Source organism: Tubulanus polymorphus, chromosome 7, assembly GCF_964204645.1.
Source record: "Tubulanus polymorphus chromosome 7, tnTubPoly1.2, whole genome shotgun sequence".
NCBI classification, from domain to species: domain Eukaryota; kingdom Metazoa; phylum Nemertea; class Palaeonemertea; order Tubulaniformes; family Tubulanidae; genus Tubulanus; species Tubulanus polymorphus.
The window spans coordinates 18910156-19403942 of NC_134031.1; the positions used below are offsets into that span (position 1 = coordinate 18910156).

At 38.7% G+C, this 493787-nt stretch overlaps 35 protein-coding genes, 2 non-coding genes and 2 pseudogenes across 64 annotated transcripts; 23 read left to right on the forward strand and 16 right to left on the reverse strand.

The window, feature by feature from the left end:
• The first annotated feature begins 14366 nt into the window (after positions 1 to 14366).
• On the forward strand, positions 14367 to 14457 carry Trnay-gua (transfer RNA tyrosine (anticodon GUA)). The gene is given in 2 exon segments: positions 14367 to 14403; positions 14422 to 14457. It is a non-coding gene; the product is annotated as a tRNA-Tyr (tRNA).
• Positions 14458 to 23375: 8918 nt separating this feature from the next.
• On the forward strand, positions 23376 to 23465 carry Trnay-gua (transfer RNA tyrosine (anticodon GUA)). Its single transcript is given in 2 exon segments — positions 23376 to 23412; positions 23430 to 23465. It is a non-coding gene; the product is annotated as a tRNA-Tyr (tRNA).
• Positions 23466 to 46832: 23367 nt separating this feature from the next.
• On the forward strand, positions 46833 to 78397 carry LOC141908395 (tRNA-dihydrouridine(16/17) synthase [NAD(P)(+)]-like). Of its 2 annotated transcripts, none has more exons than XM_074798436.1 (15): positions 46833 to 46953; positions 51179 to 51423; positions 68059 to 68167; positions 68690 to 68853; positions 71459 to 71541; positions 74126 to 74229; positions 74573 to 74717; positions 74812 to 75000; positions 75341 to 75512; positions 75777 to 75894; positions 76284 to 76428; positions 76785 to 76929; positions 77401 to 77547; positions 77970 to 78087; positions 78218 to 78397. In XM_074798436.1, exons 2-15 carry the CDS (start codon positions 51199 to 51201, stop codon positions 78325 to 78327), a joined length of 1974 nt encoding a protein of 657 aa, XP_074654537.1. In that variant the 5' UTR covers positions 46833 to 46953; positions 51179 to 51198; the 3' UTR covers positions 78328 to 78397. The 2 variants fall into 2 exon arrangements, with proteins under 2 accessions (XP_074654537.1, XP_074654535.1); XM_074798434.1 differs by having other exon boundaries at positions 76284 to 76420; positions 76777 to 76929.
• Positions 78398 to 79294: 897 nt separating this feature from the next.
• LOC141908799 (glycine N-methyltransferase-like) lies at positions 79295 to 80966 on the forward strand. Its single transcript, XM_074799009.1, has 5 exons — positions 79295 to 79509; positions 79598 to 79725; positions 79804 to 80075; positions 80383 to 80522; positions 80603 to 80966. The coding sequence occupies exons 1-5, from the start codon at positions 79346 to 79348 to the stop codon at positions 80781 to 80783; spliced, it is 885 nt and encodes a 294-aa protein (XP_074655110.1). The 5' UTR covers positions 79295 to 79345; the 3' UTR covers positions 80784 to 80966.
• A 756-nt stretch (positions 80967 to 81722) lies between these two features.
• On the forward strand, positions 81723 to 83058 carry LOC141909253 (sulfotransferase 1C2-like). Its single transcript, XM_074799645.1, has 3 exons — positions 81723 to 81903; positions 82149 to 82442; positions 82517 to 83058. Exons 1-3 carry the CDS (start codon positions 81723 to 81725, stop codon positions 82936 to 82938), a joined length of 897 nt encoding a protein of 298 aa, XP_074655746.1. The 3' UTR covers positions 82939 to 83058.
• Positions 83059 to 84133: 1075 nt separating this feature from the next.
• Positions 84134 to 85557, forward strand: LOC141909254 (sulfotransferase 1C2A pseudogene; annotated as a pseudogene).
• A 666-nt stretch (positions 85558 to 86223) lies between these two features.
• LOC141909255 (sulfotransferase 1C2A pseudogene) lies at positions 86224 to 87399 on the forward strand (annotated as a pseudogene).
• Positions 87400 to 88225: 826 nt separating this feature from the next.
• Positions 88226 to 90360, forward strand: LOC141908828 (sulfotransferase 1C4-like). 3 transcript variants are annotated; one of them, XM_074799047.1, is made up of 4 exons: positions 88226 to 88256; positions 88482 to 88687; positions 89062 to 89358; positions 89445 to 90360. In XM_074799047.1, exons 2-4 carry the CDS (start codon positions 88498 to 88500, stop codon positions 89864 to 89866), a joined length of 909 nt encoding a protein of 302 aa, XP_074655148.1. In that variant the 5' UTR covers positions 88226 to 88256; positions 88482 to 88497; the 3' UTR covers positions 89867 to 90360. The 3 variants fall into 3 exon arrangements, with proteins under 3 accessions (XP_074655148.1, XP_074655147.1, XP_074655149.1); XM_074799046.1 differs by lacking the exon at positions 88226 to 88256 and having other exon boundaries at positions 88431 to 88687; XM_074799048.1 differs by lacking the exon at positions 88226 to 88256 and having other exon boundaries at positions 88431 to 88687; positions 89185 to 89358.
• Positions 90361 to 92645: 2285 nt separating this feature from the next.
• On the reverse strand, positions 92646 to 106874 carry LOC141909351 (delta-1-pyrroline-5-carboxylate dehydrogenase, mitochondrial-like). Of its 4 annotated transcripts, XM_074799772.1 has the most exons (16): positions 106732 to 106874; positions 106245 to 106414; positions 106055 to 106123; positions 105266 to 105417; positions 105130 to 105190; positions 103632 to 103806; positions 97234 to 97373; positions 96557 to 96637; positions 96328 to 96474; positions 95824 to 96011; positions 95613 to 95686; positions 95172 to 95413; positions 94510 to 94662; positions 94154 to 94275; positions 93953 to 94071; positions 92646 to 93826 (listed from the first exon to the last, which is right to left on the reverse strand). In XM_074799772.1, exons 2-16 carry the CDS (start codon positions 106398 to 106400, stop codon positions 93711 to 93713), a joined length of 1995 nt encoding a protein of 664 aa, XP_074655873.1. In that variant the 5' UTR covers positions 106401 to 106414; positions 106732 to 106874; the 3' UTR covers positions 92646 to 93710. The 4 variants fall into 4 exon arrangements, with proteins under 4 accessions (XP_074655873.1, XP_074655877.1, XP_074655874.1 ...); XM_074799776.1 differs by lacking the exons at positions 103632 to 103806; positions 105130 to 105190; positions 105266 to 105417; ... (1 more) ...; positions 106245 to 106414; positions 106732 to 106874 and adding exons at positions 97485 to 97532; positions 98111 to 98318; positions 99166 to 99304 and having other exon boundaries at positions 96328 to 96462; positions 97234 to 97389; XM_074799773.1 differs by lacking the exons at positions 103632 to 103806; positions 105130 to 105190; positions 105266 to 105417; ... (1 more) ...; positions 106245 to 106414; positions 106732 to 106874 and adding exons at positions 97485 to 97532; positions 98111 to 98318; positions 99166 to 99304 and having other exon boundaries at positions 97234 to 97389.
• A 679-nt stretch (positions 106875 to 107553) lies between these two features.
• LOC141908359 (uncharacterized) lies at positions 107554 to 120239 on the reverse strand. Its single transcript, XM_074798382.1, has 28 exons — positions 120140 to 120239; positions 119283 to 119756; positions 118840 to 118907; positions 118292 to 118474; positions 117820 to 118012; positions 117502 to 117583; positions 117151 to 117258; positions 116572 to 116653; positions 116305 to 116469; positions 115835 to 115899; positions 115574 to 115656; positions 115308 to 115411; positions 114785 to 114882; positions 114572 to 114666; positions 113754 to 113881; positions 113272 to 113379; positions 112843 to 112966; positions 112339 to 112508; positions 111846 to 112047; positions 111377 to 111441; positions 111190 to 111295; positions 110631 to 110806; positions 109017 to 110121; positions 108754 to 108891; positions 108257 to 108423; positions 108116 to 108180; positions 107979 to 108040; positions 107554 to 107841 (listed from the first exon to the last, which is right to left on the reverse strand). The coding sequence occupies exons 2-28, from the start codon at positions 119737 to 119739 to the stop codon at positions 107642 to 107644; spliced, it is 4599 nt and encodes a 1532-aa protein (XP_074654483.1). The 5' UTR covers positions 119740 to 119756; positions 120140 to 120239; the 3' UTR covers positions 107554 to 107641.
• Positions 120240 to 120333: 94 nt separating this feature from the next.
• On the forward strand, positions 120334 to 134837 carry LOC141909337 (vesicle-associated membrane protein 3-like). 3 transcript variants are annotated; one of them, XM_074799752.1, is made up of 8 exons: positions 120347 to 120451; positions 121068 to 121112; positions 122743 to 122754; positions 123596 to 123662; positions 123985 to 124063; positions 125469 to 125548; positions 133696 to 133747; positions 134727 to 134837. In XM_074799752.1, coding segments are annotated over exons 1-8 (372 nt in total). In that variant the 5' UTR covers positions 120347 to 120449; the 3' UTR covers positions 134762 to 134837. The 3 variants fall into 3 exon arrangements, with proteins under 3 accessions (XP_074655855.1, XP_074655853.1, XP_074655854.1); XM_074799753.1 differs by lacking the exon at positions 122743 to 122754 and having other exon boundaries at positions 134727 to 134835; XM_074799754.1 differs by lacking the exons at positions 121068 to 121112; positions 122743 to 122754 and having other exon boundaries at positions 120334 to 120451; positions 134727 to 134822.
• Positions 134838 to 139912: 5075 nt separating this feature from the next.
• LOC141908843 (NFX1-type zinc finger-containing protein 1-like) lies at positions 139913 to 148319 on the forward strand. 2 transcript variants are annotated; one of them, XM_074799068.1, is made up of 9 exons: positions 140105 to 140112; positions 140235 to 140301; positions 140528 to 140635; positions 140719 to 140761; positions 140940 to 141033; positions 141414 to 141509; positions 141592 to 147029; positions 147256 to 147348; positions 147554 to 148319. In XM_074799068.1, exons 2-9 carry the CDS (start codon positions 140299 to 140301, stop codon positions 147643 to 147645), a joined length of 5967 nt encoding a protein of 1988 aa, XP_074655169.1. In that variant the 5' UTR covers positions 140105 to 140112; positions 140235 to 140298; the 3' UTR covers positions 147646 to 148319. The 2 variants fall into 2 exon arrangements, with proteins under 2 accessions (XP_074655168.1, XP_074655169.1); XM_074799067.1 differs by having other exon boundaries at positions 139913 to 140301.
• Positions 148320 to 149419: 1100 nt separating this feature from the next.
• On the reverse strand, positions 149420 to 151653 carry LOC141908722 (beta-1,3-galactosyltransferase 6-like). The gene is made up of 2 exons (XM_074798883.1): positions 151558 to 151653; positions 149420 to 151310 (listed from the first exon to the last, which is right to left on the reverse strand). The coding sequence occupies exon 2, from the start codon at positions 151272 to 151274 to the stop codon at positions 150204 to 150206; it is 1071 nt and encodes a 356-aa protein (XP_074654984.1). The 5' UTR covers positions 151275 to 151310; positions 151558 to 151653; the 3' UTR covers positions 149420 to 150203.
• Positions 151654 to 151762: 109 nt separating this feature from the next.
• Positions 151763 to 155258, forward strand: LOC141908179 (ubiquitin-conjugating enzyme E2 J2-like). The gene is made up of 8 exons (XM_074798073.1): positions 151763 to 151869; positions 152140 to 152261; positions 152387 to 152427; positions 152717 to 152819; positions 153159 to 153249; positions 153364 to 153411; positions 153579 to 153659; positions 153752 to 155258. Exons 2-8 carry the CDS (start codon positions 152140 to 152142, stop codon positions 153977 to 153979), a joined length of 714 nt encoding a protein of 237 aa, XP_074654174.1. The 5' UTR covers positions 151763 to 151869; the 3' UTR covers positions 153980 to 155258.
• A 664-nt stretch (positions 155259 to 155922) lies between these two features.
• LOC141907994 (phospholipid scramblase 1-like) lies at positions 155923 to 162946 on the reverse strand. Of its 4 annotated transcripts, none has more exons than XM_074797749.1 (10): positions 162823 to 162946; positions 160318 to 160373; positions 160049 to 160171; positions 159572 to 159649; positions 159408 to 159484; positions 158630 to 158760; positions 158425 to 158545; positions 158138 to 158243; positions 157881 to 157939; positions 155923 to 157386 (listed from the first exon to the last, which is right to left on the reverse strand). In XM_074797749.1, exons 2-10 carry the CDS (start codon positions 160334 to 160336, stop codon positions 157351 to 157353), a joined length of 750 nt encoding a protein of 249 aa, XP_074653850.1. In that variant the 5' UTR covers positions 160337 to 160373; positions 162823 to 162946; the 3' UTR covers positions 155923 to 157350. The 4 variants fall into 4 exon arrangements, with proteins under 4 accessions (XP_074653850.1, XP_074653851.1, XP_074653853.1 ...); XM_074797750.1 differs by having other exon boundaries at positions 162848 to 162925; XM_074797752.1 differs by lacking the exon at positions 162823 to 162946 and adding an exon at positions 160626 to 160644.
• Positions 162947 to 163465: 519 nt separating this feature from the next.
• On the reverse strand, positions 163466 to 166018 carry LOC141907992 (uncharacterized). The gene is made up of 5 exons (XM_074797747.1): positions 165910 to 166018; positions 165547 to 165781; positions 164714 to 165316; positions 164338 to 164481; positions 163466 to 164037 (listed from the first exon to the last, which is right to left on the reverse strand). The coding sequence occupies exons 2-5, from the start codon at positions 165775 to 165777 to the stop codon at positions 163861 to 163863; spliced, it is 1155 nt and encodes a 384-aa protein (XP_074653848.1). The 5' UTR covers positions 165778 to 165781; positions 165910 to 166018; the 3' UTR covers positions 163466 to 163860.
• A 436-nt stretch (positions 166019 to 166454) lies between these two features.
• LOC141907993 (succinate dehydrogenase [ubiquinone] iron-sulfur subunit, mitochondrial-like) lies at positions 166455 to 170290 on the forward strand. Its single transcript, XM_074797748.1, has 8 exons — positions 166455 to 166567; positions 167000 to 167068; positions 167206 to 167264; positions 167576 to 167719; positions 168040 to 168118; positions 168464 to 168696; positions 169120 to 169234; positions 169355 to 170290. The coding sequence occupies exons 1-8, from the start codon at positions 166502 to 166504 to the stop codon at positions 169415 to 169417; spliced, it is 828 nt and encodes a 275-aa protein (XP_074653849.1). The 5' UTR covers positions 166455 to 166501; the 3' UTR covers positions 169418 to 170290.
• A 286-nt stretch (positions 170291 to 170576) lies between these two features.
• On the forward strand, positions 170577 to 184118 carry LOC141907989 (polyamine-transporting ATPase 13A3-like). 2 transcript variants are annotated; one of them, XM_074797741.1, is made up of 29 exons: positions 170577 to 170706; positions 171718 to 171806; positions 172140 to 172307; positions 172657 to 172715; positions 172812 to 172887; positions 173305 to 173394; positions 174194 to 174273; positions 174374 to 174521; positions 175027 to 175161; positions 175635 to 175836; positions 176264 to 176419; positions 176539 to 176696; positions 176779 to 176967; positions 177055 to 177116; positions 177237 to 177381; positions 178026 to 178139; positions 178381 to 178497; positions 178857 to 179010; positions 179096 to 179216; positions 179594 to 179909; positions 180069 to 180179; positions 180575 to 180807; positions 181041 to 181137; positions 181343 to 181415; positions 181499 to 181649; positions 181987 to 182135; positions 182227 to 182315; positions 182640 to 182729; positions 183006 to 184118. In XM_074797741.1, exons 1-29 carry the CDS (start codon positions 170691 to 170693, stop codon positions 183210 to 183212), a joined length of 3795 nt encoding a protein of 1264 aa, XP_074653842.1. In that variant the 5' UTR covers positions 170577 to 170690; the 3' UTR covers positions 183213 to 184118. The 2 variants fall into 2 exon arrangements, with proteins under 2 accessions (XP_074653842.1, XP_074653844.1); XM_074797743.1 differs by lacking the exon at positions 173305 to 173394 and having other exon boundaries at positions 183006 to 184116.
• A 7-nt stretch (positions 184119 to 184125) lies between these two features.
• LOC141907991 (28S rRNA (cytosine-C(5))-methyltransferase-like) lies at positions 184126 to 188038 on the reverse strand. The gene is made up of 8 exons (XM_074797746.1): positions 187922 to 188038; positions 187082 to 187273; positions 186376 to 186484; positions 186162 to 186288; positions 185684 to 185825; positions 185341 to 185456; positions 185078 to 185256; positions 184126 to 184745 (listed from the first exon to the last, which is right to left on the reverse strand). The coding sequence occupies exons 1-8, from the start codon at positions 188012 to 188014 to the stop codon at positions 184126 to 184128; spliced, it is 1578 nt and encodes a 525-aa protein (XP_074653847.1). The 5' UTR covers positions 188015 to 188038.
• A 93-nt stretch (positions 188039 to 188131) lies between these two features.
• On the forward strand, positions 188132 to 196956 carry LOC141907990 (tyrosine-protein phosphatase non-receptor type 11-like). 2 transcript variants are annotated; one of them, XM_074797744.1, is made up of 14 exons: positions 188132 to 188286; positions 189286 to 189411; positions 189911 to 190117; positions 191305 to 191464; positions 191929 to 192168; positions 192803 to 192896; positions 192989 to 193068; positions 193361 to 193504; positions 193795 to 193938; positions 194019 to 194167; positions 194444 to 194511; positions 194752 to 194903; positions 195307 to 195422; positions 195942 to 196956. In XM_074797744.1, the coding sequence occupies exons 1-14, from the start codon at positions 188183 to 188185 to the stop codon at positions 195949 to 195951; spliced, it is 1794 nt and encodes a 597-aa protein (XP_074653845.1). In that variant the 5' UTR covers positions 188132 to 188182; the 3' UTR covers positions 195952 to 196956. The 2 variants fall into 2 exon arrangements, with proteins under 2 accessions (XP_074653845.1, XP_074653846.1); XM_074797745.1 differs by having other exon boundaries at positions 194022 to 194167.
• Positions 196957 to 197829: 873 nt separating this feature from the next.
• On the reverse strand, positions 197830 to 201142 carry LOC141908709 (uncharacterized). The gene is made up of 5 exons (XM_074798860.1): positions 201130 to 201142; positions 200051 to 201041; positions 199511 to 199571; positions 199336 to 199432; positions 197830 to 198902 (listed from the first exon to the last, which is right to left on the reverse strand). Exons 2-5 carry the CDS (start codon positions 201026 to 201028, stop codon positions 198794 to 198796), a joined length of 1245 nt encoding a protein of 414 aa, XP_074654961.1. The 5' UTR covers positions 201029 to 201041; positions 201130 to 201142; the 3' UTR covers positions 197830 to 198793.
• Positions 201143 to 217262: 16120 nt separating this feature from the next.
• On the forward strand, positions 217263 to 238482 carry LOC141908003 (calmodulin-binding transcription activator 2-like). The gene is made up of 20 exons (XM_074797765.1): positions 217263 to 217356; positions 219402 to 219605; positions 220155 to 220226; positions 220805 to 220943; positions 221529 to 221587; positions 221903 to 222095; positions 222245 to 222483; positions 222902 to 223459; positions 223898 to 224024; positions 224113 to 224247; positions 224326 to 224411; positions 224864 to 225136; positions 225548 to 226196; positions 226489 to 226816; positions 228071 to 228246; positions 228331 to 228479; positions 228893 to 229092; positions 229393 to 229473; positions 229678 to 229728; positions 232036 to 238482. Exons 2-20 carry the CDS (start codon positions 219486 to 219488, stop codon positions 232259 to 232261), a joined length of 3861 nt encoding a protein of 1286 aa, XP_074653866.1. The 5' UTR covers positions 217263 to 217356; positions 219402 to 219485; the 3' UTR covers positions 232262 to 238482.
• A 382-nt stretch (positions 238483 to 238864) lies between these two features.
• Positions 238865 to 298789, reverse strand: LOC141908801 (uncharacterized). The gene is made up of 13 exons (XM_074799010.1): positions 298685 to 298789; positions 297199 to 297349; positions 260950 to 261100; positions 259854 to 260060; positions 255503 to 255692; positions 254068 to 254876; positions 244692 to 244920; positions 244476 to 244594; positions 243829 to 244029; positions 243084 to 243424; positions 242499 to 242639; positions 241826 to 242036; positions 238865 to 241407 (listed from the first exon to the last, which is right to left on the reverse strand). The coding sequence occupies exons 2-13, from the start codon at positions 297340 to 297342 to the stop codon at positions 240950 to 240952; spliced, it is 3201 nt and encodes a 1066-aa protein (XP_074655111.1). The 5' UTR covers positions 297343 to 297349; positions 298685 to 298789; the 3' UTR covers positions 238865 to 240949.
• Positions 298790 to 299082: 293 nt separating this feature from the next.
• On the forward strand, positions 299083 to 303871 carry LOC141908648 (uncharacterized). Its single transcript, XM_074798768.1, has 11 exons — positions 299083 to 299184; positions 299691 to 299863; positions 300254 to 300421; positions 300799 to 300948; positions 301036 to 301107; positions 301259 to 301527; positions 301673 to 301780; positions 302195 to 302483; positions 302562 to 302638; positions 302747 to 302878; positions 303328 to 303871. Exons 2-11 carry the CDS (start codon positions 299707 to 299709, stop codon positions 303769 to 303771), a joined length of 1866 nt encoding a protein of 621 aa, XP_074654869.1. The 5' UTR covers positions 299083 to 299184; positions 299691 to 299706; the 3' UTR covers positions 303772 to 303871.
• A 167-nt stretch (positions 303872 to 304038) lies between these two features.
• Positions 304039 to 316328, reverse strand: LOC141908790 (high affinity copper uptake protein 1-like). 4 transcript variants are annotated; one of them, XM_074799000.1, is made up of 6 exons: positions 316161 to 316328; positions 311060 to 311193; positions 310088 to 310154; positions 309697 to 309886; positions 307445 to 307477; positions 304039 to 305812 (listed from the first exon to the last, which is right to left on the reverse strand). In XM_074799000.1, exons 1-6 carry the CDS (start codon positions 316165 to 316167, stop codon positions 305611 to 305613), a joined length of 633 nt encoding a protein of 210 aa, XP_074655101.1. In that variant the 5' UTR covers positions 316168 to 316328; the 3' UTR covers positions 304039 to 305610. The 4 variants fall into 4 exon arrangements, with proteins under 4 accessions (XP_074655101.1, XP_074655100.1, XP_074655099.1 ...); XM_074798999.1 differs by lacking the exon at positions 307445 to 307477 and adding an exon at positions 308158 to 308190; XM_074798998.1 differs by lacking the exon at positions 307445 to 307477 and adding an exon at positions 309170 to 309238.
• A 6179-nt stretch (positions 316329 to 322507) lies between these two features.
• LOC141908300 (argininosuccinate synthase-like) lies at positions 322508 to 326807 on the forward strand. Its single transcript, XM_074798287.1, has 12 exons — positions 322508 to 322650; positions 322968 to 323036; positions 323103 to 323227; positions 323348 to 323614; positions 323980 to 324101; positions 324222 to 324306; positions 325320 to 325384; positions 325655 to 325728; positions 325887 to 325944; positions 326136 to 326292; positions 326442 to 326507; positions 326610 to 326807. Exons 1-12 carry the CDS (start codon positions 322546 to 322548, stop codon positions 326662 to 326664), a joined length of 1248 nt encoding a protein of 415 aa, XP_074654388.1. The 5' UTR covers positions 322508 to 322545; the 3' UTR covers positions 326665 to 326807.
• Positions 326808 to 327722: 915 nt separating this feature from the next.
• Positions 327723 to 329801, reverse strand: LOC141909024 (uncharacterized). The gene is made up of 3 exons (XM_074799352.1): positions 329575 to 329801; positions 328630 to 328778; positions 327723 to 328213 (listed from the first exon to the last, which is right to left on the reverse strand). Exons 1-3 carry the CDS (start codon positions 329710 to 329712, stop codon positions 328123 to 328125), a joined length of 378 nt encoding a protein of 125 aa, XP_074655453.1. The 5' UTR covers positions 329713 to 329801; the 3' UTR covers positions 327723 to 328122.
• Positions 329802 to 333955: 4154 nt separating this feature from the next.
• Positions 333956 to 344180, reverse strand: LOC141908764 (uncharacterized). Of its 4 annotated transcripts, none has more exons than XM_074798953.1 (18): positions 344160 to 344180; positions 343021 to 343099; positions 341431 to 341579; positions 341104 to 341234; positions 340889 to 341021; positions 340706 to 340774; positions 340340 to 340455; positions 340144 to 340228; positions 339775 to 339942; positions 338485 to 338571; positions 338166 to 338266; positions 337002 to 337112; positions 336329 to 336389; positions 336143 to 336250; positions 335875 to 335939; positions 335518 to 335589; positions 334789 to 334958; positions 333956 to 334489 (listed from the first exon to the last, which is right to left on the reverse strand). In XM_074798953.1, the coding sequence occupies exons 1-18, from the start codon at positions 344166 to 344168 to the stop codon at positions 334296 to 334298; spliced, it is 1908 nt and encodes a 635-aa protein (XP_074655054.1). In that variant the 5' UTR covers positions 344169 to 344180; the 3' UTR covers positions 333956 to 334295. The 4 variants fall into 4 exon arrangements, with proteins under 4 accessions (XP_074655054.1, XP_074655057.1, XP_074655055.1 ...); XM_074798956.1 differs by lacking the exon at positions 344160 to 344180 and adding an exon at positions 344053 to 344072; XM_074798954.1 differs by lacking the exon at positions 344160 to 344180 and adding an exon at positions 343662 to 343801.
• A 9046-nt stretch (positions 344181 to 353226) lies between these two features.
• LOC141909019 (uncharacterized) lies at positions 353227 to 364411 on the reverse strand. 2 transcript variants are annotated; one of them, XR_012619662.1, is made up of 3 exons: positions 364233 to 364411; positions 357308 to 357468; positions 353227 to 355730 (listed from the first exon to the last, which is right to left on the reverse strand). XR_012619662.1 is itself a non-coding variant. In XM_074799346.1 (3 exons), the coding sequence occupies exons 2-3, from the start codon at positions 357459 to 357461 to the stop codon at positions 354943 to 354945; spliced, it is 471 nt and encodes a 156-aa protein (XP_074655447.1). In that variant the 5' UTR covers positions 357462 to 357468; positions 364233 to 364411; the 3' UTR covers positions 353227 to 354942. The 2 variants fall into 2 exon arrangements, 1 of the variants encoding a protein (XP_074655447.1); XM_074799346.1 differs by having other exon boundaries at positions 353227 to 355259.
• A 6128-nt stretch (positions 364412 to 370539) lies between these two features.
• Positions 370540 to 379450, reverse strand: LOC141908755 (protein zer-1 homolog). The gene is given in 17 exon segments (XM_074798937.1): positions 370540 to 372045; positions 372615 to 372712; positions 373206 to 373394; positions 373649 to 373716; positions 373808 to 373855; positions 373938 to 374008; positions 374099 to 374189; positions 374519 to 374695; positions 375304 to 375357; positions 375448 to 375502; positions 375727 to 375786; positions 375882 to 375940; positions 376723 to 376866; positions 377265 to 377382; positions 377752 to 378267; positions 378269 to 378773; positions 379292 to 379450. Coding segments are annotated over 16 exon segments (2409 nt in total). The 5' UTR covers positions 378751 to 378773; positions 379292 to 379450; the 3' UTR covers positions 370540 to 371866.
• Positions 379451 to 384286: 4836 nt separating this feature from the next.
• LOC141908796 (UDP-glucuronosyltransferase 2A1-like) lies at positions 384287 to 387070 on the forward strand. Its single transcript, XM_074799004.1, has one exon. The coding sequence runs from the start codon at positions 384297 to 384299 to the stop codon at positions 385638 to 385640; it is 1344 nt and encodes a 447-aa protein (XP_074655105.1). The 5' UTR covers positions 384287 to 384296; the 3' UTR covers positions 385641 to 387070.
• Positions 387071 to 387904: 834 nt separating this feature from the next.
• LOC141909006 (receptor-transporting protein 3-like) lies at positions 387905 to 395423 on the forward strand. Its single transcript, XM_074799327.1, has 4 exons — positions 387905 to 388217; positions 391087 to 391231; positions 392637 to 392807; positions 393468 to 395423. Exons 1-4 carry the CDS (start codon positions 387949 to 387951, stop codon positions 393684 to 393686), a joined length of 804 nt encoding a protein of 267 aa, XP_074655428.1. The 5' UTR covers positions 387905 to 387948; the 3' UTR covers positions 393687 to 395423.
• Positions 395424 to 397061: 1638 nt separating this feature from the next.
• On the reverse strand, positions 397062 to 400551 carry LOC141908389 (COP9 signalosome complex subunit 7b-like). 4 transcript variants are annotated; one of them, XM_074798426.1, is made up of 8 exons: positions 400083 to 400254; positions 399590 to 399843; positions 399024 to 399112; positions 398881 to 398940; positions 398405 to 398547; positions 398019 to 398124; positions 397801 to 397922; positions 397062 to 397591 (listed from the first exon to the last, which is right to left on the reverse strand). In XM_074798426.1, the coding sequence occupies exons 1-8, from the start codon at positions 400088 to 400090 to the stop codon at positions 397561 to 397563; spliced, it is 813 nt and encodes a 270-aa protein (XP_074654527.1). In that variant the 5' UTR covers positions 400091 to 400254; the 3' UTR covers positions 397062 to 397560. The 4 variants fall into 4 exon arrangements, with proteins under 4 accessions (XP_074654527.1, XP_074654528.1, XP_074654529.1 ...); XM_074798427.1 differs by having other exon boundaries at positions 400002 to 400254; XM_074798428.1 differs by lacking the exon at positions 400083 to 400254 and adding an exon at positions 400482 to 400551 and having other exon boundaries at positions 397063 to 397591.
• Positions 400552 to 408150: 7599 nt separating this feature from the next.
• Positions 408151 to 409307, forward strand: LOC141909256 (centromere protein S-like). Its single transcript, XM_074799646.1, has 4 exons — positions 408151 to 408186; positions 408287 to 408450; positions 409064 to 409130; positions 409218 to 409307. The coding sequence occupies exons 1-4, from the start codon at positions 408151 to 408153 to the stop codon at positions 409305 to 409307; spliced, it is 357 nt and encodes a 118-aa protein (XP_074655747.1).
• On the forward strand, positions 408317 to 412826 carry LOC141908309 (peroxisome biogenesis factor 10-like). Of its 2 annotated transcripts, none has more exons than XM_074798299.1 (7): positions 408317 to 408450; positions 410253 to 410381; positions 410659 to 410816; positions 411256 to 411501; positions 411723 to 411886; positions 412178 to 412325; positions 412637 to 412826. In XM_074798299.1, the coding sequence occupies exons 2-7, from the start codon at positions 410276 to 410278 to the stop codon at positions 412709 to 412711; spliced, it is 897 nt and encodes a 298-aa protein (XP_074654400.1). In that variant the 5' UTR covers positions 408317 to 408450; positions 410253 to 410275; the 3' UTR covers positions 412712 to 412826. The 2 variants fall into 2 exon arrangements, with proteins under 2 accessions (XP_074654400.1, XP_074654401.1); XM_074798300.1 differs by lacking the exon at positions 408317 to 408450 and adding an exon at positions 409770 to 409891.
• A 37-nt stretch (positions 412827 to 412863) lies between these two features.
• LOC141908317 (ATP-dependent DNA helicase DDX31-like) lies at positions 412864 to 419781 on the reverse strand. Its single transcript, XM_074798317.1, has 16 exons — positions 419569 to 419781; positions 418945 to 419222; positions 418281 to 418359; positions 418086 to 418200; positions 417180 to 417289; positions 417055 to 417096; positions 416910 to 416974; positions 416485 to 416604; positions 415705 to 416038; positions 415088 to 415276; positions 414593 to 414652; positions 414263 to 414453; positions 413967 to 414024; positions 413777 to 413879; positions 413352 to 413523; positions 412864 to 412990 (listed from the first exon to the last, which is right to left on the reverse strand). Exons 1-16 carry the CDS (start codon positions 419683 to 419685, stop codon positions 412864 to 412866), a joined length of 2160 nt encoding a protein of 719 aa, XP_074654418.1. The 5' UTR covers positions 419686 to 419781.
• Positions 419782 to 445740: 25959 nt separating this feature from the next.
• Positions 445741 to 472085, forward strand: LOC141908230 (ophiophagus venom factor-like). Of its 3 annotated transcripts, XM_074798164.1 has the most exons (38): positions 445741 to 445856; positions 446484 to 446781; positions 453795 to 453967; positions 456891 to 457091; positions 457177 to 457247; positions 457507 to 457644; positions 457740 to 457779; positions 457899 to 457983; positions 458066 to 458165; positions 458461 to 458688; positions 458753 to 459130; positions 459210 to 459413; positions 459631 to 459780; positions 459969 to 460043; positions 460212 to 460416; positions 460810 to 460998; positions 461695 to 461784; positions 463410 to 463581; positions 463965 to 464193; positions 464505 to 464714; positions 465067 to 465220; positions 465625 to 465729; positions 465850 to 466038; positions 466293 to 466525; positions 466678 to 466752; positions 466855 to 467023; positions 467399 to 467622; positions 467908 to 468072; positions 468168 to 468349; positions 468432 to 468581; positions 468655 to 468742; positions 468858 to 468935; positions 469089 to 469197; positions 469520 to 469609; positions 469903 to 469998; positions 470078 to 470161; positions 470456 to 470606; positions 470702 to 472085. In XM_074798164.1, exons 2-38 carry the CDS (start codon positions 446684 to 446686, stop codon positions 470838 to 470840), a joined length of 5517 nt encoding a protein of 1838 aa, XP_074654265.1. In that variant the 5' UTR covers positions 445741 to 445856; positions 446484 to 446683; the 3' UTR covers positions 470841 to 472085. The 3 variants fall into 3 exon arrangements, with proteins under 3 accessions (XP_074654265.1, XP_074654266.1, XP_074654267.1); XM_074798165.1 differs by lacking the exons at positions 445741 to 445856; positions 461695 to 461784 and having other exon boundaries at positions 446368 to 446781; XM_074798166.1 differs by lacking the exons at positions 445741 to 445856; positions 461695 to 461784 and having other exon boundaries at positions 446368 to 446781; positions 463449 to 463581.
• A 531-nt stretch (positions 472086 to 472616) lies between these two features.
• On the forward strand, positions 472617 to 481757 carry LOC141907975 (aromatic-L-amino-acid decarboxylase-like). The gene is made up of 13 exons (XM_074797715.1): positions 472617 to 472741; positions 474794 to 474888; positions 476969 to 477198; positions 477805 to 477918; positions 478402 to 478650; positions 478821 to 478964; positions 479234 to 479300; positions 479382 to 479476; positions 479561 to 479628; positions 479822 to 479912; positions 480022 to 480120; positions 480212 to 480313; positions 480696 to 481757. The coding sequence occupies exons 2-13, from the start codon at positions 474879 to 474881 to the stop codon at positions 480936 to 480938; spliced, it is 1512 nt and encodes a 503-aa protein (XP_074653816.1). The 5' UTR covers positions 472617 to 472741; positions 474794 to 474878; the 3' UTR covers positions 480939 to 481757.
• Positions 481758 to 482228: 471 nt separating this feature from the next.
• LOC141908690 (V-type proton ATPase subunit G 1-like) lies at positions 482229 to 483590 on the reverse strand. The gene is made up of 3 exons (XM_074798831.1): positions 483509 to 483590; positions 483166 to 483266; positions 482229 to 482858 (listed from the first exon to the last, which is right to left on the reverse strand). Exons 1-3 carry the CDS (start codon positions 483588 to 483590, stop codon positions 482691 to 482693), a joined length of 351 nt encoding a protein of 116 aa, XP_074654932.1. The 3' UTR covers positions 482229 to 482690.
• Between the last annotated feature and the right edge of the window lie 10197 nt (positions 483591 to 493787).

Consider the following 493787-nt stretch of genomic DNA (forward strand, 5'->3'; position numbering starts at 1 on the left):
ACATCAGTACTGATTCCAGATCGTCGGCAAGTGATGTCTCAGAAGACACTACAGATTTTAACGAAGGACTACTTGGTCCTAACGATAACCCCGGGGCGCCGAGTATTCCAGCAGCCTGCAGCCTAGAGGGAGACGCCCGGGGCTGGATGCTAATTGAAACATTGCCAACGGAAACGGAATCGTGCTAGAAGTAGCCGTTAATAGAGTGAAAAATGTACGGAATGATGGCGTTAAAAATTACAAGTGGATTTACTACAGATCTTATAGATTAGCAGTTCAGTCAGTAGCAGTGCTGTCAGTCACGACCGGGTGTCAATCAGAAACATTCTATTTCGAATCTGTCTGATGATTTTCCCATAGTTTTCACCGTAAGACATTAGCCCAAAAAGTCAGATGGATAAAAGCAACCTTCGGAACTTGTCGAAATGTTGTTTGACTGAGAAAGTTGACCTTGAACTTAGTTTCAGTTGCGGTCATTGGACCCAGTACCACAGTTATTGGTTCGATTGACTTAGGTGTCAACTTAAATCAATTTTCAACGACCGCACTACCATCAGGATAAAAACAGATCAACCTCAAATTTCCACAACGAAGACTTCATATCTCACCAATCGACGATTTCGATATATCGCACGCGACCCATAAAATCTACACAGCAAAGAAGGACTGAAAGAGTATGAACTGCGCGCGATACGAAGAAATGAGGCATATTAATTGATCTGGTGCAGGAGTCAATTTTCTGCGCAGTCATTGAAGAGAAACCTATGAAAGTCGAGTGAACGCAATCGCCACGAAAACTGATTAATTATTATCCGTAAAAACACAAAAGGAGGCCGTAGAAATAGAGAGAAATAAATCAGTACCAGCGACAGTTGGGCTCGAGCTGGTTCTATATATTGGTCGAGTTCGTGTTGGTTCGTTAGAAATTTCTGATCACATCAAAATCTAATCATTTTATGAGTCATGTTATAATAGTGATTGTGTGAGTGGCATTTTTGTTCCTTTCTGTTTTATTAACAGAAATCTGACAACTGCCCCGAACAGCTACCCCCCCCCCCTCCCACCTGGTGTGTCACGATTCTGAGACATCGAATACAGGAATTCTAAAATGAACCTCTCGCTGCTTTTGTCATTGGCAATGTCCATTTTAACGGCTACAGTTTCAGATCTGATTCAGCATTGAGGGTATGAGATGGCCGTCTTCGGGTATTTAACCGGTTTTGAACTTTGAAACAGTACATCAGTTTTATATCAGCTAGCTGGAGGGCGTTGGTTTCCATAGACAACAAGTGACTGTTTGATAAAAATGTAGTAAAAATCCACACAATAATGAAAAAAAGTGAGAATTTGACGTTTCGTCCGAATTCTATTGACCACTTTTCAAAAAATGAATTATTGTGCAGTTATGTTATTCTGTATACCTCGAGGGTGTCAATCGAGGGGTATGCTTATGAGCGGCGTCTGGCAATTCGATGCGAAATACGTCATCGTTTTCTGCGCATAACCGTTAGATTTTGGTACTAATTACCAAAATCTACCGCGTACCATTTCTTTATCTAGTAATGGCATTAATCTGGATGGCTTTTTTATGTTTCTAAAATGCGTGCGAGCCTGGACTTGCATTGATGACTTCATCGCTATTAATTCGGGTTCAAAGGTCCGGAATGGAACAAATTGGTCAAGACCCACGCGAGGTCCGCAGCTGCATTCTAAATACACGATAAACAATTAGCGATGTGGCTGAGATCTCGGACTGATGGACTGATGCGCGGTGGCTTTCTCTGACACCGTCTTGACCAACAACAATGACGAAATTGATTAAACGTCTTAAATCAATACCCGGCTGTCAACATCAAACTAACCATCACGTGATTGGCGTTTAAGTCTACTCGACCGGAATGAATTCTATATTTCCGTTGGTGTTTTTTTCTGCGTGATTTGACGCCGCCGATTGTCATGATGACGTGCACCAGTCAGGTAGAGATTGAGAGAGTGGAATAGAAAAGAGGGAAACCGGGAGGGGGCAGGGAAGGAATGGGAAAGGAAAAAAGGCAGCTGTGTAATAGAAAAACTGACTGAGGGAGAGAGGAAGAACAGACGAAGATGGCAGACAGGTATAGAAGAGGAGTGATGTAGGGTAAGAGGTAGATAGCGAGTGGGTGAGCTTGCAAAATGGTGGCATGGGGAGAGTTAGTGAGATAAGGGGGGCGGTGAAATAGGAATAGGGAGAGGGAGAGCAGGGAGAGAGCGCAGATATAGTGGGCAGACATAGGGAGGGAGGGCAGGGCCTGGGAGAGAGGAAAGCGAAAGAGGGCATGCACAGGGGAGATGGCAGGGCCTGGGAGAGGGCAGTCCCTGGGAGAGAAAGGGCAGTAACAGGGGAAAAGGTGATAGGGCAGTGCCAGGGCGAGAGGGTGGTAGGGCAGTGCCAGGGAAAGAGGGTGATAGGGCAGTGCCAGGGCGAGAGGGTGGTAGGGCAGTGCCAGGGAAAGAGGGTGATAGGGCAGTGCCAGGGCGAGAGGGTGGTAGGGCAGTGTCAGGGAAAGAGGGTGATAGGGCAGTGCCAGGGCGAGATGTTGCTGCAAAGTGCTGTAAAGAGAAGCGTGAGTCACACGCGCTGATGATAATGAAGATTTGGACGGATCAGTGAACAGACGTCTAACCGACGGTCTCCGTTATTCCGCGGCCAAATCAAAACGGAAACGACTCGATGACGTTTACAACAAGGTATATTACGATTCCTTTGTTTGCGCGCCGATCTCTCGCTCCTATCATCGCCGCGCGTACGGATACAATTAGCGAGAGGTTACGCGACGTAGGAAAATTACATCCCGGATTTAATCCGATTGAAATAAACCCAGGTAACAAAAATACGTTACACTAAACCGAAACGATTTGTAAAACGACAAGATGAACACACAGGACACGGTTTAAATCTTTCGAGCGTAAAAAGAGTTACTCAGTTTTGTGTCTAGTCCGACAGTTTTGGAACCGGTTCCACAAGTCTGTATCCAGTTCCATGAGTATGGACTCTGTTCCACAAATCTGGACCCAGTTTCACAGTTTGATATTCAGTTCTACATCCAGGTCCTGAACTGCGGAATAGGGTCCTGAACTGTGGAACAGGGTCCTCAACTGTGGAAGAGGTCCTGGGCTAGAATGATTTAAATAATGCGGTTGCGAAAGACAAACTGTTCGGGCGACGTGAATCGAAAGCGTCATCGATTGATAAAGAGCTTTTTAAAGGGAAGATCGTTCGCGGTGAAACGTGTGCTCGCATTTTATACAGAGTTATAGAAAAACGAGAAAACTTCGGTTCACATCACGCGACGAGGCGACAAGGAAGTACACATTCTAAACGCGATACGGGTTCTTTTTATCTTGACACCGGCGACGTATTGGCGTCGAGTGAGTCAGCAAGAATCCTTCTCTCTCTATCCTCCCTCCATCTCTCTATCTCCAAGGTGCTGAATTATTACATAGAATACGCATCGCGAATCATCAACCGTAAAAGAGACGCCCGCGGTCATTTTCGGTAAAGACAACACGCGCGTATATACCTGAGCGCGCGATCGCTCGTCCCCTGTGGGGTTTGAGGAGAGACGGAGATGCACATTTTGTATCTATTATTAATAGATAATAATGAAACTGACTCAGTGTGTTAGCGATGTGAGTGGTTCGTACTGTGAGGGAATGTGTTTCACATAACTATATTGTCGCTTGTGGAAATTGACAGTATATGAAATTGCGAGATTGTCAATAATTCGACTGTTATGCAATGAGTTGATTGACTCGACTGTGAGTGACTGTGTGGTCGGCGACGAGCCGCGTGATACGTTCACCAAGTAAATTATCTATCTCTTGTAAAACGGATGAGCAGGTGTCAGATTGATGACGTAAAATGATCGAAAAGTAAAACGATGGATACGAAAGATAATCACGCAAATAATCGTTTATCTATCCGAGTTTTTCCACGACATTAACGCGCGGAGTACCGCAAGGCTACATACTAACCCCCGCTGAGATATCACAGTTTTGTTCGACAGGGCACAGGCTCAGATTCTGGAACTGACAAACCCGGCCTAGGCTTCAGTGGGTTTGATTTGACCCCGAATGCAGTTGTTTAATTTCACCCTGAACCAAGTTCCACAGTTGTGTAGTTTTAATTTGAAAACAGTTCCGCAGCTCTGTGGGTTTAGTATATATGACTCGTTAGTTTGTAATGGCTCTTTGCTGTTACAGATGAACTGGAGAATGTTACAACGGACAATGTTGTTGTCATCCTCCTCAAAGACCGCGCAATACGAGCGTCTTCTTTCAGTGCAAGCAAAACCAATCAAACTTTCTAACCAGATTAATACAATCCACACAACATCTCCTCGAGATTCGATTCGGCACGCGAAAACTTTCTGTAATTATCTATTACCGAAAAACAAAAGAACTCATCATCAGAGACAGAGAGAGGCGAGGGAATGATCGCGCTCTGATGGCACTCGCGTCAGGTAAGTCCATCCGATTATAAAGAAGGACTGTATTATTAATACCGCGGATCAGGCGGCGGCGACTGATAAAGAACAGCGCGAAACGCGATCATCAGAACGCGAACAAACGCTTTTATGAATCACACACACACACCGTTAATAATAAAATCACTGCAGTCACCGTAGAAAAGCCGGCTCTAATAAAGCCTGAGTTATATCTCTTAATTTTTAATGAAAATCGAGCCTGTTCTCGAGGGACGAGAGAGGGCGACAGAGGTCTCCGGTCACGCGGCGAGCGGACTATAGATGAAAGTACGTGGAGAAATTGAATTCCTGATGAAGAATGTCAGCAGCATGGACGAGGGAGAGAGGGGCGAGAGGGGGGAAAAGGGAGACGCAAACGGAAAGAAAGGTTGGTAGAGGGAGAGAGGAAGGAAAATAGAGATGGAGAGGTGAAAAAGGGAGGTGGAAAGGGGAGGGAGACTGGGTCAGGAGAGAGCATCAGGGGTGAGAAAGAGGAGTCAGGGAAAGGGTGCGAGAAGGGAGGGAGAGAATAATTAGTGAGAGGAGGAGTGAGCGAAGAGAGAAGAAGTTGGATGGAAGGAAGGAGAGAGAAGCCTAGAAGAAGGTAAGTGAGAGAAAGGGTGGGTGAAGCGAGGGTCGGGAGATGGGAGTTGGATGGAGGGAAAGTAGAGAGTGATGGAGAAAGAGTGAGGTAAGAGAAAGGAGAGAGAGACTTGAAAGAAGAGACGCAGATACTTCGACATTAAGACGAAACAAGAGAAATAAATCTGAACCGATGATGACAGCAACATTATTAATGTAAAACCTTTCGTGATCAAATGTTTCATCATTAATAGAATTCACGGCGGGTCCCGCGAGGAGGAGTGCTGTTTTATCAATCATAAAGCCATATAGAATTCGTTTTCATCGGACCCGACTCCGTCGCGTAATCGTGCGAAACACTGTTATATCTTCTTTGAAACGTTACCGTCGAATCAAAGCCTTCGACACACGAGGAAACAAATCGATAACGGTCCATTTCAAGGATAAATTAACTCGAACAGTTCTAGCGAAGATGCCCAGATGAAGATCACGTCTATTGGCCAAAAATGGTCCAACGCCGCAAAAAAACATAGTTTCTCACCCCTCTAACCCTGCTGTCACGTGACCGTATTGCACCGGAAGTCAGCCCGCAACACCGCACTACACAACGACACTTCTTCATAAATCCGAATCAATTCAGTCGATTTATTGACGATGAAATTCTCTGCGCGTCGAGAAAACATAAATAAAAACCTGAGACGAAAAACACTTTGTGTCGGCGATTTGTTCGTCACAGCCGTCGGCCGCTACAGCGTGGTATATGAGTTATACCGGGCTGTATTTCACGGTGATACAGGACGGTGATGATTTGCATACAGCCTCCACCACCATCACTAGCGACCACAAGTCGAGGCGATAATGAAGTGTTATTTTCACGGTAACGAAGATAAATGCGATCGAACATTGTCTCTACCTCAACTCATTACATCATAAACAACACCGACGCATTATTCTTACCGACAGTTTTATGATCGCGACTTTCTGACCTGACACTCGTGTAATAGTTTTACATTATACGGTGACGGATTTCCGTATATACACCCACGGGTTACATCAGCACCAGGGACACCCTCTTTCTCAACTCAGTGTTATACTGATGTTCTTGACCCAGTTCCACAGTTCTTGGCCCAGCTTGACTGCAGTTCCTGACCCAGTTACACAATACTTGGCCCGGTTCTACAATTTTCGACACAGTTCCACAGCAGTTTGGACCCGGTTTGACTGCAGTTCTGGACCAAGTTCCACATTTCTGGACCCATTCTACAGATCTGCACCAAGTTCACCAGGATTGGTAGATTTGTTTATCTTTAGTAGCTGAACTTCAGCGTCAAACCATTACAGATAACTATGAAACTGATCTGGTTTGATTCTGGCACAAAATACAATAGAAATTCCACAATTTATACAGTAGTTTATTTACTGATGAGTTTCGAGATACTAAACCGAATCCTGATACCGAGCGAATCCATTTCCAGTCAAAGAAGGTAGATATATTATGCGCCCGTGGTATAAATCAATATTCTAGACCCCACAAGGTTCAGCCCAATCAACAATCTTTCTGCTGTGATTTAGTTCAATTTTTTTTCCTCTGAATGAATACGAATGAATTTGACAGCGCTGTTGAACTGTGGTTCAATTATTACTAATCTGAACCTGTCGCTGCGTCAGATGAACAATATGAATTATGAAGTAAATACGACTATTTCACAACCCGCATGGGATCCCGCGGTCATTCGCGTCAATTTTCGATCATAATATTGGACTTTCCAATGCGCATTCGTCTGTAGACCTCATACCGTCGTGACGTGGTACCACTCGGTTTGGTCGATGACACATTCGAATCCGGCCCATGCATCGTACTGAAATTGCCATAGACATTCATGGAGTCAAATTCTGAAATGGGCTAAGACCGTGGCCTTAGAATCTGCACTCTAATCGTCGCATTTGTCCGAGGGTTAAAGTAAACAGCCCCAGGTGTTTGGGCAGATCTTCTCTCGACTTGAAGAGTGATGATTTTATATCTTGATAAATTTCTCTATGATTACTCATAATTTGATCACACATGATATAACACCTCTCAATCCTCACTCTCTATCGGCAGCCGCGTCGCCTTATGACTCAAAACTAGAGAAAAAAAGTGTCGCAAAGTCCTGCTACAAATCGTATTGTTTGATGTGAGATCCCTGGTCGCCTGTAACTCATCACCGCTTCACATCGAACAAGAACTTTCTCATCATAACTAGTTTTATTTCGTGTCTTACACGTGATTCGACGACAAAACTAGAAACTACGACTGGAAACTTGTCTTTATTTTCTTCAAACGTGCGTTAATTAGACAGTAGTTCTACGAACTGGGAATTGAACGCTGATATCTCATATGAGTGGTACTGGCAAAATACCCGACCGGTCCACACGACGGGTATAGAAACAGCTCGACTGTGTGACGTCATCGAGGTAACGAAACGCTATTTCTCTTGATATCGAAAAGTTGAAAAATGTTTAACCCTTATACATCTATACGCCGATTCCCGGTCGTGTAGGCCAATTCTGATTACCGTAGGGGCCGCCACAAAAGAAGAGTGACGTGACAAACATTTTATGATATTTCGTTCCAACCTCGAGTCTTATGATCCTGTTAGACAAAAGCCTCTGCGTATCAACCCGGACTAGTCGGGTATTTATACATCGGTGAACAGGGCTTTAAAAACGCGCGCACCGCAAAACAAGCCCGTATTTTCATTAAAGCAAAACGATTTTCTCAAGGATTAAGACGATCTTAGCGCGACATTGTGAGAAACTCTTTTTTACGATCCGGAGTAGTTTCTCTTTGTTATCGCGACGATAAAACAACGAACGGCGCGACAACAAATTCAAACTGTCCAGATGGAAGAGTAATCCTGTGAATATTGACGAGTGAGTTTATGGGTTCGAGTTGTCAGTGTTTCGGTCGTGTTTACATGTGCTACAATCATTTGCTTTACGGCAGTTTCGCATAAAAGAAAGCAGCGATAAAAACTGATGATCAGCAGGCGACTTCAACCAGAACTCGAGACGCTGTTGTTAAATGGATCGGTTTTTATCGGGTCAGCGGCACCAACTACGGAAATAGGTTCTTAAACATGATTTATCTGGATTGAGTTCCGCGTAGTTTTTGACCTCAAGGAACTCGAGCCTGATTTATGAGGGCCCTGGTGCTGCATCAACTAACCCCGCTAGATGGCGTTCGTAGCGATACGACAACGCGGTCAAAATCGACTTCATTTTCATTTTCTAGATTTTCAGCCAGCCATTATCAGAAATCTAGGAATCAGAAGATAGATCATCGCCGTTTTAAACTCAAGACCCTCTCTTTCCCCCTTAAATTCAAGTACCAACTCTCACCCCTGCAAAAATCAAGAACCTTCCCTCACCCCTGTTAAGTCTAGAAACTCTCCTCACTCTATGTACATTCTTGTAATAAAGACCAAGTACAGAGCCATATACAGTAACTATATAGATGAAAATGTATTGTCCTGCAAATCAATTAAGTAAATGGTCCATTAGATAAAGTAGTCCATTATGTTCATGTTACTCTGACTCGCATCATAAACTACCATCGTCAGTAAAAACAGTAGACTTTAACTCTTCATCGTGACCTTCACTTACAGTCTTATTAATGATACCAGGGATGCAGGGGTAATCTTAGACTGGGATATTGGAATGTCGAGCTCTAGAACTATGGAACGAACATTTTGGGACTGATTGTCCAGTCCACGAGACCCGTTCCAGGGCGCTCAGTTAAATTTGGATTTACGTCATCTAAAATTTGATCGGTTTGAGAAATTCGGATGTTCTAATATCATATTTCCATGTAGAGCGGATTCCAAGTATATTTTTGAGTGCCGCTGCAGCCATGATCCCGAGTATACCTGAGTCTCGCTACAGCCTCTAGATCCCGAGTTAACGACAGATGTCGATTTGCTCGTAAACCTGACTGCTGTATGTGCAATCGAGAGAAGACAATAGAGTGATGAGTGATTTATGGAATTTATACCGGGCACAGTTTGGATGTTATATAATTCAGATCGGATCAGTTCAGTGTAGTGTGAGTAATTGATAGTAAGGTTCCGATCAGTGAACGGGTTTTATCGGTATTTATGCCGTGTCTGACTCTAACTCGCTGTGGAATGTGTGTCGCCGGCCGTAAATCGAATTATTACTTCTATCATCGACGTGAACGTCTCGGAACCTCGGGCAATGCTGCATAACACGTGACATCCTTTTCTAGTTAGAAATCATAGAAATCATGGGGAAAATTTACAACAATAAATGAGCTACATCTTGGTTTGTAGGGGTAGTGTACAATTCTAGCGCCTGGAAAACTTTAATTTTGGATGGAGAACCCTCGGATCAGGCTATAGTTTCAGGGTAAACCGAGAATAAGTTGTTTTTGAGCATCTTCGGTTCAATTAGAACTTAATTGGAAGATTTTGATAAAGTTTAAGATTTCTCGTCAAGTCATCGAAGGTGATCCCAACATTTAGTGAAAAGTCTTAAATTAACAAATCCACTACGTCGTCCCATCCTGTTTTGTGGAAGATTTCGGTGCATTCATTGTGTGGAAAAAACACGAACACCGAACTAACAGAATAATTTTTCAACGAAAGGAAATTTCGTAAGTTTCTTCTTAAAATACAACATCGTTTTGACACGTTCCTTCAATGCAAGCTATGAAACTGGCCCTTAAATTAGGCCATTGAAAGTGACGTCATATCGAAATCGCAGACGATATACCGCCGTGAACGGTCGATCAGACAAATTTAGAAAAATCTAATTCGAATCGTTCGACTACAAAAGAATTAAAATCCGATTTACTCGAAATCGTCTTTTACTAAACGATATAAAATCGCGCGCACACAGTTCGTCGCGACATCATTGTCTCTTACGGTTCACGGTAAATTACATCAAATACCGCGTCCCTTAAATACCAGAGTCGAAATTGAAAGTCAATAACGTCTTTAATATCGCCACGAAATCCAATAGAATGAAATTATGAATCGCGCGCGCATCGAGATGCCTAAAAATTCGCCAGCGGGTATCCGTAGTAAAATCACTGCAAGCTGTGCCGTGCACTGAGACCAAGAGTAGACAGAACCAGTTACATAATGTATAGAGAGAGAGAGAGGAGAGAGAGAGAGAGAGAGAGAGAGAGAGAGAGAGAGAGAGAGAGAGAGAGAGAGAGAGAGAGAGAGAGAGAGAGAGAGAGAGAGACCACCCCTCGGGACACGAATGACAATAATGTCGGATTATATTGATGTTGAAGACATCGCACAGTTAGCTGTAGGACCGCTCGCTCTCTCTCCCTCTTTCTCTAAGTCTGTAGCTGACATCTTAATATTGTCCGCCTTATACTCACTACCTGAATGAATAAAGGCGCACGATGCATTCCTGGCGAGTAGCAACCAGTGAATTAATTAGAAATAGTAAATATCTGACTCACTGACTCTCACTAACCCGTACCCTAGCGCAGGGTGACCAGACAATTTTTGTCTGGAAATTGTCTTCGATTTCTATTTTTGTGGAAATGAACAATGCCGTAAATCGTTCTATTCGACTTACCTACACTGGCTAGTAGGCTGAAATCTTTAGGTTCCAATATCTGTAAGTATGAAAATGAAATTTCTGTAAGTTATTGACTTAAACAGTATGCATATGATAATATCAATAAGTTTCCGCGGCAGCTTTCCAGCCTTACATAAACAGAATTTGTGATTGACCGTCAACACTATTCCCATCTTTCAACTGATGCGCAATTTGTGGAACCAAACAAAATGAGGTTGCCATCTACCGGGAAGCTGGAGAACTGAGATGAGATGTCAGAGATGCGGGGATGATTCCGCTGTATTCAGATAGATGGTGATCGCAGCACATTCATCGCAAATACAGGTCATCGTATCAACAGAAACGATACTAGTGTTCAACTTTACAATCTCGATGGATGACACGCTTCCTGAATTCACCAGGTATCTGAATCCATAAAACTATAAACTCCATACGTTCATTCAGTCTTTCTTTTCACTTAATATTTGGATCCAGTTTCAGAGTTAAGGTTTAAGTCCAAAAGTGATCTTAAATCATGAGACTCAATAATTTGATAGGCAATAGAGACTCGTCTTATAATTAAAGAATTGCTACCGAACCAAAATTACCTTAGACCGATCTTAGGTTATAAGGTTCTTTCTAGAACCAAGAAGCGGTTTGAAAGGGTAGCCCAACTAAGCTTTGGTCAAGTATCCTTATGTTTACGTCTAATTAGACCAATCTAAAGTATACGAAGTGCTTCGAACCAATCGTGCGTTATATTACAAATATCAGAATCATTACAAGACACGCATTCGTCAGATATAAGCCTCTCTTCAGTGTGTACTACGTGTATCTCTTCATTTCAAGTAGCATTTTCTCTTTTGTCATTTATGTCTTTCTAGCATTTTTTCGGTATTATTGCCATCTCGCGTGGTATTTCGATTTGGTAAATAACAATCCAATAAAATCGTCTGCGAACTATCTAAACCGCTCTTTCTTTCTCTCTCTTTCTCTCTCTCTTCTCTATCCCCTCTCTCCCTTCCGACTTCATCTTTCATATCGAATACAGACATACAGTCTCTTAGTGACGTCACTGATAGTCGGAAACATATTGGAAAAGTCATATAGCGCCGTATTAGTTCTATATGAGATATTGGCAGAATCCTGATTGATTGAGCTCACAGATATAGTGCTCAACCATACGATATACTAAAAAGAAAGGTTTACTACACCGAATCCTCTCGCCATTTTCTGGTTTAGCCTCTCGTTATATCAACACACAAAAGTACAATCCTCCTCGACTTCCAAAGCAAGTCCAGTTTATCCAAGCAACGGCTAGAAGATATTTGTTAAATCGGGACTCTCGAAGTCGTGGTATGGAATTATGGCTCAAAGGCAAACATATTCTGAATCAATAGTATACAAATTGTGAACTGCCTTGCTATCAGAGTCAGAGTTTTTATCTTCTCTCGCTAGCGAAATTGAGCAATAGCGACTGTGGGTTGAATGGAATGAGAGTTGAATTGATATTTTCCCGATCGTGTTGGTTGCTTATGGCCATGCCGTTTCTCACACGCGGCTACATTACAATCTCCGACAAAACGAGAACAGAAAATATATTTTCCGATCATCATCGGGCAGCGCGTAATGAAAGAAAAATAACCGCCGCAGGCTAGCTACAGGTAGATAACTCATACTTCCATCATAGAAAACCATAAAAAAAATGACGGCGGCGATGAGAACGCGTGGTGAAAGAGCTTTACACGATTCGATTGTTCCTCGAATGCCATTAGATCTATAAGCCGACTAGAGGCGACATTCATTAGAATTAGCGCTCAGAACTCTGCTGAAAGAAACCAACTGACTGTTTGTCATTACGGGTAGATTTTACGGCGGGGAATTTCACCGCGATTTTCATTTGAAGTGTGGCGGCGGCGACGAGGTGCAGTTCTCTGTGAAAGCGCCTTACTGGTAACGACATGTATCTCGCTGTCGTTTGGCTGAAGATGTAACGTGTCACTGGAGGTAATTCCAATCCGTAAAACGAAACCGAACTAATTTCAATGTATCCTGCTGTGACGTAGTCTTTTTTATTTATCGCATGAAAGTAATAATTATTTCGTGAAGAGGATATTCCCCAGGGTCCACACAGTTGCGCAGTCAACACACAAGTACAAAGTCTTTTGGTTTCAACTCGGATATAGACACAAGAATGGCTTAGACCTAACTAACTGACACCTGTTGTTCGACTTATTTTACATCTATTATTTTTCCTGCGAGGGATATTCTAATCAATAATAAAAGTTGCCTGAGGACAGTCGAAAACAGAGAGGAGGACAGTGTCAGGGCATGCTGTATTTAACCACTGGCCAAATGGACTAGTTCTGGTCTACTGGCTAGCACGCTTGCTGTCCCGGGTCCGATCCCCGGCGAGTGCGTGTTATTTCACTGAAACTTCTCCTAGTCGTTACATCAAGATTTTGTGGATCCAATGCATACCGAATACTGAATAACAAAACAGTTATTTTCATCGTAGCTCCAAGGAAACAACGCGTTCAAACTAGCGCAAGAATGATAATTAACTGACGTTTATCGCCGACAGGCTTCAGTGTTATCAGAGAACAAAATAACCGCCATTTTCTGATGATGTTTAATAGTTTTTGACAAGTCGGATGTCGCCGAGCGGCTCCTTTCATCCGCTTCGACGACGAGGCGGACACGGACTAGGATAACACTAAACGACGGTGTTTAATTAGTTGAGACGGAATGGGACGCGGGTAACATGAAATAACCGCCACCAACTGATGCTGCCTATAAAGAGGTGATATCCATTATTTTTGGTAGACGAAATTTCATCATAAGAGCCTTTCTGGTTTACATATGCTGGAGACTATGAAACTACTTAGCGATAGGCTTGACCATGTCGAGTTCTTGCGAGCATAAGCTGCAGATTGACTTCGGACAGGTTGTGGACGGCTTGCTCTGATCGATAGGATGAACACACGTATATAGCCCCTCCCCTCGTAATGTTCGGTATTGACGCTGAGAATTATGAAAAAGTCGCGGAATCGATGAGTTTGTAATTTGAAACGCGTTCAGAAGCAACTATACGAGTCGGTGATGGTGCAGATCAATTGAATTACTGATGTTTGTCTTTACCGTACGCAGAGAGAGTTCTCTGCTATATAATCAATCCATATCAGATCTATTACTAAAACGACTGAACGATCATCAGTAGCGCACTGAGTTCTGTGCGAGACATAGCAATAATCTCGAAAAATGAAATTCGTTTTTTGCGGTCTATAAACTGAGACCTGGTATCCCTCACGGTGACTATATGTATACGGTCTCTCTATACCGGTGCACTTTTTGAAGGATCTAAGACATCCACGACTTTTGGCCGTTTTACAACCAGGATCCAGTTCCACAGTTCTGAGTTAAATTTCACTCTTGAGTTAAAACATTGAAATGAACTGATTTTAACTCAGAGTTAACTCTAACTCACAACTGTGGAACCGGCCCCTGATGACCGATGGTTACGGAGCGCCACGGTGAGAGGGAAGGGGAACAGGAACCCGTGAAGGGAGCTTTCATGTAAATATGTATTTTAATGTTTGCATTAACGTGTGTTTTGTTCAAGCTGCGCACACGGCTGTTGCCAGACCATATCAATCGAATGGTCATTTTAAATTCCAACCCAATGATTGTTGCCATGTGCCCTCGATAGCTCAGTTGGTAGAGCGGAGGACTGTAGAGTCGTGACAGAATTGATATCCTTAGGTCGCTGGTTCAAATCCGGCTCGAGGGAGAATTTTCTTGATTTTTTTTTTCACACGCTTTGCATATTTTCTTTTCTAAATATCACCACAAGGAAATTGAGATAGCGTAAAACTATTTCTGCACCGAAGTCACGTCCGTGTAACTGGAACCAGGGGATAGGAATTTACCTCGGGGACTTAATTTATGTTCGGTATAAGGACGGTGAATACAGCAACGTGATCTCAGAGCACTGAATCATCACTGATAAATTTTTATTAACCGATGCAGCGCGCGCGGCATCGCATAAAAAATTGGCGACCAAATTGACGAGGTGCATCATAGGCGACGTTAATACAAGTAAATGCAAAATCAACAAGGCATCAATTTCTCAGCAGCTACAGCAACAGAGTCTGTCATCATCGTCGTCATGTGTGTAGAACTTGTTGCGCATGTTGTGTAATGAATTCAATCTGCCACAGACGGCATTTAACGGAACTCGATAAAGCCGGGTAATGCATGAATTAATGAACAAGTCAACCCGTTCTATAACGTAAACACAATAGCGGCACGAACGCTAATTCGATGAGTAAGTTAATTATTTTTTTATCATCTCGCCGTACATAGTACCGTGTGCCGTCGTGTGCGGCTAGGGAAGCCCGTCGCACCCGGTCCGCGTGACTTCAAAAAGGAAGACATAGGCCGGCGACACGAAGACGATTCGATGATATTGACAGAAATGAAGATTCAATAGATTCACAACCGAGGATGGTCTCTAGACAGTGTGTTTTAATTTAAACTTAGAATCTATTCTCCGCGTCCTTAACTTAGAATCTATTCTCCGCGTTCAAGAGTGTGGCTATTCTATTAAAACCCGTTTATAGTCTCCACTGCTTAATATTAAAATATTTTATTTAACTTCATTTTCTAAAATGTATATGATAAATTGTAATATTTAGTGGAAATAAATAAACATATATTTAAAATTCATTTGGCTACAAAATGCTCATTAACCAAATTCTTACGGGTGAAGTTTTAGTGTATTCTCCTCATCCTGACTGATCACTGAAGTAGTAAAAACTCGTTACTAAAAATACCTTAAACACTCGACGACAGCTTAAAACATATCCACAACGAATATTACATTATTACTTATTGACGTGTTGCATAAATCGACAGAACGACAGGAAGATGAAATCTGCCTTCTTGCGTTACGATCATATCATGTCGACCGTACATCAAAGGAATACTTCAAAAGGCTTACGCGTAATCCTTCCACGGTCGTCCATTAGAAAATCTCTACCGCCGCTACACAAGACTGCACGACTCCATCCGTTCTGTCCGCCTTACCATCCAACGGTCAGGACAGCCTAGTTTCATTGTTGATTCTGACCCAATGATCACTCGATCTTTGTCTATTGGATGTGCCCCTGACAAACCCATACCGCACCTGTCTGGAAAGAATCAGGGTCAAATTCTAACGGAACCTGGTCCAGCTTTAGATGGCCTTTCTGTTAATATCTCTATAATCAATTCGAAGCGTTACCAGTGGTGGAGATCATAGGCAGATTCTGTTGTTGAGATGGTTACAGTAAAAAACCAAGTCACCTTATATGGAAAAGGAGGTATAAATTCCTGCGAGAGAGGAATTTTAGCTTTAGTCGTAACCCGAATGACCTTGACCTTTCTATTACTTCCGGTTTGGTCGGCGGCGGTATTCGGTGTTATTTTTTGTTCGTTGGTGCGGGCGATCATTTTGACGTTTAGTTTTAGCATCGCCGCAGTGAGGGAGGCAATGAAAGAGAGTGAGGGGAGAGCCAGAGAGCCGGAGAATGACGGAGACCACCACCGAGGCACTAATCAAATAGTGACCGACTTGATCGAATAAACTGAGAGAAAAGATGCCGCTGAAACGACGAGCAGTCGAATATCGCGATAAGACGTTATGCGTTTATTAATGATGATATCTGATGTAACGACAGCAGGATAGGAATCAGTAAAAGCTGATAGATTATGCCATTCAATGTTCGAATAATCGCGTATCGTAAATCGGTAATTTGCGTTTCGTACACTTTAACTGAATCGGAAATTGTTTTCTTTCGATTTCGTCAACGACGTGACAATGATTTTAATACAAAACTCTAACAGATGAATAATTACACTCTATGATTAATTGATCCTGGATGAGAGTGACGAGATGTCAGAATCCGAGGAATCGCAACGTTATACACCTTAAATCTACTGTATCCTTCAACAACACAATTCATTATCCATCGCATCTCGTGAATTACGAATTATTCTATCATTAGATATTTCATTCGGGCGCGTGGAGCCCATTCAATTGTCTACAGCCGTATTTGGCTGATCATAATGATATCCGGCTTCTATTCGTAAAACTATAACGTTTTTAGGCCTACATTTTTGTAACACTTTATATGGAAAATAACTGTCTATTTATCGACATCTCGTTCAATGTTGTTCATTCATTTCCCCATATACTTACAAATGTACATGTATATTGTACACATATGATAATTGAAAAGAAATCGAAGACAGCTTAGATTTTGAGTAAAGAATTTCCTAATGAACACCAGTAAGCAAAAAATTGAAGAATCACTACATGACAAGGATTTAGGATAGTCCAGTTGGAGCTTAGAGAAATAAACCTCAATTCTACAATATTTGACTCAGATGTATATGACTGGTCGACTTGCGGTGTTAGCTATCAAAAATGAAATTTATCATTCAAAATGATAGCCCTGTATAAATGGCCGTCGCTCGAGAAGAAGGAGACATGCCAACTCGAGTTAAATAACTCATCATCGTAACCTCTTAGTTGTGCGCTGTACGAGTCTATATGCGCGCTCAGCTACTCGACAACCACTAAATACATAAATGAATTCAATGCACAACTTGTCACAATTTACTTGTGAGACGAAGAAACGAAATTCAATTTATTGCCGTCTTTCACCACAAGAGATGCTAATAGCTGACGTATACGAGACCTGACAATATTACGACTACGCACTCCGAGATGGCTGTTCATATAGCAACATATACAGACACTCAACAAGTTGTTTTTATATTTTGAGAAGGTCTCGTGTTAAATTAACGGGACGGTGATAGGACCTGGTTAACCGACAATGTCAGAATAAAATGCTTAGAGATCTTACACAAAATGACGTCATAATCTGTTCGTCAACATACCTGCCATACAATATAGACACTCAGGGGATTTACAAACTTTTTGGTGTAAAATATGTTTAATTTCGATAATTTCGATTTAAGAATACTCTTCTGGTGGATTCTTTTCTTCCCTCTCGCTTTTGAGGAATAGCATAACCTATAAATCAGAAGAGAGTATGAAATCTGAGATTGATATGAACTGGAATACGTGCAATCGAAACCTGCCTTCATTCTAGATTGGAATTAGGCTTCCCAAATTTGGTTCGTCGATGAACTATGGCATCTCCACCTCTTTTAGGACTGATAGTAAGATCACTTAAAGCGTTCCTAGTTCTCATAGGTCAACACGAGATTCATGTTGCACTTCACCAATCAGAGCATCTTTTAGATTACACATGGCCACTTGTTCTAACTTACAGACCGTAACAAATATTCTGATTAAGTCAATCTATACAATGTATGTATAAGTATTAGATTCCGATGTTGAGTTCAGTGGCTGTAAAGGTAAAAAGTTCAACGAAAACTACGAGAAGAGGAGCTCAGCCCTGTCCGCACATTGCATTTAGAAGGCATAAAGAAACTGAATATTCTCCCGGGTATTAATAAGTAACCGGCTGTGAGTAACTCATAGAATTCTATACCGAGTCCTGATCTCAGCTACAGGTCATCAGCGAGTCGACTGTCAGTGGTACTCCGCGCCAGTTTCTATACGCATTCCGAAATCACTTCTGGCGTCGGAAATACAAGGATCGCGCAACGTCTGAAATCGGAGTTTCGAATCAATCCACAAATCGTGGCCGACATCTTGACACCTCCGCCCTTCTTCGTTTCTCTTCACCCGACCACCATCTTCGAGCGATTGACCTCGGGCCCGACACAACTCCTGGATACGACAATCTATACATCCATCACTTTATACAGTCACAAAATATGAAATCCCACACTAAGAGATAAAAAGTGAGTCCGAAATGTTTCCTTGACCTATAGTATAGCTTATTTCAAGTTTCGACTTTATTGTAATAGTCCATTTAAGGAATACTCAACCCCACACAGCTCCTGATCTTACCAGTATCAGTCGCTGTCACTAATAAAGATGCTCGTCCCGTCCCAAATCAAATCAACACAAGTTGCATCTGCGTAAAACATTGAGTAAATTCGAATGTATATTTTTCGGATATGCATTTACAAGTGAATCGATGAGTTTAGAAACCGTTGTTCGTTTGGATGATTTCATCTTCCTCTCTTTTTTCGAATGACGGGAATTTCGACATCAAAGGCGACATTTTTATAATACAGAATCTTTTCATACTTCATAATTGAATTGCTGTGTATCATTGAATCATTGCGGGTAGACTTTTTCATGCCTGATCTTTCTCTTTGATCAACGACGACGACGACGATATTAAGAATATGTTGTTACATTCATTGCCTTCAGGCATTTTGATTCAGATTTGAAAATTTTTGAAAATGTTCAATTTCATACACTGCAGATTGTGAAAGTTCATGGAATCGAATCAAATTCAACTGCGACTGTGGGAACTGAATCCAGTTAAACCAACAAAATAGTGGAACTGGGTCCAGAATGAAATTAAACCCACACAACTGTGAAACTGGGTCCAGAGTTGAATTGAATCCACACAACTGTGAAACTGGGTCCAGAGTCAAATCAAACCCACACAACACTGTTGAACTGGATTTGGAGTCAAAATTTAACCCACACAACTATGGAACTGGGTCCAGAGTCAAATTAAATCCACACAACACTGTTGAACTAGGTTTGGAGTCAAAATGTAACCCACACAACCGTGGAAGTGGATCCTGAGTCAAATTAAACTCTCAGATGTAGAACTGTGAATCGAGAAAAGCACCAGGAAACGAGGTTTGCTTGTTGCATGTCAGTTGACTATTATCTCTTAACGATATTTTCAGCTGCCTTTTACGAAGACTCGCTGCTAATGGCCTCCATTTCCCGCATCCTTTGATGGTTTCTAGTCAACCTGTGTTTATTGCCCAAGTTGTAATGAATTGCGGTTGAAAGGTAAAACAGACGCTGAAAGTTTTTCCTCTTGATCTCGCTGTTGCGTGTATATGCCGGTTACCACTAATCAGCGGAAGGACGACGTGTGTTTTTAGATGAAGATCGGGCAATATTCGATGCGCCTGCGCAGACGAAGAGCTATACTTCCGGTTTGAGACAGTAAAAATGTGATGATACCGGCAGTGTTCAGATATTACTCATTGGGCGACTAAGGGGGTCATCTTTTATAGCTCAGATATTGGGGACTTGACGGTCATCTCTTAGCGCTCAGATTTTTGAAGGACTGCGGACTATAAGAGCTCAGATTTTGGGGCGACTGGGGATCATCTCAGAGCTCAGATTTAGGGCGACTGATGCAGTATGGTAGCGGTCAGACAGGTCATCTATTTAGACCTCAGCTTCTCGATATTACAACCAGTGCCGCAATCAATTCATCAGTCGTTTGGCGCACGTTCTAACCATCGGTAACCGAGTCGCTGAGCCAGAAACCAATCAATTCCGAGCAAATCTATATATCTCCGGGGATTAACGCAACTCGTGTTTTGCAATTCGACGCACGGGAAATATCTAATATACCTGTTGCTACGGCTTTACTTTATAATCACACACGCTATTGCGTAAAAATCGGCCGTACACAGAATATCCATGCATGCATAATATCTGCCAATGATAAATTCTTCTCCAGTGCGCGCAGTAAATGCGCCTTCCCGGACTTCTCGGTGTCTCTCTTTGTCGCGGTAACGGCTCGGAGAAAAACTCCATTACTCCAATCCGCTTTTTATTCAATTCCCAATGGTTTCTCTTTTTATGTGCTTTTTCCTAGCTGGTTTCCACCCTGTTTTAAGCGAACTAGGTTTCGGGCCACAAAACTCCCTAAAATCAAATGAGATTCTTACCTCTGTTACTGTTTAGTGTTGAATGCTTTTTACCTCGCGATATTCAAGTCTGAAATGAGAGAAAATTTGAAGAAAATTTTGAAAATTTGAAAATTGAGGCGACCGTTTCTCACGATAAACCTGTGGGGTCAGTCATGGCTTGGGGCCAGTCTAATATCAAGTTTTATAACCGATCTAACAACTTAAGACTATGCTTAGCAAGTTGGGGGTTGAGTGATAAATATTCAGTTAAAAAGGCAGGTAGAAAGATAGATTAATTTCACTGCAAATACACTCGCGGTTTCATAGAGGATTACAGGATTCACAAAAAAGCAATAAGTAAGATCGACGGGAGCGCCTCCTGGTGACGCTGAATAGTGCAACTGTATCCGGTGAACAGGAAACCGGATGGTTTGAGTAAACCATATTCGCTAACGAACCTATTGGAAACGTAATTACGCGTAAGAATGAATTTCAATTAGACATTTTAAGGAAATCTTCACAAACGTCATCAACGCCGCGATTCATTCATTCATTCATTCATTCGTTCATCGGAGTACGCCGCCGAGTCGCTGCGCCTTTAGGAGGCTTCCTTCCCGCGGATCATCTCCGGCGTGGAGAAGCCAAACAAACCTGCTTCCTGGCGATACCTTAAACAGCCCGACTAAACCGTAAACGCATTAAGGGCTATAGAGAACACTGGAGCACTGCGAAAAAAATATGCACAATTTCTGTTTTTCGAAACAGTTGCCATGGAAACAAACGAGAGGTAAAAGTGGAGCCACGGCTGATACTGTGTACTCACTCTCATACACATAAACGGGTTTAAAGCAACAAGTTCATCACATATCACTATTGGCAACCTCTCTTCCTCTTCCTTATAGAGATGATGCTCGTGTATCTTGACGCCTACAGGTATAGCCTCGGCAGCAGCCGCGCTTGTAGTACATGGATGTGACGTTATGTACTAGAAATTACCTTTATTCACTCGACTTGAATGTTGAACCGTGAGCCTGAACTGCGAATAAATAAATAGCTTTAAGAATTAATTTCTTTATACATATCAGTCGCAAGAGCCGCACTTTAGATATATAGCTGAGGATCAAGTTGAAATAAACAAACTTTTAACTCAAGACCGGACAACCTGTGGGACCGGGACGAGTGTTCTGTAGATCTGATACCATGAGACCAGTTGAATAACATGGATGAAATCTCCCGTGGATGTTAAATTAGGTTCGTCGAGAGAGCGTCCGAAAATAACCACCAACATAATGCAATACAAAGATAATCATTAATCACATCCACCATGTTTTCCACGGCCAAAAACATTGTATACAGAAAATGCTGCGTCGTTCTAACTTTTCTTTATCGGATTTATACACTGTACATATACGGGTTACAAACTATCATGGCGAAGATTGTACGGTGTAACCCGTTAATGGCACCGACACTGGTGACTGTCATCTAACCCTAACCTAACCCCTAATTTCCGATATTTGCTATAGCGCAGTAACATGTGACTGCGGGGTACGAGTTGAATTCGTGTCTGTATAAAGTGGAATAATGCACAGAAATCTCATTACGGGTGCTTTTATTTGTCAATTACTGCCTAGAATCAATAAGGCCGCTATACAGACAGGCTGACTCTCAGATTGCTCCTATGTATGGCTACTAAAATTGTTTGTCATCTAACACTCTTGTTGCCTCGGTCGAAACTTAGATATCAGATCAGTCTATTTTGTTTCTTCAGCCAAACAATCCAGCATACTAGCAGACTGCGCAACTGGGATGGGTCAGAAAATCATGGCTTAATTTTAGACCATCTTATAAAGCCATTCTTACAACTTAGGCCAGTCTTGAGATTTAAGACTATTTTCGAACTTACGCACTTTCTCTAAGAACCGGCCTCTAGGACCTTAATTCAAAGATGCTATTATTCGTGAGAACTAGAAGGTCTGAGGAGACTTCTCTTAAATCTAAGCCTTATCTGTGCCCCTTGAGTTTTTTTTGTGGTCACAAACTTCGTTTGCCGCAACGTGACCCGTGTCATTAAGCGGTCGAACTATATAGAAACCTAAGCACACTGCGAATTGTACAACGGCTCTCGATGTCAGTTACAGCAGCAAAAAACCGCAACATTACAGAGACTGGCATGAGCGCATCCCCTACGGATGAGAGATTATCAAATTATACCGATTGGTCTCACAACAACTGCGGCCGCCGCAGCAACAAGCATCGATGATGCGCCTCATCGCAATGGCTGATGTTCTGGACGGGAGATTAAGCGGTTTCATTGCTCGGATACAATGGCTTCAAGATGGGCAACAAATCAACAGATTTACAGTCGCCAAACGGACCGTGAGACACGTGACTGTGGAACACAAATAACGAGTGGCGAATGAGACACAACAAGTGACGCAGACGAAGCCCCAATTCGATGTGCGCCATCAACCAAAACTCCAAATACTGTTTAAAACCCCCCGATTTAACGTCTGATTTACGGTGATTCTTTATGGCCCGATTTTTAATTGAACGTAACTCATTTATCACCACGAGTTAAGCACGATCTATTACATATTTGTTTTCATACATCATAGGAGCCCGAACAGAGCCATAAAGGTTGTATATCTGAAGGTTGTTAACCCATGAAACGCTCTACATGGTCTATTATTACATGCTGAATTTAGTAAAGACGAATGAGAAACTGTTAGCTCGATCTCTTTACCACAGTTAGCACTGGAGGCACGGAGTTTTTATGTTCTACATGTGTGTTTAATGTTTGTTTTTGTGCAAGCTGTGCACAGGATTGCTGTCATCGGACCATATCAACCCAATGGTCATTATCAATGCAAACCTACGAAATGTTATGTACCCTCGATAGCTCAGTTGGTAGAGCGGAGGACTGTAGAATTGTGACAAGTAGACATCCTTAGGTCGCTGGTTCAAATCCGGCTCGAGGGAAATTTTTTGAATTTTTGTAGCTTTTTTAAATTCTTCAGTTTTTCTTTAAGACAGATTATAAACTGTAGTACATGTATAAAGAATCACCTATTAGATTCACTGCACAGCCACATGATTACTTTGTCAAAATGAAGTATGCGTGATGGATCAATGAAAAGTGTGTTGAAGGGACTGACATTCATTTCATGTGGTCTCAATGGCTCAGTTGTAGCGCGAATTTCACACAGTTTTCACGAAAGAAAATCTCTCGAGGATTTTGACACGTTTATTCCTTCAAGGATCCTCTGAATCGATGAAGTAAGACATTGGTTAGTGATAAGGAGGTCGCCTATGACGCAGTAATTGAGAGAATGAGAAGATTATCATCAACACGCTTTCTACATCAGCTGCGCGGGCTTTGAATATAAACAAAATAATGCGGCAGCAATTAAGCAAATCCATAAACTAGATGATATCTGCAAATGTAAATATTGCGAGGTTTAATGAATTGTTACGAGTCTCCGAGGAACCACATTAAACACACACCAAAACAATATCAACTGAAATTGAATTATTTCAAGGAGATATAATGGTTATATCAGTTCCTGATACCACAGAGAGGAGTACAGGGTATATGTTATATAGATTAAATTCAATAAATTTCAAAAACATGTTAGAATTAATGTTAATTAGAATTTATCGCCTTGAATATGAGCAGTAGAAAAAAGATCGTTATTATACACGACGTAGCATTTGACCAGATTCGGAGAGAAACAGTTCAGAATATTGCCAACCGTCGTAGTAGTTGGTACCCGATCATTTTGTCAGAGACATTCCAAATAAAGACTTAGACTTATCAAAGTGAATTGGAAATACAAATTGGGAATAAGAAATAAAGATGACTTCAGCAATGTGACGACTGATCCCATGACGACTTAGCGAGTCTGACTGTAACACTAGCATAAGCCTTATGCATTGCCAATCTAGCTAATAAAGACTTAGGCTTGTCTTATGACTTCAGCCAATTCTTTAAGGCGAGTCTGGATTTCGTTTATATCCTTTTTAAAATAAAATAACATTAAGAAGAATGATATTAATGCGACCTCAGCAGTTTCAGTATAGGATTATACGGAGGACGCGCAGGGAGGAAGGTATCAGAGAAGTTCCCGGAATATCTTCATTGAAATGTGCGGTTTACTGCCAGGGATAGTACAGACGGACGACAGGGATGATGACTAAATCTTGTTGAAGGTTTTTCGGTTCAGTTCGTCGCTGTCGTGTTGACTCAAAGAACGTCTTTGTGTCAACAAGTTGTTTGAAATGCTTTTAGCGAGATGGCTACAATGCTTTAAAAACCGCGCGTAATGGACGTTTCGAGACAACGCATGAACTTTTCGTTAAAGACAGAGTTTTTCCTGACGTTCCCAAAACGAATCGCTGAAAGCTAGAAACTTTACGACTAAGCTATTTCTGGTTTTCTGCGCTTCCAAAAATACATCCTTTCTCGAAAGGGATTCGAAGTTGGTGGCGAGACCATCCACGCGGTAATCTGGTGTTGTTCTCCTATCGACGTCAATCGAATCCCTGATCTATCAACGGCAATGGTCGGAAATATTAGATCACACGACCTTGAGATAATCATCCAACATTCTCCTCAACCGAAACATGATCATTTCATTCCATACAACCGATGAAATTTGACCTGTTGGAAAACATTTAATCAGAAATAAAACATTACAACTGTCAACACAATTTCAGATATAAATATTTGTCTAAATCGAAGCCGCAGCCGCGGGATGACTCAAAATATCCTGAACAAAAATCAATTCTTTACGTCACATCTTCACATGAAATTCTAGCAGAAAGGATTTAGTGTACGGTCACGTGGGCTATTTGTGGAACCCCTCCCCTTACAGCTGTGGAGAGAAAGCAGCGAGTAGAATAGTCACATAGGTTCTCGGCGGACCCTCTACCCTCACAGCTGTGGGCGGAGAACAACGAGTAGAACAGTCACAATAGATACTTTGTACTAAACCGCCTCCCATCACAGCTGTGTTGGAAGTGACTGGATAGAACGGCCACAAGATGTTCATGGTGAACCTCATCACAGTTGTGGTGGAAGTGACTGGATAGAATGGTCACAAGATGTTCTTGGTGAACCTCATCCCAGCTGTAGCAGGAACAGAGACATTGGTTCTGCAAGTTCCACTAAAGTTGTAGCAGATAAAGCGTGATTATAGAAACGGTTCTTGGAGAAACAAAAAACCAACCGGTGGAAGATGAGTAGTGGGAAGTGAAACGTCAGATATTATCATTGAAACCGGAAACTGAAACGACGACTACGATAACTAGTAAAATGTAGCTGCGAGCATTTCCATTAATAGCGAGATGTTTAATTTATGAGAGAGATGTCTCCTCTCATACAACTCGTCAACATTGATTTATCGGCTACTTCGGTTTAGAAAGTAAATTAAATTGATTCACATTCAATTTCGCCGGTTCTCGTCGTGTATTTATAAAGCTGCACGCGAGCGAGGAGGGACGAGAGGAGTATCGCTGCGGCAGGCGATGTTTACCGCCAATAATTAACTAATTGCTGCTGAATTTACTTTGGAGAAATATAACACGTGATAATAGGAGAATCGACGCGCTGATGCTTTCCTCTGATATATCAAACAGACAAATCTGAACTGGAAACTGAACGGCAATGACACGAATGGGGCCCATACAGGTTAGCGCCAACTTTAAAAAATGTCCGTGAATCATTTGACTCATTTGGTTGCATTTTGTATTTCGTATTCGCTAGGTGAACTATCAAACTGCGTGAAAACTATATTGGGCAAACATAGACTTTGCCAAAGCTTTCGATGCAATGTATGAGGAGGGTTGTAAAAAAAGCTTCTAAATCATAGAAAGTAATTGAACTTATACGTTATGTGTACCGAAACGTAAAATCTTGAGTTTGCATAACGAAAATATTTCTGTTCTTTTTTTTCTTGTAAAAAGGGGTTAAAGAAGGTGAAAACTAGTTTGCAATTCGAAAACTTGTCCTTATCCGATCATTATTAAGTTTATACAATGTCATACGGCAGTTCATTCGGAAAAGGTCAGCTTAAACATTGAAGGGTCACTTGTACAAGGCGCACACGACCCCCTGGATGCGCTTCTGATTGGTACGATCGATGAACACGGCGTTGGTGTTTGCGCTATTTACTGATTCGATGCGCATCGCGTTGCGAGTTGTCGTGATGTACGCTTCGGTTTATAGTAAATGGCGGGGATTAGACCCGTCAAATTAAAGCGTAATAAATCGCAGATTTATGCGGCTAGCTCGACGAGAGATATTCGGACCCTAATTCCATCGAAACGAACGAGAAGAACGACTACACGAATGCCGTGTATTACTGAATGAATCCGGGAGGCGAAAAAAAATATGATCAAACATGACAAGCGGCCGGAGATTGAGTCGCGCCGTTCCTACTAGTAATAGGTGTCAATGCGCGGATCGGGTTATATTAACTAGTCTGGGAACTGTGAGATAAGCGTCTATCAGACATTCATCTCGTGGTAAATACGGCAATTTTTCACAATTAAAATTTTCCGCTCCATCGCCCCCGCATCGCACCCCGGTATAAGTCTCAAAACTCTCTCTGTGTTAAATGAGGCTGACGCTGATTCTATGTTGCGCTCATACCACCGATACATTATAAGGGTTTATTACAAATTGAAGAGACGGCAAATTGATTCTGATTGTGCCATTAAAACTGCATAAAACCAGCAGTGATTTGTAGATAGTATTAGCGAGTTGCACGAAGAGACATGGTGTTGAGAGATAGAGACAGCCAATAGATACTTTAACAGAAAATCTTACACCAGAAAATTAAGCTGAAATGGCTGAGGCTAATCTGCGGATTTGGATCCGCCTTACACGAAACGCCAGTCGACTCGCATCTCCAAGTTCGATTTAGAACGTACCAATACTCACAAATTATGTATATTAATTTTCTAACCCTAGAGAGCTACATTAGATGAAATAGAATAATGAAATGGAGCGATGCCGCATGATGCAGAGTTATACAGCCAACCGCGAGAGCAAACATATTAATACTAGATCAATCATAATATCATAACAAACTTGGGAAATCTGTTGCTTCCGTTTTCGTCGATAAACAACTAATTCCCAGATGTGTCGTATGTAAACTGATCGCTGTCACATATTACATTATACACAACTCATACGCAATACACTAGAGATACTCACACAATCGTCCTCTTTTTTATACTATACCTCTCCTCTTTACTACTCATTTCCTCCTTTCTATTCTTCCCTCACTTCTCTCCTACCTCCCTCACGTTCTCGGTCATCTCCTCTCACCTTGTCCCTCCCCACTCGCTTGTTCCGATCCTCCCTCGCTATCTTCTCACTTCGCGCTTCCTTGCACATTTCCTACCCCAATATCTTTGATCCTCTCACCTTCCTCGCTCTGTCGTTCCATTCCCCTCACACTCTCTTGGTCCTCTCTCGTCCCTTCACCCCCTCACGTCTGTTGATCAGTACCCATGAGAATCGTTCGAATCTAATGAAACAAAAGGGTTACAGTTACAGGATAGAAACTGGCAAATTCCAGACTCAGATTTCGCGCTGACAGTGAATGAAATCCTCTGAATGGAAATTGTTTTTAAAGGTTTTGTTTTCTTTCTCGTATGGTTTCGAGTTTGTTTGTCTGCGGCGGCGGCGGCAGAATCCAATCGATCACGATCTTTCATAAAACTCAATCTCTCACAAACGACGATCCACAGTTAAATTGCCACCGGTTTTTGATGGATGGGATCGAGGGGGTTTATTTGGATGACATATTTTCCATTTCTCCCTCGCCGCCGCAACCGCGCAGCCGAAACACCACAACCGCAGCCACGCTAACATCAACAAGAGAACCAGCAGAGTCGCGCGAGAGGCAAGGTCTCTCCTCGTCTGCACCAGTAGCGTTTCAATCAACTTGTTTAATCAGCTGATTTGAAAAGCGACGATGATTTTCGTTCCGTCGATTTTAACCACGCACCGCGAGCTTTTCTATTTAATAGTTGTCGATAGCGGCGATTGAGACGCAGATTCTACTGTAATCAGCGCGTCCAAGTCCTGGAAGTGGGTCACGCAAGACTCGTTCCTAAATCATCCGTGGTAACATAATACTTGGTGAGAAAATGTGAACTTTGGAAATTTTTGATGTAAAATGTTTGCTCCATGAAAGAAAGTGTTATTCACAAAATGCAATGCTATTCTATTTGATATTTGTCAGTTGGGTAGAAATATGAAAACGGGCTTCTACTAAATCCAGCGTTTAAACTCTGTGTACCTAATTTTTACCCTTAAACCTGTTGCACAAAACGGTTTAGCGACTACAAAAATTGACAATTATGTTAAAAACGAGTTTGAATAGAAATATCTTCACATATTTTCCTGCTTCGGTGATATGGATCTTGCTAGGAAAAAAAAATCTGACTGTTTTTGCTCGCTGAAAAAAACGTCAGGATGTTCTATTCGAAATTTAATGCAATTTTGTAAAGCTTCCATCATCGATCTCGGAACGGAGTCGAAAAATTCCATTTCGATAAATCAAACGACGGCCGCGATTTCGGTTTAAAACCTGAACAATTCACACGAGATCAAGATAGAAATTGCCGCGTTCTTTATACACGACCCCGGGGAGTCGGCGTCGCATTAAGACGCCCAGATTGGATAAAACCTTTACGTAACCGGTTGGATTTTGTGCAAATTCCTCGGAGGAAATCTAAACCACGGCGTCGCGTCGTCAAAATGTCTCTTAGTCATCAGCTCTCAGTAGGAGCGGGGTTGGATGGTGTCGGGGATGCCAGGTTGAAGTGTTGTTACTGTAACGGTTAATGGCCAGACGACTCTGCGTGAGAGAGGGAGAGAGAGAGGGGGGTCGCTGCCTCGAGTGGCTGATGGGGGGGGGGGGTGTTCAACATCACAGATCGCGTCTGTAGGGCGGGTGGGGGTAATTAACTTCGATCGCGTCGACCGTGAAGTGACGTTGTCGAGGACCTAACCGCACCCTTGCAAATTTGGTCGGCCGTTTGTAAAAATTGAACAGAAAAAGCACACCAGTAACACCATCTCAAGCAGCACCAGCAGCACCGCCACCACCACCATCAGCAAAATAGCCAGCAGCAGCCGCAGCACCAGTACCAACACCTGCACCACCCTGTAGCAGCACCAGTACCAGAACCAGCAGCACCGCCACCACCACCATCAGCAAAATAGCCAGCAGCAGCAGCAGCAGCAGCAGCAGCAGCAGCAGCAGCAGCAGCAGCAGCAGCAGCAGCAGCAGCAGCAGCAGCAGCAGCAGCAGCAGCAGCAGCAGCAGCAGCAGCAGCAGCAGCAGCAGCACCAGTACCAACACCTGCACCACCTTGCAGCAGCGCCGCCAGGAGCAGCACCATCACCAGCACCAGCACCAGCACCATCACCAGCACCACCAGCAGCACAAGGGCCGCAGTAAATGCAATAAATGGAAATTTGCTGTTCACTTTGAACTCTCTTGTTGAGTTGATAGCAAGAATTGATACTACTAAAAGCAACTGTAGCGAGATCTGTACTCCGAATAATCGTAACTAAAAAACATATCATGTATTTTTTTATATCAAGGCATTTCGCGTTTCGGTATAAAATTAAATAAACTGAAACGATCCGTCGGCGAGTTTTTACACGGTCGTTTCGTCGAGCGCGGAAATTGATTAAACATTTAGCGTTTAGTCGAAACAGATGAACTGCTACAGTCGACCGATGATCGATTTCACTGAGCGAGTTCAGTTCTGTCCTCGTCGACGATATTTTACCTCGCAAAAATCGGCCCATTATTGATGTTAAATACCGCGCGCCCTCTCTCCCTCTCCCTCTCCCCTCCCCTCAGCGCAGCCTGCTATTTAAAGCTCAATTCATCCGTTTACCGTTTGCCCAACGATTTTCTTTTGCCGTCGACGTCGCCGCTTTTGACTGCCTTACACAAACAAGACAGACAGTCGGTTAAATCTCCCGTGCGAATTTCATCAACGTTTACAAACCCGAAATGCATCCCGCAACCGGTTCCCTTACTGCAGTTACCATGGCGACAAGGGTATGTTTCTATTTACTCATCACAGGACCGCCACAAGTCGTCGAAATAATTCAATAATGAACTAATTTCCCTTCAAATTTCATTTTTCCATTGCCTAAAAGGGGAACTGAACGTCACGGCAATAGTTCCTCGGGGGTCAGTTGCAAAGTGATGGTTTAGATCTAGTTTTAACTAATCTATCAATTAAGACCAGTCTTAAGATCTTTAAGATTTTGGACATCAGTCGCGACTTTAATTCATCCACATGTCGTATACGCATTCGAGTCGTTATAACGCCTCGTGTCCCGAGGCGATCAGGAAAAATAACCTTTATGTCGACTGGGCGCGCCGTGTAAGAGCACTTTCGATGTTAGCTTACAAGCGCGGTATGTTCACTTCCTCGTCACAAGCTTTTATAAACCCGATAAACCTGCTAGTATAGCGACATCCAAACGTCCGTCGGGCGTCAGTGTCGGGTGTTACAGCCGCCGCCGCCGACGCGGTGATGGTGGTGGGAACGGTAAGAGTGCTCCGTGAGCGGCATACCCCGCCGCATCAACGAATCAGCCAGTAAAACTACATCATCGATGCAAAAAAAACCAATTAGAGGAAATGGCGAAAAATGCCGCCGGGTTTCGACGAAGAAAGAACGACGAACACTCGCAATGACAAGACGGGAGAACTTCAACGCCGCATTTAATCCGAACACATCGAGTTTTTCTGGATCAACTGGTTAAAAACACGAAGAATCTTCGAGAGCCGGTTCTGATGCGCACGCGCCGCGGGCTAATGGCAACTGTATGATAGATGCGGTCCGGTTGTCTTGGCGATACAAGTTACAGTCTTATCGCTGCATCCGCGTGTTTTTATGTCGTGCAAATTGATGCTGAATATAAAAGCACAGGCAACCATCGATGCAACGCATTATCTCGTTCCTTTATCGGTTATTGACCAAAGTGTCGATACGAATCATATTTCAAAGGATGGTCGTAAAAATGTGCGATCACTTTAACAAGAAACGTAAGGCCTCGAGACGCGGACAAGTATAAAAATTGAGAAACCTAAAATTGCGAATGCTTCCCTCTTGCCTTTGCTGTAAACCGAAATTAGAAGGTTTTAGGTTTTATAAATGAGGCGCTTTTTGTAGATCAGTTTTAGTCTCTACGTACATACTCTCAGTTCGATAAATTGATTTGATTTGATTTTGTGACCCTTAGAAACCCGCCACGCCTGCTGGGAATGACACAGGGGCAGTCGTTGGAGTAATCAATGATTACACCAAGGGCAGTCTTATCTGGAGAAAGTTGCGCATCGAACATGTCGATCTCCCCTGGAAAGGCGCTCTATACAAAGAAACCCATATCGCCATTAAGTATCTTTTGACAGTTTTTTATAGCAGTCACCTGGGGCAAGTTCGCCGTTACTGACGCTAGCGAGGAGGACAACATGTAATCGCGCGTAAAGGGTTAAATGTTAATGTGGCGATGACACTTGAAGTCTCCGGATTCGCTAACGTCATTTCCTGCACGAAGCCGTCAGGATTCGATAAACTAGGCCCCAAGTTATTGGTCATTATGCCTGGAATTTTATTGCCTTAATCACCGCCGGGGAAAAAGCGGGCACTTTCAGGACACCAGTTGCTGAATAATTCACGATTTTTATTACTGTTAATGAACTATCGAGGAATCGTCTGCCAAGAGAGACACAGGGAGAGAGAGAGAGAGAAAGCGCGAACGATCACCCGAGTGTCGTCTGCAATAGAAACGATTCGTTTCTAATGACATTTCCATAAACAGTGAACCTGATGCATCAACCGTTTAGACAAGACTCGATTTATTTCCTCAATTTAAAGTAAGTTCCACGTGTGAAGTTTAAGATTTATGAAATTTCGAATATGACGTGTATGTTCGGGTCGATCGTCAAATACTTGAGACACAACATCACCTGACTTCCTTGCGATTGACAGCGCAAGACCGGGCAATTTGCATCCTCCCCCGGCAGGGATTCGAACCTGATGGCATCGTTAGACTCGGCCAGCGGCGAGTCTCGATGATTGCTCGAGTCTGGGGATTCCTGGTGAGCCTCCTAGAATGCACTGCTACTAAGGAGGCAGGACCAGTGTGATGGCGACGACTTAGGTCCAAAGGTGGTCTCAAATCCAAGCTGTGGCATCAATAAACATTTTGTTTTGTAGAACTTTTTGCCGTATTCGGGCTGAAATTGATTTATAATCCTCGGTGGCTGGTTGTCGAAGGGCAGCTTATCGCTGTCACGATCACTATAACCGTTCACTGACTCAGACTCCACAAGAGCAACAGTAAAAACAACTGTAAGAACCTCTCTCCCGCTACAACCGTTTCCTCTTATGCAAATCTTACGCGGATTTCTGACATCACAGGCACAGAAATCCATACTACAACAAGTGCCGATATCAAAGCATTTCAATTAATGGCTTCAGTTCGAAAAATCGCCCTGAGTCATTCATATTCTTGGCGAGTGTCACAAAGAAGTCGGCATTTTTTTCAAACTATCGCTTATTTACTTCAAACTTCATTTGTGAATCATAAGTAATTCACACTTTTCAATTGACTTAATTTCAACTAAAAGTGAAGAGCGCAGCGCGCAGGGGAAGTGAATCCGTAATTCGAAACCGGGACGACGGCGAGTGATATATGCGACTATATCGAAGCTGTTTCAGTCGCGATACAGAACCCGAAGCAAAGCAATAAATCCATGATTGAAAAAGCGAACGTCGACGGTCGATTCTGTGTGGGAATGGGAGATGTTGTGTTTTGTGTCGATGATAGGAAACTGAGAACGAATTACGGCGGCTATGTTTCCCGAATACAAATGGTTTTGCCGATATTATATAAAGACCTCTGGTAGCAAACAGGCAGGCTGCAGGCTGCAGGCGCGTACGGAGACGGGTAAGATCTATACCTCACTACATTCTATTAAACGATCGTCAAAGGAGAACTCATATATTGCTCAGAACGGCAACCAATGTTTCCAATTTCCATATTTCTAATACATTTTGCATTTTGAGTAAGAAGTTTTACCGTATCGATGTTGAAGCAGTGTTCCGTTCGCATTTTATTTCAATTGCGATGGTCAGTATTTGGACTGGGTGTGAATATTGTTTCAGTTTTTTTAGATTGAACGGTAAAAATCCGGTAAACGGAGAGGGAGAGGGAGAGGGAGAGGGAGAGGGAGAGGGAGAGGGAGAGGGAGAGGGAGAGGGAGAGGGAGAGGGAGAGGGAGAGGGAGAGGGAGAGGGAGAGGGAGAGGGAGAGGGAGAGGGAGAGGGAGAGGGAGAGGGAGAGGGAGAGGGAGAGGGAGAGGGAGAGGGAGAGGGAGAGGGAGAGGGAGAGGGAGAGGGAGAGGGAGAGGGAGAATGAGAGGGAGAGGTAGAGGGAGAGGGAGAGGGAGAGGGAGAGGGAGAGGGAGAGGGAGAGGGAGAGGGAGAGGGAGAGGGAGAGGGAGAGGGAGAGGGAGAATGAGAGGGAGAGGTAGAGGGAGAGGGAGAGGGAGAGGGAGAGGGAGAGGGAGAGGGAGAGGGAGAGGGAGAGGGAGAGGGAGAATGAGAGGGAGAGGTAGAGGGAGAGGGAGAGGGAGAGGGAGAGGGAGAGGGAGAGGGAGAGGGAGAGGGAGAGGGAGAGGGAGAGGGAGAGGGAGAGGGAGAGGGAGAGGGAGAGGGAGAGGGAGAGGGAGAGGGAGAGGGAGAGGGAGAGGGAGAGGGAGAGGGAGAGGGAGAGGGAGAGGGAGAATGAGAGGGAGAGGTAGAGGGAGAGGGAGAGGGAGAGGGAGAGGGAGAGGGAGAGGGAGAGGGAGAGGGAGAGGGAGAGGGAGAGGGAGAGGGAGAGGGAGAGGGAGAGGGAGAGGGAGAGGGAGAGGGAGAATGAGAGGGAGAGGGAGAGGGAGAGGGAGGTCTATTTTGAATTTACATTTATAGTGGGTTTTATTTTAATTTTTCATAAAATGTCTATCAACGGGCTACAAAGTTGCGGAATTGAGTGTATGTAATGAAACCGGCTCCGAGCTGTTTGTAGATTTATTAGATACCCTAACGATGTAGTACAATACATCGCAGTTTGTGGGAGTTTGTTTGTAAAGCTGCCGGCTATTTATGCGTCGTAAATATCGACAAAATATTTTTTCATTTAAATTCAAAAGAGAGACTTTCCCCCGAAACTCGATCAATTAAATTCATACCGAGTAAAGGCTCGTCAATATTTACCGAGTTCGATTTTCGAATCGTTGTTGTTTGCGAAATGTTGAAAATATGGTAAACAGCCCTCGGGGAGGTTGATTATTCCTTTCCTGTGTCGTATCGAATTATATACGATTTCCCAGAAATGTGAGTTTAATCGCGCTATTCTTAGCTATATTTAGACTAAATATTTCAGCTGAAAAATATAACTATATCCATAAATGGATTTAGTCCATAGTTCTACAACTCCGTTACATGTCCAAACACTGCATAGCTACAAGACCCGACACCCGTCTGATCCCTCGACACACCTCGACTGCCAGCTGCCAGACCCGTTCAAACCTACGACGACCAGTCCTAACCCTCGACTGCCACCTACAGCCACGAGACTAAACCGACGGTGACCAGTCGAAACCTGCGACTGCCCGCTTTACCACTGAAACCAGTCCAAACCTTCGACTAGGAAGGCTCCCAAAACTCCCACCCTTAATACTTTGACAGCCATTACGAGACGGTGGTCAATAATTACATAAATGTTCATCAACTTCCAAATCGTGCTGACTCATCACCGATGAGATGTCGTCAGGTAGTTAGAGCGCTAAGTAGCGGTGGGATTCCTCAGGATTCCGTCGACCGCTTAATCCTTCCTTCCTTCCTTCCTGTTAAACCCCTAGTCATCGCCTGTCAACACGCTGCAGATCACTGTGAAATTTCACGAACAGTTGTTCAGATACATTGCAATAAGATTGGCTCAGGTGCCGCGCTCTCGATCCCAGCGACAGTTGGACAGACCCACAACCGGTAGGATCGGGCACATCGTAGACGTAACTGTCAAATCGGGCTAAGGTGTTTCAGGTGCTGTTCAAGGGAGATAATCAGACCAAATGATTCATAAACCGCAGATTCAGGGGAACCAGACCTACAGAACTCAATTCAGAACCGATCGACTGTCAAATCAGATCCAGGCGCCACACATGGCATTATCTCTAACCCTTAAAATGCGCTTCTATCAAAAAGTCGTCCGCTTTATATTCATCGAAACAACGACATCGTTGAATTCATTAGCGTCGGCACATTTTTCATACGATAATAAGAAGAGACACACTGACAGGTAAATAGTGATTTATGAGTGCGCGATACAGAAACAGATTGTGGAGACTGTGCGGACTGTATAGCCTATAAACCTAGGTGTGCAGGGTTATGGTTGTTTGTACCTGCGCACGCCGCTACCGCTGCTGCTGCGAATGACGAAAATCAATCTACGAAACGCTTAGCGGATTAAAAATGAACCGTCGATCCATCTCGCAGTAACAGACGAGACACGAGAAATGGCGCCCTGCTCTCTCTGGATAATATCAGAAAATAATGAGAATTTATGAGCGCAATAGCTATAAAATGAATATGGCTGGCGACCACAGGTACAATGTCTGAAATTGAAGATAAGTTATCATTGTCACTGACACCTCATCTTAGTTACTTCGATAAGAACAACCTTCTCACTCTCATTTTCTATGGCGTTAATAGGTACAACCTTCTTACCCGTGACTTAAAAAAGGACGACCTTCTCATTCTCAATGACCTCAACTTACCAGCAACGTTACTTATGACAACCTTTTCACTTCAAAAGCTTTCGATTTAGTCATAATTCTACGGCTCTCTCATATCAAAACTAATTTACCTCGATAAAAGAGGGCGCAACAGTTGAAATAACAGAACTAAAAACTCGCATGTAATAAAATCCAAGCAGCCTCGCTTTGATCTCATTGATAACGGGTTGTGATTTATATTCGTCATTTCCGGTAATATCGAATCGAGTCGAACGCATTTGTGCGATCATAAAAATGTTTGAAAATCTATACAAAACAGCGCGATTCCGGCATCGGTGCAGCGCAATGCGGTACCGTGACCGACCAACCGCGACTAAATTATCGAAAATGTAATTAAACTCCACGAAACATTGACGTCAATTGCGACTAGTTCTTCCACAGGTATGTCTGTCTAACTTGTCTATAGACAACGTAGACGTAGATATAGAGTTTATGAAATTAATGGGAACCTCACCGCTAGCTAACGCACCAGATGGCGTGACGAGCGCCTAGTCTAACGTTGTCAAAATTATATTCATTTTCAATCAACTTTGAACTAGATTTTCAGACTACCGAATACATATATAGTCACATGACCCATCGAATATACTTCCAATTCATTTTCGTACTCAGTTTTTCTTGAAGAGTTTTCTATGCAAGTGAAGAAAAGTTCATTCGAATTTAACTGAAGTGTTGTAGGAATCGAACGCGTGAGAGACCGAATACGAAATCCAACACACAACTGCACACTCGCCTGCAGAAATATCATGACAAAAAAATAACAAGAAATTAGAAAAAAGCAATCGACTCACCTTCATTAATAAGACAAATAAATCCTTTATGCGTGTAAATCTCACTGACAAACTCGCTTCATTCGGTTATTGAATCTGAAAAATAGATATTTGGTCGTGAACATATCGAACCAAAAACCGATCGCAATTACGAGGATAACGTTTTTCAACAATTCTTTACCTCAACGGAATTCAATGCACGGTTAGACCGTTAATTCTTTGAATATTGATATAAACATGCACAAACACCGCGTAGCATAGAATCTATTAATGTACGTAGATTATGAATGGAAATCCCAGTTATTCGTGAATTCACCAAAACACACGATGCAACAACGTTAGACAACTTCTTTCTTCATCTAATTCCGTATGCGATGAAATGTATTTTGAAACTCGCAACGTTTTTTCTCGTGACAGTCATAAATTTGAACCCGTTTAGAATCCGAGAGGAGCTATAGGTGGAATAATAGCCCCTGATCTCTCCGCGTAGAGAAACAGTGTCAAGAAACTGTTGCAGCGAACAGCAGTATCGGTATAGCGGTAGATGCCACAGTCAACAACCGAACGAGAGATTGTCATCAGCAACAACTGATGCTGGATACACAGCGTAGCATCACCAACCGTTGGAGACAGCTTGCTGCTATAGCGCTAAGGGATCAATGGAGCCTGAGTTTTAACCCGTTATCAGCTACTATCGTTGTAGAGATGAAGCAGAACTGGACCCGTTTCCACAGTTCTCGGTAAGGTTAGACTCGATTAAGCTATAATTAGTTCACTTCCAACGTTTTCACTTGATGGTCGATGTAAAGTGGAAAGGAGGAAGACTCAGTTAGACCCTAGAGTCGAAATGAGTTCATTTACATGTGTCAAAAAAGAAATCTTAACCAAGACGTTGGGAACCGGGTCGTGGGTATCAAAACTTTCAAAACTCATAGTTATTGAAATATCGTATTCTGGAGCACCTAAGGTGCGCTCAAATATAGGTCACGTAACACAAACAATCGAATATAAGAATAGGTATCAATTTGACGCGGGTTACACTAAACATTTGGAAAACTTAGAATAATTTTCGAAAATCTTTGTAAATTTGCATCCGATGAACCTGAAACATTATCAGTTGCCTAGCTAACGTAAAACCTGCGAGAAATTCTGAGATATCGATCACCGATACAGTTATCAATACACACGTGATTATTGATTTATTTAAGTTATCGATCGATTAATTCAACGTGCGAACGTGTACAGCGAGTATAGTCTTAACAATTAATCGATATTGTTAATTCTCGATTCGAATCGATATTTTGCTGTAGTCAATGAAGATTTTACTCGTCGTCGAATATCAAACGTGTAGAATCGAAACTTCTATCGGTGAAACTCTGTCGTCTGCTACTGGTGCAAGAATCATCTGTGTCTGTTACCAATTTATATCTGAATATTCAATATTCTAACGACGAACCTGGAACATGTATATGTATGAACACGTAATAGTGCAACATTCCTCTCTTCATAATATCGCAAATCTTATACGATATTTCTAAACCCTCATTTAAACTGTTTGTGAGAATGTGGGCCCTGTCTGTCCCTCAATACGAGCAACGAATACAAAATTGAAAACGTATTTGAAAGCGGCATTTCTCTCTTCAGAATTTCCTGAATTTTTCAGTGTTCTTAAGTTTTGACCGAACAAAAATAACAGGTATTTAACGAAAGGTTTTTCTGTACACCTTTGGCACCAATTCTCTCCTTGGAAATTTTCCACAATATCCAACTTTCAAAGATCAGTGGTTACCAGATTTTTAGTTGCCCGTTGTAGAGCTACCAGTAGAAATTAAAAAATCTAAAATGGTTTTGTTTTTCTTTGCCAATTTCCTTTTTTGCATTTTAGGCTCCACTTTTAACTTAGGAAACACCAGAAAATTGCAAAAAAAAACAAAGCTTCACTTGTCGCAAAGTTTTTTTCTTCATAGGGACCGATTCGCCTAAGGGTCTACAACCGATCATCCCCTCTCGCCACGAATAGATTCAGCCGCACGGCCAAATGCGTCGTTGAAATTCACGGTAAACATTTTATCGGTTGCACTTTTGACTATCGGAGTTTGCGTGAATGTTTGTATGCGACTACACAGTTATGAGTAAACATATAATAGCAAACTTGCGGCTCACAACTGACGAGTCAATAATTGGCCATCATTTCAGCGAACGGAGACAAGTACCAGTTGAATAGTTGAACACATTAACTACAAGTGAGTAAATACTAATATGGTAAAGTCTTCAGTCGACGGGAAGTGACCACAGCGACAAGAGATGACTCATAGATACACACTATTACTGTACAGAGACACAGAGAGAGAGAGAGACAGGGGGTGAGGGGATGAAGAGATGACCGATTACTGAAATCAATGACGAGGAAATATCAACAGTATACGCGAGTTACGACAAGTACTCATCGGAATTCGCGGTCACGTTCATTCATTCACACGTTCATCGTTCTCGCAGGAATTCAACTGCGGTTTTACGCTCAGTGGTCAGTGAAACTTACGACGTAGTATTCGGAATTTGAACAGGCATTTATTGCTAATTAACTAATGCATAATTTTTACACCCGGTCCTAGTATTCTTCGAATTGGGCTGCCATTGTAATTTAGTGACTGTTTTACGCAGAGTTGTCAGTAAAGTTCAAGTCTTTGCTTTCGGAATCAAAACTGGCGGCAAGTCAGCAAAATTCAAAGTTTAGCAGCCAGTCCTAGTATCTTTCGGATATGTGGCTATCGTTGTATTGATTTCACTTTTTATACCCATGGTGGGGGACCATCGTTCTTTGGAATTTCTGGAACTGACATTGGCAAATATTCATATTCTTAGGGTCCTGGAGTTCTAACGCCAGCGATCGAATCTATGAGGAATTCGTATATTCAGATATTCGGTTGTAATTATTATTAAAATGACATGTTACATCGATTATATTTGCCTGATAGGCCTGTTGACGCTGTAAGTGCTGCTAATCATCATTTCGTCAATATTAGTAGTATATGCGGTATGTATGTATTCAGCCGGTATCGTCTGAACGGAAGGAGTCAGTACATCATTATGGTACATCACGACTCATGAACCATCAACTCGTAACGTCGTGTATAAAATACTGAGAAAATTGAAGTCAAAGATTATAATTTGAATTCACTATGATATCAAAATTGTATGTCGAAATAAATGCGATATCGTACGAAACTAAAACACTAATAGTAAAATCTCACAATAAATGAAGTAATGTCTAAAAAGCTATCAAAAAAATAGAAATATTTCGAGTTATTACGTACATACTATACACCAGCCTTCTTCATTCTGAAGAAATGACACTAAAATACGTCTTTTGATGAAGATAGTTTTGCGAATCAAAGTTTCGATCCATCGAAACAAAGCGAAAGGAATTCAAAATCGTGGGCGGATGAATAATCAGGTGGCAATTAAAAAGCGTCAATTACTTTTTCGTTTGAAAACCGAGGTCTCGATGAAGAAGGCGAGGTGAATGTTTATGCGGATATTGACTCGAATCTCTACGGTACATGTTCCGTCGGTCTTCTTTACCCGGTATTTACGATAAGAACATCGTTACATTTTCCCCCGGGGATTATTGAAAAAAAAATTCCCGCTATAATCGACCACCGAAATGGATGGAACGCTGCCGCCGGTTTGAGAAGGGAAGAACAGATGGGTTTATGCTATAACTGAGACCGAGGTCTCCGCGATAAAATACGTACTGCATGATTTCACGCGATTAAGAGCATCGCGATCTGATTGAAACTTCAAAGTGCGGCACGATTCATCCATCTGGAATAAAATGCTGCATTTCGCTTGTTCGATAAGGCGCGACGCACTAAGGCGATAAACGCCACCTAGCGAGCAGTTAATAAACTAGCACAGCTGACAGTCGTCGAGAAAGAGGTGACATACCGAGTTTATAGTTGACCACAAATTTGCAACGGTAGCTCTTTACTGCAAAAGGGATGTTCCAAAAATACTTTGCGCAGCGGAAAATGCGTACGCAAAATGTGCGGCCGCCTTTATTTAAACCTTGCGCAAACCAGAAAACATTTTCCAACCGTTCTAACCGCTGGACCACGGAACGCTGTTTTAAGGTTTGTCCGGTCAGCTGTGGTCTGATGGGAAAAGACCGAATCATTACTTACAAGAGTTACTAATCCATTGCCACGAATTTTCAACGGCGATCTTTCTCACCAAATTTTTCCCCGCCTCATTGATCGGAAATAGGATTCTGCGCATTTCGTGGGTGTGGGACTCGTAATATACGACGAGGAAATTCATCAGAATTCGTCTATCCATTCATCACTGATTCGGGCTAAATTCTACAACCATTTTAGATTAAAGAATCTAATTTGAATGGATCCCCTCAACGCAGTAGGGAGGGCTCAACGCGAGAAACGAGGTGCACCTGAGACGTTTTTAATATAGTATTAAAACAGCGGCGAATGAGCCGCTAGTTACAGAGTTACGACGGCGGCGCGCGCGACGCAATTTCCTTCCAATCGTTTGAAGTTACTAATGAAAACACGATATTCTGCGGCAGGCGACGACGGGAACCGTGTCGTAAAAACATTCAACACCTAAAAACAGCTGGAAGGAGTTTACGGCTGATACACACACACCGCAGATAGAATCATAATAATGACACTTGTTGCGCGTGAATATTAAAGATGAACGGAATGTAATTCTCATGATTCTAAACGGCGGATTTTTATGATTATTTTACAAAAACGGGTTTTTCTTCGCCACCTGCACGCCGATCGTGTGGAAAACGGTTGTAAACTTACAATTATGTTATTTATTTTATTTTATTTTCCATACCGCGCTACATTACGCTTCAGGGCGGTTTATATAGCGAATCTGATAAAATAACTGACATTATCTCAGATCAGAAATGTTTATTGTTGGTTTGTGAACAAGAATGTTTCGAATGCCAATAGTTTTGCAATAAACTATAGCGTTGATAGGTGACACATTGCTTAGTTTAACATGATTAAAGAGTCAAGAACTTATATCACATCATGTTACAAAATTGAATGGATAATTTAGAAAAATATCAGAAGAATCACCCATGAAAAAGATAGTGTTTTGATAGTTACAGTATCATTGCAGTTCCTAATTAGAGTAGGGGACAAACTGCAAAAATAAAACATCGTTTACCGAATTCTTCATCACACCAGTCGCGCGCCGTTCATCTTCTCTTAATGGCGGCGCCGATTCATTGTCGAAAAAATCTCTTCGTTTTCTTCGTCGGGAGAAAATTGAAATTAAGTTTGAAAGATCGTTAATTTCCACGGTGAGAAACACTCAGTGATGCACGATGGTATAGGATTCAATATAGATGGCGACCGGACTGAGTTGGTTGAATTGTACACTGCACCGATGATTCTTCTGAAGTCACAGAAAACTACGACAGAAAATAGAATATTGACAAAATTGTTTTTGGTTGTGCGACAGAAATGATACATGCACATAGGTCGAAATATCGCAATGCACCAAGACGGCAGGACACGTTCTCAATTTCTCCGACATACTATAAGCTATAAGAAATATAAATCAACGCAATACATTCTGTATTTTTCTGCGAGGAAATATCTCACATCAAAATATAAAGGTCTCCAGCACATCTTCGTAGCTTCCTCGAAATACCGCATCCATATCGGCGATTTGGGATTTTAGCGGTTTAGAGAGAGTGGCACTATTTCAGGGGATAACTCAGACTAGTTCCGAGGTTCCAAGAATATACGGATGTTACGTTCTCGGAAATTACAAACCTGGGCCCGGTTTCATAGACTGATTATCATAGTTTATCCCTAGGGGTAAATCCTCAATCTGGGTGACAAGCACCATAATAACAATGAGAAACCATGGTTATAACTGACAAATTTCTAAATATTCCCAGGTATTACTTTTCTTCCACATGAAACCCAGCCCTGGCGTTTATGTGGAGATGGTTTATCGGGGGCTGGCAGTAAATCGAGAACTGGTCCGGGTTTGACGCGCACAGCTATCTCGCCTAACGCGTGAGAACGAACAGTATTACAGAATCCCTGTTTATCTATTCATAAAAATCTCCGTGTGAAAATCCGCCGACGGGAAGAAAATCGTCTTTTCTATTTATTTAAACCGAATGAAAAGCGGTTTGAAAATGTGCTGATTATTGACTGTAATCCAAACCGTGATAGAAATTCGACGATAACACCATCGCGCGGTTAGAAACAAGGCGAGAGGATTTCAGAACTAGATATTCGGATCTCGAAAAGAAAACGGATTTTCTAATCGTGTCTTCGACATCGGATCTTCGAACGCGATGTTCGACAGTTATTTGTGACGAATAATTTGACACGAGTAGGTCTCACTTATCACAAACCGAGCACCGTCTCCGCGATCTGGTCCATTCTGTCGCCTTTATCTAAAGAAACTCTTCCATCTAAAATCATTAAATATGTATTTGTTATCGTGGAAGCTCTTGTCGCGCTAAGCTACAGGTTGTTTCGGAGTGATAATTTGAGCTGACTAAGGCCTAGATTCGGATTTCAAATCGTTGCAAATTTTTAAGGGGTAGCTCGGAAACTTAAGTTCTACAACTTTGAGTTTAGTGTAAGGTTCTGGCACAGCTGATGTTGGGCTAATTTTTTGAACCAATGATGGCTGAGCTACTGATGAGTTTTAGCCTACAATCAGTTCAATGGCCGCAAACATCATCTCAATATTAGCACAATGTCAATCCTCACTTGCTATAACCTGATAACTTCTAGTAAAATCCGAGTGAAATTTGTGAAAATCTTTCATTTCGTTCATTGGTCTGAATTGTAAACTACCTAAAAATACTTATACTAATACTAATACTAATACTTTCCGAGTCTGAAACCAAATTGCACCAGATCAGACTAGATTTTGATTCTTGAAAAATCTGTGCGGAGAAGAAAATCCCGCACTATAAAGCCCGTAATCATCAAAAATAAAGTCCGAGATGTTTCCTTACACGTATAGTTTATCAACGTTTCGAATATATCCTAATATCGTCTTCTTCGAGAGCTCGAAGAAATATTTCGAGTTTGAATATTGATTTTTTTGTGTGGGATTTTCTTTTATCATCAACACAACACGTTGTGCCGAGAGTTCATCATGTGCTCAGATATTTTCTGTCATTTCGCTGAAATACTCATCCCGCAACTGTAATGATCTAAAGCTTCAATCTGAATTTAAAGACTAACCATAAATTAACCGCCAGTTTTAATGCGACACGTTCTTAATGTTTTCGCAGTATTTATTTTCTCGATAATTCCTAAGTTAATATTTGAACTTTACGAACATCAGCTAAAGCGTTGAAACTGTCCAAATGAGAGCCCATCAAGGATTTAAAATCGATGGCTGCGAGTTAAGAGAGTATCGAATTGCGTGAACCGGCGTAAAGAAAAAGCAATCATCGCGCGCGCGAAAACATCCGTTTTAAATCCTTGTTCAAGGTCGTGTCAGTTGTAGTTAAATGGCGAAAAGGATTAAGGCATTGCAGAGACCGGATTTTCAGCTTACCCCATCAATCGATGAAAGGCCGGTATTGCAGTACAGGGGTAGTTTCAGTATGTGAGAAATGTGAAGTAGTTATATCGGCAAAAATAGACACTAAATGCTTTTTACGGTGCGCGCTGCACCCGACGTTTTTCCGTTTAGAAATAATGTTAAGGAGATGAATATTTAGCATATTTCTGAACGAGTATCCGATAAAACGGTACCCACATCACCATCAGTAACATACGTCAGGTGGACTCTGCGAGCCTTTTCCAGAAAAGACCCTTCCACAGTATAGTTGTATGGGTGTCATGTGTGGACAGGACCCAGTTCTATAGTTGTGCGCCGGGACTATAATTTGACTCCGAATCCAGTTCCACAGCTGTTGTTGTGTGGGTTTCATTATTTTGACCGGTCCCAGTTCCACAGTTGTTGTGCGGGTGAATTTGACTGGTCCCAGTTCTACAGTTGTTGTGTGGATGTTATTTGATTATGAATAGGCATTGAATTTGACTGAACACAACCGCAAAGCAAAGTGCTGGATTAAATAAAATTCTATTTGAATGCCATGCATCGTGATTTGGCATCTCAAAGCTTTCTTTATATCTAATTATGATATTGAAAAGATCAGAAGGAAGATTCGTTAGTTTTACCTGACAATCAAACCCTTTCTCGGCACAAAAAAAAGAACAGATCAGTAAAGGTGATTTCAAAATCGTGTCCAACGACGCGACGACAAAAAACATTTCATCAGATTGGACACAAGTGTCCATCGTAATAGATTGCCTGGATAAAGGGCTTATACAGCGGACGACAGCGTCGAAATTAACAGCACCGACCGTCATCATCACCGCTGCCTTCAGAGCCGTGGATGGCAACGCCTCACCTGGGAGTGGAGTGTGAACACGGATGAAGTGTTCCACATACAAATTCACAGGAAATGAGACAAGACTTCATGTGTGACATTTTATATGGAATGCCGCGAGAAACAGGATGAGAATAGAATACATCTTACATGTACAGGCCTATTACCAATCCCCACAGCGAAAGTTGAAAGAAATATCGTGAAGATTCAAGTGAATCCGACACAGACGTTTTCAAATGTTTTTTTAACATAATATCACAATATGATAGACGCAATTTCATCTTGGTATTTTTTGTGAGTTGTGCGTTACGTATTTGCAGCCTGACAAACCCTTTGAAAATAGCTCTACAATATGACTTTTTGAAGACTAGGATTCACATAGATCACTGCAGCTTACACACTATCGATTTGAAAGGGTTAACGATTTTTTGTCGATGGACACAAAAGTAGCACTCGAGTGAATGCGGTTCTGGTATTCAGGTAACGCCGATAGACAATAAGATCAGCTAGTCGCGCAGCCGTAATTACGAACGACGTCAGCCAACAGGATTCCTTTATTTTTCAGCTGGGAAATAGAGCATGTGACAGCAACAGATAATTGCCAGCGGCTGAAAGGAGGTTGTGTGCATCGTGTGGCTTCGTGGCTGCAGCTGAACTATACAACGAAAACATGCGAGAAATGCGTAAAAAGAGCTGATGTGTGCTGTCTGTCACGTGATACATCACTGGACTCCTGCTGTTATAATGAGTCTGAAGAAATAGTCGTAGACCCTTTTGCTAGTGGCATCGTTACAAGATCTCCGCCAATAGATCAGAGACAGGTCCCTGAATGGCATTATAGTTTCCTCTGACCTACGAGCAATTTGCTCGTAGCTCTGACCATACCCCGGCACAGTGAATGACGAGGCCCACTATGAACATTTGGCCCATAGAACAAAACGATATAATATGTGCATTACATGTATTTCTAGCCGCACGACAATGATTTAGTTTGGTACAAATCAGCCACCAGATTATTTAGCTATAAATAATAATAGTCGAAAAATTGCTCTATCAGAGTTTAAAATCAATGAGATAAAAAATGTTTTGCCAGATTCTTGCCGTTCTTTTATCACCACCCCGCTTCTTTATGTTTGGACGCATCGGACGCTGATTCATATTTGGCGCCGTGGCGCTAGCGTACTGGTACTCGAGGTGTCTGGCCGGAATTTTATTCGTGGGGAAATCCTTGTGTTCTGGCTGAGCTTTATTCGCGCGGACGCTCGAACGCAACCAGGAAGTAAAGTGCGCCGAAATCCGGCCTTTGGACACATGGATTGATTTACTATAAACAAAACATTCATTCGATTTTTGGACAGTAGCTGCTGGCTGAATCATCCTTTGAATAACAGGTAGGCAGAGTAAAAGATTATATCTACAGATTCCAAGCTCTCTTTTTTAGATCAGTATCGTTCACAATCGTAGCGTGCTCGTTATTTTTGGAGTTTCGTCGTATATACATTGACAAAATGACATGACAGTTCAGCCGGTTCAGCCTTCTTCATAGTTCTGTCGTAGTTAGTATTTGGCGGTTGCCTTTCGTTGCTCTATATGTTGATGGGTGGTTTCCCAATATGTGTGAAACTCTTCTGTCTACACCACACACAGAAGAGGCCTACTTACAAACTTCACAAAGTTTTATAGTGTCATTTCTGGTCTGGTCAGAATAGAGAGGCCTAGGGCCTACTTAATGAGTCAAAATTCAAATTGATATTCACGGCTTTCACTATTTAATTCAAAATAATTGTATATATGTTGTTCAGTTGAATTTGTGCTCAATCTCAGTGAGAACTTCTTTTTTATGTATATAGGACCAGGGATACTGGATGATCTAAGCTACAGTTCACCCCCAAACTTATGATACGAGCCCCTGTGAGCCCTACACAGCACTCTTCTCTTCTCGAGATTGAGGGCCCTGTAGGTAGCAAGGCAAGATATCCCTCTTCCTTAAAGAGAGTGCTGATCATCATCAATGTATGACTGATATTGAAATTTCTAACAGTGAGAGAGACACAACAAGAACTAAGATGCCATCTTTCTTTTTCTGCTGTAAAGTTGACTCATTCTCACTGCAGTAGCACGGTCTCTGCTCACAGTTACAACGACTGTGTCACTCTACACTAGTGTCACTGTAGATAATCGAATGAGTCCCACAATTTGAATTACATATGATATAATGTATTAAAACGAACCACAACGTTTCGGCTGTTTACTAACAGCCATCATCAGGTGCATCCATTCCACCTATAAAGGTAAAATTTTCAAATCTAAATTCGTCATTTAGATAAGTCATCAACATGATTTTGCGATGAGTTTTTGATAAGACTCACAGCTGAAAAGCTGTTAATGTAAATAATGAGTTTCCCCTTTTCAGGACGAACTCTCTACTGAGAGTATGCTAATTCTAAAGCGGCTTTGTTTTGTTCCTGGAGAAATTATTATCTGGGCTCACTGTCAGCTTATATATGTGGAGCAATAAATATTTAAATTTAATTCTTATTTTGTTGAAATTATCATCAGGCCTACGCAGTTAACGAGGTTCCTCTGATCAAACTGGCCCGTCGGAATGTGACCCACAGTTGTTTAACTATTGTTACGACCTGTATAGAGCAAAGATTTTTTATCCGTGGCTTTACATTAATCCGTAACTCATCCGGATTGCGAGTGTTTGTTAATGTCACTTCGGGGTCACAACTCGAGGAAAAAACGGATAATTGAAATGCGGATGTTTTAGGATAATAATACACCGTGCTTTTGTCTAATGCTGTCATTAAGACGGAAGTCATGTAGTCTTATACTGACTGCTCGACTCAAGAGTCGTTATTAGTCATCGTCGATGCATCAGGACTGACAGAACTCGCGTTCAGTTTCTTTAACTGATTAGATCAAAGCGAAAATGGTACAAATTGCATTCATTCCATCACATTCGGTCATTTCTACTGTTAGAATGATTAACAATGATAATGATAATGTTTATTTTTATATAGCGTCATTGTCTTTACAGATTCTAATGCTTTACATAAAACAGAATAAGCGATAAGATTACAATAGTATGAAACAATACACGTTATACATTTATACACAATACACATTTCAATTATAAGTTTCATTTTAAAAAGTGAGTTTTTAGCTTCTTCTTTCAAACTGATCCAGGGACTGGCTATTTCTCAAATAAATTTTCGCAATGAATATCATGATAATTGATTGTGAACTAATCTTGAAGCATAGATTCTACTTTCATTAACTTTTAGAATATCGGGATTTTCATTGTAGAATTAAAATACCACGATTCTAAATTTGCTTCAGTCTACAGTTAGAACATTTATTTCTAATGGTAAATCATCTAAGATTTTTCTTATGGAGCTGCCAAGTAACTTATCTGCTAGATAAGACTTTTTTGGCTATATCGGGTAACTTATGTCTAAGAAAACTGAACATTTTCCATAGAAATGAATATTTATTGAAAGGTTTCTAATGCCGTGAGAAAATCAGTTTTGAGAAACGATAGTTTGATAACTGTAAAGAGTTGTCTCATCGTGGCCTATCCCTGGCAGGCAAATTCCTCAATGATGTAACCGAAGTTTATTTGTGAACCACACATCTCGGTCCTGCGGTCAAACTGATTGTTTTTATCCCTAAAGAAGTTTATTAAACATCGACTGGCAATAAATCGATTGTTCTATTGTCGTCAAAGTCAACATTCGATGACATTTATATTTACTGAATAAATCACTGCTGTGTCAATGCTGTGAAGAATATCTCTGACCTGACTACTGCTGCCAGTTTGTCTTGATGAGACTTGTTTCTACCGTTTTTCGAGAGCTCAACTGTTCCTATCCGCTGAAAATCGAAACTATTTCAAGTTCATTTTCAATTACACCACTATTTTTGATGTAAAATTACTCTCATTTTTGGTGAAAGCTACTACAATCAAAGATGTCAGGTACCAGGTATCAGTCTTATATCAGAAAATCAGAAAATGTCTTGAAAGTGAAGTGATCTTGACTAGGAGTGCATGATCCAGCTTTTTAGAAATAGGATGCTATCCTTACAAGAAACAATTTTGCTTCAGCCACCATGTTGTCGATGGAAAATATATTAATTTTGACACCGGAATCAAATTTAACCTAGATCTATAGAACGTAAGGAGGTTCAGATCCTAATCAGGTATGACTAAGAGCATGCGGCTTCAGAAGTCAATCTTACCCCAGAGCGTTAGAGATGAGGAGCCGTTGACAAAGGACAATTTCATGCTTCGTTTAACTTATAACGTATTAAAGTTTAAAAGCTTTTAAAAAACTTTTACACACGCGCGCGTACATTTAAAATTGGATAAAACACCACTAGGCACGACAGGTGTTTGACAAGGTTACTCATCAGCGCTCTAGAGAATACTGAAATATTGTTAACACTGACAACTATGTAGGCCTATATTAAAACCCTTATCCTTTGCCAGGAAGTGTCTGCCTCCTTTTGATAACTATTAACAGTATGATGAAATGGATGTTTTTCCAATGTGGCGTTATTCTTGTAAACGCTATTTTCCCGACCGATAACTCGTTCTGATTGGTTGCTAATGTCGCACATGCTCGCGAAAAATTATCAAATAGAAAAAGAAATCATGATTTGAACCCACAATCAATGACTGTTTGATAGTGCAGCGTTCTACCACCACTAGAACATCTGGTTATAGCTACTGGAGGAACTCATCAGTTTTATCATCGTTTTAGAGTTTTATCTACCTTTATTTGACCCTCAACCTCAAATTTATAGAACGGCACAAGCAAAGAATGAAACTGTCACCAGTCGGGTGGTTGACACCTATGTCACATCTAAACACGTAACAGCAGCCAGCAGCTGTACCACCAGCAGCAGCAGCACCAGTTCCAGCACCAGCAGCAGCAGCAGTATACTGAACGCACTCCTCACTGGTGTAAATTAAATTTCGTTCGTGTCGACGTTTGATTATACGCCGTCTTCGAGAAATGAAAATTATCGTTATTATTTTTCGCGTCTGAAAGATGTAAAACATCTCGCGACGTGTAAGTGGCCAATTTGTTTGAATTCTGCATCTCGCGACGCTATTCGTAACTGACGCCCGCCGACGAGGAAGATGAGGAGGATTGATCTCGGTTTCTCCGTGACTTGTCATCGTTTTAAAGACGAATTTCAACGTTTCTTTTTTTTCTGCGACGAAACGGCTTCGAATCGTAGAACAATGCCAATTTTTTTGCGATCAATTTTCTTCGCGATGTAATTTGGAAACTTTTTTACAAAGTTCTATCGCGAGGGTAATAAGACAACTAGTTCGTCTGATTTCTGGGTGATGATAGTTTTTGAATTATTCATCTGACACCATTTCAAGACAGCATTATTTTCATGTATCCTCAGCACACTGATGGTGAATACGGTAATCTGTCTGATTTCTGGCTGGTATAATTTTCTCATAATTTTCGGGATGAAGTTTTTCTCCATTTTCTTGCTTGAGGTCGATAGAGAAACTTCGGAAATCAAGCTAACAAAGACTTTCCCGAACTTTTTTTAGACGATAATAACTTTCTTCTCAATTTCTTGTAGGGCTTGAACGCTATTTGACGATGTCTTCTGCCTACGATTTCTGGGAGAATGTTTTGAAATCGCCGAAGTTGATCGTAGCCCCTATGGTTGATATGAGCGAGCTGTCGTTCCGTAGTCTATGCCGACGTTACGACGCTCACCTGTGTTTTAGTCCTATGATACACGCCGCGCGATACCTTCGAGATTTCACTTACAGGCAACAAATATTCAGCACTTGCCCGGAGGATAGACCTTTGATAATTCAGGTGAGTAACATGGCCGCCTCCTTAATCACCCTATGATATCATCAAATTGCCTACTAGATGTTCCATCTATAAACGCTTCCGGAATAAATGTTTCCCCTCATAATTCCCCCTATGACATCATCAAATTTGATCTATATAGATCAGATCACTATTAGGTTATTTTTTTATCTCATAGGTAAAAAGTAGTTATGTTTTAGACGGGAGATGAGCTTTCGTTTTTTGAGAATATGGTTAAAGACCGTAGATTTGTTATTGTTTTCCGTAAGGAAGACCTTCCATGTATAGTCTAAAGATAGAAAACGTAATTCGTCTTTGAAATCTTTGACGAAGTCTTACAAATTGTTTCTTTAAGATATCTGTGACGATGGATAGATTTTCGCGCTAAACAAATATCCGAGACATTTCTCGAACAAAGGAAACAAAATTCATTTCAACGAATGAAAGAAAACAAGGCGAGGCGTAAATCGATTGTAACCGACGACGACGACGCTAGTGACTAACGGTCGTTATTGTTGCACCGGTCGCCGTGGTGTAATTAATGGAACATGGTTTGACGATCAGACGATAGTAATTTGCCCCGGGTCTTTTACACGTGACATGTTTTTAATCTCACTGGCGTGAGTACCAGTACTACGGACTGAGTACCAGTACTACAGACTTGAGTACTAGTACTATAGAGTAACAGTACTAAGGAGTACCAGTACTACGGAGTACTAGTACTACAGAGTACCAATACTATAGAGTACCAGTTCTACAGAGTACCGCTACTTCGGAGAACCAGTTCTACGGCTTATTGCGTGATTATATTTGAAATACCTGAGAAATCGTAATTAATCCAATCTTTTGAGATTCATTGATAATTATTGATTGTTGGAAAAAACTGTGTCTGAAACTATGAAAAACCAATGGAATTTTTTTCTTTTGATTTTAGTCGCTGCATTGAAAAAAATAATGAATCTATGCTTTTGAATCCTTTTCCTCGTTAAGTAGCTATGGAATTTTGGAAATTTGGCTCTGATGAAGGTATGAGAAATCAAATACCGCAAACAGCATGAATTCTGCGCTGTCTGGTAAAATCTAAAAACTGCATTCCCAAACCCAGTCACTTGTTCAGATGAGAAAATGTGAAATTTTGCATCCGCTAAAAATATCATTCATCAAACACCGGCTTGCAGGGATTGAGGAGAATTTGCTATTGTTTTCGGAGATTTTATCGTGATTGGTTTGTTATTATAAAGTCTTAGATCCCGAAGCTGAGCGACAATAGAAGGTTTAGTCACTGGTCACGTTCACCCCATCTCTCATGTTTTCTCCTATTTTAATAGCGTTCGGTAAACGTCGCTGCTTTCTTGGCTTTTTGTGTCCGAACGTTGATGGGTCTTTCTTTCAAAAGATTGAAAATCCAGTGCAGTATCCTTGATAAACAAACGCCTCTGAATTCTTGATCGTTCAAAAATTTTTGAACAAGATTTTGAATCATTATTGTATGTAAATACAGCTGGTAGTGCGATGGTCTACTCAACGCTTTTTCCAATCTACGCAATGACAGATCATAGGCCTACAACAACTGAGACTGAGAGAGAGGGAAAAAACTGCTGAGTCACGCGAACAATAGATCAAAAATGTGTCGACAACGTTCGTTCACCATCGCATCGCGCTCACTAAATGATTGGATGGACAAACGTGTGGAGACCGGAATAAAAACAACAAAAACATGACAACAGACGTGATACAACCGCGTAGAGTAGAGTCATACATCCACTACTCGATTCATCATAACTAACATTAGAACAAATCAAGCCTCGTAACTCGGTGAAATCCTTACTCCGTTTTGTATTCATGAATTCCGTCGTTAGTAGGTGTGGTGGGTTTGTGAGTGTTAGACGAAAGTGAGCGTAATCTATCAATTGAAGATGATGAAGAGTGAAAATTCTCGTATTTAAGATGGAAAAGAATTAGGAAAAAGAGAAAAAGGAAAAAGAATGTATTTCATAGGTAGAGCTTGTTTCTGAATGTCAAACTTGATAATGGTTTCAAATCTTTGTTCACCTGAAGTTATGACATATCCTGAAGTGACTTGGAGAGTTTGGGTATAAAAATGTCCTGTCACTCACCATCATTGGATATATGGATATATTATGCTAGATAGCTTATCATATTTCCCTTAGAAACCTGCGCTGAATTAGTTACTGCACTGAACTATAGTGTTGGATGAATTTCTTCATGTTTTCAAGGTTTGATATCGTAACAGCTTGTGACTAGCAGTACGAATACTCGGTCGTCTTTTGAACGAGTGACTGGATCCAAACTCGAATCCATCATAGTTTATCACTATAATCATATCATTTCAGCCATTATTAGCTACAGTTCAAGTCAATCATAGGTTATTGATACATCTCTCGGGGATTACACTGAATTTCTTTCGTTTTCCCTTGCACCGACGTGTCACCGGAGTATCAGAGAGTATCGCAGAGTATCACACGGAGTATCGCGCTATCTCGCTTAAATACTCCGTAATCAATCACATACCCTCAATGAGACCAGCTCTGATCGAGTTAGCATCAACACGACTGGAAGTGAAAGGGAGAGGAAGAGAGGGGATAGAATTCAGGCTTTCAGACATCTCCGGTGAGTCTTACTATCCCGAGGAGAGGGCGAGAGTCTTTGAACTCTTAACGCTTAACTCACTATCCCAGGGCCACACTCCGCAATCAAAACTAAGCTCATAAATCATTTCGGCTTTTTAAGTTTTATGCTCAGTTTTATGCTCATTTCAGCCTTAAATCGTTTCTGTTAAACTGAGTTCTCGGAGATCGATAAAGTTGCTTATTTTCGCGCGGAAATTTTTAATTTCGAACGCATCGTCTCTGACAACAGGAACGGGTGCAACCTCATTCGCCGAATATCTGATATATCACCACACGAGATGATCGCGGTCGGTCGGTCGGTCGGTCGTGTCTTAATTAAAACTGTCAACCGCAAAACAATACGTCGAAAAATATGAAGTCAATCGGGTATGAAATGAACTGTAGTTTGTCTTCACGCGGGGCGGAAATAGTCGAACAAAACAGCGAGTAGTTCGCGTACGGTATCGGCGGCCGAGTAATCTCAGGTGAATTCCGAGCTTACCTCTCCGCGCAGCTGCCCGATTTAAATAACTCCAAATGAGATTTATGAGCATGAACTGAATTTATCGTTGTCAAGCATACCGCGGCGGCGAGCTCGCGTAGTTACTGAAATGTAACTAACACGGCCGGCGATGTCTCTTCGCTCATCGGCGCCTGCAGTCGGATCGTTGTGAATCGAAGATTGCGAATCCGCTGATAAATTGAATGAAGTTTACGCTATTTCAAATCTCACGGTTCCGACAGTCTCGCGTATAACTGAATTCTGAGGCGGCTTTTTAGAAGTATTTTTGCTTATCCCAGTTGGGCTTTAGCGGTTTAAGAAATATAGAATCGAATTCAACCTTAAACTTTAGATATTCGAGACCCAGATCCACAATTCTCATTTAAGATTCGACTCAAGAGTTAACTCATCGAAAATAAACTAATTTCAAGGCAACTGGATCCTGAGTTCAGAGTTAACTCTTACTCACAACGGCGGAACCCGATCCTGAGATCAGTGTTAACTCAAACTCACAGCTGTGGAACTGGGCCCGTGTTGATGAACGGTATGAAATACGTTCAGATATTCACTGCCTTTTTATTCGTGAACACAACTTTTGGGTAGGCCTATAGCATCGGCCTTGAACCTTGCCTAACTGTGAGTTGAACCCTGTGTGCTGCTGACCCCTCTATTCACAATAGAAAGTGAATCAGAAAACTACCGCCACAGTGATAATGTAGTCATCATTGGGTATTTTGTAGTCATCACGGGGTATTTTGTAGTCATGTTGTTTCTGTCTTGTCATTATGAGGGTTTAATCAGCCATGAACCGCAGTCTCATCTAAACAATAGTTATAGATCGTCTTGTAGAACTGGCTAAACTGGTTCAGTTAATGACCACATTAGCTGCAACTTAACTATCTGCATTCAGTTTCAAGGTTGCGAATGTTTCTCCATGAAATACGAAGTAACTTTTTAAAGGCTTCCTGTTAGTAAAACCTGACCTCAGATCGTTGCAACATCGGGTGGGACTGATCAGGAGTATGATACCTTGTAATAAAATAGAATGCGCAGATTCAGAATTCAGAATACCTTGGAAGATGAACCTAGGACAGTGGCGGGTTAATAATGGAATCTATTGTTAAAAACAAAAGCTATTGTGGGCTAAACTTGATCTTCATCAATGTCAATTCATTTCCGACTTCCACCCAAGAATTTAGCCTTTACCCAAGAATTACGGAACTGAGTCCCGGCAAATTAGGATAACTGCTGTATGCCTTAACCCTTTCCTCTGCTACACCTTTCACCGCAGACTCTGCTTGATTCATTTGTCAATATAATGATAAATGTAGTTGATGGATGTGAATTCGACTTTGTTCAGTCATAGAGAAGAAAAGCTCTCTCCTCCCTCTCTCCCTCCCTCTCCCTCTCTCTCTCTCTTATTCCAGGTTAATACAAATTGTCAAAAGGCATAAATCCGGTGATGATGGATAACGTTTTAAAACTTCAATAAATACGTGGATCTTTAACCGCAACCGACCGCCGTATCTGCGCGATCCATCGCACGGGTTTAAACCTTCCTGATAGGTCGCATTGTTTCGGACGGTCGTATTTTATATCCTCGGGCGTCTTCTCGCGCCGCGCGTCTTGACATCTTATTCCGCGGTCGACGTCGCAAGTCATGCTCGCCGTGACTCAAAGACCTGTCGACGGTAAAGCGTCGTAAAGCTCCGGTTCGCGATCCTTCACCTCGCCTTATCGATAAGCATCGATAATATTCTCATTTTCGCTGAAATCGTCTCGAACTTTCTTTTGTTCGTGAAATGATGATCGGCTCGTCGTGATCTCTTCTGAGATCGCGTCCTCGGATTGTTGAAGAATTTTATGAATAATTTGTCTCAAATTTTGTTTCTCAAGTTTCTTATCTCAAATGAACTCAGTAAGCTCTTTTAGTTTTACAATGATTCAACTCCCTGATTAGAATAGGGGGCGGTATTGCCATTCAGAACACACTATCTCAAAAGTTGCTGAAAGTGTGGACATATAAACCAGAATACACGTCCATGGTTTAAGTGTAACTTATCCACATGTTACCAAAACTTAAACTTTCACCATCTCTACAGCAGCTTCTGTAGCCCGATATTGCTGTTGAGATGTATAATAAACTGGTATTCCTTTCAGGACCAATATTTAACCATTGGATGAATTCCATGATGCAGTTTTTATTGTCAATATGTTAGTTATCCACTAGTTAACTTTGACTCGAATCAACTTTAGAGCAACTACAGAAGCCCGATATTGATATTGAGATGTATGGAAGCCCGATATTGATATTGAGATATATGGAAGCCCGATATTGATATTGAGATATATGGGAGCCCGATATTGATTTTTAAATGTATGGAAGCCCAATATTGATATTGAGATATATGGAAGCCCGATTGTGATATACGGAAGTGATGATATGTTATTTAAGTCGAGTATAATTGTGACAGTTCTCGCCTCCTCGGTTCATTGATTATTGCTCATCCGAGCCTCACTAGAACAACGTGCGAATTACTCAAACACATCGTTTGTGTGTTGTATGAACCGACTGACATTTTATGCCGCCCCTGATACACTATATCCCCGGGGGTAGCCCCTTATTGGAATAATTTATCGGTTGTGTCTCGGTCGGTACACGGAGACCGTTGTGCGTTGTAGTATGTAGTGGTTATTTTCCTATTGCCCTACATCGATGTTAGTAGCAATTACACAGAACTTAGTCATCTCTCTCTCTCTCTCTCTCTCTCTCTCTCTCTCTCTCTCTCTCTCTCTCTCTCTCTCTCTCTCTCTCTCTCTCTCTCTCCTCTCTCTCTCCCTTTCTCTCTCTCTCTCTCTCCCTCTCTCTCCCTCTCTCCTCTCTCCTCTCTCCTCTCTCCTCTCTCCTCTCTCCTCTCTCCTCTCTCCTCTCTCCTCTCTCTCTGTCTATTACATCATCACCTGCATCCTCTGTGTATCAATGATAAAACCACAACATTTCATCACAAAAATCGCTTCTTTGCGCTTTACACACTAGTAGTTTCAATGTCATGTTTTAGACGTTTCAGGTCTCATATTGTAAAATTTATAATAGTTTATGCTCAGAATAAAAGCATTTTCGTAACCATTTCAGTCTATTTTCAGTCTGCATAAAAAGACAAGTGATTGAACATAACGTTTGTGTCAGTGAAAATCAATGTTTATCCCTGTAACAATAATGGGAAAGTGAACAATTTCTCTCATACATTACGTTCCCCTGATGTTGAATACCGTCCATGTCTAAAAAGGGGAAGCAAGTTCCACATTTCACCAGTTCGACTGCGACGAGTTATAATGAGTTCATTCGCGATGTAACTGGTTAACGAAGTTTGGCTCGATTAAAAACTGATTGTTTGAATCAGCGGCGGAGTTGTGTTTTGATGCAGAGGCGGGGTTGTGTTTTGATGTATAACTGCGCCACGAATTAAAAAACAATTAAATCGTGATCACGATTCGATAAGTGAGAATGGAGCGTGAGCGCGAGAGATACTAGCGTTAATTACTCGTGACAAAACAAAAGAAAAGGCGTTTATTTCTGCAGTGGTCGTCGAGTCGATTCTCTCCTGTAATTGTCTTAGTAAGACGTCAACTTTCACTCGCGAGAGATCATCCATTATATTTTACCTGTCAACGTCTCGCACGCGCTCGTGTATATTCAAGATGGCCGGGACGTTCACGCCGACCGGCCGGTATTGTTCCGGGGGATTATTTCCTAATTCGTCATTGTCACGTCGCGCGAGCGCTCATTTGAAATTCTAAATCGGTTTCGGTTTCGATTATGGCGTCTCGTGGTTATAATTGAGATCGCTATCGTCGCGGTGATAAATTTTTGCGTCGCGATGACATCTCATTGTACGGTCATTAGTGGACGGCGCAATAAGTCATTATGTTCAATAATTAATGGTGGTTTGCGACGATGGCCTTTTTGACCGCGTTATTATAGTCGCACGTGCGCTCGGCTCTCCTCATCTCCACATTTGACAATTGCTCATTATCGATTTTTAAGTCAAAAGATCGTCTATTTTTCTGCTCTCAGTCATCGCAGAGAGAGGTGAACGTGACCTCTCAGCGAGGTGTAGGAGACCTCCCTGGTCGTACACGCAGAATGATGACGATTGGATGGTATCATAACATCAAATGATCACTGCGCTTATTTATTTTCGACTATGATCAAAACTATTTCGCAATCAGCAGTTTTTAAGATGCTTTTTGAGATATTTTTGTCTTCGTATGAATTTGGAAAAAAATCTCAAATTCATTTCAACTTTCATCAACTATTCCGTAGGAAAATTCGCCTCAACAGCAACAAATTAAAATCAAACCACTACATTCCCATTGATATTAACAAAGTTTTGTACTCACTCATTCTAAGAGGCCCGGGGCTGCGGTTGCTCAAAAGTTGATTAAAGTTAAACAGTCGATAGTTGACATGGTGACGATTAAAAGTACATTGTTACTGTGGTATTTATCCGCCAGTTATCTTAACAAACTATTGACCAACTGCAGCCTTAGACTGTGCGTTTAACACATTACTTGGCAAACTTTTTTGAAGAGATTTAGGTGTAATAGTTTTAGTCGACCAACTGGTCGAATTCTTCCGCATTATTCATGGTATGCATTCGGTGAACAACCTCTTGCATTGTTTCACTTACAGTTGATGACGTTAATATTCTACTTGAGCGCTTTTACCACCGTCGGACTTCAGACCTCAACAACAATCATCGCATTGTTTCACTGCATCGCGATTTGACTCATCTCGATAAATAATTGTATCATTCCACCCTCAACAGCAGCAGCAGCAGCAGCAGCAGCAGCGGCTCAATGCACGTCTCAACGGTAAACTACCTGCTGGCGTTTTAGAGAAACACATTGTCTTTTCATGGAGAAAACGAGAGACAAATTGTCAGCACGAATGGGATAAAATCTGCTGAGTCACTCACTCACTCGCAGTTCGCAACTTCTATTGCATTTCTGTGATGGAATAAAACGCTTTATTGTTATTATCTCCGAATGTCTGCACCTGACACCGGAATCTTATCGTCGTCAGTTTTATTTCACTCTCGAGTCCCCCGTATAAATTTCAAGCTCAAATTTCTGCAGTTGTGGCTTAGCACTAGATCGAGTTTCCACTGAGGTTACGTGTTTAATTTCACCCCTGAAAACCAGTTCCACAGACTCTGAACCCAGTTCCACAGTTGTGTGGGTTTGATTTGATTCTGGACCCAGTTCCACAGTTGTGTGGGGTTGATTTGATTCTGGACCCAGTTCCAGAGTTGTGTGAGTTTGATTTGATTCTGGACCCAGTTCGACAGTTGTGTGGGTTTGATTTGATTCTGGACCCAGTTCCAAAGTTGTGTGGGTTTGATTTGATTCTGGACCCAGTTCCACTGTTATGTGGGTTTGATTTGATTCTGGACCCAGTTCCAGAGTTGTGTGGGTTTGATTTGATTCTGGACCCAGTTCGACAGTTGTGTGGGTTTGATTTGATTCTGGACCCAGTTCCACAGTTGTGTGGGGTTGATTTGATTCTGGACCCAGTTCCAGAGTTGTGTGGGTTTGATTTGATTCTGGACCCAGTTCGACAGTTGTGTGGGTTTGATTTGATTCTGGACCCAGTTCCACAGTTGTGTGGGGTTGATTTGATTCTGGACCCAGTTCCAAAGTTGTGTGGGTTTGATTTGATTCTGGACCCAGTTCCACAGTTGTGTGAGTTTAATTTGATTCTGGACCCAGTTCCACGGTTGTGTGGGTTTGATTTGACTTAAGATCCATAAGTTCCACAGTTGTGCGGGTGTGATTTAACTCTAGTTATGTTCAGAAATACTTTTTGGAACCATCCTAATACAATTCAGAGGGAGGAAAACCTATCAATAATTGAGGAAAGCAATGTTGATGTGCTAAAGTTGTTTGAGGTGAAAAGCAGAAATTGGCAAATAACTTTGAAATTTTCATCTGAAGTAACTGTAATTAGATATTTCTTATCTATGATCGGTCATGTGAAACCATAGCAACAGCGAGTGACATTGAAAGAGCCCATTTAATTACCTGTTATAGAATTCTCTTTCAACTCGGATGGAAATTGAAAGTTAATAAAATTGCGCAGTGCCTGCCAGCAGCGAACGACAGATCCACAGGTACCGAACAACGTCTTACAAAATCACCGGTATTAGTCATCATCGTTTAAACAACATTTAAACATTTTCCTCAGAAGTATTTCATGTATTCTGAGGTCGATGCTAGAATTCGTCGATGAAATTGATTAGACTTTAGTCTAGCTCGCGCGGTAGGTTTCACCCAGTCCTGAGAAAGGCCGGTTCGCGGAGCTCCGTATACTGCCTATACTAAAGAGCTCGCGTGGCGTTAGCAATATACCACTGACACTAAGGTTCTCAGTGAAACGGTAGGACAGCTTCGAAGAACGCTTGTTAGCAAAAAAGGTATAAACCCAACGCTGGTCTCGTTGAGCGGTATTATTTTATCCAAAATTCACAATTGTAAATGCAATATTGATGATGTAGTGCACATCGACTCACACAGAACCCTTTAAATAACTCGTAATTGGTATCTATGTATATAAACATTTTTTGTAACGGTTTTAACGGCATCAAGAAAATAGATACCAGTTCATACAGAATGTCTGTCTTTCAGTTACATCCTGGGAGCATAGAGATTTGCCCAACTTGGTCCATTAGGACCGGACAGCTGTGAGTGGAATTTCACTCATAAGTGGAAGATTAGTTAATTCTAAACTGCGAGATGTCCTTCATATCATTTGATATTGCATTGATCATTTTGCATCCACTGCGTTTAACCATGCAATAATTTCACTTCATTACCATTAGAGCAGATACAGCAGAATATAGATCACTTGCTCTCTCTCCCTGCCTCTCATCCTACATCTCTCCTTGCCTCCCTCTTCCTACTTCGCTCTCTCTGCCTACCACTCTCTCCTACCTACCTCTCTCTCCCTGCCTCTCTCTCCCTGCCTCTCTCCTCCCTACCTCTCTCTCCCTACCTCTCTCTCCCTACCTCTCCCTGCCTCTTTCTCCCTACCTCTCATCACACACTGCAGTCTCCAATCCCTCACAAACTGATCATTAATCATGAAAACAATGCCTCACAATCGTGAACAACAAATGTTTTGTGTTCACACGACAGACTCCTGTTTTAGTATTGTGTAACGATGGTTGTATGAATCATGTTGTTAGCGATAACGCCAGACAACCGGTAAATCCATTAATTAAAACTCTGTTTTAATCACTTATTGACGATGATGAATTTTCTCTGCTTATTGTCAGGATTTTTACAGGATTTATACCTCGATGATTGTTCAAGGGGTTCCACTATCGTTAGTTAGTCCGCTCTCTACCTGCAACACACCGATTTAAAACCGACTTTTCATTGAGCTGAACGCTTGGTCCATTCTTCAAATTGGAACAGGATAAATATAGAACAACGTAGTGTGAAGGCAGCTTATGACGTAACCGTATCGACAGTTTCATACTCGGTGAATGTTTGTCTCCTAGAGTTAAAACATCGGACATGAACCAACTTCAACTTTACAGTGAAACATTACTTACAACATTGGAACTGAGTTATGTATTTCCAAAAGCTTGAAAATGTTCGTTTTAGTTATCGATACAAAATAAAATGTAGTTTTTTACGAATTTTTTGTCCCAATTAAAAAAAAAATTCCACCTCTGGAGTTTTACCAAAGTAGCCCTCAGCACTGCTCTACTAACCTCCTAGCCTTCCCAAACTTACCACCATAACCGTAGGTCACCACACTGAGACTTGAACCTGGGTCCTTCACGCTGAAAGCCAATGCGCTAACCACTAGGCTACAGAGCTGTGGTGATTACTTGGGTTTGATAGTTTGTCTGGTCAGTGTTGTGACCACTCAGCTCTACCGTGGTCAGGCAGCTATGGTGTCGTCAGTCAGGTTTAGGTGATTGTCATATACTTTTTTCACTAACAAAACCTAATCATTCTCTGATTACAACAGATTCTTGATCGACCACAAACTAAGGCCGTAATTAATTTTTAAGAGAACAGACTCTCTAGTGTGTTTCATCAGAAATGAAATTATTTCACTGTATAAATCTCTTACTTTTTAATGTCATTCGACTAAAAACGTGTAAACCATTGATGAAACGCCATTTCCATGTTGACAATAGATAATCCCAAAGTAAATATACCGGTAATGAGAAAGATGTCTAATAAAACGTGAAAGATGAAGTCCGAAAAGTTTTCTTAAAGCTTACAATTTATTGATTGGACGTTTCGACTATAACCTAATAGTCATCTTCAGGAATACTAAATTATTAGCTTTAAGGAAACTTTTCTGACTTCATCTTTCTTGTTTTATTAGTGCGTGGTTGTAAAAATGTTTGAAATTTAAATCCTACCTCGTATCAATAGTCGAAGCGATTAAAGTCCATGTTTTTAAAAGATATTTCTGTTAAAGCGAAGTCGCGTTCGTCGTAATATCCGTGAAAGAACTACGTGTAGTGCCTCGTAAAAACGACATCAGCGTTGTCGAGGGCGACAGTAACGGCGGTGGCGGCAGACGACGACGACGAGGCTGGTATCGACGTGTGAGTGAATCATCGTCAGTCCGTGTCGTCGCAGTCCTCGTTCCGTCCGTCTGTCGGTCGGCTGTACACAGCGATGATGTGCGTGTGTGTTGCGCGTAATAGAATTTGTCATGGAGCTCGTGACGGTTAAAAAACGTGAAACTCTGCGCGTGATTAGCGGACAATGGAAACGCGATGGAGCGTGTAGGGTTGAGTTAATCATAGCGTCTTTGACCGGCTGTAATTCGATGCTGTCAAGTGGTCCCGGCTGTATTAGATTCCCGTAGACCCACCGCGGCAGCCACGCGTCATAATTTTATGAAATTCCTTCTCAGAGGAGATGAATTCCTTCACGGGATAACCACGCGCGTAGTGAAGAAAGGTCATTTGATTTACACAGATTCCTTACAGAGATCTTACTCATAGGAAAACGATCTTTTCTAACTCCTACATCCAGGCATTAAAAAACAAAATGGTCGCTTTTTCAACTGCAGATATTAAGGGTTTACTGTCTAGAAGGCCGATATCATTGAGAGAAACCCATTGAGAGAAAAGTTAGATATCGGCATCTGGTCTCATCGGCGCTAGTGGTTAGAGCGCCGTGCTAACACCAGTTTTTGATTCCCAATTTCTTAAGAATTTCTCTCACTTTCATCGTATACCTGGATAATACCTGGATATGACAGGGGGTGGGTATATAAGGGTCGTGGAAGTAGACCGTGTTTTCAACATCCCTGAAAATACTGAAAATACCCCATCGATTTCTACACTGTACATTACCCCTAGATTGTATCGTTTCTTATCATCTCAGTTTTTACTGTATTTCACATATATTCAGTCTGATTCAGTTTTTTTTTTATAACACCCTCAACCAGCGCCACGTAGGGCATTATAAGCTGGTTCGATGTTTCTTTTTCCTAATGGGGAGAGACTAGAGAAGAACCTTCGACCAAGAAACTCTGTCGCCACCAGGGTTTGAACCCATAAACCCTGGATTGACGAGACCAGTGACTGGCGGCTTAACCCACTCGGCCACTGCGTCAGTCTGATTCAGTGCGATGAAGTGTTTGTGGTGAAGAGCTGTGGCAATTTTTTACAAGTTGTGTTCACTATTACTTCTATTTATCACTCAATGAATCTTATCTTCATTGAGATAATTATAAAAAATGTGCAAAACTGTCGAAAAACTGTACATCAATATTTACTTAGAGCATCATTAACCCTGAGTCAGTGTTTCAGTCAATATCCAGTGCCAGACCAGCTTAGAGTCGGTACGCGCTTATATTGCTGGAGGAAGAATCTTCAGGTTCTACTTGATGCCATCGGTCTCGAAACCTTTTTTCGGCAACAATGTTACCAGAAGATAAAGGACAAAAAGTGAAATAAAAACGAAAAGCCTATTTGAATGAATTAGCCTGAGAAGGACAAGAGCATTGAGTAGAGGAGGAATTATTTGAAGATATACCAATTACCAATTATTTTTAGTACATATTGATAATTATTTTTCGTACCAATCATTTAAAGAAAAATAATATTATTATATGATAGGTTAAATTTCTACAGCTAAAATCGATGTTATATCATAACTTCACTAATTGAATCCAATTACAATTTACACATGATAAAAAAGCATAGCAATTTTCAAATTACAATAAAACATATACTTATATATAAACGATATCTTCTGAAACGGTAAATTTTAAGTCAGTTAGATTAAAAACATTGTTTTTTTCATGTTTATTTACTGTCTGTATGTTTTACATTCTTGTTTCACTCGCGAGAAACAGTTCGAAATTGAATATTAGTATTCATAGGTAGTTGTCACCGAGCTAAGTCACATGATTAATTTATGCCGTGTCTAATCCGTCGACGATGTCTTCGGTAATCTACGTCTGTCGACTTCTTAATACCGGGATTTCCTGACCTGTAAAAACGGCCGCTGTTTTCATTCGGTTTTTTTAGCGCTGCTGGTGAATAATATATCGAGACCGATCCACCTCTCGCTGACACGCGGTAAAATAGACCGGAAAACCGCAGTAACGCGTTCACTCCTGCAAACGATTGTTTACAAATCCACGCAGCGCATATTCTACCACATTGGATGTAGTTGTAGTTGTCATGCGTACATTGTCGGCAGTGGACATTTCTTTATGCAGAGTATGTGATTTATCATATCTGATAGATAAAGCATGTACCTTACATGCCGCAGCATGTCTCCGCCCGAGCTCATAGGTTGTAAAATTCTCCTGATGAGTTTTTATCATCGTTGACGTGACTCCGGAGTCGACTGCCACTTATGACATATGTTTTAGTCATCTTCGTCGTAAATGTCTATTTTCAGACATTTTTTGTTCACCACTCCGTGCGTCTCAGTGTGCCCCTATCAGAGTCTGTCAGTGCCGGTGTGCCCCTATCAGAGGCTGTCAGTGCCGGTGTGCCCCTATCAGAGTCTGTCAGTGCCGGTGTGCCCCTATCAGAGTCTGTCAGTTCCGGTGTGCCCCTATCAGAGGCTGTCAGTGCCGGTGTGCCCCTATCAGAGGCTGTCAGTGTTCGTGTGTCCCTATCAGAGGCTGTCAGCGCTCGTGTGCCCCTGTCAGAGGCTGTCAGTGCTCGTGTGCCCCTATCAGAGGCTGTCAGTGCCTGTCTGTCCCTTTCAGAGTCTGTCAGCGCCCATGTGCCCTATGAGAGTCCGTCAATGTCTGTGTACCCCTATCAAAGTCAGGAAGTACCTGTGTGCCCCTATTGGAGTCTGTCAGCACCCATGTGTCCCTATCAGAATCTGTCAGTGCCCGTGTGCCCCTACCACAGATGACATGCGATGTATTTGAAGAAGGCCAATCATTTTCATGTGTATAAGATGTGTGCTCAGGTGTGTTGTGAGTATTGTGACTGTCGAGCAGATTGATGTTGTATCCAGTCAGTCAGATTTTGCTGCTGCTGACTCAAGATGAATCCATTTCTTTTTCTTGTACTCCATCGCAATCCTATTTTCTCAGGCGTCGATCCATTTCCAGTTGTTGATTTCAAAGGATTGTTACAGCGTTGATGACAACTGCGCGGGTGCGACACGGGGAGTGTGCACCTATATTCCTCGTTACCCCTCGGGGCTGCAATATCATGACTCACAGCCCACTTTCTCTTACTTCTTCAACTCGCAGCTGACGATATCTTAAGATAGGAAAATGATCAAATGATTTTACGATAGCGTTTGAAAGGGTATTTTCGCAGTGAATGATTTTTTGTATCTGGCTCAGCAGCTGAAACGACAATAATTGCTAATAGTGTTTTTTTTCTGTTTACCTGGTAATGGTTCATATCGCGCTAAGACGGCAGTAACCCGCAGTGAGACCTACTTCAATAGATCACTTGTTCGTCGGGTCATGTCTTATTAACTGTTATTTAGAACTGTAAAAAGTGTGAGTTAAGATTCTCAAAATGAGCATTGAGTGAATAGGGTCGTTTGCGCAGTGATGGCCGTGATTCAAGACCAGTCTAAGAACATCTAACAACTTAAGACCACTGTTATACCTATAAGTCAATACTTAGGGATGAAAGTGGTCTTAAGACAAAGTTTGATTCACGAGTTATGATGTGTTTATTTCTGATGTGGAACTGGATCCTGAACTGTGGAACTGGGTAATGGATTGTGGAACTGGGTTATGGATTGTGGAACTGGGTTATGGATTGTGGAACTGGGTTATCGATGATAAGATAAAAACCCACTATTTACAAATTAAAAGAATTCTAAAATCGAGAATTTATTTATTGATATAAGAACACGACGTTTCGATCACACCCTAGAGATCATCGTCAGGTGTGTTATGGATTGTGGAACCGGTTTGTGGATTGTGGAACTGGGTAATGGATTGTGGAACTAGGATGTGGATTGTGGAACCAGGATGTAACACTCTGTTGTTGTTATCAGTTGTGTATAATTTGTTCCGTTCTACGATGCATTGTTTTACGATCGCTACGACGACGACGATGATTGAGTCACGTATTGTTTCGTTTGTTCGACCGCCGAGCATCGTAAGTTGTTAGCGGTGACGAGTTGAGACGCGGTTTCGTTTTCGATTGTTCGTCGTCGCCGTGGCAGCAGCGGCGGCGATGACTTGACGGAGACAAATTTGATTTAAAACGGAATGAATTTCATCGAACAATGTGTTGAGTGCTGTCACCTCTCGCAGGAATTCGCTATTGTTGAAATTTTGCGTCGGTATTTATGAGGATACCGCTGATTTGACTCACCCCCCAGTCTCTTGTACACGTCGCGTGAGTCGCGATTAATGCGTTTTGTTGAAACTAATTTGTCAAAGGAGAAAATCTCGGCGACCTGAGATTTGATACCGCGCGAGGTCTCGCCAAGTAGAATCGGCTTTTTGTTGAAAGTTGCATCCCGGATTATTTCCAACGTGTTAGAAGATTCTTAGCGAACATTTTCTATGTATACAATCAAACCTCCCTTAATGAACAACTCTCATCGATGCCTCAATAACAAATGGTCCCAAAATGTTTCTATCTAAGATACATAGATCAGTACCTCCCTTAATGAACACCTCTCTATAGTTATCATTTTGCTCGATTCCACAAGCTTTCATCACTAAACCTGGTATTTCTATGTACAATACGACTCTCCCAATGAGATTGTTAGATTTTTTTTACAAAAAAAGCTTTCAGCGATGTAATGAATCTTGTTAAATGTAGGGAATTATGAATCAAATACCGTATTAGCATCAGAATATAGAAAATTTCATTACAACAAGTTTGTTCGTTGAAATCGGGCCCAGTTTGGGGTTAGGTCTATTAAAATACGGGCTAATTAATTGTTTCAGGGTTGAATTATCTCTTGTAGCCCACTATAAAACCGCTAATGTTTTCTTTCTATCGATAGTTGTGCGCTAACGAGGCGGAGACGTTTTTAAAAGCGGCGGAACTGTTGCAGACGGATTGCGACGCCATCGACCTCAATTTAGGATGTCCACAGGCGATCGCCAAAAGAGGTACAAAACATCAGTAATATTTTGTTACTTGTTTATGTAAAGCCCACAACACACACAACGCAGATACAGGGAAACGATTGGTAGAACACTATATCCGTGTTGACGCGATGAGGAGAGAATCCCACAATGATAATAAAAAGTCCGAAAATGAAACTTCGAGATAGTAGTTTATTTCAACGTTTCGACTATATCCTAATAGTCATCTTCAGGAATAATCTATTCATCTATTCATTATTCCTGAAGATGACTATTAGGATATAGTCGAAACGTTGAAATAAACTACTATCTCGAAGTTTCATTTTCGGACTTTTTATTATCATTGTGGGATTCTCTCCTCATACAGGGAAATACAGAAACTCGCGATGAAACTCTGAAAGAGGAATAAGAAGAAAGTGTAATGGGCCACTAGAGAGTCACCAAGTATTGGGTTAGGGTTAGGGCTCCAATGGGAAATCCATAGGGTTCTAAGGGAAGGGCTTAACGTAAAAATAAGACATTTTGAATTCTATTTTTCTTATTTAGGGAATTATGGCGCGTTTTTGCAAGACGACTGGGATCGAATTACGGACATTGTGAAAACAGCGTCGGAGAATTTGAACATTCCTGTTACGTGTAAAATACGAATTCACTCCGATCTACAACGGACGATACGATACGCGCGGATGATTGAAAGCGCCGGCGCTCAGGTATAACTATCAGTCATACTCTCTGTGTTATTATTAGCGATGATTTAGAATATGAAATATGAAGTGAGAAATATCGAGGATACGCTTTTAACGATGTGGTTCAGTCAAGTTTCGAGCAATCAAACTATTGTTTACTCGTAGCCTTGCGCTCTCTCCTACCCCACTTTCTCACTCTCCCCTCTTCTTATTTGTCACTTTATGATATTATGTTGTTTCTCTTTTTCCCTCGTTTAATTTTTTTTTAAATCTTTTTTTTATTGACAATCAAGTACTTTTGAATTATTATGAATAAAATTAATTTGAATTTGTTCACTTCACTCTTCTTCCCCTCTCTGTCTCCATCTCTTTCCTCTCACCCCTCCTCTTTCCTCTCTCTCCTCTCCCTCCCTCTCTCCTTCCTCTCTCTCCTCTTTCCTCTCTCTCCTCTCCCTCCCTCTTTCCTTCCTCTCTCTCCCCTCTATCTCTCCTTTCCCTCTTTCCTCGCTCTCTCTCTTTCTCTCTCTCTCCTTCCCCTCTCTCTCTCTACCTGTCTCTAACGAATATTGCGTTTTCCGGATGGAGTTGATTTGTCTGATTGCAATCTGATTATTGCAGCCTGTTTTCCGCATGGATGGAATCGGCTGCTTTCAGATCTCAGTAGGTCTCGACAGCTATCGGAATCTAGTTAACCCGATTTCGGTGATTCACGAATCTGACGAACAACTTTACCGGGTCTAAATTTCTCCCCCGGCAGACGCAGCACTTCTCATTCTTCCATTTGGAAGAAAAAAATTTCATTTCATATCATTCCAACGTCTAATCTTTCTTTATTGTCAGTTTATTTCGAGGAACAATATTAAAACAAAGTCTATAAGTTACACGAATGAGATTCTACACATTAAAATGTAGCAAAGGAAGAGGAAAAAAGGGACCTCAAGGGATTTACGGAATTTACTTTCTCTCGTAACAGTATCTATTGATACTCGAGTCGCACCTCGTGGATCCTCACTCACCGCAGTAGCATTCTATGAATTCCTCTCTAGTAACGCGATATCGAGTGATATTTGACATTCGTTGCTTCAAACAGTTGAAAGACCGACCCGATCGTGCCACTACGGCCGTCGCTCGGGATAAAATCTCGCGCTCTCCGATACGACTGAGTCATTGTTCTCATTGGCACTGATATAAATTGATGGCCTGGCGTAGGTACGCTCGCTCACTCGCCGCAGCACCATTGTATCAATTATGGATATGCGTAAGCAGACACCGAGCATTTACGTCGATAAACGCGATTTGTTTTTCTCCCCATCGAAAACCAAAACATTGCCACACATACAACATACAATTCACAACATACAACTCACTACTTGCAATTTGCAACTTACAACATAAAATCATTTTTCACATGTTTACAGATGATATTGTCTTAATGATATATGTTTTCTGTGTCAAAGTTTTTCCTATTGCCTACTTAATGGCAGTAATATTCAATGGTTGATAATAAAAATCCCACAACAAGAATGAAGAATAAAGTCCTAAAAGCAGCTACAGTTTATTCAACATTTTGAGATCATCCTTATAGTCATTTTCAGGAATACTGAAATATTTCGGTCTTTTTTCATTCTTAGATTTTATAAATGGTACAACACGGACTCGAAGTTTTTACATCAATAGTTATGGGTTTGAAATCTGGTGGTAGCCGATCGTAACTTATATAGTTTTTTTCATTCGACATTCATCTTATTCATTCTACTCCTCCGGAAATTGAATAAAAACTCGGAGTGGAAAACGTAGATTATCCGGAGGTCTTTTTCAATAAAAATACAACAGCAGATTAGTTCTTACGGCTCTGCGTGGAAAAAATGTGGACATGCCCGCGGCAAGAGATATTTCGCAAGTAGCGGTGATAATTGTCAAGTTCTGTTGAGTGTTAACACACGGCTAAGAATCTGTAATTGTCATTTACAATGCTCTATGATTCACCACTTGACAGGGTTCTTACACCTAAGTGAAAAATGGCATGTATTGTCCGGCTTCATTAACTACAAAATGTCTTCTTCTTCTGCGATCCACCACCATGTTAATCTCGGACGCGCTTCTTTTTACGCATTGCATCGGGGACTTGTACTCCACTCGAATATCATAGAAGTGTTTTACTGCTGCTGAACTTAGGGTCCAGGGCCCAGTTCCACAGTTCTGAGTTAAGATTTGACTCCGGGTTAACTCATCAAAAATGAACTAACTTTAACTCAGGGTTAACTCTAACTCACGACTGTGGAACTGGGTCCAGTTTTGTAAATAAGTTGTGACTTATAATTGTCGATAAGATTAAAAATCCACCAGGTATATGTTTGAAAGGAATACTATTATGTTTAAAAGATTGTAAAAAACCAAACGGAAATTTAATGAATTCATTTGTCCTCTCCTGTCTATATGTATTGTAAGCAACACATTTTAGATCTTTTGATTAACTGAAATCTTAGTAGCATCAAATCAAAACTTCCAACTCAGATCTTATGAAAATTAATTCTAGCCTTTGATTTATCTATAGTGCATGTACACATCCACAGGGGTTAGCCTCTTATTTACTTATCCCTCAAAGATTTACAAAGATCCTCTCTTTCAGGTGTTGACAATTCACGGTCGAACTCGGGATCAGAAACAGCATCTCACTGGAAAGGCCGACTGGGACGTCATCAAGGCTGTGAAGTATGTATATACAAATCAACCTGAAATATGAAACAGAAACTCTTTGCTGTTTCATGACCTGCTCTGAAACATGAAACACTTTTTTTATTGTGGTGATGTCAGAGTAGTGAAGTGAAACAAGAACCTTTTGGAAGGGATTCAAATGAATAAAACTAATATTCAATTTGTCATCTAAAATACTGGATATTCCTGACAGGGTGGCCACTGACCTGGAAAACTCAGGGAATCAGAAAAACCTAGAAGAAATCAGGGAATTTGACAAAAAGATCTGGAAAAATTTGGATATGTTATTGACCACGCATCTCTTTATCAATACATCTTAAACAAAGAAATTCCTCGCGTAATTTTGTGTTATAACATGGAAAAATCAGGGAAAACTCGGGGAATTTGTAAATTGGTGCAAAGTGGCGCCACCCTGTTTTAGGATATAGCCGAAGCGTTGACTAGCTCAGGTGAACATTTCGGACTAATTGTGAGATATTATATCATCGTTACAGCACTGGTTCAGAGTGTTTCCAGTTCATGTCTCGTTGTGTGCGCGCTAACGGTTTATAGATTATCAAATTGCGTTGTTGTTGTTTTTCCGTTCGGTTAAACTCGCCAGGTCGGCGGTCACTGAAGAAAAACACCGCGCACGAATATTGCAAGTGACGTATTGTGTAATGAGGAATTCCCTCGTGAGGGAACCTTATAGGTCACTCGTACGGCAGCAATGGTGGCGGGTCTGATTTATGACTCATAGGTGTAGTACGCACAGACTATCGGTATTTCAGACGACCTGTCATCATCGCCGTGACGACGATGAGGTCGTTATTGAATCTATATCTGATTATTGCACGATTCCCTCGATTCGCGGTTGGAAATGTTTTTCAGATCGTTTTTCATTGTTCTCTAGTTAACGTATGACCTGGGGCGGGGACTCCGTTGGGATCCCGGGACGGGGGGCTTCACAGGGGGATATAACATACTACATTTCTTCTATCGAAACGAACAAATCGTTAACAGATTTTGCATTCTCTTCTTTAAACTATGAGATTTCAATTTGTGGGGATATATATTGGAACATTTCAATTTTGTGGCCATTCCTCCTGATAGTGGCATCGATCCCTCCTCTCTCCTTTTGTTCCGAAACTTCCGAAACTTCTTAAACTAGTTTTGGAGGTGTGTGATTATTCATTGAAACTTTTTTTACCCTCCTCCCTCCGTCCCGACATTTCATCAATGTCTACATCACGATAACATAGAGAGACACAGATTAGCTTCGTTCCTTTATGACTAATACTCTCTGATTGGTCGGTTGGTTGGTTGGTGATCATCATGTCTCATTCATTGTCGACAGAAAGAAGAATCGTAAATTGTTTGATTTGTGTTCGTCGAAACGCAGCATGAAAATGTTAGTCAGAAACCAATTGTAGCTTATTAAACGACCGTGTTGTTACTGTGTCTCTTTCTTCCCTTATTCGATTTCAGTTGCTGCTTTAGTTAGAGTACGAAACATTGTTTTCTTCTTTCGAAGTTAGGTTCATGTTGCGAACATCCATTACTGTAAGGTCGAAGGCCCTGAGAAACTCAACTAATCAAACTACCGTTAGTTACAGTATCACAACACATTGTCCTAAAGCGTCCGAGTCTTGGGTTCTTTGTTTACTAGTTTACTTGATTTCAGAAAAAGCATCCTGAAATCCCCTATGACATCACTGAATGGTGTTATAGAATCAAAGTGAAAAGAAAAATAGCAGCCACTTTCAGCCACACTATTCATAATGGCTTTTCAAATTAAGTTGACAACATTTGATGATATCTTTGGAAGAGATTTAAGGAGCTTCTATTTTTGATTTCAGAAAAAGCAGCCTCCTAAATTGCCTTATGACCTCACTATAAAATGATGTTATAGAATCAAAGTAAATCTCATTTAAAGAATAAAAATCTTGACTTTGTCGGCAACATTTATTGAAAAATCTTAACTAATTTTAGCCAATTAGCTTTACTAGTTGAGAGAACCACAACCGCTTGGCTTTGTTTGTTGCATTTGTGTTTTGAAAGATAGTGGAGATTTTAAGAATAATGGCCACCACTTAAACACTATTCATAATGTCGTTTCATGTTAAGTTGGCAACATTTGACGATATCTTTGTGAGATTTAAGGAGCTTCTACAACGAGCCTGCCTTGATATGATGAAAATTCTAAATCTTCCAGTATTTTTATTTGGCACCGATGCCCTTTTACCTGAGGGTGAAAGTTCAATCAATAAAGGCAGCTCTTCTCTTGTCAACCAGTTCCAATATTCTCATTCACCCATCTCTCCGCGATCTGCAGTTTCTTTTGATCTGACGGAGCCTTTATAGTTGATGAGAAATGATTCACTAACCATCAAACCGAAAGAGACGAGAGAGAGTTGTGAGTTGTGAGTGACCTGATCACTTTGTGACTATCAGGATTTCTATGAATTGCGTAATATAAACTCACGTCAACATCTTATCATTGGCTTTTGATTTTAGACGAGGAGTTGCTAAACCATTATCCAGTTACGTACTTGTCAATGTAAATGGCAAAATTATATTAAATTTCTTCTCGTATTTTCAGGCAAGCTGTCGGTATTCCTGTGATTGCGAATGGCAATATTTTAGATTTTAACGATATAGAAGATTGTTTACGGTATACGGGAGCTGATGCTGTCATGTCGGCTGGTAGGTTCTTGCTCTAAGGTTCAGTGCAGGACTTTCAGTGCATAGTTGTTTATTTCACCCTAAAACGTGAAACAGGTCGTACTCTGTAGGTTTACTGTTTCTATTAGGAATCACATGCTTTAAATGTAGTACTAAGAAGCTTCATCAGGTGAATGAGTTAAGTCGATGAAGAAACAATAGTGTTTATAGGGAGACTGTCACTGATTCGAGTACTGCCTGTTTTCACTTCCACTTTGACACCAGCTTAACAAATTTCACAGTGCCTTAGAGACCAGGAACTAACACTGTATAGGACACTAACAATGGTATTGATGATAATAGTAAAAAGTTTATTAATTTTCAGAGGCTATTCTCCACAACCCAGCTTTATTTAGTGGTAAAAACCCAAACGTCTGCGAGATGGCTGAAGAGTTTTTAAATCTGTGTTACGTCCATTCGACAGATATTGGACATGTTAGGACCCATCTGTTCTGGTTGTTTGCATACAGGTAAAAATAGCAAAAAAAGATTGTTTTTAAATAACAACATTTTTCCCGCTGAAAATACAAGAAAATTCCTCATTATCACTTGATGTTTTTTCAGTTTACCCAGTTTTCCGGATTTACAAATGCAACTGGGAATGGCGAACACGATGGATAAATTGAAGGATGTCGTTAACAAGTTAAAACAGTGTTTACTGCTAATGAAAGAGACATACTCATCTAGTGACAGTGATAGATATACCCTCGAGCCTTGGATCTGTCACTCTAGACCTCGAGTTAAGAATAAATGGTGACTATACTTTGTAGAGCAATGTCTTGAAGTTGAAGTTTATTTTCATTAGCTACAATCGAAGAACATTCATCAAAATACTTGAAACTCGGCAAATTGTTAACGTCATCTATAGTAAGATAATGATTTTTTTGGAACCAGTAACAAAGTCACGAATTATAAAGTACAAATATTGTCTCAAATCTAAAAACAGGTCTTAAGCTGTTTTATTGGCTATTAAACGAAGAAAAGCGTCTAAATCTTGAATAAGCAACTGGCCAGCAGATTGGCTTCGTGAAGTGTTATTATTGAGAAAATTAACTAATGATTTAATTGAAATTATTTTTTTTTCTATTTGTAGCGATGGAACTACAGTGAGATGTAACATTCAAGGTCGAGATGTGTCGGAAACTAAAACTGCTGTCGAACATTCAAATATCGGAGCTGATTGTGAAGAAAATGATCTGAATTTAATGCATTTATGGTCGGATTCTGACGGCGACTCAGAAGAGAGTGAAAATAATACCTTATCTGTAAGTTCAGTAATTACCTACCGATATATACCCTACTTAATTCAGTTGCGAAGAATAAGAAATTCTCTTTACGTTGGGAATAGAATGTTGACAAGGCTAGAGTTTCTAAAGCACAAAAAAGCAGAAGATTTTTATGGATTTTTTGTTCAAGATTTTCGGTTGAAAAAAGAATTCGAAGTTTTTGATAAATTCAGCAGTTCTGTCATTGAGGGTTTGACAACCTTAATTCAGTTGTGAACGAATTGAACAAACATGCATTTTCAGAAAGGGGAGAAGAAGCAATTGCGCTCGGAGCAGAAAATCGCCGGTAAGAAAATACGCAGAAAGAAACAACTGATGAACCGACGCCAGAAAATACGAGAAGAGCGTCTGCAATTACGAGGTGAAAATCATTTTCAAGAAGTGTCAGTAGTCGAGTCATTTTCGAGGAGATGATGGTAACTCAGACTTGTTCATTATTTTTGGTGTTTTCTCATCAAATAGTTTATCAATCTCGAGTCCAAATAAAATGATAACATAAAGACACTACTTTTTCACAAAAACCATTGATTTATAAGATTGTCGATGATTATATAGTAAACTGGTAAGTTAACTGATTTGTTGTTGAAGTTCAGTAATGTAAATGAAGTCCTTAGGATATTTTCTTAAATATATATAACTTTATTTGGAGGAAAATATAGAAATATAAAATTTTGCTGAGCTTTACAAATCTTAGATTTAGATATTAGACTCAATAGCTGATTATTGAAGTGTGATTTCTGGTTTGTTTAGAGGTCGGTGAAGCTGAAAGTGAACATATATCGAAATATGACAAGAGACAAATAACGAATGAACGTTTAAAAGAAGCATTGAAAACAGGATTAAGAGTTTGTATCGATCTCAGTTTAGAAGACACAATGAGCAAAAAGGTAAAGAAGCTGAAAGAATTCTTTTGTCGGTGGTTGCAATCACTGTCTCTTCTCGAATGGTCCAGGCAGCATTTTACCAATACTACTGAATGGCTTAGCATCAAAATGTGAAGTGACATCGATCGCCTTATACGGTTATCAATCTGCAATCGGCCCTCAGACAACAGACAAATTAAGCGAAATCAAATTTCTGTCGGCTTTCCGAGACCATAGTACCGTCCTTACAAAAGCTATTCGTCAAAAGCTCCCAAAGCCTCCTTGAATAATATGGGAGTAGGCAGCAGATTGATACCTGAATTAGTACCTCTGTCTAATACTGATGTAACACTAAAGATGATGGATATATTGTATTTAAGGAATGCAGTCGACTCGCTCAACAGTTGTGTAGATTGTATGGATACAATCGTCAATCAGAAAACCCACTTTCGCTTCATTTTACCGGCTTTGATAAATGTGGAATATTGTACAAAGAATGTCAGCGAAAAAATGACGGTTTCGAACAATACATCGTGAGTTTAGAAATAGATTTTTCGTTTCATGCTCTAAAATGTCAGGAATTGGTTCCACAGTTTTTACAGAGATTCGCAGTTTCTTAGGGGGGAAAATCAGGGATTTCCGTATTTATTTTTCCCTGATTGGAGAATCGGGGAATTCTGACTCGTGTCTTTGAAATCATCAGGGAAAGGTCAAAGATTTTGAATTGTTGGCCTCTTGTTGTGGTGATGAGTGGAACCTTTTGATTAGAAACAGCCCCCACTGAGGATATCAGGGAATTTTGATAAAAAATCAGGGAAGATATAAGGGAATTTGGATTTTCTGATCTGTAAGAAACCTGCAACTGAAAATGGACGGATCTTAACTCCGTAGTGTCGGGCTTAGAACTGTTGGACTGAGTGTAATGAAATGTTGTTGAATTCAGGAAAGAATTTGCCCCTGACTCCGAACTGAAATTAAAATGTTGTTTATCTTGTTTTTGTCAGGTGAATATGCACGAGGAATTGCACGGTGATATTTTCGATCCGGCGGATATCGTTTATCTTTCGCCCGATTCTGAGAATGTTTTAGAAGATCTCGATATATCGAAGGTCTATATGATTGGAGGATTGGTTGATGAGAGTGTCACGAAGGTATGAGTCTTATTTTCGAATTTATCTTAGCAGTTATATTCAATTTCAGCACACATATTTTAATTTGAAGCTCCCAAGACCCATTTTCACAGACTATGAAAGATCAAATTAGTTCATTTTCTGGCCTAATTTTCACAGGTCTTGATTGAAAACTAACTTTTGAATTGATTGAGCGAGAATTAAACAATACGTGAGCACAGTCAAGACTTAGATTTCAGACCAGTCTAAGATATCTTAGTCTATAGCCATCCTTATAACTTCAAACTAGTCTTACGATTCAAGATCATTGGACTTTACACACGACTACACAACTGGTATCTAACTTAATTTTAGTCAGATTCAACTCAGAACTGAACAGACCTGGTCACCGTTGTTTTGTACATATCCTCACATTTTCTTTTCCTTGTATTTCTTTTTTTCAGAACATAACACAAAGTCGAGCGAATTCTAGTCATATTCAAACAGCCCGGTTACCTATAGATGAATACATGGTGAAAGCTGATGTGGGAACTTACAGTCAAATTCTAGCTCCAAATCAAGGTATTGTATGCAATGTTTTATGCTCGAAACAAAGTTGAAAATATACCATTTAGAACGAAGTACTTTTATATTGCCTCATTGAATAGATATTCTTTCACCGTGTCAATTTATGCGTTTTTCACTTTTGCAGTCTTTCAAATTCTTTTGACGTACTACGCGACGCGAAGTTGGCCGAAAGCATTTCAAACCGGTATTCCAGCGAGAAAAGGTTTCATTGTCGACGAAGCCTACAAATTATGACACGATGACAATTTGTAATTATAAGGTTTAAAAAGATTGGGAGAAAATGAAATGAATAAATCGATATTTTTATGCTAATTTTATCCGTCTAATCTTCGGTTGGCTCTGTTCCAGTAATCGTTAAACTAGACGTAAAACGTTGCTGTTTTCTTTGAGGTATTTTTGTCACCCTATTATGTAAGAAACATGTTGATTGATTCATACGTGTCTAAGTCTGTTGAAATACCCGAAGCTTGCCTGGGCCCCGTGTTGCGTATCTACCCTATGATGTATTTAATCGGATTTGAAAACGACCTAGAAACAATGTATCAACACTAGATCGTAATGGAATGATATCAATTGAAGCGGGTTGAACGCGGGTAGTGCAGGAGTGAAAGAATTCGATTCAAGCCTCAAACTATGAAATCACCCCCAATTGATTGACAAGAAGCGAAGGAAGTCATGTACACGCCTTGCGCTATTTTCACAGTAATACACCCCAAGATGAGGGACACAGTGTGAGCCTAGGGCACATCATGGGCACAAGAATAGTTACAATAATAGTAAAACTAATAATAAAAGAATAAGTAAATGATAATAACAATAATAATTTTAATTTTTGATAAATCAATTTACCCGGTACTTTTCAATCTTTCAAATTCATCGCGTACACAAGCCATTTGATCGAGTCTAAAGCCGTTTATAGTCTTAGGAGAATGAGACCCCCAGACAGTATGCGAATAGATGTTAACCACTGACCAAGCCGACTGGTTAGCACGCTTGCGTTCTACGTACGAGACTCAGACATTGCGTCACGTGTCAAACACGTGAACAGTTGCAGGACTGGTTTATGGTTGACAACTTTTGAAATCCTTTAACAACCGTTGACTCGTTTCAGGCATGTCTGGATGGTTTTTTTTTAATCGTAAGTGCTTTAATAGATTCGCCTTAACAAACGCGAAGTCTTTCATTCTCAATTCGACAACGACAGTAACCGGACGCATTCCTCATAAACCCTTCCTCCTCTAGACCTCTGATCATGTCTGCCAACTCAGTACCCATGGACCAGTATGATGACGGTATTGCTGCTGAATTATACGATGCCTATGTCGGCTGCCGTCCGGACGCCTATAACCAGTGGATTTGTAAAAATCTCAAAGAACATAACTGCGAAACTGTTTTGGACGCCGCTTGCGGAACAGGGTAAGGAAAGCGTGTATCACGCGGAAAAGGATGAGACGCGAAACAAAAACACATAATTTCTTTCAATTTTCTATCCATACTCGTTTAGGATCGATTCGGTGATGTTGATTAATCAGGGTTTTCAAGTGACCAGCACCGATTACAGCGATCAAATGTTGAAATACGCGTTCAAAAGAAGATGGACGAACAGAAAAGACGAACGTTTCGAAAACTGGGGTAAGACCGTAGCGCGAGGAGTCGCATGGAGAGATTTCAACCCGGGATAACGCAACCTCGATTTCCATCTATTTCTAGTGATAGAACAGGCGAATTGGTTAACACTGGCTGACGATCTCGAGAACGCCGGAGTTGCCGCGGTTCGTACCGGGTTCGACGCCGTTATCTGTTTGGGAAATTCGTTCGCGCATTTGCCAGATACCGACGGCGATCAGCGAAGTCATAAGCGGGCGATGGCGAACCTGGCATCGATGGTCAAACCGGGTGGAATTCTGCTGATAGACCATCGAAACTACGACGGGATTCTTAAAACTGGAGTCGCTCCTCAAGGACGAACACCTCATATAAACGTATGTACAGTCAACCCTAGATATACCAACATGTATTCTAAAAACCAATCATTGGACCTGACATTTCGGATTCTCATTGATATTATATTAAGTTGGGATTGTCTATTCACCACATCCAATAGTAATCATATATACATGTACTATAGATCATATGAAGTCTTGACTGAACAGATTTTAGATATTCATCATCATTGGCTCCTTCAGTCTTTCGACCATGGATAAACAGCGCCGCAGAGAGTTCAGTTTAAATCCTAGCGTCTTAGATATTGCTGTTTGATATAAGGTAGTGTTTTTCTTTTCTATGCAGAGCCAATTCGTACGCGATATCAAGTGTTTCAATTTGTTCGTCGACGGTAAACCGGCTTCGGTGACGCTCGAGTATGTTTTCGACATGGAAAAATTACTGAAAGCGAGAAATGGATTCAGTAAAAGCGACCTCAAAAAATGGTAAATAGAATATTAAATTTTTTCTATTCACCTAGTCAGACTGTTATATATATATATATGCTAACTATCTCGTTTTTCAGCAACCCTAAATTTCGTTTGACCTACTACCCTCATGAGCGCGAGACATTCACGGCTATGTTAGAAGAAGCATTTGGACCCGACTGTAAATACGAGGTTTTCGCCGATTTTTCTAAATTAGGCGAACTGGAGTCACCCGCCTACTATCATTACCTAATTCAAAAACCTGCATTAAATCAATAGGTAAACTATAATCTATAATGATGATTTTAGTGTGTGGTAATTGAACACGTCCCACAATTCGTATTTTATATGATAGAATTTCCAACCATATTTGAATTGAATACACTCACAATCCTCTTTGCGTATTTTTGGTAATCGATGTTGTGCAGAAACTCGTTCTAAAATGTATATTTACGTTTTAAAAATTCATGATATTAAGAAATTATTATATAAACTGAATTGTAAGATTATCATTATAAATTATAATATAAACATTAATAAATGAATGATTGATTAATGTTATACACCGATCTTGTTCATTTTGTCGGACTTTTTTCGACGGTTTTAAAGGAGGACGATGGTTCAACGCGCTGCGGAGAATTCTGCCAACCAATTCATCATAGATCTGCGCATTGATCCCTCCCACACCCGACGGCTAAAAGTAGCCCAATCTGCTATAGATCACTTTCACTAACCTGGGTAATGCGAGATTTCAATACGATTCATGCACGATGAACGAAAAGATCAACAACAAACAACAACAAAATAAACGATCCCTCTACCAGCCAACCTAGTAGAATCAAGTGACAGAACATATATACTTAAGTTATCATCCAGCCTTTTACTTGGTAGCCTCACAGATACGATACGAAAAACCAGTCTTGAAAATCATACATATCAATTAAAAAGCTTGCGAACAATGAATTTTGACAAATTTATTTTGTTTTTTATCGATACGGCAACCTTTCTATCGTCTGTCAAAGTATCTCTTTGTAATTATTAAAAGAAACTCGGCCGGTGTCGAAATGTCACGACACTTCAAACTAAAAAAGTAGGTCAATAAAACTAAACCTTTGAAATATATGTTAATAGTGTCGACTATAAGAGTGATTATATCATACATTTCAAACATTTGAATATTGTATTGTTCTCCATTGGATCAGTTTTATTTGATAAACTATGTCGACTAACTGTAATACTGCAGAGCAGCACCCGACTCTGCATCAGATCCCTGGCCAATACGAGATCGTCGAACACGGATTTATCGGAGGAGCTTTATTGCCCAAAGAAATGCTTGAGAAACTTCGCAATTTCGAAGTCTTCGAAGACGATTGTTTTGTGGCCACCTATCCGAAAACTGGTGAGTTTCGAATTTAAACTGCATCAGCATTTCAACGTGAAATGGTTTACATATTTGAAATTTAACATGAAGTTTACCATATACAAGGATTTCCCATAAGAGGCAAAATCTAGTTCCCCAGTTGTGTCTTTTATCTGGATAACGACTCGGGACTTAAGTTCACTTGATTTCTAGATATCCTTATTGTTACGTGATGTATAGATAAGAATTACCGCAGCTATCTTACAAATCACGTTTCTTTACAGGGGCCAATTTGACAAAAGAAACGGTGTTTTTGATTAACCAAAACGGAAGCGATGAAGTTGCCAGACGAAAAACAATCCAAGATAGATGTCCTTTCATCGACCACAGGGGGTTTTCACTGGTCGAGAAGTTGCCTCGTCCACGAGTTTTACACAGTCATATGCCATTTGATATGTTCCTGATACAAGCAATAGAAAGGAACGCCAAAATTATCTACGTCTTGAGAAATCCTAAAGATACTTTAGTTTCGTTTTATCACTTCTACAAGTCGTGTAGTGTTTTTGGTAATTTTCCAGGTACACCCACCATGCTAATTTTATAGTTGAATCAGTCTAAACATTGCATCAACCTGAATTCTATTCATTTTCAGGTTCATGGGATGATTTCTTCCAACTTTTCTTGCATAAGAAATTGTTCTGCGGAGATTTCTACGACCACGTTTTGAGTTGGTGGAACCAGCGACATCGCGATAACATTCTATTCCTGAAATATGAAGATATGGTCACCGACCCGAAATCAAACATTCTGAAAATCTGCGCCTTCCTCGGTAAAACTCTGTCTGACGATAAAATCGATAATATCATCAAACAGACGAGTTTTGAAAGTATGAGAGACAATCCGATGACTGATTACAGCCAATTAAAAGAACAGGATAACAAAATATGTCCGTTTATGCGCAAAGGAAAAATTGGAGACTGGAAAAACTTTTTTACAGACGAGCAATGTAAAATCATTGATAAAATTCACGAGAATCGTTTGGCTGAAACTGGTCTCAGTTTTCAATTCGAATGATTTACGTAAACGCGCAAGGATGAAATTTCACAGTTTAAAACTAGAATAAAACTAGCTCGCTATGATAATTATAATGATGAGAATTCATGATTATCAACTTGTCTGAGGTAAACTGATTGATTGTCCACTAATAATGCGTAGCTGAGCTGTGAATTCAGTATTTTTCTGTGTATTCTTGAGTCCTGCTTTCTTGCTATATATAAGTTAACTAATAATTTCATTCTCTGTCGTTCCAGTGCATATCTCGATATATACTATACATAGAAGATGAATCAAATCTAAGAAAAAACATTTTATTCGCGTATTTTCAAAACTTACACTACCGGCAATAAAATTGAATATATTATGAATATCTATGAATGAATGATAAAAAATCGTATTATTTCGATTTCGTCGGACTTTTTTGACAGTTTTATTTATACGGGAATTACAGCGTTTCGTGTACAAAAAAATTCCCCGAGACAGGGAGCTCTTTTCTATTGTGTAGTTCATCCCCGATTATGTTTAAGGTCAAGGCTATCGTATTACCGCGGACGCGCACCGATGACTGAGCGGAGACTTTAAGAAAAAAAACAATTCATCAAACATAACTTTCAGTAAAATACAAGAACGAACAATGAAAGTAGGGCAGGCAACGGCGGAATAGTCATTATATGTCTGGATTTCAGTGGTCCAAGATTTTTAAAATAAATTTTGAAAACTTTTAAAATAATGTTACGTGAAATTGACTGTTGAAACTTGAATAGAACCTTCATTGCACGTATAAATACATTCGTAAACAAAGCCGGTTCCTGAAAAACAAGTTTTTAGCAATTGTATCCATAAATCATCACGGTGAATAGAATATCGGAATCCAGCAAAGATTGCGAACAACAAATTTCACCAATACCTGATTCTGTTTCTTCATCGATACGGCAACCATTCTATCGTCTGTCAAAGTATCTCTTAGTAAATGAACAGAAATAAATTCGAGAGGTCTATACGTCATATCATAGAACTAAAATCAAATCAATTGCGGAGACTAAAACGTCACTTAATACTATTAAAATTTCAATATAGCAATTATAACATGTCTGTTCATATTGTCGATGACCTACATACATAAACTTTACGAGCTAACATCATTTGATTTAACATACATTGAAATTCATATTTTTTTCTCCATTAATTCGCTTCATTTGATCGACCTGGTGCAATGTCGACTGACTGTACTTATACTGCAGATGGAAAGCAATCCTCGACTCTACATCAGATTCCTGGCCACTACGAGATCGTCGAACACGGATTTGTCGGAGGATATATAACGCCTCCGGATATTCTCGGAAAAATTCGCAATTGCGAAGTTTTCGAAGACGATTGTTTTGTGTCCAGCTATCCGAAAACTGGTGAGTTTCATATACACATTTCAGTAGTATTCTAATGTAAAAAGGCTTATTGAAAATTGAGAATGAAGAAAAAACCATAAGCAAGCATCTCTTATGAAAGGTAAAAGTTCCACACTTGTGTTTTAAACCTGGAACGTAACAATTCAGAACTACATTCGAAAGTTTACTTAATTTCTAGATATCTTAATATTACAAAGTCAAACGAAAGACTACCGTAACTAACTAGCAAATCTGGTGATGTTTCACAGGGACCACTCTCTCAAAAAAGAAACGGTGTTTTTGATTTATGAAAACGGAAATGATGAAGTTGCCAGACAAAAACCAATGCACGAAAGATGTCCCTTCATCGACACACCCGAGTGGTTTCCATTGGCCGGGAAGTTACCTAGACCACGCGTTATGAGCTGTCATATGCTGTTTGACATGTTCCCGATTCAAGCAATTGAGGGAAAGGCTAAGATCATCTACGTCATGCGAAATCCTTAAGATACTTTAGTTTCGTATTATCACTTCTACAAGTCGTGTAATACTCTTGGTAATTTTCCAGGTACCTAATACTCCCACCATGTTGATAATTGCATAGCAGAATGTGGTCTAAATGCTGTATCAAACTAACTTCCTTTTATGTTTAGGTTCATGGGATGATTTCTTCCAACTTTTCTTGCATAAGAAAATATTCCTCGGAAATTTCTACGACCACGTTTTGAGTTGGTGGAACCAGCGACATCGCGATAACATTCTATTCCTGAAATATGAAGATATGGTAACCGACCCGAAATCAAACATTCTCAAAATCTGCGCCTTCCTCGGTAAAACTCTGTCTGACGATAAAATCGATAATATCGTAAAACAGACGAGTTTTGAAATTATGAGTGACAATCCGATGACTAATTTTAGCCAATCACCGTACCAGGATAATAAAATATTCCCTTTTATTCGTAAAGGCAAAATTGGGGATTGGAAAAACTTTTTTACAGACGAGCAGTGTAAAATCATTGATATATTCATGAGGATCGTTTGGCTGGAACTGGTCTCAGTTTTCAATTCGAATAATCTACGTTAACGCACAATTGTGGAAAACACTCTTCAACATAACTAGCTCACTTATAAAAATGATTATACTTATGATTTCATTGTCTATAGCGACTGATGTATCCCATTCAATAAATCACACACAAACGAAAGATACCAAATATGATAAAACATTTATACGTGAATATTTAATGTGAATACAATTGCAGCAAAATAAAGTTATCTAATAGTAAACAAAATCCGTTTTGAAAGAATAGATACTCTTTAATAAGATCAGCCAATATCATAGCGATTTCTTATATAGAAATAAATAACTATCTAATATCGGACAAATATCTGATTATTCTATGAATTAGGAACCGGCGGAACAGTGTCGAGTTTGAGGACAAAAAATGATCAGTTGCAGTTAAATCTCATCGTAGATCAACATCTTAATCATGTTTAAGCTGAGAATGAAAAGATGATACATTCCAAATTATGAATTTCTGACGATGCTCTGTCAGTTGAAGTCACGTCCGAATAAATATCCAGCCAGGCACAGATGAATAAAACATGATGTATCTATAACATTGATGCGTGACAATTGAATTAATGGTTCATGAATTATCTGATATTGTAGAATTCATTTCAATCCCTTTTTAATGGCGAGCTTTAAATAATGCTCAATTATGCGATCGCATTAGATTTAGATTTGCAATTTTCAACCGACCTCTGATATAGTTTCAACTAATTTGTTCGCCTGAATAATATAACATCCATGCTTTGCCAGATATTTAGTTTTACATAAAATATGGTTATCGTTATTACGGCCGTATTAGGTACATATTAATTTTATTTTCTCCATTTGTTCAGCTTTTTATATGTCACCATGTCGACCAGTTGTGCTGATACTGCGGATAATAAACAGTTCTCGACTCTGTGGAAGATTCCTGGCCAATTCGAGATTGTCGAACACGGATTTATCGGAGATTGTTCTACGTCTCCAGACCATCTCAACAAAGTTCGCAATTTGGAAATTTTCCGAGATGATTGTTTTGTGGTCAGCTATCCTAGAACTGGTGAGTTTCAAATTCTTTCTTGCCATGGGAGCTGCCGTGCAGTACCTTTTGCCACCGCTAAATTAACAAATTCTGGTGATGTGTTGCAGGGACCACTTTGACACAAGAAACGGCGTTTTTGATTAATTACAACGTAAATGATGAAGTTGCCAGACAAAAACCAATTCAAGAGAGATCCCCATACATCGATACGATTAAATGTTTTCCATTAGCCGAAAAGATGCCTAGACCACGATTAATGAAAAGCCATCTGCCGTTTGACATGTTCCCGATTCAGGCAATTGAGGGAAAGGCTAAGATCATCTACGTCATGCGAAATCCTAAAGATACTTTAGTTTCGTATTATCACTTTTACAAGTCGTGTAAAAGTCTTGGTAATTTTCCAGGTACGTAGTATATACCAGCCATGTTGATAATATCATAGTTCAATTGGTCTAAACATTGTATCGACCTGAATTCTATTGATTTTCAGGTTCATGGGATGATTTCTTCCAACTTTTCTTGCATAAGAAATTGTTCTGCGGAGATTTCTACGACCACGTTTTGAGTTGGTGGAACCAGCGACATCGCGATAACATTCTATTCCTGAAATATGAAGATATTGTCACCGACCCGAAATCAAACATTCTCAAAATCTGCGCCTTCCTCGGTAAAACTCTGTCTGACGATAAAATCGATAATATCGTAAAACAGACGAGTTTTGAAATTATGAGAGACAATCCGATGACTGATTACAGCCAGTTAAAAGAACAGGATAACAAAATATGTCCGTTTATGCGCAAAGGAAAAATTGGAGACTGGAAAAACTTTTTTACAGACGAGCAATGTGAAATCATTGATAATATTCACGAGGATCGTTTGGCTGGAACTGGCCTCAGTCTACAATTCGAATAATTAACTTGAAAACGTTGGTGAAATCTTACACTCTCTCAAACACTGTTCAACACAACTAGCCCCAATAAGCTTTTATTTTCTATAGTGCGCTTCATGGGTTTCAGCACGATTTACATATCATCTCATTATATTGCACAATTGAATAAAACAAAATTTGACAAAACATTGTGGTTTTGGAGAAACAAAATTGATTTCGTGTTGACAAACATCGATCTCAAATCATTCAAGCACTCATGCTTTTATTCTGAACGAAGTCATTCATCTCGTTGAAGCTGAGATGGAAAACGACAATATGCAATAGATCGTGAATTTCTGACTTAGCTCCGTCAGTTGGAAAACAAAACCCTGGTTCAAAACAGTATGGTCTATACGCTATGTCCAGTCAGGTAAGGTCCACCGAAATAAATGATAATGTTTAATACCTACAATGTTGATGATATACAAGCATTCATTTACAACTATATTTGATTACCAAATCCATGAATCATTGGATTATCTGAACTTAGTTTCATAGGTAATGAATCGAGATATCGTACTTTCCGAACGGATTTTTCTGATTCTATTGACCCATTCAGGATTGAGTTTTATTTTACTGAAACAACTGAGTTGACGAATAGATTGTTCGATTTATAGTATATGATAAATGACATAACTCCATTCGTAGCCAATACTTTGTCTGCTCGGGATTGGTCGTCGTGTAAAGTAGCACCGATAGAACGAAAATACATTCTTAGCAGAGACCCGGATGACAGAATTACTGAAACTGCCAATACCAGGCAAACACTAACATCAGCAGCAATATAATCAATAAACCACCATACAGATAGATGGATCGGGAGCTTGGGTATTATGCCTTCAGTTCCACTGGTCAAAGATTCAACTCACTCAGCGCTTATCGTTTACAGACATACACCAGTCTATATACTCAATACTGTTTTCACAATTGAAGGTATTTGTAATTTTCTACCCCTATACGTTAGTTATGTCAGCCACTATGTATTCATCGGATTAACTATGATATTTAACTATGCATTTGTGACGTATATGCTGTTGCACTTTCGTGACCCATTATAGCATAATGAAATACGTAGCGTTAAGATATGATAACCTCGATATAAACACCGACTTTGCATGACACATTATGTTCATTTGATTTTCTCCGTTTGTTCTTCAGCTTTTTAACTGTCGCCATGTCGACTAACTGCACTGGTACTGCAGATGATGAGCAGTTCTCGACTCTGCATCAGATTCCTGACCAATTCGAGATCGTCGAACACGGATTTATCGGAGGGTATTTTACGCCTCCAGAAATTCTCGACAAAGTTCGCAATTACGAAGTCTTCGAAGACGATTGTTTTGTAGCCAGCTATCCGAAAACTGGTAAGTCTCAGAAATCCTCGCTTGTCAGGTTAGTGGTTCCAGTACGATGAGGAGAGAATCCCACAATGATAATAAAAAGTCCGAAAATGAAACTTCGAGATAGTAGTTTATTTCAACGCTTCGACTATATCCTAATAGTCATCTTCAGGAATAATGTTACCATTATTACCATTATTCCTGAAGATGACTATTAGGATATAGTCGAAACGTTGAAATAAACTACTATCTCGAAGTTTCATTTTCGGACTTTTTATTATCATTGTGGGATTCTCTCCTCATCGCGTCAACGATATTGTGTTCTACCTATCGTGATGGTTCCAGTACCTTGTCGGTCTGCTGTCGAGTGTGATGCCGTTAAGCGTGATTTTTAACAGGGACCACTTTGACACAAGAAACGGTGTACTTGATCTATCACAACGGAAATGATGAAGTTGCCAGACAAAAACCAATACACGAGAGATTTCCTTACATCGATACTAATGAACTTTTTCCATTAGCCGAAAAGATGCCTAGACCACGTTTAATGAAAAGTCATCTGCCGTTTGACATGTTCCCGATTCAGGCAATGGGAGAGAAGGCTAAGATTATCTACGTCATGCGAAATCCTAAAGATACTTTAGTTTCGTATTATCACTTTTACAAGTCGTGTAAAAGTTTTGGTAATTTTCCAGGTACGTAGTATATACCAGCCATGTTGATAAAATCATAGTTCAATTGGTCTAAACATTGTATCGACCTAAATTCTATTCATTTTCAGGTTCATGGGATGATTTCTTCCAACTTTTCTTGCATAAGAAATTGTTCTGCGGAGATTTCTACGACCACGTTTTGAGTTGGTGGAACCAGCGACATCGCGATAACATTCTATTCCTGAAATATGAAGATATGGTCACCGACCCGAAATCAAACATTCTCAAAATCTGCGCCTTCCTCGGTAAAACTCTGTCTGACGATGAAATCGATAATATCGTAAAACAGACGAGTTTTGAAATTATGAGAGACAATCCGACGACTAATTTTAGCCAAACGCATTATCAGGATAATAAAATATGTCCTTTTATTCGTAAAGGAAAAATTGGAGACTGGAAAAACTTTTTTACAGACGAGCAATGTAGAATCATTGATAAAATTCATGAGGATCGTTTGGCTGAAACTGGCCTCAGTTTTCAATTCGAATAATGCTTAAACAGTGTTTATAACATATTCACTCTATTGTAAGTCTTTTCGTTCAACGCCCGCTGTAATTGATGCGTGTTGAGATGAATAAACAGGTACATCTTTATTCGATGATTGTTTCAATGAAGAAAAAAAACCGTATTATTTGCATGCCACAGTAGAAATAGTGCGCTGCACGAAATTTTTACTTTACTTTACTTTACTTAAACTTTTATTCCAACTCAAAGCACGTACATTGAGGATAGATTATAATTCATATAACAGATAAAATTCCTTCTACAAAAATTCATGAATGGAATACACGCTCGTAGAATACATTGATATACAGATGGCGTCCGAAAAAAATCAAATTAAGAATATACCAAAAACTCTAAAGCAATGAACTTGACGAATAGATAACATTCACACGGAACGTACGTAGATTCTATTGAAGGTGGGAAAACAAGGTCGAATATAATAAATTATGTCTGCACATAGATGACACTTGTAGTCTTGATGAATATTGGGGGACCTGAAAGTGTCTAAACAAAGTCTGTACAACAGATCCATTGGGTTGAATCGTTGGATTTTCAAACTTCATTCAATTCTAACTTTCTGGTTCGGCATTATCTTATTCAGTTATATTTATATAATGCATTTTACACAATAACCATTTCACAAATCAGAGAACATTGCACTCGAATTGATTTTCACTTTGCGATGGAAAATAAATTCACCAAGTTAATATCATCTCCAATGAATGATGAATAGCTGATGCGGCCTTTAATGAGACTTTATTTAATCATACATATCTGACTGCACGGATTTCAATCACGTTGTTTTACCAAATTGTTCATTGAACTTCCCAGATATCTAAAGGTAAAGGCAGACAAAGGATCTCGTGGAATCATGAATTTTAGTCAGATGCAAATAGACCTGGTGGCAGTAACATCGCTCTGATGTCAGTAGAGAACGAGTCTGTTTCCGCAACGAATGATGACTAGCCGTGACCATAAAGACTTGATTATTATATCGCTGTGTGGATTTCAGTGACATTAAATTGTTTTACCAGCAATACGTATTTGTTGTTCACACAGCAGCATCCCTTGCAGTCACCCCGAATTTACCGGATATCTAAGGTACAAGCAGACAAAGCATCTCGTGGAATCATGAATCTTAGTCAGAAGCAAATAGCTAGACCCGGTGCCAGTTACATAGTTTTGATGTCTGTGGAGAACGAGTCTGGTATCCACCGTACTGTTTCATTGCTCATTCCCATTATCGTATTCTTGTTAGGAGCCTTCGGAAATTCAGCTACTTTCCTGATAATGTCAAGTCGTAAATTTCGCAATTTATCTTATGCTAACTATCTAATCGTTTTGTCAATCAGTGACTTTCTGGTTTGTCTCAGTTTTACACTGATGCCTGTTTTACAGTTTGCTCTCTTGCATTTGGACATCGGCCCAATATTCATGATGAATTCACTGATCGGTTGTCAAATCTACGAATTTCTGATAAATTCCATGGGCGTCAATAGTACGTGGTTATTAGTAGCGATATCTCTAGAACGTGCGGCAGTTGTGCTCTTCCCGTTCACATCTCGTTTGATTTGTACACCGAGATTCGCGCGATGCATCATTTTTATCATCTTCATCATGAATGCATTAATAGTTGGTGTTCCCTCAACAATAATCATGCGTTTCTCCGACCTGTTTTTCGGATGTTACCAGGAGTTGTTGGATCAATTCATGCTTTATTCTGTATTCATAGTCCACGGTTGTATCCTGCCTTTGACTTTGATTATCATATCAAATTCTGTTATCATAATTCAGTTATTCAGAGGTTCGAAAATAGTAGTTTCGTCCGATCAGAAATCGACAAAAGCAAAACGTACAACAATAATGCTTGTAACAGTTTCACTCGCATTTGCAGTGTTTACACTTCCAAACACTATTACTTTATTTTTACCAATCACAAGTGAAAAGAGAAATTTTCTTGTACGAATTTTCTCTCGGTTCGAACAGTGTAATTATATTGTCAACTTTTACATATATCTTTTACTGGGACGAGAAATTCGTGAATATTTCTGTGGAAAAATCTGCTGTAGAAATTCAGTCCAATAACCATTGATTTCAAGTTAGATTCGTTCATATATGATACTTCTAAAGCCAGGGTCGCCTTCTTAAAAACAAGAAGATACCTTGGACCTGTCATACACTGCCATGAGATGAAGCATGGACAGTGGAGAGTACTGTTACATTTCAATGTTCACTCCTCGAACTTCACTCCATTCTAACTAGCATATTATCTTATTTAGTTACACTTATTCACAAACTTATTTCACAAACCTGAAAAGGTTAAATTCTAAGTTTATTTAATCTCCAACGAATGATGAATAGCTGTAACTGTAAATAAGACTTAATCATACACATCTGTGTGGATATCAGCAACGCGGCCCAGGAGCGGATTTAAAACAGAGACCGGTAACCAGTCTAATTGACGAGGACAGGCAACCAGTCTAGTGGTGAGCTAAGATATACTCACATGCCACTATAGGAATTTTTCGCTGGGTAGTTAGTTTACATATTTACCGCCCATGTTTTTTCTAGGGGCAGCACTTGACGGTCAAAATCTGACACCACACTAGCGGCGCGGAATCAACCGACGAATATAGCGCAATTCTTGACATGAAACAAAATCGTCAATTTGACAGAGAATCTCTTTTTAAATAACTATCTGTAATATCAAATATAGCTGTAGGTAAAAAATCTTTAACAAGTTTTAAGAAATAGTTTATATTCCGTTTTTGGTTTTTTTATTACTAAGAATTCTTCACACAATGTTTTAACACATTTCTCACACGTGACAAAACAAACAAACAAACAAATCATAACAAAATAAAATCGGTTTTTAAGCACTTCATAGAACAAAAATACGTATCTAAAACAATGCTTTCAGTTTTGCGCGAAGGCTTAAAACTAGTCAGTAACCGGTCTGTGGTTTAGTTCACGATCGGATATTTTCAAATAAGCCCATCCGATTAAGTTTAGGTCACTAACTAGTTTAAAACATGATTTCAGAATGATTGAATGATTGTTTGAAGCTCCATTACCAAAAGAGTGTCACTTCTTTAAGTACTAACTATGAAGTCCACACGGTTATGTACTTAATACCTTCACTGAAGCATAATCAAGTCACTTGTGATATGAAATTAATACAATCAAATAATTGTTAAATGATACAAGCAGTAGACTATATGGAGGTAATATATCTGTATATTTCAATCATTATCTTAATACTTTGATTCAAGGCTACCTGAGCCAGGAAGTACATTCGAATATTTTTTGCAAGGGCAACTTTTAACTCAGGGTCCAGCTACACTCAAGGCTTGGATTTGAGACTGGTCAAAGTCCATCTCTGAGTTCTATAACTAACCAATCTCATAACTTAAGACAAAACATTTAACCACAGTCTTATGGACTAGTAGTCAAGCCCTGAGGTCAGCAGAAACCAAAATTTAATAGCGCTTAAACCGTGGATGTTAATGAGTAAATACAAGTATTCGAAATCACTCTTATTGGGGAATAACCTAGACACAGAACTTAGATCGGTGGTTTGAGAACTGTCATAGACTGATAAAATAGTAATCACAATTTCACACGTGGCAGTAAAACGTGCCGAACTTCACTGCAATTTCCTTCCCTTCACCCATAGTTACAATACTCTACAATATAATGAACTACTTGAGAATTAAGTCCGAGCTAAACGAGGTTTACTGTGGAAATGATTAAAATCACAGAAACCAGCGCGATCTCAAACACAGGTAGTATCCATTCATCTATTGTTTTCACCGAGATAAACCGACGTTTTAGTTTTTCATGTATGAATAATCGAACGAAGTGACAGGAACTTTCATTTGTTTAATCGCTTGAGGAGACGAGAAACGTAAGAGATAATGAGGTCCGCCTGCTTTATCATTCGTTCCTAAATAAACAACACAAGATAATACAAATTATTCAGTTTTGCACTGGACGCGAGGTTTATGCCGTGTCAGAGATAGCGGAAAGTAAAGATTCATGAGGGGCAGTGAGTGGGAAGGAGAGAACTGACCTGATAGTCTGGCACCACCGAATGGTTGTTGTCCGACCACCGAACCGGTCGACTGGTTGTTTATGTAGAAATTTCCGGCTGCGTTTTTCAGTTTCTCGGTCGCTTCATCGATGACTTTCCTGCAATTTTTGGAATAGAAATGTTTCATCGAGGTTTTTACAAAAAGAATCGCCGCAAAGAGACTAGAAGAAAGGAACTTACTGGTCCTTCGCGAAAATGGATCCGGTCAAAGCGAACAAGGTGGAAGTGTTGACTATTTCATACATAGACTCGAAGTCTTCGTCGGGATAAGCATAAACTGATACAACAGGGCCAAATATTTCCTGAAAAGAATCATTGAACAACATGACACAATCTTTTACTGGTTGACTAGTACAATCGAACATCGGTAATGTCGGGACAACGCTCATGTTGATGACTTTTCCAAATGATGACTTACACTTAGTAAATTGGTTGGAAATATGAATTTTTGGCTAAAAAATGCCAACGACTAAAATAATGCTATGATTTATCCTAGTTCGATTATACTCGTAATTCGAATGAAACTCGTAATTTACCTCAGTCATTATTTTATCGCGAGGATTCTTTGACAGAACTATCGTCGGTTCGACGAAATAGCCCTTACTATCGTCACACGTTCCTCCGGCGATGATCTCTAAATCACCGCTCTTATTCGCGTGCTCGATGTAACCCTTGATTCGCGCGAACGCCTTGAAAATATCAACACATTGTAATCAGACGAATGAAAATCGATAGTTTGAATTAACAACACGAGTGGCTATCATCAATGACGACCTGGTTCCACAGTTCTTGGAAAATATCATTTTAACTTTCACAGGGTGGTGCAACTTTCTGCCTATTTCCAAACTTCCAATGTGATTACACAAAATTCCCCGAGTAAATCAGAGAAATTGCTAGGTCTTTTTTCAGTGAAACACACTGTCAATAGCATTATCCAAATTCCGAGTTTCCCAGGATTTTGGCAAAATTCGTCAAATTCCCTGATTTTTCCTGGATTCTTCTGATTCCCCCAGTTTCCGAGGTCAGTGACCACCTCGATGCAAGTCAAATTTTAACTCAAAACTGAAACATACAAGTCTTGCGTCTGCGGGTTAACACATTTGAAGTAAATCAATCAATTTCAACTGCTGCATGAGTCGAACTAAACCGACAGCTGTGGAACCGAGTCGCGAATGCAGCGTAATAGAATTGTTGTTACCTTGTCGTCGATAACGGCCGATAGATACGAATCGAACTCAAGCGGCGAGCCGAGTTTCAGTTTGTTACGCGTCGCGACGAGTTTCTCTTTAATTTCGGGCCACATCGACTGCGGAACGTACAGACGCGAACACGCCGAACATTTCTGCCCGCTGAATTCGAAACTCGAACGTATCGTGCTGTTGATGACCGTCTCGATATCGGCCGATTTGTGAACGAGATGGAAATTCTTACCTCCACATTCTAGAAAAAATAAATACGCATACGATCAGGGACATTTTTTCCACTCATTGAATTCTCAATCGAGATTATTATAGAATTATTATTATCATTATTATTATTATTAATGTATTTATAGTGCCTGTATCCACAAAAAATGTGATCAAAGACACTTTTGTACCAGTTATGAAAACAGATGCGTTTTCAGAATTATGACTCTTACCGCCGAGGAGACGCGGGAATGATTTATAAATGTCAATATTTTGACCGACTTGTTTCCACAAATGACGGAATGTCCTGAAAAATAATTCGATACCGATATTTTCTCGACAACAAAACTCTCAGGAAAATTTCATCGCACATCGAATTCAGTTTAGATCTGGGGGTGAAACGCGGCGCGAGGATCCGAAGGACTAGAATACATCGATACTTACGCGACGCTTCCCGTGAAGTTAATTCCGGCCAGGTCGGGTGATTGCGTAATCGTATCACCGAACGTCGGTCCGTGCGCCGGTAAGAAATTTATAACACCAGGTGGCAGGCCAGCTTCACGGAATATCTTATACACCATATAGTTCGATAACATGGCTGTATCAGACGGTTTCCATAATACGGTATTACCCTGAAGAGAAAGAGTTATGAAAATATATTTTAGATGCTCATTACCGGAATTTGAAATGTCGTCGTTGGGCAAACTAATCCACCAGCAAATACAGTACATTTTGAAAAGCTTAAAAGCAGTTATCAGCGTAAAAGTCACTAATAGACACATGTCAAAATGGCTGCCAGTCAGCCCTCTTTGATGATTATTTTTTTGTAGAATAAACTCAGGTGCACAACTACGTTTTGCGCTCAATTTAGGAACAAAGTTTCATCAGAACAAAACCAACGACCTCGGGGGGGAATAATTATTTGAAATGCGAAATAAATGTAATTACCATGAAAGCGGGTGAAGCAGGTAAATTACCGGCGATTGCGGTGAAATTAAACGGCGTCACTGCCGCCCAAAATCCATCCATACCCCGCGTTCTCATACTGTTCGTGGTCGTTTCATCCGGAGAAATCGGAGAATACTGCAACAATTTCTGAAAATCAGCGAAGAGGAAAATAGCAACAACTTTCGATCAATTCCAGCAAAGATGAAAAAGATGAAATCTCGAATCTTACGGCTGCGTTTTCGACGTTGAATCGAAGGAAGTCGACTAATTCAGCAGCGGCGTCGATTTCAGCTTGAATTATTGTTTTACCCTGAAAACGAAAAATCCATCATAAAAACACAAACATACATGACGTCACGAGTTTCAGGGATGGATCCGGGACTACGATATGTGGGTCTTAGCAACTTTTCTACACAAATTAACTAGAAAAGGACTTTTTAAGGCTAAGAAAAAATACCATTTTAACCCTTTCAGTGCGTCTACACCGCAGTGCGGTGTATAAATCAGTGATGGATTTTGCTAGTACACCGCACTGCAGTGTATTGATGTAATTAGTAATTAATAGTTATGTCTCTTGAAAAATTGCACACTAGTCAGACATAGTGAAATATTAGTAACTAACAATACACCGCGCCGGGGGGTAGCCGCACTATAGTGGTATTCCCGTTATTCAACATACTAGGGTGGGATTTTTCAAAATTTTAAAATTATTTCTAGCACTTTAGGGTATTAATTAGTCAGCACTGAAAGGGTTAAAGAATTCTCTTCAAAACTGTTCTTTTAAAAATGTTGAGATCTTAAACAAGTCTCATTTTGAGATCTCATAAAAGACCCCCTTGGGTATAATTCCCCCCCCACCGTTTGAGGAGATATTTAAGCCCTTTTCTGCCCTGGTCGGTTAAATACCTGGCCAATCATAGTCGTAGCCAACAGTTCCGAACGATATTTCGTAGCCATCAAATCAGCGGCTTTCAGAAATATATCGGCTCGTTTCTCAATAGGCATCGCGTCCCACTGAGTACGAACATCCAGCGCCACCTGGATCGCTTTCTTTAAATGATCCTGAAATAACAAACATCATTCATAAACAGATCATCATTCTCAAAACTGTAGGTTTGAAATGAAAGTGAATCGACGATCACGGAATGAATACTCACTGGTGTAGCGTAGGAAAACTTGGCAACCTTCCATTGATGATTGAAAGGCTGAAATTGAGTAATATTTAATGGTTAAAATGAGAAAATTTGCGGACAAGAGAGATTTGTAAAACGGGCAATTCCACAGTTAACTATAAAACGAAGTGAAATCATGAACTCACAACTGGGCTCTGATAGGTAGAATATCTATAGAAGAATACCCGGTTTCATAGACCGATTATCATAGTTTATCCCTAGGGGTAAATCCTCAATCTGGGTGAGATCCACCATAGTAACAATGAGAAACTATGGTTATAACTGACGAATTTCAAAATATTCTCAGGGATTTTTTTTCTTCCACATCGATAAAAAACCCAGCCCTGGTACCTAGTAGGTACTTTTGTCTTATCTTCTAGGAAATGTTTAAAAATCCTAACTGAAACGACTGCTTATTGTCAACTCAAGTTTTTGGTTTTAATACCTCATCTTTTCCGTAACTATAGCAATTCAGACTTAACTGATTTATGTTTGTTAAACTCTCCGGACCAGGCATTAGAATGGCGACAAAATACATTTCACCAAGTCAGGCGCTCTGTATACTAACAGCTATACGTGAGTTCAAACATTCACCAGGAATTTAAACTTACTGAAACTTGATATCTGATGTCATCAGAATGTAACTCTTCGTCACCGATGACAAGCGGAACCTCGGTCGTCGTGCCTTGATATTTCTTCAACGTCTCTTCTAGTTCTACGCGTTCCTTGCTTCCCTTCTCGAAGGTCATCACCGGCAGGTTAACGGCTTTATACGACGCGAATGAAGACATCGCTCTTATCTGCCCTATTCTTGTTAATCTAATGAAAAAATTCTGAAGCTTTAGAATTCCGGGTCCCGAGATCTGGATTTATAGACGGGGTGGACCTATGAACCCCCGAGGAAAACTAATTTCTTTGGTTATATTTTCAAAAATGTGTTCCTCGGGTAACTAAGTCCCCCAGTGTATGTAAGCTATCAGAAATATGGAATAATATTTTCACATCCTGCCTGCCACCTCATTATCTTAAGATAAGCCAACTATTCTATAAAAGTAAGATTTCTGATTCTGCGTGCTTTATAGCTTGAAGCGTGTAGGTTTATCTATATCTCAATGTACCGACATTGTTTTTAAGCTCATTGATGGTTTTCGGTTTTAGATTTGGGTGAAAAGGAGTTAAAAAAACTTGCAGATTTTTTATACCCATTACGGGGTAAACCACTACATACATTGGCACTGCAAATTTAGGGTTCGTCCCGAGCTGGGTAGGGTGAAGAAGAAGCCCTACGCTAGCTGCCGGTCTATGTAGTTAGTTACCTAATCATTGGAGGTAAGCTTTTATCGTATGGCCACGGGCATACACCGAGCCCGTGCCATGGTTTGAGAAAATATGCGATCGTAATTGTAAAACTAAAAACCACAGGCACAGACAGGTTATCCGGGGCTATCATAAAAGAACTACTTAGTTAAGGGTTTTGGTCAGGGATAAGCATCTAAAGGGCCATCATCATGAAATATTATACCTCGCAGTATAAAATTAGTTTTTTGTCGCTTCCTAACTGTAAATAAAGCATATTTGAATTTCATTGATTTCTCTAAAATAAGTCGGATTATTAGATTGCCGATTGTTAATGAATTAAAGCGATGTCAATCGTTTTCAGCGTTACCTATTTAATCCTTGATTAACCAAACCACGAAGTGATTGCATTATTTATCTCTCTTAACCTGAATATCGAAGATTTATCACAATTCAACGTTTTTCAACCACGTAGACAGTTACAGAAAGTTCACTAAATGGATGAGCGGTGTCGCCACGAGACGGTCATCTTATCACTTATCGCGTTTGATACTGAATTGAAGTGGCCCCTGAAACGGTCAACTGGATCTTATCGAATTCCATATGGAAGTAAAACGTAATTCGTAATGTCGTTTCAGGGCTTCCATAGTTTACTCCAGTAACAAAATTAAAGAAAAATTTTTTTTTCAGATTATAATGAATGGTATTGGCACTAAAGAAGTTTTTGGCAGAATTTCAGAGGATCGGTCAGTGCAATGTTTCCGCTCTCTATTGACAGACCGGGCCTGTAGGCCTACTGTTTTTAAAATCGTGATCAATTTTACAATAACCTAATAAAAGTCCCGGCAGGAACTGATTACAAATTTTATTATATTTAACAAAAATGACCCAGCCGCTGCGAAGAAACAAAGTATCATTTTTGTTTAGCCTTGAACTAGGAATTATTTATGTCACCACTTCGGGGAAGCTATGCATTGAAGATATGCGTGAGAAATAAAGCTAGAGGTTTTCATCAATAAATGTTAACGTTTTTATCCTTCGATTTCAATAAATTATTCTAAAATTTAAGAAATAAACAGGCGGTGGCTAAATTAGGAGGGGACGCTGTTGGGAATCAAGTAATTTATTTTTATGGCCTCATTAAAGTTCCACGATTGTTCAGCTGGCTACTGGCGCGTGTTCAAAACGGCAGTTGAACCTTCGATAACTCCATTCAACAATAACGAGACACAATTGCGGTTTTTCAGAGTTGGTTGATATCATTCACACGCGCTATTGATCACAATTGGAAACGTCACCGGCTGACCACAGTGCGTAAGCATAGGCGAGCTCATTCACCTCCGCTCTCTCACACTGTGCAGACATGCTTCCGTGGATTCTCCTGGCGATCATGATCCTGGCGATCTTCGCTGCGCTCCTGTTCCTGCTTCCTGAGGAACGACGTCTTTATGTCTTATGTGTTACTGTTCGTCTCTGTGCTGTCCTGTACTGTTCCGTGTTAATTAATCCGTTCTATTTTTCAGGAATTAACCCGTTCTTTTTTTCAGGGCCGATTTCTCTGTCGAATTTCAACGTTTGCTGGAACAAAACTAATGTCCGAAAGCGTCAGCTCTCCTTCGCCGGTCATGTGTCGAGGATGTCAGACAAAAAGTCGGTCAGGAAATGGCTGCCCTCTACACACCCTCATACGGAACACGAAAACCAGGATGACGAGGCTTCACTCTCCCCAAGTATCAACAGAGTGTGCTGGGTGACGTCAATGACGGGCAAGTCAGTCGAATTGCACGGGTTAAAAATGGAGTGGTTAAGCTGGACTGTCTACTAGTATTCATTGATTCCTTTTCAGGGATTGCTTCGGACAAAGATTTAGTCTTGTCTTCCTTTGCGTTCTAGCATTCATTGATTCCTTTTAATATGTAATCCTACTAAAATGGACTCACTTAAATCATCCTCCATTTTTGATCAATTTTTATACCAGTGGTCTCACGATGATCCAACGAGCATAGGACAAACAATTCCCCACATAAAGAGGACAAAAGGCAGGGCCAAGAAATTTCCATGATGAGAACAAAAGATTGTCCAAGAGAACTCAATGTACGGGGTGCCTCATGTAAAACCTCGTACTAATTGTCTCACAAAGATCCAGCCAAATCACATAATCATTCGATCATTTCATAGCCCCACACAAAGTATCACTAAGGCTTGTAGTTCTATATACATTTTCATTTATTAGAACTTTTTTAAGAAAAGATATTATACATTTACAAATACATAATAGTGAGTCTCTATTTACAAACAGCATATTCTCCTTAGTGCACATAGCAATCCAGGCTTCAAGTAAAGAGGGTCTGGTTTGGTTTCCCTATACACAGCATTAGGTTGCTTTTAAAATGGCCCCCAAGGATGATGATTTATCCAGAGATAACTTCAATCGCCGCTGAATCATGAACGGACTTTCTGGTACATTTAAACTGACATCGAATAGAATATACAAGTTCTCGTTATCTTACCATAGGCGGATTAAAATTAAAACAAAACATTAATAAACTAAAACTGTTTTTTTTATACATACATGTAGGTAGATTAGAAGCAGCGAACAATTACTGCCGTACTCCAAATCTTTAAAACAAAATTATTTTCTTTATGTCCACCACAAAAGTCTGGACCTTTCAAACTTTCTCCATTTCCCTCCCACTCAAAAAAATTATCATATTTCACATCTAACACAATATTTACCCGAAGTAAGAGGGACAGATCTAGAAATATTGAAGACATTTTTACATAGGTTCAAAAGGAAAGGAAATGCTAGAAATTTGTGTAGAAGTACATCCAAAAACATACAATTTCTGGAAGGATGATTTGCTAGTTTCAATTATCTGTATCTAGACATAAAGAGCAATTGATTGGAAGGCTCGGTCCACAGAAAGCCCTATCTAGATCCACCCCTCGATGAATTATCGAAAGAAAAATCAAACATTTTTAAATGCATTGAACACATGGAATAATCAAGATCAGGTACGATATTGAGAAGCACTAAAATTTCAGAAAAAGACATATTAAATTTGACAACCTTTAAAATACAACAAACTCATATGTGCAAAATGCGATCATAATTCATATTATCAAATTGATTCAGCATCATTTTGTCGTTTTGTTTACAAAATATATGTTATATTATATGTATTATGACAAAATACCTGAATTGGAAAAAACTTTACCGCTCCAGCTTTCAGTTATTCAGAGAATGAGCCCAATTTCATAGATCACGGAAACTAAATCATATCAAATCTAGCTCTAATACAAAGAATGAACAGAATCCAATCATGTTCTTTATGATCGACTTTATCCGGTCCATCAGTGGTCTTATAACGGCCAATGACAATCATCTCATTTTCAACGTTTTCAATAAAGATACTTGCGAATTGTGGACCCCTGAAGGTATTTGATATAATGAATAATTACATTCGCCAGGCTGCGTGAATTACACAAAAACGCGTCTAACTCAACTGTATCAATTCGATTTCTTCATTAAGGTTCTTACAAGGGAGTCCAAAAATTCCCGATTACATAAGATATTCTCATTGGAGGCTGTTACTGCCTTGTGCCACTCATCCGACCAGCATGAATAAACAAGAAATCAAAAGTTAAAATTCCCCACCTTTGTGCAGACATAATTCACTGATCTATAAGAACCCTGATTAATTCAGTTGAGTGAAATGCGTTCCGTGAAACTACAGGATCAAGCGTCACCATTTCGATCCCTGCTACGTTCCTTGCTCCGATCTCGACTACGTTCCTGGCTATGTTCCTTGCTCCGATCGTGACTGCGTTCCTTGCTATGTTCCTTGCTACGTTCCTGGCTCCGTTCCCTGCGACTGCTCTTATGATGTTTATGTTTATGATGTTCTCGATGTTGTCTCTGTTTTTCTCGGTGAAGCATGTCCTCGAACGACGCGCTGCTCTTTTTATCCTCGTGTCGATAATCTCGACTGCGACCCTTCGACTCGCGATGACGATCCCGACTACTTGAACGATGATGACGACGATGATGTTTGGACGATGAATGCGTATCGCCGTGGTGACGATCACTACGGTTACGATGGTGATGTCGATCGTCGCGTGACCTCGATCGATGGCGTTCGCGACTGGAATCACGGGTTTTACGCCGATGTTCGTCTTTCTCACGACTCGAGCGATGGTGACTGTGCTGATGGGCATCTTTTGATTCTCTATCTTTTGAACCTCTGAAAATTTACAAATTCAAAAATGTAATTAGATTCTAGTTATGAATGATGTACAATATTCATCTAAGAGTAAATGATTTTTCAAACTTTCTAGGGGCCGGTTGCACAGTCGGGGCTTAGACTTAAGACCAGTCTAAGACCAACTTAGTTCTATAGCCAATCTAACAATTTAAGACCAGTCTTAAGATTTAAGACCACTTTTAGACTTAAGTCATGACTGTGCAACTGCCCCCTGGAAACATTAAAAAATCTCCATTGGAGCCTTTCATAAGGAGAAATCCTATAGCCTTGAAAGGGGTGTATGCACTTTGAGTCGCCCAACTTTTGAAATTCTAGGGAATTATTACTACTAGGGAAAATCAAGGGACAGTTAACTTTTTCCAGAGGAACTCATGTATCTTTGATAATAGGGATTTCTGGTTGAAGCAGAAACCAATTGCATCATCTATAACAAAAGTAATTCTAACTCACCGCGACTGTTGTTGTTGTTGTTGTTGTTGTTTATTCTGGTCGTGCTCCTCGAACTGATTCATTATTTCTGTTTCCGGTGCCTGATTTTCTTCCGTCTGCTCATGTTCGTCGAACTGTTCACCGCTTTCCAGCATCATCTGCTCCTGTCGCTCTCTGAGACGTTGTTCGATCTGTTTCTGAATCGGCACGGGTATCCGCGGAAACAACGTCGAATACCATTCGAGTTTGACGAGCCACTGGCGTAACATATCGCCGATCGTTAAACAGCAACCGCCGCCGGCTTTCACGTCGATCTCCTGAAATGAGCCAAGTAAAAAACGGTCGACACCGCGGTGAGATATAACTCGTAAACCAGTTAAACAGCACGACATCGCCCCCACAAGTTCCTACTCATATAATCAGACATAAACTATTGAAAATCAGGGGTCAGTTTAGCGGGGTGGGATTTAAGACCAGTTTTTACAGGGTTCACTCAATAATTCAAGGATTGTCTCCAACCCTTGACCATAAAATACTATGATTGAATTATGAGATATCCTTAGTTGGGGCCGTTTCTTATTCAGAGGTCCTTTTTGACACTTCTCACCTAAGAGAACGAAGATGGAATTATCTAAGAACCCTGTATAAATACTGGAGGTTGAACTTGCCCATCTTGGTTCTATAGTTGATCTAACGATCTAAAAACCACATTTGGATTTAATACTGAGCAACTGGGCCTCAAACAGAAGAGACCATAGAGGAGTTTCACTAGCATACTTTTCTTATATCGACAAATCTTTTCCAATGAGAATATAAATTTTTCCGGTTCTGGCACGGAAATTTCACCCACAATTGGGAAAAGAATTCTTACAGATCAAGATATAAATTACAGCAAGGAGTTTTAACCTAAAGATCTAAGGGTCTAATCTAGTGCGAGGACAGGGCTTAAGATTTCCACCTAGAGACGACGAAACAACGTTCGTTTTTCCATCGCGCACAAATCTAAATTAAAATTTGCATTTTGTTTTTAGACTTACTGCACTCCTCCAAGCAGGAACTTGTGGGGCAGAATGAATTGTAACAGTATGTGTGCTGTGAGCACGGCACGGTGAGTGTGTCTATTCTGTCAGCTAGTTTTTATTTTTTAAACAGTTGACACCTGAAAACATAAACGCACATTTTCACAACCATCTAAGATAAAGGAAATGAAATATCATCAAATCGGAATAACGAACTCTCACACGGTTGCCATCTATTTTTGATTGGCTTTTTACTGACAAAGTTGTAATTCCTTGACTGAGTAAGAATCCAATCCATTTTATGTCGAGTCAAATACATAACAGAATTTGTTTGACTACATTAAGCATGATCTCAACTAATATCCTGGTTTGTTATATATTCCCTGACTAATTTGTAAGATAAGAAAATTCCCTGATTTCTTGGTAAATGGCCACCATGTCTCAAGAAGGGGGTAAAAGGCAGCACCAAAATACAAACTTTTTTATGCAGACCTGGAATAAAATGGATTTCAGAGAAAATTCTTAAAAAAAAACTTTAAATTGTAACATTTTTGAAAATCCAAATGAAGTCGGACAACAATTATAAATGTTTGAATGTACTTATCTTTGTTTGAGACGTACCTCGGGATCATCTAAATAATATTCATACCAATCGAACAGTTCGCCAGGCGGCTGGGTGTACCTAAAACGAACCAGGAGGTGAGTTTCACTTCGCATGAAATAGATATTTCATGTAGAACGTAAAGAATTGAATTACCTGATATACATGAATCCGAGGCCGCGAATATACGGCGAATCGGAGTGATTCACTAAACCCATCACTTGTTTACGAGTCAATTTCAACGTGAATAATTTATACAGTAAACAAAACGCACTGGATACAATACCACCGGCTCCGACACCTCTCACCTGAAAACAATAACAGAAAATATCTCACAGCTTCTTGTAGCAACAGTTATGCCGCAGGGTTTTTCTTAACCCTTTCAGTGTGTCTACACTGTGTCTGCAGTGCCGTGTATTGATGCAATTCGTTTTTATCTTTATTGAAAGATTGCAGCACTTGTCAAACATAGTGAAATATCAGTAACTAACGCACTCTAGCGGTATTCCTGTTATTCAACACACTAAGGTGGAATTTTTCAAAATTTTTAAATTATTTCCCGACTATAGGGTATTAATTAGTCAGCACAGAAAGGGTTAATAGTTGTTTATTTTCACTGTGGGCTTACATGCCCATTCTGTAAATAAGTGACTCAGGAAATTCAATAGCACTGGACAGGAATAATATGTTTACTATTTATCAAGGATGAATTTGGTTTTAGTTGTGATTCTGTTGTGCAGAGAATCCCCTGAATTCCTTGAGTAAAAACCAAGGTTTGACCAAAAATTCCCAGATTGAGATATCCTCAATGGGTCAATGAAGGAGTTTCTTCTTGAAATGTTCCTTGACCTTGTGTCGCTTGGGCCCGGTGACCAGAAATTGCATTAAAAGACGACTTTTTCCCCTAATCTTAGAATTGATCGATTTCACACAATTGTCTCTTACCCCTCCACACATGCCGGTCTGACCCGCCGTTTTGCGACTGCCTTTTTCCCACGGTTCCAAATGGCCGACCTGTAGAACGGAAAAACCAGACAAATTTAATCAATCAAACTATAAGAAGTATTCTAACGACGAGTTGCAGCTAGAATATTATAATTATCTCTGCTGACTGTTATTACCTGCTGGCACGTACCTTGTTGTAGATTTCATCGATCACCTCGTGGTATGTTTTTAATTCGTACAGGTTGTTTTTGAAATACGGCGATGATTGGATGTTCGTCAGAATCATTGAATTTAGATTCATCGTTTTCTGATTACCGTGAATCGTTAACGAGTTACTCGGCGCCATATTTACTCGAATAGCTGAAAACAAAACGCGAAACCAAGCTGAAAAAAGTGTCAGGCCAGGGGGCGAGATGAGAGTGGAATTTTCACAAGCTTGACAAGGAAGGCTACAATTCGCTTCTTTAATTTTTCGTAACAAAATCCATGGATTTTAAAATATTTTCCCCCTATTTGCAGAAATGTTAAATTTGAGAATTTTGCTCATTTTCACCCGTCATGTCTAACCTGGATTGGAAGGAAGTGGTGTGATGATGGACGTAATCGGCACAGACTACACGATACATTTCCACAACGCTTTAAAATCATTGGAATAGAGTTGAAAACTGACAACTCACCTGATTCTGCTCGACTCGTTAGATACTCGGGTCACCTTTCTTTACTCTTAAACTCGGTGTTACGTCGATTAAAAAACGTTTTCCTATCGTGAATAAAGAATGCGCTACACAAACAACGCTCGATAATCGTCCCCGTCGTCAGGTGGCAGCACCGGACGGCGATAATAGTGGGTAGCTCCGAGAATATCCAAATCTGGGCATCCATACCGAATTCAAATTTACTTTATTGTTCAGTATTGTGGAATAAATACATCATCGATGGATAGACAGTTCAAGAAAGTACACAGGACAAACGAAAGACAAAAAATATTGATTTTAAACAGCAGTTTAGAAGAGATATACTGCATACTTCACCAATGCTCTCATATCAGGCAACCAAACTTCCAGAGAATTTTTGTGTTCGAGGGGCAATTTTGTGCCTGAAAACTCCTTATTGATTTTTGTAACAAGCACTTATTTCGTTGGTGGTTAATAGTGTTTTAGCGATTTGATTCAATAATTCGCTGGCACAATTTATTATGGCTAAATCAAGTTTCAGACAGTCCTAACAGTTACTTCTTCTGTTTGTCAGTCTGAATTTCAATCCATACATTGACAAATTTGGCTGGAACAAGCATTGCTATGTGAAATAGCTTGATGATTGACAAGATGCTCGGCTCAAAACCCAAGAGATTGTGGGTTCGAACTCCAGTGAACCCACATTATGTCAGGACTAGTCAGTGTTACCCGAATCCTAATAACAAAAGACATATTGAGGGTGCTGGAGTGTAAGTGGAAATGGAAATCTCATAAGCATTAAACGAAACACAAAATTCACTTCAGAATTTATGATTTAAACTTTATTATTAACAGTTTACTAAATGCTTTCGATTGCTAAGAATTTACAAGTTACACAGACACAGACAGGCGGTTAAAGATCAACTATTTCCATGAATTCGATTGACTGCTCCTCATTCTCAACCTCATCTTCAGCCTCGACTGGTTCAGTGTAACGGATCGTGGTTGAAGTTCTGCAGCGCGTGCTTCGTCTCGACGGGGGTGGAGGAACTGCACGGGATTTCCTCGGTCTCCCCCTACGAGGCTTCTTCACTCCATCAACTTCGTCGTCGACTACAGATGAAATAATAATTAAAATGTAGGGTCGTGACGTTTTTCTCCCCCCATTTACAAATTCCAAGTTAAAATATGAAATTCCGCGAGTGAATCCTGGGCAGGTCAGACCCTGTTTATCTATCATTGAAACTTACTTTTGTCACTCGGTATTGGTTTCTTCGGTTTTGGTTGCACTTTTTTCGCCCCTTTACGTTTCCTGAAAATAACAAACATCGATTGTAATTTATTTTCTACTGATTGCAATAAAAAATCGAATCACCATGTCACTCACTTGGCAGGAGGTGGCGCTGCATTCGAACTTTCTGATGTGGAGGGAACAGGTTCTTCCGGTTGGGCCTGAAAAATAACTGACTCATAAACCCCAACGACATATTTTGGTGTGTGCGCTTATAAATTTTGTCGGACAGTGTACCTCAGAAGGATGTGATGGCTGTTCCGGTAAAATAACCGTAGATAGAAATCCAGGCCAAAGAAACAGCGACAGAAATCGTTTGCGCAGCAACTGATATTCGTCCGTCTGCCGGATGAAAAACATTTGATCCCATTCTTCACGGTGCGCGAGCAGTGGATCTGGATCATCTGTGAAATATAACAGAATTTCAGATTCTGGGTGGAAAGATGCTCCTTGGCTATGATATAAAGTAGGGTGGCCGCTTCCACATTTACAAATGAACCTTCTTATGTGTTATAAACCTTCCACGTTAGGCTATATCACACAATTCCCAGAGTGAATCTGCGGCAGGTGAATAAAGAAATTAATTCGTTCTATGAATCAGGTATTGATAAAGAATGCGTGGTCAATAGCAAATCCAAATTTCCTGAGTTTTCCCACATTATTTCTTGATTTTTCTGTTCTTCGAATTTTCCAGGTCAATAACCAATAATAACCAATATCTATCTGTAACTTACCGTCATCAGTATCACTCTTATTTGACTTGGAGTCAGTTTCTGGTAACAGGGATCGGTTGCCTTCATTGATATCATTGAGAAGTGCTGCTTTAAAACAACTTCCGACAGGCGTTGTAACATTATTCAAACAGTTTCCACCTGAAATTCATCATTACAAACCCTGATCAATAATCGATATTATCTTATTTTTATTATCATCATTATTATCATCATCGTTATTATCAATATTAACTTTAAAAGATCTGGATTTTTGGGTTATTTACCCGAACTAGTTGAAGCCTGAGCATCATGTGAAGAGGTCGATGCTTGATTAGTTGAAGTGACTGCAGCCCCCACTGGATTTGATTGAGTTTTTTCTGAATTTGCTGAAGTCATTGCAGCCCCTGCTGAGTTTGCCGAAGATGTTGGAGTCCCTGCTGAATTTGCTGAAGATGCTGGAGTCCCTGCTGAATTTGCTGAAGATGCTGGAGTCCCTGCTGAATTTGCTGAAGCTATTAGAGTCCCTGCTGAGTTTGCTGAAGATGTTGGAATCCCTGCCGAATTTGCTGAAGCTGTTGCAGTCCCTGCTGAGTTTGCCAAGGACGTGGGAGTCCCTTTTGGTTTTGTTGGATTTTCTACAGCATTTGAAGTCGTTGCAGTCTCTGCTGAGTTTGCTGAAGTCGTCACAGTCCCCACTGAGTTTGCTGAAGATATTGGAGTCCCTGCTGAGTTTGCTGAATTCATTGGAGTCCCTGTTGGATTTGCTGAAGTCCCTGCTGAGTTTGTCAGAGCAGTGGCAGTTGCTGTTTTGACTTTTGAAACTTGTTTAGTTTCATTTATCAGAGACACTTCCTCAACTGGAGTAGGATTGCGCGATGCTTTGCCCGTAGCAGTCTCACTGCTATTACCAGCGGATAAACTAGAACTAGCATCGAGTTTAGTAATTCTGAGACCATTAATTTCGGACGACTGTGAAGAAGTGAACGTTTTCACTGCTGAACCGCTTACACCAGACGACCCCAACATTGACTTGATAGTCGGGTATCTGCCCTCGCTTGCTGGAGGTACAAAATGCGCTTTGAGTTTAACGTTCGGTTGCGTAATATCGATACCGACGCATTTTGACAGTTGTTTGATTAAATCCATCGACTTCGTGCCGTAGATTTTCATGCCTTTTTTCCCGTCACACGACGCTAATCGAGTGAGAATGTTGTGAAGATCAGGAATTTGAGGCAGTGATTGTAGTTCTATAGTTTGTGAATTGGTGGCGCTGATCTTCTCGCATTCGTTCTGATGGCTCATTTTCTGATTCTGGATGCGTCTTCGTTCTATCAGTTCTTTCACAGTTGGACAAACGCTTTTCTCTTTTCTCTTTTTCCGTTTCACCCTCTATAAAGAAAATTCATCCTATATTTATATATCCTATAACAACAGCAAAGTTGTCCCTACATCTTTTCAATTTCAACGCTTAAGATCCTTTTCCTTTTCGGTGAATTTTGATTCTTTTAGATTGTAATCAAATGTCAGTTTCGTCAGATCTTGCAGTTCTGGGAAGTTATGGTGATTACGGGTTTTGCAAGTTTTGGTTCTGACAAGATAACAAACTTTCTGCCAATTTACGAATCTCCTGAGTTTTCCCCAGATTGTTCATGTTATAACACTAAATTCCCTGAGTAAATCCAAGGATTTTCTTGATTTAAAATGTTAAACATTTTATTCATTCTCATGAATCATGTAAAACATGTGGTCAATAACATAAAGTATCCAAATTCCCATAGTTTTCCAGGTTTTTTTTGTAAAAGTTTGTCAAACTCTGTGAGTTTTCCGTGGTTTTTCTAGTTTTTCAGATTCCAGATCAGTGGCCACCATGTTACTGTTTTAGTTGTTTGGGTACTTACAGGTTCTGGAAGCCCCAGTCGTTTGCGAGCAGCACTCTTACAATACGCGTCGAGCATTTTGACGTCGAGTTGTAATTTACGACGCTCCAGTAATAAACATCTAAATGCGACGAGGGTCATTACGTTCGGCGGAATAGGAGGTATATCATCAGAACTATCAGCAGCATCCAGCTCGCCTTAAAATACAACATTTCATATTATTTCAATTATTACTTATCCTACTTATGCTGAAAAGAAGAAATATCATATTTTACACTTCCAGAAAGGGGTCATTCATCTTTCACGTACACATAAGGGGAGGGGGGAAGGGATCAGTGCAATTGTGTACTGTAATGCTCAATGTATACAAAAAAATGGCAGATTTTGCGTACAGAGGGGGAGGGGGGTTAAAACATTCAAATTTTATGCGTACGTAATTAATGAATGATCCCAAAGCCAGGAAATAACTTCATGTAATTCTTCAGTCAAATTGACCTGAGATCTTAGGAACTGGTTCCAGTTCGTTATCGATCTAATTTTGTAACAAAATAATATTTTCAAATTCAAATTTCTTTTTTACCCAATTCCTCTGAATCAGCATATTTCCACCAATCAATGCACAGGTCAGACGAATCTGTTAATATCGGTGGTGAATAGTCTTCCGCACATTCTTTAGTTCGCATTAACTGAAAAGAGACATTTGAATGAACTCAACAAACTGCGAAATTCAAAAAGATTGACATAACGCGTTCTTTTTCAATGAATACCTTGAACAGTATTTGACCTAACATTGGTTCGATTTCCTTTAGGTCGCTTTCACTGAGACTTTGATCTGCAAAACACAAAAATTTGAGGTCGAATGATTTCGAACATAAAACATACTTTATTGCGCCTTTATAAAAACATATCGGTATATTGTACAACAAAAAATAGAACATAAACATTATCAAATCAAGGATGAAATACAATATGTAAGATTTCAGGGTTGACCGAACAATTTGATGAGAAGAAGGAAGTAATGAGATTAAATAGGTTATTTATCTAAGGATAATAGATACAAATGTAGAAAGGATGCCCGTATTGAAACAAGCTTTAGAAGGAACTATTGCTTTTTATTTAATATTACATGAGTGTAAGATAAACTAGTGAAGATTCGAAAAGTGGGTGTTAGTCTTGGAGAACTATTTTGATGAGTGATGTTCACTCTATCCCCGCCCTGATACCGAGTGGTCTTACCGATGTATTTTCTCTTGCGGCCGCGTCGTGCAACGGCCATTATTGCCCCCAGATAACTCGCCATTGATTCGTCGATTTCGCTGTCGGTTTTGAATTTCTGATTGCTCTGCAGTTTCTGCAGGTTCGTGTAGTGATACAGCAGTTCTTGTAATTTGGGGAAATAGCTTCTACGCAAGATGCTCAACAGAAGATTCTTGTCCGCCTAAATTAATCAAATAGTATAAACATATTATCATACAAGCAAAAATAAAAAGTACCAGTTAGTTCAATTCCTGGCTATAAGGAGTTTTAAAGGAGAAAATTTCAAATTTCGAGGTAGTGTCCACATCACTTTTAATCCTAATTACTACCGGTATCCAGTTTATGAGAAATCTAGATTAAAGCATCTTACTTCAGGTACAGGGATAAGATAAAAATCCCGATTAAACTGTCATCCGAATGAGGCGGGTTTCACCCCAGTCTGAGATTGGCCTTCAGTTTCTGCAGTACTTACAATTTGAATGCTCCCGTCAACGAAGGCAGCCAGTTTCTGGCTGTCTTGTACATTCGTTTGAACTGGTCGAGTCACAAACGACAGTTTTTCTTTTCGGTTTTCGACCGCATTCATTTTTTCACTCAGATAATTCAGGATTCGTTGTTTTCTCTCCGCGCTGCTCGGTCCGTCTGGTGTCCGGCACGAAAAAAGAATGTATTGTTACCGAGCGTTCTAACAGATCCATAATTCCTGATATTCTATCCCTGACCCTTCACTAAAAATTCCCTGATTTTGCTCAGTGGGGGCTGTTTCTTATTTCCCTAACTTTTCCCTGTTCTCCAACATAAAGAATTCCATTTTTCCATCTAGGGAAAAATACATCATGAATTCCCTGATTTTCCCTGGTTTAAACTCATATTTAAGAACCCTGATAACTACGGCGTTGAGCAGATGTGGAATTCGATAAAAAGGGCAACTGTGGCGATTGAGGATATCTTGTTTTCAAATGAAATCTATTCTCACCAGCCTGCGGGGAGGAATTGGTAGATTTATTGACCAGTAATCTCTCCACGATGTTCTGCGCCACTTTCAACAACCATTCCTGCACCAAAGTTATACCATACCGGAGACTAAAAATGACGAGTGGCTGTAAAGAGAAATAACAAACAAAATATCTTCAACTTCTTTCCCTGATTCTTACAGATCAGGGAATCTTAAATCCCTCACCCTAGATCAAAAAATCCCTGATCAAATCTTGAGATATGAGGAGGGGCCATTTATTTTTAAGAGGTTCGCTGAGGTGCTCTCGTCACCAGTAAGAACATGAAACTCTATTCTCTGACTTTTCCATGATTTACAAAATGAAGAAACAGAATTCGCTGATTTTCCTCGCAGAAAAAATAATTCTGGAATTCCCTGAATTTTCTGATGTGTTAGAACGCTGTTACTTACAGGATCGGGGGGTGATTTTTTCTTAGGGACACCTGGTTTGGGGTCTCGTTCAAGCAATTTACTATGTCTCTCGATCAGCTTCTCTTTGATATACGGAATGCATTGTCCCTGAAATAGAATTCATATTCATTTAATCGCACAAAATAAGAAGCAGAGTATTACAGATGAAAATGAGAATCCAGTTTCCCAGTTCGAAGGTTGAAACAATTCAGGGGCGGATCTTCAATCAAATTTCAATTTCAAGAAGTCAATCAAATTTTCTGAGTGCCCTTTTTCACTTTGTCAACTAAAATAATTGGTGCATAATGCTTAATATTGCCTTTTGAGACATAAAAGTACCCTGTTGGGACGTGACAAGTTCTTCCAAATATTGGCCTTTGCTTCTGCAACTGATTACATTAGAAATGAACTAATCTCAACGCGCTCTAAGGGTCAAATTCAACCGAGAAATGCGACATCGGAGCCCGAGCCGTCAATTTTACCGGGTTATTTTTCAACAATTCTTTCGTTTTCGCGTCTCTTTTCTTCCACATGGTCAAAACACGGAATCGTTGCATACACTGATGGTCGGTTCTTCCAGGCATGTAGTTCGAGATAGTAGCCCAGCGACCTGAAAAAGAAAATCAGCCGGTCTTACATCGTGCTGTACCAATACAGTAGACTACGCTTGCTTCGGAACCGATTGTCTCTGGTGCATGACAAACAGTTAAGATATTCCTACGTCATGGTTCCCACAGTTATATGAATTCAAAATTCCCAAGTTTTTCCTAAGTATTTCATGGGTGATTTTTCAATTTTCCCAAATGGAAATGAACACATATTGTCATGCTACAGTCAACATTTTAACGGTGACTGGTTGATAAAGGTGATTTTCAAGGGAAATTGCTGAAGAACGTTGCCCTTGGCAAATGAAATATGTGAAATGTAATGAATTTCCCAAGTATTTCCCTGATTTGAGGAAAATTTTTCAAATTCCCAAATATTTCCAAACCGGGAATTACTATTTTAAAATTCCCAAGTTTTTCCCAATTTCTCTGTTCTGTGGCAACCATGCTACAGTTGATCTCTAGAAAGAGAGAGAGAGAGTGAGTCCAAAATGTTGTGAAAATTTTTGATCAAACAGATTGTATTTTCTAATGTTTTGAATTGGTATATAGCGGGTTTTAATTCTCTACATCCATGTGAAAGTTTTCCATTATTCCTACTCCTAATTCACGTGATCCCAACTGCGTTGATCTCTCTCACAAGAGTTCTAGCAAAATATTTCAACGAACGAAGACTAGGTGCAGTTCATACCAACCTCCGGGGAATTGAATGGCTAAACTCAGCAATTTATGGTCCTCGGCGTACGTCCAAGCATCTCTTTTAATTCCACGAATCAGAGAATTCTCATATCTATAGTAATCATCATAAAATATTTCACATTTACCAAAAATTGCAGAATCATTTCCGAGAAACAATATTCAACTTATGAAAACTTTGAGAAAACTGGTTTTCACAGTATCGTGGTTACCTTTCAGCGCACTGGATAGGACTGCGTCCTGGAATCTGACTAGAAATCAGTTTCCAATCCAAACGGTCACCGCATTTCTCGATTACTTCGCGCAGTAACTTTAAAAACAAATTAACACTGCATTATTTATTCTCTCAGAACCGCAATTGAACAGCAGACTGTGTGTCAGAAATGAGGAGATACTACTGAATGCTGCGGGGCGGTATCTGCGAGTAATAAACGTTAGACTCTAGGAAGCCAGGTCATGGTTTCGAACATTACTGTAGTGTCCTCGGGCAAGTAGGTACCTATCCCAATTGTCTCTCTCCACCCGAGAATAAGTGGATAACTGTCCTCATGGATGACTCTTGAGCGCTTAGTAGCTGCTCTGATTTTACTTCTCCCCAGGGAGAGATGATTGATACATGGTTAGCATTAGATTTGGGGGTAATAATACAGCAATTCAATGGAAAGCGTCTTTGAACATTCTATCGGTGGAAAGGGTGCTACAACTTCACTATAAACTACGAATGAAAATTGATACCTGATCTTCATGCGGAGACCACCGATTATGTTTCATTACGGGGTTTAATTTTTGCCAGCGACCACGACATTGATTCGGACTCCTGCCTTCGATGTAATACGAGACTACAACATAACAACAGATATTCAAATAACAACGGGCATTTTGTTCAAATTAAAAGAATGTCAAGCACCTTCAAAAGTATTTTCCATTTTGAAGGAGGTTTTAAGGAATCAAGGAGTCATGGGGCCACTGTCTAATAGGTGAACTTGAATCATACAACATACCTTGTCTCCAGATAACCTCACTTCCAATCGTACACATGTCAACAACTTCAGTAAGAATTTTATCTTCAGCAGCGCTCCATTCTCTTAAAAAAAAAAACAGCAAAAAAATTTAAATCAAAATATCTTGCAGCAAACCGAAGAAACATTGATGAAATGCTCTGAGCCCATGTTGTAACAAAATCTCACAATTGAATGAAAAATAAGGTTGGAAATGTTCCTTTGAGCTAGTAGTTCTTATTCAAGCAGTAATGTTTGACATACCTCACAGGAATTTCGCGTAGATTCGATTGGAACCTTTGTAAACATTGTAACGCTGTGCGGTTGGTCTGAAAGAAATGAAATCATCAGAAACTCATGAGACATTAGCCATTAGATTATGAGACAGGGCAACTGAATTGTAGACTATATATCAGGATGGCCACTTTCTGGCAATTAACAAATTCCCTAAGTTTTCCATCTTATAACATAATTTCCTGAGCAAATCCGAGGAAAATCTTGGTTGATAATGTTAAAGTTTATTCATTCTTTATGAATTTTTTCCATTTTTCCAGGTTTTCTTTGCATACGTTTGTCAAATTCCCTGATGTTTGCAGGTTTTGCAGGTAAGCAGCCAACACTGTTGGCTTATTACTCTGTAATCTAACTCACTGTCCCTCTGAACTATTGTAAATTTCATATTTTTGAATCAAATAATATATCATTGAAGACTGAAATAAATTATACAAACTAACTCCAAGTTCTGATGCAATTCGGTCCCAGCTTCGGTAATCGTATATTCTAATCAAAGATCGTAACTTTGTATCCTCTTCTCTCGTCCAGACGCCGTGGTTGATTGCCGGGTGAAGCAGATTCTTCCATGACAACTCGAGACTCACGTCACTTGTCGCCTTATCAAACTGCGACAAGAAAAAAAAAAATATCAGAAAACATCTTACGAAATCTTGCGCGTTGGAAAGCGATCCACAAAACGATATCTCAAAATGAAATGCACAACATACGTCTTGTACTGATATCTTCATCCAATCGATTTCTTTAATTTCTTCTCGTGGAAGATTCAAAATTTCTTTGCCGCTCATTTGTCTAAAACCGATCGAAAAATATCTACACAGTCAGAAACGAGTTGAATACTCTACACAAACCAGATTAACTGACTGATACAGCGGAACCTCGTTAATATGAATCTTTTAGGCAAAAGTGAAATTGTTGTATTAAACTGGTTTCGTATTTTCTGGATTGATATAAATATGTTAGCTGCAACATGCTGGAAATCATTGTAATAAACGGATTTTGTCTTTAGCAGAATCGTATTAATCAGGTTCAACTGTATCTCAACTAAACCTTCACAAAAAATTAGAGTGATTTGACATCAGAAATAGTAGTTATATCGAAAACGGACTAGGAAATATTCGCATACTGGGAGTATCTTTTAGATATTTCTTTTCAGGGTACCAGGTAGTTGAGCTCTTAATGAGTAGCCATGACAACTCTCAAATAGGAGTTGTAGCCCGGTATTTAGGCTAACTGTGGTTCAACTCGTGATACTTCAGAGCAATAAAGGAAACAGTGAATTCATTTACCGAGCGGCTGTGATTTTCGCGTTGATATCATCAATGTTTTTACTAATCATTTCTCGTTGATCCGACTTCGGTTCCGCTCGCTCCAGTTTACAGAGTTCATTCTCTAATCTGCAAAATACAAGCAGTTCTTATACATTTCAGCCATTTCAAGTGTTTTCAAAGTAAATGATAACCATTTAGAAGAGGATACATTATCAAAGATGGAAACTGTTTAATTTTATGTACTATCTAGCAATCTCAAAAAATACCTATTAGCTTTTTTAAAAATTCCTCGAAATATTCCCGGACTTTTTTAAAGAAAAGAAAATTCCCGATTTCCGATTAAGTGGCCACCCTGATTATGTTACTCACTTGTTCATTAATGGACGTAGAATTTTTTCGCGCCCCTCGCGTATTACAGCTGTGTTCAATTTCTTTTTATCAAGATTGGTCCCTGAAATACAACCGTACAAGAACATGAAACCATAACCAATTTCCGTGTTCGCTACAGGGGGCTAAGCGGGCCTGAGACCGAAGAAAATGTCGACAAAGGATTTTTCTCAAAATTTCATTTCAGTTACATAATTTATCATCAAATCTTGTAAGAATGCCTAGAAATGGCTCCAGAAGAATCTGAAATTCTTAAACCTTCCCGAATAGACTAAGTTAATATTTCATTTAAAAACTTACAGATTCTGAGTCTTGGAAGGAAAGGCTGTGGTTCGTCTCGTTGGCGCTTTGTTCGCACGTCCTCATTTTCCGGCGGGTATTGACCGCGTTTTCCTCGGATAAACGGACAATTGAAATTTCCCCATATTTTTTTCTGTCCCGTCGAACTGACTTTTGCTTCGGCCATCTTTTGAATATTCTTTTCTAGTTCTTCCTGCACGTTGACAATTGAAAAAATGTGCCAAATCATTAAAAAATTGATACTTAATGCAGCTATCAATCTGATTACACCAAAATTAAGGTTAATTTTCTTCTAGGGGGATTGAAAACCTTGCTACTTCAGCAGCCACAATGGGACACAGTTAACAATGAGCGGAACCCCTTAAAACTCCAGGATATGGTTAACACTGTACTTCACAGGATGCAGACAGCAGATTGATACCCAGTTGATCCATTCCATTTAAATAATTTCCTCGTCAATATAGATACTTACCTGTTTTTCGAGATTTTGAGAAAGCAGATTTTCGATGGATTGTAAATACTCTTCGATCACCTCCTGATACGCTCTATTTAAGGCTAAACACGTCTCAGGGTCGCAGGGTAGATCTTCACCACCTATCTCTATATCTATACCGACCATTGAATCGTCCAGCTTCGAGTCTTCTGCATAGCTTGCCTGCACAATGAGAACAATGGACTAATTGAGTCCTTTTAGAACCACAGTGCAGTTACACGAAAAAATTAAACCTTAAAAATGATTCAGATTTCATTATTGTAGATATTTAAAAGATAACGTAACAACTGTTTGTAACTGTATCAAAAATTTAAATCAAACTTTTTCATTCTGTTTAAAATTGGGACCCGGAGTGTGAGGAAGGGATTACGAGATAAGTTCTTACAGAGAAATTGAAATTCCCTAATATTTCTCTGCTCCTTGACCAAAAATTCCTCAATGGGAAATTTTTCTTACTCGTCACCTGCAGGAATAATCCCTGATTTTCTCTGTAAAAAACCTGAGGGTCTTATAAAATTTTCACTTACGCGGTCAACAGTAATAGCAGTTTGGGCTGAAGTGCTGCCATCTTCACTGAATACATCTACAAACAGAACTAAACACAGAAACAACTTTGAGTTTATAGAAATAAGAATAGAGGGCGGTTGATGGAACTGACATTGTGACAATTAAAACTGCATAGGGTAGAGTTTCCATAGTCAGATGTGGGGGAAACCCTCGGAAACATTTCATCAGTTATCGCCATAGTTTCTCATTGTTACTATGGTGGTTATCACCCAGGGGGATCTTTGATACCCAGTTTATGACCACCGCCCGGGAATTTTGATAGTTAATTTGACTTAAATCAACCACTCAGCAACCGACCACAGCAATTAATGTTTGATCTACAATTTTTCAATTAAAATCTAACCTCGGTCTTTTTCTAAATTATAATCGAAGAGAAAATATGAACGGATGATATTTTACAAACCATCTTCAGTGCAGGAGCTCGTAGCCAGCGTGACGGCACTTTTTTGAGAATACGCGTCGTCGGTTTCGCTGAAATACGATGAATCACCACGGACGAATGAAACGGTCGAAAGCGACGGTGTAGACGAGGTATCAGCGACGTGAGGTTTCCGTTCAGACGAAGAACCAGCGACGGGAGGTTTATATTCCGATGAAGCACCGGTGAGTCGCGATTGATATTCCGAAGACGCGCTGACTGATGACGATGTAGATTGACTAGCAGACGCTTGATACGATCCAGTGATCGGACATTGTTTTCTTTCCGTTTCGTCGCCTTTCAAAGCTAATTCCAGCAGAGTTATATCATCCTGCATTCGCTCCCTTTCAGTTTGCTGCGTACTCGCATCTGTACTCGCAGTTCCTTCGCAGCTGGTATCATTGTTTTCAATTTTTCGTATGGTCCATTTGCACGGATCCATTTCAAGGCTGAGGCAACCTAAAAATGAGGATAAATAATACAAAAAAAAGCTTTCATTCATTCATTCATAAACAGTAGTAGATAGTAAACTTGTAGCAGATCTATGACATGCATGGTTCGGTTGTAGTTACAGTACCTCAAGAGGCTGAAGGTTTAAACAACAATACCTAACAGTTTATGAGTTGACGAGATTATTTTTCACTCCTGGACCAAAAACGATGTCACTCAGTCCATCATCAACACAAGACAATAAATTATTTGGAGATTGGATTGAATTTGGAGTTGAATTGAAATTCGGACAGAGGGAAAGAAAATTGTTTTTCGCGGTGAAATGCAAGAAAATGGAATTTTGTTTAAGTTTCTCGCGAATGCGAATAGAGATCTAATAAACCTATAATTACCTGCACTGATATTGATAAGTGACAAGCTGCGGTAAGCCGCTAATCATCAGCGTCTTATACCAGACACTGTCACTGCCATACGTTCTATGCGCGAACCCGCGCTGATTTACATCGTCCGGTGGCGCCGCCTCGCGACATAAATTACAAACCGTCCGGTGGCGCCGCCGAGTGAGATAACCGCGAACCAACCCGGAAATCAATACATCGGAAGAGAAGTACCCGGATAATGACATCAGCCTAAATTATTCTCCATTTTACGGATTTTCTTTCTAAATTTACACGTTTTCAGGGCTGTTAATATACGACAACGATGTAAGTAACTGCGCTCAAGGTTTTAAACTACCCCCTGAATCGAAAAAACTATCATAAATCGTCGTTCGATCGTCAGATTTCACTGGAAACCGACGTGAAAATGTTGACGTGAAATGATGATTCACTGAAAATTTGACATTTCTCGTATCTCGTAATGTTCAGGCCTCACACATCCACATCGAGATATCTCGATGTGGAATCGACTGATTTCATTTGTTTTTTGACCGTGTGTTTAACCAACCCATTACACTGCCTGATCTGAATTATCTGAATTAGCATTTTATGAGCAGTATTTTGGCTTTTTTGCTCGAGAGCAAATTTATGAGGGCGGTCTGCTGGCTGGGTGGGATAGGGGGTGGGCATGATGTTTAGGGATCGAAGGCGTTCTAGGGTATGATTTAGATAATGATTACATCTGATTCTAGTTTATGGTGGGCTTGTTTCAGTATTTGAGGAAAACTTAAAAATATTTTTAAGCCGTGCATGAAAAAATAGGCTGGATTGCAATTGCGTCATATGTATTTCGACAGCTTCAATGAATCAGTTTAAGTAAGATTAGTTGATGATAGATTTATTAGATTTATTTCGGAAATAATCAATTGTAAAATGTCGCCAGGTCTCAACCACCGACTGGAGCACCACCTCAGGGAGGCCAACCCGGGTAAGTTTTAAAATATCTGTCGTTTTGTGTTACAAGTGATGGATATATATATATATATGTACATACGCAGTGTGCCAGTTTTAATTTCCTTTGTTAAGGTATGATTACCCAATTCCTAACAGGAAACTAAATAGATTTCTGCTTAAGACGTTTTTATTATTTCATGCATGAGGTTTTGTGTGTGTGTGAATAGAACTGCTTTTTTCACAGTTTCCCATGCGTCACTTCCTCACATTTTTTCTGAGTATAGAATTTACGTTTAGAATTTATGTTCGCCTAAAATAGAATTTTGTGCTTTTCCATTGAAGCGTTGGGTGTCTCAGATTCAGTAAAAACCTTTAGTAATCGCATGTTGGTTCACTGTTCAGAGTAGAAGGAGGCACTGATGTGTGTATTTCAGATAAGAAAATGTTTGGACTGGGCAAATGGAATTAACGGGACTCAGGGAAAATCAGGCAATTTCTAGATTCACTTTTCAGAGAATTCTGATTCTTTTCTTGAAAATCAGGGAATTTGAATTTTAAGTACTTGCTCCTGTTGAGTGGGCACGAGGAATCTCTTGCAAAGAAACGACCCTCACTGAGGATTTATTCCTGGAAATTTTCATCAAGGGTCGGGGAACAATCCGGGGATTCCCTGATCTGTAATAACCCGAGGGAGATGTTGACTAAGGGTGGCCTAACCGCATGTATCACCATATATGGCTGTATTCTGGTGTGAATGCTTTGGTCTCGCAGCATAAGGCGCTGTAGTTAATCTTTGACATATTGGTTAATTTGAATAATTAATTATCGCCTATTTAATTAGCTGTTAATGAGCTATTTGTAGCTTCGCAGTAGTATATTCTGTATATGTAGTCAATTATTTATTTAAATGTCTCTGTAGTTGTAATGTAGCTAACCACTGTCAAACATGAATATATTTTACGAGATATTTCTTGTTTTTTATGTCAGATTTTGTGTATTTCTGAAGGTTCATGATTTATAAAGGATCTCTTATGTCATTGATAAATGTTGGCTGATAAAAATTCTTTTTCAAATTTGAAATGATCTGTGAATACATTAGTAGATAAGTGTTTAGAGTTAGCCCAGGATGGCTGTGCTGAACTTCCAGTTCATTTTCACTGAGTTTACGGTAATTCAGAACTGTTGAACTGAGTTCAGTGGATAAACTCAACTATTAGACCGTCCCCAGGAAGAAGTTATTATTACCTATTTAGAAAACTGGCCCCTGCATCCATTTCCAACATTGAGTTAAAACATTGAAAATGATTTTGAACTAAATAATTAATTCTAGATTCAAACTGAACTGGGAACTGTTTAACTGGGGCCTGAGGCTGGTTGCATAGTCATGGCTTTGTTCAGTGTGCAGCCAACTTAGTTCTATAGCTGATTCAAAAACTTAACACCAGTCTAAGATCACTTTGGCTCTATTGCCAGTCTAACAATTTGAGACCAGTCTTAAGATTTAAGACCACTTCTGGACTTAAGCCACAGTTATGCAACCAGCCCTTGGGTTTTAAGAATCGTGGAATCTTAGGGCCTACCTGAAATGAAATGCAACATAATCAAAGACAATTTCAAGGTTTTCCACTTTGTCTGATGTAAACGATTTTACTGTTTCTATTCAGGGCGACCGATGAGTAAGTAATAATAGTAGCATCATTTACACACTACTGATCATGCAAAACAGGGATTGAATTCAGATGAAACTTTGAATTCGATCTCTCACCGAGTCCAGTTCCAGAGTCAAGACTTTAAAAAGTCTAGTTGAGTTGATTTTAATCTCGCCAATCACCTTTAGGACTCTGGATCTGGCGACACTTTTTTACATATACTTTAAGACATATTTTAATGCATTAAACTTCTTTGATCTTATAATAACATATTTAGAAAGATACGTTTTTATCTGTGTGTCAATTAAATCCTCAGAATTATAGTCGGCATCTTGTTTGTGTGGAAAAAAATCGATCTAAACTTTAAATTCTTCTATTTTTTGCTCGGTTTCTTGAATTTTCGTAATTATCACGTTTAGGATTTTTACATTTTCAATCATCTCAGGTTATAATACATATCTATGCATTATAGAACAGAACATTTTCTTTTATATGTTTGTATTTTCTTCTGGAAATATATCTTTATGCTTTTGATGTTTTGCATAAGAATTGCGGAAAAAGTGATTTAGAATGTTCGTCCGTCATCATCATGGAATTTAAGTGAAATCACTTTTAATTGCATCAGGAAAGATTTTCCATATTTTTAGCACCGATCAAAAGTGTTTTTATCTTTTTCGAATATTTTGCATGTAATCATATAGAAAAACGTGTATAATATTCAAAATTAGCTTTAGAGATTGTAAAATCCAGATTTAGGGTCTTATTTATGGCGCCAGTTTCAGAGAGAGCTGTGGAAAATAATTTCGGTTATGAACTGGACTGCGATCAGATTTCGATGTCTAATTTATATGCATTTTGATATTTACAGGTCAGCTCCCGGAGTTCCGCAGGGAGGCAGTAAACGCCTTCAACAAACACAAGCGCAAGTCGACGAGGTACGAATGATAGACACAATGAAAATTACTGTACACAGTAAACCTCTTCTAACTATGACAAAAACGAAATTTTCTGATTCCCTCGTATTTCTTTTGTCCTGAGTTCGGCTATGCGAAGTTAACCGTAATTTTCAGGGTTCGATTGATGTGAAAAAATATGAAAAATTGACGAGTGCTTAAAAAAAATATGATAAGTTCCGATGTTTAATTAAAAGGATTTGAAAAATATGTAAAATCCTGAATTCATCAACCTGACCGACCCGTGTATTTTTTTTTCTGTAAAAACTACGAAATTTCTCTTTAAATTCGTTTTTTCTCGTAGGTTGTGGATATTATGCGGGTAAATGTCGATAAAGTTTTGGAACGTGATCAAAAATTATCAGAATTAGACGGACGTGCAGGTACGTAAACTGAGTCACAGTGTGTGTGTGTGTGTGTCGCTCATCTCAACCAGCTACTGAAACACATCCAGAAAACATGGCCGCCTTCATATTCCTCTCTATGACATCATCAAATCGGGACCACCGGCGTGCGTTTAGTCAAGATAACCCGATCAAAATTCAATCTACTTTTGTCTAGATTCTGTATAAAAAAAATAGATAATCACTCTCGATAAACTCGGATGGATCTTTAGACTTCATCATAATTCGTGGAATTTGAGAAATTATGGATAGATTTCAATTGAATCTTAGAACAAATCCGGCATCGTTGTCCTAAAATACACACTAGCGACACCTGGTGGTTCCTAGCTTGTCCCAAGTAGCTTGCAGAGTCCACATTGTCCAGTGATTTATGACTCATTAGATTTAGATTTAACTCAGTAATTCAATGATGTCATAGGAATTACATGTGGGCGGCCATCCTGAGCGTTTCTTTATCAGTCTGATTTTATTCCGAACCATTTCGGTTCAAAACGATCTTTCTATCCCTCAATCTACAGGTGAATAAGAAATCTTTAAAACACTGGATCCAGTTCCACAATTCTGAGTGAAGAAACTCGTTGAAATTGATCTAATTTTAACCACAGACTATAGTCCATGTTTTAACGGACTATAGTCCATGTTTAAATGGACTATAGTCCATGTTTTAACGGACTATATAGTCCATGTTTAAATGGACTATAGTCCATGTTTTAACGGACTATATAGTCCATGTTTTAACGGACTATATATTCCATGTTTTAATGGACTATAGTCCATGTTTTAACGGACTATATAGTCCATGTTTTAACGGACTATAGTCCATGTTTTAACGGACTATAGTCCATGTTTTAACGGACTATATTCCATGTTTTAACGGACTATAGTCCATGTTTTAACGGACTATATAGTCCATGTTTTAACGGACTATAGTCCATGTTTTAACGGACTATAGTCCATGTTTTAACGGACTATAGTCCATGTTTTAACGGACTATATAGTCCATGTTTTAACGGACTATAGTCCATGTTTTAACGGACTATATAGTCCATGTTTTAACGGACTATATAGTCCATGTTTTAATTCATCAGAGTTGTTTGAGTCTCTCAACTGTTGAACTTGGTCTTGATGATAAAATCATGGCTAAAATGCGCAATATTTTCTCGTCGCTGGAATTAGTTTTTAGTTCGCTGCATGTCGCGGTTTATTCGGGTCCTGTCAGAACTTTACTCTAAGTTGCGAACATTTCTCCATCTTTCTCTTTCGAAAAAAAAAAAAACACAATCCAGTTTTCGATCCTCGTCAGAATTTTCCGGTGATGGAATTTTTTTTTGCTGTCCGTTTTTTTGTTGAGTGAGATGAGTTTCCGTTTTTATTTTCTGTACAGATGCTTTACAAGCGGGTGCGTCACAATTTGAGGCGAGCGCCGGAAAACTGAAACGGAAATATTGGTGGAAGAATTGCAAGGTATTTTGTGTTAACATGCATGTCGTATCCCTCCCGCCTCTCCTCGCGCCTCTCCTCGCGCTCTCACGTGGAACCTCGTTAAAACAAAGTGAACCAGAAAATCTGTTGTTTCTACTGATTATCCAGTTATGATATTACAATCAAACTTGAAGTATTTAAGTCATTTCTGTCCGGCTTCAAATAGACACTAAGTATTTGGACTATTTTCAAATATTCTGGCTTGGAACAAAATGCTGAATTTGTCAGTTAGGTCCTTATATCCAAATTTGTTATAACGAATGTTCCACTGTAAATGTATATTCAACTCCTAGTCATATCTGAAATCAAGAGTTCCACTGGTTGGATTTCTTACATTTGACTCTTAAGCTTCATCGACCATGAACAAAATTTATTAGCTTAAGAGTCCAATTAAAACATTTAACCAGGAACTGGATTCTGATCCAGTACTGCTGGTACTGACTCGAATACTGATTCAGTTGCGTGGATACTGATTCAGTACTGCAGGTACTCACTCAGTACCTCCGTACTCACTGAGTATGGCGGGTACTCACTCAGTAGCATGGGTACTGACTCAGTTCCGTCGGTCTTCAGACCCTAAAAACATCGAGTTTTAAAACGGCACCGCTTCATTATATATCTTCACTTGCTTAATTTGACAATTGAGTTTTTATACTGGTACAGGTGACCTTGACTCCGTGCATGTCTGCCCAGGGTTTGCACGTGTTGAACTTGAATAGTCCCAGGGAATATTTTGAAAGTCGTCAGTTAAAACCATGGTTTCTAAATGTTACTATGGTGGATCTCAACTAGATTGAGGATTTACCCCTAGGGATAACTCTGATACTCAGTCTATGAAACCAGGCCCAGGGGCTGGTTCCATAGACAGGGCTTAGACTTAAGACTGGTCTAAGACAAACTTCGTTCTATAGCCGATCTAACAACTTAAGACCAGTCTTAAGGTTTAAGACCACTTTTGGTCTTAAGTCCTGACTATGGAACCGACCCGAGAAACTCAAATTTTTGGTTTAATCACTATTGGTTACTTCATATTTTCAATGATGAGCACAACATTTCAAACTTAACCGTTTCGAAGTAGATATCATCAAACTGACGCCCTTGATGGCTGTTTCAGAACAATTTCATTTGCGTTATTGGAAACAGTATTAAGTTATGAATAGCAACCAATGATTCCGAATTTTTGAGATGAAGAAAATGATGTTTTCAAGCCCCGGGGCGATGTTGAGAAAGCTATATTTATCAAGATGACGTTTGTTCAAACATTGATAATCAATTTGTCTCGAAGGAGAACGTCTCGTTCTATTCCTATAAATGTCTCCACACTTAACCTTTCAATCTCGTTGACCTTTAACGGCGTTCTTTGAGATGCAGTCAGTTTGAATCGCTGTTTCATATTTTTGATACTAGAGAAAATACATCACACTTTTCTAATAGTCGTGCTTGAATCAAGCTTTTCGGGTTGAAATGTTGCTAGAACTGTCGGGATCCTGAACTGAGTCCGACAGTGGTCTTGAATCTTAAGACTGGATCCAGTATTTTTGAAATGAATATTTCTGCAAATAGTTTCTCAGACTATTTCAAGTGAGAAATATTTTTGAATAAAAATCAATAATCAATACATTTATAATCTGATGACCAAAACCAACAATTGATGATTTAACAATTTTTCCCGACAGTTTTGACTAGTGGGATACCCGCAGTGCTACTGTGGCAATCGAAGATTCCACGTATGGCCCACCAGGTGTCGCTAGTAGTTACTCGGTCTTCGGCGTTCAATTTCTTCTACATTTCAATTAAAACTCAATTTTTTCCAAAATGAATCGATTATCGATGAAAACTAAACCGATATCTGAAAAGAAAAATGAATTGTATAATTGGTCGGTGCTGTGATAATATATGGATTCTGGAGTCTAAACATTCAGTTCAAATTTCATCGAAAATGAACTGATTTTGACAACGAACGACCTATTGCTCGTCACGCCATCTGGTGGGAAATCTGGTGTTACGGATTCACCATTGTTAAATCATCAACTGTGGGTTCTTTGCTCATAAACTCTGTGGAGATGAATATTAGTCTCGTCATGTTATAATCTATTATTATCAATTCAATGTTGTTCAGTGATTATTCTTATGTTCTTGTTGTTTTAAACAGAAAGTTTACAAGCCGGTGCCAATCAGTTTCAAACCGCTACCGTGCGAATAAGGAGGAAATATTTCTGGCAAAATTGCAAGGTTGAAAAATCATATTTCATTTTTTTTTTTAAATTCTTCTTCCGTTTGAAATTTCCGACTTTACTCTGAAAAAATGCTTCGGTCTTTCCGTCGAAACGTAACGGTTCTTCTCGGAAATATTCTCACTTTTCTCTCTGAATTCTTTCGGTTTGAAAAAAGAGAAAATTTAATTTCAAAAACTGCGACATTTTCTTCTAAAAGAAAAACAGGAAAATTAAATGTTGGAAGAAATTACAGAGTTTTAGGTTTAAGAATCAGATGAAATCACCAGAGACTCCGAACTTGGCATCCAAAAAAACCCACTTAAGGATGAATTCAACCCCTCTAAAATCCTGAGATGTGGAGATGACTGAATCACTGATAAATTTTCCAACATTTATTTTTGCTAGTTGAGATGGAATTCTTTAAAAGTGCATGCGATTTGACCTTGAGGTCTGTAGAGGTCGGTTGTGGGTAGCGTTTCATTTTCAGCTTCTCCGTGAAAAACTTTTAAAATTAACTGTAGAATTCTCTACTTTTCATTTGAAAGAGAAGAAAATCACTATTTGAAGTAGTTCTTTAGCGGCTAGGACTTTCTTAGTCGTCGGAGTTCGGGAGGTGGATTCATCCTAGATAAATCTTTCGGACAGAAGGTTTTACATCGGCACAATGACTTTCTACAGTGCTGCCCCCTATTATGGTTGCGGAATAAGGTAGCGTGCGAATTGGGAATGTTTTTTTTTTCTATCAGCGGTGTTGGTTATTAGGGACCCGGCTTCTACTACAGAGAAACCAAGGCTGGGTGCAGATTTAGACCCGGGGTCCGTGAACCCAGTTCCACAGTTCAGATTAGACTTTTAGATCTGACTGTAAATCGAAGTGCCCCTGTTTTATAAACTTGGATCCAGTTCCAAACAGTTGGCCCCACTCCGCGCGGTTGCGCCAACGCGCGGGATTTACGCGAAGTAGCAGAAACAAACATGGTCACATTTTGAACGTTAGAAATTGTACATGAATGGGGGACCTCAGTGGTTAAGATGGATCTTTGAACGGATCTCTGACAACTGACTACACTTCTACAGTCAATTCTACAGATTTAAGTCAGATTTCCACCAATATCTATGGAACTGGATACTGGTCTATGAAGACCGGCTGCTCTGAATGAAAATGGCCCCGAGAATCTTAAGCTGATTGGGGTTGATCAGTGGGCCTGCCCCACAGCTACAGCTGAGGAAGGAATCTGATGAACTGTCCAACAGCTACGGCTGAGGAATCTCTAATGAACTGTGGGTACCCATCTGCCCCACAGCTACGGCTGAGGAATCTCTATTGAACTGTGGGTACCAACTGCCCCACAGCTATGGCTGAGGAATCTCTAATGAACTGCACTGGTACCCACTGCCCCACAGCTATGGCTGAGGAATCTAATGAACAGTACTGGTACTCACTGCCCCACAGCTATGGCTGAGGAATCTCTAATGAACAGTACTGGTACCCACTGCCCCACAGCTATGGCTGAGGAATCTCTAATGAACAGTACTGGTACTCACCGCCCCACAGCTATGGCTGAGGAATCTCTAATGAACAGTACTGGTACCCACTGCCCCACAGCTATGGCTGAGGAATCTCTAATGAACAGTACTGGTACCCACCGCCCCACAGCTATGGCTGAGGAATCTCTTATGAACAGTACTGGTACCCACCGCCCCACAGCTATGGCTGAGGAATTTCTAATGAACAGTACTGGTACCCACTGCCCCACAGCTATGGCTGAGGAATCTCTAATGAACTGTGGGTACCCACTGCCCCACAGCTATGGCTGAGGAATCTCTAATGAACTGTACTGGTACCCACTGCCCCACAGCTATGGCTGAGGAATCTCTAATGAACTGTGGGTACCCACTGCCCCACAGCTATGGCTGAGGAATCTCTAATGAACTGTACTGGTACCCACTGCCCCACAGCTATGGCTGAGGAATCTCTAATGAACAGTACTGGTACCCACTGCCCCACAGCTATGGCTGAGGAATCTCTAATGAACAGTACTGGTACCCACTGCCCCACAGCTATGGCTGAGGAATCTCTAATGAACTGTACTGGTACCCACTGCCCCACAGCTATGGCTGAGGAATCTCTAATGAACAGTACTGGTACCCACTGCCCCACAGCTATTGCTGAGGAATATAATGAACAGTACTGGTACCCACTGCCCCACAGCTATGGCTGAGGAATCTCTAATGAACAGTACTGGTACCCACTGCCCCACAGCTATGGCTGAGGAATCTCTAATGAACAGTACTGGTACCCACTGCCCCACAGCTATGGCTGAGGAATCTCTAATGAACAGTACTGGTACTCACTGCCCCACAGCTATGGCTGAGGAATATAATGAACAGTACTGGTACCCACTGCTCCACAGCTATGGCTGAGGAATCTCTAATGAACAGTACTGGTACCCACTGCCCCACAGCTATGGCTGAGGAATATAATGAACAGTACTGGTACCCACTGCCCCACAGCTATGGCTGAGGAATCTCTAATGAACAGTACTGGTACCCACTGCCCCACAGCTATGGCTGAGGAATCTCTAATGAACAGTACTGGTACCCACTGCCCCACAGCTATGGCTGAGGAATATAATGAACAGTACTGGTACCCACTGCCCCACAGCTATGGCTGAGGAATCTCTAATGAACAGTACTGGTACCCACTGCCCCACAGCTATGGCTGAGGAATCTCTAATGAACAGTACTGGTACCCACTGCCCCACAGCTATGGCTGAGGAATCTCTAATGAACAGTACTGGTACCCACTGCCCCACAGCTATGGCTGAGGAATCTCTAATGAACAGTACTGGTACCCACTGCCCCACAGCTATGGCTGAGGAATATAATGAACAGTACTGGTACCCACTGCCCCACAGCTATGGCTGAGGAATCTCTAATGAACAGTACTGGTACCCACTGCCCCACAGCTATGGCTGAGGAATCTCTAATGAACAGTACTGGTACCCACTGCCCCACAGCTATGGCTGAGGAATCTCTAATGAACTATAACACGTCATGTTTTCAGATGATGTTAGTTATTGGTGGTATAGTGCTGGTTATTGTAATCATTATAATTGGTAAGAACAGGAATCAGCGAAATATTTAATAAACGGCGAATTCATTTTGAAAATTGAAACTATGGATCGTCTTCCATGTTTATTCATCGATGTTGTAGAGGTGACCCTGAATATAAAACACACCAAGTGTCGCCACCTACTGAGTGTTTACTATACTAACTAGCGTGGATGTATCGTTTATGTCGTGTATAGTTCACCGATTGTACCGTAGCGATTTCTCTTCCAAACCTACCACCAGGGGGCGCCTTTGAGGGGCTTAAGTCTTAACTGACTGACTGAACCTCTGAATTCGGATGTGTAGATGAGGTAGATGATCTCTGTCGTACAATCGGTCAGCGTTACGCACTATTGTTCATTATAGTGATTGAAAAACCAGCGATATATTTAATCATCATTAGGCACCAGTTTTATAGAATTCATACTCTGTCTATAAAACTGTGGCCTCAATGGTACAAAAATATACCACAATATGAGACGCTTTCATTGATTCCAGTTTTGAGGAAATTGCCGCAAGAGAACTTCAGAAAAAACCGGGAATATAAAACCTTGGGTTCTGAACAAACTGACGCAAAATTCTGTCCTAGGATCAGTTGAACAATCATGGCTGAGATTTACGCCCAATCTAAGACCATCTTATTTCCGAAGCCAATCTAACAATTTGACACTATATTTTAACCCTTTCAGTGCTTACTTATCAATACCCAAAATATAATTTTAAAATTTACTGAAAGGGTTTAATCGCAGCATTGGGGCCTGAACGAAAGAACCCTATAAAACCTCAAGTACTTGATCCTTTTTGAAACTGGTATAAATGAATGCGTCAATTACCCCCCCCCCCCCCTCAATATCCCCCTTCCCCCTCCTCAATACCCCTCCCCCCACCACCACCTACATATTATATTTGTATGGGATCTGATGATGATGTTAATTGATTTATTTACAGATGATGATTATAATGGGTGTTGTTATCGGCCTTGTTGTTATAGTGGTTGGATACTGGCTTTATACTAAGTTCCATACACCTGCCGCAGCTGCTGCTCCAGCTGCCGGAACGGCAGCCGGTACCGGCGCGCCGCCGCCCGCAGCCGGTCCGAGTCCCGCATCGGGCCCGGCCGCCGATTAGTCTCTTTAATCCATTTTGACTCCTACGATGCCCATTGGTAATGATAAAAATATCGAACCGTCAAAAATAACGATTCTATTTCGTGATTAGCTTTCACCGCCGCGTCAGGCGTGGTCGCAACTGATACTCACCAGGTGGCGTTGCGACCGTGCCGAGTGTGCATATTTCTTTGCATGTTACCTATCTGCATCATTTACGATTTTCTCAGTTTTTATCTTCGTCATTTTTCATTCTGATGATATTTTGTCTCTTTCTCTTCGTAAAAGTGTTTTCGATGATTTATCGCGGCTTCGCTTTAGTTTTTCGGTGACCCCTGGCTCCACACGGCCTTGCAGGGGTCACCGGCCCCGAACGATTTTGTAGAGATGCGCACCACCACCTGTTCTGGTGAACTTCAAAATATTCAAAACTTTTCGCTGAAATCTTAGATCGTAATTTCCAAAAAATTCGTCAAAACTTCTGGCTTTGATGGATGAATAAAGAATTAAAGAATAAGTTTTCGAAGCGCTATTTAAAGATGTCATGATGTAATATGACTTGATGAATATTGATAGAAGTAAATAAGACTTAGTGAACTGTGGGCGGGAATTGTGAGCCTTTCTGGATTAAAGAGAATCCAAACTCAGAATAATTGAAATTACTGATTCGAAACAAGCCTTGAATTTCTCCAACGCAAAACACTAAAAGTGTTCGTAGTGTTATTGATTTTGTTTTGTCCGTACAATATTTTTGCAAGAAACTGATTCTGAATATTCTGGATCCTGAGATAAATGTATTATACGCAGGTATCAATGTGCATCCTGGAACCCAGCTCTTCGTACATGCATCAATTGTTGATACCTGAGTGAGCCTAGCACCGGCCTAGTTCGAGTTTTAAAGTCCTGCTCCTCACCTCTCTGAGCTCTTACCATATTCAGAATCAGTTCACATAAATTCACTGTTAGTTAAATGTTGTTTTATTCACCGCGTTTTTTCTCTCTCTCTCTGAAAGTCGAGCAGACGACTTTCGATCGACCAATCACCATCGAGCTCTGGACGCGAGGATTTTGAGTTGTTTTCGGTTTACCTATGCCGTCACATTTGAGCCACTGGCGCGGTACCGCGGTTCTGACTTGTGTTCACGATTCGAATCTACTCGTACCTTACAAATTGCATCCCAATATCGTTATCTGATATAATTTGAACTTTGTCAAGCATCTCATATCTCAGAATTTGTGGTAAACCTCTTGTCCCATGAGCAATCATTTCAGAAATGTTGCTGGCAATGAGAGATAATCCCCGATTACTATGACCGGTCTGCATTAGATTCATCTGTTCCGGAACAACAGACTAGAAAGTGAAACTGAACCTGGCACAATTATTTATTTCGAGTTGGCAAAATGACCAAGAGAAAATTGAGACAAAAATTTTTCTAATTGGTCACCATAGCATAAAATTTTTGACCGAATTCCGCAGTTGTTGGATTTTGTTTGAATCTAGAGTTGATTTTGATTAGAAGTTGGCTCTAGATTCAAATTCCGATTGGGAACTGCGCAACCAAATTCTGACAGTTTGTTTAATAAGAAATGTCCAGCTACAGTTGAGTGTAATGTACGCCGATCTTGTGATATCTGCACGGCGTGTTGTGTTGTGACTTTGTTGTTTTATTTTGTATATTTTATTGTTTTATAGATGTGGATTATTTTGATATCTGTGATAGTAGTTATTTTAGTCATTATCATCGGTAAGTATATCTCGCGATGCTTCATACCGACACCTCATGAGTTGAGATTCTAAAACTGTCCATCTATTGCAATCGGTAATGTCCTCAATTTTTCGAGTTCATTAAATAAATCCCGCTCATTTTGTCGTCGTTTGAAGCGTCTGCTTTTCATTCAGTGTTATTTATATTATACCAGACCCGGTTTCATACTGAATTCAAATTTAAATCTATTGGAGTCGGGTGTTCTCGGTCCAGTGTCGTGAAAAAGTTAAACTGAAATTTTCGGTTTCGTAGCTATCGGCTATTTCATGTTTTCAATGATAACAACAATATCAAGACTTCACTGTTTTGAGGTTAAACTTTTTCATGAAATTGGACCCTTGAATATTATATCTATCTGTGGAAAACACAGAAATTCTTCAATATAGTCAGTTATATGCGGGAGGCTTTACTCTTCTCGGGTCGCGACTGCTAATTTTGCGTCGAGCCGTGTTTCGATTAGTCTCTACCGATTCCCAAAATTCTCTTCTGGCCTACGTCCGTTTCGACCAGAATATGCTCTACCTATTCGAAAATACTAGAATTGACTAGAATACGTTCAATGTGTCTGAAGTTTCAATCCAATCGAAGAGAAAACAGAGAAAATTTCAATCAATCCAAGAAGAGCTCAGTCTATTGTATACAGAAATCAAAAACCACTGTATTACACCTGTATCGAATATTACGAGGTGACAGGTTTTCGCTTTATTTTAATCTGACTTTCTTTTCAATACGTATATATATATATATATAAGACACTGTCATCCGATGAAAGCATGAAATTTGATCTATTTTATATCGGATCATCGTAACGAATGACGAATCAATATCGATCAAATCGATCTCAGCCTCGACTCGGAGAAAAAACTGTTTAAATCTCCTTACGAGAAATACAAACATTTGTGACGCGTACAACTTAAGCTTTATTTGACTTGACGAGATTATTTTTCTTCTATTTCAGTATGGGTAGTGCTTAAAAACAAGAAGCAGACATAAAAAAACCAGTGAGGATTCGACTAGCTACACAAATATATGCATATATTTATATATACGTGTATATACATATATGTATAGGTATTATGTATATATATATATGTGTATATATATATAATATATATGTATATATTTTCTGGTTGTTCGGAGGTTCACGTTTGTGGCGACTCGATCATCTTGTTTACGATACGTCAAATAGTTATTCGTGCAATAATTTTCTCCCGCCCCTCGCCCTCTTAAGAAAAAAGTCGTAGGGTTTGTTGTTCGTTTTCTTCTTTATTCCGGAAGCCGCGTCCCTAAATTCCCGGTCGCCACACAACGCGTAACTCGGCGTGTAGTCGACAGCGCCTCCTGGTGGTAATCGACGAAACTCGAGCGGACAGATGTATAGAGCAGATGGACTATAGGGGGCGCTGTCGGATTGTGAATAATGAACGAATATCCAAACGTAATAATATATTGTGTAGCGAATTACTCGATGGTAACTGAATGCGTATGGAAAAAAAACGTCGAAATTTCAACAAACAAAAAAAATTACGTCTAAAGCTGCACCTTTTGTCGTGAGTGTCGGAATAGAAACCCATTATTGTGTATTATATAACAACAGAACAAATTATTATTCATGAAGGGAAAACCTAAAAATATGTAATCATTAATCGAATGAAAGATTTTGTAGCGAGTTTATGTCATTATCTCCCGTTGATTTTGGTTTATATACAAAACGAATCTTTCTTTCTTTTTTTTTGATTTATCAGCGCAAGGTTCGACAGTTGAAATGTGCACCTTTTATATGATGATTTTTGTCAAACATATGTATATGATGTAATTTTTGTCCCATCGAAACGAGAATTGAACACCGCAAGAGCTCGGGGGGGGGGGGGGGTCGAGTTTAGTCGTTGATGGGGCTGTTCGTAAAGTGTGTACGCATCCATGGGGTGAGGGATGTTTTAGAAATTACTCGCTTCTCCCTATGTACATAAAATGCTTAAGATTGTTATATTTTGCGTATGTAGTTTAAGCACAGCCCCTCTGACTTCGTAAGAACTATCGGGTAAATTGAAATACGCTTTAACTCTGGGGCTGGTTGCACAGTCGTGACTTATCGGTAAGTTCAAAAGTGGTCTTAAATCTTAAGACTGGTCTAAAGTTGTTAGATTGGGCTATAGAATTAAGTTGGTCCTTAGTCTTAAGCTGTGAGTACGCAACTTGCCCCTGGTCTTATCTTCAAGATCTTTGAAACCGGCCATGCACAAGTGAAACCAGCCCCGCAGTAGTGGAACTGGCATCGGACTAGTGAAACCGGCCCCGCACTAGTGGAACCGGCATCGCACTATGGTGAAACCGGCCACGCACTAGTGGAACTGGTATCGCACTAGTGAAACCGGCCCCGCACTAGTGAAACCGGCATCGCAATAGTGGAACCGGCCTTGCACTGGTGGAACTGGCCTCGCACTAGTGAAACCGGCCCCGCACTAGTGAAACTGGCCTCGCACTGGTGAAACCGGCCCCGCACTAGTGGAACCGGCATCGCACTATGGTGAAACCGGCCCCGCACTAGTGGAACTGGTATCGCACTAGTGAAACCGGCCCCGCACTAGTGAAACCGGCATCGCAATAGTGGAACCGGCCTTGCACTGGTGGAACTGGCCTCGCACTGGTGGAACCGGCCCTGCACTAGTGGAACTGGCCTCGCACTAGTGGAACCGGCCCTGCACTAGTGGAACCGGCCCCGCACTAGTGAAACCGGCCCCGCACTAGTGGAACTGGCCTCGCACTGGTGGAACCGGCCCTGCACTAGTGGAACTGGCCTCGCACTAGTGGAACCGGCCCTGCACTAGTGGAACTGGCCTCGCACTAGTGGAACTGGCCCTGCACTAGTGGAACTGGCCTCGCACTGGTGGAACCGGCCCCTGCTTCCACCTTATTTCCTCCTTTCTCTGATCATTCCATTTTGAATTGCTGACTGTATTTGTTGATGTACATGTTCTTATCAATTTCAAGTCTTAGACAAAATAAGCCATTATGATAATATAAGTAGAACCTCTTCTTGTGTCAGAATTTTCTCGCTAGCATTTCGATCTGAACATCGATGAAAATACGTAACACAAAGCGCTCGAATCATTTTGGCTCGAACCTGATTTTACTAAATCTGTCGACTCTGGATTTACGAAACCGAAGAGCTCTTTGTCTATGATAATATATTTGTAAGGAGTTTTTCGTAGAAGGGTCTCATCGGTTTTGTCATCTAGTCGGACATAGCGCTTGAGGAGGTCGAAGACCTGTCTCGATAGAGACTTGCATATAAAAGAAAATCGAATGTTTTGCAAAAGAAACAAATTTCGGAGAGAAATGGCTGGCTGTTAGTGAAATACTGATCGAGAGAGAATACGAATAGTGTGCGTGTCTTATCATCACTTATATCTAGAAAAAAAGGGGTTTATTATTGAGACCGCGGCTTAGAAAGACGAGAAATTTCTATATATCGGGAAAAAAGTTTGTTGTGCGTTGATTAAAAAGACCCCTGTTGTAAACTACCCTGAGAATGATAAATAAATCCTTGAAGTTATCATTATTATTATTATTAGTGTAAATAATATAAGCGTAGAGTTATTATTGATATGATTATTATAATTTGTTTGTGTACTTATATATTATTATAAGAAATTCTATGTAACTATGTCGACGGGCAAATGTGATTTTTGAATATGTTATTTACGAAAGAAAACGGTAAAGTCATCTGCGCGCATTTATCAATACACTCACTTGCCAGGGCTCTACTTCTATAAGTTTGAAAACATTAGAATCCAGTGAAAGTTTGAAACTAGGGTCGTCGTAAGTTGAGTCAGCCCTTGCTGTTTGACGAGGCCCGGGATCAAATTTCAGAGCTAATTTTATCAAACTTAAGCCTATATATAACTTCTGGACTTAACACTGAGTGTTGCCTGCCCCTGGCAGGTGGGTATTCATTTTCCGTTTCGCTTTTTCATATTAGAATTTGGAATAGTTTCCAGCCTGACCATAACACACACACGCAGACTGACAGTATCGTCACGCTTGATTAATCCGCTTGAGTTTCTCTCAGTATCTGGTGTAAATTACCTGTAAAAAATGAACACTAAAATTAATAATAAACATATTATCAAATAAATAAATATTATTGCGACAAGATAAGTGTTGGGCAAAGACAATATAATAAGTACATACATGTTCTATTATTGAATATTGATTATTATTATTATTATTATTATTGTTAATCAGTATCGGGTTGATTGAAGTCGAACGTATTTTGTGTCATCTCCCGAGATTCCTCCCCTCCCCACATCTTCCATCTCGTACATTATAGTCATCATATTCTTTATAAGAGAAACCTAAACTATCGATGTTCATTTCCTAAATGATGTTGATTTTTAGCGCCCGCGATTTCATGAAATTGTCGTTGAAGGAAGTTACCGAAAATGCGGAAAAACCAAAAATTTGAGTTCTTGATTCAGTGATTTATTCATTTTCACGCGAAAGTCACCTCTCTGAATCAATTTCATATGAACAATATTCGATCGGCTCAGATTCATGGTTGTAACTATTTTCTGTCCGTGTGAAGTTGTCATAAATGATCAGATTCATTAAAGAATATGAAAAAGAAATTCATCAAAACGTTTCGAATAGAATTTGCAGATTTGATGTAAATATAAAAGACGACGATGTTGTTTGACTAGAAGCCGCTTATCAATTGTAAATAGCCCGCAGTGTTTAAAATCTGAATGTGTGCGAGGGGTCTTTATTGATACCCCTAACAACGACCGTTCAACTCAGCACTCGCTGTCCGATTCCATGAGTTCAGTCCGTGATGCGACCTGTTCTTAAGACAGCGCATCCTCCTCGTTATAACTCGAGGGTTCACGGATGCAAATTAGATATTTCTGCACACGGTTCCACGGCCCAAGTTCATTTCTGATGTCAAATTTTATCTCAGAACAGTTGCATCGGGTTCATATCTTCAAGAAGTCGTGTGAAAACGATTAATCCGAAATCTCTTGGTAAATTATGTTAGTTTTGAGTTTTGTCATTGGTCAAATCCCTAAAATTCCTTATCTCGTATTCGTGTTCAAGGTTCGAGATATTATTTCGTTGTCAAATACTATTCGTCACTTTTTGGTTTGAAGAAAAAAGACCTTGAGCTCAAATGAATATTTTAAGATGCCCCTGGACTAAAAACAATTTGATGGAAAGAAGTGTTTTTTTTTTAATTTCTGGAAGTCTGTATAACTGTAGATGATAAATATTAATAAGACGTAGCTTACTGCCACGCGGGGACCGGTTCGAAATCTCCTTACTGTCACGCGGGGACCGGTTCGAAATCTCCTAGTAGAACGGGGATAGCCCAAGATTGGAGACCTGAAGAACATCGAGAGTTTTAACCTCGATGACTGATAGTCAAGACTTTGGGTCGAAATTGAAACTCGTCCAGAAATATTGAAATTCATTGCGCAAGTGTTTGTGAACCAGTCCGATTCAGTGCGGGAACCAGTCCATCCGTCGTGATAACGATAAGCTACGTTCTTGTTTTTCGATACTTCTCTAGTGTTTATATAAATATTATTAAACATTGTAGAATTGTGTAGTTGTCCAGTAGAGAATGTGTCTCTGTACAAAGAAATAAAGGTGACATGTATGAGAAATAATAACTTAATCGCCTTTCGTTTTCATTTGTCTCGCTGGAATTAATGAATGAACTATTGGTGTTAAAGAACTTCTGGCGTCCATTCTGCAACCAGGCTTCATCCCTCACAGGTGATCGATACCTTTTCATCAATTTGCCAATTTCCCATGGTTCAAACTCGACTCAGTTCCGCGGGCTTCACGCGATAATTTTTGATCGAACAAACTACTAACACCTGTTCAATCAGTATTTTCATGGACTTTTGCTTTTGCATATGAAACTTTCTTCCTTTGGTACAGGGAGTACCGGTTAGCGAAAGTGAAACTAGTCACCTCTTGGTTTTTCCGCGTTCGCCTAAAACCGATGAGGTGCGCAGTACTGAACCTCAGCGTGTAGGCCTACCATGAAATTGGTTTTCCCTATTACCGCGTCTACTTCAGTTCATTAGTACCGGGTAGCGAAAGTGAAACTGCGTCACCGTTAAGGCGCGCAGCCGCAGTACTGAGTTTATTACCGGACAGTGAATCCGGCGCGACATATTCAATAAGGGTCCAAAAGGAAACTTCACTGACCGGCAAGGCTTGAAATACATTCATTGTTCGTAAAGAACAAGCAATGGAGAATACAGTCAAAGTGTCGAAAAATTCGGTTCATAGAATTTGATAAGATACGGGCCAAAATTCACGTATGGAGATAGGTATGACAATAAACAGCTGTCATATTCCATGTATTTTCAGAGTTAATTAATCGTTCTAGAGAAAAGTGCAATATAAAAATGTCAAGAAAGAAAAATAAGGCATTATTCGAGGTTTTTGTTAGGGGATTACCACAATTAGTTAAAGAAGAACAGCTGCGAGACTTCCTTTGGAATTCAGGTGGCGTCATGGTAACTATCCTTATGATTTTTCCAAATTATTTTGGTGACTTTCCGGTGTAAAGACATTATCTATCTAGAGTTGACACGGGTTCAAACTCATCCTCCCGCGGCAGGGATTCGAACCTGATGGCATCGAGATTGCCACAGTGAGTGTAGCGATGCCATCAGGTTCGAATCCCTGCCGTGGGAGGATGGTTCAAAGTATTCTAAGACTAACTAAGTGTTTGTTTTCTAGGCGCAAGGGATAGAGCTACCAAAAAATCGTGAGGGTAGAAATAAAGGCTTCGGTTTTATTCAGTTCAGGGACGAGAGATCATTTGAAAAGACCATTAATCTGAAAGAGGTGGTTACATATCGATACATGTAGCTTTATGGACATGGCCTTTGCATCCTTGGATGTCATGGGTTGTTTTTTTATATATTCAGAAATTCTTTGGCAGGCCGTTGGTTTTTGTAGAATCAAACAAAGGTAAACGTAATTCGTCATGTTACAACCGGGATTTAATCATATTTCAATTTGTTAAGAGCATTCATCAAAACATGATTTGATAGGGTGGAATTTCTCGATGAGTTTTTAGAACATTATGTTATACATGTACTTTCGCCAGTTTCATTCATTCCTGAAAATGAAATTTCTATTTTATCAGGAAAATGTTTGCGACCAGGTGGTCGTATGATCCATAAAGATGCCTCGCAGAAAAATGAATATAGAGCTAGAAGTAAAGAACATAGAAATTTACGGTAAATAACGATGCCCTTCTTGGCAAATACGTTCATTAACATACCATTTGTTTGTACACAGTAAAACTTTGCTTAATTCGGTTCGGGATTTTTCGGATTTTGATTTAAATTGCGCTGATGCAGTTCAGTTTGCCCTTTAAATCAAAGATTACTATCTCTTTCATTCGGATCCGACTTTTCTAAATTCGGACTAAAATATCAGTTCCTTAAGAAAATTTCTGTTGAAATAATTACAATTGATTCAGATCGGTAATATGCCTGTTAGTGTAGCCACAACGATCTCCCGATCTGACACAGTGTAACTTGTATTTCACTGCAACTATGTGCTTCCGCGCTGTCTGCAGACATGTTTCTGTCACTGCGATTTTACTTTTCACTAGAGACCGGCGCACGCGAAGAACAAATATTTCTTTTGAATATGTTTCGCAGAATAAAGAGCATGGAGCTACTAGCAGTAAAGAACGTAGACGTTTACGGTAAATATTGATTCGCTTCTTGGCGAATAGATTCGTTAACGTACGATTTGTTCATATGTGTAAAAATGTGCATTTTTGACAGGTTGCTACGTAAGATTGACGAATTGCTGCATCCTTTGCTTGATGATATGACTACACCAGAAATCTTCGTCTACTTGAAAGATAATCTGCCTTTATTAAAGGATCTGATGGATGACAAGTTTATTTCTTCGGAAACGTTTGAAGTTCTCATTAAAGCTATACAATCAATTTGTGGTCAAAGCGAGGATTTGCCTATTTTACACGCTATTATCAACTCTACTATTTACAATCCAGCTGGCACAATAGATAAATATTGTAATGATTGTAAAAAATTAGGACGCCTAGATGATAGTCAAATCGGTACATTTCTGAATGTATTAAAATTGTCCAATGAAATTCTCAAGAGGCTTCCCAATCAGGCGCATCTTCGAATTTTGTTCGTCATAAAAGGATTTGAGATCACATTTGAGAAGATAGAAATGCAGAACACAGATGTGCTAGGGGAACTTGACCAATTGCAACAACTACATGATACCACAATTAAGAAGGTACTTCGACAAGAAGCACGCGATGAAGGGACAGCGGAGAATGTTGATATATTACTTGGGTCTATACTACCAAAAGTTGAAGACTTTCGTATCAAACCACTAATTGATGAAAATCTAGTTTATGGTTGTTACAAATCAACAACGCATTACCTTAGTACTCAATTTCAGCTGTTACGTGAGGATTTTATTCGTCCAATTCGTTCTGCAGTACAGCAGTATCTAGCCAGCTTCAGTGATAAAAAGAAAATTACTCGTCTCCAAGATGCCTTCATTTACCATGATGTCAGGTTTATTGCGACAGATTCGTTTGAAAAGACTCGTCTGCAGTTTCACTCGAGAAATCTAAAAAGAGTTCGATGGCAGAATTGTAAACGGTTTATCTATGGTTCGCTTGTTTGTTTATCAGCCGATCGATTTGAATCGATGATTATTGCTACTGTGATGGATCGTGACCCAAAAGAGTTGGCTGAAGGATACGTAGATGTGAAAATAATATCTGCGGTTTCATCATTGCCATTAAACTATAAAGAGAAATGTTATGTCCTCATCGAGGGACAGTCTTACTTCGAAGCATACCGTCATAATCTAAAACGACTTCAGTCTTTGAAAAGAGATTTTGATGCAGGCGTTGAGCTTCCATTCCGTGACTATTTTGTGAGTCCAAAGAATGTTACCGTCGCACACCCTAAGTATCTGTTGATAAGGAAATTAGAGTCTACTGACAGTGTCACTGACGAACCTCTTCCTGATGATATATTTTCTGATATAAATATGCATTGCTTAAGGTCTGATGACACAGAGATGCGATTGAAAGAATTTTTGGATTTTTCTAATTGGCCATCAGAGGAAAATTCATGTTTGGATACATCGCAATTGGAAGCGTTACACCACGCATTAACACATGAGGTTGCAATTATCCAAGGTCCTCCAGGAACTGGCAAGACCTATCTTGGTCTAAAAGTAGTAGAATTCCTTTTTGACAATGAATCGGTCTGGGAAACAAAGGAGAAAAAGACATCGCTAGGGAATCCGAAACGAACAAAACAGTTTAAAGATAAAATCATGGTTGTCTGTTATACTAACCATGCGCTAGACCAGTTCCTTTCAGAGATATTGACGCTCACTCGAATTAGATTAAAAACGGTGGTTAGAATTGGGGGCAGATGCAAAGATAAAAAGTTGGAAAGAATTACACTTAAAAGTCATCGAAGAAATCCGCATTACCATAGAAGTCATAGAAGTAATGGTAGAGATCTGTTAAAAATTAATAACGGTTTGAGCGATGTGCAGGCAGAATCAAAATACCTAAAATCAATGTTGAAAAATGTGTACGTGTTTAACATTACTGTGGGTGATTTGATGCAACAAGCAGTTGCTGGGCATAGACAACAATTTCTTGTTCCACGCTGCTCCATTCAAGAGACCATTATTTATTGGGTCTTGGGCAAAGATATAATGGCTGTAGTCAAGGCAAAGATGGATGTGCAGAACGATGGTGAAGTGATTATTGAAGATATCCCAGATGAAGATATCCCATATGACGATATCCCAGATGAAGATATCCTATATGAAGATATCCAAGATGAAGATATCCTATATGCACATATCCCAGATGAAGATGAACCAGAGGAAGTGATGGAAGTAGACGAACGACCAGCAGCAGAATCAGTTTTAGATGAAATTCTGCCTGAACCCGGTGAAGATGAAGCCATTGACGTCGCGGAAGAAGCACAACTGATAACCGATGAAAGGTTTATATATGATGATATACATAATGAGATATACGATGATCAGAATATTAACAATGATATAAGCCATTATAACAAAGAGTTTTTGCTAGATAAACGAGCACTTATGAATCCGTTATGGCCAGTTAAAGATCTGCTGAAAGAGCTAAATGCGTTAGGATGCCGGATCCAAGAGCGGAAGCTTTTGAATGTCGATTACCGAAGCCGAAGGATGAACATGAACATCTGGTCTATGAATATGGAAGAGCGTCTATTGTTGTATCTGTCATGGTATAAGGCAGCTAGATCCACTTGGCAAACACGATTGGAATCGTTAGAGATAACGAGTCTGTCGTTACAGGACGAGAAAGAGAAAGCTTATTTAGAGACGGACCAGTTCATTTTACAAAGTGCAGATATCATTGCTATGACGACCACCGGTGCATCAAAATTCAGTCATCTGATAGAAGCAGTTTGTCCAAAGATCGTCATCGTAGAGGAAAGTGCTGAAGTGTTGGAAGCGCACATCGTTACGTCACTAACAGTCGGTTGTGAACATCTAATACTAATTGGTGACCATAAACAACTGCGACCAAAACCAACAGATTTCGAATTAGCTCGCGATTATAACCTCGATATATCGTTCTTCGAGAGGCTTCAGAAGAATGGCCAACCCATCAAAACTCTTCAATTACAGCATAGAATGCGTCCTGAAATCTCTCGTTTACTAGTACCACATATATATGAATCACTGATCGATCACGATTCTGTGAAAGATTTCGATGATATAAAAGGTTTTGAGACAAATATGTTCTTCTTGAACCACAGTGAAAGTGAAAAAGCTGAAATCGAAGGATGCAGTCATAGTAATGATTTTGAAGCAGAAATGGTAAAAGCCATGAGCAAATACATTCTAATGCAGGGTTATCGACCAGACCAGATAACCGTTCTAACGCCATACGTTGGTCAGATGTTTGCCATAAAGAACATTTTGCCACGAAGGGAATTTGAAGGTATTCGAATTACTCCCATCGACAACTTCCAAGGCGAAGAAAATGATATCATAATTTTCAGTTTTGTGCGAAGCAACAAAATGGAGAAAATAGGATTTCTGAATACGCAGAACAGAATATGTGTTGCATTATCTAGGGCTAAAAAGGGATTCTATTGCTTGGGAAACTTTAAACTCTACGCAAAGAAATGTCGAGTTTGGAGAGATATTGTTACGGATCTCGAAGAAGCTGGAAAGATTGGAAGTCATTTGACGTTAATTTGTCAAAATCACCCAAATACAAAAACACGTGTGACGACACCAGAGGATTTTGAAAAATGTCCATTTGGTGGCTGCCAAGAAAGCTGTTCTACGATGACATGTGGCCATAAATGTCCATTTAAATGCCATAAAGGCGACCATGTGGGCAAGTATAGATGTAGAGAAAAATGTCTACGTAGTTGTGAAGCAGCTGGCCATATTTGTAAAAAACTGTGTTTTGAAGAATGCTCTCCATGCCCAGAAGATTGCACTGAAGAAATAGAATGTGGCCATATATGTCAACGTAAATGTGGAGATGTTTGCACAACCCGCTGTGCGATGCCATGTTCCAAAAGTCTACCTTGTTCTCACCAGTGTAAGAAGTTGTGCTATGAGCCATGTGAATGTTCTGAACCATGCGAGAAGGATTTAGAATGTGGTCATAGATGTGACAGACATTGCAGTGCTCCTTGTACGCCGCGTTGTACACGTCCATGTTTAAAGAGTCTACCATGCTCTCATCAGTGTCAGGAGTTGTGCTATGAGCCGTGTGAATGTTCTGAACCATGCGAGAAGGATTTAGAATGTGGTCATAGATGCGACAGACATTGCAGTGCTCCTTGTACACTGCGTTGTACACGTCCATGTTTAAAGAGTCTACCATGCTCTCATCAGTGTCAGGAGTTGTGCTATGAGCCGTGTGAATGTTCTGAACCATGCGAGAAGGATTTAGAATGTGGTCATAGATGCGACAGACATTGCAGTGCTCCTTGTACACTGCGTTGTACACGTCCATGTTTAAAGAGTCTACCATGCTCTCATCAGTGTCAGGAGTTGTGCCATGAGCCGTGTGAATGTTTTGAACCATGTGAGAAGGATTTAGAATGCGGTCATGAATGTCGTAATCGTTGCAGTGTTCCTTGCACGACTCGATGCCGGATGCCATGTTCCAAGACTTTACTATGTGGACATCAGTGTACGAAATTGTGTTATGCTACATGTGGCAAATGCTTGACATTCATTACAGTTGAACTAGAATGTAGCCATACTTTGGAAAAGGTTTGCCACAAAGAAGCAACACAGGCTGATTGTGAGACGCTTATGAAAACAACATTGTCTTGTTCTCATAAGATGCGTGTAAAATGTTGCCAATTGCTCGATAAGGCATCTATCAAGTGCGAAAAAATTGTTTCAAAAGCATTACCTTGCGATCATCAATTGTGGGGGAAATGTGGTGAATCAAATGAATCCATAGATTGTCAAGTGAAAGTGAAATATGAATTGCAGTGCGGTCATAACAGATATATAGAATGCTGGCGTTATACGAAATATGAAAATCAAACTAATGACCTTCATGGAGCCGACTTATACTGCAGTGTGATGTGTAAAAGAAAACTATTATGTGGCCATGAAATTTTGGCTGAATGTTCACAAAATTCAACGAACCAATCACATTGCAAAAGAGAGTGCGAGGCTCGTTGCTGGCACACAAGATGCAGGAATAATTGCAATGAGCGATGCTGGGTTTGTCGTCGTCCTTGCGGTTGGGAATGCAGTCATCAAAGATGCTCTAAAACCTGCTTCGAAGTATGCGACAGGAAACCCTGCGATGAACCGTGTAATCAGAAGACTATATGCGGACATGACTGTATGGGTTACTGCGGTGAACCTTGTCCGTTGATTTGTGGCAAATGCGGAACAGCAGCTGACCCACCCAGTGAAAGGGATCGCTACGTGTCACTGTATCCTTGTGGTCACAGTTTCCTCAGGTCAGTCATTGACCAGCATATGAAAATCAAGCATCGAGGTGGAATGAAAGTTGTGAATGTCCGTTGCTGTCCGTTGTCCAAATGCAGGAAACCTATTCTGTTTTGTCCACGATATAGTCATGTAATCAAGAATTATTTCCATGCAAAATACTTCCTCCATAGGAATGTACTCAACGGTGATTGGTTATGCTGTAAAAAATGTGGTAAGACAAATTTGAACACATATAGGGCTGCATGCGCAATGATAACTTCACTATCTCGCTGAAGTATTTTCCATAGCGAGTCAATATGAATCACCATTACGATCTAGCGCTTCATCTTCATTTATATGTACTTCTTTGTAACGTCATAGGATCCATCGATATAACCATGGACGTATAAACTAGTTTATACATCCATGATATAACATACATTACATTCGCGTTACAGGTTACTACATGGTTTCGGATCTTCAAGATCCTAGATGTGATCGTTGTGAGGGAAGATCATTGCGTAGAAAAAGACCGAGATCAACGCAGATTAGTAAGTTGACACGATGAAAATAAGATACCGGTAATGTTGAAATAAAACTACATGTATGATTACAGAATTGTTCAGTGCCAGTGACGCGTGGCTTTAGACGTACGTTGTATTTCTACACAAATATGGAATATTTCTTTTTACACTCGTTTATATCAAGATGGCGCTTATCTTAGAAAATACGACATACATGTATTATTTCTTTCAGCACACGGCGAATATGCGTCCCGTTACTCGGGAATTCGGAGCAGCAGTAGATACGCTCATAGGAACTCGCAGAAGAGATTTCGCCGTTGGTAACACATATGTTTGTGAACATGTGCACGGGTTAGATACAATCGTGTTTCTTCAAGCGATGTGTAAATTGAATATATCTTATATACCAGAGAATATAGTTTCATGGATGGCCAGTTACTTTTTTGAAAGCTTACAAGGAAAAAGCTAGCGATAGCACCTGTATTTGGAAAGTACCCGGCATATCCTGTCATGATTATGTCTATCGCTGCACGCATTGAGGAAACTCATTATCTACCTGTATATCGAGCTTGGACGATACCGAAATATCTTAATCAATATTAGGCTGGATCAAAAAGGAATAGAAAGAAAGAGCACTTTTTTCTCCATATTATGATCGGTATTTAGATAAGCAAACTAATATATTTTACTATTAACGTAATTTTCTCGATTTAACTATACAAATAGAATATCACGTAATACGTAGGTAGTGTTTTTGTAAATTAGTTGTTGATACAGCCGTGAAGGTGCGCAATTTCGCCATAAAATGTTAAACTGAAACTGAAACTGTATTTAGGCCTAAAGCCTATTGTAATATTGTAGCTTTATATTTTATAGCTTAGTCATAGAATTGTTTTTATCAAAAGGTTGATATAATCATCGTAACGCAACAAGGTTCGACTGGAGTAAGGTCGAACAAGAGATTGTGGAGTCGACTGTAGAAGTATAATGTTGTTGCTGTCGTGGTAAAGAGAATAAATCCTTATCTGTAAAGGATCCGTTGTTTTCCTTGTTAATTTGTTCTACACATTTAAGTTTTGATTCTCTAAGCAACAATTAAGTTAATGGAAAGGAGTATGATACAACAGTGCAGAAAACTTAATGGCTGGTGAAATTGCGCGATAACGTAAGAGATTTGGCTTGTAAATACGACATTATCAACATCATGTCGTAGCTGAATACCCGTCCAATGGACGGCTGGTTAGGCGCATGGGTGCGTTGGTCGCGAGAATCTCCTTTCGCATAATCCCGAGTTCTGCTATTTTTGTATACGAAATACATTCATCTTTTATTGGCTGGGAAATGCATCTAAATGCTTCAATGTTCTGGAGTCTTGGACAAACCCCCGTAAGTATACCTGTGGTTTAATTTATCGATCGGATATCTTTACAAAGCCTATCCACTTATAAGAATCTTCCCCCAACCACCACCAGGACACTAATAACTGTGGATCCCTTGATGGCGAACACATCTTTTTTAATCGAAGTTTGACTACCTTGGACTGCCAGTCTTGCAACTTAACAATTGGAAAAACTGGCGTTAAGCATCAGTAAAACGACTTTTTAGTAAATGCATTAATTTCTCTTTGGCAATATAACGTGCCTTTTAGGCAATTGATTCAATTTAATGTGCCCTTTTTGGCAATTGATTCATATTCTAATTCATGACAGGGCATTCACCTTGGACATAGGTCCTGACGTCGGATTATGGGGCGCTGTAGCGGGCCGGGTGGTATTTTTATGAGAATATTTTTGAAAAGGGCACTTTGACAAATTTAAGGGGTCGCACGTGCCGCGGGTGCGACCCCTGTATCCGCCCAAGTCACGAGAAAGAGGACATTCAGACAATCACTGTTGAAATGGGGTAATAAAGGTATAAACAGGTATTCCTCTCCTCACTTGAATAAATTGAGCCAGCTCCCGGTCTATAAGTATATTCACAGGGGCTCGTATTTGAAGTTTGGGGTTGTGAACTGTTGCTTAGATCATCCAATATCCAAGGTACTTCTAAACCTCTAAAGAATTTTGTGACCAAATGAGAGAAATATGTTTTTCCGCGTTGAAGAATTTATTCCGTTTTTCTATAAATTACAATAGTGAAGAATTATCAAAAATATTTGCAGAGTAAACGAGACACAACGATTGATTCCCGATGAATTACACAATAACTGAGCATAATCATCACATTAATATACATTGTGTTATAATGATCTAAAAACATTTGAAATAAATTTTTTACAATTCATCAATCGGAACTTTGATTCATGAAATACACAATCGGGACATTAAACTCATTTAGCTTCCGGCACCTTTCATAAAGTACGTTCCAAAAGCTTTGCAGATTTTCAATGTATGCCACTTTAAAAGCGTTATTTACACAGGAAGAAGTGGTCAGTTCTCGTACCCCTCTCCTCATGAATGCGTTGGTTACTTTACGAATGGCCCTTCTTTAATCTAACTAACAGCTGTGTTTGATTGCAGAACCACCAAACCCTAGAGAGACTAAAGAAAATACACTGTTCTAACATATCAGGGAATCCAAAATTCCCTGATTTTCCCTGATGCCTGATTATAAGATATTTTTGTGGGAGCTATTTCTTATGAAGAGGCTTGTGCCACTTGTCACCAGCAAGAACAAGACACAAAAAATTCAGATTTTTTTCAGATTTTCAAGAAAACAGTCAGAATTCCCCGATTTTCACTTCAGGGAAAAATAAATCCAGAATTCCCTAATTTGTAAGAACCCTAGACCTGGTTCCACAGTTTGATAAAGTCAATTTCAATGAGTTGACTATTGAATCAAATCTAAAACCAAGTCCTTCACATGAACGAACGAAGCCGCTTTCAAGGAATAGATGAATTATCTCTGATACAACATTGCGACGGCAGAACGCTCCAGTTATAAATATAAGAATTTAATAATTTGAATTGTTTCGCGCACAATTTATTCTTATTCACTAAATTCGAATGTAACTCGTTCAGTTGTTCGATCGTCTTTTTATGCGTGATTAAATAATCATCGTGGCAACCGCGCGATCGGTACTCGGTGTCGAAACGCGGGTCGTGCAGACGGTTTATCTCGAGCGGCGCGAGCCACGCGCCGACCGACACGTCCTCGCTTTTATACCGTTTCAAATACGGCGCCGTAGCCGCGAGATAGTGAACCAGATCGGCGGAGATTACGTAACCTCCTCCGCGCGCGTACGGTAAATATCGGTCGCATAAAACCCAGTCTTTCTCGGCCCACTGACCGGTGTGTTTGACGCGACCGTTCCCGTAGAAGAATCCCCAGTATAACCGCTGCGTACGTTTCCGTTTCAGCTCGTCGAAAATCGGACGCAATCGCACGTAGCTATCGTCGTCCGTTTTCAACACGTAACGATAATCCACGTTCGAGTCCAACCAGACGAACGTCTTCAGGACTTTATCCGTTAATTTATCGTAACCGTCGTGCACGTCCGACAGCAAGATCAAATCGTCGTGGACGGAATTCTCTTTTTTTAAATGCGCGACGGCCTCCGGCGCGAGCGCTTTCGTCCCGATCGCGAAGTAGACTTTCGCGTCGCCGCGGTGAGTCCGATTAACCACGGTCGACGCCCACGTTTTACGGATCGCCATTCGCTGTTTGAAATTCGCGGGACTCGTCACGACGACCGCGACCAGGAACGCGTACGACCGACTCTCCGATCCGCGTAACGCCGATTTCCATAAAGAGCGGCCGGACTGGTCATGGGCTCGAGCGTGGTCGACGTAATTTATCGGTTGGTTTTCGCCGATCCCGCACATCATCGTGTAAACGACTCCGCTGAGGAAGAGAAATACTGCACCGATCATGAGAGTCGTAGCGTGTCGGTTCAACTGCTGATAAATACCGACTCCCGTACGATCTCCTCGATGATGATAGTTATTATACATCTCTGATCTTCTTTCTGAGATGGGAAGAAATTCTTACTGTAAAAAAAAAGGGAAAAGATATCTTTACTTTCTAAATGAATCACTTGCACTGGACTAGATTGATGATGATGATGGATGAACAAATGAAACGTACAGTTGTAGTAAGTAGTGCAGTGCAGTTGACCTGGCCCTGGGAATTTCACTTTTTTTATTTTATTGGAATTAGTAATATTCGAGTTGACACATCAGCAATAATGGAAAAATGTGCAAATGAAAATCTACATTATATTTAACATAGTTTTACCTTCAATTAAGTAGTTAAACCATATTAAAGGCCTTAATTAACTACAAAAAACCTCTTAATATTTATTTGTTAATTCAATGCGCAACAACCTTCAGATGTCGAGTATCGCGCGCCCAACTCACACGTATGGAAGCCCTGAGACGACATTCTGCCTTACAAAAAACCCGGTGCCAGCAGGTGCTGACACCACTTCACTGCGGCTGATCCCAAAACTAACCCGGAAATCAATAATAACCACGAAAGTCTGTGTTCTGGTTTTCCTCTAAATCTTCCCTTATTTCAAAGAACAGAAACTGATTGATTGCGCTGATTGTGAGTATTTTTCTCGACGATACGAATTTTCTGTATGTTATAAATATAATGATTTTAGAAATGGTCGATGGACAAGTTTTTCAGTTCAACCTTGTTGGAGTCGGGAGGGAGCCCTTAAGTTAATCTATCTTAAATCAGTCTAAATAAAACACGACGTCGTTAGCCTTGAGTTTTGGTTTCTCTTCAATCTGTAAACCCTATTGTTTAGACCTGCGCCGCACCGTACCTGACCGTTGTCATGTTCTATCTAGTTCTATATTTTACCGATAGATGGCGTCTAAACGTACGAACACGACTGCGACAGCGCGTTTAAAACAGGATTATCTACGTATTATGAAAGATCCCGTTCCTTACATCACCGCAGCACCGCTACCTTCAAATATACTAGAATGGTACGTTACAATCGGTATCCACAACAATTCACCATCAGTTTCACAGAACTGTGGAACTGATTATAGGCCTAGGTCCTGTTTGATTGTAAATAGGTTATGAATTTTGTAAATTATTTATATTTCAGGCATTACGTAGTTTTTGGACCGGAAGATTCTCCTTATGAAGGTTAGTGAGTATAGGCCTAATAATCCGGTTCTGCAGTTCTCATGGCTCAAATCTCGCCGTCAAAACATCGAACAGTGTTTAACTGTAAGAATGTCAAATATCACCAGAGAACTGTGTGTAATCGGCAGGGTTCCTAAGATAATGGGAAAAACTTGGAAATTTCTAAATGTGCCTATTTCTGGTCAGGAATATTTGGGAATTTCAGAAATTTTCCTCTAATCCTGGAAATGTTTGAAAGAAATTCATCCTCTAAGTTCTCTTTAAATTGTTTGTTTGTTATCTGATGTAGGTGGATTGTATCACGGACGGTTGGTGTTTCCTCGCGAATTTCCGTTCAAACCTCCGAGTATCTACATGATTACACCTAATGGTCGATTTAAATGTAACACCAGGTTCGTGATTTCATTAGAAACATGTGACTCAATATCTGTTCACAGGGTTGGATTCAGACTTAAGACCTAGTTTGTATTTCCAATTTCAATATTTACTAAGTTTAAGTCCTCAAGCAAGTGTCATCTTGAATCAATTGTAAAGTTTTTATCCACAGCTGTTTTGTGCCGTTTGCCAGAATAGATATATATGATAACTAAAGTATAGCCTGGAAAACTGTTACAAAATGTCAGTTATGAGAATGGAAAATAGAGGATATTCTGTTTTCCGAGGCCTTTTTTTTCTCTTAAAAAGTGTCCATGGAAATTACATAATATTTTGGCTGATTCTTCAATTGGCAGGTTGTGTTTATCAATCAGTGATTTTCATCCAGACACGTGGAATCCAGCTTGGTCTGTGTCGACTATTCTAACTGGTTTACTCAGTTTCATGGTGAGTTGAGTCCTTTATGATCCAACATGCTGCTGTCAAAGTTGTTGTTACTTTTATTTTCTTTATGAGGAAACTGCCTTATTTTCGTTAACGTTTTGTTTTTATGTTTTTCAGTTAGAAAAAAGTCCAACATTGGGCAGTATAGAAACATCCGATTTCACTGTAAGTAGCACAACGATTTGAATTTTATCTCCAGATACCTTTCCATAGTTCGCACTCAATATTTGACTCTATTTTACACATTTTGAAAATGAACTGTGTAACTAGGTCGAGGAATCGATGGCACTATTTAGAAAATGGTCAAAATAATGTTCTCTTACGATTTACAGAAGCGTCAATTGGCCGCACAGAGTGGAGAATTTAATCTTAGAAATAAAACATTTTGCGAAATATTTCCGATTGTCGAAAAGGTAATTATAGGGTCATTCCAGCAGCCAGGATTCATAGGAACCGTTAATTTAAATGTTTCGCGCTCAAATTTCAAATCGATTTAATTTTTCAGGAGATCCGCGAGCGTCTGGCCATCCGTGATCGCGAACTACAACAGAGTACGGATTCTACGTCGACGGCGACGAGCGGGGTTAATCGCGCGTCAGGCGTAGCGCGGAATCAACCGGCAGCGAACGGACAAGGTTTACTCGCGAGTGCATTAACTAATATCGTCGTCATCGCTGGATTCGCTGCGTTCGCGTGGAGCGTGAAATACGTTTTAAGGAGTATAGTCGAATGATTCGTGGAAATCACAATTGCCGGTTATTTTGTGATATATCGTACACTTGTCTCCGAGTCGAAGGTGATGGCTGATTCATTAGTAGAGCTGTCTGCATTCAGCTCCGATCCGCTGTCTGAATCCGGCTCTGGTCCACTGTCTACATCCAGCTCCAGTCCGCTGTCTACATCCAGCTCTGGTCCGCTGTCTACATCCAGCTCCGGTCCGCTGTCTACATCCAGCTCCGGTCCGCTGTCTACATCCAGCTCCGGTCCGCTGTCTACATCCAGCTCCGGTCCGCTGTCAACATCCAGCTCCGGTCCGCTGTCTACATCCAGCTCTGGTCCGCTGTCTACATCCAGCTCTGGTCCGCTGTACACATCCAGCTCCGGTTGCTGCGCTTTTCTGAAAACTTTTCAAACCCAATGGATGAATCTATTAACTGAATGGTGAAACAGCTACAGTGATTGGTGTTACCGTTTACAGTCATCGGTTGAAATCAGTCATTGAAATCACAGTCAGTAACCTGACTGATTTAGTTTTACTATCAGATATTTCATGTTGGTTTAAGCCCTGTCAATCTGCAGCTTGTATCACCTTCTGCAGACATTGAACATAAAATGTCTTAAGTCTGATGTACTTAATTATTTTTTTTTCAATCAGAAATTGTTGTGAAACCCTGAACACACCCGTGTAGTGTGGAAGAATTGTGATAATTCTCCGCTGATGAAGAGTCAGGGTCCAACGAGGAGTAGATCACTAAACTATGTTTGAAACAATGGAGTGGGTTCATTTTAGAATTGGTTGGAACTGAAGCGGGTCTAGGGGTCCTTCTACAGAAAAAATGTGATGCTCAGAGGCCATAATGAGCCTGAGCAATTTCCATTGATATAATGAAGGTGTAAATAAATGAACAAATTATGCACTTATTATGTTATAATTTTGTCATAAAAAAGGTAGAAACGAAAACCTAGCTAATCTACTTTTGTTGTGGGGTTAGGCCCTATCTGTATCCCCCGCACTCCCCAACCCCATGCTAGACACCAGCGGAAATTATTTTAATATATCCTTCACTCTAGTCTTGGTAATTGAGTATTTTAATTCAACTCTGGGACAGCAAGTAACTCCAATTCAACCCAAGTCTACTGTTGTATTCTTTTATTTATTCATGTTTGGACCCCAATCATTGATTTCATATTTTTTTCTGGTTGCTCGCCGAAGGTTTTACTGATGTAATTCCTGTAAAATCTTTACTCGTCATTTTTCAGTAGATTTTGACTTTTGTTTAAATTCATTGAAATTTCATAACATATGAATATATAATATTATATATATGTATATTGTATAGAATATATATATAATATTATATATTATTGATATATAATATATTATTCCAAATCTAATCTGTTGATATTTCAGGATAAATTCCTTTTTATTGTAAATAAATAAACTGAAAGAAAGTGTATAATTATTAGAAAAGGTTTTGATTCGTTATTCTTTTTTTTTAGTCCAAACCATATGTAGTCGAAAGGGATCTTACATAATTCTTACTGCTGGATACCAAAATAAGAATAATCATTGTTTATCCTATATTCCGAATAAGATCTACATCAATGAACCGGGTTTCAACCCAACACACCTCTTGGTGATTAGATCACTCACAGATGGCATTTGTGAAATGTAACTACCAGTCAATTCCTTATATCTCTTGGTTCAGCAAAATTCCAATAGATGGCGAAGATGTCGCAATCAGACATCCACTGGGTTTTGGTCCTAGGACACCTTATGCAGCTTCTGGAGCAGTCAGTATTATTAATGGCCGTATTAGAACCTGGGACACCCATCTTCTACTAACAAGCATCCAGATGATTCCTCGGGAATCGCACAGAAAAACCAGACCACACATTTCTGGACAAACCTTCTTACAATGAAAAATTCATTTTATTTCAGCGGAAATACTTACAATAATATGAATATAATATTTATCTATACTTTGAAAGATTAGATTCTCAACTGAATTGTAATTGAATCCGCTGATTTCTAAAACTACAACTGCATAAAATATACACGATTTAAATAATAATATGACAAAATATCGGGTGAAATTATCTCCTTAATATAAATGACTATAGAATGGAGGGAAAATTATCAATCAGTCAGTTTCACAATAGTGGTGCAAATATAAATACAGTCAAACTTAAAGTTGAGTCATCGTCAGTTCGGATGATCATTGCGTCTATGACTTAGTAAAAAAATTGATAGCTCGTTTCACCTAATCGGCTAGTTCATTTTGTGATAAAATTTGTATTAAATTCATTCCAATAAATGTCCTTTAAGCCCAGCAGAAATGAGAACCAAGGTATCAATTTTTCAAGCCTTTATCGAAATGACGACTTACAATCTAAATTGAATTGGAAATACAGGAAATACATCACAATTAAAAATTTAAGCAGACGGCGACTAAACTGAGTTTGATCGTTTACATAAAGAAACTAGTCGTGTTAAACTACAAACAAAATCTTCAGTGAAATTAAGAAAATTAACAAACAAATAAATAAATAAATATATAAAGGTTAAGAATAAATGTATATATACTGTATAATATATGCGGAATGTACAATCTAAAACTGACTCTGTTCGGTCCAGTTCCACGGTTGTACATTTTAATTTTCAAACGCTGCAGCTAAATACAATTCTTTCCACGAAGTCAAATTAAGAAAAACTGTGCAACCGTGAAAAACTGCATCGGGAAAAAAATCGTTGGTAATTTGTTCTAGAACTGTGACACATTTTGTTATCAAAACGACAGTAAACCTTCGCACTGTGCAGAAAATTTGTCATTTGAAAAATTAATCTGCTGTCTTTGGACTTTGGGTTACGGTAGTTGAGGTTTACTGCGCTTTATCCCCGATAAAACTCTGATACGCTATGAAATAAATATCAATTTAACCATTCACAACAACTACAGAAAGTGAAAATCAATCAAATTGTTATCATGCAGAGCTATGTAAGGACCATGTGTTAGACTCCCCATTAGTCGGTAGGGACTGCTATAAATATTTCACATAGTTAAGAATCAGGGAATTTTTAAGGTTTTCTCTATTTGAATTCAAGAAAAATTCATGAAAACTTGAGTGGATTATCCAGGCGCCCAGTACCGAATAAGGCGGAGTCAGTATTCAATTAAAAGCCAATCATTTTCAGAGAGGGTCCTGACACAATATAGGCTTATGTATGCCCTACTTATTCACAATATAACAAATTATCAGTACAATGTAGTAAGTGCTGTTAAGGAGTAACTGAGATACGGTTACAACACTCGTCCATGTATTTCCTGAGGTTAAGAGCGCACCGATGTCAATTGTTCGGGGTCATCGAGCTGTTTTTTTTTTCTATGAATCGCCGTCAGTTTCGAAACACATGAAATCCTGCACGAAACAAACAAACAAATAATCCTCGACACACGTTCATGCTATCGTCACTACTTTTGAATTGATAGTAGAATTTTTTCGTCGCATTTTGAAATTCTAGTCCGACACCCACCGATTAACGCTTGTTAGTTGTTATCCCTTTCAAATAGCATAAAATCCTAGAAAGTAGAAACAACCACCGGGTGCATAAGGAATCGTATAAACGGGTGAATTTAAACAAAAGAAGATATCATCCGTTATACATGTAAGAAGAAACGTCTGAATAAGTTAACAATTAATGTCAAAGCCTATTTCCATGCAATTGCAAAGACCTTTTCCAAGTGTTTTCAATGATATTTTCACTTATGAATGATAGACGGTTACTTTTTCTTCCACTATATTATGTTACATGCATGATTTTTAACCCGACAGCACCAGTGCTTAGTTGTGTATGTGCTTAATTTACGGTCAGTCTCCTCTCAACCTTTATCAATTATGATTAATAAACCTACCAGCAAGAATGCAGCACCGATCAATACCGCCTTCAATTTTACATCAAGATCAATAGGAACTGAAAATAAAACATCGTAGTGAATATCGAACTACATTTTAATCCACTCGAGCCTTTTATGTTGAGAAACATCATTGTGTTGATGAAATTGAAATACAAATTTTGACCGAAAAGTAAAGTAGCCCGTGACAATAGATTGTTAATGGTTTGAAAAACTAGACAACTTTTTTCTTTAAACAGTCTTTTCCTAACACTTACAAGTGATTCCCAAATTGACGGCATCTGTAAAAGCATCTTTCACGCAACCATTCCACTGTTTAGCAATGTTACAGACTTGTTTAGTCGGATCAGCGGCTGAGAAAATCTACATTACAATAAAAAGAAATATTTAAATACTATCTAAAAAGCAACATTAAAACGCTATCTAGAGTATAGCGGCAATATCTGAGCGGGGTCAAAATAAACTCACACAACTGTGGAACTGGGTTCAAATTCAAATATAACCTCCAAACTTTAAAATCATAAATACTATTTGAAGAACTTACAGGAAAGTCGACATCTCCTCTACAGCAAACAGCCTGACAAATACAACACGGTCCTTCGAGCGTAAATATGTGCGTCTTGTTCGCATCCAACAAAGCCAAACGTACACGCCACCCACTCTTCCTAAAATATGCAACATTCATGATTATAAACGTTGCAGTCTCGGCGCGATACGAGATTAAATATAGCTCAATGGAGAATATTTACAGTTGTCGCACGTAACCGATGACATTGCCGACCGGGGCCTCGATGTGTAACTCCTGAGCGCAGCAGTCCGTATCGGCGCACCAGCAACATCCGGCGCAGCATTTAAACGGACGATGAATTCGAATCACCTCCTAAGGAATATAAAAACAAGGATTATTCAGGAAATAAATGATGGGTTGTAATAGTACAAGTGATCAATAGAAGGGCAGCGAGCGTTTCGGGCGTTTGACTCAGGGAGGCCAGGTCATGGGTTCAAACCCCGTACATTACTGTAGTGTCCATGGACAAGTCACTCATCCTCATTCCCCTTACTTCAATGAGGAATAAATAGGTACTGGTCTGATGGATGAACCGAGTGCCCTAGTAGCTGCTCGGGTGTTACTTCTCCCCAGGGAGAAATGACTGATAAATGGTTTAGTTATAGGCTGGGGGTAATAATTGCTATATTACTGACTTCTTTGTGCCACTCGTCATTGGTAAGAACAACAAGTCACCAAAAATTCAAATCAAATTCAAGGACTGACTGAATAATCAAATTTTTAGTATCGAGATTATGGAGATCACAACTTCATTTGGGTCACTCAGGTAAATCATGGACGTATAAACTAGGTTATATATCCATGGGTAAAACAAATATCAGTTTGAAGACGTCTATTTGTGTTCACCACAGTAAGATATAATACAATGATTCGCTACTATATCATGAGAGCTTTACATTCATTCACATTCCATATATTAAACCACGTGGAAAATTAGAAATCATTTGTCTATTACTAACCGCTCCCGCATTGTCAACTACGTGCATTTCAAAACCACGACCGCTACCACAGAACATTCGCATACAAGCATCGGACACTGTGGAAATCAGAGAAAATGAAAAACTCGAGTGTTAATGAAAATAAACTCGTATTTCGGTAGGATTGCTATAGCTGGTATACGTACTTTCAAAAGCGTAGTAACTTTGTTGATCCATAGAATTCATCAGTTTGTATTTGTTTTTACATTCCCAGCCGGTGAACACTGACAAAACAAACAAACAATCAAAATATCTAATTAATATCCTGTTAATATGCTAATTATTTTTTATTGAGACTAGGACCGGATTTACAAAAAAGTTAAACTCAACTTTTTGGTTTAATTACTGTCACAGTTGCTTCATGTTTTCAACGAGAACAACAATTCAAACTCAACCCTTATTAAGCTCAAACTTTTTTTAAACTGACCCAAGCACTCGCGTACATTTCAGCGTAGTCAACATGAAACAGTTTGGACATCAGGATCTGGTTCCACAGGGGTGCAACTCAGATTGAACTCATCGAGAATGAATTAATCTTAACTCAGCGAGTTAACTCTAACTCACAACGGATATCACTGAAAATGGGATAAATTCAATATCTCAAAGATGAATATTCTGCCTACCTTCGAGAAGTTCGACCATTTGTTTGATAATAATTTGGTCGAGTTGTGCCAAATATTCCAAACCGGGAGGAACGCCGCCGGTCATCTGCGGCTGGGTCGGTTGAGCCACGACTGCTACTCCGTCTGAAAACATCACCAAAAACAAAATCAGTAAAATTTTGCGTAGAGCAGACGAATTGTCGATCTTTCACATTTTTCCATATATTTTAATCGGCTTATATTCTACATTTCTTCACAAAAATATAGAATACCAGGAATGTCAAACTTACCTGCACCACCCTTAGACATTGTTATTATATTATTCTGACGCTTTTAGAATCCGAACCTGAAAAACATGAACCACCGAATTTAAAAATCGATATCATTGAATCATCATACGTAAACGGTAAAGGTCAGGCGGAGTTCATGTTTCAACAAAACAAAACCGGCAGTCATCGTCATAGAAACAACACTAATATTCTGCCTATTACTATATCAGATTGATTAACGCACATCAATAAATAATTCCTAATTAGAATTAATAATTAACTATTATATCTCACTAGGAGATTATCATATCCCTTGCGTATAGGCCTACTATATCTGTTCAACTCAAGTCAGATCTATTCGTCAAATGCTTCAAAGATATCCAGCACACATGTCGTCGCTTGGCAGTGCAGCCACTCGTAACAATATGAAAGCTACTGTCTTCCTAAATCAATAAACTTACTCTATATTTTATAATCTGCCTAGATTTGTATTTTTATTGGTTGAATGTGACTTTCATAAACCGGATCAGAAATTACCAAACGGCAGACCAAACTTTTTTTAGGAAATAGATAAAAAAAGGACCGAATCTATCTTGATAGGCAAAAAGGAGTCATTTTTCGTACAGTAACCAGATTTTAAACGGAGGGAGGGGTCCCTAAACTGTATACCGGCTAAAAGACAAGTAACCTATTAGATAATTAGCTGAAACATTGCAGAAATAGAGAACATTTCGTATTTTGTCTGGAATAACTGTGGCAAATAACTGTGTGTCTCAGCTAAAAGAAAACAAAGATTGCGGTTTTTAGAGCTAATTTCCATTCTGAAATAATAATTCACGAAATTGCCATGAATCGTATAAAATGATAAGACTTTATATTTGACAAACGTTTTGAATATCAAATATCGTTCATATACAAATAAGGTATATATAATATTGGTATTGGTTGTTAACCAAGGACACACCTAGTTACAAACACAATTCCAGAGGTTCTACTGTGAAACTATAGCGGGCAACACCTTGATTAAATTTGGTTATCTAAAACCGAGTCAACATAAACGTGCATTGACCAGTGGAGATCTAGCCTGTATTTTGCTAGTCACCTAGCTATGAAGACCACAAGAATTTCCAGAACTCAATAATCCACTAATCAGCCTGAAAGTCTTAGGAATATTAGTTTAATTTCAAAATTTTCAGGGGCAAGACCCTCTATATGATATATCATTATTGCAATTGAAGGTTGAAATTCATCAGCAGTTAGCAGCACAAGACTAGGCCCATTGCTTGCAAAATCATGTCTACTTTGGTCCATGACACAATATGTCACGATTGACGAGTGATGATAGATTCTATTGAATATGACAACGCTCAGAGTACAGTAGAGTAGCCACCAAGCTGTTACACCAGACCTAGTGAATAGAAAGTCTCTATTTGTCCAGAGTTCTATTCCTGAACTCTTAATAGATAATCGATCAAATATTCACAAATGTATGTACATGTTAATCGTCAGGTAGGCCGCCTATATGAAGTTGTGTTGATAGATAGACCTAATAAACTTCAGTCACAATTGATTAAAAAAATAGCAGTAGGGCTACGTAATGTACAGAAAACAAGTTGTGAATTCATCAATGCAATGATTTATCGGTTTTTCAATATAAGCGAATAGGCTATACAAAACTCTATCAGGTTAGACCCAAAATATAACCCTCAACAATTGTGCAGTCGACACATAAAATGATCTCAATGCTTTAACTGTTGACAACAGAACCATAAAAATGTTCTTCAAGTGGCCGATCTTAAAAATAAACTGCATGACTCACGAGGAGAAACTTAACCAGGCTAAAAAATTGAAGTAGATTATTTTTGGAATGGTACCCAATGGGGGGATAGGACAAATGACAAATTTATACGCAATGCTCCCTAATAATATTGAAACGAATGAATCATACAGACAGGTGTATATAAAACTATCGCAGCAGACACACTACATCTCTCTCATTTAACGTTCCGATTTCATCCGCACACATCACCATTCATTCTATTCTGGACGCAGCCTCTATTCACTACCATCCAGCTTCATATAGGCTAGTCTGAATACCAGTCGTTGTTACGGTTCCCAGGAACAACGGCTAGGTACTAGACTACATATAGGCCTATGTTTCAATTTCCATGTTTACATAGTCCTTTCTGTATAGGCTACCTAGTATATCACTATCAGGGGTGCGGATGGCCCTCTTACTTTTCAAATCCAATATCCATATTTTTTGGTTCCAAACTTTATATTTCCGTAAATTTCATAAATATTTTTATACCTAAAAATAGTCCAGACGTCGTTATTTGTGGAACGACGGCTAGCCACAAGCTTTGACGGTGTTATAGTTCGTTCCCGTCCGCTCGTTCTAAATTTTGACCCCATTTGAAAAAAACAATCATCAAAAACAGTCAATCTTAATCATCCAGTATCGTAACCAGTGGTAACACAAGAATCACCACCACCGTTTGGAAAAAAACTACAACACCAACTTACCGAAAACAAGAGTGTTATTAGTTACCGGGTCAATTAATCAGCGATGCGACCCAATTAATCAACTAGGCCTACTTGTTATAACCTGATAACAACTAGCACTGAAATATAGCCAGCAAGTACGAACTGCTCCGGTGAGTTCACAGTGAGCAGAACCGTAGAACTGCTCCGGTTAGTTCAAAGTCGGCTGATGGGCGATGTCATTTCAATGTACACTTTATTGATCATGGTCTGCGAGTAGCAGCCCCGGCGGTGTGTGCAGATCTTCGAATTTAATCAACGAATAATAAAATCCCTTTAGAAGTTACACTTTTTATGAAAGTGAGACTAAGGGGAACTTGGACTTATATTTCGTCTGGTATACCACACCACAGAAGGTTAAACGAACCACAACGAAATACAAAATGAGTTCTTGAGCTGCAACGTTTCAGCTATGAATGCTCATTTAGCCATCATCAGGCGTAGTACACTAAACAAATGAAACATTGCTCAAATTATATACTCTTCTATTCAAGAACTTCTCATCTTTGACCGAATTATTGTGGGAGATTTCTTTCGTTATCCATCTTACACAGATTGTGTCTTCTCGACTCATCAAAAAACAAATTCCTCGAAAACAAAAGACAATTTTTTAGAAAAGGATGAATCTTATATTTTTATTGGCTGAATACATTTTGAGCAGAGAGGTTTTTCATGTTAGCTACCCGTGTAAACACATGTAAAAACCTCACGTTACATTGATCTAGATCCTACATTCTATCCATAACTACAATAATACTTCTACCAACATTCTACAGGGGGACATCCTCACTTACCAGGGTTTCAATGCCTCCCACTGCTCATGCCGACAAGTTTATCTACATCATAAAATGCATAATATATATATCTTAAATTCCAGCAGAGTTGTTTAATCGTTTATTAAATACCGAGTGCGAACCAGCACAATTCAATCAATATAAAATACAGCGTCCAGCGCTACAAGACAAACTTCACATTCATAAGCCGCAGGGTTTCTAAAGCTGATCCTCGATAGTATCTGCTTCATATCAGTCGATCCCAGCATCGCGAATGTTTATATAATTTAAACGATGAATTCGGTGGCGCCGTCTGCAGTGGAGGTTCGAACGACGGGAGACCTTCGAGAACGAAACTAGCCGTCTCCGATTGGAGATCGCAATCGAAAAATTCCATCAAATCTGGTTCTTTAGATTTCTGATCCTACAATGATAATTATTCTTATATTTCAATAAAAGATGAATCAATTCAGAGCACAGTAGTAGACTACACGCTTGATGGGTCAGCATGACGCAGATTCAAATAAAATTGTTTCATTTTGTCATCCGGGGCTAATGATATTTAGCAGTAATCGGTTCTTGGCAACTGGTAAGTGGATAGGGGTATCTCCTGAACAAAATAGATATTCCAAATAATCAAAAGCATCAAAAATCCAATTCAAAAACAGTTCCAAAAAAATACTTCCAAACAACTGTAAAGAACATAAATTCAAATATTTCTAACCTTGGTTTTTGCAGAGATGAGTTTTGCGGCGGCTTCTGATTGTTTCGTTTTGTCGCGTTCTTTACGACGGATCAACTCCTCGGCCGGTAATTCCAGACTATTCAAACATGTGAATGATTCAGGTTTATTCACTTTCATCGCTCCCTGTTAGAAACAGAAAATCATTTCAATTCATGTCAAAACATCTAAAAATACGAGGTTTACGATTGGTCTCTACTGCTTTTGGTACCTATGCCGGAAAAGCAATCTGTAAACCTTGAACCAGTTGCACATTTTAGATTTAAGACCGGAACCCAGTTCCACAGATGTGTCACAGGGACGTGCAAGCCACTTTTATTTGACTTGCTTTTTGAAAACAATCAAATAATGCACTCACTTTTTCCTCAATTTCAGTTTTAATTGACAATTTCTTCATTTTTTCTTCAACACGTTTTCGCACGTCGAGATCCTGTGTTTTTAATTGTTGTATTTCTCGCGTCACTTTCAACGTCGTTTGAAATTCCGGTTTTTTCAGTATGTTCTCGTCGACGGGGTAGAGCGATGGCTTGTCACGGTGAAGAACGTCTTCATTCGTCGTCGTCTTTCTCGATGCGCGATATTTCCCTTTTTCGCGATGACAAAAATCATCCGATGATTTTAGCGATGTCGTCGCTGTATTCGCGATCGGTTTCAGTGGCCGTTGTTGTTTCCGCGAAACGACGCCATTTTCTACTGGTTTCGATTGTTGTTGGTCATCGATGGTGATGTCTAGGTCGCTATCGATCAGAAATTGCGGCTCTGTTGTAACGGCCGGTGAATTTTCTTTATCGTCATCAATGACAGTGACGTCTAACTGTGATGTATCTGTCAGAGCTAACGTATCGTCCAGCGTTCCGAGGGTTAAATCATCGTCAGCGGCGATGTCAACAATAGAAATCTCGGTCATTGACGCGCCGCCGCTGCTGCTGCTTTCAGACACCGATGGAACATTAAAACGAACCTACAACAGATAAACATGTTTTTACAATACAACGCACACATATGACACGATGGCGTATTTACAAATTCCCTGAGTTTTTTATGTTATACACACAATTGTAATTCATCCATTTAGTTTGAAATTACCTTTTGTGGTGAAAAACAGAATTACATGTTTTATGCATAATTTGTCAAATTTCCCGAGTTTTGATTTCCTGAGAATGTCCAATTTAAGGTTTAATTCTTACAAACCTGTTTAGGTGTATGGCCACTGCCACTGTCATTTCCCTTGTCCGGACTTTCTTCGATTATAGTTTTATCAGGCGTCAGACACAGATCAGGGTCCGGATGGTGCATCATCACACCAGACAACGTGCCACCAGCCGAGACTGTACTGCTGATTATTGTCGGTACAGGTCGCTGAAAACTCGGAGCTGCTTCATCTCCGCCGAATCTCATTCCAACAATAACGTTACTGGCCATTTCCCTGTTTGGTAATAAAAATAATTGAATTTGAATTCAAATTGAGTAGAATTAGAAAGAATCTCGGACAAGCTGCCCCCTTTCAAAGCGATATCGAACAGTCTTATCGATCTAAATAGCACCCTGAAATACCTGAATTTATCTTTCTTTTTAGTCTATTACTCGTCAACTTCTGTCAATACAATTAAAAGGAGCATTTCAGCTAATGTATTGAGAGGATTCTGATTCGAAGATAAGCGCCTCCAAAAAGTGGAGGATGTCGAATGAAATTGTGTTTGGACGCTTGCCGCAGTAGGAACCACCAGCCTCCTTCGATAAACTCGCTTTCGAACCCAAAGGTGTAATCAGGTCAATTAATCAATCTATTTTCTTTGCCATTTTCTTTGATATTCTTTTTCGTTGACATATTGCTAACGTTATAATGCATTATTTTGAAATTTACCAGTGTCAATAAAGAAAATTGAATAGAATTGTCACTTGCCAGAGTGAGTTGTTTAAAATTAAAATATTTTTATGAAAAAATTCAATATCACTACGATTTAGATTTAATTCGCAGATGGTTGAAAATCCAACCATATCAATTCTTTGTCAATACTGCTCTATTCTGTTATTTGAAATACTTTTCTAAAGATATTTGCATATTTCATTTACATAACGCTTTATTATATAATAACCGAGGGACGATTCAGCCACGAGTTTCCACTTCGTTATAAAACACTTCAAGATGGCCGCTTTCGGTGCTCTCGCGAAATTTTCGCCAGCGAAAAAAGCTCTCATTCAGCTAAACCAGGTACAATTTATTCATATTTGACAAGCCATGAAACGGGCAGTTATTTGATGATTAAGGAATTCCAATTTTGCGGTTTTTTTCATGTGGGTAGGGAATTTATGTGCGCTTGAATCTATAGAAAATGTTTGACCTTCTGAAAAAACACAATCCATCCAAGGACAAGGTCGTAGAAAAATAAATATTGCGACGTCACCTTTAATTCTTTGGCAATTACTAGATTTGCTTCATAGTTAAAAGTGAAACGTTAATTTGTCTTACGAATTCTCAAAATATCACTTTTCCTCCATCCTCTGCACTGCAGCTGACCTTTTCCCTAATTTGGTTGGTGACTTGTTGAGACGTTTGCACCCATTCCCAGCCCCCCCCCCATGCGCCAGGGCACCTTGCTATGCTTAGAAAATAGTTAATTTCAACAATTTTTGAAATTTTCAGGTACGATGTGCTGCTACTGCTGCTGCAGCTGTGGCTCCAAGGATGAAGAAGTTTCAAATTTACAGATATGTAAGTTGTTGACAAGCTGTCCTGCTGACGGATACTTCTTACATCGCGTAGTTACGCAAGCACCAACCTCAGCTGTTCTAACTTTAGATTGAATCTTGTTAAAGTGAAATCACTTGATATTTTATTGTTGTTTTCAGAATCCAGAAAAACCCGGAGATAAACCTCACGTACAAACATTTGAAATTGATTTGAATTCGTAAGTATTATCAAAAGCGAGGTGGCACCACTGACCTGAAAATTAAAGGCATAGAAAGAATTGAGTACAAAAAACCATGGGAAATTTTAGGGAATTTGATAAATTTTGCCAAAAACCTGGAAAACGCAGGGAATTCACTATATGTGATTAAATGAAATCTCGAAATTTCTCTGATTCACTGTTCACTTGGAAAAATCATGGAATTCTTAGCGGGTGGGATTTGGGTCTAAAGTTTCGAGTTGAGTTAATCAAGCTGCTGATATCAAGTAACAGTGAGTAAATGTTTGATATTTGCTCTCTCTCTCTCTCAGGTGCGGTCCGATGGTTTTGGACGCGTTGATAAAGATAAAAACCGATTTGGATCCGACTCTGACGTTTAGACGATCTTGTCGCGAAGGAATTTGCGGATCTTGTTCGATGAATATCGCCGGTTCGAACACACTCGCATGTTTGGCGTAAGTTTCTATTTACCAGGGGCTGCAGTTGCTCAAAAAGAGGTTGAAAATAATGAAATACCATTGTGTAACAATGAACTGTGAATTGTCACAACTATGTTAATTATCTATTGGTTAACTAATCTGTAGGGACCCTGCTAGAGTAATTGGGATTCGGTATCAAAGTCCAAAAAGTCTGAAAACTTCATTAAAAGTCTTTAAATTCTGGAATGACTGATTTGTAGGGACCCTGTTAACTCTTACAAACTGTTGAGCACCTGGTCCCCGATCTTTTGAGTGAGAATTGACGGATGTCTCATTTTGCTATTTTGCTTTTTCAGTGAAATTGATCAGAATTTAAGCAAAACGACAAAGATATACCCCCTTCCTCACATGTATGTGATTAAAGATTTAGTTCCGGTGAGTTAGAAATCAACGGACTGAAAATTGTAGTGATTTCTGAGGATCTTAAGTTAAGACCTGAGTTAGATCTGACTCGGTGGTCATTCATGAAATGCTTTAAGCTTGAAAGGGTCGGTAATAAGTATTTTGAGGTTGATTTCAAAATTCCGTTGGTAATAAGTATTTCGAGGTTGATTTCAAAATCCTGTTAGATGTGGAGGGACAAATAATGAACGTGACATCATTTTGAAAGATATTCCTTATTTCAAGATCAGAATGAACTATCATTTTAATGGCGAATCTCGATGAAACATCAGTTCAGTTTGGCGTTCGTGTTTTGTGTACGTGTTTTCTCGTTGACAGGATATGACAAATTTCTACGCTCAGTACCGATCAATTGAGCCGTACTTGAAGAAGAAAGACGTCAGCGAGGAGGACATCGGTAAAGAGCCGTATTCACAAACTCCGGAGCAGCGAGCGAAGTTAGACGGTTTATACGAGTGTATCCTGTGCGCTTGTTGCAGTACGTCGTGTCCAAGTTACTGGTGGAGCGGAGATAGGTATCTCGGACCAGCCGTTCTCATGCAGGCTTACAGGTCAGTGTGTTTTCCCCCCTGGTAAATTACATAAATACCATGATTTGAGCTGTAAAAGAAGTTGTGTATCCGATGAAATTTGGCTGTCTTCAATTTATCACTCTTTAATGTATATATCACTTAGAGCCATTCAATTTTACTGATTATGGCTACACAGTCAGCCCCCGATATACCGTCCACATCGGTGCAGAACAATATTGGTGGTATAGAGAGTATAGTGGTATATCCGGGGGCGTTTTACTATGTATTTGTATAGAGTTGAGAAAACCTGGTGGTATGGGGGGGTGGCGGTAAATGCGAGGGCGGTTTATCAGGGGTTGGCTGTATTTACAATGAGAGGCTGAGAATAACTAACTTACATCCTTATTGATATGAAATCGTGAATGCGAGAAATGTTGAATATGAATTATTTTGTGTTAATAGATGGATGGTTGATAGTAGAGATGATTACACGTTGGAGAGGATGAGAGAAATGGAAGATAAATTCTCGCTCTATCGGTGCCATACAATCATGAACTGTACAAAAACATGTCCTAAAGTAAGTAGTTTAAGAACAAAACCAGGAGGGATGGTTCCACTCGGCGTTAACATCATTTGTTCTATTGAGATAAAAATCTTCTCAATCAAATTATTTCTATTCGCTCCTATTTTCTTCCAGGGATTGAATCCCGGTTTAGCGATCGGTGAAATCAAAAAGATGCTGGCCACGACCTCTCATTAAAACGGAACGGAGAGAACTTTCGAGGCGATATTTCGGAAATTGCGCGCGCATCATCGGTTTCGGCGCGACCGAGGCATTGCATTGCCGTAAATGTTGTTTCAAGTATATCACTAGGAAACGTTCGATATAGAAGGAATAAACTTTTAAAAATTTCTTGCAAGGTTTTACCATAACAAGTAGTTAACTGTACAGATGAACTTCAGTCAAGTCTACATAGCTGCCAACAAGTGATCAGTTATAACTTATTATTAGTGAGCAGAAGGGGATCAATCCAGAAGCAACCAATGTCTTAGGAGCAAATTTTTTAACGAGTCCTAAATGGGTAGTTTGATATTTATAAAAGCAATAATTATGTGTACACCCTCACTATCATTGCACCATTTTTCTTTGTTGATGAAAAAAAATCACACTCAAAAAAGAAGAATTGTGCATCTTTCAGGGTTATTGAATTGGAAATACAAATAGGGACCCAAAAATATTTGAAATACCCAAAAAATAGAGATAACTTCCGAAATATGTCTACTTATCAGTTGATGACTTGACTGCGAGTTCTACTGTAACGTCAATAATTTCCTATTTCAAAATGATTTTCAAATAGACTGTATATTTGTGCTATCCATGTGAAATAGAACACTGCTTTATCCCGATACTGTAATCTTAACCACTGAGTTTTATTTATTTATTTACACTGATAGATAGTAACCACATATTGTAAATACACAGAAATAGACAATTTTGCTTCCGTTTACATTTTGTATTGAAATGTAGTGCGTTAAACTTGTATGTGAAATTTTTTTTGTCAGAATTGATAAATGACCTGGCTGAGATATTTATGGATATTGCTTGTACATTAGTTTTCCTGTGTAATCAATAAACAAGTAATCGTTATATGTTAAAATATTTCTTTAGTTGTTGGTTTGATTGTATTCCCACAAGTTGTGGATTAGGTCATGTAAGCGTCGGTGCTGACTTAGTAGGTGGTTTTTCAACAGAACGTGAACTCTTGATAAAAGGACTTACATTGTTGGGAGAGCTAAAGATAGTAAGAATCCGTAAGAACTAAGAGGGCAGCACTGTACGGTTAACGCTGTTCACTCATTTCCATTCCTACTGTGGCAGTGCAGCAGTATTTTCGTTTTCGACCGCTAGGATGGCAGCACCAAACGGTCAGCTTTTATAGATCATAGCTGTCAAATTTGAGGAGAGAATCGGGACCAAAGTTTGAAATGCGGAATATCTGCTGCGATGAAAGTTAATAGGAGGCATTTTAGCGATGGACCGCCGTATAGGTATGAGATATACTTAGAATTATTAGTCACTCTGTTCTTTTGTTTTATTCTTGTTGGATATCTTGTAATTCCTGTTCTCACACTATGGCTAATACTTAAAATGGTCTGAAGCCGAAACGTTCTTGCGCAAGAAATATATAGTTTACTCTTCTATTCAAGTTTCTCTTTTTGGTTGCATTCATTGTGGGATTTCTCGCGTTTATAAACTTTGAATACTTCTTATTAGAAATTGATTTCAATTGTACTGAAAGTTGAGTTGAATTCACAATTCCACTTTCCAAAATTAGCAAAACAGGTCTGACTATTGTAGTAGAATCACGCGGATGGCACAGAATCATATGACATAGTTAACCCAGTTTCTTCTGACTCTAATTTTTTAATAAGTGGTCCTTTTATTAAATCATTTATGGCTTAACTTAGTCATTAACCTGTCTGTGGTTTAGTTTCACGATCGGATATTTTCACATGGTATAAGCCCATCCGATTAAAAAAAGCTTACCACCAACGATTAGGTAACTAACTAGGCTTAACTTTGCAGTGAGGGGCTTATGACGGCTGGGGGGTTGGAGTTGAAAATCAAGGCTGTCCTTCTCCCCTTGTAGTCTAGAACTTCATGAGTTCAGTGTACTAGCACTAGAAGGAAATCAGCAACCTGTTAATCTTTCTTTAGTTCGTGTGAAAATATTGACATTGACCTCAATGTTTTCATTTCCTTAGTATATCTTATCATATCAAATTGTAGGAAATTTGATAATTTTTTTAAGTCTTCAAATGCTGATAACAGAAACTCTAAAACTAGCTGAACTGTCGTCTACAACGTCGTGTTCTTATATTTTAGATTGTATCAATAAATAAATTCTCGATTTTAGAATTCTTTTAATTTGTAAATCGTGGGTTTTGATCTTATTATCTGTTAACCACGTTTGAGTATGGTTATCGTACTATCTAGCTGTTGTTCCTCAGGACAGTATTCAGACAAGCTGAACTGATATGTGTATGGTTATATTTCAGATGATAATAACTCATTGATGGATGGCCAGTTGTCTCAAATAAACCTCACAACTACAACAACATTAAACCCGGGCACTGATGAACATTTAGTACGTATAAAAATCTTTCAATTGAATATATGTAGAAATAGAACTGAATTATAGCACTGAAAATATATGAACTTTTTTACTGCAACATTGTTCAGTATAAGTTGCTAGAATAATTTGATAGTTAGCCAGAAAATGTTCTTGTTTTGGCTGCCCTTTGAAGTCATGCACCTCCTTTGATATACCTACATAGAATTCATACCATTCTTGTTCACATTTCTTACATGACAAATTCATCCTCCACAAAAGTTATATATGGATTCATCAAACCTTTCTATGATCTAACAAACTAAACTTGTAGCCCGAAAAATTTACATCATCGTCGTCCACTTGCAGGAATGTAAAGGCTACGCTGAAAATAAATGCAAGAGAGTTTTGTATTATATTTTGGTGGTTTTATCATGTGGAATATTATTACTGATCATGCATTGGAAACCAGAATGGAAACTAAAACTAACCAAATCACTGTGTCCTCTTGTTTACGCCGATGCAGTTCTTCTGAAGGTAATAATCACAGTCACTGTTTCCTCGGAATTTTCTAGGGCGATGAGTAAGTTATGTAACTTAGTCAAAATGCTGACACCAATTATCTGTACCTGATAATTTGGTCCTTTTACGTTTACGTGATGAAACAAATTTTTTGATTCAAGACTTGAATCTTCAACGTTTCAAGAAAACTGATGAATTCCGTAATTCATTGAGGTCTATTTTCTACTATTTCTACCGAGAAATTAAACTTATGTTTTGTCGGAATTGATGAAAAAATTAATATCTGTTTGAGTAGATATAGTGAGATGAGTACGACTCGTCTGAATACAGTAATTTACGTGGAATGTAAATTTTATTTTGTTAGGATCAGTATGGAACGCTACAGACTGAAGATATTATCAGTGTTTCTGAAGATGGAAAAAGGTACAGCCTTTGTTTATTAATCATTAAATTCATGCACAATTTATTCAAAACATAAAACAAACAAAAAACGTGTCCTTCTTTGTTTCATTTTCGTAGGCTTCCAAACTCCAAAGATAATCTGAATTCGGACAGCAGCTATAATGACACTACCGCTCTGCTTGAAGAACATACAGTGAGTCGATTCTCTCCAAAACACCCCTAATAATCGCGAGAAAAAATCTGAAAGCAGTTGAAGAGTTTATCAGCTATATTTGTGAAGTAGTTGATGTATATATTTGGCAATTTATAGATATTCATTCTCGATTGAAATGAGAATGGAGGCATTACTTTTCATAGAGTATTAAATTTTTGCCTTTGGTTTTGCGATTACGTACTGAGCGCACGGTGCATGCAAATTTAACCCGAGTAATCTTATATCTGAAACCTGTGACCACGTTTGAAACATGTGTTCGCAGACAAATGCGGCGCAATAATCAATTCGCGTCTATTGTATTCATCAAACCGGAGTTTATTGAACGATTTTATGAATTTCGATCCACCGGGCACACGATGATTGTTACTGACCTGATTATTTTTTCTCAAATTATAGACTAAAAAGAATTATCGTACTGCGCATAACGTAAAGAACAACGCGGTTGCTTTTGAATCCTCGTCTAAATTTGTAATTCGTAAAAAACTGGTAAAATTTATCATATCGAGATGAATATTCAATTCGCTTCGATAGCAGTTCTAATTGATTTTGGTGATTTTTTATTTAACTATTTCTTAAACTGGACCCTGTTCCACAGTTGTAAATCAAGATTTGACTCTTGCATTAAAAGAAACATTGAAAATTAACTAATTCTATCTCTAACTCACAGGACCTTGGTTGTTTTATTTAACCAATCTTCATTGGCAGACGAAATGTATTTATATTGCACTTAAAACTAATACTGTGCCTACAGTGCCGGCACAGCAGTACCTTGAAAATTCTAAGTAATAGAAACCACAAAAATTCTGGATTCCCTTCAAATATTCTGAACCCACCCCTGGATGGAATCGTATCTTTTTATTACTTATAGCCTTCAGCATTACCCTCCCTTTCTGGGCCCTCTCCCTCTTTCATCATCTAGAGGGTAAACCCTAATTATCTGGGGTTGTTTCACCAACACTCTGAATAGGATTGAATCGGTACCAGGGCTGCAACTTAAGCTTTGAATTATCGAGAGAACTGTGGCATGTAGGATTTTTATCAGGATTTGAGCATAATAGCAATATGGCAAATGGGTGTTTATTTAAATATGGTTTTAGAATTTTAATTCATGGTATTTAGGTTTTCACGAAATGCATGAAAAAAAAAAATCCTATGAAATATCCATGAATGACTGAATCTCGTTCGACCTCCTTTTTGAGGCTTTGAATAATTTTATCTAAAATTTCGTACCTATGTTCATATGTCTAAAATGTGAATTGTTTTATCTTTCTTCATTTTACAATAGGACCAATTTCTGCGATATTTCGACCATCATCGAGTTCGCTACATTTGGGAAGATGATCTGATGACTTTTAAACGACTCAAGTATGTGAAAACCTGCCTCAATTTCTTAGAATCGCTGTATCCATGATGAAGATGAATTGTGATTTTAAATGACCTTCGTTTTGATTTTGTTTATTTTCAGAGGGTTGGACGAGAATATGAAATGTTCGTCGTTCTATGAAAACTGTCCCGGTTTAACTGCGTCTGTGCAAGAACAGAAGTTATTGATCTACGGAGGAAATCGAGTCGACATTGAAGTGAAATCATACTTCTGGCTTTTCATACAAGAGGTAGAAAATTGCAACATGGGTTGGGAGATGGAGGGGAGGCCGGATGAGCAGGGGGTCGGGTGGGTTGACAGATGGGGGAGGAGGATGTGGCCTTCGATGTATAGTAATTTCTGAATAAGATTTTAAATCTGAAACGTTGTTGGAATGGTGCCCTAGTTGAATTTAGTGTCACACTATCAGTTACCTATATCGGGAAATTAGGGCCATCGTGTAAAATGTATCACATGAGATAAATATTTATCATAATATTGAATGTATTTAACTATTGGCTGCTCGGGTCAATAACATCAGATAGAGCTCTAACATTAGATAGATAAAAACTTTTAATCGCTTAAGAAATCATATATTTCTCATATTTGACTTTATGTTAAAAGTCATATTTCTCAGTCAAATGTATACGGTATTCAAATGATCTACACCACATTGTCCCCCCCCCCCCATAATGTACCCTTATATTTTGATATGTTTCTTTAGAGCTAATTTCATTCTCATTTATTTATTACAGGTTTTGAATCCATTCTATATATTTCAAATATTCAGTGTTGTTCTGTGGGCGTTGGATAACTATTACTATTACGCCGGGTGTATTGTGTTTATATCGGCCGTTTCTATAGGAATATCTCTTTATGAAACCCGCAAGGTGAGCATCCAGTCCTTCGCTCAAAACTAACTCGTCTTAGTTCAGCACAGATTCTAAAGCTTTCTAAGCCACCATGGACCCAGTTCCACAGTTGTGAGTTAAGATTTGACTGAGAGTTTGAAACTCATTGAAAGTGAACTAATTTAACTTTAACTCACAACTGTGGAACTGGATCCATAGTTCTATGGTTAGTTAGTTACCTAATCATTGATAGTAAGGTTTTATAATCGGATGGGCTTATAACAATGTGCGATATTTGAAAATATCCATTTGTGAAACTACTGAGCTGCAGACAGGTCACTGACTAGGTTTATAGTTTGTGAAACTAGATCCTGAATTGCTCAGATTACTTTATTTTTTAAACAATCTTAGGAAAAAACTTGGCAAAACTGTTTATCACAGAATTTTGATGGTATTTTAGTTTTATGGCTCATAATAATAATAATAATGACTGTTTAATCGATTGTATTCAGCAAAGCGTTACGTTGAGAGATATGGTGAAATCACCGGATGAATCATTGTTGGTATCTCGCGGCGACGGCACGTTTGAATCGACCAGTACGTCTCGTCTCGTGCCCGGTGATGTGATTATTATACCGCAGCAAGGATGTGTGATGCAGTGCGATGCCGTCCTCGTTGCCGGCAACTGCATCGTTAATGAAAGCATGTTAACAGGTAAAATCCATGTCTGTTTGAGGAATTGAATTGTGTGTGACGAACCAGTAGGTGAAACACAGTGTGACTTCAAGCACTGACAAATTTCTACTTAGCGCAAAACTGACCACAAACAATCGAAAAGAGAATCAATAGGATACTTAATTGATTCATTGCACATGATCATCACGCATCAGTTACTTTTTGTGGATAGCTTCCCAGCACCCGCTTCTGCAATCTCGATATAATTTGACTTCATATTTTGACTTCAACTGAAGTTATTGGCCATTCTGAGGGTCTGGTTTCACTATAGAATATTGAAATTCCCGGTAGTTTTATGTTTTAACCCTAGCGTTTTTTGGCTGAGAACTATGGAACCTGGTTATTTGTGGTGAACTAAACATTTGGAATAAATAAAATTTCAACGGATGATATTTGTAATTTTCAGGCGAAAGCGTTCCGGTAACGAAGACCCCGCTGCATCACGATGAAGAGATCTACAATCCCGATATTCACAAACGACATACGTTATTCTGCGGTACTCACATCATACAAACACGTTACTACGGACAATCGAAGGTCACAGCAGTAGTCGTTCGAACAGGTATCGAAATAAAACTCTTCCCGCGGTTATAGGGTTGAAACCTGGCGCTGGTTTCATGAAACGAAATTTTTCTCTGATTTCTCATTATTAAGAATACAACAATACGATGCATTTTCCAGGATTCTCTACGGCTAAAGGCGACCTCGTACGAGCGATTCTATTCCCGAAACCGATGGATTTTAAATTCTACGAAGATTCGCTTCGATTTATCGGATTTCTGGCGTTGATCGCGGCGTGCGGGATGATTTATACAACAATAATCCTAATCCGTAACGGGGTAACCGTCCGTTTTACCGACATTCCCGATCTAGATTCGGCCGTGAAATGAAATAACTGTCGATTGCTGTCTGTGTTTTTAGGTGACTGTTTATAAAGTAGTAATGCGCGCGTTGGATATAGTAACAATCGCCGTGCCCCCGGCGTTGCCTGCGGCGATGACAGTCGGCACGGTATACGCGCAGAATCGCATGAAAAAACAGAACATTTTCTGCATCAGTCCGCCGCGAATAAACGTCTGCGGAAAATTGAACGTCATCTGTTTTGATAAGGTTAGTTGTTGATGAGGGTTAACTGCGGTGTGTCGGTGTTAGGTGAAGGAGTTGTACGAATTTAATTCGTTTGATATTCAATTTCAGACTGGGACACTTACTGAAGATGGTTTGGATTTATGGGGAGTTGTTCCTACTGAATCTGCTGAGTAAGTTACTAGAGTACACACCCGTTTCAAGTTACATATAACACGGTTCTTCGATTGAAAACCGGCTCTTGAAACTCGAGCAATTTTCCTGTTGTGAATGAACTGTATTTTCTATGAAAGGTTTTCGTCGGTTATTATGAATATAAGTCACATGACCCGCGGGCCTTTCCTGGCCGCCATGGCGACGTGTCATTCGTTAACAATGATCGACGGTGAGCTCACCGGGGATCCTCTCGATCTGAAGATGTTCGAAGCCACTCAATGGGTATGTCAATTTCTGGTTGTTTGTTTAGTTGTTGTTTAAGCACTGACCTCTAATAATCCCCAGTCTTTAATATTAACTGGTTTTATTACGGTATATGAATATTCATTAACTTTACCTCATCTGAGACCTGTTCAATGGTCCTTACATATATATCTATATATTCTGGTAACTCATTCAACGATAACTGTCTAAAATCCCTGTATTCAAACCTAATTTATTGTCTAACTCATAAGCAGGTTTATTCATTCTAACTGAATCGTGTTTCCTGAGGGGTTTTAAAATTGGTTTTGCTGTTTTCTCTTATGAAGTGTCGGGTTTGTTAACCTTCCTAGGTATATGTGTATCCAGCTGTATTTAATTTCACAAACTCACAACCGTTCTTATTTCTAGTTCGAGCACTGAATCTTAAACACCAGAAGCCTCTGTTCTGGACCTAAGTCTACAGAATTTTGAAATATCAGAACATGGAATTATTTCAATATTCAACAAAAGCCACAAGTATGGAACTGGATCCATATTTAAACCCACTAGTGGAACTAGTTCCAGAATTAGACCAACTGTGGGCCTGGGTTCAATTTGAACTCAGGGATTTTGGATTCACGCTGGTGTTTGAGAATCTACGTAATGTTAAACGTTTCGTACAGGTTTTCGAGGAACCGGGTGAAGAAGTGACACGTTTCGATAGTCTAGTTCCTACTGTAGTCAGTCCACCCGGTGAAACACTAAACATCGATTCTATCGACGAAAATAACTTCCAGGTGAAAATAACCAACTACCATTCTAATCGTAATACATACATTCTGCTCCTATCAATCCTGCTTGAAACCTCTCCGATCAAAATCACTTTCTAATTCTCTAATCTATGTAAGTAATCTAAGAAAACTATGATTTAGCCGCTAAGCGAGAATCTTTGCCCGGTGTTGTGCATGCGCTTCGCCTATGATTGGATTATGATTTCTGAATCGACGTTTCAAAAATTGCGGACATTTTTTATGGCAGGTCCTTCAAGAGCCCGGTCGTGACAGTTCCAAATATGACATGATAGCACCAACCGTAGTGATGCCTTGCACTAAAGATACATTCGCATCTGAGCAAATTGCAGATGATGAAAATCAGGTGAAATGATTGATTACTCCTAAAATTCATATTGATTGCGCTTCCTTACCTGTGGCCAGTTTTTTATAGTGCCGGGTTCAAATTTGACTCTAGGTTTGCAACATTGGCAATAAACTCCTTTTCACTGTAGAGTCAGATTTAAACAGTACTGTAAAATTGGTTCCTGCATTTTCTAATGATACAGCCTCAAATGAATCCCTGAATACGCCTTTATCAATAAATTTGAGCTATCAATGTTTGTGCCTATGGGTCAATTTTTATTTTATAAACAGGACCTCTGATAATGGCCCCATGTTTAAAATGGATCTTCGTCGAGATTTTCAATTTGGAAATATTTTGAGAGTTAGTTTGATTTTCAGCCGCCGTATGAGATCGGTATCGTTCGTCAATTCACGTTCACGTCTGCTCTTCAACGTATGAGCGTCATCACTCGAACTCTAGGTCAAGGTCATATGGATCTGTACGCGAAAGGCGCCCCGGAGAAAATTGCGTCTTTGTGCCTGAAACAAACCAGTGAGTCCTCAGTTTCGGAAAACCGTGTCAAATATTTCATCGAAATGATACGGCTCGTTAAATGTCTGTTTTTCTATTCGTTTAGTTCCGGAAAACTTCCATAATATTTTACAACAGTACACGATGCAAGGATTTCGAGTAATAGCAGTCGCCTGGAGACCGTTAGATCAAAAACTGAGTTGGCATCAAGCGCAGCGTATAAATAGGTAAGATAACTGTACGATTGATGGAATGATAAAGAGCAACGGATCTAGGAAAAATTGGAAGATGGGGGTCGTGCGCATTCCATGGATAAGCAGCCACATCGGAAAACACAAGCGGGGTTCCACCATTGGGTGTTTAGGAAATTTTGAGGGAATACAACCGAAAAGGGGCAATATAGAGAGAATCCCACGATGGTAATGAAAATAATATAAAGTCTGAAAATGTTACCGTGAACTAGTAGTTTATTCAACTTTTCGACTATATGCTAATAGTCATCTTCAGGAATATAAGGCAAGGGTCCAGACCATAGATCTGTTCATGGTAATGTGATTTGATAATTCGAAATTTACAGGATTTTTCTGTGTTATTGTATTTTCAGGGATCAAGTCGAATGTAATTTAGAGTTTTTAGGATTGATCGTGATGCAGAACACTTTGAAACCAGAAACAACGCCGATAATACAAAAATTACACCGCGCTAATATCCGCACCGTCATGGTAACCGGTGATAACATGTTAACAGCGGTTAGCGTCGCGCGTGATTGCAGCATGATCAAACCAGACGAACGTGTCGTATTAGTACAGGCTCATCCACCAGAGGGCGATCATACGGCGAGTATCGAGTGGACAGACGCGGAAAGCAGTCTCGTCGATTCAGACGGTGAATCGAGCGACACCGGCGAAAAAGAGTCAAAGGTCAGCTCCGAAATATTTCAGTTTTATGTACAGGTTCCCCTTGTAAAATGCTTTTAATGGTGTTTGAAATTTGGCATTTAGAAATTATCATCTAGTTAGTAGGTTGTACTATAAATTACCCCTAAATCAACTAAAGATGTGTTTACATTTAATTTCTAGGTTTATCACGCTGTGAATATCGGACATGATAAATCTCAACGTTATCATTTCGCAATCAGCGGAAAATGTTTCTCCGTCATCAGACAACATTTCCCAGAATTTATCCCGAGGGTGAGTACAGGCCGCGACCGGCGCTTGGTTTTAAAGCTGTCCGTTTGCACCCATTTTAAATGTGCTGTGGACTTAAACTGACTACACTGTTGAACTATGTCCTGCATTTTCGAAAGCAAAGATATTTTTTTCTTTCATTGAATGAATTATTTTTATATGAAATATATACCACTTACAGAATGGAATTCAATCTTTACAAAAAACACAAAATTAACTGTACCTTTAGTCAAACCTCAACAGACAATCATAGAACTGGGTTTCATATCTGTGCCGTGTTCCACAGTTGTAAGAGTTAACTCTGAGTCAACGATAAGATTGTTTTTCAACCAAAAACTTCTAGGTCTCAGTTACTAGAATAATTGAATGATAAATGAATACGTTTGTTTATGAAACAGTTGTCGATGCGAGGTACGGTATTCGCGCGGATGTCTCCCGATCAGAAAGCGACTCTAATCGAAGAGCTGCAGGATTTAAACTACTGCGTCGGAATGTGCGGAGACGGCGCCAACGATTGCGGCGCGTTGAAGATGGCTCACGCGGGAATCTCTTTATCCGAGGCCGAGGCTTCGGTTGCTTCTCCATTCACGTCGAAAACTCCCAATATCGAATGCATTCCGATCGTTATCAAGTAAGTAATTACAAAAGTACGCTCGAAATCCGTTATAACGCTAACATCGTTTTTAATGCAAACATTTTTCATAGAACAAATTTGCTCGATTTAACTCAAATTCAATAGAAATACCATTCTTTATAACGCCATGATTTCCATTTGTCCCAACAGTGATATTATAAACAGGACTTAAACTGTAGATCCCTCTCCTGATACACGACTGACGAGTGGTTTATTCGTGTTTATTTCAGGGAAGGTCGCGCGGCTTTAGTGACGTCGTTCGGTGTGTTTAAATACATGGCTCTCTACAGCATGATACAATTTATAACTGTGATTATTCTTTATCATGTAAGTGTTCACCGTAAAGTTGACCGCCAGGGGCTGCAGCTGATTATAAGTTGCTTAACCACTGGTGGAAAACCAAAGTTACAATGATGTTTTAATGTTCACTGTGTCAACTATCCACACGTTTACTCAAACCACCTTCTGAGCAACTGGCCCCATTCTGCTTAATGTGCTGATAAAAAGTTATTTGTGAACTTTTCTCTTTCAGTTCATGACAAATCTTGGTGATTTTCAATTCCTGTATATAGATCTCGTTATAACTACTACTGTTGCCATACTGAGTAAGTGTTTTTTTTTCAATGATTTCTGGAAGTATCTACGGTAGTGTTATGAAGTTAGTTATATCATATCACGATTATTTCAGTGGGTCATACTGCTGCTTATGATAAACTGGTACCTGAACGTCCTAAAGGAAGTTTGCTCAGTCCGATTGTTTTAATATCGATCCTCGGACACATCACTTTACAAGCTGCTGTCCAGTATATAGCTCTACGTCTGCTTCAGCATCAGCCGTGGTGAGTTTTCAAACATCTGAACTCAGAACTCAGTAATAATAATATTCATAATAATATTTATTTCGCCATGAACATATGCAGTATAAATGATACATAGATTATAAACAATTAACATACAAACACCGCTGGATGCTTGGAAAGCCAATGGAGGCCGTGTCCCGTAGGGATCCAAGCACCCAGAAAAAAAAATCAAAATTTAATAAAATAAGGTAGAATGAGGGTGAAATGGAAACGCGAAATGGTAGTAATCTGTCCGCTGTAGAATTTTTGGATAAACCAGTTCAGAAAGGAATGAATGCATAGTCAATAATGATTTGGTGAATTGGTGTATTTACAGGTATATACGAACTCCAGGTAATACTCAGTCTGAACCTGTGATTTCGTGGGAAGTTTCACTTCTATTCAGTATATCAGCGTTTCAGTATTTGATTATGGCGTTCGTATTTTCGCAAGGACCGCCGTATAGGAAACCTATATGGAATAACAGTAGGTTTGGAGAGTAATAGTTTGAGTTTAAACTAAAAGAATCGGTAAATTTCTTCTTTATGAATTATTTCATGTTTTTCTCTATTTTCAGTGGCATTCTTGATTACGTTGATAGTTCTCACTGGTACAACTGCTTATCTGATGGTTTATCCGGCTAAACCTATCGCTCAATTCTTTAAGGTAAGAGTAATTGGTGACATCACCTGTATTTCTAACTAAGCTTATTTTCATTTCAAATGAAATTTTATCGGAAATATTTTTGGCACTGAACCATTGATGAAACACTCGTCAGCGTTGAACAATAGTGTAAAAATCCTGCTCTAAGAATGAAAATATAAGTCCGGAATTTCTGAAGATGACCATTAAGTTGAAGTGCCAATATATTTCATTACTAGCTCAAGAAAACATTTCCCACTTTATTTTTCATCCTTCATTGTGGGATTTTCATATATTTTGTATCACCTCATGGTAAGTTGATCTGAAATCTTCTTTTCTAATTTTCAGCTGATTTTTGTTTCCGACGATTATTTAAACTTCAAACTGTCACTGCTCGGATTTCCGATCATAAACTTGCTTCTAGCTCTGATATTTGAAGTAAGTTACGAAGCGAATTACTCTAGGCTGAAATAAAATGATATGTTTCTTTCTCCTAATCAGTAGGGTCATTTTGTTAACTGCAATAAAATTTGCAAATCGGTTCATATCTGTGGTTGTTATGGTTAGTTTGATCATAAATAAATTTATGTACTCGGTCTGGGTCAACTTTTAAGCTCAACAAAAACGAGAAATAAGGTATCAATTCTTTTTAGCCTGGATTCTATATGTTTGCTGCACGGCTTCAACATCATTTATTTTCCTCGTCTCATTTAGGATTACGTGGTGAACACTAAATGCATGTCGCGGTTTATTCGTTGGATTCGACGTAAAAAGAGCTCAAAGAGTAAATACAAACTGGTTGAACGTGAACTAGAAGAGCTTCCGAACTGGCCTCCGGTCGGTGAGCGCACGTACGCTGAACCAAACCTTCCCGACGATGAATTCCATTCTATACAACTAGAAAGACATTCGATTAATTAATCTTTTTGGTTAGAAAATGAAACCTTGTTTCTCCTATTCGGCCGCATCACTTTTGTTAACTGCAATAAATTGTCAAACAGTTCATTTCCATAACTGCCATGTCTGTTATTGTTAGCTGTCATGATTTTTTTTAAAAGTTATGTACAGGGTAGATAGGGGCCGGCCGGGTCAACTGTAAAGCTCAGCAGAACGGAGAAACAAGGTATCAATTTAGCCTTAGCTCTAGTATAATTTAGATAAAATATCTGTTGCTATGAGGTGTATGCTAGTCTGTGTAAAGGGCTCGGGGGGGGGGGGGGGTTTAAGAAACTGAGTCTATTGATGCTTGAACTGCCCCCAAATTCGGACAATTTCGCTACCGGTAAATCTATGATAATTAGAAACGCTTATAGAAATTCGAGAAACATGTACACGATCAACTATGCTTCTATAAGCTGGAACTGGCAATAGTACCGGTATGGTATAACCGTGTAATAGGTGAACTGAAGATATTCATCGGGACCAAAATACAATATAAACGTTTCTACGATGTATGCAATGATGATATAAGCATAGTGACTTAGAAAGATTTAAGGACCAATTTATGCCAGGTAAACATGTATACTCAGTCTCGGTATATTACACTTGTATCCTTTAGTCTTATTCTTCCTGGGCTGGGGTAATGTTTTCTATATTTTTTTGTATTGTTTTATGACAGATCGTTCGACACTATTTGTATTTTGCTACTGCTCAATGTAGTGTCAGTCTTTTAGGGGCTTGTGATAACTTCAAACTTTTGATTCGTATACGACTGCCTTTGATTTGTAAACTGTAAGATGTTCAATATTATAACAAATAAAATCTACGTTTAGCATTAAACCAGCATTTTTAAGACAATATTCGGTTGTTCACAATTTATTTATTTGACAAACAATCATACAATCGGTTTATGAATTCTTTTCTTTTTCGATTTATTCTTTTTCTTAATCGATCCTTTAAATACTGGTTTATTGTGAAATGAATGTTCCTCATTTTCTAATTTTGGTTGTTTCCAACTGCGGACTACATTACGTTCTGCTGCAGTTTGCTTATTTTTACGACCTTTCCCTTTAACAGTTTCATCGTTCTCGTGCAGACGATTTTCATCCGAAACTTGAACGTTTAAAGTTTTATTTTTGTCTGAAAAGTTTTTAGATCCGTTCTCGTTAGTTTTACGCACGAAGAGAGCTACGAAAAATCCGTTAGTGAGATCGTGTTCGGGAGACGCGCGAACGCAACACGATCCACCGTCGAAACTATCGAACCCTCGATGGACCCACGTCGGTAAAACCGGACATAACTCGAACTCGGAACCGTACGATTTCAATATCTCCGAGACGACGTTCTCGTTTTCCTCTTCGTGCACGGAACACGTCGAATAGCAGACGGATTTCAATCGCGGAAGCGTAAACACGTGATGTAGAATCGAAATTTGAAATTTCGCGAGGCGTAAAATGCGATCTTTCGACGCGGACTGTTCATCATCGGTGACTGAATTCATACGACTCACTATTCCTACAATAAACAACATACCTGACAGCTTCATTTCATAATGATTACCGTAATGTTTTATTCAGGAATGGCCAAACATCTCCGGGGTGAGTTGTTCACAGGTGGTTCAAATTAACTGGGAGAAACTTCAGCGAGTTTGACTGTAGTAACATTTCAAACTGCACTGTTATCATGGTATTTATCCCAGTTCAACAGTTGTGAGTGAAGATTTGACTCGCCGAAGCAACTCATTAAAACTCGAGAGTTAGCTACATCTTGATTGTTAACTGAAACCATATTTTGACCAACTGATCCTGACTGCTCCTAATTCTAAAACTGATTATCGTTTAACCTACCTGAACCGCTGCAGCTCGGATCGACGATCACGTATTCAACTTCGGAATATTTTTCCGTCGTCAAATCGACTTTCAAAAAGTCGACATTCGTCGTTTCTACGCAACGAGCGCCGGCTTTCGAACACAAATCATTCATCGTTGCCAAGCGTTGACGATCCATATCAAACGCAAACACTTTTCTATTTTGAAAAGAAAAGAAACAAGAATATTCAACGAGAATGCTCGAGTTGATTTGAGAAATCGAGGTGAGAATTCAGACGCACCCCGTGTTATTCATTATTGCTGCAGCGTGAGTTGTTTTGTTACCAGGGGCAGCGCAACAATCGATCACATGACTCCCAACAGGTGGCGCTAGTATCTCAGCTGGCATACAACTTGCCTGAAATGCAGCAAAAAGAGATGGGATCGGACCTGGTCTAGTAGCTCAGAAGTTACTGATATAGGAGAGATTACTAAATACTCGGGATCCAATTCCACACGGAGATAGAGCCTGAACATGCAGGGATATAGGTTACATGAATTCAAAAGTTTTTCCCGATTTCCTGGTACTGAGGGAACCATTAACCTTCGAATAAAGAATCTAAAATGAAACGTCATTGAACATACTTTATCTTGTAAGATGATATCTCCTTGTTTATATAAAACATGGTCGTGAAGGTCCGTGCCACTGGTAAATATCAGCAGATTACTAATATGAATATCGCACATGAATTCTTTACTCTTCAAATTCTTAACACAATTGATGAATCTACAATAGAAAATATTATAAACATTAGAAATCTTTCAAATATATTTTTTATAGTGTTTAAAACACAAAGCCCAATTGCCCAGAGATGATTCAAGTTGAGCTTGAAACTAACAGGGTTCTTACAGATCAGAGAATCTAAAACTCTGAGATATTTTCCCTGACATTATATTCGATCTCTCTTGAATTTATAAGACATTTCCCTGATCTTTCTTGAAATTATAAGTGGCCACCTGTTTAAGAGCAATACAAGCTAAAACAACTAGTTTTAGATTAGTGATGAGGATAATAATGGATGGTGGTTATAGCGAGTAAGTGATTACAGTATGAATGTCTTACTCATTGTACTCATCTGTTTCTGTCCTCATTGAAGTCACGTATTTGAATCCTTCTTGTTTGAATTGATCAATAACTCGCGTAGCTGTAGTTTTCAGCGTGTTCACTCTGACATACCTCGGTATGAAATCTGCACACAAAAAAAAATTCAATAATACGATCTCAATTCTAAGATTAAAACTCAAATTATCAAATTTGAATTGGATATGAATGTTACCGGAATTCTGCGAATCTGGCAGTAAATCTTCATTCTTCGATACACCGGCTTTTACTTTAAGTCTCGCTAATTCGGCACACAGCGCCGTCTTGTGACGATTTATAGCATCCTGTTAAATAAACCATAAACAAATAATTTATTCGATAAGGAATACATAGATTATTGACTATAGAGAACTGATATTAATCTCAGTGTAGATAGAGTTAAATGGAAGAAAAAAATTTGATTGTTTCTTAGCTCTTGGTTATTTTTGAATTACTGTTCAATCAATACCATTTTCAGTTTTATATCAGGCAGTTTTCTTACCAACTTCAATAATATTCTGTTGTTAGGACTTAACTGCCACTCATTGCTGTGATTGTTACTTTAAAGATCTCTATCAATATCCTCTTACTAAACCTTATTAATATCTGAACCACTTTGCTGTGTTTCAACTATTCATTGAATGCTATTCTTTTTTGCTGTGATATGCATCGAACTACTTAAAATACAATTTTTACGCGTATTTTCCAATTTCTAGTGGCCATCTATCATGCTAACAGTAGATATGTAGGTATGGTATTCATTATTGTATCATTTTAGTTTTTCTGATGATGGGGTTTAGAAGTAATCCCCGGAACTGTTAGAAAATAAACTTTTCTGCATATCTACTGCGGGTTTTTATTTGTTACATAAATCATTCTTCTTCGGGATAAACCGGCCCTACCTTGTAAGAGTTCTGAAAGTTTTTTCCGAAACCTCGCCCGAACAGGAAGTCGTAAAGTAGAACTTTCGTTAAAGTTGGAGATTTCGTAAGAATTTTCTCTCGTGTCGTCAGTCTCGTAGCGGTTACGATCTCGTCTATTACCGACGAATATTTCAACGTTTCGCAAACCAACGCAAAAACTTGCTTTTTATTCTGTCAAATCGAATCAACCAAAAATTCATTTTATTCCCAACCTTACAGATGAAAGGGTAAACACTGGAACAACGCCTACGCACTAGGCCTGAAATAATTCAGGGCCAGGCAGAGTCGGGTCAGCTTTGGCCGGTCCAATAATCTTGCCGATGATCTTTTTTCTCCTGAAGGTTATTCAAAAACCTAGCTAGGTCCGCTCTCATCAATGAAACAGATTAGTGATCGACTATGATACAGATGCGTCTAACACATTACGCTCTGTAACATTCATAAATAAAGTGACTCAATCAAATTGAATCGTGATACCAAAAAACTCTCCGTCTCAAATAGCCGCAGAGGCCTTAGAAATACAACCATTGAAAAAAGTCAACAGGGAAGACCCCCTAAATTGTTTTCGCGGGGTTAATGCCTCGTGGCATCTGATACCAGAGCTGGGCTCCAGCACCTAGCCTAGCCATCGTTCCCCAAACAAGGGAACCCGTAACAATGACTGATATTCAGACTACAGCTGGGCCAATGTCAATCGGCCCTGTAATTAGAATGATGCCAGTGATGGTGTCGTCAGGACTTTTTTCGAGTTTTTTATTTTGGAAATTTTTTTGGTTGGACTTTTTTGGTCTTTTGACTCCCACCTCTTCACTCCCTCACCTTTAATTTTGTTTGAAGCGAAATACTTTTAATTGATCCTTTCTTTTCGTTGACGGCTACAATAACACGTTCACATTCTCTGTATAAATTCATTATTAGTTTTTAGTAGATTTGTACATGTTACTTGTTCGACGACCTTGAGAGAATTCGTGGGATATTGAACCGTATTTGCGGGATTCGAACCCACCCACGTCTTGACATAAACCCGGAAGTAAAACAAGGCTCCTTTCATTTTTTCTTCGTTTCACCTCTCTTAAAACGATGGAAATCGAAACGGTTTCAGCGGTAACCTCTAACGGAGAAGCAGATTATGAGAACACGTTGACTGGTGCTGCAGTAAAATGGCAACATCGCAGTTATACGCGGTAAGGGCAACTCTTCTTCAGGTCACCGCCACGACGGGCGGAGATTTCACTTCAATCTTCCTCCTCCACCACCAACCAGCACTGATAGCAGCAGACCAGCAGTGCGATGCCATGGTGCCATCCAATTTAACAAAAAAATTACGAATTAGAATAGGATGTTTTGTCATTCATCTTTTTGATATGATATTCATAAACATATGGTAGAAAAAGTGACGCTTCATAAAAAGTAGAAAATACTAAAGTGGCTATATGTACGGCGTCGTTAAGCAGTTGCATATTCTATATTTACGACAGTTCTATATTGAATTTAGGATTTGCCTTGAATTTTCTAAGTCGCGCACCCTAGTGGGCATGCGCAACCTGAGATAACCAATCAGAATGAAACGTCGTAAATATAGCTGGTGTTGTCCGTCTACGGCGTCGTAACAATAGCCTGAGCGTAGAAAATACTTGTGGTTTTGAAATAGGGCCTAATATGCAAGATAGGTTGGCCTATCGATTAATCACCCAGTCCTGGCAGTGATCTAAACTTACCCTACGACATCTTACGTTTGTTCATTATATCATTTTGACGATAAATCTGGTTTTTAGAACGATTAAATTTAAGATACAAAAATGATGCAGGGTTTAGCGATGAGACACGCATCGCTCAAGTGTCTTGTTGGTAACGAACTACATTGTTACAATGCCAAGTTTCAAAGTGAAAAAATGGTGTCATTTTTGCTATTTCTGTATTTATATCGCATCAAGCTTGGATTATGATGAAAGAACCTCCGAAAGAATATAATAATAAGAAAAATGAATATTTGAAGTTTGTAATGAGAGTTTATTTTTCACAATCGGTTTGGTGAAACTGGATATCTGGTGGTTTAAAGTCACAGTGATTGAAAAGTATTGAGAAAATGTCGTTCGTGTCTTTAGTGTCTGTGGTACATCAGACACTAAGGTTCTTGGTGAAATCAATTATTGATGTATTTGTAACTGTTTTCCATTGTGTAGATGCTATCATGCGAATATTAAAAGCAGTCAGGATGCTGAACGAGTTCTAATTGAGAAAGGACGAATCGGCAGTTTTCTGTTGAGACCGAGTAAGAATACGCCGGGAAACTTCACTATCTCCGTCAGGTACGAAACATCGTAATATTGATAATAAGATTGAGCCCTTATTTCCAATGGGATAGCCGCAACACTACTGAGGCAAGCGAGGATTCAGTGACAATCCACCAGATGTCACTACTTCTGCATTTCAATTAAATTAGAATCAACTTTTCTCATTATTCAATCAATTTTCAATTACTACCGTAGCTGAGTGAGAAAGTCAATCTTATACTTATCCGCTGACTTCTTTGATGATTTTCGCATTTGGATGCCTAAAAATCAAGTTCAAATTTCATCGAAAATGAGCTGATTTTCACTATACGCATGACCCAGTGTTTTGTTACGCCATCTGGTGGTGCTGGTATCCCATTAAATTCATCCAGTTCACTGTTGTTATAAGTGGGAGTTAAAGTGAGTTCATTTTAGTCGATTTTCGATGAGTGAAATCTTAAGTGACACAACCTGTAGTACTGGATCCATTGTAATGTGTATTGTATATGACTAATGAATGATGCGTTTATTTCAGGCTCCCAGATAACAGTATTTTGCACATACGCATTAACAATGGCGGTGATTTCTATCAGATTTACGGCAGCACGCTCGATCAACTGGCATTCGCTAGTATCAACGATTTAATGGAGTACTACTCCAATCCCGAACATCCGCTAACACAACGTAATCAAACCATTGAATTGAAATATCCGCTCAATTGCGCAGACACTATAAACGAACGGTAAGATCAGGGATATTTATGTCCTGGGTCGGATCCTGGTGGAATTCTTTAGGGCAGATTATATTTTAGAAAAGGTGCGCTAGCTGTGGTGCAATTTTCACCGCAAATAATAATATGATGATTTATTTGCATAAAAGATTGTTACGGAGTTAACGTATAAATACGTAATTTAAGCAAAACAATGTACCAATATATACGCGAGGAATAAGGAGAAGCCAAAGTTGGATAAATTTAGTCGTAATCCCCCGTCCTTTTACGCTCCACACAGACAAAGCCCACACCAAATCACATTCATTCCTAATTTACCAAACAACACAAATATCAATGTAAATAGAAATTGGAAAAGCGATTTTGAAATAAAAAGGGCACTCAGGATTTTGAGGATCTTAATCTTATGCAAGTCTCATAAAACATAAAACATTGATTGTTTTGTATTCTAAATTGTGAAAATAGTTTACTGTAAATTCCGTCATTCAGCAAGATTTAACATAAATGGAATTTCAACATGAAGACTTGATATTATATAAACTAAACGAGGAAGTTTGCTAGACGTATTGAAGCGATATTTAGAGATTTAAAAGCATGGGTATCTATTTATAGGATATGACGTAATAGAAATTTTTAAGTTGTTTTTATTTCATAAATGTTTTGGGAAAAACCGGTTTTAGAAATTACTGGTTTGAAATATTTTGTTGATCTTGTAACCTGACGGACAACTCCTCCCAAAAATGTATCTCCATTCAACAAATTGACATCTCTTAATTACCGAGTTGCATTCGTTAATTGAATCAACTACACACGATTACTATAACTCCAACGCTACTGGCAATCAAGGATTCACCAGGTGTCGCTAGTAATTACTCAGATTTCCACGTATAATTCCTTCTAGAATTCTGTTAAAATCGAATGAACTTTTTTTCTTGACCGAATCAATTATTATCCATTAATTACCGAGTAGAAAAAATGAATTGAGAATACGTTTGATGGGTCCTTTGATAAATGTATTGATTCGCGAGCCTAAAAATACACTTTGAAATTCATTGATACCGTAATTAAGATCGAACGCTCATCTGGCAATTTTGCGGTCCCAAATTTGAAACAAACTTCAATATTAATCATGTTATATTACTGGATTCATGCATGGATTGTTGCCAGTTGAAATTTCTATTATTATTTGTCTAATCTAGGTGGTTCCATGGTCTCCTATCGAATAAAGATGCTGTTGAACTATTGAAAGACGACGGTGATTTTCTGGTGCGAGAAAGTAATAAATCTCCCGGTAATTTCGTCATCTCGTTACTTATGGATGAAAAACCAGTTCATCTTCTTGTTGAACACAAACCAGCGGTACGTGGTCTAAAATTTGCAAAATTATAAGATTTGTTCCTTAGAAATTATTCATAATGCTAAATGCTAAATTTCTCGTTTTCAGTAACTTCAACGATTCAGTGAAATTATGATTAGTTACTGATGACGACTTTCTCATTCTCATTAACTTCAATGATTCAGTAAAATTATGATTAGTTACTGATGACGACTTTCTCATTCTCATTAACTTCAATGATTCAGTAAAATTATGATTAGTTACTGATGACAACTTTCTCATTCTCATTAACTTCAATGATTCAGTAAAATTATGATTAGTTACTGATGACAACTTTCTCATTCTCATTAACTTCTATGATTCAGTAAAATTATGATTAGTTACTAACAACTACCTTCTCATTCCGGATGATTTCAGTAAAATGATAATTATAACTGTAGTGTAGAGAATTAAGCTTTCAATGATGACTTTTCTATATCTGTTTCAGGAGGGTGTGTTTAATATGTCGGGAAAATCATACAATTCAATGAGCGAAATCATCGACATGATGACCGAATCGGCCTTTTATACGAAAGATGAAACCGCCATCTATCTGAGAACTCCGATCTACACGTCGACGGTTTTAAACGCGGCAGGAATCGCGAACCGCGTTCAACAACTTATCAGCACCGGCGTGAAATACGGTTTGAAAACCACTACAGAAATCGGTTTTATCGAGGAATTTCAGGTCGGTATTTTTATGAAGAAGTGCCGGAATTTATACCATAACAATTCCGTCAACAATGAGAACCCCCGGGTGTCACTAACTATCTCCATCACCTGGCGTGATCAACAGTGCGAAAACTCGATCAAAATTTGACGAATCACGACTCTGGATAGAATCAGTTTGATCCGAAAGTTTCATTCGTATCGACAATATTTATGAAATGAAGCGGCTAGAGGGTTACCGAGCCCGATGACATGCCTGTATATTACTACTATATGAGTTGAGTTTATATGAAAAACGGAAATCTGGAGAAATCTGGTATCGTCGATCGACACAGTTGACAGCCGAGTCAACGCACTGAAATACAGGGTCCGATCTAAAGGAATGAAAGCCACTTGTCCGGGGGCCAGCATATCTGAAATTTTGCTTGCCCCCCCTCCAAAAGGCTACTCGCCCTACACAGGCAGTCCGATTGGTGGCACTATCATCTGTTGTATCGAGTTGGAAAAAAGCTTTGTGACATGAAATTGCACTAGCCCGGGGGACAAGTGATAAATGATAACCTACTTGCCCTGATGAGAATATACTTGTCCCCGGCAATCGGTGCTTAGATCGGACCCTGGAAATACATGTATTGTATTGATTATTTTTCTAGGCACTTCAAACGATGGATACACGCGGTTATAACCAGGCGATCGCGAAAGCCGACTTCAATCGAACGAGAAATCGATACAAGAACATTCTACCGTGTATTTATTATCATTTAGTCTACCAAATATTATGCGTGAACTATTTTTGCAATTCGGATTTAAAAAAAAAACAAATTAATCGTCATTTTCAGATGATCATTGCCGGGTGGTTCTTAGAAACAGCGACCCCAGCACGAAAGGATCTGATTATATAAACGCTAGTTATATCACTGTAAGTAAGATACTAAACTCACATAACAAGCCCCACTTGTGTAGTTTTTGCCTATTGGGTTTTAAAACATCGGAAATGAGCTAATTTTTACTTGAGGGTCAACTGTGGAACTCGATTCTATACATTTTCACGGTAATTTAACTGTGAAACTGGGGGCCAACTCACAAACTGACTTAACACTTATTAAAGTTTCATTACTATAGTGTAATCATGACTACAAAACGCCCCCTAAAATACTAAAATCAAAACTATTTTTGTTAGGTAAAAATTATTGATTTTACATATATCACAGCTTGAAGATGATACTTGTAAACACCAGCGAGTAATCGCCGCTCAAGGTCCGTTACAAGGAACGGTGACTGATTTCTGGAGAATGGTCTGGCAGGAGAACTCGCGTGTTATTATCATGGTTACGAAAGAGGTCGAATTAGGGAAAGTAAGTGCGGTGCCTGATAAACTCGAACAGCTCCATGTTAGATCAATTGAGATTGAGTTGGAATTCTATTGCCAATCTAACCTTACCGGTATGATTTAAGACCACTTTTAAACTTAAGTCGCTACTGGGCCCTGGTTAGAAGTTATATTTGATCTAAAAAACTAGCTCTTAGTGACTAAATTTTAGGAAAACAAAAACCATGTTGGTCATTTGCTCAAAACATATTAATGATATGAAACATTTTAAAGCATAGTTCCCCTATTATATTCACAATTGTTGTTGTGTTTTAGAATAAATGTGCGCGATATTGGCCTGAGGTAGGCGAGACAGCGAACTACGATGCGCCTAACGGAACGTTTATCATCAGAACCAGCGATGAACAAAATATGCCCGACCTCGTTGTACGACATTTTTACTTATCGATGGAAGGAGAGGTAAAAATCATCGACGGTTTCTGATCGTTTTAAAAATTGTTGTATTGGGATTTTTCTGATAAACGTTTCTCGTATTGTAGAAGGCGTCTCCGCGAAAAATCACGCAGTTATTCTTCAAAGTTTGGCCCGATCACGGAACGCCCACCGATCCCGGTGTAGTGCACAATATGTTGTACGAAGCGAACCAACACCAGCTGCCAAACGCTGGACCTATGGTCATACACTGCAGGTAAACACATGTATTTACCGTGTATCAAATATTTGTAAACATGAACAGTTGTCTGTTTGTCTGTATCTGTAAATGTCTGTAAGTTATCGTCTGTATCGAAGAAAAACCCGCGATTGAAAGAAATACTGCAAGTAACTATGCTAAAAGAAATGATACCTTGTTTCTCTAAATCGGCCGGTCATTTTCTAAACCACAATAAGATTAGTAAAAAAAAAGGCAGACTAGCTCAATGATGAACGAATAGTAGTAATAAGGTTGAGTGTATTATCGTTTCAGCGCTGGAATTGGTCGTACCGGTACCGTCATTATGATCGACTTACTTTCGAATAAAATTCGCCAGTTGGGTAAGATGTTGAAAACGTATCCATTTCAGGCTGCAGTCGGTAGAACCCACTTAATTCAGATTCCTGGATATTAATCCGGTTTATGATATATCCAGATAAAACATACCTTAGAAGCGTTTATGTATAAATGGACGATAGATATCCAGATTAGATCGACTTATTGGTGTTTGATTGTAGTTTATTTGAAATTGATTTATTTAAATCACTGATAACTGATGAAATGTTTGTTGATATATATAGGTTTAGAATGTGAGATCGATATACAGAAGACGTTGTGTATTCTGCGTAGTCAGAGACCGGGAATGGTGCAAACCGTCGACCAGTATCGATATATTTATCTCGCGATGGCGAATTACGTAGACATGATTAAAGTCCGTCTGGAAGAAGAACAGGTTTGTGAACATGACTCGGAGGGTACGGGTTTATGCGGACACCGTTATCTTGACTAACTACAATAGAATTCCGGAAAGACAGTGTCCTGTCTTCATGGCTTGATTGATGGGGTGTTTGACTATGAATCGAGAGTTGTTGGGTTCAAACCACAGTGAACCCATGCTACTTTTCGGTCAGGACACAAAATTCCCCAGCTCACTGGTTTAACAACCCAATTCCGGATGCAAAAACATCAAATTTGATCTCAGCAGCGCACAGAATACAGAATACTGGTTTTTGTCATATTGGTTGAAGGACTGGTACAATTTTAAGTAGTTCAGATAGAATCTGTTTAAGATTCTGAGAAAATGCTCAACAGTTGAATCTATATGTGAGATCCTGATATAACTGTTTTGTTTACAGAAAAGTCGAGAAGAAGATGGTAATGAATACGCTAATGTGATGTGTCGGGGAGGTGTAATAAACGTTATCAATGAAACACCAGCAGCTGCTCCTGCGGCTCCTATAGCTCCTCAACGGTTAGTTATTACTGGTTTATATTCACTGTCCACTGGGCCCATTCATGAGCCAGGATCACACGAGTGTTTTTGACCCGGAACAATTGTTCACGCAAGTGCCAAATTGGGCTGGCACCAAAGCACAGGACAATCGATTGCGCGTGAATTGCAACTGGATCAAGACATGAATTTGTTTGAGCATTATTTAGTAACAAGTGAGTGGTTCGGGTGTGAGCGCGCTCTATAGGCACTGGGCCAAATCTGACTCAGGCTTGATCCATGCCAATCTGACTCAGGCTTGATCCACGCCAATCTGACTCAGGTTTGATCCACGCAAATTTGAATTGGCCTGGGCCAAATTGTCTCAGTGTGACCGTGGCTTTAAAGTACGTACATATCAATGATGGGAGGTTGGAATAGGCCACTTGGTGCTTAAAATCACCTACAGTGGGTTGAAAATCGGCAAATATCAAGTAGAAATCAATTTCCTTTGAAAAGAAGGATTCATATTTAACTTGGTAAAGTTTTTATTAATTTCAGGAAAAAGTGAATACTGAATGGTGCTACTAGGTGCGGCTGTTGCTGTGTGTATTTTCTCTGAGTATCTCATGGTGCTTTTCTTTCAAAAAAAGTGATAGTAACATATTATTATTATTGTGTACAATATATAAAGGGAGATGATTCGTTGAAGAAGAAATGAGTTCTCATTTTTCCTCGTATGTGTATAAACCAAGAGTGACGCCAGATTATAATATATCAGATATTAATGAAAGAGTTCATAAAACCGATACAGGAATCTATGACTGGAGACGAGGTGGGGCAGGGGAAGAATTGTGTTGTAAAATAAAGTTAGTTTTATGTTGTGCGTTTATATAATCAAGACATAGTTTTTGCGCTTGGTTTTATAGACTTTTCTTGTTGTCGGGTTCCTACCACTCCTTGAAAACTAAACCTCGATATTTTTGCCTGAAAAACTCCTTGTATTCAAGAATGACCTGGCTACGAAAAATCACCATCATTACTTAGATAAATTTCCATAGTTGAATAGTCACTTAATAATCTCTTATTTCTTGCATTTAGTTACTTACGTATTATCAAACGTGAGATGCTCCGGGACCAGTTTTCTTGTAATTGTTTAGATGAATACCTCGACAGTTCTTAAATTATGATTCGCTATCTTTCTCACGAAAATCTCATTACCAATCACTTTGTTGATAAGCTGTACTGGTCACTGCTGAGGGAGGATAAGCTACGCTGTATTTTTGGGTATTTCTTCAGCAGTGAAGAAGTTCTGTTTCACAGGTTCATTCATTCACAAATTGTTCGTTTTCTCCACTGCAAATGTATTATAAGTGAGAACCCACCAGTAACTATAGAGTACTTAATTTTTGTATGATGGAATATTTTGTATTACAATAATCAGCTAATTAATGATTAGTTAAAAATCATTTATATTTTATATACTTTGATATATAACGCATGAAAGCAATGAAATACTTCTGTTTTTACAATTACTCCAGTGAAGAGACTATTCTGTGTAACTTAATGAAATGTAATAATCATTTATAAAAACAGTTTTTGATATATTAATATATTTGAATTATTAATTTCCTTTCTGGGACATGTTCATGATCCGATTAGTGGTTAGATTTTCTACATTTTCAAACAGCTGAGAATTAAATCCTTTGCCGTGTTTACCCTAAACCCGGCATCTGATTGGTCAGAGCTGGTCACATGGTATTGTCAACGTTGTTAATCCTAGCTCTAACTTCAGGTCAAGAGTTGACAACTCATTTGAAAGAATGGGCCACACCAAAGGGTTATTATGATTTACTAATTCCTGGTTCTGATTGGTCTAGAGCTGGTCACCTGGTATTTATACTAACAGACCACATTTGCAGCATGGCCAAATCCAACAGGTTGAATTTTCATTCCATCATTATAGAATATCAAATGAATGCTTCATATTGTCCTCTGGTTATGTGGGGAACGAATGGTTTTTAGCGAGTCTATTTAAGTGCTACTTAGTGATTTTGGTAGGGTCAGTCTGTCCATGAAAATGAGACCAGTGGTACTATACAGGTTAACTATAGTTTATATAATGCACAAGCTTTCGCCACTTATGTATATTAGTTGCATCACGTGAATGAGATGAAACTACTGTTAGTAGCGAAAACTGGTGCGTCAAATAAACTATAGTTAACCTATGTTGTATTTATTCTACAACCGGTTAACACGGCTCCTCTACGAAGTGATCGCGATGGTTTGGCAAATCATGATGAACAGTTGCAATTTCGTGATCGTGACTTTTTTTTCTGCAGCAGAGGAGCTGAAAATTGCCTTACTTTTGTTAAAGCGTTACTTCTACCAAACCATGGAATAAATATACATCCAAACAATGAATTATGAACAATAGAATATGCACTTTATTTCTATCAAAAAGTAACGCAACCGCAAAATAACAAAATATACATGTAGTCAGAAATGCATCGATACACAATGAGTTCTTTTATGAAAGCACCATTACAAATATAGTTCCAACTAGATTCAAACTATGCCCTGATCTAGAATGAATCCTTAACACAGATCTTAGAAAATTTCATCTATTACTAATAAATGCAGTTCAGATATTATGATCAATTACTTATGTACCAGTATTCAAAATTAAAATCATAGAAAATATCAATTTCAACTTGAATTGCTTAACTACTAAAATTTCAAATCTGGCCTCGGTCAGAAACTAAACATAAGAGAATAGAATATTCATCTATTACTTATAAATGCAGTTCAGATATTATGATTAATTACTACAGTACTCAAAAATAAAACTTAGAACATATCAGTTTCAACTTGAATTGCTTTACTAAGTGCTACAAAAATTTCAATTCAGGCCTCAGTCAGATACTTAACATAGAATAGAATATTCATCTATTACTTATAAATGCAGTTAAGATATTATGATTAATTTCTATATTACTCAAAATTAAGATTTTAGAAAGATCAGTTTTAACTTGATTCATAAATGCAACTAAACACCACTGGGCCCAGTCATCGACGGCGGCCGATCCAGGGTCAACGAAAAGGAGGTGTCCGTTTAAAGAATTTCGCTGCAATTTTGTGGTTGCTAACATACACACTGATTTTTCATATCTTCTTTAATCGTAAAACAGCGAAATTGCCAAACAAGATATTGATTTTCGGGTAATACAACCTTGACTGGACCCCCATGGAGATCCCCAGATCCGCCACTGATTGCCTGGTTATGTTATAATTCATTAGATTGGCCATACGACCAAAAATGGACTTCAAAAGCTCATGATTGAAGCTAAATGAACACCATCAATATATAAGTCTATTCGGTAGAATGTTTGAAGACAGGTGAGTTTGTTTTTCTACCAGGCCTGTAGCGGTTTCACCTCATCAATCATAATACGAACTAAACCATCAGCAGTAATGTATCCGGACAGGTAAGCCTTTACACCGGCGACATCTATACCTCCGCTGAAAATTGATAAACGATTCATCAAGAAAACAATCATTTATTCTACATAACAGTAGAACATCAGGCATTCCATCGGATTAATGTATATCTAATAGACTCAAATCCACAGATTCTACAGTTAAAATCAGTTCATTTACAATGTATTAACCTTCAGAGTCAAATTTGAAAACTACGTAACTGGGTCGTACTCGCCAGTTAACCATCGGATAAATACCAGGGCCCAGTTCCACAGTTCTGAGTTAAGATTTGACTCTGGGTTAACTCATCGAAAATGAACTAACTTTAACTCAAGGTTAACTCTAACTCACGACTGTGGAACTGGGTTCGGTGTATTTTAACTATGCCGTTTAAATTGTCACTATATCAACTATCCATTGGTTAACTTCACAGCTGACCGTCTGCTAGCTGATCTATTATACATGTAGCACTTACTTCGAACCAAATTTGCGAACCATTTCGAACAGTTTACAGTATTCAGCAATGCCACCTATGACGTTTTCGCTCACAGCCATCACCTGGAACTTCTTACCTGAAATAACGCGTTTAAAGATAAACGAAAAATCGTATGATGACTTTTAACGAATGTGTTTCAACGTCAGTTACGAACCTTGTGGGTAAATCATAATCGGTTTATTATCAGCGACGCTTGAGAACGGAGGAACCTGAATCTAAAATCAAGAGATTCCAGGATTATAAAACAATTCAATGGAAGGGCACTGTACTTCATTAGATAACCGACAAAATTTTACTTAACCCGGTATTTCAATCAGTCCCCCATAGAAAAGTAGGTACCCCCTTCTAGCTTCCTTTTTTACACCCTCTCCATCTAACTCTTCCAGTACCCCTCCCCCAGTTACCCTCCTTCCCTCTAACTGTTCCAGTACCCCTCCCCCAGTTACCCTCCTCCCCTCACTCCTCCAGCCCCCTCCCCAGTTACCCTCCTCCCCTCACTCCTCCAGCCCCCTCCCCAGTTACCCTCCTCTCCTCACTCCTCCAGCCCCCTCCCCAGTTACCCTCCTCCCCTCACTCCTCCAGCCCCCTCCCCAGTTACCCTCCTCCCCTCACTCCTCCAGCCCCCTCCCCAGTTACCCTCCTCCCCTCACTCCTCCAGCCCCCAGTTACCCTCCTCCTCTAACTCCTCCAGTACCTTTAAAATCATCATTTTATCTTTTTTACGTTGTAAAACATCCTCTTGAACATTTTTAATTCCATCTTTCATGGCTTTTCTCATCGTATGCGCAAACGAACCTTGATTCGAGATCGTGCTGACAAAACGCATCTCATTCGGGGTCCGCTGAGGGTCGATGTCCACCCATAGTTGATTCGCGTTAATATCCCCAGTTGCCACGCCGAGGGTGTTCAGTTTCTTCTGCGCTCGTGCCTCCGGTGATGAACACGTTTTCTTGTGGCTGTCTTTCCAATCCGTACGCTGACATTCCTTACTGCAATAACGGGCGACCTTACATCGCGAGCAGACGTGTTTACCCGGTTTCATACGGCACGCCGAACACGGGTCAATTTCTTTTTTCGGCTTCGGCGTCAAAAGCGGTTTGAAAAAACTCGTAAAACCGTTTTCTAACATCAGCAAACGCGGCGGTAACTTCGATTCGAGATTCTTTAAATATTTCTTATCCAATAAATCGTGGTTCTGCTTGAATTCTTCGATTAATATTTTCATTTCCTCAGCCGAAGCGGCCGTCACTGATTGAACGCCATTTTTCGGCGATGAACTCATGAATAGTTGCGCGTGGCGTAGCGAATCTTTAGACTTTCTGTGATGAGCGACACGCACGAGAATCATCGGGTCGGCAGAATCGGGCAGCAGAAACGCTTTCACGCCATTTGTCGACGTCCTCGGTACGAGGTCGATGGTCAACGCCCGATCTTGCGATCGCGGCTGAATGAGAGCCCGAGTCGTCAATCCTAAATCAACCATTTTAGCGAGGCAGTAAATACTCTGTCGGGCGTCGTAATGCGCGTCTTCGCCCATACTAGCCCCCTGCGAGGATAAATTAGCCATCATTTTCTCGTTCAGCGAAAACATACCGCTGAAACTGTCATCCAGAGTTTTAACTTTTGCCGACTTTTTCCACGGCTTCAGGTTGTCAGGATTTATAGCAGCCATCTTGAATATCACTCTGCAATGAGAATTACGCAATGTCAACAATCGTGCTTACTTTTAACGTTAGATGATTTTAGGGCTATAATTTTGGGGACATAACATACCCCTGTGCTGGCCAGCGTAGTGAAGTGGTATACGATAAATCAAATAGATGGCGCAGTGGTGCACTGGTACAAATTACTTTCTTTATCATAATAAAGATTTTCGTTGATAAGGGAATGTACGATATTATTATCTAAAGTGGTCATATGTCGAATGATAAACGTCTAATAATAAAAAAAACCTAGAAATAGATTGATAATTCTGGGATTCGAACTTGATGAATCAGCCGCTGAGTTTCCGGTCGCGCGTGCGCACTTCAGTAGTAAATGTCAAACCCAAAACAGCATTCATTGATGAGCACAAAACACTGAACTGTTTAGTGAATATTCAGCTGATAAAGGTAAAACGCCCATTGTTCCCCCAATTGTCATTCTATTGTGGACTGCGACTGTTCGTTTGTCTGGTCGCGCTGGTGTCTTGATAATGACTGAGTGACGCTCGTTCAGTGAGTGACGCTCGCTCAAAACTCATTTTCCTTCGATGATTGTCATTTTGATTTTGTCGAGCAGTGCCAGATTAGGCCTAATATTTAGGTCTTTATGTGACACACTTCGACAATGCCTGAAGCTATATGCATTTCCATTTCCTCATCTTTTTGAGACGATATATAAAGGCGGTAAAAGTGCAGACTTGCACCTCTGGTGATTGACGCAATCTACTCACAGGGACTTGTCACAATTGATAGTGAATGAATAAAACCAATATCAATGACCAGGTCCACTATCCCTGTATAATATAAAAAACAAGGGTGGCAACAAATTTTAAATCTGACAATGACTTCTCCACTTCAATCGACTGTAATTCCAAAAATTCTCAACCGATTCACATGAAATAAGCTTTAATACAACCTAGAAGACTTTCTGCTTCCAACGAGCCTTTAACCACTACTCTAGGACAATTATCTCACAACGAAATCACCGTTTTTTGACGAGAGATAGCTCAAATTGGAGGTGTACCGATTCTATGGTGGACAGCAAAATGGTCGTATTTTTCACTTCAAACGATGATTTCTATGTGAAATCTTAGAGATAACCCCAACAAACCATACATTTTTTAAAACTACGCGGTCATACCTGTACGCTTATCTCATTTATTTGTATAATCCACGCGATGGGTGAGCTCGCAAGCTCAAAATCGAACAAATATACGAAAAAGTCACCTCGCACTATCGCGCTGGCGGCCATTAATCACGTGACGTGCAGGTTCGGGCTATGTTAATAAAACCGCGACAAGTCTACGTCTGTAGACTTGAAAAAAGGAAATGTTTGCTAATAATACCACCCCTCAGACGAATGTTGCACTATATTTTCATAATACGGATATTTTATTAATTAACAGAACTTTTGATAAATTTTGTAATGTTTTTCGAAATCTCTAAGCCAATCAATGCGCGTGAAATATTTAGCCCGTTACTACCATATCACGTGATTAATGGCCGCCCAGTTGATGACAAGTTGAACGCCGTGTTCGTCCTCATTTTCGATTTTGAGCTTGTGAGCTCACCCATCGCGTGGATTATACAAATAAATGAGATAAGCGTACAGGTATGACCGCGTAGTTTTAAAAAATGTATGGTTTGTTGGGGTTTTCTCTAAGATCTCACATAGAAATCATCGTTTGAATTGAAAAAAACGACCATTTTGCTGTCCACCATAGAATCGGTACACCTCCATTTTGAGCTATCTCTCGTCAAAAAAAGGTGATTTCGTTGTGAGATAATTGTCGGAGAGTGGTGGTTGTAGGCTCGTTCGAAGCAGAAAGTCTTCTAGGTTGTATTAAAGCTTATTTCATGTGAATCGGTTGAGAATTTTTGGAATTACAGTCGATTGAAGTGGATAAGTCATTGTCAGATTGAAAATTTGTTGCCACCCTTGTTATTTTATTATACAGTTGCAGGGATACTGGTACCCCCATCATTGGTCTCATCCATTATCAGTCGTGACAAGTCCCTGTGAATCTACTGAATGACAGAATCCAGGCTAAAATCTTTCTAGTGAAGATTTAAAAGGCATCTGCTTGACCTCACCAAACTAGTGTCAGAAGAGAGCGCCACAGACACTAAAAACGCAAACAACATTTTCTTGATACTTTGAAATTGCTCACTGGACCGGCTATGAAATATAAATTGTCATTACAAATTTCTCCATTGCTGAACCCACTGAATTGCAGAACAACTGATGGGCTTGATGAAATTTAATACATCTTAGCTTCACATTACCCTACCCCTTTTCTTTCACGCGTGCATATGTGTAGGAGATTCCTGAAACCATAGACAGTTTGTTCAATTGAATGAGCTTTGATCGAAAGCCGTGCGTAAAGCCAATGTGAAAATGAAAAAAATTACACCATTTTTCAGTCTTTTTGTATCTTAGATTTGATCGCACTAGAATTTGATTTATCGTCATTACAATATAATGATAAGGTCAGGGCTCAGTTTCACAAAAAAGTTAAACTCAAATTTTTGGTGTAATTGCCATTGGTTACTTCATGTTTTCAATGCGGACAACTATTCAAACTTAACCGTTTTAGGCTAAAACTTTTTCGTGAAACTGGGCCCAGTGTAGATAATTTATTTATCAACGTCAGGTTGTTTACTGAGATATTGAAAGTTTAAAAACAGACAAAAAGACAACTAAAGTTTGGTCGGCAACTGTACCACAGAGTGATTGAAATCAATCACTGCAGATACAACCACTTCCAGGACTGGATGAACTGCTGGACCTGCTTTTGTTGTGGATAATGATTAACTAATGATTAGAGAGTCCCATGAATTTGTCATTAGTTCGATTGTCTTCATGAAAATGATTTGAAGTATGACACCACTGTGTTCAGTTTTCTTCAGCATTTGATCCAATAAAGACTGAGGGATTCCCCGGAAAGATTGCAGTACTGGTGTCCCATAGCCTAACCCACAGACTATAACGGACTTGTCTCAATTGTTAAATGTTACCGTCAGGGTCCAATATCAATTATTGCCACCAGTATCTTAGCCAGCCTACAGGGATACTACTAGATTTGATCATCGATACTGGTTTTATTCGTTCAAATGCGGCAACCTCTTATAGTTCCCTGCCTGACTCAGGCAACAGTGAAACTAGAAGGGCTACTACAGTGCAGTCTTACCCTTGGGTTTCTCCTGTGGATAGATAGCTTTCCTAGTCGGTGGACAATGTAAACTATTATTAGCTGACATTGTTATAACTGGCTGCAGTATCTCTTGATATTTATTGTAAGTCTCGACTATTAATCAATATTACTAGACTGGAGAGAGATCTATAATAGTCATCATTGTGGAACTTGATACTCAGATCGGACATAAATCGGACTATTATTATTGAACTATTGTCAGAGTATTAATGTCAGCCTCATTTTATGGATTGGTTTTAACACATCGATGTTATCCACAATTTACTTGTTCAAGTTTTCATTCAGCTAAGAAAATTAGCTCTTAAAAAACTTTCTTCAATTTGAACCTGAAAATCTATAAACAATTTTGATTTTTTGATTGCGTCGTCGATGTTGGCAATGAAAGATCTGTCATCGATAATGTTATATTTTGAAAACACTCAATTTAAGTTGCAAGAAAATTGAAAAACTAGGGGCAATAGACATTCTGCCCAATTTATTCTGCCCAATGTCTGTGTCTGTCTGTCTGTCTGTCTACCTCTCTGTCTAGCTATGTGTCTGTGAAACTTTGATTTTCTAGATCATATATATTTCCCTTGAGTGAGTAGTTAGTGTCCCTGGTGTCTCTGAGTGAGTAGTTAGTGTCCCTGGTGTCTCTGTTTCTGATATACCCGGTAATATCCGTTCAGAGCGTCGAAGCACGCACACAGATTGCGTATAGTACCTGTCGACTACGTATCCATGGTAACTGATTTGTCGGCACCTTGTTGTCGTTGTTGTATTCGTAGCAGATGTTTTTTCCTGTTGATCTATGTTTATTATAGTTCTACATTCATCGACGGATCACTGGTCAACGCGGCAGTCGACCCCCCCCCCCCCCCCCGTTTCTTTCTTTGACAGCAATTCCTTTTTTACGTCTATTAAAAATGAAAAATCGATTCGTGAATTTGAAGTAACGTACACCGTTGAATGAAGTCAAATGATTGTAAATCAATGTTTATCGAATGTCGATATTTTGACGAGTGTTGTAACGTATTGGATCAAATATTTAATACTACAAGTTCGAAAAGGTTTAAGACTTTTCTCGAGGTTTGATTTATGCAAGGTGCGGTATCGCAGTTCACCTTTGATTTAATATGTTTCTAATCGAGGCAGAATTTAAATGAAACATCTTATATCACGATTGGTAGAACACTATATCCGTGTTGACGCGATGAGGAGAGAATCCCACAATTATAATAAAAAGTCCGAAAATGAAACTTCGAGATAGTAGTTTATTTCAACGTTTCGACTATATCCTAATAGTTATCTTCAGGAAACTGAAGATGACATTCCTGAAGATGACTATTAGGATATAGTCGAAACGTTGAAATAAACTACTATCTCGAAGTTTCATTTTCGGACTTTTTATTATCATTGTGGGATTCTCTCCTCATCGAAACATCTTATAATAGTGAAATCCGAAATTTCTATCGAGATTATGTGATCTATTTTTTGGTTTTAGTGGATATGATTTATGAATGATAGACGATGTTTATAGAATAACATCATTAAAATTGAACTAATTTTCACCGGTTTCAGTTTGACAGCTGTGAAACTGGTTTCAAGCTGTCTAATTAAGAGCTGGGATGTTGTAGTGAGTGTGGAGTTATAGTTTAGTGAAAGGGTTTCGTGTACTCTTTCACCTTCAATGGTTCAAGGTGATTGATTTATAATTATTGATGGCCGATGCCTTTTAGCTATTTTGATTCCTCTGCTGCAGCGTGTTCTAAAATCTGCCCAGTTACCGGCGAGGCCTGCAGCAGCTATTACCACGCCACCCTGACCACTATTCAACTCACAACCGACAGGTTGGAATAAGACGTAGCGCTTGAGCAAATTTAGGTATAAAAAAATATTTAGAAGTATTTAGAAATATCATTTTTAGGAAACAGGAATCCGGAATAACTGGACTCAGTTCTCCATAGTTGTTGTTGATTAAGTTATTTAAAAAAATGATAAATTCCTTTTCAGATAATCACCAAATGATCAGCATTTTTATAAATGTAGATATAAATTGGAGGGTTCTTTGACAATCTGAACATTTTGAAAATTTGTTACCACTTATGCTGGAGTACGCTTGGGTGTGGATTTGATACATAAACATATTCTGTGAGTTTTTTTTTCAAATTTCAGCGTCTTATTGGTCAACTTCATTTGAAAATGGCTTAGAAAGACATCAATTCATACACACGCGCACATGAAGTAGATCAACAGTTATAACGCATTATTCATATGGATTACAATTCAAATTCTAGTAAGTATTACCACTTGTATTCAATGGGGTATCCGCACTGCTACTGTGGCAATTGAGGATCCACGAGGTGTCGCTAGTAGTCATTCAGTCTTCAGCGTTCGATTTCTTCTTCAATTAAAACTGAATGAACTTTTCTCTTAAATGGATCAATATTCCTAATGAAAACTATACCGATGTCTGAGTAGAAGAATGAAATCGTATATTTGGTGAGCGCTGTGATGATATACGGATTCGAATGAACTGATTCTGACAATGCAACACTGAGTACTTTGTCACGCCATCTGGTGGGATAGCCGGTGTTGCGGGTTACCCATAGTCATCAAATATTGAAGTGTCAAATTAAGTAATGAGGACATAATGAAATATGGAGGAAGTTGTTGAAATACTTTACACGGAAGCTGCATGAAATTCGATTAATGAAATTAGTCTATTAGAATGAGTTGTATTTCTGATGGCTGTTTACATTATCTCCAGTGAAATATAGGTTATGATGTTATTTTGAATAACTGCAAAGAATTGACGATCAATAAAAATGATAGCATTTTCTCGGACCGACATTGTAGGGACTTGTGAAGAAAGGGTTAAACATGCCTAGCTACTTCCAAAATTATCAAAATACGTCTAAAGATGCTCTAAATCTGTAGGATATCAATATTATTAATTTCTGAACTAGAAAACTTTGAATCAATATCCTTATTTGGTGTTGTCAATTTTAACGAGGGGCGCGTGATGTTGATGAGTATTCATTAATGAATAATTGATGTTTAGTATGTGCAGAGGTATAATCATCTGAGGTAGAGCGGATACTCTCCCACCTCTGAAATCTACAGCGACCATTTTGGTTTTAGTAATAACTGATCTCAAAGTTGATCGCGGTTTTCAGATATGAACTAGTTTAATCTAGAAATGCCACGCTCAGTCCAAAAGTCTCTTCTACATTAAGTGAATGAATTAGTAGTATTTCCGATGATGACTTAGGAGGATATGTCTAGTCAAAACATCGAAAAGAGGCACAGAATTGTTCTACTCGAAGAGGTGAGGGGGGCAGTTCTGTTAGGTACTACTCAAGAGGTGAGGTCCAGTATTGTTGGGTTCTATTCAGAGATGAAGGGGTCCGGGTATTGGTGATAAGGATGTGACTAAAAGATGATATGTTTCCCTCTCTCTCTCTTCCCCATCACTGCTGCTGATGCTGCTACGCGATCTCCATTCTATCAATTTACTGATGTATCCATGGTAACAGTTTGATATCGGTGATGGATATTGTGTTCACTGTTATTGTTGTCGACTGTGTTTGATGATGAATTCTGTGCCACTTTTTGGCATTTTCTAAATCGAGAAAACACCGGTAACAACTAGCCTGAATTGAACATCTTCCATCTGGATGAAATCAGAAATCTCTTGGTATCCGGTCGGGATAGTTTCATTTCAATTTGAATAAAAATCTAGTACCCTCGGTAGATACTGAAAAGATCAAGCCCTGCATTGATGCTTCAATTCTGACCCTCTACAATTTGCAGCACCGAAGTCAAGCGGCTGATATATCGTCACATCACAGACACATTGTTTATAACCGTTCCGTGCTGGTTTCGCGCTGGTTTCTCGAAGATGTGAAATTTTTTCAGCAGAAATTCTAGATCTCTTCTCTCTCTTGCGCTCTTTACTAAACAGATGGAATCGCGAATCTCTGGTTTAAGAATATCCAGCTGAATATATTATTACGAATGATTGTTGTTGTTGTTCGGTAGATTTCGAGGTATTCGTCCGGGATATACCGCACGATATTATCATTTCATGATCATTGAAATTATCAATCGGTTTCGTTCGATATTTCATCATCGTCGTCGTCGATGTTCGATTGAATTGATTTTAGATTATTCATGATTCGGTTGTGATGTGTTAACTATTTCCTGCCTGAAGGCGGCGCCGGGCGAGTGAGTGAGCGGTGAATGAATGATGCTGGTATCCGCTGACGACTGCTCCGTGCGACGACAACCTCCGTTTGAATTCAGTCTCTGTCAATTTTCTAACTCGTTCGAACCGGCAGCAGTTCTCTCTCGATAACGGATTTTTTATATCGTCCGGACTCCGTCAGGTCAGTGTCGCAGGTGTTCGAACCGGCAGCAGTTCTATCTCGATAACGGATTTTCATATGGTCTGGACTCAGTCGGGTCAGTGTGGCAGGTGTTAAGGATTTTGACGGATCAGGGAAGATCGGAGAATTCTGGATTTCATCTCGGGTAAAGAGAGTTCAAATAGTTGAAAATCCATAATAGGACAAATATCTGATTTTCTAATGAGTAAATGTTTATGAGTTACATTTCCCTTCATCAGGCGTAGAGCTAGTGATAAAATATTTCGATATTATACTGGTATTTATATAGAAATATGACAAAAGCGAATTACAAACAATATTAAATTACCGTGTGACGGACATAATGAGGATAAAAAGTAATTAATTACATATTATCTAAATTACTGAGTAACGAAACCTTAACTAGTAGGTACCGGTAGTTTTCTTGATTAATTTTCTCTGTTAGAAGATTTTAAAGATTTTGTCTGCTGGCTGTTGCTAATGGAAATGTACTGTACTAGTGTATTGCGTAATTAACTTGATTGGTCAGTTTACTGATTTGTGCGCTGTAGCTGCTGCTGCTGCTGCTGCTGCAACCTTGGATTCTATCATCAGTAAACAAAATCACATACATCATTACTTACTGGCTCAACACTGACCAGTTGTTCTGTTTACATTCTTAGAACCTTAGAACCATCATTTGAAATATTCATTTTAACAATGTGTATCTCTCTCTCTCTGTGTTGCAGTATGAGGTATGAGAATGATGGATAACATTGTGCAGCCTTAACGATGTAGAGTCAGATAGACCCTGAATTATGGAAGGGTCAAATGAAATATCCGTTTCTAAACCTAAGCAAGGTAAGTAACACCTTATATCTATCTATTAGGCATGTTTACACCATTGTAATCGGTGAAAATGTTGTTGTTTTATATCACTCCTACAGGCATTTTTTTACAAATTCAAAAGTCTTTCCCTCCCGCATAGCCCCCGAGCGTTGCTATAAAGGTCTAAGTTCTACAAAAGAAAAAATGTTCCTTTATTTATTAGTCATCCCTGATTTTCTGGAATCGTCAGTTATTGGTATCTCTGCAGTCATATCTCTCCCCCCCACCACTAACACTTCAGGCTCTTATTATTCACGATTTCTTTGAAAACATTTTTTCAATACGGGGTTCGTTTTTTGCCTGCCAGGAAATGGCTGCATATAAAACATCGCGCGCATGATCATGTTATCAGATCGTGATTTTCAAATACCGGTAGTCAAATCCCGACCGGTTTTCATGAGCGAAAATGTCTTTGAAAGAATGAATCACTCAAAAATCGTCGCTCATTTTTTTCTGAAAACATTAACGGCAGAACTTAGTTAAAATAACCCCTTGGAAAGTAATGATTAAACGGTTTACTATAAACCGGAGAATTTCATCCTCAATTTCAATAATTTCATATTGGATATAATGAACCGTTGATAATGATCTTGTATCGTGCTGCCTTGTAAACCATCGGCTAGAATTTAGAGATTTCTTTCAATCCCTGCTAAAAATCCCTTGTGTTTTAACACTTAAAATCTAGTCTCAGCTGGCCATAGAACCTTCTCGTACTCTGCCACATAGAACTCAGGGGCCAGTTGCACAGTCATGACTTAAGTCTAAAAGTGGTCTTAAATCTTAAGACTGGTCTTAAATTGTTAGATTGGCTATAGAACTAAGTCTTAGACTGGTCTTAAGTCTAAGCCATGACTATGCAACCGGCCCCAGGGGTAGTTGCACAGTCATGACTTAAGTCTAAAAGTGGTCTTAAATCTTAAGACTGGTCTTAAATTGTTAGATTGGCTATAGAACTAAGTCTCAGACTGGTCTTAAGTCTAAGCCATAACTATGCAACCAGCCCCAGGAATATATTTTACCTAGTCCGATTAAATCTAGTCCATCAATCGATGATGTTTTCAAATCAAATCTCAAAACCCATTTTGTTCATCAAAGCTTTTAGTTAAACCATAGTTTTAGTTTTCCCTTTGTAATATGTAAAGCCAATGAGCATATTTTATATGGTTTTTAGGCTCAATGAATCATTATTATCATGAATTATTATTAAAATGAACAGATTTATCAGATCCCCTGATGTTCATCCTCACGTATATAGTGTATTGCATGTTGTTTATTATTTTTAGTTTTTTTGTTTGTATTTTGTGTTTTTAGGTTATTACGCGTTGGTTGAGAATGAATTTCGTTATGTTCCGTACCGAGAACCGAGAACCCCCGCAGTCACCGGTAGTCGAGCGCAAAAAAAAGGCATGCCGCTTTATATTCATTGATGTGTTGCAATCATCGGGAAAACGATGCTTGGCACATAAAAAAGTTTTTTAAGACAGAGTCATTTAATCATTGAATGGTGCGAAAAGTGTTTAGTTTAACATAGGCTATAGAAATTTAGTTCTGATCTTGTCACTTAACATTGACAGGGACTGTATGTTGACATTGACAGGGACTGTATGTTGACATTGACAGGGACTGTATGTTGACATTGACAGGGACTGTATGTTGGCAGTCTTTGAATGTTGACAGACATTGAATGTTACCGGTCTGTGAATGTCGCCAATCTCTGAATGTTGCCAGTAACTGAATGTTGACAGTCTCTGAATGTTGGCAGTCTCTGAATGTTGACAATAACTGAATGTCGCTAGTCTCTGAATGTCGCCAGTCTCTGAAAATTGCCAGTAACTGAATGTTGGCAGTCTCTGAATGTTGACAGTCTCTGAATGTTGACAGACATTGAATGTTGGCATTAACTGAATGTTGACAGTCTCTGAATGTTGGCATTAACTGAATGTTGACAGTCTCTGAATGTCGCCAGTCTCTGAATGTTGACAGTAACTGTTCAATGTTATTGAAATCAGAATTGTGTTCATTCAGATTGACGACACTCCTCAGTCAGTGTTTACACGCTATGTGTATTTCAGTTATATAAACATTGTGACACAAGTTTCAAATGAATTGAATTCCACAGGTCTGTGGTGAACACTGTGGTGAATTCTGTCGACCGGGTCTCTAATAATAATTCATTCACCTAATTACAGTAAAATGTGTCAAGCATTGTTCGTCAACTCTCCATCACAACCTAACTAATTAATGGATCTAGGCTGATCTACTAATAAACCTTAACTCCCTTCTGATTACGTTATTTAGAATGTGTTCTAGATTTTAACCAGCATTTACGTTTAGCAAAAAGTCTGTCCTAAATTGGTCTGGTCGATAAATTTTAGGACGAACCAATTGAGAATGACCAAAATGACTTTATTCTAGAGGGCTGTATTTTGCAGGGAGCAGTTTCGAAAAGTGTCATTTTCGCAAATATTGTCGTGACGCTATAGAACTGCCCTTTTTCAGGTTTTCTCTGCCCCCCAAAGATGCAAATGCTAGGTACCTGTTCCCTGTTCTAGAATGCACCGTTTTGCTGTGTGATAAGAAACTTCGCATTAATTGCTGTGTTTTGTTTTATTTTGTTTCATTCTAAATGAGTTCAATTGTAGCTCAGCATAAGGGTTATATTCAGGATGATACAGGGATAAAAGAGGATGATTTATGATGATACAGGGATAATGCAGGATGATACAGGGGTAATACAGGATGATACAGGGATAATACAGGATGATACACGGATAATACAGGATGATACACGGATAATACAGGATGATACAGGGATAATACAGGAAGATACATGGATAATACAGGAAGATACAGGGATAATACAGGGATAATACAGGATGATACACGGATAATGCAGGATGATACAGGGATAATACAGGACGATACAGGGATAATACAGGATGATAGAGGGATAATACGGGACGATACGGGATGATACAGGGATTATGATATTGACAGTCATGTGAATTGCTGCAGCGGTGATAATGAAAAAAAGAAATTATGCGTATCACGAAATTTTCAGTGATTTGTCGTCATTGAGTGAAGTGAATGTTGTTATTACGAACAAATATAACACTTAGAGTTTGCGTGATGACTGTGTGAAATGGAATATAGAACTAGGGAGAAAACCTGTCAATACCTGTCATACACTGAATAAACAGTCAGTTTCATGTTGTTCCTGGTTAGAATTTAACTCATAAAGTACCAGGCCCTCGCCTAATTTTAACGATAGGTAAAATTACTCCAAACGAATTGTGGTAGTGACTCTCCTCACTTGCCACAGCATCATTTTGATAGCGTCTTAGCGTTTATATATCAACGCACTCTAGACACGCGACAGTTTAACTCAGTGTCTGGTCCAGGCCAGTTTGATCCGGGCCAAATTATTGGGGATGATGCGTGGATCATTCATGTTTGGCGTCTACCGTGGTGTCAGTGTTTGATGTCTAGGGTGGTATCAGTGTTTGGCGTCTACCGTGGTGTCAGTGTTTGATGTCTAGGGTGGTATCAGTGTTTGGCGTCTACCACGGTGTCAGTGTTTGATGTCTAGGGTGGTATCGGTGTTTGGCGTCTACCACGGTGTCAGTGTTTGATGTCTAGGGTGGTATTGGTGTTTGGCGTCTACCACGGTGTCAGTGTTTGATGTCTAGGGTGGTATCGGTGTTTGGCGTCTACCACGGTGTCAGTGTTTGATGTCTACGGTGGTATCGGTGTTTGGCGTCTACCACGGTGTCAGTGTTTGATGTCTACGGTGGTATCGGTGTTTGGCGTTTACCGTGTTGTGTATCAGTAATGAATGCATCGGTTTTAATTGAGTCCTGGTATAAATCATTCTCCTCACTGAAAGAGAGAGAGAGAGAAATCGAAACAATCTATAATTATTGACTACATTCACTGGCAATCAAGAGTACTTTACCATGTAGAATAGCGTCAGTATTCATTGTATTGTCCGCAATAGTTTCCTGTTCGCTGATAATGGCTGTACTGTATACAATAAAGCTGCATTAGAGAAATACCTCAGGACCCAGTTCCACAGTCGTGGGTTAAGATTTGAATCTGAGTTAAAACATTGAAAATGAACTAACTTTAACTCAGAGTTTACTCTAACTCACAACTGTGGAACCGGGCCCAGTAGTCTTCACCTCAAACTATTAAACCCCAATTAGATTCGTTTGAATTAAACGTTATTCGAGTTCGGTGTCGCATGAAAATTGTTTTGATGAATTTCGAGGTTGGAGCGCTATCTCGAATGTAAACTTATTAGATATAAAGCACAGAAATTTAGACAAATCTCTTCGTTGAGTTCTCATTACATATGATACCAGTTGATTCCGGTTAATTACATCGATAACGCTGTATTTATATGCATTTGAATATTTGATGAATACTTTATTCAGATTGCAGTAAAATGAGACCCCAGCATTGCTGCTGCTGCTGCTGCTGCTGCGGTCTCTTGGGGTGATGATTGACGATATTTATCAGAATTTATTAAATTTGTCGACTTAATTATAGTAATATCGATTGAATCTTTATTGAATTACGGTGAACTGTTGTGGACAGTGATGGAAGTATCAGTGCTTGGTGATATGTAGCCAGCAGCCAGGTCAATGTGTTCCAAGCGTTTTTATCGAAAATGCCGGTCAATTCCATTTCTAAAACCGACCAATTCGGACCGATCAATACGCCAATCCAGGTCCACAGACCATTTGAATCAGTTGAAATTCAGGTTTTTCTGGTTTATTCAAATATTGTATCGGTTAATAGTTATAGTTATACATTAAGTCTTCGAATATGAAATTTTATTAGGCTGCCCTAGAATTTAAGTATTTGACGCATATGACTGTAGGATAAACATGCATTGATTTAAAACATACCCGGCCTGGTTTTATTGTAATCTATGTTTGAAATGATATTTCAGTTGTTTGGATTGGATATGTGTAATGATCGAAATTTGAGCGATGAGTTTGAAATATGACTCGGAGGGCTGTAGAGTTTCATCGGAAAGTTTCTTAACCAACGAAGATTTAATGTTGAAATCGTCATGGAACAATTTCACTCGTGCGTTTTGATGATTTTGTATTTGATGATTATTTCATGTTTAAATCAGTTTATTTTAATCATGTTCTCACGATGGATTAGAAAATGATTAATTATTTTTGGCAAATTAATCTCGTTGCCATACGGTGTCCGGCTTAACGTGGATTAATATCGACAGAAGATGAATTGCCCTCCTAATAATAACATAATTTCAGTGTCAAGAGAAGGAGGAGATCACAGTTGACTCAGTCACCGCTGGTCTCTCGTCTATTCACGGTTTAGTTTCATAAAAATGATGAATTCCTAAATCATGAGACGAGAAGATACACAATATCCGTGTAAGATGATAATGAGAGAAATCCCACAATAACGAAGCCAAAACGAGAAACTTGAATAGAAGAGTATAATATTTGCGCAACGTTTCGGCTAAAGACTATTAGCCATCATCAGAGTACGCCTGATGATGGCTAATAGTCTTTAGCCGAAACGTTGCGCAAATATTATACTCTTCTATTCAAGTTTCTCGTTTTGGCTTCGTTATTGTGGGATTTCTCTCATTCCTAAATCAATTTAAGATGAATGAGTTAATGGAATTATCTTCATGTAGTTAATGGGTTAATGGGAATGAGTTAATGGAATTATCTTCATGTAGTCGCCATACAGTATTAATATATGCTTGTGTTGTATCAAACTAATGATGATAATGATAAGTTAATCAAATGACCGTTCCGATAATTGATGATGTGAAACGTTTTTCTATTGAAAACTGTGAATTTGTTCGGGAATGGTTTACATCATGATCAGAGTAGCGACTTACCCATAAATCAGGGAGATATCGGGGAATTTTCTTTTCTTTAAAAAAGTCGGGGGATTTTGTAAATAAGCTAAAAATCAGGAAAAAGCCAGCGATATTTGTTGAGATTGCGAGATCACCGTAAATATCGTGCCGGTTATATAGACGAAACCAGATCTATCGTGAAAGGGTTAAACATTTTCAAAGTCTTCTTTCAAGATATTTCCAATCACCCGATCTATATACAGTATTTACGTATCGTGAAAACCTATTTTCAAAACGAACTTCAATAATTTTCGCTCATTTTTAGAATTGACATTAAAAGCGATTTTAGTGAAATACGATATAGTTATATGCGCGTTTAAAAGTTTCCCGATCACTTCACAGCGATGTTTATTTTCAAAAACGTTTTCCATTACGCGCACAAATCAATACAGACGTCGATAAAGAGTAGGCGAGCAATATTTATTTCAGGAAACTGATCTCCGATTTATAGTAAACAACTGAATATTATCTGATTGAGTCCCCAGACATAAATATCGGTTATTTTCAGTTAAGACACATTAAATTCAAGCATTTCTAAAATGATAATCATAACCAAACTACCGTTTTTGGTATAAGTATTTCATGAAAGATGAAGGTGCCTTCGTCGATGGCATCAGTAGCTGGTTCCATTGAGACCGGAGTCAAAAAGTGGTCATTGAGTTAAGGGTCGCTAGGTCACTGAGTTAAGAATCGCTAGGTCACTGAATTAAGAGTCGCTAGATCACAGAGTTAAGAGTCGCTGGGTCACTAAGTTAAGAGTCGCTAGGTCACTGAGTTAAGAGTCACTGGGTCACTGAGTTAAGAGTCCCTGGGTCACTGAGTTAAGAGTCGCTAGATCACAGAGTTAAGTGTCGCTGGGTCACTAAGTTAAGAGTCGCTAGGTCACTGAGTTAAGAGTCACTGGGTCACTGAGTTAAGAGTCGCTAGGTGGTCACAGAGTTGAGAGTCACTAGGTCACTGAGTTAAGAGTCGCTAGATCAGCTTGGAAGGTTTACTAGTGTCAAGTCGATAAACTCAATAGTGATGTCAGATTTTTACGGCGATATAAAAAATGACGATCAATGAAATCAATCCGGAATCAATAATCAACAGTCTCCACCCAGAATTAATCATTGCTCTTTTTCCGTTATTTTCCGATGTCTGTTTTTGATGATGAATTATTTATAGAGTAGTAATTAAATGTTGGATATAATTCACTGCGTGCACCGGACATTGTTTATCACTGATTCGCCTGTTTACTGGTCGTTTACTTTCCCGATGCTGCAGACAATCTGTCGGCTCAGATGACGTAAAGATATGATTAAAACTGAAATCACCAAAAATATCCCAGTACAGGGGGGGGGGGGCAGTATAGTCATAACATGGTACAGGGGGCAGTATGATAATACCATGGTACAGGGGCAATATAATAATACCACGGTACAGGGGGCGGTTCAGTGATACCACGGTACATGAGGCAAGTTTAGTGATACCACGATACATGAGGCAAGTTTCGTGATACCACGGTACATGAGGCAAGTTTCGTGATACCACGGTACAGGGGACAGTTTAGTGATACCACAGTATTGGGGCGGTTCACCAATACTACAGTACATGTGGCAGTTCACAACGGTACAGGGGCCTCTTTCTGCTCTCCTCTCTTCTCCTCTGTCTGTTTGTATTTATAGGTAGCACTATGAACTCTGTTCAACTGTTTGATAAATCTCTGTACTATGAAACTGGTTTTTTAAAATCAATTATTGCACATATTTTCAATGGGAAAAAAACATTTGATTTAAACCTGAATTTTCTGATTGATGGAAACGAAACTAACGAAATACGTTTTATTTATAGAAGATGAATGTAAACGCTTTGATGTACCGAAAGCTTTGGATGATATCGTCGTGGCGACCGTATTTCCAACGGAGCAACATCGCTGGAATACTAATGAGGTTCGTATTTGACCCCGGCCCTCCACCGGCCCTCCAAATCTTGGCTCTTGTCAAGCAGGTAGGGACCCATTTGACGCTAACGTGAATGGTTTGCCCGGTTGAATACCCCCAGTGTGATAGCGGTTGAGACCAAAGCCAATTCTGGTTGTATAGATCAGTTCAACGCAAGTCTTAAAAACAGTTGTTAGGCATCAACTTGTGAACCCTGGGACAGCTGTAACAGTTACACAATTGGAGAATTCTGTTGGAATGTCTCGGATTGCGACAGACTGACTGTACTAACATGTGTTGCACCTCTGACGATCCCAGACACTTATATCAAACTATCCATAATTATCTGTCAACCGAACCAATAACTTCTTCTCGGCCAGATGTTACTCGGGAATTTTTTCGATGAGTCAATTTTGTATTATATATATTTATATATACACGTCATTCTCTATATATGTATATAGGATAGGATCATGAATTTGTATAGCGCCTTGTAGATAGTAGATCTATTATCAAAGGTGTTTGTTCTCCATGAACAGGTAATGACTTCATCAGAAATGTCTCAATCTTTCCTTTCCTGGATGTGAGTCAATATCTCGAATTCTACCACGATGGATGCGAAATCTTTCTGATGCAGATCATCTGAAATGTGATCAAGTCATAAAACGGACATCAGGCCGGTGCTGAGCTTTTTTTAGGGGCAGTTCCACTTCAAGAAAAAGGGCCTTTTTTAGATCTTGAATATGATTTTTTGATAGGCTAACCTAAACTTAAACAAAAAACACCTGAGTACATCAATGGATTAGGCCTACTTTTCATTTTGAAAAAACACGAAAATTTGCTATTATATCGACATTTCGAAAATCTGCGAAATCCCCCGAATCCGAACTTCAAGCTTTCAAGCTTTTCTTCTGTTACCCAGCGGTGAACTTTATGTGAGTTGTTTGTAAAAGTTTAAGGCTGGAAATGAATATTGATGATGGCCAGAAGCGGCACTGAACAGTACTTCATACCGGTGATTTCGTATATAAATCACGATGATTGAATGATTAGTGGTTCGGTTTATCGGTAATCAACATCTTGTATTCACACCTCTCTCTCCCCTCTCACTCCTTCTTACGACTGACCTGTTCTTGTTTAATACCACACGAGATCGATAGAGATCAACCATAAATCGGTGAGGAATTCAGTGGATAAAATAGCGCTCAAACCTTGAAATACAAAATATATTTAAACAGATAGAGAGTTAAACAAGAGCAACAGTTGAAATCTTCATTTTAAATGAATTTTATTTGAATCTAAAATGAAGGTTTAGATAGTTTTGCTATTGTTTAACTAACACTGAGTCAGTTGTGTATGTACTGAGGATAAACGTATAATTGCACTGATTAATTTGATGTCAATTGATGTGTAATGATAATACACACCGTATCTATTATATGTATATGATGTGTTAATTGCTCGTCTATTGATGGATGTATGATGTATAGAGGTCTCTGGGGAGGAGTTTAATGAGGTAACGCAGCGTTATACTCCGCGCGCGCGGTGATACGCCGAGTCAAGTGAACATCCTCTCGACTCATCAATTCCGTCTGCCACTCGCTCCTCGTAATAAATCAATAATATCTTCTGCTACGGCGACGACGACCGAGCAGACGCCAGCCGGTATCGATGGTGATCATCATTTTTCTGCATTATTGAAAATCTTTATCCGCGCTCTTCCGTGCGATGTACATCTCGTTAGATCGGGCTTTTAAAAAGATCACTGATAAGTCTTCTGTCGGGGATGATTCAATGGAGTGGTAATAGGGTCTCGGACCCCCGCCTTTTCATTCAAGTTGCCCTTCTGTCAAAACAAAGCTGCTTTATATGAGCAGTATATATTTCTATTGTATCTCTCATTCCTTACAATAGGTCTTTCAGCTGAAAAAAAGCTTAAAGCTGAAAATTCAAAGTTCTATGATTGTTACGAATTAATCGATGTTTTAAAGCTTTTCAGTTTCTAAATTATTCTACCGCTCTATATATGTTTTCATGTTGTTGCTATATTTCAGGAAATCGCGTCTTTGCTGATCGCGTACGATCGACATAAAGAATGGCAGTGCAAAGACGTGAAACAGTTACCGCACAGCGGTTCGATGTTACTGTACAATCGAACTCACGTGAAATTCCGCAACGACGGCTACTGCTGGAAAAAACGTAAAGATGGCCGCACGACGCGCGAGGATCATATGAAACTAAAAGTTCAAGGAGTCGAGGTAACAGACACCCGCCGGAAACAGTAGAATATACGATTACAACTGAACTATCTAGAAATAAAATATCATCTGTTGATTACACATGAACAATAGCGGTAATCACTGGACATGATTTGACCCGTGCCAAACAGGCACAGACCCATTTGGTACCCATGCGAACGGTTGGCCCCGGTCAAATTTTGTATGATCTCGGCTATTGTATAACGGACACTGCCAAAACCTAGAATCCCATATTCTTATGATTGATCGTGAAGAATGTTTACATCCAGCGAGGGTGGTGAGAGCCACTTCTAGGTCTTTATAATGTATAAAACAGTTCACTTCAGTTAGAATTATGAACCCTGTATGTATTTAATGAACAGCCCTCGACTTTTTCTTATCTAAAAGAGATTAGCAGCTTGTATTGGTAATCAATTAGTACCGCCGCGATCGGTTCCATCAAAATCAAAACATAGAAATATCACCCTAATTTGGGCTGCTCTTCCTATTTCTCTAAGACAGTTCAGCGGTGGCTAATTTTTGTTTTTTCTGTTTCTGTTTTCGTTGCAGTGTATATACGGCAAATACTTTCATTCTGCCATTCTTCCAACATTCCACAAGCGTTGCTATTGGTTACTACACGTAAGTATTCGCCGTATGACGGTGTTGTGTCGATGTCAACCTCCTCTATCTCCCCATCCCCCCCCCCCATGGCAGTCTGTCAACGACCCCCCTGTGTGTTCAAGTGCTCTTTTGATGAAACAGGGAGTGCTGTCTCTCCTCTACTCTCTCTCCTGTCTCTCTCCTCTCTCTCCTGTCTCCTCTCTCTCCTCTCTCCTCTCTCTCCTCTCTCTTCTACTCTCTCTCCTCTCTACTCTTCTGTCTTCTCTCTCTCCTCTCTACTCTCCCCTCTCTCTCTTCTCTCCTCTCTCTCTCCTCTCTCTGTCTCCTCTCCTCTCTCCTCCTTGCTCCTCTCTCTCCTCTCTCTCGCTCCTATCTATATAGGCAAACTGGTTTCAATTTTCTGCACGTTTTTCTGTGTCGAATTGCCAAAAAAAAACCGTTTAAACGATCTCTTCCCCTGAGCTTTGTAAAATAGACAACCTCACAAAGGATCCGGTTCCGTATTGATTGTATTACCCGCAAGCCTGAACGTGTATCATCGTTTCAAATTTCCTAATATTATAAATATTCGCGTTGTTTTTATTTTTCTCGAACAGAACCCCGATATCGTGTTAGTTCATTATCTGAATGTTCCGTATTCCGATGATAATAAACTGTCGATGGCATCACTTCCGATTCTGGGTAAATCTCATTACTGGACGCACGCCGAATTACAAGCTCAATTACGACCTATGTGTGAGTATAACGACTGCGAAAATCAAATCTCATGATTCACTGTGACTTTATGTCTTAAGTCGGTTGTAGGTGCGATACCCTCATAACTATGATTTCTTAGTAGAACGATGACCACACTCAAACGTGGTGAACGGATAATAAGATAAAATCCCACTATTTACAGATTAAAAGAATTTAAAAACCAGAATTTATTTATTAAATCTAAAATATTTAAAAGACACGACGTTTCGATCTCACCCTAGAAACCCTGTCACACCTGACGATGATCTCTAGGGTGAGATCGAAACGTCGTGTCTTTTAAATATTTTAGATTTAATAAATAAATTCTGGTTTTTAAATTCTTTTAATCTGTAAATAGTGGGATTTTATCTTATTATGATTTCTTAGATTTCGGAAAAATACTCGTGTTCATCCTCAGAGTTTCTATTTGAAGATGGGCTGATGTATGAAATGTCACAACTACTGTCAATCTTGTAGTTAAGCCTTACAGTACTGACTAATGCACTGAGTCCCTCAAAACTGAAGATTTCAATGAAATCAATTTGAAGGTAGTTTTTGATTGAGTTTTGTTTGTGTCCACTACAGTTTACAGTGTTCATTTCCGACGTTCCGATCAAGCATCGCCTTCAAAATCTGAACAAGTTGTAAGTATCTCTAAAATCATTATAAGATCTCTCATCCTTCTCTCATAGTGCTAGGAAATCAGGATAAGTTCCGAATTTCAAAACATGATTTGCTGATTTGAAAATAAAGGGCAACTTTCTTCAGCAATCTTTTATGAAATCACCTTTATCGTCCAGTCAACATTGAAATGTTGACTTTCCTGTAGTATGATGGCATCTGTTCATGGCCATCTAAGAAAATTGAAAAAATCTGGAAATTTGATAGTGGGAACAATGAAATCTATTCTCCTATGAGATGAAGAATATTGTTTGAAAATCTTGTGATGAACATTTTAGCTGCAAATGGAAGAGACGGTCGAATCAATCGTTCAGCAACTTCTCGAACAACAAGAACAACGCTTACAACAACAACAACAACACCAGATGGCAGCAGCAGCAGCTCATAAACAACAAGCAGACGATTTAGAGAAATCACGAAATCAGAAAACGACGAATACAGTTACAGTTTTACCTCAGGGAGCTACAATAGGTAACTTATCATAATTTTACGGAATCATTGAAGTCAGGTCTTCATTAGTGACTAATCATAATTTTACTGAACGTAGTAGAGACTCTTAGCTGGTTTATTTTATAGTAACTCGAAGGTGGTTAACAAATTTCAATTTTCTTTACCTATAGGTGGCAGTAGTGTGTTAGCAGTTAGTTCAGTTCAGACGTCAAGTAGCGGGGGTCAGTCACTGACGGCGGCGACCCCCGGGACAGCAGCAGCAGGCCTAGCGGGCACGCCGGTCATTTTAAATCTACAAAATGGCAACGGTTTACTCATCTTCTCAGGGCAAACTATTCAAATTCCCATGACGACGACGACATCAATGGCAGCTAACCACTCTACTCCACACCATCAGCAACAGCAATCCGTGAGTAACAGTATTCATACTACGTTATTTACAATAGCCGTGATCACACGGAGATGATTTGCTTTGTATCAGACCCAAGTCAAATTTGGCCCGTGCCTCATTTTAAATGTAAACCACTCACTCGATACTAAACAATACTTAAAGAAATGAAGTGATTCACTTGCAATAATTTGACCCGTGCTAAAATTTGGTTTGGGCCTGGTCCAACATTTTTGATCGGGCCAAACAGGCCATGTGAACAGGGCCGAATTTGGCACGAGGCAAATTTGGCCCAGGTCTCAATTAAGTTTGTTCTAATTAAAAATGGACCTAGGATTCCCGTGATGAGTCCAAGCTAAACTGGTCCATGCAGGAAACAAAGATTGATTAACATGATTATGATAACGATAATACATGTAGATATGTTATGTTTGTTCAGGTATCGCCATCTATTGGTAACGATATGAAACTGCAGCGAGACGTCGAGAATACCGTCGTCAACAACGGCAGACAACAATCAGCATTTATAAATCACCGAACGATTGAGACTAGCGATACTCGAGCGTATTCCTCGGCGATGGACGTTTATAACGACAATAACAAACAAACTCCGGTAACGTGCGACTCTCCGCCGAAAACAGATTCATTCATGGATCTACAGTTAACACACGACGATATCCAGGACGCGTTATCCGCGAGTCTACCGGAGATAACATCGTCGAATCATTCGATCGCGAACATGGACGGATTAGAGTCGTCTGCTCCGTCGGGCGCCGTGACGACCAACGCGTCGAACATCGGAGATTTAAACATCGATGCATTTGATTATTTTCTCGATCTCGAGGATTTAGATGCGATCGAACCGGATTTGTTGCCGACTGCGACCGATAACAATGATCACGCCGGACAGCAGACGCATCTGTCGGATTCCGATAAAAAGAATCAGGCGGGAATCGCGAATATAACAGACTATAGTCCGGATTGGTCGTATCCTGAGGTATGTATCATCAACACCTAATCATTAGTTCCTTTCTATGGTTTACTTGTTTTCTGACCTGCAGCTTATGAACTGACTCCAGGGTCAGCAGCACAGTCAACACATAGATTTATCAGTCTAAGCTCAGAGTCTAAGCTTAATCTTACTACTTAAGACCATGGAACTGTTGAACTAAGATGGTCTTGGACTGGTCGAAAATATAACTATGATGATAGCTATTTGACATTGCAACTGAGCCGCTACTATTTTGCCACAACATTCTAGTTTCAATTTCCATTTATTTGCTTTCAATTACCGGTATCTCTAAATTCAATATTCAATTATCAGATTTGATTTATCTCTGCATGGATCTGATCTGAATGTAGATTTAAGGATTCTAGGTTTACAAAATGTGTTTAGTATATATGATTATCTATATAATGTGTGATGTATTTGTAGGGTGGAACTAAAGTGTTAATCACTGGTCCGTGGTACTCGACCACCTCACCATATACGTGTGTATTCGATGGAGTATCTGTGCCCGCTACTCTAGTCCAAAGTGGTGTATTGCGTTGTGTTTGTCCAGGTATATATCTCAAAACAGAAAACGAGATCTCGAAATCGAGTCAATAATTTTCGAGCGTTGTATATATTCGCGATGGTTCTATTTTCAGCGCATGCTCCCGGTATCGTGACATTCCAAGTTGCTTGTGAAGGTTATGTGATCTCAAACGCTTGTTCTTTCGAGTACAGAATACACGAACGTACGAAGCCGTCTGCTGATAAGAAGGCTTGGGTTATTTCTGACGGTACGTTCCGACACAACTTCCTATTATTTTGATAGATTTTTCTCATACCAATGATGAATATTTTCTCATTGTTTTCAGATAAAGAATTCAAGCTAGCTCTGTTGGATAAGCTCTCTGAGATAGAGAAATGTCTAGTCAAACCGAATTCATCCACTAATTCACAGGTATGTCTACCACTCGTTACTAGTCTGTATTCAGCGGTATGGTCACCACATCAATCCATGGTTCATGGGTTTGAATGAGTTTCTTAGTCAATAGTTTTTTCCTGGCTTCTTTGTTCATAAAAAGAAACCCCAAATAACTAGTTACAATGACAAAAAGTAAAACTATGAGAGTTATCATCCTGTCTCAATTCTATCATAGCCATTTTCAAAATTGTGTCTATCTAACTGTAAACTTTGAAAATCACTCATCGAGTTAGTTGAAATATCAAGGCTCTCGTAGTTTTATTTCATAGTTTCGGGTTTCTTTAATTGAATCAGATGGTCACTTGTCTATGGAAACCCTCAAGTCCTTTAAGAGCGGAAAAGAAATAGGAATGCTGAACCTATTAAACCACTGTGTAGTTAGATTCAGGGATGTAAAATTCTAATGATTGGAAACGAATGATTTTCAGATCTCAAAACCGTTAACTACAATGATTGACGCGTTTGAACAGCACTGTATTGATTATTGCGTAGAGTGTAGTTTAAGAGCGTGGTTACCGCTCAGTCAATTACCGATTTCATCATCCGACTATAAAGGAATGACTCTGTTACACCTGGCAGCGGCGTTAGGATACAGTCATCTCATACAAACGCTGATTAAATGGAGGAACGAACGTCCGAGTATTGTGTTAGAATACGAGGTCGACGCGTTATCCCTAGATAACAACTCTTCAACACCATTTGTGAGTATAGAAAGTCTTTTCATTATGAAGTCATAACTTAGTTCATAAGTGGTAATAAATCTTAAGACTGGTCTTAAGATTGACTGTAGAACTAAAAGAGCTTAGACTGGTCTTATTTGTTAGACTGGCCATGGAACCAAAAAGAAACTTAGACTGGTCTTTAGGTGTTAGATTGTTTATAGTACCAAAAGGAGCTTAGACTTGTCTTAAGTTGTAAGATTGGTTGTAAAACCAAAATCAGCTTAGATTGGCCTTAAGTTGTTAGATCAACCAAAATGAGCTTAGACTGGTGTTAAATCCATGTCCTGATTGTGCAACTGTTTCGGTCCTGGTTGGTGAGGTAGATTTAGGGATGATCATATTGAACTCACTGTTTTGAGGTCTATTCAAATTGTATTTCGTGTATTGTAGGCGTGGGCGTGTGGTTTGAATAAGATTGAAACGTCAGTCGTTCTGTACAGATGGAATCAGAGCGCTGTTAACGTGTGTTCCAGCGACGGAATGATGCCTCTGACTCTCGCTTCAAACTACGGTAATCGCGCGTTGATAGAACGCATTCAAAAACTACGAACTTCAATCGAGAATTCCTCGCGCGATGTGTTCCGTGAACCGACCGCATTCGGCTTCAGTAAATACACGAACAGTTCTCCGCCGCCATCGTTCTCCGGTTTAACGAGTTCCCGCACGACCGTCGAAGTCGCCGCGACGACCAAGGGAAAGAATAGTTCGTCGTCTGCCGCGAAATCTAAACGCGCCGAACGTCTGCGAAAACGTCTGTCGGTTGAAATATTCCCGAGCGTCTCGAAAACGACCGCCGACCCGACCTCGACTGGTCGCAATCTAGACGAGCCGATGTCGGCTAGTCTCCGCTCGGCGAACTCCGACCCGCATCTTACGGCGTCCCTCGACGCGATGACCTCCAGAGATAATCCGATGTTTTCGTCATCGAATATGGGCGGAGCTAACGATTTCGGGGGCCTGCCAATCACGTTCATGCAGACGGAATGTCAACAACTCGCGAGTAAAGACACCGAACCGAAACACAGCGCGATGGATACAGGTAAAATATTCACATCCTACCTCGACAGGGATTCAAACCTGATGGCATCGATACATACTCTTCTATAGCACAAATCCCTGCCTGAATAGACAAAATGAAAAACACCACCCTGATGATGTCAGAAATGTTTCATTATTAGCCCGGGTTGTTTTGTTTTGTATAAAGAAGCAATCTTACCGATGCTGCATGTTTTTCATGCTGCTAACCTGGCTTATCGGGCAGGAATTTGCAATTGAGAGATAAGAGAAGATTACAAAGTTCTGAAGAATTAATGATTATATTTTCGTTATAGATCGTAGTGAGAGTCCATTCATCGACGTCGAGCGAATCTCGTCGGACGAGGACGATCTGAAATCTCGCCGCGGCGCCGGTGAATCAAGCGCGGCCGGTGATCATAAGAATCAGATGGTAACGTTAGCGAAACAGATTATAGCAGCGATGCCTGAACGAATTAAACTATCACCGAGTCGCAGTGACGATAGCGGCATCGTACGGGATCGTAGCTCCTCGTACGGGTCTCTCGTCTCGAATTGTGAAATATCGCAGTCCGTCTGCACCGACGAATCAGCCATGTCTGCGCCGCTAGGGGGCGCTGATAGCTTAGCATTTGATGAATATAGGTACGTATCGGTATAAGAAAGAAAACCTAAATTTCCCTGACACTTGACCAAAACATCCCTCATTACATAATATGATATCCTCAATGGGAAATCCAAAATCCTTATTTTCTATCATCTCTGACCTTCACCAAGAATCTTAGTGTCTGATGTACCACAGACACTAAGATGCGAACGACATTTTCTCGATACTTTTAGATCACTGCAGCTTTAAACCACCAGAAATCCAGTTTCACTAAACCGATTGTGAAAAATAAACTATCGTTACAAACCTCATACATTCAGTTTTCTTATTATTATATTCATTTGGAGGTTCATTCATCATAGTCCGTGCTTGATGCGATATAAATACAGAAATAGCAAAAATGACACCATTTTTTCACTTTGAAACTAGGCATTGTAACACTGTAGTTCGTTAGCAACAAGACAACTTGAGCGATGCGTGTCTCATCGCTAAACAGCGCATCATTTTTGTATCTTAAATTTAATCGTACTAAAATCAGATTTATCGTCAAAATGTTATAATGAACAAACGTAAGACATCATAAGGTTAGTGTAGATAGTTTATTCATCAAAATCGGTTGTTTATTTGCTGAGATATCGCAGTTTGAACACGGACAAAAAAGCCGACCAAATTCTGGTCGGCAACTGTACAGCGAATTTGAATGCACGCGTCTGGGTGGTTGGTTACACTAGGATCGTAGAGCGACGGAGATCACTGGTGGAGACAACCGCTGCCAGTGCTGGGTGAACTCTGACCATAAATTCCCTGATTAGATTATAAGATACCGGTATCCTCTATGAAGGCTGTTTCTTATCAAGAGGTTCCTTTTGCTACAGCAAGAACAAGATGCCAAAACTTCCCTGATTTAATTATAAGGTATCCTCAGTGGAAGCGGTTTGTTATTGAGAGGTTCATTTTGTCACTCATCACCAGCAAGAACAACAAGATGCCAAAACTTCCCTGATTTAATTATAAGGTATCCTCAGTGGAAGCGGTTTGTTATTGAGAGGTTCATTTTGTCACTCATCACCAGCAAGAACAACAAGATGCCAAAACTTCCCTGATTTAATTATAAGGTATCCTCAGTGGAAGCGGTTTGTTATTGAGAGGTTCATTTTGTCACTCATCACCAGCAAGAACAACAAGATACCAAAAATTGAAATTCCTTGAATCTTCCCAAATTTGAAGCTAAATCGAAAAAACTTCCCGTGTTTTATTCATGTATCGTTGTTAAATATTGTCTATTGATGTAGGTATAGCGCGGACATAGGGACTCCGGCTTCGTCGCTGAGTCCTGACTCCTCGTGTCTTCAGAGTCCTCTCAGTTTCCTGCTCGACTCCCCACCGCCGACTATGTCAGAGTTTCAAGAATATTTCAACGCGCCATCGACTTACATGGAGAAAGACTTTTCGCAACTGACTTTATCCGGTAAAACAATCGAAGAATGGAAATCAATGTTCGACGTAATGAGGAAAGAATTTTACAGTTTTACAAAATTTTTCGAATTTTCAGACCACGAACAGAGAAGACTTTACGAAGCGGCGAAGATAATTCAGAATTTCTACCGTCAATATAAAGATCGGCAACAACAACAGAATCAACGTATTAAAGAGATTGAAGCGGCCATCTTGATTCAGAGTTACTACAGACGTTACAAACAGGTACATATATTACAGTCGTTCCCGCAGTGCCGGGAAATCGGGAAAAACTTTGGAATTTCAAAATTATATTTCCTGGTTTGTAAACATTTGTAAATATTATATGAGTTTCCTCTAATCTGGGAAATATTCAGAAATATTTGGGAAATTCATTTTACACTTTTTCATGTAGCATTGTTCCGGAATGTCCATAACTTTTTCCATGTCTCCATGCCTACCAACTGAAGTTTTTTTCAAATCATCAAAAATTAGAAACATTTGAAAAATAGGCTTGGAAACATGAACATTCAAATTATGGGGTCACTTTATCTCCATATTCTATTGACGACCAACAAAGTTGAACTAGACATTACCTGTTTGTTGAAATAGACATTACCTGTTTTCAAGTTTAATGATTTGATACCTCATTATTTCAGTACGCGTACTATAAGAAGATGTGTCAAGCGGCTGTTCTGATTCAGAGTCAGTTCCGTAGTTATCAAGTTCAGAAGAAATACAAACGAAGTCGCGACGCGGCGACCGTCATTCAGAATCAATACCGCGCTTACAAAGAACACGAACGTTTTAAAAAGTCACGCGACGCCGCGAAAATTATACAACAAAGATTTCGATACAGGTGAATATCAGTCGGATTGAGAGGGAAAAGACATCTGCTGATGCTGCCCTGAGTAGCATTCAGTAGATTGAGGAGAAAAACTAATCTTGTTCAGTATCAGTTTGATGAGACTTTGTCAAATGTGATAGAATACGTTTTCATGTTTTGGTTTTACCTATACCGTCTGCGTCTGCTTTCTTTTAGTCGGGCCTTTCGGGCTGCTACTGATAGGCAGTGTTACTGCTATGCCCTTTCGAGGAAGTTAACTGACAATGCTATAAGTCTTGAATTCGGGATAATTGTTGTTTGAATATTTTACAGGAGTCATTATCAGCGTAAACAGGGAGGAGGACAAGACGTGTCTCGATCCATGCAGAATTTAATGCGACAATCGGTGGATAGGTAAATATAAAACCATCGTTTCGTCCCCTCCAGCCATCGATCCATCGAGAATCACATTTAACAGTGCATCGTGAGTGACTGACCTAGCTGGTTCTAACGACAGTTCTAGCATGCCTACTAATTTAAACTATCCCAGAAAGAGAGAACAAAAAATGGAGAATGCCAAGTTTAGTTTAAAATCGGATGTGTTTATATTGTTTTCAGTTATTATAACTTCGGTCTATATTCAATGATGAGACCTGAGATTTGGGAGAGGTAAAACACGATATATTATTATTATTATTATTATCATTATCATTATGTATATTTAATATAAACATTATTTCCTCAACTAATCGCAGTACTGTATTATTACTACTGTTCACACTATTACTACACCACTATCCCTTCAACCTCAGTCAAACAGCTTCAAATATAACCAAGTTATTTGTTGTATTTTATTCATCTATTGTAAAATGGCTGAACTTCAACCCTTGGTGCTCTAGGTGAAGTCATAATTCTTTGGCTGAATGTTGTATGACACCAGGATTAAAGTTTAGATAACTATTCAAATAGCTTCTAATCTACGTAACTTGCTCCTGGTCTATAAAACTGGCCCCTACTCTGTAAACTCAAAAGGTTTGGCTAAGATGTCCTGGTATTGTGATAACTTTCTTACTGGTCTGTAGTTCAGAGGGATAGATAACAGTCATAACCGGGATCATTTTTTCCCAAGAAGCAGTAAATCCTGCAAAGAGAAAACTTAGTCGATTTTTTTGGTCCTGTTAACTAGAAAAAAAAACAAGCATTTTAGAAAATACTGAATTAATCTTTTTTTTGTATTTGTTGTAAAGGTTTCATTAGTAGCGGTAAAAATGTCAATATTTTTCCCCCAAATCTCAATGTGTTCATTTATCAAATGCACCAATTGGACCCACAACAACAACATCTTACAACCCTCGTTTTATATACATTTTTAACTGTTACTTATTTTCTAAAAAAAAAGATTAACTGAACTTTTTTCTCACTGTGTGTTTTATATTTATTGATAGATTTTAAACAATTTAAGTCAGAAACTTCAGGATCCAGTTCCACATTTGAGAGTTCGAGTTGACTCAAAAATAGTTCCTTAAACTCTGAGTCAAATTTTTAAACCCTAGAGAGCCAACTCCAAGGAGGAGGAGCAAAATAAATATTGAAACATACCAATCCCCTTAGAATTAGGTTCGAAAACAAAAACAAGAATAGTAAAAAAAAATTTTACTAATAATGAGAGCATAGAGCGTTGACCTACGTAGCCAGTAGTAGGAGATAAGATACAAGATCCCCAGGCCCTGGGTTCCAGGGTCTTACAAATGCATTCCCTATTACTTATCTTACTGCTTAATAGACACCTAATACATCCAAATTCACGATAGGCGCTCTAGGGCTAACTCTGGACTGTGGAACTGGGTTCACTATCGCAGCTGTATTAGTTTAATTCCATATTTCAAATGACCGGCGATGCAACTGAAATGATTTAGTCTTTTAATGTTGCACATATTGATATCACTGAGCAACTGATCGTAAACATGGAAAGGATATTTGGGAAACAACATTTACGGCCCTAGAATATAATATCTAGAATTAAGGTAGAAACGGAAGCTTTTATCTAAACACTGAATTTATAATGATATTTCATCATATATTCACTTAACGCTACACAGTAAAATCTGGGAATTAATGCATGCAGTTCGGGTGAGTGAGAGTGATCCCTGCAGCTTATCATATCGACGGCTAGTTAGAAATCATTGACCATTATATTAACGCTGACCCATTTCTCAGACAAGATGTCTGCCTATGTAAATCCTCGTCATGACATAATACTCATGATAACTTTTCTTAACGGGTATTAATGATTATGTCATTGGTGGAATTGTTATGGCAGCCATCATTGTTGTTTTGCAGTAATGAGTCAATGATTTCTGACCCCTTGTAATCGATGTGATCAGTAACAGTATGGTATATATATACATGTAGATACTCAGTAGTCAATGTAGCATGAGTTTTTATTTATGAATTTTGTGGTGATTTTAGTTTTTATTTTAGTTGAATGTTTGAAGGCAGGTTTTCGAGCAGTTCTATTATTTCATCACGGCTTATTTACTGCTGCCTAGCTTCATCTGTGGTTCAATTCCTGTAAACTGTAAATCTAGTCTGGTTTTTATATCAATCAATATATGTAGAAAAGTCTTTCTCAGTTCATTTTTTTTAGTTTCATGAGTAGATTGTTGTAATTAATTGATATTTCTTCGAAAATTTCTCTTCTTACTCTTATAGTGCATTTATAGTAGCTAGCTATGTGTAGATGGTAGTAAATTTGTAAAATGTCATTTTTAATATGTGGTCCAAAAACTACCCTCCGTGCCCAGTTCTCGAGTCAACACTTAGGTTAGTAATTTTAGTAAATCATGAAATTAAGAACGAGTAAAACTAAGCTTATAAGTGTCGACTCATGAACCAACCCCCGAAAGGTTATTCTTTCACAGTTCTAAATGAATCTATATATCATAAATTGATATATTTTCTTGTCTTTTTTTCCAGCACCGAGAACGAAGCAAACGAGAACGACTGCAACGACAAAGCAGTAACTCCAGTCAGTGATCAGCAGACGCCGCTTGCTCCAGTCAGTGATCGGCAGACGCTGTCCGCTCCAGTCAGCGATCGGCAGACGCCTGAACAGACGCAGCCTGACGCGGAACAGACTGTATCAGAGTCACCTCAATCAGAGAGCGGTGAAATTACTGATGAGATTCCCGGAAATAACTAGATTAAAATCTAGAAAGAAAAAAACATTTGTGACCGTTGATTAAGTATGCAAGCAACCCGTAGGTAGGACGTTGCCATCAAAAGTGTATGATCTTCGTCCATGGCTAGGTAGCTATTTCAACAAAGCGTATGTACTTAATGAATCCAAATACACCAAGTTTCACTAGTATTTGGTCTTTTTTATTTGACCTGGCCGACCTGGCAAAATTCCTAATGATTCTAGGGATTTTGTCTACATCCAGCCTTTATGATGGTTATTTTTGCTGACAACCAAAATAACAAACAAGTCAAATACATGAATAGCAAAACCTTTATTACACTCAAGACCAATAGACAGATCAATAGCTTGCAGATGTGTATGTTTGTGTTTGTCAATGAGAAGGTGAAATATTGTCATAAGGTGTCATGAACGATATAGTGTAAAGAACCTAGAAAAAGCTCTATTTTTTGTGTGCGTACTTAAAGAACGGTCAGTTTTCTACCTATGGTTTTTCCCTGTATCTGTGTAGATATAAATACATGAATAAACATATATGTGTTAATATGCAATAACTACCAAATAATATGAACAGATGATATTTTTCTCGATGAATTCAGAGACCAACGCCTCACATATATCTCTCCTGATACTTTCTGTGACGTGAATGAAGTCGTCATGCTGCTACTGTGCAACTCGCTTGGCGCGCCTTTCAAGAAACTTGTCCCGAGCATATTTCATTAGATTTTGACGTAGAAATGTCAGAGATGTGATTGTAATATATAGAAAAGGTGTTTAATAGCTGTGTAGAGAGGTTTATGAGTTGCATTACTTAACGTAGAGTTAGAATCCCTTTATTTTCGATGAAAGTCCCAGCGTCAAAGTTCCAATGTTAAACAACCAGCTCCACGCTCTACCGCGCGCACTCACAACTACTGAGCACTTATTACATACTAGTATATATATATAGATATGCACCCTTCGCTTGATGCCTGAATACGTATCAGTCGAGAAGAAGGATCCGTTTTTACGAAATAATCGCTGCCTTTTACATATGTAAGCGGCCTTTCATTAAGTCCATGTACGTAGAGGGTCAAAAGCCTATTTCCCTATTACATAGTGCTTGAAATCACGTAAATTGGGAAAAGTGAGTTTGAAATCGGTAAATACATCATGAATGGCCCCTTTGTCCAATATTGTGAATTTAGCCGGGGTTTTATAAGTATGAATTTTTGTCTGTCGACGGTTGTGAAACTTTTCAATATATTTCCGTTCATGAAAAACGAAATGATCCGCAGACAAAATTTTCATCAGTGAAAAGCCTCAAATTATTTCATCCGTCTTGTAAAATACGCACAGTAAACGATGATTTTCTCCGATGTATTTTGTCGTCCACAATCAATTATTGTCCGTCTGCCATACGATGATATGATATATAACGTAGCCAGGTCGATATCTGGTTCGTTTCTCTTTGTTGGCGTTATCGAAATGACTTGTTATGTATCGTACTTAAAGAAAACCGTTAGATCTTACTGCAACTATGTGTTCGTGTAAATATGATAAAAGGTGTGAGGTGATCGATCAGAATATCTAAATATTTTTCGGCTATTGTGTTTGAAAAGTGGTTGTTGTTCATTCTGTAAATTCTATTTATGATAAGCAATTATTACACGCGGGGTAGAAATATGAACGCTTTGAGGTCGATTTGTGAGTTTTGGCATTTTCAATAATTTCTAACTAAGGAACTAAATTTTTGGGACGTAGATGGAACTGAATTCGACATCAAAGTCAAATTAATTAAACTCACAAATGTTAATATCAGGAGCCAGTTTTATAGCTCTCAGTTTGACCATTCGGTTAAAAGATCGAAAATGAACTAACTGTTAACTCATATCGTCAATTTGAACCCTATCACTGAGGAACCAGGTTCAGTATGCTAGATGGCTGTGTATGAAAGTGTGGGCATGATGTGTCTAACACGAGGCATATTCCACAAGTTGTGGATGATTTGAATCAAATTTTCTGAAATGATAAATTTGTAATCGGTTCCAGAGGTCAAGAGACTGAAAACTGCTGCATCTAAATTGAATTCAAAAATACTGAACTATGTCACCATATTGTTGCCGTTTCAATAACTCAACTCAACTCGCCCACAAGTCGACCTAAGCATTTACCCCCAACAATTTATGTACTTACTGTACATAAAAGTCATATATTTGTATTCAAGTATTTTAAGGATTCGGGCATTATTCGATCAGTCTGATATTACTACTGGTGGTGACGATTAGATATTGTAATGACTGATTTTTGTTTGTGTTTCTAGTGAGAAAAAAGTGAATATATGTAACTATAAGAACTCTGTGATTCATTCGCGAAAACACGGCAGAAAATCAAGTGGTTGCCCGCCAAATACGTTGCGTAAAACATCGGCTACTTCGATGCCAAAAACTGTTCACTAGCGACAACTATTATCAATCATGTAATCAATTAGTCGATCCAAATGGACGCGACACATGATACCAAATTAGGTGACAAGTTGATGAACGCGGAATTACTGGCGCGCTCGGCGGCCTTGTTGCCGTAACCGCGTGAAATACGCTCGGGTGTATTTGTTGCTGCGTACTTGTCGCTAGTGTGCGGCCGTTGTCAAACTACTCTCCCGAGTTGTGATGTATGGATATTAGTAACTTGTTCCTCCTCGATGATAGTGTTATTTGAGTGTAGATATAGTCTATAAACTGTAATGTTATTTATTGTACATAACTTTAAAAGAATACCAACTTTACCCTATCTCTCAATTTATCCATATCTATATATGTATATTGTACGTTCATCCAAGTTTTTCCTCGTACGTCCCGTCTTAAAACTTCTCCAATTTTTCTAACTATAAAATACATAATCGACGTAGTATCATATATTTATACCCGAAAGTGTAAATATCACGATGCTGCCTCCTCGTCAAATATACAGTTATCTATTTATTACATATGCAGGGATGGCGTGGAGGTTCGGTCTGGATATGTGATCACTCCCGCCAAGTCGAGGGTAAGGGGTAATGTTCGCATGCATGTAATAAATCGATGACACTGCTTATATTTCTATTAATTGCCAGAATTCGTAATTGTTTTTGTTTTTCATGTTTTTAATAATTCTACGTGTATTTCTTGTATATTTTTCTCTCTCCCTGTTCTTGTTCCAAACTGTTTTTCCCGCATGCAACAGCAGCAGCAGCATCGGAACCGGCGAAATTCATGATTTTGTGATGAAGTTTTTCAATACGTTGTTTTTTTCGTAATTGTGTTTGTACATATACGATATATCCATCCATATCTATATATTGAATTATTATTGCTATATATTCAAATTTAAATCCTCGATTTGTTGAAGAATTCGTTGTTCCATAATTCATCAACAGTCGTTATTTTACTGTATATTGTTTTGATCAGATTGATAAGAATGATTATTTATGATGCCATATTTTCATACCGAGCTTGAATTGACCCAGTTTCATGCTTGTTAAGTTGAAGATTGACCAGAAACATAAGCCGCGTCTACACTACGTTATTAAGAACGTTCCGAATTAAGCCTGCTCCAACTTAAAACTGGCATTTACACACTGGAGATTGATTGAAACTTTCGTGAATAAAATAATTATGACCCTCCTCAGTCAGGCTTTGCTTGTAACTATGGAACTGGGTCCATGAGCTTGATTTTGAAAATTGTCTCTGGTGTTTCAAAGTTTCTGATATAATTATTTTGTGATATTAATGTGTAATGTAAATACTGTAGAGTTGATTTGATCCATTCTTCTCATTTGATAAACTTTTCCTCATCATTGCTTATCGTATCTCACAGTTTTATATGGGGTCATTCATTTATTACGTACGCATTAGGGTAGGGGGAGGGGTCAGTGCAATTGCGTAATGTAATGCTTAATGTATATGAGAAAATGGCCGATTTTGCGTACAGAGGGGGAGGAAGGGGGTTGAAAAATTCAAATTATATGCGTACGTAATCAATGAATGATCCCTAATTGAAAGTCACTGTTTCTGTAAAGGATGATTTTCCCCATACCTGCCCGGACCAAACCCGTCAAATTAGGCACATTCACAGGTAAATGACTCATTCACTATCAAAATGATGCTGTGGCAAGCAAGGCGAGACCAGTTACATGTAGCACGTAGAAACTTGACCTGCACTAAATTTTGAGCAGACCAAATATGGCCCTTGTCAGCCTTTGAACAGGTTGATTAGCCATGGTCTAAAATGCTTGTGTGATTGCGGCTTAGGTTTTGTTACCGATATCAAGGAAAGATTCTTCTTCAGTGGTTTGATGTCTGAATAACTGCAATCTTTTGTAGAGGTGGTCTATAATTATAGTTTCTCTAGTATCACTAGTTTTAGTGCAATCATTTCAAAAAGATACCAAAATTTCATCGTGATATCGTTGGCTTCGGTGAAATGTTCGTTTTGGAAACTTTTTGCTTCTTTGTTCGCAATTTTTGTAATAAAGGTCCTCGAAAGGTTTTTCCACGTGGAGAAATACCAGCACACAGCGTCGACACAGGTCGTCATATTTTAAAATGAATATAAATTGTATAGAATGTAGTTTAACAATTAGCAGAGCCTATATATAAATCATAACCATATTTATCGATGAAATTTGTTATTTGAGAAAAAAGTCGTTTGTGGATCTTCTTGATGAAGCCAGAGAAAATTTTATGTACGTACAATTCGAGGTTAGAATTTGAAAAATTTTGATCTTTCATATTTATTGAAATTTGTAGAAAGCCCTGGTGGCTATATAGCGTTGTATTAGCTGAAAATTCATGTAGCGTCGATACTGGTAAATTGTGAACTAATTCTGGGACCAGTTTCACTAAGACTGAGCTGCCGACTGTTCCTAATTTTCAGTATTTTATAATGAGAAATACTGATTTGATTTGTTCGATGCATACAGAAATATGGAAGAAGTTACTGAGGGTCTGACTGTTGATTATTGATTAATTTGGACACTTTCTTTCATATTTCGATGAAATGTTACTGAAAAAAATTCAATTTGTTACCGATTGCACTTTTCAGAGGTTGGCAGCTCTGCAAAGAAGTTATTGAGACTAAGGCAGGTTTTGATTGAATGTATTCCGGTATAAGAATTACAAACTCTGCTGCTTCTATCACGTTTACAGATTCTGCTATTCCGGAATTAGGTAGAGCATGTTGTTCCAAGCGATATGGCACCAGCAGAGAATTCCGCAATCGGTAGAGACCAATCGAAACTTGCGTAAATTTTCATTTCCGTTGTTATATCTATTGCTTTCGTGAAAAAGCGGACCCAGAATTTAGGAAAATTGCATAAATAAAGTCTTCATTCGATACGCAACAATAATCCCGGTGAAACAGGGTTGTTCCGTCTGATGGAGCGAGACGGAAATATTTTGGCCTTTTTAGTTTGAAAGAAGTGTCTTAAAAGTTCAACTAGAGCAGAAATCAACTTATGGCAGTGCTCACTTCGGTAACTATCAGAGACACATATCATTTCTGTTTCAGAGTGTCAGTTGCGTAGTTGTGCATTGTAAAATTGAACTGATTTAAGTGCACTTCATCGTTTAATCGACAACAGGCCAAAAATTTGCTACCAGCCATTTATCGCAGACGCGCGAAGTAAAACTCTCTCTGCGATCGGTAAAATTTTGCTCGTTACAAGCAGAAAATCAAGAGATTATTTCAGATAACCTGGTGAATAGGATATATACCTAATAAACACGAAATATACTGTTACACAAATTCATTTGTAAATTGTAAATAATGAAGAATGAATTTTGTGCGTTGTTGTACACTTTGAAGCCTTATCTCGTTATTATAATTATTATAGCTGTAATATCGGCTAGTGTTAGCATTTTTTATATTTTTCTCTGACATTTATCATTGTTGTTGTTACCGTGGTTACTACCGGGTTATCCGCCTGCCAAATTTGTTCGTCAACTCGTAGTAGTGGTATTTATTAATAGTAGTAATCAAAAATTGTAAATGATGATTATGGATATGATTTCATCATTCGAATGAGATTGTGAACTGTGTAAATGCTACTACTGTAGAATTATTTTTGAAGATCTGTTATTAAAGAAATATTTCGAATTTTTTTCCAGTTCATCGGTATCAATGTACTATGTTATTGTAATTTTATGGATTAATTAAAAGCGATTACGTTCTAAAATGTAACTTTGCGGAGTTGAAGTGAATTCTTACGTCGACTGGATATTTGGTCTCAAATAGTAAGCATTGTTCTTGCAATTGAGAGAATCGCGAAGGAGTTTCTTTAAATCTTACTTCATTTCCTCCTTTGGCATGTGAGTTATCACTACGCTGTCACTTTATCGATGTTAATTACAATCGCTAGAATAGTTCTCAAAATATTGGTCTCCTTCAACAAAGCTTTTAAATTGATGGAATAAAATCATATTGATGATTACAATGTATGGAAGATGACAATGTCAATTAAATCTCGCATCGTTGACACCATCTAGACCCTGAGATTTTACAAATAAAACAAGTTGATTCCATCCAATAAATATCAAAACATGTCATACCATTAGTCTTATTTGTTAAATTTTTAAATTCATCAGCTCAATTTTCTATTAATTTGATAAGAAATAATAATACATAACAAAAATATACATGGTCAGTTGTTGCCCTTTTATGAAATGTCTATCCGACATGATTTTCATTGGAATAACTGTCCTGGTTTAAATACCCTTCAGGATCTATTCAGGGTCAAATACCCAATTCTTATACTTAATAGAGGAGCAAGAGATGACAAGGGATGCAGGAACAACAACCGATTTCAACTACAAACTTGTCCCGAAGGATATTCTTCACATCCAAACATTCAACTTAAAACACAGCTTAAATAAATGATAACAACATGGATTTCATCTTTGATGAACGTACATGATTACTTCGTGAGTTCGTTGAAAAAATAGGTTATGGGTACAGTCAAGATAAACTTAGTTCTAAATTCAACAGCAAGTAAAAACAACACATAAGATAAAATATAAATCAACAAATATCTATAAATATTTGTAGAAAAGCTTTAACTATTCTAATTAAATTGCATGAGTTATTGGTATAACTTTACTTTAAAAGCATTGCTCTTTAGTAAAAAATATTGGACGGAATTTCTAGTACATAATACATGCATATTAAATCTCATTGCCACCACAGACATATGGAAGCCTTTTAAATTATTCACCTCAAATGAAAACTATCAGGGACTTGGATCTTGGATTACACTGTTGTGTGCTTTAACGTGACTTCAGACCCAGTTGCACAGTTGTGCGAGTTTGATTTGGCTCTGGATCCAGTGGCTTAGTTTGACTTTGAACCCAGTTCGACAGTTCTGCAGGTTGTTGGATTTTACTCTGGACCCAGTAACATAGCTCAGTGGACTCCGGAGTAAATACATGTATCAGCAAATAGAGCCCTCACAACTGTCGGTCAATTCAGATGAATTCAACCCAGATCCAGCGGCAACTTAAACCCACATTTGTATAGAACTGGGTTCAGAAGACGTGCATTCCAATCCATCCTAGTAAAGATTACTCGCGACAAACAGATAACTTTTGAGTTAAATAAAAACGCCCAATAATCGTCTGACCCGGTGATCAGACCTGGGAGTAATCATTTGAAATGCTTACTCCAAGATCAGACCAAGGTTAGCCACAACTATTGGATGGTCTATCAGTTTTAGAAGGAAGTTGTAAAGCAGTCAGCAGGTTTTCTAAATAACTGTTATTGCTACCATAACTAATTGCGTAAATAGTTAATAATCAATATATCAATGATTATCTATATCAATTTTATAACCCTGAGCAACTGTGTATGTGGAGTATCTTTTTATTTAATATAAGCCTCATCTAATAAGTGATTCATAGATTCAGTTATGCTGGTTGCATGTTTATGATAACATCTTAAAATCTTCTCAATCTTCCTACGTTTAACAAACAGCATAACAAACAATTGATTTGAATGTGATAAGTTGATTATTCACACAGCACTGTCTCGTTAATGAGATATTTGATACCGTATTGGTTACGTTAGAAATTGTTTCATTCATCGAATTCTAGTCTCAACTATCACTGCAAAACACTACCTGTTTTAACTAAACTTCTGACATCCATCTAGAATTCTACGCAAACCAAACGCTGCAAAAAGTACTAACTTCTAACACTAACCAAGCTGAAGGTTATGATGCAATATTCTTAAGATGGGAAAAATATGTTCAAAATCTAGTCATGTCTATAAAACCTTTCACTCTTTCAAATATATCACAGTAAGCTTTGACTCTGAAGTGGTTATTTCGATAGTTATGATCTAAGAAAAGATGACAGGAATGTTTTTAGTAAACTCATAATAATAATATCGAGAACGACAACATTGGAAGAAGCGCCAATATGACAGAGGCCTTTGAAAAACAAAGTATAAAACCTAAAAGTTGCTCTATAAGTAAATAGTCATCGTATATATGCTGCTATCATTAAAACGCTTGATATTTCAACTATAAAACGTGATGATCATCGGTGGAAAGGTTTAAGTCAAGTACTGGAATGTGCTGAATAACGATACTATGATGTGTAAGATGAGATCATTTAACACGTAATCAATTCAATAAATCAGTTGATCGTCAGTAACTGATAAATGGTTTTGTGTTTATTATTAGTTACCGCGTGAACTGCTATCTGCTTTACTATTCCTTCTACTCGTTTTACCGTTACCTGTGTCACCGTGAGTCATCTTTAATTTGACGGAATCGGAGCCACTCCCGCCCCCTGACGACTGAATCGCCGTCGCCTTCGTACTGGTCGGTTTCTCAGCTATAGACGAAGAGGCGTTGCTAAACGACGAACGGGCGTTGATCTTTGGGAGATTGATGGCTTGATGGTAGGGACTAGAGTTAGCGCGCGGTCGCACGCTCAATTCGACCGGTTCTTTGACCGGTGAAATGCTGCCGCTGCGGGTTTGCCGAGCCGGAGAGACGGAAGCTCGTCGGGAAGACGTCGTCGAATCGCGACGTTGTTGATCTCCGTTGTAGATCAGTTCGAACGTATGCGACGTTTTCAGCGGAAGTATCGGCTGGTTTTTACGCGCCTTGTCGAAACATTCCAAACTCATCCCTGCAAAAAACGGACACAAACATTAAATAATTATACAGAAACATAAAAACATTGATTATAGAGTATTAGAGTTTGGATCAGGCAATGTGTTATAATAGGTTAGGCCAAGTATAGTTAGTTACCTAATTGTTGGTGGTAAGCTTTTCTAATCGGATGGGCTTATACCAACATGTGGTTTGTGAAAATATTTGGTCGTGAAACTAAACCACAGACGGGTTACTGACTTGGTGAAAAAGCAATGAGCTGGTATCTAGTGGGGTCTAATGTTTAGAGCGCTTTGCTAACACTCCCGCGTTTTTGAAGTTGAATTCCGATTTTTGTGAATGTCACTTTAAAGTACAGCCCATGAAATGGGAGCTAGAAAAGATCGCTCTTCCGAAGTTAAAGTCATAACTTAAGTCGAACTGGATCCACTCACCTATAGTCTGTTCAATAATAGGTGGCAGCACATCCTTCAACACTTCGCAGTTTATATTCAATGCAGGATTGATATTGATTTCGATCAACCAAACTTTCATGTTGTCATCGATCATAAAATCGAATCCGTAGATAGCGAAGAATCCGACTTTTGAGCCGAGTTTGTGTCGAACGCACTCAAAACAATGACGCATTATCTTCTGCATTTGTTTCTGAAAATACAAACTAAGTCTTAACAAAATTTTTCTGGTCTAAAATGTTAAAATCAATTGATTTTTCATGAATCACGTATTGATAAAGAAACACGCGTTCAATGGCAAAATTCCAAGTTTTCCCTAAGTTTTAGCCAAAATTTGTCAAATTCCCTGATTTTTTTAGAATCACTTAGTTTTCCACGTTTTTGGGAAAATTGGTTAGCCACCCTGTATGAAATCAAAAGCCAGTCTTAAATCTAAGCCTCGACCCAGGGCACACAGCTGACACAGGGCACACAGTAGAAGTATGAACTGAATGTCACTAATCATTCAAATCAAAGCTGAAAACGTTCGTTTTCAAAAGAATTGACATTTTCATGTGTGTGACTCGTTCATAGGAAGTACATTAAACATTGCCTTCCAGTGAAAAAGGCACTTTAAAACTTAAAGCATTATCACGAGCATCTTCTTCATACTTACGGCTAATACATTAAAAACCCAGTCTTTCTGTAAACCTTTCTCAGGAGCGACTTTCTCATTGATATATTCATTAAAACGTTCCTCGCTCCACACCGTGTCTTCCTTCATTTCTTTATACATCGGATCTTTCTTTTGAATATACTGTTCAAAATACAAAACCACATACAGAATGAATCAGTCATAATAAGACTATTAACCCCTTATAGGTTTTGGACGTATCTTTCACGTCAATAGAAGTTCAATTTAACCCTTTCAGTGCTCACTAATACCCTAAAGTGCGGGAGATAATTTGAATTTTTTTTAGACATTCCAGCCCAGTGTGTCGAATTACGGGCTGTAGTGCGTCTACACAGTGCAGTGTATTGTTATTTACTAAGTGTTTGACAGGTACTGCCATCATTCATTAGAGATAAAAAGTAATTACTACTAAAATCTGTCACGGAATGGAAATTTTCCTCTGATTCAATAGATAAACTCACAATGAGATCGTTATGTCTTTATTACTAGAACAGACCATCGCTGATTTATACACCGCACTGCAGTGTAAACACACAGAAAGGGTTAACCGTAGCTATAAATGAGTACCTGATTGGTAAGATGAGTTGTCATATCCGCGTCATCTTTATTATATTTATGAATCGACAGACGTAGATATCCACCGTGGTAGTATAACATGAACGGACTCGTACTGGGAATCATCATATACGCGCGGATATCGAACTTCTTACCCTCAACGAGTAACGGATCGTTGATGTACCTCTGAACGATTCGCGGCATTCGTCTGATCGTCAACTTGCGTCCGGGTTGATTCTCCGAACGCTCGTCTCGTTCTTGTATCGTTTTCTTTATTTCGTCCAAGTTGCGAAACAAATAAATGCCTTTCCCTTGATTCAGACCGGTCGGTTTACAAATCCATATTTCACCATCTGCAGAAATAAACAGTGAACATTCTAAATATTTACTTTAATCAGTCGAAAAGGTTGGTTACACTGAACATGTAAACAACCAAAATGAGCCAAGACCAGTCTTACATCTTCAAATGGACCCTGTACCTTACTGATATGAGTGTTGGCTTAATAAAAAAAGCTCAGTTAAACATAAAAAAGTACATTTCGATTTCATCAAAAGTTTAAGCTTAACAAGGTTAAGTTTTTATTGGTGTCTTCATTGAAATCATGAAGTAACAAATAAACAAATATTCGAAGTCTGCTCCTGAGTTTATTATTTTCTAAGGTGGATTTGATTCTATTCCAGGAGTGCTATCCAAGTAAGGGTCCGATAAGAACGACTGAACCAGTTGAATATCTCCTAATCTCATTATCACACTCACCATTGTAGGTTTCTAAAAATCGTTCCCTCTCATTTTTGTCGTCGATGTTATAAGTTTCCGGGAAGATGTCGGTGAATTTAAGTCGCGCGCGCGATTTTTTCAACGTCGACATCACTCGTTCGTATTCCTTCAATGAATTAATCAATCCGAGTTTATTCGTCAGCATTGAACAGTTCGGTATATGATTCACTAATTGTTCACCTACAAATAACGAAGATTTCCTTCATACCTTTTACATGTACATAGCAATATTTCAACTGTTCCAGCCAAGTTTCACAGTTTTGCGTCAAAATTTGTAAATGTTCAATGAAATCTATGAGCTCCAAAGACAGAGTGGCCACTTTTAATTGACTAAATGAACCAAATTTAATACTATCTAAGGTATCTTGCATTGATCCAAAATAGGGGACAAAAAAAGAAGCAAAACTCTGTGAAGTAAAAGTGCTGTAGCTTGATATCATTATAGTAAATGGACCACAGGAGGCGCTTAAGGAAAGAAAATGGTTTAACTGAATATCAGGCACTATAGCAACTGAATTTCTGTTCTTGATGTAAAACAAGAGTTCATGATAGCTAGAGAGTTTTTCAATTTTTAAGTTTCAGATTAGTTTAGAGCTGGTTTCATTTTCTCGCGTACGCGAAATTACCTTCTTTGAACGTGTTGAAGTTAATAGCACCTTTAGACTCAGTCCATTTGAGTTTGAAATTATCACAGTATTTGTCGGTTGTACGTTTCCAACCTAAAGCCAGGAGTGGTGTCTCTACCCTGCAGCAGAATGATATACATAAACAAAGGGGTCAATGAATGAAGCCAGGAAAAAAGTACGACGAATAATTTTGAGATTGAAATGGTTGAAACTAACAGCGAAACTCCATTGTGTCCACCAATATAAAACACCGGTGTCTGATTCGCTGAAATCGATACTTTAGGAGCTCGATCTCGTTGTTTATCGGATGGTTTCGACTGACTCGTAGCGGCAGCAGCAGCAGCAGCAGCTGTCATCGCAGCTGCTGCACCAGTAGTGGATGATGTCATCATTGTCGTCTGGCGGTCATCTTTCCGCGATGGAGAAGTTTGTAACTTACGTGGAACTGCAAAAACAAAATTAAATGCAATTAAACAGTTGTAGATGCATCAGGTCCATGTCTACAGTTGCACTTCAAATACAATAATTTGACCAGTGCTCAAATTTGGCTCAGGCCTGGTCACATATTAACTTTTGCCAAATGAGGCCCGAATAATGCTCATGTAACCACGGCGCTTGACCAGTAATATCATTAATTTCCTATTTCTATCATATATCATCGTCACCTAAATTCAATCGATGATAAAATTAATATCAAAATCATCATCATTATTACTATAAAAAATCTATGATGAAAATAATATCTTGAAGTCCTCAAAATATACTATATTCCACTTGTTTTAGAAAATACAACTTTAAAGTCATTCCATAAGTCAACGTTTATTTGTGATAGGTTTTGTATGGAACTGGCACCTAATCTTCAATAAAATATCTCAAGCAGAATTAGTTTTGTTTTTAATTTCTGATCGCGTTGACTATTTCAATCGGATAATTGATTACCCGCGGCGTCAATCACAGAATCACGAGTTCATCGGGTCGAAACGACAGAAATAATCCTCGAGGTCACGCGGAGCCGAAGAAGCGTTTACACGTCGCTAAGCAACTGTGGTAAACAGACGAGAAATCCATCACTGCGACGAATGGCATCGAAATGCAATTGCTTTTAAAAATCTCTATTGATCTCGATGTTGAGAGAGAGAGAGAGAAAGAGAGGTATTCGCTGTGACTTTATAATGGAAATCAGATTGATTAATTTAAATTCACGAAGCATCAATAAAATCACTTTGAATAATAACCTAAATTTGAAATGATCATCAATTACTAGTGAACAATGAGTCTCATTGTTCACCTGATCCCGGCGACCGGCTGGAGTCATTTCAATTTTGATTCAATTTTCATACAAGAATGCCAACCATTCCCCGCATCAATGAAAGACCTTCGCGATTCATACTTAGACCAAAGTGATTTTGATTTTGTTTTCCTAATTAGATGAACTATGTATCATTTGAAACATCAAGAGATGAATTGAGTGTTCAGGTCAGGTGTCCACACAGGTTAGGTGTCCATACAGGTCAGGTGTCCACACAGGTCAGGTGTCCACACAGGTCAGGTGTCCACACAGGTCAGGTGTCCACACAGGTCAGGTGTCCATACAGTTCATGTATCTAGAGGCTGCTACCGATGTCACTTCAAAAATAACACGCTCAGTGGATTTCTCACAATATGAATGTTCTCCTGTCAAACTAATGGCAAGAAAAATATTTTGTAGTAAAACGAAACTAAAAGAGGTTTTCATTGCTAAATATCAGCGGGTCAATCTACATTATAGCCTGCATATCATTCAAATCAAACCTTTGTAGTTAAATGCCAAAGTAAGAAGTCTCCCGATCTTCCATAGTTTCAAAGACAATAACAATCTGTTGGCAAGTAACAAGGTCCGTGTGACCAAATTCACCGAGTTAAAGACAAGTCACAATGTTAATATCCGTAAACTACCTGAAATCACTCCATCATTGAAACTGGTATCCTCCTGAACTATACTAGAAGTTGTGCCCATTTTCTGTTGAAATCAATCGCACTCGAACGAACGGTGTAAAATCCGTGCCGTCTACTAAACAAACTCCAATTAAACAAAACCATAGCTACAAACATTTATACATACATACCCGATGACATTATTATCGCACATAATTCATCGTGATTTTTTGCAACGATTGAAGAAAGTTAATTCAGTTATGGAAGGTTTATTCAGTGTAGCAGTGTGTCGCGGCGAACTGGTTTTAATGATTCTCTATAACGCCGTGAACCGAATGCTAAACTTTGTTTCCTAGTTTTACATTAACATCATTAGCCTATTAAAACTCACTACCTCGCGGTAATCTGTGTCAAAATCTCATTCAGTAATACACCGGTGAAAAATCATTTCGAAATATCGTTTCACCAAATCGAGCTATAGTCGACATTTGTTTAAAACCCGACCCTTCGTTAACGTTAAATCTTTTATATTTTGCGTACGCACTTTATGAAACTTTTCTAGTCGCACCAATCACAGTAACGCTTGAATTCAAACCACAACTTCGGGACTTCCGAAATATGTCCTCGTTTTTTCATCAAAAGCTGCCATTACATGACCTGGAACACTGTCCACACAGGTGCCAAATTGGCCAGTGTCTGTTTGGCGCTCTCTAATTAGGCACGGACCAAATTTGGCTCAGGCCTGGTCCGTGCCGAATAGTTTTAGTGTGATCGCGGTTTAAGTGTCCATGAAATTCCTCATTAGATTAGTAAACATGAAGTCAAATATTACTTTCGCTACTAGTGCAATAGTAGTGGTAGATGAAATACAGTGTGAAAAACCAGTTGATTATTGAAAGATCGTTGTTTTTTATCATCAAATATAAGAAACATATTTCTCAGTACGGGTTGCCTGTCAGCGTGCCTATTCATACCAGTAATTGAAATATAGACACAAGATTCTTTGTTATAGAATATATAACGTGACAAGTTTTTTCACAAGCTCTAGATTCCAGAAAAACCGGTATCTATCATAATTCATATCGAAAACAATCAGAAGAAAATGTAAAGCAATATTTATCATATCAAGGTATAGAGAATATTGAAAAGGACTCTCGACCTGTTTTATTTGTCTTCAGATCCCATTCCTCACTGATATTTGACTTAACTAATTAAATTTGGAAACAATAATCAATTGACTTTCGTATCAGGAATGAAATCAATTCATTTTCTCAATAATTTGCCTCACAATTCAAATATTTATCTATAACAAAGCTAACAACAGCCCTACAACTCTGGATCGGATTTCATACCTAATCTTTAACAGACCAAACTCTCCCTCTCTCCCTCCATATTACACAAGGCTCTTCCTCCCTTTCTGCCACCAGATCCAACCAAACCTCTTACCAAACTTTTCCCATTGCAGCCTCACCCAATTCCAGTACCCAACTCTCCAACTATCAGTTCTAGTACCCAACTCTCCAACTATCAATTCCAGTACCCAACTCTCCAACTATCAGTTCCAGTACCCAACTCTCAAATTATCAGTTCCAGTACCCAACTCTCAAACTATCAGTTCCAGTACCCAACTCTCCAACTATCAGTTCTAGTACCCAACTCTCAAACTATCAGTTCCAGTACCCAACTCTCCAACTATCAGTTCTAGTACCCAACTCTCCAACTATCAGTTCCAGTACCCAACTCTCCAACCATCAGTTCTAGTACCCAACTCTCCAACTATCAGTTCCAGTACCCAACTCTCCAACCATCAGTTCTAGTACCCAACTCTCCAACCATCAGTTCTAGTACCCAACTCTCCAACTATCAGTTCTAGTACCCAACTCTCCAACTATCAGTTCCAGTACCCAACTCTCCAACCATCAGTTCTAGTACCCAACTCTCCAACCATCAGTTCTAGTACCCAACTCTCCAACTATCAGTTCTAGTACCCAACTCTCCAACCATCAGTTCTAGTACCCAACTCTCCAACTATCAGTTCCAGTACCCAACTCTCCAACTATCAGTTCCAGTACCCAACTCACCCCTCAGTTCAGTGTTCTGTGATCTGATTGAATACTTACAATGACCGCTATTAGCAGAAACAGAGAACCTACGACAGTAACTAGCCAACGTATCGTTCAGATAATGATTCGTCGGTTTCTCCGAGCCGTCCGTCGAACAGAAATCACCGGTTCTCGATCGGCGGCGAAGAAGTTTAATTCGTCCATCATCGGACGGTAGATAAATATCCCAAGCTTCTAACAAGTGGTTGAACATCGCGGTTGAATGACCGTTAACTCGATCACAGCGACGTACATCGGGTAAATTGAGTTCAATCATCAACTTCGTCTCGATCTCAATACACCAGCAACCGGTTCAATATCATATACAATCAGCTATATTCGTCTTTTTAATTCGGTTCGATAAATCACATTAATGTACCATCGATCGTGCTTCCTCGTGCATACATCACCGTCATATACAATCTAATTCCACAATAAAGAAACAGTCTGGAATGTTTCCAAAATGTTTCCGAAATGTTTCCTCGAGCTGTTGATGTTTCGACTATATTCTAATAGTCATTTACAGGAAAACTGAGGTTACAACAAAATTATGAAATATTAATATGTACCATCCATAATGAACCTATCCTAATATTTTAGTGTGATTGCTTCATTAGTCTGTCATTGCTCTGGACTGTAATTTTGTAGAAACTTTAGAATTCCTGAAGATGACTAATTGGATGAAATAAACAAATAGCTCAGGAAAACATTTCAGATTTTGTTTTTCTTTTATATAGTGGAATTTGATCATTTTTTTTTCTCTGAATGTTTCATCAAGATTAACATCAGATTCATGTTGCATCTCACATTCACCAGGAAACTGGTGCTATAAGCTATAATTACAGTCACCTCTAATACTCTCCCCCTCCCCCTCCCTTGAACTGGAAAACTTATAAATACAATCAAATTCACTACTGCCTCCTGGTTCTTATTTTACAGAAACTATTGTAATCATGATTTATCATAATCATTCAATTCATTGAGAACAAACAGGTCGTCATTTTAGTAAATCATAACTTACAGTAGTTTTTGTGAAGCTAACCCCGAGATAATCGACAGCAGACTGATTTTTTCAAAATGATCCTTCCACTAGTTTCTAGAACTTCATGTCGCTGTTGCTCACAAGTCGTCGTCAGCTGTTTTCGTACAAATATTAGAACCATTTTTTTGTTTGGTAGAAAAATGCTCAATAGCATCGAGATTATATTGGATTTGTGATGTATTGTGAGAAGCACGTTTTACGATGATGATGATGATGAATTGCACCGCATTTCACATTCACCAGGAATTATAGGTAATAACCTCTAAATATCCCGACCGATTGCCAACAGAAGCTCGAGGTATACAATTTTCCAAATGGCGAAAAAAAATACAACCACTTGTACATGTTATCTTCTGTTAGTAATTCAAGGCCTTCTACACCAGTCTCAGAATGCATTTTCTGTCGACTACTTTTGCAAAATATTCTGGGGGATTCAGATTCCTGAGATTTCCTACAGATGCTCCGCGCTTTAGGCACCCCAAATGTTGGCTTCACCACTGTATGAATTATCAGGATGAAAATCGCACCCCAAACACAGGGCTTTTATAGCTATTTAGGCCAAAAAATTGATACTTTGTTTCTCATTTCTGTTGAGCAGGTCCGGCTGCCTATCTACAGTGTACTTTACGTTTTTAATATCACGATCAGGCTAACCATAACAGACCCAGCAAAAACAAACCAATTACATTTTTTTAGCAGTTTACAAAAGTGACTGGGCTGATTAGGAGAAACAAGGTCGCATTTACTCAGCCTTACATAGTTTTTAGGGTTCAACCAGTCCAACTCAAACTGCGGAACCGCTGGGTTAGAGCTAGTCGCAGATTCTTCATACGAACTAAAACCCATTTACGCCGCAAATGACGAAACCTTAAGAAAATATTCTCGATAATCGATGACGGATCGACGAAAAAAATAGAAACCAAAAAATATTTCCCTTCGTTACGCGACGAAACTTCGATAGATTCATCGATGAAATATCGAAACAACAGACAAAACACATCGAGAATAAATAGCGACATGCGTGTGTAACTATAGCTACTAATCACTGAGAACTATTAAACAATCCATCTTACATCACGCTACCACAACAACTACGTGCTCCAATACGATTGGTCAGTTGTACCGTTACACGCTGCGCGCTAAGCAACCGGCTGTACTCATAATTATCAAACTTATAAATGATTCAGAAATAGAGACGCACGAGATGAAGTCCCCGCACATGAACTATTGTTCACTAAACCGCAATGTTGAGGGTTAAGATTAACTTTCACATTTCAGTTCGGCATCAGAATGTTTACCAATGGTTCCCACCGATTACACAAATTCAAAATCAAAAGTTTTTCATGAGCGACTTTACAATTTTCCCAAATAGAAATGAATAGATACCAGCAAACTTACTGGTCCCGCGAGCTAGAGTTCAGAGAAAATATCAAATCAAGCCAAAAAATCTATCAATCAATTTAAGATCAGTCTAAACAAATATCAAACATTATCAATTCTTATCAATTCATAAACGAAATAAAAAACCTTCGTTAATTCGATTAGGCCTATAAGAATGTGCCGATAATCTCTTACCTGATTTCATAGTGAGACTGTTTGCACATGATAGAGAAATGATCTAATAAACAGAGTCAACGCCTCCATCATTGAACAGCTATCATCCAATCAAACTGTTCAATAATACTCTCCACTCAATCATCTATCATTACAATCTACGTTTTGTCTTCAAAATTCTGATGTGCGCCAAACTTTCATATCATAGACTAAAATACATGGTACCTTTCTGACACCTATATTTATATAGACTCTTAAATTCAATGAGGGACATTTCATCCCGCAGTAAGAACGAAAAATAGAGTCCGAAATGTTTCCCGGAGGTAGTAGAATCTTCAGATTTCTGGAATATGGTAGAAACATCGAATAAACTGAACCTCGAAGAAATAAAGTGGATTTCTTTCTTAATGAGGTATTCCATATTATCATTACAACACAGATAGACTTATCATTGAGAGAAACCCATAATATCTATTTAAACAACTACGGCTCAAGGAAACATTTTGGACTCCTATTTCTTCTTCTAAATGAAGTATTTTTATATATTATCGTTACGCGGACTCAGAATGTTTTATCAATCGTTTTTTCATGCTACCCGGAGACTGAAGCATCCATTTAGATATTCATAAAACTACAACTTGAAAATGAACTCGGAAATTCTGTCCATCATCCTACAGTTCATATAAGCAATACATGACAGTTCTGATAATTCACGTGCTAATGTAAATTCAACGTTCATCCTCTGATAAGCACAGTCATTCATTAATCTAATTATCACTTATCTAAAAAGATTTTTTTTCGATTTTTCATTGATTTTGAAACCCAGTTCTGGAGACTTACTCGATATTACGAACACCTACGTACCATCAGGCCCTATATCCGATATATGTGGAATAATGCGGTGTATGCCTGACCCGACGAGACCTCTCTATTACAGTAATCTGATTATATGTATTTCCATAAGGCAGATAATAGGATTTATTAGGCTATGAATTTATATATATATATATATATATATATATATATATACACGCCGAACTGGCAGAGTGGATTTAACATATAGATTCAATAGGATTGAGATCATTATGCGTAAAAAGCCTGTTTGTAATCAGTGCTAATCGCGATATATTTCAGTGTCCCCAATAAATAAACACCGGATCAACTTTCTGTGCGCTAATCTACTCTTTGAAAATGTGGGCCCTGTTGCACTGTTATGGCTTAGATTGAAGACCAGTCTTAGACTACGTTAGCTTTTGGCCAATCATAAGAGTAACTGCTCTTACAGCATAAGAGCAGACTGAGACAAATTTCACAACTTAAAATCAGTTTTGACTTGAAGTCACATCTATACAACCGACCCCGGGGAGGTTTTAGTTACATGTGAGGGTGAGGAAACTGGATATAATGGAGATAACGCTTCTTCTAAATAGAGGCCTATGAATCTGAGGGGATACGAAATGAAACTCTCGGGGCGGGGAAAAGAAAGTTACATTATACAAATAAAGGTAAAACGGTAAAAAAAACTTATCATAATTTTCATGAAATTGTTCGTAGATTTCATCCCCTGAAGCGGCTAAAACACTGCAACCGCGCGTCGATAAACGCTACTAACCAAACAAAACCTTACGGCGAGAATCATTTAAAAAAATTTCATCACTGTCGGAAATTACAACACAAAAACGTCGTCGTCGTCGCTCGCGCTCGGCTGTTAGTGGAATACACCCGACGTTTGAATACGAAATTTCATTCGCGCCCAAAAAAACCCGGCGTGGTTTATTGACGTAGAGATCATTGTTTACATTCGTCGTAGTCGTCGTCGTCTGCCGGTGACAACAATACCGCGATTCAACTGCGTCTGCTGCTACCAATAGCAACCAGATATACAACTCAATTTAAACATTCGAACTAATGCGGCACCGATATCAATGATCGCTCTGTGACTACGACCTAGCACGATATTTAACGTTTTATAGAAATTTAGGTATCCATTCGGCCAACCAAACAAACATTTGAGTCAATTACAGCAAAACCTCTATGTATCTTTGCCGACAGTTTTAGAGGTGCGGCCATCCCTTTCACTTTTACATCCACCCCTCTGAAAATTAGTCATCCCTTATAAGATATCTGCTACCCCTCTAAAAATATGATGACAATTCTATCAATGCTTATAATGATTATCACCGCTAACTAGCAAGTTCATCTAATTTGAAAAAATAGCGGAATACATTTTTTCGGAGACCAAAATCTTTGCTACTTCAGCAGCCACAATGTTATATGCTAAAGAATAAAGAATGAATGAATGCAGCCCCTCTAACCCCCCCCCCCCCCCACTAGCCCCCTCCCCCTGTTGATAGAGAAATATATGAATTATATAAAAACATGAATGCAGCTACATTGCACAAACTGATTAATTCAATAATTATACAGCAAACTTTGTGAATTACTGAGAAAGTTGAGTCAAAATGAATCGAAGTTTAAAAGCAATTTGATGTTTCTACGATAACTTCAATCTGTCTATTGAAATTATTGATATTCTGATGAAACTGATGACGATGATGAAATCTGAGTTCTCAGTCAGACCATATCAATTCAAAGATTATTGTTCGAGTCATTAAAAACAGATTTGGACTTCCAAAATTCCCAAATTTAGTTACGATTTAGAGGTTCAACATTTGAAATGAACTTACTTCAATCCTATAATAAGGGTTTATCTATAACCAACAATCACGGAGCTGGGGTCAACTATCAGAAGATTTAAATCCCAACCCAGTTCTACAGTTATGAATGAAATTTGACATTCAAATCAAATTGTCATTATCAATATACAATTGTGGAGCACCGGTACGGTGAAAATATGTGACTTACAGAACTGTGTTATCGTATCATCATCAACTAATCCTAACCTGACTTCCCCCTTGGAACAAACCCTGGAGTATCGTAAGCTTTTTTGAAAGTGGGATCAGCGAGAGGAGACACTTACATGATTTATCATCTAACTTGCAATCAGAGCGAGTTTGGTTGATTGTTTTAACCGGTGATTTCGTTCTGTGTTTCTGTTGTTGGTGTTTAGCGGTTGTATTTGTTTTAGGAGCAGCAGACGAACTCTTCGCGTTACTCTGTGAATCTCCTGCTCCTTTCAGCGGCGACGATGAGTTGTCACTCTGAGCAGGAGATATTAAACAACTCGTTGGTTTCTCCTGATTACAGCCGCCGACCAGTTCACCCTCCTGAACATCCGACGGAGCTGTATCATTATGAGCGGCGTTCCCGGATGAAATCGGAGTCGACTCCAGAGTCGTCAGTCGAGGTTTTGCTCCGTAATCGGTCGCGAGCGTCGCTTCGTCTTTAATTACGATTTCCTCCTTTTCATCCTCGTCGTCATCATCTGAACTTTCCATTACGTTCAGTTTTTCCAGAACTTCGATTTCCAGATTTTCATCGTCGTCTTCAGATCGTTTGCAACCTTCAGGAGTTGAAGCGGCGCCATCTTCTGGCAAATACAAGATGAAACTCGGCTCAGACGTCATCTCGGCGTTTAAACCGAAACCGGACGCGGCGATCGAATCTATCGCCGATTCGTCGATTTGCCGATTCGATTTCAATGATTCGTAAGCTTGTCGACGTTTTTCGGCGAGTTCATCGGCGTCGTGTGATTTCACTAATTCATCGTCAGTGTCGCCGGCATCTAACGCATCATCCTCGCTTTCATCGTCGCTCAAAGCGAATATCGACCTGGACGACGGAGGTTTCTTGAATTTCGATTTTTTCCACGGATGTGTCGGGCAATAACTGAAATTTAGAATCGTCTTGAATATTCAGAATCATCAGCAAAGTTATTCAGGAAAATCTTTATTGCAAAAACCATTTTTTTCTAGCTTGTCTTATCACGGGGAACTGGAAGGGCAGGGTCCGAAAAAATGTTGTTTTTCTTCGGGGGAAAGAAAGAAGCCATGCGACAAGCATGGGTTCCCCCCCTCAGGGTGGCCACTTTTATTTGACTATTCCCAGACATGTACATTGTTTTCCCTGATTTGATCTGTTAAGAATCTAATCAATTAACACAGTCAAATACAAAAGACATAGACGTAAACTGTTTGATTTTACACCCGATCTAGCGATCTCAACAAATTTCCCTGAACTTTTCCTGATTTTTGGCTTTCCCTGTCTTTTTATAGAAAAGAAATTCCCTGGTTTTTCCCTTATATCCAGGTAAGTGGCGCCACCCTGCAAGTTTTTGAGCTTGTTTAGGTACAGAGGCAGATGGAGGCGGATCTAGGAATATTCGAAGGGCAGGGTCTGAAATAAGGGTATTTGTCGGGGTAATGAGGCCATGGTTAACTAGATCCACAGCACTCTGTGGAGACTCGATAGTGGTTTTAGGGGGATATCAGGAACTATTACTATCTTTCACTCACCTTTTGCAAATACCCATCAACCAAGTATCAATAGATTTGAAGTGATATTTGCACGAATGATACGCCGTAGCCTTGAACTTATAACTATCGAAAACTTGTACTTTTCCCTTCTGCCACCGGGCGCCGATCGTTTTTATACCGTCACCCGCCCAGATCTCGACGTGAACCATGTTGTGACGCTGTTTCTTCGCTGAAATAGATGAGAAAAAATTTCCTAATTTCTAATGTTTTCCCAATGAACTCAATATCTCCGAGGGTCGTTCAGAGCGAGGCAAAAACTAATAACACAAAGACACCAGGGGTCGGCTTCTCAAACCGAATTACAACCAAATAACAATTGTTGAAGTCATTGAAGGTTGTGAAGGTTACATAAATAACTAATCATAATTTTGCTTTGCGAAACTATCCCCTGGGTTTGAAAAGAGTCTGGAATGACCTTTGAATATCTTAATATGGAGGAGAATTGAGTGGCCCCAGGGATGTTGTTTTACCAACTAGCATATAGATAGATACAATATAATTTATCTATCCTGACTACAATTAGTGGTATGAGGAAATTGATTTTCACAAGGTAGTATATGTCTAAATACATTTTACAATTAGTAAATGTACAATTCTCGATTTGAACTAGACAGTGCTGCCGTCAGTGGCATTTCGACTAACTAATCCATCATTCTTGGGGGCTTGAAAAACAGCTGAATGGCAGACATTCAAACCAGCACGATATCTACGCAATCTTTTTTAACCGAACTGTCAATCATAATCTGCGTCTATGAGTTATTTAAGTCCAAGTATTTCATTGTAGAATCGCGTGCATGCTATTTTCACAACAGGAAACTACAGTGTTTTATCTGAGGCAGTTTTCCTACATTATCTCGCTCTGCGTACACTGAATAGTTAACGTTCTTTAACATGAAATAAAGAAAATGCTTCATGTTTAAAAAGTTTATCCTTCAACACACTGTTTTACAGGTCCCGGACACAGTCAGATGAGGTCGAGATTTCACAGAACATTTGATAGATGAAATCAAAACCAAATCTATGGAAATCCTCACAATTGTGGAACTGGGTTCAGAGACAATAGAAATCGACACAACTGTGAAACTGGGTCTAGTTTCAAATAAGACCCACGTAACTGGTGAACTCCGAGACAAAGCCCAGTGGAGTCAGCTTTAAATAAATCATTGATTAATTTTTTTCTCTTGTGTCGCTTTATTCGGTTCACATTGAATACAGGATATGAAGATTTTTTTCTCACTTCAATGAGAGAATGCTGGATTAGATCAGCCACTCTTATAACTATGTGTAGGTCTAATGTCAATAATCATTGTTTATTGTGTGACCTATTGTATTGAATAAACTAGATAGGTGAACTAATACATTTTTTAACCACTACTAATACAATGCTAACACTTTGTATGTATTTGGGTTGCATATCCTCCAGTGCATCCAGCATACAGACTATACACCTTCATCCTAAAAACTCTGAAGTAAAGACCAACAGTATTCCCCTTCCCCAGTACATAAATTTGACAATTCTCAATAATGTCTGGTTCAGATTCATCAGCTTTTAGAAATAATGATTCTACAACTACTCGACCATTCATTCGCCGACATCCATCTTTTGAACGCTAAAAGGCTTTCAAATACGTGAACCGAGTAAAACTGAATTTATTACTACAATGATTTAGAGGTGAAATGAGTGCATTCTATACGAGAGAGAAAGAGTCCGTAGTTCATTTACTACACATGTTTATAAACCACACAACTAACCACACAGTTTTACCACATATCAACTACAAAGCTGGAAAATCCCCTCGAAACCTTCATTCATCATCTGTGCTTCATTTACTATCTTCAACGATAGAGTTGTATAAGTTTGAGAAGCCAGTTCCACATTTAGATGAATTCCTTTCTGAACACAGTTCCACACGAATACGTGCATTGAATTTGCGGACTCAGTTCCACAGTTCTGTGGGTGGAATTTGACTCTGAACCCAGTTCCACAGTTGTGTGGGTTCAATTTGGCTCTGAAGTCAGTTTCACAGTTGTATGGGTTAGATTTGTCTCTGGACCCAGAGTTCTCAATTATTATTGGAGTTTAATTAGTTTATGGATCCAGTTCAGTTCTTAAATTGACTTCGGACCCCTTCTCCAGTTGGTTTATAATATGATTTTGACAGTGGACTCTGCGCACTTCCAGACAGTAGTCATGATGTTTCAGGTAACCATCTCTCAGGCGATTGTTGTGTTAGGTAGAAATATCTACAAAAATCCATAAAACTTGGAACCAGACTCGATTCCGAGAATGCAAATAATATGAAACAGACATTAATGCATAGTTTATTAACGCGAGATTTCCGATAATAAAAGTGTAACAACGACGACACAACGTCAATTTCTAGAAATAATAGTCGACGAGTCTCCGCACGACGAAAGCAAATCCGATTAAATTCATGAATAAATTTATAAAAACTTTTATCCCGGCGAAGACCTAATCGCGTAATCACCATACGGAGAAAAGGGTTGGGGCCTCGATGACGGAGGTTCGATTGTAGATATGACCACCGACTGTTTTATTCTTTCCCTCGTGTCAAAAATTCACGGGACATTTCAAAACATCCGACGACAATTACGATGAAGATGAGCGCCGGGAGTTGCCGGGAGACGGCCACTGAATTCATTCAGTCTCTTTACATTGTTTAATTATGGATGTACCTATGAACGCAGATGGTCACTGTCCCATCGACCGACCGCAGGTAAAACTAACCTTCTCAAAGTTCAAACCATCAAAAATATACAATAGGTTTATATTATCACCTCTTCAACATGGTCGGATAGAGTTGAACCTCTGTGAGGCTTATCGTACATCATTTTCTCGGATACCTTTCTTCAGCAATCCAGGAAGGACTCACACCTTCCCCTCAATAATCTTTAAGTGTACGCTTTAAGGTCAAGCATTTTAATCCCGATTATAGTTGCCCAAATATGGAATTCTTAAACTCTTAAACTGGGTCAAATAATAGATGGATACCATGTTGACCTACAATAGTTATATAGGTATCGATTTGGTATGAATGGTTCTGCTTTAAAGTGTTTCTTTATCTGTCGGGAATATAATATCTGATCCCTTCTCATTGATTTCACATGTTCTACACGTCGCTCCTAGCTCCAGACTCCTGCAGGCTCTTGTGTACATCGAGTAGAAATTCAAGCCGTTCGACTAAAGTAAGACCTCTGGACATGTTCCGAGGTGAAAATAAACGCAGAAAATTGAATTGCCACCAATCAATCAGTAATCAGGCATCTTCCTACAGCGTGCAGCTAGGAATACCAGTTCATTCACATATACAGAGTACAGACAAGAGAGGGAGAGAGAGACAGAGAGAGAGAGACGGGGAGAGAGAGGAAGAGAGACAGAGAGAGAGGAAGAGAGACAGAGAGATCGACAGACAGAGAGAGAGAGGGGGAGAGAGAGGAAGAGAGACAGAGAGAGAGGGAGAGAGAGATGGACCTCTGATATATCCATCCAGTATAGCAGATACATAGCACAAGACAGAGAGAAAGAGGGGGAGAGAGGAGACAGAGAGAGAGGAAGAGAGTCAGAGAGGGAGAGAGAGATGGACCTCTGATATATCCATCCAGTATAGCAGATACATAGCACAAGACAGAGAGAAAGAGGGGGAGAGAGGAGACAGAGAGAGAGGAAGAGAGTCAGAGAGGGAGAGAGAGATGGACCTCTGATATATCCATCCAGTATAGCAGATACATAGCACAAGCAGCAACGTAATCATCATAGCTGTAAGCGATGTTTATGTGTGTCGATGTCGTTGTCATTTATTCAGACTCTGATACTCCGATAACGTTTTACCAACGGAGAATTTCACGAGTTCAATCAATTTTTAACCATGAACCGGAAATCAGGAATCACCGACACAAACGATGTAAAAATGTTCTGTTCTCCTGAACAGCTTTACGAATGCTTAATACTGAGATTATTGAGATAGTTGAATTCCACACGAATTAGGCGGCAGAATCTACTGCTATTTCTTGAACTAAATGGCCACACTTCATAGATAGGTATCTACTGTCAAAACATAGAGAGAGAGAGAGAGCAGGAACGGATCCAGGAATTTAGAATAGGGGCCCAAAACTTCTTAAACATTAAGCAAGCTAGCGCGCCATACGTGCATAGCCTTTTAAGTGGATTACGGAGTCCTACCTCAAGAAAATTTTTTTAAATTGATCATATTCTGAACATGCAGAATGATTCTAACACAAAATGACCGGAAATAATTTACAACTGTTTGTGGAGGTTGAGAAAACGTTCATCATCGTGGGTCTTACGTACATTTCTTATTATGATAAATTCCCGAGATGAAAACTAGGTCACCGGGCTTCATATCTTGTTCTCGTTGGACGTCTATAGGTAAGAGATCGTACATGTAAGCCTGGTTCCACGGTCCCAGCCGAAATCCGAAATCTTTCTGTAGGTCACGCATTATCTGACGAACAAGACCGCAACAATCTAGAAACTTTGGAGAATTGTATTCCGCATCTACAAAAAAATACATACATTCAATATCATACGTTTAAGAATGACAGCTTTGATGAAACATACGGATACTTTGGACAAGTTCTCATTTCATTCTGCGGCCCAATCAGGACTAAGACAGAGGCTGATCCAGGGTGACTTTTAGGGCTTGTACAGTCCATCAAAATTTTTGGGTGCCCCTTTTGTTTTGTTAGTAAACTAAAAATCGATGAATTTCATTGCGGGAGTGCTCTTAATATTGCCTTTTTGGGACATCAAAGTGCCCTTTTGGGATGTGACAAGTTCTTCAGAATGTTTTAAAGTCGAATCATCACTTTTTGACCACAAATCATTGATGATTTTGATTCAGATCTAACTCAACACTGGAGAGGAACCCATTGATCAGAAAGTATTCAACATTAGATATCAATATCCAAACTAATTCTGTAACCGAGTAAAGTGGGCCGAAATGCTAATATAAACGGATACATTTCCAACAAAGGTCAAGAGTTAAATGTACTTCCTTTATTCTAAAAAGATGTCACTGACATGCCTAGATAACCTAAACTTATTCATAGTCAGGCAAATATTTCACAAGCACGTAGGACATGAAATCGAAATAATATCAACTACTATTAGTCTCAAAAGAATATCAAACATTTGCTGTGCAGTCCTGCAGTTTTGGGTAAATTTGACTAAATTAGTTTATTTTCAATTAATTACTATAAGACCCACAATACTATATAAAATTTCGAAGATTTCAAACACAACATATTTCGCAACAAGACTTAGAGACCAAGATTTCTTCAGAGACCAATTGTTAATCTTTTAAATTTTGGGTTCTTATCAACTATTCTACATCTCATAGTGTACCACCCCCCCCCCCTAGGGTCCTGATTGTATCAATTATTACCTTCTTCAGACCAGTATTTACGTTTATATGGAACGCCAAAATATTTCTTCGCCGTTTCTAGAAATTTCTTTCGCAAATCGTACATTTCTTGCGGATCTTGCTTGCTCCTTAATTCCAGCTCCTTGATCTTCCTCGCCTCCCTCAACTCAGCCTGTAATTAAAAGCGTAAATATTCAGACTTCGTGGCTACGAAATAGCTTTTAACCTCCGTTGAAAAGTTGATTACTCTAAATCCCGGATCTCATAAACGTTCACAAATTGAAACTAATGCTATGTGATGGTACGTTCAGGTTCATCAGAAAATGTAGAATCAACCAAAATCAACCAGCAATATTTGACATTCAACTTCCATTTGACGCAATTCTTTGCACAGGATTCACAGTGAAATAAGAGACAATTTCTTCATTTCTCTGTTCAGTTCAATACAACTGGACCAAGTTTTAAAGTTATGAGTTCAGATCTGACTCAGGATTCAACCGATAGGATACCCGCAATGTGGTACTGTGGCAATCAAGGATTCCACGTATGGCAGGCAAGCAAAGATGCACCAAGTTCGCTAGATAGTCAGTCTTCCGAAGAAATATATAAAAATCATTACATTAAATATCGATCAATTAACAAATAAATATCATTACATCATTGATTTAATGATATTAATAAATCATCAATTAATAATATACACAAATTAAACTTCTGTAAGTGCCATCGGACCTTTTTCATAAAAAGGCATATATTGCCGGATATCCCGGTTTAGAGGCCAGGTCCCAGATGGGAGAAATTTGAAGAAAAAAATGACCATCAAAAGTGACGATATACAAAGTAAAAATTTATCACCTAGAGAGAGGCCACCGAAGACGGAGGAGGATAAACATACGGAAGGTGAAATGACAATGAGAAACAAACATCAAAGAGATTCCAACCATTGATTTCACTTCAAAGCCTAACGTTAACCACACATTGCCGATCATAAATTCAGTTTTATTGCTTTGCCACGGTATATTTCAGCTATTCCTGGTATCATTCTAGTCCCGGAAACAATCAACTCGGTCTCATTATTATCATTATATGCAGGGTTTGTTTCGTTATTATTGTGAGGTTGATGCAAATGAATGTTAGTAGATATTGGAGAGACTGGATGGGACTCCTAGGCACACTACGGTGATTGAAAGTCTTTTGCAGAGATTGTGAGTCTTGTATCAAGAATAGAGCCGCGATCATTGGACAACTTTTGCCAATTTATGCGGGAACAACTCGTGCAAATGGGCCTGTGCCTGTTTGGTTTGTGCCGTTTGGCATGACCAAAAATATCGGACCAGGCCCTGGTCAAATTTAGCACAGGTGAAATGATTGCGTGTGAATTGCTACAGGTTCTAGAAATGACTCACTTCGTATAAGAATTGTTAAGTATTGGGTGAGTGGTTTACGTGTGAACACGCTCTCCAATTAGGTACAGGCCAAATTTGATTCGGGCCTGATCAGTGCTAATTTGGCCTGGGCCAAAGGCTTATAGGAATCTACGACAGAGTAGGAATTCACGACAGAGTATGGGAGTTTTTTTGTGAAGATTGGGTTTCTTTCCTCAAAGAGATATTAAATCTTTTACTGAAACTAGAGCCCTTTACGGTGTCAGGGAGTCTACTTAAACAAATTCAAGATAGGCTTCTAGAAATTTCCTTTCTCCATCATTTGAATAGATGGTTTAATCCATAGAGAATCCAGACCTGGTTTCAAGAAAATGTTAAAGCTCAAAGTGCTGCACTTCTAATCGCTGCGATCATCAAAAACATGAAGTAACTGATACCATTTTGTTTAGAATTTTTCACGAAAAACTGGGCTCGAAAATCAGGGATGACATTTCAGACAAAACCACAAGCCTACACCAGTCTCAGAGCTTAATAACTTCAAACGCAAAACATTTTACAGGAATAAAATCCTCACGACAAGAAAATGAATGAAACAAAATTTATAAAACAGTTCGCTTCAATTTCTGAGTACGGAGGGGTTAATTTATGCGTTATAATGTACGCTTACTATTTTTATGAAAAAATGATTACTTTTAACATTTATTCAATTGTAAAAATCTAGCTCTTTGAATAGCCGAGTAAAGAGTCGGGTTGTTTTCTCTCATTTCTTTACATTTTTTGTATATGCCTTAACAACGACGACGACGAGACCGAAGACTGAAAACTCTCTCAGCAGACGGGGGGGGGGGGGGGACTTCATTGAAACATTCAGCTGAAAAACAGCTCGGCCGCCCGCGCCGCGCGAAATTATGCATATTGAATTGAATCATGCACGTCAGGTGTGTGCGTCATTATTCAAAAACAGTATGATAAGTTATTCATGTAGTCGTTTGATTGACAGCTCCTATTGAAATAACGTTGTATGGGAAAAATTTCTCTTACGATCTCTAATACTAAATATGGCCGAACATCAATTCTATATAGTATTACATGTGTGTGTACTGTGGTCTGTCTTTACTTGTATGATATGATTTTTTTTCTTAGTATGAAAGAAACCTTTTTTTTGTCAAAAGAAATACTATCAGGTGCAGAGTGGGACCTAGTTATAACGGTCCCCCGAAGTTCGTTATAATGACGTTCCATTTTAATTAAGAATCTGAGTTGTTTTCTAAAAAAAACAACAACAAAAAAACACCAAAACTATCCGTTGCGAATACATCTATTTATGACGAACAAATCTAAAAAAATGGTGAGAGGAGAAAGAGGAAAAGAGAGAAGAGAGAGGGAGACAGGAAAGAAGAGTCAGAGTAACAGGGAGAGATGGATGTGAAAGGTGAATATGAAGAGCAGAGAAAGTAGAAAGAGTGAATGATACCGGGAAGAGTATGGACGCGGAGAGGATAAAAAACAATATCTAGTTGTCACAACTCATCAGAATAATCATCACATTTCATGATGAAAAATGGCTTTGACATCATATCCAACGACCTTGACCTCACAGATCATTAACACCGAGTTGCTGTGGAAAACGTTCATAAATTAATTGATACGCTTTTTGCCGACGAAATATTGAATGAATCGGTAAGAGTTATATCATCACCATCATCATCACCATCATCATCATCATCGTCAGCAGTGACGACTAGCGAATAAATTAATTTCAACAATCAGAGCAGACGTGTTCGTTCTGCTCTATAATCCTCACCTAGTCAAAACAATCATTGTCTTAAATCTATGGTTCAGGTTCAGGTTTTTAGATTGGTTATAGAACCAAAATGAGCTAGATTGGAAATTAGTTTGGCTATAGAACCAAAATGATTTTAGACTGCTTTCAAGTTGTTAGATTGCTTATAGAACCAAAATGAGCTAGACTGGTCTTAAGTTGTTTGATTGTTGGTTATAGAACCAAAATGAGCTTAGACTGGTCTTAAGTTGTTTGATTGTTGGTTATAGAACCAAAATGAGCTTAGACTGGTCTTAAGTTGTTTGATTGTTGGTTATAGAACCAAAATGAGCTAGACTGGTCTTAAGTTGTTAGATTGTTGGTTATAGAACCAAAATGAGCTTAGACTCGTCTTAAGTTGTTAGATTGTTGGTTATAGAACCAAAATGAGCTTAGACTCGTCTTAAGTTGTTTGATTGTTGGTTATAGAACCAAAATGAGCTTAGACTCGTCTTAAGTTGTTTGATTGTTGGTTATAGAACCAAAATGAGCTAGACTGGTCTTAAGTTGTTTGATTGTTGGTTATAGAACCAAAATGAGCTTAGACTGGTCTTAAGTTGTTTGATTGTTGGTTATAGAACCAAAATGAGCTAGACTGGTCTTAAGTTGTTAGATTGTTGGTTATAGAACCAAAATGAGCTTAGACTCGTCTTAAGTTGTTTGATTGTTGGTTATAGAACCAAAATGAGCTTAGACTCGTCTTAAGTTGTTTGATTGTTGGTTATAGAACCAAAATGAGCTAGACTGGTCTTAAGTTGTTTGATTGTTGGTTATAGAACCAAAATGAGCTTAGACTGGTCTTAAGTTGTTTGATTGTTGGTTATAGAACCAAAATGAGCTTAGACTCGTCTTGAGTTGTTTGATTGTTGGTTATAGAACCAAAATGAGCTTAGACTGGTCTTAAGTTGTTTGATTGTTGGTTATAGAACCAAAATGAGCTTAGACTGGTCTTAAGTTGTTTGATTGTTGGTTATAGAACCAAAATGAGCTTAGACTGGTCTTAAGTTGTTTGATTGTTGGTTATAGAACCAAAATGAGCTTAGACTGGTCTTAAGTTGTTTGATTGTTGGTTATAGAACCAAAATGAGCTGCTTAGACTGGTCTTAAGTTGTTTGATTGTTGGTTATAGAACCAAAATGAGCTTAGACTCGTCTTGAGTTGTTTGATTATTGGTTATAGAACCAAAATGAGCTTAGACTGGTCTTAAGTTGTTTGATTGTTGGTTATAGAACCAAAATGAGCTGCTTAGACTGGTCTTAAGTTGTTTGATTGTTGGTTATAGAACCAAAATGAGCTTAGACTGGTCTTAAGTTGTTTGATTGGTCATAGAACCAAAATGATTTTAGACTGGTTTCAAGTTGTTAGATTGGTTATAGAACCAAAATGAGCTTAGACTGGTCTTAAGTTGTTTGATTGGTCATAGAACCAAAATGATTTTAGACTGGTTTCAAGTTGTTAGATTGGTTATAGAACCAAAATGAGCTTAGACTAGTCTTAAGTTGTTTGATTGGTCATAGAACCAAAATGATTTTAGACTGGTTTCAAGTTGTTTGATTGGTTATGGAGCCAAAATGAGCTTAGACTGGTCTTAAGTCATTAGATCGGCAATGGAATTGAAATGAGCTAATATTCGTGTAGATGACTTTAAGAACAGCCGCACGCTCACGCTCCATAGAGCTAGAGCCGATTACTAGAAAACTGTAGATAAAAACTTTAATACACGACATGCCTCGCTGACGTGTGTTACCCGTAACAACGAGGATTTAAACAATATCAGCTTATAGTTGTTGTTTTATAACGCAAAATCCAGCCATCAATTCGGATTAAGACTATAAAATGTTCTAGGTAGAAAACTGAGTGCAGTTTAAGACTGTGTGTCTACACTGTTCAGGTGTCACCGTCAACTTCTATGAATAGTCTCGTTTTTTTCCGCCAAAATCAAATTTAACCAGATTTTATTTTTGCAATGTAGTTTCCGCAGAGTAGGATGAGAAGAGGAGGAAATAGAGAGTGGGGGAAGGGATGGAAATAAGGGAGTGGATAGAGTGCAAGGATAGTGAGAATGAAGTGTACTAAAAATTAACGGAGGGAAGGAGAAAGGGAGTGGAGAGTATAAGGAAAAAAAGAGGGTGTCGGGATATGAGAATAATAGGGGAGGAGATATGTTAGGAGGGAGGGAGGAAGGAGGGGGATGAGGATGGAGGGAGGAGGATGGAGGGGATGAGGAGGAAGGAGGAGGGAGCTGGTTACTGAATATTCAATAATACATGAACTGAGTGCGACGAGCATAAACAGAAACAAGCATTAATCGAAGATGAAAAATCAAAGCAGATGCTTGATCGATTTAGTTCATTTGTGGCTATTGCTGGACCGACTGAGAGAGAGAGAGGAGAAAGAGAGGAGAGAGAGAGGTAATGTACGCACACAAGCAGCTTTACGAATTGCGAGAGAGCGCAGAAAATTATACAGGAAATTGTATAAAACGTTTCTTTGGTTGTAATGAAAATAACGGCCGTCGTCGTGCGTCGTGCGTCTGCTCGTGCACATGATTTCACTCTATAAAGACCACGTTAATGATTGGAAGGAAATTAATCGAAATTCGGTCCTTTTTTCAAAAGTGGAAACTCATTGACGCCGATGACGACGATATACGTATTACTCATTACAGAGTCGTAGAAATTATTCATTGACAAATGTTGAACGTCTGAACAACCAGATTGAAGATCAGGTGCCGCTACTTTTCAGCCCGCTGATGAGCTTTAGAATCTTGAACAAGTTGCAGCATCTTCCGATTTCATTTGAAGCAGCTTCTTTAGATTCCACAGTTTTCAATCGTTCAGCCCACCGAGTAGCTCCAATCAACCTTTGATTTTCTTTGAGCAAACGCATTGAAATCAATCTCGTTAGGCTCTGGAACCAGACCGGTAAATAAATATTTGTGGGTATTAAACAAGGTTTGATAATCTCCAATGAAGGAAGAAAATTTTTCAATCTAGAACTGATCACACGCCACAAAACACGACGGTGTTGATGCCAGATCTATAGTTCTGATTCCAGAGTGGAAATTAACGCTACGACCGTATGAACATTCTTGGCCTGGAACAATGATCACACGGGTGCCAAATGGGCCCGTACCAATTTGGCCAGACCCAAAACGTCGTCGTCCCAGGCCCAAGCCCATTTTATCACAGGTCAAATTATTGCCGATTCCGGAAACGACCCACTTTGCTTTGAGCATTGTTTAGTATAAAGTGAGTGGTTTAACTGATACCTGTTAGTAATTAACTCATAGATACGGAACTGTGAATATAGATCTGACACAGTCAAATCTATGACATATCAACCTGAAACAACCTGTTTTCTGAATATGCCCGAGCCATGAAAGCTTCGTCAGTCGAAATTCAGGTATATGTATCAATATACTATGTAGATAATAACATTTCCTCGAGATCAATTTCTTTGAATAATTAATTTTTCATCACCAGATAATCAAAACTACAGCGACCGATCTCATTTGATTGTTCCCAATTTAGAACAAGCCCTCACTCGCACTTGGCGGCGTTTTAGCCGCCGGGATATCTATCGGTGCCGGTAATTTGATGAATCATTGATAGCATTAAAATTTCAGGAGACATTGAATTGGAATAATTGGGTTGGAAATAACAATAACAATCGAATACCCGGAGAGCAGACGATATAAACACAGCACCACAAACAGACCATACACTGTGGCACCAGCACCATTGTGGTACCAGTAAGTACCACCACTACCCAGGGGTAGATCCAGACGGGAGCATGAGGAGCACGTGCTCACGATGCAATTTTCCGCGCCCTTAGGAAAATACAATGACAAATGAGTCAACAAGAAACACTTTATCCGTGTATGATGAATAACGAGAGAAATCCAACAATAAATTCAGCCGAAAATGAAAACTTCTCTAATAAAATGATATATGCTAATAGCATTTACCCGAAACGTTGCTCGTAATATATATATATATCATTCTAATATAGAATTTTCATTTGGCTGAATTTATTGTGGGATTTCTCTTGTTACAATGGCAAAATCTTTCAGGGCATTTCTTCCATCCAGAACTAATAAGACAGCAGCGCAAGATTTAGCTTATATTCTTTCTTAGATGTCCCTCAAGTGTCTAGAAATGGTATGAAAATCATTGAAATTTCAAAATTTTCCAGGCTCCTGTTTTGGCAGCATGGATACAATCTGCCATTTTCATTTGTTTGCGCTCCTGTCAAACTCTGCCTGCTACCTTTAACATTCTCAGGATCCAGTTCTGTGGTCGTAGCAAATATTCAAGTCCTTACGAATTTTCGGTTGTAGATAAGATCAAACTCTTATGAGTTGAATTATGCACAGCTGGATATAGCTGGGAACTTAAACGTTGTATAGTGGGTTCAAATCTAATCAGAATTACTGAATTGATTTGAGTTAAATTCAGTTGATTTTGAATGACTTAAGACTTCAGGGCCCAGTTTCACAAAAAGGTCTAACTCTTAAATCGATTTAATTTCTTCATTAATTCAGTTTATCTTAAATCGATTTAGGCCTTAACCATTTCAGTGCGTCTACACCGCAGTGCGGTGTATAAATCAGTGATAGATTTTGCTAGTACACCGCACTGCGATCTATTGATGTAATTAGTAATTATCTCTTGAAAAATGGTAGCACCTGTCAAACATCGTGAAATACTAGTAACTAATGATACACCGCACCGCGGTGTAGACGCATTATAGTGGTATTCCCATTATTCAACACACTAGGGTGGAATTTTTAAAAATTTTCAAATTATCTCCAGCACTATAGGGTATCAATTAGTCAGCAAGGGTCAATCTTTTTTGTGAAACTGGGCCCAGAGTCAACCGTGCAACACTGTGGCTCCCAGTATCCACTAATAAATATATAGATCTATATCGAAGTGGGATTTTACGTAATGGAAATATTTTTCCAAGAATAGGAACAACTATGTGTACGCGTGTGTGTTTTGATGAAGTGGTTTTATCAGTTACAACTGAGATAAGAGGCTGCTGATCACGGAGACGTGAATAACAGTGAAACATTGTCCGAACTATTGATTAATCAGAAACAACGAATGAAATGTATAAATCACATGAAGACAATATTGCGTGAGTGCGGCTTTTTCTGGCCTTTTTCGGTCTGATACCTTGAGGGAAGCGAAGCAAAATCTCACGTTAAAATCAGCCACTCCCATTCTTCTTTGGGCCTGCTTGGATTTATCCATTGTTCTTCAGACCTCTCCACCCCCTAAATTCACCCATTCTGTTTATTGTCGCGCATTTATGAAACTACTTAATCATCATTATGTGTCATATGTTTAATGCACAGCCACATATATATATATATATATATATATATATATATATATATATATATATATATATATATATATATATATATATATATATATATATATATATATATATATATATATATATATATATATATATATATATATATATATATATATATATATATATATAGATAATAATGCAATGGTGGAAATGGTTATAGAAATAATGCTGCACTTGGGTTTGTTGATTGTTGCTGCACTTGGGTTTGTTGATTGTTTGTAAATAGTAAAAAGGTTACAGCAGTGCAATATTATTGATTACACAGTTAACAAACTCTATATATCTATGTATTTAGGATCCATTTGTCAAAAGGTCAATGTCACATGTAGAGATTGATTATAAATAGAGCTTAAATATCTATTCGAATTTAAATCAATCGATTCGCCTGGCTTCCACGAAATAAATCATTTAGGGCCAAATACAACCTAAATTTAAACCAATTCGAAGTAAAAAGGCGTCTTCATTTTGATCGGTAAGAGTATGAACACCACGGACGGACGACAAGCTTACAACACTTCAGCATCATGCAACAGTTCCAGCCTCAGGGGGGGGGGGGGGACATTTGTTGTTGTGCACTGAAGTAGCAATCATTTGAAGTCACTAAGATTATCCTGACTTCAGCTATGGCGGAACATTGTGGTTTTTGGCTACATAATACACAGCAATCATCAGGGATAGCCACAGCATTCTGGCTATACATGCAATTAGTAATACAACACGATATTTGTATTCCGATAGCGTACGGCGAGATTCTTACACATATTTATGGCTCTAAGCTGTTTGAAGAACCAATAAGTAATGTATGTATTCAAACGAAGGAACCCAACCACATACATACACAGCACATACGTCACTTATAGAGTCCCCTGTTGCACATTCGTGACTCCAGGATGAAATTTGTCTTCAAATCTTAGTGTTAAACTTGACGGTTTCGCTATTAAATCCAATCTGGTCTTGAGCCTTGATTGTGCAACAGGGGCTCTTGTGATCAGACAATATTTGCCTATTTTCCCTGAAAACTATAACGAGATATCTTTACTGGTTTTTTTTTTCATCAAATGTTTTTAGATGTTTATCAAGTGACAGAAGACAGCGATCTATTTTTGCAGCACTGCATGTTTCTCCACTAGACTGAGTGTCTTGGTGTTTGTCTCACTGTCAGAGAGGAGTGGAAGACGAGGGAGTGGGAGTTGAAGCCATGCCGATGTTCAGCAATAGATCCTCCACCACCCGTGTATCACAAATACAAACCATTTTAACAGCTCTCTCCCCTCAATATTCATTTCCCTCTCTCAAACCTGAGTGCATCTCAATCCACAATCTAATCAAATACCGTATAACAATTCCTCACAAGTCCTCATATATGTAGAATCATCATCTCTCCAACTGCTGCAGGGCTTTCACATCCATATCACACACTAGAATGGTAAGATTGCAGTCGATTTCAGTAGTTTAGGGCTCGAAGTAGGGACTCCACTGCGAGGGAAGGTGCAGTTTGACATCCTATTCAGGGAAGAACATATAAACACCGAGTAGGGAATCCGATGGAGAGTACTGGGGATGGTCCTTGATCCAGTTGAATTTCATCCCGAAGTGAGATCTACATGAACTCAACACGTACAACAGATCGGTGTCAATTCCACAAACATACGAGTTATAGATTAAATTTACACACATTGAGAATAGTTACGAGTTCGAGGAAATTCGAGGAGCTCAATTTAATCTATAACTCTACGACATAGACTGTTCATATCAGCGATAAAAACATTCTGCGACGAACTCCCGACGAAACACACACGCGCTAAGACGACGCGTAGAGAAAACAAAACTGCATTGGATTCAATTATTGATATTTCGACTTTTATTTTTCAAATTTCCGATCATCGAACGATACAAATATTGACTTACAACACGGAAATATAAATGAGAAAGTTCACACGGCGTCGTCGTCGTCGTATACAGACTGCATTATAGTCAAACGCATTGTCATTAGTTATTAAAACATGTGCTCCGTGTTAGTGGATGTGACGCTGGATGATGATGAATTATCCGTCGCCCGGGCGAATGAATGCTCGCCGCCGGTTGCCATGGTGCCGTTTGTCCCAGCTCGGGATAGGGATCGCTCGCCGTGGACCAATCGCGCTGCGCGTAGCTCGTATTACCATAGTTACCGCCGATATGAGCGAACCTATTAAAATCCTACGTGAATACGTGCACACAACTCGCCCTCCCCATCACCCTTCTAAGTATTCAACTCGACGTGAATTAAATTCTATTGACATGAATTCCGATCCGACTAATTGAATTAAATCATAAATTCTGGCGATTTTCCGATCGTGACTAATTGAATTAGATTTCATTGAAATAAGCTACGTTTCAGACTCGATGAATACATTTCGATATCAAAAATGAAATCATCCTTCGAATTGGCGGAATCGATAATCATTAAATCCAGAATTCGAAAAAAGTGTCGAGGTAGACATTTTTTTAAAAGCGAATTCAAGGGCTCTCGGATTAAAAATTCTAATTTTAAGACGAAACGACGTAACGATAATCAGAGAGAAGACGACAGCCGGAAACATTGCGGCCGGCGACTGTATCACAACTAGATCCGCATTAGAAATTCACTTTAATTAAAAACCTTTAAACGCACCAATTTTCAATCGCGATCCGTATAAAGTGGTCGTCATCTCTAAACGCAGCGAACGTAAGCAGTGTTTAAGACACAATACCTGCTTAAGCTTATTGAAAATTCTAAAAATAAGTCTAATCCCTTTCTCAATATCCTGACTATCTTTACTTTCAAGGTCCGGTTCAATGTTTCTATGATTTCAGTTTAACTAATTTCTTGAATCATTGAGAACTGCGCTTACGATTTCTAGCTATGGATCCAGAAAGTTTCTCCGCTAACTGTTTATTGAGTTCTCGATTCCCAAAGCGCAGTTCAAACTCTCTTAATTTCTTTCGGAAATCAAAAATCACCAGACTTCTTCGTCGACGGACGAAGTCTCACGTATCAGAACCGCGAATAATAATAACCCGACAATATTCCCTTCTTGAATTTGATGTTTAGTTTATGACCGGGTAATGAGTCCCTAGCGTGTGCTAACCCAATACACATTAGCTCATACCACGGCGGCACTGTATACCTCTATATACCTCCGCACCATATAAATGAACTAACAAACCTAATCTCAAAGGCATTCCTACCTACATAACGCAAAAATATGCTTTGTACACTTGTCTTACATAAGCAAGCAGCGACTCTTCCGTTTACTGTTAAAAATCTATTTCTCCAGTGCATTTCTATGTTTTAACCCGTAATTTCTTTACTTTCGTCTCGTCATTTTTTTTTGCAATTCAGCAATTTTGATATATTCGATTTTTGTCGGTACAAAATTATCGATGTCATATTAACGAAGTTAAGCGAGGAGAAGCAACATGAGAAGAAACAAGCGCGTCTGTTACTGCTGTCGCCTGTTGTTGGATTCCAGGAAAGATATTGATCTTTGTTTAACATATTCATGAGATTTTTACAGCGCCGCAGAGCGACACGGCAGCAGCAGCAATGCCAGTAAGTAACATTCCTATACGAGATCACTTCATAAAAATCGGAATGAATATCGTATTCGTTCAATTACAATAATCGAAAAATCTCCATAAATTCTAAGAGAACCGTCCCGTCCCGATAAACGTCAAATTCACTACAAACTCACGGAAACATTTTCAGACTTTGTATTAATTTTCGTTATTATTGTGAGATTCACTGTAGATTAATCAGAAGTGTCATATCCATTAGGTAAATATACACGATTACACCAGATGTGATAGCTGTATTAAAAGAATAGTTCTAAACTTTTTATGTGATGATGGACAAATTGAGACCAGTAGAATCGAGCCTCATTTAGTTATGAATTTCGATTACTCTCATGACGTTTATTCTCCACGCGATGACGACGATAATGATGATGATTTTGAACAGTGGCGACATCTTTACCTGACAGTATTAGACATGCAAATCAGAAATCCAATGCTGCTAGGTAAGACGTAGTCAACAGTCCGGTCGATCAGTCAACGTCACTAAATCCTGACCAAACGTCATTCCGTTAACGGATAATTCCTGAAATGTGTTTTGTTCACTGCCGTCTGCGTGTTAGGGATCGATAAACTGCTGCAGCTGAAAAATATCCAGTGCAGCCGGTAATCGGGGATCGAGTTCAAGATGGCTGTTCGTTCCATCTCTATGCGTGTATGACTCGGCTTACGCCCCTGCCTAACTCCTTCGTACCCCAGCCTACCTCCTACAGATAGTAGTTCAACGCACCCTCGGCCCCGCCAACAACATATGCATTCGCCGATTACACACGTTTTCAAAGAAAGCATTGATCCTCGTTTTTAGCTAATGGCCTACATACCTTGAATAAACATATTCCGCTATAGTGGCTGGCACCACACACATAGATTTTAAACAAGAGAACTCGGCGGAACTATTCGAAGAAGAAAAAGAAGATTTTATCGAAATGGTAACAACCAGACGATCCATCAGGACTTTCATAAACCAAGCAGCGCGCTAGCTAGTTATTACATCCATTATCATAGAGTCGCAGCCTCGGAAAAACGGAAAGCAATTTTTCCAATAATACGATGAAGAAGCAACCATTAAATCCACGATGGCCGCAGGGCTTCAAAACCACGCAGCTTGTAATCAATCTATATATCTATATACATCTTTCATAGATATATTATACACCAAATATTCTAAACGAAGCTCCACCACAAAATATGGTCTAAATACACTCGTTATTCCTCTCTATATTTTCCTAACACTAAATTTCTTGTTTCTCTATTTTACGAATCATTTATTTACTCGTTTCACTAGAAAATACCCACGTCAGCCCCGATCTAGAAATCAGTTATTTTTTGGTAAATTCCGACTTAAGATCTGCAGTCTCCTGCGATCAGAGACATGGAGAGAGAGCGGAGAGAGAAGAGAAGGTCACTGTGTGATAAGCGCGCTGCTCGCAGCAATCATTTTTCCGCTCAGATTTCACCTTTACAGCAGCAGTTTTACAAGCACAAAAATCCGCCTGTTTTGTGCGGTATACCGAACAGCAGCACTGCACCAGTAGATCTATCTCTCTCTCTCTCTGTATCTCGATCAATAGTCCCGGGTAGAGTATGACACATAATTGGGAAACTGCGTGTAGTTATAACGTAACCACCGGTGTATCCCGGCCGGGTGTATTGAATAATTCAAGAGAAAAAATTCGCAATTGTGCCTCGAGATGACATTTCATTTCCCCTCCCCCGAACGACAGATATTCCTCGACCAAAAATAAAGCAGTTTATTCGAAATTTGCTAGATTTCAAATTCTAACTGAGAAACGCCGCACGACCTTCCTAGAACGATATTTTCCCAACGTTTCGACCACGAATTCGTTCAAAATAATAAAAAATAAATTGTCTCCGTTTCGAGCAAACGATGGAAAATGATTTCTATGATTTCTATAAAATACGGTTAATATCGGTATAAACGCCTAATTCGATCTCGCAGACTCCGAGAAAACAAGCGATTTATTTATAGCCCGTTCACAATTACCTGAGCAGCGATCGGGAAAAATTCACCTCGCGGCTATAAAATGATCTGATCGAAGGTTAACGGATTTATTAACCGCTAATAATGAAACTAATCAACCCGATTTCTCTCGCAGCGGTTAATTACGTTTATTAACAGATTACGGAGAGAATCCTACATTTCGCCTAATCATTAAAGAACCATAAATATCTCAAAAAAAAAAAAAATCTGAAACGTTTTTGATGTATGACCTTATCGAACGCGCGTAATTCATGTATAAATCCTATAAACACCGAGTAAAAATTCATTTTCTGTCTAATAAAACAAACGTACCTACCACCGAACATAAACCAGCCAAAACGACTTACTAATTTATCTCAGATTTTAGAGCCCTACTTTCCATTCGACCAAGAAAAAAAGCCGCGGCGTTCCTTTCCCTATTCCCGCCATGTGCACAATGAGATCGGCGTAGAGCGCGCGCGCGCGTTTCTATTGAGTCACCCCGCGCGCCTAAACCATCGACCTATATTATAATCAACCTACCACACTACATTCCTTCACAACGGCTTAGAAAGAGAAACTCGCAATGAAGAAATTATATTCCTTTATGCCGACCACATCGGGTTTCAGTGTTGTGAAATGATGTGTTCGTATTTTCAAAGCGAATAAGTTGTAGCGTTGAGGATATCCACAAGAATACAGCAACAGCACCAGCAGCGGCAGCATCCCGGGATCATCTCAATCATCCTACAAACGAGCAGCAGCAGTAGCAGCAGCAGCAGCTGTGTAGAGAGAGAGAGAGAGAGTGAGGGAGCGCACACATCCACCTCACACAGCGACTGAACGCATAAAGAATGCATTCAATGTATATTTGAAAGCTGACTGGTATCTCCACCTACGCTCACTCCGCTCTCCCGCGCGGCGGCCGTGCTGTGCGCCGAACGAACACTGCCTGCCTGCACAAACAGCATTCACGAATTAGGCCAGACACTTTTCAAATGATGCTATTTGCGAACGCTATTATCTAGCGCACCCTATGGGCCCGCGTGATAGAGCACAATACATCGAATATAGCCGCTATTCATATCTGTCGTGTAAGAGATCTTGACAGTTTTCTCACTTCGATTAGAAATCGTGAACAAGCAGAATATATCCATTCAATCAAACTCAGTGGGATATGACGTGAGAAAATAGATTTTATGTACATATAGAAAGAATCGAACTGTTTATTTTTAGGATTTGTGCACCCAAATTTGTGAACCCCTTTCTCTATTATGTGAAAGCTTTGTGTGAAGAGTGAGATATGTCTTGACATATCTCTCTTGGTATTTTTTTCTACAAATCAAGTCCAGGCAATGATAGGGTCCAGTCGTGCACAGATAATGACTCGACTAGAAAATTCATAGTCGAATGAAACTCACAAAACTGTGTAACTAAGTGCACCTTCAAAATCCATACAAATGTGGAACTGAGTACATATTCAAAACCCACAAAAATGCGGAACTGAGTACAGATTCAAAACACACAAAAATGCGGAACTGAGTACAGATTCAAAACATACAAAATGTTGAACTAGAATCTGGGACCGACAGTCAAATTAAACCCACACAACTGTGGAACTGGGTCCACAGTCGAATTAAACCTACACAACTGTGGAACTGAGTCCAAAGTGATTTTATCTTTCTTCATTGATGATAATGTATGCAATTCAAATATGTCATTTTCCAAATGTGTTTTTAAGGTTTCAGATAAAGTTAAGTAAAAGAAGTGGATGTGGATCAGTGTAGTGGTGCGCGTTTTCCACTGGGAAAACCCCCAGATAAAGCAGCTAACCGGTGAATATCCAGCAATAGTAAAAATAAACAGCTCTTCAATCTCTTTGTTTCTCATGCAATAAATCATTGCCAACAAGGCAAAATAATTTGCTCATATTTATTTTCAAGGAGTTTCATAGTGGCTCCTCTCTTTGAAGCATTGAAATTCTCCCCAGGCATAAATAGAGTTTTACAATTGATTTGACAGCTGGTACGAGCCTCCGCGCGACCTACAGTCAACTCGACTAGTGGTTTATGGTTATTCTTTTTTTTTAACTGGATGAATGTTAATGATGTAACCATTTGTCAGTTGATGATCTCGTTGTTGTAGTAAACAAACAGTAATTACATTTTTTGCCTCCTGATAAGATTTCATAGCGTGATTTATTAACATAAATAGTAATATATTTCAGAAATGATGCTAGCGCCATCTTTTATTGAGCCTGTCAACTATTATATACTGTATAGTTTTATGCCTGTAATTCAAACTACCAAAATCCATGTGGTATTGAAAAGGTTCAAATCAAACCCAATGTGGAACTGGGTCCAGAGTCAAGTTAAACCCTGCACAACCGTGGAACTGGGTTCAAACTCAAATCAAACACACAACTGTAGAACTGGGTTCAGAGTCAGATTAAAGCCCACACAACTGTGAAACTGGGGTCAGGGTCAGATTAAACCCTGCACAACTGTAGAACTGGGTTCAGAGTCAGATTAAACCCACACAACTGTGGAACTTGGTTCCTGGTTAACTAAATTTCAAAAAACATAAATCATCATAGCCAGTTGAATGAAGATAGACTGGTTGCCTTATCAACAATATAACAGCTGTGCCTACCTATAATAATCCTATTGTCTCAATATATGGAATATAAAATCTGTGTTCAGAATTAATCCTCATGTTTCAAGCTTACATGCTGAATCATTCGCCGGCGACAAAACATAAATCTCATCTTCTTTCAAGTCCATTATAACATTCACAGCTACCAGAGAATACCTTACAGGCAAATTCCCTCATTATATCACGACAACACGATTTCAATTTCATTACACGAAACATCAGAATAAACTCGACGATCCGTTTAAACTCTTGAAAGGGTTTAAGCTAAAAAGTTAATTGGTCACTATTCATCCAGGAGTAAGGCCTTAGAGACGCCACTTTTCCAGGCAGACTTAACAAGGTGACCTTAACTAATTGATTTCAACTGACCTCTCATCCCGCTGATGAAATTAGGGGGGAGGGGGTTAAGTGTTAATTCGTACCTTTCTTATCTAACAATACATTCTTTGTGTACACGGTCTATCGCATTATAAACGCTGAGTCTTTAAACATAATCTTAATAGTGCGAAAAGTAGTTTTTACATTCCCCCCCCCCCCCCCGAGAATCTTTTAATAAAAATAAAACCTACGAATGAAAATGAATAGAAAAACTAAACAAAAACTTTATTACAAGTCAGACAAAATCAGAGCCTCCCGGGTTGGCAAGGGAACACTCCTATTTTTATAACGGACACCTGTTTCCTATAGAAGCTCTCTACGAGGGGTATTGTTAAATCGGGTCAAGTTATTATGGAAAAATTCCATGACATCAAACGGATTTTTATATTTTATAGTATTTCTTTATGTTCTACTGATTGTGACGTGGATACATTTAAAAAAAATGACTGTCCTATATTTAGACCTCAACGGGAAAATCATCCAGCATCCAGCGGCATCGAATAAATCTGCTGAAGACCCACCGAAGTCGTCTATTTTAATTCCCCCTTTGACATCACGGTTCGATATGAAACTGAATCAGGGAGAGGAGGGTTCATAGGAGTTTGTAACGTGAGTATGTCTAGAACCAATAAACCAGAGTTAGTAGAACCCTCTCCTTTCTAGTCATCAAGTGGCGAATACTGCGCCTACAGTCATCAAATTTGGCCAACATGACCGAGAGATAGAACATTTTCAACTTTTCAATGTCCAATAAAAACTGCTCCGAGTATTAGCATTTCGTATGTCATTGACGTCACAATATTAAACTGATTTCTACCCATCGCGTGAATATTTAGGGAAATGAAGTGATTTTGACTCGATTGGTGGATTTACAAAGATTCATCATTGAGTTGAGAGATCAGCAGCAGTAGCAGCAGCAGCCGGAGGGCGACGATGGTGAACTCTTTACGAGAAGAGGAAGTGCAGTATAAAGAGATCACAGTGTGTAACACACTGGTCCCATAAACAACAAGTAAGAAAGTTGTTGATGAAAGCAGTTTATCAGCGCACTGCCAGAGTTATGATAAGAATATGTCAGAACAAGATTTAAAACCTAGCACGAGTAAAGGGTAAAACCTGATGCCTTCAGGATATGATACGGCTGAAGGAGGTGCTGGGAGTACGTAATAAAAGTTGACGAATAATTCGGTTTGGGGTATAGGTAATGATATAGAAATGACAAAAAGTGCTTTAGCTGGTGCCTGTCTGTCAATAGTAACCCCCCCCCCCCCCAGAAAATCTGTTCATTATATCCAATTACAATTACATCAATACTTTCTAATTATGACGAAATTGTTGACAGTCTGTATTTATACCGATAAATTCTAATTTCTGAGATCGTCAAAACGAGATTGCATACAGTGTATATATCAAGTAAGCAACGCGTATCAAATCTTAAAATAATCTATTTCGAACTAACTGAATTTACCAAGATGATATACGGGGGCGATGACTTATTTGACCTAACAAACCAAACACAAAACTTGAAAAACCACACTATATACACATATGCCTACACTAATATGACGATAAAGGGGGCATACGATATCATATAAAAATGATAATCATAATAATACACTAGATTGAAAAATAGGAAATAATTGAATGGAATTCAGGCCAACGATTGAAGCGTTTAGCTACAGTCTATCTGTACAAGTGGAGTAAACTAGGCCACGAACAGTGAATGAGAGTGGTTCACGCGGCATATCGAGGGAGGGTGTGCCCGTTATTAATCAAAATCGTCTCTGCTACAATCATCATCAGTGACGTAACGGAGAGAAATATAATAATCAAATCATTGCGAGCCCACGCGGCACAAACGCAATACGGGGCACGGAAAAAAAGAGAACTTCGTCCCGGACATTTTTCCCGGAATTGATATCATTGAAGCAACGTTCGACATAGTAATCGGTTCATGTGTGTGTGTGCGTAAATACGTAGTTTTAGAATTGAAAAAAAAACCAACATAATCATTCTAGGAAAAAGACTTGCGTCATTGTGGCTCAAGAGCTCAATCCATTCACACAGAGTGCCACGGCTGCATCTACAAATTAAACCAATAACTATAACTGTGATCGCACGGAGATGATTTCACCCGCGTCTAACCGGCCCTGACTTGTCAAATCTGGCCCCGTTCACATGTAAACCAGTCACTCGTTTCTAAAATCTAATCCAAACTGTAGCGAGTGAGGTGAATCACTGAGACAGAACCAGATAGTATTCAAGTGGAATACTGTGTTATTTCCTACACGTCTGGTCCGGCACAGACTCATTTGGCACCAGTACGAGCAGTTGGCATAGACCAAATTTGGTCTGGATCAAAAATGTGATCACCGCTTATACCCGATACTGTAGATAATTAAGCTAAAGCAGCTATACGGAGTAACTAAAACAGCTATACGGAGTAACCAAAGCTCATTAACAAAAGACAGTTTGATATAGACGATTCACATTGTGAGAATAGGCGGCCATTTTACACAACTCGATAAAATGCCAAACAACAAGAATTCTATAAAACATCGAGACATTGTTTCATCCATGGAGACGAGATTGAAAACGAAGAGAAAAAATAAAACCCAATTGACACGACTAGGAAACTAAAGAGAACCACCCCCGATCCGGCCTTTTAAAAAACTATATCCTATCGCGTCAGATAACTGGAAAAATATCGCGTTTGTAAGAAATTTGTGCAACGGATATAGTTCAGGGATTGTGTTGAAACTGAAACTAGCATTAATTTCATTCTAGGAACTATGAATGTTTATTTTATCGTCTGTCAACTCGTTGTACAAAAGACTGCTTACGTCAATGTTCTATATTTTAATGAATTGCTGAATTAATATTTCATTAATGTCAAATACGTTGGCAGCGTGTATTCTGTTTATTCTGCGTGCGTGTATTCTCTGTATGTTCAGTGTATTCTCCGTGTATTCTCTGTATTCTCTATGTGTTCTCTGTATGTTCAGTGTTTCATTTTGTATTCTGTTAATTCTGTGTATTCTATGTTTTCTCTCTGTATTCTCTGTATTCTGTGTGTATTCAGTGTATTCTGTGTATTCTCTGTATTCTGTATGTATTCTGTGTGTTCTCTTGCTCTGTTCTGGTTTCCAATTTCCATCATCAAACTATAATTTCTCGCAATTTTTCAATCTCGATTCAGTCACGACCAAACAATGTGAGAAAATCTTTTGAAAGAAGTCACTGATGTTTTGTATGTTTCTGTTGAATATAGCAGCTTAGAATAGGCACTAGTGCTAGGGACCTAGCTATTGACTGGAATGTTAGGGACCTAGTACTAGCTACGAGCGACCTAGCTACATGTTGACATGCAACATTTCAGAGTTGCCTTTAGACCATTAGCCTTGCTTGATATATGATGATTTCAAGCTAATATAACGTGTTAAATCATCCATCAAAGAACTAATGATTAACACAACAGAGTTCGGGGCACCCGAGCATCAGCTAACATCTGCTCGGAAAATATTTGACAAAACGTAAAATATTTATCCAATAATTGCGCGATAGACAATAAGGACAGAAATAGACAGTAGAATCGCTGAATTGAGTGAGTGAACAATATCTCCTATAACATCACCATCATTATCAATATTAAATATTAACAGCACCTCAGAGACTGGGAAAGGGAGACCGGTAGCTGCACCTGGCAAATATACATTATAAACCTCAACTATGATGAACGAGTGCATTAATAAAACCTCGCGACGCACCACACAGAAACGTTATTGTTGATAACTAAATAATAAATAATCCTCAATCAATATTATATATTAGCGTTTATAGTCAATAATCGAACGGTCTCTTGATATGTAAATGCTTTTCAGATTGTCTTCCATTGCCACGTGTGTGTTTGTGTGCTTGTATCTCGGCAGTCGATTGTTCTATACATAATGATGTGCTCACAATGTTAAGAATTCCTGCTCTGGCAACAGAGGATCCACCAGGTGCGCTAGTAGTCCAGGTAACGACTAAACACCTTATATAGTTTTCCTGCTTGCACCATGGCAAAGGTTGGAGTGTAAATAAATATGTAATTCGTAACAACTAAATCCTATATTTAATTGTTCAATACTTGAAGAGGCGATGACAATGTTACTGATTTTAGGCTACTACCAGGTGTGCTAGTAGTAGGGCTATTCTGGATAACTAAATCCTATATATCCAATTGTTCTGAGGTGCTGACAAAGCTTGGACAAAAAATTGACCAATTTTGCATGAATAAGTATTAGTCACGACGACATCTGGCGGCTGAGAGTCACAAAAACACAGCGACAAAAAGACCTGACGAAATATTCATTAATGAAATAACAAACTCTATCAATAGTAGATTGAAATACACAGTGAACACAGCACAAACGTCAGAGCTTCGTTTTAATTGAAATATTTGATTCAATTATTTTTCTCAATATTGCGTCTGCTTGTGACAGTCTTCATTCAAACTCGAGCTTTGCAATTATTTCTATGGTATTTTTATCGCCACCTGATGACTGGGTCTGGCTGTCAGACAGATTCAATTCACAAATTGTTTACTGTCCACGATGCCTGAAAGGTGGAGGGACTGATTTTTAGTGTAGCGTGTCACTAAAAAAAGGCTTCTAGATGAAGCAATTTCAGTATTTCAGCTCATATTGGAGCATTTGTCAGATCTGTATATATTCCTAGCGTGAATTCAGGCTCACTTAAAGCTTGACAATATTGGAAACCAACCTAGACCACTTTTGGAAAATAAGGGCACTTTCTGTATCCGCTAAAAATTCAAATGCCATAGACGTGAAGCCATTGTCGAGGTTTTGGGGATCAATCCTATAAATATTTCGACCATTTCATCGCACTTGGAAACTTTTGAAGACTTAGATCGTAAAATGTGCCATGAAATATATGGTGAGCAAAATTTTGAAGAGCGCTTGAATTACTAGATCGTATTGGGCAAATACAGCCTGTATTCTACCTGCGAGTCGAGAGAGACAGGTGTAACGTTCATATATGATTGGAAGTGACGTGGCACTCAGCAAATGAATTTTAATGGCCCCGGGAGGGAAGGGGGTTGAATGCGTGTCTGTATGCTAATTCATCCCTTGGGATTCAGTTAATCATGCAATACCGAACCGTGGCAGGCGCGCCGGTCGCAACGCAACGCCGCGCCGTGAGTGAACCATGCGTGAATAGTCAGCGCAGGTACACAAACACCAACCCGGGCGTGAATTTAATATTTAAAAATAATTTCTACGAATGCCCGGTTGCCACCGTACCGCGTGCTAACAAACGCACGGAAATACAACGAGTCCAATCACAGACGAATGAATCCATTGAATTCGGAACGTAGCGTAGGCCTCTCTCTATACGAATGACTCATTCGACATGAATTATTTTTTCATTTCTTTTCTTTTCTATTCGAGAAGAAAAAAACTAAAACGGCGTCGAAAATATGCAAGTATTCGCAAGCACGAAAACACAATGGACAACTATAGAATTAAATGGAAACTTCAGACGTGTTTTTTTTTCGTAAAAAGCTTTCCGTCGGTGAATGCGCGGTCGTTTTTTTTCTATGCGCTATTCTGTTCTGATTGCGTCTCGTCGTCCATCGTGAATTGTTCGATTATATTTACGCCCGGGCGTGGCTCGTACGAATCTATATTCGATCAATTATTAAACGGATACACGATCTACGCCGATTGAGTCAACGTTAGCGTTATTTATCCCTTATTAGTCGACGGCCGATCGAAGGCCGACTTTTTGAATGTTTTTGTTAACCCTTTCAGTGCGTATACACCGCAGTGCAGTGTATGAATCGGTGATAGATTTTGCTAGTACACCGCACTGCGGTGTATTGGTGTAATTAGTAATTAGTTTTTATCTCTATTGAAAGATGGCAGCACCTGTCAAACATAGTGAAATATTAGTTATTAACGATACATCGCGCCGCGGCGTAGACGCACTATAGTGGTATTCCCGTGATTAACACACTAGGGCGGAATTTTTCAAAATTTTCAAATAATTTTTAGCACTATAGGGTATTGATTAGTCAGCACTGAAAGGGTTAAGATACTTTTGATCAGTGAAATGAATGCGTTTATCATATTATTATAAAGATGTATATAATATATACATGTATGGATATGTGTGGATATACGTTAGCAATCGAGGCGTCATATTTGAAAAATTTGTATACAAGATATGAATATTACTGCATTTCCAATTAGAAAACCTTATCCTACCAATTATACTAGAGAGTCTTATAAGATTCCATATAATAACAGGGCCGCCCTACTTTATTTTTGCTGAACTAAGCCCAACTGAAATTATCCTTCCGACGGCCCTGAATAGGGTAGTTAAAAGGGAATCTATAAGGGTCTCGCACAAGGCCCACGAGATCCCCGAGACCATGCAAACATACATGCCCTGGAGAGCGTATAAAGACCTCTCACGTAATGGGTGACGGGGTAAATCTGGGGGTGATAAAAATCGTGAAAAGTTATTCTCGATTAACACTGCCTCAGCAAAACAACAGACAAGTCTGAACCCATAATGATGTTTCGTGTGAAAAGCAATAAAGCTTCGACTAAAAACTAAACACTAAACTCCGGACCGGGTTCAATCTTAAAGACAAGTTTCAACTTCAACCTTTCATAAGTTGCAAAGTAATGGCCGAGATTCTAAACAGATCTGAGATCAACCTAGTGGTTTAGCCAATGTAACAACTTAAGGCTAGTCTTAAGAATTAAGACCACTTCCGGCTAGAAATTCACGACAGCGCAATTTGGCCCTGGAGGTTCACTTATAGAATAAAATCTAGTTTTGAAAAAAAGGTCCATCACCATTACACGACTGAGCCCTTGACACAAATCATAAATAGATGCGACACTCAATAACTCAATACCAGCAACTTATAGCAACAAGTCTCTCTCTCTCTTGCCCTCTCTCTCTCTCTCTCTCTCTTGCTCGCTCTTTCTCTTGCTCTCTCTCCCTCTCTGGCAGGATTATATTTTCCGATAATTAATCAAATGCACTAAACACAAACCGAGCGACGAACAACTGGCGACAGCTGTGAATGTTAACTATAATTGAGCCTGATATAACACACATAACACACGCATTATATTAAATATAGTTCACATATATAAATAAAAAAAACACCTGTCCATCAAACACGACAGATGTGACAGCATTCTCAATTCATAATCATATATATATATATATATATATATATATATACACACTAAAAACTCTATCAAACCCACAAAAACAAATTATAGAATTAAAGAATACCATATTGTTTTCAATCCATTCTGCATTTCTATATATATACTTGTGCAATTCTTATATTATTTATACCGGAGACAATGTGGGCAGCAATCCTATAATTAACTAATGTCCTCGGCTTTATTTTCATCAAAATCTCGATCTAATGTCCTTATCTATATCAGTAGCAATGTCAGGTTTATACCACTGCCCTTGAAAAAATGAAATATCAAAAACTAATGATTTTAGATCTCAGTCATAATATAGTTAGAAAATAATGATGACCCTCTCATGGCCCCAATGATTCAGTAAAATTATCATTACTTATTAATGATGGTCTTTCTATCCTGAATAATTTCAACGATTCAGTAAAATATCAATTCTGTAAAACTATGATTAGTTATCGCTAACTACCTTCTCATTAACAAATTATGATTAGTAACTTATGACGACCTTCTCATTCTCAACGACTTCAACAAATTCAGTAAAATCATGATTAATTACTAATGACGACCTACTCATTCTCAATGACTCCTACAAGTCAGTAAAATTATTAGTTATTACCTTCTCATTAACTTAATATAAAACAAGGTCCTGATTCTTATCTGTAATGACAGTGAGATTTATGCATACCAACCCAGGTCAACCGGAGGCAAGCGACACATTCCACCTGGGCAACAGCCTCCAACAACCATCTTTCAACTGCCATCCCGACTCCATCCTCCAACTGCCATCCCGACACAACCACTACTGAAGGTTCCACAGGTTACACATTATAGTTTACTCAGCATGTTTGTTGCGCACATAACAGTTTGAATGTTTTAACAGTAGACGACGAAGTCATAGTCTGTCAGGTTGACGGGTTGACGGGTTGACAGCGTGAACAACAATCCAGCAAAACAAACATTACATTTTAAAACTAACCACCGGCGACCAGTCCATCATCAGTCCCTCTCTCTCTCTCTCTCTCTGCCCGGTGACAAACCAGCAATAAACCAGCAGTAGTCCGTAGTAAACCTGCTGATATACAGCGCGATCAACGACCAATCAAAACGTAGAAAACAACGTGCACCGAGTAACATTGTCCGCTGCCATGGAAGCGAAATAAACCATCGTCGGTTGCCGTTGATCGCGCGATGACTCGATATTTTTACCGTAATTCGATCGGAAAATAAAAGCGGCGACAATGACGACGACTATGACGACCTATTGAAGCTTAAACACACCGACCACGCCCACTCCTTACAACTACAACAACCAACACTATGACTTTACTCCACGTAATTAAAGTTGACACATTCGCTTTTTCTAAATTTCATTCAAACGCGATTAAAATGATTATTTCAAGCGTCGATGTTTGTGTAGGGGGGGTGTAAGCAGCCCTCAGCAATGAATGAATGATGGTTTAATCTTTCTTGTGTGACCTGCCCCCTATTGATTTAGAATGGATCAAATTGACAATATTGCGTAACTGGCCATTCTCCATCTTTTTCGGCCAATCGATAGAAAACCTTTTTTCAAAATTTTTTTCCGACACTTACTTGCGCGAATTTAACGAACAAGATAATTACGTAATTCGAGACCAGTTTTCTATTTCAAGAAATGAATTCACAGCCTACAGTATTCACTATTAACGACTGACAAATTCAAAACTGGAAACACATAAAGCATCCGTACACGCGATGAAACGTGATACAATTAATTGAGATGCATGAAAAACAAAACCAAAGTACATTGAAATGTGCAGCGAAACAAAGTGAAAATGTAGACATTTTCTGATATGCGTAAATAACGCTCAGAACCTTGGATAATTTAGCGACTTAAAAAATCGACGAATTTTCAGCTTTGCCAATTTGTTAAAATCTGTTAATTCGATCCTCTTCTATAATTTACGCTACGATTTCCGATTTCGACATCCGAGTGTTGTTTCATTCCCGGCAGGTATGGCGGGCGAAATAATAGTAAGTGACACACGAAATAAGCTAGAGATTATTAACAAGATAACATTTGAAATAACGTAAGGTGAATTTATAGATAATGTTATTAGGAAGTATTTGGATACTGATGACTGGCGCTCCATACCGTTTTAGGACCGATGACTTAAAGCTAATAAATTAATGCCGCGCACAAATACACACGCACACACGCGCTTAGTATTAATACTTTGTTAGTCAGAAGACCTGAACAATACAATAAAAGCACTGCTCAATTCGATGAATTCATTCATAATCGTGATATAATTATTGCATTTATTCGCACGATAACAACAACAGCGGCACGGTAACTTTGACGACAATATGCGCGCCCGATTGCAGCAGCAGCAGCAGCAGCAGCAGCGAGCGGACATCAATTATCGAGATGATCAATTAACTATTGAGAACTATAATACAATAGAGTATTTGTTGATAAGGACTTCTGCGAGTGCAGGATATTGCCAGGCAAAACTAGGAAAAAGTGTTCGTGTGGTCCTAAAGTAAGGAAAAGGTATCTCTGGGATCAAAAAGCCGCCGTTTGAAAAGATGCAACTTCATGAGATGCAAGTTTTAACTATCGCTATCCCGACGAGGCGAGGGTCCAGATCCGGAAAAATATACCCCAGATCGGCCTGTGATATTGTTCAATGTCTAGATACCCTTGTATGCTGTTCTATAGTTTCGAGTTAAATTTGACTTTGGAATCAAAAATAAAATCATGAACGACGACCTTTATCTTTAAGGTCCCCCATCTGAGATTCTGAACATCTGTTCCAGATTGTGAGTTCCGTAGACATTTCTCAATGTTATATCAACCACTTTGATGTGGATCAGTTAATTACATTAACAGTGAGCAGAATGAATCCGCCACCCGCCTGCCAGAACTTACACGTCTATTTTCATATGTTTCCAGGAAGGAAGCACATACCCGGAATTGTGTCTCTAGTTCCAAGGGTAACCCGAGTTACTGTCGCGGGTTCATAAAAAAATACATCGTTAATATCACCAAGAAAGATGGGATACCCTTGACAAGGTCGTGAACCAGATTTTAGTCAATTCTAAATTTAATAGCCTCCAAAACCGCATAGATCCGTGACAACAATATTGACGACACTGAATTGGGCCTGGATCAGACCGGAGTCAAATTTGGCCCATGGCTAATCAAACTTGATACTAAAATGATATCAAAACGATGCCGTAGCAAGTGAGGTGAATCACTTCAGAATGATTTGACCATTGCACATATTTGGCCCGGGCCCGGTCTGTGTTTTAGGTTAGCCAAATCTATCCCGTGTCAAACAGGCACAAAACCATTTGGCACCATTGTAAATGCTGAATTTGGCCGGGGTCAAAAACCCTCGAGTAATTGCGGCTTATATCAAAGCGAACCTCATTACAACAACAGAGCAATTGTCTCAACTAATTTCATAGGCAACAAAGGAATAAACATCCGTCAGCATGAAATATACTTGACATATCACAATCATTAGAAGCACCAATACACACACTATATACATGAACAGTGACCCGAAATTCTCAGTAACACATTTACAAGTAATCATTTTTATTGACATACCCTAATTACATACATAGAGTTCAGGATAGAGACCGCTTTTTTGGGGTTTCTTGTTACTAAGTTAGTAGATTATTTTTTGACATCGAGAAGTTGGTCTAGGACGTAATCATAATCTAGTGTTCATAAGAACAACTCAATGAGTAAGATAGATATTTGTGACTGTCCATCTGTGTTCGGAGTTGTGACTGAAATCCAAAAGTGACCTAAGTGTTAGATCGGCAACAGAACAAAAATGAGCTGAGAGACTGGTCTAACGTTGTTAGATTGGTTGTAGAACCAGAATGAGCTTAGACTTGTCTAATATCTGAGCCTCGATTATACAACTGGTCCTGGTAAGAATCCTCATGAATCGGGCTTTGTTAGGGAAGGAAGAACTGCCCAAGAACATATCGACTGATAAGTACCAATATCCGACGAAACCAGTTCTCTCTTCAGTTCTGCCCTTCAAATCACCTTCAAACACGTGTAACACCAACCGACTTACACTAACATCACAGATCTTAAAGTAGTTTTCATATTACAAAATGTTAAAGGCCATCATTCTCATCTTTAGAATTGACACGTTGTTTTTTATTCATAAATGTACAGTATTATTTCATTTGATCCGATTTACGCCTACCCCAGTACAAACACATAATAGTTTAGAAACGCCCGATCCATGGTGGGGAAGGGTAAGATGACAGTTTAGAAACGCCCGATCCATGGTGGGGAGTGGGGGAGGGTACGATGACAGTTTAGAAACGCCCGATCCATGGTGGGGAGTGGGGAGGGTACGATGACAGTTTAGAAACGCCCGATCCATGGTGGGGAGTGGGGGAGGCACAGGGTAAGATGACAGTTTAGAAACGCCTGATCCATGGTGGGGAGTGGGGAGGGTACGATGACAGTTTAGAAACGCCCGAACCATGGTGGGGAAGGGTAAGATGACAGTTTAGAAACGCCCGATCCATGGTGGGGAAGGGTAAGATGACAGTTTAGAAACGCCTGATCCATGGTGGGGAAGGGTAAGATGACAGTTTAGAAACACCTGATCCATGGTGGGGAGTGGGGGAGGGTACGATGACAGTTTAGAAACGCCCGATCCATGGTGGGGAGTGGGGGAGGGTACAATGACAGTTTAGAAACGCCCGATCCATGGTGGGGAGTGGGGGAGGGTACAATGACAGTTTAGAAACACCTGATCCATGGTGGGGAGTGGGGGAGGGTACAATGACAGTTTAGAAACGCCCGATCCATGGTGGGGAGTGGGGGAGGGTACAATGACAGTTTAGAAACGCCCGATCCATGGTGGGGAGTGGGGGAGGGTACAATGACAGTTTAGAAACGCCCGATCCATGGTGGGGAGTGGGGGAGGGTACGATGACAGTTTAGAAACGCCCGATCCATGGTGGGGAGGGGGTACAGTCAACTCAACCTCTGCTCCATAGAAACAAATTCAAACATTAACTGGTTATTGGATAGATAGAATTTTTTTCTTCCTCCAATTACCCATGACATCACGATTCGAACATTCCTGAAAACCTGGCTGTGATACCTGGCCTAATCCCGAGTAGGCAATTTGGTGATGTCATACATGGAAGATATGGGAGGTAGCCATCTTACAAGGAAACGACTGCCAACGGATATTTTTGACGAAACAAAAAATGTTGATTATTTATTTCAATTCACTTGAAAGTGTAAACGTAGTCTATCAATACAGCATCTCTCTCTCTCTCTCTCTCTCTCTCTCTCCCCCTCTCTCTCTCCCTCTCTCTCCCTCCCTGTCTCTCTCTGTTCAGTAAATAATCCCCTGCTGGCTAATAAAAGAGAAAGGTGTCACAAACACAGGTGTGACTCGGAATTAATGTCCCAGCTAATGACTAACTACATCAAAATATGGAAAAGCTGCTCTTAATCGGGTCGATTGGTTAATGTTTCAACTCATATGAACCAGGGGTCCCTCTCGTGGAATGGCCTAGTTCCACGAGTCGTAGCAATACAAAACCGTTGTTCTGCGAAAGGCCCCCTGGTCTAAAAGATATTCGGATTTACGATGAAAACAATGTTCCCAAAGCTTCAAACGGATTAAGGTGTAGTATTCTATGGCATATTACGTTTAAGGGCAAATTCAAATGGTACTGTGTGTATGTGGCAATCCAAGATCCACCAGGTGTCACTAGTGATCGCTCGATCTTCCAGATTCAATTTCTTGAACATGCTACATTTCAGTTAAAAATCAAAGATGTGAATCAACTATTAATTTCGGTGGATCCTGTGATTAAATGTGTGGATTTTGGAGCCTAAAAGTCCTATTCAAACTTGATCGGTAACGATCGTATTTTGATAGTACAAGACCAAGCGCTCGTCACGCCATCTGGTGGAACAGCTGGTGATCATCTTTTTCTTCAAACGACGATAATTCAAAATAGGAAATCGAAATCGCGACGAATTAATAATGCATCCGCGTCACGGGAGGCGGTTTATCTAACAGAGCGCAAAACAAGTCCAACAGCGACCACGCCAACCGTACCTGACAAAACAATAGCCGCGAATTGACTGTAGTCCGCGTTGCCCCGGTTGCCTTCACGCCAAACGGATAAGCTAAAAAACCGATTCGTAAAATAGACAATTAATTCAGCGGTAAGAATCGGAAAACGATCGTCATTATTGTCATCTTCATCGTCATCATCATCATCATCATCGCGTGTTCGTAAGACCACGAATACCGCGGCACCCACCTGCGACGCCGAACGCGTTTTATTCTATTGTTTCTCGCGCCAGTCGCCATGGCGAAAAATATAAACAAACCGGGTCGAAAAACGCGAAGAACTCGTTTATCGTAAGACGACGGGTATCGGACGAGGGTTCTCGCGGCGCGCGCAGGTGAAACGAGCGTGTCGTGCGGGGCGTCGTTAAAACTTAACTCACAGTCGGAGATAAAACCACGGCGATCAATAACGATGACACGTAACCGACACGTAACCGACGACGACGACGATATTCTATTTTTTTTTAAACCCGCACCCGCTGACCCGCTAGCTGCTCGGTTGTAAATGAAAAGAATCATAGCGTTTTAATGTTTTAATGACGATTCGCGTCGATTCTCTGAGGACCCGTCGCCGGTGTCTGATGACGAATTTTTACTACGTATTTTCGCGTCCACGCGAGAAAGAATTTAATGATATTTTCGTCGACGCCACGGTAACCAATAATTGCTTTCGAAACGGTAAAATAACGCGTTGTTTTTTCAGGCCGCGTTCCTTCATATCGACAACTTTATAACTGAAATTACTACAAAATAACACAAATTGCGTCGATAAGAAAGTTGTGAGAAACTCATACGACTCGTCAAAATCATTCTACAAGTTCAACCTTCAATCGAATATAGATTTTAAGTGAACCTCGAAACCAGCTTTCCCACCAGGTGGCATGATGAGTTTTCCCTGATTTTTTTTCTACATTTTTCCGATTCCCTTAGTTTTCTAGGTCAGTGGCGCCACCCCGATTAATACAAACACTAAAATATCAGCGTATTTTTCAATAGCCGTTGCGTTCATTTAACGAGCAATTCGCCACTTCCCCCCCCCGAAATTACACGATAGTACGACCGAAAAAAAGAGTCGATTTTTAACGTTTCCGTTTTAGGCGCGTACAAACAACGCTGAATGAGAACGTACGGGTTCTCGTGGATCGCGCCGGATTTCAGTCCGAACGAGACTCAGCGTGAATTCTCGCGGTTCCCGAACGTCGAGCGCGCGTCACGTATGAATGCAACCGGCACAAAGCAGCCATTGAAACCCCGCGATAAAAAAACGCCATTAAAAAATAAAAGAGATATTTGTTGAATTCATCGCGTCGTATTGTCGCAGTAGGATTTAATAGTTATTTCTACAAATACGTTTAAAAACCAGTTCTGTATAGCCGTGAGCATTTTTGGCCCGTGCCTAATTTGGTCCGACACAACTGTTCACACGGGTGCCAAAAATAGGTCAGTGTCCGTTTGGCCCGACCAAAAACATCAAACCAGGCCCAACCCAAATTTTAGCACCGGTCAAAAGCGATTAACTTCACTTTGTTTAAGCATTAAGCATAGCTTAGTGGTTTATGGATCTTATCTATATATATATATATATATAAAGATAAGATCTATATATATATATATATATATATATATATATATATATATAAAGATAAGATCCATAAACCACTAAGCTATGCTTAATGCTTAAACAAAGTGAAGTTAATCGCTTTTGACCGGTGCTAAAATTTGGGTTGGGCCTGGTTTGATGTTTTTGGATATATTGAAATGGTTATTATTAATGTTGTTCAATTCAATGTTATTCCTGTTATTCCTGTGTCACATTAATTACCGACATTCGCTGATGGCAATTTATAACAATTGTTATATTAAATGTTGCTGTTACCGTTACACGCAATCCGTTTGTCACAGCCACTCACAAATAATAACTGTAACCTATTTATTTAAAAACTAAATCTGATACCAAAACATCATCGTTAGTAGCTGAATATTATTAGTCAATTGACGAACAACGCTATATGGTTTGAATACTAAACAATCGTCCTACACCCAAATATAACTCACAAGGGCTGCAATAGTGGAACTCCTAAAACTACAACTCGGCTAGGTCCCGCGGTGCCAGCTGTACCGTCATGGTATAGATCTAAAACAAGTCTAACACCATCTTAGTCCCATAGCCAATCTAACAACTTGAGACCATCTTAGTCCTATAGCCAATCTAACAACTTAAGACCATCTTAGTCCTATAGCCAATCTAACAACTTAACACCATCTTAGTCCTATAGCCAATCTAACAACTTAACACCATCTTAGTCCTATAGCCAATCTAACAACTTAAGACCATCTTAGTCCTATAGCCAATCTTACAACTTAAGACCATCTTAGTCCTATAGCCAATCTTACAACTTAAGACCATCTTAGTCCTATAGCCAATCTAACAACTTAAGACCATCTTAGTCCCATAACCAATCTAACAACTTAAGACCATCTTAGTCCTATAGCCAATCTTACAACTTAACACCATCTTAGTCCCATAGCCAATCTAACAACTTAAGACCATCTTAGTCCTATAGCCAATCTAACAACTTAAGACCATCTTAGTCCAATAGCCAATCTAACAACTTAAGACCATCTTAGTCCTATAGCCAATCTAACAACTTAAGACCATCTTAGTCCTATAGCCAATCTAACAACTAAAGACCAGTCGTAAGAGTTAAGGCCACTTTTGGACTAACATAATGACATACAGCTGAACTGGGATATAAGGGCTGACCCCTGAATATGAAGCTATGTAAGTATCAGAAAATATCATCCCATTTTTAGAATATATAGCTGAAACTGGCTTTGAATTCCTGATAGGGAGGGGTATTACTATGAAACTGTGTTCATAACATAAAGCTAAAAGATATAAAGAGGATAATTAATCCATTCAGGACCAATAAGTGAAGAGGCCTCGGGAACTTGTCATCTAGGATATGAGGTGCAGAATTACGTGAGTACAGGAAGAGGAAGTCCGGAGATACCTTGACATATATACAATAAAATCCAAACATAGAAGTTCGAAATGTTTCCTTGAGCTTCACTTCAATCCTGTAGTCAACTTCAGAAATCAACAGTTTTTTTTTCGAATTTTTCCTACTTTCAGAAATACTAAGGTTTTCTTGTTTTGATATCAACCTAATGGTCTTATTCAGGAATATATGTAAGTTTTCTTTATCATTTTTTCCATTGATATTGTGGGATGTTATCGTTTATCACTGGATTGACTGTTTAATCAACGTTACCTTGACATGTCTTACACAGTTAGTAAAAACTAGGATTGAAGTCGGGGTTAAGTATTACTGATATCCCGCAGTGAACCCAGCCAGCCCGTAATACAGTAATACAACTGTCTTATAAAGAAGCAGGATATTACAAACGGTCACGCTGCGGATGTCGATTGTCCCGTCACCGACGACGACGACGCAGTCAGGTTTAATGACATCAGGTGTTGCTAAGCGCCGGCCGATCATAGTAAACAGGTTTCTGATCGGTTTTAAATGAAGCTGTAGCAATTGAAACTCATTTCCTCCGTTTCACTCACCGTCCAATTCTCAAAACGAATTTACGACATCGCCTCGAATTGTAACTTTACCGGAAAAACATTCCTTTTCATTCCGTCAGTTTATTGTCTTCTGTGAAAACTCGTCAAAATTAAATATCAAGATAATCCATAAACTTCCCTTAATAACTGGATTCCATTCTAAGGACGGATGAATCGATGACACATTTTCTTTTTTACTCTAAATATTCTGCAACAGCACCTAAATAAAGATTTAGGGCATTTTAAAGACTGGGTCTATTGAACCTCCGGTGAGGGAGGGCTTGAAACACAATCTTAGCTCGACTGCCAGGGGCCGGATTTAAAGACCGGTGTTAACTTTAACCCCGGAGCCAACTGAGTTAACCCTTAATCCCGCACGGTTTAAGTTAACACTATTCTATAAAACGGGCCCTAAGGGGAAAACTTCGTAGACAGTTAAAACCCGAATTCAAGTTAACTGCAAAAACTAGCCCTAAATAAAAAAGTCCAGTCCAAAAAACAATTGAACAGGAGGAAACAATGCAACATTGTATGAATGGGGAATGAAAGGCATATATAATTAATGGCACGGTTTTTATTTTTATCTCACGCGGAGCAAACCAACTAATAATTTATGCATATTCCTCCGGGACGGTGCGAAAAAAAACGCAACCATCGCCGACCGACTGTGCGTGCATAACGATAAAAACAACCCGTTACCTAGCAACGAAAATACACACCGAGCACGCACGCACGCACGTTCAAATCATCGCCATGACAACCCGGGATGATAATCCGCGTCTGATTGACAATGTTATTAATTTAATACGCGATAAAACGATTAAAACATCAAGTAGGGTGGCGCCACTATCCGTCCATTTACAAATCTCTGGTTTCCCTGACTTTTCCATGTTGAATACGGACTGTAATAGTCCGTAAGACATATCCGTCGAAACGAGAATCAAAATCAATCAGAAACAGAATCAATGTTTATTAGCAACGAAGCCAAAAATAAGCAGTAAAAAAAAATTCTCGGCTACGAATAAAAACATGAAAAACTAGTGACATGAAATATGATTGATCGAGAAAACTATTCATTATGAATATTCATCATATTTTATGAAAACACGTGCCAGGAGGGATGGATCTATACTGCAGTCGATCTAGATTTTCTAACCTCTGACATATAGCCTAGAGAGAAGACGATTTAATTGCGCTAAGCATTCAGAAAAGTTCAGGAAACCCTTGAAATGCTCAAGACTCCAGAGCTCTTCAAATGTAAAATGGTCCGGAAAATGGAAGTTAAAGGTCTCGAAATGTCTGAATAATAATAATAATGACAGCAGACACGATGCACGAACTCTCGAGTTTATAAATACGATTATTCGTCTGATCTGATGATGACAATTTGAAAGAATATAACTTTGGTAAAATCAAAATACCACTGTTCGCGAGCGATTATAGTTTCAATCACAGTCACTAGATGGCAACACCATATAGCAGTAGAATCATGCACGATATATCTATCCATCTGTATGAGGGGAGGGGGGGTTTATCCATCTGTATGAGGGGAGGGGGGTTTATATGTCTATAGAGAGGGAGGGGAGTGAACAATAAACTATACACGGTCTCTCTCTCAATTAGTAAATCAATCAATTAAAGGAACAATAATAAATCATCACGAGAAGAATAATTTCTCTGCGCTGGTAAAGCGATTATAATTAATCACATTAATTATGAAAAAAAAAAACTATTAGCAACATGTGCAAATGCAGTAGATCAGATGAGCTTGAGCTTTAAAAGATAGATCCTCCGGCAAATAGAAAAAAATTCTGCTACGACATTTTGGGCGTAGGTTTCCTACATATAAATTGTGGGTGTAATTTGAATACGGATCAAGTTCCACTGTTTATGTGGGTTAAATTGGGACCCAGCTGGTCAACTCTGAATTCTATTTCACAAACCAGGACCCAGTTCCACAGTTGTGAGTTAGAGTTAACTCTGAGTTAAAGTTAGTTCATTTTCGATGAGTAAACTCGGAGTTAAATCTTAACTCGGAACTGTGGAACTGGACCATGCTCATACTTGAAATCATGAAAAAATCATCTCTATTTCAGTGAAATTATTTCGTAGGCCTACCTGTTTTTCACGTTTGAATTTCAAGAATGATTTTTGAAGGCTCTTTTTCTTTGAAGCGCCGCTTTTAAAATCGATCACAAACGCTTCAGCTCCCAGTTGTTTCTCCGCTGACGTAGTTTCTCTTTTTTGCAATTCTTCGTCCATGTTTTAACTGCAAGAAATGAAAAATCTCAAGAAATAGTTTAAATTCGATAAACTTGTAATCAAATTTTGGGGTTTAAACGATGCTAATTAAATTCTTTAATTTCCATGAGGAGGTCTTCTTCCGACTCATACAGTCCTTTCTAAATCTTCGGCACTCCTGAAAATCCTGAGCCCCATTTTCCCCAAAATGATACATAAAAGAAATTCAATGTAGTTATTGAAGCTCGCTAGTTATAAGGAATTTTTCACCAAAAAATGTAGATGCAAGCCTATGTCCTTTTCATCAGCGCTAAGTGTCACTAAATTGTCATAAAGGTTCTTCAAAAATAGACTTTAAACCCACCCTGTATTTTGCATATGGGACAGAGACATTGACTTCATGACAGACTTAAACTTTAAATGTTCCATGTCATTTTTAGGGGTGGGTTGATATTCACCACGGTCTCTCTCTCGCTCTCCCTCAGTTGAGAGAAATTCTTCAGTTAAGTTTTCTCGAGGCTTGTACTTATATCAGGGTTTTCTAATTTCTTCATCGTGCAAATCTCTTTTACACTTTACATTACTTTACACTTATCTCTTTTACACTTTTTTTTACTTTATATCTTTGGTTGATTATTGCGGGATTTCTTTCTTACACAGATATTGTGAATCTTCTTGACTGAACTTTCTAGCAATCCTTGAATTCAGTCGTAACTTATAAAATGGATTAATAATCAATAGGCCTATGTTTTATTCAGGCCAGTCGGAAGCAAAATTACATTGGTAGGGCTCATCCCCCCATATTTTCTCGAAATTTCCCTTAAATGCCCGGAATTATAATTTTCAGGATTTTAACATTTAAAAAAAAAAAACCATTGTCAGCTAAATCTTGGAAATTATAACAAGATTTATAAACATCACCAGGATTTGTTTATTTAGTGTCAAGGAGAATCCCAAGCAGAATCCCAGGACGCTCAAAGCGATAATTGGCATAACGAAAAAAGGGCCCTAAAAATATTGTTGGTGAAAAAATATTGAGTGGGCCCACAGGTCGCACCCACACCATCGGACCTGTAATTGTCGTTCAGCTGCCCGCAATGGTTGTTTTAACACATGACATTGGTTCAAACTTGGGACCCTATGCTATCGTTTCCTTTTCTATTAGCCCGAACGGAACCCCACTTCCTAGTACGACTATACACCAAGGAGGGCCTATGCACGAGTACGACGGACGGTCGTGGAGCGAAGTGACAAAATTTAGGAATGCCCGTTTTATTAATTTGATTTTGTATACCCAGCTATTCATTGTGACAAGCTGTTTGGTGGTTTGGACCGCTGATGCGCGACATTGATTGAGAATTACCTCTGGTCACTGACGCGTGTTCCTTGCCTTTATTCATTGATTGTTTGGAGTCAGAGCGCCATGGATTCAAACCAAAACATCGTGGCCATGATGTTTACACCCGAACTACCGCTAGAACGGCGCCGCTGATTCGATGATCGGCGATTACGAAAACCAATCGTCGGCGCCTTTACAGAGAAGCGCATGGTTTTCAATGCAGGATTAATCCGCATGGCCGACCACTTTCAACCAAATCGGACTTACTAATTAACAACACTTTTATCAGATATATTTTATAATCAACCGTATGAGAAATGGATTTGTAATTGATTTTTGGTCAAAAATTGTATATTCATCATCTAAATATTATTCTAAGACGGGGATTCCTCAGGACTGTTGTTTGTCTACGCAGCCTGGCTGTGAAGGGTCTGTGCTGGGATATCCCTTGTGACTTATGTTGGGTTTTACGACTCTAAGTCTGTCTTTATCTACTGATAGTAATTCAACCGATCGAACTAACAGTACGCATTATACCCTTTATGACCTGACTCTGTTGTTGGTCGACATTTTCTATGAATCTTTGTTTAGAATTCCCCAAAAAACAAATTTCAAATGCAAAACTTCCGAACTATGATACCAAATTCCAATTAATTTATTCGTCAAATTTGTCTTGAAACTCCACCGCGGCTAACTGCGGCCTTCTCAAGTCAAAAAGAATATCATCTAGAAAGACTTTGAGATTGGGAGTAAAAACAGAGATCAATGAGATAGATATCCGTTTCAGGATTCCGGACCATCGCAATGTCAATATCACCACCAGCCTAATCTATCTGAATACTGGTTAATATGTAGGCCTACGGGTTCCACCACTGAACTTGCAGGAACCGATCCAAAGGCAGACTTTACCAGAAGCACAAAGAAATGAAGACAGCCATGTTTTGTGTTAATCTCGCCTTGTGTCCTATGTGGACCCACACCCTGCCCCTGTCCGTCCTGTTTAGAATTGTTATGATTTGAAATTTTTCAGCCCGATCTGTGAAATCATGGAGTGTCGTAAAAGCCAGAGGGTGCGTAAACTAAAGAGAGCATTTTCTCCAGATTTACAAACAGACAAGAAACAACCTGAAAACAAATCCCAAACACAGAAAACTGGTGGAGCTCGAGAACTAAATACAACAGCAGGTGACAAGTTACCTAATGGTAAATATAGAGGGCGAGCTTGAAATATGTGATTGTATACGTAAGCGGCGATTTGATCGTGTCTTATAAGAATTCACAAGTTAATCATGTTATTAAATGCTATGAAACCAATGTTGTGGCAAGTGAGGTGAGTCACAACCGGAACTAGTTTGCATTAACAGTAATATTTTTACCCTCGCTGAAATTTGGCACTGGCTAGTCCAAAATTTTTGGTATGAACCAGGCATGGGCCCATTTTGCACCGGTGTAAATGGTTGGCCTGGTCATTTGAAAATGCTTGTGCGATCGCAACTATACCTTAATACTGGGAGTAAAAATCTTTCCCGAGTCGACTGTGGTTTTACCCTATTCAGAGACCAAACACGTTTTTTTTTGGTTATTTCGCTACAGGGGATCTGTTTAGTTGTGAGATATGTCGCTCGAATAGAATCTACGACCCACGAGTGAAGAAATGTTCTCAGAGGCAGACGCTCGGAAAATCCGGCAAATATCATCATTTACCGAGACACGTACGAAATAAAGACACCGGAAAAATAATGATCGTGTGTCACGCTTGTGGTGAGAGTTTACTTCAGTAGGCGATCTTAAAAACAGTTAGGATATATTCAAATAGTATAAAATCATATAGCAGGAATTCAATCAATGTTTATCCAGTTCATAACATCTTGTTAAGATGATTACACCAAGATGCCAAGTAGTTGTGATCTCGGCCCTTTTTGATTTCATCTTGCAGAAGATTTTTATTTTAGAAGATTTCTGCCATCAGCGGGGCTGTTTGGAAGCAATTTGACATGGGTCTAGCTCATATCTGGCACTGCGAGGCGTTAACCGTGCGATTTGCGCCTATTAAGGGGCTATTTAAGACGATATTTTTCGAAACGTGGCTTAGCCAATCTTGTTACTGATAAATTCCACAATTTCTCCGTTTTCTTTAGGCCTGTCTCGTAATCAACAATTGCAAAAAAAGCGAAACGTTTCGAAGGTTAGTTATTCGAAAGAACAAATAAATCGAGCAAAAGAAAGTTATTTGCGCGAATCAAAACTATTCGCCGAAAATCTCTATCATCAAACTGGCAACGTCGATTGTAAGTACTTGTTGTTTGAATTCAATTTTTGACCAGGTTTTTCGGAGCTGAATTTAAGGATGTATTATGAATCTTTGATAATTCCAGGTCGACAGTTATATTGTCCACATATGATTACAGTCAATGGTTGTAGTTGTCTTCAAAACTATATAAACATAGGTGTGATATTACAGTTCCGGCTAATGGCTATTTATTTTTTGTCTGGATTGATTCTTTGGGATACTTCAAAAATCGATGCCAGACAAAAAATAGGCTTTTAGGTCGTGATGTCTGTTTGAAGGATCAAATATCTGTTGTTCTCTTTGTTCAGGTAATCCGGCTGAGCGTAATTTACGAGTTCACAATTTATTGACGCTCGTGAGGAGGGCGCGCGACCTACGAGACATTAAAAACACGGTCGGTAAACCGACGAACCAGCGCGGACTCGGATCTGGTCGCAAGAAAACGGACGAATACGCGAATTTCGTTGTCACTAATCGACGGATTATTCGCGATGGACTGGATATCTGCGAGAAAGCGTGTCAGAGAATACTTCTATATTCAAACAATTTCCTCCATAAAAAGTTGGTTACTGAACAGGTCAGTTTCAGGGGTTAATATTTGTTCTCGGGCTTCTGCAGAAAAGATATCTACGTATCTCCACAATTCTCCCAATAACATCAAGATCTGAATTATTGTCCGGGCCCAGCTAATCATAATTGTAGCGTTAAGATTAAATTTTCAGAGTTCATCTCGTCTCGAGAAAATCCACGGCACCGAACAACAAGGTCAAAAACTGATCAGTTTAGATGAGATACCGAAACAACGCTGCTGTGGAGGCAACTGTACTCGAGTGAGTAAATACCGGTACTCATCGGGAAAATCAAAAATCTTTCCGTTGATAATCCTTTACGCTTCATCTGTATTTATTGATAAGTAGATTGGTTCTAAGAGAAAGAAGCCTTCAGGGTCCAGTTCCACAGTTGTGAGTTAAGATTTAACTCTGAGTTAACTCATTGAAAATGAACTAACTTTAACTCAGAGTTAACTCTAACTCAGAACTGTGGAACTGGGTCCTGCTTATTAAGAATGATCCTACAATTGATAGATACAGTACTCATAATGAACACCTTTCCCTTGGAATCAAAATCCTCTCCACAGGGAATTTTATGCCCAGAGTCAAATGTGTTCTTTGAAATGAGGTTTTACTGTATCTTATTGATATTGATATCTGGTTACTGGTATCTGATATTATAATTATTTTCAGATGGCGATTACACACGTGGAACTGTTGAAGGAATGGAGAGAAAGAGCTCAGAGGAATCAACATGACGCTCGAGTCGTATTGGCCGAGATGTTAACACCGGCCGCTGGCTGTCAGTTTAACTGTTACGAATTCATACGCATGGTCACCGGGTGCAGTTCGAGTACGATTTCACGAGTCAATTCGAGAATGTTAGAAACCGGCGGCAGACGACAATCGGAGGAACACGGATTGAAGAAATACTGGCGCCATCAGAAACTGATGAAACAAACCGAACAACAGCGAGAAACAGGTACAGTTAAACCAAATTCAAATCGTTGATTTTATGTAATTTTTGAAATAACGACCATTACTGATCTTTTCTTCTCAGAATCAGAGGCAGCAGTCTACAGTCAGAATGAAGGCTCACCGGTCGCTGCTACTAGTCACAACCATCAGATGAAACAGGTATGGGGGTTGTACATAAGTGTTTACCAAGATTCTCAAGATTTGAAAGCTTAGCCGAATATCTGTGAGGAACAGTTTCCAGATTCTTTAATCTGTCTTTTTTTACAGCAAGCTGATCAGGCCCCGTTAGTTTTAACTCTACCCCAGGATTCCAGCGCTAAATCCTACTTCGTTCTTCATCAACCCGGTCAACCGCCTTCTTTAATAGCCGTTCCAAACAATATACTCTCATCAAATTCAGTAAGTAATCAGCAGTGATATTTATTTATTCCTATGACCCCTCAACAATGTTATATATAACTTGATTATTTCCCTGACCCAAATATTGTAAGCCCTTTGCAGTGTTTTTGATGAAATGTTTAAGTACGTCCTTGGGAGGTCATTAATTGACCACTTCTCACCAATGCCCCCAGAAGACACTGAAAATTCGAAAATTCAGCAAACACCTTTTCTAGGCTTCGCTTCAGCGCAGTGCCTCTAATGATGCGAAAAGGTGCTCTACATGTGTTGGTCCCTGAAAAAAGCCATAGGTTCACCCTTGTTTCACTGTACTATCGGTTATAACATACATTCTGGTCCACTAAAGTTTGCCATAATGAAGTGTTACTCGTATTATAATCAGTTTGTATCATGTAGAATACTGGTATTAGGCCTGTGTATTTGACTACTTGTTTGATGTGTATTTTTAGTGTATAACTGTTGACGCCAGTAGATCAGAGGATGTATCAGTGTCGACTAGTCTTCCCTCAGTCAGTTTACCCACCGTTCAAAGCGTTTTCCACAAGTCTTCAAGCGCATTCAGCGAACAGAATTTAATAAAGACTCCTATAACAAACCAGGCAGCAACTAGAACTATCAGATCAGCATCACTGCCTAGCAACTTAACTTTAGATCGCCCTCGGCAACTACAGAAATCGTCTGGAAACATGGATTCAGAGTGTCAGTCTCGACGACCAATAGAACAAGTGGATTTAACAGCTAAAAACTCTACAATAGTCCAACCTGAATTCAATTCAGGACAGTTTCAGACAACTTTAAACTTAGGAGTTTGTCATCAAGGGAACAATGAACATAGAACTAGTGATCAAATGAATGAAGTTTTGTTGCCTCAAAATGTAGCTACCATAACTTGAAATTGTTGACATGTAATGTACCATTTTGAAGTGTTTATTTCATGTTTGTTATCATTAAATAATAAAGATTTTTGCTCTGCTGCACAAGAATTTCAACATAGTAAGTTTTTCTTGTCATCTTTATTGACGCCTGCAGTTAGTGAAAACTTGCTTCTCCCGTAACCTACTATAAATGGAATAAACCTTACGCACTCTGTCAGAACTAACAACGGACAACAGATTTAAAATAAATATTAATATTTTTATTGCAATTGAGCATGTCACACATAATTTATCAGTCATCAAAACAAGGATACGACTTATGAATACATGCTCCGCTAAAATTTACATATAATTTACATATCAAATTTAATCATTATTATTGATCTTTCTCATAACAAACATAACCGTAGAGGAGAGGCAATAACAAATATTATATCAATAAAATCAACCATAACGATGTATGGAAAACATACACTACTGATTTCACATTTGAGAGAACTGAAGATTGAAGAAGCACTGATAGAATCTACAGGCCATTTTCATTGAATTGAGTTGCTCATAAAATTCAGAACTTCAAATACTCTTAAGTTTTTCTTCAAATGAATAAGACAGTCACTTGGCTATGGAAACTAACTGAAGATATTCACTAATCAACTGAATTACTTCAAGCTGGGAAGAATTTTGACTTTCGCTACGAAAAAGTTTTGATTGCTTAATCTTATCTTCACTTATCAGGCAACAAATTCAAGTAATTCAAAACATTGGAAGCTTGTTGGCTAGTGGATATCAGAACAAATTACCATATTAGAGCTCATTCATTACCGGTAAGTAGATACGCATGACGGGATCGGCTAAAAAATCTACCACTTCTCCATCAGAACAAAAAATGCATACATGGATCGAAAATCGGCATAATTTTGCATTTCTACTTTTTATGAAAAGCGCCTTCGGAAGATATCGATTGACATTTATTAAAATAATGAGACACAGGATTTGATACACAATTCACTCATGAGCAGATGTTTCGCAATATCATCATCACACGATCAATAGACTTCATCATCGTTCTGCTCATCGTGAAATTAAAATCGTTCATTCATAACACTGATCCTACACAAAAACATTCTGTTTACATCATCGCAATAGTCACTCATTCATTATACAATCACATCTGTCACAGGATATTATTCACAACTATTTTTACTGAATCCTATCGGCTTCGATACAACCATCATTTTCAGGAGCCAGTATACCACCAAAGGATAGAGCAAAAAGAAACTCAACCTTAGATCACTTGGTCACTAATTCAACATTCAGTTCCGAAATTAGTACATTTTCTACTACGTTTTTTTTTAAACTCAGCAGTTAAATCTAATTCAGAACTGCGGAACTGGGTACAGGGCTGTATTCGATTATGGACGGACAACAACCACACGTAGGAAAATCAAGTCCAAATTCTGGTCATAACTTTAGTCAAAAAGAACCGAAATCGCGTTTATTTCACGATCGCGGAATATTCACTAAATTTAACCCTCTAACATCGGTTAACTACATAATGCGGCAAGTGCAGTATTGAATACTGTATCGAATAACTCGTTCCCTTATCTTGAAAGATTCGTCAGTTTTAACGCCAATCAATTTTACCCATTCGTAAATCGTTGTAAAAATGCTCAGACTTTTGTTTCAAATGGAATCATATTCAGCAGAAATGGTTTAAAAAAAAATTGGTCTCGAACTAAGTAAACGTATAGCGACTAAACAGTTCCGCACTACCTTAATACATTCGGCATATTTGACAATTTTACTCAAAATATTTCTGAGAGGGGGGGGGTTGGTAAGGGGGTGGAGTTTAGGTTATCAGTGACAGTGTTCGTTGACGTCGACGACCACGGCTTTTTTCCAGCCGAACAAAAAGTAACCGGTACCGGCTCCGAGAACGACCGCTATACACAACCAGACGTTGTACGTCATGAATATCAACATCAGGAAATAACTGATCACTATTTGTAGAATGTGGAGCATCGTCTGCAGAATGTGAGGCCAGCTGATCATTTTATGTCTGAAATTGAAAGTCGAAAAAAATGACGCGTTAATATCATTCATTCTAGGTTAATATCTACGGTAGAACCTGCGTAATCCAGATCATTTCAAAGTTCTGCAGCCCTTAGTCTGATACCGGTATCCCTGTGCATAGAGAATATTGCATTTGGGACGGATTAAATCTAATATTATCAATATTTGATAAAACTGATCCGCATTAAGTTGTATATTTTACTGTGTTATGATTAAGATGGACGGACGTTTCGTAAGCATCATGAAATATAAACTTCAAGTTCCCCAAGGTTTGATACAGTAGAGTATAAATGTCTAAGTCGGATCACTTGGAACCAGACTTCAAGTCTGATCAGTCAAATGGGGTTTTATACAGTGTTCGATGATGATTTTATCGTTCATGTATCACGCATACACAACAAAAATACGAAATAAATCTAAAAATATCTAACTTAAATATTTCTACATTATTTCATATTTTTGTTACATACGCGTTAGAGAAAATAATTGCATTGAAATTATCGAATAAAAATCAATAGAATATATAATACTTCACTTAAAACATGTTGTAGTTGCCCAATATGATATCGGGTAACTGTATGTAAAGTATTCAAACACTTATGTAGAAACACAGCTGACTATCAGTCAATCAAAATCATTGAGTAGGTCAAGAGATTTTGAGTTATGTAGTCAGACACGTGGCTAGGTCGGATAGGTGACAATCGATGTTAGAGCCAATCTAGCAATCTACCAACTCTCTGGTAATTCAAAACCTGTAGGTAAATTCTTCGCCAGTCGACGATTAAAAATAACATTCTAATTTTCGATCGAACTAGACATACGTAAATGTACTATGTTTTCTCAATTCGACCAAGCAATTTTATCCGAGTCCGACTTTTTCAAAATTGGACTTAATTATCAAGAACAGATTCATTAATTTGGCAGACATACGTATGCGTATATCCGACTTAAAAAGTGTACTCTACTGTAAGCGGTATACCTTGTTTAACTGGGGGATTGAACGTATTTCAGCAATAACAGAAACCAGTATAAAGAAGCTCTTTATGAAATATAGGATAAAATATTGATGAAGCTTATATGAAATAGTGACAACGTTTTATAATATATACATGCAGAACAGTTAAAACACTTACAGCAACAACATAGAAAACAATGCAAGCCAATAAATATTATAGGTTGATACGTGTTATATCGCACAGATCTGAGTTAGATATTAAAAATTCATAACAAAAATCAGTTGATTTTCAACTATAGATACCGGGTAACTCACACCTGTGCAAGTGATTCCGAGTTCTGGTGCAAAACAAAGCAAGCACATAGAAAAACCCAAAAATACATGCATTACCAGTGAAATTCCCCGACACAAGTGATAGCTCATCCCTACACCAAAAATTACTACTCTCCTTTTGCAGCACTTAAAAGGTTTTGAAGACCCTCCTAAATCTTCCACTGGAAACACAGCACATCACATGCCTAATTTAACTTAGGCAAGGGCTATAAGAAGGTCTAGCCACTGTGAAAGGAGAGTAGAGTAACGTATCTGAAGTCTACGATCTACTACTAGTGATAACATATCCCCAGTAAATGTAGCTATCATTAACACACACAAATCACTTACAAATGATATTTATATGAGACTTCTCTAGGACAACTGAAAATTCACAATTCCGATAAATAATTCCATTGCAAATCTGCTTAAAATCCCAGCTAGTTAACGACTACTAAAAGAGAGGATTCTCTGCTAAAATACTACAAGAATTTGACCCCAGAATTCGGCGTGCATTAGTTAGTAGAAGACTAGAATGTTACTCCATAAAAGTGAGTCAACAGAGAATAAAACTTCTGATGACAACCGAGGTCTTTTGCAACGTCAAAATATACATCATTTTTTTGTTGTTGCAAAACAGTAAAAATCTTTGTTTGACTGTTAAACTGAAATTCATCTCAAGCGAAACCCACTCATTTTCATTTCTCTGATGATGAAGTAAGTCAAAACTTCGAAACTGTCAGAATCAACTGTTAAATCATCAACTGTGGGTTTTGCTTATTAAAACATCTTTGTCATTGAAGTTTTCGGCGAAATTTCACAATCGGTCCGATCACTTTTGTCACTACTTCAAAAGACCACGGTTTTTTCATCAGTTCGAACGAAGAAAAAATATGTTAAAACGAAGAGATAGAAACAACAACTAACAACAGGAGGCAACTTCACGAAAAAGTTTAAAACTCAACTTAAGTCGCAATTGGATACACTTCAATTCAAACACAAGCTTTTTTAAGTTAAAACTTTTTCATGAAACTCAGGATACGATGAAGATCATCACTACCTACCGATAATGACTATACAAAATAGTTGGATACGGGCTGTAAAAATCATGAGTGAAATATTATTGAAATGGATTCAATTTAGTCGAAAACATAAAAGCTGCGTTTATACTGAGGCTAGTTCATCCATTCTAACTCAGTCCATTTGAAAACCTTTTTCCGTCGACGAGGAACTGTCAATGCTACTGTGACAAGCGAGGATTCTACTTATGGCAAGCTAAGATCCGACAGTTTCGCTAGTTAATAGCGTTACTCGATTTTCTGCATTCAATTTCTTCTACATTTTAGTTAAAGTTAAATGGACGTTTCTCTTGCATAATTCAATCATTAATGAAAACTTAAGCAATCACCGAGTAGAAAATGGATTTAATGCGTATTTAGTGGGTCATTATTGATTTAGGAGCCTAAAAATACAGTTCTATTCTTAGTTGTTTGAAAATGAACTAATTTTGAAAACGTAAGACCGAGTGCTCATCACGCCATCTGGTGCCGGACAACTGGTGTTGCATTGTTACATTAAAACTGCACTGTTAAAGGGTTAACAAACCCATACACGCCTAACACGCTCGGTAGCACAGTTCTCAGTATCATTTGTTCATTTGTTTAAATATATATATATATCTATATAATGAAATGGTACAAGGGTCTCTCTGTTTCTATATACATAACACTGATTCTGCATTGTCACAGCAATTTCAGTATTCATTTCCCAGTGAAAGCATGCATAATTAAACCAGGTTATAGTAGACTCCATCCTCGTACTGACAGCGTTCACATCCAGACCAATCCTCAATACAGTAGAGATTTGCCTTCAATAAATACCCATAAACTCAACCAACGGGATGAAGTCTACAGTAAAATGGCTGAATATATTGTCAAGTTACCGCAAAATGTACTGAAATAAATGTGTTACCATTAATGATATTATAAAACCCTCACTTGAATATAAAATGAAGCGTTTAGGACTTGTTTTATTAGTGGTGAAATAGAGCGAAGTGACAAATATCCTTTATTTCACCTCTCGGAGTCGGCAACATTTTTATCCAGTTTCGAGGCATCCGATTTCACTATATTATCCGTAGATGTCCTATAAAAATGGTAGTTGTCAAATATGAATAATTTCAACTACAGATTAAACTGACAAATATTCACCGATAGACTTAGCGCGCAGTTACCTAGTCAAGGCTTAGATTGAAGATTGGTTTAAGCTGATTTTCACTCAATAGCCAATCCTAATCAAGGGTCAAACGGTTTACTGAGTCATGACTGCCACGCTACTGGACCTTGTCTTAAACTTTAAGACTGGTCTTCAGTTGTTAACTGGCTCTAGAACCAAACCTGAGCTAGGGACCAACTGAAGTCAGTTAAGATCTTAGTTTTATAACCAGTCTAACAGCTAAGGCCAGTCTAAAGATTTAAGACCATATTTGGACTTATCTTATTCGGGCACATCTGGATGTATCTATGAGGAAAGCCCCTCATCTAAGGAAAATATGACAGTTGTCAAGGACTGGGGTCCTGATAAACGCGGGGAACTGTACTTACTTAATGCTGCCGTTCTGTTGAGTTTCCATGACCATGGCCTCTCGTGACGAGCCCGACGTACTAGCCGGCATATCATACGCCGAGTATCGTATAGCTACGACGTGTTTCCTCAATAAATATTCGCGTAGCACTTTCAAACCTTCGTATAAACACGCCAGTATGAATATAGCGATACACGAACCGACCATAGCTGCAAAAAAAAACAAACATACTATCTTACAATCGGCAGATTCTCTTTAAAAAAAATTTGATCCAAAAAGTGTTTCCAAAATGTTTAGAAAATTCATCTATTCGACGCAAAGGATTCGATACTACACACAATCGACGACGACGTAAATTTTAAAATTGGTTTTATGAAATCGTAAACGAGCGTTTAAAATGCTCGACTCACCTCCAACACTTTGGATATACCACTGTTCGAATAAAACATGCTCTTTGATCCCGACGTGGAAGAACATCTGAAATAAACCACAGCTAGAATAAAACAGGGTAAATATTCACCAGCGTGGCCACTGATTATTCTATGTTACACGGGCGTCTCAGAAAATGTGTTACCAAAGCTATAAGATTAATTATTCATTCACTATAATCGAAATTAATTTTCTTTTGGGGGTAAGTTTGGTTGATCTCAGGGGCAGATCCAGGGGCATGTTGTGACCATGTAGACCAATAGAAAGGGCATATATTCTTAATTAAGGGAGGAAAGGCATATCAGCAAAACTTTTGAAATTTTACTATCATTTTAGAGCTTTCTGAGCATCTCTGAGAGGCATTTAGTCAAGAAACATAGGTTATATATTTAGGAAAAATATCTATTGTGTATCTCGGGTGGTTACAACAGCAAATTTTGATACAGAGAAAAAATAAAAATGAACTTTATAATTCCGCCCCTAGATCTGGATGTTCACTCGAGGATGAATAATGAAAAACAATAAGCCATGCACGGCTGAGCACTACCGTGTTTTTGAATGGCTATAAAAATGGCCTGAACCATAACAAGACATGTATAAGGATTGTTGTATTATGTATAACCACCTGCCAGTCGAGACATTGATTCAAAATCCTCGGATCACACATTTTCTGAGACACCCTGTAATAGGAAATTCCCTGAATGAATCTGCGGCAGGTGAATGGAGAGATTGCTTGGTTTAAAATGTTACAATTTGTTCATTCTCCACGTATTAATCAAGAAAAGCATGGTCAAAAGCACGCGCAGATATCCTGAAGTTTTTTTTGCAAAATTTGGCGAATTCCCTGATTTTTTTTCAAGAATTTCTGATTTCCCAAGTTTCCCAGGTTGGGGGTTCCCGGTCAAAAAATATCCAACTCGAGGTGAGTTAGTATTGTCCGTAGGTCTTCTTACCTTCATACCACCCATATGAGGCATCCCTGTCGGCATGCCGGTCATACCATGACCGCTGTGCGGGTCCGGGGTCATGTGATCACCGGAGTGAGTAGTCGTATCCATCGTGTGACCCGAATGAGACATATTCATTCCTACAAAATATGAGCCGACAGTGAAATAGAATGTTTCAATAAACACAGCGTGTGCAGTCATTGAAACTTGTGTTCATTTCATTGATGAAATATCATTATTAATTCGAAGATTATGTTTGACATCGGAAACTCCTGCCCGCAAAAAATTGATCAGCTTTGTTTGTCTTCGCGAATACTGTTTCAACTAATCAACGAGAAATGCATTTTTAACACAATTCGGCTGCACGATCAATAAACGGCTAGTTACCTGAGGGAGTAGATTAGTTTACCCTATGCAGAAACAACCTTGAAAACACTTGAAATTAGGTCTTTATAACGACACGACTGACATTTATAACTAAAACCGGTTCGTCGTTACGAGAAATTGGACCCATAAACTAAGATATCACATATATAATATGATTTACAAACCGAAATTCTTTTCCATTGAAAATGAAAGCAATTCAGACCTCTGCCTGATTTTAAACATTTTTGCATTCAGACCTCTGCCTGATTTTAAACATTTTTGCAGTCGTCTAGTGGAATCAGTTTACCAATGTTTGTGAGATGACATTTTACTCATGAGTTTCAAACCGGGCTCTAAACTAAAGCTCAGTGGCTTCATCTAATCTCCTGCGCATTATATTAGAATTTTCTATATCTCTTTACGGCATGTTGTAATTTATCATGTATATAAATCATTACTATTATCAAACTTACTTGTGTCATCATTGGGTAAATCGTATTATAATTATAATTAATTAATTAATTTATTTATATTTCCAATTCAATATACTAAGTGAAGGTCATCATCATTTGGATAAGTCGTCACATATCGGAAGTTGTCTCTATGTTTGACTTATCTCTCTATCTTTGACAATTTGTATTTCCTACTTTACTTTACAAAGGGTAAGTCCTCATTTGGATTTAAGTCGCCGATATAACGATAATGAACGAGTCCCTAACTACCCCGGTACAACGACTTAAAGCGAATTTGACTTCAATTTCAATCCATCTTAGCGGACACGCAGAAAATTTCGACCCGAGGATATTAGAAATATGGCCTATAGAGAAATAACAAGAACCAACTCACCCAAACCACGACAATAACAACGCAAGAAAATTTGAAATCAGATTCCTGTGAGCGAAGAAATGCCGATACCAATTAATGAGTAACAACCCACGCTTCCTGACGGGGCAGAGGTGGCGCTCTACGAGATATAACAATTCATTAAAACATCCAATAGATATAATATATATATCGCAGTCTCATCAGTCATTCAAAAACTAAATGACAGAATATACGCAGTTCTGTTCATACATACACGTTGTATATACTAACAATCTAAAATGATTAGTTATTGAGCGAGATACGACGACATTCTATAATTGAAACATCTGTTTTATTATCAACGTCTCCTTTCATTTGTTTAAATCATGATTTTGTCGTCGTTGTCGTCGTAATTAGAAAATGCAATCAACATACATCAAAAAATTGATTAATCTCAGAAAAAAACAAATCTAAATATAAAAGAAATTAGTCGCGCTGTCTTCGTAACTAATCGTGATTTTACTGAATCGTTGAAATCATTGTTATCCAAAGTCTTGTTTATGAAACCGTTTTAACTCGCATGGCTTATACACAGTCCCTACGGATCAGTTATTCTGGGATATAAGGAATTTTAATGGAGCAAATTTCAAATTTTGAGGAAGCGTCTGCATCACTTTCATAATCCAATCTCACTGTAGACTCCTCCTAAATAGGTACTGTCTATCTCAGTAAACTATCAATTCAGTGGTTTTGTAAGCAAATTCTTATCCTTTACAATAACTAAACTGAGTTTCTAATTTGGTAACCGATTATTTGGGTAAAAAGATTCTGGTCCTAACTGTACCAGTTTAGGCATAGTTTACTGTACAACTGCATTAAACATTTCTCAAAATTGAAGGAGCTATTTTGATCAAATAAAAGTAAGTTTCAAGCAGCTTCAAAACATTTTCTGATTAGAAGGAGTCTTTGAAGAATCGAGGAGTCGTAGGGACCCTCTGTTATAGTTGAATTCTTTTGAAAACTCTCACAGAAAGCTTATTACTTCCAAAACTAGGTTAGAAAGAATGCAGACCTGTTCAAAGACTTTATTTACTTCTATCCTAACATTGAAATATACAGCAAAGCCAGGCAACTTTCACTTCTAAAACACCTATGCTTACTAATATAAATGTATACATAAATTTCAGTAGTTGCAATTAATTTTTAATTCTTTTGTTAAAATTCATAATTCGCTTCAAAATCAATCAATACACTATGAATCGATACACTACTATTTGACCAGCGAGATTGTCAACAATTCTCTTTTTTCATTCATTAACATTAGCTACAGCGCGGTCGATGAAGCTGATTCAACAACAGCGAAGTTACGTTTTATTAATTTTCGTTAATTTTTGACGAGATATCTTGCAACAATCAGCTTTAGTCAACAAATAGATTCATCATATTTGAGTAAACATTGTGCAGTTTGAAAAAGACAATTTATGTCATTAATTAAGTCTACAAAAGGGTTTGTAGCAGTTTGACTTAGGCAAAAGTCAATATTTTTTATAATAAAAAATGTCAGTACTCTTCGAAGTCTTTAGTCATTCACTTTTCCCGAATCAAATCTGAAATTTGCATCGAAAACGCCCGCGATAAAATTTGCCCATAGAGATTTCCTGTGATGACTTTGAGTCCAAGAAGTAAGTTCTTTTCCGTACTTTCAGGATTTTACCCCGAAAGTAAGCACTAGTCCAGGCCTATTCAAAACTGTTCCAAAAGTAAGCTTATCCAAAACTGTGCTGCTAGGATAGTTAGGCCTACCCTTGCTCGGTCAAGAGGATATTACACCAGTGTAGGCTTCCCTTCCCTAGCTCCCTGTTCAACAGCGAATCAAATTTTAAAATTCTCAACAACCTAGCTCCTTGTTCCTTTCAGGATTTGATATAGTTCCGTATGTACAAGCACGTCCACTACGATCCAGTGCTAGTAGCAGCAATAAACTACAGACTGTAATCCTAAATACAACACACTAAAACATTTAGAGGCCTACATCTAATAACATTACACAATTTGGAGTTTTAAAGAAGACATTTGTAGAGTTTAGTTCATAAAGTATAAATCACTGAAATCAACGCATCCTTACCTCAAACCTATGAAGATTTAGAATGCTAACTCATTGAATCAAAATTATATTTTCAAACTTACGCCTACATAATTTAAAAAAGTTGATAAGTCGAAGTCTGACTGTCCTACTTTTGGTTGTATTTCAATCAATAAATATTGATTAGATCTAGGTCTAATATTGATCAGTGAGTCGATAATAATGAAATCAGGCTCTAGGCCTAATAGAAATTAAGACCAGAGTTTCGTGTGTGGATAAGAACAAATGTGTTATTGATAACCTGATACATAGTGGAACTGTAGTAGGAATACCAGGTCATCTTAAAAGGGTTCCCATTGTTTCGGGAACAAGGTTGGGAGTCAAACTGAAACTTGGGTCTATAATTCACTGACTACACTTTGCCAATTGTGGACCTTTTAACAGGGTGGCGCCGCTTTTCTCCCATTTACAAATCCCTGATTTTTCCATGTGATTAAACCAAATTCCCTGAGTGAATCAGAGAAATTTCTCGGTTTAAAATATTACAAATCATTCATTTTGCGTTGAATCACGTATTGATAAAGAAACATTTACACACGGTTAAAAACATTATCAGGATTTCCAGAGTTTTCTAGGTTTTTGTTAAAATATAACAAATTCCCTGATTCTTTTCTAGATGTTTCTGATTCCTTAAGTTTTCCAGGTTTTCCCGGTCAGCGCTATCCTGTGAATCCAGGTAAATCAACAATCTGGTGAGATCGACTAAAAGTTCAGTCTGTTAAGCATTTCGCGCATATGTTTAAAAATCACTGTTTCGATAGTAAGCTGCAACTGGGGTTAGACATACTTTGAATATATTTCGTTGACATTTCGATATTAATCATAAATCATGGATTGAATAGAGATGCAATCAATTAATTTCTAACTATGCAGTAAATCAGATTGGATTTAGATATCGGTGAGATCAATTAATAGTTTGATAGAAAACAGTCTCCAGCTTTTGTGTTCTGATATTCTGGGGTGATTTATAGTCTACTGATCATCACCAAACTATTGTCTTTCCTTTAACACATGGTTTCACACTTATTCATCTTTCATTGTGGTTTGATTGATGACCATTTTGGACTGCTTTTTTCGTCCTGCCGGGTCAAGTTATATAATAGCCCCTACAGATGTGTCAATCCTAGATATAAGTTTTCAAGGAGAAAATTTCAAATTTTTAAGGTCAGGAAGCGTCTGCATCAGTTTTAGGCCTATATTCCTGTCGCTGTTTAACTGGCACTGTTTATTATGTCGTTACATACACATTCGTATCCTTAGCACTGGTCAACTTAAACTCCGTTTCTAATTAGGTAACTGCCTAATTGGGTAAAGAAGAAATCCTAGTCTCAACTGTATTGATTTAGGCACAGCCTAGTCTAGGCCTACTATTACAACTAGCCTTAGGTAGGGCCTACAAACATTTCTAATTATTCACTACCTAGGCCTATCTAGAGATTAAAGGAGTTTTATACATTTTCAAATAAAAGTTGCAAATATCTTTAAAAGCGTCATTTTCTATTTAGAAGTAGGGAATCATGGAGTCATATAGGGACCCTGGTAAGTCCTTAATTTTGATAATGAAGTTGCTAAGTTGCATCGGCCCACCAACAAAATAAACCAATCAAATCAATTAAGTTCATTTATTAAAACGTAATAAGATTACATGTCTTGTGAATATAATCCTGGTGTACGTGTTCCCTGGTCACGTACATCGGCGTCATTAGCAGCAGCAGCAGCAGCAGTCAGCAGCAGCAGCCACCAGCTGGACGGTTTTCTAGCATTTTTACGATTATCACCTGAGATAAAACCTACCTTTCATTTAATTACGACGCGTAAATTTCAGATTAACAACGATATACAGTGAATAGTAGTAGTGGTAGTTTTCTTCAGAGAAATCACAGTCCCATTATTATCCGGAGATGATTCACATCAAAAAATATGAAGAATCCGATTCCGATCAACAACACTTTCAGGAAGTCATGTGCGCCACACCGTCATGTAGCGCCACCTGTCAATACTTTGAAAAAAATTGAACCCTTACAATAAGATAATTAATTCACCTTACCGTGCTATTTATCTTACATATATCCTACACTTATTTAGAATTCCAAGCCGATTAAAAATTGTTATTGGTACTAAACCCGTTGTGGTCGGTGTGTAACGTACTAGAATTTTTAGTTTTGGTTCATAGTCAGATCTGAGTAAGGATTAGTTCCCATCTAGCACAGATCGAAAATAAAGCAAGGCGGGATTCGAAAGGATTCGAAACTGAATCAATCATATATCAATGCTAAAGCTTTGAATGGAGAATCCGCTTTCTAAGAGATGTCATGTTTTTGAGTCGCTTTTAATAGAAATGTCATGCGCAGTAGGCTTAATTGGATTTGTTAGTTGTCAGATCACATGCTGATCGGGGCCCATCCTCGCTTGCCAGGGGTCCGGTATCACTCCCGAACTCGCTTCCACCAGCGAACAGGTTTAGCGTAGTGGGTTCGAATCCCTTGACGGGTGAAGATGATCGGGGCCGTGTTCAAAAAGTTCCAATTTCCCCCAAAATGTGTTACGCGGAACGCATACGTATTGGAAAATAACGATTATTATTTGCACAAATTTCACTCGATCTATAAACCTGTTTTTTAGTAGTAGAAGCATTTTAGTGTAAATGAATATAAAAAGAATACATTTTTTAAAATCATGACCAAGAACCATAACAGATTCGGCCAGGAATGAACTGATTACAAATTTTATTGCAGTTTACAAAAGTGATCCGGCCGATTAGGAGAAACAAGGCTTTTTAGGCTTATTTCCGAATAAAAATCATAATTGAGGGTGGTTGCCACACTCGGAGGTGTTGTTATTATCTAAGGGCTACTCAGCGGTGTGAAGGCGATCGGGAGATGATTTAACAAGAGTAATTTCCACATAATGTGTCTTCCAATAATAATCACTCTAAGTATCTACTGCTGATACGGACTGACATTGATTGGCTTCATTTTTTCTCCATCTCGATCTTGTCTCGAATCTCAGAGGAGATATAAGTGCCATCGGAATTCTGCGCGCTCACCAGGACTTGCGCGCGAGGCGGTGTTTTTATCACGCCTTGTCTGGTTAGGTTCTCATGTCCATCGGCAACCACTGTTCTCACTTTCCACGATTATTCTAAAATAACGAAGCAAAATCTTCGATATCTTTAATGGATGATTATGCCGCCACAATACTTCTTTCAAATCGAACAAATACAGGAACGTTAACTCCGTCTTACATCGGTATTATCATCAACCCGACGTCACTCTTACCGTTAACTTACCGATGGTTCGTCTACGTTATAACGGGCTTATCGCTCTTCCTCGGCTATATCGGTAATATTCTTATCGTACGTGTTATGCTTACCCGTAAATTGAGTCGTTTATCGTACAGTCGTTATTTTCTATCACTAGCTCTATCGGACGCGACGTTTCTATCGGTTGTAATGTGTAAGTATATTAATTTAGCATGTGTCTATTTTTTCGGATTTATTCTGATTCGCGTTGATTCGACCGCGTTGTGCAGAGCAGCCGAATTCGTCGTGAATCTATCGATAACGTTCAGCGCCTGGTTACTGGTACTCATAGCCGTTGAAAGACTCGCCGTCATAAGTTCCCCTTTTAAAGCTCGGCGGTTCTGGACCCCGCGAACAACTTCGCTGTTAAGTTCCTTCCTTTTTACGTCATGTTGCATTCTATATCTGTTCAATTTATGGGATATTTTCTACGTTCCGAAAATTGGTTGCTTTTATACGGAATTCGGTTATGAAATTCGCGCCATTTTAACGTCAGTTTTCTGTTCATATTTACCCACTGTTCTGTTGACTATTTTCTCGTCTGTGATGGTCGTCTGTTTACGTAAGAACAACCGAAGATTACAGCGAAGTAAATTTTCCGGCAACTCATTTCATAAATCGTCACAGGCGTCTGCTTGGAAACAAAGCTCTCGCAATTTCTCATCGTCGGGTAGCAACCAAGTTACCCGGATATTTTTTGCCGTTTGTGTATTCTTCTTGGTTACTACGACTCCCGTTTACGTCATCGTCGCATTGTTGCAGAATCCAGCGTTAACCGACGCGTTATTTCTTCCGTTCTCCGTAAGCGTTGACGTTCTGACGCTGAATTATTCGGCTAATTTTTATCTGTACGTGGTGACGGGAAAAGAAATTCGTAACGCCGTCAAACAATTGTTTTGTCCACCTAGAAAATTCTCGTCATATAAAAGAAAATAATCAACACAAGAATTAACCATTTTTATACGGTTGGTTTTTATTCTATGGGAATCCATTGGGCTTAAGATTATGAACCCAGCTCCGCAGCTTTCGCTTCAGATTTGACAAATTGCTGACACGTTCTTGAACTCTCGGGGAGGGAAATCCTGGCTGAAAACTCATTGCACATCTACAAATTTGATGATTGGTTGGTAAAAATAAAAGAGAGAGAGAGAGATCCATTATGTACTGTAGGCCTAATCACACTATAATCGTATTGATTTAGAAATCAGGTAACATTTACAACTCAAACTACATAACATTCAGCTTGAAGATACATGAAAATGATTCCAACATTTCCTATGGATTTAACCATTTTTTTGTCGATGGATTTTTGCAGAAACTGTGATCATTATTATTCGGAAAAACGTAGGGAACAAATTAACAACGAATTCACGTATATCATAATTACGATAAATAGCATATCATCCCGGCTATCAAGGAATCCTTACGCGCTAAATCAGTTTTTTGTTGCTCCATGATTAACAAATCTATAAGGTGCTAAAATGCCGATTGCCATCGAACGATGGTCGAATTAATTCTAGGAAAAAATTCATAATTCGTTTCTGCCCTAGGAATCTATTGACGCTACGTTTTCGTGGTTCTCAAATTAGAATCGACGTTTCGCCTGTTTAGATTCTAACTTAGACTGGTTACCGGTCTCTATCTTCATATTGAATGGGACAGGCAACCAGTCTATACCGTTGCAATCTCGATGCCATCAGGTTCGAATCCCTCCCTGGGGGAGGATGGGCAAAAATCCTCTACCTTTCAACATCAAGTGAAGAGCTCGTGGTGATCCAACAAACGATACATCAATGAAGCACAACATCTTATATTTTGTTCATAACCAGATTCATCAAATGAACGTATTCTGAGCTTAGGAGAGCAAAATTTGCAGGTCAGGGGCGACTGGCAGGGTCGGGCTATGGGTGATTTACTGGTAGGGTCGGGCTATGGGTGATTAACTGGAAGGTCGGGATCATGGGTGATTTACTGCTGAATAGAGGATGTACAGGGGTGTCACGGGTTTGAAACCTAGTAATTACTGACACTGATAAAGAGTGGTCCTGATGCTGAATAGAGGATGTACAGGGTTGTCCCGGGTTCGAACCCAGTAATTACTGATACTGATTCAGAGTGGTCCAGATGCTGAATAGAGGATGTACAGGGGTGTCCCGGGTTTGAAACCCAGTAATTACTGACACTGATTCAGAGTGGTCCAGATGCTGAATAAAGGATGTACGGGGGTGTCCCGGGCTTGAACCCAGTAAGTACTGATAATGATTCAGAGTGGTCCAGATGGTGAATAAAGGATGTACCGTGGATTAGCGGATTTTTCATACACTAATGTGAATTGTCTCTGGCAACCAAGAGTCTACTGCCAGAGTCAGTTCGTGTTAGTTTATGCAAATCCAAGCATAGTGAATCTTAAAAATCGGCAGAACATAGCATCACAACCACTGACTGGTGAACTAATTAAGTTCAGAGTAGCTAATTAACTAAACAAACAAAGAGTTTCTAACAATTATATTTACTCTCATACAACAATTATACAAAATGCCAGGTGTGCTCGAGAAATTATAACTTAAGTTCCTCAAACACGTGGACTGTATTTCAAAAACAGTCCAACCATGGACGTATAAACTATAAACTAGAGTTTATACGTCCATGGTCCAAGCATAGACTCTAAAAGAGAAACGTCTATAGCACACAACCATGGACTCTAAACTGTGAGAGTGCATGGCTCCCCGCACTAAAACCAGAGATAAACCTGGCCGAATACCCTGGAAAGCGTAAGATTTAATGAATCGTTTAATTTGCAGTTTAAATTTAGCGCCATTCTCGCGAGATTATCAACAACCCGGAAGTAAAATCCAAGCCAGTTAACAAGCCCCTGTGGGTCATCGCGCATAGTGAATTATATGGAAGACCTGGGAGGGACATGCCAGTTGCTAGTTGCCAAATACGGCATTTGATAGTTGTTCTCCGCCCGCTAGCGCCACCTCGGTATATACCTTTTGTTATTCATTGCCGCGAAATTGCATGATCAAAAGTATGATCATGAACCCTATAAAACCAAAGTTGGCATAATACATCGATAAAATGCAAAAATATCTCATTCAATCAGAATCATATTTTTAATGATTATTTTTGGATGACACCTGGACCGGACCAGGCCAAGAGCACTGTTGATCGACCAGACTGAGGCGCGTCGTATCCATGACGACTCGGAGCTGTCGCCCGCCCAGCGGCAGTGCTCGTTTCAATTTCATTGATTTCTTAAACTGAAGAAAATGTTGAAATTTGGCCGATACGGTCTCACACGTTCACTGAAGTCAGACTCGAGCTGCGCAGTTTTCGTATAACTAGTGCGCATGCCGCGTTTCGGCGACCGCCCGGTCCATATTTGACTTAAATCATATTCGTTCCTGTTTTGAGAAAAGGGGTCAGTCAATTAATACGTTGAATGACTCAAACGTAATTTGCGACTGCGCCCGAGTGACGCGTGTGTGCCCGAGTAAAACTCCATGACTATTTAATCAATGATTATGGGTACTACCATCCAACGGTGTTAGATGTCTAAAATCATAGTCTTAACCATGCCCCACTTTCATCTCTGAGTCAAGGGTCCGCCTATAAAGAATTTCATGCATTCTCAGTCCGCAGATCGAGACACGACCCGAGAGAGCTGCGCTATGCCAGAATCCCACCTTGTAGTACCGGACCATGTGACGATGTGTCACACCAGGGCTAGGTGGGGAGTTTTACAGAACCTAGTGGATGACTTCAATAAAATCACGACCACCGTTGATACAATGCTGGACTGCCACAATTTGTCACAATTAATTTTGATGGAGGATGGATGATAGGCCAATATCCCTATATAAACAAGAATCTTTTTTATATAGGGATACTGGTATCATCCACTTACACCTATTGTCAGTCATGCTCCGTGTCACATGGAAGCGAATGCGTTCACGGCTTTAAACTGATTAAAATCTTTATTTGCCGAAAAAATGTCTAGCGTGTGGGAATTACAAGTGGAAGGAAAAGGCTACTTCATGTATTTCTAGTCAATGGAGCAAAGCCATTAGGTTAGTATTGACAAGAAGCTCCAATCCGGAGCGCTTCCCTGTTCCCTACATTATGTAGACTGCTGGTTACCGGTCTCTATCTTCAATTAGATTCAATATTCTTCGATATTCCATATTGAATGGGACAGGCAACCAGTCTAGATTAGATGAACGATGGTTGTCTGTCAAATTTTGACTGGTTGCCTGTCTTATTCTACGAAACAATTTCTCGGATTTTGACTTATTCGAAGGTTCACATTTCTTTACACAGAAAAAAAATCTTATGACTTCCCCTCAGCAGGGATTTTTGTTTATGGAGACCTCGTCAAAACTCAATGGATATATGATTAAAGCTCTAAATTGATGTAGATGTTGGTCGAATTCCGGGGCTGCCTAACACGAACGGCCCCGGGCTAGCTAAGTTCGGCACCAACGAACTTTCCATTATTTTCTATCGTAATTTTGTGATATTACAATAGTTGCCGGTACTGCGTAATTCTACGAACAGATCTGCTCATTACACGAATTCAATGAAAATGACATTCGCGACAATTTCTTTAAAACAACATATTTTCATCGGTCCTGGTGGCGTTATAAAGGACTTTTTTAATGTTAGATTTAATTTATCCATTCCATCAACTCCGGGCATCAACTTCGGCGAACGGCAACCAAAAGCCTAGCAGCGAATCAAAAAAAGTGTAGCTATTTAGCTAGGATGGCAAACGCGATGGGATCGATAAGTTTGTTGTGGCGCGCGGTAGGTGTTGCGTCAGCTGTGTGTAGGAATAACGACTCAGTTCATTCGTTGTGTAACGAGCTTAGAAATATGTCATCAGCTGGGAGAGTAGTGTTAGCTTACAGCGGCGGGCTTGATACATCTTGTATTTTAGTCTGGCTGAAAGAACAAGGATACGATGTCATTTGTTACATGGTAAATAGTCTGCTAAACGCGACACGAATAGTGTTGTTTAGGGCGTTCATTTTTCATTAAGTTTACAAATGAAAATACATCTTAAAAACTGAGACTGGTCGCAAATCAATTAATCTTCTTTCTAAATTTTGAGACCTTTACTTAAAATAACAAAAGGAACCGGTTATTTGACAAAGTATTTTGGGTCAACGAGGGATCGAATTTATCTGGTTATTACGTATATACTCTTCATTCTATTGGAATATTTCCTGGAACCGCCAACTCTCATGCGAGTTAGTGAGGTCGAGAGTTTCATTCCCATCCTGTGATGATTGTAGGCCGATGTCGGACAAGAGGAAGATTTTGAAGAGGCCCGAATCAAAGCGAATGACCTCGGAGCAATTGCAGTGAGTATATACGACATTCACACAAACGCGTCACTTCATTTATATATATACTCATTGTTTATACAGGTAGAAATCGTTGATTTGAAGAAGGAATTTGTTGAGGAGTTTATTTGGCCGTGGGTCCAAAGTAGTTCTCTGTATGAAGACCGCTACGCCTTGGGTACGGCTCTGGCCCGACCATGTATCGCCAGGTAGGTATAGACAAATATTCCTCGCAAACATTATCAACTATGAAACTATGTTTATATATTACCAAATAGAATATGCGGTTACGCAGGAATTCACATTTGTCGGTTATTATCTAACCATAGGGCACAAGTTGCGGTCGCCAAAAAATACGGCGCCAAGGCGTTATCTCACGGCGCTACGGGGAAAGGTAACGATCAAATTCGTTTTGAACTGGCCGCCTACGCCCTGTTTCCCGAATGTCGTATCATAGCACCTTGGAAAATACCCGAGTTCTACAACCGATTCCAGGGACGCAAATGTCTGTTCGAATACGCTTCAGAAAACGGCATTCCACTGCCAGTGACACCTAAAGCACCGTGGAGTATGGACGCAAATCTGATGCACGTTAGGTAAATTCTTGGTGCGGCACTTTCTACCTATTTTACTTCCTCGCCTACTTTGATTGACAAGTATATCGTGAGTAAGGAGGGGACTATTCAATGACGTCATATTGACCGTAACCTTCTACAGTGCGTCCGGCGTTTGCGCTGTCGCGTCACGTTTACAGATTGCGGGTAACACTTACAAGGCCATCATGTCTGAACTTAATGAACAATCTAATATAGCTTTAGTCCGAACGATGTAGAGCAAGATGCGTACAACAAAACAACTTATTATCTTATCAGCCTGAATCACCCGAACCCCTTCATCGATATGACAAATTCAATGTTAAAATCTCTATGTATATAAACTGTGTGAATGCTATCGTTTTTAGTTACGAGTCGGGAATATTAGAAAATCCGAAACACTTCGGGCCGAAAGATATGTACACGATGACGACTGCACCGGAGGAAGCTCCCGACACTCCGGAAATACTTGAATTAGAATTCAAACAAGGTTAGAAAATCATTCAATTCATTGAAAGATGAAGTAGGATCGGGAATTATTAACTACATTTAAAAGCTCAAAAGCAATAGTTGTAAGGTTTCTTTCCTTTTTTTCTACGTATATTATTAGGTATCCCAGTACGAGTTAAAAATCAAACCGACAACACCGAACTCAACGATCCGTTTTTTCTATTCAGATACCTCAATCGGGTCGGGTAAGTTCGTGTACCAAATTCGGGAACGTTTTTCTTGAAGTTGTATAAGGCTTAGTGTTGTTCATTAGTCTTAATGTGTTTCATTCTTTGATCACAATGCACTTTCAAATAGGTCTGTAATGGCAAATGATTTTTTTAGTAGAGCCACACTCAAACGTGGAGACAATAAGATAAAACCCCACTATATACCAATATGAAAGTTTTTTTTAAAACTTCTAAATGATTCGGGCAGCTAGTCTTACCCTTCTCGATTAAATCGTTTGGAGGATTGATATGTCTGGAAAAAAATATACTTAGTAGATTTGTCGAACGACCCAGAAATGGTAGTTTACACCATCTGGTGCCAATTCGCTACTTTTCAGTAGATATTACATGGTAGTATAGTCTTAACAGATGGCACCTCGGTCATGCATGGCATTTATCATCGGCAAAAATATCAGACGAAATCATAAATTAATTCCAAACACGCAATTTTGTGCTTACTACGTATTGTATACAGTACTTTAAAACTATACTTTCTTTTGACTTGCACGGAAGGCGAGATATCAGTTTTAATAAAACACGTGGAACTGTCTTTTCGCCAGTTGGTTTCCATTCAAAGCGTCTGCAAATTATGTTCCATCTGTGAAATGAGATATTCGATATAGCAATACGTAATGGTGATATACATTATCTATTGTGATCGAAATATTTCATGCGTGTTTTAGAAAGTATTTTTTCAATTCTTATTCAACGATATTGAAATTTAATGCCGTTTGCTTCTACAAAAATGAACGCCATAAAATAATATAATGATAAAACACTTCTAAATTCACTGTATATTTATTTCATGTAAAATTCAATGTTTCCCATTGGCTTTTCATATTCAAATGTCGATTCACCTCCTCAGCCGTCCTAGATCCGATGATGATAGAAATTCTTTTGTCGCCTTTTCAAACTATATTTTAATGATGATGATTAAAATGATGTTCTTCTTTACGCACTTTTTGAAACCAAATTTCCTTTTTTTCAAGTGGCAAACACGGCGTCGGAAGAATCGACATCGTCGAAAACCGATACATAGGAATGAAATCTCGAGGTAAAATGTCGCCGCACCTGAAATGTCTGGTCGATAAGTCGGTCCAAAAAGATGTTATGCGGTTGCTCTGTCCAGTCGCTTTCGCTGAATAATAAATAAGAAAACCTGCAATAAGCAAGAAAAATTATTCGAATTCTATGAGACAAATGGCTCATAAATTTGAGTCTAATTCTTTCTGTCTATAGAAAATTGTGTTATGTATAAACGTCACCATACATAATTATGGGGCTCCACGGGAATGTTCCATATGACGGTTGTTTGTTTCCTCAGGTATCTATGAAACTCCGGGAGGTACGATTATCCACCACGCTCACGTAGATCTAGAAACGTTTACGATGGATAAGGTAAGATACAATCTCTGTCGAATTCGGCGTTCGACGGTGTTGGAACCATCCAAGTCTCGTATAAAGTGGTCATAAATTCCCTTTCATCACTTTTTAAATGAGTTAAGAATCGATATTTTTCTTATATCTTCATATTATTACTTATCGGGTTTTTAAAGGAAATGCGATGTCTGAAACAGTACCTCGGCGCACAGTTCACTCACCAAGTTTACAAAGGTATTGACAAAATTACCCCGAAAACCTCTTCATATTTTCTGAACAGTGTAACAGATTGAAAATAAACTAATTTGGAATAAATAATGAAATCGACGACTGTAGAACTCAATTCTAGGGTTAAACCTTTCACAACGTTTTGAGTTGGCTTTCTAAATGTCGTTTTTTTCTACATCTGGATCGGATGTTTTTAGGGTTATGGTTTAGCCCTGAAGGTGACTATACGCGGGAATGTATCGCCCGGAGTCAGGCGGCCGTGGAGGGCACTGTCTATATCAAGCTGTATAAGGGTAACGTGATGATAATGGGACGCGAATCACCACGATCGCTCTACAGTCAGGATTTAGTAAGGTATGAATATTGTAATCCGTAGCGCCTTCATAATCCGTAGATTATAATGAATTACTGTAGATAATAATCATTGGTTTGCATATAGTTCGTATGTTTGGTATAGCGTCATAAAACGTCATAAATCTATTTAAAATTCATGTTTATTTCAGTATGGATGTTCAAGGCGATTTCGATCCGATCGATGCTTTCGGGTTCATCAAAGTGAACGCCCTCAGGTGAGAAATCCGTGAACTAATGAATTCAAAATGGAATCTTCGCGCTGCAATGAAGTAATATATGGTCGATGATAATGATTTTCCTTCTGTGCGAAACTGCAGGTTGCAAGAATATTACCGCCTTCGTTCCGCTGAAGAAAATGGCGCAGAAAAGTAATGATAGTTCGGTCGTTAGTTGTGGATGAAAGATAGTAATAGTTACACGTATAATGAATAGTTGGTGTATGAATGTAGTATCAAACTTCGTATATTTTCGTATATTACGGTGACGTCATCAGCGATCTACCGTATTTGGCTAAAGAATATCGACATATTGAACTGAATATTGACAAAATAAAACATTAGATCCATTACTTTTATATCTTTATCTAAGTTCTGTAGACTCCTCTTTCTCATCGACACTGATCGATAAATAAAATCCACCGTTTTTTCGATGCAAACATGAAATCCTCTAATAACTCAGTGTTCAAGACGACTCAGCTCAACTATTTGATTTTAGGCTAACCATTAATGAAACAGGCTTTCGATGTTGTAACGATGATACAAATCCCTTACATTAAAAACTCCCTTGCTTGGTTAGTCTCTTTCTTCTCGATTATCTCATATTTTAATTCAATCATTCATTGTATAAAACGCTCTAATTCGTATCAACTGAAGATAAATGACAAAGTCCCACATTGGAATCTTATGCGAAATTCATCAAAATGAAACCACAGCGTGTCGGCTTTTGACGGGTGTTCGTCGACAGGGAAACCTCGCTTCGTTCTGAACTTGTTCATTTCGTGCAGGTATTCCTGAAGATGACTTTAGAATATAGTCGAAACGTTAATCAAACTTCCAGCTCGCAGAATCATTTCGTACTAAGTATTTCTCTTAGTGTACAGGTTTCATTGTTTGGCATCAACTATAATCTGTGGTTAACTCAATTCATTTTCAATTGAGTTAAACCCCGGGCCTAAGTTGATACCATTGTATAAAACCGGGCCCACGATTTTATATCATAGATTTACCTAGAATCTTACGTATAGTTAGAAGCTCGGCAGAACAATTCTAAGAAATATTCCTGCAGAAGCTACCGATTAGAGGAGTAAAAAAACCAGTAAAACCTGAAACGATTGTGATTAGAAAATGCATTGAATCGAAACATTTGATTTTAACGCAAAAATAGACAGTTTTAATTACGAATATTTAACATGATACTGAATTGTCTCGAATCGACAAAATCGACGAATTTCGGTCGTAATAATTTCTAAACAACAACAACCCGACATCGAGAAGAACATGAGTAGAACAAGTTGAACTGCGTGTTTTTGAGAACTTTCTACGCGCTTTGATGTGTTAGAAAACATGGTGACTGACAGCTGAACCGACGAGGACAATAAATCTGCTGCTGTCCTCGCTCACATACACAGGTATTCAATACGACTCGTAAAGAACGCGTGTTCACACACACAGGTATTCAATACGACTCGTAAAGAACGCGTGTTCACATACACAGGTATTCAATACGACTCGTAAAGAACGCGTGTTCACATACACAGGTATTCAATACGACTCGTAAAGAACGCGTGTTCACATACACAGGTATTCAATACGACTTGTAAAGAACGTGTGTTCACATACACAGGTATTCAATACGACTCGTAAAGAACGTGTGTTCTGCCCGCGTCGATAAACGACAAACCGTTGAATCTGGACACGAACACCTGAAACAAAAATTCATTAAAACGTTGATTTCTTTTTATTCATAATTTACCATTTTTAGCTTCCATTGAAATTGTAGAATCTATCGCTTTAATATTAGTTATATATATTCTTTCCCTCTTTGAACGATGCATTTCATCATTCTTTTAGCCAGGGACATATTTTTGTGATTCTATAGTCAATTCAACAACTAAAGCCCAGTTTTGTGATTTTAAGACCATTCATGGACTACTGTCACAACTGCGCAACTGGGCCCAGAAAATATTTCCAAGAAATTTATATATTTTCTTTTAGTGATTTGATTTTGACATTAATGATTTTTATTTCCGATTTCTTTTTCGAAAACACACATACATGTACATGTATATTCCCAAGAGATTTCGACGCATTTTATGCGAATAGGTGAAGGTCTACTTACGCCGAATTCACTACCATATCGCAGTCATCGAAGATTTCTCTTTCGTAATATAGAGGGCGCACCGTCCAGGGACAGACGGCCCACTGGCAAGGCATATTTTTACTGCAGACGAATTTCTCATTATCAGTATATTGTTTCTTGTGTTTAATCTAAAAACAAGTATATATATGCACTTCAGAACTACATGTACACAGTGTGGGAAATTCGGCCGTAACGCATTTCACATTGTCGGCCATCTTGGAACTAGGCCCGAACTACAGCGACCGTGCTCTCAATCCCGTGGTCGAATATTTCCGGGAAAGAGTTCCGACAAACTGACATTCGGTTTCACTTTAGTTCTCAAATAGTCGACTATCTCCGATGACCGAAACAGTCGAGATAGTCGACTGTTCGCGAACTAAATAAAACCGAATGTCAGTCGGAACAATGGTCCCGATATAGTCGGGATTGAACACGGTCGCTGTGTAGTTCGAACCTAGTTTCAAGATGGCCGAAACTGTGTTAAATGCGTGAAGCTCCGACCACTATTCAACTAACTCCGATAACAGAAGTTCGCCCGTGATAGATGGTTTCATCATCCTTACATTGCATCATCCCCGTATGATTCACATACTCTTTAAATGATAGGAAAATTCTAATTCAAAGAAATCCACAAAAACCTTTAAACGAATAAATTATGTCGGCGTATCTTTGGAACAAGCCAGTTGAAAGTACGAAAAAATCACCACCCAAAAAATGTCTAAAATCTATTTTCAAAATGAAGGTAACCCATGATTAGACTTCATGGCATAATTTCGGTGACGTACTACAAAATTAACTCCTACTCATAGATATTTCAGATTCTTAGCCACAGCAACCACTTGATATTTCTTACATAATTACGAAAAAAATCCCGAACATCTTTGAAAAAAATAGATTCTGAGAAAATAGTGACCACAAACATACCTGCGACAAACGTAGAGTGCTAAAACTTTCCACCATCGTACAGCAAAGTACAACAGTGAACAATACTAGAACCAATCCGCGTCTGGAGTTTCCCAGTAACTTTGGGACAGCGAAACACGACTCAAAATGCGAATACATGCTGGTATAATGATGACGGTAGGTTTCCTACAGGTTTGTGATATGTTTCTCGCTTGTTAAGTCGTTGTAGTTGTTATTGCCCGCACGGTTTCGGCTACTGATGTGACCGTCGTATCGTTTTGATCATCGCTTTTATACGCGCTAGCAAAACGCGTAGGTGTCTGACTCGGTCGAAAAGCGCGAATGGTAATCGCTAATTGCTACCGGTGGGTGTGTACTTCGCTCTCTCATGCTCCTGTGGTCACCAGAGCCCGTGTTAGGCAACATTCAACGCGGGATTCGTGACATTTTCGATGGCTGACAAGATTAAAAGATACCAAATTTAACTTTTGAATTTAACGAGGGGGGTACGATCATTCCCGAGTGAAACGATACTTAAATATAGGGCAATTAGAGCAAATTGAAAGCCAAATGAAAAGGAAATCAGCCATTTATCTAGCTGAAATAAACGGTTTTTCTAAGTCTCATTTCTAAGTCTAATCGTATAACATCACGGATTATTTACGCGCAAATATAGATGATAAAACGACGAATGCGAAATTATTTGATTCGTCTTTCGTCTTAAAAGGCGAATGGGTTTCTCCAGAATAAACCAACAACCGGTTTACAATCATTCGCTAAGTTTTCCTAAGCTGTTGAAAAATGTTCATCCACGCAGTAGAAAAGACAAAGTGCATCATTTATCAATTCGCTTGCAATTTTAACTCTTTACAAACATGACTCGGTTTTGCAGTTTTGAGTAAAATATGAATAAGTTTATTTCAGTATTATGATCGATATGAAGGACCGGAGCTAACGCATTGAGGCCACATTCTTTACTATAGAGGATTGTTGCGGTTAGTTTCATGGTCAACGGATATTCCCATAAACCACAATAAAAGCGACTTAATCAGGTCTCAGCGATTAGTTACTAACCATGTTCAAACAACTATACATTTCATTAGCTACATTTCTCCAAATATGGTAACTTTTCGCATTAACGTCCCATCACACTGCTGACCTAATTCCCCATAAAAGGTCACAGAGCGTTCAGGCGTTCGGTGGAAAAACGGAGAATTCTTCGATACCACGAAACTGCAGACCGCACTCGAGATGTACGCGGTTGAAGTGTATGGGCTTCAGCGTCTAAACAGTTGTTGTTGTGAATTATTAATTTGTGGGCGGAAGTAATGAACAGAGCCGGAAAAGGGCCCACCTGCTAAATTCCGTCGGCTGCTAATAGACTCTCCTTAAAAATATACGTGATAATTCATATTCTTGTAATGGGATTGCTAGCGATGTTTTCTAGGGGTTGTTGCATTGGCCCACGTATATGTACATATACGTCTTCATGCAATATCAGAAAATATTGCGAATTATATCAAGGAAACTGAACCGTTCGTTGATTTCTTACCGGTAATGAGCCATTGGTATTCGTGGGCCGTTGTTTTCATAATTGTAAATTGAAAATTCATTTTTGTATCGTTCTCATTGATAACATCGTTCAGACTGGTTGGAAGAGTGTTTTGAGTGAACCGGAACTGAATTTCCCAATTATGTACTTTGATTTAAACAAAACATTCTGTCAACTCGACTGCTGATCACACAACTACATGACGTATATCTGTACTTCGATTTCCGATTTAAAAATCAAATCCCCTCTTTCGTTCACGGCAGGCGTGGTGGGTTTGTTGGGGACACCAAATCAAAAAATCAAATGAAATCTCACCAATCAAATAGATAACAGGGTCAATCCCTATTTTAAGATAACAAAAATAACTCAGGGTCGAAATTTGTTCATGTACGCGACCGTAATAGAATGTTTCTGTCATATATTCGACCCTGGGATTCTTAACAAGTGCTCTATGACGTCAACCATCTCAATTAAGTTACAGAAATACGAAACGCCGATTCGAAACAACAAATAGCTAAAACTTCCTGCTGAACTATTGCGTTAAGATGATATTGTATGTTATTCACTATGAAAATATTAACGAGCGCCAAAATAATACTCGATATTGATAAAAAACGAATGCAAAATCGATTGTTATACAAGTATTTAGTTATTTTGATGAATAAATATTATCGTTATTATATATTACTCTATCATTGATATTACACGGACGTTAGTATTTCATCAGCGGTTTATCAACGGACGCTATGTTTCCCTATATGTGAAGTGTAAAAGTCGATTAATCGGTCGATGTTTATTTTCAAGACGATAAGATGTACTGATCGAAAAGAACAGACCGAACATCTCGAACTAAACGATTTACAACATCGTAAATTCAACTGATAGAAATAACGACGGTTATATTGAATGTTTCGATTGATATCGATGTATTTTTCTACATTCTATTGTCATCGCCTGATAGAAATCTATAAAGCAATAGCGTTAATATTTCTAAACAAATGTTATCATTTCCTTATCGTTTAAGTATCCAATTTACTGCTGGAAAACGAGGACAATTTTATGATCGGATATATTTGTGCGAATTGTTATAATCCCATTAAATTGTAGCGTAACAGATGTATTTTTTCTCCCATCGCCAACATCCCGTAGTTCGCAGTAATTTGTTCACGTTTTCTATTGAAATTTCGTTTTTCGAATAGTTAATGATGCATCAACGTTGTTTGTCGATGGATGAAATTGATTTCATCTGCACGAAGATATAAAGCTCCTCCCGACGAAATTGAAACATCACTGGTTGAAATCGTTCCGCGAGAGGATCGAATAAACCAATTCCGAAAAGTAAGTAGATTTCCGTTTCTTTTTCTTTTTATGTAAATAATAACGTGCAAAATGGCAGAAATGATGGTTGAGAATCGTTCGGTCCGTGATGTGATAAGACAAATTTTAATTCTAATTCTATTTCAATCGTTATTAATTCGTTCCAAGAGCTGAAACTATTGACCAAATCAATCTTGTAATCAGCCGCATATTTTGATAATGTGTAGGTTATTAGGTTTCATTTTCACGACGCCTCAGAATCAGACTTGTCACTCTGCACTGTGTTTGGAAGTTGAATCGTGTTACTTTTTAGGGCGTGCCGCCTTGATTACGAGAGTTATATATATATATATATATATGTAATACCCTGTGGCTTCAGGTCACATGAGGGCAATAGATGCCGGAAATAGCGAAATCACAGATGGCAGATCCCGCACTTTTAGACGTTTAAGAAATTGAAGGTTTATTTATTATCATTCTTAGTCTTCAAGTATATATGGGGTTAATCTTAATCGTATTTTTCGCGGGTTAGAGCGTGTTTGATGAATCTTTCATTACAGATTAAAAATACGTACAATATACGTACGAAGTAAATAGATGGAAAAGAGATTTATTTTCATGGAAATGTTACATCATTGGACGTTATTACAAATATGATTTTTTCAAGATTGTCGATTTTTTTTAAAATAGATTTATACGCGTTCGTGGTACGTAAACCGTGGCAATGAAAGCGTTTATCGTTCTGTTACTGACCGCGACGTTGGTCATCTGTCACAAAAACGTCGGCGGTACAGCAGTAGGTGGGTATCATTTTAAAATCGTAGCCTTGTAAAGGAATACAAAAAAATCCAATAGCCATTTAGAATTTGCTCTGATATGAAATTTGGTTTTAAATAGATCTGACGGCTGACGCTGAACACGAAGAGTTTGTTCGAGACACGGCAACACCGCCACCACCTCCTCCAAATACGGATGTCAACTCACCTGCGCCACCACCTGATGGTAGATAGAAAAGCGGCACCAAGAGGCGACTAGTGAAATACATTACTGAGTGTTATATCTGTCACAGTGTAGGCCTGCTACTGAATACGAGTATATATGTCAATAAACATCTGATTATCTTTTCGGTCAATCTTCTTCTTCCGCTTAAATTCCCTTCGTTTTGAAGATTCTCGGAAACTGTCAGTCTGTTGAAAGAGTTTCTTTCTGAGATCAGTGAATCGGGGAACACGAGGTCATGTCCTGACCGAATAGGCTGGTTTCACTGGGTTCCGACCTGCCATCTCATTGCCACAAACATCCTATCCAAACAAGCCAAGGACTCACCCAAACCTATCCAACAAGCCACGAACACAGAACTCACAAACACTGTTTTCATCAGTGTAATTCATTAGTGAGTCGGGAACCATTGACATGCCCTGCTGGCTGAATATAACATTGTTTCACTGGCTGGATTCGGAACTATCAGTTTTGGGTCAAAGCACAGGTAAAAAAACAAATCTATTTTATGCTTTAACAAGTTTTCTTTTTCCGAGCGAAAACGACACGACGAAGTTAGAAAAGCGAACGTTTTTATTACGCAAATCTTAATTGAAATAACACGAGTTTTACAAACATTAATATATATATAAACACATGAAAGTGGCCAACGAACCGGGGATAATGTTTCCTCAATTAACTCGGGCAAGAAACAGAATCTATCACTTCCAATCATTATAGAGGTTAAGGTTAAATTGTAGTATACGGAGACCGGTTCCGGTTCTGTAGCCAATGCCTCGATAAATCTCATTATTACATCATTTTAGCACGTCGGAAATCGTGGTATGATATCGTTCATCAGACCCGTCTATTATACTCATTCTGTAAAACCAATCTAAAACAACGAATGATGCGTAGCGTTCATGAATAACGTCGTAAGTAGTAAGACGAATGTCGATTGACGCATCCTGTGTGCAGACGATGTGGTTTTTTCGATCCAACTGTTCACAGATGCGTGTAATATATCCAGCGACAACGAACCACCTTTCAACACTATATTGTGAAAGTCTTTCACATTGAATTTATCTCCTGCAATATGAAATGAAATCATGATGATGGGCACCGTTAATCGAAAATGCAATCTCTATATCATGGAAATCCAAATTTTTGTAATGAAGATATTTCAGAATTTCGACATGTTTCCAACTTTTTCCGTCGGGCCAGTAATCTCTTATAAAGAAATTCGTGAAATTTGGATTACATTTATATCAGGCTGCCATGTGGGATTTTTCCCAAGTCTTGGCAACATGTTGTCCAATATTGCACAAAGCCATTTAATGCGAAATTGGGGTATTGAAATGAAAAAATATTGATTTTCAACTATTTACCTAGGGCTTGTTCTGCCCGTCTGCGCATTTTGAGTATTTGTAATTCGCCGACTTTGTACGCGCATGCCTGACCAGGCCACGTGATGTATCGATCGATTTCGACCTCGATCTGGTGTAGGGGGTCTGTAAGTCTATCCGATAGGTAATTGATAGCCTCCTGTCTCGTCCAACTGTAACAGATTCAAAGATCAACAATCAATTCAAATAAAAATAATCCACGAAGCAGAGATCTGAAAATGTTTAGCATATTTGAATATTCAAATATGAAAACATAAGATATTCAAATTTGAATAATTTATGTTTTCATATTGATGGGATCAAATTTCAAATTTTAATGAGATTCAATGTATAAATAAAATACATTTAACTCCATAGAGATGAATTAAGCAATAAACATGAAATAAGAGAAACTGATAATTCATTTTTTTTCGAGACAATCATGAATTATATACCATCATTTAACCTTTAGGACACAGTTCCACAGTTGTGAGTTAGAGTTAACTCTGAGTTAAAGTTTGTTCATTTTCAATGAGTTAACTCAGAGTTAAAACTCGGAACTTTTGGACTGGGTCCAGGAGAAAATGTGTTAATTGAGTGAATTAAGTTCAATTATCAAGTTTTTCATATGAGTTCAAAATTCTGTTTGTGCACCAGATAACATGGATAATGTTCGCGATTAATTGAAAGGTCCAATAAATGTTTTGTACAGAAGAGTAAATTAGAACGTACTTCTTGTAGTGCAAACCGGTGTCAACGACTAAGCGACAAGCTCTAAACATTTCAGACACATAGCGACCAAACCTGAAAAAAAAACAGAACGCAAAATACATGTTCTGTACTTGTGAACGGAAAAATATGAGAGAAATCACAATTCAGCCAAAGGCCGTTAGGCTAAAGATAGCCATTAGCAGGCAGTACGCGAAATGATAGTCTTTATCCGAAACGTTGCTCAAAATATACCGTCTTTCATTCAGGACCTTTATTATCTTTGGCTGAATTATTGTGGGATTTCTCTCGTATAGTCATCTAATACTGATATTGCGTAATCTCTTCTAATAAGACTTATCAGTGATGAGATATACTCACAATTCGTACGGATATTCGTAAAGACCTAACTCTTTACCTAGATATTCGGCGTAAAGCCCCCATCCCTGCGGAAACAACGTTCAAAGATGATATAAAAAACTTTGATATGAAATCCTACACTAAGAATGAAAACATCCAATGAGTCCAAAATGTTTTCTTGAGCTAGCAGTTTATTCAACGTTTCCATTCAAATGATTACTTAAAGATTGTACGTAATTAAACCTGGCTACAATATTGTGGGAATTGTGTAGCGATTTTGTCCACTTACCTCGGTATAGGATGTGCCAAACGGGAATTGAAATGGGACGGCGTAATAGTTTCTGTAGTCGACGAATTTTCTGAATTTCGGTAAATCGGCCAGCAACATGACACTGATCTATAATCAATTTGAAGGATGTGAAATGGTAATCAGTTTCATATGCATGTTATTTTCAAATTCGTAGTAAATGAATACCTGCATGTGATGTCCGGGATCAGCCTCGTGAAGACAGAGCGCCAACATGTCAAAAGTCGGCCTAGAAAATGTTTTAAAAAACGATCAATTATCAGCTCAGAATATTGCTTGCGATATGATTACACGAGGTTAATCATAATAACGTTTACAGAGGAATTCGATACAAGAAAACGTGCATGAAACAATCGAAGATTTGAGAGAAAGTTTTTGAGTATGATTACACAGGATCTAGTAATACATGAAGTGGGTTTAGAACAAACATTTAGAAACTGAAAAAAACCAAAATGCACTAAATGCGTAACAACTACAGAAAAACAGTCGTATAATTTATTTTAATATGCTGGTATCATCTGCTGCCTGTAACCATGATCCCCTCATAAAAATCATCATTTGATGGGCAAACCCTAGGTCATGACAATCTGACTTTCCATGTATGTTGATTGATCGCTATGTCAATGAGTCAGCAATTCATTTTCATATGAAATGTAAAAGATCAGTTTTTGTAGATGGCTGTAGTCAGTCGATTATGTGAGAGAGTCTGGGTACAATGCAACAGATTGATATCTGCAGCAATTATCGATTCGATATTTCTAGAGTTAAATCATTCGAGAGAAGATCCGGATGAAATTCGGGCAGTTTTATCTTTTCCGAACAACACGGTTTAGTAGTATACCTTTTATCGGGTTGAAATACGTTCGCTACGAATACGCCTGGTACCTTCCCATCTGCGGATACGTCATAATACATTCCACCGGGTTCATCTGGTGATTCGGATGCTTTGACACTGTTGCCCGATATTCATCAATATATACAATAGATATACACAGTAAACAAACGATTAGTATTTCAGATGAATCAGTCTCAATCCGTTACAGGGATCGAGAGTAGAAGATAACTTTAGCAGCAATCATCCGCAGAACGAAGGGGAGGAAGACACGAAAAGTTTTTATTAGAATGTGTTCATGTTTGGTAGACAAATTCCAACTAGTTTTGAGCCAGAAGATTTTGTAAGTAAACTTTTTAGGTCTTGGCCCCACATCGAGAAAAGATATTCAAAAATTGGCTAGGAAGATACTAATCATAAGCAATAACCTTGCGTAATGGTGGAATATGTATTTCCGGTTATTGTGCGCGCAACCCCCCCTGGCCAACGCCTTGTTAGTGGTCAAACAATCGAACGATAAGCGATACGGCGTTCGCTTAGAGTTCTGTGGTCAAACGCATCATCTTATGGCAAGCGTCCAATACTGACGGGTAAACAAACGAACTATTTTATAGGGGGATAGTTAGGAAAACCTAAGGAAAGAAAATAACGTGCGGTTAAAAAGACTCAAACAATGATGTTACAGATGATACAACATAAACGGATACAAGAAACTATTAACATACGTAATATAGCATCAACACATCACATGCATTGCTTACTACATGTAATACCTTTTATGGGGGTCATGAGTATTGATCAATAAATGGGACCGAATTTTGCCATCTGCCGAACCGCGCATGTACATGGCTAACGGGGCATTCTTGTCACCTGATGTTATACTGTATAAAAGTATTTATGCATTTATATATTCAACGTTTTTCTGTCGACAAAAACTGGTAATCTCCTGGGTCCAGTTCCACAGTACCGAGTTTAGATGTAATAACTCTGAGTTAACTCATTGATAATGAACTAACTTTAACTCGGAGTTAACTCTTACTCACAACTGTGGAACTGGGTCCTGGGATTTAGTTTCAAAATCGAAGTCAAAGCGGAATTTAAAACACGTGACGCTTAAGTTTGGCCAGGCGTCAATATCATTTATGCTCAAATCATCTTATTCATATTACTTACATCAATGGTAAATTCGGAATATCTTCTTTATGGAAAACCTTCGGCAATGTTTGTTTTGTTCGGTTGAAAATGATGTTTCTGTATTCGTTCAAAAGATCTTCCTAAAATGATAGTGGCTATAAACACACCGTGGATTCTGACAATGTATCACATATTTTCTTACTCCAATTCATCGTGATAACGACCTAACCCTGCTCCGAGACTGCCCCGGAATTTGTGACCTTTGAAGAGAATTTGTTGGTCTCGGGAATTCAAGGCAAGCAGTCTACCGCATACAATTCTAGTTAAAAGCTCAATCTTCATTGGTGAATTATTTTACCTTCGTTTTCAGAAAGAATCGAGGCTGTTCCTTTAAATGGTTGATGAATTCTTTGATAGTTCCCTTGAACTGAACGCCTTCCATGATCTTGAAAATAAAAGCAGAAAGCACAAAGTTCCCCAATGGTTGGGATATGTCAAAAGGGACCCCGATTTTTTTGAATCTTCCTATGCAAATGGTTATTTCTTTGTTTGTATGTTTTTGCTTCGCCTCGTTTGGACCTCAATTCTCGAAGTCTAACTCTAAAGGATTGTGTATATTCAACCTAAGGCTCTACGGCCTTTGAAGTGTTGCCCGCACCAGGACTCGAACCCACTTGTCACTCAGCATTGATAAAGATTGATAGCATCACACCCTATCACACTCATTGAGCTACCGGGGTCGCTTTTTTATACATCTGAAATTGTCCCTTTTCCCTGGGATACGTTGACTAGAGGTGTTCAACCAGATTCAGAATAATCCCCTTGGATTTCACTCGCGTATCGACGACAACGATAAAAATGAACTGTGATGGCGGAAGCGCACACTTCAACATTAGTCCCATATCACTAATGCCTTCGAAAAGAGAAGAGAACCATTAGGACTGATTTTCTGTGATCTTCTTAACGAATTCACGCCGGCGTTTCTTTTTCTGAGAAATATCTATCAACGTAAATGCTTCGGCAGAATCGCGCCGTCAGATTAATTCCGACGGCACCTGTGTCCATGCGTTGTGCCATACTACCCGGCACGCTCGTCTCCATACAACATACGAACTAAACTTAATCCCGCGCGGATAAAACGGCCAAATGAAACAGCCATTTCAGCCGCGACAGGAGATTTTGTATCGTGTTTGACAAGCGCAAGCACGTGATTGAATTCGACCAATAGGAGCGAGCAGCGGTGAGAGGAGCGCAGAATCATAGAGGTTTTACAGCCATGTTTTTCGATTTGACTACGTCATATTGGTTGGATAAAGTGATTCACATCACAGACTCTCTGTTCGTATATATCTAGGATCCAGTTCCAAAATTGGGTTCACATTCGACTCTAAAGTTAAAAACATTGAAAATGAACAAATCCTAACCCAAAGTTAACGACTGTGACACTAGATCCTGATTATCTTGTTATGAACGGCAAGTGTCCAGCACAGGTTGGTAAACGAACGATGACGTCACACGCTAGCAGACGACATGGAGGATCGAATGATTGCATTGAACTAGAAAATGGCGACGAAACTTCAATCGATAAACATGATCTAATCAAATAATTAAATTAGCGCAGTTATAGATCACGCTGTTGCATATGTACCTTGTGCATCTCTGCTGCAATACGGGCGACCTCAGAATGTCCCAGTTCGTGTACTTTATCGGGAGTCATATCCGTAGAGAGGTGCCATTTCAATGCGGCCTCGTAATATTCAGCGCCCCCTGGTAGGCTCGACACGCCGTATCCGTTCCGTGTGTTTGACAAATATTTCTAGAAAAATGGAGTACAATTGAGTCGTTACTGTACTGAGTTTCTTAGTTTTTCTTGATAATTGTGGGTTTCTTCTTCAATTTAATCATAGACAATCACTTTTCATAGACCAAGATCATGTCTATGGGAACCAGTATTTTGCAGATAGCTATTAATGATAGGATGTTAAAAGCTCGATGAACTAAACGGTTACATACACACCTGACTGATGTATTCTGAAAGGTTTCTAAAAGCTCCGTAGATTTCATTTCGAATTATTCCCTTAGCCTTCATTCGTAACTGTTCCCTAATGCAAAAAGAAGGTTTTGTACTTTTGCGTTATGTCTGTTGTAAAACCTTTTTCATAAAAAGATATGATCATTTCGGAATCAAGATTAACCCTGTAGTGAGGACATACTTGTATGTACTGTTAACCATCGTTAACGCATCCAGCGTTTTATTAAACGGGGTGTAGAGATAGAAACTGGTCGGCTGAATGGCCAAAATCTTCTGGATTTGTCCCGGAACCAGTTTCTGAAAAAAGAACCGTATGCAATAATTGCGTTCAGAAAATCAGATTACAATTCGTCAAAAACCTACTGTGATTATTTCTAAAAAATAACAAACTTTTATCACTAGTTTTCCGGTTAAGGATTGATATTTAACCCTCAAAAAGATATTTGAAACCACTGATACAATGTTGATTGATTCACAGTCGAAATTGCACGGCGAGGAACTAGGTCATCCAATGCATCAACGTCAAATAAATCTATCAATTACTCACAATTGAAACAGCGTGCATTGTCTTTTTAACTTTAACGGCTTCTTCGAGCAAGTCTTGCGTTTCTTTTATCTAGAATATGTACGTTAAAAGTTATTTTTATGAATTTGGATTCGAACCGCAACGTGGCGGTTTAGTCGGATCCGGAAGCGTTGCATTGCGCCATCTTGTAACACGCCTGTTTACCTGTTGCGCGATCGCGGACATTCTTTTCAAAAACGTGAGAAAATCGTTCACCGTGTTAAAAGGTGTAAGAGACAATAGTGAATTGTGCCCCTTTTGTGGTCCCTCTAAAAAGTTGATGGCGTTGTAGGTGAACCTGCAAAATATACACAAAGAGATAGGTATAGATTTAAGATTTCCTCGGTGTGGGAAAATGATAATTCCTAACGCTGACTTACTCTTTATATTTGTGACCCTGCGTGTACGTTAACAGTGTGTTCTGAAGCACTTCGTAGTTCATTTTATCTTTAGGCGCCAATAAATTGGGATCAATTGATTTAATATCCCGTAAAAATGCATCAATTTCCAACTGTATCAAAACAAAAAGATCTGAAAAACTATTTTGATAAAATCAAGTCCCCAATTCGCGTATTTCCATGAAGATCTTAGGCAATTTTTATATTTTTCAAGAACTGTAGACTAGACAAGTTGACATTTAGGATAATATTACGTATACGAGCTTAAAAGATTTATTTTTTGTTTGATGATGTAAAGTAAAGGGCTACCTTCCTTCGATCGAATGTTGCCAAAGTCAATGACTCAACTCGATCATTGAATTCATGCTCGCCAATACCAGTAGCGAATAACGGGTACTCTTTTATTCTCCATTGCCAGAACCGTTCAATCAATTCGTCCACTGCTTGTTTAGCGCTATCTGAAATATCACCATCATGTTCTATTTCAAGATAAAAATTCTGGGAGACAATTTTAGATAAAATCACCCACGTTGCTGGCGGCGTTCGAGAGCGCTGATGGAAAAAGCGAATCGAAGCCTGTTGAACAAACAATAATTTAAAAAGTGTTCGTAAAACGTTGTTTCAAGTCGGAGCCTCCCCCGACAAGAACTTCCGAGAATCTGTCTCCTGGTAATGTAGAGATCGGAGACTCATCGGTAATCGAATAGAATCGCCTCTAATGGAACGGATTCAGGATGAGTGATATTTTGTAATTTTTTCCCCTGGTGAATGTTTTGCCTTATCGGATTAAAAGTATGAAGTATGGGCCTAAAAGCCGGCGCTTTGATCATCGACGGTGCATCCGTTATTCGCTTCTGTAACGTCGGATTGACAAGACGCGGAAGTGAAAGTAACGACCGAAGCGCACGCGCGTTGACATGGCCACCATGTCGTGACGTGACCGACCGGATGCGTGTACGACAGCTTTCAGAATAAAACAATTACGAACGGAGTTGTATTGACACTTGGTGCTGTTTATCCGTGGCGCGCGATTGAAAGGATGTTCATCTATTTTCGATGCGATGCGAAATAAATCTTCGGAGATTCGATTACAACACGCGAGAGTGGATAAATCAACTACACTTTCCTCGTGCATACAACCGACCGACTAAATTATGAATAATATTTCCCCCGAAGCTTTATTGTCACACGTCGCCGCCTGCTGAAATTTATAACCGACAAACGCTTCAAAGTAACGAAATGATAAGCCACGAAATTGCCGAAATGCGGCACGGAATGAACTAACCTATATGAGGTCGTGGAAACGGTTCAAATAACCATGTTACATTACTAAATATCGTTGATTTAAACTCTCGAAAACAAGAATTCAGAGTACAGTTTTACGAGAAATTTAACCTCAAAATTTTGGTTCAATTGTTACTGGTTACTTCATGTTTTCATTAAGGACAGCCATTCAAACTTAACCATTTAGGCTAAGACCTTTTCATGAAACTGGACCCTGAGCAGATATTCTTCATTACAAATCTATTCCATTTTTGTTTATGGTTTCTGGACGGTATTGAATGCTGGCGTACCTCGGGGAAAACGTTAAAAAGGCGACGATACGTTGAACGAATGAAATGAAGAAAGAAATTTGTTTTAAAAATTAATCGTTACAAATTAAGAAGTGCCTTATTTAAGTATAGACAATAGACTGACAAGCATCTTATATCTAAGGAATTAGTTTCACAAAAAGGATTTACTCTTTACAATGGATTTGATATCGATTGAATAAATGAAGAAATTGAGTCAAAACATTGAATCAACTAAACTTTTTTCATCGAAATTCGCGTGATCCCGATAGTGTAAAGCGCTAGCGATTCCCCGCGGAGTCACTGAGAAATAAACTTCAATATTTACCTGCTGCGGTTGAGATGGTAACTGCTGTACACATCACACACAAAATAAACACGGCCATTTTTTTCGGAAACATCTTTGACTGACAAAATAAAACAATATATAACTGTAGAAAGAAGAGAAGGCGTTCGGTGAAATATTGTACAACATGTTCATAGTGTTTACATAGTTAGAACTTGACTGAAGTTTGACAAGACGTGGCTTCGTTTGGAGTCGTGGAACAGAAAACAATAAATAGTTGAGAAGTTACTCATAACAGCGGCGGGTATATTGAAATATGTACTAAGCAGTTATTTTTGAATGATAAGGGTGAGGATAACAAGACCCCTTTATTTGAACGGTTATCAAACATAAAACGTATCATATTATCCTATCCTCTTACACATGAAAATAACTGAAGCTAGGTTTATAGACTAAGTATTGGCATAGGTTGCGTATAGGGGTCCTGTTCATTACATATCAATACCTGCGACATCCCAGTATATGAGATGATAGTTTCAAAAATCAAAAATATATAATATCCACGGATAAGAGCCTATACTACCTAACCTTACACGTTAGTGGAGTAGACGTTGATTCAAATTGGAGAACGTTACGATGGTTGCATTCATATTTAAGTCAATCGTTGTTGTTTTTGTACTTACCCTTCCCGGGACGCGTATATTGTACGAATCACAGGTCAATTTACAATCTAAACCTATCCGTAGACATTGGCGTCGCTATCTTACGGTGAAACCCGATACTTAGATTTATATGAACAGCTCTTTGTCTCTCGATGTCACGATGTAGATAACTTTACAGACACATATATATGTACATACAGGTACAAGTCGCTCGTGACGATAACATTAAGTATTTACATTGGCTTCGAAATGTCGTATCGATAACCAGGGATATTTTGATGTTAAACTGTGGGTTATTCAGTGGTTAAAAAAACACGGGTTCTCCGGGGTTAAAGATAGCACACATAGGTACGTTAACTATATATGGCGATATACATTTCACTACGTTATGAATTATCGTTAGTATAATTACATTTTTGACCTCGGTCGTTTCTGGGTTACTCGAACATCATCTGAATTTATATATATACGCAAATTTGTCCAGATATACATGTATATACATATATACTAAACACTAACATGCATCATCCATTCATGAAACACTCCGAGTCCGCGTCGAAGGATAATACGAAAATCCAAGACTAAGTGTGAAAAAAGGGAGTCGTCATCTTCAGAAATGCTGCGGTAGAAGGATCTATTCGAAATGCGAATAGAAATTTGCTCGAGGAAACATTTCGAACTGGTTTTTTTTAGTATATTCTTAGTATAGGATTTCATATAACCAAACTACAGGTTTTCAGACTGATTTTTTTTCCATACAAACACGTGTCATTAATCCACGTCAAATAGATCTTTTGTTCGTAGACGTTTCGTTTTCTAAAATGACGTAATCTATAGTGATACATAACGCATATCTAGGACACATGTAGATGCAGTGTTTTGACGGCGGTGTCATTAAAACGTTCACACAGTCACCGATAGGGGTCTCTGTTTATTTTCCTTTCTCGCAATAGAACGGTTGAAATATTACATCAGCCCACTTTCAATTATTAACACCCCATCAATCATTCCTAATCATTTTTTTCCAGTATCAATTCCAATAACGAACATTAAATATTTAACAATAATCAAGACCTCCGCGCAGAAATCGGTTCAATAAGAAGATGTTTGACGAATAGGAAATACGCGCTTTCTTAACGTGCGCGTTGTTGCGCCCTGCCGTGCACAGCAACTTGTGATAAGTCAAATCGCTCCTTATTAATTAACACGGAATGAGCTAATATTCAATACCCTACTAATACTATACAGATATCGGGTGAGATGATATGGTTTCTAGGTCTGGAAATATTTCATCTGTCACGGGAGTTGGCCAGATACGTGATCAGGCTGTTAAACGTGGCTATACCCCTCTGGCTAACTACTCACGTATGCGAAGAGGTTGTCAGGATTACACACCACTATATCGTCTTAAGCTAATTGGAAAATTGGTTGCCATTTCTTGCCGATAAACGAATAGTCGCAACATCCCAGGCTATACTGCAATAGATACCGTTTTCGCGTGACTGACGCCGTTTTAACGGCCAACCCCGAAGGGGTTTGAATGACCGATTCAAGAAATATACAAATGACTAGAGTATTTTTTGTTGTTATTCACGCTGCATGAGTCCAACACTGGCGGTAAAACAAACTATAACATCACGTATGTAATCTCTAGTGGTTCCACTTTCACGCGGTCGTTGAGAGTAAAATTCCACTAAATTTGTAAATGAACAACATTTGAAACAGATTTCGGTGTGATACTGGTCCCAGTGGGTCACTAAGGGCTAGGATATAGTTCCACAGTTTCGGGTTGACTGTGGAGTTGGATTTATCAATTTTCGACTATAACAACCAAAAACTGCGTGGAACTCATAGACCCTATTTAAACGATGATTGAGTTACCACTTAAAGTTGTTAAGTCTTAAACTGTTTTTATGCTGCATCTTTAGTTTGTATCCTTTTACTTGCCTTCCTAAAGATGGCAGGATAAAATCGAATCGTCGAATCAAGCGTTAGCTCAAGGAAACATTTTCCCACTCATTTTAGTCTAAGCGTGAGATTGTATATTATCGTTAGTATAACACGGCCAGAGTGTTTCATCATTGGTTATTACCACCGTCACACTTCGACTCATTTGAATTATTTTAGCATTTTTGATTATTGCGCAACGAAATTGCTACGAATCCGAAATTTGAGCAATTTGTTCTGTTTCTGCCACGGGTTTCACACGGCATTCGCGATGGAGGTTCGGATGACTCTGTCACATCTGAGAAATTCTTTCCTTCGACGAAAATTGCAGCAACGGAATAATGATCGTGTCCCTAATTTCAGAGCCTAGAAATCGACTTAACAAGCAGCGTTACAAAGAACCTGTCGAACAAGACAGATTGGTCTAAAATACCAAGTAGTAAGGACTAATTTATACAGAGAAATTGTTACTCGGTAGAATGTTCCCTAATGAGGACAAAAAGAGGAGAATCGATGTAAGATGTTTAGAAAAATTTAGTTTGAATCCATTCAGTCTTTGAAATAGAAAAACGCAGTAAACCTCACCTACCTAGGACAGACTGGCACTGGCAAAATCGGTGCGAGTTAAGCGAACGTCTGCCGAAATGAAGTCAGAAACGATTTAGTCAAAGGTATCACATTTTCAGATTTACATACGTCACGTTACCATTCGTAAGTTATTCTATACCATACTCTCACACCATCTCTGACTGTTATATGCTTGAAAATAGCGAGCGGGAAAGATGTTTGCATTCAATGCAATGAAGCTAGGCAGAAATAACGTCTCATAAGATTCCCGTCGTTACATTCTATCAGCGCTCGTTTTGAATGTGATTTATTTTCTAACGTAATGCTTCCAGCGATCATAGCGCGTCATTAAAAATTCATAGAAAACACTTTCGTCGTCTTTTGAGAATTGTCAGCGGAAAATTTTGTTATTTTTCTTTAAAACGCTCGCATATCATAAGGCCATAGATCACGCCTCGCCTGCAGGTTCCATCACAGTAGAGGCTGGCGTCTGAAAATCATGGGTTTATTGTTATTACATCGGTTCAATTTGCGCCAAATGAATTATATCTATTTCGGAGAGTTGATACGACTCACATTGCGAGCTAAATTTAGTAGAATTTCAATATTTGATCTCTCCGCAATCGGATCGTAATCCACAACCACAGAACTGTCTCCATCATGTCAGATGATTAGAGAAATTAGATATTGTAATCGTAACGAATACCGGGGACCAACAATAATTAGAAAGACTGTTCTTCCTTGTCGTGGAGGCGAACCAGGTAAAAGTAGTGTGATTTTCCCCACTTGACGCTCACGCGTAATGAAGCAACCTTATACTTATCCCTGACGGAAATTCACGAGCTAGAAATAAAAAAACCCAAGTCAGCAGGTTTTTGATACTATTGCGGAATATTCAGTTTCATACTCTAAATTTGGAAAAAAATCGATGTTACTACGCAAATATTGTAAGTGACTCGCAACAAATAAATAACTTATTCCTATAAAGTACTATTCGTCTCTGTATTTCCTGTAACCTCTTGTAAACCCAAACCAACTTGCATTAAATGTAAATTATTCATGGCATTCATAGTCTTATGAGCACGTCTTATAAGATAATCAGATGGTCATCGTTCAGACAGACAGCTATTTAGACTGGTCAAGAAATTAGCATTTCGATTTTCTAGACAACCAATATATTTTTCAAGGTCTATCTATTCTCCACAACAAACAACTTTCTAATATCTCAATGAATTCATGAATTTTCGTATGCGAGAATATACATGTACCCAATTCTTTTCGTTGTGATTCGCTGACCCTGAATATTGAAATATCAAAAATATGAAAATAACATGTAAAATTCTCTTGTAAAATGGTGAGCTGATTCCATGTAATTTTCTGAATTGTGGTCATCTTTTCGATCAAGATACAACGCACACTTTTTTAGGCGACCAAGAATTACGAAACCGATATTAAACCGTTGAATATTGGAAAAAAATCTTACCTCGATTCTGTGGTTATATTTCTACGCGTAAAAAATCGTCGGTTTCCGTAACAAAACGTTTTCCATCAGTCTTCAGACTTCAGCTCCGGAGAAAATCAGTCGATACGTTTCCCCATCCTGTCCGGCACTGCCGCGCTTACCTATTCTACCTATCCAGCGGGGCCACCTGCAGATTTCCAATGATCGCCCGTTCCGATTATTTTAACCGTATCGTAAAACTATAAATCGAAGCAGCCGATAACGGGCTACATAATCCCGAAAGATCGCTATTGAAGCGTGCACGCGTGTTTATAAACTCGAAATAGAAAAATACGCACACACGCACCACGAACCCGTAACTGCTTACCTTTTTGTTTAGGGCTGTTCGGATTTCAACGTAACTCGATGCAAAGTTAAAAAGCAAATACAGATGGTAGTTAAACGATCTCTGAATTAATCATGAAATGGAATTAAATAGAGGTATTCTTAACACCTAGAAAACGATCTTAAATCTCCGCACTGAATGATAATCTCTTCAATCAGAATTAGTGCTTTGGTTCATAAACCAGTCAAATCAACCAATACTCACACATATAATTACGTGATTATTGTCGAGGATATTCAGTATTTTCACTATAAAGTTCAATGCGGCATTTTTGGCTTGAAACGTTCTATCTACAAGGGACAAGTTTGACAGTCATTGCATTTATGACCAGTTATCAAACCCTCTTAGCTTTGCAGCCGATCTTTCAACTTAAGACTAGTCTTGAGTATGGAGACGACCTTTAGACCTTTAGAAGTCACGACGTCCGTACAATTTACTGGACCCGGCCCGTTATATCTTTTGTTAGAAACGACCGTAAATCTAGCGTTTTATTTGCGAAATCTGTTATTTTCACGTCAGATGGCGCATGGTTGAAGACTGTAATATTCAGTACGTAAAATTCCCACATTTTCCCGCCATTTTATTCAACCACATACTTGGCAGGGGTGGATCTAGCGTTTTCGATAAAAGGGTTGCGCGGTACTAGCTGCTTGGGTCTTTCATATTAGGGGTCTGGAGATGCTCCCCCAGAAAAATTCTATAAAAATTAGATTCATCATTTTCTTAACAAATGTCTTGGGGAGAAAATAAGGTCACTCGGTCGAAAAAGGGGGGTGCACGTGCCCCCACGCACCCCTTGGACCCGCCACTGATTGGTCAGACACCATAGGTAAAGTTATCAATGATGCTTTTTTATTGAAAGACGTAAATGAAATGATCAAAAGATCACAGACTTAAAGAGGCGGTGAAAATGTATCGAAGATTAATCCGTCAGCAAAAACTGTTGAAAAAAATACCAAGAACTCGGTTTCAAATTTATTTGAATGTATTTTCGAATCTGTTTGAACATTGAACTCGACTCCTTCCGTGTGTGTATCTGATATTCTTATCCGCCATTGGGCCTGGGTGGGTGTCGGCGTCACTTTCCAGACAGCTCAATGTCGAAAAACCGTCTGTACCGCTAAGGTCAAGGACGCTCTGATGATGTCAGAGATGACATTATGTCGCTGAAAAGTATAAACTTTAAGATAGCCCAAAGAGCTGCCTTCATAGAAATATGAGCTTCTTGTCCATTATTGGGACTCGTGCCCTGGTAAAAAGCTAGGACACTTAAAGTTCGTTTCAATTGCAAAATCGGAGTTTGCTCACTTGGAATAAAATTTGCATAAGTAACGAGATTCGAAGGGATAGGATAGGTAACCATATGAAAAGGGTACAAATTATTGTGAAATATAGTAGCAATTTTCCAAGCCAGAATGTAATAGAACAGTCTACTTATAGATTTAAGGATCAGGCTTCGCATTGGCTTAGCAGAGCGGACAAACAACAAGTGATATGAAAAAAATTCAAACCCAGTTGATTTTGTTGGAGCTTGATGATTTGAACATTTAGATACAGTTTGAATGCATTTATCTGCATTCCATAAAAATGCATCATTGGATAGAGTGATCTTCTCATTGCGACCTCGCGTAGGCGTACGTGCAATGCGGAAAATCCGCGATTGTTTATTAACCAAAACGTCTGAAAAACACTTCATGGCAATGACCAGTAAACCAACTTTCCAATCAAGATATACACCTGGAAATGTCGATGATTTCTGAGAATCTAGGGCATCGGTAACTGAGCGTTTTCTCCTAGGTTCTGTCATACTAAGAAAGTACTTTATTTCATATTTGTGTTAAACGTTTCTTTGTCTCGAGTTTCTTTTTGATGTATTTTTAAAACTAACAATTCTTCGATTGATAATCTATCGGTGCCGCTATCGCCACACTTATAACAGTCTATTGATAAAACACTTGATCTTTAGAGGAAATAATGTTGGAATTAATAAATCGACCTGTATTGTCTTTTTACTTCCGGATTCACATGTTCAAAATAACATCGGAAATCGCCGATGCACGTTGAGTAGAGGGGGTGACTTTGTAGAGGTTTTTTAATTCGAGATTAATAAGTTTCATTTAAATCAATCTTTAAAAGAATTAAAAGAATTAAAGATCTGCTTGTTTCTAGTGGACGAATCAGAGGAGAATTCAACCAGAAGAATTAAGTGTATTGACAATTGATATAATGATGATAATGATAACGATGATGATGATGAAGATGATGATGACCACTCTCCACAGTGTTTCAGAGATGGTCACGTAACACATCATATCCCGTAGCGGGAAGATGTTGTTTAAAGTTTTCACACCGGACATGAAAATTGAAAGGCAGGCTGTTTCATGAAATTGGAGCAGCTGAGACAAAAGATGTTTTACCATAGAATACTGTATCAACAGACAGAATAACTTGATTTGAAGATCTGAGACATCGACTAGATTTATTGATAGAAAGACAACAGTTCTTTAAAGGCCAGAAAACTGAGGGAAAAAGGCCATTTTATCGTTCGACTTTTTGTTATCAAATCTATGGCAAATTTTCCGTTTCGTCACGGATCGATTCAGTATCCTCGACGCGTAACAGTTGCTCATCAGAGCCGTCGTCGTTTTTTAGAAGTTGTTGAATATCATCGGTTGTCTGTAAGTGTGGAACATGTTTATGGATATGGTGGTGTGATCTATCTGTGTTTAATTGACAGTCGTCGATGATAGCTGATATTTACTGAGTCAATATTTATATACCAGGGTGACTTCCATTCATAAACACTGACATATCGAGTATATCTCAATTTTACTTCCTTTAGAGACGATACCGGAGTAAAATGTCATCCGTCTACGAGATATGAACATGAGCCTTGAAATCGAAGCTCATTTTGATTCTTTAGCCAATCTAACAGCTTAGGATCAGCCTCAGTTAATTCTGTCGCCAATCTTACAACCTTAGACTATAAGCATTCGTCCTCTTATGGTTCCATAGCCCATTAAGACTAAAATACTAGTCTGGAGGCCTCGAGCTATATTTGGCTATAACCGGTCTATGAGTTAACAAAGATCGGTTATACAAGTAAGATTAGCTATAAGACGGTCGTGTTTTTTAAAACTCTTGCGGAGGATGATTCTCAAATCTTAAGCTTCAAATCAATGATTAGGGATCTTGAGTTCTCAGACCAAAATGGATAACGTGTTTGTGTAAACCTGTATTTATTGAATTAAGTTTTTAAAAACAACGTTGATGAGAAATGCTGAACTTCGTCGTCACACAACATGCTGGCGGGCGACAATACTGCCGTAATAATAGAAACGATAACAAAGAACAAATACACGCTATATCTATACTTAATAATATACTGCAATTGTATGGAAATCAAATATCTTTTACTGTTACGTTTTGTGGGTTACCTAAATCGAATAATCTGGGCCAGCTACCTGACACTAGGTAGGCCTACATACAGAAGTCGGCGCACCTTTATTGGGTGATGTTGATCTCGCGTTTCGTCCTTGATATACTGACACACAATCTTCCGCCGTCGAACTGCACTTTTTATGCTATGTTTATTTGTTGTTCTTTTCATTGTTGTTTTTTCCAATGCTAAGGTTTACTTGAAGGCGTCGGTAGTCTCAGGATCGAGGTCTTGTTAATGGCAACTAAATCCTAACGATCCAAATGTCATAAAAGCGTTGAGTTCCGGAGGCGGATCAAGACGGAAGCACAAGGGGCACGTGCTCCCGTCACAATTTTCCCGTGCCCTTTGGAAAATACAATGGTAATTTATTCATTATATATTTCCACCCACAATTAATAAGACAGCGGCGCATGATTTAGCTTATATTCTCTTTAATGTCCCTCAAGTCCCTAGAAATTGGGTGAAATGCACTGTCTGAAATATGACTGATATATCAATCCTCTGTATCACCTATCGTGGCCGCATGCTGGATACTTATCTCCCCTTTTATGAGTATATATGCCCTTTCTACTTGCTCCTAGATCCGCCAATGCGTTCATTCGAAAAACAATGGAGCCAAAATGTCGAAATTCTTAGTCATAATACTCCAGTCATAATACTTCAGTACAAATATTTGGCCCTTTACTTCGGAATGGTATCAGTGACAATCTAAAAGATTAGTGTCAATTCAAAATTATTTTTGAGGAATTATAGAAAACAACTTTTACTTATCGAATCGTTATATCATAATATGTATCCTCTTATCAAACTTTAATACAAAATTTTGAAACACTATACGTATTACGTTAAAAGTGTGCATTTTGTGTGTTTGGCCCCACCCGGTATAATCTACTGTGTTTCATATTCTACATTTTGTACACTAAAATAAAGCATTCGCTCATTAACGAGCAATGAATATATTTTTTTTTCATTATCACCGATTTGCCAGATTGTGAAACTTTTTATCGAGTTTATTACCTGTCCCACCGTATTATGTGGACTGATTCCGATTTAGGACAAACCTATTACGTAGACATTTAGTTCGAAAGTGTAAACATATCTAGATCAGATAAAAAAAAGTTTGATTAAAATCCACCGAAGAGATCTTATTTTCATACGCGGCGATATTTCTTGCCAATTAATCTGGATTAAAGACCGAATCCCAGAATCCACCGAGATAAACAAATCGCACCCACTTCCGATCCGTTATCTGTTTCGTTTCTATTCTAATTGTAGCGTGAGATTGGAAGGATTCCAAAACTGTCGTTTTCAACGTTGAAATGCTCAACATATCTGAGAGTATCGGTCGCGATAGATCACAAATAGTCGTAGATTTCGGGTCGCAATCAGTTCATCTGAGCAGTAAACAGTTAAAATGGCCAATTATCTGTTTTAGTCTTTCTGATGTTGACGACGTAAACAACACAATTATATCTTAATCGTAATCACTGTCAGGGTTCAGAAGTGTCATTTTCCTGATTTATCGTGTCCCTTTGACTTTTCATCCTTGAAAATGTTTTGATTCCATTGTGTAAAGACGAACAATTGATAGATCGTGCTCCCAGTGTCTGTAAAATTCGAATCGAGTCGTTGGTTTTCGTCTTTGCTAATGACTGCTCTGATGGGGTTCGAACCAACAGGACATGCATATATTCGCCGCCTCGAAATGACCTTGACCTATTGGCAACCATGATAGAACTAGAATACACTCGAAGAAAATTCGAAAATTTATAAATTAACAGCATTTATTCGTACGAATGAAGGAATACATTCCATAACACTTTTCGTTCTACAAACATCACCTCGCAAATAAACACAGCCGCTATGGCAGCATTTACTGCGTGTGCCGGATTGTGTGCACACGATTACCACTTATCGCACACGTACGTTATCAGATATATCACTATTTCCAACTGGTCTCAATCAAGAAAACTAATTTGTGCGTTACAAAATACTACTTAAAAACTGCATGATGATACATTCATAAATGGCGCCTTTCTTTCTATACATTTTTTCATAGATTTACACGTTTTCTACTACAAATCATACGCGCTCATATTCTACTCGCTGATATACACAAAATTCGACGATGTTCCGCACGTTATTACCATTGAAATGAGCACACAAAAAGATGCGCCACATCATTCATTTCTTTTTACATTCAGATGACGCAATAGTTACATATATAGGTGTTAAAAATTCTAAACTAACGCTACCAACATTAAAATGGTATGTTTTGTGTTACAGTAGTATATACGAAACCTAACCCTTAATTCAGATGAATACAATTCGTACAAACAGAATTTTAACAATCGTAAGTACAAACAATACAAATATTCCTTCATTCGATCACTCACATACTCGTGTAAGTTTTTTGAGTGTTTTTCCGCCGCTCAAAGAAAATGGTCGACAACGTCGCCAAATTTCAACGTAAGTCATGTTTGTCTAGTCGTTGTTACAGGTATTTTTGGCGACTTTCCTTCCAGCGGTACACAAGGCTAGCTTTGTTCGAATGACAACAAAACAACGACGTAACCTCATTCCTTGTTAAGCTAGTTATCAGAAATGCCCTTCTTTGTTTTAACGCCGAGAAAGTAAAATTCTTGGTATTTTGTTGGATAATGCCCAAAGTTGATAGCAGAATTTCGAGTCTTGTCACGACGGGCTGAGTTCGACTTGGAGACAGATATTGGGGCGAATTTCAGCCGACTGATCCTATCCTTTCGCGACAACCACGGTATATGGAATAGGCATATATGATAGTCGCAGGGGCTGCGGGTGTCGTATAGAGACGATCTTAAGCCCGTCACTGAAAGACTAAATATTCTGCTCATACCAAACTCACATACGCACACACGCATTCATACACCAGACGAGAAGGGGGAGGGGGCAATCACAGACAAAATAAGTTATAGGTCAGAGAGAGAGAGAGAGAGAGAGACAGATCTTAAAACAAGTGATAAAACAATGAATTCCCATCATAAATAACAACATATATCTCCGCACAACAATAGTTATATAATAATGCCCAGCGCATAGCACGTCAAGAAAACCTGATATTTTAGACAAATTTACGATTTTTTTTTACAACACGCGGACTGGCAGCAATGTATGACATAACTGCAAGTTCGTTGAGTATTAAATGACGGGAGCAGAGTTAACCACAAGTTACAAAGACAAATATCCAGATCTTGGCAGTTTCATTTTCAACTTTAATCGAAGGTTCTTTCACGAGTAGTGGTCGGCGTTTATTTATTTATTTCTTTTTTTGAAACCCGAATTGCAGAGACGCCGGAAACCCGTTGTCGAGTTCCAGGCATCATAATAAATGCTTTCTGTGATAATTTGGGTTTCGAAACCAAACGACGAGCGCACGACGACTACTCGCGCAAAACATTTGAGAAAAAGTTTTCCGATTTTTTTTCTTTCAGTATTTTCGTTTTTTTTTTGTTGAAAATATCTAGACGCGGGAGATAGTCGGTCTGTATTTGCTGCCAGGGCGTCGTCTGGGCTTGTTGACTCCGTTCCTGCAGTAACGTGGATACAGTTCGCATAATCGCCTATAACTGACTGTGATGTACGGTGACCTTTTCGTCCGGATCGGTGCCGCCTCCGGTGTTAGTTCGGGCGATCGTTTGGCTCGGGCGTGAGTGAGTTCCGGCATGAACTCGGGGAATAATTCGGGCATATCTCTAGCTTCTAGGTCGTTGCTGTTCGCGCTGCGTTCCGGTTGCATGATACTTCGTAATACTCTGAGAAATAGTTCTGGTTCTGCGTCTACAAGAAGGATAACGAGGCGTTTTATGTACGTGTTAAGTTAGATTCTCGATAAAGCGCCTTTTATCCTCCATTGTACTCCGCCATGTCACTTTCTCACTACTTTGTTTCTAAAACACACTTATACAAAACACTCGCCAAAAAACTATGCATGAATACATAATGCTATATTTACAAATCGCAACAGTTCCAACCAAAAGCGTCAACACACGTATGATATGTGTATCACGTGACACGCATTGCGCCGATCAGAGCGACCGTCTGAAGTCTAAATGTCACGTGACCGGCCGCTAGCCGCTCAACTGCGCCTGCGTCGAAAGCGATGCATGCGACGGCTCCAGCGCCTGCCGCAGCGGTACGGGTAACGCCGGCAAATACGTAAACGACGGAAACTATGACTGATGAAGAAACGTTTTACTCGTGGTGCACGATTCAAGTATGGGAGCCGTATTTCGGCCGCGTTTCCGAAATCTAAAATGTTAAAATTTTTTCCGATTGAGAAAATTTCAAATGTCGAATATACGCGATGAATTAGTTTCTAAAAACGAAAGTAATTTTTGTTAAGTACGAGTTAAGTATTTTTTTTTAGAAGGAGAGCTGAATGATAATAGAAGTGAAAGTCGGAAAGTTGAATGCTGATAATGAGACATAAATATGAAGAAAAGCAAAAAGCGAATTCACCACGATGGGTTTCATTCAAAAAGCGTCACCAGAGCGTTCAAGCATTTGCCATACCGGGTTACGTTGCGCGGCCACCTAAAATCGCGTTAATTATAGCGAAGGACTTTCCCAAAACCTCCGGCGCAGTTAAGTACACAGACATAGTGGTTAACAAGTATAAAAACACACATATGATATAAACAGTTTATTTTCTGACAGTTTCGGGTTTTATCTAAACCCCTTAAATGAAACTTAAATGTAGTTTCTCTGATGATGAGGTTTAGAGTTTAGATGAACCGTCAGAAAATGAACTTTTCGTATCAACGACGGGTTTTTACTTATTAAATCTAGATCTTTGAACAATATGAGTTTATCAGTCCAAGCAGTCGAGCAGCTGTAGTTGTTAATATATCTATAAACATATACATAGAAAGTGCTAAATAGTTTTTTTGACATGGCGGTTATTTATGATCGTTAAATAGTACGATCGATGGAGGAAGAAGCGCGTTTACTGGTTAACCCTTTAACCACCTGAAACTCAACGTTAACAGATACATATTCACAGACGTCACTTGTATCATTCATATGCGTCATATTGACCGTCAACCGTGACGTTTTACTCCAGTAAGCCGTTTGGCGGACATTATGACGACCCGTGAAGTCACGTGAATATGAACTGTAGAAACAATAATGTAATAGTAAGTTACAGATGATACGCTTCCGGAAAAGATGGGCCGATTCTGTGAATATTTCTCTATATACATGACGAATTCAAATTACCATTAGCTAGATAGAATCACAGATGTTTTGTTGAAAATGGGTTGAGAATTGGTTATTTCAGGGAGGCTGGGAAAGGCAGCCATGTTTACCGGAAGTGACTATTATTAAAAGCATATACATAAGTAACAATTCATAAATCATTTATAGAATAAAATGTTAGTGTTGACAGCTTAACATTGTGAGCTCCAGGGGTAGTCGCGCAGTCATGGCTTAGACTTAAGACTAGTCTAAGTAAGACCTTCTTAGCAGTCTACGATTTAAAAAACTTATCTTGGAGTCATGACTGTGACTGGGCGCATATGTGGTTTGAATCCCCTCTTACCGAGAATAAACAGCGAGCAGTTAGCGGCCAGACTAATCGCATTTCGAGGTTGGAGTTGACGATCGAAATGCGATATAATAACGGGCGTTAAATTGTTAACCTGGGTAAGTCATAGTTCAGCTCGTTAATTGATAACATCGACGATAGTAAGGTGTTGTTGACCCATCTCATCACGGTCAACAACAAAACCAAATCAGCACACGTCACATGTACCCACCACCACCACCACCACCACCACCACCACCACCACCACCACCATCACAAACTCGCGGTTATTCATATTTACCGAGATTGTTGTTTTCGCCGGCTTGAAAATCAACTTCGGATCCGCCTTCGAGTTCAGGCATTCTGCGCTTGCGTGTCGGTTTGGCTACCGAGAGAGCGACCTCTAGTGTCAAGATTGAAATGCAGATGAGCGCGAATATTTTTGTTGCAGTCATTTTCGATCTAAAAAAAATATGAAAAGTTCCAAAATTCGGTTATCAAAATTCTCAATTCTAGTAGAAGGCACCGTTTCATGGATAATCTAAACTTTTATTTAGTCATGATAATGCAATACTGCTTTTGTAAAGTCGTTCAGTGGAAAAGATCCCTGTTTTTCTTTTGGATTGATCCCCTGCGATAAAAAAAAAAACTATAACCAAGACCGGGGTTTTCTATTTCTTTTCTAATCAACGCTGGGAGCTGAGCATTTGTTTAATAATCATCTTCATAATGGTTCTAATTAGCAAAACCGGCCACACACGACCACCGAGGGGGGCTGCCGAACATCAAACAAAACTTGGCATCGATTTTCGCGGTCGATACGGTGCGCAGACGATACAGACACCGGATCGGTAAAAAATAAACCGGTTAGTTTAATAATCAACAGGTGTGAAAACGTTCTAATGGATCAATCCTACATTTTACTGTTACACTGATTGATCTGTTACGAGGGCAAAAACCACCGCACCGTCGAGAAAAAAAGACGCGCCGACTTCGATAGTCTGGTCGTAATACGTCCAAGGTACGTCTGCAAACTTTACGTCTCGCCGGTAGGATAAATGTGTTTACTTAAAATGACGCAAATGAGGTGTAGATTTCAGCAAGGTAAAAATGTTAACATTCAGAAAAAACGTAAAAATGGTCATTCGGTGCATCGTAAAGAATTTAAACTTCACCCCCGCAACTTATATAAACGAACAATTTACAAGTCAGCTAATTTCTTTTGCGGCCGGGATATGAAGCAAGGTGAAAAATGAAAATCTATGTTTTTCTGCTGTTTAAAATAATAAGCTATTTATCTTTAGTCGGGGAAAAAAGATCATCGTAAAAATCCTATGGATATAGATATTTTGCATATGATCGGAAAATATAGTAAACGAAGCTCTAAAAGGAAAAGAAAAACTTACTTGTAAAAAACTGCCTCGCGTCCAATAATCACAATGAATAAATACAGTTTATAAATATACCTATATGCACCGTAATAAGTTATAAATTAAATGCTTTGTCTCTAAGACTGGACGAGGTTAGTTACAACACCTCGCTTAACATATAGCAACTCAATACGAATTACTAAACACATTTATATACACAAGGCTGGCTAATTCGGAGGATCCAAAAAATCCAAAATTTTCGGAAATTTTCGTGAATTTTTGTTTCGAGTCGTAAGAACTGCCCACAGCGACAACGCGTGCCTTCAACACGAATCCACACTCCACACAAAGGCAACCCTGTTTTATATTCGAAAATGGGAATAGGATCAAAGTCAGATCTGAGATAATAAGCTGTAAACAAGCTTCGCCGAAACTTGATTGGCAGACGAAAGTCGTCCCTGGAACTCTCCCCGATTTCTCGAGGCCACGGTGTTCGATATAGTCCCGCTCGCGAGCTGCCTGTAATGGTCGAGTAGGGGGTCCGACGGGGATGCGCTACTGACCCACTGCACTAAAAATCCCCTCCCCTTAAAACAAAGAACATCGGTGAACTCAATGATAATCGAAGATAGAATAACAGAACCCTATAACAGGAGTTCGGGGAATGAAGCCAATTTCAGAAACAAGCCATTAAACAATTAGTTCATTCTGAATTTCGTAAGATATCAATCTACATTTAGAATCTAAACGAGGGTCAATTGGTGCAGACGGGTCTTGTTGCAAAAAGCACATATTTTCTCACCGATCACAATTTCATCGTTTTAGTTTAAAAGATTTGGAAATATTGAAGAAAGAATAGATTTTTCAAAACTCCAGAATCAAACGAACACCTCGAATGTGGAACCACGCGGTGCGTACAGTTTATCTAAGTTCTGATGACCTAATAAGCCACAATAGAGATGCTTCTTTCATTCGGAGATGAAAAAAATCTATTTTACTTTTAAAAGATGATGTTGCCAGCAATTTCACGCTCCATCAAACCAGTCGATACTATTTCAAGTTCGCCGACGCGATGGCTGCTCAGTGATAAATCGATTAGCACCGGGGTAATGGAAGGTAATTCGATCGGCCTGGGTGGTAAGCACCCGGTTTAGACTCGCAGGTATTCTCGGGTATAACGTTACGCAATATTGTTTTACATAACTCATCGGTATTTTAGCCTAGTTCTAATTAACAACCACCCGTAGTAAACACCGACGCTAGTTAAACCAACACCGGAACGTGTTTTGGTTTGTTCTTTTTTTTTATTTAGAAGTCTAGAAGTCTACATCGTGCAGTCTACCGCAGCCGAGTGAGACTAGGTTTATCGCTGTATAATCGCTCCTCTAATTGCGAGTTATAACCCATTTGTGGCACTAGAGTTTATTGACTGCACTTTTTAAATTTGAACTCTCATGTTTTGTCTTCGGGTGCGAATTTATTGCTGTTATAAAAATAATAATCAAGTAACGATAACTTTATTTTTGTCTTGAGTCATAAGATAATTGTACAAACAAAAGTCTAAAGCAACTACACGTATGATATTCATGTTGCAATTTCATCGAAAAAAAAATGTCCACAAAACCACTTTTCTTGTAAATAAAACCATCTAGATCTCCAGTAAATATTAGCCGTTACGATATTCTTAGATTTGAAAATATTTCAAGAAAAAGAGGCACAACAAGACAAAAGACAAAGTTCCTAAGGTCTGGGTTAAAACTTGACTCAAAGATCAAATCATCGATAATATGACTTTGATTTGATCCGAATTTGATCTGATTGGCTGCACGATAGCATTTTTTTTCATTTTTCAATTACCGCAGACAAATTTCAACAAGAAAATCACTGACTGAATGGACTGTGGCTTCCTTAGACTGCTCTATATATTCAAATACTTGTCATTAATCTTAGTAAACTGAATGAGGACTGATAAACCAACCGCATTATGTTAGATATGCGGCGGTGCGGAGACCCTGGGATCAGCTGATCAGGCCGCTACCGCCTGTGCGCTGTACGTGCCTGGTCCCGTATTTCAACGACGAATGAATGAATGAATAAAATTATGAATGAAACGGTCGATGCGTCTGCTACTCCTCGTTTTTAATGATTGATTAAGACCGTTTCCGATACTCTGTATAAAACACAAACGGCGCCAAAACATTTCGACGAAAAGTTCATAGACGCTGACAATGGCAGACGATTAGGTTGTACCCGATGATTCCGAGGATCATTCAGTTCTCTTTTTTCGGAGATTGTCTCTCAGCCCACTCCCGAACTTTGCGGTTTTACCAACGTTTATTGTAACCGATTTTTCACAAAGGTTGTGTCATCGTTTGTTTGCCTTGCCAAAATATGAAAGAAGTGAAGTCCTTAAAAAACCACACTAGTATTATATATTCGAAACAAAGATATGTATTCATTTCTATAGATAATAGATTGACCGGCAGGGGGTTGGGTACCGGTGCAGTAAAGTTACACAAAATATATATATTTCCAGGGGCGTAGGTATCGCTTTAGGCCGGTACTACACTTTCTTTGCCAAGTTATCATTTACAAAACGAATGACATTTATCCATAGAATTTCTGGAGTTTAAGAGTTTGATTTTCTATTGATTATTCAATAGATAAGGAATATTTCAAATACGAGTAAAAATCAAATGCGTAATAGTGAAATTAATCGACTGATAATTATCAGACCGTAAAAATTGAACTGAATATTCGTTTTATTCGTGAAGAATCAATTGACGATTTATTCTTTCAGTTTCTTTGAAGAAAAAAAGAAGTCTGCACGCGCGTCTTAACAAAGTACTTCATATACACAGAACGTGTAATGTTACGCGTAAAAAATCATTCGTTCAATTAATTTTCCTTCTATTTTGCTGAAACTCTGCCAAAAATGTGTATGTACGTATTACAATCGTTGATAATGATAAATGTATAATGAATGAAAAGGTTTAAACATATATATAGGTTTTTTGTTCAAGTCTCGTGGCCCATTCTTTTGAACGGGAGTGTCTTCTCCCGATTGTCGTCAATGACAAACGGTTTTGATTTTCTATTCTGGAACCTGTCTTCGGTCTGCTAGCAAATTATTTGATCTGCAAATAATAGGTTTGCCTTGTCGTATTGTAGTATTTAGTATTGTCTGGCTAGTCGGACGAACCTGGGCAACTTTTTATGTACAAATATACACATATACCCGAGCGATTATTGAAGAAAACGAGCTTGAAAGGCGATCTAGGTGTATTCTAGTTTGATTTGATATTGTTTAGTCGGTTGTTTTTTTGGCACAAGACCCAGTACTCACAGCGGGATGTCGGCGGCGTGCGCGGTTCGTCTGCTTTGAAATCGTGTCAATTGACGAAACTTCTCCTCGTTACAACAAAGGTACAAAGCGCACACAAAAACGAATGCAATACGTGCCCACCATTTCCGGGTAGGTTGAATAAGAATTGCCAAATTTCGTCATCGAAAACGCGAATGTGAACAAGTTTTTTTTTAATGAAGTCCGCGGAATACAAGGCCAAACCTCCTGCTCCCTCCAACACCATTCATTGTGCACCGGACGGTTTTCCTCGTATCCGGATCCACACGGACACGCATTCTTGATCGCTGAATGTTAAGGTCATGTAATTGGACGATCGGTCTAGTTAAAGCGGGATTTAGAGTGCTGATAATTTGGGTCGAGATATCAACGATGTAAGAAGGCCTTTGATTCCAATTGTTTCACGCGACACGGTCGTTTTCAAACAGAAAGCGTGCCGCCGATATTATGTGGAAATTCACGATAACCCGACACTTAAACCTTTCTCAGACATAAGAATCGAATTACTTCCGTTCTCGAAAACATTAAATAACAATTACTGCCGGGGTATCTAAGTATTTCGAGTTATCTAATGTTTTTTCTACGAATTGGAGACTGTGATTTAGAAAAACATTAGAACAAAATGTCATCGTCATAAAAATGACTGGTGAACGTTATGCAATAGACAAGGTTAAAGTTGAAGTTGTGATGTGAAGCCTTTTTAACATTTTTCATTTTGAATTTGATCACGTGTATCAAGAAGAATGGACAAAACCTTGGACGAACGAATTTGTTTCCTTTTCTAGAATGCTAACAACTATAGGCATCTTCTTTGATTCAACAGCCGCATTTGAACATCTTATTGACTGGTGAAGAGCTAATGGTCCTAACTAGACGACTGGCTTTGAGCAACGCGTTCAGTTATTTGTATAATACAACGAGGAACATCGTTTCCAAAAGAGATCATGAATCAAACACGATTCTCAGTGGTCAATTCATAGCCGGGTTTCACTGACGACAAAAGATCATATTCTCCAATACGTCGTGTGTGTTCGATACAATATTACTACGACGTTTTTAAGACATTATGAATGAAGGCCAATGCGCGCCCCTTAAAATACGGCTCTCAAAATGCATGAATGGCAACAGAAATGATGTCAAGAGACAACAAAACGTCCAAAAACCTATTCACTATCGGGTACCCGATCGTCGTTTTCGTCTAGTCGATTCTTGAAAAAAATGAATTATGAAAAAAAACGCGGTAGTGTTAGAATTACGAGTGCATATTGAAAAAGCTTGTCGAACAAATTTGCAAACATCGTTATATCGCTTACGACCGCACATCACTGGTTTTTTCGAAGTTGTTTTAAGGGACTGTTCTTAGCGCGCGAAGGCTCGGGTGAAATTAGGTTAAGGAGTCTGAGCTGTGAGAACTACTTGTTATTGTCCACTCTTGAATAATGATCATCCGCACTTCGCGAAAGCACTGAACACACCTCGTTTCGATAATATGAATTTTCAAAAAAAGATAAGTACCGTTCGTACTTGTATCATGACGTCAAACATTTCGAGTATTCGAGTTTCAAGTTTTGAATAATTAGTCATTTTTGCGTCATAACCACTTCGAAGCGATTATAGACGTTATATCTACACGTTCGTACACAGAAACAATGAATTTGCACTCCACACGTTGCCGAATGTTAAATCTGACCAAAGGTTGACCACGATAATATCAAACGAATGATAAATTTACTGGAAATGTCTGAACAATTATATTGGCCACGAGTTTAGAAGATAAGACCATCGACTTTCTGTGTTAGCTATAGTGTAAATGCATTGAAAAGCTACACAAGAAAAACTTGAAACGATAAAATCTAAAACCTTTCTTCACTTAGAGATAGGTTTAACAAATCTAAATCTTAGTCTCGCGTCTTTCAGACAAATTACTTAGATTGTTTAGTATTATGCTGTGTGCCCCGTATCGAGAATTTGTCAGGCCTAAACAATTTTCTTTGCAAAAATAGACACAAATTCGCTTGTATCTTAAGTACTCTCAACTCTCGGCAAAATCATGCGAGAGATTTTCGCAATTATTTCTGTTAACGTATAAATGAATGAACAGCAAAAACTTGGCACCAGCCGCGGAGGTAGGTTTGCAGCGAACTAGACGATCTCGAAAACCGCTACAGATACGCGAAACCGTGTTTACACCCAGTGGAACAGACTTGTTAAAATAAATACACCCTGATTCAGGAATCAGTATCAATCACAAATAGAAATCGGAAAATGAACAACTTCTTTTTTGCATTTGAGTGAAAAAATTAGCACCGGAATGAAAATACAATTTGTGTGTACATTATGATAAAAATGTAATTGAGAAATTATCTGATATATCATATTTGACCCGAAAATTACAAGCGATAACCTTTCGTTCGACATTTAGAACAGCTAGCTAACCGTGCAGAGAAATTCAGAAAATTAGAAGAGAAATAGCTTTAAAAAAATCTTCCTACCTTTTTGCTGCTTGGTAAGTCCACTTGGTTTATAGTTGGGGAGCTGTGTAGGTTGGTAGCTCTTTGCAGCGTGAGGTGTCAGCCCTGAAGGGACGTCCATACTATCCGAGCTGCTTTTATACGTATACGATAGCCCACCTGATAGCGCATATCCTAGAAATGGGCCGACCTGAACTCTGATTGGCGTCTTTCGTTTGCGTTCGAGAGTCGGAGTGAATGAGTTACGTGTGTGTATACACCCGACTTCACGAACGTGTTTTGAACTTTAGCCGTTTTTGCAAAACGTGAATGACAGTGTGTGAACGTCGCCTGTATGTAGCGAGGTTATTGGTTGCGCCGGTGGGTGTGTTCGACTTATGGTCACCTACATCGACGATATTCAACGATAGCCGTTCATTTAAGAATTCAAAATTCAGTAGAAAACGGTCAGTAAATCAAGCCGATTATTTTCTCGAATTGAAACTATGTTCCGCGTTACCACCAGGGATGTATTTAAGCATCAAAATCAGTCGGGGATGTTCTCGGACGCAGAGTTGGCAGCCAGTGCGCTTTCAAGCCGTTCTCAGCGGAAATGTGCAATGAAAACTGCTCACTTTTTAAAACATCCCCCACCAAAAAGCTATGTTTCAGATGTTCCTTTCGGCATATCTTTCTTGTAAAATAGTTCTTTCATCTTTAGTCAATAGCTTCGTATTTCACCTCTTCATACGTATAAGTATTTCTGTAAGTTTTGGTTTTTTTTGTATCCGAGCCATAATTTGACAAGTCCTACGTCAAACACCCCTAAACCCTGGTCTCATTTATATATGACTTACACTGTATGACGTAGTTGTTAGTCAGATATGACTTTGGAACCATGAGAATCAATTGAAAATGAGATAATACCGATTCCACAAAGTAAAATATAAATCAAAACCGTAGAATTAATTACGTATATGCTCTGGAACTGTGGGTCCTACCCGCGGGCGGCGTCGTACAAATACTTTAGTCTCGCAAATAACTGCGAAAATACGACCGAGAAATCTATGAATAATCATAGTGTAAACAATCGAATCTCATTGATATATATTGAAGCTAGTCAGTTCACGTTTATCACAAATCCCATTCATGAATTCGACCCGTTCATGAATCGAAGTGTTGAATTACGAAATCAGGAGAGGTTTTGCGCGCAGTTACAAATCACATATATCATATACATGTACAAATACGTATCATTCACGACGCGGCGACCTTGATCTGGATATCCAAATTTGTTTAAGGGATACCGGTAATATTATCTCACTAGGCTTATATGTATATCATGCATATACAATGGGTTTCTTGCTAATGCGTCGATGAAAATGTGTCACACAAAAGTGCGACCTTTAATTTCAGCTCTCGGACCGAACTTCCCAAGTGCTTCATTCATATTCCTCGAAATCTCCGAAGAGATCCTGTACTCAAAAACAGCATAATGAAGCAGCCGAATTCCGGCTAGGGTGGCCTATATTCGACAATGGCCCAGTTTTTTGGTGCCCCGATTGATGAAGATGCGTTATATCCATACACGACAATGTCAAAAGAGCATTTTTGTTTGGAACAAATTGTGTCGGCGAAGAGCGGTTTGATGACATGTCAAGAGTCGCTCTCAATGACATTCTGAACACGATACACCGTACCAGCAGAGTATCACACGAGGACGTTTTGAAATATCATTACAAGTTCTAATAAGTTTCCATATTACCCTAATCTATTGCTAATTTAATTCATATCCGGCTCTTTGCACAGCAGTTTCAGCGGGCAATGCGACGAGAGTGGGAATAGAGTGCAGAGGGAAGGTAGTGAAGAGGGGAAGAGGTAAATAGGAGGGCGTTGTCAGGGCTTTTTAGGCCTAATTTGCTAAACCGTTACAACTTCATTTTTGTAAAGAAGCACCTGTGGGTGAGCGGTCCACGCAACCCTTGTATAAAATCGCTACATCACTACATTGTTTCATAGAAAAATATTGGATTTATAACGTTTCATTTGATTTATAAATGTGTCCGAAGAATTTTGTTTTTGCACCTTTTGTTTTCGCATTTTTCAAGCGCCGACGAAAATTTTCGCAAACCTATTTCAAAGTCGGACAAGACGGTCGTAAATCGTCTGGCAAATACCGAACTGACGCGTGCAGAAATAAACAACCATGAAATCATCATCAACGTATTTTAAAATCACACCTTTATTGAGTAATAAAACCGTGAACCGATCATGTCTGTACCGTAGACACTTCCGCGGTGGTCCACGCCCCAGCAGCCGAGCAATTGCCATCGTCTCAGTTTGTCCGCGATCGAACGAATGGATTTTAAAAATTCGTTTAGAAAAAATTCTTGACATTTGAATATGAATGCCAACCTACAGGATGGTAGAGCGGGTAAAACGTTTAATTCTACGAAAGTCACTTTGAAAAGAGTAACGACTTAACAAGTTTAGATATCGCTTTGAAAATGAAGTTTGCACTTATGGTAAAAAGCAAACAGTAAACTCTTAAAAGAATGTACGTGAATTTTATTTTGATCAAAATATAATCATTTTGATCATTTTTCTTTAACCAGGCCATAAGCATTATCATGTCTGGAAGTAAGGACTAACCCATTAAAGCGCAGTTCGTTTCAATTCTGGCCTAACGTTTCGACAACACAACAAAAAGGCACAATACCGACACAATCAACTCTGAAAATTGGCCGAAATAAAAAAAAAGGAATCGTATGTCATACGAAATTGCATTGAAAACTTTACAGACACGAATCGTTACTGTTAACACAAAGCCGGGCGCGTGTGCCTTCGCTTCAAAGATGATTAATTGTCTCGGTGCCTTTTGTATCGGTTCACAGTCATTCAAGTCTAACAGAAAAAATCGGTCTTTATAACATTTTCAGTCTACATACGTAAGTATCAATTTGATACTTTTTTTTTATATTTTCATTGTTATATTTTCGTTCTTTTCAATTGGTTTTGAGGTGAACCGTTAGTGCAAAATGAATACATGATTAATATATATATATATATATATATATATATATATATATATATATATATATATATATATATATATATATATATATATATATATATGGAACAGGGGCTGCGTATTCACATTTTCTCAATTCCCATTTCGAACTATTTTTTCAACTCGATCCTGTTTACGAAGTATTATACACCTACGCGCAGTGATCGGATTGTCTGTGATGAGAAAATAATTCTCGGTGCCAAAAAATGTATTTACGAAATTTATATTGGGTTATATGAAAATTCAAATATAAGTTCATATTCTTGTATAAGCTAACTGTTTCTTTAAAGCAGTCCTTCATTTAATATAATTCCATTTTAATGCATTTGCTTTTTCATTAAATCTGTAAAAATTTTGCTTGAAAATAAACTGTATTATATCATATCATAATATATCAAGTAACGTTTTGATTCTCGAGTCGATTTCATTCCTCGTTGGGTAAATCGAAGTTTGAACTCGGGGTCTAATTGTTCACCGGAGCTTTCTTTTACTAACTCCAATTTCACTAATTCGGTTCATTTCTTGGGTTTTTGTGAAACTGGTCCTGGTCACGCGGAATAGAAGCGTATATACACGCGTTCTTGTCGAGAGTGTAAGCAAGTACGAAAATGCTGTAGATCTTTCTTCACCCCGAAGTTCACCGAGGACATTTAGACAATTCATTCTCCCAGTCTTAGAATCCTAAATCACTATCAGGTTTGACGGAAAAAATATTTCAATTTGAAAGGCAAGTCAAGTTGAACGAGTACGGCGAGGATATGTACTAAAAATTCCGACCCTTGCCTGTTATAGCCCTGAATTTATTGGCTATGGATATTTCATCGTCTGCCGGCCCTCCCATTTTTTGTCAGTAATTCGAGGCACCCCCCCCCCCTATAATCACTCCTAGTTCTTGTTGACCTGATTCCATCCACCGACAACTTCCATGAATTCTTCTATGGAAACGTTTTTAAAGAAGGCCTCCTTACGTAACTAGTATTTTTTGATATAAAATTTGAGCACCATTTCGAAGAAACTATGAAAAATCTAAACACTTCAAATTCTCATGTGTATATTAAGTCTTGGCTTGGCTTATATGTACATTTTTTACTGCGCAGTTCTTTTTCGAACGGAGGTACCGTAATTGGTATTTTTAAATTTTCCAGTAACAAAGACCTTACTCAGCGTGCTCCACAGACAACTAGGGCTAGGTCTAGTTTTTTTTTTGGCGTCAATGGAACTGACTCGATACTTGACCGAGACGCGTGGTAGGAACCGTTGCGCACGGTCGGGTCAACAACTAACACGGTTTCGGTAAGGACCCGATAGTTTTCTGATTCAAGGACTTCAAGTTTCCCGGTTAAATTATGTATAAGAATGTTTTTTTTCTATCTACGCAATTTGAGTCGTGAGTTTCGAACGACCGGCCAATTTTCAATCGATTTTCGCGAAAGTTTGCTGACGTAATTTCATATTGCGCTTGCCCGGCGGGGATTTCGTGCCAGATTTGAATAGTTTTGCGTCACTAACGGTCGACGTATCATTATTCATCGCAGACGATCTTTGGTTATTACACGATCATATCAACTAAAATGCGTCAAGACAAAAAAGGTTAAATACACTTAGAAACAATAGACACATCTTATGTATGCGCAGTTTAAACTGAACACGACGGCCTTTCCACCTGACCTTCGTGTCCAGTGACGTAGCAGGTCTACAGCTAAAACGCGTCGGTTTTCATCGAGCAAAACTCAACACCAAAACTCTTGAGCTAATCCATCGAAATCAACGCTTATATCTTTTTACATTTTTCCTTTATACTCACACTCTTCAACAAACAACATATCAGTTGCTACAAGGTTATTGCAGTTTTTTATTGTTGTTTTGTCGAATTGGTAAAGCTGAAATTTCATTCATTTCTAGGCCGTTAGATAAAACAAGCTTTCAGCAGTTGTCCTCAACAACAACTTTTTTCTATTGGGAGAAAGATCCTTTCCATTTTTCTTTAACTAGTTCTCGTAATGTCTCAGTTCAGAACGTCCTATCTTACCGCTACAAATACAATTATTATACGGATGTTGTCAGTCTCTCCGAGGCATAAATACGAACAAGATATCCGTCGTTATTAACTGCTGGTAAAAGGAAATTGTCAAATCATCTCGATTACAGTCATAATCTAGAGTAATTCGTGCCGTCTGCAGCCGAGACTGCGGTTCAGACGTTCAGAATATTATAAAAGTCCATGGTTTTCAAATCAGATGGCGACTGGTAGATATCAAAGCCCGGTACCATTTTGTGAGCTTGATTCGATAGGGGAAATCCAGCTCGATACTGTATAGAACTCGGTGCAGAATCGCAAACCAAGAAACTGTGGCACTGGATTCAGAGTCAAATGAGACCCACACAATTGTGGAATCAGGTCCATCCAGGCATAGACGAATTAAATTCATAACTGTGGAACAGAGTTCAATCCAAAACAACAACGGGTCCACAAATTCAAGATAAGACCACAAGTAAAAGTAGTCACAGGGCAGTAACCTGGCTTAGGTATATACACGAGGTTAGACCGTGTCGGAGTTTACTCAATGTATTAAACCATGAAGGATGTAAACAATATAATTGCGGGATTGATAAATATTGGATCATTAAGAGCTAAGATCAAACCGGTAATGACCTACGATTAACACGGAAACTATTTTACTCTCTGTGCACATAGGAATCTCAGCATTAAATATTGACTATATTCTGGACGTTATTAATCTCTTCCCCAAGGGCAGCGTACTTCAGACATTTCCTGTAGCGAAGGACAGCTCAGCTAAATGCCGTTGCTCCTTCCCAGGCAGATCCGTCTCAAAAATATGTTCTCTAACAAAAAGTTATCTATTCACTAACAAAACCCATCATCCTTTCATAACAAGAGATTCTTTTTTAACGGGGTCCGTCTGCCTAGTTTACGAAGCCCATCGTGGACTCCATTGTGAGGTTGTCTCAATAAGCCAGTTGCACGCGAGTTTAACCCCCTAATATGTCCATTCCAACAGGAAATGAAGGATCCTACGCGAGTTTCAAGCAAACGCCATTCCCTTACTAGATTCCATGTCAGAGCGCGGCCTTGATTGGGTTTCTAAGTGACATTTTCGGGACACGGGAACAATTCTCTACGACTTGTCCTCGACTTATAGGTCAACGAAAACCAACACTACTCGCATACGCAAACGTGACAAGACTGAACTGAAAACGAAAACTACAATAACAAACCATCTTTTTCAATGATATAATCGTATTTTATAATTTATTCTTTTATTTACGCGTTTGCATCATCGAACATAATACGTAACATATATTCATGAATCAAGCGACGCAATTGCGACATTGGTTTAGTATTTTAATGTATTTACATGACTAGTTATAGTGTGTTAATGCAGATTACAGCATGAATCCAGACTTCACATTGTGTTCAGGGGCTGGTTCCACAGTCGAGACTTAAGTCCATGAGTTGGCTTAAGTCTTAAGATTGGTCTTATGGTGTAAGATTGGCTATAGAACTAACATGGTCTAAGACTAAGCCAAGACTATGGAACCGGCCCCAGGAGACATTTAATTGTAAATGAACTACAAACACCGGACATAAGACATTCAATCACAACAAATTGCGAATGTCTGAGAGGTGGTTCCAAGATGCGGATTATGAAATCCCCTGCAAAAAGTGACGTTTTCAGAGCTTGTGATTAGAATTAGTAGCAATGAAATTAGAAATAGATGATTCGTTCACAGCACGACTGATACATAGTCATATATAACGCGTATACTGAATCACAGGGATATATAAAAATATAGCATTCTTAGAATTTCAATAACAAATGTTTTTATGAATATGGATCCTATTTATACAAACCACTAGAGGCTCGGTAAAAGTTACAATAGTCCGAGAACGGCCTTAGACTGGTCTAGAGAAAATCGTGAGGCTAATATGATATAAGCTTCGATTGTGTAACAACAAACCCCTGGGTCGGGGGTAAGCCATTTCAGGACTTCAATCCATAATGTGTAAACAAATATCAATTCTAAACCAATAATTATTGATCAATTTAGAAAATAAAATATGACCAATCATTTATGACTAGTCAGAAGTTGCTAGGATGACTACAGTGCCAAAATGAGCTATGACCGGTCTTGGTGAATGCAGAACCAAAATGAGCTTAGACTTAAATCTAGGCACAGGCTATTTACAACTGGGTAATAACAATGTCTTCCAGCACCGCGCGTTTTAATACAAGGGCAGGGTCCCTACAGCTCAGTCATTCTCGGATATAAGTTTTCAAGTTTTAATAATTCTAAATTTGAAGGAAGCGTCTGCATCACTTTCATAAAAACCGCATTACAGTAGACTGCTCCTTAATCGGTACTGTTTAAACCATGAATTCGGTGGTTTTGTAAGCAAATCCTGGACTTTACCGATTTAGGCATAGTCTATTTACTGTACAATTTCTAATTGCCAATTTCGCAAAATTAGACGAGTTTCTGGAATTTTGCTCAAATTAAAGGAGTTTCAAGCACCTTTCGACATTAATTAGTCGTAGGGACCCTAGAGAGTCTCATCACCATCCATTATGGAGAAACCAGTCGATCATTCATTCATTGGTTCGTCCTCCGGTGCAGGTAATTCACCGGCGTTGAATTTGCGAATGTTCTCAACGACTTTCTGCGCGTAAATTCGAATGCGCTCGTACGGTTTGTCGTGATTTAAAATAGCGTTCAATAAACTGATGCCGTTCTCTTTCTCCACCAGTTTACAATATTTCTGGGCTGAAAAAGAAAGGGAGAGAAGTTACATTCTTTCTGGAAGATTCCGTATGAAAACAATGTGAATATTTTCATCTCATTGCACTTATTGGTTACTTCATATTTTCGAAAAACCTTAGGGAAACGCTTCCACATTTGTGATTTAGCGTTAACTTTGAGTTAAAATTAGAGTTAAAATCATTTTCAATACCGGTAAATTAACTCTCGAGTCAAATCTCAGTTCAGAATTGTAGAACTGGTTCCAGGAATTTGAATCTTTATAAGTTTTGAACTTGCGAGTTCGTAAAATCGTGAGCTTGAGTGAAGCACGACTTATCACCTAAAACTTATCTACCGGTATGCCCAAAATATCTAGAATTTTTACCGCAATAAGCTGAAGCAATCTGGGGCCAGTTGCTCGAAAGTTGGTCAGTTGATAGAATTATGGTATTTATCCATCGGTTATCTCCAACCAACTGGCCCCAGCCCTGCAGCAAGCTTTATGTATACCCAATCTTGCAATTTCAGAAACTTTAGACTTGTCTTGAGATTTGAGGCCTTGTTTCATGTTTTTTTATTTGTTCTATACTAACGGTAAACTGATGTGAGATTACACAGTGCCCACGTAGCCCAGTGTTGAGACGCAGGTGTGTCGAAACAATTCAATAGACTTAATATTGGCTCGAACGACCTGAAAAATATTCACTTATAAATTCATTTCAAATGATAAGAAAGCAACGAAAGAGACATAAATGCCATCGAAGGAATTCTCGAATTTCACTTGATGGTCTTGCACCAGTTAATCTAAAAAGTCTTTCACATCAATATGTTCCTCGTCGACCACTTAGATCCAGCAATGATCCAACAACTCTAGTCAAACGTAATAACACCCGCGTTGCTGGTCACGCTGCTTTTACTTTCATTGCACCTATATTACGAAATGCTTTACCCCAAAATATTTGTTAGTTTTGAATCATGTTTAAAAACATTAGTTGAGCTATATAAGCAAATAAATCATTATCATTATGTTCAAATACTGTACCCAGTTGCACAGTTGTGAGTTCGAGTTAAAATTTGTTCATTTTCAATGAGTCAAATTATAACTCACAACAGCGGTTCCAGGCACATTTAGGCAACTCAATGAACTAAATCTTAAATCAATTTCACTTTTCCAGCTTAGTTACCGGTAGTTGATATTTCGTTTTGAGTTGATATCCCAGCGCTCTATAGCGGCAACCATTTTGTTGAGCGTGTCGTCGAGACTGGGGTCAGCGAGAGTCCACGCGTCTGCGCCGTCGGAAGCCATGTGAGCCAGAACACCAGACGCATTATAACTGACTTCTATACCATCGCTATCGCTGTCCAGCAGATGACTATAACAGAACAAAAATACAAAATTTCAACACTTTTAAATCTTATATATTCAGTTTAATTTTCTTTTGGAACCCGAGCGAAATTTTCCAAAATCCGCTGTCATATAGGTCATGTCATATCCGCTGTTTGGAAAATTGTAACTTCCTTAAAACGCATGTTCCATTTTCGGGATCGATTTTAAGTCGCTCGAAAAAACTAGTCCATAATCTGGAGCATAAAACCCCTCCCCGCTCTCTTTAATCATGATATCTACCTGAAAACCTGCACGTACTCCTTTTGCATGAGTTTTGGCCGAAGTTCAAAATTTTCAGCCACGTTGCCCTAAAAACAATAATTAAATGTATGAAGTGCGTGCCAATTACATGAGAAAAAGTGGACCAGAAAAATGTCTACTTGAAAAGTCTCAACTAACCATCAATCCCATCATATTACGTAACAAATCGTGTTCATCCGGAAATTGCTGCAAAATAGAAAATACAGCTTGTATTGAAATTATAACGCGCTGTATACAGGACGTCAACGATATTGAATGTCATACAAACATCTAAACATCTGATGAAATATTTCATGCCGCAACCTTCTAAAAATCGTGAACAGTTTTTCGGGGTTTCATCTGTAAATATGAAACAAGTTTGAACAATATCACTACAGGGGTAGACTCCGCCTAAACCGCTCGAGTTGGGAACTTTATTTTTCTACGAACCGGTTATATTCCACATCGTGCTCCACGCCACTTCTAGAATTTCGTCGCAAACTTTCAAATTCAATTTGTATTCGATAACTTTCAGCATCATCTGAAACGCAGATAGAAACAAATTATATATTAGTGTTTCCTAAGAAAACAATCCTAGTAGTGATATGAAGAAATAAAGGCCTCGTCCCCGGGTGAAAATGGCTCTGTAACTTTGTGGGTCTTGGTCGATAGAACAATCATACCAAATTTGGAATTGATCTGGTAAAAACTGTAGGGCTAGTAGCAATTTTAAAAGTTGACAGACGCTCAGCCCTAACCCATCTTCGGTCACAGTGAAGCTTAAAAGGCATAAAATCATGCAGCATACAATAATTGAGACGATCAGTCTCTACACGAATGCTCCATCTGTTGGACAGTGTCTAGACTTACCGCGACAGCTCCCAGATCGCCGACGAGTTGTTTTTCTTTGCCGTCGACCTGACACGCGAGACTGTTCAGCAGATAGATTCCGATTCGCTGAACGAAGTCATCGAGATTGTGGTAAATACCGCTGTTTGGATCGATTACGTTTAGCAGAATACGAACTGTTCGCTCGTAATGATATAGCTATAAATAAACAGCGAGAAAATTACATTTAAAACCCATTCAACCCATACTACACAGGGTTCTTATAGATATTCCCTGATATTTCCCTGACCCTTAACAAAAAATTCCCTGATTTGAATTATAAGACAATCTCAGCGGAGGTGTGTTTCTTCTTGAGAGGTTCTTTGTGCCAAGACAACAAGACACCGAAAATTCCAATTTCCTGACTTTCCCTGCAGGGCAAAATAAATCCCAGATTCATTGATCAGTAAGAATATCTGATAAATACTGTGAATTCTAACCAAGAACAAGACACCGAAAATGCGAATTCCCTGATTTTCAAGATCAGAGAAATCCAGAATTCCCCGATCTGTAAGAATAACATGAACCCATTCAACCTGAAATAAACTTAACACAAACTCTTTCAAGTAAAACTACTGCTCTTAATTCAAGTTATGAGTTAACCAAACTCACGAAGGGAAAATACTTGCATTACACTTTTGGTAAATTTTAATTGTAAAATTCAAAACTTTTAATGATCAGCATCAGGTGATGTGTTGAGTCTTGTGTAAGGATAGATTTTGTCCCTCAAAGGTTTTGATGTCAAATCAAAAGATACCGATACTTACCAAATCTTGAGGAATACTGAATTGACAGAGAGTTAAACCACAATTTCTGATTGTCTGAAAAATGAAAATTCAAATCATTCACTGTCTTCGTAAAAGGGATATAAAAACAACACGATCGAGAGAGGTTAGAAATGTGTTGCTTACCGTGTCTTCAGAGGGATGATTTTCCATTGCGTCTAATATCAATTTAATTGTTTGCCTATAAACAATAAATAATTTCAATATATCAGTAATTTGATTCAAATATGAGACCAACTTGGTTTCATAGTTGATATCTGACTCAGGGGTAAAACATCAAAAACGAATTTTTTTCTTACTCTTAGGGTCAAAGTTAACTGATAACTGGATTATCAGTTCTACAGTAGTTTGTTTAAAAGCATTTTTAGGAGTGTTTAATGAACAATGAATCCTCTTTACACTGACCGTTTTTCTTGTAAAGTCATCCACTTCCGATCGAGTCGAACCAAATAGAAAATTGACGCACTGAAAATGAAAATTTCTCTAGAAAGGTTTTCAACAATTTTCTAAAATTGAATTTCAGGATAAGAAGTCGAATGAATTCAAGCATTTCTACAAACCTCGTCGATATTTGAATGTGTTTTTCTAACGGATGACGCTTCATCGCCAGCAATAACGCCTGAAATAGTAATTAATTTCTGGTGACTGTTGATAAAGGCAATTCTTATGAAAAATTGCAATCGGGCTTAGATAGGAATCGACATCCCAGAACCATGCAACATGAAGTTTTAGACGAATTTCCGTAAAAAAATTCTGGATAACATTTAATTTCAAATTCGCAAATATTTCCAAAACCGGAATACGTCACATTGAAATACATTATCCGTACCGATTTCTCGATGCCATGACGACATGATTCATTTGTAAGGTTCGATTAAAGTGTAAAAGTTCAACGGAGAATTGTGAGAAAGCGAACCGTAAATCAATCGATCCTAGACGTGTCTTTATCTTTTAATAATGAGTTATAGATTCATGACAATCAGTGACATATGTTCAATTCTACATTGTAACAGCTTGTGCATTCTGATGCCTATACATTTCCTAGTAAAGTACATTATTTCACATTTTTGTAGCGATAAAAAATCCTGACTTGTTCTTCGTTGAGCTCGTGCAAATTTTCAAGCTCAGGTCGATTTACGAACCTATCAGATCGTAAGGTGATCTGATCAGGTCGTTAAGTCAACCTGGACCCGGTTCCACATTTGTGAGTTAGAGTTAACTCTGAGTTAAAATTAGTTCATTTTCAATGAGTTAACTGTGGAACTGGGTCCTGAGCTTATTTTAAGACATCTAAAAATACAGTCCACCGACGAAAATACCCCACCCTCGGTTTTCCACTTGATGACAAAAATCTAGTTCATCGCCAAGTGATGTGATGATGATAAATATGATGATAATTACCTGAAGTGCGGCTGAAGAATGTTCGCTGTTCACGTGACGCAGAATTAAGAACAATCGATCTAAAGCTTTCAGTAGCGGACCTTCGCGATCTACGTACATTTTAACGGATAAAATCAGCTGCTCTTCATTAGCGTCACCAGTAATCTGAATAAGAAACAAATCACTGACCGCACGAACCGTAGCCAGTCCTACAGTTGTGAATTTTACTCTAATGAGCACCAAATCCAATCAGCTATCCTGCTAGTAGGCGTGCGTATAAATAAGACAATTCACTCAAATTCTCATTCATTTTCAATTTACTGTCGTCTAAATAATGCACATGAAGCATTAGGTAAATCTTATTTCTTTCTTTCTTAATAAACTCAGATCTCAAGGGTGCATAAAATAATGGCATAATTCATATTCAATCATTGAACATATCAATCAAGAAATCTGAAACTGACCCCGGTTAATCTTTTAAGTAATCAAATACAGACATATTTTCGAATTTTTTCATGGAACTTCCCATCCATGATCGGCACAATTGGGGAATCGTTACACACCTGTTTTGCTGGAATATTTTCTCTCTGACACGGGGAATCTACGCATTGAAATAAACCTAAAAAGTCAAAGTATCTGCCTTCTAAACCATCAATAGGACATTTCGATTCCGACTCTTGCCTGAAATGGGAAAGTGATCAAAAATTAACAGAACGGGGATGAACATACCTCTGGTCATTCCAGAATTTGCGGACTACTGTCCATCAGGATCCCTACAGATCAACTCATTTTATAATCTAGTAACCGTCCAGTAAGTAAAACAAATCCTGGACCTAAACTACACTGATTTAGGCGTAGTCTATTGATGGTGCAACTCTTTCTAAAAATTGAAGGATTTTTTAAGGGGTTTCAGGCATTTTGCTCAAATCAAAGGAGTTTCAAATACCTTTAAAAAGTATTTTCCACTAAGAACGAGTTCTTAAGGAACCAGTTGTAGGGACCCCGTGCATATGAGTGGAAGCAGGGTTCAGGGTGTGTGGTTAAAACTACCTGAGGGTCGAATCATCGAGTCTATGAGACGTGGGTTCGTATGGCCGGATTCCGGGCAGGTCTGTTCCCGATAAATCCAGTGACCTCAACTCAGGCAGTCCTCTTACCAGATTAGCTACGTGCACGCTGGCATTCGGATATTTCACTGGACTACTGATGTCGCAATCCTGCGATAAGTCTAAATGACGTAAACGTTTCAGCCGCGTTAGAACGTCGACGGCCGACTGCATCGCGTGATTCAAACGCACGTCGTAAAGAATCAACGAAACGAGATATTTCATATCCGCGAGACGATGCATCGACGATATATCGATATCGCACTTCGATAGATCGAGATAACTCAGTTTATCTAACGGGTTTAAAATCACGGCGATCAAATCGTTCGCGGAGGGATACGCCGGTGGTAAGTCCGTCTGATCGTCCGGCCGTTCATTAACGATCGAATGAAGCGACAACAGCCGCAATTCGCGGCAATCGAAAATGAAATCGCGTCCGAATTTAGCCGGGGGTGGCGCCATCGTCGTTGGGCGGTGAAATCTCAACCGAGTCGAACAGACGTCGAGGGCTATCGGTTAAACGTAACGCGCGCAGATTCCGACAGTATTTGTTAATCAAATGCACGACGCGTTCGGACACGTTCGGGCAGAATGATAAATCAACGTCGAAAAGACCGTGCCTCGCGAGTATCTCAAAACCCTCGTCGCCGATTTCGCTGTTGCATAAATTTGCGCGATGCAACTTCGTGCGCGTTGTGTCCTCGAACAGACGCACGAACGAGTTGTTTATCACGTAGCCCATATCGATGTATTTGTTGAAGAGGCTTTCGCAGATTTCGCCCGGTAGGACGACTCCTTCGCGCAGGCTGTAGTTACCGCAGTCGTCCACGTAGCTGATCGAATCGTCCAGATGCAGAACGCATTGTTCCAAACACAGGTCCTGCAACGATGCGACGGCGCCATCTTTATTCCGACGATGAAAATCGCTGCAATCGCTCTCCATACCGACGCACGTTGGAATTTCAGCTGAAACGAAAGAAGTAACTTTAACGTCACCAGAGAGGTCAGGGTAGGGCCTATAGCATGTGGATGACCTTGTTTTTTTTAAATCCGAGTTCCGCACATTTTCACTTACGAATACTTTTTTTCACATTTCCATATATATCTTAATTATAAAAGGTCCCGAAAACGAGCCTCTCAGCAGCAGGCTTCGAATTTCAAAAATCAAGTATAAGAACATTCAAGCAAGTGACGCTCCTGGTGCTGACAGATTCATACCCAATATTAATAAAATTTTAGAAAATTCCACCGAAGTACGATGTATCTTAGATTAAGAATATTGCTATATCGCTCGTAAACCCCACACAGTGACAGGCAGTGAGCTGCTATCTTTCAGAAAATATTATCATGGCATGTGATATTTTGACAATGCGGTATTCCTGTAAGGCCTAGCCCTATTTCGCACTATGATAGTAACACTAATTAAAATCGACTATAGACCACTTTCAGTTCAGTTCGACGACAAAATTGGGGACTTTTTATACCTCACTCGAGTGGCTTTCAATTATTGGAAATGTCTCGGAGAATTTATCCCCGGGGAATTTATCTCGAAAACATTAAGTTACAGTCTGATAACATTGATGCAACATTTATAAATCAAAGGACAAGGTAGGATCTTCGAAGTTTTGCTGACATTTTGTCATTTTATTTGGGTCATGTTGCGTATCAAGATTCTACATTCTAAGGGTTCGAGTCCCGGTATTTTTGCGCAATTAAATTCAAGCCAATGTAGAATTTATTTTGCAGAAACGGTAGCAACTTAACGAGTGCTGGAAAAATTCAAATACTTTCGATACAGCTATTCGCAAAGAGAGAAAAGACAACAAGTTGGATTTTATTGTGAATGTAGTGATACGGGTGTATTGCGACCGGCTATGGTACTCGTGCGGTCTGGCGCGGAAGCGGCGGCGGATGCCAAAATTTGAATCGAAATAGAAACATCGATTGATAACTTTCGCTTTATCTCATCAGAAGCCCAAAGGATCAGGTTGAAGTGTCAAAGCGCCTCCAGGAAGATCCTAACTGCAGCAACCGGCGAACCCGAGACACGCGCCCGGCAGCCCGAGTAACGTCGGCAAATTATGATACCTAAACCATTTTACTCAAAGAGACTCATTTGCATATTCAAAAGTCACGAGTTGAGAATGGAAATGACAATAAAACACGATACTTTTGTAAACACTACGAGGGGTACCCGAGGCAAACCGGCTTGCCCACGCGGAGTCTCGAGTACTTTTCAGGTACTTAGCCTAGAAAGTAGAAATTCCCTTCGTCGGACAAAAAAGTCACGGAGTGTTTGTCTCGCCACGCTTCTAATCAGTCAAACGGCAATACGATCGCACCCATGTACTTTTAGAATTTATATCGACATAACTAATGATAAAAAAGTTGGCTTGCCCGGATCCGTGCAATGTATTGAATTTCGGAAAGAGCCATCGAACAAAATAATAGGATTTCAACGACAATATTAGTACCACCCCTCAAATCGTAGTTCATGGTAACAGCGAAGGTAAAAAATGATCGGTAGTTCCGCCTTTCGATGTATAGCTGAATTGCCATCTGCAACCGGACTGCAACTTGCTTGGAAAAAAAGAAACATTGCCTTCATTTGAATTCTTCAGCATAAGAATCATAAAATGACAGTCACTGAAGGAAAAACGAAGTAACAGTACATTATTACACAAAACATGAAAAGTACATCTGCACTACAGGCCAGACTTTGTAGACAGTTACTAAAAGTTTACCCCCGGGCAACAATAGTCTGAGCAAATACGTTTTTACTACTATTGAACTCTAGGGTTAGGAATACTTTAAATATATCTCCATAATAAATACATTTTCATAGATCTCCTCATTTTCACATTAAGCCCAAAGGTAGAGTTCGATACCAAGAACACGCCCTAGAATTATTCATGTCAACGTTATAGTAAATTTAAGATCACTACCCAGCTGCCAAGTTTATCAATATGAGTGAATTAGTTTAAACAGAACCGAATCACATTCTAACCACAGTTTATAGATCACTCATTACCGGTGACGTTGCGATCAACTTTCCACACTTCTCAAAACCTAAATAGTATTCTAAATATAAAATCTCGGAACAAGAATAGATATTTCGTTTTATAATACAGGCCCGGATCGGGTCAAAAGGACCCGACACGAGAATTGTATGTATTTCACAGAAAAATGCGTTTGGCGGCTGTGACAGGTTGAAGGACGCGCAGCCAGTTCACCGCATTTTCCGTTTACCCTTGAACTGCGGGAAGAGTTTTATGTGCCATCATAAAAAATCGAAGTCATGCTGACTCTTCAGAGTTCACAGACTGTGCGTATAAGTACATCGTAGTGGAGGTGTCTGGAAAAAAATGAGATTTTCATCGCACTGTGTTCCTCATTTTATGCATGTATAAAGTCTACGAATTTTCATATGCAAATTGCTAATACATATTATAATACATTTTCATTTCTTTTCGGTATAAAACGCCTACAGGGCATCTTTTTATAACGTATTTCATTTACTTCGTATTTGTTCCCATCCTGGCCCATTGCGTAATCGTCACTCCGGGCGACTGGTATATGGTTGGTCTTGAAACTGTCTTGGCAGTGCAATGTTGGCCCGATCCGATATTCCCGTGTGAATGAGATAAGATTTCGTAAGAACAGATTGCACGTCTTCGGGACAAATCTTCAGATTTATGTGTAAAATAGATAATCATTCATCCAATTTCAAAATTATGTTTGGAAAAAATACGAAGGTAATTTTCAGCTATTTCTCAATCATAGACCTGTGCACACCCCCATAATGACCTTGGCGAATACCGCAGACGTGGATGGAACCAGTACGGTTGAACTTACTCAAAAACTCAAACCTGTTCAGGCTGTCGTTAGTTCAACATCAGACCAAAGCCATTCAGATATACGTTTATCAATTTATGGCTCTTTTTGTTTCAGAAATAGCTGCTACCACGAGCGAGCTTTTCGATAAAAATTTGTTCGCAAAAATTAAGTACCGACGTGAAACGTTCGCATCACCATTAACCCAAGGCTCGTAGAAAAGGGGACATCACTGCCCACTGAAGTATACACGCATAAGCGAAAATGAACCATGATTTTCGGGCGAAGATTTTGGAAAATACCCAATAAAAGATCGCGCTCCTAGATGTGTCGGCCTTGTATCGATGACACGAACTGATTTTCGAAGAAGTCAAACAATTTAGACGCATTTCCCCGATTATTCGGGTTAGTTAAACACAGCACATAATCTCAAATCTTCGGCCGATATTTTCACAAAAGATTATTCCAGTTTAAATATATCTGTATATCCAATAAAAGAATAATCTAAGTGCGCGAAATGTTTTTCCTAGAAAAAACCATCTAAAATTGACCCAATTCCCTTTTTAATCGCGACTTTGCTCGCTGTTTGACCAGTCGGGCACTAGAGCAAACGAAGAGTCGCGAAACGAAATTCGGAAACGTTTTTGAAAAATTTGAAGAAAAATTCACATAATCTGTGCGTTTTGGAGAAGTTGAAAAATACAGCAGGAGCCAGCTTCAAACATTTCTACATCAGAATCTCGTGAACAAATTAGATCCTCGGAACTGGGGCCAAACATCAAAAATTGAATTAAAACGACACGAAGTTGGGGACTATCGATATATAGACCATGCGTGAAAATGTTTAAAAAAATGTTCAGAAGAAGGAGGTGTTAAGTGGGATGTGACATATCGATTGAGTAAAATGATTATGTTGTATTTGTCCTAATAATAGTAATATTGATTAATTGATTTCTATAAAGCGCCCTTTCAACGTATAGCATTTTAGTTAACGATGTTTTTGTAACAATGTCAAATAATGTAACATTTTAATGAAAATTGATTTCTAATACTCTATTGTCCTCTCGAAGTACATGTCTATATCAATCGCTTTTATATGAATAAGGGTAAAAAGTGCAAACTGTATATCATATTATATCTGTTACGCAGACGTTACTATTTCTCTAAACATATCGATCCCGGTGAGCGTTTTGTTATAACTGCGAAAGTCAAAAGCCCGCGAGATGAACTGTACTTGGCCTCCTGGAATCAGTTCGCGTTCGATAGAAAAGCGCGGTTCGGAAATAAACGGCTTTTATAACGCGCAAGAACGGCCGTGTATATATTCTAAAGAATGGAAGGCGTACTACCGACTCGAACGTTTGTATTCATACACCTCGTGCTATCCGACGGACGGCAGCGCGTTGCCGCTCCGCCGCCGCCGCCGCTAGCCCGCCGTCAGATAAAATGACGCGGAGCGCCTCGACTAGAGAGAGTCAGTTGAGGTGACACACCCGTTACCACAACACACCTGCGCCGCCGATACCAACAGTAACTATCACCAACGGAATAATTATAATCATCAATACTTATTCAATCGGTGAGTCCATTAAAATGTATAAATTATTTTCACAAATTAAAAGAAAAAATTAATTTCAAAAAGTTATTCGTAGAAATAGTGACAACTTTTTTTTCGCGCATTTTCTATTTGAAATATCTAAGGTTTTTCATACGTAGAAAATTATGCCCATATTTCAAATTAAGATATTCTTTTTGAAAATCATTTATGTCGCTCTTTCTTTTTATATTCGCGCACGTATTGTCTTATCATTGCATACATTATTAGGCTTTTCTTTCAAATTTCATTTCGTTTCAAGTGATTAAAGGGAAAATGTTTCTGAGGTTGATACGCGCAAACTTTGATTTCAAATTTGTCGGGATGTTTTATGCGATAGATGGCATTGCGGTCGTTTCGGCTGGAAACCAAATAAACCGCGCGCGTTTAGTGGCGCGATTTCCGAGTTGATTGAGCATTTTAGATGAAAAACCAGTTTTTTAAATAAAAAAATACGTATTTCAAAAGTATCTATGAACACGGGTTAAGCGTATTAAAGTTCTAGTGTAAAGAATATCGTATCAAAATTTGAAAAAATTGCACATTCAAATTAAAAACGAAATCTATTCATCAAAATATTTCGAAATATAAATTCACATTATTATCATAAGATTCGTTCGCCGGCGGGTGGCGATATAGAATTTGGCCGAGAATCGGAAGCTGAAAGCATTGATTAATTCGGGATTAAGGTTTTAGAAATGAAAATATCCTTTTAAACTTTTTAAATGTTTTTACTTTTTTTTCAAATTCCAATTATAGATTCTCGTTCGCTGAAAAAAATGGGGAAAACGATCGTCAAATTGATTTTCCTGTTACTGATCTATCTGTTACAAGCGAATGCCGGTAAAATACTGATATTTTTCGTGCCCGGTAGCGGCAGCATGAGCGAACAGTTGTCGATAGCAGTTGGCCTTATCGACCTGGGTCACGAGGTACACGCGTTGGTCAGCGAGGACATGCACGGTCACCCGATGCTGGCGAAATTTCACGACATCGAAATTCACTACCACCGAGAAAAACCGGGTACGACCTACGACATCGAGAAATTCGGCGAAGAATTGATGAATTATTACATCGAGGAACACAAGTCTCAAGCGGATGTATTCTACGATGTACATCTGAAATGGGCGCGTAAAATGTGCTGGTGGACCGGGCACGATAACAACACGTACAGTCTACTGCGACGCGAGAAATTCGATCTGGCTGTCTTCGAAACGTTCGTCCTATGCCACCACATGGTCGCTTATAAATTAAACATTCCGTACGTGACCGCCTCCAGTTTTCACTCGGTAGTCGTGGCTCGCAGTCACCCGCTGATGACCGAATTTACGCATAAAATCGCGGGCGAACGAAACACGTTTCTGAACCGATTGAAACTATTCGTGCACATGTATCTGGCCGATTACGCGGTGCGCTTCTGGCTGAAAAATGACGAGCTCGGTAACGTCGACAATCAACCCTACCCTCCTCTAGACGAACTCGTACTGAAAGCCGAACTCTACCTGAACAACCAGAACGGAGTGATCAGCTATCCGACCATGTCGATGCCGAATGTAATTAAAGTGGGCGGTCTTATAGCGCAACCGCCGCAACCACTGCGAGGGGAGTTGAGTGAATTGATGAACTGCAGCAGAGCTCAGTCGCACGGCGTCATAGTCGTATCGTTTGGATCAGTATTCGCCACCGTACCGAATAGATTACTGATACCGATGATGCGAGCATTCAGTAAAGTTGACCAGTTGGTCGTTTGGCGGCTAAAATTCCGTCCTGGTCAGGACACAATCGTTAAAGTGCCGTCCAATGTTAAAATGTTCGACTGGTTGCCGCAAAACGATGTTCTGGGCCACGAAAATACGAAACTTTTCGTTACGCATGGAGGAGCGGTTGGGATGGCCGAGGGTGTGTATAATGGGATACCGATGCTAGGAATGGGAATGCAAGGCGACCAACCGCTCAACACCCAACGCATGGAACAAAAAGGTTACGGAATCAACGTCGACCCGACGACCTTGACCGCGCGTTCGTTTCGGGCCGATATCAAACGTTTATTCGACAACTACGCCACCTATCGACGAGTTACGAACAAAGCCTCGGCAATTATGAAACATTTACCGAACGCCCGGAAAGAGGCGGCATTCTGGATCGATCACGTGATGCGATTCGGTTCGGAACATTTACGAACGGTTGCCAGTGACATGCCGCAATATCAGTTATTGATGTTGGACATTTTTGCATTTTTTACATTCATGTTTTGCATATTCGTTGCTCTGATGCTATTCGTGATTCGGAGCTTCGTCAAAAATATCTTGCCTCGACTTTTTTACCAAACACAACGATTAGCCGTGGCAGATAGCGTAAGATTAGACGCATTGTCGGTGAATGCTCTGTATATGAAATCAGAATAAGATCAGTTTTCTCTTGAGCATGTGCATAGTGTACATAATATACCCATTGGCAGACTAATGACTAATCTAACTGAAATCTAAAGACTTAAATCTTTAGGGACGGAATTTAGAATAAACCCAGAGAAATCCCTCGCCTAGTTGAATACATTAAGGTACATGAACAGTGATATCTGCGCAGGGTGCTGCTCTCTTCAAACACATTTTTTAGATAGATCATTTTCTGAGTATGTATCTAGTCTTAATCAAAACGACTAGTAATAATTTTTGAAAATATTTTCTTGGTAATTGTTATTGGGTTTTTGGGTTTGGCTCCCTGGGCCCTCTTAAATCCGTCCCATGGTCGGTTTTCAGATGAGTGTGTCGGGTAACACTCCGGTCAGTTCTGTTGGCGATGGCAACATCTCCGTAAATCACTGCGTCGACACATAATATCCCACTCATTCGGGCTATGTATATATCTCTAACTGAACACCTGTCTCGTAAATATATCTATTGCAATTCAATTGTCAATATTTAAGCTCACGTTTGTGAAAGCCCACGTTAAAAAGATATACCGTTTACATGTTTTAGATTGGTGAAAATGTGCTTTCATTATCGACAGTTCATTCAACTTTATTTTAAAGTGGGTCTTTTCAATGTAACGAAAGTACATTTCACATTCAAGTTTATATTATATAATTGTGAAATCGTGGTGTATTTGATGTCGTGTTTTGTGACGTGAAATGATTTATTTTTGGGCGAATAGTTCGCTGTACACGATACGAGCGTGAAAAACATTGTCAAGAATATTTGGAAACTTTTCCGCGCTACGAGCGCACAAAGGTTTCTAAATTTTTCGCATCATTTCACGGAATATAACGATTACGAATCGTCCTGGCAGTAACTGTCGTTTCTGTCTGTCGTCATATTTAACCTGAATTCGCGTGGAACTTGAAGTAGTTGTCATTGAAAGCGGCATAGCCGTACTTTAAGCGGACAATAGCCACGTGTGCTCGCGACCTCAGCCTTACACGGTTTGTAGTAAAAATCAGGTTCAATTCAACACCCACGTGTGTCATCTTTTATGTGACGCCTATTTCTGGGGCAAATTTCTGGTTATATAATTTCTTCAATGCCATCGAGACGGATTCAATTCTTTCGAATGTCGTGTAAGTCCAAACAATGTAAACATAGGTCCCGTTGTGTTTTGAGACTAATTACCGAGTTCAAAATATACAAATACAACTATCGCCTTTTCATTCTCGATACTGTGGTGATAACTGGTAGAAGCTCAATGCACTTAGCTTAATCTTGGTGAAAAAAAAAAACTGTGCGACAACCGTCTTAATCTTAGTGTCACATTTATTAATAAGGGATTAACTCAATTCAATGTTTTTTTCTAATTTTATGTTGTATAGATAAATAAATGTTAACGAATTAAATTAAGATCCAGTTTATCAAAGTAATATTCGCGTGTCACCCGCGTTGGGATGCGCTGCATGTTGTACAATTTTACCAACGTTTTATTTTTAAAACATGTTTGACAAAAAATATTTCATAAAAGCTTCAGAAAATAAAGATGATTATATAAGCAAATATGCGCATGTTTAATTGAGGGTTGTTAAGTAATGGATGCTGTCCGCACCCGACCATAGAATATTGAACATTTTGAGACCGGTCTAGTATCTCGGGTTCCAATTTCGCAATTGTGGATTTTTTCAGTGGATCTGTGTGGAATTGTGAACTTTGCCTTTTGGGCGAATTGTGAGGCACCATACACAAACTAAATGTCGTACGTGAAAGATTTTACCGTTGTTTCTTACAATAAAACCGAAGAACTCGCTCTCCACAGTTGAAGCCTAAGACGAGACCTAGACAACCTAATTTGCGTTCTCGGAGAGGAGTTAAAAAGGTTAGAGTGGTGACGCGGAAGTGAGCCGCGCACGTGGTGTCGTTACCTAGTAATACAAACGCAAAAAATCCCCTAAACTTCAGAAACATTCGACTATTCAATACAAAGCCTGTTTGATTTATATAGACAGAATCTGATGGACCACAAATTCACAGCCCGTATCATTAAAACTAGTTGTGTATTCAACAAAGTCGTTAAAAGAACAAGGAAGTTAAACATCGTCGATTATATGCGCTTTGAAATTAAACAATTTTGTTTTCAAATGATATTGAAACGATGCTGGTTTTGAATACCGTGTATAATACGAGTGAATGAAAATATCATCGTTAATTATCAGCACATAATGATGAAATGCTCATCCGTATTAAACCGGGATGTCAGAGATATTCCCCGAACAGAACGCTCACCGATACGACCATGGAAGGAACGACGATGATTTTGGTACCCCACACGCAGGGAAACATGCCCGATATGTCACCAGCAGCAGCAGCGGCAGCGGCGGCCTCCTGGAGACCGATAGCCGCTGATCCCAACGCATTCGTGTCCTGGGTTGACTGCCGCATGTTACCCCAGACTCAGGCTACATTTTTTCCACCCAGCACTCCGGTCGATGCGGCCGTTTTGCCGGCTGGTTTAACGACTTCTTATCAGCAGGTTCCACCGCAAGATAATTCCACAAGTCTTCGGTAAGTTGACAAAAATCTATTCCATTCTCAATGACAATCTAAAGATGCTTCGTAAACGCTGTCCCACGTAATTGTACAAAAAGGTATTATCTTAGATCATTAACCCAAGTTGCTTCTTTTTTTTCGAACGATGTTACCAGTATCGTCAGGCAGTTTTAACAATTTTACTATTCGATATTCAATATCATTTACTGCTCCAAATAATATATATGCATATACAACATTATTAGCACGGATATTACAATCGATTGATCAGTCTACAAATATAGTAACAAGATGCCTTATTAAGCGTACTTCATTTCAAACGTTAAGCATCTTTATAAAAGACATTTTTGTTGATAATTGCCTTGTGTCTGAGAACCTTTTATTCAGCGTTTTATTTGATAATTTTATGTACAGCGCTTAAGAGCCCTATTGGAATAAAGCGCTATATACGTTTAGTAATGATAAAAATGATGATAACAGATTACTTAATCACAGATGTTGAAAGATTCCGTCTGAGTTTGAAAGATTAAGGAAAAGCCTTCACTGAAAAGTCTATTTTTTTCATTCATATTCTCTAAGATTTCGTTCAAACGTGAAGTTCTAAAAGGTCGTCTGAAAAACTAAGTCTATAATAGCCACCGATTGACTCGAATAATAAAGTAGGTTATTTTATTCGCCAGGGAATTGAATGAGAACTGTTACGTCGCCAGAGCCAGTTTGAGGACATTGATATAAATTATATCATATTTTCCAAATATTTCGTATGATCTACTATATTAGTTCAAATAGTTACGTCGCAATTCGTACAAAATCTATTTCATATCTTATGTCTTGTTCTGCGTTAACTTTTCTGCCATGTAATTTACAAGAGAACAATACGAGTAATCAATGATGATTTCTTATCATTAGGACCAAACCAGAACATATTCTTGGCATTTCTAATGACTTTATGGCGCCGCTGGGCGTAGGTCAGCCTGGTCGTTTGCCAGCGATTCGTTGCGCTGATGCGTTGCTCTGCGACCGCCAGCGACGATCGCATCGCGATGACCAGTCAACCTCTCGCATCGCATCTACCAGCGACGGCGGATGCAACGCCACATCGCACTGGTCGTGGCTCACCACCACGTTGCAGTATACACTCATCCAGTCGCGATCAGTACAGTTGCAGCAACCTGACAGTTGCAAACCAGTAAACAAATTGCGACCGAATCGAGTCAACCAAGATGCCCGCCTTAAGAAATGGATTGGATTTTCTTTCCACTAGCAGCTCTTGGACATCTATGTTTCAGTGAACCGAGTCCTTCAAATTGTTGATTCAATTCGTTTTCCCTTTAGACCCAGAGGGTCCTATACCCCGATCAAACTGTTCGGTCACAGTATATGAATGAAACTATAATTGTGAAATCTGCCTTTTATCCCTCACACACCACGGGAAATCTTTCTATCATAAATTACGGCCGATGTTAAAATCAAAGCTCATCTCTGAAGCGAACAAACTGCTTTCATTATCACGTATATATTACTACTATATTCGTATTGTAAAAAAACCTAACCATGATTAACATGATCAACGATTTGCTCATTGGAATGATTCAAAGAATTGCACTCCACTGTCCAAAAAACATCACGCCTCACAAAAAAAAACATTTTTATGTTTACGAAACTCATCTAACTATTTGAATACTATCTATTCATTTGCAACATTTTCATATCGCGTACATTTTTTTGTTTCATCTCTCTTGGAATAACCGTCGTTTGCAGGGACTGTTGATTATGGGCAGAGGTTAAATCAGAGGTTACTTTGTTTATAGATACGGTCGCATAATTATTAGATAAACAAATATATATAGTGTATATATCAGTGTGGAATCAGGTCAACCGTAGAAATAAGAAAATGACATTAAGACGAAGATTGCGAACCGAACGTAAACACATTTTTTAAAATTCTAAAGGTCGACGTCGGAATGCACTTTTGAGAATGATTCTGTAAATCCACGAATGTCTCAGATTATACTGGCTGGATACTCCGCATCGCCCATTTGAATCGAAAACGATTTTTCCGAAGTGGAAAATATCCTCGAATTTGGTGGCAAAATGTGCGGGATACGCGACATTAGGCAAAGTATACCCCCCGAAAATTACCTGCTATCAAAAATATGATCGGCTTGTTGCTAATTTAACCTTGAAAATGAAGTAAACACCTTTCACGGGTTCTGAGAAATGTTTTCGAGTTGTCCACATTTTCGTCCCCTTAAAAAAATCGGCCTTCAATGAACCGAACGCGCCGATAATTAGCGTGTTATACAACGATTCTATGTCTGAACTAAAAATTGAAGTGTGTCAAAACCATTTTTTATCTAGATCTGAGAATGATTTTCATTGAAATGACCTGAATATGCTTTCTATCGAAATCGATACGATATTTTGAACGGAAAGTTTTCGGAAAGATTTCAAAAGTTATCGTCATTTCAATTGACAACGAACAAACGTAAAATATGGATTTCATTTTGATACATTAGTACGAACGTAGCGATGGTGAGCTCAGACAAAAATGTCACAAAGAGATTTGTTGCTTTTTAGTATATTTTCATCAACAATTGAACGAAAGTGATAAGAAGCTCAGCGACGAAAAAGATTCCTACTTGCAGTACGCGCCCCTATATGACTGATCGAGATGATTTATATGCATAGCAATGGCAAGGCAATATTCATTTAGGAATAAAATCCTAAATTGATTAAGAAAATGTTTGAAAATATTGGTTGTATAAAAACCGATGTACGGATTATTTTTGCAGTCAGCGAAAATGTCCTCGCCTGATTTGGCTATGATAATTATCATTCTATTCGCTTATCGTCCGTTCTTCATTTTGATCTATTATTTCAGGATGGAATTGGTCTGGCACAATGAATTCAGTCGATTGTTTGGTAATTTTTTCATGCACCAGTGGGCGTTGTATCCATCATTTCAACAGCCACTCGGCAAATGGAAGATGTTCCAAGACAGCGCGAAAGTCAGATTTATTTGCCAGGTGAGTCTGCAGTTAGATTTCCGAAAAATCACTGAATTATTCTGAATGAAAAGAACTGCTCATTCGCATCTACCGTATTGATAGATTGAGGGTAGATGTGAAACGCTAACATCAGCGCATGCATGGAACTTTGAAGAATTTGATAGAATTCTCGAATTTCAACGTGAAACGTCGGCGTTTTTTGCTCGTATTTCGCTCGGATCTGACTTTGTTAACACTTAAAAAATGTATACGGCGAGAAGCGAAATAAGCGGTAGACTTGATAAAAATTGAAACAGATTTTGTTCAAAAGCACATGTCTATATCATGTAGGATTTTCTGCGTGAAAGTGTTAGACGAGGGCGGGTGGGCGACACAAGTTTTGCGTGTCATATCAACAACGTGTTTGGATTCTATTTCTCCTTTTTCATTTATTCAAACACGTGGTATAGATATATACATCTAACGATCAAACTACAATAAGTGAAATCAAATTCCAGCGAAACAGGAAAATATACATTTCAATAGCTTCGAAATTTAAATGATAAGTGTATCATTGAGTATAATTAAAAGGCATACAATGCATATCAAATAGTCGCCTCTATTTACCATCCGCCCGACCAGCATGATATTGCGGAAAACTAATACAGTTATCTACACTTGCAATTTACAAATGATTATTGAGATGATAGATAGATTAGACGGCTTCAATTTTATTGCTCTAGAAATTGTACATTATATTTCATAAAGTAAGTCAAAATTAATCGTTACACAAGGGAATGTTATGTGGCTATCTGCACCAGATTCTCCTGTCAACGCGTTCTCTCAACCATTTCCTCCGAGGCGTCAAATTATTTGTCCAAAACCAATTTTCTTGTTTGTTTGTTTGTTTTGGCCTTACGTCGTTTTGGATGTTGGTATCCCAAGACTAACCCCTATTGGATTGTTCATTTTAAACCTCATGACGGGTCGGCGTTTGAAGTGTTGTAGGCAGACAGCAGGACTCGAACCCTCGTTTTTAATTCCTGGTAGCCTCCTTAAGGTGTTTGGAACTGTAGACTTAACGAATTTATGAAATTTCCTAAATTTGGTTAATTGTTGCAGAAAACCGTATTCAAAAATCTTCGAAAAAGTAAACTTCATTTCGTAATGGTATTTATGGGCGTTAGTTTTTCGATGTTTTTACGCGCGATAGAAAAAAAGCGATTCAAGAGATTGAAAACTGTTTAGATAGTTTATCTGAACTCGGATTTTGATTCGTGGTATTTTCACAAGGCCGGCACAGCTGAAAGTCATCTGGACCGTTGAAGTTGTTCGGAAGCTTCTTCCATTATTGTTCGCATTCTAACTTTTTTGACAGGATTGAATAAAATCTAAATATCAAATCATATATTTTCATCTAAAATAAAAACTTTTTATCTTGTAGAAATGTATGAAAGGATGGACTTCCATGAAAGGTCGAGTGGTTTATTGGTTCAATTTAGACCCGTGTACAGGATTCGGTATCGTATATTTCAAACTATTCGGGCAGCAGTGCAAAGATTGTATGAGCGGATTCTTTGAACCAGCCCTATGGTATCCCGAAGAGGTGCTGAAGGTCAGTGAACTAGTTCATCGTTTCTGAATTCAATTTTGAATTGCCAATGCCTCCATATATAAAACTCAGAAACATAGAAACTTCTCTTCTATCGTGGGTTATGCCACGGAAAAGTGAATGAAATAAACACTTTTGAAAATACCGGGGATGTTTGTTCGTCAATACACAAATCTTGTGTATATTTTTTAACAACTACAAAAAAGCGTAGGTTTAAGTTAATCCTTAACCCAGTAAGATTGATGGAACTAGAAACAATCCAATCCATTTAGATAATTTTTGTTGAATTGAAAATACCTTATTTCCGCAAAAACACATCTCTTAGCCGTTTGAAAGTGAAGTACACAAATAATTCAAATAGGTCAAGTCGCCATCGAAAAAATTGTCATTAACAGACATCCAGCAAACAACAACTACTCAACATTTTCAATTTATCATAACTTTGATTTTAGTCGAATAACGTTTTTACAACTGGTCTTTAAAAAAGTATCAGCATTGTTTGAGGTATTTGACATCATAAATCATTCGCTACACTAAATTTGAACAGTTGATTTCAAAGACTGGAATTTCGAAACGGTTTTTGACCAATATCGTCTCATAAACTTCCTACATCTTAACTATATTTTCTCGTGCATTATCAAATTTCTTTTCATTCGTTATTAGGTTGTTGCGAATCTGTATTATAAAGTTGGCCAGACGTACTATGGGTTTCAGAAACCGCCCATACGAACTGACAGACGGTCGGGAAAACCGAAGAAGGAACACGACAGGAGTTTGTGTCAGGCGTGTTTCGACGGAATCTGCAGAGAATCGAACAGCAATGGCAACTCTTCGAATCCCATCAACCCCGCAACACCTACCGTCGCCGGACAAGAGGAGTAGGACTATGTTTTTTTGTGATTTGAAATGAAAAATAGTATAGTAAGGCAAATCAAACTGGCACAGCCGCAAAACTGAACAAATCTTGCATCGAAAGGCGTCAAGTTTATCTGGATAACTGTTGAACTGGATTCAGTTCTGCTTCATCGGTGAAATGATTGATTCTGGGGCTATAGTTTTTCACGATTATCTAATTCTGTCATAGCCATATATAGGCATCACAGAGTAGCAAAACAATGAACAGTTGCGACGGGGATTTTCAATGGTTGAAACGATATCAAAATTTAGCACTGAATTCGATTTTCATTTGATAAAATCATATCTAGCATGTATACATTCATTGAAATCGGTTTTAGTCGTTTATACGTGTGCAATAGATTTTTGTTAACGAACTGTTCCCTCGATGTATAAATAAAAACCGCTAAACTGATGTACTCCGAAAATTCCAGCAATTCCAGAGTATATACATTTATCAAAAATCATTATTTTCAAGTCGATCGTTGTTCGTATTTTTGATGATTGTAACAAATATTACCGTCGAATGGAAAGTACACGTAGAAAAATGTTCGAATGTTTCAACATTATCTCGTTAAGTATTTTGTTTGCGTACTTTGATTGGCGTAGGTCGTTGTCGGCTGCTCACGAGCTGATCGTACTATAGGGACAGATGTGCAAACGTAAAAACATTCACGCGCGTACAAATCAATTGAACTATAATTTTTCTCTAATTGCATTTATATCATATTTTACACGTATATAAACATATAATATAAGCATATGATGTGTATTTTCTAAGTCACTCGTAGCTCTTGTGCAATTATGGGAAAAATGTCTTCGTTTGAAAATAGTAGAGAAGTTGTCCAGCATAAAGCGGCGCACACTTTATATTTCATTTGACGAAAAACTGCCGAGGATGGTTTAAAAAGTGCACCCTTTGCTAATATTCACTTTCGAATAAAACGTTTATATGTATGTAACCGTGTAACCCGTATTAGGTTTCTATGTAGGGCGTTTGTACTTTATGAAAAGATAAAAAACAAAGTTCGTATTGGCCGGTATTTCGAGGTTTTTCAAGTGGTGACGATCCCATATCAAATTGTTAAACCACTTTCGAAAAGTCAATATATCAATACTTTGAATGAATATGTCAGTAGTACTTTAGTTTGAAAAAAAAAATGTTTGACATCGGAGCAACGTATAATGACGCGTGTACTTTTTATTCCAATACATAGACAATGACACACAACGACGAATTTTCCGATCCTATTACACACGCATTTACCTTTGCACCGCAAATATTTTCAATCGTTCTCCCCTCCCTTACTAGGCATGTGGCGTTATGACGACTCTGTTGTGGAAAAAACTCGTTCTTTTCTTTCCTCCCAATTTCAATAGCATGTTCAATCAATTTATCTATCATGTGTATGACTATAATATAAGTTTTACGTAGTTATAACAAATATTTTCTTTTCCAGTTTTCCTTCGAAAAAAAAAAATTATAGCATGTTTTTGCATCTTTATTCAACATTTATTTATATACACATATATACATATAAAATTATATAACATAATCATAATCCTTCATCTTACGTTGAATCTATATGATCATGATGATTAGGACGATAATTATGACGATAACGCGGCTATAATGATGATGTATATTGTAATACACAAATACATACACACTCTTAAAAATTCATTGTAAGTATTATGAAATATGTTTCACAATAAAAAAATGATGTACGATATTTATTTACAAATCGTGAAGTTTATGTTCGTATATGAAGGCGGATCTAACTGTGTCGGATCAAGTTTCACAGTCTTAGGTTGAATTTGAATCAAAAGTTGAATTATTGCTGGCAATACAAATTATCCCAACTGATAAATGTGGAACTGGGTTCTGGTATGGTGTCGTATTGTTCTATCATGCAGACTATAAACGTATTGGTTTCGATAACAGGGCGTCTCGTTTTCTTATGCTCCTATAGTACTGATTGTCACGCAGATGACATCACAACGTGTCATTATGGCCGTCTAAAGGTTCTGAAGTACAAAGTCAGAGCCCAAGATGACATCGTAGCCTATCAATGATTGTCGTCGTTGCGCTAACTGGAGTACATACAAGTCACAGTGGCAAATGAAGCGCGCGAGACCTAGTCCCTCGACAAACTCCGACCATTTTTAATCTTTGGCCCTGGCGGTGTCTTTTCGGGCCCGAATTATTTCTGGAATATATTTTGATAGTTTAGATACACTGGCCTGCAGCCTACTGGGGTGACCCAAATCTAGGAGGCGCAGCTGATTTGAAAGATTTCTCTAATTTAAACGATCGTGGGCGATTATCCGACAGGGCAGCAGTTTGAGGCTGGCGCACTCGTTTCCGTACGTACTGGCACATCTGTCATTTCAATAGGGAATAATTGAAAAATAATACTTCAAGCAAACACTTCACGCCGCCTCGGTTTTTGGACACGAAGCTTGTTTTGCTGCCTTATATGTACTTTGCCGATGGAACCTTGTCCCAATTCGCGGACAGCGGCAATCTAACAACAATCGAACGAAGGTCACGTAAAAACCGTCAAGTGGTTTTTAAGTACTCGAATTCGCTATTTTATTTGCTTTATTCTCGAGTTCGGCACGAAATTAGTTTCGTCTCAGATCATTAAAAAAAAAACACGTGAGAGTGTAGCTGGCCTGGGTGCATTTCGGCATCACTTTGTAGAATAGTTAATATAATTCGATGTACAATGCGTAATTTGTAATTAAACGCAGACAAATCGCCATCTGGTAAGTCATCATTTCACTGAAGTCGACTCGATTCAAATTTCATATGTCGGATAGTTCAATGTTATTTCAAATTTTGAGGAAGCGTCTGCATCACTTTCATATCCCAATCTCACTGTAGACTCTCCTCCTAAATTCCTTCCAAGTCGGTACTCAGTAATCAGTAAACCATTAATATGGTGGAATTGGAAGCTACAATGTATTTCCATCCTAAACACTACCTAAACTTGTTTATCGGGTTAACACAAATTCTGGTCGCAACTGATTTCAGGCGTAGTTTACTGTACTACTAACATTTCTAATTGCCTATTCCTCAAAATTGAAGGAGGTTTGGGCATTTTGCTCAAATGAAAGGAGTTTCAAGCACTTTTTATAGAAATTTCCCGTTTATGAATCAAGGAGTTGAAGGGACCCTGTATAATCGCTTCCTCGCTTCTGATCAATCTTTTATAGCTTCATTTCAGGGAAAATTTTAAAAGAAGTTATTTTGCTAAGGTCAAAATTGACATTAATAGCTAAGTCGCTACTGATAGATCAGTTAACCTAGAAAACTGATTAAAAAACCCCAAATTCAAATAATACTTAATTATCTTTATTAACAAGAATATTACAAAAATTACGCACAGACCCAGTGTAACAAATAAAGCATAATTAGAACATAACCACGCGAAACGATATCATCATTCGGGGGCTTCCAACTCGAAATCAGCAATTCTTCTTTGCTCCGAAGATGATGACCCCGGAGGCCGATTACTAGGTTACCACGAGGTAAACAGGTTCTGATTGCCATCAAAACTATTACACTCAACATATCGTAATTCAAAAATCAATATCCGATAGCTGTTTTATTGTATTCAGTTCACATGCACTGCTAGTACAGTGCGGTATTGTATACTGTTACTAAACAGCGTGCAGATCTATTTTCAGTTGAGTCCAAGCACTGAGTTGCACTCTTATCGTCTAACGCATTAACGTTCTCATTATCGACCATCGAGGTTTATTTTTCAAACATATGTTCTCTCACGAGTAGTTGACGAATTGACATATTATTTTCATCGAATATTCTGCCCGTGTTTGCTTTTGACTCCTTCGATCATTTCCAGAATTTAGCGGAACCTCTCAGACTGAAAGATATAAAGAAAGTTCCCTAGAGTTCCCTAGATTGCGATTAGAAACCACTACTGGTAATCATTATTTTACTGAACCGTTGAAGTCATTAACAATCAGTCGTTTATACAGCAGACCCCAGATTCTACTCTATCATATTATAACAGTTCTTTTAAATTGGTGCCAATGGCTTGAACTGAAGGCATTAATCTCCTCATCCACTTACCCTTTAGTTTTTGAAGTCTTTTTGACGGCCTTATCTCCGGTTGAAACAGAGCTATCCGTAACCATTTGTTCTTCGACGTCCTGCTGTTGAGTTGTTTTCAACGTTTTCTTGATATTTTGTACCTGGTTAAAGTATTCGAATGATTCTATAACGTTCATGGCGATTAATATTTTCTGATTGCGGTAACGAGTTCTTTTATCACTGCCTCAATATTTTACCTCTGAATCGATTTTTTCTCGTATTTTCTGTTGTGAATCTCGGTATTCATTCGCTTTTATTATTTGAGCTTCAATATTGTGTATTACGCTATCACAGCTATCACACCTAACAGAGATGAATCAGTTGAAAATTAATTTGGTTCAAACCACGAACTGTGGAACTGGATCAAGAGTCAAATTAAACTCACACAACTGTGGAACTGGATCCAGAGTCAAATTAAACTCACACAACTGTGGAAATGGATCCAGAGTCAAATTAAACTCACACAACTGTGCAACTGGATTCAGAGCTAAAATCATATCCTGGGGAACTGGTTCGGGAGTCAAATAACTGGAACTGGATCCACAGTTGAACTAAGATTACAAATAACGACTGATTTTCTTACCAATCTTGTAAAACAGTGACAATTTCTTTCATTGATTCTGGTCTAATATCGCGACCGAGTGCGAAATCAACCTCTAATTGTTGATTTTTCTGATCTAATTTTCCATGCACGATATCAGCGTAGATCACTTCGATGATCAGATCCTGAAAATATAGAAATATTCTCTTTCACATTAAATAATATCGTATTTTGGGCAAATGCATCTAGATTTTACCACCTGCTTAAGCCTGATCTGATATGGCCTTAGTACAGACAAAACCATACAATTTTTTTTCACAAAACTTTTCCAGTTTGGACTGTGAAAAGCAAAGTTGACAATTGGTTAAAGAAAACTTGGTGAAACACTGAATCTCAATCCCAAAATTTGTTGAGAATCATAAATTTAGTAAAATAGTTTCCGTAGAAAATTTGGTAAAATTTGTGGAGAAAATGATAATATGTCAATGAGATAAATAGATCGATGATTTTAAACTTGCCTCTAATTCTCGTAAATTCTTCAAATCCAATTCTTGTAACAAAACTGGATACGGAATACACTAAAAAGAAACATACGGATTCAATATAGAGGGCAGCACACGACTGCGAATAATTTCAGGGTTCTTCGATCGACGGTGTTTACCTTGGATTTAGTGGCGAGCGAAACGATAGTTAGGTGTCGAAGTTTTTTCATCTGCGCCGGGTTTAATTGCGGTAAATTGTCGTTATTCGCTGAAATTAGGTAAAGTCTTTATTTAAATGACTACGACCGAGACATAACAAATTCTAAGCTTAATCCTGATCAGTTAAATGCGAATTTCAATCTAATCTATTCATAAACAAGTGTGAAATAATGTGTAGGGAATCCTGCATTAATAACAAAAAAATAATACAAAGTCTGAAAATGTTTCCTTGAGTGAGTAGTTTATTCGGTGTTTCGACTATATTCTAATAGTCATTTCCAAGGAAACATTTTTTGACTTTATGTAAATTTTTCGTTATTATTGTGGGATTCTCTACATATTATTGTCAGCTCAAAGGAAGGCGGAAGATTTACTAGTGAGAAATTGGGAATTTTATGATATCAATTGAAACCTTGGGATAATTCCAAGAATGATTGGAACTTCTGATTTCTCATAAATTCGGATTCATTTTATCCGTCGGAACTGATCTAGATTAATCGGTGCGACTGGTATCAACCTGAATTACCTTTATAATCACTGTACGTCCCGTAAGCGAACAAATTCAGTAAATTAAACCACGCAGCATGTTCCGGATTCGAGGCCAATTCCTGAATATTAGGCATATCCAACAGCTCACCGAATACGTAGACGCCGGTTGTTTCTAACGCTTGTTTTATCAGCGCTACGGCTCCGGCGCCTTTAGTCGTCTTCGCTAGTAATACAAACTGTTCTAAAGGATTCGTAGCTTGCTGTTTTTCCGACATCGTTCTGCTGCTGCTACTGCAGAGAAAAACACAAATACAACATGAAGTTAGATCGATAATGTTCCATTTGACGAGAGGGTTGAGAGGGGGCTAAAGGATTGGGGTAAGGGTAAGAGTACAAGGTATAAGGGTAAGGTTGTAAGTAGTAGTAAAGCTGGGATAACGGCATTTGACCTCGACATTTGTTCCAATGGTAAGAGATCTGCACTAGCACTCCATGGCTTGCATGTTCGGATCCTGAATTTTGTGACTCACATTGCCATTGGATTGATAACTTTCTGGTGTTACGACAGCCTACAGTTGCTTTCAGTGAGAAGCTTAGAACCAGTAGTTTATCGCTATGGCGCAGTATATGGAGAGCCCAGAAACAACCACTACACGACTGGATGAACTGTCATTGACATCTTTATTCTGACATCTTTATTTAGTCCCATTACAGACCTTTGACATTATTGTTGTGAGAAATCCATAATAATTTATTGATCACCACACAGCAGAGAGAGTGATCACGGAGACGTAGTGATTGTGATTGCTTTTCTTCTGCCTTTGGGTCTGTTGTGTATTTGCATCGGATGAAAGGTATCAAAGCTTCTAAACCAGAATTTTAGTCTTCGGATTCAACAATAACGTCGATGTGATAAGACAGATTCCTACCTAAATTATCTTTTTATCGCGAAAATTTGAGAAAAAAATTAGCCTTCCTTTATTTCCGGGTTGACGGCTCCACAGTTCTGACTAAAACATGGATTTGGACTTCGATGTTTTAACAGACCTATACAATTCAATTCAAAACTTTATTGCTCCTTGTGATTTAGAAATAAAACATCGGATTGTACACAATAAAGATAATACGAGGAAAAACAACATTAGATCTAAACTGCTAAAAACACTTCGAAGAAAAAGGCACAAATACATAAAAATCATGTTAAAAGTCAACCCTTCACTAGAATTTCCGGAGTGTTAGTCGTGTAGGGGCGTCCGCGTTCGAAAATGTTCAGAGATAATTGGATACAATGTTGTATATTTCTAGATCACCATTACTATAGGATAGAATGAATATGAATTCATCAGTGTTAAGTCTAAGAAGTTAGTGAAGTTTAAGTTTTTGGAAAAGTTGAGACCTGAGGTCGCATGCCCAGAGCGACGATCTGTAATACAGATCCACTTTTCGGGGACCTATTAAGATCTTTCTCGCTTTTTATTGCTACTTAAACAACAGAATTGCTTTATGATGACAGCTTTCGGGGGATAAAGCTAGTCAGCAGCCATAATATATCAAGTCATTTAAAATTGCGCGGGGTGTGACAAGTTGGTCAAGTCAGCCAATCCCATCACTGATCGCTGTTCGATTCAAACCACAGATTTCTTTAATAAGTTCATAAATTACCATCACTGACCAATTCAAACTTCTCGAACATGAGAACGATATACCGCGTTTAGTGTCAGACTAAAAAAGGATTCACCATCGTAAATTCATAAATCGACCACACTGACCAATTTAAACTTCTCGAATATGAGAAAGAGTCACCACAATTGATAAAATTCAATATTTATTCAAGAAAACTCATGGTAGAAACAACGATGAAATAAACAAAGCAGGGCCAAGCCCAAAAAATTCACGAAACAATTGAAGGTTTTAACGTGAATCTTATTTATTTTCATACAACAATTATAGAAAATTCCAGGTGCTTGAGAAATTATAATATAAGTTCCTCAACCACGATGACTGTTTCAAAAAAGACCAACCATAATGGACGTATAAACTATAAACTAGGACAATTTACTAATGTTCATATATCCTCATTTATCAAGAAACTCTACTCTATTTTACGATAGGACCTTAATTAAATTGCTATCACATGAACCACTGAATTCTATACAACGGTGAAAAAGTTGTTACAAACTAAACTATTAACAATTGAAGAGTAATAACATAAGTTCCTCATGAACAAACACGTGAACTGTATAGCAAAAACTGTTCAACATAAAAGCATTAATCTGAGGTAAAAATCTACGAATTCACTCTAAAAAGCTTAAGATTAACAAATCCATCTTTAATTTCATTTTGATTGACATTATTAAGAAAAATATAATTTTGCAAACTTTGCCTCGTCTTAACTTAAAAGATATTCAAACATCATGAATTCGCTTGAATTAAGTATTCTGACGTGAACTTAAGTTCCCAGTGTTGATATTATATCTCAAGTTAAGGCGCAACTCAACCGACCTATGAGTCGAAAGTAGGCAGTGGACGTGATCATTTAAACAGCGTCACCAACCTAACTTAACTAATCTATCTGGTAGCAAAAATCAAAATCATGTAGCTAGATTTTATGAGACTAAGAAGGAATTTAAATCAGATTACAAAACAAAATGACTGTTTACAAATTCATTAGTCCTCTCGAAAATAATTCAACCAATCAATATAAATTATTTGGATGGGATTTTATTGAAATATTCAAATGTAGATAGTTCCTTCTAAGACCACAGAACCATAATTATCCTAACTTAAATTTCATTAAATAATTCATACTCTGTTCTACCACTACCGACAAGTAGACTGTAATCTGGTAAATTTCGTGAACTACATTTCTGACTAGACCAGTTTGTACAAGTGGAAGTGTAAAGATAAATCATTACGTTACTATACTTTGAAGTCCACTATTGTCTCTATTGCTCCTTAGCGTTTATAAGATGCACTAGCTGCTCCTGAGTCAGTGTTTATACGATTCACTAGCTGCACCTCAAGTGTTTATAAGATGCACTAGCTGCACCTCAAGTGTTTATAAGATGCACTAGCTGCTCCTGAGTCAGTGTTCATAAGATGCTAATATCTTTGCTCCTCCAGAATAAGTGTTTATAAGATACACTATTGTCTCTGCTGCTCCTTGATCAGTGTTTTTAAGATGCGCTATTGTCCATGCTGCTCCTCGAGTGTTTATAAGATCCGCTACTGCTGCTCCTGAATCATAATGTTTGTAGAAATCCACCATCTTGTTGAAGAAATCCATCGTTGGGTGGTAACTCGCTGCTGCTGGCTCCATAACTTCGCATCTGGACATCTGCAGTTTTCATCGGCATCAGTAGTCGTCTACTTTTGGTTGTCGTTTACCAATCGAAGACCATTATTTCCAGGATAGAGTTTAGCTGAAATAAGAAAAAAGAACATCCTATGAGGCAGACCATACTAACAAGCATTGATTATAATTTACACGTTAATTTGAATAATACGGGCTGCCATGTTTTTTTGTAGGGGAAAAATTCATTCGAAATTGTGGCTGAAATTGTGGCTTAAAACCACAATAATTAATAGTAGTTCAGCAACATTAATACATCACTGTTTAAGACTAGTGACAATAGAATACGAGGCTGGATATAAGATCAGCCGTGCGGACCGTTACATGAAAATTAAACAACATAGAGGTCTGATGTCTATACTAGAATAATTTCAAATCATTTTAATTTATCTCTATTTTAGATATTTAAACAATAGGTTAATTATTGAGCTATGTAGCTATAGTTTTAGCTAAAGTTTGTTTTGGCAATTTGACTGCCTATATCCTAGTAATTACCTATATTTTTATTGTCAGCTAAACAATATTCCTATTATCAAATTAACTCTATTGTCGGTTAATAATGACACTTGATTCGCCGAGAAATTCATTAATGAAAATGGTAAAACAGCACACAACATGTGGTGTAAAGTATTACCTCAATCTTTAAAAAAGTATCAATATATAATTTGCAAAAATAATCTATTAACCGAAGATCAAGTTTAATTGATAAATAATATATGTATAACTAGTTTATAACGGTTTCATCCTAACCAGTAAAGTTTGCCTGCATGTATATTCTAGTAGGCCCTGAAATATCTACCAATAATTTGGTATCAAACTTTATTAGAATCATAGTTAATTTCTAAGCAATTGGTCAATTAGAATATTTTCCTATTTATATTTTCATTGTTGAGGCGCGAAATGTCTATACTAGAAAATATTTTGATATTCCTAAGATACTTATTGTACATATCTTAAGAAAAATCTGATTATTGATATTAACTGGCCTATCTACACATCAATACTCAGCCAAGAATATTCATATGAGACCTAACGAGTAACATTAGAGCAATGATTGTTTTAGATTTCAACTCACTCATAACCATATACCGGCCACAGAGTTTCAATCTTCAATCAGTTTATAGCCAAATTGAGAAAATTGAGAACTTCACCAGCGTTTCTGTTCTCTCCAGTGCTATACACATCCTGCCCTTGATGCTAACCCAGTAATGAAAAATCAACTTAGCTTTTTATCAAGACTGCCAAGTTCAGTTTCGAAAGGTCTCTTGGTGTCTTGTTGATGAGTTTAATTCAAGCTGTCTTCGGTGGTCACTTCTGGTCGGTAGGATCTAGATGGCTAATGTATCTCATGCTGAGCCTTTCCAGATTCATGTTAAGCTGAAATGAGAAAAAGAATGACATTCTGTAGTTACACAATTCTTTGATTAATTGTAATTGACATGTGTATCAACTTAACTTTCTTAAGATTGCTGAGCATCCTTTTTTCATCGTCCTATGGTGTCTCCGTCATCTTCTTAATCATGGTGATGGGCAAGTTCAGATTAAGTTTACCTGAAATAGTAAAAAAGACATTTCTGTAGTCACACAATCCTTTGATTAATTGTAATTGACATGTGTATCAACTTAACTTTCTTATGATTGCTGAGCATCCTTTTTTCATCGTCCTATGGTGTCTCCGTCATCTTCTTAATCATGGTGATGGGCAAGTTCAGATTAAGTTTACCTGAAATAGTAAAAAAGACATTTCTGTAGTCACACAATCCTTTGATTAATTGTAATTGACATGTGTATCAACTTAACTTTCTTAGAATTGCCGAGCATCCTTTTTTTATCGTCCTATGGTGTCTCCGTCATCTTCTTAATCATGGTGATGGGCAAGTTCAGATTAAGTTTACCTGAAATAGTAAAAAAAGACATTTCTGTAGTGACACAATCCTTTGATTAATTGTAATTGACATGTGTATCAACTTAACTTTCTCAAGATTGCCGAGTTCAGTATCGTCATCTTCTGTCCTCTTGGGGCATCGACGTCTTCTGGGGGAGTCCTGAAACGAAAAAAAGAACGGAGATGAAAACCTGATACGGAACAAAACTAATGTCCGAAAGCGTCGGCTCTCCTTCGCCGGTCATGTGCGGAGGATGCCAGAAAAAGAGTCATCCAGGGATTCGCTGCCCTCTACATGCCCTCACACAGAACGCGAAAAAACAAGACGACAACCGCTTCAAAATCACCATCTAACTACAGGATGTCCTAAGCGACGTCAGTAACTGACAAACCTATCAGATTGCACAACACTAAAATAGCGCAGTACAACCAGATTGACCGGGTAGAGATTCAAGATCTCAACTAGCACTCAAAAGCGTGACAAGAGACTTCATCCACTGACCGAGGTTGTCACAAGGACACAATGAAACTAGCACTCACAAGCCGACAAGAGACTTCATCCACTGACCGGGGTTGTCACAAGGACACAATGAAAACTAGCACTCAAACTAGAAATCAAAGAGCGCGACAGTAGAATCATCCCTCAGCCGACTCAGAATACCAGAAACAAAGAGCGTGACAGTAGAATCATCCCTCATCCGAGCGGTCACAAGGACACAATGAATGCTAGTAACGTGACAATCCAGTATAACCACTCCATTTTAACCCTGTGTAATCCAACAGATATGCCCATCATTGACATCACTCAGCACACTCTGCAGTGAGATGTTGAAGTGAAGCAGTTGTCGTCCTGGTTTTCGTGTTCCGTATGAGGGCGTGTAGAAGGCAGCATTTCCTGGCCGACTTTTTTTTCTGACATCCTCCACACGTGACCAGCCAAGGAGAGCTGATGCTTTCGGACATAAGCTTTGTTCCATAGAACATCGAAAATCGACAGAGAAATCGGCCCTGAAAAATATAACGGATTAGACCCTGAAAAATAGAACGGATTAATAAACACAGAACAGCACAGGACAGTACGCGGACGAAGAGTAACACATAAAACATAAAGACGTCGTTCTTTATATGGAAAGAACCAGCTTGTAGAGCGCAGCGTAATCGCGAGGATGATAGCCAGGATGATCGCCGGGATGCACGCCATATTCGAAATCATGTCTGCACAGTGTGAAGATCAAGAGATGAATGACCGGCTTAGTGATTCTACTCACTGTCGACTGGTGGCGTATTTCAATACTGACCAATAGGCAGCCGCGCTATTGTCTCTGGTCGTTGAAAGGGTTTACGTTGAAGTTTGTACACGGTTCCGCTGTTACACACGCTAGGCGATCGTGACGTCACCTCTGTAATACATCCAGCATACAGACCGGGCACACGGGTACCATTGAATATTGATCTATAGAAATATCTCTGAACATTTCGAATTGTCGAAGTTACCGCATGATAAAACACTGACGCGACGTCACCTTTATACACCCAGCAAATGGAATAAACTTGATCGAAAACTAATAGCAAACAATTTGAATCCCCACTGCTCCTATGCTGCGATGATGCCGCCATGAAAATAAACTGGTCGTTTTCAGACCCTTGGTTACACCATTCACCGGGCGGTTATACTACGTAATAAAATAATAAAAACATCAACCAACTTGATTATATGAAATGAACGTAAATTTCCTCAACTGGTGAACGCAGTTGGTAGACTACTGAAGAGGCTGGTCTACTTTCTAAATGAAGTACGCCTCGCTGAGATGGAATGTTTTACTGTATTCGGGAATCATTCAATATTTGATTATATTTGAAATCAGCAACGGCTGACAAGGCTCCGGTAACTGGGAGGGGCATCGATTATTCATAATATCGACGAGAATCTCCTTTCTCGCATCGAATTTTAATTATACTATGTATCGTTTTGAAATCGGAGCCGTTCGGTCAAAAGGACGGCCTACATCGACTGGCCCGCAGTAACATGGGGGAACCCCTAACTAATAGTACCTATTGGGGTCAAAAACTTATTATGTCGGATCCCTGTGAGCTCGAAGGAACATTTTCGGACTTAACGTTTTTTCTCGTTTATTGTGGGATTTTCTACATAGTATGGCCACACTACAAGGGTCGAGAAATTATCGTCGAGAAAAAGTCTCCTCAAAATTGGCCGCCCAACCCAGCCGCGAGCAATGATTTTATATATTTGTGTATAGTCCTGCTTTATTGAATTTGTTGATGAGACATATTGTATTGTCTGAGACTGATCGTATCTTGTATCTTGTACAAAGCACAGGCGGCTCGCGGATCGGCGTGTCGATTTGTTTAACTCCGTAGCTCCGAGAATACTCAGTATTGCCAAGGAAGAAAAAATAAACGACAAAGAAACAGAGAAATGGAAAATGATGGACGAAGAAACGGGAGATGAATCTATCTGTAAATGTTTCTATTCAAACAACATATTCGTGCATTATCTGAAAAGACATGTTCAATATTTGAATGATGAAGAATCATTTCTAATCAGGTTCGGTATTTTTAAACTAACTTGCATTATCTCTACAAGTCTTTGTCATGCGACTGATCTCAGGGAATTCACAAATTAAGAATTTCCACCTCGGCTTTACTACAAACTAACACAGGCGGTTCCACGCAAACTAACATCCCACATCCTAGAACCTCTTTTGAATTCACTTATGAAATTTTACCACAGTGTACCAGTGAGAATTGTGTGCATTTGACCCTCCATTCCGCCGATGCACCGGGCAAGCATCAGTCGTTCATCCCAATTGAATGACTTCCTCTCGACGTATATTAACTTAACTAAGAACTGCCTCCAGCCTATACGGGGCACTAGAAAGCTGGTAGATACTGTACCCCCAAACTCCGAGGAGATGTACCGTAGCGACTATCGAATCAGAAACTCCACTTGTCCGCAGTTTGAATAAACCATTTGGTTTTGATATCGATTTTAAACTGTTAACACAAAGTTTCATCATTCGAGTTACCACACATAGAATAGTGGTAGTTTATGAGTGGTCGTAGATGACGGTGCAATCCGGTGCTGCCTGCGACACCAGTAGTCCGGGTTATCAATCAGTAAAAGTGCATCACCTAATCCGGTGCCGGTGTCCATCATACAAATTACATTTCAGAATCAAAACCGAAGCCGCAACCTGATTTTCTATTCAACCCTTGCTGAGGAGATGTGGAGCCGTAGGCGATTTCGAATTAATGATATTTTGACAGCGATTTTTAAGGTCATCTTTTCGGTTTACCGGCGGGATATCAGTCGAATAGAATATTTCTAAACCTTTTCGGGATGAATGAAGATGAGACTCATTCAGAACTGACGCAAGTAAATACTAAATCTTCTGAAATCCAATCTCTAATCGGAAAATTACCGATGTTTGTAGATGGCAGCACTTGACGGTCTTCTTGTTCATGATTTTTTTCAGCGTTTAAAAGCTGCAGTTCATTTCTCCGTTGGTGAAATAGTTCGAGAACTCGAGTTAGAAACTGATGATGAAATCACGTTCTCGAAACAGTTCATTGCCGTTCTAGCTGAGGCCACTTATAAACAAGTTCAAGTGTTATCTCGAGATTTGGAGCTATTCTCGCGGTGAGTTGATGTTGCGTCATCCACACCCTCCTATCCCCCCCGGCCTCGCACTCACAGGGGCACGTATTTGTTATTAAGAGGTGAAAACTAGCTTAGATCATCCAATATCCGAGGCAATTCTTTATGTATATAGGCCTAGTACCTTGGATATTGATGACCTAAGCTGCTCCCCTCCAAACTTCGAATACAAGCCCCTGTGATTCATGAGTGGCTTATTAGAATGTGACCAGTAAATGCTTAGCTTTTGGTTGGAGTACGTGTAACTTGTAATGTGATAAGGATAACATTTTTCTGAATTTTCTCTTGCCTTCTCCAGTAGGACCTGAGAGAAGGGGTCACTGATTGATAAAATAGTTTGTCAAAATATATCGATTGTGTCTATGCTATATTGTGATCAGTAACAGTGTTAATGTAATTTCACATGAAGAAGATAGGACAAAATTCTGGGATTATGTCGTAAAATATGTGTAAAAAGTCAATTGTTATGAAAGAATATGAAAATGGCAAACTCCGGAATCCATTGACCCTTTTAACTGATGTGGTTTTTTTATTTTGGGTAAAACAACATTTCACACGCTTTAATTTAAACTTTTTTTGTTTGCTGATCTATAAGTCACGCGAAGAGATCGACCATCAACTCTGATGATGTGAAACTAGTTTGTAGGAAAAGCTCTGCTCTCGTAAGTTGATATTTTATCGGTGTTAAAGGTGAATTTTTTAAAGAATATTACAGTCTGAATTCTGTTTTATCATGTCTTCATTTTTAGCACAAGCACATCTGCGAAATGGATGAAAAGACGCAATTGCACAATGCCGCAAATCGGAAGGGAAAGTCAAAAAATGCCGGCAAAAAGTGAAGAAAACATTGAAATCATATTCCTGATGATTTTTTTTTGTAGAAATAAATGTTTATCGGTTATGTAAATAAAATTATCTCACGATATGCTTGATTTAGAGTGTTTCGATCTTTTTTTCATTAAAATAAATAAATCGAATGATTCCAGAAATTATCCTACGACCTACTTCCTTGGTTCAGTCAACCCCTGATTGATAAACAAACCACCTTGTCAGGTTTTTTCGGAGATCAAAACTGTTTTGTCTTCTCTTGGAATTACGGCGCGAACTCGTTACAACAACCTTTGAATTATCTAACGGTTTTTACAAACCTAGAATTTCCTCCCAAACGGTGATTTCTTCAGTTGTCTCATACCGAATATAACAAACTATCGGTTTAATAACAAACATATTTTCTGGTGAACTGATTATCCTATGCTTGCGTTATACCATGGGTTGACTGTATTATTATCTAGATCATAACTGGTGCAAACGAGATAAACATTCAGTAGGTTTGAAGAACGCGGTGTGTAAACCTGAGAACTCAATATTGACACATTTTCTAGTTTTATCTGATAAGTTGTTTATCATGAATAGCAGTGAATAAGTGAGTACCTGGTGAATATGAAATGGAACTTTTCTAACACCATTAAGATCGAGGCATTTAAAGTGTTTTTACAGATCAGGAAATTCTGCATTCTTCTTGAAAAGTCGGGGAATTTTGAATTTTTGGAGACTTGTTGGTGCTGGTGACGGGTAGCACAAGGAACCTCTTGAAAAGAAATGGCCCTCCGCTGAGGATATCTCTAATCAGGGAATTTTTAGTTTAATTTTCAGGGAATTTTGTATTCTCTAACCTTTTTAAGAACCCTGTCTGATAAAATATCATTTCCGGGTTCAATACAAGGTATTCCACCACATCAGTCAATGATTAAACAAGTAATTTTCAGTGTATTTATCTTACACAGGTTGAATAGAGGATAGCGCAGTCATGCAAGAGGCTTCACCCTCGCAAATCATCAGATCGCATCAAAAAGATACATATTACATCAATTATCTTAAATCGTCAATCTCTGACATTGCGCAATCGGTACTCGGTAAGTTTCCGTCAATGGGTATAGGCCTACAATGGTAGTTTTGCTGCTCCCAATAATTTTGATCAAAATTTTTGCCGATTTAAAAGAATATGATTTTGTCTTATGATTCAATCATGATCAAAGTTTTAAATTCCACAGGAAGCACTAAAGTTTCCGAATTTTCCTTGGAAGGACCCGCTTTCTTTGCATCGCATCTTCGGTGCTCACTTCGTAAAGGTACCCTGTATATGGTGGTGCCCCCTTAAAATAAACCCTAGATAAATTTGATGTATTGTAGGTCAGAGTTCGCTGTTAAGATGGAGAAATGAAATCGCCATTGTTGCGGATTTGGCGTATTTCGGACTGACGACGTTTTCCGGGTTTCAGACTCTCGGTGAAGAATACGTGAATTTACTTCAGTTCGATGACACTAAACGCGCAATTCCATCAGCACCGGTACGAATAAAACATCAATCAGGCAATACCTTTGAGATAACTGCTGTCATTTCAGCCCGTTTTTAATCTTCAATTTTTTGGTTTAGTCGCTACTGTGAAACGGTGGCTTTAGTTGACATAGCTGAGACAATTATTATGTTGACGACTTGCCATATCCAAACGACGATTTCCGATTCAATTTCACAGAGTGCAATTCCGAATTGCCCTTCTTAAAATTGAATTGGAAATACACAAACTTGGATTCAAAAAACAGTTATGACTTAAGTCTTGTGGCGACTTATCCAATGAGGACTTAAGTGTTTGACTGTATTAGTAACTTCGCCATTGCAAGAACTAGAATAAAACCTTTTTGAGTTTTAACTGTTTCATGTAACCTGACCAAATGATCGATGTTTAAGCTACCGTATAAATTACGAATGAATACATGATGTCGTTTTAGAAACGTTTGTTGCTAGTTCTATTGCACTGTACAGCTCCGTACATCGTCGACAAGTTCATACAACGCTGCCAGAAAGGTGTTGAACGCGATGAGCTGAATTTCCGGCCGGAAGCTCGAGAATTACTGTTGAAACTGCTAGAAATAACGCGACATTCTGTTACATTTCTACATCGCAGTCATTTAGCATTGTTTTATCTGAGAGGCATTTATTATCACATCGCTAAACGCGTAACCAGCATTAAATATGTAAGCATAAAATTTTGAATAACGGTCTATTTCTGTCCCATGGGAGACAATTTACTAATCATGAATGGTATACAATGGTAATGAAATGTTACATGGTCCTAGAAATAGTTCATTGTGAGAGGTTTTCGCTGTAGAAATTCCCTCGTTTGAAAATGAACTAGAACATTTTGGTTCCGAGGTAAAAGTGTTCATTACGAGAGGTTTAACTGACTGTATTTCAGATTCGAACACGTCCAATACCGAAGAGTTCCGAAATACAAGGATCTTACGGGTATAAAATACTGGGTTATTTATACCTGGCTCAAGTGAGTATATCGTCAATGGTTTACGTGTACGATTGGTATAAAAAACGAGCGACAATATCTTCTGCTGAATTTCACCCACAGTAAGTCAAAATAAAGACTCTTTCAATTAAAAGTCACAATCAATTTAGCCCGTCTGTGGGCAAATGGATTTTAGGTCTGGTCATATTTAGGTCTGGTCATATTATTGCATATGAAAGCTTATTGTTTCTGTATGTGACTTGCCAAAGTATCTTTTTGATATCATTATAGTATCGAGTGTTTTTACATGCGAACGCGCTCTTTAATCAAGCACCAATCGATCTGAATTTCGTCCAACAACTCAAGACAAGAATATGCATCATATTCTATATCCTATATTGATTTAATTTTAGAGCGAAGTCTGTCCAATTGAGTAAAAAATCTTCGCCGCAGACTACTGATAAATGCGCGCTGTGTTTGGAATATCGTAAAGATACGACAGCGACACCTTGTGGTCATTTATTCTGCTGGAATTGTATCACTGAATGGTGTCTAATGAAGGTTTGTTTATTCTAAAATTCTAATATCATTAAACAAATGACATACAATAAACCTCTCCCTCCCGACTCGGTATCGGTCAACTTGGTGAATTTTACTAGAATTTATTTGGTAAAACTCGCAAATTCTCAGCCCAGAATCCTATCAACACATGTAGATACTCATAGTTTCCCAGATATTCATATTCTAAGGCAGTCTACTGCTGTCAATATTTTACTGATCCTTAACTCGGAACTCATTTGCCAGTTCCAAATAGGCTAGGTTTATTGCTCCGCGTATGTCGTGCCTCATGGAAATCTGTTTATATTTTACAGCCTCAATGTCCATTGTGCAGAACTGAAGTGACCGGCTCTAGGTTGGTCTTCCTACAGAACTATGATACTGGTTGATATCACCTAAACTCATCGTAATATCAGCAGGCTTTACTGTGATAACTGCTCGAACTCAGATAGTTTTGACGCCAGCTCTCAATGACTTTATAATGAGGAAATATTTTCATGAAAAAATAAATGGATATATTTATGTAAAATAATTTACTGATTTATTTTTTATGTTTTTGGTTCCTTTTCTTCTTTTTCTCTTTGCTTATACCATCAAAACCACTTCCGAATTCGGACATATTGACTTTCTTCTTAACAGGTAGGCGATTAGTGAAGGTTTTCTTGTCTCTACAAAGCGATGAAATTAAGATCAGCAACAAGACACATCTTGAATCACTGAAACCTGATATATATCTTTAGTATAGCAGGGTTTGTTCCCGAATCCAAAGACAAAGTTCTCAGCATTTTTCTAAATCATTGATTAAGCCATCACCATGAAATAAGAAAATGAGTTAACAATCAAAACATTCTTTAAATTGAAAGACTCGACAGACCATTAAATTCGTCTATAACAATTTCCTGTATGTAACAGTGTCCCAAAAAATGTTTCAACACTCGTGATTTCATTTGCATAACATTCAAGATTTTTCTTAAAGTAAACACTTTAATTCCCAACAATTCCTCTGATTGAATCGGGAGAAATGCTTACTTCATTTTCTGTTTGCGTAAACTCTGTTTCATGGCTCTATTTCCGATATCGTTTGGCGCCTCTCTCAAACCGAATGCTTTCGCCACGTGACCGAGATGAAGCTTCTTCACGTGGAATATACTCTTTAAATGTGACGGATACGTCGCATACGCTCGAATAAAAGACAAATACGCTACAAAAAATAGAATAAAATCTCGCATAGGAATGTGCTGTTTTTGGACCGCGTTTTTACAGATCACGGAAAGCAAAATTCCACAATATTTCCTGGACCCTTGACTGAAAGTTTTCCTGATCAAAGATAGCCTCAACTCTGTATGAAGTAGTTTAACCCCACAGATTTTCTATGAAATGCTTCCTAAGATGTTTGGTTATGATGTCGTTCTTTGAGTTTAAATGAACTTCAATCTTCAACTTGAATCGCGTACCTAAACGAGCCATTTGAGATCGATCCTTGTCGCTATTGACATAAGTCTCAAAGGTCATCTGTAAGGCGGTTGCCTGGTCCTCAATACTCTTGGGATTAGAGCGCTGAAAAAATTCCACATATTTTCAACTTCGTAAGAATAGAATTCGTGAACAGTTTCCAGCTACACGCCTTAATTGTATTACTGGTACCTTCATGTTATGTAACAATAATGACTGTAAAATAGTATTGACTGCAATTTCCTCCATACTGAAATGATAGATAAGAATTAAAGAATTTCTGGTCTCTTCATTTAACGATCAGTTATATATTTTCCCGTAAGTCAGACTCTGCCTTGAATCTCACAGGACCCATCAATTCTAGGCAGTCCGAATGATAATGGGTCATCATCACATGAATTGGGAATTAGGAAAATCATTAGCATTTTGTTCTAGGCAAGCAGAGACAACTGTATCGTAGTTCTGGTACGACTCTATGTTCGGCATACCTGATTTTATGATCGCTTAGCGTTTTCACATATTCCACTTCGGACGGCGCGAGGAAGAGTAGAGCGCTGCCCGCGGAGCCAGCACGGGCAGTACGCCCAACTCTATGAACGTAATCAGCAGGTGAACCGGGCGTGTTATACTGGACGATCCAGCGTACGTGAGGTAGATCTAATCCTCTCGCGGCTACATCCTATAACATAACATTACAACAACAGATGAACCGGGTACTGGACGATTCAGCAAATTTCCTGACTTTTCCTGCAGGGAAAAATAAATCCCAAAAAAACGTCTGCAGTGAATTGTAACCAGGATTGTGGTTTTAAACGTACCGTAGTGAGCAGAACGCCGCGTTTACATTCACTAAAATTCTGAAACACTTCCGTTCGTTCCTGAAATAATAACGAATATAACATCAGTCGATTCGTTTGGGAGTTTCACAAACTAAGAGAAAGATGAGAGGAAAAACTGAACGATCAGCGGAATTTAATGCACGTTCATGAGACCTTTACAGCAGATATCGGCTCAAGTCTCAGATAATCGATTAACTCTGATGTCTCTGACCCTATATGTGAATTGAATCAAAAAGCAGTAAACCTCGCCCAACTCGAGATGAACTGGGACCGGTAACATTGGTCCGAGTCAAGTGAAACTCTGAGTTAAGGATCGTGAAATACGTTAGGAAATCAGAAAATCATTTTGTCCAAGAAGGTTTACTGTATGTACCATGCAATTTGTATATCGTTCTCAAGTCGGACTAACTTTTCTCCTTGAAGATCTGACTTCAGCGGAGTCTACTGTAGACTACAGCTTAACCTGATTCGTACCTTTTGCGGCATTTCTCCGTGTAATTTACAAATGTTCAGTTTGTTGTTAGTTTCATCATCATTGTCATCATCGACGCCGCTGTCGTCGTCACAGCCGTCGTTCAGCGTCGTAGCGAATAAATCATGATGAAACTCCACCGAATCTTGAGTAGCCATAAATACAATAATCTTACTGCCTTTATCATCAAACTGTAACGAACGAAATAACAAATTAACATTTAATTCACGGTGACATTTGAACCATTTTCTAACTAGCAACCAGATTTCCAACACCCTCAAAAAATCAGTATTCCAACAGGGTGGCAACTTTAATTTGACTTGCTTTTCCCCGACATGCACGTTGTTCTCCCCGACTGATCTCCTAAGAATCCAATGGAGTAACACAGTCAAATACGTAAGACATAGAAGAAAACTGTTTGATTTTACGCGCGATCTACCAATCTCAACAAATTTCCCTGACTTTTTAGCTTTTTTTTACAAAATTCCTCGACTTTTTTTAGAGAAAAGAAAATTCCCTGTGTTTGCCTGATTTCCAGGTAAATGGCGCCACCCTGTCCCAGTTATCAAAAAACCTTAATCGCATTATTTCATCTGGACCTCGGAAGCCTTATTCTTACCTTGCACTTTGATAAGATGAACGCTGCCAAAGTGACTAGTCTCAATTTTGATTGAACGATGACGAAATACTGTTTGAGATTTGTCGGTGTCGAATATGTATCGGTTTTTCCTTCGACTTCCTTCGACGTCGATTGATTTTCGCTTTTCGATTCGTTCAGAGGATCTTTTGAAATATTCACGCGTGCAGGATCCGTTAAACTCATTCCAGCGAGTTTTTCAACGCCTTGATTAAGCGTCGCCGATAGTAGAATCGTTTGACGCTCGCGTTGTTTTCGTTTGTCCAATTCTTCAATAATTCGAGCGACTTCTTTCTCGAAACCAAGATCTAACAATCTACAGTCAGTAAGAATAGTCAATTTCACTGAACAGACAAATATAGCAAGATCTGTTAGATCATTGCTATTGTGCATTAGATTGGAAAATTTCTTTGGATTGTTCCAGTATCTCACGATGATGTATTGCAATCCAAGGCAATCATGAAAGAGTTGTTTTAAAATGTCTTGAATTCAACAAATAGTAAATATGCTGCTGATTTGAATTCTAGTAACGTATACGCAATTACAAAGGTATTCATTAATTGTGGAAATTACAAGTTTTTAGAGGGCGTTATGCCCTTCAAATTGTCTTAGACTAGCGACGAAATTCTGTCTATATAAGAGTTTGTTATAACAAGGTTCCACTGTTTAAATCAATATTACCTTGCCACGGAAGGTAAAAGAATAAACCTAATAACAACCATTCAGTAATCAGTATATTAATATTCCATACACGCTCTTTACCTGTCCGCTTCGTCAATAATCAACCAACGAAGGTTCGTTATGTTCAGAGATTCTGTATTTTCGAGATGATCTAATAATCTGCCTGGCGTTGACACTAAAATATTAATACCTTTACGTATTCTGAAAAAATATAACACAACATATCGGTTTTAGGGATTTCGCATTGGACCGTAATACCGTGTACTACTACAGTCGTCCCTACAGACCAGTCAAACATTTCTAACTATTGCCTATTTCTCAAACTTGAAGGAGTTTTAATTGAGTTTCAGGCACTTAGTTCATATTTAAGAATTTCAAGCACCTTAAAAGCATTTTTCGTTTAGGAGTTTTTAAGGAATCAATGAGTCATAGGGACCCAATAGTACAGTAGTAAAACTTGCTATTCTGACTAGTCGAGAGGAATTTCTAGATCCGGAAAAACATACCGAGCTTTCTCCGATTTTTTTCGTTCCCCTCCCATAATCGCACCAGGAACTATCCACGTAAATGGCTACAAGAAAAATATTAGAATTCACTACGAAATGCAGCTTCAGGTCTGAATTCATCAGTAAGTCACTAATTGAAACCGACCTTGACTAGTTTGATGAAAGTTTCATAACTTTGAACAGCCAACTGAAATAAAACAGCCAAAAATCAAAGTTTGCATTATTTAACCGAGTAAGGAAATAGAAGCTATGAGTAGCAAGAGTGAATACCTCTCTGGTAGGCACAATAACTAATGCGAATGTGCCGTCACTTCTCTGGATTTTCGGTTGCCAAGTTTGTAACGTGTTGACAACAGGAACAGCATAAGCGAGTGTCTTTCCTGTCATGAATAAATCGGATAAATTCGCAACTGAAATTCTCAATCATTCTGTTTGAGAGGCAGCTTAACAAAACAGTAGTATAGCCCGCACATAAATTCAAAACATACCGGTACCTTATATATGAATTGAGATGATTAAAAATCAAGATCAAAATTTAAGACGCAATATTTTGGACAAGGGTTGAAAATGAAATTTGTTGTCACCTGACGGATTACCATCACTTGAGTCCGAAAGGTTCATCTTTTCATTTGTTCACTTCAAATTTGTACACAGTCAGTTTTAATCTTTTTTCAATGACAAATATGATTAACCATGTAATATCTGTCGAGGTGAAAAGTGTCCGCGGGGAGCAATTAACGACAGACAAAAGTATGTCTATCTGTGATTCACACATTTCTAATAATAGAATTCACATGTTTTCACCAAATTTAGGGGGGTCTAATTTAATGAACAGGTCAGGATTAGATTAACACTTATTTTGCAGTTCATTCTACGTGCAGGCTATGAATTCCCACTTCAGGACCAAATAAAGGAATTTCCATAGCAACTAGAAAATGAGGAACTCATTTAGGGCAGGATTGAAAATGTATGAAAACCAACGCTAGACCTACTACAGTAATCCAGACCATGTTTCTTAAATTCATAGCTTTTTCATAGCTTCAAACGTGAACCCTAAAATTTCATTACTTTTCCAAGCCTTAAAAAAAATCATCACTAATTTCGATAACTTAGTTTGATCCTTGGAAGAGCTCTAAAGGGGGATGATTTAATCATCTCCCTGGAACTGATATTTACCCGAGCCGGTTTGCGATTTGATCAACACATCTTTATCATCGAGTATTAAAGGTATCGAGTTGCGTTGAACTGATGTCATTGTTTCAAACCCGAAAACCGCTTCTAAATTCGACACCTAAAACGATTAATAACGAAAGTTCGTGGTTAAATTGTCACAATCGGAATCCATTAAATCGGTGAATATGAAGTATTTACCATGAACGGATGGAGTTGATCGATTTCGCTGAATTTATTCGCCGAAAAAACAGTTTCTTTAATTCGTTTTACTTTCAGCCTGAAAATGAACATCAACATTGCGGTAATCATCCTGACAAAATAAAATAGATTAGCCCATTAACTTTTCAACTTTGTGGCTCCCCTCGTGTTCAATTAATTTGAAGTTGTACTTTCAAAGAAATTTCGCAAAACAAGGATTTAGACCCTAAAAAGGAGCTGAAATAGAAAACATTCATACGGTCCTAAGATTTCAAATTAACACCTTACGCCAAGTTTCATGAAAATGATTAACTATCAAATTGATTTAATTTCTTCAATAATTCAATTCAGGATGGTGCTAAGATTTCAAATAAGCACCCTACGCAAAGTTTCACGAAAATGATTATCTATCAAACTGATTTAATTTCTTCAATAATTCAATTCAGGATGGCCCTAAGATTTCAAATTAACACCTTGCACCAAGTTTCATGAAAACGATTAAAGCTTGATAAAATTTATTTGCGTTCTTCAATAATTCAATTTAGGAGTTAATTAGCTCGTGTGAAAATGTAGGAAAGTGAATACATGTTGTAATGATTATCGGTTACACCTCTTACAGATTGAGGATAACACTAATCTCCGTATATCGGTTATAATGACTTACTGCGGAATTTTCGGAATTTCTGCGTTATTTTTGAACAATGATGATATTATTCCTGTACCGCGTCCGGAACTCAGTTTCTGCCGCTTCTCCGCGTTATCATCAGTTATCGCTGACGATTCTAATTTTCTTTTTCTAGACGGTTCAGTTTTCAGTTTCGTCGCCTTCTTCTCATCACCACCTCTCGCCTGTTTCTTGTGTAAAATTGCTCGCCGCACTTGTTCATCCAGAGAATCATCTTCTATTTGTTTTTCTTTTTTCTTTTTTTTAATACGATCAAGCTAAAATAATGACCAATTCATCAATCAATATAAATTTGATATCGCTAAGGTCTAGATTTTCTGTAGTGCCCTTCCCAGAAATTGCCATAACAGACCCAGGCAGAAGCTTAAAACCTGTTCAATCATCAAAATCACGGGCGGAAGGAGGCCTGGTGGTGGCTAGTCTAGTACCTAGCCGTCGTTCCACAAACAACCGGCAACCGGCGGTGTAACAACGACTGGTAGTATTCAGTTCAGACTAGGTTGTGGCCTATCGGTCGTTTAAACCAATGTTACCCCGAGTATGTGGTTTGTGAAAATATCCGATCGTGAAACTAAACCACAGAAAGGTAGTGATTATACTTACCCGTGCCTGCTGAGATTTCAGCCTTTTTTTACTGTTCTTTTTTTCATCCCGTTCAGCACCAGTAAATGCTCCCTCAGATGTTATATTTAACTGTATATAATTATCAGTATCACCCATATCTCTTTTCTTATTGTTTCAGTTCGGTCTAGAACAAGTTATGCTCTCATTTTTCATATAAAATGAATTATTAAAAGATACCCATGCGTGCATATATATTTTAGGACATATCTTATTATAGGACGGCTTTCAGCTGTATTGTTCATTGAATTGAATTGCTAGGTGGCGTTAGCAGCTGGTACTAATATTTCAGCGCGGTCCCGGGCCAGTGCTCGTCTCGAATCATTGATGTAATACGATTGGTCGCGTTATTCGATTATTCTTTTGATTTCTACTATACTTTCATTTGTGGATTTGGGTCTTATCAATCAAATGTCAAAACAGTCACGACGCCTGAGAAAAATAAATGGTCACCGCACCTTCACCAATACCACAGAGGCTCGTAATTGAAGTACGAGCCCCTGTGACAAATACGAACTTCATACGTACCCGACCGGCGCGTTAGTCTCTTGCAAGGGCTCTGTGGTGTAGCACTTAGCATCCTCGGTTGGCAAAGTACTGATCCTCTGTTCTTCCATGCGCAGGACTTAGGGTCAACTGATTTTTTTGTATGCCACTGTCGCCCGAACCTTTGCCGAATCGTACATCATCCCAATCCTGGAACTCGGGTGTCTGAGACCTTGACCTCGTGTTCGGGTGGAAAAATGAATAAAGAACTATTTGGGTGCAATAAAGAATTGGCCTCGAAAATTCTTGGCGACGGCACTTTCTATTTGTGCGGCGAGTCTGCACAACTACACGAAAGAAGACGAAGAAACTACAGCAAATTAAAGACAAAATAAACACTATATTTTACATTTTGCTCTGGTAAAATAAATAATATTCACACGTCCCAGAATTATTTATCACGAATAGAACATCATATCATTATCGTAATGTATACCCATACAATCCCCGGGTAGCAGTCGTGTCTGTCTCATACGGATAGATATACTGACAGATTGGCCAATATGGCTCTCTTTCGATAGTTTCCGACCAGAAGATACATTCCATAGATACAACTGGCTGTAACATATTATCACATGCGTTTGGCGTCAGACCGTTTGGGATTTATATCTTCTTCCTGACTAGAATAATTACTAATTTTTTTTACACAACTATATCCTTTCTCCATTTCGTATTAGACGTGAAATAATATAGCAGCACATTATACAATCAGCTTTTCTATATACAGATTTCATTTCGCTTTTTGAAAGAGAAAATGACGATGGTATGCCTATCGCTTAAAGACAAGATTTTCAGAGGAACAGCCTAATCTTAATTGGTATTTCATCTGATCGTGCGTCAGTTACAGATTAATTTGAATCAGATCTTCTAATAACTCCTTCAATGGAAAGCCAAAATATCACCCGTGTACAACATAACTTTTTCACGCCATTCGGAGATTAATGCCAAACGCACTTCTAAAATACAATTTAGGAATAAGATTCTGTACGTAGTAAATCCGCTTAGATCCGTGTTATGAAAGCGATTCAATTAGTTTCTGATTATGCGGGTAAAATGTTGTTCTCGGTGAACTCTAAATGAAACAGTTATGTCATGCATTTTGATAAAGAATAAAATCCCTTTTTGATTTTATTTTATAATCATATAAAGCACATGTAAATATTATGAAATATATCACCGTTCTGTTGCACATCAACATAGAAACTCTTTGATAGCTGAGACAGTTCATTAACAACCTGGCGCCTATTCCGCATCACGGGTCTATGAAGAGCAACTCTATAACCACAGACACGAAGGAACACATTCTAAAATGACCCGTTAAGTTATACGCGTAAATAGCAAAATCGAACGCGGTGACATCACGATAAAAGTTCGAGGAAACTAGAAAAACATTTGACTTCTTTGAAATCCTTAGATTTCTACATAATAGAGTCAGTAATTCATGATGAATACGGTATGAGTAGGAGGCCGCTACTGATAAAGGCACACAGTTATATAGGGTCAGCTCGAGGGCATGTAGAAAAAGTAATGTTTATGTACATCCTACTGGTCATTTGTGTTTGTAATGGTAAGAGAGGAGTCGATAATGTGTTCCATATCTGCGTAATGTGGTAATTATGTGGATGAGACTTCCAATAGTGCTCGTTATTTTTCCTTTTTGTTGCGTGTTCTAATAAGATAAATTGGGCTGGATGCCAGGACAGGTTATGACAGGCTCGGGTAATTGTTCCGAGGGCGGATCCAAGGGGAGGGTGCAAGGCCGGGGTGCGCACCCGCTTAAGAGTGCCCTGAAATTTATGGGAAAATGAAAATAATTAAACTTATACCTAAATAATTTTAAAAGTCTAAATTCATAAGCTTGTGTGTGAATTTCCCAAAAATATATTAATGTTTCCAGATGAGCTTTCTTTTGGAGTGCCCTTTTCATCTTATGATATGCCCTATTTGGGGTGCACCCCGTCCCTGAATCCGCCACTGTATTCAACCAGAGAAAACAGTCATACGAATTAGCTTCGAATCTGGGATCTTGTTGTTGCGGGCGCAGGAAAACCCTGTTAGTGCTAACCGTGGTTCGGCGTAAATGGACGCAGGAAAACGCTGTTAGCGCTAACCATTGTCTTCGTGTGGCCTCTTATTTTAAGCTGTTTAGCCTAAATCGGATAAGCACTAACCACGGTTAGGCTAACAGAGTTTTCCTGCGCCTGTCTCGGTTGGTAGTTATGATTTAACTAGGAGTCTCCGACTTCTAGAGACATTGAAAATGTGTCTTACAAAGAATAGTTGCGTCTAACTGTACACGCGCACGACAGGAATCGAATCCTAGTAGCGGTACTTTCTCCTATTATTCTTCAGCATTTCGGTGATTTCCCCAAAACTGAATCAGTCTTATATCGGTTCAGCTTTCCCAAACGGGTTACGATGTGGGCTAAACCCGAAAGTTGTATATTGATGTATAGCTGAAAACATCTAGTAGCGTAAGATTTGTTAATAGAAAATGTGACGTTTGATGAATACTTCAGAAAAGGAAAGGTTTAGCGAGCTTGATACGAATTTCAGATACTACGAAAGATTGTGTCGTTTTGTGACCATTTTAGGAATGAATACTAATTTTAAATAATGATATTTTGCACAGAAAATCCATGAAATTACGCTGTTTGTTTTAACTGAGACGATAGAACCTGTTTTAAAATGTTGAAAAAACCACTGAAATTCACATTTCGATTCTCAGTATATATTCAACATTTGACTTTTGAGCATTCTTCACATTTTAATCCGAGATTCGATCGATTCTTCTCCAAGATCAAATATTATTTTCAGGCGCATGAGAAAGTCGTCTGCGGAACTAGCTATGATACAAGCAGACTGATTTCACGTCTTTAGAGATCATCAGAAACAAGTAAATATACGATATATACACCCGAAGAGAGATCACCATTCAACCATCAATTAACACAGTTCGCGTTTCAGTGATTTTTTCGCCTCGATTTTAATCTTTTGCGACCTTTCCTTAGACGTTGGCGCTTGTTTTGTCTATTTTTATTTTTCGATCGCCGACGTCTTGCTCGAGTATTTCGCGCCATTTCCTCGGCAAACGTCCACAATCGATGGCAAATTTCGTAACTTTCGCCTCTGCCCAGACGACAATGTACGTCACAGCGCGCTGAAATACGACGGCTGTATAATTGTTTACAATGTGAACACATAATCTTGCACAGGCCTTCGCTCGTTATATGTAAGCGTCCACTACCGTACTCTTTGACCAGATCGCTATATTGTCTGTGGTAGCCCGAATTTTGTATATCGTCACTTATTTGAGTAGCATCAGTGGGCCGACTCTGCGGCGGTTGATTTGGCTGATGGTTGTTGTTGTTGTTGTTGTTGCTCGCTGGTGGATGATGAGTTGTATGGTGCTGTTGATGCCGTTGCCCGTGATGGTGATTGTGGTGACCTGGTCTTCGCTCCCGTGATTGCAGGTACGCCATGCCAACGATGGCCAGCCACAACACTTTTATCATCCTGCAAAGAAAACAATACAACAATTACACATTTAATCTACTCTACGCCATCTCTTTCTTTTTCCTATTTCTAAAATATGATTATATCATATTCATTGTGCCTGGATGATCGGGGAGTGTCACTGTCAGCCCCTCCCCACGCAACGCGCGAGGATCGTACAACACGCGTGAAAGGTCTATACATAGTAAATAATCACTTGTCATTTATTTTTATCTTTAAGGATTCGTGCAACTTAAGCTCGTACACAATTCTGAAGCTACAGCTAAAAGTTAAATCCTCAATCTCAAGCGACTGCCTTCTCTTTCTGGCGAAGCCGCCCCCGCAAAAATGCGCACGTGTTACGCATAATATAAAACACACATGGGTTAATATGCTAGCCCATCGGCGGCGTATCAATCAGAGAAGTGTCGCTTCTTTCCGCGCAATAAATGATTCAAATTTGAAATTGAATTACAACTCCGTCTTTGCACAAGTTCATGTTTAATTCCGGTAAATTATTGTCAGTAGCGCAGAACTTCGCCAAGTCGAAACAAGGTTACCGATTATACAATAACTTCGCCTATATAACAATGCCAGAAAAATTATACATTTTTTCTGAGATGTTTCCATCCAGATATATATTTTAGGTGCTCAGCAGAGACGCATTTTGTTTTCTTTCTGAATCCATGGAAATATTACCGAGAAGTTAACTCTATATTAACATGCTTTTAGCGTCGTTTATCGATGAAATGCGTACAAAAGTTCGGGCGTATCGCATGACATTCTCCACACACCATTTTAAGTGCTTTAATACCTAACCGACAGCACTAGTCATTAAGGTGGAGTAGATCATGAAATTTATCTCACAGTTTGTCATCTTTCTCTCTTAAATAATTATGGTAACTAACGATACATTTTGCTTTCACATCAATACCAGTGTACTAACTCTTACTCTTAATGAATCTTAGATATCTTTTTGAAATGGGATTCTCGTACGAAAGACCTTAGTAAAAAATGTTCCCACTCGACGGTCACTCGAGACAATTATTACAAGCGGCGTGGTTTACTCCCGCCCACAAAAAAAGTCATTCCGGTTTGGATTTCTTCGAGCATAGCTAACTTACACCTTCAGAAATTTGATGCCAAGGACATGACATTCATCTATATAAATATGTCATTATTTTCTTGTATGTATTGCATTATTATGTACAATTTTAAGATAAGACAGTGCTCAGTACGATTAGACAGTCCCTACAATCCACACTATTTAAAGAATACACTTATCAAACAATATTGACATTAGCGAAAGCAGCTTTTGAACCTTAATAATTGTACCCCAAACCACTAAATTACCAGTATCATAACTATAACGTATTGCTGTCAGTTTAGATTTGTGTAATAGGGTCGGATTTTGTATACAGTCACGATAAAATGGAAATGATGAATGAATGACTTCTGCGACTTCTTCTAAAAAACATAACCGCGCACAAACGGGGCTGAAGTCAGCATAGTTTTTCCACTTAAAATGTTTTTCATACTTACCATGCTCTCGTTTATACGAACTATTCATTAAAAGAAAAATAGATTAAAAAGGAAAACGACAAGATATTAGAAACCAACAGAACATTTGTAGTTAAAAGTTTCTTTCAAAGTAAAAATTTGTCAATATGTAACTTCGAAGCTGAATAGAAATATTTTACGAATTTTACTTACTGCCATGATAGCGATTTGAACATGTTCGAAATTGTCTAGAATCGAATATTCTGATGGTTCCCTGGTAATCGAAGAGGTTTTGAATTATCAGTAATAATCCGCGCCAGTGACCCAAACGAGTATATGAATGTTTCCTTAACGATTTCGTATTCAAATATTTTCAAAATCCTCCCGTCGCAATCCGTGTTTTCGAAATGAACACTTTTGAAAATCGGCCGGTTGTATTTATACGGACCGGCTCGTCGGTGCAGCCGATAGCTGACGTTGGCTCCGGGCTCGATACCGATCCCGCCATTATTGTGGGATATCGTCTGTCCAAACACACCCGTCGCAGTATCCATTGAAAAGACCAACAAGCCTGGAGGAATCTGTTTCAAAATCGGGTAAATATACCACCCTGGCGGTGGTTGAATTTTAGATTAAAATGTCACAGACACCGAAGACGTCATTTGAATTGTGACAAACATGTTCTAAATACAATTTTATCCAGTTTCCCCAGTTGCCGGTCACGGATACGAAGAGATCACGAAAGAAACGATAAAAAGAACCAAAAAGATTATAGCCATTTAAGAGGATCGATGACATTGGTTCCACAGCCGAGTCAAGAATACCCTAAACGATCTAAATGGACTTAACCAGATCATGAAACCTAATATTCGAAATATATTCATTCTAACTGGCTCTAAATACCGCTGTTTTTGTTATTTACGCATTAGTTCACAAATATAGGTTTATGAAAGGGGAAAATTAACAGGCTTTGAGATTAATAGTTCGTTAATGATTTTACAAGCGGAATACTTATTTTATGAGTGGCCGACGTGCGTCAGAAGTGCGCCTTATTGTTCAACGAGAATTAGTAGTTCATGGAGGCCATAGAATGATTATGTATTTAGGATTTTATGTTTTTTAAAGTATCAAATGTTATCAACATTTCAACATGAACCCCAAAATAATACTTGATAATACTCGTAATCGTAATGAATTCATTTTCTTCGATTCAACATTTGAAGGAATTTATTATTTCTTGGCATTGTACTATTTTGTAGAAATGCAAGCCATCACTTGCGTAATCAAAATGTTGTCAATAAATTCATCTATATATTTGTCTACCTATCCACCAATCTATATATCTAGTCTATTTCCTCACAGAATCAGAATGATAGTGACAGTTCAATTCGATATATTGTCCCACGCATAAACACTATATATATACTCTAAATATATACTGTGTTATTTTCTAATTATTATGAGTTTCAAGCAGGAAAAATGCTGTCATCGTTAACGGATGGAAAATTAGTGTGGATGCATTTCAAGAAAAACACTATTTTTTAGACTTTTCTGACATGGGTTCGCATCGCATGCGTCTTCTGGGTAACTTGTTGACTTCAAGGGCCGCCAGAATAGAATAATAGAAAGTCACTGCTCCAGTTAGAAATACAGCGTTATCAAAAACAAAACCTCTACCTTAGAAATCATACATTATTGCAACACAAAACTCACCCAGTCATCAGACAACGACACAAATTCATCGTCGCCAGTGAACATTGAGAAAACTGGAAGAACGCTAAATTAAAACCAAGATGGCATAGCGATGGTCGCGGTCAGTGTGCTGCTGGGGTAACTAATGACCGCACAAACCAAGACGCAGGAAGGGAGGTGTTATCGCCTGGTTAAGAAAAAGACCGGCAGATATTTATTGCTTCACCAAATAGTGCAATTCAAGGAAAATTCGGCACTTTTCATGACGTTCTTGATGAAAGATCGTCGAATCAGATTCAACACACACACGCACACGCACACTATAGCACCACCCACAATATCCCGTACGAAACAATTAGCGTTCAGATTATAAATGATTTCTGTCACGCTCATAAACTGAAAGCCATTTTAACGAAGAAGACGAGTATAAAAGATTTCATTATGATTATCCGGTAGGCTTGACTTTATCGAAATCGACTGTCGCCCGCCTCGTGACGTCGTATGGATCGATCATGTCTACGTCTAAAAATGTTCTTCTTCTATAAAAATCAGTTCATAAATATCTCCCGAGCCACCAGTATCGAGGTTGTCGCACTCAAAATAGCGCGATCGCGTCGACTTCATCAACGCCCGGCCGGTATGATCCAGTTACAGAGTTGTCGCTCGATGTTTTACAGGAGTCTCCGATAACAATATCTTCTCAATCAGATATGTTTAACGCCTGCGGCTGTATGTAAGAAGTGGCCAGGACGGCGTACTTATAAAATGAAATATTAATGAAATCTGCGGCTCAATAACCGGGGTCTACGCCTACGCTTTTCGTAATTTGAGTCGCATCACGAGATACCGTTGACTGTGACTCCGTATAATCATAAATTCTGATCAAATATACATATACAGGTGTGTCAATAAAATATATCGGTTTACAAATTCTGTCCGCTAATTTTTCTTATAGCCACGGTGCTAAAAGACAACGTTTAATAATGCATTGAGCTGCATCGTGTACATTTATATATAAATCACGGATTCTTTACAATATTGACAATTTCTAACTCGAAGCGACGAGACTTTCAGAAAAAAACAGGTTTCATGTTTGCGCTATATTGGATCGGGGAGAGGCTGATCTTTGTAAAATAGTGTGACGGAGATATCCTAAATTAGAACGTCGTGTGCGAATTCGTCATGGTATCCATTTATAAAATGTCATTCGCAGATGATTTTAAGAATTCAAATTACGTCTTACAGCGTCGGGTGTCGTCTAAACGCGGTAAAGCATTCTCGCCGTTAAAATACCGCAGATTCCTAACGTTAGGTAACCGTCCTCGTCACACCGCGCATTCGATCGGCTGCGTTAGTTTTTGGAAGCTGAACAAAATACGATAAAACGATTTGAATATTTATCCGTGGATCCCATATCGTAGATTACGCAAGCATTAAGATATCATATGCATGTATATGACTGCAATTAACTGATATCAATCTCATTGTAGAGTTAACAAATAAAAACCCACAGTTAGATCTGTAAAAACAGTTTATTTCCCTTACAGTTTCTAGGCTTTAACTAAGCCTCATCATCAGAGGAACAAAAACAATAATTTGTTATTATCATTGTGTTTTTTGTCTCGACGAGAAAGTGATTAAAAACATTTCATTCTATGACACCGGTCTCAGCTGGTCAATTCCGGGCCCAGTTCCACTGTTCATGGTTAGAGGGTACTCTAATTTCAACCCAGACCTGTAAAAGCGTCCTGTAAGGAAAATTAGTTAACGTCTGTTGGGATTTATTTATATCAACGTGTATATACTATTACATATTCCCCGTTAATGAAAATAGACATAGCTACAGGCACGATTGTGCATGGGCAAATCATGGCAAAGCACCCAATGATTGGGGTTTGATAATAATCATTAACTTTATGGCCGCAATTTTTATCGTCAGTTCGGTTGTATAGCGATACTGAGCCCTCTCAATAGTACCACCATTACAGATGTTTGTATACCAACGCCGTTTATCGTTTCGGTTCTGGCTGATTTAATTTGAGATAAAGGGTTCTTTGTGTGTCTTCCGATTATTCTCCGGAAACAACAGAATCCAAATGACTTGTTGACGTCGGCGCGGTAATACAAAAACACCAGGGGCGAATATCGATGGGACTTATCAACATCAAGGTTGCTGTCAAAATGTCATACAGAAAAAAGATTTTGTCTATTATTGTCTTGCAGATTTTTAACTTGAAAGCCATACATGTATATAGTGAAATATTCTAGTTTTACTGAAGCCAATGAAAATCTGGCGAAAAAACATCAGATTTCTTTTTCTGAACTCTTTCTTGATTGCGGCGTAAAGTTCTCAATTTAAAAAAGGATTCAGATGAGATTCGTGTCATTACATTTTGATCTACAGGGGCCAGTTGCTCGGTCGTGACTTAATCCAATAGTGGTCTTAAATCTTAAGACTGGTCTTAAGTTATTAGATTGGTTATGGAACTAAGTTAGTCTTAGGCAGGTCTTAAGTCCAAGCCATGACTATGCAACCGGCCCCGATCTGGATTCAGTTCCATCTATAGTTGTCAATAAAGTTTGATTCTAGAGTCTTAAGTTCATTTCCGATGTCCCAATCCTTGGGTCAAATCTTAACCGAAATTCATGGATTTAAATGCTGGGTTCATAACGTAGGTCGTTCGTTTTTCATCATTATCGTAAAAGGATCAAACTTTTTTCGTTTGCACTCCTTGAACCATCATTTTCGGAGTGAATGATAATTCGAAGCTGTTTAATCTCTTCTACACTTGTTCGAAAATGGTAATTCAATTATCAAATACATAATATCGTCTCCCACAATGCACAGACTTGCACTGCGTGTAATGATTTAATCATTGTCGAAATCTGCAGCATAAGATTATCACCTAACAACATTTTCGAAAACGTTGCCCTGACTCCCAAAGATGCAGAGTATCTCTCAAATAAACATTGGAATGAGAAAATTTAATATCAACTCCCCATAATGATCGGTAAGTGCCGAGTGATCGAGCCTGCTGCTGCTGCTGCTGCTGCTGCTGCTGCTGCTGCTGCTGCTGCTGCTGCTGCTGCTGCTGCTGCTGCTGCTGCTGCTGCTGCTGCTGCTGCTGCTGCTGCTGCTGCTGCTGCTGCTGCTGCTGCTGCTGCTGCTGCTGCTGCTGCTGCTGCTGCTGCTGGTGATTTAAGTTATTAATAAAGAACGATATGAGGAAAATAGAATGTTGTGTCGCCGTGCCGCCGCAATATTTCCAAACATTTCCAACAAACCGTTCATGAAATATCTACACATAACACAAACAGGATGCAGACAGAGGGAAAGAGCTGGGAAGATGAAGAAATGCGGATAACTAGCAACGAAGAGAGGCAAATGTAGGGAGACAGGGGGATAGCCATTGATAAAACGCTATTTCCGAGTTGTGACAATAAAGTGGAGTGTGAAATGTTTTCCTTGAGCTACTTGTTTACTAAGAGTAGAATCTCAGAGGAGTTAAGTACTAGCTCAAATAAGGAACCGTTTCTTACTCTATTTTCTGACGTCGTAAAAACCGTTAAAATAATGTTTATACATCGATACCTCGTATGCATTATTTACGGGGTTCTGTGTGAGTCGATGTGCACTACGTCATCGATTTCGGCGTTTCAAAATAACAATTACATTTATTTAATAACTCACTATTTTTCATAATAATTTCATAAATTCATATTTCATAACTCTTATTTCATTCTTGATAAATTTCAACAATTATTTTTGAGCGGATGTCCATTACGTCATCAATATATCGGGGCTAGACTGGTTGCCGGTCAATTCAATTCAATTATCGATATATTTCAATAGGAAATGGCTTCATTGATCGGGGAATAACTAGATGGAAACATGGGTGACAAAGTGGGCGAATCTTCCTTCGCGAATGCTGAAAGAATATATCATCATCCACATATTTAGTCGGATACGTCGTTTATATCATACGATTTAGGTTAGTAATCGTTATTTTGACGGTTATTATACTTAGAGGAAAATTGGCGGCAATTTTCACAGGTTCTATATATAGATGGTAAAGCTATTTAATTAGGCAGATAAAATACATATACACAATTATTTTTTGGCCGGCTATAAAAGTTTACTTAACACTCAAATCGCAATGAAAATGGAAGGGAGAGATCGGGTGAATGATGTTGTACGATATAGATTTCAATTTGCGGACAATAATTTGTTGGCTTTAGTTCTCTTATTTTCAGATCGCTGTAGCATGCTCATTCAGTTGAATGAAATGAACGCCTGTTCCAAAAGATACTCAATCCCCCTCTCTCAATCACCGAGGAAGGAATACACTAGACTATAGGCCTACGTCCGTGGATATAGTGAGTCCAGTTTTTGTTAGTTCTGTAGAATAGGGATACTTTGACCAGAGTGTCTGAATTCATTGTTTGAACGACACTGAAGCCGACGTGTGTTACCGGCGTGTTTCATAAAATACACACGACGTTACGCGTTTTAAGTTTTCGCGATGATGCGATGGTTGTTGCAGGCAGGCGCGTGAGAAACTGACATTTGGTCCCATTGACGAAAACGTTGCCAGCACCGTATCGGATAATATCTCGCTGTTAGTTAATTGAATAAACACCACAATCGTGTAAGCAACCTTGTAAAAATGCGCACATCCAGCCTTCAAAAACGATAATAACAACATGTACAACATAACTTATTGTAATTTAAATCGTAAATAAAATATCATTATTATCATTATTATTATCATTATTATTATCACTATTATTACGATCATAAAATTTTCTACAATTCATCCGGAATTTGTATCATAACTTTAATATTTTCGTTTGATGGCGAAGACAGCAATATTTCATCGAAAATGTTAGCGTCACCCTTCTCCGTTTCATTCCGTCACACAAATCTGGTCACAATTGCTCGCGTTTCTGGACAGAGTGTACATTACTTTAAGGCAAGGGAGCGAAAGCAAAGATAGTGCGAAATGCAACTGGCTTTTTGAAACGTTAAATCATTTCATACCTTCATTTTGAGAATTTGCTTAATCACGGACTCCTAACACGAAGAGTCCAGGGCCCGGTTTTATAGACTGGTATTTTCTTTGACCCGGGGTTAACTCAATTGAAATGAATGAAGTTAGCCCTCTGGGTTAAAGTTAATACCAGTCTTTAAAAACCGGCTTCGGGATTAATCAATACTTTCTGAAGTCAAGGTCACGGATGTGACGTATACCGTGACATGGAGGCCTGAAATAAGCCTCTTTGGCTTTAAACTGTAGATTTCACATCAAGAATGATTCTATGCTGCACCGTTATGTTCATTTGCTCAAAGAATATTCGTTACGTTAGTATTTACTATAGGAATTTCTCAGACAGCTGTTATCACTGTAAATATGTAAGGAGTTCTTACTACAACCACAGAACTCGCTTCTCACCTTGCAGTCACACACCGTGTATATGAAGTATTAATTGCGTATTCTGGTACGGAAAGAAAGTATAGACGAAAGGCAATCAAGACCGAAAGAAAATGTCGGTTAAAGAGGTCGGCACGGATGACAAAGTCAAGGAGTTTACAAGCGTCTTGCGCGTGGACGAAAGGAGACTAGTCACGGTTTATGTGCGGCTTCGTTACCGGATTCAGTTCCACGGTTTGTCATTTCGCCAGTCGAATTTTGAAATCAATTCCTTCGCTTTTCAATATTTCAAGTCAAATAGTCTCGAGTCAATTTAATCGAGTAGCGTGCAATGGGATCCAGTTTATGTAAACCCCTGAGTGAAACGGTTAAGCCCCAGTCTATTATGCAGGTATCGCTTTGTTGATGATTGAAAAAAATTAAGCGGCTGATATGATCCGATCCGCCAGATTCCTAAACGCTCCGAAGAATACGTTCGTCTATCATACTCATTTATAGGCGTTATCGATACCCAATGCGCACCTGGGTAATTAATTGCAGTGTATCAATGTATAGGTCATTTTCCTATGATAGCCTCGTCGTTCTTTCCATCGTCACCAGCGGGTATCACTATATACCAAAGACCCACCAAATATCTCATCAACTCTCCAACTCCAAACTTCGCAGCAAATTGAAAATGCTTTAGTGTTTCTAACATATCCGTTTGAAATGTGCCGTCGATTGCCTTCCCAGTCTGAGAAGAAATATTTGAGGTCTTGAGTTTCTAAGAGATTAAAATCCTAAGCCCCGCTTAACACAAGACCTTACCACCTAAGAGGGCTTCCGTCTTAAGAGTTTAGAGGGCGTCCTGGGTTCAGTGACACCCGTAGCGCTCTCGGTGGAAGGGTTAAGCAATGAAAGCAATCGTATTTACGTCGAGGGGTTGACGGAGAGTCTGACAAAATTTACATGTTCGAGGTGGTGATATTGGTGGTACGTGTATTACTTCTCAAAATCAATTTAGCTATTAACCGTACCAGTGTACAGCTGTGGCGATTAAATTAGTGCCAACAAAGATACACTCGTCGCAGTCGTGCAACGTATATATGGAACTGTCGGTGTTTAGAGCATCAGAGCATGTTTCCCAGCCACGTATTATACGTGGCAACTTGTACAAAAAGGAAAAAACACAAACTGATAATTTTCATCCAAAAATATAGAGAAATCCATCCCCGAACCTCGACGCATGAATTCAATACACGAACGTACTATTTATAATATTTTGCAGCGATGCGTATCAATCGATTGGAATTTTTCTTGTTCTCGGTGTAAGTAAACACGCGTGTTTATTATAGCGGGGCATATTTCGATACAATAAAGAAAATATCGTCTCGGGACTCGCTGCTCGAAGCAATCGTTTGAAGTGTACGAATTTCCGTGGTATGTTTTTGTCTACTGGAGTGGATCTTGGCCGGCGCTGGCTGAAGGCTGCCTGACTCTGACTCGCCCGCCTTTAGAATATTAATATCGTAACACGTATTATATGGTCATCATTTTCCAAACTGATGCGCAGTTTCTCCGAAGGTACATTTTTTTCGAATTCGATGATCTCATATATTTCTTCGGGTTTCAATATCGTCAATACACAATGACAATATCATTGATAACGACCATTTTAGTGTGAATTGTATATAATGCACAATAAACAAATATTTCGGTAACTATGAAGTATTGCTTGAAGAGAAGCGAATTTTGTCTATTGGATCGGGACCGTTACTGACTATTTCGGAAATATTACCGACGAATTTATGAAATAAAGGCTTTTTTCATCAAAAGCAGTTACGTAAGTACTAGAACATTACGATGTATGTAAGAAAAGAAATATTCCTTTTATATTTCAGCGATGCCGCCTGGAGAATCCAACAAAATATAGGAGCTGTAAGATTTGACGTGTGATTCATGTTTTTTTTTTCTCGTGCGAGTGCGATACAATCGTTATTTAATATAGATGTTGTCGCCGAGGACACGAATACACTATACGTACTTAAACGTTGAGTGATGATGTTGCAACTGCCCTGACTCAAATATGCGTGATTACAAAACCATGCATTAGCAATGACTATTGCAGGTTATAGATATTAAACGCCCGCGCAGTCAGTATAAGGCTATATGATATTAAATAGTCTATTTACCTCCGTTAAGCCTCGGTGAATGCAGTCTCCAGCTGATATGGAAACATTGATATTCCCGCCATGAAGGCATTGTGATTGCAGCTTTCCACTGCTTCACCGTACATCAATGTGTTGCAGGTTTCCTTTTCTTTCCTTGCCTTCTACTTCTTACCCTCGCTCTCTCCCTCTCTCTTTCTCTCTCTCTCTCTCTCTCTCTCTTGCTTCCGTGTTATAAGTGTGATGCACTATAATACTGTTTTATTAGCCGACATTATCCGATGCGTTAGTCAACCGACAAACGAACCTGGCTGATCCATTGGATGGAATCAAGTGAGTGGATAGAGAGGTGGTGTAACGATACTACACGCGTTTACGCTGCCGACGGACGTTCAGAAACAACGTTAATAAACAGTTTATACAACAGCCGCAGCGGCTGAATCTGAATTCATCCCTCCTCTCACACTGACGGTGTAGCAGGTTACGTATTACGATATCCTTGGAAAACTATTCGTGCACTGTCCTGTATGAATAATACCGCTCTGCAGTTCCTTAGCTCATCTTCTTAACAAAAAACTAATTATCGTCTGAGAAAGCATTATTTGATACGCGTGCTCCGACGACGGGCTTCGGTAAGCAGAACCTCCCAATGGAGGACACTGCAGTCTTGCGTATGGATGCAACGAACTTCCCAGATAGAGAGATGTCAATAGTCGGTCCACAAGGACCCAGTAAAAGCAATAAAGTGCGTATATGCGGCTGCTAACTCATGATGCAGTACTGGCATCGCGATAAATACGGTCGCATAATGCTGAGAGCTAGAACTAAACCGATCATTACAGTTAGAGGAGGCCGAGAGAGAGAGAGAGAGAGAGAGCGTGAGCGAGAACCTATTATTTCATAATTTCAAGTTCGCGCAGAGCCATGTGCGCTAGCTATCACCCAGGTATACATATCATCCCATTAAAACGTTCGACGCATTAAATACGGTTATGAGATCCAGAGCAGTGCTAGCGAGCTGAGCCGTGTACGCAATAAAATACCCGATTTAAAACATCGAAGGCAGGAATTATTTTCAAATTAACGTCGATCAAGAAATCGAAATGATTATATGGCAGATGATAGAACGTGTAAAGGGATAGATTTATGATTTTTCGAACTGTTTTTGTTATTCTACATAAGTAGAACACAATCGTGAACCCGATGCCTAATTTGGTAGATTAATTACGGCTTTTCCGGCGCACCAACCTACGCGCAACATAACATCATATTTAGGCTATATTAATTAGTAAGTTGACATAATCGTTTCAATAATCAAAGTGGAAAATGCCAGGAACTGCCTTGCATCTGTTGTATCATAAGCAACCGAATCGCTGCCAAAAATAACCACCTATATCGAATATTCGAATCAATTAAACCAGGGTAATGTCCGTTTTCACGAATTGATATTAGAAGACCTCGTAATGTATTCATATAATATGTATTGATCATCATATATATTAGCGAATTGATGTCATCCTGGTGGGCAAAATATGAATAACCACTTAACCATCAATATTTTACTGCTATCTTTAGGCCTACTTTGAAAACAACGAGATAACTGTCAAATTTAAATGTCATCGATATTCGAACGATAATTCTATTTACAACATAGCCCGGTATTTCTGATCTATTAATTTTCATCACCGCATCTACGACGGTAACATGAAACGAACTGCCCACGGGCCACGATACATAGTTCTGACTATAGAATCGTATTAGATATGATATCTATAACGCTTGTAACCTGTTAAGTTCTATGCCGCGTGACAAAAGAATTAATCGTGAATTTGGTTATTTATAGTGGCTAGTGTTTTTTTCCAATTCGTACGGCATAATAATATGAATAAAACGGCAAATACGCGGGGGTGTCTTTATACATGTTTTTAGATGAAGCCTTCGGGATAAGATTTGGTCGCTGTGTTGTTGATTTTTAAGCTAGAAATAACGATGCGGATGACGTGGCGATACGTCCGTGTTACCCCACAGGATAAAACTCTCTCCCTCCTCTTATTTCAGACCCGAGTCAATTAAGGGACAAAGTGTTGGATTACATATTTTTGTTGTCTTTCTGTAAACATGGGAAAATAAGTTAATTCACATTATGAAATCACCGTTCATCCGGTCTGTGGACATTTTTGCATGAGATCTTCTCGCGACTGAAATGTATATCCTTTAACTTACCGCATAATACAAACGGTCAAAGTGGATGTGGGCGAGATTTAGTTCTTTGCACACGTTGAAACGATAAAGGGGGCGCTCGAATCAGATTGCGTAGGTGAACGACAACGTGTCGAATCGGTACAATACGTCCTCTTCGGAAGATAGAATTCAAATTTTACCGGCCATCAAAATAGGGATGGTACTTTTAAGAATCGATGATTTAGTGAAATCACGCTGATACGATATCCGTGTACTTTACTACGGGCTGGTCTCCGAGTCAATAATTAGGATGAATAACTGTTCCGAGGAGTGTCAAAATACATGCACCTTGTAATGCATATTTGGAGTTTTGAAATGACAAATTCAATTTAGTCCGATTATAGATCACATTACCCGATGTAGCAAACTCAGATGAATATCATAGCATGATTTCGCCTTAGGTTAAAAAAAAAAATTATGAACCTCCATACAATCTACTACAGAGCTTTAAGTCGGAGCCATTCCCGCATAAAAACCGTACACATCGAGACCTTTTCTTGTGCGAGCGTCCCCGGTAAGGCGTAACTTTCTCAACGGCCGAGCTAAGCGAGACGAAAAAGAAGCCCTTTAACAAATCTCCACTAAAATCGATGCTAAATAATGGAATCTTTCACAGACATAAATCCCCTACCGTTACGCGTTGTCGATTGTACGGATAAAACCTCGATGATAACGCCCACTGGACGCCAAATCCTCTTACAGTGTGAGAAATGGCTGAGTATCATGGTTTTATCGCACTAGGATATTCCCTAGCGGAACTACTCGTTTAGTCTTGTCCATATGGGTCCTATTAGCCATAATTGGCAAGATTTTGCCCGGAATCTCGTTGATGCACACCAGAACATGCACACCAGAAAACTAACTTGAATGTTTATCGATGCCTTGAAGAAAGATAACATATATATTTCTTAATATTTTCGACAATAGATAAAATAATATGATATTTAAGTATCAATTAAGTTATATTGGATTTGAATATCGATAATTGAATTGAATTTACCGGCAACCAGTCTATCCCCAATATATTGATGACGTAGTGCACATTCTCTCAAAAATAATAATTGAAATTCGTCAAATATAACATAAGAGTTATGAAATATATCTAATAACAAAATAAACACCACAGTTCACAATCATATTTGTTATCTTAAAACACCAATATTGATTACGTAGTGCACGTCGACACACACAGAACCTCTTGAATAACGCACACTAGGTATCAATGAATACACACATTATTATAATGGTTTTTACAGCGTCAAAAATGAAAGAAAACATTGTTTGTTAATGAAAAACATCGAAGAGCCTGAGGCCCGTTTCACACAACAAGTTGAAACTTCATTAGTCACATAAACACAATACTGAGGAGACTTGAAATTCTGCACCTCTGGCACCACCCACAAATTTGACCGTATAGGAAACCATCTATTTTCTGTAAGTTAAACTAGAGTCAAGCAGATGGGACTGGCACCAGAACTCAAACAAGTTTACACGTGAGCCGCGCCGCGCGACCATTCCGAACTTGACAAACGTTTAAAAATGCTAATTATTCGCCGTGAAGGAGAAAGTTTCTTTGCGCTGCTTACCTTATATACTTATATCTAGTGACATCATTCCACCGCAGAGAAGAGTCGACTGGTGATGACGATATCCAAATGATCACGGAAGTATCGACGAAAAACCTTTGCCCTTACGTATCATATCACAGATGTAAATGTTATCTCGATTAAAACTCAAAACCCTGATTATTTGATTAAAAACAACAGACAGTGAATCAGTTAATACATAATTATCATAAGGAACCGGCGCAGGTTCCGCGCTTCCCCCAAAGGTTGATATAAATTCCTTCGCATTTATCGACAAAACAGAATCAAACTTCGTCGTCGCCGCTGCGAATTGAATTCCAGCAAAATAACGTAATTGCATAAACATCATTCATGTTCACACCCACGCTTATCAATTCCCGAATCATTTATCTCATCTTGTTTCAATTTGAGCGGATAATGTCGCAGCCGAATTCTGCCAGTTGTCAACTATAACGGCGTCAAATTCAACACGCAATGTTACTCGTTTACGAGTAGAATAAAATGAAAGTTAGTCGCACCGCGGGAACGCCGGTCAAAATACTGGACACCATGGACTTTCATTTATTAGTTGACGCGTCTGATTACCGAAGATCATTGTTATTGGTTAGTGAGGTCGTCATATAATCTGTAGCCGACACGTAAGGAATGCGTGGGCGCGTGAGCGCACACGCATTCGTATAAATCATTTAGTCGTATTCATCCGAAGAACAAAGCTCCATTCCGTGTAAACATCCTTCGTTCGAAAGATTTCGCATAAAACTATTATCTGGACGATTTCGAATAGTTGATTATGCGGTTAGCGAAGTACTTCACGGCGAACGTACGCCGCGCCTTGGAGGTGTAACTTTGCCAATTTCCTTGTTGAACTAACGGGCAGCGGCGATCTCGTGCGATCAAATATTTAAAGGCGTCTTAATAGAACCAATGGCGACTAATTCATTTCCAAACAGTCGGGAAATTAATTCATTTACTTCGTCGGTCAGTTGTCTGAATCTAGGTTCATGTTATCATTGTTCTCTTTAGTCCATCCTTTCGACCACGATTGTTCTGTTTACCGAATTGACAAATATCGCGCGTTTATTCGATTTAGAGCAATTCTATAAAACTTCGCAAGTGACTAAGACCAAAAGTTTGTTAATCGGCAAATTTAGATTAATTAACATTTTGCATGTACACGTTATACAATCGAATCCCACGACATAGAAAAAAAACCAATTCCCGAATGTTTCCTTGAACCTGGAGTTTATTTTGACCTTTTTTTACAGTAATTTTCGGGAGTTCTTAGGTTAAAGCAAAATTACAATCCAGAACAATGGCACCAGTTAAAGCAATCACAAGTTATACAAACAGGGAGTAATACAAAATAAAAATTGTGCATAGTGTTTATATTAGATTCAGATTTGATCTGCCTTTAAGAATAAAATCTGTTAGCTTCCTTAAGACGTATTTGATATAGTTTCATTGTTTTGGATTGTATATCATTTTGCAATTTTGCTGTAACTTCCTGAAGATGACTAACACGTAGTTGAAATAATCTCCTACTTGAAGGAAACATTTAGGACTCGTGTTTCGTAAGTATATTGGGATTAGGTCGTTTAATTAATCGAGGATGTTTTTGCGTGGGTGCAGCTTCAGACATGTCGAACGGGCAGATAATGCATCTAATACCTGTTTCTTACGGTCGTGTTTACAGGATTATGTTCCATTGTTTTTCGACGGTGCATGGTTTGATGACATTAAGCCGGTATTGCAGGTTTTTGATTTGATACCTGGTGCTTCGTTAGCCTGCGAAAGTCAGAAATATCTGCGAGAATGTGATTTTTTTTTCTCATTTTCGGTGTTGGCGTATAAGCCAACTTTTGCAGAGAATTTTTGCTAGACCGACCGCATTAACGTTATGGAATGGCTTCTTTTTGAAAAGCTTATCGCGTAACAGTCTAGACAGATAATTACGATAGACGTTTCTTGACAACACACGAGAGTGCCACTATTTTGTTAACTATTTACTAATCCATTCATTGATGATAATTTTTCATAATCTTTTCACGATTATTTCATGATTCGCTAGAAAATCAATTTCACGTCAAATGAATGATAAAAAGCTACGATAGGTAAAGATAAACTATTGCTTGGAATTTGAGAGTATACCGGGTTCTGATTTTGACATAATGCCGAAATGTTGCAGTTCTAATTATATGGTTCTAAATCCAGTGCAATGGGTTCCAATGGGGAACCCGTAACATCAGCTATAACACAAGATAGCGTGGCGAGCAATATGTTGTCCGTTGTCAAAATTCAATTTTTAATGAACTTTGAAACCGAATATTAGGCTCCCGAATCCATATAATATCATCACAGGACCTTCCGAATAAACAATAAATAAATTCGTTTACTCAGATATCGGTATACTTTTAATCAATTATTGATTCAATTGAGAAACAAAAATTCAGTTTTAATTGAAACGTAGAAGAAATCGAACTCGGAAGCCCAATTATCTACATGCAAACCTGTCGGATCCTCACCTGCCATACGTGGAATCCTCGATTGCCACGTTAGCGATGCGGGTACCCCATTCCATCTATTATGTTTCTCCGCGCGCGCCATGCGTTCCGGTCATCAATAATTGTGAAGTTTGAACGTGAAATCAACGAAAAAGTCTCAACAGCAGGAAACAAAACCCGGCGCTTGGAAAAATGTCCCCTTCCAACCATCAATTGTAACGCATCGCGCAGAGGATGTGGCGTTTGTGGGGACCTGTACGCTGATGGATTGATCGTATCCGTTTAGATTCTGCTTCCAATTCGTTCGTCATTACGGGTCCACCTACACCTGACGAGTCCAGCATCGTCAACAGATACTGATAGCAATTCATCACGTTGCTTCGACATCATAAATGTCTTGTTTCGTCTTTCCAAGTCGTACGTCTTAACGTTAATCGAATTTCTGTGCGTCGTCTTTCACGATCACGTCACACTCATTCACATGCCTGGGTTAGACGCGTTGTGGCCAGTCAGGTGCACGTGACGTATTTCTATGTTCTTTTTGTTCTTAACCACGATAAAGAACTTTATGATTTCAATCGTAGCTAGTGGCGTATCCTTTCACAATCTCGCTCCCTTCATCGCCTAGTATTGAAATGTCAAGCTCTCGGCAAACTTTTGACACCATCCCTGCTCTGCAACAAGATTTCCTTTCCCCGAGGAGCATAAGATTTTGTAAATTATTCGCACATATTCTAGCTGCGCATTTCATTTGAAAAGTGAATCCTAGAAACTTCTTCTAAAAGGGTGAATAAAACTGTCTAGTAATTTAATCAAGAACGTGGTTGTCTTTACAGAGTGCTGTGTATTTTTCAGGCTTCTCTTCGAACCGAGTTAAAAATGGCAAAAAGATCTGGAATTTTTATCCAGATCCAAATACCAGTTTAGAGTTCCATTTCTTTCAGCCATCAAAGATAATCTAGTGAACCTTCAAAGTTTCGAACTGCAAACTTTTCGATTAATTCCACGCGAATCTCGACGAGCTTTAACTTAGATACACTTAGATCCACCTACAAGTATTTTTGTACAGGTTAAGTTTTTTTAGATCGTTTAAATCTTTTTGGAATCAATCCAGAAATCTAATTCTAGAAAGATTCTAGTTAAAGTGATGATAGGACCTGTTTGTTGTCGGCGTTATGAGATAGGATGCGCATCACAATCCATAGTGATGCTAGTTTTTGAAGAATTAATACGCTTCGAGTCGGATAAGGTGTTTATTCAACTGCATACGCTTTAACCTTGTAGAGATAATCTAGAATTGTGCGACCTTTGACGCATTTTCAACCGCGTTCGTGATATATTTACACCACATTTAAACTGCGTAACCTCTGTAAGGGCAGTCATGTATAGGTCGGTAGGAGGATGTTGAATAAAATCAAGGCCAAACCCCGCATCCCATATCAATCAGTCTGCCCATCAACCTTTCTTTATATATAAATAAGTAAATAAAATTAGTAGATGTCTAGATATGATATTATCAATTTATCGCCATTTGCTTAACGTTTCCAAAATTTACGTGGTGACATTAACAAGAAAACGCCGACTCGACTCGAGAAATAGTGAATTAAACAGAATTGTAAACAGAAACGTACACGACGCGAAAGTCATTTGAAATTGGACACGATCGCAACAAACAATCTGTGATAATCTATTTTTAGCAAATTGTGGGTGAAACGTCATACGTGAATTCCATTTTTTGTTGATTGAATTGTCTTGTGAAAATCACGGCGCCGAAGCTCCCCATTTCACTGGAGATAGGAATAACCATCGTCCCCATTCACGCGGTATCGCTCGATCCGTCTGGAGAGGAATTTCGGTCCACGTTTATTGTGTTTGTTTTGTGTGACTTGAAAAAGATCCATCGCCTTCAGATTTTCATGTGTAACAAATGAACGGTTACCGTCCATTTTCCCTAAAAAAAAATCTAAATGAGCATAGTTTATCACATATTGTTATATTAATGTAAACTCCTGAATAAGTCATCGAAAACGTGAACACGATTCTGGATAACGTAGTTTTCTGTTTGACGTTGACCAGCGGTTGGAATGCTGGGTAAGCAGGTCATAGGTATTGGGTTTTACGAATTTCCTATTTGGGTAGATTTTGTTCAATACACGAAGTTCATTTTTTCATCGAAGTTCGGCTGGTTGTACTCTGAAGAAAACCAACTGTTGCTGCTATTTTGCATAGCATTTAATTCGTCGAATTAGTGTTAAGAGAATATTTGAAAGCCCGATTTCTATATGCTGTATACGAATCTCTATAGAAATGTCGTTAAGATTAGGTTGGAATACGTCCATAACAAGCAGGCACGATGCGCTGTCTGTGAAAGACTGTGAAATTGATTTCCAAATTAAGCAGACTATCAGACTTTGAGTTGCTAATAGCGCGACTCGTGGGACATCCAGTCGACTAGCTCTTGTCTGCTGTACACGTATACGCCACTTCTCATCCGTGATCGTGTGCCGATGAAAATTTCATGAGGCCGCTTCGTGATAAATGTCGCATTATATTAAAAAGGAGGCGTTCGACGAGTCTGGATCTGCTGGCAGACCCGACAATCGAGGGTAGCGTGGTTATGATGTAAAGGTCAGTATAAAAGGCACCCGGTATTTAGCAAAAAACGACGCCGCCGACGCTTCGTAGAATTAAGCGTATCATCGCCGGATCATTCTTGCCACCTACAACTCGTTGTTGGTGTCTGCGCGGTGACATTATTTCCATTAGATATCCAGGCATCTGACACCATGATCAAAGGCGTACAGCGGTAAAATTGCTGTCATTATTGAACATCTGCCGATGTATGAGGTAAAAATATTCCGGAATACTTGGCCGGAGATTGCTGGAACACTGCGTGGGAGGCTCCGTCTCCATAATCAAGGTTTATTATCGGTGCGAAAATATCAGAATGATAAATATCAATTAGTGCAATCCTGAACGCTAAACCCGAAGTGCAAGCCTGAACACTTAACTGCGTTGAAAGTTTTCATAAGACCTACACACTACACCAAATATCATAGATTATTTTTAAGTTAAGATTTCATACCGGAAGTTCGCCGTTATTACGAATACATTCATCCCCGTAAGTTTCTATCAGGATCGAATCAGATGACAAAATATCATTCATGAAATGTGATTGCCTAACGTGGTCGTTATTGTCTATTACTTATCTGGAAAGATGATATGCGGCTTGTTATTACGAAATCGTTACCGGATATTACATATCGAGTGGGATGCCACGAAAATCAGAAATGGGCTATTGCGCTATAGCCAGAAATTCGAGATGAATTGAAAATGAAAAACCTCTAGATGAGATTTTATTCATACAAATTTAAGAATTACAAGAAGTTTTTTTTTACAATCTCTCGCCGTCAGTCATTTGGATGTAGCAAGTTCTGAACAATGGGGTCTGTGGCGAAGTAAATGAAATCATCAAAGTTGTGCTATATTTCGAGACGGACGGAAGAGACGATCGATAGCGACGTTCAATCGACTAATGCTCCATCTACCGTCATTCACCAGAAAAAAATCAATCTTTACAGGCGTTCAAGAAATGTGACCATCGTTTCTGTATTCGGAAAAGTTGACGACTTTTGACAAACGAAGATGGTTTGGCGCTGTCTGATTCGCTGGCGAAGTCCTGGTTAATGAGTCCACTGATTCGCGTTTTTTGTCATCACTGTATCTTAATTTTTAGTGTTCTGGAATCCATGTAACTAGACTATGTAGAGAGACTCGCACGGCTGTTTAAGGCCCGAGCCACGATACGGCTACTACATTTTTGGCATCTAGTATGGTTGCTGATTAGGGCCATACTAATAATAATAATAATAATAATAAACACGAATTTGTAAAGCGCCTCTTTCCATGTCCCTGTGTACAAAGTTCAGCTGCGCTGTCAAACCTGATTATTATTACCCAGCTACTGTTACCATTCCATAGCAGTCTTACTCTCCCTGGGGAGATACAACACCGATCAGCAAATCACGATCAGGCGTCGTCAGCCCGTAGCAAGTGTGAATTAATACCTTGCCTAAGGACACTACAGCATAGCCGTGTTCGAACACTGGACATCTCGATTGAGAAGCCAACGCCTTAACCACTCCACTCTACTAAAACATTTTTCTGTGAGTCTAGAGGCACGATATGAAATATTTCGCCCGAGAAAACCAAAATGTATTGTTTTCTCGTACCTCTGGCAGTATGGAAGATTTTTAGTATGACCCGAATCGGCCACCATTTTAGGCCCGAGCCCTATAGTACAATTCAACTTCTTTTTCGTACTGGACAAAGCCGAATATCTACAGGTTTACATTCATCAGAGACTTGAATTCATCATGTCATCGCTATTACACAAAACATTCTCTCGGCTCCTCTGACTGTTTGACGATAGCGGATTCTTCGTAAAGGAACTATTCATTTATAAACGAACTAAATGTTGCCGTATGACGTACGATATCTATTTCATAATATTTGCCTAAGCGGAAATATATATGACCAATTATCTATATGAGTAGTTAGTATTTTACTTCCGCCATTATATGAATGAGTAAACAAACTAATTGATAAATGTTGCGGAATTAATTAATTGCTGTTGTGGTCATATATTGAGTAAAGTATATCGAAGAATCAAAAATCCTTAGGTAGGCGGTTATTTTACAATAGGCATCGCGCGGTTGTTACAGATCAATTTGCGAAACAACACTGAAATAATATCCGGATATGGTGTAATTTGTTTGTAAGGTCTAATTACTTACACAAGTCTATAAATTGTGTGTCCACACGACGCGAATGTATTAACATATGTGTAATCGGTAAAATTAACCATATTTGTTTCATGCCTGTAACAGAAAATAATTGTTTGTAGCGCTGGGGAAATTCCGGTGCGTCATAAACAAATTGCTCACGGGTTTCTCGCTGCGTTGATGGTGAAATTGAGGGTAGAATTTCGCCAAGCTGAGTCAAAATCTGTAATGGAACTCGCCCGGACTTGCTCCTTGAGTATATAATAAACATATTCCCATCTCTCGTGAGGCATAACTCGAAGAGTAACGCCTGTAGAAGGAGAAGCGAATATAAGCATATAGTAAGGTAAAATAACTTTAACGTACAAATACACGCTTCAGTAGAAGTTTTACTTGAATGATTTATCAAAATTTGACAAATTATTACTGCATTAATTGTATTTGATAGTTATCTTCCACGCCGACTCATATATATATATATATATACAATCTTTTTACTTCTTAACAAGATGTAAACGTGTATAGCCCAGTAGCATATTCGTAAGCCGGTGTATTTATGAGAGTTCTGCTACGCTTTAAAAAGCGATATGTGATGCAATATATGATGTTTCGTGTAAAAGCATCCACGATTAGACTTGCACTTCTAGTTACCTCATCGATTGAAGCTGTACTCGTTGGAGAAAGAGAGACGGCGAAATTTCTAGATAAAATGAATACCTTCAGAATGGGGTATTCTAGATCGAAACTTCGTATCACGGCGGCGCTACGCGTTCTGTACTACTCGATTTTATCGTCGAAAGTCTTTAACCCGATTTCTAAGAACTAATAATTCTTATCGGTATATTTGATAAGGCTAATACTATCATGGCAATTGGACAGTCAATGCGTCGCTCTGTATTTCTATATAGTTGAGTTCATTGTGGGCAGCAGAATTCATCCACAACACGTTGTCTATATCTTGTTATTATTTTAGCCGATGAGTACACGGCCCCGGTCGTTATTTGCAACCATAAAACGGATTATCGACAAGAAGATAATTGGATTACGTCTCCGACTGCGTTGTTAATTCAGAATCAGTCGTTGTGGTTGGAAGGAGAGCGCAGATAGGGATCGAGCGAGCTGCAGTGTTACATCGTTGATCGTACACCCGCTGTCGGTCTAGCTGCGATCATAATGACGAAGGTTCTGCCGGACATTTGTTTCGTCAGTTTACGAACTGTTGCGAAAATATGGATTATCCTCACATTCCTAAACAGCTTAGTTTCTGCAAGGTACGTATCGAAAATATTACGAATGAATAACCATTTGCGCGGTCATTTTGTTCAAATTCATCGATCGCTTTGGGACTTGACTCAGTAACCGGACTATGATTGAGTCCAATGTAGCTAGAAGCTAGATATAATCGCAGTCAACACCGCGGTGTTTTTGTTAAAAACCTAGTCAAAAAGTCAGTGCTGGTATTAAGATAACCAAAACGAACCCACATATTTCAGATCATAAAAACTTATACCTCGGGGTCAAAGTACCAACGTATTTCTATACATACAGCCCTAGACACTTTTACTCTGGCAAGAACCATTCATCTCATGATTGAATCTGCAAATCAAACTTTTAATGTATAAGCAAACTTTAAGGAACGTCGTGGCTAGCAATAGTTCGCTAGTGTGTGGCGTGGTACCAGTGTGATGGGCGCAAACTGTTCACAGAATACGAATACACCACGAGTGAAACTCGGTTTTGTAAGCCACCATACGTATACATAGTACGAAACGATGTTCTATTGCATCAACAAGTGGTATAGGTTTCTGTCTTCTCGGTAAAATAACGATCCCCCGAGGGGTTTAAATACGATTCTATAAAGTGTTTCTCTGATCACTTCTACAGTTTCCGATACAACGCGAAAAACGTCGCGATTTCTTTCGCCCGAAGTGTTCCTATTTATCGTTCGCTACATTTTATCGCGGTTGTGTAATTCATCATTTTGTGCTATGTTGAATATCATCGTCTCTTTTAAGTTTTTATCATGTAGTTTATTTGTATATGTAACACTGCGTATACATACACGCAGAAATAGATATAAAACGAATCTAAATCGAGCAATTTTGACACTATAATTACTTATGATCGATTTCGTGGAATATAAGTCCACGAGATGACAGCTAGCATTCATCCCCACTTTCTCTGCGAGAAATAAAAACTTGTTATATATTTTTCATATCAAAATGAATTGGAAACTATGTGTAGTAATATATACGAGGTCCACACAAATGCATAATATCAACTTGCTGCCTAGAACCATCCCTTCCGACATTCGAAGCATAATCGCCATCCTTCCAATGTTTGACCATTATATCATGTCTACGTTCAGTTCAGTACAGTTGGTAATTGTCTCTTGAACACGAACACCAGGTATTAGACATTTTATCGGCATATTGATTCAAAGCGATCGTCCTGGTTTAAGACGGAAGGATGTCCAATCGCAGTACGGTGTTCGAAGCTACATATTGGTACCCGCAGAAGTTTGGTGTCTCGCAGTTCTTGGGCATCAAAAAATGAATAATTCATCATTCCAGACGTAAAATAAGCAGATGTTTCTGCGAATAGATTGAAAAGAATCTTTTTCTTTTTCTTTCTCCGGCGCGTCTGCGCTCGATTTTCCGCACGAAAACAAACTTTATTTTGCCCTCAGTTTTAGTTTATTTTTTTCGCCCGCCACCATTTTTCTCGGCGCTTTTCCGAAACTTACCGACATGTTACCGAATTCAATTTCTTCATTCAGTGGATGGAAATATTTGAACTCTTGCGTCCCTTTTAATACGAAAGTCAAATACTTCGTGAACAAAGCATATCTGACATTTTATTATCGCACGAAAGAATTTGTTCCAATTATAACGAGCAAGTTTGGTTGGCCAGCGTCCAGGCCAGCAGTAAAATCAACATGATATTACGGATAGATTTTGTCCATCGTGCGGTATCAATTCTTACCGATCAGTTTATTGAATAGTGAAATATGAAGTGTTTGTTTAGGTCTTGTTTCCATTCCTCAGTAGTTGATAACTATCGGATAATATTGTTTGTTATGTGTATTATAGGTTTTATCAATTCGGCCAAATATATACGCATTTCCTTCTTGTAACGTTTATTTCAATATCTTCAAGTGCCATTATAAACAAAGCAGTGATTACGGGCAATAAAGGCATAAAAATACGTCCGGTCTGTCGTCACAATGCTTTCAGCCAGCGTCTTCGTAGTTTCACGAAAAGCTTGTTACTTTTTCTTTACAAAATATACGTATCAAATATCTGGAATCAGCTGCAATGAAAAACAGAAATATTCGTTAAGAAGTTAGGAAACTTTATGGTGCAAAGTCTGCATTTGTATATAAGATATACGCATTTCTAAGTATCGCCACAATCATCCGTCATTTCTCATTCTCTATGAATTTCTACAGTTTTTAGTCACGAGCGCGAGTTTTCTCGGAAGCCATATTTTATATTCATAGCCCTGTAACTGTATATACCAATGTACGGCTTATTTTTCCGAACGTAAGAACCTTCTATTTCGATCAAGACGCGCGCGGCAGGAGAGACTTGTAATTGAGTAAGTTACCGATCAATTAATGCGATGACCGACGATTGACATTTACATCAAAGCGGATTACATGTAACTCTCTCTATCGCCATTGCTGACGAAAAATTCATGTTCCGAGACACCATATATCACATGTCGGTCATTCGGGGCAAGAATGTCAGACAAATTTGTTTTATTCTGACTGTAAAAAACCGTCTCGCAATGAACAATTAATCAGATATTCTTGAAAATTTCTTATAGGAGAAAAAAAAAGTTTCTGTTTATGAATATTTTAAGATGTACTATTCGTTCTGGACGCGGCTGTTAAAACTGAACTGTAAAACTAGTCCCCAGTGGCGATACACAGAGAATTATGAATTATTTATGGGAAACGCAATGCATTTTCACGAAATAAGCCTATTGTAGCAGAATTTCGCCATCAAGAACAAGACGCCAAGACAATACGTTCAAAAAGTCCTAATTCATCTATGCATATCGTTCCATTTCGAATGTTATCGAAAAAATGACATTATGACATTTGAATATATATTCCTACTTAACTACAAATGCGTGATATACTCTATATCTTGACGCGTTAATCTTTCTATTCGTATTCTTACCACGTTTTAACTGCAACTTGTTCTTTGTATGGATTTTCTATAAATCTACTACCGTGCTCCACCCTCCCCGCATCCTGTCATCAAAAGCTCTGCCATTTCACGCCTAGATGATGATTACATATGCTCAGGGATAATGTTTCAAGAAGCATCGCGGGTATTTTTTATTTCACGCCGTAAAAACCGTTACAAATATGTTTTCATATATTGATAACTACTATACGCGTGTGAGTCGATGTGTACTACGTCATCAATATTGGCGTATCAAAATAACAATTACGATTTTAGAAATTCGCTTTTATTTCGTAATTGATTCAACAATTGATTAAAATTCATGACTCTTACTTTCTATTTGATGAATTTTTATGCATACTATTGCGCGAGTGGATGTGCACTGCGTCATCAATATTGGGTTAGACTGGTTGCCGGTCAATTGGCAACGAAGCGCCGCTTGGAGAGACGATATTGAGATTTTTGAATTCACAGTCTAAATCTGGTTCGTGGAAACCGCATATCAAGTTCCTCTTAAAAGATAGATGATTTGGAATCTCGTCTCAAGTTTTATGAAGCGACTAAAAGGCGCTGATGACACAGATGCATAATTATCCCTAAACGAAGACTACTTTGCATATTCGATACTTTATTGGATCAGATTATCGTTTGAAATTCTGAATTCATTCATTTTACGATTGCAAGACGAGTTAGTCGAAATATCAAAAGATTAAGAGAAAAAGACCATGCGCTTACGTATCATCGGCCACATAATTTTGGAAATCTCAATTCGGACGCGATTCTTGCGCAACATTTCATGTCAGTCAAGTCATGGGCTCTTCGTTTTAGATTTTATGGCTAAATGAATAAAAACTGCACTTATGAATCATTTGAAAAATGACCTGATTGATGTAATGTGTAAGCTACTGCGGTATAACGACGCGCTGTGAATGCAATTTTAAATTTTAGTATTATATCTCATCGCATCGATCGAAATCGACAAAATCCATTTAAAATAAAAGATTCAGTCTCTGATGGCAGCTGATTGACTTAATTTAATTTACTAAAACATAAGTCAATCGATAAATGCTTCTAAATGTCATTCTTCATCAAACGAATCGACGGCATATTTGCCCCAGGGCGTCGCCAGCTAAATGCCGTACATGACATAGGCATAACCTTGACATTCAAGGAGCATAGTTTTACCGAGATTAATTAGAAAGGAGAAAGGTTGAGAACAGTGCCGAGCGGAAAGTACTGTTCGACGCTAGCGTCTCTCTGGATCAAGTCAACATTTCATGGCTTTCATCACCTATTTTGCACAGTTCGTGTTTGAGACTTCATACCATAAAATAAACTAATTTTTATCCTAGAGTCAAACTTAACTGTGAACCTGTTGAACTTGGTGCAGGTCAATTTCCTGGACGGTCAAATACAATTTCATTCTATAAAACAGTCTATGTTTTACTAACTCATAAAGCTCAACGCATACGACGCCAGAGATACGATGAAATACAGAAGAATCAAACAGGTTGTTCCCTGAAACCATGGACGTATAAACTAGAACGTCCATGCTGAAACTAATCTTCTCATAATAAGCGTTTATTACGACATAAAGAAACGCCCAAAACATGTTTCTGTTTCTCCGGTTTCCGTGTTTCCCCGCGTAGGGCTTTACTCTGTCCAGGGGTGTGACGTTCTCCCGTTGGTTAAGCCGCTCGACGATGATCAATCATCATGCAATTATCGAAGCATTGATACTCGCTCATCAAGCGTTCATCATTATCACCACCACCCGCCGGGTCGTTAAAAAAATAACAAGGCGACTGAAGTAAATCAGTCTCAATAGAATCCCGTCTGACATAGCCGATAAACATGGTGATATCTGATACCATCAGTAATCAGATTTTTCCAAGATATGCTCATATTAGGCCCATATTCATAAGTATCACAACCCACCCACAATTCAAACATTGATTTTTCATTTCGAGAAATAGCTAGGTATACATTTTATATTTTGAAAAATTAAATCTATATGCTTCCCGATCTATAGCTGGTTCAATTTGAAACACTTAACACATTATCTGGTGCAGGAAAATGAAACCGAAAATACGAGCACAGAATTAACCTTCGTTTCTGTCGAAAAAAATGCCGAACATTAAATAAAGACGTCAGACTCTGGTGGCGTTTAACTATGTATTAGATCACAGACGCCGACTTCCGGCAGAATTCCGCCATGTTTGTTTTTATGTATCTTTTTTTAATGAAGATATCTTCATCTTCGCCCGTTCGGCGGCGGCGGCTGTTGCGTCAATTATTCACATGTCTAGAAGGTAACGCGGGGTATATATATATATATTATATTACCCGTTATATCGGTATTTAACTAGAAACAATAATTAACCACCGATGTTTATAAACGTTGATACGACGATTACGTCACTGGATGTTGTACTTCTGTTATTGCACCAATTTCAGGATGAATTAGACCTACCTGCGTGCAACCTTCGTAACTAGTAATGATTATATACGAACTTGATATCTTTTTTTTTCTGGTGACATTTAATCCCGTTCGCTTAGGATCTGGTAGCAATTGGCCTTCGAGTCACGATTATCCGTTGACTATGCTAAGTGATTTACAATGTAACGTAAGATCTATATTGTACATACAGTAGTTTGCACCGTCTGCAGCTGACACCGTTATCCATTTGTCTCAACGCTGGGCGATATTTGCTTCCGTCTGAACCCCGGAGGAGGGAGGGGCCGCGTACATACGTGTTCAAAGCTCACCGACATAGCCCTTATAGAAATAAAATCTCATTTGATATAGATCTACTTCAGTTTATTAGGACTTACACCTAGATATATCTCAAACCAACTTCTGCCAATCTTTGTTTCACATAAGACTCATCAAAATTAATCCGAATGTTGATTTGCTTTTCGACCTTTCGGTACTTTTTAGCGTGAATTAAGAAAATAATCCAATAAAAGACATTTCTGATGATTAGCGTGTATCTCTCTCTTGGAAAGATTGTATCTTATATTTTTGCAATTTGGTCTTTAAGTCGTCGTACTTACGTATATGAGCTTCGGGGAGTTGAGTAGATGTGATGACTGTGAGTGATGGCACCACAGTAATCTAGGCATCTCGCGATCGCTGGTTTCTGATATGAGACATCCAGTCTGAAATCTTATCAGATAAATAGTGAAACAAGTGCAATAAATGTTTCGAGGAACCCGCGGATTAGACTGCTATCTAGCGTTACATGTCAAAGTAATTGACAAGTACGTATGTAGAATTTCGATGATTTATTTTTCTGAAGTAAAGTCTTATCCGTCATCGAATTATCGATTTCTTCGTATGATCAATCAAATCACGAGGCAATGAACAAACTCACGAAATGAACTAACATTTTTCGGAAATATTTTTTTGTTTTTGTTGTACAGACTCCAGGGTAGCAATTAGCTTAGCGATCAACTGGTTTCCAGGGTAGTAGCTATTTGCTTGGTGTGATAGTCTCAACGTCAGACGATTTCCCGTCGCATTTTCGTCTCTTAAAAATCGACGTGTCTGATGACGGAAATAGACGGTATCCGGCTTCCCGAACGACACCCACCCTTCCGGTTCGCCATTTATTCATCTTTTATCGTTAATTTGGCAAAAAAATGGTAGAAAGATACAAATAGATACAAAGAACATCATATACATAAGATAATTACTTTACTAACGTGACATGTATCGGTCACCTTCTATGGAAAAAACAGAGCTTTATTAGAACACATGAATTTTACATGACAGGTTACTACAGTGTCGCACTTACCTTACAAATAGAATTGGTTTCCGTTTTTCAAAAATTTGCAAATTGTCGAGAATATTAATTTGTCATCACCAGGGATAATACGGATATAGGAACAAACTTGATCAAAAAATGTAAAGAAAAACATGAATATTACCAATTACATTGACCAATATATACACTGCATATGATTACACGATCACATGCTAAACGTAGTTAATGTTTTTCGCATCATATATTATTAAATCAAGGAAACTACAATGATAAATCATTCCATTAATTCTAATCGATATGTTTTCCTTATTGCAGACGACCATTATTTTTTATAACCGCGCCCAGTGTGATGCGCTATGACGTCGAAGAAACTGTGGTCGTCAGTTGGTACCACGAAAATCACCAGCCAATCAGATTGCAGATATTCATGCAAGATTATCCTCAAAGGAAGAACTCGTTTAACCATGTATTGCTCGACGTTCCTTCAAGTAGGTTTAAAGCTTTTTTTATCGATGTATGTTAGATTCTGACAAATCCTAATCCTACACTGAGAATGAAAAGTCAAGACCAAAGTATTTCCTTTAGCTATTAGTTTATTTCAATATTTCGACGATTGCCATTATGGTTATAACTCATTTTAGCCATCACTTAGAATATGAGGTACATAATGTTGTGGTATTCCTGAAGATGAATATTAAGATAATAGTTGAAACGTTGAAAACGAGTACTAGCTAAAGAAAATATTTCGCACGTTATTTTTCACTTTCGCTGCGGGATTTGATATCGCCGCTACAGCACGGGTTCAGAGTGTTTCATCAGCGGATATCAAAAGACGTTTTAAGCGATTTCCGATGCACGTTACTTTTTGGTGCGGCGAACTTTCTTCTTCTCCAGCGCGCTCGCGGAAGAACCTCTGAATTCTCCGATTTCTGTCGGAAAACCAATTGTTTATTAGACGCATAAATCTTGGTTTGATTACTGAACAGTATACCGTTTAGACACAGTTGTTTATTGCAATTTTTACACTCTATTAGCTAACCGCATTTAACCGTATACCACCCGCGAGTAACATTCTCTACTGACGCAAAAACATCACCGAGTTCCCCGGGTTCAATATTCTCCTTTACATTTCATTTTGTGATCCCGGTACAAAGGTGGGCGTAATGAACAAGGAATATATGGTTCATTTCTGATATTTTGATTGAATATCGACTGTCAGAATGTCTTATTTTCCTAACTCACCAAAAAGGCACTTTTGTTTGGGGAGGGGCATTGGCACGCCCTCAACCCAGACACAGAATTCATCGGGTTTTTTGGAGCGCTTGGAAATTTACGAAAACAAAGTTTTCGAAGTCGATTTGAATTGTTTTGCCTTCTTCAAGAAGTGCATCTCAGATTTGTTTTGGGCCGACAAGGCAGCCTAAATCCACGTCTCCCTGTTATGACGGATATCAGACGGAGAGATTCTAGTCTGAATCCCGGTTACAGACGTTCGTTTGGAAAAATCCGGTTAATGAACTTCGTAGTCGACCACGCTTTATCGGCGCGATCTAATTACACCGTATCAAACATTATCGGTAAGAATTGAAGAAAAATAACTCAGCGGCTGAGATGATAAAAAGGTCCCGAGGTACAGTTCGCATCTTCATACACCCGCAACGAATACCGAGGTGATGTGCGTGTATGTGTGTGGTCAAAATATCCTGCAACACTCCTTAAACCACTTGTGAGTACAGTAATAACCACATCTAACCGAATACACGTTAGCCGCATTTAGTCGGCAACATGTTAGCTAATCACTGAGTCGAGACGTCTCATCTGTTTTAATACGTTCCAGGGGCCGAAAGTTCACGAGGGGAATCGATGCTTGTAGTTGGTCTTGTTCCGATAACCGATTTACGAGATGCGTCGAACTATACGCGTTCAGACCGCGTCGTGTTGAACGAACGATTGATTACGACGACGCGCAGATACAAACAGATAATTAGTCGGCTGAATCTTCGACGGAACTCTGTGTTCCGAGCGATTCTATACTTCAAACACTCGAATGTTACGACTGATATCAAAAGAAAACATTTATTCAAAACTAGTACCGTAAGTTCGTGTGTCTCGAATGCGGAAATAGCGCAACAGACAGCGCGAGTGTATAGGTGGTCATAAGTAGAAAAAAATTGGTTAAAATTCTTGTGTTTTCTCTGGAACCCCAAAATAACGGGACACGGATCAGTGCAACTATAGCAATGCTGGTTCTATATGAAGTCATCGTCTGGTAGTCTACGTCATCTCGGGGAACGGCAGCCGCTTACAACTACATTTGACCCCAAAATGTTTTAAGCCCTTTTCTAGTTATTTGAGATATATTTCCTTTCGGCGTGATACAAAGCGCAGTCGGATTGCACAGTTTGAACATGTAATCTGAGGCGTGTAATAAACTACCACCATTGATCTGTGGAGGAACGCTAGATCCGAACCCGTAGAAAAATCACCGGGTCTCACCGGCAAATTACGTTTAGTAATCGAACATACGCGGTATTTTCCGGCACATTTCAGCTCATTCGAACTGACATATTGATGGGGTAGGACGCGGTGCAGGAACAGATTCGATTGGTAATTGGTGGGAGACATCAGAAAACCTGCCAACTTCTAGATTACGCTGAGACGCAAAAAAGGTGCAACGAAAAAAAGAAATCGGAAAAGAACCCGATATAGCTTATCATTGACCACGAATTCTGCCTTAATCCTCAATAGTCTGATAATCGATTTCCGCAGAGACGAACTATTTACAGAAATCACTGTTTGTGAAAATGTTGTAAAAACTATAGAATTAAATACCCCCCACCTGGTGGTTTTAACACGTGTAGGTACCTGCTGTTTGGTTTCTACTTATGTTGGCAAGCCGATACGATTGTACTTAAGGAACAAAAAAAACCAACAAAAATAAAGCGAAATATTTTACCGTCTGAGATATAATAACAATTGTTTAGAGGTTGGTATCGAGTTTTAAAGGGGTTTATTTCGAGATATAAACCACGTGTTCGTCGAGTCGCTGTCGGGTGGCGCAAAGAAGCCAACTAGGTACAATGCGTCAGTGAATGATTATCTGAACATCTGTATTTCATACCTGCCATTCAGCCTCGCTTACCAGGGTTTGACTGCCTCCCACCGAAGCTCTCGCCAACACAAACCCTGGCCGCAAACCTTCATTGGTCTATTACATTGCCAAGATTCTTGGGCGACTGGTGGCCGCTTCGGTCACCAGTCACAGTATTGAGCCAATCAGTAGTCAGATTGAATAGACGGATGGATTTCAATTACATGAGTATTTTCTACGGCATCATTAGATTCTCTGCGCACCTTTTCGAGTAGTCGAGTATAGTTGCGTAAAGTATGCGACATATTTTTCTTTTGCAGATCAACCAAACATTCTAACGATGAAAATCAGTCCCCATGAACTTCCTCGTCAACCTGAACGTCGAAAATACGTTTACCTCGTAGCAGTGAGCAAAGACTATCGAGAATCTTTCCGCGAAGAGGCTGTGATACTTATCAATCCAAACAATGGTTATCTATTCTTACAATCCGATAAGCCAATTTACACTCCGGGACAAAATGGTACGACCTCTTTACCATCCGACACGGCAACATTCATTTTCTGAAAAGACTGTTAGCGTTTCCTTCATTTTAATGTCGTTTTCAGTTTTGGTGCGGGCTGTGTCACTGGTTCAAAGACAGTCAGCGTCTCGCAAGCAGGTCACTGTAGAGATAAAGGTAATATCATTATCATTATCAATATCATACCTATCAAATCAAAATACCGATTAAACTTACATAGCGCCTTATTACAATAAGGCTCTAAAGCGCTGCACGTGAAAATTATAAAATTGAGATTGAAAAAATTGACCTAAAAAATACAAAACATAATACATTCTGAATAAAATACGTAAGGTAAATAGTCTTATACCGATAAATTATGGCGATTCTCGTAAAATTGCGTTGGTTATGATCCTTTTTTGTCGGTCGTTTCTAGAATCCGGATGACGTGACGATGGAGCGACGCTCGAATCTCAATTCTCGGACAGGATTCATAGACTTTTCATTCCATATACCAGAGTTTACTACATTCGGAAAGTGGACAATAGAAGCGACTAGACACGGCGCCGATCAGGTTCGTGATGAGTTCTCAGTCACACAGAAATGCTGATGTATCTTTGTTGTTGTGAAATCATTTGCGAGGAAATGATTTTTCTCCTATATTTTCAGATACAAAATGCCACTGCATATTTTGAAGTGAAGAAATATGGTAATAAATCGAAAATCGGAAAATAGTCGGATTTAGTCTCATTCGTTTAAAACAGTGTTGTTACGTTCCTCGATTTGGCTGGAGTTTAACGATATTATATTTCGATGAATTTTTTGCAGTTTTGCCAACATTTTCCGTAAAAATTCACTCTCCAAAATTCATCCTTCCCCAAGATGTACAGGTCAATGGCCACGTTACCGCACGGTAGGTGTTATCAAAACCGTTTCACCAAAATAATCTGAGCCGGATCATGATCTAACCGACCCGGTATTTTCCGTATTGATAGATACGTTTTTGGTCAACCCGTTGTCGGCAAAATCATCGTCACGTACTATGTACTGAAAGCGGGAGCCGTTAAAATCAGAATTACAGATCACAAACAAGACGTAGGTGCCATTATGAAAAACATTTCATGTATAGCGGTAGGATTTTCTAGGATTATAACCAGCTCCAAACAGATACTGTGAAATTGGACTTTTCGATTCTTTCCACTTGTAAAATTTGTAAGAAATATCGAATAACTTTCTCTCTAAGCAGTTGGGGCGTTTTGACCTAGTTTATCGAGCTTTGATGCAATTATGAATGATTATTTCGCATTTTAAAAAATGTGCACATTATTTCTAATAAACGCTTTCCGCCTTCTCGTCTCTTTTGCAAAAATAAGAATTTTGTCTATTTCAGTTGAACAGCAACGGAAGATTCAGCTTCAACATTCCACAAAGTGAATTCGGAACGACGTGGAATAGTTTGGGAAGTCGGTTACTTATCGAGGCGGCCGTAACCGAAACATCGTCCGGTAAAATTGTGAAAGTGGCCGATAAAACGGCCATGTTTGTCGCGTCACCTTATAAACTATCACTGGTACATAGTAAAAAGAACTTTCACGCTGGTTCCACTTATCAGGCGAAGGTAGGATAATTGTTGGTTATGTTTCAGTTATAGATAACCGTAATGGACGTAATATTCATTGCAGGTTTACGTAGAATGGGCGCACGGTAAACCGGCTGGTGGGGTACCCGTGTTGTTTAACGCCACGGCAGTACAGGCTGACGGTCGACCAAGCAAGCTTCAACTCGCAACCAACACGGCTCGTACGAACAGCAACGGTTACGCTCAGATACTGATCCCGGTACCGAAATTCTCGCGACAGTTTAGTTTTATCGCGCGAACGAATAACGAACGTTACGCGCCCAGTCAACAGTGCACTGATGAGAAAATCGCCAATCCGTACGAATCCCGTAGTGGTAGTTATATATCGTTAACTATCAACAAACTCGACGCCAAAGTCGGCGAAAATATCACGATAAATCTGCGAACCAATGAACTCCTCACTAAAGAAGTTAGCGTTATGGTAAGCGACTCGAGGAACTTTTCCGATGAGATTTGAAAAGCGTGTGCGGTTAATGACATTTTTCGCTTAATATTTCTAGGGTGTCTCATTGGGTAAGGTTGTATTATTGAAAGCAGTGAATATATCTACTACAGACCCATACGCGGTACAGATAACTATTAATGACTTGATGTCTCCCAGCGTGCGCCTGATGGCTTACTACGTGCGCTGGAGCGAATTACATCGACCTGAAGTCGTCGCAGACTCCATTTCATTTGACGTCGATGATGACTGTAGATACAAGGTATAGATTAACCCCGAAACCGATTCGAACATTTTCCGCTGTGTTAAGGACGAGGCTATTCGTTCACACACCTTGAACTGTTCCCCGGAGATTTTACTTGAATTTATTCGATGCTATTATCATTGCAATTAATGATTAAGTAACTAGTAACAAAGCATATGGCAATAGCATCGAATTTCGAGAAAACAATTTTCAAGTCGCTATTTTTCTTTTGAAGTCGGAAATAGAGAGCGATAAGGATCAATATGAACCAGGTGAATTAAGCCACATCAGTGTTTACAGTACACCGTTCGCGCATGTTGGTATACTGGGTGTCGATTCAGCGATTTACGTGTTGAAAGACAACACGATCATCACACCAGAAAAGGTTCGTAATCTTTCACGTCGAGTCACGACTTAAAGTCTTAAGACCATTCTAACACCATCTTAGTTCTATAGCAAATCTAACAGATGTAAAATTTTGTCTTTTGGACTAGAGAACCGGCTCGACTATGGGACCGGCCACTGGTGTCATTTTAGAGTTTCGAATATCGTAATTACCAATATCTATTGTAGGTTTTTAAGGCAATGGGTGAATATGACATCGGATGTGGAGCTGGTGGTGGTATGAACAGTAACCAAGTATTCAAGGTGCGCATATGGGAGTAATGTTCAAAATATTCACATCTATCTAGCTACAAATGTCCTAAGAGAGGATTTTAATTCAACGGGTTCTTTAAAACACTTTCCTGAATTTTAGAAAATAAGATTATGAGAAATAATTCTAGTGTAGTTTGTATCCATTTTCTACTATTCTAGGATGTGGGACTTGCCGTTATAAGTAACACTAATTTAAACATTCGGCGACGAACGCAGTCGAAGTGTAACCGTCAACACGTTCGTACGAAGCGAGACGTCGGCTACTTCACCACTTCCTCCACATCGAGCAGAAACAGCCGATATAGGTCGAGGTCAAGGTCAAGGTCATTCCAAAGCGGTGGAATCGGTGGCACCAGTGACCTCGGTAGGCAGTTGCAATAGTTGACGAAATTTCGAATTTTAAAAATGAATCAAAAGAGCCAATCCAGGGTGGCCACTGACGTGGAAAAACCCAGAAAACCTGGAAAACTCAGGGAATTTGGACATGCTACTGAACACACGTTTCATTATCAATACCTGATTCGTGATGACGCGAATATGTAACATAAGTTAAGAATTTCTCCATTTACCTACCGCAGATTCATTCAGGGAATTTTGTGTTCTTAAATAGAAAAATTAGGGTAAACTCCGGGAATTTACAAAGGGGAGTGACCAGCTGCTAGTTAGCATACCGAAAAATAGGTTCTCGAAAATTCAAGAATATTATTTGCAAGATTTGTTCGATTTCGATGTTCATTGTTTTTTTTTTAATTCTCAGAGTCGTTATTCACTGGGCATAGTCGCTACTGCTGCAGGAAGGGTAAACAGCTGCGAGTTGACATCTCCGAAACTTGTCATCAACATCGTCATCGAACTCCGAGTAAATCAGCGTCATGTCTGCAGGCGTTTTTAACGTGTTGCGAAGGAGAACGCGTCCGACTCGGGAAGATCATATCGCCCGGCGATAGTGAGTATCAGTGCGATTGCGTTTTGTTCTTGTTATTTTTTTCTCTGGACAGTTGAATTAAGAAAGTCGTTTTACCCCTCGCTGTTAACGACCGACTGGAAAAATCGCGAGGAATATATGTTTTAATCTCACCCAGAATCAGAGTCCGATTCGCCCGCAGTTCTAGGAAAATGTGTCTTGAAATTGAAATTCGGCCAGTAGGCATCGATGAAACATTCCCTCCGTGTTGTAACCGAAATATAAACCAAAGGATGATGAATAAAAAAAGTCGGAGATGTTTTCTTGAGACCTAATATCTTATTTCATTCGACAAATCGACTATATCCTAATCCTGCCAGGAATAGGGTATTCCCGAAGATAACTTTATTTCTTATTGTGGGATTTGATATCAATTGACAGTTGGCTCTTCGACGTTGTGTGGAATTGGGGGTGATGATAATTTCAATCTTCACAATATTCCAAACAGAAACATACACCAATATTCAGAAGATTCTGGGTGATAATCAATTTTCCTCCGATTTTATATTACGTTCTATATAGCATTCAACCCCTTTATACATATATTTACTGTCATTTTCTTCCCGCTAAATTCTAAAGCTAAATAACAAAACGAAAAGAAAACAAACAACAACAACAAAAACAAAAACAAAATAATTTCGGAAAATTCTGGTCGATTATCGCCCGTCTTCCTTTTAGGCCTGCGTCGACATTCATATAATGGCAGGCGTCGCTATTACAAAAGTTATAAAAGTCATCATCGACGCCCGATTGTATCATTGAGTTTAGGTAGGTAGGTATTCGCTCGCTATTGCAGTATCAATTTTTCGTTCACTCGTTGTAACATTGTGCATATTATATCATCAATATATCAATATTATACTATCTTATTGAATATTTCCATAGTCATATTTTCATGTATCGTCTGAAATTATAGCGAAAATACTAATGCCCGTTCGTAACGCTCCCTGGCGTCGCAATTCCTTACTAAATGTGAAATGATGGTTGTTGGTTACTAACGTTGACTGCTGCTATTTTTGCTCGTGTTTTGAATTCAAGAATTCGTCGGCGGGGAACAAAGATTCACTGAGTTTTGTGCGTGTCTGATTTTCTGTCGTGTTTTAGCTTCACGGATTTGATATCAAAATGGCGGACAAACAAAATAACGGTCTCACCTTGCGCTACTGACAGTGGTTTCTTAAAAAATAGAAATCTCTTATCAAAACGGTTCTGATTGCGCGTATCATTCGAGAATTAAAATCGAAGCCGAGGATGATTTCTAAGTGAAACTGTTTGATCAATAGATTCGAAATTTTTCGAGCATGCAGTTCCGCGTCCGTAAATGTTAGTTCGCATGAGCGCATTTTATTTTTTCACTTCGATTGAGTTTCTATCGTTCGCATTCATTTTTTTCGCTCTAACATTAATTTTTAATAGTAGCTTAGAATACAATGAAACAAAGATGGCCACATTATCTTTAAGAACTAATAAGAATGAAACTTTGCCACAGGGATTTGTGAATAATACTTTTTGTTGTTAGTGTCATTTTCTTCAAAACGTTGTTTGTATGTGATGCTGTTTGTGTATTTCGCCTAAAGTTGCTAGATAAACGTTTTCTCTATTTAGTCATCGCGACTCTGAAATTACCAATTTTACATCTAACTAATCAGTATAAAAAGTAAATGTAAGATTTACCGGCCATACATGTAACATAAGTGACAGATATACGAATTGTATTTTCTCGTTATATCGTATGGCAAGTCTCCAACGCTGACGAGTAAACAAACTATGACGTCACGTGCACGACCTCAATACTGATTATTTGGTAACACGTATTTCAGATTGCGATAATTAAATGGTTTTTTATTTAGTTTTATTGGATTCTCTCGTAACCTGTCAAAGATTCCAATATATACGTAATTTCTTTCCTACACTGCCTTGTGGTGTGTTTCTAGGTCGATTTGGGTCACGAGTTCTGTATAGTACGGTGAAATTTATCATAATCTCGTCCAAATTCGTTACTTATATTCATCCTAAAAATTGTAGTATGATATTTTGCTCTCTTTTTTATTCGTGACCCAAATTGGCATTCCAAACCGCAGGGGCTCGTCACATAAAGCTGATGTATAACAAACAAGTCGCTCCAAGGAAACGACTATAAATCTTCATGATTTTGGACACCTAGCTTTTTGTGAAGAGCCCCCGTGATCGAAACAACACCACACTGTTGAAGGCATGAAATCCTCGATGAGGTTTTTGAAGAAATGAAAATTTCTATTTAACTCAAAATCTATTGGGCAGAGGCTTCCGAATTAGAATCCAATCAAAATATATAAGGTTACAAGATTTGCCGATGTTGATATTGCTTCCCGCTTCGTAGTTCAATCGTTGTTTTCCCGCTTTTTTTATACCAGTGCTGCAGCCCGAAACTAATAAGGGCCCATCTTCAATAGATGCTGTTCCGCCTGGTGGCCGGAAAAGCGGACGAAATGGATACACGTTACAGTACACGAATATCGAAGGAAGAGAGGTGGACGAACGTACGTTCTTCCCAGAAACGTGGATCAGTCAGATCGCTTATACCGGGTAAGCATTTACTCGCCGACGCGACTTAACTTAAACCAATATTGATAAGGATAGCCGATAATCTGGGACCAGTTACATAGTCATGGCTAGAATTTAAGACCAGTCTAACACCACCTAGGTTCTATAACCAATCTAACAACATTTTAACAACCAGTCTTACGATTTATGTCACGGCTGTCCATGATTATTATTGACTATCTTAGAATTCACTGTCCCATTAGTTATTTCAAGGGTATTTTCCATTTGCATTCCCAGAATTTTTGGGTCGTTCCCTTGGATATATTTTGCGAGTTCAATAACGATCGTTTCATTCCTGGAATTCTTACTTTTCACCGGAATGATTTTTGAAAATTTAAAAATCTTAAATTTGATTGCCTGTACAGGTCTCGAGATCAAGCGCAGTTCTCCGAACACGTTCCGGATAGTATAACTACCTGGTCGCTGTCAGCCATCAGTATTTCACCGTCTAAAGGTCTGTGCGTCACGAAAACCAAACGAGTGAAAGTTTTCAAACCGTTTTTCGTCAGTGTCGAGATGCCGTACAGCGTCGTGAGAAACGAACAGATTGAACTGAAGGCTACGATATTCAATTATGAAGATCATGTTATTCCGGTAAGCTTTAAATAGATGACGATGATTGTTGCGAGTAGCACCGGAAGAAACTTCATAACGATAATTTCAATATGAATTCTTAGATTGCTTCAGATCAATGTAAATTGCCTCAAAACATAATTAGCTTTTCTAGATTAATGATTTAGGTAATTCCGTTGTAAGGAACAGCCTTATTATATTTTTTCAAAACCCTTCGAGATCTAGAAAAAAATGAAAATTGTTCAAAACTTTTTAAAGGCTTAGACTAAAACCTCTCTCCGAGGCGGCGCAGTGGATGGAGTTTCGAAAATTAAATCGTTGTTATTCTTCAGGTGAATATTAGTCTGCATTGGTTATCTGGTGTTTGCACGCATGCGCGAGTTAACGGTTGGACGCCGGAGAAAAAACTGAAGATTGAACCGCACAGATCGGCATCAGTGACGTTCCCGATGATACCCCTGACTGTCGGCAAGTTTAACGTCACCATGCACGCCGATTCGCCGTTCTATTCCGACGCTATAAACAAAACGCTAACGGTCATTGTAAGTACTATGAGCTCCTGAACCCCAGTGCCAAAAGTGTCCGTTAAATCTGGCTTTTTATACCTGTTTTTTGAGAATCGTTTTTTAAGGGTGGATCTGGACATCGGAATGGACCCTCCTACGGAAAATGTTTGAGATTTTAGGGCAAAAAGGGGAAATTTTTGGCTTTTTGACCCCGGCCGAATGTTTCAAAACTTTTTGCTAATTTGGACTAATCTTTGTTTTTTTTTCTTCTGATTTTTGAAGGGACAGATTCGAATTCCGCCCTTGAGATTCAAAATCTTCTCGGTATAATTAAAACATTCATTATTTCTCCTATTTCCAATGCGTATTGTTGTTCTTTTTGTAACAGGCTGAAGGTACGGAGAAAGTCGCCGTCGTGTCGAAGGTGTTGGATCCATCTGGTAAAATGAAGGCGCCAGTCGTGTCGACTGTAGCTCGACGTCACGGATCCAGACGAAGTCGAACGAGAGGAGACATCAATCGCAGGGTTCAAGCCGATGACGGTACTGATTTTTCTGTCAATTTCCTTCTCGTTGAAAATTCATGTGTGGAAATCTATATGTGGAATAAACATATATTCATATGTATACATTGAGAGAATCCCACAATGATAACGAAAAGTCCGAAAATGTTACTTTGAGCTGGTGTAGTTTATTCAACGTTTCGACTATATCCTAATAGTCATCTTCAGGAATAATGTTTTGAATAATAACAGAATTATTCCTGAAGATGACTATTAGGATAAAGTCGAAACGTTGAATAAACTACTATCTTCTGTTATATTTTTGGACTGTTTTTTCATTATTATTGTGGGATTCTCTCTACATCGCGTCAACACGGATATAGTGTTCTATAAATCGTGTTCTTATTCATCTTCTCGGAATGAATGCATTGCTCTTTTTTGCAGAGGACGTTTTTGATTTTACGAACCAACGTCAGATGAGTTGGGTTGACTTGAGCGTTCCGAAAGAGGCGGTCAGCGGATCTGTGAACGCTAAACTAACTATCACAGGTAAGAGAACACGTAGTTTGTGTGCGACCTGCACCACAGTTCATAGCTTTCTGGCGCGATCAGATGAGAGTTATCAAATTTTCATCGAGTGACTTTTGAAAATTTACATTCTAATCGCAGGAACGATAATGGGTCCGACGGTCGGGACGATTATCGGTGGTATGGATAAGATGATAAAACTACCGACTGGATGTGGAGAACAGACTATGATTGCGCTAGCCCCGACAGTATACGCGACTAAATACTTAAAAATCGCGAATAAATTAACGTTAGATCGAGAGAACGAAGCTATACGCTATATGCAAGAAGGTAAAGCAGGCTCGGAAAAATTGACGATATTTTTCTCTTTATCAGAGAAATTCTAGATCACTAGGTCCAGTCGTAGTATTGTATCGAAAAACATTGTGTACGAGGTTGAATAACAGAATACCATCTAAACAGTTAGATACGTTATGATAACGATATTTTACAGCGATCAACTGAAGATTTCATTTCTTGAAATGAAACGGGAATTCATCAAACTGTTTCCTCGAGGTCTAACCTTATAGCTTCGATTTTTTCAGGTTTCAAAAAGCAGATGGTCTTCAAGAAACGAGACGGTTCGTTTTCCGTGTGGCCGAATTTCCGAGCGAGCACGTGGTTGACGGCGTTCGTCGTAAAGGTTTTCTGTCAGGCGCGCGAGTTCGTCGAAATCGATGAGACGATCATCTGTTCGGCTGTAGAATGGCTATCGAGAAGTCGGCGAAATAACGGCGCCTTCTACGAAAAATACAAAGTACTACATCGACATATGTTGGTGAGTCTGGGAATTTTGGTTGCATCTTTGTAACGAAAAGGTCACTGGACCAGTAGAAATCACTTTGCTAGACAATGCGCGTCTTGGGTTTTGGCCCCATTTTCGGGTTAACTCAAATGTTCATTGGATATTCTTTTATCATGTAATTCTAGGGTGGAGCAAAAGGGAAAACTGCCTTAACCGCGTTTGTGCTCATAGCGATGAAGGAATGCAAATGTCAAATCACGGTATTTAATCAATTTTTCAATTGATTTTCTGATTTAATGTTTATTGGTCCATTGAATCTCAATTTCGTCATCAAGTGTTCATTTGTTTCTAATGTTAAACAGCAGGCGGATAGAGCGATTCAAGGTGCGACGATGTATCTAGAACGAAGATACGTTCATCTGAAAGACGCGTATACTTTAGCATTAGTGACGTACGCGTTGACTTTAGTTGAAAGTCCTCGGCGATATGCGGCAAACACGAAACTCAAAACATTATCCAAATTCAACACCGGTTAGTATATAAATAGGACGTATTATACATAATATCATCCCACGATACAACAGAAAATCGACTCCGAAGAAAAGATTCCTCGAGTTAATATTTCATTTTACGTGTCGAGTATATCCTTATCACTTATCATCAGGATTTACTGCAAATTCATAAAATATATACATACGATCCAGAACAAAGAGACTAAATAAGTAACCAGAAGTGATCGTGCAGCTAGATTTTTAACTAGGAATACTTATAGGAATACTTAGAGGAAGACTTCCAATAGAGAATATTGCTAGTAGAACATGAACATAAGTTCAAATGACCAGTGGAAATCAGATTCAAACGTCGAATTTACTTTATAACAGATACCTATTTATGTCGATGTTTTAGGATCCCAGTCACGGTACTGGCCAGTTGACGAGCCATCTTCTAACCATCAAGCCAGAATCAAGAAATCCACGTGGTACAGAAAGAAACCGTCTGGATTAGCGATAGAGACAGCTTCCTACGCGTTACTGGCACAGTTAAAACTCGGTGAATTCGAGTACAGTAAATCTATAGCGATATGGCTAATCGAACAACGTAACAGTCACGGAGCCTTCATATCAACACAGGTAGGAGGTCAATCAAACTGTGAAGGTCATATCGTAACTGTGTTTTTAATTAATTTGTAATATACAATTCAATTCAAGATATACGTAGGCGTCTATCATCCTATAGAGTCTTGCTTTTTTACTCTTACCTCGCTATATCTGTCGGCAGACACAATTTGTGAATCATCTAGTAAACAAACTATGACATCCCGTGCAAGACCGCTATTCTTCATCATAAAATGAAATCGAGAAAATACAAAAAATCCTCGAGATATTCAGATTCACTGATCATATTATTTTCGACAGGATTCAGTGATAGGTCTACAGGCTCTGGCGCAATACGACACGCAAAAACAGTCTGAAAGGTTGCAGTTACACGCGCGAATCTATTTCGACGCGGCGATCAGTAACATGACTAAAGACATATACCTGGACGACGGAAATGACGTAGCCGTTCAAGTGGTTGATGACGTAAGGATCTGATTTTCTGTAAAACGCAATTTCATTTGAAAAAAAAACGGTGAAAAAACTGAATTATTTCTATTTTTCTGCGGAAACTATTGTAGTTACCGCTCGGAGGAACGATGTATATAGAAACCGATGGAACAGGAATCGGTCAGTTACAAGTTGAAATGAGATACAACGTCGATAAGATCAACAAGTCCAAATGTAACTTTCAACTGCACGCTGAAGCCAGTGAAGAGATAGATGACGGACTATCTGAGCTGTTCGGGAATGCTCGAGCGAGGTGAAGAGACAATTAATTAAATCTTATTCTTATTTGATGATTCTAGTGTTTCTCGACTAACAAACGTTTCTTTCGCGTGCAGGTTCCCAACTCGGTCACGACACTCAGGCAGGAGACACTATCAAAGAGGTCGCATCAATAAATTCCGGTTCGAACCTTCGAATCCTTATGTACATAGAGGCCATGATGCCATGATCACTAAAAGGGTTTTCAGAGTAAAAGCTTGCATCAAGTGAGTTATTTCAACTTCTCCCATTCAAATAGAGTAGGCGCTAACTGTTAAAACACTAACCATGTTATTACAGGGCCCTCACCGATGATATGTCTGAAATGACAATACTTGACGTCGGACTTTTTACCGGATACGAACCAAGAACTCGTGATCTGGATAAGGTAACTCTACACCTCATAACTATAGATATTTGTCTATCTTAAGAGTGTTCTAGAAATTCTGATAACTTTTATACAAGAATTCTCTAATTCCGTGTAATTTGTATATTTGCAACAGTTGAAAAACAACAGAAACACGACTTTTGTTCAACACTATCATCAAACAGAACGTTCTGTTATATTCTACATGGATCGGGTATGTATAACTCAATCATCTGTAAATCGTAACGAAAATTGAGTAAACTTTTCAAAAGTTGTATATTCCTCGATTTTCTGCTGTGACCTTCGGATAGACACGGGAATGTTTGATATTAAATATTTCATCGATGTTTTCTTCGTTTTTGTGTAGATTCCCAAATCGTCTAAAGTACACTGTATCGAATTCGGGGTTAGTCAAGAGCAACACGCCGGTCAAATCCATTCTGTTGCGGTTAATGTTTACGATTACTACGAACCAGGTATGAACTAATGATCTTTCGATATTCTTCCAGTTATTCATTTAAATCAGATTAATACCTTTTATAATAGCCAAACTTTAACGTGTTAGTAACAGTTATAGTAATTTCATTTCTATGGCGCTTTCGCTGTGAAAATTAAATTGGTATTGTAACCCCCAGCCTATAACTATAACCATTTATCAGTCATCATCTTGCCCACTGCATTCATGTACTGGCGGTTCGAACCCACGTCTTGGCTTCCCAGAGTCGAACGCTCTAAGTTAAATATCCAAACATAATTTCTGCTATTCTAAGTTAATGATATTATTCCTTTTTTTCGCAGCAACCAATTGTATTGCATTCTATCATATAAATAGTGGTGCATCTCGTCTGGAAACGACATGTCAAGGAGACCTGTGTCAGTGCGCTGAAGGCAAGTTAAAAAGAGATTTTCTATCACATTCAGTTAATACAACGAGACGAATAGTACTTTTTAGTTTATTTGACGCACGAGCTTTCGCTACTATAGTGTATCAGCTTCCTACGATACACTAGTAGCGCAAGCTCGGGCGTCCAATAAACTAAGTTAACCTATAAAGTACCATTCCTCGTCTCGTAATTCATTCTATATCACATTAACACGGCTCTTTCGCGAATTATCGCATTCAGACACGAAATTCTAAGAATCGTATATGATTTCTTTTTTCAAATTCTTCTTTCATTCAGGGAAATGCCCGGAATGTTATGGCCTATCGCCTAGCGAAAAATCCCCATTGAGTTTCCTGGAAATGAAGACAAAAGCGTGCAATGAACTAGACTATGGTAAGAATATTCATCAATGTACCTTCATACATCTAATCATTCTGATTTCATTATAATTCGGTAATTCATATTTTTGCAGCATTTAAAGGGGTTGTTTTAGATATCGAAAGAGTTGAATCTGGTTTAAATTACATAGTGAAAATCCAAGATGTTCTTCACAAAGGTACGGTATATGCGACTGACAATTCGAAAAAGCGAGCACATATTTTTCTATTTCGTAATCAGTTCATATAGATGATATCAAAAATACCTAAAGAGGACATGTAGTTTTTATGATATCTAATATCGCCACCATTGCGGAAACGACTTACGACTTATGTCTTCTAAATGTCTTACATTTGCCGTACATTACAAGAGTATATTCTAAAAATGCTTTGATAGTTAACATGCTTATCACCAGATTTAGCGTTATTTTTGTCTCTTTTACTTAGTTATGTATATATTTATTCATTTTCAGGCAAGGAGGACGTGAAGTCAATGGAATCGGGCGTTATATTCACGAAAAGGAAAAGCTGCCCGGCAAACTGCCCTCGTCTGATGAGAGACAGGTCTTATCTGTTCATCGGAAAAGATGGACCGAAACACAAAGACGAATTTGGAAACGAATGGTAACAATTTCTTCAAGATCGATCATGCGCACCAGTTTACCCTCAGATTCGATGAAGTGCTCAGAATTTTTTTGAAATCGTTTTCTATTATTCAGGTATAAGTACTTCTTAGAAGATGACACGTACGTGGTCGAATGGGTTGATAACACCGAGTACACGTTAGACGCAAAACGAAGACAATTAGCTGTCGACCTCGATCGTTTGAAAACTGAACTTCAACTTGTGAAGTGTTGATTTTCAAGTTCTGAATTTCCAACATGATTTAAAACCGTAAAATCATATTGTAAATACTGGCATTATTACTTCGATGTCACCAAACATAGCTTTCTCATGGAAAATAGTACTTTTTTAATAAGATGATTTTTTTGTTTGCTTTTTTGAATCAAAGTGGCGAAAATATCTTCTGATGGAGACATGGTAGAATTACATGTAAAAAACAGTCTTCAGAAACATTGTTAGAATACAAAGGTTTAACATATATATTTTGTAACTGCATAGTCCCTGGTGTCAATAATGTGGGTGTAATGTTTTATTACCATGGAGAATAAAATAAACAAAGCACTTTGGAACTGGGTCCGGAAAAAGAAATTAGCAACCGGTTTTCTATTGGCCGTTATAGCACAAATCTTAGATTAGAAACCATCAGATTAATCTTTCATTGTGTAAATAGTATCTATCTAAAGTATGAATCTCAATGGGTTATGAGCTAGAGAAAGTTGCCCAAGTTGTCGCTAATGACGTTTAATTGAAAATAAACTAATTCAATCCAAGACTCGCAATGGAACTGTGGGCATGCATCCTGATTAGGGCGAGTAACAAATTTACGAAGCTGGGATTCTTGTCGCCATTATAAATTTTAAGGATAGTAGAAACACTATGGACCCAGTTCCACAGTTGGCAGTTAGAATCGAGATTGATTCATTTCTACCATCATATCTTTACCGAAAATTGTGAGAACTCGAAGACCTCAGTTCTCAGATAATGTATATATCAATGTAGCTGCGTTACAGAAATCAAGATTGGATTTTTTTAAAGATAGTTTTAAATGCTTTTATAATTGATATGAGTACTTATGATTTCTCTGAGTTGGCTTTACTAATGCATTCCTCCCAAATACCGAGTACGGCCATGGACTACGAAGAGTTTTAGAGTCCATATGGTAGGACATAATAGGACGTGTATATATGAACTTAGAATGAATATATGGCCAGTAATATATAGTTGAGAGAATGGCCACTGTCTTTGATATACTAGATAATCGATCCTTAGAACTATAGTAGGCGTTGCTTATCCTATGCGGAGATGAACAGAGTTTTGAATTTGTGTTGTTGATATGTTGTGTATGGGTGCTAGGGTTCATGGTTTCCCAGTGTATGGTCATTATGTATATATCTATATTTACCGTATTCTAAGGAAGATTAGTAAAATATTTGAACATTGTTGGCACCAAACGCAATTGATGGTGAATACTAATTAGATCGATGTAATAAAAATCAAATATTTATTATTGAGAGTCCGTTTTTTATATTTTCTTTGTTTCTCGAATCGAAGGATCTTGTGATGCAACAATATTATTGTTGTACTCGAAATACGGTTCAGATTTTACTTACAGTCGCGCGGTGAGATAGAACATAGAGTTTAGGTGGATTGCTCGGTACGTCTTTGACTTATTTCTCAAAACAACGCCGAACCAGAAAGGGTGAATTCTGGAAAGATCAAAATAAGAGTAGGACAGCCTGTTTTTTGCCTATTCGAAACGTGCACGGCTCCTACAGCTCTGTCTTTAAAACACTAAGTGGTACTAAACACTACGAACTGGATTTTTTACGCCTCCCGGAATATACACAATATTTGTATAAATTTCATTTCGGGCGCGAGCGGGTAACAAGTTTAAACTTAGACGGGTTACCGGTCTAGTTTAAACTGAATAAAGTTTGAATTTGAATTTAACCGCCGGAACCTTCCGTGGCATGCGAGTAATCATAGGTCGTCAAGGGGCAGCACTTGACGGTTCAATTTCAATTATCAATCTCAATTTATTTTATTGTGATATGGTGTCAAAATATATCCACAAATTAAATATAGATAGAAATATGGATTAAACACAGAACAGCGCAGGAAACCGAGCCTGGGTTGTAAGTACATTGAGTTGGCCTGCTCTTCTTATCAATAAATATATACACGCTAATAGAATTGATATATCAACAAATGTTCTTCGAAGTCTAGTCTAGTACCTAGCTGTTGTTCCTGAAACAACGGAACCGTAACAACGACTCGTATTCAGACTATTCGAAGTCAAGTTATTGGTTTATGATCGAGGTGTTCCATCACTCGGTTCAGTAACGTTTAGGCCTTTCTTTTAGAACACATGAATCGGTCACTGACTTGCTTGAAATCTAATCTAAAAGTTTGATTTAATTCATAATGCCCAAATTACTATAAGACAAGTTATCAAGATAAGATTATTAGGGTCTAGTTAATATCACATGATTCTATATAGCCTAGTAATAATAATGACGTAAAATGTAGATTAGATTTGACAGTAAAGGTTGACGGTCAGATCAATACGCGTAGTCGGAGTAAGAGTAGGATCAGTGAAAAGGTGAAAAGAATATCAATGTACAAATCAATGTATTATTAGTTTATTTACTTTAGTGTCAAGCTTTTGTTATTAAGGTAAAATGAATTGTTGAGCTGTTGATTGGAAATTGATTTCTTCCCGTTTAAAATTCATTTGTTAATGCTGGAATCTGACAGAAAGGATGCAAGAATTCTGAACATATAAGCGTTTAGATTTTACAGCCAATTTAAGTGAAAGTATTTAGTATATAAAATAGCAGAACCCGGGATTATACCAAGGGGATGAGAGGTGCTCGCTCACGACCTACGCGCACATGCGCCAAATGAGAAAGCCATAGGAAGTATAGCCTATTAGGAAGGCCTGTAGCCGAAAAGCTATTTGCTATTGAAGACACTTCAGCCATGATGTCTATATATTTCATGGAAAATGATTGATATTTTCCTCTATTCAACATCCATGAGTATAAGAGGATTTTTTGCAATCCTTCAATTCAGTGTGTTTAAGATGGATTAAAATCTATTGGTTTAGTTCAGCTGCCCATCAGTGCTGGTCTAAAACCTAGTTCAGCTGCCCATCAGTGCTGGTCTAAAACCTAGTTCAGCTGCCCATCAGTGCTGGTCTAAAGCCTAGTTCAGCTGCCCATCAGTGCTGGTCTAAAACCTAGTTCAGCTGCCCATCAGTGCTGGTCTAAAACCTAGTTCAGCTGCCCAGTGCTGGTCTAAAACCTAGTTCAGCTGCCCATCTGTGCTGGTCTAAAGCCTAGTTCAGCTGCCCAGTGCTGGTCTTAAACCTAGTTCAGCTGCCCATCTGTGCTGGTCTAAAGCCTAGGTGGTATGTAACCATCAAAGTTATTGCACCCAAGCGTTGCATGGGAACATTCGAATTTTGAAGGGGTTGACTAGTCCACCCCCTAAATCCGTCCTCGCAACCTCTAGTAGACCAATCAAAACCGTGGGGATTATTCAACAACATTTACCATAAGATTAGGGCATGTTTTTTTATCAGGTGACTGCTCTAAGCCAATCAAAATCCTAAGATTAATCATACACATGCTTTAGCCTTGGTGACCCGCGCCTAGGACCATTCATAAATTTCCAAATTTTGATGCCTTGCATTCTGTTTGTTTATGATATATGAATATTTAACCGTGAAAAACATTCAAACCGATTTAAGAATACAAATAGTCTTATAGAATGCACCGAGTTGAGTAAACTGATATGAATATGATAAGCAGGTGGCATTTCTAAAACTCCTGACAGGTTATGTGATGATAACTAGGGGGAATTTTCTCTGCGTGGGGATTCCCGCTTGGCTGTGTATGAGTCAGTATTGTCCGATAGTAAACAGGCTCAGCGATTCAATATAATTAGGGCCTAAGAGCGGTTCAATAAATCTTTTATGACCAATCAATATATTGATCGTGGAGGTACAGAGGTATCCAGGAAGCAACGTGTGCGGAGCCCGTTGACAGTTAACATCGCCCACCTCGCATTTCATATAAAGTCATTCAGCAGCAGCAGCAGCAGCGCGAGATCATTAAACATCACAACTACATTACACCCAGCGAGCACTCAGTTATAATTGTCAGCGCTTGTATCATTATTAGGTAGAGTTGAGTAAAACTGACGCCGACAAACTGAATAACATTGAGAAAGTATAGAAATCATCGTCCTCATCATTAAACCGAAACTATGGAAAATGGTAAGTTTCATTTAGTATTCTACTTATATTTCCTAGATCTTGACTCGATGTCACTTTTAATTCGATCCATAAAAGGCAATTATTTTCATGAATGAATGACTTTTTGATTTAGTTTGATAATTTCTTTTTGAACCTTTGCAAAAGTTATGTATTCGTTTAATGGTTTTTTTGTCATGTTTGCGTGCCGTACAACTACATGGAAAACTCATAGGATTTGCGTATGAGCCGAAAGTGACCAACATGTCGTAATGAACATTGAATTAAAGCTTTTTGCATAACAGCAATAAAATCTACACATGAAAAGATCTTGAGAAAGAGTATTAGAATGTAGTTGAAACATTGATAAGATATCGACTCAACGAGAGAAAATTCGGACCCTTTATTTTACATCAATTGTTGATTGGAATTTATTTGAAAACTGAGGCTGAATACATTGAGTAAACTCGAACAACTGCTGGAATTGTGCGGTGAGTTTAGGCACAAGCAGCAGTTTCAGCCTACTGATGTATCAATGGTAGCCTACTCGAGTCAAATATTGGCTAACATCTCTTTATTATGAAAATGTTTGTTTGAAAACTGAGCCTGCAACTGCAAGCAACTGCTGGTGCGCTGCGTTTAGGCATTATATTAAGCATTGGTTTCAGTGTAGCGGTACTAAGTATCAGATATGCCGATGACTGTTGCTATATTGCACACGTCAAACGCGATGAAAATCTCATCAATTCTGGAGAACTATCGCAGCTTAACTATTCAATGCATTTAGATGAATTGCCATATATCAGTATAACACTAGTCATCCCAGAATACCAGAACATGACATTGATTTGTGTTTTACGCGACCATTTTTCTGGCGTAGATGATTATTGTATGGATAAAATTGTCTGAAATTGTTTTAATTTTCGTGCTCGTAATAAATCTTCATCGAAAGTCCAACCGACACCGGTGCATAGGCCTATATACAGCAATGTAATTTCTGGTATCCAAAAAAATTCCGATGACAACGACCTGAAATATTCATGATTCATCCTCCCACTGAAATAGATATTTTAGATGAGATCTTTTTAAAAAATGAAAATTTGTGTGTTCTTTTTTATGTGAGGGATATGAATATTCTTGGCTAACCATTGATGAAAAACCCTGTCCTTATTGAAAGATGCAATGCACATGGTAATAAAGTGCAGTAAACCTCACCTAAATCAAAAAACAAAACAGGACAAAAACTAAATGATGTTTTCATTTCCTATTTTATCTTCCGATCCTGAACTCAGAGTGTCACGTACTTACCTGTCCAAGTAAGCTGAGGTTCACTGTACTGAATTAGACACGGTCTTTAATGGCTTTACAAATCGGAAAACCATTAACAAAAGGGTCTAGAGGCTTGATTCTTAGTTAATTTGGACAATAGAATACTATATGCCATATTCCTGAAATGACCCTACACGTTTGGACACCGCCTAAAGGTGCACAAGTCTAGACCTGGAATAACTGAACTATATGTATGTCTTATGTATTGTATAAACCAGTATTTCTGCTGGATTTGTCGAGCGTGTTAGTCGTAAGTAAAACCTGAAATTTACTTACATAAAACAAGTAATTTTTGCGTACCTATGAACCTGCTGATAGTGTTATGTATTCCCTACGTAAATTAGTATAAAGAATTAGTCAAATGCACTACTTTTTGAAGGAAAAACCCACAATTATGAAATTCTATGAGGCATTTTCAAAAAAGTTTTGAAAATGCTTTAATTTTACACGACACATTGTTACCTTACTGTATACAAGTCGTAAGCAAATCCTGTAATTTCAGTGTTTAAATTTTACCTATAAATGCTGATCTATTTGACCATTTTTGCATCGATATCTTCAGGGGTTGATCCAGGAGTTGAATGAATGTGGGCAACAAATCTGAGGCCTAGTTGTACACACAGGTTACATGAACGTGAGCGCCGTAGATGCAAAATCCTTTAGTTGGTTCCAAGAGAAAATTTTGAAAAATGGATCACTTTCTGAGAATCTTTGGGGGTCAGATCCGCCCTGATCTTATTTCATCGACGAAATTTCTGTTTTCTATTTTTCGTAGCAAATTCGCCGCCGGCTAAAAAACTCGGGATGAACGCGGAAGAGTTTCGTCGACGCGGTAAAGAGATGGTCGACTACATCGCTGATTACATCGAAACGATCGAGGAAAGAAACGTTTTTCCGAAGATTCAACCGGGATATCTACACAAACTAATCCCGACTGAAGCGCCGCAAACTCCTGATAAATGGGATGATGTTATGAACGATATTGAAAGAGTTATAATGCCTGGGGTATGTAAAACTAGCGCAGCTAGTCGAGGTGGTCTTTCCCTTACCCTATACATAGTCATGATATAAAATCTGAAAATGTTTAGTATAGTTGAAACGTTGAATGAACAATGAAACATTTTCTGGCTTCATTTTTATTTTTTTGTTATTATTTCGTTATCATTCTCTCTGAAGAACTATCTGTTACAATAAACAGATTTTTGTTGTAACAAGTTTCCACTATTTTAAGGTATAAAGTATTCTGGAATTCAAATAATAGTAACTTGCTTTATGTCGCTGCGAAGGGTCGTCCTTTATAATCATGTTCTGTTAGCTTTCGACTATAGTTGAATTGAATAAAGAAAAGCGATTTATCAAAGAAAGAATAAGAAACAAATCTACAAATGTTTCGATAGTGTTTAAGGATCATGCATTGAATTTGACATTCAGTTAATTGTTGATTAATGATTTATTTGAACACTTTCTTTCATATTTCGAAGAAATATTTCTGAAAAGTACTTTTCAGAGGTTGGCAGCGCTGAGAATTTGTCTATTTTCTCAATTCAACGTGTTTTCTTGCCATTGCCTGATTGGGTTTTTATATGTTTTTATTCCTATTATTTCTTTTAGGTGACACACTGGCACAGTCCGAAGTTCTTAGCTTATTTCCCGACAGCAAACTCCTACCCGGCGATTTGTGCCGACATGCTTTCAGACGCTATCGGCTGTATCGGGTTCTCATGGGTGAGTAGAACATTCATCTATCATGAAATATCTAAAAAAAAACATTTATGAAATCGACGATTTGATGATAAAAGCATTCCGACGTTAAGAAGTTAGTCATCAACTCAGCACCTGATTCTTTGTTAAAAGCTTTTATAATTTGATGGACTTTAACAGAGCAGCCTCCAACCATTATATACCATTTGAACAGTACTCATGCGGATCAATGAAACTCAAATTTGACGTTCCCACAGTTGTTCAGATTGCCGAAACCCCCATACCCCATCTATGGTGCTGTAATACTGGTCCTGACCAGTACGCAGGAACTGACGCGGGATTCGTCCCGATGATGAAGGCTGTTGTTAGGAAACGTCAAAACATTGATTGTGGTGTCAATTAACATGTTAATTTTTAGTCTTATATTGCTCGATTTCGCTATCGTTATATTTTTCACGGATTTGCACGTATCGACAACTCGTAACTGAATTCTCTTTCCATCTTCAGATATCTAGTCCAGCCTGTACGGAGTTAGAAGTAGTAATGATGGACTGGCTCGGTAAAATGTTAAAGCTACCCGAACAGTTTATATCCGGCGGTAAGGGAGGAGGTGTAATTCAGGGAACGGCTAGCGAAGCAACCCTCGTCGGTTTGTTAGGAGCACGAGCGAAGACGATCGCGGAACTGAAGGAATCTCGACCTGAACTAACTGACGCAGAGATCACATCGAAACTAGTGGCTTATTGTTCCGATCAGGTAATTTTAGCGATCGATACAAACCCTGTTGATTTCAAAATTCAGGGGTCCCTACGACTCCTTGACCACTGTACCACGCCTCGTAATAATATCACATGTTTTGGTCGTATTTACGTATGTTCACGGTCGGATTTCGAGCATTAATAGTCGACATCGTTTCCTGTTTTAAGGCGCATTCATCCGTAGTGCGAGCAGCTATGTTAGGCAACGTTAAAATGGTCAGTTTACCGTCGGACGAGGAAAACAATTTAAGAGGCAAAGAATTAGCTGAAGCCGTGAAAAAAGACATCGCGGATGGCTTAATTCCATTTTACGTGAGTTGAAATATGGTTATAGCTTGAATTTTTCATGAAAAAGTTTCCAGATTCATCTAAAACCGATTTTCAGAGAAATGGTAATAAATAGGCAGTCATTATTTTGACGATGGGGTTTCATTAAATCTCAAAACTTTGAGACGAATAAACTTTTCAAATATCGTTATCGTGGGGGGATTATTCATTATCCGTTTATAGCCTTCTATAATGTAGCTGTTTTACGAAATGTAGGTCGAATTACGAAATATTTCCGATTTTCATTATTTCAGTTGGTAGCTACACTAGGCACGACAGCTTGCTGCGCATTTGATAAACTACTAGAACTGGGTCCAGTGTGTGAGTAGATGAACTTATTTGAATAGAAATTGTCTTCGTATCAATACTCTTGATTATACAGATATGTTCATTCATTTGCAGGTGAAGAATACAATATTTGGATGCACGTAGATGCAGCTTATGCTGGAAGTTCGTTTGTTTGTGATGAGTATCGACCATATTTGGATGGTGTTGAAGTATGTATACACACATATTGTGAGGTTTTCGTTAAAACGACATGTACCTGAATTTTAATTTTATTTGTTTCTTTTTTCTCGCAGTTCGCTCAGTCATTCAACTTCAACCCTCACAAGTGGATGTTAGTAAATTTTGACTGCTCCGCTATGTGGTAAGTATTGCTTATAGGATACCGGCACTCACTAGATGGCGCAACAAAACACAGGATCTTTTGAAGTGAAAATCCATAAATTTTCAATGAAATTTGAACTTGATTTTTAGGCTGCCGAACCCAAAACTTATCAAACACTTCATTTATCAAACGTTCATCAGTGTTTAAAGCTTTTACTGTTCTGCTATTACAGGTTGAAGGATGCGTCGCATGTCGTCGACGCTTTCAACGTTGACCCCTTATACCTCAAACACGATCACCAAAGTGTCGCTCCTGACTACAGAGTAAGTATCTCTACTAAACGCACCATGTCTGCTTGCAGTCAATAGTCCAACAACTTGTTTTACTTAGTTAGCTCAACGTCCTATAGAACTAACGTAAATCATTTTTCAGCATTGGCAGATACCCCTGGGACGTCGTTTTAGATCTCTGAAATTGTGGTTTGTGATGAGACTTTACGGTGTACAAGGAATTCAAGATCATATACGAGAGGTACGACTGCTGCTATACGCTGCTGACTTATACAGCTGTTTAGAAATGACGTATGATATTTTCATTATTCTATGTGTTGTTATCCTTGCAGCAAATCAGATTAGCTCACGTTTTCGAGAGAAAAGTTATAAACGATGATCGATTTGAAATATTCGGTAAAGTGACGATGGGTTTAGTGTGCTTCAGATTAAAAGTAAGTTCGATTTCGAGATTGCAAACGAAATCTATTTATCTAGAATTAAAATCTTAAGTCTAAAGATAGAATGTTTCAGTCCTCCTCTAGTGACTTTCTTCAGGTTTGAAGAAATACATAAAAAGTGGCATATAAATGGAGCTTGTTCGAGGGGGAATAAGTTACATTATACCACATTGTGTCTTTTTATGTTTGATTTTGATGATAGATTGTGAAAAAGTTGGTTTTAGTCTTATCATCTATTCTCTACGTCAGAGTTTACAGGTCATTCTACTAGTAACGGGCATGCTACTGAAAAGAAAACATTTCGGAGTTCCCAAGTTTGGGGGCAAATACAAAATAGGAATTTGTTATAACGTGTTTGTTTCTGTCTATTCGATAGAATTGTTCAAATGAAATCAACGAAGCTCTGCTGAAGCGAATCAACGCGGACGGACGAATTCACATCACTCCGTCGAAAGTGAAGGAAACGTACTTTTTGCGAGTGGCCGTCTGCTCGCGACGAACTGAAGAGAAAGACATGGATTACGCGTGGGACGTCATTACCGAACTCACCGACAAACTGATGATCGACTCAGAAAACGGGACCGTTTCGGTCAACGGTTCTCCGCAAAACGGCCATTAATATTCACTCCACTCTATCTCTCTCTTAAAATGATAATCATGATGATGCAAAACATGACTTCGACGAATTATATTTTGTAAAATATGAAATGCTACCAGTGTATTGAGGGATCTTTACATGAATACTGTTCGTGTATTAGTGCCATGTTTACTATTATAAAGAGGGATCATTGTTTACATATATAGTATTTGTATAGATATATATTATATTATACTTGTATTGGACATTATCACTTCAGGTTTTATCAAGGTCAACGATTTTTGTATGTAATTTTTACGCTTTTCTTTAATTCAGGGTAAAAACCGTTTCTGATGAGTAATTATTTTATCGTTTCCCCAAAATTAGTTGATTTCAATTCCTGTATATTGTTATAACTCTATGTTGCCAAATATATTGGCAAAAATATAATGGGGATTATATCCAAGGGGGAGCAGCAGGTTAAGTTAACTGGTGGGTAATTGACTTTGTGACTATCAAAACTGGGTCTAGTGTCGCAAATTAAAGGATTTAACTCCTTAATTTATTTAAAGATAAACCGAATAAACGCAGAAATTAAACTTTTTCATGTCAACATTTTTCAGACAGTTAAACTGTAACAGTCTTAAACCGATTGAGCGACTGTCCCCTTAGTATTCAGTCTTCTATCTTCACCATTTTTTCTTGCAATTTCAACTGATTTTAAGGCGTTAACCAAGGTTTACTGCATTTTATTTTTTCCCCACAACGAATTTATTTCCTATTAATTCATGTTCTAACAGTGATAATGATTTATTTTCGAATTGATTTTTTCGTAACTAGAAATTTAGAATCGAATCTATGTACCGTATATCTTTTCAGAAATTTATTTATGAAATAAAATTCTAGATGATTGTTCAAACAAATGATATTTCTCCTTTCATGGTTTGTAGTAGTAAAGCTTAAGAGGAAAAAGTAGTGACAATTTATTTTTTGTCAGGGCCAGAGAAACCCGAAAAAGGGCAGCTCCATAGGATATAACATTGCTATTTGCAAAACGGGCACTTTTCCAAAATTTCTGGGGGAATCCCCCTGCTTTTCAGGGAATTGTGCCCAGTAAAATAATTGCACTTTTTGTAAAAATTAAGCACAAATCTTATTTTCCAAAAAGTTACACGAAGTACACTCACAACGAACCAAGTCCTTGTGCGTTCCTTTCATGGATCAGGCTCATACGGGTGATAGGTCAATGTTGATATAGATAGGGGGTAGAGCTTGAAGAGACCAAAATCCAGGACGAATCAACAGAAAAACTTCAAAATCAAGATTTTCCATTCTATTCTACACTTTTACTAATATATTATACAGATGTTTATACACATTCATTATAGACGCATATTACATGGAATGATATTTCATTCCGGAGGTCATGATGAACACTATACCCAGCTTTCCGCACAGACATGTATGTCTTTATTCGCAAGGCTTATTGAACATATTATCTACTATTTCGTTATTTTGACTAGAACACTGGTCTTTCGTTTAGAATGATATACATTAATAACGACGTTTAAGTCAGATCTACAAATGCATTTTCCAACTAATATTTGAAGACCAGCCTTAAAACTCGAAATTTAGCAAATCTGACGCTAAAATGGCCTACATTACATATACCGGGTACCTCCTTTACTTTAAACATCTATCTTAATGACTAAGACACATCATACTCAGTTCCGATATGACACACAATTATTAATACAATATATTGATGATAAATATGAATTTCATAATTGAAAACTAGATGCGAAGATTAATATGTCTTTTAGCTTCTATATCTGCTACTATTTCTATTAAACGCAACACGGTTTTTTCTTTATTCGAAGCGACGTTTTGATTCATATCCTGCAGTTGTCGAGCCATAGCATCGTCGATTGTTTGTTGCATGTTCCCTTTCGAACCCATCGTCTAAAATAGGAAAAAACAAAATGCACGAATATTGAAAAAGCAGTTTTAAGATCATGAGGTCATTTGACTGCAGTTTAGAGAGGTACCGGTATTCTAAAACCATTGGTCACTCCGAATGGCTCGTAAACCCAAAGTTCACAGGTTCTGATCCTGGTGATAGCAAAGTTTCTTGATCGAAGGATCATAAAACACTTTTATGCCAACGATGATTATTTCCCTGCTGCCTTTTTTAGATTTTAAGATTCCCAGATTTTTTTTGGGACGGCGACCAGTCCAAACAGGGACGTATAATATAATAAATAACTACCTTTTCCTCTTTGTCTCTAAATTCTTTTTCCCTTTTTTGACGATAAGCCTCTATTTCAGCTTGAGCCTCCTCTTTGGCCTGTTTTAATCTTCGGGCTTTCCCTTAAAAATTTCAAAGAAAAATTGATTAGGCATCGAGGATTGTAAACATGAAACATTAAAATTGTAACAGGCCTATAGTGTGTGATGTGACAGTTGTCAAAATGTCATAAGATCTTTCACTTCCGGGTTTAGAAACTCATGATTCAAGCGCTGTTTTTACGCGTACTTTCTCCCCAAACGCGAGAAAAACTCACCCCGATCAAACAATACTACTTATATTCTCGTTCGATCGTATAACTTACTTTTCCTTGCCTCGGCAACCTTTTCAGCTGCGCGTTTTTCGGCCGCAAGTAATTGTTGAATTCCTTGAGATTGGCTCGCCATTTTGGATGTAAGTCATGTGACTGACGACGCAGGCAAATCTAGCTTTATCTGTAAAATTCTTAACTTGAAATAATTTTTAATTTTTTATTAAATGAATACATTCTTATAGCAAAGTATATAATAAAAGCAGTAGAATTCATCAAAAATGACAATTGTGATATTCAGCATATGTTAGCAGGTAGTTTTGCCTGAAGAAGAAACTAGGTCAACGTGATTTCCTATTCATGACGTCATTAGGCTGGGTTTGCCACAGTACAACTAGCATCCCCGTACAACAGGCATCCCATAGCAGACTGCGCATGCGTCAATATGCACTGCGCATGCGTCAATAGCAGACAGCTTTTCGCCGTATAAACGGCATCCTCTGACAGCATAGCTAGCATTTACCGTAATCAATCGCGCCGTGCTTTTTGTTTCCGATAATATACTTATCGATTTATTTAACTATCATCAATAAAAATGGATCCTGCTGAAGCAACGAACCTTTCTAATTACCTGTTGAATGGCCAATATCCAGCCGATTTTACAAAGGCGATGAAGTGTACTCTGAGAAAGAAAGCGAAGCATTTTACCATGCAAGGTAGGAAATGAAATATTTTCGTTTTTCAAAATAATATTTGAAAATTCATTAAAGTGTTTTAAAATTATTTTTGAGATAGATAAATACAGTTAGGAAAAAGATATCTTGACTTAAATTAAATTTAGATAGATATGTGAGTGAAAAATTCCAACAAATCATTTGAAAATCTGAAGCGTTTGTGACCGAATGTGCGATTTTTGTTACCGAACTAAAATTGTTGGGAAAACTGTTTGGGCCCAAATAAAAATTATTTTTCGGCATTCAGGATCTATCCAACAAGACTATTTCTTTAAAGAAAAATTTACTAAGTAATGTGAGAAAATTTGTTCGACCAATCATTTTAATTCTGAAGCGTTTTGGTTTTATTGCTATTATCAAAGCTAAAATTGTTGGGAAAAAGATTTGTCATGACTCTGGATCGACCAAATAAAGCTGAATGAGTTATTTCTTTTAAAAAAGTTTTCAATAAGTCATTTAGATGAAAAGAAATGAACAAAATGTTTCAACCAATCATTTGAAAATTTGTGTGTATTTTGTAAAGGATATTGGTTAGAAAAAAAATAGTTTCAACGTTTTTCACAACTCGATGAAAACGTAGGTCCTGAACTTTGGAGATCGTAAAAATCTTTAGATTTTCATTGTGCATAGCAACGTGCTTGAACAGGTGTTTCTATCAGTATCTTCTTGTCAGGAGTAAAAATTAATGGTACTACGGCCCTGGAAGTGGCAGTACCCAAGGAAGACTGTAGCAATTTATGATGCGTTGACGTGCGTTGAAACGAGGCGACGCATCACAACAGTTGTTTAACTGCGGTTTCTATGGATGCCAATTACGCACCAGCAATTATGAGGGGTATTCCCTGATAAATCAAACAGCTTTTTTTCAGGTATTTGAGGCTAATTTAACTAAGGCCAATCTTAGAGGCGGCATATTTGACGTACTATTCTAATAGAATGATATCAAAACATCATGACAATTAATTACTTAAAAATAAGAAAATGATACACGACATCAATCAGATTCTGATTAATGGTAATATCTAGCATGGCACCAGATATGGCAGTATTAGAGCTATTCCCTCATAGTTTGATATCAAAACATAGATGAAAATTGAAAACTTCATATTATTCAATATTTAATTATTAGATACAGCTATCATATTTGACCGTAAGGGGTGCATTTTATACTAGATGTAGTATTAGAGCTATCTCCAAATAAAATGATTTTAAAACATCGATGACATTATAAGAGCTAATAGATTGATATTTAAGACATCCAGGGCAATTAATAACTTCAAAATCCAAAATAAAACATGATATTAATGATATTTTAAATAAAATACATTCTGATTAACCGTTACTTATGACTTAAAAGGAGGGGATGCATGTTATACCGTACCAGCTGACAGTATTAGAGCTACCCCCTAATAGATTGATATTAAAACAACCAGGGCAATTAATAACTTCATAATCCAAAATAAAACATGATATTTATGATATTTTGAATAAGATACATTGTGATTAACCATTACGTATTACTTTAAAGGGGGATGCATGTTATACCGTACTAGCTGACAGTATTAGAGCTACCCCCTAATAGATTGATATTAAAACAACCAGGGCAATTAATAACTTCAAAATCTATAATAAAACATGATATTATAGATATTTTGAATAAGATACATTCTGATTAACCATTACTTATGACTTAAAAGGAGGGGATGCATGTAATACCGTACCATCTGACAGTATTAGAGCTACCCCCTAACAGATTGATATTAAAACAACTATTGCAATTAATAACTTCAAAATCTATAATAAAACATGATATTAATGATATTTTGAATAAGATACATTCTGATTAACCATTACTTATGACTTAAAAGGAGGGGATGCATGTAATACCGTACCAGCTGGCAGTATTAGAGCTACCCCCTAATAGATTGATATTAAAACAACTATTGCAATTAATAACTTCAAAATCTATAATAAAACATGATATTATAGATATTTTGAATAAGATACATTCTGATTAACCATTACTTATGACTTAAAAGGAGGGGATGCATGTAATACCGTACCATCTGACAGTATTAGAGCTACCCCCTAACAGATTGATATTAAAACAACTATTGCAATTAATAACTTCAAAATCTATAATAAAACATGATATTAATGATATTTTGAATAAGATACATTCTGATTAACCATTACTTATGACTTAAAAGGAGGGGATGCATGTAATACCGTACCATCTGACAGTATTAGAGCTACCCCCTAACAGATTGATATTAAAACAACTATTGCAATTAATAACTTCAAAATCTATAATAAAACATGATATTAATGATATTTTGAATAAGATACATTCTGATTAACCATTACTTTAAAGGAGGGGATGCATGTAATACCGTATCAGCTGACCGTATTAGAGCTACCCCCTAACAGATTGATATTAAAACAACTATTGCAATTAATAACTTCAAAATCTATAATAAAACATGATATTAATGATATTTTGAATAAGATACATTCTGATTAACCATTACTTATGACTTAAAAGGAGGGGATGCATGTAATACCGTACCATCTGACAGTATTATAGCTACCCCCTAATAGATTGATATTAAAACAACCAGGGCAATTAATAACTTCATAATCCAAAATAAAACATGATATTAATGATATTTTGAATAAGATACATTGTGATTAACCATTACGTATTACTTTAAAGGGGGATGCATGTTATACCGTACTAGCTGACAGTATTAGAGCTACCCCCTAATAGATTGATATTAAAACAACCAGGGCAATTAATAACTTCAAAATCTATAATAAAACATGATATTAATGATATTTTGAATAAGATACATTCTGATTAACCATTACTTATGACTTAAAAGGGGGATGCATGTTATACCGTACCATCTGACAGTATTAGAGCTACCCCCTAACAGATTGATATTAAAACAACCAGGGCAATTAATAACTTCATAATCCAAAATAAAACATGATATTACTGATATTTTGAATAAGATACATTGTGATTAACCATCACTTATTACTTTAAAGGGGGATGCATGTTATACCGTACCAGCTGACAGTATTAGAGCTACCCCCTAATAGATTGATATTAAAACAACCAGGGCAATTAATAACTTCAAAATCTAAAATAAAACATGATATTAATGATATTTTTAATAAGATACATTCTGATTAACCATTACTTATGACTTTAAAGGAGGGGATCCATGTTATACCGTACCAGCTGACAGTGTTAGAGCTATCCCCTGATAAAATGATATTAAGATACTGGAGGACAATTATTATTTAAATTAAAGTAGACTACTATTATACTGAACTGCGATAGTGAAAAACTTTTAATTTATGATTTTGTGGCCTCTAATCACCGTAGATAGAATCATACGACTAGTATGCATAGCAACGTGCTTGAACAGGTGTCTCAGTCAGAATCTTTTTGTCAGCAGTAAAAATTAATGGCCCCGAACGTGGCAGTACCCATCAATTAGGATAGGCATGATATGTTCACGTACGTTGATACGAGGCGACGCAACACAACAGTTGTTTAACAGCGGTTTCCATGTACCAGTAATTAGAAGGGTATTACTTGATAAATCAAACAGGTTTTTGGTATCTTAGAAGATATATTCTGATTAACATCGCACCAGAGAAAGCATTAATAGAGCTGTTCCGTAATAGAAAGATACTAAACCAAATTAAAAATTCAAAGATAAATCACTTTTGGATAATTCCAAAATAAGACATCATCTTATTCACGTTTTTATGTAGATGTATTCTCATTGACTATTATATTTAACTTAACAGGATGTGCATGTTATACCGTTCTATTTAGCAGTTGAGCTATCTATTAGAACATTTAAAAGAATTACTTCCAAATCTTAGATTTAAAACGATTATTTTAGAGTGAATACATTCTGATGAACTATATTCTATCCGACTTTAAGGGTGATTCATGAAATTTAGCATTTGATGCTAAAAGTTGATAAATTTGATAAATAGGCGCCATTTTATGGCGGTCCCTCGAGGTCCACATTTTTGCGATAATTTCAACTCTTTTTTTAAAACATATGTTTAGATTAAATATCATATAGTTCTACAGTCCCTTGCTCGATGAACTCAAACACCATTTTAAAGGAAATGAAATGCAGATATCTGCTGGTGATTCTTGGATGTTTTGAACGCAACAGAGAACAGTGACGATGTGAAACCAAGGACCGCATATTTTAACCGCGCGATATCTATTAACTTTGAAGTATCTCTAAAAGCTATATTTCCAATTTTCACAGAGGTTAAAAGGGTTGTTTGCCGTTCGGGCCGGCGTTTAAATTGTTTGAATATCTTTCCTTACGACTGATCTGTATCCGCTTGAGTTTGAGATTACGCGCCACCATTTCACCGAACATAACCAAAATTATGAATAATGATATTGCATCGATAGATTAAAGATCAAATCTCAATATCTAAGAAAAATATCTCAAGTCCCGATCAATAGTTAGTAAAGCAGCTAATATCGAATAATCATAAATCTGATGATAGATATATATTATATAAATGATTGAACTTGTTATTCTATTTGAACTCATTCTGGTAAAATAAAATCAATAAAAGTTTTGAAAAATAAATCTTGCTTCAATTTACGTTTTTGGCAGGAACTCAACTATTTAGAATTCGTCGGAATGGCAAGCATGCCCAAGTTGTAAGCTCCTTGGATGAAGTAAAAAGGATTTTTACATCATATCATTCGAGTCCTGAAGGAGGCCATTTCAAATTAGAAAAGACTTTCTCCGTGATCGCAGAGAAGTACTTTTGGCCTTCAATGACTAATGACTTGCGAGACTGGGTAAGTTCATATATCAAATAACCCTTTTAGATTCAGTCATATATTGTGGGATTTTTACTCATCGTCTTATCACGGATATTGTGATCAACTGATCCGTATATTATTTGTTTGAATATTCTACGTAACAGTACAATTATTAAACATAACATAGAATAATTAGAGCATGTATTATTACCCAATTAAAGGTGCCTTTTTATTTCTTATCATCAATAAATCAATAGATCAAGGGATGTGAAAGCTGTAATATCAAAACTGGGAGATTGCTGAAGGGCGATTCTGAGTTGCAACCTATTAAGGTAAATGTCTCTTTTCTTCTATAAAATTTACATGTACCCTCACCAACATCAAGTATAAGATTATTTCACATACTTTACTTTACTTTACTTTATTTGACAAACTCTTGGTCTTAATACAAAGGCAATTTGAGTGATATATACAGTACATAAAAAGATACATCATATGCGACGTACAGTAGGTAGATACCTAATTAAATATAGGTTTACATGCGAGCTATTTCTAAGGAAAAGTGAAAAATCTCATAATTTTACCAATAAAAATTCACAATTTACTAAGTTCGGCTTTCTCTTTGGTTTGCATTAATAACTTATGTTTCATAAGGTTGATATAAAATCTGCTGTCTAGATATAATTCCCTACTATCATTTGAATATGTACAGTTGAAAAGGTAGTGAAATTCGTCCCCAATCCTTATATACATATGACATGTGCTTTCGCCGCGCTCAGTATTATCCCATCTACGTTTTTATTGTGAGCTTATGATTTGTATTTCGAAATTTAGTTAAGTTAATTATGAGGTTATTATTACGATAGACCATATTGTTAATTGTTTTTTATTTCTAGGTTAATGAAGTCTGGGAAATGGTAGGCGTTGATCTAACCGAAGCACCGATGACAAAAAATGGAAACCGGTATATATTTACGGCTACTGATTACGTGTCAAAATGGGTAGAAGCATACCCGATAAAACAAAAGTCGGCAACTGAAGTTGCAAAGTGTATCCTACAGATGTACTATCGATTTGGTGCCCCAAAGAGAATCCTGTCTGATCAAGGAAGGGAATTTAATAATCAAGTAGGTTTGACTCTTGATAAATCACAGAGAACTTGTTATCATTGAAAATCATGTCATATTGTCTTCTTTTAAGTGCAGAATTCAGAGGAAGGTATGTAGGTACTGTCAAACTTTTTAACATTAAGGTTGTGTTTTAATCATAGTAACGTTGGTGTTGTATTTCTCAGCTTTGGTTTTTGTTAACCCACAATTGGTTTTGTCATTCTCTTACGGGATCTTAAAGCTTCGATCACCTTATGTTTTATGTATTTTTGTGAAAATGTTCATATTTTATTCATTATTAATAAATTAGCTAAAATTCAAGTAAGCATCTTTAACTACAACTATAGTTATAACTATAAATATAACTATGATTATATAATTAACTATACAGCTTTAATCATATAACAATATAACAATATAAGTATAACTAGTACTATACAACTATAAGTGAAATGATCCTGATTCATTTTAGTTGAATGATGAGTTATTGAAAATGATGGGTACGAAACATTGTGTCACCGCTGCCTACCACCCACAAACCAATGGACTCGATGAACGGACAAATCAAACTCTAAAACAGTACGTGAAAATACGGAAATATAACATCAGACAGATCTATTTTCATGTATTATGTCATTCTTACATTATTGTATTTTAGGAGATTAAAGCATTTAGTTAATTCTAAAAAAAATGATTGGGACGATTACTTAAACAGTGCCACTTACTCCATTAATACGAAGCCACACAGCAGCACGAAAATGTCTCCGTTTTATGTTATGTATGGAAGAGTTGCCAGGAATGGAATTGAGGTACCAGAGGTTACTGAAGAATACTCGGTAAAATCAATTTTTTCAGTTCGAATTTTTGTATAAAGATGCTGAATTTTGTTAAAATATGTCTCATTTTCCTATATTTACCTTATATATCCAGGGAGTTGAAGAAAACGGAAATACTGAAGCCAATATTTTATCCATTCATGAGAAAATTGAACAGACCGCGAGGCAAAATATTGAAAAGGCCCAAACTCGTCAAAAAATTAATTACGATAGGCGGCAAAATAAAGGAGCGAAGAGCCTCAAAGTTGGAGACAAGGTCTACAGGTATTAGTTCCATACCATGCCTATAGTTTTATGTATGTATTATTACGTGTTGCATTGAATATATGGTATATATATTAGGTACAAAGCAGAAAATATTGGGAGGAAAGGTGGTTTCTTGGAATCTAACTTCCACGAGGAGACGTTGACTATTGAAGAGATTGTTGGCAAATCAGCGATATTATTGAAAGATGGTAGACCTCTGGGCAGAAAAGTGTCTTTGAAACACTTGATGCCCACCAGAGATTTAATCACTGAGTATATTCCAAGAAACCTTCTAAAGAAGAGTTGAGTATCTTAATGAATTAAAGACATCATACTCGTGAAGACATGTACTGATAATGAAAAGTAATTAAAATCTTTTGTTTTAGAAGGTTTGAAGGCAAATGCTGACACGGAAGTCGACAGTAACATCTCTGGTATGTACAGAATAAACCAATAGTTCATAATGAATCAATTTTGGAAGTTTGTAAATAATAATTATGTTGAATGTCTTCGTCAATTATATTCTGTTCTAGATGGTTTAATTGATGACACTGAAGTCCAGGCTGGTGACGACATCGTGGACAACAACGCTGGTGTGTACAGAATAAAACAAAAGTTTAAGAATGAATTAATTAATTCTAAAGTTTGTAAATAATGATTATGTTGAATGTCATCGTCAATTAATTCTGTTCTAGATGGTTTAATTGATGACACTGAAGTCCAGGCTGGTGCCGATATCGTGGACAACAACGCTGGTGTGTACAGAATAAAACAAAAGTTTAAGAATGAATTAATTAATTCTAAAGTTTGTAAATAATGATTATGTTGAATGTCATCGTCAATTAATTCTGTTCTAGATGGTTTAATTGATGACACTGAAGTCCAGGCTGGTGACGACATCGTGGACAACAACGCTGGTGTGTACAGAATAAAACAAAAGTTTAAGAATGAATTAATTAATTCTAAAGTTTGTAAATAATGATTATGTAGAATGTCATCGTCAATTAATTCTGTTCTAGATGGTTTAATTGATGACACTGAAGTCCAGGCTGGTGCCGATATCGTGGACAACAACGCTAGTGTGTACAGAATAAAACAAAAGTTTAAGAATGAATTAATTAATTCTAAAGTTTGTAAATAATGATTATGTTGAATGTCATCGTCAATTAATTCTGTTCTAGATGGTTTAATTGATGACACTGAAGTCCAGGCTGGTGCCGATATCGTGGACAACAACGCTGGTGTGTACAGAATAAAACAAAAGTTTAAGAATGAATTAATTAATTCTAAAGTTTGTAAATAATGATTATGTTGAATGTCATCGTCAATTAATTCTGTTCTAGATGGTTTAATTGATGACACTGAAGTCCAGGCTGGTGACGACATCGTGGACAACAACGCTGGTGTGTACAGAATAAAACAAAAGTTTAAGAATGAATTAATTAATTCTAAAGTTTGTAAATAATGATTATGTTGAATGTCATCGTCAATTATATTCTGTTCTAGATGGTTTAATTGATGACACTGAAGTCCAGGCTGGTGACGACATCGTGGACAACAACGCTGGTGTGTACAGAATAAAACAAAAGTTTAAGAATGAATTAATTAATTCTAAAGTTTGTAAATAATGATTATGTTGAATGTCATCGTCAATTAATTCTGTTCTAGATGGTTTAATTGATGACACTGAAGTCCAGGCTGGTGCCGATATCGTGGACAACAACGCTGGTGTGTACAGAATAAAACAAAAGTTTAAGAATGAATTAATTAATTCTAAAGTTTGTAAATAATGATTATGTTGAATGTCATCGTCAATTAATTCTGTTCTAGATGGTTTAATTGATGACACTGAAGTCCAGGCTGGTGACGACATCGTGGACAACAACGCTGGTGTGTACAGAATAAAACAGAAGTTTAAGAATGAATGAATTAATTTGGGAAGTTTGTAAATAATAATTATGTTGAATGTCATCGTCAATTAATTCTGTTCTAGATGGTTTAATTGATGACACTGAAGTCCAGGCTGGTGACGACATCGTGGACAACAACGCTGGTGTGTACATAGAATATCGTTGGTATAATAGACAAAATTCTAAACATTTTTCCCATCTTTTAATAAATTCCCTGTCTATTTACAGAAATAATAAATATAAGTGATACGGAAGAGATAGAAATGTCTGTACCGATCGCAAAAGAAGCAGCAGTACCTTCAGATGATACTCGTAAGAAAACAGTTTCTCACATTGTGCCCACAGTCAATGGCGATGATAATTATCATGAATGTATGATTTCTGTCTTTCAGTGGTTTATACGACCTGGGAATATGGTCCGAAGGACTACTACTTTGGAAAATTGTTTACCGTAAGAGGAGTACCGTTGTCGGATGCGACAATATTTTCATTAAAAAAAAATGAACAGCTCAATGATGAAGTAAGTATAAAGCTCTTACAATTTTTTGATTTTTTCTGGGTTGATTAAACGTATTCCTTTTTCAGGCTGTTTTTCAAGGGCTCAATCATTTAACGTTAAAGTATTCGACGGAATCGAAAGTAAGTATGGAAAGTTTGAAGTGTACATTCG

Bases quoted from the DNA above. Each gene is read 5' to 3' on its own strand.
- LOC141908722 (XM_074798883.1), bottom strand. From the start codon at position 151,274: ATGTATAATAACTATCATCATCGAGGAGATCGTACGGGAGTCGGTATT.
- LOC141909019 (XM_074799346.1), bottom strand. From the start codon at position 357,461: ATGACTGCAACAAAAATATTCGCGCTCATCTGCATTTCAATCTTGACA. The intron at 355,260-357,307 runs GTAAATATGAAT...TCCTTCTTGTAG, and splicing joins CGGCGAAAACAACAATCTCG to ACGCAGAACCAGAACTATTT.
- LOC141907989 (XM_074797741.1), top strand. The intron at 174,274-174,373 runs GTATGTGAAAAC...GTTTATTTTCAG, and splicing joins ATGACTTTTAAACGACTCAA to AGGGTTGGACGAGAATATGA. The intron at 176,968-177,054 runs GTTAGTTGTTGA...ATTCAATTTCAG, and splicing joins ACGTCATCTGTTTTGATAAG to ACTGGGACACTTACTGAAGA.
- LOC141908799 (XM_074799009.1), top strand. From the start codon at position 79,346: ATGTCTGCCAACTCAGTACCCATGGACCAGTATGATGACGGTATTGCT. The intron at 79,510-79,597 runs GTAAGGAAAGCG...ATACTCGTTTAG, and splicing joins GACGCCGCTTGCGGAACAGG to GATCGATTCGGTGATGTTGA. The intron at 79,726-79,803 runs GTAAGACCGTAG...ATCTATTTCTAG, and splicing joins CGAACGTTTCGAAAACTGGG to TGATAGAACAGGCGAATTGG.
- LOC141908395 (XM_074798436.1), top strand. From the start codon at position 51,199: ATGTCTTCTGCCTACGATTTCTGGGAGAATGTTTTGAAATCGCCGAAG. The intron at 51,424-68,058 runs GTGAGTAACATG...TTCTATCGATAG, and splicing joins ATAGACCTTTGATAATTCAG to TTGTGCGCTAACGAGGCGGA. The intron at 78,088-78,217 runs GTATTGTATGCA...TCACTTTTGCAG, and splicing joins AATTCTAGCTCCAAATCAAG to TCTTTCAAATTCTTTTGACG.
- LOC141907992 (XM_074797747.1), bottom strand. From the start codon at position 165,777: ATGGCCAGTAACGTTATTGTTGGAATGAGATTCGGCGGAGATGAAGCA. The intron at 164,482-164,713 runs GTGAGTGCATTA...TGTTTCTAACAG, and splicing joins AAACTGAAATTGAGGAAAAA to GGAGCGATGAAAGTGAATAA. The intron at 164,038-164,337 runs GTTAGAAATATT...TTATCATTGTAG, and splicing joins TCATCTCTGCAAAAACCAAG to GATCAGAAATCTAAAGAACC.
- LOC141909337 (XM_074799752.1), top strand. The intron at 123,663-123,984 runs GTACGAATGATA...TTTTTCTCGTAG, and splicing joins CACAAGCGCAAGTCGACGAG to GTTGTGGATATTATGCGGGT. The intron at 133,748-134,726 runs GTAAGTATATCT...CTTCTATTTCAG, and splicing joins TATTTTAGTCATTATCATCG to TATGGGTAGTGCTTAAAAAC.
- LOC141908796 (XM_074799004.1), top strand. From the start codon at position 384,297: ATGAATTATTACATCGAGGAACACAAGTCTCAAGCGGATGTATTCTAC.
- LOC141908690 (XM_074798831.1), bottom strand. From the start codon at position 483,590: ATGGCGAGCCAATCTCAAGGAATTCAACAATTACTTGCGGCCGAAAAA. The intron at 483,267-483,508 runs GTAAGTTATACG...GAAATTTTTAAG, and splicing joins GGTTGCCGAGGCAAGGAAAA to GGAAAGCCCGAAGATTAAAA. The intron at 482,859-483,165 runs GTAGTTATTTAT...TTCCTATTTTAG, and splicing joins TTAGAGACAAAGAGGAAAAG to ACGATGGGTTCGAAAGGGAA.
- LOC141908179 (XM_074798073.1), top strand. From the start codon at position 152,140: ATGGCGTCTAAACGTACGAACACGACTGCGACAGCGCGTTTAAAACAG. The intron at 152,262-152,386 runs GTACGTTACAAT...TTTATATTTCAG, and splicing joins CCTTCAAATATACTAGAATG to GCATTACGTAGTTTTTGGAC. The intron at 153,412-153,578 runs GTAAGTAGCACA...TACGATTTACAG, and splicing joins TAGAAACATCCGATTTCACT to AAGCGTCAATTGGCCGCACA.
- LOC141908648 (XM_074798768.1), top strand. From the start codon at position 299,707: ATGGAGTGTCGTAAAAGCCAGAGGGTGCGTAAACTAAAGAGAGCATTT. The intron at 301,528-301,672 runs GTCAGTTTCAGG...TTAAATTTTCAG, and splicing joins AAAAGTTGGTTACTGAACAG to AGTTCATCTCGTCTCGAGAA. The intron at 302,484-302,561 runs GTACAGTTAAAC...TTTTCTTCTCAG, and splicing joins CGAACAACAGCGAGAAACAG to AATCAGAGGCAGCAGTCTAC.
- LOC141909256 (XM_074799646.1), top strand. From the start codon at position 408,151: ATGAATGAAGATGAGACTCATTCAGAACTGACGCAA. The intron at 408,187-408,286 runs GTAAATACTAAA...GATTTTTTTCAG, and splicing joins CTCATTCAGAACTGACGCAA to CGTTTAAAAGCTGCAGTTCA. The intron at 409,131-409,217 runs GTAAGTTGATAT...CTTCATTTTTAG, and splicing joins GTAGGAAAAGCTCTGCTCTC to CACAAGCACATCTGCGAAAT.
- LOC141908317 (XM_074798317.1), bottom strand. From the start codon at position 419,685: ATGGGTGATACTGATAATTATATACAGTTAAATATAACATCTGAGGGA. The intron at 419,223-419,568 runs GTAAGTATAATC...TCATTATTTTAG, and splicing joins TGAAATCTCAGCAGGCACGG to CTTGATCGTATTAAAAAAAA. The intron at 412,991-413,351 runs GTAAGCATTTCT...ATCGCTTTGTAG, and splicing joins TTACGCAAACAGAAAATGAA to AGACAAGAAAACCTTCACTA.
- LOC141908230 (XM_074798164.1), top strand. From the start codon at position 446,684: ATGACGAAGGTTCTGCCGGACATTTGTTTCGTCAGTTTACGAACTGTT. The intron at 459,414-459,630 runs GTATAGATTAAC...TTTCTTTTGAAG, and splicing joins ATGATGACTGTAGATACAAG to TCGGAAATAGAGAGCGATAA. The intron at 469,999-470,077 runs GTAAGAATATTC...ATATTTTTGCAG, and splicing joins GTGCAATGAACTAGACTATG to CATTTAAAGGGGTTGTTTTA.
- LOC141909006 (XM_074799327.1), top strand. From the start codon at position 387,949: ATGGAAGGAACGACGATGATTTTGGTACCCCACACGCAGGGAAACATG. The intron at 388,218-391,086 runs GTAAGTTGACAA...CTATTATTTCAG, and splicing joins GATAATTCCACAAGTCTTCG to GATGGAATTGGTCTGGCACA. The intron at 392,808-393,467 runs GTCAGTGAACTA...ATTCGTTATTAG, and splicing joins ATCCCGAAGAGGTGCTGAAG to GTTGTTGCGAATCTGTATTA.
- LOC141908309 (XM_074798299.1), top strand. From the start codon at position 410,276: ATGCAAGAGGCTTCACCCTCGCAAATCATCAGATCGCATCAAAAAGAT. The intron at 410,382-410,658 runs GTAAGTTTCCGT...GATGTATTGTAG, and splicing joins CATTGCGCAATCGGTACTCG to GTCAGAGTTCGCTGTTAAGA. The intron at 411,502-411,722 runs GTAAGCATAAAA...ACTGTATTTCAG, and splicing joins GCGTAACCAGCATTAAATAT to ATTCGAACACGTCCAATACC.
- LOC141908843 (XM_074799067.1), top strand. From the start codon at position 140,191: ATGTCAAGAAAGAAAAATAAGGCATTATTCGAGGTTTTTGTTAGGGGA. The intron at 140,302-140,527 runs GTAACTATCCTT...TTTGTTTTCTAG, and splicing joins GGAATTCAGGTGGCGTCATG to GCGCAAGGGATAGAGCTACC. The intron at 140,762-140,939 runs GTAAACGTAATT...CTATTTTATCAG, and splicing joins TTTTGTAGAATCAAACAAAG to GAAAATGTTTGCGACCAGGT.
- LOC141907991 (XM_074797746.1), bottom strand. From the start codon at position 188,014: ATGAATTTATACAGAGAATGTGAACGTGTTATTGTAGCCGTCAACGAA. The intron at 186,289-186,375 runs GTAACATTCATA...TTTTGTGTGCAG, and splicing joins GCCAGATTCGCAGAATTCCG to ATTTCATACCGAGGTATGTC. The intron at 184,746-185,077 runs GTAGGTTAAACG...TGTTTATTGTAG, and splicing joins TCCGAGCTGCAGCGGTTCAG to GAATAGTGAGTCGTATGAAT.
- LOC141908389 (XM_074798426.1), bottom strand. The intron at 398,125-398,404 runs GTAAGAAAATCA...CATCTCTGTTAG, and splicing joins GTCACTGTTTTACAAGATTG to GTGTGATAGCTGTGATAGCG. The intron at 397,923-398,018 runs GTAAAATATTGA...TACTTTAACCAG, and splicing joins GAGAAAAAATCGATTCAGAG to GTACAAAATATCAAGAAAAC.
- LOC141909253 (XM_074799645.1), top strand. From the start codon at position 81,723: ATGTCGACTAACTGTAATACTGCAGAGCAGCACCCGACTCTGCATCAG. The intron at 81,904-82,148 runs GTGAGTTTCGAA...GTTTCTTTACAG, and splicing joins GGCCACCTATCCGAAAACTG to GGGCCAATTTGACAAAAGAA. The intron at 82,443-82,516 runs GTACACCCACCA...ATTCATTTTCAG, and splicing joins TGTTTTTGGTAATTTTCCAG to GTTCATGGGATGATTTCTTC.
- LOC141909024 (XM_074799352.1), bottom strand. From the start codon at position 329,712: ATGTATTCGCATTTTGAGTCGTGTTTCGCTGTCCCAAAGTTACTGGGA. The intron at 328,779-329,574 runs GTATGTTTGTGG...ACTTGTTTTTAG, and splicing joins GCACTCTACGTTTGTCGCAG to ATTAAACACAAGAAACAATA. The intron at 328,214-328,629 runs GTAAGTAGACCT...TTTTTGTTTCAG, and splicing joins GATATGGTAGTGAATTCGGC to GTGTTCGTGTCCAGATTCAA.
- LOC141908801 (XM_074799010.1), bottom strand. From the start codon at position 297,342: ATGGACGAAGAATTGCAAAAAAGAGAAACTACGTCAGCGGAGAAACAA. The intron at 255,693-259,853 runs GTACGTAAGACC...CATCTATTTCAG, and splicing joins AATTTATCATAATAAGAAAT to CGAAGAAACAGCGTCACAAC. The intron at 242,640-243,083 runs GTACTCATTTAT...TATTTTGAACAG, and splicing joins CAACTCATCTTACCAATCAG to TATATTCAAAAGAAAGATCC.
- LOC141908828 (XM_074799047.1), top strand. From the start codon at position 88,498: ATGTCGACTAACTGCACTGGTACTGCAGATGATGAGCAGTTCTCGACT. The intron at 88,688-89,061 runs GTAAGTCTCAGA...GATTTTTAACAG, and splicing joins AGCCAGCTATCCGAAAACTG to GGACCACTTTGACACAAGAA. The intron at 89,359-89,444 runs GTACGTAGTATA...ATTCATTTTCAG, and splicing joins AAGTTTTGGTAATTTTCCAG to GTTCATGGGATGATTTCTTC.
- LOC141908790 (XM_074798998.1), bottom strand. The intron at 309,887-310,087 runs GTGAGTCGAGCA...TTTTTTTTGCAG, and splicing joins GTATATCCAAAGTGTTGGAG to CTATGGTCGGTTCGTGTATC. The intron at 309,239-309,696 runs GTAAGTACAGTT...CCATTTTTATAG, and splicing joins CAACAGAACGGCAGCATTAA to GACATCTACGGATAATATAG.
- LOC141909351 (XM_074799772.1), bottom strand. From the start codon at position 106,400: ATGGCGCCGAGTAACTCGTTAACGATTCACGGTAATCAGAAAACGATG. The intron at 96,475-96,556 runs GTAAGATTCGAG...GCTGATTTTCAG, and splicing joins TCAACGTCGAAAACGCAGCC to AAATTGTTGCAGTATTCTCC. The intron at 94,663-95,171 runs GTAACAACAATT...GATATTTTCAAG, and splicing joins CGGCCGTTATCGACGACAAG to GCGTTCGCGCGAATCAAGGG.
- LOC141907993 (XM_074797748.1), top strand. From the start codon at position 166,502: ATGGCCGCTTTCGGTGCTCTCGCGAAATTTTCGCCAGCGAAAAAAGCT. The intron at 166,568-166,999 runs GTACAATTTATT...TGAAATTTTCAG, and splicing joins CTCTCATTCAGCTAAACCAG to GTACGATGTGCTGCTACTGC. The intron at 167,069-167,205 runs GTAAGTTGTTGA...TGTTGTTTTCAG, and splicing joins AGTTTCAAATTTACAGATAT to AATCCAGAAAAACCCGGAGA.
- LOC141908359 (XM_074798382.1), bottom strand. From the start codon at position 119,739: ATGGATCCGTGCAAATGGACCATACGAAAAATTGAAAACAATGATACC. The intron at 116,654-117,150 runs GTAAATGAATTC...GATCGGTTTTAG, and splicing joins GCGAAAATCACAGCCGCTCG to ACAAATGAGCGGCAAAGAAA. The intron at 110,807-111,189 runs GTAAAAAAGAAA...TTGTATTTTAAG, and splicing joins TGCTGATTCAGAGGAATTGG to GCGAGCTGGATGCTGCTGAT.
- LOC141908003 (XM_074797765.1), top strand. From the start codon at position 219,486: ATGTTACTGTACAATCGAACTCACGTGAAATTCCGCAACGACGGCTAC. The intron at 222,096-222,244 runs GTAACTTATCAT...CTTTACCTATAG, and splicing joins ACCTCAGGGAGCTACAATAG to GTGGCAGTAGTGTGTTAGCA. The intron at 224,412-224,863 runs GTATGTCTACCA...AATGATTTTCAG, and splicing joins ATTCATCCACTAATTCACAG to ATCTCAAAACCGTTAACTAC.
- LOC141907990 (XM_074797744.1), top strand. From the start codon at position 188,183: ATGGAAATCGAAACGGTTTCAGCGGTAACCTCTAACGGAGAAGCAGAT. The intron at 189,412-189,910 runs GTACGAAACATC...CGTTTATTTCAG, and splicing joins AACTTCACTATCTCCGTCAG to GCTCCCAGATAACAGTATTT. The intron at 190,118-191,304 runs GTAAGATCAGGG...TGTCTAATCTAG, and splicing joins GCAGACACTATAAACGAACG to GTGGTTCCATGGTCTCCTAT.
- LOC141908709 (XM_074798860.1), bottom strand. From the start codon at position 201,028: ATGGCTGCTATAAATCCTGACAACCTGAAGCCGTGGAAAAAGTCGGCA. The intron at 199,572-200,050 runs GTACTGGAGGAG...TCTTGATTTTAG, and splicing joins ATAAAATGATGATTTTAAAG to ATTCAGGTTCCTCCGTTCTC. The intron at 199,433-199,510 runs GTTCGTAACTGA...GCGTTATTTCAG, and splicing joins GATTATGATTTACCCACAAG to GTAAGAAGTTCCAGGTGATG.
- LOC141907994 (XM_074797749.1), bottom strand. The intron at 159,485-159,571 runs GTACGTATACCA...TGATTTCCACAG, and splicing joins AAGTTACTACGCTTTTGAAA to TGTCCGATGCTTGTATGCGA. The intron at 158,546-158,629 runs GTAAATATTCTC...TGCATATTTTAG, and splicing joins ATCGGTTACGTGCGACAACT to GAAGAGTGGGTGGCGTGTAC.
- LOC141907975 (XM_074797715.1), top strand. The intron at 478,965-479,233 runs GTGAGTTGAAAT...TCATTATTTCAG, and splicing joins ATGGCTTAATTCCATTTTAC to TTGGTAGCTACACTAGGCAC. The intron at 479,629-479,821 runs GTAAGTATTGCT...CTGCTATTACAG, and splicing joins TTTGACTGCTCCGCTATGTG to GTTGAAGGATGCGTCGCATG.
- LOC141908300 (XM_074798287.1), top strand. From the start codon at position 322,546: ATGTCATCAGCTGGGAGAGTAGTGTTAGCTTACAGCGGCGGGCTTGAT. The intron at 322,651-322,967 runs GTAAATAGTCTG...TGATGATTGTAG, and splicing joins ACGATGTCATTTGTTACATG to GCCGATGTCGGACAAGAGGA. The intron at 324,307-325,319 runs GTAAGTTCGTGT...CTTTTTTTCAAG, and splicing joins AGATACCTCAATCGGGTCGG to TGGCAAACACGGCGTCGGAA.
- LOC141908764 (XM_074798953.1), bottom strand. The intron at 341,580-343,020 runs GTAAATATTGAA...GTGATATTTCAG, and splicing joins TACCATCTCAACCGCAGCAG to ATAGCGCTAAACAAGCAGTG. The intron at 340,775-340,888 runs GTAAACAGGCGT...TACATATTCTAG, and splicing joins TGTCCGCGATCGCGCAACAG to ATAAAAGAAACGCAAGACTT.